The sequence below is a fragment of the Prinia subflava genome, chromosome 6 (genome assembly GCF_021018805.1).
Source record: "Prinia subflava isolate CZ2003 ecotype Zambia chromosome 6, Cam_Psub_1.2, whole genome shotgun sequence".
NCBI classification, from domain to species: Eukaryota; Metazoa; Chordata; class Aves; order Passeriformes; family Cisticolidae; genus Prinia; species Prinia subflava.
Window position 1 is genome coordinate 22,967,193 of NC_086252.1, and position 467,926 is coordinate 23,435,118.

Below are 467,926 nucleotides of genomic sequence, written 5' to 3' on the forward strand. Positions count from 1 at the left end.
TGAAATTATTCCTCCTTCTATATATTTCAAAAAACCCACCACTGCAGCATTTCCCTTTCAGTCTGGAATATTAATAAAATCAATGTACTTGGTATCTTGAAGTACTGAAGCCAAGTCCTCAATTTTAATCTGTGATTGCTTTTTGGGGTTTGTTTTTTTTGTGGGTTTTTTTTTTGTTTTGTTTTGTTTTGTTTTGTTTTTGTGTTTTTTTGGTTGGTTGGTTGGTTGGTTAGGGATTTTTTTGTTGTTGGGGTTTGTTTGGCTTGGTTTGGGTTTTTTTGGTTGGTTTGGTGCTTGGGTTTTTTTTCACAATTGCCTTTATGAGTTTCTCTCCACATCAGGAAATCTGAAAAAATGGGATTTTTACTTCTCCCCAGGTATACTCACTTGACAATCTTAATGATCCATCTCTCCTCAGGGCACAATTAGAGGTGTTACTTAGAAGGAGCTTTAAAAGGGTTGTTGAGCACGGCCTCTTGGCTGGGTTGCTCTAGGACCCAGAGCGACTGGGACTCACAGAAATCTTCACCTGAATGAATTTTCCTCTCATGCCTTATAAGGAGTCCAGGAAAACAAGGAAGTGATAGCCACGTTCACGTTACTGTGTGCACAGCTTGTCCTCTTTACCTGCCCAGGTAGCCCTTGTTTTCACTTTTGTTCATGGTCCGTCCCGCCGGGGTTGGAGTTTCCTCGCACTCCGGCGTAGGTGACACCTGAAAACATTCCCTCCAGGAATGCCTGGTTTTTACAACATTCTACCTTTACGCAGACGATCATTAACAAGCCAATATTTTTTTGTCATGCAGCCAGCACTGAAAACGAATGGGGATTGAATTGCTTTGCCTCTGTTTCCTATTTCTGCAAAGAAATAACTATGTGCAAGGTAAGGCTCAGGGGCAGGGAGATCCATTTCAAAACAATTTTGCATGGTTTTTTGCTTGAAGTTGGCACAAAATAGCTTTCTGTCTTCTGTATTTAATCTTTCCTTTCTATTTAATGACTTTTTTTGACAGACTGCTGTAGGGCTGCATTGCAAATTCATCTACAATTTGGTGGTCATTACATGGCACAACAGGTTTGAGAGAGACAGACATTAGAGCAATTTCATTTTCACTAATCACAGCTTGATCTGCTAAGAATCTTTCATATTATTCATATGACTGAGTGTTTCTCTGGTAGTTACACAATGGATAAAAATCATATCAAGTATCTACAGAGCTGAGTGAAGCAATTTTAAGCATACAGAGTGAGCATAAATCTGTTCTTTTTAATATCCCTGGCTATGTCAGAAATTACTTACCTACACCATACCAGAAACACATGTAACACTCTATCAGGCACACTGGAGGGAACAAGTTAGCATGTTCTAAGGGAATGCCACCCATAAAGCACACAAAAGGAGGTATGTTAATTGCCAGCAATTCTGAGGTTTTAATCTTTATTGGAGAGTTAATATTTTACCAATAGAACTACTGTTAAGAAGAAATTTTATCAGTATTCCTAAATATGTCTAAATGTGTGCATTTTTCACCACCCACATTCTCTAAATGACAAGTTTTTTCATAAATGGAATGATTAAGCATATTATTAAAAGCCTTTTATCTCCTTGGGTTTAAATTCAGGGACCTGTTCTCAGGAAAGCGCAGTGACTTGTGAAGATTGTTTGCTTTCCGGACCACACTGCGCTTGGTGTTCGCAAGAGGTAAAGTGATAAAAAAAATTTTCAAAGTAAGAGTGGAAGTCTTTGTAGTCACTCCGAGTGATGAAGTATTGACTTAATTGGGTCAACCCATGGTTTTGTAATGCATGCAGTGCTTGTTGAAGCCTTCCTGGGGATCAGAAGTGGAATTTAATCTACTCTGCATGGTCTGTTATTCATAGTACGGTTGTTTGGATTTTAGTTTGTTTGCTTGTTTGTTTGGAAAAAAACCCACAAAACCATCAAACTTCCAAATCTAAGGCAGAAATAGAAGTGTTATTAGGGGGTCTCAGATCATCAGCCTGAGGGCTGGCTCACCCCCAGTATGGATGATGAAGCACCAGACAAAAAGTCAGAGGCCAGACTGTATCTTACAGATTATGTGCCAAGCCAGAGTAAACAGAAGGTTTGCCGGTATCAACAGTGTAAAAGTTTGCAGATGTAAAACTTCCATACAGAAGTTATTAATCTGAGGTTGATTTTAAGTATGACAATAATGTTGGCTCTGTAATTCATATGATATAGATGTGTTTTGGCTAAAACATTTGCCTTTAAAAATATATCTGGGTTTGTTTCTTTGTATACCTTTGTTTTAGATTTTCAGTGCAACGCTGGGCAAGTGACTTCACCGCTCTGCTTTTAAAATTTTCTCCTCTAAATGGTGCTAAATAATATCTGCCCATTTCACAGTAAATATTCTAGCTCTTAGTTCATTAGCATTAACAAAATAGCTATTGCAACTAAAAACTTGACAGAAATACTAACTAAATAAATAAGTCTTTTTCATTTTAGTTTCTGGATTGCACCTTTGCTGCTAACAGTTGTTATTGTTTTTGTGTACAGCAAAATGACACTTAGCATGGGACTAAAACGCTCTTTATGAAATAGCTCAGAAAAAAACCCTGCATGTTTTTAAAAAAAATCTAAAATGGTATCTTTTGCCATTTGCAAAACAGGGTACCGTGGAGGTCAAAAAAGACCCTACACTAGTGTGTTTGCAGTAGTTTTTATATTTATACTATAAAGCAGGATTTTGTTGAAATTGGATCACATAATTTTGACTACTGCCATGTATTTTCAGGGAAAAAAGAGCCCAGTATAATTTATTGATTTAAAAAACCCCAAAACCAAACCAAAACAAACAAAACTGTAGAACTATTGAAAACTTCACTGTGGTAAACATGATTTTTGTTCTTTGTTCATAAGCTTATTCATTTCTTTGTCAGAAAACAGTTCATCAAGTGTGCAAAAGACATAGGAGCTTTAGTGTCAGAGCAAACAAAAGCACCTCCAAAGAAACCACTGTTTTCTCTAGAATAAGAACACACTTTGTAATTGTATTTGAAATATGAGGTTGTTTCTTCACACATTTTGAAAAGTTACAAACTGTGTAACTAAAGGAGACGACATGGATCTCCCTGTGAAAGGTTTATAATGGTACATGTAATTTATGTGTACTGTATTCAAAAGCAGTGGGTGAGAGTTTTGCCTGAGCAAAGGCATCAGGTTCAGTCTGGAGAATAATAAACCACTGTTCCCAGCAGGTGCCTCAATGCTGTTTCCACCAAGATATGTAAGATCCCTGAAAATTTTCAGGCCTGAAGGGTGATATTTTGGTGGGAAAAGGGTCATAGATCTGGTTTTAATAAGTTTAAAGTAAATTTGTTTTGTTTTGCATGGAAAGCTTTTCAGTGACTGAATTCAGAGAATATTTGTGGCTTAATGGTTGATCTGTGGGTTGCTTGCCCAAACCTGGGAGAAAAGAGTAGATGCATGGTCTGGGCCCACGACCATGGACCAGGAATTGAATGTTTCAGAGCTGATTCTGCCAGGCACTGCCCAGGTTTTGGTCAAAAGGGTTTGCAGGCCAGAGTATTTTCCAGGAGACAGCTGACTGACTTTGAGAATATTAACTCTAGACATAGCTCTGGGAAATGGTAATAAGGCACATAAACCTCTTTGTAAAGTAACCATTAACTTCACCACTATGTGAGTTTGGTACCTACCCTGTAGCAGTGCTGTGGAAAGGAATACATATCAATGCTTTGAATGGACTAATGAAAATAAAGCTGAGATATCCAATTGCCATCTGTAGGCTTGTGATTTCCTCGGGATGGGAGAAGGTCAAGGAGGTAATGCTGGGCAAAATTTAGGTGTGGGGATGCTGGGAGGTGCTGAGGAACTGTAGGGACAGGCTGTGGTCATTGCTGGGCACCAGGCAGAGGAACAAGGACTTCATGCCTGCTTCAGTGAACAGGTTAAATGAGAGCTGAGGAGAAAGTGTAGGTCAGAAAAAAAGAACCAGTAAACACTGGGTACCCACAATAGGTTTGTCACAAATAGTCCACATATTTCTTACCAGGAAGAAGTCTTCTTTTATTAAATGACATGCTTCAATCAGCAGTTCAAAACTATCCAGGACAGACTGATGAATTTGTAGCATAATCCTGTGATAGAAAAACCAGTGGCTCAGAGGTGCTTTGTGCTATCATTCCCAGTACTGTGAGAAGCCAAATGCAGTGAGTGGCACAATTCCCATTCCCCAACAATAGAGCGGTTTCTCCCAGGATAACAAGTCGGTGTAAGTTACATTAATTATACACCTGTGTGACATGACCCATGAAGGGCAAATTTGGGGGGTTGTGCCACCTATAGCTAATTCTGCACTAGTTTGCACAAACCTGCACCTTTGTGTCCACTACCTGCATTGGACTGACTTTTTGTCCAGCAGGTGCTGGTGGCTAGTCAGAAAAAACATTTAACTCATCCCTTCCTTCTCCTCTTTGCATTAGAATTACACAGACTCGTCTGGAATTCATGGGAGGTGTGATACCCTGGAAAATCTTTTGTCCAAAGGATGCCAGTTGAACTGGATTGAGTTTCCCATTTCAGAAGTAGAAATTCACAGAAATTATCCCCTAACGGGGGGATCATCTGTATCATCCCAGAGGAACAGTTCTGAAGTCACACAGATTTCTCCCCAAAAATTAACTCTGAGGCTGCGACCAGGTAAGTCACAGCTCATAGGTTTACTTCCAACAGTGTGATAAACTGAAGCTTCTTGGATTCAGCAATCTAAAAATTATCTTGACGGAATAAAGATGAAAACCTCTGTTGAGTCCAAAATTCTGTTGACTCATCACATGAAAACTAGGTTCAATTGAGTTCAGAATATTTTCAGAAGTGCTGGGTACATCAAAAAAATAAGGATATATATTTTTAGTTCCTCTCTTCTCTTGCCAGTGAGGTGGGAGGGAGAGAATGAAAGCCCCTGGCTCCTCCCCAGCCAAGCTCCTGTGCCTCTCCCCTGCTGATCTGGCAAACAGAGCATCTCAGTGGTGGCATAAAATCTTGCTTTGAGGATTTGCAAGGTACCAGTGACATTTATAGTAGCATTCCAGAACTACCTTGGGGTTCTTCACATGTGAATTTTTCCTGGAGAAAATTTGGAATAAAAAATAGTAAGACACAACCAGTTAGGTCAGATCATAGTGTTGGAACTGAGAATAAAATCTCTATGCACACTTTGACTTTCTTTAAATTTTTAAAGGATACAGCAGAACCCCAAAGTGCTACATCTAGCTTAAATTAGCTTCATATTTAAATTTTCTAAAGCTGCATACTGCTGAAGGGATGTTTTTATATTTTTTTCAAATTACAGCAATCAGTTTTAATTCTATGCTTATGGCAATCCTGAAGAACTGTTTAGAAAAAAACCCAAGCATTAGAACTACTTTTAATTTTTCAGACCCTTATTTGAGATTTTTTTTTGTTCACAGATAATTTTTGAAGTTTTTTTGCTAATGCTACTGGTGGTTTAAAATACCAGATAATTGTCACCATATAGAAGTTCATGAAGGAGTTGGCATTGCTCGTGTTTTCTGCACAGAATGCTGATCTGTATCCCACCCTCCCCTGACCTTAACAGGACATGAAGAAACAATACAGATCAAGGTTCGCCAGACTGAGGATTATCCCATTGATCTCTACTACCTCATGGACCTTTCAGCTTCCATGGATGATGACCTGAATACAATCAAAGAGCTGGGTTCAACTCTTTCCAAAGAGATGTCAAAACTGACAAGCAACTTTAGACTGGGGTTTGGATCTTTTGTTGAAAAACCAGTTTCACCATTTATCAAAACTACAGCTGCAGAAATAAACAACCCTTGCAGGTCAGCAGGGAAAGTCCCAACATCTGTTTGCATGCCAACACTGTCATAATATTAATCTTTAGGCTAAAATTAATTTCAGCAGCTTCACTGGAAACTCTTCCCTCTTCCAGGTGTAAATGAGTCAGTCTGTAGAACAAGATTTGGCTCTTTTAGTTTCACCTTCTGATCAACATTCTCTTGAGTTTGGGGAGGAATCTGGGAGTGAGTCTCCTTTTTAGCTTTTGCTGCTAGTTACAAATATGCCTAATACGTTAACAAAAAGGCATGCAGCATGTAGTGGTGTATTTTTCTTTAATTTCTTTCATTTTCTAGAATATATATATATATATATATATATATATAAAGGAATTTTATGAACTATACTAAGGAGTTGCAAACTCAGACCCAACACAGAATAACAGTTTCATTTAGCCATCAATGCTGTGGAGCTGAACTGCAGCACCTTGGTGATTGTCTCTGAATGCCATTAAGGAGCTCCAGATCCCAACATGCTTCCAAATAAGATATCAAGGCAAAGCAGAGGGCATGGCAAGGTCTGCACGTTGGTAACTTCCTGAATTACTCTGCTCTAGGAGGCATTTCCCAGCCCTTATGCAGATTTTTTCCATTGTCTAAGTCAATGAATGCTCTTTAATTATCTTAGGTTTTGCCTAAGTCACTGAATGCTCTTTAATGATCTTAGGTTTTTCACTAAATCTTCTCAGGAACAGACAAGAGATAGAAGACCAAAGCCAATCCAGGCAGGCCTCTGAAGTAGACATTCCAGTAATTTTTCACTCTCTATTATCCATAAGCTGTCTCACTTTTCATGCAGGAGTGTACCATACGAGTGCTTACCCACCTTTGGATATAAAAACGTTTTGCCACTAACAAATGATGCTGAAAAATTCAATGAAATTGTGAAAGGACAGCGAATTTCTGCTAACATAGACACCCCAGAGGGAGGATTTGATGCAATTATGCAGGCAGCTGTTTGCAAGGTAATTGAAACTTCTAGGTATAATATTATTTCATATATTATCTCTTCTGGTATTATATGTTGGTATTGCAAAGTGACAGATTATTTTTCAAAAATTTTTAACACAAACCAAGAGCCTCATTAAATTTGTGTGAAAATACTTTTGGCTGTACAAGTAAAACATGCATATTGCAATATTGTAGCTAAGTTTCCTTTTAATTGCCAGGGACAAATAAGCCCAAATATGGTGTAATTACTGGGTCTGTTTTTCTGTTTAAGTATTTTTTTATTAACTATGTTTAGAGTAGTAAGCAGATTGACATGAACATGGCCAACCCATGTTATTAAACACAGGGATGGGGAAACAAAATGTCAGCCAGAGACAATGGAATGAACATCATCTCTTAGGAGATGTGTTGTCTTTGATACTTCTTGAAAATCATGCTATTTTATTTTGAGACACAATTTCCCAAATATTTTGCTGTTTTTCTATGTTGTGATGCAATATAGCTTGCTAAACTGATGTGTTTTAAATGACAGGAAAAAATTGGATGGAGGAATGACTCTCTACATTTGCTGGTGTTTGTGAGCGATGCTGATTCCCATTTTGGGATGGACAGTAAATTGGCAGGGATTGTTATTCCTAATGATGGGAACTGTCATTTGGACCACAATAATGAATATTCCATGTCAACTGTTCTGGTAATTACCTACAAATGTGGTACACTCTCACATTCTGGAAATTTAAAGACTAACACAAACAACTTAGAAAATTATTGAATTACACTTTTAGTGCTGAAATGTGTAAAAGCTGAGGAATATAGATATTTCATGTAATCTATTTTATTTGTAATGGCACCTTTCAATAAAGCAAGAACAGTGTGTTTGTATGGAATTACGATAGATTATAACTAAGAAAAAAGAAAGATCAAATATGATTTCTGCAACAGGAAAGCCCATGGAATTAAACTAAATAGTATTTCCTTCTGCAGGGAAGGCAGGATTTGCATTAATTATGTTCCCTGAAAGAGTGTGAATTCAGGACTAGTTTAGGAATTTGCTGGACACTGTTCCTGTATGAGAACTTACCAGCTTAAGATTCAGTGTTCAAAAATACAGAATATATACATTATAGTGTTCATTGTAGGATAAATACTGGTGCAGTGTTTTTCTTCGAATAAATATGTATATAAAACACAGATGCTACTGAGCCAAAGCCCTCACTGTGGAATCTGGCTCTGTACTTTTCACAGAAGGGTTTCCTTAAAAACCACGTGAAGAAATTACGTGTGCTATCTTTTATTGTGTATACCTGTATTCCTAATTAAAGTTTATACTACACAAAGTGTTCACTATGATCACTTGACTGTGTCTTCCATGGGAGACAGGAGCTGAAAGCACGTGAGAACCAGATTGATGTGCCTCTCTTGTTTGTTTGCAGGAGTATCCCACAATTGGACAATTAATTGACAAACTTGTGCAAAACAATGTTCTATTAATTTTTGCTGTAACAAATGAGCAAGTTCCCATATATGAGGTGAGCAAGCTAAAATGTTCCATTTGGCAATGTTTGTTTTAAGGTTCACCTTTTTTCACAGTTTATACAGTAATTCTAATACTAAACACTGAATTCTACAAGATAGTTATGTGATAAAAATAACTAGGAAATTGTTTATCAGAGGGAAGCCCTTCTGCTTAAGTGCTACTTCATGTATTGATTTTGGTGTTCTAAGGTAACTTTTAAATCGGATTTCAAGTTGAATCACACTAATCCTTTAAGTCAAGGATTGACAAACTATGCATTGTTAAACTATTCAGTGTAATCACTGTGATTAGCTTTTTGTATTTTTTAAGTCTAGAGGAGAGCTGAACCTTTCTTACTTTTATAAAACCAGAATATACCTGAAACATGCAGTTATCTACATGCTAAGCTCTGAAATCTTGGGTTTTTGGTTTTTGTTGGGTTTTTTATGGTTTTTTATTTCCATTTTTCTTTATTTCTGTGACTCTTTCAATTCTTATTTCATTTTCTCTTCAGTCCTGCTCCTGGGAAAAATAGATAAGAGTTCATCATGGGTAATAAGGGGTTTTGCAGCTTAAACTTTGTTGCCTAGCTGCACCCTGCTGTGTGAAAGGGGACAAGCAGAGAAAAATTGCTGGTCCAAATTTATTCAGGTTGGTTGAGAGGAAGCCAATAAGGATGATCGTGCTGATACAATAAGACCAGCTTTCTGAAAGAGAAACCTTTGCAAAACATTCTCTATTAACACCAGAAATACAGTAATGAGAAAAGGTGCTCCTCTGCTGTGATTACCACATGGAAAATAGGAAAGAAAGAGTAGGGAAAAAGAGAGAGCAGCTGAATCCTTGTGGTAGTCACCAATAGGATCATTTTCTATTTCTGTCCTCTGTGTAACCCAGGGAAGACCCTCCAGTACTTCTGCAACTGATTCCAGGGGTGGAATTGTTTTGAGTAAGACTGATGCTCCAGCTGTTTGACACAAGTGACAAGAGTCAAAAATTGCATAAACTGATTCTCAGATTATAGCCTTGACAAGGGAAAGGAGACAAGTCTTGAAGCGCTGACTGTCTTGATTTTTTGAAGACTGCATTGAATAGCAAGCTGAATCATGAAAATTCAGATTGATAAGAGTAGAAGTCCATCACTTACAATGCAGTGGCTTCAACAATTTTTAAATAGAGATCCAATTAATGACAGGTGAAGTATTTTTTCCTTATAGGTTCTTTTTTAAATAGATGTTTCATGAATAAGGGCTGTTCTAGGAAGGTAGTTTGGAAATACTTGTTTGATTTACAGAGCCTTTTTTTGTCCAAAGAAATATTTTCTTCCTGGTGGTACTGTATTTTACCTTGGAAATCGCTTGTGGTCACCACAGAAGTTGGCCACCAGCATTCTTACCAAGATGTTTCTATTTCAGCAAATCTGTGTCTTATGCCAGTATCAAAGTTACCAACAGGGCCCCTTTGGTACAGGGGAACACTGAACAAGGGCTTATAGCCAACACAAAATACAAATCATGGATAACCCAGATCTTGGTACTGGTTTGTTCTTGTTGCTTTGTTAGAAAAAAGAAAGTACAACTACCTTCTGTCTTATAGGGTGTATAGTAATCCTACTGAATATAATCTGTCTGCTGATTTTGTCTTTTAATATTGCTTTCTTTCGCTAATTTGGATAGCTGTATTTGTTGTGGTCTGCTTTTTGTCCTGTAGGCGATGTGGAAAATCAGTCAAAGCAAGTACAAAAATCACACACAAGTGCAGTTTTTCCAGACAATTACCTTTAAAGGGTCTATGTAGGATGTACAAACAGGAAAATAAAAATTGCCATGTTTTCATCTCTGTGATGCAAATTTGTAATATAAATATAAATAACCAGTATCTGTGCTTAAGAATGTAAAAAAAACCAAAGCAAGACAATGAGAATCATTCTTGTGGTAAGGCCCTTGCTCAGGTAGTCTGGAAGTGGTGGCAGGGGACTCTAAACTCTAAAGGTTTTGGTGTTTCACTTCTTTTGAAAAGCTTCAGTGGTGGAGATTCTGTAGTCTTCCTCAAAAAACCCTTCCATTTATCCTTTTGAGGTGGAAAGACTCTCCCCAAATATCTCATCTCAAATCTACTTGAATTCAGCTTCTAATTACATCAGATACCAATACTGACTATTGCTATTTATAATAGAATTCTTAGGGACAAACTTACATTAAAATTACTGTGAGGACTTAGAAAGCATCTCTTGAAATAGACTTGATAGATTCCATTAGTCTTAAGTGCAGTGTTCAGACTGTCAAATATATATTTTGTATTTCTAGCCCTGTATAATCCCCAACAATTTAGCCCAAAATAAATCAGTCATGCAATGTTCTTGATCCTCTTCAACTGAATTTTCAGTTTATCCACTTACATGTGTATTATTATCTAACAAAATATTAGGAGTGGCGCAAGCATGGAACACCTATGCTTGTAACAGAGCTGGTGTTGCTTTTGAACCTTCCATGCACTTAAAAAGTCTGCTGCACAGTGACCTCAAGAAATCATTTAGATCTGATGCAAGAGAAGAGAGAAAATTCTTTACAGTAATGATTATATTTTAACAAATCCTACTTTGGTATAAGAGAAAAAATTGGTCTATAAGCTTTCATGAAGCAGTTGTTACTATTGACATTATTTGTTTTCAGGCAGAATTCTTTAAAAATGTATTCAAAGTTAGATAAGGGAAAGACTCCATCTTATTCCTGACTAAGCAGCATTCCTTTTGAAACAAAATTTACTCTTTTTTGGATGAATTATTTTGCTTTATATCAGAGCAGAAATAGATTGAAAATTAGGGTTTCAGGCTGCATTGCACTGCTGAAAATTGAACTAAAAATACTCCAGTCTCCACACTCATACAGAATTTCAAATTATTTTTGTATGTTTGGCATGGCACACTATTTATGATGAAAATTCTTCCATCATTTACACTGCTAAAACATAGACATAACCCCACTGAGCTCAAATATATAATTGTCAAATTTCTTTTCCATTAATCAGAGTTTTCCTATAAAATGGCAGTTCACCTTTTAATGAATATTTGCCAAAGGACTAAATTCCACGATATCATTTGGATATTTTGCAATAGTAGCACCCCAAAAGCATCCATCTGCCTCACTTTGGCAATGGTTGAACAGAAATATTTGCTAAGAGGTGAGGTTTAAGCAATGGACTGGAGACACACACTCGTCCTGGGCTTGAAACCCCATCCTTGTATCACTATGCAGAAAATTTTTGTTCACAGAGGAGAGATCAACCAAAGTGTTCAGAGCAGCATATCCCTGCTGTTTGTTTGGCATACCACAGATTAAAGGGACCGTATTTTAAATTCCAGGTTTGTCATATTTTCTCTCGGAAGGTCCACATGTAGGAAACACAGAGTTTCAGTATTCCAAGAATCCTTGAGAGGGCACTAATCACAGGAGGAGTCAGGAATGCAAAGTCACCAGCTGTTACATAAAATGCAGTTAATCCCACTGATTTACAATAGCACTAGAAATCTAATGAATGAGGACTATTCCATACATAATACATAAAGTAATCACAGAGCTTTTGGAGGTATCAAGGATAAGAAGGATGTAAGAGTATCAAATTACCCATGTTTATTAATAGTTCCCTGGATATTTTTCTTTTGTTTAAAATAACAGCATTGATGTGATAATGTGTAAAGGAGAACCGGTGCTGCAATGCTTTTTTAAAATAATGAACACATTGTTTTCCAAAGGCATGGGTTAAAACAAGGCAAGTTCATGCAGTTAACAATCAGGCAAGACAAATTTTAATTCACCGTATTTAAAATCTAGCTGTCAGATATCATGTTAATGTCACAGTACAATTTAATGCAAAGAGAAAAGAAAACTTATCACTGAAATAAATTGCTAAACTGGCACTGTATTGTTCACAGAAATTCAACATAGAATCCATCAGAGCCACAGAGCACTGAGATAGATGTGCAAAGATAAAGTGACTGCAGTTGCTGAATGTAGGGCCCAAGACTCTTGAGCAGTGCAACAACAGTAGAGCAGCTGAATCTGTTTCTGGATATTTTTAATAAAGAGAAATGTTGATTAAACATATCTTCCCTCTAAATTAAAAAAATTAGAGCTTGAAGAATACTCTAGTATCAAACTTCCAGTCACACAGAAGTGATTTAACAATATATGTTCAATGAATTTTAAATGAAACCAGCTCTTCTCCATCTGACTTTTTCATTAAGACACGTGCAATGGAGACTGCAAGGATTCTTGAAAACATTACTGTCATTTATTTCAGTTGGCTTCAATGTATTTGGTTTTGTTGTCAGCTCATTGTTGTTGTTGTTGTTGTTGTTGGGGGTTTTGTTTGTTTGGGTTTGGGTTTTGGTGAGTTTTTTGTTTATTTGGTTTTGGGGCGCTTTTTTTGTTTGTTTGTTTGTTTTTTGTTTCTTTGGGTTTGGGTATTTTTAGATGGTATCTCTTTGTCACCTAGACTTTGTTGTGCTTTAAATTAATATTTTATATTTCCAGAATTATGCAAAGCTTATTCCCGGTGCTACCGTTGGACGACTACAGAAGGATTCTGGAAATATTCTCCAGCTGATCATTGCTGCATATCAGGTAAGATGGTTACAATGCAGTTTCTTCCTTCATGTTTGCATGTTCACCATTGGTTTGCAGTTTGGTAAAAAGAAGTGTCTTTGATTCCTTTGGTGAACTGATTACATTATTTTTTAATGTTAGATGCAGACATTAACAGGAAAAATATTCACTTTGGGGATTAAGTAAGCACAGAAACAAAATTCCTATAACCTGTCAATCCTTAGTTCTGCTGGAATGCTGAATTTAAATCAGTGTGCCATCTGCACTGCCTTCTTCATATTCCTCTATTTTACACCTACTCTTAAACCTTTAATATTCAGGTCTTTCAGTTCCACATCCCAACAGGAGCTCAGCTCTCTGTTGGTAGCTGCCACCAGAGCAGACAAACAATTGCTTTGCAGGAATATCTGGAGGGAAAAACACTGCTCTGTACTCAGTGCTCTTCTCTGCTTTAGCAATTTGATGCTGCCTCTGTGAGGCTGTTCTGAGGTTTTTAAAAACAGAAACACAGGAGCCAACATGGGTTTGTTTAGGTAGTGCCAGGACTTGAATGGATTTGTTTAATACAAAGTAATACTGTAATGATGTCAGGAACATAAACACAGCAGTGCTCTTCAGAGCTTTGTTTGTAAAATGCATCCTGGGTGCCTAGTTCTCTTCTGTCAGAGGAATGTTTTTAGGCAGTTGTACAGATTTTAGCACAGAGATATTAATTTACAAATACGCTGATATTCCACAGATTTCTCTGCTCCATCTCAGCCCATTTTTATTAAAAACCTGCTCTACCAGTTGTCTACAATGACAAATAACTCTTTGCAAATAGCTTCTCTTTCTTTCCTTACTTTTTTTTCTGCTCTTCCTTGTATCAGCTGAATAAGATAGTGATCACTGTGCCAAAATTACTTTGGTCATAGTGATAGGAAGGAAAACAAATTCTTCTAAGTAGTATAAAAGCAATGAAAGCAATGCAATTGCTGATTTATGACTTTTTAAAATGAAATGCAAAATACCAGGAGATTCTTCATATTATGAATATAAGGAGAGAACTTCAACGTTTACCTTGCAAGTGTAGAAATTGTAATAAATAAAGATGAGGAAATTTTCTTACTAGCAAAGTTAGTGCTAAAGTTTGAGTGGCAACAGAATTCCACTTCTGGATTCCAACCTGCTGCTAGTCACATCTGGTTCCTATCAGTATTTCTTCAAGCTGGCAGTGTTCTAATGTATAGACAGAGATTCCTACATTTAACATCTAAAATACCATTTTGTTGTCAGTAAGTAAGGGAAAAACACAAAAAATTGTCCCAATGCTGTGTCCTGGTGCTTTTGCTGTACCACAGGTGTGGAATGATGCCTCACTGGAATATTGAAAATGTGAATCTTTGCCTCTTCTCCTTAGCATCTGCTTATATTCCTATGGCCTGTGATTTTTTTCCTACTCTCCTTTTTGAACCTGCTGGTATTTTTAGCCTCTGTTGCCTTCTATGACAAGAAGAGGTTCAGTTGTACTGTGTCAAGGCAAAATTTTCTTATTCCTATTTTACCCTACTTCTTATGCTTTAAATTTTCACTGAGTGCACCTTAGTTCCTAAGTTGTAGGGTTTGGTGAACAACAGCTCTGCATTCACCTTATCTTTGTGTCTTCAAAATGTCATTTGTGTCACTGAGACACCTTCCACACCCCCAATCTTCTCTCCAGATTAGAGTCCCAGTCTTTTAAGTCTTTCTTGGCTGCTCCATCCCCTTGGTAACTTTATCTGACCGTCTCTCTACCCTCCCTGACTTTCATGAGTGCCTCCTGAGGTGTGGAGCCCACAAGAGCTTGCAGTTCACAGTGCAGGGCACACTAAGGTTTATACAAAGGCACATTTCTGCCCTCTGCCTTGTCCTCAGCCTCCTGGTTCTGTTGGCTTTTTAGCTGCTTTTTGGCTGCTGAGTGCTTTGAGCAGAGCAGGTGCCAGAGCTGGCAGTGGTGGCCACAATGTGGCTCCTGAGCTGTCTTGGCTGATCCTGTTTCCCTCTGTTCATGGTTTGGAGGGAGCGCCGAGCTCCGTGCTTGCTGCACTGCAGGAGTGGCAGGGAGGTGACACAGGCTGGGTGCTCCTGCCTTTGGGCCATAACTTGTCACAACCTCATCCAGGCACAGCATGTCTGGACCGTGCACTAGAGCTGCACATACATTCATAAAATCCCACAGTTCTTTCAAGATGTAAGAAGTGTGCAAGTAGCAACATGTCACACTCAAAACTTCCCAAAGTCCATTTTATTACACTTAACCTTAAAGGTTAACAATCTTATTGTTAACCTTATTTTGTGGTTGAGAATTTTCCAAGCAGGAAGCACTAAAACACTTTATTTGACAGGAGAAAAAGGTATCTGAATTTTTTTCAGCTGTGAAGAAGGAAATGACAGGAGACCTAGAGTTGAAAATCACATGCAAAACAGAACTAATGCTACTTTTGTTAGAAATTTTTCATTATATTCTCAGAAGTGTAATTCAGTGTCTTGTGTCTCTCCTTCATCAGTCACAAGAAAAGGAATAAATAATTTTTTGCCCCCTGGGAGTAGAGTTAAGCTAAATCTTTTAACATTTTAAAGTGGTTTTGAGTGTTTACTTGCTGAGCAAACCCAAGGTTTGTTAATGCCATTCACCATGGGTTGCCATTTAAAAGCTTCAGAGAGGAAGTAAGCAAGTTAAGAAAGTCTGAGCTGTCAAAATATTTGTTGCAAGGAATTCTCATGTTCTTTCCAAGTATGGTTCATTTCTTACTGTAAGCATATTTCTGCGTTCTTTGTTTAGCATTGAATTCTGCACAACTTTGTATTGCAGAGCTGTAAGTTAAGATGCTTTGTGACAGATAGTAGGCCATTTGATTAAAGCCGTTCCAGGAATTTAAAATTTCAGAAAAATTAACCTTTTTTTTTTTTCAGTTTTTAAATCCCTGCACTTACACAAAAATGAGAACAAAGAAATAATGTATTAGAAAGGACAGGTAACACAAGGGCACAAGTATTTAGCAGTTCTTTGTCTGTTGTTCCATTCAGAAAAATCTTTGAACGACAAATGTTTCTCTGTGAATGGCTTAAAGCTGCTATTTGCTATTAACTGCCTGCTATTTGTCCTCAAACTATGGCCAAACAGCTTAGTAGTTTTAAAATATCATTAGAAGTGCTCACAGATATTAGGATCTTGAATTTATCACAGCTTGTGTTCATTTTCAGTGCTGTAAGATGCACAGTTTGATCTCTCACAATAGCAAGGCACATTCAAATGACCAAATACAAACTCCAGAATTCAAAGTATCACAATTTGGTGTTCTGCAGCATTTAATTTTCTTTCACAGTTGCACTCTGTTTGCACCTTGTAATTTTGCAGCTGGTGGAAGAGGGACTACTGTGACCCCTCCTGTAACATAAACACATACCCACAGTCACAGCTTTACCCAGAGATTTGCTGGTTTGGGTCCTTTTGGGAGAGCCCAGCTGTGGCAAACAAATTATTATCGACAATGCTGCATTGTTTTAATAGCGACACAAGCACCTACCACCAAATCAAATGGAAATGGAAATTCGGACATATCCAAAGCTACCAAAGCTACCAACATCACAAACCTGATGCCCAGGGCACAATTTTACAACCCTAAGACAAATCTCCTAGGAATCCAGAACATGTTCGTAGGACAGGGAGTTGTCTATGCAGGTTTATACCAATTCTATTTTTACTTTGATTTACCCCACCAGACCTTCACTCCAGTGAGTCAGCCTGCTACCTTGACTAGAATGACTCACTGGAGTAAGGTCAGCAAGTTCCCTGTGCTCTGATTGAAGGGCAGGAGGTATTTTGCAAGCAATTAAACTTCCATGAGCACAAAGTCAAGTCAGAGAGATGTTTTCTTAGCAGTTGCTGAGGTACTTTTGAAAAATTTCCATTTACTGGATCCACAGACCAATGAAGTCATAGGGAATTTCCCCATGGCCTGTGATAGGCTTTGGATTAAGGTTGTGTAAGCAAAGTTGCTATAAAATATTTTAAAGACTTAAAATATAAATGCCTAGTATGAGCAATTTCAGAAAGACACTTTATGACTTACAAAATGAAAGCTTGATTGAACAAATTGATTTAAATAATGGGGATATTGTTGAGTACAAGTTAAAATAGCACAAAGAGCTCATGAAGCGGGAATTTCCATTGTGAGAAGAAAGGAAGGGAGGGAGCAATATTGACACAGTTGGCTAATCAGGAAAAGCCCAGACCTAGCAATGCAATCAGGGAAGCAAATCCTCTTCCCAGAAAGTCTAGACCTAAAAGCAAACCTGCATCAGTCAGCAGAGTTATAAAAGGTGATTTAATAAAACATTGAATTTGTTCTCCTGGAAGGGCAGGAAATAAGCCCTGTGATAGCGGATATTAAAGTGATACCACCATTGCTTTCCACTGAAAGCTGGGTCTGTTGGCATTTGCTTCATTTTGCTCATTCTCCCTTTTTCTTGCAATAGGGAGTTCTGCAAACCAAGGGCCAAAGCACAAGTGTGCTCCTGTGTAAGTCAGGGTAAATCACAGTCCACGTTACACAGATGTGGAGCAGTGGCAGCACATGGCACTGGTATCACTCCATTAACTCACGCTTCTTTCCTTGAAGGAGCTGAGGTCTGAGGTTGAATTGGAGATCCTGGGAGAGACAGAAGGGCTCAATCTCTCCTTCACGGCCATCTGTAACAATGGGACCTTTTTCCCACATCAGAGGAAATGCTCTCATGTGAAAGTGGGAGATACAGTAAGTGAAGAACCTCCCCTCCTAAGACATGAAGTTCATGTAATGTAGGACACAAAGATAGAGTTGGCTCTTTATTAAACGATCTTCCTCCAAACAAATCAAAAAGCAGGCGGTATCTATGACCCCTTGCTCTGTCCTCTGCATGCACTTCCTGAGCACCCTGCAGAGCTCCCTGTGCTCCCAGCAGCCTCCTTTCTCTCTTCCAGGTCTCTTTCAATGTGACTGTAAGTCTCTCTTCTTGTGAAAAAAGCAGAAAGCTTATCAAGATAAAACCTGTGGGGCTCAGTGACGTGCTGGAGATGGAAATTCATCCCCTGTGCAGCTGCAGCTGTCAGGCCGAGGCGGAGGAGCAGAGCCCCAAGTGCAGCCAAGGGAAAGGCTCGCTGGAGTGCGGCGTGTGCGTGTGCAGCCCGGGCTTCGTGGGGCCGCGCTGCGAGTGCCACGAGAGCTCCCTGGGTGCCAGCTCCTGCCGGGGCCCGGCCGAGCACAGCTCCTGCAGCGGCAGAGGCGACTGCCTCTGCGGCCAGTGCCTGTGCCACCCGTCCCCCTACGGAAAGGTCTACGGGCCCCGCTGCGAGTGCAATGACTTCTCCTGCCCCAGGCACAGAGGGCTGCAGTGCACAGGTATGGCCCCGCAGGGCTGGTTTGGTGTCCTCTCTCAGAGCTCTGTGGGCTCACCCTTAGCTGGGAGCTTTGTATTTTCGTCATATATTCAATTGCAAGCAATTCTGTATAAAGAGTTGCTAGTCATAAATCGTCGTTAGGCTTAAAACAGTTTTGGCTATGCCATTATAAATTGGAAGTATTTACAAATTAGGTCGTGCACTGCCAGGAGACAAGATCTGCACGGAGGGCTCCAGTAAAGAGAATGGAGGAATGGAGCTGCACTGGCTCACAGCCAGTCTCAGCAAAAATCTGATCCCCTGATTTACAGCTGAAGATTCTGGGAGAGAAAGAAAGATATTTGGAATAGGAGCTGGAGAGAGCAAAATATTTTCTGTTAAACAGAATAATTTTAAAGATCATGCTTCAGATTCTTTTTGAATGAATAGTGACTGATTTGAAGTGTAATAAATGTTTTTCCAGGCAATGGTGATTGTGACTGTGGGGAATGCAAGTGCCACAGTGGATGGACTGGTGAATACTGTAATTGCACAACTGATACCAGCACCTGCCTTGCTGAGGATGGGACACTGTGCAGTGGGAGAGGTGAATGCATCTGTGGCACATGTGCTTGCACCCATCCAGGGGCTTCGGGCCAAATGTGTGAGAAATGCCCTCTCTGCGGTGACCCCTGCAGTTCCAGACGGTAATGTGCTGGCTTTAAACCTCTGATGTTTGTATCATCTATTTCCTATACTGCCATGTCTGTGATATGGATTTACAGACCAGAACCCAAAAGCTTCTTTGAGGTGGGTAGTCATAACTCATATGTCAACCATTCATGAACATTACTCTTGTACAAAAGGACTTTATGTGAAACAATTGAGTTGACTTCAAGCAGTACAGGTAAAACTTTACACTTCCAATGCTCTCCCTGGCTGTACAACTAATCAGAATAGTGGCCTTTTCTGGCACTTATATGGCCTCACAGAATAATTTGGCATTTGTTCTACCATTCTCATACATATGAATGAGTAAGGTCATGTTGTCCACTCGAGCTTCACACATTCGCAAATTCATAGTCCAAATTCAGTTAAGCTTGGCTAAATTAAAGAGGTGTAAGTATAATAAACTTGACAATAGTCTGGGAATGAATAAGTGGCTAGTTATATGTCACATATAAGTGGATGATAAATTGATTGTAAATGGTGAAATGTCTTCTGCCCATTGAGCATACTCATTTATGTAGCTTTCCTGCTGTGATAGAAGCTGTCTGCTATGGTGCATGACAGGAAGAGCAACCAAGAATCCCCAGGTTGTGAATATGACCACTCTAAGTACACCATTGCTCATGCTTGTATTACATGAGCTCTTGTAGGGCTACAGTCCAAATGGAGCAGTCTTCAGCAGAAATTTAAGCTATAAATTGGGTTAGGCCTCACTGAACACACATTATTAATGACCCTGGCCTTGCCTTCTGAGTGCTGAGCGGTTTAGGTTGCATGGTTCATGATGATGTCCTGTCTCCTCATTCATAGCTGAGACCCATTTCTCTCCAACACTGTATTTTCATACCTATCATTGCAATCTACAGTGTATCTGAGAGAAAAGTTGTTCTATGATGTGATTAATTCATCGATCTCTTTCTATTAGTGCTAAATTTGCCCTAAGAAAGCTGAGCCTCTCAGTGTGTTCAAAGAGAATTTCTGCATGTAACTGCTCTAAACGAAAAGGACAATGCTGCTGCTTTGCTGTGCCCAATTTGGCAAAGAATAAGAAATATAAAGTTACATTATAGGCATTACATTAACCCATTTAAACATGTATATTGTATGCGGCGTTGGATCTTTTCTTTCTGTTTCAGTGTCTTCCCTTGCTGAAATGCAGGGCACAAAAAACCAAAAGAGAGAGAACACTGGGAATGCCTGGGTAGGGTAACTGAAAGATCTGAAAGACCAGGTCAGAGGGGATGGAGATCAATGGCAAGGAAGCTGAGAAAGAGAGTGTAGCATGAGAAACATGGTGAATATGACAAAACCGCCACCAACACTGAATTTATCTCCATGAGATAGAGGCTATCCCATTACCCACTCACTTTTACTATTCACCATTTCCAGAGCAGGGGATAAGGTCAACTCCATCCTCTGAAGATAAACTCAGCAGCCTCAGCTTATTCCCATGGATATATGTAACTCAATGCAACAGGAGATAGCCAAGGGGTTTTTTATGTTTTGTTGCCATTCTCATCTTTCTTTTTCCTTTCCTTTTTCCTCTCCTCTCCTCTCTTCTTCTCTCATTTCCTTCCCTTTTTTTTTTTTCTTTTTTTAATGAAGTCAGTCCTTCCAGCTGCTTCTCAGAGTCTCAGCCACTCAATTTGGCTGAAGATATTTGTGAAAAATCAGCAAACACATTTTCCACCAGGAATGTTCATATATAAATTCTGTTTGTTGTTTTATTTTCCATTAATAAACCCTGGATTTATTAAAATCCTCATTGAATTTACAGGGAGATTTCTAAAGGAATTAGTCTAGACTCTGTTTTTAAATAGTATTTCAATCATTCCACCACTGAATAAAAAAATAATTTTCCTGTAAGTTTCATTAGTATAATTAGGATCTAAGTAATTCCTGAGACAAGTAATCATTTTCTCGAGACAACTGTTGAGACACCTGAAAAGTGTTTTGATGCATTATTCAATAGACTTGCAACAAAGGCAGACTCATAATAGGTGCCCCAGCTTGGTTTCTTTGAAGTCAATTTCAGATAATGTTCATCTGATAGGAATTCCTTCAGCTGGTGTTTAGTGTGAGAATATTTAGTGTTCAGAATATTTATTTTTTTAATTTTTGGAGATGAGTGTTACATGTGAGTAACCACATGTCTTTGATAGACCCACATGAATAATGTTGCCTGGGGTTCTGTCTGGTAGCTAACAAACTGGGAGAGAATAGAGGACAAGACAGAGCTTATCCACAATACCTTTATTCAGATGGGGGGTTTTTGTTTGGTTTTTTTAGGATTTTTTTGGTGGCAGTACCTATCATATTGCTGAGAATTGCTGTATCCATAGCAGAGGACCTTTTACTTAGCTGCTTTTTAAAATGCAGATGCACACATACTGCCTTTTGAACTGTTGCTTTGTGGCAGGCAGAGATTGATGAGCTGCTGAATTATTTTCCACAGGAGCTGTGTGGAATGTCACTTGGCTTCCGATGACAAGTCACTGGGAGATTGCAGTGAGAAATGCAAATTGGTTGATGCAACTGTCAGCATGGCAATGGGTTGGTATGCTCAGTCTTCCTTTCTTGTGTGTGTGATAGCAGGAGGTTCCACTTTCAGTAATTTTATATTTGAAAGTAGCTTTGTTTTTCTGCTGTGGAATTATATTATGGGTCATAAGGGAATTACTGTCTGTCTGTGGTTCTTCTGAGGCAAGTAGGAAACGCAGAAGAGGGCTGGTGTAACCCTTCCAGGTAATTAACTCATTGGATCATGCCTATTTTCTAAGTAGTTTATTCAGGAATGCAGAGAATTTAATAGATACCAGTCCCTGCAAATCAGTGATAGATGAAAGTTCCTCAGTTTGTTATGCCTGTGCCATGAGTTCCAGTGGGGCCTCTTCAGCCTTACAAATAAAAAACCTGACTCCAGTCCTTAGGCAGGTTCTTGATTACAGCTGGTGACTAAACACAGCCCTTTAACCAATGGCAAAGACATTTCTTGTATTCTGAAAGGCTAAGAACATCTTTCAGCTGTTTGCTTTAATTCAAAAGTGCCCTGCATCAATGGAAATTTCTGGAACAGGAGTTAATCCTGAGTAAAATAGTACAATCAGGAAAAAAACCCAACAAACCCCATCCCATTTAAAAATAACCAAAACAAACCTTTAAATAAAAAAGTGCAATTTTTTTTTCTGTGAAGGAAGGTGCCTGCTCAGCAGGCAGCCTGAGTTTATTCTGGTGGCAATTCCAGTCCCAACCCCATGGCACAAGCAGTTGTTAAGTAAGGCAGGGCATAGGCTAGTTACATCCACACCACAGATGTACCACAAACATTAAACAAGACAAATGGAGGAATGAGGATGACAATGCAGAATCCTGTCTGCATGTCCAAGGTTTGTATCTGCTAGCTCTTGGAAGCCTGTCCAGAGCTGTGTGTATGTAGAAATGTCACTGATGTACATCCTTCCAGCAAAGTTACACCTATTGTTTTTGATAGCAGTACTTCAGTATTTTTTTGTAAATATAAAAATATTTTTACAGGCTTAAAAAACATATAAGCACTTCTTTTGTATCTCTTCAGTCAGTAAAATTTTCAGGTTGCTTTCATAAGGTGGCAGATATTTGTAGCTAGGAATGTATAAAACATTATACTTTCAAATACAGTGAATGCTAATCAAGAGCAGAAAAAGCCTTTTAGATGGTTCTGTTCACATACACAGGTCACAGGAGTATGAACATGACAGTATCATCTCCTACTCCTGCATACTTCCTTTTTTCCCTGTCCCGTGCTTCCCTGATTGGGACTGTCAGCTGCTTCTTTAGATTTAAATTTTATTTACAGCATTTACTGCATCCTTCATGTTTCCATCCAGATAACTCAAAAAAAAAAACAACCCCAGAAACCCAAAAGAAACCCCAAAACCCCCCCAAAATCCACAAAAAAACCCCAAAAACAAACAAACAAAAAACCCCCCAACCAAACAAACAAAAAACCCAAAACAAAACAAAAAAACCCCCACCCTGTTGCAAACTGTTTCACCTGTTTGTATTGTGTAGCCTCATTAGGAAGTTCTGAAAGAAAAAAATTGACCTTTAAAAATAATAGCTAAAAATAATCACAGAACAAAACTATTACCTGAACAAAATCATTACCTGAACAAAACCCACCAATCTGAAAATGGTTTAACTGGCACACCACACAATATTTAAGACCGATTATTGAGCAACTTCATGGGGTAGTATACTTCTTTCTGGTTTATGTTTTAATCTCTTTAATGCTTCAAGGCTTTTGGGGAAAGAAAAAAGTAAAAGCCCTAGCTTAAATAAAACATTAGCACTTCAAAAATTTTGTTTCTCTTTTGCACATGGATGTTGCAATACAATGACTGGAAGCATGGAGCAACAAGAAAGCGTGGGCTTTACATTTTCCTGTTTCCTGGCAGTGCCCATGTGAGGCTCGGAGTCGTGGCTTTCACCTCCCTGCTTTGGCTCTGGGTTTGCCAGGGCTTTCTTCCACTGCTCCCCAGCAGCAGGCCAGGTCAGCCCAGGGATCTGCCAGGGCATGGGGTGTCCCGCAGCTCTGCAGGTGCCAATGGCTTCACATTTACAGGGCTTATCTCCACAGCAGGTATCACTTTTGATTTTCATTCACTTTTAATACTTGAACATTTAAATTAGGCTCATCACCCCTTTGCCACAGAGGTGTGGCAGGAGCTCTTGTTGCTCTAGTCACTACGCAAGAGGAACCAAAATTCCTAAAAGGCATCTCCTGCCACCACCCCAGCCACAACACCAGGCTGCTCCTGCCCCAGGCCCAACAGGGACAGTTGTGCTTTCCTTGGAGAACCCAAGTTTTTCCTACCCCATAGTGCTGATGCCTCACAAATTCCCAGAGCAGCAGCAAAGTGGGTACTGGAGGCTGAATAAACCTCTGTATCAGCACTGCTCTGAGTCAAAGTGAGCTGAACTCTGCTCAAAAAAGGCATTTTGTTGAGCAAAAGGCAAACAAGAAAGGGCATGATGACATTTTAATTTACAATCAACATTTTTGTAGTTGATTTATAAATCTATAAACGTACGAATCTTATAAATGTATCTGTTAGGAAACAGTCTTTCATGCTTTGAGTCTCCTGCTTGCCACTGTTACCTGATTCCTCCTCCATTGTGACTCCAGTTATTTCAAATACAATTTAAATTGCCAGAATTAGGCTGCAGAAGAGTAGAACAATTCACTGCAGACTGCAGAAAATTACACAGAAGTAAATTACAGGAATTTACCTGAGTAGGCAAATTTTTATGCTGATGAACTGCAAATAACATATGCAATGGTCTCTCTTTAGTGACCCCTCATTCTAAAAATAGCATCAGAGAAATAAGAAAACTAACCATAAGCTGGATTCTGAATAGCTTGAACTTGCATTTCTGCTTTCATTTTCACTCATTTCACATAATCAGTGTTCTGCTCCCCTTGGTTTCAATGTATGACATTAAATAAAAAATTACCATGTAAAAATAACTAATCTATGTGCAGTTACTGACTTCTGGATGATATTTGGTTGCAAGTTTTTCTCCATTTTCAGAATAGCTAACAACTATCCTTTTTCCTTTTTTTCCTTTTCGTAAGCAAGTTAATATTTTGGATCTGCTTGCTTAAAAGAGTTGGGAAAGTACAAACATTGCAAAACTTTTGACAGTGTTATTGGAACTGTGGTGTGCCAACAAGAGCCATAAGTCTGCAGTTTGTGGCCCTTCTAAGAAAACCAAATCTTGTTAAATCAGCAGGTCTAGGCTGCCTGTTCCCTTGGTAGATAACACATTCCTCTGGCACCAAGGAGCAGCAACAGGTTAAATACAAGACTAAAATCAAGAGCAGGTTTCCATTTAAATCCAACCAGCTAAGACTCTCTTTTTATAACAAGCAGAGAGAAGGACTGGAGAGTATTCAATACTTCCATATTTTCTGTGGTGTTTAATAGTATTTTCTATAAGACCAAATCTTATGATAATAAGCAATATAGGAAAGAAAATATAGAGCAAGCACTTTTTAAAAAACGTAGTGTACATTTCTTTTAAATGCTCTATTTTTGTCTGATTTCTATTCAATTACTCTTCATATTAAAGTTTGAGGACTTTAAGATTTTAGCATTGCTTATAAAATGTCAGTGAGAATTTTGAATGGATAGAAAATAATGGTCAGTGACAATTACTTTAAAGAAACGTTTGAGAAGCCTACTGGGTTTTTTTCTTCTAAAAATAAATCCTAAGAAATTTGACTCAAATTTATTGAAAAGCATACCTAGATTTCCAGTGATAGTCAGATCATGGACTATATGAAAACATAAACATTCAGCCCCAGAGGTATTATTGCACACAGGTATTAAGTATTTTTTCTCTCTAAAATATTATGTTATGGTTACACTCCAAGTGATGACATTTCTGGCTCTGCACTTGTACTCTCACTTTTCGGTTGCCTTATTTGTTTGTCTTATTGTCCCTCAAAGTCAGCTTCCTTCTGTCCTGTTCCTTTTGTATGATTTTTTCTTAGCTCCTCAGTTAGGATTAACCTGAAAAGAAAAAATGGATTAAATTTTCATATAATCAGCAGTAAATGGAGGGAGGAATAAATGGGGTCAGACTCTCATCTCAGGTCACTTCATTAGCCTCATCTGGAATCCCCTTACAGAAAAATCTCAGAATGGCAGTTTTCTGTCATTAATCTTTATTTACTGTCGCAACAGTACTGGACACACAGTGACCTTTGAGGGGCCTATTTTGTAGGAAATCAATGGCAGCCCTTTTAACAGCATCCATGGCTGCTTGATGGATGCATATCTACTTCTGAAACATGAGCTAGAGGTGGCAGGAAACCATAGCTGCAAACCAAAGGAACATACTTTGTTCCACTGGTTACTTTGTCCTGTAATTTGGGGCTATTACATTTCCTAGACAGCTGACAGTTAAGAGCCTTGGAAGCACTTGCAGTTCATTGAAATTCATGGTACACTAAAGCAGCAAGGTGCACTAGATGGTCAGCGTAGATTGACAACATGTGGATATAAGTGAAAAATCAGAAACTAAACAAAATTTGGATTGGAAGAAAAGCCATTCAATTTAGTAGAAATTCTGAGAGCATTTCTGCTTTTGTCTTTCAGTCTTTTATCATCTGCAGAAGGCTGTGACAAACATGATGCCAGCAGTCTCTCTGGTTATTAAAGGTTAAATTTCATTTGATCTGATGAATTACTTTTTTCCTTCCCTCCGCAGATTATTCAGAGGATAAATCCATTTCCTGCTCTTTGCAGGGGGAAAATGAATGTATAACCACATTTCTACTGGCTGTGGATGAACAAGGAAGGACAGTCATTCACAGCATAGAACGGAAAGGTAAGCAGTGAATATTGGGTTTTGTGGGTGAAATCTGATTTAAAACCACAGACAAGGTTAGTGATCTAGAAGCAGAGCTCTTTGAAGCGCCACATCACCTCCTTGTGTTTGTAGCTCTTCTCTGCCCAGCTAAGGAGCTCCTCAAGTACTTATTTAATGTTGTGGTGACATAAATACTTGGCCTTTCATGAAAAATGGGCAGAATGATCCTTGGGCTGTAAGAGTAAGTTAATTTTTTCAAAAGCTAGTGCAGTTCTAAGAAGATGATACCAAACATCATTTGCATTATATGATAAAACTATAATTCACTTTGAAATTATATATACTTCATAGACAGATGAATGTTCAAATAACTGTCTAATTTGGGACACCAACATTCTAAAATATATTTATAATTGTTTTAAATGTTGCAGTATCATGGAATCATACAGTCATTAAAAGTTCTCTAGCTCCAAGCCCTCTGCCACTGGCAGGGGTGCCACTCTCAGAGCCCCATCCAACCCAGCCTTGGACATTGCCAGGGTTGAGGCATTCACAGCTTCTCTGGGCAGCCTGTTCCTGTGCTTCACCACCCTAAGAGTAAAGAATTTCCTTCTAATCCAAACCTACCCTCTTTCACCTTAAAGCCATTGCCCCTTGTCCTGTCATTACAAGCCCTTGTAAAAAGTCTTTCCCCAGCTCCCTTGTAGCCCCTTTAGGCACTGGAGGGTGCTCCAAGGTCTCCCTGAAGCCTTCTTTTCTCCAGGCTGAGCAACCCCAACTCACCCAGCCCATCCTCGTGCGAGATGGTTCCAGCTCCCTTTAAGGTCTGAATATTTTGCAAAACAATTAGATAGAGAACAGATCTCTTTATGTCCCTCCATTTAACATTAGTTCTTAATTTACAGCTCTTTCACTACTGATTTTTCATTAAATCTCTTAATCAGATAGGACAGGAGAGAACACAGAAACCCTTTTTCAGCAGCCAAATAGTTTCTCTTCCAGGAAATAAAGACATCTTCATAATAAATATTAGTTATGTTTTAGGCAAAGCATAAAGTTTGTAACTTCCTTCTCGTTCCACAAAGGGAGTTTATTTTGTTAAGCCTTTGTGTAGCCTTTCTCTAAAAACTATGTGAGAATGAAATTGATTTTACTGCACAAAAAAAAACCACACACACACACACACACAAAAAAAAAAAAAAAAAAAAAAAAAAAAAAAAAAAAAAAAAAAAAGCGCAGCAGCTCCTGCCATAAGAATATTCGTCTGGTTTTGTATAGCAATGGTTCTTGTAACAAAGGTAGTACTAAAGAAGGACACTTCTTAAACTACACCCCTAATCCTAAGATTCCAGAATTTAAAGGTAAAATTTTATCTTTTATTAAACATTTTATTATGCATTTTGAGTAGATTTGGAGGAAAAAAAAGAAAGTCTTACAGAAGGCACATTTCATTGATCTCTGTGTAATGGCCCTTCCACAACACTACAATAACCAGTTTCACTCTCATCTGCTGTTCTGCTCCTGGACCTTAAAATGTGAACCGGGATGAGACCTCAAGAGATTCTCTAGAAACACAATTTCATTCATGGAACTGAAATCAATGTGGCACCAGTAGCCAGAACACCAGCCCACTGCTCAAACCAGAGCCCCTCAGAATTTAACTGAGGCCATCAAACAAAAACAGAATGTGAAATGCAGTCATGTAAGACAAGCCAAACTGAAATGATTTTTTTTTAATGTTCTGAAACCTTGGTTCAGCAGAAAATTTTGTAAAATAGTAGTGTTCACCAACTTTTATAGACAGTACTTTCTAATATTAAAAGGATCTAACTTCTTTGGGTTTTGGTGAAGCAACAATTTCAGTTTTCATTCTGGCTCTCTGAAATATTTTATCATAAAATTTATCAGAGAACTTAAAATGCAAAATTCTTTCCAAATGCCCAGTCCAACATTTTCAACAAATCTGAAGGATTTTTTTCCTCCTTGTTTTTATGAGAGAAATATAGTTTCCTCTATTTTATTAATAGCATTGGTGACTTTACCCTGACATAGATCTCACTTGAATCTTTTCTTCTGCAACCCACTGAATATTAGTTAATTGAACTAGAGCTTCAGCCATAACATTGTAAAACTCATAATTTTGTCAACTCAGCCCAGTTTTTTATAATTATATTGAAACAGATTTGAAAACAATTTTCTGACTTTTCAGAATCTGTGTCTGTATCCAACAGCAGCTAATTGTCATAATAAAACAGCAGTGGAGTAAGTTAGCAAATAAATTTTAAACATTTTAATGCAATAATTTTCAGCTGGTTTCACAAATCCTTTAGCAAGCTAGCAGGAGAAAAATAACTTGAACTTCAAGAAAAAGGCATGCCCAGCTCATGGCAAACAAGAATCTCAGCACATCTCTTGGCTGTTTTTTATTGCCTAAAATTTATCGATTGGTTATCCACAGTCTAACTGGTTTTGTTTCCACAGATTGTGCACAGCATCCAAATATCCCAATGATAGTGGTGGGTGTCACCCTTGCCATCCTTCTCATTGGCATTGTTTTACTTTGTATATGGAAACTACTGGTGTCAGTTCAAGACCGAAAAGAGGTGGCCAAGTTTGAAGCAGAAAAATCAAAAGTTAAATGGCAAACGGTATGTGAAATAAGTTGATTTTATACAAGGTTCTTTAGTTTGGTTACATGATGCACAACTGCCTTTAAAATTATGGGTCTTGATTTTGCTCTTTTAATGGACAGATTTTGCTGGTAGGTTTTTGCCACATTTAGTACTCTATAAAGTAAAATTATGATTCTTTAATGGATGAAAATTATCTAGTGTTTAATCTCCTAGTTTAGTTTCTTCCACATGTCAGAAAGTGTAGATAACTGGTTTTTTATTGTTTTTAATTCGTAGCCAGTCTTTGATTAATCCTAACAATGCTGTCTACCTGTATGATTATCCAAGGCGCACCACTCTGCCCAGGAACAGAGCTTTAGGGAAGGGAGGTTGTTCCTGGCCTCTGTCTTGATCCAAGCCCACTCCCACTGAGGAGTGAATGCAACTGTCCCAAGTGTAGGGGAAAGGACAGAGAAATCCAGGCTTTGTTTTCTATCTATAGCTCTGGGCATCTAATGTAAGCTTACACCACATGTTCCCTTTTCTTCTTTCTTTTCTGCCCTTGACTTTTTTGCCCTTTTGCAAAAGCTTTGGGAGTTCTGAGGATCTTTTCAAAAAAAGCATGTTGAGTAAGCATTTCTGGCGGGTGTCAGGAGGACAGGCAAAGTGTTCACGTGGCTCCATTCTCCTACAAAGTCCTGTGATTGCAACTTTTTCCAAGAATGGGCACTGTCAGCCTTTCAGCTTTTGACCTGGCAAAAATCACTGACTTACAGACAAGGCTACCTGAGCATGTTTTTCTTGATCCTCCAGGAGAGCTAGGTATGGTAAGAGGGAAAGGAAGGACACAGTTGATAGAAGCATTTTAATTTTCTTTTCTGTCACAAGAGGAAAGGATAGGAAGTGATTGATGAGAGGCCAGGATGAAAAGCTCAGATGAGACTTACCCTTCTCCCAGCACACAGTAGGTGCTGTATGTGGCAGGAGCACCATGACAAGTCACATCTAAGTGCTGAGACACTCTCTGTGGTTTTATGATGGCCCAACTACCAGATTTGATACACAAATTGTATTGGACATTTGATGAGATATTGTTTGATGATGTGCATTACTGATATGAAGGAAAGGGTGTTCCTGACCCCAGGCTGGTTTGTGCTGCCTGAATTCAGATCAGTCTGAATTTCTGTGGTTTGGAACATAAGTAAGCTACTGAAAGTTATTCTAAAGTCCTCAAAGATAAAACATTAATTCTATACAAACATTGTGTGACTCCCATTTATCTGTTTCTGTTTGGGTAATTTTTGTTTGTTTGTTTTTTGTTTTTTAGGAAACAAATCCACTGTACAGAGGCTCAACAACCACTTTTAAAAATGTGACTTATAAGAACCAAGATAAGCATAAAAGGCCCATGGCTACAGATTTCTATTAGCACCTCCAACACTACAAACTTAGTTTTACTGACAGGAAATCTAACCCAAAACTTCTTTCTTCTCAGCTGATTACATGATATTTGTTTGCAAGTTGTGGTGGTATAACCATTCTGTTAGGGAGTATATATCTTGTGTTGGGACAAATAAAGATAACATATTAGTAGTAAAGGTTAGTAGAAATATTTTTTTAAATGATCCTTTATTGTTAAAGCCCCCATCTTAAAAAAAATGTCACCACAAATAACTTTAATTTTGTCTTTAATACTGAGGATTATAAATTATCATGTAAGCTTATTTTTTGTTAAATTAGATATATACAATGAACTTTATACTAGTTTGTTCATACACACAATCCCATAAATTAGTGTTTAGGAATGTATTTGTATCAGTCTATTTGATGAGCTGGTTTAAACTTAGAATTTTTTTTTTTCATGAATGCAGTTTAAACCACTGAGGATTGAGCTTTCTCATAATCATCTGTGTGACTGAATAGTTTCTCACTAGAAAAAAAGTAGTGATATTGCCTGTCTTCGGTAAATGTAAGTTATCCAGAAACATTTGTTCTCTGATAATGTTCTTAAAGGACCTAGGCACTGAGATTATCTCAGGAAAAGTTAAATCAAGCCAAACAAGCCTTATTCACTTGCAGTTGTTTTCTGTTCCAGGCAGACTGCTTTTTTTGTTTGTTTTTTTCTTTTAAATTCTAGTAAAAAGGACACAGAGAAAAAGGTAAATATTTGTAAATTAGAGACCCCAGTAGACACACTTTTAAACCAGAGGATTAGCAGAACTCCATTTCACCATTTACATCCTGTAAATGATTTGGGTACTCACAATACACCTCCCATGCTGGACCATCACAAAGGTGGCTCAGGAGCCCTTTACATGCAGAAATGTTTACATAAAAGTTTTATTGTCACACACAAAGACAGTACTCTTTTGTTGATATGGCCAAAAATTGAGAGGTTCTTTCAAAACCCAGCAGCCAAACTGCTTATTCTTGTGTGTAATAACTTATACAGCACTTTGGGGCTGGTTTGTTTGGTGTTGGGTTTGGTTTGGTTTTTTTCCCCAAACTAAACAACAAACAGATTTATGACTTTCACTTCACATTCATTTCTATTATGTTAATGAGGAATTTTAAATCTCCATTTTTGCTAATTATAAATGACTCGCCATAAATTTTTGAATCGTAATCTGTTAGCATGCATAGCACTGCATAAAGTAATTATAAAAGTAGCTAACATGCTGGCATAGAAAAATTACAACATTGGGCTGTTTTAAGGTAATAATAATGAACTTTACATTTTAATATCACTTTTCAGCTGCATTTGTTGCTACTCTGAAATGGATGTTCAAAATGTACATATGAAGGTACTTAGAAAAGAAGACTTAGAAATCAAAGGTACTTTGACACTGTTACAAATGATCATGTACATTCCCTGAGGTAAATAGGGAATTTGACCTGAAAATGTATTTATCTGAAAAAGTTGATGTCCATTTTGTAATAAATATTTACCAAGCCTGTGCACCTTCAGTCTCCATATCCTCCACAATTCCTGGGATTGAGACTGGGAAATTAGCTAGCTCTGACCCATGCCTGTTTTAGGGCCTGATCCAAAGCCTGCTGGAGTCAATGGCTACAGATGTGGATCTAGTTTCAGTGAAACTATTAGTTTTCGTTTACAAAGATTGTTTTGTTTAAACAAACAGGTTCATACTGTCTATTAGTGAATTAGAACCTATGGTACATATATCTGTGCAAAGAGAAATAGTTTCAGATGCCTTTGGAAAGATGGTGATGCCAGAACCATGCCTTGGGTACAAAATGACAGCAGTGTGACGAAGTGATGGCCGCAATGAAACTGGAAGGGATTCGTGTCTGTGCTCTGGTACCCCTGCTCCTCTCACAGTGGAAACTGCACAGATAAAGGCTCACATCTGTGGCCCTTCCAGCCACTAGGCTCCCACAGATGTCAGTGCAAGTTACATGTGGGACCAAATCCCATTTCCCTGGCACATGGATAAACTCACAGAGCCAAAGCTGACCCCTGAATCTGCTCAGATTCCACTTGGATGGGATTGCCTAAGGGACTAGGGAAATCTGGATTTCACCCATGTAGGTTATCTGTTACTCTTTGTTTCTCACTTACTTTTCAAGTAATAAAAATCTATACTGTTTACTAAATACCTTTTATGTTCTGTTTCTGAGATCTCATTTTGCTGCTCAGTATTAGGGTTGAAAGCCTTTCTCCTCTAGGCCACCCATTTCAATATCCCAATGTATCTCAGCCTCCAAATGTTAATTACAAAGTGGTGTTTGCATTTCATATCAAATGCTTGGTGCTCTACATTCCGTGTTTCTACAGGAGATCTCATTTCACAAACCTTCCCACCCTCTTCCCATCACTTGTGTCTTCTGATCGTCAGCAGAGATCTAATTTGTTTGCAGTCCAATAGCTCCTCCTAACAATCTCTCTCCAAATTATCAAAGATGTACAGGAGCAAGGCAGGATGATTTGCAATCTCCCTGCTGTAACTGACTGTACTATAAATTTTCTATGCACCTTCCAATTTGTCAGGATGAAAATCACTCAAAAAATCAAGAATTTATCAGAAGAGAGAAAATAGAAGGACTTGGTGAGGAAGTTCTCTATTATTGAGGGATATTAAATAACTGGACTCATACATATGAGCCATCCTTTAACAGCATTAATTTAGATAACAATTTTTGACTAAACTCCCAGATTTCAAGAACTTTGAAGATTTCACTTGACATTCACTCTAGAAATAAGTGGTATTCATCCCTTTATGTTAGCTATATAATTTTCATATTGTAGAATTTGTATTAAAGTTCATACTTTTCTCTTTTTACATTTTTTTCTCCACCAAGCTATAAGTGAGTTTGTGTGTGGTAAGTGGGATGAAAAAGTCTTTCTGCTGTTTTCACAAACACTGTTTTGACCTGAGGCTGGACCTTGAGAGTGGCCAACACATTTTTAGTAGTAATACTTCTATTCACTAATGAGTTAAATTGAATAGAAGAATAATCTTTAGCAATTTTATGGTATTTGTATGTCCCATACACCCTATAGAATAGTAATTTCATTAATGTATGTTAAATGGATAATTTTTCATTTGATTTATAAAGGTGCGTGTTAAATTTGTATTGTAAATGTCCAGATTGCATTCAAGTTTGTTTTGTAATGTAACTACTGAGTAATGAGTTGGGATACAAGATTTGGGTGTCAAGTGCAATACTCTCCATGCCTCATCTGCCTTTATGTAGAAGTTAAAGTTTGTTTTGCAGTGTGTATAATGAAGTTATTGCCCCTAAACTTATCACAAACAATCTAAATATAAAAAGAAGAGACAATTTTTAGCTTCATCTATTGAAAGAAACCAGTAAATCATTCAACTTGTTTGTGTAAAAAAAGAGTTATTTGACCTTGAATAAATATTGTAAAATTGAGTCATTTTGTAATACAGTTTCTTTTTGTTCATTTCTCATTTTCCATTTTGGCATGTGTCTTTATCACTGTTTTCACATGATTTCACAAATCTTAGCAAATTTCTCATGCTTTGGTATGCCCTAGAAATTACTTTCCTCCTCACTTTTAAAAGACAGCACATGAAATTTAATGTCTAGATTTTTTTCATTTGTGATCCTTTTACTTTTCAAGGAAATGCCTTAATGGACAAATGTTGCAAGCATCCTATTTCTGGAACACTGATTGGTGGCATATGTAATTCTTTTTCTTTTGGAACTAGATGATTTTTAAGTTCTCTTCCAGCCCAAACCATTCTATGATTTTTTTCATACAGATCCCTAAATTGCACAAGTTGCTTAAAGCTAAAAATCCACCCATTCTGTCAGGGTAACAGCAGCAACATATTTTTGGAAATACACAGCAAACTGCATATTTTCTCTTTAGTCCTTTCTTAAATTCTTGTTCATAAATTTCAAGTATGAAACTGATTCTATATCTGATGTGACAGAAAGCAAAATATTGAAGAGAGTAAAAAATCTGTCGACTCATTTTTATTTAAGACAAAGTAAGATATCTAATGCAAGGGTTATTTCACCTGAGAAGAAATGAGTTAAAGAAAGAGGCAAAGTAAAATTTTTTTGGGTTTCCTCATGGATTTATTCTCTAATGAACACAGTAAGTGTTTTTATATTAGCTGTGGGATTTGGAGTCTAATTTTGGAGCATGTAAGCAAGGCTGAGAGAACATGATCAGCTCTTGTGGAAAGGAGTGTACAAGGTGCAAAGGCACACCCTCTCCCAACCTGTGAAATCATGTCAGCACTGAACAAACATTTATGCCTTAGAATTTCTGCAAGCACATATATTTGTTCCAAGTGTTACACCCAGTCAAGTTTTTTTCCAACTGACTGATAGTACTTTGTTAGTGGTTGTGTGTTCTTCCTGAGTTGTTCACAGTCTTCTAGTAAATCTAGAGGGTAATATTAATAGCTTTATTTTGGGAACACATTCGGCATTCTTTTGGTGACAAAACTTCATTCTTCTATTGATTTCACAGCAACAGTACTAACAAGAATGGCAAAAGAATGACTGTGTTACACTGAAGGATGACTGACACAGCAGGTACAGGATCTCAAGGATGGAAAGGATAAGATGAAGAAAGGCTTTGAGAAACAAAGAGAGACGGGCCAGAGGCAGTTGTGGCCCCATTAGCAATTTATGTTTTATGGCAAGTATTTAAATATTGGAATTTTTTTTCCCATAATGCTGTAGCAAATTAACTACGTGAATATCTGCCTGCTATTGAATTTGATATAACTGCCAGTCAACAGCCACCCTGACATGCTAGATTTATAGTAGAAGTAAAATTTCTACCTATTATTAAATCACATACTATAACAAACTATTCTAGACTTAAGCCAAGTGAGCATTTACTGGGGGAAGAGGGATGGAGGACTTGCAAAAGTAAGGATTCACCTGGAAATGGCTTATGTGGCACAGTAAGAGCCACACAGATAGTAACTCTCTCCATTTCATGTCTTTTAGCAGAATTTAGAAGCATAAACTCATAGTAATGCTCTTGTCACCCTTTAAAAGAATTTGTCACTCTAAAAAAGACGTTTCTAGCCGGAAGCTAACTAGCTAACAAATAAAACTAAGAAGTGACATTTAGGAAGAAAAACACATTCTAACTAATGAACATAAAACTGGCAATTTACAGCTGGGGATTTGACTTGACCTGAAAGTGGCCAGTACAGGCTGTTCTGTAAGGCTGTGTTACCCAATGGGAGCTGACAGGGACAGACACTGCAGAGCCTGGTGGCAGCAGCAGTTACCTGGGAGCATGGGAGACTGGAGTGGTGTGACAGAAACACACAGGTGGGGCTGCTGAAAGGAAAAAGGGTGTCACTGGTCATGGCTGGGATGTGTCAGGTGTCACTGGTTATGGCTGGGATGTGTGAGGTGTCACTGGTCATGGCTGGGATGTGTCAGGTGTCACTGGTCATGGCTGGGATGTGTGAGGTGTCACTGGTCATGGCTGGGATGTGTCAGGTGTCACTGGTTATGGCTGGGATGTGTCTGAGGAGGTAGGGAATGTGGGAGCAGTGCCTGTAGTGACTGTACCCAAATGCAACACGACTGGTAGAGCTGACAAATGAGAGTAGTTCTGTCTCTGGGGTAAGCAGCAAAACTTTTAAGTGACAGGGAAGGAGAATGCAAACTGGGGAGTGGATTTGTGATGCCCGGGAACTGTCACTTTTCAGATCCAAGCAAGATGTAGGACAATGCCTCCAAAAAAGATATTATTGCTTGCTGGGCACTGCTAATGCAAGGAATTTTGGGCTTTTTCTTCCTGGGTATTCTCTGGTTTGTTATTCCCATTCTGGCTGATTGGGGAAAAAATGAGACCTGTCTTCAGGCTCCAGATTATGCACAGAAATTACTGTGTAAGGAGGTGCTGAACACACAACACACTGGACCTGTGTGTGTGCCTTGCAAAAGCAATGGGTCTGTAAGCAAATTGAATTAGTGTGAATTTAATGATGGCTTTTATTTGTGGATGCAGGTCATGAACAGGCATTGGATTCATATTTCTGTATGGATCTCACAGAGAAGGTGAATTCTAAGAAGAGATAGGGGAAGGAATTGAACATTTGTGTAGAGCACCTAAATGGCAAAAGGCAGATCAGCTCAAACCAGTGCATATGTGTATATATATGTGTATATTTATATATACATATATACATACACATGTGGATAGGTGTATACACAAAAAGGAAGAGAAAAGGCCATTAACAAAGAAATAAAGAAAAAAACATTTACAGAAAGTGGGTTCCAGACAGAAAATAAAATAAAGGAGCCAAGTCACTACAGCAAATGCCTCAAAGAAGACAGATAAAGCTTCAAACCAAAATCTCCCACCCCCCAAAATTGGAAAGTTATACCATTTAATGAGCAAGGTATTACAAATTGCCATCGAGTTTAATTCAGAAAATGTTGCTAATCTTGTTGTTTCTACAAGCCACCATGCCAGCCAAGACATCTTATTATTGTAAATAAGTAAGTATACCTTAGCTATAAACAGACAGGTCAGTATAACTATAGCTGCACTAGAAAGGATTTACCAGTTTGTTCAGAATAAAATAGATTGAGGACAGTAAAAAATTTTTCAGTCAAAGAGTAAGAACTGAACAGCAAAGAAAAAATAGCAAACTACTTAGAATTAATAAGTTGTTAACTTGCATTTAGCAAAATATTTACAAAAATACTTTGATAAGTTAGTTATTAGGAATACACAACCAGAATGTGATTACTTTGATCTTGCTGAAATAAGCAGAAAAATCCAGTTGAAGTGGGACTCCTTCCAACAGCAGCCTCATTTTTGCTCTCTGGCACCATTATTTTTAAATGTTCTAAATGTTTTAAATGTTACATCATGAACAGAGCTGAACTTCTCAGTGTGATCCAGCAAGAGAGCCCTTTTTGTGAAGCTCAGTACTCAAAGCAGTGGCCAAACACTTCTGAAGAGATGTAGACAGGTCTCAATGGCCAGATTTTCATAAATGGCTCATTAACAAACTTCTCTTTCAGAATCTGCAAATTTCAGAGGGCTGCAGCTTTCCTGAGAAGAGGTACACCACACACAACCCTTCTGTCTTGCAAAGTCAGGTCACTTCTAGACCAGCTTTTGCAGCAGTATTTTTTGTTGTTTGTTCTGTCAGACACTTTTATCATTTGTTAAATGGGGAGAAGCTCCTCCACTTTCTACTTCTTTCTAAGTGTTTTTTTTTCTCTTGCTCCTCAAGTCCTTCTACCAAGCGACGAGAAAGACATTACCCCAAGCCCAGAGGCTCGTTTTCCATCCTTCTATCATGATTGAAGTAGACCATCACGGGGGGAACAGTCTCAATTCCAACACTGCATTTATTTTTTTTTCTGTACACTTATGTACATGTTCATATACTTATTTTTCTGCTATGCATAAAGAACACACCAGAAATATTCTTTTTGCAGATTAAAAATAAATGGTCCTGCAGATTCCCGTAAAGTTACTTTATTTAGAACCAAGAGGTTCTGCTTTTGACTTTCTGCAAGACTCAAACTCAGCCCAAGGGGGTCAGCTCCTGCAAATATTCGACTGGAGACAGAAATGAACAAAATGGAAGATGGCAATTATTTTTCGCCATGCCAAAACATAAAATGACTTTGAGGTCAAAGATGACCTAGCTGAAAGCACAGGTCCCCGAGTGGGGTCTGGGACAGTGGGGATGTTCAGGTACAGAACAGCGAACTTGGGAACACGGACTGTGGCCTCCCATCGCCAGCGCCCCCACGTGTATTCTGGTTCTTTTAAAGATGAAAGTACTTGGGGTGCAGGCAAGAGAAAGGTGTTTTCAGACGGAAAATAAGGTTATTACGGAGTATTTTGTCCGCTTGAATCCACAGCTCTGACGTGGGCAGACGGCCCGAGCTGCATGAGCGGCACTTCCCGGCGCGACCTCCGCCTCAGCCCTCCCGCACCTCACGGGGGGAGCCCGGGGCCGCCCCCCGGGGCCGCCCCTCCCTCGCCGCCGGGGTGGGATCGCCGCTCTGCCCTCCCCAGGGCAGGGCCGGCGGCTCCGGCCCGGAGCGGAGCGGGGCGGCCGCGGGCGGGCGCAGCGCTGGGGCCATGCCGGCGGTGCGGCTGCGGCTCCTGGCCGGCTGCCTCCTCCTCCTGCTGCTGCTGCTGCTGGGCGGCCGCGGCGCCGCCGCCCTCGGCCGGGACGCGGTGCCTTCCCTGCGGAGTGAGTGACGCCTCGGGGTGGCCCGGGGGAGGGGAGCGGCGCGGCGGGCGGGCTCCCGGGCACAGCCAGCCCCTGGCCCCGGGCGTTCCGAGCCCGTGCCGCCGTGAGGGCCCGCAGGGCTCCCCGAGCCCCGGCGGCTCCGAGCGCTCCGGGGCCAGGGCCGGGGGCGGGCGCGGAGCCCCTGGGACCTGCCCCGCTGGCTCCGCTTCGCGTCCCCCCCACTGCTCCTTGTTCCGCTGCCCTTTGCGGTCCTACGTGCACCCGGGGAGAATAGGGACGGTTTTTTTCTCATTTCCAGTAAATCCCAGTTACTTTCTTTATTACCACATAAGTAATTCTCACTGCTTTTTTGGAGGGAAGGAAATGGGAGGTGAGGAGGAAGGAAATTAAGATATCTTGTTCGCCTAGTTTTGTTATTAGCTGTTTATTCCCGATTAGCTGTGTGGAGCCCAAGTAAACAGGAACTTGGAGGTACTGGTCAGCAATTAGCTCTTCATCTGGGGCTGCACACCAGCTTCACGATTCGCTTCTGGGAATATGTTTCTTGTCACCTTGTCCTTGTGCGGAGGGGCCTGGATGTGGAGAAGCGGATCTGCTCAAAGGACTTCCCTTCACCCATTCAGTTTCTAAAGCATCTAAAGCTATCTTCTTTACTGTTTGAGTCCTCTGGGGCCACAGAGCTCCATCGCAGCTCTTCAGCTGCAGAACTTTGGGCACAGACCTCTCCCTGACACCAGGAGCTTTGTAACAAAACCCATCTATGTGAGCAGCTGTGAAATGGATGGTGAAGCTTTGCAAGCTGAAAGGAGGTGAGCCTGGAGGCATTCCCAAGCTTGATGTTGCTCCAGTTCTCTCACTGCCCCGCTTGAAGACAGAGCTGAGCTGGAGCTGTCACTGAGCCTGCCATCTCTCATGTCTTACTTCTGCGGTGAGCTGGCTGTTTCCTGGCAATCTTCAGGCCAGCACAGCTCTCTTGGCAATTGCATTTTGTGTGTGGGGAATGGAAACCACATTTGGAAGGGGGCTCAAGAATTATGGTCTGGCTGTTCTTGGCACAAGTTGCCCCAGAATGAAAAAGGGACGTTATTTACAGAGATCATCCAGATGGGTTATTCATGTACACTGGAAAAGAACCTTATCTTTTCTTAGCTCTCACTGCAACTCTTAAGAGCCTTACAGATAAAGGCTTTCAAAGGCTGAGAATCCTCCACCTTTGGGTGGTGTTCTTGCTCCCCCCACCCCAGGAGAGGGGTTGTGCTGTGGATATAGGTAAACTTAGTCAAACTCACAATCTACACGTGAATCCCAGTGTCCTGGTGAATTAACCTCATTAATCAGTGTTTACTAGTGCTAACATCCCAGTTTTTAGTTATCTGGCAAATTAACAGTGTATTTTCTGGTCAGTAAAGATAAGACTGCTGTGGAAAAGACATATCCTTGGCATGAGAAGGCAGAAACTCTTTCTGGCCAGGTAGCTAGAGACACCTAAGGTGCCCATGGAGGATTGGGTTGGATAAGAAGGGTGAAACCAGAACAAACTGCAAAACTTCACAGAAAACTCAAAAGCAAAGGGTCAATTTGGGTATCTGCCACAGTGTCTGATGGGTTTTCAGTGAGCTCAAACACCTGAGAGCTGTAAAGAGTTACCATGGGTCAAAGGAAACTTGCTCACCCCTAAATGGTTAAGGACTTAATGTAGGACAGCTGTCAAATGCTTGAAAGATACAATTTCATGTGTCAGGTTGTTTTTCACCTGCTGCCAGTCAGAAGGGCTTGCTCCTGCTCCATCAGACTGTCAATCTCTATAGCCATGGAGGAAAGAGGCACTGTTAGTGGTGCCATAATCTGCAGTGCCACCTCTCTCTAAGTCGTAATGTGTTCTATGCAGAATCTGTAACCCAAAACCTCACCATAATCCATGCCCTTTCTGTTTTGCTTGTTCTATGCACATTATATTGTTGAGCTGATCTCCTGTGTGCCTGATACACAGCACAGTGCTGCTTGAAACATCTTCCTTTTTTAGGCCACACCTAAGCTCTATGCACTAAACTCAGACACAGCATCTGGGTGTACCTCTACATCTCCTATTTTATTTCTGGGCTATGTCAATTTGAGAGGGATTTGTTATTATGTTATTATGTTAGTGCTTCTGTATGCTAGATATAGTGAATTACAGAAACTTGAAAGTATATATGGCAGAAATTACCACTGTAAAATTTGAAGGCAAAATGGAAGTGCTGCTCAGGTTCTCAACACATAATCTCCTGAGGTGTGAAATAAATACCTCACATATATGTGAGCAGAACTCCCTGGGTTATTTACCACTGTGGATTTCTGAGTGAATCAAGTAGCTGAGCTGTTACAGGCTTACATTTTGCTGATTTTCAGTTCCTCAGCTGCCCTCTTTCTTTTCAGTCCATATGGTCAGTTAAACTTTTGCTCCCAAGACATTAAACAGATGACTTTTTTCACATACTTATAACATGATGTCACATATTTCAGTGAATTTCTATGTGATTCCAAAAAATCTGGGATGTCAGGCTAGCCCCACAACATCTGCTCTTGTGGAGGGTAGTCACAGATTGTTGAACAATATATATTAAATAGGAAAGGCATACTTTTACCCTTGGCCACCAGTTCTAATGGTGTAGATAAATCCTGCTATTTCTGTATCCTGTTGACACTTTCTTTCTCTGTAGTTGCAGAGTAAAGAATGAATATAACAATGTTAGTCTTAAATTATTTAGCTTTTACTTTAATTGCACTCTTCAATCTACACAGGGAATTATTTTGCAGTACACAGCATAACTTCTTGTATTACTTCAACATTTGCTCCATTACTCTGACCTTTACTCTGTCTTGGTGACCAGTGGCTTTTTTCTTTAAACAGGACTGATGTTTTTGGGCACTTCTTGTTTTTTGGGGGGTTATTTTTGGCTATCCAACTTGAGAAATATTACCTGGTTTAATTTTGTGTACTTACAAGTAGTTCTAACATGTTTAGAAAAATCAGCTGGCAGTAAATTTAGACCAATACTCCTTACTTTTTTGGAGTGTCAGTTGTTCTGATGGATATTTTCAGTTTACTTCCTAAATAGCTGCAATTAAAAAGTTTGTCTTGTAATACTATTTAATCAATTGCAGTATTCTACAGACTGAAAATTCATTGGGTTTTCTTCCCCCTATACAGATAAAGGGATATTTATTATCCAGAGTGAAAGTTCCAGCTTGTGCATTAAAGTAGACAGAGATGGCCTTGTTCTGGAAGACTGTGGGCAGCTCTCAGAAAAGATGTTGTGGAAATGGGTGTCCAGCCGTCGTCTCTTCAACATAGGCAGCAGTGCCTGTCTGGGGCTGAACATCAGCAGGCCAGAGCAGCCACTGGCTATGCTTGAATGTGATTCAACTCAATACTCGTTGTGGTGGAGCTGTGATGGAAAAGCCTTAGTTGGTGTATCGGAGTACAAATTAGCAGTTGAAAACGGTAAACGTATTGTGGCCAAAAAAGAATCTGTTTGTAAATGGAAACAGTACATGTCCTATGATGAAGACCTTTGTGAACACCCATATCAAGGTAAGAATAAAATTTTGTCATAGAAGTGTAGAGGGGAAAGTTTCAGAAGTTCTCTTGGAGGGTGGTTGGGTGCTTATGATCCCTTCCAGTCTCTATTGCAGTTTGGGACTCAAAGTCTGTGGGGTTTTTTATGTACAGTGGTTGAGATGAGCATATCACACAATTGATATTCTTTTGTTAAATTGATCCCCAAACCCACCAACATCCTTGCAAACCAGGAAATTATCATTTCAAATCACCTGTAAAATTAAAAGAGTTACTAAGGATTTGCTGTTGCCTGTCCTGCAGCTGCTATTATCAGATAAACCCAAAGGGAGATCAGAAAGGATTTGGAGCTCTGTCACTGAAAATCAGTCTGTAATTGCAGTGTGCACGAACCAATGTCTGCAGCGTTCAGCACCTGGACTCTGAGCATGCTGAACTTTGAAACAGAGATCAGAATTTTGATAAATCCTGTTATGCAGCTAGTGAAGGTGTAGGAATTTACCTCAAGATCCAGGTCTGCAGACCTGAACAGTTTTCCAGGTTTAAGGAGTAAGATAAGCCCACTGACTTCAAACAGCAACAGACAGCCTGTACCTTTACCCCTTCCTCAGCATTTCTATCGAGGGAGAGACCTGATGTTTGCACACTGTCTCAGACTGAAGCTGTTGATTTTCCCCACTTGAACTGGGTGTTTGGGTTCCAGATCTGGTCTTAGTGGTTTCCCTTGTAGGTGTAGCTCAGCCTCTGCTCTCACCAAACTCCTTCTTTGGGACCTGTGATAGCTGGGAAAGTACTACAGTGCCTCTTTATTAAAACCCAATGGAATTTATACTTAAGACCAGACAGAAAATATTTAAATCCATGAAAAGTCATACACATTTGCCATGTACACACAGTGAGATGAAAGTAGACCCCATTTAGCCATATTACTGCAACATCTCAGAGAGGTGAGGAGAGGATCAGCATTAGACAGGCACTTCTAGCCCAGTTTCAGGACAGAAGTATTTGTGTTGGGAAAATCTTTCACTTTCAGGTTCTATTTTCCATCTTCTACCACAACTCATGCACATACAAAGGCAAGCCCACCTGTTAGTCCACCAAGTAGGGGGTGTGAGGGATATCTACATTCAAATAAAAAAAAATTCAAATATATGTTACCGTGGTAAGAGGTCTGTAGCAATTGAATTTGGTTTCTTGCCAGGACTGATATAATCCCTCCATAGCTGGTAGCATGGTGGCAGGCAGACAGAAAAGCAACCCTGATTTATTTTTTGACCTGTTCCTTGTATTTTCTGTTCATTCACATCAGAAGGGGATTTACAATGTGCAAATTGCTCTTTTTTATGCGCACAGCCAGTCATTAACTCTAGAAACCTCTAGGAACCTGGCATTATGTATTGATTCTGTAGTTGAAGGACTTTGGTCTTAAAGCTATTAGTGTGGAATCTTTGATAAACAATTTCATTCAAAGCTTGATTGTGGAAGCTCTGAGGCTTAGGAGACACTGAGGTAAAGCTTTTACAGCTTTCAATTGCCCTAAAGTCTCTCAATGTTTTGGTCCTCAAAGTACAATAGGAAAAATTAAATATTTTAATTTAAGGCATTGATTGTGGCAACGTATGGAACATCAATTCTTTAGCTATGATATTATTCTCTACAGGAAAAAAAACTTATTTTTAAAAGTCTATTTAATATTCTTTTGTCTTGTACATTTCCTTTCCCAAAGAATGACAAAGAGAGTGGAAGACATGCTAGAAATCCACTTTATAAAAAGTGGGAGAAGTGGGGGAATAATGTTAAATTACTTGTCTGTCATAGACTAATAAATAAGTAAAATTTGCATCTGAGTTTGTATTGATTTAACTAACTGTTGTTTTATATGGTTATTCTGAAATGTAAGTGCAGACTTTCTGTTAATTGATCAGATTTTGGGGGTTGTGGTTTTTTGTTTGCGATATTTTTGTGAGTGGAGTAAGTTACAAGAATGTGCCTCATGATGACAAATTTCATAATTTATTATTTCAATATTCTGTTTACTTAAATTATGCTACTCACACTTGTAATGCTTTAAAATTTGAAAGTCACTTTAGACATTTTATTTTTATTACTGCTGCTAAATACAGAAATAGTGACATATGAGGACAAAAAATTTTTTTGTGATCTGCATTCTTTTAATCTTTGCATTTTTTTTCCAGAAACATACACCTTGCTGGGAAATTCTTTTGGTTTTCCATGTGTTTTTCCGTTTAAATATAACAACAAGTGGTATTATGAGTGTACTAGAGATGGAAAAGAATTTGAGTGGTGTGCCACAACAACTCACTACGAACAAGATGAAAAATGGGGATTTTGCCCCAATGCTGGTAAGATGTTGCTTGTCTTCTCTCTCCCCCTCCAAGAGTTTGTTCTTTATTAGTAATACTAGGACACAGTCTGGTTTTGGATTACTTTCCTTCTGTTAGAAGGGAATGTCTTTTTAAAAAAGCACAAAGGAAGACTTGAGCCAATTTTTCACAGTTTATCCTGTTTGACCTTTGAGACTCAACTACAGGGGGTAGCAGAAGGGCCTTATTCTGTGCAGCCCAGTGACCTTACCCTGCAGCCAAACCCCTCTGTCCTAGTGCTCCACAGGCAGCTTTTGTGGAACCCATAATGTAAGGGTTGCTCTTGCAAGGTCACGTTCTGCTTTTGGCTGCATTGCATCTTGCACATTCCTTCTCTTCTGTGCACTGCTTGGATATGTCTTGGGTCTAAAATACTAAAAAGCAATAGCTTTAAAAATACTTGCTGTTGAAAAGATTTTGGATGTGTAATCCTTGTGAATATTTCAGCTTCTTATGTAAATAAGCAAAATCATGTCTTCTATCAGTAGAAGTGGTTTGGAGAAGCATTTTCTGCTCAAGTTACATTTCAGATGTCTGTTCCAAAGTATCTTAAAACAGCTGTAAATATATCTTTGTAGCGGGTATTTCTGGGCAGTCTTTAAAATAGATGGCATTTGCAGCCTTGCTTATCCTTTTTAACTATAGTAGTTTATTCACTTGAGTACAAGGTCCAAGGAGATCCAGTGAGTGTTGCTCCACAAGTTGGGTGAGGTGTTCGCAGTTTGGATATTTCAACATTTAGCTTTAGAAACAAATAATTAGCCACTAATAAATTAAAATGCAGCTGAGTTGGCTTTATGAGAGTTGTGAAAATCACCAGCTACAGACCAGCTCCCAAGTATTTATCAACAGTATGAAATGTGGAACAACCTTTTATTTCATTAGTGCCCTGTTTCCCTATGTGCATTAACAAAGGAACAGGAAAGGAGATCATAATCATGCTTCCATTGGGATACTGCTATCATTAATTAATTAAATTGTTCCAAGTGTTGTGTTTGATTGATTTGGAGTCTTGGGCAGTTGGTGATGAGTCTGTTTTTGAGTAGAGAGTGGCTGTGATGTCTTTTGGAAGAAGAACCCCAGCACAGACGTCTGCTACCAGTTCAACCTGGCGTCCGTGCTGAGCTGGCATGAGGCTCGCGCTGCCTGTCAGCTGCAAGGAGGGGACCTGCTCAGTGTCACCCACCCGGAAGAGCAGAGCTACATAAGTAACTTAAGCAGTGAGTAGACATTTCTCTGGGCACTTGTAGGAAACCTATAGTTAGATTTCCTCCTTACCTGTGCAAAGGGGTAAGCTCTGGAGCCTGATGCCCTGTGTGATGTCTCTCCCATTGCTTCTTGTGGGGCTTTATCCTGTAACACACTTCAACAGAGCTATTTGAAAGAGCAAGGATGGAGGTAAGTTCCCACCTTAATAAACTGAAGTGCAGAAGTGGTTGTATGTATGGGGGTGTAATATTCCCAATTCTCCCTCCCCACAGAGATTCCCATTCATCCTGCAGTTGTGGTTAGGGAGTGTGTTTGTTTACTTTGGACAATTATACATGTGTTTACCTTCTCTGCAATGTACCTTGGTGTCCCTTTCTCCTGCCAAGTTTTCTTTGTAAGTGGACTTCACCAAATGGGAATGACAGGAGCATTTCTGCAGGCTTCAAGTAAACGTCCTGTATTGGAAAAATGCCAGCTCCATAAGTGGATGTTACTCCTTGTCTGATAAGCAGTTTCCTTTTCCACTTGGAGCAAATGTCTCAGACAAATATTGCAGAGCCTTCTGAAAGCAGGGCTTTCATGGGTATTTTAGTGTGAGTGGAGAAAATCAAGTGAAGGAATGGGTGGTGGAGCTCTGATACAAAGGTTGCCTCAGATTTCTTGTCCATTGCTTCCCACTATTGCTGGTTTTCAATTGAAGGATAAAAGCTAACAGGAAGTTTTAAAAATTATTTCATTAGCTTTTGATATGTCTGCATGGCTGTAAAGGTTTGTGAAAGTTGTTTGGTTTGTGAAAAGCTGAAATAGGCTAGTGTTTGTGTAAACAAGCTAGCATTTATGTAGCTGCTTGTTCTAGATTTAACTTCTAAGGTCAGCAACTACTTGTGCAGGAAAGGCTTGCAGAATGAGTAGCTTTTGAAGAATTTCAGTTTTCTGAGTTTATTCCTTTTCATCTGTGTTGATTAACAAAGTAACTGATTTTTTTAAGGACAGGAAAAAAAAAGCCAACCAGCCCTGAACTCTTTGGAGACTGCTTTGAAGCTTTGGTTTATTCCAATTGTAACAAGTCAGGACAACAGTTCTGTACCTGTAGATATTTTAAAGCTTGGGGAAAGCATGCAGTGTTACTTTGTGTATTTTTTTCTGTTTCAGGGCAGTTAAATTTCACAGACATGGTGCTGTGGATGGGCCTGAATCGCCTGGATGACAACGCTGGCTGGCAGTGGTCAGATGGAGCACCACTAACGTTTGTGAACTGGAGAGCAAGTACTTGCTGTTCCTCTTGCATATGTTATAGCAGCATAGTTAGATGTTCTCTATGACTGCAGCTTGATACAACACTGCTGTTCCTATAGCTATGTTTGAAAAGTAGAATGAAGTGAATGAGTGCACTCTTTTTTTGTAGAAATATTTATTCATATTCACAAACTGAAAGCCCTTCTAGGGATATTACATCAAATGAGATGGATCTGTTCAAAGCATTAATGGTCTAGTCCTTTTGTCATTTACTTTTAAAGGTGTTTTTAAGGTTCCAGTTGCATGTTTTAAAACTATAGCTACTTTCTTGGAGGAAAGGAGTTTCAATTTGTTTATGTTAACAAGCTATAAATATCATTAGCGCATTAACCTGAGTTTTGTGACTTGGTTTGCTACATTTTGAAGTCTGTCCACCAGCAATTATAGACACTCAGGCTTGTTTCAGCCTCTCAGCTGAGAGCAGCAGCCAAGGAGGCATTGCCACACATGTAATTCATGGTAATGTTCAACTGTCCATAGTACTGGTGTAATTTTACTAGAAGTTTGGGTGTGCAGGGATGTGTATACATTAATTCAAGAAGTTGCGGAGAATTTAACACCATTTTGCAACTAAGGACTGATTTTTTGTAATTTTGTGCTTCTCAAAAATGTGTTTGCAGATGTCTCTGATAACCGTTTTAAAGAAAATCATTGTGCAGTGATTAATCCAAGGCTGAAGTATGGCTGGAACAGTTATCTGTGTGAATCTGGATTGCCTTTTGTGTGCAAAAAATATTTAAATAAGACAGAGCATGAAACGCTGGGTAAGTGTCTCAGTGTTACTGTGTGCAAGGAGAGCAAGAGAAGCCACCTGACTCCAAAGTCAGCAGAACAAGGTCACTCTAAATGTGTGGGTTTAAGTTGAATACAATTCACTTTAACTGATGTAATAACACTTTCTTCTGTTTAAATTCAGTCTTTGAAAACATGTTGAGAATCTCAGAACAAACAATTTTAATACAAATAACATTTACTTGATTCCTTACACCATCGGAATGCTCATTCTCTTTTATATTATACAATAAGAGCACTCTTATGAGTTGCAAAATAGATTTTCAGTGTGACTGGAATTCACCAATGGCACACAGAGAAGAGAGCTGTATAAAAGCAGCACAAAATTTGCAGGGGTTTTTATGATGTGCTGTACTTCTGATATACCAAAAAAGTGTTGTGCATATACTTCAGGTGTTTATACAATGAGTATAGGATATATAGTGCATAGAATGACTCAGGCTCCTGTTCTGTGAGAAAGTTAAAGATAGAATTTAGGTTTTTTCTAACATAAATTTTTTGGTTTGTAAGAGCTGTTTACCTGGGTTCAGCTCCTTCCTAGTAACTTAAAGAAACTTTAGCAGCTTGTTTCAAGTAGTAAGGAAAGACAATCCAAACTTTCTGTAGGTAATGCATCTGAGAAAGCTTTATTTGTCTTTGAACCAGGTTCAGAGGTACTAAGGGAGATAAACTGTGTTTTAAACTGAATTAGTGTTTGCACTAGTCCAGCAGCCTTAATGGTTCAGTCATCAAATAAAGTGTAAAGAAATTTCAGTTTGCTTGGCAGGTGATGATGCATAGAGCAGGTGTCTTGACCTCCTTAAATCATCTTGGGAAACTTTGTTTTTCACATGTGAAGGTTAAAAAAAAATCTCTGAATGTGTTATGAACATAGCAGAAACTTGGCAGTTCTATCTAATGTGTATGATCTTTGTGTGCTCATTTAAAGATACGTGGAAGTATTATGCCACTCGTTGTGACGCTGGTTGGTACCCACACAATCGCAACTGCTACAGACTTCATCAAGAGGAGAAGAGCTGGAGTGATGCTTCTCTCTCATGCCAAAGTGAAAATAGCAGGCTCATTAGTATATCCTCCATGGCAGAGGAAGAGCTGCTCCTTAACTTGCTTGAAAGTGGTGAGTTTGGGGAGTTTGTGTGCCAGTTTTCTTCAAGGGTTTTGCTCTTTAACATTGTTACTGTCTAAGCACTGTATTACATGGCACACCCAAATGAATTTTGCAAAAAAAAAGAAATCACGGTGTGTGCCCATTCTAAGAGTCTTAAAAATGCATAGAGTCACGTTTTCTAATAGCCATTCTTAAAATAAAGATATGACTCCACAAAGCAGACACAGTGAGGCCATAGTAAACATGCTAGCATTTGTCCTTTCCTGTTCTTTCCTGGTTCCTTGCAAACTGTTGCAAAATATTCAGCCATCAACCTTATACTAGAGTTGTGCTTAGAAGCAAAAGCAATTCAGTCTCTCTTGCTTGCAAGCTGGCCTGATCCACACTGCAAAATTGCTGCTGTTACTGTGAGGGCAGAGTCCCCTTTGATGTCAGCAGGGCGTATCAAAGCACTTCTGCTAGTTCACATTGTCCTAAGAGGTAGCATAACTACACAAGGAACTTAATGAACAAAAGCTCTTTGAGGCAGCAATGCCAATAGTTTTGTTGTCAAAACAGCAGCAAAGAAAAGTGAGTATTTTCTTGCTGCCACTGACACCAGTGTGCTGGCAGAGCTGCACAGTTTGGTTGTGAGTCTTTCTCACCAAGCTGGGGCACAGTGTTATGTGGAGATTAGGAGATCAACCTCCACCATCTTCCTTACCTCTATTAAGGCTCTCCATGTATTATCAATTTGCAGGGATGCTGTAATGGATAGATGTAATTGTTCTCAACTTGTATTCAGCTTCAGTCTGCTGCTTCTCTCCAGCCTGCTTCAGGCTTCTCTTCAGGAGAAGGGCTTACATGCCTGAGAGCCTGAGGCTTTTTCTCCTGTAGTAGCTGGTTAAATAAGACTTTACACCAAAATGCAAGCCTTGGCTCTCCTATATTTGTCAGATGCTGGCTACAACTGTGCTGTCTGTGGACCCTATAACTCGCAGAGAAGCCTAAAGCTGAGTGTGCCATGGAAAATTATATGAGGAAATATTTCACTTCCATGTCTGTTTTTCTGCCCCATGCCTTCAAGAAAGTGCATATGCTCTTAATTTGTATTTTTTGGAATTTTAAAGCATATTCTCATGTATGTTGATTTTATTTTTGAAATGATTTAGTTTTCAAGAGCAGTAGAACATAGTCTCATCAGTAAGGTTTCCTAAAGTTTATGCAGCTTTTTATTTTTTTCTGAAAGAAGGACATTCCAACAAAAATCCCATGAATAATTTTTAATGGTGGTATCATGTTAAAGGAGAAATTTGCTTTATCACTTCACCATTAAAATCTGAACTCACTTATTATTTTGCAGAAAATGTGACAGAGACATGGATTGGATTATACAGTAATAACACCCCTGTTGTTTTTGAGTGGTCAGATAGCACCCCAGTAAAATTCTCTAACTGGCACAGACAAGAACCTAACACCTTTCAAAGAACAGGACAACTCTGTGTTTCAGCACAAGGACCTGTAAGTTTTCTTTTCAAAAGAATTAGACACTTTGGTTTAGTTCATAATAATTGTGTTTCTTGCTGTGCATAGTTTTTTAAACCATGACCTGCAGTATGACTTTGTATTTTGATTCCTAATGTATTCATGTTGTGATAAATTAAGTGCAGCCTTTAGAAACCAATGCATTCTGCAGTGCTGATGCAAAAAAAATTAATCACAGATTTTGAGCTTACATTCAATAAAAAATACTACATATATTGAGCCTGCCAAATGGAAGAGAACAAATATGAGTGGATATTTTGATAAAGTAATTTAAAATCCAAGTTGAGTGTGTCATAATTTATGATGTATAAGTTCTGGTCTTGAAAGTTTCAAATTCATGTTTTGAAAAGCTGTCAGCTGTACCTGTATTATCTTTGTATTAATATCTATAAATTTTATGCAGTGTCTTTCAAAATCACAGTAGTAAAGGTCTATATGAAAGTATAGAAGTTGATAGCAAGATATGTTGATGCCAGCTCAGTCAGGGGTTGTAAAACAGGGAGTAATGTTAAAAAAACACCGTCCTGGCTTGTTGGTACTCATGGCACTGTCAATTCTTTTGTCATGTGACTATGCATGACCATGCATTTACTTTACTTTTGCAATTAACAGTACTTAAACTCACTAATACATGACTTGCATAGGTAGCACTATAATTTTTAAATTTTTTTGCAAGGTATGTTTAGTCTGAGTGTGAAAACTGTATCAAAAAGAGTTTCTATTGTCTCTACAGTAGTGGGTTCAAGTTGCAGTCTTTAACTCAGGGGAAAGCCGAGATAATTACAATAACTGGGAAAAGTGTGTTCCTGTTGAAGCAGAAAATAGGACTTTGGAACAATTGGAGGTTTTAGATTCCAAAGTCATATTTTACTCAGTTTGCAAGTGTAAACAAATGAAAATGTAAAATACAAAGGAAAAGAAGGTTCAAGAAAAAATTTTTCAATAATTTTTTTTGATACATGTCCAGTATGTACAGATGTGTGAAAATTATATGATACAAAGTTTGCAATTTCTTGAGTAAGGACTGTTCAAATATAGAGATTAATCTTACAAAGAACCATAAGAACTAGAAAGGACTGGCATAGCCATGGTGTTAGTTAATTCAGATGCTCTACATCCTGAAGACTGATTCAAAGAGATAAACCCATTTGTAGGATTGATTTGAGATGTCCTGCTGACAGTGTTGGTAGAAATAAATGGACCATCTAAGGATGAGTAAATGGAGTGAAAAAAATTACTTCTTTTTAATGAAGAGTTAAGAGAAAGAGAGAGTGTGATCTAATATTTGTACAGATATGCATGAGGATATGGCTATATATGAAATATACTTTCTTTTATTCCTTAGGAGGGACATTGGAGGATTAAAAAATGTGAAGACAAATCTTTCTATATCTGCAAAAAAGCAGGGGAATTTAACAGTGTCTCTCCTGAACTGGAATCAAGTTGTCCAGAGGTAAGTGGGTTTGTGGTTGTTTTAGAACTATACTAATGACATAGAATTATATAGGTAACCTCTAAAGACAGCTACAGAACATATGGATGCAAATAGAGAGATTATTTTAGTTTTTCATATTAAAGGCATGCATGTTTTGCTTGGAAAAATCTCATTGTTTGCTTTAAAAGTATGGTAAACTAAATTTTAATGTAAGATTAAAAGCCTTCACAAGATGCCTTTCATGGCTTGTTGATTCATCAGGGATTGTGACCCAAGTTCCTATTTCTTTCTAGATCAAAAGTGAAGCCCTTTTGTCCACCATCTGTGCAAATAATGGCTGTTATATGATGCCTCGTCCCACACATGGTTTTCATACATTGAAATGGAATGTCAGGGTGAAAAACAATCAGTCTCATTGACACACAGGGTGAACTCTTCCACTCGTACATGAGAATTCCATTTGCTTTCAAACACAAATGGGAAGGAGCACAGCTATCTGACTAGGACATTGGATCATATTTTCAGGCATTTAGGCTCTGTGTTCTGGCAGTAAAAGGAAGCGTGTTAAAGTGTGACTTTATTTACCATCAGTTCCTTTTCACAGTGTGGAAAGAGGAAACTTGTTGAATTTTTGTTATATTCAAAACTGTGGAGGAAAAGAATCCTACTTTTCTAAGCTGCTTTATTATTTAGCTCATTGTCTTCCTTTTTTTAGTTTCCTGTCTTGTTTCTTGGGAAATGAAGAAATGCAACCAGTTCAGTTGAATTATAAGGTTAAGGCTGAACTGTTTGGAGTCAGATGTAGATGTGTCCTGATGTAGATCCAGATCCAGATTTCTTGTCAAACGGTTATGGACATTACTGCTTGATTCCAGCTTAACATTTCCAAAAGTTTAGGGTGACTACATTTATTTCATTTGGACCAATGTATTTTGTCACTCAAGAATTTTGTGTGTTATTAGTGTAAGAAAGGTTTGTCACAGTCCTGACTGGGTAAAAAATGTGCAGAGTATCATGTTTTTCTTGACAAGCTGTAGTCAGCAGTTTGACAGCACTTCAACTTCTTCTCAGTCTTGTGCCCCATAGGGTTGTCTTAAGATATTGAGCCACTGGTCAGAAGTATTTTGATCCACTCTGGCAACTTCTACTCAGGATAAATTTCTGCTTCTTGGTGTCTCCCACCCTGTAAAAACATTTGCTGAACCCTCTTACAGTCCCTTGGCTTTGATCCTTTTCTTTCTAATGTGAAAAAAGTTACATTCAATTAATCAAAAGGCTGAGAGAGTGTATTATCTCTTTATCCTCTTGCTTATTTAAAACATTTAATCATAAGACTGAGCAGGTATGCTGCATGAACTCACACCACCAGAACTTACACCAGTCCAGGTGGTGTCTTTTGGACACCCAGAGGTGAATAGTATGAAATAAAAGACTAATGATGAGATGAAATGAGGCAGGCTGACCACTGAGAGTGGTCAGAAAATGTGGTATCCACATTTTTAGTGACCTTGAGGGTAACTGCTCTTCAACCATGGTAGGAAAGAAAAGATCTATAGGGAAGCCAGGGATCATCACAAAGAAGGTACAAAAGGGAGACAAGTGTTTAAAAATTATACAGTAAGTAATAACCTATAAAATAATGTTCATTTCTTTTAAGGGATGGGAAAGACATGGTGGATATTGTTACAAAATCGACAGTACCCCTCGAAGTTTTGAACATGCTTCCAGTGGTTATTTCTGCCCATCTGCACTTGTATCAGTAACAAACAGGTAGTTAATCCTATTAGACAGTGTGAAGATACCTCTAACAAGAGCTATTCTAACTTTATAAAGTGTTGCATGGCAAAAGATATTACCATTGTGAAATAATATTTGCTTGAGAGGTGAGCATAATTACTAACATCAGCTAAAATCAAAGGTGTGTTTTGCCTTACTTTTTAATTGAAAATAAATTCAGTAAAAAGCAACTGTTAGGTTAATAAACACTTGTAACAATGTGCACACATGGGCATGCAGAAATTGAAAGAAAATGCTTTTTGCAGGAGTATGTATCATCTTTAAGAAACTTTATTGCTGTACTTGGAAGATGTACTGAAAAATGAAAATATATTTTCATAGTGAAAACTATAAAAATTTAATCCAAATCGTATAATGTTTTATAAATGTTTCTATTTATGTATTCATTTTATGTGATTTCTCAGCAAATAGGGTAAGAGACTAAATGTTTGAAAGCATTTGTTACTGTTTTCCCAGGCCTTGTTCTTACTTGTTCTATTCCAGGTTTAGCAAGAGCTTTCTCCTCTGTAGATGTCCAGATCCTTGGTTTTTCTCTGCTCTCTTTGTTATTTACTCTTTATGTTTGATTTCCATTGAAGTTTGACATAAGAATAGATAAATTACATAAATATTTTAACTGCTACATATTTTTTGTTAAAAACCCCCCTGAACAACAACAAAAAACCCAAACCCCAAAAATATAAGGAGGAAATGTCTGCTCCCTTTAGACCAGGGGAAGTAATCCGCAGCAATCAGATAAATAGTAGGTAGGTATTTTAGGAAAACACTGGCTACCCTACATAAGGATTTCCATCAATGGGAATTTGCCCTGCCCAGTGGTTTCAGGATTGTGCACAGGGCGTGCAGCACTGAGCTGCAGTGTGACAAAGGTCCTTTCAGGGGGAATAAAGGCCAAATTCTTGCAGCTGAGTATTGGTAGGTGAAATATGGCAGGGAGCTGAGGGCATGCTGTATATCCCTAGAATCATGTCTTCTGTCTTTTTCTGCCTTTTTTTTTTTTATTTTTTTCACTTCTCGGTGTAGCCATCACTCGTTATGATGTTAGTTTCCAGTTCCAGTTAGCAGTAGTAGAAAGGAGTAGCAAAAACTTGTTAGTTTAGTGGTTTTGTTAAATTACTACTGAGCTTTGTTGTTCTGGAGTGAAAACTGCAAAAAATTTTCATTTATTGATCCTAAAATGTTGATTGGATATTAAGTTGTAGAGGAAGGAGAGTAGACATAAAAAGAGAACATGCAGAGGAAATGCAAATTAAGTACAAGTTCTGAGTCACTCACAGTGTTACAGATACATTCAGTTTTTTACATTAACGTCATCCTTATATTTAGCCATTCTTTTCAGAGTTTATGAAACCAGAAAGTCAGATGAGTCTTCATCAAAGTGGGAAACTTCTTTGCTGTGTAATTTTCATAGTCAGCTGATTAAATGTGTTCATAAACTGAAACATTTTCGTATAATCCTATCTCAATTATATCAGAACTAATTGCATTTAAGTGAAAATTGGATTCATATGCACAACAGTTATAACTTGCAAAAAGGTGTATACCTCTCACATAACTTTTGTGAAGAAATCGAAGAAAAAAGTGATTCTTTGTAGTCAATTCAGCTGGTGTTTGAGTCCTTCAGATCTGGTTTGTTAGTGCTGCTTTGTGTCTCTGCTGGTTTCAGTAGGACACTTCTGTGCAGAGATTTTTCTTTTCCTGCTTCTTGAGCCTTTTCAGACCCCACAAACTTTTTTCCTTCACACAAGGATTTTCTTGATTTTATTTGTGCATTACTAATACATTCTGTCTTTCCATCTGATGACTCAAGCATTGAAGTTATAACAGCTGATTCTAGTGTTTCTTTTATATGCTCAAGTGCTGAAAAAATAGGGAAAAATTGTGGCTCGTTCTACAGACTTGTGCCTCAAGTCCTGCACAGCATTCTGTAAAGAAAATTAAGTACCTCTGTTATATTTTTCTCTTCTGAGATAACTTAAAATTATTTCATGAGAGCCATTCACTGAAATACCGATTTACCTATTTTATTCTAAAAACTTTATCTTGATTATTTTATTAAGGTTTGAACAAGCTTTTATCAACAGCCTGATCCTCAGCATGGCAAAACCTGAGAGAACTTATTTTTGGATAGGATTGCAAGACCTTAACAACACAGGAGAATACTTTTGGCTAAGTCCAGGAGGAAGGAATCACTCTGTGAGCTACACAAACTGGAACAAGTACCAGCCACGTGAGTAGCATGCTGGTAAAAATGCAATGGCTTGGAAATGGAAACTGGGGAGTGTTTCCATTTCCAAACTCTTTTCCATGGCAGTGACTTAGCAGGGACTAAAGAGTCCCAGTCCTTTCCTCCCTGCCTGGCCAAGAGAGCAGAGAGGTAAATTTACATCTGCTGTTGGCTCCATAACATGAAGTTGTGCACAGTCGGGCTCTCCTTACAGACACAGCTAATCCCTGAAATTCTTCTTTTCATACATTTCTTTATGAACTATAATACATTTGTTGTATACATTGAATTTTTTAAAAAACCTCAAAAACCAAACTTGATGTTTTCCATCCATTTCTTTTTGAAATTTTCAAGTGCTTCCTGACACTCCCAGTAAAAGGTCCTAGAAAAGTCATGGATTTTATTCAGTAACAGTCACAGTTTGAGATTTGCATTTTATATGAAAAATAGGCTAGAGGTTGCTAGATACATTTCTGTGAACAACAGCAGTGTGTGGAGGCTTCTTCTTCTTCCCCTTTAGTTTGGTCTAGTTTGTTTTATAGTAATTCCAAGGAAAGTCTTCCAAGGAAAGAAAAAATGAAAAAATTAAATAGCTGTTCAACCTTTGGAACATAAACCACTAAGCAGTACCTGAAAGTAGAGATGTAATTATAAAGATACTCCATTTCAATAATGGCTCTCTGATTTGCACTCTTTACATTTATTGCTTTACTACTACATTTTTCAAAAGTAATGTTGTTAATTGCATTTCTTCACCTGCATTTTATGAGAGGAACTATTTGTTACAAGACAGGCTTATAAACTGGCTGCTAACAAAGAATTTTCTAGTTTTGTACGTTCATTAAGGTTTTATCCAGAAACTCATGATAATAAAACAGCCCCTTGACCAAAAAAATCACAAAGTTCAGATGTTTTATTCTAATATTCAACACTTTTTCTCATGTCTAGGTCATTCTGGAGGATGTGTGGCTATGCGAGGGCAGAACCCTGTTGGTTATTGGGAGGTGAAAAGCTGCAAGAGCTTCAAAGCAATGTCATTGTGCAAGCAAAAAGTCAATTCTTATGAAGAACCTGAACTTACTTTTCAAAAATATTTGAGTTCCTGCTCTTTTGGATGGGAGTCAGAACCTAATCTGCTCAACTGCTACAAGGTGCATGTCATACTTAGTTTGAGTTTTCCTGATTCTATACCAGATTAAGGGTATGCTGTTCCTAAAACATTTTTGATAATGCGTTATTTCTTTCACTCATCAAACAAAACTTTCTTGTTACAGTCCCGTGCTGCATTTAAAAGTGAGTGAAAGTGCTAAGAATCAGAGCTATGCTTGGAATATACATGGCTTTAGTTCAGAAAAATGGTGACTAATATTTGATTTTAATGGGTTTCTGAAAAATCTACTCTCTAAAATCACCTACATTTATGACAATGTTTATTTTATTGCAGATATTTCACAATGAAAAAGTTCTGATGAGAAGAACATGGCATGAAGCAGAAGCCTTATGTCGAGATTTTGGAGCACATCTTGCTAGTTTTAGCCACATCTATGAAGAGATGTTTTTAAACAATCTATTATATACAATTTTTGATAGGTAAATATACTTTTAACACCAACAAGATTTATCTTAATGATACTAATCTGCAATTTATGTTATTCCATCCTTTTTACTGGTGTCCAAAAAAGTCCTTACTCTAACGTGAACTTAAAAATGGGTGAAATGCATCAGCAACATTGCAATGTGATTTTTTTTGAAGATGATCCTTGTGGTAAATGTTGAGCAGCTGTTGTTGTCAAGGTGGTGTTTTTGTGAGTTAACGTTCCTCATTGAAATGGAGCTTCAACTATTTTAATCCTATTTTAAATCTTTTCATCTTGTAAAATATAATCTAACATTTTAATAGGAAAGCAAGAGTCTACTTCATGGATACTAAAAAGTTAAGAAACGTATAATGAAATTATATATTGAATTCAAGAAGAAATTAATATGTGTACTATTAAAAAATTATTTCTGAAATGGCTAAGGAAAATGTGCATGAGCAGTGTTATTTTCTTTGTTTTTGTTACAGAACAGAAGAGAGACAGTTCTGGATTGGATTTAACAAAAGAAATGCACTTTCTGGAGGGACGTGGCAGTGGTCAGACAGAACACCTGTAACTATCTGTGTACTCTGTATTTCAGTAACCTTTCAAGTCATATCTGAGCAAACATTGACCCAAGCAAAGTCTTTTAGACATGGAAACTGCTGTTAATCATGTCAAAAATTGTTAGGTTTCATCACTGTTCACTTATTTTTATGAAAAAGAAGTCTGATATAAGATGAATGGGTTGGACAGGACATTGGGAGAACATGACTATGGACCCTATTATTTATATTTTACCATCATAATTTAAGTGGTTCTCTAGCAGTTCTTTAGATGTTCTTGTTGTATACCCATATCTAAATCCTTCATTTTTCTCCATGATGAGGATTTTAAATGCTTCATCTTCGGTTGTCAGTGAAAGAGAATGAATGTGCTGTTTTCAGGTTGTATCTGCGTTTTTGGAGGACAAGTATGTTGAAGATGACTCAAGAAACTGTGGCGTGTTCAAAGTAAACAGAACAGTCTTTCCAGCACACTGCAATGAAAAACGTGAATGGATATGCAAAATACCAAAAGGTGAAATCTTAACTAACATGCATTGTCTGTTATACACGTTACTTGCAATTCAGTAGAGACAAGGAAAAAATCTTCTTTTCTGAAAGTCTTCTTTTTAGCCACTCTGGAGTTCTCCCTGCTCTTGTGCATGAAATCATGGCAAAGCCAAATGTGTTATTCCACTTATGTTTGTGGTCCAGTTAACAGATCTAATGTGAACAGTCAGTTTAAAAACATGTAGCAAGATTACCTGTTAGTTAGAAATACTCATTCAAAGTTGTTATTCATAAAAACTACAGTAAATGTCTTTTAGTGAGTGTGGCAATTATTTTATTCTGCACTTAACTCCCTTTTTTATTCTTGAACGAGAATAGCAATATTCTTAATGATTTTTGATTTGTATTTTTTTTTTGCAGGTGTCAAACCAATGAGTCCAGTTTGGTACACAGCTGGTATGAAAATATTTTCTTTTTTTCATTTTGAAACAATATAACTTGGAAATACAATTTAAGCCTTTGTTAAAAATAAAATAACTAAAATATTCTAAGTTGAAAATTTATAGTAAGGAACTCTGTAGGAACTTCTTGTTGCAGATCAAATCTGCCACTGTTATTTAGGAACACCAGATCATCAGATACTGCTTTGGCTGGGTTAAGAAATATTGCCAGTAATAAGCACAGTTTGATAACCTGCCCATCATGTTAAAACTGCCCTGCTGTTAAGCCTGGATAACTCTCTTGATATTACTGCAGTCTCAGGGCATAGAGTATTAGGAAAAAAACCCCTCAGAGTTAATTTTTTGTCACCACAAATTGATACGTTAAACATGGTTCTGCTGTTCCTAGTGGCATATTTGTCCTCTGACATGTGGCTGAAGGCAGGCTATGGGGGTAAAATAAGATGACTTGAAATGAGTTTTTTACCCCTGCACACCACTGGCTCTTTTGCTCACTTTCTAGAGCTGCCTTGGTCGTATTATCAAGGAGCAGAATATCTTTTCCATGTCAGCCCTGCAGAATGGGAAACCTGTAAGTTTGTCTGCAGCTGGCTTCGTGGTGGATTGGCAATAGTAAATTCTTCTGGTGAACAAACCTTTATTCAAAGTAAAATAAGGAAGGTAAGAAAAAGTACCCCTTTTAAAAAATAAACCCTCAGATGGTAACTGGCTGTTTTCTGCTGTATCTTTCAGAGAATCTGTCTGCCTGTTATTCCAGGTAGAATCCAAAAGATGTTTTACTTTAGAGATAATGCTCTTGCTGTCTTCATTTCCCATATGTCTCCCTGAAGCCCTATTTAGCTTAAGAAGTCAGTAACATTTCAAATCTTCTGAACCAGCTCTACTATTGAGCAGGTTGATCAATCTGCCTCAAAAGACCCAAGAGGAGCAAAAGCCAGCTTCCTATCCCAAGTAGTTTAGGGCAGAGAAAGCTGTGTTTCATGTGTAGTGTACCTCCTCCTCTGTTTCTTCCCCTCTGCCCACCCCTCTCTGGCCAAGGGGAGCCATGAGGGTTCCTCACATTGCCCCAGGGGCTCTGCAGCCCCTGGGATGTCTCCTGATCCAGGTGCAGTTCTGCTCCATTCCCATTTTGTCACTTGGCAGCTGCTGATCAGGTGGCAATACAGGGAGATGTTTCAGAGGCTGTGTTAGCATGATGTGGGCAGCAAGTGTAGATTGTTCAAAATGGTCTCCATAGTTTAAATTTTCAACATGATCATTTGAAATGTTACTGTTGAGGTCATCTGGCCAAGAGTGAAGATTGCCAATTTCTCTGCATCATAATTATATCTAGATATCTATAAACCATAGGGGAGGGTGCTTATGGCCATGGAAATACATTACCTTTTCCTCTGTGTACACCAGCTTGGATAATATTCCAATGAGTCCACAGATTTGTGTGATGTCTACTGAATTAAACCCCTTTATGACTATGAATTTTTATATAGGGAAAAAAAGACACTTTCCTCTAAATTTCCTCCTCTTGTTTACAGCAGAATTTCTCTAGAACCTTTCTGATGTAACAAACAGCTTTGAAGGAGAGAAATAGCTTCACAAGCAGATGAATCCCCAAGAAACTGAGTCTGTTTCCTTTTAGGTGTTCTCAGTATAAGCAAAATAATGAAAATTTTAAAAATTAGTGCAAGTAATCTGTCTGCCTTACTGAGCACAAAATTCTACAGCTGTAATGTAAAGGAATATTGTAGTGTAATCTTTAAAAGAACATCTAGTTCTGGGCAGAAAAGCTCTTGACCCACACTTACTCTGTACAGGCCTTCTCTGCTTTTAATTTGTAACAGAAAGCATAAATAGAATTGTTGTACTAATATGGGGTCTTTCAGTTTCCAAGGAATTTAGTATCATTTTTGTCTTCTATTTAAGTAATTTTATATTAAAGCATGATGAAATAGATTTAAACCAATATATCATGGCAGAAAAAGGTTATGATGAACAGCAACAGAATTGGCTATGCTGTCTTGTTTTCTTCCACATCTACCAGAGACTGTGAAGTGATATAATTACTACTTTACTTAACTCTGAATATTTATGATTTAAAAAATTATATAAATTTAAAAATATTTCCAACTTAAGATCACTTAAAACAAATAATCAAATGCAACTTTAAAGTAATGTTTACTTACTTGAGATCTTTTAAAAGTGGATTTATCATTAAAATTAGTGGGTATTTCAAAAGTTTATGAGCATTCTGCAATGAAAAAGCAAAGTTTAGTCTCTTGACACTGGAAATCAGCTTAACTTCCTAGAAATTTTGTCTCAGAATACAACATACACAGCTGTTTTAAAGCCTGCTGGGTTTGGCTGAACTTTCTCAGCATAGCCACGTTTGTCCCTGAGTGATTGTAACTATTTTCCTCTGGAAGTAGGAGTAAGTGTGGCAATCACTAAAATAATACTCAGCAGTCCAAATAGACTTTGCATGTGTCATTTGAAAACTTGGTCAAAATTTCTTAGCATGGAATTTGGAATCACGTTTTTCACTATTTCTTTAAAAATTTTAGGCTGAGTGCTGTGATTAGAAAACTAAACTCAGGGGCCAGGCAATACCAAACCAGAGAACATTCCAGAGTCTTTGGTCAGAAATGTCTGTTTTCTTCATTTGATATTGCTAAACAAGATGTGAGCTGGAGAAATCCTGACTGTAACTCGAAGGATAGTGTGGAAGCACAACACAGTCTGGACTTCAGTTCTTTCTGACAAAAAAGAAATGTTTTGCAGATACAAGGTGGCTTCTCTATTGTCCTGCAAATTCACAACTTTTTGTTTTTCTTTTTCCAAAAGCCCCCAAACTGAGTGGCTGAGTGGCTAACCGGCTAACCTTGAAGTGAAACCAGTTCATAGCTTAAGCTAGAATCAATTCAACAAAGCAATAACAAATGGCTGTTGGAATGACATTATTTCCACAGCTTTTCAAGAGTGCTTTGCCTTTTAGAAGCAAAGGTCTAGATCCTTTCATGAGAACAGCATCAATCTGGAAAGCATCTCTAGAAAACTCTGGTATGAACCATACAAAGTTAGTAAATGTTCAGAAAGCATTTTGGAAACATCGAGGATTAGAGCTATATTACTGCATAAAGGAAATATTTGCTATTTTTGTTTAATTTTAGGAATTGTGGTAAAACAAATTCTGGTCTAAGACGGACAGTCTTTTCTAACTAGATAGGCTGTAAATTCCTAAAACTGTAAATTCCTAGGTTACAGAAGACACATCAGCAATCCTGTGAAATATGGGAGCTAAATCATGCTCTACTCAAATGAATAACCTCACTAAAGCTACATGAATTAACACGGGCAGGATTTAGCCCCTGTTCTTCCCACTGGAACCCAATGGGGATGCTATTAGAATACATACTCTGAGTTTGTTAATGCATTGGTAGAAGGGCAACAACATCTAAACACATGGCAAAACCTTTCTTTTATAGCTGTCGAATAGTGATGTTCACTGGTGGATTGGATTGCACGCAGAAAACCTCAGTGATGAGTTTCGGTAAGAATTCATCTCTGCCACAGCTGCTGTGAGTTGTGTTTGGCATGCCCTGTCCCAGTATGATGGGCCAAAGCAGTTTGGTGACTCAGTGGGATATTCATGAGACAACTTCAATTCTCATGTAAATATCATTCAGAATAATATTGCACTAAATTTATCTCCATAGTGCAGTATTCCTTCTGAAAGGGTTGTAAAAGACATTTGTATTGACCTTGGTCACAGTGGTTGTTTACTTTCTCCCATGCATCTCCTTTTTAACCCTTTAATGGAGGGTGTCATTTTAGGTAAGGATAGGAAAAAGTGAAACTTCATTCTTAATATTTCTGTGCAGCTGGAGAGATGAATCAGCAGTAACGTACCAGAACTGGAACGAAGGAAGGGAAAGAGATCTGCAGAAACCAGGGAAAAGATGTGGCTTTATTTCATCACAGACAGGTTTCTTTTATATTTCCTTTTGCAGTAATTGTAACTTGATTCTATTGTTGGCTTAAGGGTTTATATTTTTTTCATTGCTTTTGAGAAATGCAATCTATATAAAAGTCCTGTTCCATTGTTATAATTTGCATGACTGTTTCTGTGAGTAAGGAAAGAATAGTGAAATGTCATTAACATGCTCAGAGACTAGGCTGTAGGTTTTAAAATTGTATTAATAGCTACATCCCTCTAATGTCGAAATACAAAGATTCCAGTGATACTGATACCTCATTTTTAGTTGGGCTTTTATGTGGAACAGCAATAATATTAACGTATTGCTGGTGTTCACAGACAGTTTTCGCATAACCAAATGACCCACATGGACTTAGCAACAAATTTTCCTACATCTATAAACTGTTTTTCTATCAGCATACAACTTTAAGTACTCAGGTTTCTACCTTATTTTTGATCCCATAGCCAATCTGCTGAGGGATTTTTGAGTGCCATAATTTTGGTGCTAGCCTTTCAATCATGGCAAAGTTCTATATTTTAATAGAGTATTAAAAAAAGTCACAATGCTGCTGGTTTAGTGATTTATATCAACTCACAGTGTCTGTTTTCTGATGCTCTGCAAGTCATATCATAAAGTAGATATGTCAGGTTCCAAAAAAATAAAAATATCCAGCTTTGTATTTGTGAGAAGAGCTGAAAAAGATAAATGCAGCTGTGGTCTTGTAGTCCCAGCCTCAAGTCAAAACTGAAAAAACATAAAACCTTCTTTTTTTCCACACATAATCTTGAGGTTTTGATTAATGATTTTTCAATGCTTGAGTTTGCCATTGCTATATTTAATATCAGATAAAAGGAGGAGATGCCCACCCTCCCCCCTCAGCTGGCCAAAGGTAGGAGCTGACCAAAAATTTGTTGAGTTTCCTGAAAAGTGTGTTTTCCTCCTAAGCAGGTCAGCATTTTATATCATCACCTGGATCTTGCCAAAAATTTTCAATGTAAGGAAGTCAAACTATTTTATCTGGAAGGCTTTTTTTTCATAATTTGTTTTTTAAATAAATGATTATATAGTCATATGGTACATTACTCAGTGTAGAGGAATTGGTTTTACTTGATGAAATTAAACTGGAAATAAAAGTCTGTGCCCATGAACCATCAAATCCACTGTAATGCAATATGTCCAAATTTTTTGATGTAGAATATCTTTTTACTCAAACAGTAAACAATATCTAAGCTAAACAATGTCTAAGAAAAAAGCCCTTTCCAATTCTCAAACCAATGTTGAACTGTGATTTTTCTTTTTGCTCAGGACTCTGGGGTGATGAAAACTGTACTGTTTCTCTTCCCTGTATTTGTAAACGTAAAATTCCAAAGAAGATAGAGAAAGAGATTCCAAAAGACCCGAACCAACAAGAAGTGTGTCCCAAAGGCTGGTTGCACTTTGGATTTAAAGTAAAACCTTTTTTAATGCTGTTTCATTGTTCAAAATGCATTCCATATGTTGGACAGAAATTGTACTTAAGGATTTCTTAATATCTGAAGATTTTCTTGCTTTTTGAAAACAGGGCCCTTAGGTTTATGACCACTGACACAGTAACACCAAGATTTATTGCTGTTAAGTAGCTGCCCACACTTTAAGAAGTGGTCTTAACAAAGTGTTAAAAAATTTACTTTAGTTTCAGGGAGTAAATACTCATATATGCAAATGCTATGCAATTGTAAAAAGCCTGCTTCATCCTCTCTTTTCCACATATGACAATCCCAAGTGTCTTTTATGATCTCAAAAGAGGTCTCTAACCCCTTGATGTACTAAATGGATCCCTAATTGCTGCTGTCCTCTGAAGCATGCTGTTTCAAATGGGATTCATTAAAGATAATTATAAGCCAAAGTCTATTTGCAAATGAGGGTCAAAAGGTAACTATTTCATGTGGCTTCTCTTAAATGCCTAAGTTCCTTAATAGCAACATGCATTGAGGTGGCTGAATTTATCCCAGTGCTCACTGCAGTGACTGCAAGGATAAATTTAACCTTGATTGTTTGCCTTGAAACAACTAATCTGAATGGAATCCAGATTACAGCTGAAAACTAGTACTGAGCATGCTGGAGATGTCCATGGCAGGACAGAAACCAGTGAAATATTTAACATTCAACAACAGCATGTCAAATGTTTTAGTGATCACTCTTAATTATTGATAAATGTCTGGAGGAAAGCAAACACAGCAAGTTTGTTTGGTTGGTTTTGTTTTTTGAAACAGTGCTTTTTAATACAAATTCCAAAGGATCCAGAACATCTGAGAAACTGGTACTCTGCACAAGAATTCTGCAGTAACTATGATGGGTCACTTGCTATCCTGGAAGATGAACTGGAGCAAGGTAGAGTGCTAAAAATATTGTTTAATAAATAAAACATTATCTTTATTAGGATGCTGTAGTAAAGTTTAATCTTGGATACAGATTTAGGAAAGAAGATTGTTCAGCTCTTATCCATGGTTCCACTGCTTTAAATACATTAACATTTCTCTTTCTCAGTTTGGCAAAACTTACAGGTTCACTGAGATATATGACAGGTACATTTTAAGGAAGAATTGCAAATCCTTTTGTGCTAACTGTGCTTTAAAAATACACCCAAAATGGAATACCCATTTAAAAATTTGCTATTTCTACCTTACTATCTGATTTTTATCTTTAAGTAATACTTAAAATCTTATCTGTTATATAGCAACAGACTAGAACTATCAGAGAATTAAATGCCAACAAATTTGGAAATACTTATAAACCCTATTCATAAAAAACCTGGAACTGAATTTCATAGACTTGTAAAACCAATTATTTGGATGTGGGAAGAATCTCACTGGCTATCTTTTGTTCAGAAATCTTCAATTAAACTGAGAAAAGCTTCTTCAATTGGACTGTATTGTGGTTAGACTGGTATTATAAGCTGATGGACTAGATCCTAGCCCAATTGAAATTAATTAAACTGACTTTATGACTAGATTATACTGAAATGCCACTCATTCTTATTTTCTAGTAACTGTGTAACATCATTGATTGGAAATTAATTTTTTCAAGGCTTTAGTGTGTTGCAGGAGATGACTTCTATTCCTAAATGCTTACTGGTCTATTTTATTTTCTTTCTGTTTCATTTTCCAGCTTTCATAACAATGAATCTATATGGGTGGAAGACTAGTGTTTGGATAGGCTTCCAGAGCGATGATTATGAAAAACAGTTGAATGAAAATCCTCAATTGTATTCCAACTGGTCGCCAGTTGAAGTCGTGGATGTAAGTATTTGTGGGGGGTCGTGACAGTGAGAAGTTGCTTTATCCATAAAAATCATTCCGTATATAAGACAGGGCCAAAGTTATTACAGCAGTGTAGGCTGCTCTTAATTTTTGCAACTTCAGAGAGCTGTGGGCACAGATTTACAGGCACAACTAGAAGTAGCAAACAAGGCACTATCGAGACAGACATTGACATGATTTGTGGCTCTACTCACATTTTCTTGCAGCTGGTTTTAAGCAGCAAAGTTGGAATTATGTGGTTAGTATTGGCTGCTTGGTCTGAGCAAAGTTTAGGAACAAGATTATGAATTTCCTATTTTAATACATTGCTTGACAATGTACCTAAATGTTTGTTATAGAGACTTTGAGATAATTCTCCTATTTAGGAAAATTTTATTCTCCTAAATTTGATGTAATAATTATGCATTGTTTTACAAGGTGTATTTTTAAACTTATATAATGTTCTGTGTTGATTGCAGAGACGGCATTTTAACATTCAAGATCAACTTCCACTGTGTACATTGGTATCAAATAACCCTAATTTTTATTTTACTGGAAAATGGTACTTAGAAAACTGTCAGAAAAATTATGGGTTTGTCTGCCAAAAGACTCGGGGTAAGGTTTTGTCTTGCTTTGCTTCTGTTCTTTTTTCTTGCTATATGGAATTTTTCTTACTTTGTTTTTATCTAGAAGCAGCTTTTTATAAGTGTCTCTAAAACAAGAAACATAAAAGATTTCTGAGGTACTTTGCTGTTTAGACGGACTAGCTCTACATTGTTTAATAAATCAGTAGCTCGGATGTAGAAGTAATTGCCAAAATATATTCTGTTATTAAGTTTTCCTCCTAACTTTGAGCATTCTGTAGTGTATCTTTGAATTAAAAATAGAGATGAAATTTCCTATTTTCTCTCATGGCTGCAGAGTAACCACATGAAATTACAAAAGGCTAAACTGAGGGTGATTTTGATGAAAATATGATTTAGGGTGGGGGGTTGTAACTTGCAATGTTAGATCAGAAGAGACCCTAGAAAATGTATTTTTCTGAACAGTGTGGACCCGACTGGCTTCTTGAATAGAGTCTGGCTTCTCTTTTCTAGTACCACACGGTGGAAAATGGATTTGTAGAGAATTCTTAAAGCCTGACAGAATGCTCACATAGTATGTATCTGTATGCAAACTTTGAGATAAAAAATGATGACTTGGAAATTCCATGGAATAGGATGGAAATTGTTGAGAGAGAAGTGGAACGGGAAACAAGTTTCAAATGATGGTCTTGCGAATAAGACTAGATATTTTGGAGAAACAGAACTATGAAAGGTGCATTGTAGTAGGACCCACAAGGAGTAATTTTAAATGATTGGCTTTAAAGCATTAGCAGCATTGTGTGACAAAAGCTGATAGGTCAAGAAACGCTTATAATGTAATTAGGAAATAGTTGGCTTCTGGTTGTGATGGCGTGAATTGTAACATCTATATTGTCTCACCCTTCACATGAGACTGAAAATGGAATTAAAGTTTTTGAAACACCTCTCAGTTGCCCCATCTCTGGGTCAGAAAAGGCTATAATCCGACACCACACTTCTCTAATTCTGGTACCATGAAGTTCCCTTGGCAGAAGCACGGAGTGTTGGAGAAGAACATGGTTCTCTGTGTTTCCTCAGGCCACACTCTGGTGTTGCCTGTCCCAGGGCAGCCGCACCTCTGCCACGGGGACGCTGCCAGCACACGGCACCCAGAGAGTCCAGCAGCACATCAGTGACCTGCAGCGAAGGGAGGGCTGGCAGCTGAGCCTGTAAGGAGCCTCCTCAGCAGCTGCCTTTACTGCAGGGGTGGTTTTGTATGCCTTAGCTCTGTATTATATTATCACCCCTAAATTTAACCCTAAAACAAAGAGACAAGGCTCTGCTGCTGCTGCCTGGGAGGGGAGGCACAGCCTGTCAGGAAGCAGAACAAGTACAAGTTTTGGGCTTACATGCTTATGTCACACAAGTGCTTATGTGTGACTCAAGCAAAGGGTAGCTAGAGTGTACATCATTTATCGGGAACTACAGTTGCGGGAAGGGCAGGAGTGATCCTCTACACAGTGCCAAAAAAATAAGTAAGTGTGCTTTCCTGCTGGTTTGTTTCAGTTACGTCCCAAATGTTTCTATTTTAACCCCTTGCTGCTGCTTGAGACGGGTGGAGAAGGCGTGGAAAGGCAGGATGGAAAACAGTAACCTTATGGTGGCCGGGATTCTGGCAAGGATTTATTTGGGATGCAGTGGGTGCTCAGGATCCTACCCAGGTTTCCCAGCTGGGAAGTCGGGAATAAAACTCTCCAACACCGTAATTTCAGCATTAGAAAGCTGCATTACTTCATTTTTGCACCAGGCATACAGAGAGTATCTCCTATTCCATGCCCTGCAGCCAGCCAACAGACTAGTTGAAATCTGTGAAACTTATACATATTCATTACATTTCCCCAAACTCATACATATATGCTAAATGTTCCTGTGAATTCTTTTGCATACTTAAATCACTTCTTGGAGCTTTTTTACATTAGAGCAGGGGTCTTTTGAGGGTCTCTGGTGGCCATTTGAGGAACACTGCATTCCTCTAATTATCCTTTTTTGGTCATAGCCCTCCAAAAAAGTTTCTTTTTTTGGAATGAATCGCAATGCTATGGGTTGGTCAAGATACACCTTCCTATCAGGTTGCTCAGGCCCACAGTCTTTAAGATGACCCCTTGCACATATTAATATTTGACTAAGCCCTGTTGGTTAAAGCTGAAGGAATTCACAAGACTTAAGTTCTATTTGCTATAATTGAGGATTTTCCCAGCAGGGAGGTGAATCTGAGAGTGGCCCATGGGCCTGGCTGTAATGCAGCTCAGCACTGCCCTGTGCCAAGCAGTCTCTCCTGGGTCAAATGGACCATCCTGCCTCACCCATGGCACTATCCCAAACTATCAGGTTGTTCAGCTTGCTAATTCAGCAGAAAACTTCCCTATGGTTCTTTTTACCTCCTGGTTTACTTATTTATTTTCATCTAATTAATGTCATTTTCTGCAGCATTTTACAGGCTGTGTCAGCTTTGTTCAGGGTCAGGCAAACACCAGAACAAGGGATTTGCAGAGAAGCAAGGAAGAGATTAGTGAGACAGCCTCTTGCTGGCAGTAGTGAACTGCTAAATTTGCTCAAGTGTCCAAACAGATGTGTCAGTTCCTGGAAAGATGAGCTGGTGCTTTGCTTCTGCCATCCTGCCTGCATTCCATTTCCCCTTTTTTGAATTATTTTCTGAAGGAGAATAAAATGAAAGAAAGCAGCAGGGGATTTGAACTGAGCTCTGATCTCTCAGTGATGCTTGACTTATTGTGTCAGTGATTTACAGCATTTTCTGCCTTTTTTTAGGCAGTGACACACACTGCAAGCTGGAACAAAACAGGTTCCTTCAGTTAGCTCAAGAGCAGAACTTTTTCTTTCTTAGAAATTTCTAATTTTAAATTGTTTGTAATGACAAGTAATAAATCGATTTACTATTTTAAGCTGTTTGTTATCACTCCTCCTGCTCTCTTAGTCATAAAGGGAACCAAGTCTAAAAATATTTTACCTTGCAGCAAAGCAACCACTTCATTTTGTAATGACACAGAAGCGTTACAGTGAGAAGTAATTAATCTGAACTGACAAACAGGATCAAAACTGTAGCATTTTTTGAAGTACTCTGGAAGCATTCACACACATTAGCAAAGGCATTTCCCTCCTGTAAGAGAGTGAGTGAAGCAGCATCACAGACTGGGCTGAGTTGAGATGTTCTCTGTCTCCTGCTTTTTTTTTTTTTATCATGGGAGGCTCTGTCTCTGTCTTTCTTAAAGCTAAGAACCCTGCTTCTTCTTTTCATTGTTTTGGACATTGCTGTGTTACTTCATCATCAAAAAGAGAATTAAGTCTCTGTGCAGAGAGGATTTCTATTTATGTGCCACACTGTGATCTTCCTACGTTGGCTCTTAGATATTAAAGATGAGCTCAGGAAGCTCCCAGTCATGCACTTTGTTATCCTATTGGCTGTATCCATTATTTGAGGCCAGGCCTTGTGATGTAAGCTGATTGTGGAAATTATTAATAATAATAGCTCAAAAAAGAGGTAATCTAATTTACATGCAAGGTATCTTGGGAATAAAAACAGTCTGCAGCCCACTGCTACTGGACATTTGGGATATGCCCAGATCCCAGGTGCTTTCTTACTGACCTCCAAAGGTGCAGTCAGTGGAACTAACTTCATTCAGGTTTGGGGTTTTTTTTAATATATTAAACTCTGTCATTCCTGTAATGAGTTTTGTGATAGAATTTCAGATACTGTTCTAGTAGTCATTGTCTCTTTCTTTTTTAAATTTCACAGTGCCTTCCTAAAACCAAGGAGTTTGCAATTTTTTAATTTGTTTGTAATGATTCTGAGTTTTTTACGAGTTCTGATTAGTTCTGATTTTTTTAGGAGCTGCTCAGCTGTGATCAAGTCGTCCATGTTCTTTATTTCTGTTTATAACAGATGCATCCAGACACGTTATCAATACATCTGATATGTATCCCGTGCCAGATACTTTAGAATATGGAAACAGAAGGTATAAACTGATAAGTGGGAATTTTACGTGGTCTTCAGCTTTACAAGCCTGCATGGCCAGCAGTGCGGAGCTGGTGAGCATCACAGACCAGTACCACCAGGCTTTCCTGACCATCATCGTCAATCGCCGGGGCTACAGCCACTGGATCGGGCTCTTCACTGCCGACGTACGTACGCCGCCTCACGCCCGCTGCCAAGGCTTTCCAGTAACCAGCTAGTCAGCTGTGCCATTCATTCGAGGTCACAGAAAGTTTGCATCTGGAGATGAAACCCTGTAAAATCTCAGCCTTAAACTCTCTCCCGTCTCCCGTCTCCCCTCATGCCTTCTCCACTCCTCAAATCTCCTCTTCTCTCGTTTTCTCTTCCCTTTCCCTTTTCTCGTGCAAGTCCAGTGAGAGCCAGTTTGGTACAATGACTACTGAAAACTAAAAGCCATAGAAAACGTTTTAAATGTGAGGGGAAAAGTCTCTTGTAATGTTGGCATTGAAATATCATTGTTTCATTTGTAGTAGCCCAACGGCCCAAATAACTGCTTGCTGAAAACAGAAAATTAGATGTAGTTTGTAGTCTCCCAAAGGTGAGCTGGGAGGATCGTTGGCTCTGATTTTGTTGATCCTTTCTGAGCCTGTAGAAAATTAAGACATTCTGTAATGCCTGGGGAGGATGCCACTAAAATAAGATTGACTCACGTGGTGCTAAAGTATATCAGAATGATAATCTGAAATTTGTTTTTTTGCAGAATGGGCTTAACTTTGAATGGTCAGATGGGACCAGATCTTTGTTTTCTTTCTGGGAAGATGATGAGTCCCAGGCCTTTGGCAGCTGTGTTTACATTGATACCTCAGGGCACTGGAAAAGTGCAAATTGTGAGCAGTTTCTGCAAGGAGCAGTTTGCCATGTGCCACCTAGTAAGTCGGTCAAGGTTTATGTTAAACCTTTGCATCTGCAAATGTGTGTACTGACAGTAGAAATATGTGAAAGGACGTTAATTGGTTAGAGGTTAAGCAATTTTAAGCAAGGCTGACTGTTACTTAGAACTGAAGTATATTTCTCTGTATTTCCTATTTGTGAAACCATTTTTTTCAAATAAAATATTTGCCATCAGGTCTGATCTGTAGGAGAATGGAAAGAGAACTTCCATAATAGAAAAGAAACAGGAAAATTACTTACTCTGTCTCTTCAGTGAACACTGTATTATCTGTGAAAAGTAAGGATTGCTAATGACCTAGCTTGAAGGGAAATAAATCCAGTTTGCTGAAATTAACTGCGGGATGGGAGAAGGGAAGCATTTAGAGCAAAGGGAAAAATTAATCATACCTTCACTGATAAATACATCAAATATTGTGCAATTTTTTCTAGTAAAGCTAAGAATATTTTTCTGTATCCTAAAATATGTTGTGTTTCCTGCAATGCTCTGTCAGTCTCCTGGGCTTCAGTTAAATGCAGAATTCAGGTCTGGAGCTCCATTCAGGGCCAGACTGCAGGGTCTTGTGGCAGCATCCACTTCTTCAAATACTTCCCATTCAGTGGTGTTGATCACCTGGGCCCCTTGATTAGCTCATGACCACCTCTGCACATCACTATCAGTGTGTCCTGATCCTGCTGTTGTAATCCAGCAAGGTTTTTGATCAGAAATAAAACCAACTGTACTCATTTAATACAAATGTATGCAACCGCTAGATTTTCATTTTGAAAAAAATAGAGGCATAACACAATAACATGCTTATTAGCATTACTCCAAAACAGTGTGTGGTATGTTATATTAATGTGTATTTTGTTGTGCCAATAAAGCTGTGCTGTTACTTCTATCACAGAAAAGAAACTCAATGCCTATAAAGGCTTATGTTCAGAAAAAACTGTACCCTGGATCAAATTCAAAAACAGTTGCTACAGCTTTTCCACAGTTCTTCAGGGCATGAGTTTTGATACAGCATATGAGGTCTGCAAAAATCAAGGTAAGTGATTATTTTGTAGCTACCAAATGTCATTGTGATATCTTAAACCAATATTTATTTTCTGAAATGACTGAAATCATGGCATATGTTTTCTCTATTTCAAGATAACGATAGTGGAACTCATAAGCCAACTAAGAAATTGAAGGCAGCGTGCATTAAAAAATGTTCCTTTCTGTGTGAAAATACTGGTTTCTCCAATAAAACATAACATGAACATTTTTCCCTTCAAATTTGTTTTAAAGTCACGTGAGAAGAATTTTGTATTTGCTTGAGCATTTTCCTATTAATTACAAATTTAAGAACTTATAATGTTTAACTAGACTTTTCAAGCTTTTCAGTTAAGACTCATGATGTTACTTTTTGAAATACGATGTTACATTTTAATGGCATGGATTGCTTGAAAATTTGTTCTGTGTTTAATTTGAAGGAGCGAATCTTCTGACTATTCAAGATGAAGATGAAAGTGCATTCATTTTGGAAGAATTGCACAGTTTTGGTTATTCTGTACAAATGGTTTGGTTGAACATTCTGCTTGTTACAGACAGTAAGTTTGGGGAAGAATAGAACTGCGTGTAAGAATCTGGTTAGGGTTTTGGTTATTTTCCAAAAACCATTTTCAATTACTGCTTTTCAAAACAATTCTATCTTTTGAGATTTTGTTCACTGATTTGTGCCTGTTTATGATGTGGTAACACCAGTGAAACTTTGTGCAATGGTTACCAGTATTCTGAATACTCAATAGGCATACATGCATGTAAATACCCTTTTTTCCTTCTTAAAGGTACACTAAGATTGTGTCTGTGTTAACTACATAGGATGTTTTAAAATCCTTCAAGAAAAAAAAGTAATACAGTGGCCAAACAGAGAAAATTCTGGTATTCTTTAATACCATATTTTTTGTGTGAGGGTAAATCTAACTGAAACAGAAATATTTCTGAAAATACTGTTCTATTTTGTAATAATTATGAACTTCTGCTTATAGATGAGACAGTCACCTGGTTTGACGGTTCTCCTTTAAATTATTCTAACTGGGGCATCAGAGAGCCCGAATTTGATAATCTCAAAGGGAATTTCTGCATCAGCTTGAGGACCACAGATGGAGTCTGGCAATTATCTCCATGCAGAGAAAAAAGGGGTTTTGTATGTAAAAGGGATGCAGGTATGTGCTGCCTAAAAGAAGGCAATTCTGTCCTTGTAACCATTGTTGTACTTATTCCTTGTTGCTTGCTCGCTTGGTGTCAATTTTCATTTAATTAATCCTGTCCCTTGGCATTGGGGAAAAAAATACCTCTAAAAGCCCTGGGCAGCTGGGGTGACCTCTGTCTGGGGACCTGGGCAGGCACTGCCAACTGCAGGAGCCTTCCTGTGGCATCAGGGTGGCCTTCAGAGCCCCTGCCGGGAGCGCAGCTCACAGGGCAGGCGTGAGCCCTCGCAAAACCCCTCAGTCACCACTGGACCCACTAACCAGACTGATCTGCCTCTGCACAGTTCTGTTCATGAATTTGTACTTTAAAAACTGGGTAAATAGTCTTGTTCATCCTTGCACAAATGACAGTTAATATATTCCACCAAATTTAAGGGATTTTAAATAACATACTAGATTATGTTTAACTTGGCCAGTTGGAATAACATTGACATGAGTCAAATTAAACAAAGAATAGCCTGTTCTTGTTGGTTTTAGGTAGATTGTCTTCTCAGTATCCATTTTAAAGTGAATATACATAATAACCTCTGTGGGTCATTTTGTGACTGTTCTGGATTTTATTTCAGATATTGATACAACAGAATCCTCTGAAAAAGGTAAACTCTGTACTTTTTTTTTATAAGGAATAATACACATTTTGAGCTGATATTTTGTGAAATAATATTTTTCCCTGTTGAACTTGTAATTTGAAATGTGTGACATGTAAGGAGTAATAATGTTTTCCTTAAAAGAGCTATATGTTTATCTTTCGAATTACTTATAATTGTAGCCATATTTGCTTAATAACAATTTCTGTTCTTCCCTTTTAGGATCATACGGTGGACTTGTAGCTCTGACTATTTTTGTGACATTGGTGATGTTGGCTGCCATTTGCCTTTTCCTGTGGTGCCTGCACAAAGAGAATAACCAACTCTTCCGCAGGATACTGTGGGTCAGAAACGCCTACTTGCCACAGATTAATGCTGATAGTCCTGCTCTGGAAGAAAGCATCCTCATTTCTGACTTTGAGAGAAGTGAGAACAATTAATTGATCAGAAGTAGCAAGTGGTCCTGTCTTCTGTGTGAAACTTCACAACCTGCAGTGGTTTTCTCGTTCTTGGGAGTCCCTCGGAGTGCCCATATCCTGAGAAAACCTCTTGGCCATCAGTATCAATGCTGGAGGAGCTCCTTACCCCAGAGAGCTTTTGCTTTGTGGCAGGATGAGGTGAGGATGCAAGGCAGAGCCATGGAGAAATTTTCTTCTCTGGGACAAGCCAAGAATCGAAAACACTCAAAGACCATAAACCTCCAACTGCTCAGTTGGAGCAGTCATGTTTGAGGTCCCAGAGCAGAGGGCAATTTCATGCAACTTTTGCCTTTGGGAATATTTTGAGCCTTTGTGTTTTGTTTCTATACTTTGTAGAACCTGCTTATGACTCAGCATTAAAATTTGGCCTTGAATTTAAGAACTCTGAAATATATTCCAAGGATTATGGGGAAGACTTTTTTTTGCTGGCAAAATGAAGTTATTTTTTCTGCAACATGAACAGTTATTTTCCAGACAATAGATTCTTGCCACATTGATTTCCAAGCTGCAGGGAGATGAAGCCACTCTTGATTGACACTGCCAGAGTTTTGGTAGTTTTGCCTGTGATGCCTAGTTCATGTTATAAAATAAATTAGTCTAGAGATATAATGGCATATGGACTTCGTCATCCTGAAGTTATATTCATTTGAAATGCATCCAGCATCCTATTAAAGATTTAGCTATGTCATCTCTCACCTAGATTATTTCAGACATGGAATCCCATCAGCCTTCATTAAAAACATTTTCGGGCAATATCTGTTTGAAGAAAAAACCCTGTTCTAAATCTTTCTGAAGGTATGGATCAAATGGCTTTACTGTTCACCTCATTTCTGTTCCCAAAGGGTGCTAGTCCTCTAGCCCATGTAGCAGACACTTTCCCTTTCAGTGTTGTACCAAGGTGCTGAGGAAGAAGATGAATTTTGCTGACCCATTGCTCTGCAGGCTGATGGTTGTGAAGGAGCCAGCTCAGGTCTCTGTGCTGTCTCAGTTGCAGCAGTCCAGGACAGAAATGTTTACTCTCCCTGAGATTCCCGCCGCCCCAACCAGCCCTCCACCCCCTCTCTGAAAACACCTGGGAGCTTCTCAGGGATTTTATTTTTTATTTTTATTGCAGTGTGGAAAAAGAAATGTTTAGCAATGGTTACTTCACAATGGATTTACTGTCGTTTTCACCATTTCTAAAAGCTGCTGCAAAGGGCTGCATTGGTTGTTCTGTTTCTCAATTTCCTTGTTTTAAGGTGACTCATTCTAAAAATTTTGCAAGAGCCCTGAGACAGAGGTATGTTCCTCAGAATTAAGCAAGCAGCTAAGGCCAACCAAAGTTTTTTTACACAATATTTGTGCACATGCACAGGAATGTATGACTGCCTTTTAGTTAGATTTTACGTGGCCAAAAATTGCCTGTTCATGCCATAATGATGTGTAGGGCTATTTTTAAAAATTATTTCGTACATAGAATATTTCTGTGCTGGTTTACAGAACTGACTTACTCTTTTTGATGACTTCTAAGATTAGAGCTATCACAAGTTCTTAATCTGCAATTTTTCTATCATATAAAATATAAATAGCTTTTCTGTGTATGTTCTGCCTAGTGGTTTGACCCCATACATCAGTCTTCAGTAATATTTTTAATGTTTTGGTTTAGTCCTCTAGATTTCTGCATTGGACTGTTTTTATTTACAGTCCAATAACAGAGTTTGCAGACTGCACCATTTGAGTACAATTGCCAGATAATCTGTTGTTTATATGTATTAACTATGATAGCTTTTTACCACCAAAAGAAAAGAAAAAAAAAAGTTTATGACCTCTTCTTTCCCCATTACTGTTTCACCTATATGAACTACAGCTGGAGGAACTTAAACCAACAAACCCCCTTCATCACATTCACTGAGAGGTGTGTGAATGCTGCCTTCTTACAGTACAGTAAGCACAGTGGCTTGCAGGGTGGTTTTTGTTTGCAAGAGTAAGTTGTGTCATTTCTGAGGACAAGTATTTATTGGGCTACAATGCTGTTGATAGTTATAAAGATGCTGGTCAGATTTGGATGTGGTTAATGAAGTTGTGTTTTTTCACAAAACTTGACATAGATGTTTTATCAATTTTCCTTGAGGTATGTTTTATTCCTTAAAATATATCTGAAGGGTAATGGCATAATCAAAATTGTGATTGTTGATTAACATTGATGGAGATGAGCTTGTATTAAAGAAAAAAAGTTCAAGCAGTGTTTTCTTCCTGCTTTGAAATGGTTTTGAAGGAACAGAGCCTTAGATATTTATTTTCAAATCTTTTATCATTTAGCTTTCTATAACTGCAAATATTATTCACTCAAGAATGTAATCAATGATTGCTTTCTCATCTTCCTTCTGGATTTTGTTATCAATGGCTTTCAATTGTTTTCCCTTAATCAGAGGTCTCCTGTACTTCCCTGATCAAAATATGTGATGACTGTGTTTATATCGCTGACCTTGATGATGTTGGTAATGAGAGTCACTGTATTATTTCAGCTGGAAAATTAAAACATGACTAATAGTTGTCCATGCTGTAATTTTTCTTGAATCTTCCCTCAGCTTTACTGAGAGGAGAGGCTTTAGTGTCTCACAAGAGCAGTGCCCAGGCTTTGCAGTGGCTCATCCTGTGAAGAGGACAGCTGGCTGCAGCCTCCTTTCAGGCTGTGTGACTGGACTAGACCAGGGCACTGCACACGATCTCCACACACAGGGTGCTCTGAGCATTTCCCAGGGCATGGATGAGGATGCCCCAGAACATGAGTGCAGGAGGTGCTGGAAGGAGGTGGGAGCCACAGCACCAACGGGGTAAGGATGGTGAATGGAATAATGGCCTTAATTTACAGATATTTTCCCAGCCTGCTGCCTATTCCCTGCAGTAGTGAGCTGAGGCCACAGGGATTAGTGATGGGCTGGAGGAATTTTCCTGCTGAACTGTGGAGGGTATGTTGTGTGGGAGCCTATTTGGATCTGCCACAAATGAGGTAGAGATATATGGCCTGCAGCACAGCAGTTTCCATGGATGGCACCAACTTGCTTTGTGTGTCCAAGAACTGGGTTCCACAGGGCCTGAATAGGCAATCGAATGTGGTGGGGGTTTTGCCATGTTAATTTCTTTCAGTGTTCTTACCCAGAGAAGTGTTAAATCTTTCCATACCACATCTTCCTTGGGTGATGGAAGGGTATCCTCACCAGAGACAGGTCTTTTCAGGTCAACATGACAAACTTTGCCCAGATATTGGGGTCTGTCAAAACTCCATCTACTTGTCTTTGCAGATGCCATTCCAGGAGAGAATTTACCTCCTGGTCCCTTTAGCAATGCTTGCAGCATGTCTCTGAGGAAAATATATATTCAATGCAACTGCCACATCCCAGGTGGACACAAGCCTGTGATGGGAAGATTTGTGTGCTGGAGATGCCCAGCAAAGGGTTGTTGTGGCACAAGGTTTTACATGGGCAGCATGACTCCTTCAGCAAAGTCCTTTTTGGCTGTGCCTCTCCTGGGCACTGCCCTTCCTTCTGCAGGGATCCTCCTCCCTTCTGCTCCCCTGCCTCTGCCACCTGTGCACACACACACTTTCGCAGCTGGGGCATGACAAAGGAGCTGTTCAAAATCTCTGCTGTGCAGTCCAGAGGAACCATAGGGGATAAATAGGGGTTTGCACACTCTGTTACACTTGACCAGCTCTGGTTCCCAAGGCTCCATTGCACAAATTCCCATTTAGTTTAACCCCCTGCTTTTTTTTTTTTCATCATGTTACCCCTCCCTCTGTGTAGTAACAGGCATTCTCAGTCTCTTGTAATAATATACCCACTGTAATGAAAACCATGGTATATGCTTCCTCCAGAGCACCTACTTGGTCAAAAGCTAAATTGCACACATTCAGCAACTAGGCTCTAAATCCTTAGCTCAAAAAAAAACCCCCAAAAAAACCAAAACCAAAACCAACCAAACAAACAAAAAAACCAACAAAAAAACCCACAAAAACCCCAAACCAACCAAAAACTAAATCCACAAAAAAATAGAGGCCTCTACTTGAGCTATAATAGTATTGTAATATGTCCTTTGGCAGCTGGTGGAATGTTGGCGTTAAGCCCCTGCAGGCCAGCAGTGGTATCTGACAGTCTGGTGCAGCCCCGCTGCAATGTGTGAGGAACCCTCAGAGCAACCCCACGGGCGGCCCCGCTGTTCTGACATGGAATGAACTGAGGTGGATCGCGGTGCTTGGAAACACAGTCAGGCTCGGTTTGGCCAGTAGATGGTAGTGGTACACAGAGCTGACAAAACGAGCTGTGCAAGAGGAAATGTCACAGGCATCTGCCCTGGATCCTTTAGGAGTTTAGTTAAACAAGCAGCAAAACTCCCAAGTCACAGGACAGCAAAGAACCGTGTGGGTTTTGAGCCTGGCCACAACGTTACAAAACTGTGTTTAGACAGATTTCCAAGTCTCAGTGTTCCTTCTCAACTACTTTGATGGGATGCATTGAAGTGCTCAGAAAGGGATAATGCAAGCCCTTACGTTGGTGTGTGGGCTTTTCATTTCTATGGCGAGTAAAGTGAAAATCCATTCGGGTTCCTAAGTAATAAATAAAATATCTTACTGGTATATTTTGATTCTGGTGCCTTTCATGGAACAGCAACTCACTGAAAATGCTTCACCCATGTATCACTCTGGATTTATTTTAATATTTTATTTATTGACTGTATCAGTACAGCCATTTGCTTACTACTTTTCAGGGGAAATGAAAAATTAAAACATAGAAATGACTGCATAAGTAATCATTCCACTGCACTGTTGAAGGTAGATTTATTTTCTCCTTCTCCCAATTTATTCTCTAAGTTGCCCAAAGCATGAGTTCCTGATCTCTTTCTATATTCATTTTCTTTATGCAGGATGACCATGATTTGCATTTAGATATTAGAAACTTAACCATAAGAAAAGGGCATTGAGGATATTTTGTAATAAAGCCTCACTTCAAAGTCTTACTTCTTATAATCTTATTTCCTTACACTGCAGCTCATCCAAGACTGTCCCAGTCCTGCTGTGATGAAACAACTGCATTTGTCTAAGGAAGTGTACTAGACCCAGCCTCCAGTACTTATGAGTAACACCATGGTAATTTATAACCATGGAAGGGATTCTCAGCTGCAATTGTTCCCAAAAGTGCACAGCTAGGAAACAGCAAAAATACTTCTCCTACCTTATCCTACTTTTTTCTTAGCCTCAGCCTAAAGACAAAATTTCTACTGGTTCTCAGAAAAAAATGCTTCAAAACATTTTCTTTTAGTGGGCACAACAGCTAAACTAGTAGATGCAAAATAAATCTTGAAATGCAGAGTGGGCCGAAAGTTCCTCTCCTCTGGGTGTTAGCAAAGGAAATTAGGGAAGCCTGTCTTTCTGAACCACACACAGAAAGGCACAAAACAGCCTGCTATGTACAGAGGTGGATGGCCAGCAGCAGTGGGGGTTGCCACTGGGTGCATGAAGGCACATGCACCGTGAGGACCAGGAGAATGCAATAGCTAGGTCAGTGTCTCAGAAAACATGGGAGAACAACAACATCCCTGTATCTTTTCAGATTTTTATAGATGGATTATCTTTAGAAATTAAAAGTTTCCATTCATTTTGTACAAAAAAATCCTTTCTTTTTTTTACTGAACACTGAAAATTATCCCATCAAATACATTCCTCTTCTGCAGCTATTTATCCAGGTCATTTGTTCTAAAGCGTGATCTCAGGCCTTTGATCCGAACCATAACCTGATTAAATCTTCTTTGCCACTTATTTCTGCCATAAACCTTGTGTGCATTGTAGATGAGAAGCCCCTGGAAAGTCCCCACAGAGCTGAGAACAGACAGACTCCACCTCATCAGCAGCTTTGGGCTGAGTTGCTTCACTGATGCTGGATTTGTGATACCATCTCACAGCTTGATGCTTCCAGGTTCATTGAGGTATGCAAGCAGAATCCCTAACATTGGATATTGCCAATGAGCTGGAGTACACAGACTTTAAATATAAAGTAAAACAATATTCTAAGTCATGCAAGGCTTCATTTGTTCTGGTCCCAATCCAAATCTGCGTCATCTGTATTAGTTTATTTTGGTAAATTACTCTTCATGCTAGCAGGCTTTCCTGTTATGTACCTGAAATCTGGCAACTATCTAAAGGCTTACATGACCTAGGCATGATATTTCTGGTATTTAATATTAAATAATACCAGAAAGATTCTTTCTGAAAAGAAGGTAAAATTTCTGCTACTGCATATCATGCCCTGTTAGTCTTGTGGGATGAAAATTATGTTGAGGGGCAAATTGAATTACTTTAATTATTGTTTCAAAAACAAATATTAAAGATGGAATTATACATATGGGATACATCGTGGCTATAAGAGACATGAGCTACCATTAATTAAATGTGGAAATGCATCAGAACTACTCTGTGAGCTTTATATCTGGAAAGAACAGATAGTCAGAATGGCTATTTTACCCTTTAAAATACTTTTAGTATAAATATCAGAGTGGCTATTCCCCTCTCACCATATCCAGGAACACAGCTGATGTAGCCTTTATCTCTGCAAGCTCCTGGAGTGCCTGTCTCACTGACATGGCACCTCTGGAGCATACACACCACATGTCAGGGCATCTGGCTGTAGTTAAGTTATGGAAGATGGAAGAAAGATGATGTGAGCTCTTTTCTTCATCTTGTCCTTGACCATCTCCTCCGCTCACCTTCCAGAATCTAGTCTGGGTTGAGGATATGGTTTTTCATTATTGTTATTTATATGTAAATTTGTTTAATTCTTGTCTGATTGAAAGAATGTAAAGTTGAAGTTGAGTGAGTCTCAGCTGCTCTTACAGGTTGTTCAACCACTTGCTCTGATGTAGCACAAAGCAAACCCTCATGGAAGGAAAGATTAAAGGAAGAGCTGTTCACTGGTGAAAGCCAAAGTATAAGGAGAACAGGGAACAGTTATTCCTGCTATTTGGGAAGACTAGAACGAGAACTAAGTGACTCTAAGTGAGTGAACCACAGCAGGAAATAGTTGGTAGGTAACTGTGGGGATAGCTGGGTTGACAATGAGTAGCCAATGCAAGCGGTAGGGTCAGGGTGCACTGTCACATTCAATAACTGTGATTTAGAAAGAAATCAATCCACCACAGCTGCTGGGGATTTGATTCACAGCACTGCTGGATGGCCCTTTCAGGTCACCCTGGGTAAAGATGAGTCAGCCTGACCTGAAAATACTGGTGTGTATACGTTTGTGGGACTGCTGATCATGCCACTGCTTTCTAGCCCAAACCCACCTTCCAGCTTTGTGAGCCACACCAGTATTCAGCAGCCAGAATTCAGGATCTCTGGGCACAAACTCCATGCAACTGGGACATACGAAACACCTCCATTTAAATTTATCTTTTCCCTCTGGATAGAAGAAGTTGTTTCAAAATTTGTGAAGCTGAATCGTCCAATTCACCTACTAGAGCAGCCAGTGGGACACAGGCACATAGCTTGCCCTGGGTACCCAAAATCCAAATCCAGGGTAAAGGACGTGAAGGTCCAGAATCACTACATAAAGAGTGCAAAAATTGAAAGATATATACAAAAAATGAAAACTTTTTTTTTTTTTTTTTTTTTTTTTTTTTTTTTTTTTTTGCTTTTGTTTGTTTGACACTCTTTTGGTTTGGTTTGGTTTGGTTTCTTTTCATTTTTAGCTTTTTGCGAGTTGTTGGTTGGCTGGGTTTTATAGGTTTTTTTTCTTTGGGTTTGTTTTTTTGCTGTTATTGTTGTTGTTTTGGTTTGTTTTTTTTTATTTTTAGCCCTTGAAGTCACAGACCCAGGTGATGGGAAGCCTGATGATCTCTTTACTTGGGCTGTACTTTGAGGATGTTTCTGTGGTGCACCTTTGAGTGGTCCAGTTGCCTCAGTGAGTCTGGAGCTGGACCCCAGGCGGGGACAGGCTGTGGGGAGAAGCAGCAGTCCTCTCTGCTGTGCAGGAGGCAGCAATGTCACAAATTCCCCTTTCTTCCTCTTGTGTAACATGGCAGTGGAAACATCAACTTCCTGCCCAACTGCCTGGTTCAAAGCACTGAGATCTGACTGACAGGACTGCTTTTGGCAGGCTTACAAATATCTATTCCTAGCTCCATGTGGATCTGCTGAAGTAGATCTGTGTCCAAATCTGGTTCAAGAGCTGTGGGATAGACTGCAAAGCCCACGATGCTTAAAGCAAAGCTACAAGCTATGAGAAAGGGCAGGAATGGTTGACCCTCAGTTCTACCAGGATCATAAAACCATAGAAAAAATCCTTTATAAAATTTTATATATATAATCTGTTTAGATAACAACAGCAAAATGAAGAAAATTATTTCTGATGTGGCCATTCATCAGTCTTTCTGGAAAAGATATTTAAACAGAGCCCTAACACAGCTTGGAGGTTTTCTGTCTCCCTCTGGGGACAGAGGAAAATTCATGGGATGCAGAAAAAAGCTAGAAACCTCACACTGCAGCACGTTCCCAAATATAAAGACACCCAGCATAGATGCAAAACTTAAACAAAGGTGCACAGTGCTATGCGAGGGCCAGTGTTTATTGTTTTTATGATTGTATTTTTAAGCAGTCATTCTTTTGATCCACACTAACTGCTGGTCAGGGAAAGAAAAATAAAGCTTACACAGAAAATAACAAAATTTTCTGGCTGGAGGCCAAAACTTCACAAGAGAATACTGAAGCCTAATATGTTTTGTTTGACGTCTTTGTTTCTGATAGATGTTGACTGAATTCAGGAGGATGACGGCACTTTGAACAAAACCAGCTGGGGGAGTCAGTTTGCTAATTATTAACCCTCTGGGGAAGAGACTGGGTTGGAAATGTGCGTTCCAAACATTCTGGGAAAATATTAAACCTAATGTAGACCTCTTTGGAAAAAAAATGCTTTACACTGTGGTTTGTATTTTTAGCAGGAAGGGAGGAGACAGCTTGTGATATATGACTGATTTCTCAAGATGGATAATAATTCAGTCTTAGACTTCTTTTCTCCTTCTAGTAGGATTCAACAGTTCTGAGACTGAAATAAATCTAACATTAAAAATTGACTATAGGGAATGAGGAGAGGTTGTACATTTATTGTGATAGAAATCATAAGGGAAGGGGGAAAATGCTGTTGTCAGCCTCTTGACCATTTTTCATCAAGAAAAATGAGGATTTTCAAAACTGTTAGGCAGGAAAAAGTGTCAAACTTCATACTGTGCCTTACAAAATATTATTCAGAAGCTACTGTGATAAATATTTAGATACTCAAATGTAAAAATATAAATCCCAAAAAGTAAGGAAAAAAGTATAACAGTCTTAAACAGTAGGCTCTGCTGTGACATATTTACATCTCATTCTACCCAGATTCTCTAATCCTTCCTCTGTAACCTGGCCAGAGAGATAGCCATATAGAAAGTACAGGTGGTTTTTTTTCCCCCTCCATTTCAGGAGTTTTAGGAATAAAAGAAGAGTTAGATATGAGCACTACACCAAAATTCAGTGCAGTTCAGTGTTTAACTAGTCCCAGTCTTCACTAAAGTTATAGCATGAAATGGAAACAGAAAAAAGAGGATAAGGAGGGTGGGGGGTGGAATCTTGGTAGAAAAAAAAAAAAACCCAACAAAAACTAAAGATCTAAAGATCAAAGATGAAAAGAAATTTAGGAACAGTTTTGACTATCTGCTGAACATTGGAGCTATTTTCCTGCTTGACACATTGGTTGCAGCACAGAGACATCAGCTGTTACAAGGAAGTGCCAAAATAGATGTAGTAGAATGCATTATTGTTTAAAACAAATAGGTCATATGGGATGCTGAACTGATTTTTGTTTTCTTCCCTATAGCTCAGTGTGATGCCATTAGGTGTCATATCATTAAAGAAATACCTTACTATTAGACAAGCTTTTTCAAGTTAAACTGCTTGACAATTAGTTTAACATCAGAACTGTGTATATTTGTTGCTTTTTAACGTTGTAGGTGGTATTACATGCCTAGGTAAAGTGCTATCCTGTAGAGAATGTAGTAGACAGCAAAGTACCTTCTAAACTTGTTCATACTCTGACTATATGCAGCTCTCTGTAGTTGCTTTGGTATAACTCATGTGTGTTTGTGTACTGATAGCTGTTACAAAATGAGGAACTGGAATAATTATGCAGAGTGCCATTTCCAGAGTGCTGCAACAGCCCACTGTCCCTCCAAGGACTGATTTAAAATTGCAATTGGTTATGTAAAGTGAACACTTGGAGTATTTTTGACAGAAAGCTAATTAAATTCATGTATCCCAGAGTGACCACGAATGAGAGTCCTAGTTTGTTACCACACACTTCAAGGTTAGAGAGAAAATCCACACATTTTCACAAGAATTAATGCAGAAGGGACCCAACCCTACCTGTCAGCTGTATGAGATGCCTTCAGTTGTGGGTCCTGCTGCTTTCATCCTGCCTGTGTGAGATTAAGAACAGCCTCCAGCCAAGCAAACAAACCCAACAGGTGGAATATTCAGGATGTTTGGGCATTCTTTGCTGTTTCTTTGCTTGGGTACAATACTAGTGAGTAGCTAAATGACATGAGAGGTTAGTCATTGAGTCTAGGAATAAACCAGATTTTATTTCTCTGTTTCATAGAAAAACTGGGCTAAGTGAAAGGGAAACTGTGCCTTTTACTGTTGTGCTGTTTGGTGGCAGGTACAGGCAAAAGAATTTGGCCAGTGCAGGGAGTTGAGGAGCAGGTCCAGGATTTGTTTCCTGGCTTCACTATCACTGTGTCATCTTGGCCAACTCACCTGTTTTTTTGCTTTGAGTTTTCCATATATAAAATGGAGAAAAAACCTCATTCTTTGGCAACGTTCTTTTAAGAAAGATTGCCAAGTACCATGCAAGCTGCAAAACCAACACCTTGTTACTGAGGGGAAACCCCCTTGCAGGAAGAGTGTGAAGTTCCTCATTCCATCACTCTTTCCAGGCTGCTTCTAAGGCAAGACAGATACATATTTTTGTCAGAAAGTAGTTGGTAAAATTTAATTTTCAAAGGGTTTTTCCCAACCAAACTTGAAGTAACTTTTGTTCTAAATTCAGGCTAATAGGAGTAACAGGAAGGGGCTAAACTGGTGGTGTAAAGAAATGGATAATTTAAATCTGTTTTCAGTTATGTGTTGGGTGAAAATTTGAGACATCCCATACTTTTTTATTAGCTTTCCTATGGTGTTATATTACAGCCTTAGCAATCTTTCAAAATCCATGGTATTGTTTATAAAAATAAGCTAATTGAAGGCAAAGTGATCTCTAGCACTATTTGTGTTTGCTCATGCTCAATACTTTGTTTTCATGTCCAATCCTTGTGTTTAAGCTTGCTTTGTTAGAATAATAACACATACTCTGACTTGGAATCTCCACTAACCTTTGCTTTTAAAGTGAAGACCCTTGGCTTCCCTTTTGCTCATTTCCATTTCTGTCACGTCCTCTCTGGCAGGGCTTATGGCTATAAAAACGTGTGGGAGTAAAGGTTAAAGATAAATACTCTGTTTAACAAATATGGTTATTCCTGCCATAAGGATTCACTTCTGAAGTTAGTGTTTGGTTCATCCTATTTTTAAGGTAGGATCTCAATTGCATTTCATATTTGTGCCTGAGTTAAAGTCAAAATCAATATACTCAATATACTTTTAGCACTCTGTCTCTCTGAAGACTTCAGGTTGGCACCTCAAGGGCTAGGTGTGTAAAGGGAACATAGTCTAGATGCTGGACTTTATACCAAGAAGTAAATATTCAACAGTTCACAATAAGAACGTGAGCAAGACTGTGCTCCACTGGTAGCAGTACCTTTTTGTGGGGAGACAGAATAGGGACACATAAATTTTCATTTTGTTCTCTAGTAAACATTTCAGTGCTTTGAATGAAGTGCATCAGCTCCAGAAGGAAACACTGAGCACTTGCTTTAGTTTAGTAGTTATTGAATTACTCTGGATCAATGTGGATTCAGATTCAGAAGAAGGGATTGCATTTGAGTTTTTAATAGCAAATATGCTCGAAATGTTGAGTATGTTTTTAAAAGGGGACAACAGCATTTTCTCTTTCACTGTTTGGGAATTTTCCTAGGGCACCAGTTCATTGACAGTTCAGAGAACAGTGAGGAGCTGAACAGCTCTGCACTGTCTGGATTTCTGCAAGTGTATTGGCAGAAGAAGGGGGACTAGAGAAAATGTGAGCCTGCTGCTGAGTGGGGTTGTGGTAACACAGGACATGGACAAGCTAAAGATATTTGATGCTTTCTTCACCTGTCTGTATTCACAGGATTTGTTTTCAAAAAGCCCAGGCCCCTGAGACCAATGGGAGCATCTGGAGCAATGCAGGCTTACCCTCAGTGGAGTAGATTAAAACATTTAAACAAACTGGACACAAACAAGTCAGTGGGACCCAGTGGGCTGCATCCACAAGTGTGAAGGAGCTGGCAGATGTCACTGCAAGGCCAGTCTCACGTATCTTTGGAAGGTCACAGTGATCAGAGGAGGACTAGAAATTCAATGCAGATGCCATATCTTGCTTCAAGGAGAAGAGGATGTGGAGAACTACAGGCCAGTCAGCTTTGTCTCAGTACCCAGGCAGGTGTTGGAGCAAATCATTCTGGAAACTATTTCAAAATATATTAAGGACATGGAGATGATTGGTAATCATCAGTATGGATATATGAAGGGGAAAATCATGCCTGATCAACCTGATAGCCTTCTTTGATTAAATGGCTAGCTTGGTGGATGAAGGGAGAGCAGACGATGTTTGTCTTAACTTCAGAAAGGCTTTCATCACTGGCTGTGTCCTCATTAAGGAACTGCTGACTAGTTAAGTAGATAGTGAAGTAGATTGAAAACAGGCTGAAATGCCAGGCTCGAGAGATTATAATCAGTGATGCAAAATCCAGCTGGAGGCCACTCACTAATGGTGATCTTGAGGTCAATACTGGGGCCAATACTGTTGAACACCCTCATTAATGATCCTGGATGATAGAACAAGTGCACCCTCAGCACATTTCCAGCCACTTGAAGATTGCTAGGAGAGGCTGATACACCAGATGCTGCCATCCAGAGGGACCTTGGCAAGCTGGACAGATCAGTTGAGAGGAACCTGATGGAATTTAACAAAGGGAAATGCCAAATCCTGCACCTGTTGAGTAATGTCCCCTAGGGGCTGAGGACCAACTGGCTGGGAAGTAGCTTTACAGGACAGTATCTGGGAGCCCTGGTGAACACCAGCTTGAACATGTGCCAGCAGTGTGCTGTGTCCTTGTGGCACAGGTGGCCAACAGTATCCTGGGCTGCATGAGGAGCATTGCCAGTAGGTTGAGGCAGGTGATAATTTCCCTCTACTTGGCATTAACACGCATCTGGAGTGCTAGATCTAGTTCTGGAGCTCCCAATTTAGGAAAAATATGGTTTCATTGGACTGAATCCAACAAAGAGCCACAAAGACGATTATGGGACTGGAGTGTTTGTCATATAAGGAGTGGCTGAGAGCTGGAGGAGAGAAGCCTAAGGGAGATCTTATCAATGTATCTAAATATTTAAAGTTAGAGGGAGTAAAGAAGATGAAGGGAGACTCTTCTTAATTGCCTTCAGTGAAGGAACAAGAGGCAATAGGCACAAAGTGATCCATAGAAATTATTTTTTAAACAAAAGAAAAAAGTTGGGTTTTTTTAAACTATTGTGGCCATCAGAGAGATGTCCAGAGACATTGTGGAGTCTTCATCCATGGAGATATTCAAAATGCAAGTGGAGCCAACCCAGCGTAATCTGCTCTAGTTGACTCTGCTCTAAGCAAGAGGATGCACTAAATGATCTCTACAGATCCTGTGATTCTTTGACTTAGGTACTTTAATTCATCTCAACAGCATCTGAGTATTTCTTCCAGATTCACGGTTTATAAAGAGATTTCTGATGTTTCCAAAGTTTTGCATGCTGGTAGGACTTAAATTGTGGGCCACAGGTTCCTGCTGGGGCATTTAAATACTTCCTATGATAGATCCAGCCCAGTTTATTCTGTATGGCTCAACTGATCCAGTTTGAAATAGAAACCTTAAAAAACTTATGGACTTCATAGAATGAAGTGCCACTGCCTACTAGAATATATATAAAAATAGATTATTTAGTATTATGGGCATATTATTGCATCCAAAAAGACCAAGAAATGTAGATGCACTTGTCAAAGTAACAGGACTATTTAGGAAGCATCAATTAAATAGATCACTAACTAGGAATCCACACACACTTCATTACTACAACTCCTTGTTTGTTTTTTGGTTGTTTTGTTGTTTTGGGTTTTCTTACAATGTTGTGATTTATTTGGGCATATTGAAAATTAAGACATATACAAATCAAAGAGTGATAATAGTACTGTTTAGGTATTTTAGTGAATATACAGTGATACTATATTTTTCTTTTTTCTCTTTTTAACATTGAAAAATACATCTAGGGTTACTCACAGCATTGTAAAGTATATCTTGCAGAAGCTACCATAAAGAGTAGTGTTACTCCTTGACAACCTCAGGAAAGGAAAGAGAGTGGGCTTTGCTTTTTCAAACCCAGGAGCAGGTTCAGCTTGGACACAACTAATGATCTCTACAATAGAAATATGTCACACACAGAGGTGATCTCTAAAGTGACCAAATCCTGAAGCCTTTATGGGTTAAAATCTACTCTGGAGTTTTGCCTGGGTGTTTATTGCTGGTTAGTCTGTGTGCAGAGCACTGCAGATCTGAGTCATAAGGGATCTGTGCTGCTCTGTGCTATCTTCATCTTTCTCACTCTCCCTCGCGCGTTCTGTGTCAAGCACATGAAACCAGCTCACCAGCAGTGCCTGTGCAGTGATGACAGCCTGATAGCAACAACCTCATAGTCTCTCCCTGATTCACCCATGGAGTCAAGCACAGAGACAAGGCCTATAAACTCATTTATATGCACTGTCCACCCACAAACTTTATCTCAAGTTGTGTGAGTGTTGAGTCACAGACAGGTAGTTCTTGTGCAAGTCCCAGCTTCAAGTAAGCTGTGGGTAATAAAAGCTATTTCAGTCTCACAGAAATAATGACTAAGGTACAAATAATTTCCTTATAACAAAAGACCCTTAAATCAATAGAGAAATGCAAAAAGCAAGTTCTTGTGAGGAGGACCTGCTGATTTGTTCACTCAGCAGGAGCTTTCATCCAGATCAAGAAATACCTGGTGGACCATATCAGCGAGATCACTCTTGTCTGCATGCTTGCAGACCTCATCAAAAACCTGTCCAGAGGCCTAGATGTTAAATACCACATTTAGAGAAGATGCACAGGCACTGCCCAAATAGATCATGTTTATCCAGGTGCACATGAATTCTATGCTGCATTGCAGTTTCTGCTTCTTTGCCTGCTACTGATGCTAGGCTTGCCCACCTTTGGTATTTTCCATCATGTCACCTCATTTACTCCCTAGAATCTTTTCTAGAGATTGGTGTCACACTGCCACTCTCCAGACCACAGGCACATAGAAAGTGTGAACAGAAAGGTAGGTCCATTGGTAGGCTCTTGCTCAGTGCTCAATTACTGCCTTAACAAATTCAGACATCTGCAGATTTGTTACTCTGCCTAGTTTGGTTTATAGCCTTTCCCAGTTAGCAAACTTTCAGGAAGAGTCTTTGCTGACTCTCAAAAGGAAGGGTTCAAGTATGGGGATCTTCAGCTTATTCCAGTGAACATATGCAAATAGATCGTCTAGTTTCTCTGGAAACATTTTGGTCTCTCCTCTTTTTTTACTCTGCAATTGTCCTTTGATTTGTCAGACTCTAGGTGGGCTTCTCAGTCCTGATGTACCTAAGGCAAGATTTAATATTAGTCTGGATTTGTTTTGTGAATTGCTGCTCACAGTTTTTATTGTTCTTTCCCTGTGCTTTCTGTTAACATGCTGGTTTGTGATCTTTTCTGTGGTTTTGGATTTGGAGAAGACTTAAACTTCTGATTTCTAATAATCTACCCTGTGGTGAGGTTTTTGTGCCCACTTCCTTTTGCCAGCTCTCAAGACTTTACTAGATGGCACACACTGATGCTGTGCTGTGCATCCTTCAGGAAGTTCAGCTCCACTGGTAAGAATTTGCTGTTCTTAGCAGCTACCTTTCATTTCCTCTTCACAAACTTTCCCATTGTTATGTCTCTCTCCCTTTTGAAACTGGGTGCAACCGCTGTGAATGCTTGGTCTTTGTCAAGGGAAAGACCTGGGAATTCTGAACGCAAACACAGGAACAGAAACCATGAGCTGAAGGTGTAGGTCAAGATCTCGCACATAAATGAGGACCAAATAAGGGGATGCATCTGTGTCTTCCCTGTCCCACTGCTCTGTGAAGCAGTATTGGTGGAGTCTAATGTAGTCTGTGTTACATAAAAATGCTGCAGTGTCCAGACAACATGGAGGTTACCTGAAGTACAGTGCTGTAATATTTGCCACCCTCTTTGCCCATCTGATCATTCTCAGCATGCTCTCTCTGCCCTTCTGGCCAGGCAGACAAGCAGCAGACTCAGGAACTGCATATGCTTAAAGCTGACATTTTGGTGCATTGGCATTCTGTGCCACCTGCTGGGTTCCTATTTTGTTAACTTGATCTGATTATAAGATCTCACTAATAAATTTTATTATCCCATTACCAGCAGTAGTGACTCTTACCTTTCCTGTATATTTTATATTCTGGTACTGTTCTGCCTATGTGTAGCATTTCATTGCCTTTGTCTAAGACCAAACATTTGATTTCCCTCCACTTATCCATTGGATGTTTAGCATTTTTATAGAGGTATGTGTTGTTCCAGTGTTTGTTTCCTCCTTCATTTCCCACTTGAAAAGTATTTGATTTGTTTTCTTATTTTTTAATTATTTTATTTGGGTTTTAATTTTTTTATAATTTATATCCTTGTTTTTGCTCTCTGGCCTCTCCTGCACTCAGAAAGGCACGATTTCCAAACCTTTGCTGATGGCTTATTGAACTGTGAGCTCCCCACTCCTGCTGCTACTCAGTTTATATCTTAATCAATCACAACCTTTAAACACCAGCAGTTTAGCCCTCAGTGAGTCCACCATCTCTGTACAGAGTCTTTTTATCTCAGAAGTACTTCCAAGCTCAGATCAATCTGGAATTTTGCCCTTTAAACCATTCTCTCATCTAGTTGTTGAAAGTTTGTTCCTTCCTGGTCAAACATACGGCAGTTTTAAGGGGCATTTTAGAGATTGCTATTAGTCAGAGACGAATTTTGCCTCCAAAACATGTGAGACCCAAAACTATAGGCTCTTCCCCAGCACTTTTAGGAAATTGTTCTGCTTTGCATCTTTAAAGAAAACAAACAAACAAATAAAAAAACCCAAACCAAAAAAAACACCCCAAAAACAAACAAACAAAAAAAACCTTTCAAATTTAAAATTAAAAGCTCTTCTACCTGAATTGATTTTTGTTTGCTGAAAAACCATTTTTCAAATGATAACTGATTTTCTTTTAAATCATTCCTTCAAATGATGTTTTCTGCAATAAATGTAATGTGATACAAAGTATCATCTTATTTGCCAGTTCCCACAATCATAATTTGAGTAATAATCTCACGCTGACACAGTGACAAGGGAGGAGATTGAGCATATCAACTCTGCCAGTAGACCTCCAAAACCAAGGCACACTTTCTGCTGGAAATGCACAGTACAGATGTCAGAGACCCTTTTTTAAAGTGTTACAGAAGAGTACCATTTACCACTTTACAATTTCAAGCAGTTGTCTCAGTGTTAAAGTACTGCTTATATTATTTTGTCATTGTTCCAGAAGCATGCAGAGATCCTAGCAGGAGTCAAAGCCAAACCAACACCCAGAGAAACACATTCCTTGCTATCAACAAACATTCAATGTGCATGTGTCCATACTCCTTTCTTTGTCTTATTTCCCAAACCTGTTTCTAGTATTTCCGTGGGCCTGAATATGAATTTTTGAATATGCATCAGGGCAGAGCCAGAGGCAGCACTACAGAAGTTCCACTGTCACATTTGAGCAAAAAAGGAGGTTGATATTAGAAAAATTATCTGTAATTTCTTTTATTATTTCTGAAAGTTATCTACCACATGCAGTAGAAGAAGTAGAAGAAACAGAGCAGTCTCTAAAATGCTATAATAACATCTAGGTATTTATTGTGAATGGTGACAATTAAGGAGAATCAAATGTAAGGGTTCCTAGCAATAATAAACCCTTCAAGCGCAACAAAAGCCTCAAAACTTTGGAACTCGTGCCAAAGATTCATACAGATGTTGTAAAAGAGATGTAAGAAATATATTTAAACTCAGCTGAGAGAACATTTGATTCCATCTTAAGTTTACTGTGCAATACCATAGTTTCATAATGTGCTGAATGGTTAGGCCACTGCAACTGGAAACAGGAAACCTAGAGCAACCACGGAGAAAAGCCATCTTCCTTTGTGTTCCCTTTTTGCTAAAAGCAAAACATTCTCTGATGTTTAAAAATAATTAAGTCCTCAATATCCATTTAAAAAAAGCAAGGCAGCAAATAAAGTAAGTGTCCATGAAGAAAAGACCATCCAGATGGAGTTAATGCAAAGCTAAATTGAAGTTACTGCTTAAAAACTTCTCCGGCTACAGTTTCTCTTTATCCAAATCACTTGCTGGATGCTTGTCACCTCCCCTTTGCATTTTAGTGACTTTTTCATAGCCATGCGTGGGATCAACTCCATCAAACTAAACTTGTGTATCTGTCAGAAAAGAATAATTTGGCTTTTAGCTGCATTTGTGGTAAAAGTTGCAATTGTCCAACTTTCTTCTTCACTAAACTATCTTTAACCATGTCCAGAGTTGATATTTTAGATGATTAGCAGGCACTTTACTCAAACCAGAGCCATGTTCTAATACAGCAGAAGAGTGTAGGTAGCTCTGAAATCTTTGTCTGCCGGCTGCTTTGTGGGCAGCATCACTTTCTTGGAGAGAGTTCTCTCCCTCAGGAAATAACTGCTCCTGTAACTCTTGTGAGCCTTCACGTGGCCGTTTGGCTTGGTTTGGTTGATTTTTTTTTCTGTAGGGACTTAGGTATTGTAAGCACCCATGCTGCACAGTTAAAGCTGTAATAAATGGTGATCCCTGTTCAGATGTCCCAGTTTCAAAGTCATTGCTGGAGGAAGCAGAGAAAAGCAGAAGTTGCCATCTCCAGAACCTCTTCCTACTCTCATGAGATGCTGTAGGTAGCAAATCTTTTTCCACCATTCCCTTTGTGCTCACTGGCACATGTGGATGCACTCAACTTAGCCAGAAAAACTGGATTACGATCTGTTGAATGTAAAAGGAGGAAGGTTGCTCATGCAAAGTATATGTTTCATGTGGTGAGCACAGAGGTGGGGTGGAGATTTATAGATAGACAGGTGTTGACACTTTCTACAGGCATTTCTATTGTTAAAAACATATGGGCATAAGGGCAAAAAAATTATCTGTTGATAAGCAAAAAAGACTCCTGCTAGAAATACAAGGCTCTTAGTTATGATGTTGGCACCTTGAAAGGCTTTTTGTTTGGAAAGGCAAAGCAGTCTTCTTGGAAGCAAAAGGCTGCTGTGCATTACTGTGAGCTCTGTGGCTGGGCCCTCCTGTATCTGAAATTTTGTATTTGGTTATCTCTACAGGCATAGCTGAAATTTGCTCAGCCATTAGCTGTGCTTTGAAGTGAGCTGTAGGTATTCATGGGGATGTATAATGCTTGTGACTTGCAATACAGAAACTGCTTACTGATTATGCTGTGTAATGGCTGCTGTGCAGCTCACATTAAATGCAGAAGCCTCATTAATAAGGGATAAATCCTGTAAGAACTAGGCTTTGGCATTGTTACAACTTTGATAAGCTTTAATACAAACCTACTTTTTCAATAAGAGAAAACTGTATTAGAGTTCCATAGGTTATCAGATGACATACACCAAATCTCATTTTTTCATGCATGTTCTTTCAAAAACATTGGTTGGTTGGTGGGCTCACCAGGGCAGTCTATTTTGTATCTACTCCTACATTCATGTATAACAGAATTTAAGTATAGGACATGTACAGGAACGCAAAACTGAAACTTGCAGGCACTAATGCAAACTGCAATTCTTCCTATTCTTTAATTTTTGAACCAGGATCAGGGTTTGAGTCTATATTATCAAAGATAATATTTTAGAAACCAATAAACAAAAAAGGAGGTGAAATCAGAAGTGTGTATCTGCAAGCATATGTTACATATGTTAAGATACCTTAGAGAACCTCCCCTCTATTAATACACATATTTGCTGATATATGTGTGGTAAGTAGGATGCTGGTAATTTCAGAATTGCTGGTATGTGTTCATTAAATATGCACTGCACGCTATTAGTTTCAAAGGGAAACTCTACTACTAACCATTCACAAACTGGGACAGTCAGTACATTAATAGTAAGACACATTTGGAAAGACTGATGGGAATGCAGAGTTCACATCTGCTTCTTGTTTTATTTAAAAAGAGATACACCATCCCAGGACATATTTAATTTCAGTTTCAATAGCTTGCTTTTGTATCAGGCTCACCAGTGGGGAATTTGTGCTTCCCATTCTCTGTGTGGAGACCTTAAAACTTTGCTCTTCCTGAAAATGAATTATTTCTGGTAACACAGATTTGATTTTGCTACATCTATAGACTCCTCTCTTCCTGAACTTGCTTTCTGATTTTTCAAATAGCTCCTGCCTTGGTGGCCATGTGTTGCTCTGCAGTTTCCAGCAGGAGGGAACATTTGTTAACTTGCAGGTGTTTGTTTTTGTTCACTGCATTTCCACTCAATTCCCAGCCTAGTATACCCTCAAATCTTGTATCCCCAGGTGTGCACATTCCTACATGATGGGCACACTGGAAGCACATAAAACAGACTGCACTTTGCATTTCCCATCTTTATGTAAATTTAATATTTCTTTCTCTGAACAATGGCTCTTCCAAGTCTAATAAAAATAGATTTTCCTAGGAAAAAAAAAAAAAAAAAAAAAAAAAAAAAAAAAAAAAAAAAGGAGGGAGCTTTTTTTCTTGTGACTTTGCAAATATTTTTTTAAACAGATGGAGCTTGAGCTATACAGCTTGTCCAGGTAAACATTGAATCAGACAGCATGTAGGTATAAACTTGATTTCATTTCACACGGTTTCTATCAGTTTGCCCTTCTTTCTCTTTTCCTCCTTCAGGCCGGCTGGTTCTCGCCATGTGCGTGTTTTTACTTTTGGTTTCCGCAACTTCCTGTAGCCACCCGCAGAATTTTCTCATCAACATTTGCTTCAGGTGCGCGGTGCCGTCCCTGCTCCCCATCCCCGCAAGGACGGGTCTCACAATGGAATTTCAGCAGCCCCTGCCTCGGGGACGGCCCGAGCGCACCGAGGATCGCAGCGTGATGTGCATTAATTGAACCATTTTACTTCAGTGTGTTTGTTAATTTGAGATTATTCTATTTACCTTTTGCCTTTCCTACACTTCTAGCAGTTACGCCTTCCCCTTTTCCCCCATCTGAGCTTCTAAGTTTTTTGTGGAAGGGTTTTTTGTTTTGTTTTAGTGTGGGGTTTTTTTCAGTTTTAACTTTAATGACCACGCGACAATTCGATATGCTTTTCCAGTTTTTCTTCGAGTTTTCCACCTTTTAATTTTTTTTAATTTCCTTTCATTTTTTTCCCCCGTTTACTTTTCCTCTCCTTTCTCTTCCTCCCCGCCTTTTCCCTCCACCTCCACACTCGGTTTTCGCCGGCTCCTCCACGTCCCCCGAGCGCAGCCCCGCTCCCGCGGGCCCGCCCCGCCTCGCCCCAACCTCGGGGCGCGCTCTCCTCCTGGCAACAAGTGACGCGCGCGGCGCGGCCAATGCGGCGGGCGGGCTGGGCACGGCGGGCACGGCAGCGCGCCCGCTCCGCGCAGCCTGCGCGCCGCGGGGACCATGGCGGGCGCCGGGCGCTGCCTGCGCGCCTGCGGCCTCGCCTGGCTCCTGCTGTGCTGCGCGGCCCGCCGGGACCCCGCAGGTGAGCCGGGCGCGCCGCCGGGGGAAGGGGAGGCGGGCGCGGGTGCGCGGCGGGCGCGGAGGGTCCCCTGAGCGCCTGGGCGGGTCGGGGGGCGGCGTGACGGGCCTTCCGCCGCGGCGGCTCCTTGGAGGAGCGCTGCGCGCCGTGGTAAAGTCCAACTGCGTGGAAACAACCTGGGAAACTTTGGAGGAGAAGCGAAGAAGGCAGGGAAAAGCCCCGGACTTCCCTCCCGGACCGTGCGCTTGGCCCGGGGCGTCGCGAACGCCGCCGCTGCCCCGCCGGCCGCGGCTGCCACGTTCGCGGTGCCCGCGGGGCCGCGCCGCGGCCTTTGGCCCGGCAGCTCGGGGACAGGAATGGCCCGGCCCGGCCCAGCAGCTCCCGGCTGCGCGCCCCGCCCGCCTCTTCCCGCCGCGCTGAGCGCAGGGGACACAGGGGGAGGCTCGCCTTATCTGACGGGAAGCAGGTGGAAAAGTTTCACGTTGAGCAAATTCTTGTAAGCCAAAGCCGCTAGCCTATCAGAGCCTCTGGGAAACAAGTTGAGCGGCTCACATAGTTTTTATATCCCACGACAGTAACAGGCTCCACTTGGTAGCTGAAGATGTCACTAAAACTTCATGGCCAGAACGTTGCACTGGAGTAATTATTAATAAATTACTGCACAGAGAGATTTGGTGAGACAACATCAGCAGCTTTTCCAGGGAAATTTTAAAAAGTGACTTTTCCACTTGATGTCAGCATGAGGGTTGTGGAGGTAGAAGTGAAAGAAGACGTGAAAAGAGGCTAAAAGCTTGTTACAAGAAATAGAGAGGAAGAAAGTCATGAGGGAAAAATAAAAAGCAAAAGCAGATACAGTGCTGAAAAAGCACAGGGTTAAAGGATACCACAAAAGCAGGTTTAGTTGTTAAAATGTCTTAGTAGGTTGAAAGGGACAGTTGGTAGAAGTGTGCTACTTTAAAAAATTCCCTGCAGTAGGTGGGTGACTTACAGATTCTTTATGGTGTGATCAGTGAGGTACTATTTAAATACTGTTTGGCACTTGCACAGTGGAAAATTCATGGGTATACTGGGAAGTGGTGGTAAAACTCACTGCATAACATCACTGAATATTTTCCTTCCTGTTCAGCCAAAGCTATTAGTAAGTCATAACAGAAAAACGCAGTAGGAATGTGATTGACAGTGCATTACTATTAAATACAAAATACTACTCAGCAGATTCCTTATTTAAGCAGCAGAATAATAGCCTTGTGTGTCTGGGGCAGCCAAGGTCCATTTCAGCCCGATTAGTGAAAGTTCTCTACTGTGGAGCCATCTTTATTGTGGCGCAGAAATAGTTCTAGGGCATTTTTTTTGTGGTTTGCTGAAAGCTACTGCTGCTTGTTGGAAGTGTTCTTATACTGCCAGAGGTGTTAGCTTACATTAGCAGGGTGATCCATGTACTTTTTAAATGGTATACTATGCTTTATCAACTTTAATTATTCTCTTTAATCACAAACTACGCCAGAACTGAAAATGAAACTCTTCACAACTGAAAATGAAACTAGGATCCCTATATAGTTTAAAGAAAAATTACTCCTAATTGGTTGTGTGCTGTGTTTGGTGGGATACACATTCTATAACTTTTCTCCTCAAAGCAGTGCCAGTTAACTTAGTACTATTGCAGTTGCATCCACAAACTGTTTCAAACGTAAACCTCTAATGCTGTGTATCATATGTGATGAATAGTTTTCAAAAAGTGCTTAGGAAGTGAAGATTAATATTAATTATATTGTATGGTGTCTGTTATGTGTTACTGTGTTTGCAGATAGTCATGAAGACAAGATTCTTTACCCAATAAGCTTGCAAATTAATCAGGGGCTGATACAATCAGTATATGTTAAATATAGAAGAAAAATTCTTATCACTAGAATTGGACTTAGAAGTCTCATTTTGTCTCTCCTCATTTTATAAAGACTTAGAAAGAGCTCTTTTTCTCCAGAAGTTAAGACTCACTAAAGAGCAGGAAGATGCACTGAATGTGGCTTCTATGAAAGAGGTGGTTTAACATATGAACAGCAGTTGTGGTACTTTCCTGAAAGCATTTCTCAGAATATGATTACCCTTTTAAAAATGAGCTTCCTGCGAATATGATACTGAATCATAGCCATATGTTTGTTCTTGTACAGGCAATGATGCTTTTACCATTCGCCATGACAAACAGAACAAGTGCATGCAAGTTAAAAACTCGCTGATAGTCATCGATGACTGCAGGAACACGAGTGAAGCTTTGTGGAAGTGGGTATCCCAGAATCGCCTCTTTCACTTGGGATCCAGGCAGTGCCTGGGACTCGATATATTCACCAAATCAGTGTCTCGCCTCAAAATGGTTGATTGTAACTCAGAATTAATGCTGTGGTGGCGATGTGCTGATGCTTCCATTGTTGGTGCCTCTCAGTACAAAGTGACCATCAAGAATAACTATGTGACTGCAAGCATAAATGCAACAGACCAGTGGAAAAGCAACAATTCCCCCAGTGATATATGTCAGTATCCCTACCATGGTAAGTAGGTTTGCACCATGGAGATTTTTTATTTGTTAAGGGCTTTTTGAGTATATGTGTGCCAATAAGTTCTTAAAATTAGTTATGTGAAAAGATTGATTCATAAAGCAATAGAAGGTTGTGCTGTAAAGAGAAACTTTAAAGATTTTAAGAAATAATAACAGCACAATTGCAGAAGTTGTGTTACTGAGTGACTTTCTTAGCAGTTTTAAATCCCCTCTGCCTCGTATTTCAATGCAAACCTATTTAACTATGAAATACAAACCACCTTCTATCAGAACTGACTTTCTCACCATAATGGGAATTTTCTTAGCAGGGTTTGAGGATGTTTGAGGATGTTTTCTTTGCTGGTAGGCTATACAGTCAAATTCAGAGCGTGCTGCCAGCTCAGAGCCTGCTGGACAGTGAGCTTTGGTCTGGCAGTGTGTGCACTTGCCACGGAAGCCAGTCTTGTCTGAAATCCCATGCTTGCTGGAAGAAGTAGTGAAAATGTGCTTTACCTTTTCTCTCTTCTGTATGTGTTGACTGTTAGGCATCCTTGTTCTGTAGGACACTGCAAAGCACCTGCATTTCAATAGGACGATAAATTATCTGTGACTTACCAGGATGGGGTAGACAAGTTTCTACTGTTTCTCAGAAGAAAAAGTACAGAAAAATATTTCTCAATGTGTTTTTTTTCAGTTCTGGCATTGCTGTATTATATCTGTAACAAGAAGATACAATCTTTTAAGACCACAAGTGTGATTTGCATGCATTTAGGTTAACTGTGTCTGTACAAGCAGTAACACTGATTTGCTGGACTTTCCATGTCTAAGCAAGGGAAGACAATAAAATGTCTTTATTTCACTACTTCTTTTTTTTTTTTCTGCAGAAGTTTATACCAAAGATGGCAACTCTTATGGTAAACCCTGTGAGTTCCCCTTTTTGTATAACAAGGTGTGGCATCACGACTGCATTCGGGGTGAAGCGCCCATGGTTGGGAAATGGTGTGCCACTTCTGAAGATTATTCTCGCGATGGAAAATGGGGAATCTGCTTACAGCCAGGCACGTTGGATTTCTAAACAGACATCCTAAAAGCATTCTGTCAATTCTCTGATGTACTGCTCCACATTCATGTGGCTGTTAAGCTGTGTAAAAGCTTTTCTGTTGCAGCGTTGGCTTACGCTGCAAGTATTTGTGATGACCAGTATAAAAATCAATAGACCCTCAGTATTATATTCAAAACTTTTCTTTTGAAACTTTCATAATGTTTCTGTATCGTAGTTACAAGTACCTTCTGCTTCCTTTAAACAGAGGATGGTTGTCATAATATCTGGGAACATAAACCAGGGTCTGAAAATTGCTACCAGTTTAATACACAGTCTGCCCTTTCTTGGAAAGAAGCTTATATTTCATGTCAAAGGCAAGGAGGAGATTTACTTAGCATCCAAAATGCTTCTGAATTAAGTTACATACAAGGTAGGTGTAATTATTCACATGTGAATATTGGGAAATCTTCATAAAGTGGAGGCAGCACTTTCATTTCTGTCCTAAATCTCTGGGTTAAAAGTTGATTGTACTTTAAATATTTTGGCTTTCACTTGTGTAGCAAAACTAAGGTGCTAATCTCATTTTAGGGAGTTATTTAAATGTATCTATATGATTTCATGATAGCAGCTAGATGTTGTTCATATTGTTAATGAGAAATGTCCCCAAAATCTTAAATACAGGCCAGAGTGGCAGCTGGTGTTTTAGCAGAATGTTACTATTGTTATGATATGTCCTCCCTGATGTTCAGTCTTGACTTGGAGAAATTATCCAAGTGCCTTTGGGAGTATAAAACCAAAAGAGAAACATCTGAAGACGTTGGAAGGGAAGGCTTGTGTGGATTAATTCCTCCTCAGTTCAAGAGAGTTTGCATGTCCAATTATAGTAGCAATCTTTCTTTCCTGAAATGCATGCCATTTCAGAATGCATTTTTAATTTAAAGGAGACCAATAAAGGACAAGCATTTTATACTAATTGTTTTCTTTAAAAAAAAATATCTCTAGACCAGGATGACATTGCTGAGATCTTCTGGATTGGCTTAAATCAACTGGATGTTTCTGGTGGTTGGCAGTGGTCAGATCACAAACCTTTGAATTTTCTCAACTGGCATCCAGGTACTAGTATTTCTGGTGGTATGAACAATATTCTCAGCAGTAACTAGTATTATTTTTTTCCCATCTCATTCCATTTTCAGAAGCAACTTTTCCTCCTAGCCAGAGAATCTTTCTGTTCTCATTTTATATTTACAGCTGATTAGGTTAATAAATCTCTAAAAAGGTAAAACTCAAATAGTATTTTTGAAGTCCATCTTAGTAAAGTATCCACAGCTTTCCTAACTGATAAATTTCTTCTCCCACTGACAGAATGACACCAATTTCCCTCAAATATTCTGATTGTTTGTGTTCAGGCAAGGACTGGTGTTAGTTAGAAACTTAACTTGGGTTTTTAAACTTCAAGGTTGCCTAAATTTGTTTCAAGGTGAAGACAAAAGAAGTATAGAACCTTTGAGAAACCTTTTTTTAATAACTCCAAACGTGCTAATTAGGATTAGTGAGAGTATTTGGAATTTTCAGGATGAATATGTGATGTTCTCACAAATATTTCGTGAATCCACTTGTATATGAGAATCCCAGAGCAATAGTCTTCAGGAATACTGAAGCTAGTGTTGTTCTGTCATTCAAGCTGAATTTGGTCTTTTTAAGTGGAATTCTCTTTTTTCCCCTGGTTTTTAGAATAATGCTGCAACTAGAATTCTGTGAAAAGTTGAGAAGTGGTTTCTGTTACTTCTTTGATAGTTTTGCTAAGAAATTTCTGTGGGATTTTCCAGATGTGCTGTGTCTTTTGGAAAGATTAATAACTTTGCTGCTTGTACTATTGACTGCACCTTCTTCTGGACCTGTGACAGCTTTGTAGGCCTGTAATGCAGAGCTAGAGGCCAGACTGTTGTGAGGTACAGTGGCATCATTTAGTCTGCAGTCATGGCAGACATAGTCACGTCTGCTCCTCTTGTGAAAGTACTTACTGGTGCCTTACAGGAATTTTGATACCTGCAAGTTGAGCCCATTACTTTTTCTTTCACTTTACCCCTCTGAAAAGACCCTGGCCAGTCCCACTGTTCTCTTTCTTGGAGAACTGAGATCTGCCCTGAGCCTTTTTTCTGTGAGCCTGAATGAACCCAGTACAGGGAGAGCTGAGGTACTCTGTGTAGGTCACAGCTTGGGTTTGCACTGAGGCTCAAAGGAAAAGTCAAAAAGTTCAATTAGAAAGGGGCTCCAAGGGAAACTGAAACCTGCAAAAAAGAGTTATTCTGTGTGCTGTTCTAAATCTGGGGCCTTGTCTAAGGTTTCTGTTAAGGTAAAGATTATGGTTAGCATTGAGAGAAAGTGCAGCACTGTGTTTAGAGTGAGGGTGGAATGGGATTGCCAAAGGAAACTGAGGGCTGCAAAAATGGCTCTCCCCTGAGATATTTCTGGTCTGGGAAAGTGCTCAGCCAAGGGTTTCTTGTATTGTAAATAGAACATGCCTCTTGGTTCTATGATTAAACATTGGAAAAGAAGTCAAGATTCCTTGATTCTGAAACTTTCTCTCTTAGAAAAAACATTCTGTGGGACCTGTGCTAGGACAGCTGCCCTCAGTTGATGCAAATGATGTTCTTTGAATACAAGGTGCCATACTATCCAAAGCATGTTATTCTTGTATTGAAAACCAGTGAAAAGAAGCAGTCACTGCCTTACTGTTTGATAACTTGAGCTGTTAAGTTTTCATTTGTTCCTGTCCATAGATATGCAGACTTTATCCCCACTGGATGGGATGAGTTGTGTGGCGATGAACGCTGCTTCAGGTCAGTGGCAGAGTTACCACTGTGGGACACAGCTTCCATATGCGTGCAAGAAGTCACTCAATAAAGTTTCAAGCATTCCAGGTAGGACAGTTTGCGTTTTTGAGTTTTGTATGTTAATATTGGTATAATGTTCACTTACAGAGTCTTTCTTTTCCCTCCCAAGCCTTTTCAGGCATCTCTGCCAAAACATTTTCACAACAGCTTTGGGTTTTTTAGCAGAGCAGAAGCAAACTCTGTTTCTTCAGTGTCAAGATGATGCATCACAAACAGTTTTCATTTTTTGCAGCTTTCTCATTCACACATAAAGCATTTTGCAGTAGTCCTGCCCTTTTCATCACATTTTCCTTCATGGCTTGTGCGTTCTTTCATGTATTACTGTAAGTCTGGAACTGGCAGTTGTATCCCAAACCTTTCCACCTTTGCTTTAAGCCTGTTTCTCTCACTCTTGGTGTGTATTGACATATAATGGGACTTACCTGGGTCTTGGATCAAACTCTGTTGAATTCAAATAGAAGTAGTCAAATAACTTTACTGTCCTCTTAAACCAGGCTAAGCAGTGAAAATCAGAGTGCAAGAGTTGGTGGTTTGCTCAGAGTGTAATCTTTACTGGACCCATAACAGCTCTTACAAGATAATAATTCCTTTATCCTGACCTACACACACACACACAGAGCCTTCAGTGTTTACAGTGTCCAGCTGTGCCACATAAATGCTTCCATGATCTTGGACGTTTATCTACACCTGAGTGCCCAACCCTTCCCATGTCGATGACCTCTTCTTCCCTGTGTGCTGTGGCCTTACTCAGTTCCCAGGGCTCCAGTTTGCAGGGCTCTCCTGCAAAGACTTTTACTAGAAGGTGATTGTGCTTGAATGACAGGGAGGACTAGAGGATAAGGGGTGTGGGGTGTCTCAGGCTGAGGCATGTTCTCTTCAGCTCCCCCTGGAGAGGTGTGTGCATTTGAAGAAGAAAGAGTAATCAGTTTAAATTTAACTGAACTGTTTCAAATTTTGCAGTGATGCTCTGAAAGCTAGTTGCCAGTTAACAATTCTTGTGTGTTCTCTGGCTCCTCAGTGGGGTATGTAGAGTTATTACCAGTGTTTATATAGTGTTAGTCATTAAAAAACAAAATTCCTGTGGTTGGAGTATTTTTGTAGTGTGTTTTGAACCAAAAAGGCTATTAGTATATACCTTTTTAGCATCCATTAAAAGTAGTTAGAATTCTTTAATATCTTGAGAAGAAAAAAATATATAAAACTAAGCATTTGTTGAGTTGTGTGCTTCTTTCCTGCGCACAACTTCTTGATTTGTCTTCAGTTGCTTTAGAAATCTTGCTTACAATTACTTTTGAACCTTTCACTTACACTAAGACCAGCTTAATGTAATGCAGTTCGGCTTCTTACTTTAACTCCCACTAACTTCTTTCTCCTTCTACCTCCTTCATGGCCCCAAAATATTATGAGTTCTCCTAATGCTGCATTGAAGTCTATTTGTTTGACTAAGTTGTGACCCTTTCGTACATGAGCCCTAAAGAGATGTGAACACATTCTAATTGCTACCTTCTGACTATTTTCAAGGTACTGCTGACTTTAAAGCCAGCCTCTTGGACTAGGCAATGTGAAACAAAAGCCACAAAAGCCTCTAATTCCATTTCTCTTCAATATTAGAGTTTTGGAGACACTTGGATACTCGCTGTGATCCGGACTGGCTCCCCCACGAGGGCTTTTGCTACATGCTGATAAACAACCCGGCACCTTGGAGTGTAGCAGATGAGTTGTGCAAAGCAAATAACAGTAACCTCATCAGCATTCACTCATTAGCAGATGTTGAACTGGTTGTTACAGAGCTTCATAATGGTGAGTTGGAGTAGTTGTAAAGGTCGAGCACCCAGGGCTGCACACCATAAGTTACAAACTGCTTTCCAAGGTCTAGCATATAGTTGTCATAACCTCTGGCTTTAAGTGTGAGTGTTAATGCTGAGCTTGTACACAGGCTAGTGTTGAATGTTGCTGTGCAGATCCAGTTCCCCTGTGTTAGGACTTGTTCTGGTTCAGTCTATTAATTTATTTATTTACTGGGCTAACCTATTTCTAGTTTTTTAATACTTTATGCTTAATTTGCTTGTTCAAAGAGAATAGTAGATAGTTGGGTCAGTATTTTGACTGCTGAGTCACTGATAGTGTTTGATGTTATGTCTTTGCATATACACTAAATTTGGTTGAGGGTTTTTTTGCTTTGTGTTGATTATTCCTGTTTGTTCCTTCTCTGTGAAACTTACAATCATGAATATAAGTTAGGAAACAAGATAACAAAGGTGTGTTATGATTGTGTCAAATACCTTTTCTCACCATAAGAAAACTAATATTTCTGTACTGCTGCACAGTATGGTAAAAATTTAATTTTGCTGATAACACATTGCTTTCCTATTAGTTTGAATATTATATTGAAACTACAATGTTGTCCTAATTTTAAATTACAGACGTTGAAGAGGAAATATGGTTGGGTCTCAAGAATGACGGTGTGCCAACCCTGTTCAAATGGTCAGATCGCTCGCCTGTGGTTTTTACTTACTGGGATCAGAATGAACCAAAAGTTCCCTTTAACAGCACTCCTAATTGTGTGTCATATTCAGGCAAGGTAGGAATACTGTGTTGAGTTTGGTTGTTGGTTTGTATTTTTTCATCATAGTAGAGGCAACATTGGTGTGTGTGAAAGTCAAGGAGGGGGATAAACAGGTAGCTGATCTTATTTCTTTAGTAATCTTTAAAATATATTTTTCTACAAGCAAAATTCTTAAAATTATTCAGCTAGAACTCTATAGCTGTGTACTGCAAAGAATGGAAGAAATTACTCTTAGCTCTGAGACTGCCACATTGTTGGCCAGACAGTTGGCCTTTTCCCTCTATATTTTGGGTTACTGTATTCTTGCATGTCTCTGGCAGAAAGGTGGGGAGGAATGGAAATCTGTGTTCAGTAATTTTGCAGACCCATTTGGGTCACCCAGTCTGAGGGTGTAATGTTCTAAAAAGGGTGTTGGTGAAGGAAGGAGGTCAGGCTGTATCCCATCCTGCAGATTCATTAGGAAAGTGGAGCATCCATTTGACTGCTTTGTCATCAGCCTGGCACTGGAGCTGGTGCTCAGCTCCTCTGAGCTGTCTCTGAGCTACTCCCACATTAAGCTGAGCACACCTCCTGCACCCATTCCCTTCCTGATCTAAGAGAGTTGGCACCACCCTGGCCTTTTCTTTCCTTTTTGGGTGTGATCCAGAATCCTCCCATCTCCATGTGGCAGCTTTCTCTCGCCCTTCCAAACGTGTACCTGTGCATATAATCCAGGGCATCCCACCCAATATCTATACTAGAGGCATTTTGCCTTTCTCACCAATGGAAACAGCCCCTACAAACACAGAAATTGAAAGATTGTTAGAATTTAAAATACTTTTTTTTTCCTTTCATTCTCACAGCTGGGACAGTGGAAGGTCAAATCCTGTGAGGAAAAATTGAAATATGTTTGCAAGAAAAAAGGAGAGATTTTGAATGAAACAAAATCAGATGGAAGTTGTTCATTGGAGGAGGTAATAGGAGGCCTCTATTTCTTTTACTGTCATTTGGCTCAGAAACCTGCTTGAAATCACTTTCTTCTTCTACTTCCATTTCTTTCTTGTCTGTTCAGTAAAGTCTGTGAAATATTTTTTCTGAAAAAGGACATTTATATTGCATAAACCAAATTTCACATTCTCCTAAGCAGGTTTGGGATGTATTATCAGTCTGTTTAGTGATGAAAACTTCGACCCAAGAGAGTTTGTGTTTTATTTATGTATTTAAAAGAAGTTGATTTAATTAGAAATGTTATTGATAGCACCATTTTTTCTGTTGTTTTTGCTCAAATTATGTTTTAAAATTTAGGATAAGCACTTTGCAATATAAGATATGCAGAGATTTTTAACTTTTTTAACTGGGATTAGGTTTGTTACACTTCACTGGCTCTCATTTTTGTTCTATGACTTGAATAATGGTGGGGGCTTTTTTTTTTTTTAATAATAATAATATGGCATCTTACAGCTTAAATAAAGCTTTTGTCTTTTGAAGTACCCTGGGTTGGTATTGCTAGCTACTTCAGAGTTGTCTGGTTCCATTTTGTGGGGCATATTGCTTGCAGCAGGAAAGATGTTTACCCCTTGTCTTTCTTTCTACGTGACCTTTTTAGTCTGTTTTTTCAGAGACTTCCAGTATGTAGAGTTACAGCTTTCTGTGCTGTTCAGACACCAGTGGCATGGCTAGGCTAGAAAAGAGTTAACACATTAATGCTCCTTGAAATTTCAGTGTAATTATGGGGAGAAATGTTTGAATAATAGAGAAATTTTATAAGTTCACACATTTTCAGTGTCAAATATTTTTCTCAGAAGTAAAGAGACACTGGTGTATGCCTTCCTAGTACCCTTGTGTTTGAATCCTGGCGTTGGTGGAACAGCATGAAAACTCCCATTGTTTTGAGTAGGACTGGGCTGTTGCCCTCGTGTTTCTCTCTGTAAATGCACATAGTGGTCAGAAGACTCTGCCCAGGCGAGCTAAAACAGTGGTGTATTTTATTCCTGTGGCTGCATTATTTTTTACAACCGAGAATCTGAGAGTTGATGATAGTGGACCTTGTGTGTGACACAGTGCATTTCTTTCTTGTACGTGCTGTGCCAGCTTGTGGGCACCAGCCAGTGTTGGCAACGATTTATTTTCCCCTGTAGGTAATGCCTAAATTAGGTTCTTCTGTATAAATGTGGTTTTTGTTCACTAACCAGGGATGGGAGAGACATGGAAACTACTGTTACAGGATTGATAAAGTGGAAGTTTCATTTGGGGCCCAGTGTAATCTTACAGTGATGAACAGGTAAAGCACATTTGTAATTTATGAGTAGGTTTAACATCACAATCCTGGAGACAAAATCAGAGATTTAAACTGCTGTATGATAACTAATGATTTATAAAGAAAAAATTGAGAGAGAATTGCTTTTGCAAAACTAGAAACCCATGTTTAACATCACAATCCTGGAGACAAAATCAGAGATTTAAACTGCTGTATGATAACTAATGATTTATAAAGAAAAAATTGAGAGAAAATTGCTTTTGCAAAACTAGAAAGCTGTGTTTTCCACAGTGTGACAATGGTAAACCTACAATGGGAAACCTTCTTGAAAGTATGAGAATTCCCAGCCTGCTGACCCCATGTTGAGTATGGGACTGCCTGGATGACTTGAACTGACTCATGTAATATCCCTGGGTTTTAAATTGTCTCAGCTGTTTGGTATCTTTCAAATATTGACTCCGATTAATCTGTGAATTTTCAGATTTGAACAAGAATTTATTAACAGTCTAATTAGAAAACACACCAAAGTTGAAGAGAAGTACTTCTGGACCGGTTTGCAGGATATTAGCCAGTCAGGAATATATTCCTGGGGTACAGTGAATGGGGAAACACCTGAAGCTGTGACATACACTAACTGGAATTCCATGCAACCAGGTAAATTTAAAAAATAAAAAACACATAAAAATGCATAAAAATACTGTCCTTTTACATTAAGCAAGAATTGGAGTACCATGCTACAGAACTCCAAGCATGCAATAAAGTAATAATTTGCAATTATGTCAGGTTGTTTTGGTTTTTTTAAACCAGCCAATGGTTTTAAATGTGGTTTTGCTTGCTTTAATTTTAGAGTTTTCAGGAGGATGTGTTGCCATGTCCAGTGGATATTCTCTTGGAAAGTGGGAAACTAAGGACTGTAAAACCACTAAAGCATTTTCTATCTGCAAAAAATATATTGGGAAGCCCAAGGAGCCAGAAGTACTCCCAAAGCCAACTGATCCCTGTCCCCCAGGGTGGCACAATGGATCCGGCCTCGCCTGCTACAAGGTAAAATGTTATTCCTGTTTGATGTTAATTGCTCATTACTGCCTTGGAGGAAGTGAGTGATCAGCCATTTTGTGGGCAGAGTGGCTCTGGAGGGCATTGTAAAGGTGCTCCTCACCAGGAGAAGGGATTGGTGTCGATTCAGATTGGCTGCCTGCAGATACTGTCCTGCACCATCCTCTGTATTCCTGGAAGTGCACTGTGCCTCTTTCTGTGGGCAGCTGGGTGGGGCAGCACTGGCCCTGTGCTGCTGCCTCGGGAGCCTGGTGCTGTGCCTGTGTCCTCTCTGCTGCCCTTGGGCATGAGCAGACACCTGGACAGGGAAGAAGGGCTTTGCATCACCTTCCCTTGCCCTTTTCCCTTCTCTACTCTAAGAGTATAGATAGGAGAGGTATGATTTTCTCTGGTTTGAATATGGATTTATAACAACATTCAGCCTCAATTGTATTTTACTGTTTTGAAGTGAATAGTGGAAGCAGGCGGCTGTGCTGTTTAGCTGGAATGGCTTAAACAAATTTGTATTTAGAAATGCAGGTTTTTCCCCTCCTGTTAAAAATTAAATCAAGTTAAAACTGAGGCTGTTCATAGGATTATTTATTCATTATTTTTGGACTCAGTGTCTGCAGTGAGCTGTTTCTTGTAAACAGCTCATGTAGCAAAGTGGGGAAACCCAGCCTGAATAACAAGGGTGTGGGCAGGCATGCAGAGGGGAAGGTCTGTGCTACTGTGCAGCAGAGCTGTCCTGTAGCTGATGGACACGACAGCTGGCCCTGGCAGATTCTCCAAACTGCTGTTGATCAAAGGCAGCATGTCTGTGCAGAGAGATCCAGCTGATGGGAATTGTCCTGGACTGAAACCAAGGGGATCAAGTGGATGTGCTAGCTGAGGTGTGTAAGCCAAACTTGCACCTCAGATGCATACAGGTAGCCAAGGGTGTGCCAAAGAACTTCCTTCATGCTCAGCACCTAAGTGAGCTCAGTTTCAGTGAACATTAGGCTTTGTAGTTCACCATAAGTTTAAAGGAACAACATCTCTTAAAACTAACAACTTGACTTGCAGTTATGGAATGAGCTGGCTGGTGGTTTCTAAAATCTTTCTGGTAAAGAAAAACAGAGAAAGTCTGTCATGTGGAATATGTTGTGTTTGAAACAAATTTTGTCAGCTAAGCTTCAGAGTCTGGCTGTTGTCAAACAAACTGAAAGAAAAAAAGTTAAAAAGTCAAGTTCTTTCCCTCTGGAAATACCAGTTTTAAATCTCAGGTGGCCATATTTTAGTAGAACAGGGGTGTTTTAAAAATACTGCCTCATGTGTCATTTTCCACTGACATTTGGCTGTTGTGAAGTTCTTCCACAGTGAAAGAGTGCTGCGAACCAGGACCTGGGAAGAGGCAGAAAGGTTCTGTGAAGCCCTCGGAGGCCATCTGCCTAGTTTTAGCAACTCAGAAGAAATCAAGGCACTTCATTCTATCCTGAGAAAAATGATCAGGTAACAAACTAGCCATGTTCTAAAATTTTAATTCTGCAGCTGATTGCAAATGCTGCTGCTGCTGACCCCAAATGGCAAATATGAGATAGTGTGTGACAGTTGTGTTTCCCACAGAACAGCTAGATGTGGCTTTTGAACTGCCTTGCTGGAAAATGTCAAAGGAGTACAGCTTGGGCAAATATTTCACATTGCTAGAGGCAGCACAGGAAGAGAAATTTATGTAATGGAAGATGCTCAAAGCAAATCTAAGTCTGTTGTTATAATACATTTTTCCTTCTCTGTGTTGAGTTTTGGCACAGCTAGATGGTAATAAATGTACCTATTCTTCACTGGTACATTCTTTAGAGATGAATTATTATTTCAGTTTTTCAGATATGTCTCATTTCTATTCATGAAATGCTTGCTGACTAAACTGGGTGCTAACTTTTGAAAATGTGAATAATGTAGTGTCCAGCAATCTGGTTGGCACAGATCCTATTTGGCATAGCTGCACTAACACTATATGGGCATTAGATGGGTGTGCTGAGTGTTCTGGTATCAACAGATTAAATGCTAAATAATTTATGAGTTTAAAGCTTTATTTTTAATCAAATGAACTGTCACTGCAAAGCTTTATTAGACATTGGTGTGATGTCAGATCCTTGTGTAATATGGGTTTTTTGATTGACAGTCTGTTTTTTCAGAACTTTTGCCTGCTTAAACTCAAATGCTGCCAGTTATGTGATGTTAATTTTTTCAACAACAAACTAAATCAGGATTATTGCAGAAGCTGCCAGCACACAGCACTGTGATTAAATTTTTAAACCTGATGACTGAAGAGATGCCTTCTTGAGAAAGCAGTGAACTTTTTTTAGAAGTGCACAAGTCATGAAAATTACTCAGTGTTTATGCTAATAAGAGACAAGACCAAACTTGTATGCTCTATATATAGATAGTTTAGCTTGTGAAAAAGCCACTTGTGATTCCTTTGCTAAACTGGCTGATGTCCCACAATAAAAATCAGTGCACAAATCATTTCTAGATCATTTTAGATGGTTTTGCAATTACGAATTTCATTTTAGTGCACCTAATCTACTATGAAATGTGAATACAGAAGTAACATTTTATTTTCCTACGAGTACTTGGAACTGCTTTTCAGCTTGCAGACTGTCTCAGGTATTATTTATATTTTCTGTTAGGAGTTTAAAGGTGGAGACTTATGTATTTCCAAGATGTCAGTGACAGACAGCACTCCTGCATTTCCCATAGTTCAGAAATTTTGAACTTAGTCTGAAAGATAAGTCCCAGTACTTCAATATTATTCCAGCAGAATTTAAAATGAGGGGCAGTTATTGAGCCTGATAGAAATTGATTCTGTAGTCAGTGTTGCAGTAACTGCTCATATCAAACACGACTGAAACGTATTTTCATCTAGGCTAACCCCTTTTGCAGCACTTCAGAATATTCTGAACTGAAATACTATGTAGTTGACATTGCCTGAGGTATTTTAAATAATGTTTGTTTAGATAACATGATGAATTGTTGAAGATAGTTATGCTTTTAAATTACTCAGAGGTGTTGATTACATAAAATATTTTGGAGGTCAAATGTCAAGGGTAGTTAATCTAAACATCAAGTTCATTTGAGATAGGAAACCATGTGAATTACTTCACAAGAACAAATACTTTAGCTAACTGGGAGAAATCGTGCTAAGGTGATATTAGATATGATTAGCTGCTGGAGTGTGCTGGCATGCAGTTTGTTCATATTCTCTGTATTTATTCAGTGCAAACTCCAGCCTAAAGCATTCATTCAATGCATTCATTTCAGCTTGGGGAAGGAGCCACACCTTGACACTCTTGGTTTCGGGTTTTTTCCCTTGCACTGCTCTCTGGTGACTCATTGAGAATTGTTTGTTTTTAAATGTTAGCAAGAGTCATTTTGGTTCACCAGGAAAAGGGCAGCTTGCCTAGTCCATTCTGTTCTTTACTCAGATTCCACCTTAGAGTCAAATAAGAGCCAGAATTGCTCCAGCCAAGTCAGGCTATTGCCATTGGAAAGGAAAATAAAATTTGCCTGCCAGCCTTTCCCTGTCTGGAAGAAATAGGAGATAACCTCTTTTGGCTTTAGGAGACATGATACAGACAGAACAGATCCAGTTCAGTTACTTCCATTCTTTTCAGAGTGCATTTCTGAGCATTCTGCACCTTATAGCTGGCAGCAGTGCTGGGCACGGGAGGAGAAATAGCTTAGACTGGTCAGAAGTAACATTTCTGCAGGGAAGCCTTACTTGAAAGATACCTAGGTTGCCTTTTATATGAACAGCTCTGCTGCTGTAATTGTTTTGAATCTAGAAAGCCTCACAAACACTTGAGTTTGAAAGAAAAAAATCTCCTTAGCAAAATGGCCAAAACAGTAATAAAGCTGAGATACAAGTTGATGTAATTGCATTAATTCAGCTTCTCTTTTCTTCCACTCAAGAGCAGGTAATTAGCAGGATGTGATGTAGCTAGAGTAGCCTGTTACAGCAGGGAGAACAGGGTGGCCAGATGGGCTTCATGCAGAACTTTAGGCCAGCACGGCCTAAGATTAAACAGTGCCTTGAATTGCACCACTAAGGACTTGGCCCAGATGTATACCTTAATTCTCGTACCTTGACCTACAAGCCCCAAAAACTTCACTTAGGCTCTTAATCTTGTGTTGGAGCGGTCATAAAGGACAAAGAAAATAATTTTCTATTTTGGGAGTTAGAATATGATCTGAAAAATTACAGTTTTATAGTGCCTGAACTGTATTTATTCACTCCTGTAGTACTTTGACTTTTATGAATGTTAGCTCTGTGTAAAAGAAAAACCACCAGTATTCTGCAGGGGTTTCTAGAGATTTGGGGTCTTCCAGTGTCAATCAGTGTGGAGTCCATTGTAAAGCACAAATTGCATGTATGTTGTAGTTGAAAACTCAGGATACTTTAGATTTTTAGAGACAGTTCCAGGAGTGGAGCTCAAAGAATACCCTGTCACTGATAAATCCACTTTGATATCAGTCCATAGGATGAATTTTAAATGCTTTGCAATGAGGAGACTAATACTTGAAGCACAAGCAAATCCCTTGCTGCAAGCTTAATTGCAATAGAGAGTCTTAACTCATCTTTGTCTTAAATAGTTGGTGGAATTCTTTCCTGTGATGAGATGACAGTATAATTTCAGAGGGTTATCAGAAGGCTTTATTGGAGCCTAAAAGTACTGTCAAGTGTAGTGTAGCAGTTACTAAATTACTTGTGGTCATGTCTGAACAGTTCCAAAAGAAGCAAAAGAAGTACATTAATGTGTAAGCGCCCAGTCAGCTGGAAACATTGTTCTATTTGCAGGCTAGTAATTGTAAATTGGGAGATAAGCTGCAGAAATTCTTGACCTGGCACACTTCTTGTTTTTAATTTATCTGTTGTTTAATAGCCAAATACAAATTGAAAGAGTTTGAAAATTGCTCTAGAACCTCAGGTAATTACTGCAAATCTTTTCAAAATGACTGTCTCAAATTTTCTTTTTAGTTGATATTCCTGTGGGATGATCAGCTGCTTAAACTGCACTAAAAGTCTGTAGGTGACAATTAGCAAGGGGTGTCTGCTTCTGAATTTGAAGAACGGCCACAGAAAAATAAAGTCCTAAAGGCAAATAGCCAAAGGTCACTTAGCTGCTTGACAGCTGTGAATGTTTGGCTCGAAGTTTTGTCTCTGCAGTAGTATGGGGCATTTAAAGGCTCCTTAGTTGTGTCATTGAAGACACAACAGATTGATCAGTATGATAAAATCACACTAGAGTGATTACACTACCTCACCAATGTCAGAAAACTATTGCTGGAGTTGAGAACAAAATTTTAAAAAATTAGATTTGTTGATGGCTGATACTTTTCTTCCTAAAGGAAACTTTGCCAAGGAAAGTTCTTAGATTTCGTGTAGTTAGCTCACATGCCCTGGGTTCAGCTGTTTCTTGGTGCTGCACCATGAGTATTTTCAGGCTGTTCAGAATCTTTGTGGTGGTACATGTGGAAGGCTAGTGGCAAAGCCCAATTCTGAGTCTATCCCTCCAGGTAATAAAGTAATTTTCATAAATTTTCAAAGTTCTGGCTTCAAATCACTGAGTTTGTCAGCACTACCTTCTGGGGCAGCCTTTTACAAACTCTGACCTCTGCTGGTCAGAAGTCTCCGTCCTGTTTTGAGCTTAAATTTATTTTTGGGTCGTCATTCCCTCGGACGTGATGTTCTTTTTGCTCAAATCGCTCCTCTTCTTGCAGGTTTAGTCTCCTAAAATATTATAAAGAATAACTGTGTCTTCTCCCTGTCTAGAAGGGAAGACTAGACTAGAAAATCCTTAATCATTGTTAATAGCCTAAACTCTTGATTTCCTCAAATGTTCTGTGTCCCTTCTCTGTATTTGGTGCATCCTGATGGGGTAGTTCTCCATGGGATACTGTTCTACAGGAGCCCTGTATCGTGGCATCAATGCTTTACTGTTGCTGTCAGACCACCTTGATGAGAGTGCCTTTTCCAGAGCTCTTTCACAGTAGGGTTTCATGTAGTGTGTGATTTCACAGAAAACTCCCGGTCCTTCTCCCCTCTGCTGCTTCCAGCTGATACTGTCATTCAGGGAAGTGTCTACTGACTTTCTTGGGCAGGGTAGTGGATTGGAGTGAGTTATCATAAACTTCAGTACCCTGCACAGAATTGAATCTTTGAGAATTTGCAGTACAAAACTGATTTTGCAGTTGGACTAGCACCTTTAACTTTGTTATAGCATCTTTAGATTCATGAGCAAAAGAGTATGGTAAAGGTTCTTACTGCAGATTTGAGTGTTTACATTGTAAACTTGGGCTTTTTCAGGTAATTTTGTATCTTACAACATAACTGAAATTTTAGATTCAAGTGTCTGCTATCTTTGAAAAATGAGGAAGTAAAATCTAGGAAAAAACCCAGTTCTGACTGGACAAAAATTTCTACTGCCATTTGTTCATGCAACCATTGAAGTCAGTGGTGTTATGTGCTGATTTATGTCTATGCCTCATTTATGAGGGTGCGTAATTGAAATAGGTGCCCATGTTTAGTGTGTTTGTACCACTTAAAAAATTAAGGGAAATATGCCAGTTCTTTGAGTAGAAGCTTTTGTGTGGTTTGAGGAAGAGTGTGTTTGAGCTGGTGGTATTTGAGAGACAGCCAAATGTGGTCAAGAGAAAGGGAACCAAACTGTATAAACACTGTGTGTGATTCATGAAGAAAGGTATAGAAAAGAGACCATTATAGCAAGTGACAGCTGATGAAGTGGTAATGCAGCCCACAAAGGAAGTATCTGATTTAGTTAGTTTTCTTCTGTACAGAAAACTAGAAGAGGTCCTAGCACTTGTGTCTATTTTATCTTTGAGCTGCTACAACTTGGTTTTGCTGCTTGGTCCTAAATAATGCCATGCCATAGGTCAGTCTTGCTCTTAAATGAGCTGAACCATATGCTTGGCATAAGATTGTATCTTGTTTATTTCCAGCAATGACAGATGGGTCTGGATTGGAATGAATAAGAGGAGTCCAGATTCTTTGGGAACCTGGCAGTGGAGTGATAACAAACCTGTAAGTTAACTTCTAACCAGAAAATGTCACATACAAATTTGTTTCAACTAGGACTGAATTGAAATAAATTGATAAATATTTTAATTAAAAAAAGTCAGCTCTTTCAACAGATTAATAATTCAGAAGAAGATTGTGCACTCAAGAGCTGCCATCCAAGCAGATTTCCAATTAAAAACATACCTTTAACAAGGTTAACCTGATTTCCATCTCCATTATATTAAAATAATTTCACAGAAATATAGTAGTAAACAGCTCTTGGAGCTGGTGGAGAGAACAAGGTATCTTCATGCCACAACAGAAGGGAAGGTTTATCATCTCATTTCCTTGTTATGTCAGACTTTTCCAAAAATATCTTCCTCACTGTAATTCTTTTATTTGTCTGAAATTGTGAGTTCTTCCCCCTCCCCCCAAAAAACAGACATGGTGACTCAAAACTGAAGAAGTAACTGCCATTCAACACATATTTTAATGGTAATAAACATAATGGGACCCCAGGTTTGAAATGTCATCTCTTAGGATTGCCACAGCAAAGTGTCAAATGCTGATTCTTTTGCCCTGTCCATCATCCTGTAGGTAACCAGTGTTGTTATGCCACTCGACTATCTGGAAGATGAGTATGATACAAGAGACTGTGCTGCATTAAAGGTTAGTTTCAAGGGTTTTAATAATGTGTGCTTTTACATGGAAGCACTTGGAAAACATACTTATTCCAGTTGTATATTGAATTTAGGTTTAGATGTTTTCTTAGTGCAGTGAAAAAGCTGTAGTAGTCCCTTTATCAATCTACACCTATTACAAACTTTCCGTTAATCAAGTACTTTTTTATGAGCCAAATGCTGTGCTAATGATAACTTTTCATAGGACTTCTTTTGAATCTTTTTAACTACAAAATATTTTAGTAACAATGCTATTCTGTATTGCATAATGCATACTGTGGATCTCTTGTATATTACATATAATTCTTAGGGATGTGTCATGGAGTCCAAAAAGCACAGAGAGCCCTACCAGTAACTTTAAAAAATTTGTATTAGCTTTTCTTAACTGCAGAATAAGAAAAAGTTTGAAACCTGAAGAAGGTGAGTGCAGTAGCCAGGGCAGAGCATGTGTTTGTATTTATTGTGTGTATTTCCTTGTTTACTTGTGAAACAGACTGTATGTGCTCTGTTGGTTTCTAATTTCAAATGTCAGACTTCAGCTTGATTCCTGATTAAGCTCTTCAATCCTTAATTTAGTCTTGATGGCATGAGTTTTAAAATAGCCTTTGATTTTTCTGAAGTATCATCTGACTTTTTGCAGTACCTACCATCCCTTTTAACCTTAATAGAACCACCTCTGCTTTTAGGATTTACTGGGGGAAAGGATAATTGCGTCCCTTTCCTTCTGTTCACAGCCATTTCCCTCATTCGCTTCTCCTGTGCTCATGATCCCAGACTGAGAATCTGGTCAGCACTGAGTCCCTAAAATTTTAGACAAAGGAGAGCACTTTGAGTGGAATGCTGTGAACATAGTAACTTTCCTCCCTGCTAGTTATAGACATGTTATTTCAATAAAGGATAATTCTCCTTACTGGAGAGACAAGCTAGAGTGAAGTCAGTTCTTCAAGCTTGATTGTAAGAAATAATCTTCAATATGAGTGATTGTTTTTATGCCAGTTCAGATGGTTTCTTCTATTCAGAAGAAGTAAGAATCATTTCAGGGCAACCAGTTGCAATAGATAATTTAATAATAAGCATCAATGAGAAACTGGGCACTACAAAAACCCTGAGAAACATTTCTAGAAAAGACTGTTAAGACATTTGTATGTAGACTGACCTTAAGCCCTTTACGTAATTGCTTCACAGCATTAGCTACCATGGAGAGTCATAGTTGAAGTTATGGCTGTATCTGCTCTTCTATTTGTAAAATAAATTGTGACTAACAACACAGTAAAATGCACTGACTTTGCCAAAGGACCTTTTTAATACAGTTTCATTTTACATTTCAAAGGCCTGTGCTGTCCTAACTCAGTTCTCTGTTTCTACTTGTATGCAGACCTCACAGTTTTCACGGAGATCATTTTGGAAATTTTATTTCCATGAAGGCAGAGACCTGGAATTTTACTTCAGGCCTTTTGATTGTGAAGCTAAGCTTGAATGGGTCTGCCAGATAACAAAAGGTAAACTGCAGTTACATCCATCTATTCATATAAAGAGTTTAATACAATGAGTTGTAATTATTGCCCTATAATAGAAACTTTACAAACAATATTTTGTTGTTTCCTCTCTGAGGAAAAATCACATACAAACAGATGTACACTTAGATCAGAAATTGACCCTGAGGAGGATGCAGTATCACTGCTGCTGTATTCTTTCTAGTCCCATGAAGTAAGAAGTGGTTTCTTGTGCTGTGTTGTAAGCCATTTGCAGCATTTGTGGACTTGACTTAATCTTTTAGTGATATTTTTAACTAAATCACCACAAGTATTTTGGGTGTACAGTTTGATTCAACCTTAGGTGAACTAGCCTTCTTCTGGTAAAACTGGTATTCTAGCTCCTCATTGTAGTGAAACAGAGGAGTGGGTATACAAAAGACTAGCATGGCATGTCTGCACAGATCCAGGTTTTTTCATGCAGTATGCAGTAATCCAGTAGACTTTTACATTTGGGTTCTTGATTAAAAGGTGTCTTGGGATGAAACTTTCTTGTTGGGGTGAGATACTGATAGAAATACTACTTTGATGCTTGAGCAATGAAAGAACCACAGATGTGTAAGATGGAGGTATGCAGTACTCCCATTAATTTTATATCAGCTTATTTTAATGCTAATATTAATATTAAACCTGTGTATGATTTTATTCTCCTTTTTTATCATCATGAATACTGAAAAATATGAGTGTTAACCATCACTTTCTTATTGGTGGCCACAGTCCTGTTAGAAGGTGAATTCAGTGACTTTTCCTTTTTCCTCTGGACAGGTAGCACGCCAAAGACACCAGAGTGGTATATACCAGGTAATTGGACTTGTTTTGTATTTTTCCACTGTGTGTGTAGGGTTGTTTATATTCAATATATTTTATTAGTTTTGTTACATTTTTTTGCTACTGCAATTCCTGTTTCATTCCAGAAAAGATTGACTGATAGAATTTGATACAACTTGATTTTGAGAGAGTTCAAAATGCAGAGCATTGACTCTTCCCAGTATCAGATGGAGATTTCTTAGTACATTAAAAATAAGATTTGTTTTTCAGAATTAATTTCTTACTCGTGGTATTTCTTCTGTGTAGATGAAATTGGAATTCATGGAGCCCCGCTTGTTGTTGATGGAGCAGAGCTGTGGTTTGTACCAGATAAAAACCTGAGCTACCAGGAAGCTATGTTCTACTGTCAAAAAAATGATAGTGATTTAGCTTCCATAGAGTCTTACCCAAAACTCAGGACAATACTAACTCAAATAGAAAAGGTAAGGGGGTGTAATCTGTTTTCACAGTTAATTTTCATTGCAGGGAAATTTACTTGCCAAGTTTTCCAATATAAGAAAATGTTCATCTTAATTTCTTTCTTTTTCCTGTTGGCCTCAATGGTTTTCAATTGTACTTAAAAGGAAAAGGTGGGATAAAAGAGAATTATTTTAATGGCAGTTTGGTAAAAGAATTTTTAAATCTAAGAATAGGTTTATCAATATTTTAAAAAAGCAAAACTCTCTGGTGAAAAAGTGTCATAGCAGGACCACCATGCAAGCATCCCATTGTTTGCAAATATTTCATTAACAATTGTGCTGATTCTTAATTTTGTGCACAGGACAACATACAGTTTTTCACCTGGTGAGAGGATTTAATTAGAAATGCCTGATGGTCTGATAGGCTGTATTGAAAGGGGTTTGTGTTGTTCATGGCATGAATATATGTTCTTGCAAGGCATTTGAGAAAAACATACCAAGTTTCAGTGTGTCTGTGACTAATTTTGTCACATTGCTCTATCTTTGGTAGAGTCAGGAGCTCTTTCTATGTGGGTTGTAAAATACTGGGTTTTGTTTTTTACTTCCACAGTTATCAAACAGTGAACAGAAATGGTGGCTGAAGTTTATTGATTATGGCTACAGCTATCATTCACCGTATGTATAATAATTATGAGATGCTTTATTGTGAGCTTGATTTTGTGTTTTTTAGGAATTGTTAACTAAAGTAGTTAATTCACAGTAATTTTATTGTAACTGAGTTAGTAATCCATTTCTTGTGTGTGTTATCAGAGCCTCTAGATTTTGGGCTGTTAAGCTTAGGCATCTTAGTCTTAATGTGTGGATCCTTGAAATGTGTGATGCTAGTAGCTAATGGATTCCCTTGATCTTTGAAATGCTTTTATGGAGGTTTTGGGCCATCTTCTATGTCCTGTTAACATTTGGAGAACTGACAAAAAAAAGTGCCTGGTCTATTGACTCTGAGGATTTAGAAATACTCAGGAATAGGGAATGGGAAATTAGTTTAAGACATCACTCTTCTAGTTAGGTAATGCCAAAGTCTTGGAGGGCTTTTAGTATAGCCTTGTAGAGTTAGGATGACTCACAGCAAATCTTGCATCATTCCCTTCTTGGCTGCAGAGAAGATTCACTGGCTTCTTACAAGGAAAGTCCTTCACTTTCCAAAATACTGTATCAATGCAGTATTGTGAAAAGAAAAGCAGGGCTATTTCCTGTTCCCTTCACTTGTCCTGACAATGTGCTGTGATTGCAGTGTGGTGATAAATAACCTCATTCTGAACATCTCAACACAGTTAATTTGGGCTCAGTGCATAACTGCTGAACCTACCACGTATTTCTTCCTAGCCTAGTTTGTGTAGGGCATCTAGAAACAGTTAATAGCCCAAATTTTTGTTCGCGCAGACACTGTTGCTATCAGAATTTCTCTATGAAGGTCACATTGGATTGGAGATTAACTCTGAAATATTTATATCCAGTTTACAGTTATTTCCACGCTTCCATGATAGATTACTGAGAGATTGTTGGTATATTTCCAGAAAGAACTGGTATAGAGGTAAGGCTGTTTTTATTTTTTCACCTGCTCTGCTATTGTTGTGTTGATTTGAAAAGAAAAAAAGTAGTAATTACTGTTCTACTCAAACTCTTCTATTAAATGCAAATCGATACCAAATTAGGAGTGAATGGCTTCTTCATGATAATCTGATTGAGTGTTGAATCATTTATTACTTCCTAATGGTAGAAGCCATGGTAATATTTCTTAATGACCAGAGGCAAACCTGAATTCAAATGACCAATTTTTATGATAGATTGTCAATCTTTTTGCAGCAGAAATTAAGTGAACTCTGGTTTTGGTGGCTTTTTGTGTTTATGCTACATATTCTGAGCTCTTGGGTTTGTCTGAGAGCTGTTAGTTAGGTTGACTATACTTGCAACTGTGTGCATATCTGCAGGCACAAATTCCATTAACTATTGGAGTCATATTGTAAGAGACAGACAAAGTAATGAAAAAGCCACCTGGTGGTACTTGAAGCTTATTACCTCCTTTTTTCAACACTTTTATGTTGAGGAAAATGTAGAACCTCCAGAGAACAAGAAGCTCCTCCTGTCTTTAACCATTTCCATTTCAAGCATGTTTTCCCCATTATTCAGTTTGCTGCTGAACTGTTTTCATCTCTGTTAGCCAAAAATTGCTCTAGACTAGGAAGTCAGCCCATCTATGATTTCAGGAGTCATGTAAAGCAGTACAGGTCAGATGCTCTCCATGTAGGTGTTAAAGGATTCCTTTTAGGGGTTTTTTGACATTTAGGCATACCCTCTTTGCCAGAATACAAGGTTTGTCCTCATATACAAAATCTTTTTTCAATAATTTTCTGTTTTCAAGTTTCTCTCTCTCACCTATACGAAGTGTTAATATTGGAAGTAAGAGTTACACTCTGGACCTTAAGGGCTATTGTACTGCTGTCTGGTACAAATGATTTATGCTTGCCTTTTACTCTACTGCTATTTTTAATGCTTTCAATTGCACAGTAGTTCATTGTGGTTGCACCAAAAAGGATTTCCCTTCAGATTGGTCTTTGGCATGTCATAGAGTATGGATAGCAAATGCAGTGTGATAGGCATTGCCATAACTGGTTTTTAAAACTTCTGTTTCTGCAGACTACCCAGTTAACTGTAATGTGAAACTGCCCTTCATCTGTGAAAAAAATAATGCCTCCTTACTAGAGAAACATGATCCCAGTTACCGCCCAGTGAGAGGAGGCTGCCCTAAAGGCTGGCATCATTTCCGGAACAAGGTACAGCAATAGCAGATCCATCATCCTTGCCTATCTTCATAGTCCAGCAAGCTGGAATGCCTTCCTAAAAGAAAGGAGGAGGTAGCCCCTCTGTTCAGGAATAGACTAGAAATGGGCTTTTGGAAACTAAGTGTAGTGATTAAAATAATCGCCTCCACTTTTGTCCCTTATTCAGGTTTGATGGTTTCTTAAATTCAAAGCATTCATTTTCAGGTTTTCTTTGCCATCACCACACATTTAGGTCCAAGAACATTGGTTCTTGGGCCTCTGCTTTGAATGAAGACAAGGATTAGAAAGGGAGAGGCTGAGGTTTCTGTGGCAGAAGCATGTTGTTTCTCTTCTGGAGTAATCATAGGCAGGCAGCAAGTTGGCAGACGCTGTTTCCTGAGTTGCCTTAATGACTAAACTTACTTAAGAATTAGTGAACAGCTTCTAAGAATTAACCAACAAGTCAGAAGCCATAGTATTATTGTTTCAGTACTACATTTTAAGGCAGTCATCTAAAGTCTTAGTTAGACTCATTCCTGTTGTTTGCTCCACCATTATTCTGTACATGTGCATCAAATCTGCACATTACGTTGTGCCAAGGTTTGCAAACTTACTTCATGCCATTGCAGAATGGACCTTGGAATTCCCATGTAGTTTTTCCCCAAAGGTAGCTTATTATAAGTTTCTGACCAGCACTATCTGACTAAAGGTGTTCATGTGTGAGTTCTCATTCCTAAAACAGTACATGATTCTGATGTAGCAAATAAGATTTACTGACTATGGCCAAGGAGTTAGTCAGGGGGATGATTTTATATTTAGCTACTCTGCTGAACTGAATAAATGCTTACAACTCGTATTGGGTCCCTTGCTTTCTGCAAAAAATAGTTATATGTTATTGCAGGAAATGAGAAGTGAGTTTTTAGGGTTGGTTTAAGAACCTTTACATATTGATTTATGTCTTAGGCAGAATGGTATGATGAAAGTAATTTTCACTATATTTATTTTGCAGTGTTTTCTACAGATGAAACCCGAACATTTAACATTTAATGCAGCTAATGAGAAGTGTGTAACTTTTGGAGGCTCTCTTCCATCTATCTCAGATCAAGCTGACCAAGGTATGGTGGTGAGCTGACAGCACTTTATTATTCAGCTTCTCTTCCAGATTCAGAATAGTTCTGCTTAAGAACTAGAGCATAAATCACTTGGTTATCCACAGGCATACTAGAAGCATTCTAAAAATCCAGGACGGGTTAAAAAAGTGTTGTCTGTTGTTTGCGTCACTGGAAACATAACATGGAAATGCAATTAGGAGACATTCGAACCAATTTGAAGAGCAGCTTCTCTGTATGATCTTAAGCTGTTACAAAAATAAAATAGTTGCAAAACCTTGCACTGAGAGTTGAGCATAAGAGGGTCATCACTGAATGAAAAATTGTTTGACTTTGCAAGCTAAAACATAGCTGAGAGTGTAGACTTTGCACTGTGAAAAACCACTGTAGAAGTTGCTTCCAAGAGAAGCTCAGCTGTGTGTGTCAATGAGGTAGCAACACAATGCCAGCTGGAGCACAGGACTCTTTGTTTCTGCATGTGCCAAGCAGCTCAATGTGGCAGTGTCCAAACTGACCCCCTGTGAGCTCTTCAGAACACTGATGAGAGGATGGAAAGCAGGGGGACTGGAAAACAGAACTGTTTCACCTAAATCAGCTAAGGTCAATGAGAGAAATGCAGTGAGGAAGAGATTGGTTTGCATTGGCTGCAAGTAATCTTCAGCAATAAACTGCTGAATGATATGGCTGAATTTGCAATTATATTCTTGTGGATAATTAAGAGTTCTCTGAGGGAGTATCTGAAGTAACTCAGTTGAATTCCACAGTGCCCACAGTGCTTATTTTCTTTATAAGCAAATAACCTCTTGCCAAACAAAATATGGTAAATAGACTAGAGGAGTCAAGAGTGTACCTGCAGGCAGCAGCTTAATGGTAATTTTTTTTTTTACTGCTGTTATTGGGGAGGGATAGGGTTATATACAGGAATATGCATGTCTGAGGCCTGCATGTTTATGTATGCATTTAAGGTTGGAAAAGCACAGCCATTCTGAAATGCTGTGTAGCAGAATCCCTTTTGTGATTTGGTGCATTTGGAAGTGTTTGTTATTGTGTCTTGGTTGTTTTTCTTTTCTCTGTGTAGTGGAGACTACCTGTACGGAAAGAAGACACAGTCCTCTTAAAATGCACTTCTTTCTGTGGGCTGCCTCTGCTCCTCCCGGTGATATTAGGGGCTGGCCCTGACTTGCAAATCTACAATGGCTTTGTCTCGTTCAGAAAATAGGCTGTGGCTAGTCTGGCATGTGACCAATGGCTGAAACATGTCAGCAGAAGCTAATTACATAGTTTCAATTTATCTTCCTAAGCTAGTCAAGTTTAATGAATGCCTTTGGTGGCTGAATTTTTTTTTCAGCTAAATCTGACTTCCTTTGACCTGTCCTGCTTTCTCTGATGGTGGGGTGGACAAATTCTGCCAGAATCCAGAAAATGTTCTGATTTATGTTGTGTAAAAGAGAAAGATGGGAGTTAAGACTTCCTCCATCAATTCAGAAAGGGTAGCAGACAGTAGAAGATCTTGCAGGCTTGTGGAAAAGTAGCTTCTTAGATTTGTGTGTAAGTAAAAAACTCCAAATTAGTGGGCAAAGGAACAGCTTAAATCCCTTACCTTCTCCTCAGCTCAGAATCTGAAGGACAAATAGCCTGCTCCTTTCAGATGATATGAAAGGAAGGGATGATAAGCATTTTGCAGTCATGAAGGGCTGGAAAAATTAAATTGACACAAACTGGGATTGCATTGTCTTCCTTATGGAAAGTATTCTTTCAGATGTTAACTGCTGTTTTCTTAACCACAACATGTACATTTACTATTCTGTCCAACAGATTACATAACATCCTTGCTTCCTGGCCTGCCAAAAGATATTTGGATTGGTTTGCAGTTCCTGTTCAGTACAAGGGAAAACAAATGGATAGATGAGAGTAGACTGTTGTACAGTAACTTTCACCCACTCCTGACAGGAAGATTAAGGAAAATTCCACTGGATGTAAGTTCTGACTTTCAACTTCTCTTGCCTATTGAGTAATGAAATTTGGAATGTTGTGTCAAAAAACCCCCCCATGTAGCAGACCAAATTGCCCAGTTAGTAATTTTAATTGGCCAGCAGAGTGGCTGACAGTACTGGGATTCTATTTACCTTTACTTGGATGACAACTTCTGAAGTGTATTTTGCTTTGGAAAATTTTCTTAGTCCAGGCACCTGGTAGTGTTTGTAAAACAGGTGAGCTGTATTGCACCACTCCTTTGAAACTTCTTAAACAAGTTCAGACAGCTGAGGTTCTCCTAGACTCATATTACTTCACCTCTACACAAATATATTTATACCTTATTTGAGACTGATAAGGATATTTCTGTTTCTCAGCTTTTTGATGAAGAATTTAACAATCAGTGTGGTGTAATCCTCAATGATCCCAAATCTCAATATGTTGGAACATGGAATTTCACTGCTTGTGCTGACAGGCACTTCTTGGGTATATGCCAGCGGTCTGTGGGTAAGTCTGAAGTGTCAAAATAAATTTCAGCCAGAGTTTAAACTTAAGGTGCATGTGCCAGGAGACTTTAATGCATGTAAATGATTTCAGTTGAAGAGCAAGTTTCTTGTAGAGACTAAGCAGGTGAATTTTAGAAAAGCAGAGTGTAGAGGAGAATCTGGGGCCTGTTTTGTCAGTCATTCAGAATTTTCCCTATTGTTTTTCATAGCCCAGTTAAGGGAGAACCTGTTTTCCTGAGAGACTTTCAGGTGTGGTTTCAGTGGAATTATACTTTAGCAGATGGGTCTTTAATGTTCTGTGGGTATAGAGGTCATGTACACTGAGAGATTGAACAAGTGACTCCTTTTTCCTTTTCAGAACTGTGGAATTGAGAAGCCCTAGGAAGGAATCTCATAATATTTATATCCTCCTTAAATACATCCTCTGTCTCTTAGTTCTATGAGAATATAAAGTATCATAGACTCTTAATGTTGAAGTTGGTCTCTCCCCAGAGCAAACTTGAGAGTTGGTGTGAGGGGGATTTTTTAATCTGAACTAAAAATAATATTCAGATGTACCCATGTGGGTTGGCCAATACCAATTACTGGAATAAGATCAAACATATATAGTTATTATGTGCATTTAATTACTGCTATGGGCTAATGTTCAGCATACCCACTTCTGAGTAGGTTCCTTTATATAAATAATCCTTTTAAGTGATGAACATGCCATCTTCTAAAAAAAAAATCAAACACAAAGAAACCTAGGTGTGCAAAACCCAAGCCTATGCCCACCTTCTTCATTCTCAAACAGGCAGAGATTTCCACCTCCCACCCCTCCACCTCCATTTAACATACCAAATCTTCTTTACTCAGTGCCAAATACTCCAGAAATTTTCAGTGTTAAGATTAGAAGTCTGGATGGAAGAGATGTCATAAAAATGTGAAAAGGAGACTTATGAATTGGAGGTTGACAGTGTATCTGTTTATATCAATCTCTTATTAGTCTGGAGTGACTAAATACTCAACGTTTCTTTGCCATAGCTGTAGAGGGTGTAAGGAGAAAGGTTTTTGAACTGACAGAGAATGTGTCCTTCTATGATCTGGTCTTGACTGTGTTAGGGATCTAAGAATATTTTGGGTTGGGAGGGACCTCAGCAGGTTGTAGGGTCAGTTGTGAGAGAGTCCAAGTTGTCTAGGGCTTTATCATCAGTGAAAAAGATGATTCATCTTCAATGAAAATCTTGGCATGATTGTGATTTGCAGAATTTCTTGAGATGGTAATCATCAGCAATTATCTTTTCAGAAATGAACATTTTACTTAGTGCCTTGTTTCCAATTTGGTACCCTTTGATGTGTGATGGCACCCTGGGTTCCATGGTTCTCTTTTGTAGCTGTTTACTAAGTGAAAGCATTTGGCAGCAGACAGAAACCGCTTGAAACAATCTGTTTGAGCCTTGTCAGTTTTCTGATCTATTGAAAGCTGTAAATATCAAATTAATATTGTGTTTCTGTCATCTTGTGTTTTGGAAAATAGCCCTTTCAGCCTATCAATCAGCCATTTATATACTGTTATTTATAGAGTGATGCCTCCCCTCACCCCTTGCAAGCCTTTTTCTACTTCAAATATTTTAAATATCAAGAGGGTTCTGCATTTTGCAGAATGAATTTATTTTTGGTTTTGTATAAAGCTTTTGAGGTTACCATTTATATGCTTAACCTTGCCACCCACAGGAGTATTTGCATTTTCTATTAACTGCAGTAGCCATGCATCACTGAGCTGTGTGCCTTGAGGTGTGGTGCTGGTAACTGCGATAACACTCTGTGCTCAGGGCATAAATAGTGAATTATATCCCTCTCTAAGCAAGCTGGATTTTCTGCGATTCATTAAGTGGAGTGAAAACAGTTCTCACTGTGTTCATGGATGGCAGTGAGCAGTTCTGGGACTGTGCTGGACCAAGATGTGCAGAGACAGGTTCTGTGGCCCATTAGATTTGCGTAAGCATAAATCCACAGAGATGAATGAGTCAAGTTTAGCTGTTGCTGTATTACAGCAGAGAGCAGTTGCTCTCTTGCGTTTGTGTGCAATTAAAGTTATAGAATGTGTTATAAATTTAATAAATTATCTAGCAGTTAGTTAAAAATAACATATAAAAAGATGTGAACCTAAGTTGAGAAAAAGATATTTAATAATACATTGGCTGAAAAAAAGTTTTTAATGTATGTTTTTCTGTCTAAGATATCAAAGATGTTTGCTTCTAACTATAATTATCAGCATAATCTACTATCTAAGATTTTTTTTCTCAAGTGTAGTCAAACAGGCTTTTCTGCTTGTTACAGAGACACTGGGAGTTTAAAATATATTACAGTATTTAACTACTGGATTTTGCTGATTTTAACTAATGACTGGATTTTTTTCTTGTGTACAGGAACTGCTGATAACCAGACAGAGCAAGTCATTAATGAAACATTGAGCTATCAAAATGTTCAATACATGTTAATTCTGAAGAATTTGTCCTGGAATGATGCAATGGCTGCATGCATAAATAACAAGATGCAGCTGGTGAGCATCACAGATCAGTTCCAGCAGGCTTTTCTTGCTGTTCAGGCCGCTCTTCATAATTACCCACTCTGGACTGGACTCTTCAGCAGAGATGTAAGTTTTGTTTTTTCCTCAGACCGTGGCTTAAGGTAATTTTTACAGTTGTGTGAAACAAAACCTGAGTTAAAGAAATGCAATGACAAATTACTTTTTGAGCTAATTCTTTTTATTTAGGGATAACCACCTGGAGGTGCCTCAAGATAAATGTTTTAAACCTTCAGTTCTCCAAGTTACATATTCTTGAACACCACTGGATGAATTGATGATGATGATAAAATTCTTTTAAGAGACTGATGATGAAGATATATTTTAGGGTGGCACCAACATAGGTTACTGAGTCATCTCTTTTGTTAACAAATGAGTAATGAGTGTTGCCATTTAGTATCATCACCACTGTTTACAGTACCGCTCCAGAAAGATGACCCAAAAATCTGTTATGGAAGGGAGAAACTAGATGTGGCAAATAAAATTCAAAATGAATCATTGAATACTTGTGGAGATAAATTTCTGAAGTTTAACTTAGATTCTGTTATTTGTGCCCATGTTTTGAGTTTGAGGGAGGCATCTCTGAGACAGGTTAGTGGGTTTTTCTTTCAACCTATGGGGTTTTTTTGGTAAAAAAATTTTGAAATAATGCAGGAAGTGCTGCTTTTTTATTAGCTAGAGGACCACTTGAAAATCTTTATTGTGGACTGAGAGCTCTCTCAGGTGTTAATGGGATGGCTTGGACTTGCTGGCAAGGTTTATCTTTTTTGTCAAGCACATCAGTCTAGAGATAATTGCAAGAAAAAAAGAATTTTTTTAGAGGTGCCTTACCCACAAAGTATGGTGGCGCTCACTCAGCACTGTGGTGTTATTTTCTCCTATTGTCAGTTCTGGGCTACTGAATGCTTTAGCAAAGCAAGGGAAGAGAGAAGTTGGAGTATATACTTTATCAAGAATATTTTTAAAATTTTAAAGGAAATAACCATTTCATCTTAGTGAAAATGGGGAAACCAGACAACTTATTTTCCTGTCTTTTTTGATTTTTTTTTATCTCTAAGTGATGATCAAATGTTTCGTTTTGGGCACAATTAAAATGTCACATGAAAGGAAATTATAATGCAACTGATCAACAGAACTTGTTACTCCAGTGCTGAAATCAGACACAGAAGAAAGATACAAGATAAATTACACAAAAGTAGTAGGATTTCCCAAAGACTTTCAGATCTAAGATTTTTAAAGGATAGCATGCTGCTTGTATGTGGGTTTTTTCTTCCTGCATCCTCCATGGCAGGAACAAATCTGATGTATTAAATCAATTAAGTATTTGATAGATTACTTTCAACTCAGTATGGAGTAACTGAGACTGGACTTTGTTCTCAGTTATTACCAGTTCTCCAAGACCAGGAGATTATATCCACCATTGCTTTGCAGATGCAGATGATGCAATTTGGACATGCCATTGCTAGGCTTTCCTCCCTAAGTGCAGTAGTGAAACATCATCTTTGGATAATTTGCCATTCAGCTAAATTGTATCTTTGCAACTGCAGAACATAAAATAACAAAGCTTGTTATATTGTGAGCAGGAAATCAGCTCACAAGGGCAGTGGAACAATTACAGTTCTCATCAGAGAAAATGTCTAGCCAGTGTGAATATATTATCATATAATTTTCTGCCCATTACATTTTTTTTACTATGTAAGCTCATCCCTTTTGCTTAAATAATGCTAGGGTGGAAAACATTATGGCTGGCTGGATGGGAAACATGTGAGTTTTAGTCGCTGGTCTGAAGACTATGAAGAAACAAACGAGGAATGTGTGTTTTTGGATACTGATGGCTTCTGGAGAACCTCTGACTGTTCCTCTGAAAATCGAGGTGCTATTTGCTATGCATCAGAAAGTATGTATACTACCATAATTTTTATAAAAATTGACTTTTATTATGAAATGTATTCAGTGTTTCCAGCTTGTAACTTCAAAATTGCAGCTTTTTAAAACTGACTTTTCCTCTGATTTCTATGCCATTAAAAAAAAATGGCTTCAAAATGGGGAGTATGTACCTGTTGGTCTTAATCTAATTGTACCTTAGAAATAAATTCAGCATGGATGCATTGGGTCAGTACCCCTATTGCCAACTGATTCCATCTTTACACTGCTTCTCTAAGATTGTTGCATTCTAATCTCTCCCACTTGTCTGTGGGAGAAGATAAAGATATTTGTACTATCTCCATCTTAATACTGGGACCTCCTGAAATCTGTTCAGACATGGAATTCTTCTACAGGGAGAAGGCACATGGCTATATGGAGAAGAAAGTGGAAGGTAGACACTGAATTGAAAATTAACGTCATCTGAAGTTCACAAAACCCTTTTAAATGGCTACTAATTATAACAAGACAGGGATATAGTAGGATAAGGGTTTTTTTTTATTTCCAAGAAAGAGCTCTGCTAGTTATGTGTCTGTCAGAAAAAGATTTTTCTAACAGATTATCACAGATTTCTTCCCTGTGAGACCATTATGATTTGTTTTGGTTTTATTCTGTGAGGGGACACAAGCCATTGTACAGCCTGAGTCACAGTAAAGTGTGGTGTTACGATATCATTAACTGTTTTGTGCTTACAAGCCAGGAAACTGCAGGAAGAGCCTTTCTGATTTCTCAAGTATTAGATAAAGCCACAGAACTAAGATGTGTTGCTAGCTGTGAAGTAGCTTATTTATTGCAGTGATCTGCCTTGCACAAGAGGAATTAAGAGCTTTTAGTTATTGGCCTACACTTAGCACTTTTATGTAGGAATTTTATTTTTAAACCTATTTAAAATAACTGAAAACTGGCAAGTGTCTGTATTCTTTAGTAGAGCTGGTTTTGTTACTTTAAAAAAATCACCATCATGAGGAAACTGAAAACAACACATTAAAAGGATGACAACTTAATTTATCTTACATGTTTTTAAGTGGTTTGCAGGATGCCAGGTCAGGTGGTGTTATTAGTAATTCATGTCCTGATGTTGTCTTGTCTTTTTTTAGAAAAGACTGAAAAAGAACAAGCTACACAAGTGAAGTGCCCACATAAGATTAAAAATACACCCTGGATATCATTTAGAAACAATTGTTACACTTTTATGATAACAAAAAATAGATGGAGAGAACTGAGGCCTCACGAAGCTCATCATTTATGCAGGAACATGAGTAAGTACTTTGTCATACTGCAGGTATTTCTGGACTTAGATCAGCCTGAGGGAGATGAGTGTTAGATGTGAGTCACTGTCCTGCAGTGACAGACAGCAGAGTGCATGTTGAGGAAGGCTGCAGCAGTCATGCAGTGGTGTTGCACTGCCTGATGCTGTTTGCCCTTGCACTACTCTGATAAAAAGTGCCAGAGCTTGGAGAGGAGAACTGAAGAAAGAGGCAGCTTGGAGCTACTGGACTCTGAGATCTCTGAAACATGGCAAGGTTTTTGTGTTTGGTTGGGGTTTTTATTATGATATGCCAGTTTTAAGTAGTTTGGGTAATTGTTATACCCTTGGCAACGTTCTGGCTTTACAGTTACATTTACTTCCTGGTTTCCTGCTGCCTCCAGCTTTGCTGTGTGGAACACTTAGGTGAACAAAGTAAATAAACAGAAAAGCACATGGACGTTTTTGGTCTATCCTGAATAACATAGAACCTTAGGAACAGCTTTCCTCTTTTATTAAACCTTCAGACATTCATCTTTCCAAAAGTTAATTATATTTTTTTGTGAACTGATTTCAATTCAATCTTTTTCATAATACTGTTTGTCTACTAAGGCAGTTCAAGCAAATCATGAAAGTTTGCTGGTATTTTTATGTTCTGTGCAGAGAATAAATAAAAATTCTGGAGCTGGAATCTTTCACTTATCCACAAAACCAGAGATAGTTCAGTTGACAATACATTTGAAAATTGGTTTTGCACTGTTCAATTATTTATATTATAAAGATATGGCCTTTACAGATGTTAACCTGTCTGTAATAACTGTTAACAGTAATAGAAAAAGAATGTTTATTTTTTACTTAAAGGTGAATTTATAAGAAAGTAATGTAAAAAAATTTTCAACAGACCCTGAAGCGTTTGTTCTGAGTGTTCGAGATGAAGAGGAGAATAACTTTGTTACTGAGCAGCTCCATTCATTCAGCGGTCTGGCTCTGTGGGTCTGGCTGGGGGTGATTTATGATGACAGTGGTAAGATTTAAGGGTTTGGTTTTTTTCTTAGTAACTGGATTGGAGACAAAATTTGCAGCATTAAGTGCATGTTTCTTGCATGTTTCAGTTTATAATTAAAGTCTAAGTGAATACAAACCTGTAACAATGATTTATATTTGTACTTACCTTCTAGAAGAAAATAACCTGACATATTCTCTGTTTGACTGATAATTAGATCCAATATGTTCTGTTCAGTCTAAATTTGATTTCCCTCCAAAGCAGGACTTAAAGTGGCCAGGATGAGTAATGCTAACATATTTTGCATTGTATATGGAACTGATTTAGAGTAACTTGCAGTGTCCTAGCATTTTTTCCAGAGTGAACATCTGTTAATATCACAAATACATTAAAAGTTAAATGGTATTTGTAGACATAATGCCAGTGGTTTAATAAATATGCAATGTTTTCCACAGATAAAGTTCTCAAGTGGTATGATGAAACTCATCTGAGTTACAATAACTGGAGGCTGGGAAGACCTATCATAAATAAGAACAGTTTTTTTGCTGGTGTACATCTTGATGGATTTTGGGATATTTATAATTATTCTCAAAGTTGGCATGCTAATCACTACAACATGTACAGTATTCTCGCCTGTAAAATCGAAAGGGGTGAGTAGTATTGGAGTGTTGGATGAAGGTCATAATTTAAATCATGGCTCCTGCTGAATAAGGCTTTGGTTTTGCTCCTAGTGAAACACATGGCACAGCTGTCCTGAGCCTCTGGGGTCACCTGATCAGTCTGCATCACTGCTGCAGTACTCTGATCAGGAGAAAGGTGTTTGCTGTGCTCATCCAGCAACTGCTAAACTCAGTGTTCCAAGCAGCAAAAGTAAACTTGATGGAAGTGGCTTGTACTGAGCACTCTAATGCTTGAGTTACAGTGATACCGATGGATTTTAATGCTTTCTGTATTCTTCCTAGTAACATGAAAGAAATGCACAAAACTTAACTTTTCATTCTTTGAAATAGGACATCAACAGCACAAGCCTCCATTGCCCGACACTATTCCACATGGAAACAGAACATACAGGATCCTTCAGAAAAAATTAACGTGGTATGAGGCATTGAGACTGTGCCAACAAAACAACAGTGATTTAGCGAGCGTACACAGTGAATCAGAACAGTTATTTCTAGAAGATATTGTCAAACAGGATGGTTATCCTCTGTGGCTTGGGTTGTCGATTCATGATGTAAGTATATACTGTTGGGGATGTCAGTAAAAGATCTGTAAATAATATTTTGGACAAGATAAGAAATATTTTCAGATTTTTTTTTCTGGTTCATTAGAATCTCTTTTCCATATAGTATATTTTCTACCATGTGTAATGTGTTAATATTAAATTTTGGTGAATGTAGGCACGCTAAGATATTTCTTCCTAATACCTGACGGTTTAAGATAATACTGTGTTCTCAAATCATTCCTTGCAGCACAAGGAAGCGTGATCTGCAGAGCTACCCCTAGAGGCTGCAGACTTTATGGCCCTCTGTAGAATCAGATTTCATTAGCAAATAAGAGACAGACAAGGCTGTGTGGAACCTGCTTAGTTGAGGTCAGGACTGGCTCTCCAGAGCAGTTCAGGAACTGGCCCTCAGTAAGTTCAGTGTCTATTCTCCCAGGAAACACAATAGCAGGAGGCAGCTGCAGATCTTCCTCCTCCTCTATCTGCTTTACAGTGGAGCCAAAAGCCTGTGGCCCTGAGCCTGCTCCCCTCACCAATTGCCAGACCTGGTGATGGTAGTTAGTTGGCAGGAGTACTCCTCTGTAGAGGTGTGTCATTGCTGTGCATACCTGTGCATGAGTCCCTCACAGCTGGCTCCTCACTGGCGTGGGTTTCCAGGAGTGTATCTGGAGTAGGAGCTAGCACTGCAAACCATGCCTGAGCTGCCCAGTTTTGCTCACTGAGGCCATCTCAATTTGGCATTAGTATCCACTATGTTCATAGCAGGGAAGGCAGATTGCTTCAATGAAACAGCAGGGTGGAACTAAGTAAAATGTTCTTCACAGGATAAAACAGGCACATTGCAGGCTTAAACTTGTGAACATGCTGTCCTTTCTCAGTTCCCTCAAATAATAAAAATTTCTATATTAAGAAAATGCAAACTATATTGTACGTTTATTTGCTGTGAATTTTGATGAGACCACCTGCTCTTTAATTCATCACTCTACAAATATTGCTACATAACTTAATTCATGATGGATGACATTTAAAACACAGTCATATGTGGTTTAAAAGTTGCATTTTTTTTATTTTTTTTGATTAGGGAAGTAAAGCTAATTTTGAATGGTCAGATGGAAGTGACTTTGACTACTATCCCTGGGAACTGGAAAACTCAAATACTACTGAGAACTGCGTTCTGTTGGATACTAAAGGATTTTGGAACCGTACAAAATGTACAAATGTTGCTGAAGGTGCCATTTGCTATAGCCCTCCAAACAGTAAGTGTTATTTTTAAGATTTTGTGTAGCTGTTTTTACATGTTGTATTTAGAAGCAGAAATGAAGGTTGAAATACTGCACACAGTTCCCTTTTTAAGAAGAGTTTTCTATCAGGAATCATAAAACACTTTTTAATACTTCAGGGAGATAAATTCTCATCATTCCAGTGATGAAAACCTAAATCAAATCTGGTTACTTCTTGATCACCTGTGACAGGAATATCAAATCTATGTATCTTATATATAACCCCACAAAAAAAGCAATAAAAAATTGTTCCCAAGCCTTTGGGATTTGTCTTATGCTCATTTTTAAATAAATTCGTACATGACACAAGAAGGAGGAATGTAAGCTAAGTGAATAGTGGGTTTTGGTAGGAGTAGTAGCTCTTGTTAATACTTATTGTCCTGTTATTCCAGAGACAGTGCACTAACTGCTGCAGCAGAAATAACAATTTCTTTGTCTTTTCAGAGAGAAAATTAGAGCCAAAGCAAGCGAGCAGAGCCTCTGGATGCCCGCAGAGCAGTGGCTCCCTGCAGTGGGAACAGTACAGGGATCACTGTTACGCCTTTGACATGGCATTCTACAATTTTTCTGTGTATAACGTGGAAGAGGCTAAGAGAATCTGCCAGAAGCTGAGTAGGTTTACACTCTTTATCCCATTACAACTTGTAATAAATAATATTTGAGAAGAAATGAAACCAAACAACCTAAAAATCTTATGCTGCTTATACTTTGGCTTTGCCATTTTATGCTCCTTTAGTTTAGGAAAGGCAATAGCAAGCTTTATCTTTGAACATCTGATGAAAATTCTTAATAAAACACTGCAGCGTGCAACAGATCATTTGGCACACAGGTATTGGCAGATAAAATGCAGGTAGCCAGTTGTAGAAGATTCAGAAACTTAATGCTTACAGTTTGGAGGAAAACATTTTACCTGCATGGCAAGTTAGTGCTGTTGGTAGGGCTTTCTTATTTTATCTTTGCTGTAGCTGCTTGCTAATAGGCAGCTTGCTAACCTATCAAATGGTTCAAAGAGCATGTATGTTATAGATCCTAAGGCATGTAAAAATCTTAATTTTATGTCAAATTAATGGGTTTTCTGTCTTTGCTGAGCTGCATGGCAAATTGTATTGCAGAGACAGTGTTAATCAGTTTCATGTACAGAAGTTTTAATCACCCTAATGTTAGAAGTTAGTGACTGTCATAACTTTCTTTTGTGGAAGTATCTTATGGTGTGACATTGGACTCACTATTTAGGATCTAAAAAACCAGTCCTGGATGAAGTTTGCTGTTGAGTCCAATTTGGTCTGGTGGTTGAAAGAGAAAGCATCTGGCTTATATTTATATATAATTGCAGTGGTTGGATGCACTCTGAGCATGCCTCTCCAGCATGCTCTTTCCTCCCTCTTACTCCTTTATCACTGTACATAAAAACCTGAGGCACAGTGGGGGGATTGATTTAGAAATTAACTTGACTCAGCAAAATGCTGAGCTTTTGTTCAACTGTATTTTTGAAAGCCTATTCCTTGGGCAAGACTAGCAGCTCTCAACAGGCATCTCTCTTGCTATCTTCCCTGTATGTAGTCTGCAGCTGCAGTAAGTTTGCTCCCATTTTATTCTGTGTAACCTGCTAGAATAATCAGACATCTGAAGCCATCTCAAAAACATGCTGTGTTTTAGGGGATGGGAGGTTCATGTCTTTATTCTGAAGGTTGTTCTTAACTCGTTTTACAACCCCAGATCAGCAAATCCTTTCCCATAGTAATTGTTCCCACAGAAAACTCAGTGTACCAGCATCATAAAAATTATGTAAGTTGCAATTCTGACTGGTTTCCTCTGCCCTTTAGATCCATCAGCAACCCTTCTGACTATAGTGGATGCTGAAGAAAATGCATTTGTGAGAACACACATAAAGGAACATGATCTCATCACCAAGAATGTATGGCTTGGCCTGGATCAGAGCTTTAAGGGTAAGAAGTAGCAACAATGTATGAGCATGAATGTTTCATATTGTAAATATCAATGCATAAATCCTCAAACAAGAACAATTATGTAGTGTTGGTAGCCTACAGTAACTTCTACTTGAGGTTGGAATCTGTTACTTAATATTTTAAAGCACTTTGGACTTAACTGTAGTGAAGTCTCTTCCTGTTGCACAGTTAGGGTAATCAGGAGTCACTGAAACTAATTTTTCCCACCTCGCTTATTACTGCCTAATGCTTGATGCAAGTGCATCAGTTGCTAAAGGTCTAGAGAAGAGGGTTGGCTAAACATTGTGTGTTCATACTCACTGCTTTTAATATATGGGATGGATAGTTAGCCCTTTTCTTTTTAGCAGTGTTAAGAAATCAACAGATTGTGACTGACACTATGTAGCATTACAGGAATTATTGGTGATCTAGACTAAGTAATGTTTGTTTCAACAGGACGGTCCCTGAACTGGCTGGATGGCTCATCAGTTAATTATGTCAACTGGGAGAACAAAACTGCAGAGGCCAATGAAAAATGCAGTGTTATCCTGTCCACAACTGGCAGGTGGTCCAAGGTTGACTGTGCACATAGTCGAAGCAGAGTGGTTTGTAAAGCTCCTTTAGGTACGGAAGCATTGTTTTAGCAGAGACTTAATTTTGTAGAGACTGTTTTCAGGAATGCCTGATTCATTGGATAAAGTCTGTGTTGAGATAATGGAAGTGCAATTCACTTCAATTCAAAAGAACCCGTCAACTACCTCTGCCTAAGCAAGAGTCTTCTGTTGTTGTGCAGCCATAAAAATGCATTCAGAGACAAACTGTCTAGGAATTTACTTCTCCTGGCTTTCACTATCCACTCAGTCTGTAAGGAAGAGAACTGCAATGTCCAGAAAGTGGAGAGTAGTTGCTATTGCTTCTTACCACAGGGTATCCTGTCATGGGTGAGTTTGTGTAGGTGGGATCAGAAAGAGTTCTGCTTGTAAGAGATGGACAGAGTAAGTACATCTCTTACAAGTAAGCAGATACTCCACATTGTGTTTTCAGTCTTGGGGAGGCTTCTGAAGTGTCACCCCATAGCTCCAGAAAAAGACCCAGGCCTTGACTCCCTCCTCCTTGGCTTTGTACAAGAAAGCAAGCAGTTAACTGAGCATTAAACAAGCAAGTTCTGAGCAGCAGTGGAACCTTTCTGATTTTGTATACATTTTCACTGAAGTGGAAATGCAGGAATAGATTACACTTTGTGCCACTAAGGAAGACCTCAACAAGATCTTTTCAGTCTGAAGGCAGTATAATTACCTTCCCTTCCAAGAGCGTAGGATCTCATTAGATTTATGAAGTATACAAACCTCTAAAGGAGTGCAGCCTTTGCAAGTAGGTGTTTTTGAACTCCAGAGGTCCCTTCCAACCTAAATATTAGTAAATTAACAACAAAATGATAAAAAATAAGCTAATGCATTCTTGCATGAATCAGCATCTAACTTCCCATGTGATGAAATGAAGACTTAATAGGAAGCAGTTTGCCTTGACTTGAGCTAACAGTGCAGCATTACCCTGTAGCTATCAAAGCATCAACCCTGTGACAAAATATTCTTGCCAAAACTTTTAAATAATAGTTATTGGTCTTTTGTTCTGTTTCAGGTTCTAATCATACCGGTGTGGCTGTAGCATTTGCCCTGCTAATTACCTTGGTTTTGATTGCTGGACTGGTATGGTACCTGTACAAAAAGAAGCGTCTTCACTGGAGTGCCTTCTCTGCCGTACGCTATCAAAGAGGGATGAACGATGATGAAACTGATGATATGTTCACGAAAGATAGCTATTGAAAAACAGCCTTCTGATCAGTTTAAGCGTGAACTTCACTGTGTGAAGCCATAAGAAATGAGCTACTTGATGTTTTAGTACTTCTTTTTGGAAAAGTAACAAGGTTATTAATGGGGGCTAAAATTAGTTTGTTCATATACAAGTGCAATTTTTATTCAATTTTATGGTAATTCTTTACATTTGGCCTCAGCCTTTTAAGATGCAAGGTGTTTAGAATTCTGTTGTATTTTTTAATTTATGGTATTATCTCTCTTTACTGGAATTTTTGATGGAACAAATTAATGCCAACAGTACTTCATGGAACATCACTTTAAAGAATACACTTTCAAATGACTTCTCCCAATACTCTTATTTATATGAGGATTAAATGCCTAATTTTATAGTTAACAACCTATAACTTTATAGGTGAAATGTGTCATCTGTCCAAGAAACAAGATAGATGTCTAAGGAAAGACTGAGGTTATATGGTAAACAAACTTGTGTACATAAATGCTAAAAATACTTGAGTATTTTTCATAAAACTTAAACTTGATTTTTTTACGTGATGTGTTACTGTAGCCTTTCCTATGCACTCCAAAGAATGCTATAAAGGGAAAAATAGAAGACAGAGTTGTATATATTAATTACTCTGTGATTTGATAAATTCTTGTTTTGAAGAAGTCTTTTGATTTTCTTGAATGCACAGTACAAAGAACAGGTGCATTTAGTTTTATGAAGAATGAATTTTATGGGTATGCCAAAGACCAAATCCATTCTGCATGTGGTGGTAAATAGGAATACATTGGCCTGGTGTGCTGAGAAGAGTACTACTGATTTCTCTGAAGCAGCAGAGCAAGGTCACAGTGTTCAACTGCCTTCTTTTCCTGCAGTTTACTTACATTGATGGCACTTTTCTTTGTTCCTGTTTGCACTATTTTGATAAGGGAGTGTTTATCATTTGTGTTGAGAAGTAGAGAACTCCTCATAGATACCACTTCGAGCCTGTTAAAAGAGCAGCCTGAAGGGGCACAGTAAAGGAGCCATTGTGGTAGTTTGCTTATCAAAGAAGAAAGCACTTTTGTTGTTTGTTTGGTACTTTGGGCACAATTGTGAACATTTGCTTTTCCTGAGATAATTTGTAGAAAATGTAGTTACAATGAAAATAACTCTCATTCTTTAACCTACCCTGGTATGAGAAGTGTTTGAGACATTGCTAAGTCTGGTTCCTGATGTCTTCTGGTTTAGCTTATATGCCTAAGTGCTTTGCCAAATGACTTCTAACTTAATGGACTAGAAAAAATGTTGGCTATTGTCTTTTTCTAACTACGGTAATAAGTGGGGAAATTATTTACAAGATTCCATGTTTTGAGATTTACTAGTTTTATAGATGTTTATACTCTGAGCATTTTTAGTTGTGACTCTGAAATGGAAAGTGGAAATTAGTAGTGAGATCCTAATTCAACAAAAAAAGATATATACTTTTTATTAAAAAATGTATATTCTTATAAATGATGTAAATATTTTTTTCAGGCCCCATTTCTCACGTTTGTTTCAACACACCCAAGTTGTCTAATCACTGGTGATTCCTTTTTGCATAAGCACTATGGCTTAGTGCAGGTGAATAACCCACTTCATTTGAAATACACAGGAAGATTATTTGGCAGTATTGTTATTGAAAGAATAAAGTTAAATAAAACACTGAACTGCTTACCCTGGTTTTATTTCCATGGAAGCAGTTCTCAGAGTTAAGGTATGGGTCATTAATCACTGGGTAAAAAAGCACAGCGCAGGGGCTGTGATCAGAATTAAAGCCAGTAAGTGTATGTTACCACAGTAAGAAAACTTCAGGGGTAATGCATAGCTTTGAAGTATTTAAAAAGAATGCCAGTAATTTTCTTTTTGCAGCTGAAAACTTAGTTATGCCTAGCTTTTTTCAAGCTTCTTCAGGCTTGCACAGGGAACATTCCTCTGTTCCTTTTTGTTCTAATCAGGGTGTAGTTCATTAGCACCTGGAGGCCCAAATCAAGGCAGTGTAAAAAGGTTCCCTCCATAATGCCTCTTAAAATACAGGCAAAGTTAAACTAGTTCCCACCAAGTAACACGTGCAGTTAAAGCATGAGATGTATTCATTTTAAGTGATGTCTGAGCTCTGAATTCCAGATGTCCAAAATCTCTGACTGCTGGTCAAAGGGCAGTGTTATTTTTAGCTCCAGTAATGGCTTGCTGGGAGAAACATCCTATTGTGCAAGATGACTAATGAGGTCATCTGCTTCACCAACATTAATCTTAAAACTGAAGGTGATGCACAAGGAAACGGCAGCAGAGAAATGCTTTGCCAGGTCCCAGAGCAGTGGAGTTGAGAAGGCATCCTAAAACTCCTTCATCCCAGAGCACAGCCTGGCTGCCAGCTGTGGTAGCTTTAGGCAAAAGGTGTACAACTTCAGTTCCTCTTCCTGAATTTTGCCCAGTTCTTGCAAGACTCTGGGTCATGAGAAGGTTAATCCACATCTGCCACTACACCAGCCAGCATTTTTATTTTAAAAGTGTTTTTGCATCAGTAACTTAATTGATATAGAAATCAACAAGTCTTTATGCATGAGCACCCTTTGGGCTTGATGCTTTTGTTGTACTTCTCAGTGTTTTTCCCTTAAAACCAAATGCACCATCTGCTTGTTGCTTTGGACATATGTCATACATGTAAACATTTTTGAAAGGAGTAAGTAAATTTCATGGCCTGCTAGTGGTTTTTCTTTTTTGGTGTGGCTGCAAATAAATGGAGACCAAACATTACAATTTCTGTTGCTACAAGTTGGAACTGCTATTTGGGCCCTTCATGTATCTGCTGCTGCTGTGTGTATGGAGCGCAGTGGGATATCTAACACCTAGGCTTCTAAGGATAAGTCAAGTTTATTCTGTTGTCAAGAAGTACATAAAGTTCTTGTTGACCAAACTGAACAGACACTGCACAGTTTTAACACAAGACCTGTGAGCAATATTAAAGAACTAAGCTTAGGAAAAACAGATCCCTTACTGGAGAGTAAAATTCAGTTGTCAGTCTAATGGACGTTTCCCATTTAGTTCTGGAATTTTACAATGAGAGTTGACAAAGTACTAGAGGGGGAGTATTCTGTTAATAGTAAATTAACTTTTAAAAAATGGTGCAGAGCATAAATGCTCTTAGAAAATACTGTTATTTTGAGTATATTCTTTATGGCTAAACCACAGCAATGGTATTTGCATACTGAAAACTCCTGTACACTCTATCGTAATACCTGTCAGTAACTAAGATTTTAAGATTTATTGGGATAGTGGAGGATACCAGATCAGGTTTTTATTGTGATGACACAGTACTGCAACACAGACTGTAAGTCCTTATGGATTTCTCTTTACTAGTGCAGAAGGGACTATAATGACAAAAAGTACAACCATTCTTTGTTTTGCTACTTTTCAGCATAAATAGAGTAATTTACTCCAAGGTGACTTCTTAAAAAGTGGGTTCCAGCAATACAAAATAATTATTTCAAAATGTGTTTCCTGAATTATGCTGGCCTCTTACCTATTTTTGATAGAACAAATGAGAACAGAGATATTTTTCTGCATGCTGTGTCTTGGGACACTCATACAGCTAGTAAGAGTACTTCTGCTTTCTATAAAACTAATCTTTTCAAATGCCATGTTTCATGTTCCCTTTTAGGAGATTATTCAGAGCAGGTAATTGTACAAAACCATATTGCTTATACTTCGTTAAAGCTAACAAGCCTTATATGCATATTTGAATTAAACTTACAAAGTAGTGGGTTGAGTTGGTTTTACAAATACACGATTGAATGTCATCACCATTAGCAACTGAACTCTCATTGAAATGTCTTTTTTTCATAAACATTATCTGAGTATTTGAAGAGCATCTTGTGTTAAATGAGAGTGTGAATTATAAATGTGGTGGATAATGGGAAGTCACATTTGCCCAGGGCTTGCATCGTGAGCTGCTTTGAGGAAAAAGACTGGGTTTCCGAAATTCCGTCTTTTGTTGTCTCCTGTGGACACCGTTCTTCTTTGTACCTCTCGTCTCTCATACCTGCTTTGCAGCATTGACTGTTAAGCCACCGGATGGAGAACACACCACCATAGACACAAGATCCAACCAGGCAGCCTTGCACCACTGCAAGCTGCCAGGAAAGGGGACCAGAGAGCACCATTTCCTCTATGAAGCAGCAGCCACAAGGCTGAAATATGTGGGATGAGCACTGCCAACAGCCCCACAACACTGCTGTGGGCTGTAGGGAAGGGGCTGCAACAGCCACTGTGGACAGCTGGAACCTCCTGTAGCAGCAGGACACCACAGCCTTGGCAGGGTGGGTCTGTCCTCCTCCTCTGCAAGCAAGAAAGCTGAGAGCAGCTCAGCAGTTCTTGACCCTGGCCCAAGTACTCACAACACAACAACAGGGAGTTTGCTGTGGACAACAGCCACTTCCCTCCTCCCTTTCTCCCAGCTTCCACTTCCTGCCCTCTCCACACCTTCTTCAACCAGGGTATCTCTGCCCATGCAGATTCGGCGCCTTTGTAGCCCACATCAGGCAGCTGAGTTGCCTTCAACCTCACACTGCAACAGAAGAAAGGAACAAGACAGGTAAGTTGCTCCTGTTAATGGGTGTGCCTCATCAGTGGCCCTGCAAAAACTATGCCCTTAGTCTAATGCAATACAGAGCCAACTAAGCTTATCTTAGAAGGCTGTCACTATTTAGTCACTCAGGATTTGTGTTTGCTCTTACAGAAGAGCGTGTTTGTGTTGGTAATCCTGAGCCCTCACAGCGATTTGGGGAAGGCCTGGAGCCAGTGCCTGAGGGCTGAGGGGCCCCAGACGTGTCCCTGGGTGCAGTTGGGCAGGAGGTGGAGCTGGGCTCTGGAACACCAGAGCTCTGTTCTGTAGCTGGCTGGGTAGCAAATGTCTGGCCGGAACCAGGAATCAGCCACCTGACATGTTTGCTCTGGGCTGCATTCAGACCTGAACAGGGTGGCAGAGTCTGGGTGCTCGGTGTGACAGACTCCTCTGGGTGCAGCTGGGTGTCACAGCGGTGCAGGAGCAGCGCTGAGCTAAGGGACTGGCACTGGCACTCCAGCCACCGGCCTTCACCTCGGCAATGGGGCCAAGGTGTGAGCCAGCTGTGCATTAGGAATGAACAGTCAAAAAAAGGAGCCAAGGGCCTGGTAAATTACCATCCCACTGATTTAGTAGTGGGATACCATCATATTTTATAGAGGGGACTGGAATTCATGTGTGAGATTTGCTTAAAGGCCCAAGGGGAGCATGTTACTTTGAAGCAAAGGCACAGGGTAATAATACAATACACAGCCTAGAGAGGGAGAGGCTGTGTGTTTTAAAACCAGGCACAAATAAGTGTTTCAAGTTTACAGCCAATAATAACTAGACACATGACCTTGTGAAACAACTTACCTGAGGCAGTGTCTTTGTGTATAAGTCATTTCACGTTTATGGTGTAGGTGCTGATTATAAATTGTCATGAAACTAGTTAATGTAAAATAAACAGAGCATTCAAACTTGAATTAACTATTTCAGAAATACCTGGGTGGTGTCCAGAGGGACTGCATGTCACACTGACAGGGTGGTCAGACGTTTAAAAAGGGAGTCAGAGAAGGCTTTTATTTGGCCACCGCTTTGGGTTGTTATTCATGGCTACCACTCGATAAATATATTTATGTGTATTGTTGTAGTCATACTGGACCTGCAGCAGTGCGTGTTTGTTGTCTTTATAGAGATGCATTAATGAAACAAGTGCAGTCTGAAATTCAATAGCTGCCCAGAAAGGAGACTGGTTAGCTGGCAGTAAGCAGAGGCATTTGCAGCCTCAAATAAAGACCTGTAAAATCTATGCAAGGAGATAAGGATGGAGAAAAAAGAATCTGTGAACAGTTGGAAGTGATACTGTATAGACCAATCTCCAGGGTCACAAGGTTCTCAGACCATCTGACCAAGGTACATAGGGAAGCATAATGATGGGGATTATGCATCACTGCTTGGATTCCATACCTGTGTATGGATTGAGGGAATTTTTGTTTGCTAGTGGGATGGTTTGTGTTGCTGACAGCTCAGATGCTCCCAGTCCCAATTTACTTCAGTGACACAAGCTCTTAGGTGAGCACTATGGCCAGGCCATGCACTTGTGTGGGAAGTGCAAATCGGTAACTTATTTGATCCAGAAGTGATTTTTTGTTATTAGTGACTTTGGAGGTGCTGAAGAGAAGGTATGGAGCTGATCCCACAGAGGGGGCCTTGGGAGACAATTAATTCCTTGCTCTGCTGTCTCAGAACCAGTGGGACATCTCCCACTGACCAAAGGTGTGACCCAGCCCCAGAGAGAAAAGCAGAAATTAACAAACCTTCCCCACTGTAGCAGCAACCTATTTTCTATTGACCCCAAAATTTGCTTCTGGGAGGAAGGGCTGTTGTATCCTCACGCCAATGATGCCTGCTTTTCCGAGTGTTAAGCTCTGAGTAAACACCTTAACATGGGCACACAATGCCTGTAAGTGAATACAGCCTGTGCAATCCAATAATTTATTAAACTTTGTAAAGCCAGTTACAAATTAAAAAAGACAGAAGAAGGAATTCTGTAATAGAAATGAGCAAAATTACAACAAATAGTAGTGGGAGTTACGTTTCAAGTGGGTTCAAGCTGCCTGCAGCAACCCAAGAGCCAGAACACAGAGCTAGTGCAGAGTTAGGACAGGGATAATCAAGCCTAGTGTGATACATTAGAGATTGAGCCAGTGTCTGCAGTGTATACAGTGTTGCTTCTCAGGTGGCCTCTGCATTCCTGGTCCCCCCCAGCTGTGACCCGGCCTTGTCACAGCAAGGGGGTGTCTGTAGGATCCATCAGTGACGCTATTTAAGGCAAACTCCAGTTGAAGGGATGATGCACAGCAGTGGCCACCCTCCTCAGCTGATCGTGTGTAGCAAGTGCAGGAGTGTTTGCACATGCTGCAGTGGAGTGAAATGACAGAGGAGCAGGGGGTATGTACAGTGTTTCTTCTTGTACTGTCACCCTCACAACTAGTGCTCTGCAACACAGTATTAGTGATATGGCACAATCTGATGGTGAATTGGAATGGAACCTTTGCATACTGACCCCTACTTTTCTATGCAATTTCTGTTTCATAGCAGGCCTTAGCTGCTGCTACTTCAGAAATGGAGACAACCAATTCTAAATGTAGAAGGCAGCCCACATTACATACAGCTCTGCAGTTTCAGTAAGAAACAGAATGGGCCTTTGCATTCTAGGACCCCAAGACTAGACAAGGGTCCTGGAAAATGGCTCACCAACAGGTTTTGTGTTTGTTAATGCAACTAATTTATGATGGGACTGATATTGAATATTGTTTTAAACAAATCAACTTTCTGTCAGTCAGAGACTGAAGATGACTGTCATCTTTCACGGAGAAGAAAAAAATTCTGCTTCTTCAAATTGCAGGTAGCTATAAAAACCTCCAAGAAGCAGTTGTTTTGGCAAAATAGCATTGTTTTCAAGTTCTGCTGAGGACTAAGGACCTCGAGGAGACTGCATGGGGATCTGGAGTTTCAGTGATGTGAGCAGTTCTTGTTAAAAGTTAGGGTGGATGAAGGATTTGGTATTTGTTTACCGTAGTACAGAGGAAGTAAAAATCTTGCCTATAACAATTTATCTAGGCAACTAGTCACTCCGTAGGAAACAATTCACTTAAAACTAAGTCCAGGGACCTCAGTCATCCTAAAATCCCCCCTAAAGAAAGAAGGATCTTAATGCAAACAAGCTGCTCACCATAAGTCTCCAACCTCCATCTAATACTGGGAGTTTGTGAAGAGCAGCTCTTCCAGGAATGCTGCTAAAACCACCTCCCCTCCCGAGCTGTACAGGGAACAGCAGTCTTTATTTTTTATGCAAGAGGTGCTGCTTGCAGTATGCCAGAATGGCACCTTATGGCCTACTTCAGTGGTGCTAGTCCCAGAGGTTTTCTCCTAGACTAGAGTATTTAGTAGTTTAACTGAAAGTGCCGCTTTCTACAGTCATGTACCTGTGAACTTTTATTGGAAGGTAAACAACCACCTTGGGTGTTTTTATTTGTTTCTTTGTTTAATACTCTCTCATGTAGGGTTTGACCTCTCTGTTGGACCACTTGGCTTCAATTATACAAAGGCTTTTTAAGACCAGATCAGATCATTAGTATATCCTGAAGAAAAAAACACCCAAACCCACAGTGATTTATATTTGTTTGCAAAATAAATAAAACAAATATTCTTTTAGCAGACCATGCTGTGATCACATGATCCCAGATGTCTGCAAGTTCAAAATTCTTAAGGAAGCTTAAGTCTGTCTCCTGTCCTGCAGAAATGATCCTTGTAAATTTTTCTGCCAGTACGATAGGTGATAGTGAAAGCAGCAGAGAGGACATGGAGGAGAAGGATGCTTCTGACTTTGCTTCTTTCAGGTATATTGTTCATCAAACAAGCAAGGGGAAAACAAGTTTTGGGTCATTAGTATTTAACAACAGTTGTAACTGTTTAATGTCTTTGGGCAGAGGTGCAAATCCTATGGTACTGTAGAATTGTCACTTCAGGTTTTAAATATACAGTAGTCAGTCGAATTCTTAAAAAACATCTTTGCTACACTTGTGCTGGCAAGTTGCAAATACCCATGACTAAACTAGTGCCAGTTCATCCGTATCACCTAGTCCAGATGCTTGCATGACTGTCCACACTGGTGGCTGATTTGACACTGCAGCGTTTCTTCACAATCATGTTGATGTATGCTTTCATGATCTTTATTATCTCGCCCACCTGGGGAGAGAACACACAACACAGCATAAGCACTTTGAAAACCTCAGTGCACTGAGGCATACAGGACATTTTGCTGAAAGAGATCCCCCTTCTCCAAATTCATGACACAATAAATTTTGCATGTTAATACTAAATGTGAACATGACAGCAAAAAAGAGAAAGGTTTGTCAAGTCTGTGCTCTGCTGTAGCAACACTTTAAAATATTTTTAGCTCAAAGAAAATAAACTTCCATTCTACTAAATCTTTTTTTTTTTTTTAAAGTTTGTGAAACTCCCCATTCATCTACTGGAAAGGAATGAAGAAAAACCACGCAAACTGAAGAGCATGCAGAACTGGAAACTCTGGATTCACTGGAACACCAATCAACCTCCTTCATTTTCTACCAGCCTATTTTTTTTGTTCATCCCTCTATTCAAGAAGAGGTACCATGTCCTTTAGTATTAAGCTTCCTTCATATTTTCTCTTGGCTGTGTACTCCATTAGTCAAGAGTTCTTGAACAGAAACCTGTCTATTCCTTGAAGCTTAACTGAAGCAGCTGTGTGCTTTCACATACCTGGGAGGTTTCAAAGAACATTTCTCTCTCATCCACTGTAATTTTGAAGGTGTTGGGCTGTGGGGCTCCAAAGAAAACAATGTGCTCATACTGGAAAGTTTCTAGTGGTTTAGGATCTCCTCGTTTGTAGACAGACACATTCTCTGTGCTGACGCCAAGCCAGAGATCATTGGGGAATCCACCCTCCTTGCACTGCAGAAAGAGAAACATGACCTTTTGCATAAATGCAGTGGAGGATCAAATGATTTTCAATTCAAGAGAAAGCCCTCTGTTTCTAGCTCTCATAGGACATTTCAATTCAATGAACAAACCAGGGTACTTGCAGAATCTATGCTGGAGACACTCTGTTGTGAAGGTTCAGGTGACACAGCTCTGAGTCAAATACTAGTTGAGTAATAAATAATTGTAATAGGGAACAGCTCTCATCACATTTTAAAGTGATGTAGCAAGTCAATATTCCACTTCTTATTTATAGGTAAGCAACTTCCCATGGTGATCCACCTCGGCAACAGCAAAACTGAACTGTGGCCTCCTACTCTAGCACAGCGCTGTACCTGCCCCAGTCTGTGCAGTTTCTGTTGTACTGCTACAGAACGGGATTGCACTTTTTGCTGGCAAGAACACCAGAGGTTTGTTTCACTTTGACCTTCACTAGCCACCACTTTCTCTTCTCCCCCATTCCACCATTATTCTGCCAAAGTGGCAGAACTTCATTATTCTGAAGTGTCTCCCTTCATTTACCAGGATGCCCTGCCATGCTTGCTCTATGCTGTGTGTCATAACTCTTGGGTACTGTGGTACTGCAGGCTTTCACTGTGATTACGAAGGCAAAATGTATCCAGTTCCCAAAATTCCCTTCTATCACACACAGCTCTATCTGTTTTGCAGACTGATACCTCTCCTCAGCTATGCGTTTAGGAGTTTATTAATCACTCACCTCAACATCAAAGAGGGTCGACCCATAACCTGGCCACTCCTTTACAATGGACATGTATTTCACCATGGCCTGATGCTGGGACAGCCCCTGCAGCTTGGTCCATTTCTGTGCTATGCTTGCCCGAGCAGCTGAAAGCTCTTCTTTAACCCACATCTCCATCATCTGCTCCTCTTCTACCTTCTGCTTCTTTACAGACCCTGTCTTGAAGCTACGCTTCAATGTCCCTTCAAGGAAGCTGGTCCGTCTCCTCTCCAGAGTGTGACTGGTACTGCTGCTGCTCTTTGTTGAGTGCAGTATTTTGGATTTCAGCCTGTTAACTGGGTAGATTCCATCAAGGGTCCAGCTTATTTTGGAATAATCTCCATGAAGATACTGCAGGCGCAGAGCTGCCAGACGCTGCAGAGTGTCCTCCGGCCCAGGAAAATGACCGGCTATGAGGCTTTCGTGAGCCTACAAACAAAATGTCCCTCCAACTCATTAGAAAGCAAAAGCACACTTTATTCACATCTAGGTCCATGTACAAATTCCTGTTGCATCTGCTGATCCCAGCAGGGTAGACATAATTCAGGAGGTCAGAGCAGACATTGTAATAGATATGTCAAAGTCTGCAGGTGGTTTATATGGGAGGGAACACCCTCCCTGCAAGCCTGAACAGGACAGAGATCTTTGAGGGGCTCCTATCCTGTACAGAAGTCCTATAATGAGGACTGTTTAGGTCTGGAACAGATCGGAGAGACTAAATTGAAGCAATTTGGTTTTGTGCTGTACCAGCTACAGCTCCTATGTGAAGTTTACATTCAACACCAGAGTAATATATAATAAATTCAAGATTCTCAACCTCAGTTTCATTACACAACAGCACCCACCACCTCTTCCTCCTTCACCTGATGTCTCCACCAATCTTCTTGCTTCCCTTTGATTGTTTTTCTGTGAAGTCTATTAATGGGGTTTTTTGCACATCCATCTAATGTCTGGGTAACACCTACTCTCCTACTGTTACTCCTCTTTGCCAGTTAAAGCTGTGTAGCCTGAAAGCCTTGTCTACAGGGAGTTGGGTACAACTGAGGTCCCACAGAGCACCATGTGCTCCTGACTGTTTTCTAGACACTCTCTAGCTAACAATGCTTGATGTTCATTTCAAGAAAGGAACCACTGCCTGAGTGATGTACATGCCATCCATTTGACTATCAGTGAGTTTCAGTCTTCATGACTCTCACTGCCATTAACACAGATTCAGTAATCTTCTACAGCTGTGATTTTCTGAGGCAAGGTCAGTGCTCATTAGAAGTAACACAGCTGAGATGAACCACACAGCTGGGTGCTCCAGTTGGTTTCGTTTTACATCCCAGCTGCAAAGCTCTTTCATACCAGTGTGATCTCTGATCCTGCCCGCATCATTGTGCTATGGAGTACTGTGATTTTAAAAAAATAACAGACTACTCAGCAGATAAATATTGTCAGCTACATTCTCCTTCCCTTGGTCTGCAGTACTCTTCTAGTGCCTCTCTGTTAATCAAAAGAAACTGCCCAAAAGATGTTTCATTGTTAGTTCTGGTAACACCCCAAGGATGTGCTGTTCTTGCAAGCTGATTTGCAGATAGATAGATTTTCCAGTTTTCTTTACATTTATGTTCTGCAAGCAGCTACCTTTAATGGTTCTCTTGAATCATTACCCAAATTTCTCTGCCTTCTAAAATGAAAGACCAAGTTTTTAGTCTTTCAAAAAATATTATCATTTGTGTTTAACTTTTTTTAAGCCTTTGCTAATTTTTCTTGCTTTTGTTCAAATACTCATCTTCCCTAGAAAACGTCACAGTCGATCTGCTTAGTAGATCCAGGCAAAAATCCAACACACTAAATTCTTCTGCTACAACCAGCATTCCCACATCTAATGAAAGGTAAACCACTTTTCTGTATCCTCTTGTGTGCCTTTGCCACCCTGGAAACCAAACAATTCTCCCAGAGTTAGCTTACCTGCTCAAACATGAAGGCAAATTCCACACCATCTTTGGGAACATTCTCAATATCCAAGAAGCAATAAAGCTTAAAATACAGTTGCCACTGTCCTTCCTCCTCTTCTTCTTCAGAGCCAGCAAGTCTGTAAAGAAGAGAGAATGAGAAGGGAAAAAACAGTAAGGAGAAATAACATGGTACTGGAATGTCCACAGTGCAAAACACAATCTGAAGGTAACCCTGGATTCTGAAATCCAGTGCTACATCCAACTAGAAATTAAAGGTTTCATGAAACATTCCTTTACCTCTCAAACTTGGCCAAGATGTCAGCCACAATCACGCGGCTCTCCACAGCACGGTCAACCTGCTGATTGTGTTCAAAGAGCGCAAACATGTTCCGGCTGTCCTCCATGGCCAACCCCCGGATCAGCTTTTCAACCACCTGCACAATCACACACACCACACAGTGGGCATCACTCCCCCTTTCACAAGGAACAATCAGTACCTCTTCAGGACACCTATCAATTCATGCACCTCCATCACATTTCTCCCTTACTTGCCATGGTTTCAGATTAAAGAATTCTAACCCTAAAAGATCATTCCCTGCGATGAAGTCATTACATATATTTGATTACCCTTTTCTTCTCTGAATGTTTTCAGTCTTCACTACCCTTTTGAGGATGGGGGAATTAGAATTCTGCACAAGATATAGGCACATAATGGATTCAGATGTCATGATGACATTCTCAGTTCCTGTAGTAACAATTCCACTTTTTGCTCTGTTCTGCCCTAATGTTTTCACAGACGTGACTACTGCAACCTGGAATCCTGCTTCTGACCTTCTAATGATTAAGCTACTGGTAGAATATCCCTCTCAGAAGGATTCCATTATGAACTGGAATCTCTCATTGTCCAGAAATCTGTGTTTAGCAAGTTTCCTTGGTCAAAACCACCACACAGACAAAGTGCTGAACACCAGAAGTGTTTAGATTTTGCAACATAATTTTCAAGTGATACTCCACAACCTGGGCACTGGCCTTGTAGAATAAGCTGAACTTTGCCCAAAGATATAGCAAAAGAATTGTAATTAAAAAAAAAAAAAAGAAACTGGAAATGAAGGGGAATAGGAGCAGACACATCCTACTAATGCATTACCTCCCCAGCGCTGGTGTGGGAGTTGATGGTTATTTTGCAGGAGCCACCACCATGGCAATACACTGTCGTGGTCATCTCCTCACGGGTCAGAAGAGCCTGTATTTCCTCCTGGGAGGGCACAAACTCCCTCGTCTTTGTTCTCTTCAGGGAATCACTTATGAACTGTGCGTACCTGTCTATTTCTGAGTCTGGAAAGAGATCTTTTACCCTAATTGTAAAGAGAAGAAAAGAAAAAAAAACATTACACAGTGAACAACACATTACTCCAAAAATTAGACAACTGCAAGTAAAGAGTTTGGTAGAGGTGCTGATGTCAAATGCAACTACACAAAAACCAAGCTCATTTCCTAAACCATACAATCTGCTTTTACTTGTCATTTGAAAGACACTTCAGGGGCATTTCTCAGCAATGTACGAAATAAGCAGTTCAAAGTTTCAGGAGTTTAGTGACAGCTGAAGACAGCAGGACTGACAATCTCAATTTACAAAACTGGGAATAAAAACTGTGAAATCAAATGTCAACTTTTTTCATTTATTCTTAATGTTTTTGTTTGGGGTATCTTTTTGTTGGTTTTTGTTTGTTTGTTTTTAATTTGCTGGCTGTGTTTGAGCCACTTTTACAGTATGTTTGCGAATTGAGAAGATAGAAAGCAGATGCCTGTATATTGTTCTCTTTCCTCCAAGGCCAGCAGATCTAAGTATAAAATTATTTGCAACTCCAGTGATAAAACAATGAAATGGCTACATGGAGTTTCTGCATCTCTTAGACCCAGGCCATGGATTATTTGGAGTACTGACACAAATCTGATCTCACTCTTTCCTAGCTTGGAAGGAATCAAATAGATTTTATTGATCTTTCTCATCATTAGGAATGGAGGAAGGTTACATAGCTGCAGATCAGGCCCAGTGCAGACTGCTTTGTAAAGCTGCGTTAGATGCTGAAGATGACTTGGGAAGAAATATAAATTATTTAGTTCATGGAAATGGGAGGTTAAAACAGATTAAAAATACTAATTGCAAGCATTACATGCTTAGTTAAACAAATCTTGAAAAATCATAAATTGGATTTAAGTATCTCTCCCACTTCATAGTACACTTTTTGCCTGTGCCAGCTGCAAGGTAGTACATATTTCCATAAGTATGAAAGTACAGTCCTCACATTTCCTGCAGGTTGATAATGTTTATATGTACATCAGTAAGCAGCAGGTCATCAGCTGTAAACCCACTGCAACACAGTCTCCTGGTATTCTGTCTGGGTGACTTACATTCATTCCACACCCTTTGGACACAACAGATGGGTGGCAAGGGGGAGTCTGAATACACAGAACAGCTGGTGGTAAGAACTGGGCAAAGGCAGGAGGCTGGACACCACAGGAAGATGCTTGCACAGCAGGAGGGTGAGACAGGCAACTCCAACAGGCAGTGGAGGATCAGCAGAGTAAAGGAAACAAGCTGCAAACAAAAGCGACATTTACCTTCGGAGGTGGAACTTGAGGTAGCGCAGGATCCCTCTGCTGGGCAGGAAAGTGCAGCTCATGCAGGTCATCAGCTGCCAGTGGTGCAGGTTCCCAGCACTGTTGGGATGTGGCATGTGGTTGGTTTGCTTGATGAGCTGACAGTACACTTCATCACGGAGGGGCTTCAAATCATGGCAGGTCTGCAGGATGCCTTGGATAATGGGTATGGGGTCAGACACTGTCTCGATCTCCTGAAGGGAGTTAAAGATCTTCACTGCTTCATCCTGTAAGCTGCTGTAACCCTTCTCTTGTTGCACTGGGGAACAATCACAAAGGTGACAAGAGGTGAGCATTTCCCTCATTTTCTACTGGCCCAGCAGCACTACAATCAACTGTACTCGTCTGTCACGGAAGAACAGAAACCTGAGCATTAGCTCATATCCTGAACTTCAATTTATACTTTAAGTTCATTAATGCTTCCTCTCTAAATGTTCAAATGCAGTTTTAATTCGTATTTGCCAGCATCTGATCTGTCACCACTGCCAATCCATTTTTGGATACACTGTGCAGAAAAGCAGAATAATGTTTTTAAGGGAAATGAGCACTGAAATCTAGTTCAGACTTCAGTGTCTGCAACCAAGGTACCGGAATGTGGCCACTGAAGGCTGGCTTGTGTAATTACAAAATTCCATGTTGTGCCTGTATTAGCTTTGACCCCGGGCTAACATAGAACTTAAGCAAATTGCTGTACCACAAATGCAACTTATACCTATTGTTTAGATTTAAAATGCTTAGACCAAAACTTGAGTTTTTTGAGCACATAAATGTCTGCTTTTTGAACTGCTCAGACACATGTGATACCATTCAGATGAGAGCTTGCATTCTCCTTTGCACACCTCTGGGGCTTTAGGTCCTCCTGAATATCCTGTACGGCCATTGCTTCCCCAGTGGCCATGTATTAACTGTATGCAAAGACACAGCTCTAAAAAGTAAGTTCCACAGTGTGAGTGCTTGCTCTGTATTTTTCCTGTATTTCAGAATTCATTTTTTCTGTGCTTTTAGTCTGCCATGTAATTGGATCTTTGTATTGTGACAGATCTAGTATCCTTTCACTTTCTCCATGACAGTCATCTGCCTCTAAAAACTTCATTTTGAGGCTGAAGAATCCTGCTCCCTATTTAGTCACTTAATTGTAGGCAAGTTCTTCTGTGCCTTTGATCATCTTTGAGTAGGTTTTCACATCTCCTATATCTTTGATGAGATGCAGAAGGCAAAACTGTACCCTGTACTCAAGATGCAGGTGCACAATACATATACAGCTGCACAAAGACTTTATTTTTCCTTTTCTAAGCTTTCAAAACCTTATATTAGCTGCCTTGTTTCTGTACTCACCAGCAGCGCTGACATTCTCATAAAGCGATGTAAATTGATGTTCACTTTCCTAAGCACAGCTAGATCATTACCTGTGTGGCAGGCTGTTTTTCCCATACACATTGCTTTGATTGAAATTAATTTCTTAAAAGATTCTGTGGCTCAGTCACTCCACATGAGACATTCTTCTATAGTTCCTCACCAGCTTTCAGTTTTAATATGTCAAACAGTCTGTAATCATCAGCAAATCACTTCAGTTTTCTGGTGGCCCATCACTCTAGCTCTTTCATGCTTCTGACACATTTGAAAAAAGTAGTAATTTAGTCTGGTTTTACAGCAGCTTCTGTAGAAATACTACCCCACTGCCAGCTGCATGACGTAATCCTGTTGTAGTATTTCCACTGAAGCCACTCACAACCCAGTTGTGGCTGAACAGTGACAGGCTGCATGTCCCCTGATGGATGACAGAAGCATCTGCCCCCATTTACTTTAAGATTCTGTGCTCCATGGTGAGAGGCAGAGGACATGGAACACACTCCAGAGAAGAAAGGGAGAGAGAAAGGGACTGTTCCCTCCCTGAACCCTGTGGGTTCCCCAAACAGACTTCACCAGCACAGAGAGAGCTTACAGGCCTATTTTGTGGTGCTCAGGCTCCTCACTGACCCTCAAAACGTGACTGGATTCTGTCACTTGGGTAAAATACTCACAGTTGACACTGACATCTCCATACGGCAGTGGGAGCAGCGGGGAATGCAAGGGGTGCTGGGTGTATCTCAAGATTGGGTTTCTCCTATACGTCTGTTCCACTACTTCAAAGTTTGTGCTGTTTTCCTGGAAAAGAAAGAAAAAATAATTATCCTCAAATAGGCTAATAAATAAATATCCTCACAGTCCTTTGCAGGACGCCCTTACACATTTAGCTTCAAGCTCAACCACCTTTGTCTGAATTTCTGGAGGTGCCTAGGGAGCCTAAGTGATCAAAGCATAATCTGTATCTAAAAATTACCCTGCACATTATTTCTGAAAACTAAACACAAGGATAGCCATGCTGCATCATCCCCCAGGTCACCAGGCACAGAATCTTGCCTTCAAGCGTGGCTTGTGCACTGTGTATGGCATGATCCCTCTCTCCTATGTCCTCCAAGCTTTCAATAGGTTAATGGACTTTCTGACCACTGATCAACCATTTTCAGTGTGTAATACCAAGCCTGTTCTCACTTGTCTGGTTGTACTGTATGTGTTTACAGAATGCTCCATGGTGTCCAAAATCTGGGCCTGTCACTACCATACACATTCTTCTGCATTCTGTCCTAGACTCCTTCCCTAATAATACATAACATTCCATTTGTCCTTGAACCCTGAGCTGAAGTTTTCCAAGGTTCTCTACAATCACTATCAGCTCTTTCTTCCTAAATATGAACTATCTAATTGCATCATGTTTAGAGTTCATCATCAACACATTTCTTCTGAAATTTGCATTGGCGTGTCTCCTTAAATGATTCTAGGTTTATCTGCCAAAGTTTCTGGCAAGTTTCTTCTCAAAAATTACTCCTGTGGTACAAATTCTGCTACTTTGAAGCATACTGGCTTTTCACCCTTTACTCTGATATCTAACAACACAAGCCCAAGATATGAAGAGAACCTCAGGGTACATCAGAGTCAGATGGCTGGTAGGAATGGATTTTTATGTATTTGTGTCTGGAGGATGCCTAAGAGTGGAAAGGATGGAACAGAGATTTGCAAACACTTGATGATGTAATCCTGCATACAATTTTTAATTGCACAGAGTCATAGTCTAGACTTATGCAGATCAGTTAACAAAATAAAGTTCATATTGATATTTCATATCTGTATTTGATTATCAATATACGATATATCAATATATTTGATAGCAATATTTGATGGGGTTTTTTTGTTGCACAGTTGTGTAAGTTTTTTTTTTACTCTTTTTCATTTTTCCTTCAAGATAGCAACCCCACTTTTTGCCACACTCTCAGCAATGACTGGGTTAGGCCAGTGGTGGTCTGGCTGCTCCCAGCTCCTGTGGAATTGGCAGGGTGGCACCTACCCTGATGTCCCTGATGAGCTGCTGTGTGGGTGTTTCTATGGGCACTTTGGTGTCGATGACGCCCTGGATGGCCGAGGCCCAGCGCATGGCCTCGTTCAGCAGCTTGGTGTACAGTCTGTACGAGTGCTTCCGCCCGTGCACGATGATGTTCCAGTAGCCTGGGGAGAAACAAAGGTGGAAACAGAGCTGCAAGCTGAAACTGGCTTCCATATTGTGTACTTGGCTAGAGGTTAGCAAATGTGACATCTGCCCACAAAAAGGGCCAGAAGAGAACCTGGGGAACTACAGGTCTGTCAGTCCAGCCTCATTGCCAGGGAAGGTTGTGGAGCAGATCATCTTGGGTGTCAAAGGAGAGCAATGGAGCTGGGGAAGGGTCTGGAGCACAGGTCCTGTGAGGCCTGGGTGAGGGAGCTGGGGCTGTTCAGCTTGGAGAAAATAAGCCTCAAGGTGCACCTTATCACTATCTACAACTACTTAAAAGGAGGATGTAACCAGGTGGGGGTCTGTTCCTTCTGCCAAGTAACAAGTGATAGGACAGGAGGAAAGGGCTGTCAAAAGACTGTCCAGGAAAGTGGTTGAATCACCATCCCTGGAGACATTTAAAAAATGTGCAGATGTGGCACTTAGGTACACAGCTTAGTGGTAAATTTGACAATGTTAGGCTAATTAGGACTTGATTATTAACAGATCATTGATTCTCTTTTTGCCTGTAGCTTGTGGCTGATGAAAAGTCCTTGCTGCTTTCATAGTAATATAGGGCACGTCTGGTTAAAATCCACTAGGTAGACATTAACATCCCCATTCCCAAAACAGATTTATCAATAGGAAGGTCCCAGTCCAGAGTTTGGTACAAAGACAGCTTTCCAAGATGCAAATATCTTGCAGTGTAACCTGATTACCTGCCTGCCAACCAGGCAGCTCCCTTTCACAGACAGCATTTGGACTACACTGTCCTGTTAATCACTTTGAAAATGACCACTCTACACACAGCACCCAGTCAGATTGCCAAATCAACTCTCAGGAGTTTTAAAAATATGTGTTTGACAACCTGAGAGAATGTGTCAATGCAATGGCAATTCTATCTGATATAGGCAGCCCTAGACATCTGTTGATACCAAAAATATGGACACTTTCTTGTGAATGAACAGAATAAATTTCCTCCCACCTCACTTTACTAAATACTTCAAGCTTCCAGCCCTTCTAAAAGGTATCCCAAACAACTCCAGTACTCAAATATCCAGTTTTTCAAGTCTTTTTCTAAGGGTCACTATCTTTGTATTGGGGATTCACCCTTTATCCCATAACCTGGGTTCCCTTCCAAACTCCAAAGGCAAGCAATGGAGGATCATGCCAGATCCTGCCTTCCCAGAACTCTGTCATGTTGCACAGACGGAGTGCAACATCTTTTTATCATCTTTTGTTTCCATCAAGTTGTGTGATGCCATACCCCATGCATTGCAATCCCTGACAGTACAGCAGCAGGACTGCTGCTATTTAAGATGTTAACACTGACCCCAGAAACAAATGCAGGTCATGCTACAGAGTGACAGTTCTGGATATGTACCAATAATGAGTGTCAGCTACAGGAACCTGGTGCCCTGCTTGGGCAACACTGAGATTCGCAGTGACTCTGCTCAGTGAGAAACATCAGCACTGTGTATCTCCGTCAGGTCTGAGGCACTTACACACTCTGCAAATCCCTTTCAGTTTCCATGGGCAGAGTTTGCAGCCAGACACAAAGCCCCAGGTGACACCAAGACTGCCTTCTATACATGACACACCCCTACAGTCCTGCACCATCCCCTGCTCAGGAACTGCACACTGGAGTCTGCTCTGCACCCCTCTGTCCCTCGTACCTGTGTCCTTGAAGACCCTCTCGTCGGGCTGCACCACGGAGCAGAGGCTGTTGAGCACCAGCGTGCCCAGCTTGGCAGCCGTGCGCTCCGATGACTTGTAGTAGTCGAGGGCAGTGTTTGTCAGAACAAACCAGCGCTTCTTCATCTTCAGAGAGGACATCTTGTTGCTGCTCTGAACCTCCTTGTGAAGCCAGCCTGCCACAGAAACACAAACATGCCATTACGTGCATCTCCTGCTCCCATGGTCAAGACAAATAATTCACTGTCATTTTAGATTTGTTGCAAAATAAAGGAAAAGGAATTAAGAAAATTCAATACTTCAACAGAAAAAAATAATAGCCTGCATTGCTAAAGCTGTCAAAAAGATAATTTTCTACTCAGAGATGTAAAAAGCAATGTCCACCCACAAGGCAAAATGTTCAAAAAATGTGGGACTGAACCAAGAGGCTCCATACAGAGATAGATCTTCCTGAATATACACCTTATTGGTTACTCTGCTGTCACAGAGACATCTTATTATGAAGAGCAGAGCATACTCTGCAAAGGATCATTCTTTTTTCTCTTTGACTAATGAGCAATACCAGATAAAAGGAACTGTTGCCTTACAATTAAGTATTTTGAAGTTAAGGTACTCAAATTGTTGTCTTATAGTCTTCTTTTTTCATTTAATCTCCTTGAAACTTTTAAGACTAAGGTTGAAGGCTTTTGCCACATTTTGGTGACCCTTTTCTTCCTGCCCTTCTGCCTTGCCACGACCACTCCATGACCTTTATTCCTGCACAGACATTTCTGAAAGATGCAAGGCAATTTGCTCATGTATTTGCTTTCCATAGACTGGATCACAAGTGTCATACATTTAAGACCATGTGAATAAGTTTAAAGTATAAAGAAAATTTGAAAGTATTTATGAAAAATGGGTGAATATTTTGCAATATATGTGTGATCCATACTCATGCTCAGCCATCTTCAGCTAAGCTCTGACTAAAGATGTAATTTAAATCTTTTGCTCAACCTCAGAGAATTTTTCTCACCTCACTACATCTACCATAATCAGGTTAGTTAGTTTAGCTGAGGACAGCAGCAATCCCACAAAGATCTATCTCCCTCCCTCTCTACATGACAGGTGTCAGAAGGAACTGAGCTGCCAACAAAAGCCCCAGTGTCACATTGCAGTCCATCTACGCCAGCTGCTCCTCCTCAGCAGCCATGCTCCTTCCTATTCCCTGGTGGCATTTGCCAGACACATTTAAATAGGCTAGAACTATCATCAGAAAATTAAACATATGAAGCAATTATTTTTTTTTTTCCCACCTGGCAGGGAATTAGGTAAGAGCCAGGGCTAGCAGACATGTGACATGGCAAGCAGCAGGGACAAAAGCAGAGGGGGGCAGAGAATGACAGTTTTTGGGGAGCAGCTAAAGCCTAGACTGAGTTAGCAACAATTAAATCTCCCTGTTAGATTATAAGCAGCAGATGAGTTTAACATGTAATTGCAGGTATTTCCTTTCACCTCTCACAAGGAACTCCTGGCCGTCGACCTTGGATTCGCCTTTGGGTTTCTGCAGCAGGGAGATCCAGTGATGCATTTCCTCGGGAGTGTCGCTGTTGCAGTGAATGACACGATTGGCTGTGATGATCACAAAAGAATTCGGTCTGCCACAAAACAAAACCATTGAAACAGTCATAACCATGCAAGTAACTCACAGCACACCCAAAGTCATGGTTTTTACCTTCCTATAAACAGAAACTTTCCGAATACAAACTACAGAGGAGTGCAAAAATACTTAAGATCATCTCTTGTTCAGTTGCTCTGTCAGCTGATGAATGCAGAGATCAGCTAAATGAAATTAAATATCTTTCAAAAGCTACTTCCAAAGACTAGAAAATATTAATTAGCTAATAAGCAGCTGCAAAATGTCCTTGGCTCATTAGCAAAAGGCTTTGACTGATTGGAGTGAGTCAGTGCTTGTGCCACTGGGCTGAGCTGGTACAGCAATTCTCCTCATACTTAAAACCAGTGATGCCATAGCTGGTTAGGTCTCAGCAGGATCAGCTAAAACACGTTTGAGATTGATTTTAGAAGGGATGAGCTGATCCTGACAAAACAGAGGAAAAACTGTTGTGTTGCTCCTGCATGACTTTGTCCCTCTCTTGCAATTGTATGTTACCAAAAGAATATTCACAATTCTGTACAGAATCGATGCTTCACAGGAAAACAGAAAAATAAAAGTATGACCAGTTGCAAGAGAATAGACTCATAAAACTTTGACAGCAAATACAGATTTCTGTGAGAAAACAAAGGAATTGAAAAGTAGAATGCAAGTATGAAGCAAAAAGTGTAATCAAGCTCTGTTAGAAAAATACATAAACCTACGGAAGATAAAATGAAGCTGCATAAAAATGTTGGTTGATAATAAGCATTCTCCTCAAAAATTGTTTAACATTGCTTCAAACACTGATATTCCAGAAAAGTATACCTCAGTACATACATAAACAAATTTTGATTCCTCGGCTTACTATTTGTTCCTAGTTTTCACTGGTCCACAGATTAATTATGAGGTGTGCAGGCTGAGAGCTGCCTAAAATGTTTTCATCAATGAAATCTTAGTTCACTTCTGAAATGCATTTTCTAAAAACGAAGTCCTAGCAACCTGTGTTAGAGCCCAGAGATCTGTCCCCAGACCAGAGAGATAAATAACTTAATAGCTAACATTTTACTTCAGCAATGTGGTATCTTTGCCCTGGCTGAACCTGTTAATATGTGGGAAATAATTAAATGTTAACATAAAGTGATATGAAATGTCCCATCATCTCTTCTCTGAAACTAACTAAAGGCCTGTGCTCTGTTGCATAGAAAAAATGTCAAGAATAATACAGATTTCTAAATTCATCCACTCTTTTTCCAAAATGCTGGTTTTTTTTCTCCTAAATTTACAAGACTAACTCAAAGTTACTCTGTTGAAAAAATGGAAGTGCTGCTTTTGCTGGACATATTTGTTCAGTGCTGGTAATAGACAAAATTATTAATTTTTGGCATTGAGATTATGCTGTTTTCACTTTTAGGAGCTGAAGGAGAAACTCTGACTTGAAGACAATACAATATGGACTTCATGCCTAGGAAGTTTTATTGCTTGAAACAAGCTAAAGATTTCAGCTATGTTTATTTGTTTGAAGAAAAAGATGTATGAGTTTAAACAAATACAAACCCCAAAGGAAACCTGGAGCTTCCCACAAAAATATTGTATGGAGTTTCTGATTTAAGAGATGGTCAGACTGCTGTACCTACCTATCAGGATTGTCTGAGGCACAGACAGAGTCAATAAGCCCAACATCCAGGGTTCCCTGTAGAGTGAAGAAGATACAGATTGTGTTTTAGATTACAGGTGTTCTCCTCTGTGAATAGCATTGGAATTGAAACCATTCCTCTGAATTCCAGTAGCTTGAGTAGAAATGAACTCAGGAGAAAGGCACAAGTGAGTCATCTTTGCTCCCTAAACAGCACTAAATGTGCAAGGGACTCCACAGGACTGGAAGAAGAACAGTTACAAGTTTCCAGAGAGTATTATGAAGGTCTGAAATAACCTTAGCTATTATCTCTGTACTGGCAAAATACATAAATACACTGTTCTTCCCAACTGCTATCTTCTGTCTGGAATAACTGTGACCCAAACTAGTCCCATCCAAAGACATTTTATCTGTGTGAAGCAGCCTCCCTCTTCTCCAGCCGAGAAGAGCTATCTGTGATCAAGCTGAGTAACCCACAACAAGCACCATATTCCCCACTGCTTATCCTCTTTGCTACCAGCTTTGCTGTTTCTTTATAATTATGGATGTCCAACTTTCTTACACTGCTTAAGAAATACAGCACAGCATGTGCTGGAAAAACACGCACAAATAGTTAAACACAGAAGACTCCGAGCATGCCCACAGGCTGGTTGCACAGTAACTCACCACAGCATTCTTTGGATTGGCCTGCTCATCCTGCATTTCCCTCAGCTGCTGTGCTGTAGCGCTGTGTACTCGGCTCAGGACATTAAACCAACCGCTGCCAATCCAAACACAATCAGAGTTAAACTTCCGGCACTGAAACTGGCTCGAGAACGCCATCAAGGAACCTGGAAAGATGCCACTGGGAAAATTTCTTCATTCACAATTTCCTGAATACTATGTCACAAAATATCTCTTGGACTGATCATACCAGATTCCAATGTCTTCCTCCCTCCTTATTTACCCATGAAAATTCTGTGCACGTTCTTCAACCCACTGATAGCTGCTCCTGCAAAATCCAGTTTTCCACTTGTTATTCAAGGAACTCTAAACAGGCAGTGGCTTTACAGGTAGCCCATGTCAGCAGACTGAGAAGAGCATGCAGCACTTGTGAAAACAGGGTTAGTTGGGAATCTTCCTGGACTAGAGTCCTAGAGACGCCTGGAAGCCTCCTTGGTTAGTCTCTCTGATCTTCTAATAAACTTGAAAGTCATCTGGATGGCAATTAATCATGGGTTTGTTTATAAGTGAATTTGGAGTGAAGTTTTTTATCTGTGAAAGGGCTTCTCTTACAGACATATCTGGAGGCTAATTGCTGTTGCAGAAAAAACAGATTGTTATCTGCAGCATCCAGTGAGATCAGCAAACATCCATATTTCGTGAAGGATTCTCAAACTGGATACCCCGCGACATCTGCTAATCTGCCCTCTGCTACTGCAAGTGTTGGTGCTTTCTTCTCCCTCAGAACAGAGACTGATAGGGCATAGACAGAGGCCACATTTGGTTTATGCTCATCCTAACAATTCCACAGTGTTACCTTAGGGCATGCCTACTGCAGTTGTGGAAGTTCTGGGTTAACAAGTTGCTCTTCCTTCCACTTCTGCTCCCTAAATTTGCCCGTTTTTTGTCCATGTGGGTGTTCTTCAGTCTATTTCTGTTAAATTGTATCCAAACACCTTCTCCCTTTCTCTCTCTCTACACCAAAGTAATAATATACCCTAAATAATTCACAGAATCAGTGGATCAGAGAAACAGTTACATGGTCAGGGCAGAGAGAGCAGAAGCCTTGGTAAAGTGGGAAGACATCAGTGGCTGGGGACAGTAACCTCTTAACGTGGCTTTGCATAGCCAGGATAGGTTGTCCAACCTGCCCTTAAACAACTGATTCCCACTGTCTGGCCAGGATGCCAAGAAGGAAGGACATGAGTCACTTGTTTGCTTTGCACTGAGAAGATTTTATCAGATGACACTACAGACTCTGATAAGCTACAGCCTTTTTTCTGTCTCCTGGATAAAATCCAGCTGCTCTTGCAATCATTTACAGACAACATGAATAGACTTTTTGTTTGATTCAAGATTCCATTAAATAAATAAATCAGCTATTAGATGTTCCAGTTTATATTAAGGTTTGTGTGTCTGCTGAAGTAACCCTTGAATTCAGCATGCTCACAGCCACATGAGAAGCTGGCAGTCCTGTGACTGGCAGACTGAACCACAACCTTGGTAGCTGTAACATCAAGTCCCCGAGTAGGTGTGATTTGTCCCAGGAAGCACAAAATGACACTCTGGAACAAATCTCCCCTTCTCTCCAGCAAAGAATTATTGATTATGTTTCTCAAACTCTCCCATGAGCAGCTGGGTCAGACCTGCACTGAATGAACAAACATAACAAAACTCCCTGCTGTACCTGGCATCTTCTGGTGACTCTGCAACAATGTGGTAAACTCGGTCTTCTGTCACAATGTCCAAGGCATTCTCCTTTTCATGAATATCCACAATCTCTCTGGAACACAAGAAAGCACAAGAGCCACAGCTAAAAACCTCTCAGAGGCCTGAATTCCATCTGGTCGATTCCTTTGTATCATTCCTTCTTTCACCACACAGAAGGGAAATCACAGGTTCACATGGCTTGTAGCTCTGACAGAAACACCAAATTCTGCCAATACACATCAAGATGTTTAAAAATATCTGTACAGTTAAAATCAAAGCTTAAGGCACTACATGGATTTTCAAGACACCAGCAGTCTAAATGGAAGAAGAGATAACAGGGAGGCTGATATAGAGATCTGTTTACAAAGTCAGGTGTGCCATTCTTTCTGGCACTTTACAGGTCTGCATAATGCTAATAGGTGACCAGTCTGTCCTTTCTTACAGCAGGAGCTGAGGAATTGACTATGGCAGCAGAAGGAGCATTCAGGACTCAGGAAAAGGCACAGTACATGCTGCCAAACTCAAACCCGCTGTGAGCTTCATAATACCTCTGTGAAATGCCTGGAGAAGCCAGAAAACAGATGGAGTCTGGGTAGGAGAGAATGCATGGGGTATGTACTTAATTAGCCCCTCCTGGTCTGGCTCCATCCATGGCTTGGAAAGAGCTTCTGCTGGATTATGAAATGCAAGACTGGGAAAAGAACTATGAAGTAATTGCAGACTCCCTCCAGAGTAAAACTAGATGCTGTAATTGTCTTTTCCTTCCTTTGTTTCTGATCCTTCAAGCACCATGGGAGATACACAGGCCAATGAACAGCAGCATCAGACCCTTCATTACTGATTTACAGAATGAATACTAGGGACCAAAGGGATTTATTTTTGCACTCACTTTGCCCTTCTGATATCAATAGTGCCCTTCAGCTTTTCCTCACTGTCATTCTCAAAGTACATCAGCTTGGATTCTCGGAGCACAAACCAGCGGCGTTTCCAGTTGCGGCGTGACAGCGTTGACATTCCTCCGCCCTTCTTGTAGAGCCAGCCTGACTTCAGGGCCTCCTGCTTGGTGCGGAACCACATGAAGGCCTCATTCTTCAGGACACACCAGCGCCGCCGCCACGGGTTCATGAGGCCTCCTGCAAGAGCCGGGAGCAAAACGTCAGCAGATGTGCAAGGGGGGCCGTGCTTCCATCCTGACCCTGCTCCCCGGCAGGAATAGCCGCCACTTCGGTTCCTACACCAACAAAGGAACTGAAGGAACAAGGTTATGCCTAACTTCAAACATAGAAACACAGAACAAAACTAGCGAAACAAAAGGAAAATATAGAAATATATGCACTACTCAAGTATTTTTGTTCTGACTTCAGTTTTGTAGCTGAGAATGAATCATTTAAGCCCATACCAAGCAGGCATAATTAAGTCTCAGTGGCAAAGATATCCCTGACACCCAGCTCCTATCTCTTTATTTGTTTTAAATAAAAGAAGAAGAAGAAGAAAGGGAGAATAAACAGAGAACCAAGAACAAATAAAGATGATGATTCTGGACAAACAGAAGAGGAAAGCAGGTTTCCTATATCCCATCCATCCACCATTTTGGCAAAATCCATTTACCTTTCATGTAGAGGTAACTGTGAAAATAGGGTGGCCCTGAGCCATTGAAGATTGTGACTCGTCCATTACAAAACTCTTCATCTGTATCAATGTAAACATCCACTTCTTCTTCACTCTCCAGAAACTAAAGAGAAAAGAAGAGATATAGGCTACTTGGGCTCTCCTGGTCACAGGAGGACTGGAGCAACTAGCAGGGTTAGAGAAGTCACATGATCAGAAGGTGCAAAACTGCACATAGTCCCTTTGCAAGAAAAGCACTACGGTAAAAGTAGAGGCTTGACAGCTAATCCATTAATGCCTAAAGCAAGAGCACAGGATTTTCATACCTGAAAGGAGAGCAGTGGACATGGCTAGAAAGCTCCAGTTTTCTGCAGTAACAAAACTTGCTGTTTTAAGGCAGAGCCCACCTTGCAAAATGTAATTTGATGGGATTAAGAGAGAATTTTTCATTTTGGAGAAGTTTTCAGATTTTTCCAGCAGACAGGCCACAATGCCAGACAAGATGGAACAGTGATTTAACCCCAAGAAGAAAATTACCTGCTTTAGGTTGATTAGGAAAAAAAACACTGAACCCTATAAACATCAATTTGAATTACTGAAATAATAGCACTGAATTTACTCATCTCTGTTCTCCAACTGGATAAAGGCCCTCAGCCATAAGAAAGTACTTCACACACAAAATCATTTCCTTTACCTTAAATACAATTTCCTTCGATTCGCTTTATTAATTTAATACTAATGAAGGCAGTTCCTTAGACCTTTTCCTTCCTGAAACGCATGCTGCTTTTTTTCATTTTCCCTTCTGTTTTCTCTCTGTGACCCTCCTGTGTCTTATCCCTGGTCCACTCTTTCATTCACTCACTTGGCATTAAGTTTCAAAAACCAGGTATTCTTGGAACAGCAGCTACTGATGGGATTTTGACTCAGCTGTGGTTATCACTTCCTGTGGCTCACACTATGACAAAGTATCAACTGGCTCTTTCATTAGTCTTACTCACTGATGAGCCCAATAAAACCCTCCACTTCTATTTGCATTTAAAAGAATGGTAGAAACCAGCCTAAGCTGTGACAGAATGATTCATGGTTGAAGATTACCTGACAGTGATCTCTGAGTACCTGCCCAGAGAGAAGGTACCTTTACTCCAGCAGATCACATAAAAAATTCTGATGGCTGGCAGCTGACATTAGGGAAATGCAAACAAGACAATCATGCAACTTTTTTAAGAAAGGCCACAATCTGTCATTGGAAAAACATACTGAAGGAAGTAAACAGAGTTCCTAAAAAAAATTAAAATTCAATAGTTTTCTAAAAGACATTTTGTAGCTCAAGTGTTTCTTCTCAGGGATATAATTTATTGGAAATATTTTTGTGGCTATCATTGGCTTCACACCTGAACTCCTCGCAATCTAATGTGGGCTTTGACGTCCTGTATGGGGATTTATCACTGCATTATCAGGCAGCTGGCCTGAGAGCACTCAGGACATCCACACCCACTGTGGGATCTAAGCTGAGATTCTGAAGTGTGAGGCAAATAGCCCAGCTTTACCACCCTGTCATGGTCCCTGCAGCAGGAATGAAAAGGTTCAGTGATCCTGGCTGTGTGCACTGGGACACAGCCCAATTAACGCCGTAATTTCTCCCAGCTTTATAATAGCTTAACTTGTAAACAGCAGCTGAAAATAAACCATTGACTCTGAACAGACCTAGAAAAGGTAAGTTTTAGTGATGGAGACAAATCAAACCCCAGCCTTTCCCATTTCCTCTTGTCATTGAACACTGGAACCTTAGGCTCCTTCAGTGAAATCTCTCTAAGGTAGAACATACACCTAAAAAATACCAGTTGTTTGCTTGCCTTCCTCCTAAAGGGTGTTACATTAACATATGGCAACGGAAACAATCTAAAATAGGTACACATGTACTAGCTTGTGTGCCAGCAGACACCAGACAATCACAAGCCTCTGGCCTTCAGCCTATCTATGAGTCTTTCCTTTTTTTCAAGCTGATTATTGATGTAAGAGAGTTATATATTAGTAACTATACCCAGAGTGAGCAGGCATACAGTAAAATGACAAAAAAGCTATAAACATCAACAAAGTCACACTAATGTCCAGAAAGGTGAAGGGAGAGATTCTCACCGAGTCCAGGCTGCCACGGTTGGAGTCCAGGCTGGTACCATGGGAGTGTCTTAGACCCTCCTCATCATTCAGAGGCTCAGCCGAGGCATTACCTGCATCTCCATAGCCATCAAACTCCTCATGGTCGTAGTCAGACTCCACATCTGGGGGGGAGGTGTAAATGGGCTCTCCTGCCTCTCCACTGTTACTCCTCTGTGTATCAGAGGCAGTGCTGTAAATGCTTTCTGCTGGGTCAGACAGGGCTCTCTGCTCCTTGGGGGTAGTGGTCCTTTCCACAGGCAGTCCTGGAGCAGGGGCAACCTCCCCCACTTCTCTCTTGAGATGCAAAAGGCTTGTGTTTGCAACTTCCTTTGAGTAGTTACCACTGTTCCTTGTGCCATACTGATTTGAGACCACCAAACTGGAAGTTGGCCGTCCTTCATCATCGGCATGAAAACCCTCATCCACTTCTTCTTCAGCCAGCGGTGCCACCAGGCTGCAGTCAATGTTGAGTGTCCCCTCACTAGAAAGGGAGCGCTCTAAGTTCTGCACACTTTCATCCAGATTGCCAAAATCCAGCAGCTCCAAGAACTCCTGGGCAACCCTGGATGCCTCTTTTTCCAACCTCTGTATCTCTTCTTCTCGCTGCCGATAGATTTCATTCCTGGTGTCTTCAGAGATGACAGACATGTGATCCTCCTTCTGCTGCTGCAACTTTTCAATTTCCTTCTCCAGTCTTAAGATCTCCTCCATTTGACGTCTCTCTTCTTCTTTCAGGGGAATATCCACCTCCTCAGTGTTCACTGTTTCCACCTTAAAGAATTTAGAACAGTGTTGAAGCACTTTCAACCTGTGTTCCTTGCCTGCATCTTTCATGCTTCCTGTCTCCTGTGCTTGCCTTGCACTTACCATCTGCAGAAAGATGACTCCAAGCATCCTGCAATCAGTCATGGTGTGAAAGCTAAAGGTTGAACTACTGGATCTTCAGGTACCTCCTTTATCCCAGCAATCTACCTCGATTATGAATCATACAAAGAAGCTCACTGGGTTCAGTGAATTTTTAGAAAAGCCTCTCTATCTTTTGGTCACTGTACACTGCAATTTGGATAAAAGCAGCCTGAAAGTCCATTCTCTATTTTGAACTCACACACATATAGGAGAAAGCAACTATATATGAATACATATATGCATAGACTACTTAAGAGCTGAAGATTTTCCAGGAATTCATTAAGAGGTCTGGAAATGTCACTGTTTGAGTGAGAATGAGGACCTGACCATCAGAGTCCGGGGATGGAAGGGATATTTGCATGAAGCAGTACTGTATCCACTCCAACCACAGCCCAACGAAACTCCACCCAGAATTTCTTGGCATTCTTTAGCATCACTAGATGGCTGATGGCTGACTGCTGAAGATTCTGTCTTACTCTATTCTCCACACTGAAGTAACAGGGAACTTCTAGCAGGTACATGATAATTGGAACATGGAGGATACTGGAAACTTTCACTGATGTTTAGGATAAAGCCTCCCTCCCCTCCACAGAGATGCTGAAAACATACACATGAGAAAAAGTAAAAATAAATTCCAATAGGATTTCATATACTTCCTGATAGGACTTATGACAATGCAGCCAATATATTGGCCCATTTAAGCCTTAATCCTTGTTTTCTTTAGTTATCTGGTTGCTTGTTCTCTATTTGACTCTTACACGTGGATGAATGCATGTCTATGCTTCTAATCTCCCCTGAAAAAAGATGGTCCGAAACTGGGGAACAAGTGGTATGGGAAAAAAACCAATGAGATACACAGCCATTTTCACACACCTCAGGGTAAGTGGTCTGCTCTTTGGTATGTCAAGTACCAACAATTAAATCAGTTACAAGGGGTTTATTTTAGCCATGGCAGCAGTTGGCTGCACTCTCATTTTGGCTGTTATAGGCAACAATCCAGCAAAACAGACTGTGTCACAGTCCAGCACATCACAAGGTTATCTAACAAGCTCAAGCATGGAGATAAAAATGGGATGCTGCATGTTAAGTATGGAAATTTTCAAACAGAACCAATGCAAGCTCATATAAGAGCCTTGAAAAAGCCCTACCTTGTTAATTCTATGCACCTCTTCTAAAGCCAAACACCTGCAGGTTTTGAGTGAACAAAGCCCATTTTTTGAATAGTGTTGCCACCATAACAGCATCAGTACCCAGGCAAAGTGGAGGCAATGAAGGACTCTCCACAGAAATTCACAAGAAAACACAGGAAAAGCACAACTGTTAAACTTACCTGGGCCACCTGCAGTAGCGAATTCAGTTGCTCCTTTTCTCTGTCAAAAAACAAGACATAACACTCAGAGACAGACCTAGTTCCCCTACGTGAGCTTTTCAGAATTACATGGACACATCATCCCTCCATGGATAAGGTTAAAATGAGGTACTTGCTGTAAGACTGATTTAAAAGCTTTTGCAATTTAGTAAAAATCCAATTCTCTGTGGTTGGCATGACCTTTGTGGATATAACAGATTTTCCCCATGCACTTAACTTTCAGATCAATTAGGAAATTGGATTAGTTGGAACACACCAGGAAGGACATTGGAAACAGTGACAGAAAGACAAATCAGACTCATGATAAATGTAAACAGAATCTTCTGAAGTACTATAAATCTGTGAATATTGAGGTTGTACGTGTGTAATTGACAGATACCAGGAAACTGTGTTCATTTTTTATAAAATAAAATCACTGCAATACCAGCATTGCATTTGTGTTTCACTTTGCTTTCACTGTATTAAATCCCCAACTCATAAAATTTCTCAGTGGCATGCAAAATCCAGTTTATTAGTGAAGACTGTAAGAGTCAGAGTTTGTTAGTAAACATGAGCAGAGGTAAAAAACTCTCCCACGGTATTGCAGCTCTACTCAGATCAAAAGAAGGTTATACTCCAAAGCAAAGCTATTATTATGGCCAGTTTCTCCAGAGCAAGTATGCTACAAGCAACTGAACCAGCAGACAGACAAATGCCAGGGTCATGCTTAGGGAACAATAATAGGATGCTGCTGGATGGAAGAAAGCTACCACTGCCAGTGTGACTTTCAAATCTATAATTCAACCCCAGGGAGAACAGGAGGGTAACAATATTTATTTTCCAGACCTTGCAGGTTTTCCCAGCCAAATTCTAACTGCAGCTGCAAGTCACAAAGTCCTTACTCTCACTCTTGTGCTCCCTCTCTCAAAAAAAATTCAAGAAATATTTGTAAATTAAAACTGACATAAATGAGATCCAGATGGTTCCAACTCTACTGAGAGATCCCTAGCAATCATCATGATTTAAACCACTGCCTTAAATGATAAGAGAGCTCAAAAGCACAACCATTTTAAAACAAATTAGGAATACCACCTATAATCTACATACCAATTCCTGCAACTGCTCCTCACACTTTGTAAACCTTTGGTATGTCTTCCTGCCTTCTAGCCATCATCAACTGATCTACACACTTCCTGAAACGTGATACCCAAAACTAGGGACAGTACTCCAACCGAAGGGCACCCAAGCATCTTACAGAAACAATTCTGTTTATAGAGAGCATTTGCTTTCTCCTCTCACACAGCATGACACTGGTGACATACTCAGCCTCTAGACCTTCCTCCTGCTGTTGAAGTAAGCATTCCTCCTCCGCTCCCTGTGCATTTGATTATTCCTGACTGTAAATCTGCACATGTCTGTACCAAAAGTTACCCTGTTTTTCAGATCCTTTAACTTGCCAGAATTATCTGAACTGTAATCCTAGGCTATATGCCTACAGCCCCTCAGCAGATGGTTTTATCTGTAAATTTAATAAGGATATTCATATTTCCTCATCCAAATTCTTATTAAAACACTGCACAAGTACCATATCTAGCACAGATCATGGAAGAATCCTATTCAAGAATTCTCTTCTATTTAACAAAAAACTACTATTGTTTATTGATTAAATGCAGTAAAAACACAAATCCCAATCTTGCTTCACATACTTTTTTCCAAAGCAAATTTATTTTAGCATCTTTTTGTTGTAATATATCAAAGCCCTCACCTACCTTTTACCTACCCAAAGTCACCTATCCTCCACAGCTTTTCCCTGTCCACAAGACATGCCATAAGATACCACAGAAGGAAAAAGGTAACACTAAAGCAGTTTGTTCTTCAGAAATCCACATTGGCTTGATTCCTTTATCAAGCATTTACACCTGTTTGATTATTTGTTTCCATATCTTCCTGAAATTGAGGCCAGGCTGACTGGTTCACAATTCCCTCATTCCTTCTTTTCCCATTTTAAAAGGGGGTCATAATTGTTTGGTACTTTCCATTTTTATGAAAAAATTACTATCCACATTACTATCCACAAAGGAGAAGAAAGAGAATAGCTACTGTTTCAAACTGCTTTAGCTAGCTCTTGGAGTACCCAAACATTATTTTCACCAAATGCCAATACCTTCTTTATAATTTGTAATTTGATTTAGCTGAGCATTTTCTAACCCTGTATTTCCACATGTTCTGAATTCTTGTACATCCTTCCTAATCATATTTAACACCCAACAGTTAAGCTTTTGGGGAAGATAAAAATAGCATCAAATATCTCACTTTTCTCAACATTATTTTTCCCCTGAATGTTAGATGAAATTGTTCCATGTCTCCCCTCTGCTAACACTGTATGCACAATAACTGCATGCCAACTTCTAGTTCATTACAGCTCAAATTGCACCTAGGTCCTTCTGATTTTGTCTACACTTGGGTTGGGTTTGTTTGCTTGTTCTCGGGAGATTAGCTGATTTGCAATTTCTATGGACTTCCACCTCATTTTTTGGGGCAAACTGATGTTCAGAAGTTAGACAAGTTGGTCTGCTAGTACCATCCTTACTATTCATTCAGATGCCATTTAACAATAATTAGAAAATGAAAATAAAATGAGTTTGCCTGATTCCTAAGAACACTGACGCTTCTCTGCCATGATGCTGGGTTGAACACACATCTCATGGTCTGGGAACTAAAGAGCAAAAACACTCTATAGCAAATAAACTAGACAAGTCCTTTCTTTTATTATAAAATCAAATGCTGAGTTGGAAGGGACCCATCAGGATCATCGAGTCCAATTCCCTGCCCTGTGCAGGGCACCCCAAGAGTCACACCATGTGCCCAGAAGTATTCTCCAAATGCTTCCTGAACTCTGCCAGGCTTGGTGCTGTGACCACTTCTTTGGGGAGTCTGTTCCAGTGCTGACAATCCTCTGAGTGAAAACCCTTTTCCTGATATCGAACCAAAGTCTTCCCTAACTCAGCTTCTGGCCATTTCCTGGAGTCCTGTCACTGGGCACGAGAGTGAAGAGATCAGAGCCTACTCCTCCTCTTCCCCTCATGAGGATGTTGAAGACCACCATGAGATATTCCCTCAGTCCCCTCTTCTCCAGGCTGAACAGATCAAGTGACCTCAGCCACTCCTCATATGGCTTCCCCTCCAGACCTTCACCATCCTCACTGCTCTCCTTTGGACACTCTCCAACAGCACAATGCCTTTTTTATATTCTAGTGCCCAAAAGTGCACACAGGACTCAAGGTGAGTGCTTCTAACCTTAGAATTTCTGATGCTTGCCACACAGTCTGATGAGATCCCCTTTGGGAGAGTAGCTAACAAAAGCCTAGAAGAACTACTTCTGAAAAGCAAAGTATCACACAATTCTGTGTTGTAATTCATACAATGATAAACCCAGCAGAGCCCAGCAGGTGCAGCCGAGCAGCAGCGCTGACCCCACACAGCAGCGCTTCTCATTTGCCACGAGAACTGCTGGGTGAGCTCCCTCACTGCCATGGGAGCCTCCTGCCATCCTTCTCCTTTGTCTCCTGATGGCACAGTCACCTACAAAGTCCTCATCTTGAGGGGGAGGGTCTGATGCCATTTTCCCTTAGACTCCCTATGCACCAACACCTGTGGTGGGTGCCACCTTGTAAAGGGGTATTTCCACCCTTTTGGGTTTCAATTTGTTCTCAGAGAGTTTGAGGGATTTAGCAGTTTTGTATACAGTGATTATTTGTTTTTTGCCTGTTGCACTTTCACTTGTTAGTAAACTTATTTTTTCACTTATAGCTACTTGCATTCATTCCTTATTGGTGGAAAGAGACTGGTTAAAACAAAGGGGGAGAACCCCTTCTACAATGTTCCCCTTTAAAATTGCCTAAAACCAACACCAAATGCAAGATACCATCTTGTACCTTTCCTTCACCTCTTCCTCTTCCTGTTTCCTCCTACGCTCCTCCTCTTCTTGCCATTGTCTTTCCTCTTCCTCTCTTCTGATCTGCTCTTCCTCCTCCTGCCTCCTCCTCTCCTCCGCTTCCTGCCTCCGCCGCAGTTCCTGCTGCAGCAGGTGCTGGTGGAGGCTGCGAGCCAGGCGGCCGCGCCAGTGCTTCTGCAGGGTCACCGCGGCGGCCTTCAGGCGCAGCAGGCTCTTCTTCCAGAAGTAGGCCCGGTAGTTCTTTTGGATTATGACAACACTGGATAGCACCTTCTGGTACTTCTTCCTAAAAACAGAAGCACACGCTTAATGCACCACGAAGCCACACGTGCTCTGCGTTTCCCATGTCCTTGCATACTGACCACATCCACGGGAAAGTCCTTTTCGAAAAACATAGTTCAGAAGTGACACAATTTCTGTGCCTCTCTGCCACTCACTACCTGCAACTCATACTCACCTCACTGTTCTCCCTCCTAAATCTACCACTAGTTTGTTTCAATGGGCACCTACTTTTGTGAAGACTCAGACGATGAGGGAGAGATATTTGGCACATGGAAAGGGAAGGTCCTCTGGCACCTCTGGTCCTCCTTGCACTGCCCATAAACGCATTCACTGTGCAGTGAGCATAATCATTCACTATGGATTTATTATAACAGAAACATACAAATGGCTTTCCTATATGAGAAGAAATATTGCTCCATCTCTTAAGTGGTCAAAGGTAAATTACTTCAGGAAAGTGCAAAAATTGATTTGGTCACATTAATTTCACATTGTCTGGGAGAAAACACACAGTCACTATAAGATTGATGGCTGAATCAAACTTTGTAATAGGTTCACATAAACAAATACTTCTGTTGCACAATGTTTTGCCTAAACAAGAATCATAGAATATCTTAAGTTGCAAGGGACCACAAGGATCCTCAACTTTGCAGCGCTTTAAGAATGTGATAGGCCCCCAAAACACAACAAACATAATTCAGTATTTCTGTAGTCTAGTAGAGTTGTAGAAAAGTCAGGTTTTGCCCTCTGCATTAAGGACTATTTTTATCAAGGACATGAAAAAAGTTCCTGGTAGAAGTTTGTACATGATACACAAACCAGGCAAATAACAAGAGTTCCCATTACACAGTAATCTGGATCAATTTGTAAGCTAGATTCAAGCAAACATTAAACAATCCAAAAGAGCCAATCATAAGGTCTTGTATTGAAGTATCAAAGGCCAAACACAACTGATGTGGGACTATGTTGGGAAGCAGCAAGTCAAAACTAGATTTTTGGGTGCCGGATCATCACACAAAGGCAAACTCCCACCACAATGCTACAGAAAAAATACTACTGAGATTCTTATACTTGTAAGCAGAAATATTGTTGTACAGAATGCTGCTTTTATCCTGTGTTCTGTGCTAACACCCCCATTTCAAGAACAATGTTAGAGCCTAAAGTGATTTCTGAGGAAGCAGGATTAAAACCAGAAATTCAGGCTTATAGAATGAGAGCAATTGCTCCATACAGGACCTTAAGAAATGGAAAAGCCTAAGGAAAGTATTTACCCCAGTTAGAGCATCCACATTTCTATTTTTCCAACAGGAGCCATAAGATTTAACCAACCTGAAGCTGACATCTATTAAAGCTCAAAATAAGCAGACATTTTTAAAAGTAATTTAATATATTTAGATACCTTAGTATCTTGCACAGGGGAAACAACCATTGGTATTAGTCAGATCAAAAATTTCTTTAATCCAAACCAGAATGTGCAGAGAGAAATTCTATAGAGCTGTCAAACAGGATTTTGGGCCAGCAGGCTACAGTAATCCTTGAGGTCTTACAGTCCTAGAAAGCACACTGGAAATAGCATGGTATTCTCACATGCACTTCACACCTTCTACAACACCCCGAGGAAAAGACACACCTTAAAATCCCTGTCCTGGCACTGAAATTCCCTTCAAATGGCAACAGGTACCCACGCTGACAACTTGCCACCTCCCTGTACATCAGATACACCAGCTCAGTCAAGAAAATCTGGAGAGGGATGCTAATAGCAGTAGTGTGTAGAGGTCATGTTCTTTTCCATAAGTATTAAGTCAAAGGGAGGGAGCACAGAGGAATGAAAAGGTAAGGCAAGAGGTGATAAGAAGTAGGAGGTTTTAGGTTAATTACTCCCGGGGCTGCAGTCTCCTCATCCCCACTCCTTCTGTCCACCCTGTGTCCTGCACATGGGGTGTGAACAGCTGCACATGCACTCTCTGCCAAGGCAGACTAAGCGCATCAGAAAGGGTACTCTGACTTTTACAAAATGCATCTGCCAGAAACTCTCTCAAGTGCAACATGTGCCAAGCCCTGCCCAACTCCAGGCCAACTCTGCCTGCTAATCTGCCAGGCTGAAGTGCCCCCTCATTCCTCATGACCACAGCCAAGCCTGCAGATGCCCTTCAGCTGGAATTGCTGCTCAAAGGCTGCAAATTTCACTCTCCTTGTTCAAGCTTCCACACACCCTTCTGCACTGGCCAAAGAAATTCAACCTGCAGACCAAGTGAAGGGGTTGGGAGACCTCCTGACCATGCATCACACCAGAGAAGGCAGGCTGGCTGTAAGGCTCCAATGCTCTGTTTGAAATTTAATTAATTATTCTGTCAATGAGCTGTAGTTAGCAGCTATGCCTCCAAGGACTAGAGATCACAGGGTTATGGAGCAATTTACTACTGCCTTCTTCCCATGAGCAATACAGTCCTGAAGAAACCAGGGGCACAGCCAAATCCGTATATGGATCCTGCACTGTGTGTTTTTTAGCTGGTAAAGCTGTTCCCTGCATCTCAGAGCTCCACAAGTTAGCTACATAAGAATAGGGTCATTTCAATGGGCTTGATTTTCTTGTCTCACACTTTAGTGATCAGAGATACTAGGTTGCACAGGATGCAGGGAATGAGAGCAAAGAAAATCTGGTTCTCCAGGCTCACAGAACAAGTTCACAAAGGAGGAGAAACCAGTAAAAATCCTTCCTTTGCCAGTCTACTTTGCATGAGACCAAATGGATTTAAATACACTTATACTTGCAAAACTAACAGAAATGGTATCAAGCTTAAGGCAGCACATACTGGTATTCCTGCCCAAGTCTGCACAGACCATTCAACACCTGCCCAGATGAACTCCTGCCTGCTGGACTTTTTTCAATACAGGTGCAGGGCAACCGAAAACTCTCTTCACAGAAAGTTTTACAGACCCCCTTTCTACCTCTTCTTTACTCCCTGCTCTCCTCCCCTGCGAAGTCCAGTTACCTCCAGCTGCTTGTGAAGATTTACACTCTGGCTGCAGAAGCACAGCTTGTCCTTAAGGATGAGACTCATAACAGCAACATGTGGGATGAGGAATTCAGAAGTGTGGAGGCTGAAGAACCACAAGATTTCTAACCAAGAGGAACACTGCTGCCACACAGTCTCCATCACAGCCCTGCAGAGCAGCAGCTTCCTTACCAGGAACTCAGAAAAGCAGTAATCCAGTATGCCTGCAGTGATGTTTCCCAGCAAATCAATTTTCCTGTGCTAATCCCTATCCCTCTTTCCTAATGCTAGACACAAAGTAAAAGAGAGCAGAGGCCCTGACACAAAGAACTTGCAATCTCATGTACAAACAATAGAGCGAGCTCATTTGTCTTCCTAGAGGGAAATAAATAAATGAATAAAAGCCCCAGAGACTAAATGTGTATTTTGCTGATATTCCACACTGGCAAGGCAGGGTACAACTCTTGCACACATTTCCCAATGCAAAATGAGCTACCTGGTGTAACTGGAGCTCTAAGAAGAGTGCCTGCTGAAACAGCTCTGCTGGCCAGGGATTTCACCTCCGCACAACCCTGACTGACAGGTGTCTGGAGCAAAGACCAGCCAGGAAAGAGCATCTTACTGGGATTAAGTGTGCATACCACAGCCATTAAGGAGTCAGCTGTTGCACTGACTTCGAGGGGCAGAGGAGGGGCAGTTTGTCTGCAGTTGGTTCTCCCAAACCTTCTCTGGTCAGGTGCAAAAGGGAGAGGCTAGAGGAGATTACTGTTGCAGAGCTGGCCAAAAACCAATTCTGAAGAGTTAATTAAAAGGAGAGGGAGATCACGAGGCAAACAGGCAGGACAAGGAAAGAGGGTGAGCAAAGGCAGAACTGCAAGTGAAGAAGAAGCAATTGGCAGGGGGAACAGAAAACAGAGTTAACAGGCACAAGGAAAAGGAGGACCAAAAGCGTAGGTGGGGCCCAGCCAGGAGAGCCCTGAAGGCAAGGAAAAGGTGTCAGAGGCAAGCAATGGGTAGAGAAGTCCACGGGAAGCCTGCTGAGCAGCGTTGAGGGAGGGTGCAAACGTGCACAGAACTGAAAAAGAGGTGCCCAAGGTGCAGGAAGGTTTCGGCAGAGCTGATGCTGACAGGGAGGGCAGATTCTGCAACTCTCCCTTGGAATACAGGAGGGGAAGACGGGACGGATGCTAGGGGACTAAAGAGCAAAGCAGGGTGTCGGGGCAACCCAGGCACGCAAGCACAGGGATGGTGGGGCAGCCCCCAGCACTGACCTTGCCATGTAGCCCAAGACGTGGGCCCGGATGACTATAGCTGCTTTCCTCAACTCCTCTTCCCGATCCTTCTCCAGCTTCTGCTCAAGAGCTTCCTTCAGGAAAACCTGACGCCACGGGGAGGAGTTTCAGTAAACACAAAGAGAGGAAAGAAGTCAGTCCCCGGGAGGGCCGGGCGGTCTCATCCCCGGTGAGCGGCGCGGGGAGCGCTCCGTGCCCGGGCCGCCCCCGCGCTGCCCCGGAGCTGCCCCGGCGCTGCCCGCGCTGCGAGCGCCGCCAAAGTTTCCCTGCGGCGGGAGCCAAGCGCCGAGCCCAACCCCCGCCGCCCTCACTCTGTGGTCAAGACTTAAAAGAGAGAGGGAGGGAGGGAGCGAGCAGAGGAAGGAGGGAAAGAGGAGGGAGGAGGAGAGCCCAAGTTTGCGCCTGTGATTAACTCTTTCCCAGCTGACAGCTTTCCCGGCGCAATCCGGTACCTCCCTGCAGCAGGCTGTACTGGGACCTACTTGGGTGATTAAATATTTTGCAAAGAAACTCCTCCGCGTTTCAAGGAAAGGGAGGAACTTTTAGATTTCTAGACTCCAGGAAGTAACCTTAACAGCAGTCTTAATGGAAGTCAGGCGGAGAGCCAAAAGCCCAGTCGAGGCACAAAGCTGCGCGTACTCTCAGCCCACCGGTGCTGATGCCCTCCACCGCCTCCAGAAGCTCTGGGGTGAGATGTTCCCGTGCTGAAGAGGTTCGGCAGTGGAGCATGCACTAGGGGCAACTGAGCTCTGACGATAGAACTCTCCAAGTATTTCTGGTTACACGACAGTGTCCAGTATTTGAATTCTCAAGCATCTTTCACCAACTGCATTTACAACTTCTGCTCGATGCTAAATGCTTGAGAAGAATGCAGGTGCTATGTTAAAGACAAAAGAACTGAGATACAAGCAAGATAAGGCCGTGTTTACAGAAATTGTGCTGACATATCTAAGTAATGTTAAATCAGCTGGCTTGCATTAGGTTAACACAGGATTCAGCACAAATTCCTGAAATAAATGCACTGCTTTTTGAGAAGGATTGCAGCCTGCATGGAGCTCCATGGAGCGCTGTGGGTACACTGCTAGCAGTACCCAGACTAGAATAAGCTGGTGAGATATGTCCATACAAGCTGCAGTCACAGCAGCAAGTGCCATATGGCCATGCTTGTGTGACCTGCTGCCTGGCATGGGATAAATCCCTGCCAGGGCATTGGATAAATCTCAGAACGGGCTACACTGGGGAAGTGCAGCCCCACTTGTTAAAGCACTGCCATGTACACAGGATGTGAGCTGATACTCATCAATCTGCAAAACTCAGAACCACATTAATCAGTAGAAACTCCTTACAAATTTACTGTATCTATGTAATTGTGCTGAGAGGCCAAAGATTTGAACAGTCATTTAGTCCAGTGATCTGCACAAGCTCCCCTCTTTCCCATTATCTCGCCTTTATGTTGCTCTATACCCTCCCCTTCATCACTGCTGTTGGCCTCATCCCTTAAGGCTCTTCCTTCCCCCTGCAATGGCCATTGTGTACTGACTCCTCTCCCTGAGTTAGTACCCATAGCCAGTAGCTTTCCTGGACTTGAATTTCTCCTGGGGAGCAGTTTCCATTAAGAAATGAGGTGTTCGTAATGACTAAGTAACCATGGGTAGCCTGAAAAGAAGCTTCATTATCTAGGTAATGCCAACCATGAAGCTGGCATCCTTCCCTGCAAGTTGTACATCCACTCCCTCTGTCAACTCAACAATCTTTTAAAGATTTCTCTGAGGCAGGGATTGCTCTTTCCATTACATTCCAGAACCAAGCAGCAGTCACCCATTTCAAGAATGCAAACAGCAAAACACTGTCTCGGTCCATTATCTTCATCAAATTGCAAAAATACTCAGGCCATCAGGATTTCCACAGTCTTTGCTGAGCCTGGCCAGTTAAGGGAGGGAAAGGGGGGGAAAACTTCAGAGCATGCAGAGTTCCATGAGAACCAACCCTAATTCTACAGGATTATAGGATCTATATATGCTTGAGTGAGGGGTTAATCTCAAAAAAACATAACAATATCTCGTTATAAACTGTTGGCATTTTGAAGGTTTGGAGGCTTTTTAGACTCCACTAGATGACAAGGAAGAATAACATGCATTTCAAGTCCAGAAGTATTTTTGATGCCTTGCAGAAATAAACTGGAAAGTGGCTGTTTCTTTTTCATTATTCATAGTAATTTTCTGAAAACATGAGATCGTTTTCATCTGAGGAAAGAATGATTGAACAAGACATGCAAGGTTATATCTATCCTATTGTGCTCATGCTAGATACTGGCCAGGTTTTAAAGCACAGTGCATCACCACGGTGCTCTTCACACAACCTCAGAACCTGCATGCACCATCAGTGTGACAGTGAACATGTTAAGGTTTCCCAGAGACCAGCAGACACAAATGGAACTGCTTGGGCGCCCATGTGTACATAAGGGGGATCATATGATTCTTGGGGACAACACTGGGAAAGCAGGAAGTAGGTCACTGTGACCTGGATGCCAAACACTGTACAGCAACCTCCTCCCTCAAACAGGCCCTGCAAACCAGCAGGTTGAAATGTGGCAATTAATGCCTTCAGATAGCAAAGGTTACTGTGTTAAACCACTGTAGGAAATCTGTGTTGTGGGTATGGACAAGTGTGGCAGAAGGCCCAGGTACACTGAAGAAAGGGGTCATGGAAGCTGCTGCTCCATCCCAGCACAACCCCAGTGAAGGCAAAGGCACCTTATAACAATCTTTCATCATCACACTGCTTGTTTGCATCCAAGCACTCAACTCTGCCATACCACCAGATAAAACCTGCATTGCATACATTAATACCTCTTATAAACATTAATTTGACAATTGCCAGCACAGCAGCTGCTCTATTCTTAATGAAAAACACAAAGATCATCCTGCCCTTCCTCCTCTGTTTCCTTTCCCAAGCTTCACAATCCCCTGCACTAATTCACAGAGTCTTTTCCTTCCTCCTTAAAACAATTGCTAGGGATATAATTATCCTTCCATTCATTTTGCAGGAAGTATTCCCCCTTCTATAAGCCTTGCTCTTCACCCACCCCTTATACTTCTTCCTAGGTTACATCCCCATGGGCTTGCCACACCTTTTTCAGTAGCTGTTCCTGACTTAGCCAAGATTAGTTCTGGGTGTGCCAACCTGAGTATCCAGAGCTGCACCTGCAGCAGCAAAAGTGGCAGTAAGGCCATGCAGGGGATCTCCCTTTTCAGGACAATAGCCTATGCTCTGTTCCCCTTGGCTGGTAGTTTCACTTCACCTTTACCTGAAAGACTCTGGAAAAATGAAGGCTCTTTTCTCCATCAACCCAAGTATTCCAGGCCAGCATCTAGCACCAGCTGAAACATGAATGCAGACAAAGCAGTCTGTAATCTAAGGCACAACACCTGGACCCAGACAGCAGGGAAGGTGCTACAAGGAAGCACCAGTGCTCTGCAAGGCCTCACCTGGGCATCTGCTTTCCTAGGGACAGGCTTTCTGGAGGCACTGTCACAAAGCTGAGTTTCAAAGTGGTCTCCAAGGGAGGAATGAAATGGCTTTGCCGGGAAAGAATGCCAAGCAATTCATCTGAAGAATGGCATGGCAGGGAAATACACCTTGGAATGAAAGCACCTTGGGGCAACCCGGGGCTGGCCAGCTATCCAGCATGGCAGCAAGTGTGGGACATGCCAGGACAGCCTTAGACTGATCCATTCTTTCAATAAATAGAGCTGCTCCTCTCTACCAGGACACACATCTCTAATACAAACCATGTCAAATAGAAAGTAACTTCAACAACTAAACAAGATGGCTTAACTGCTTCCCAACTCCAGTTGGAAGAATTTTCCTTCTCAGGCATAAAGAACACAAAGACTGCCTCTCTTAATAATTTATTTCTTTCCACAATATTCAGACTCACAGCAATCAGTGCCCAAGCAGAGAGATTGCAGTTTACCAATAAGCTGCATAGAGTTCTTGGCAGTCAAGTTTTAGTTTACAGGACACAGTCAGTAAAAAATAAATACACTAGAGTACACCCAGAATTTTGACAAAACACAAACACATTTTCTTTGCCACAATTGCCACCCATATTGGGTTTTTTCCAAATACTTTGTGCAGGTCAAGGAGTGAGTGAAAATAGCCAGATGGACTCAGTCCTTCACGATGCACAATGGGGACTGAAGAGAAAAGGGACCTATAGCTTCCAGGGGCTCAAAAGCAGCCTGGATTTCCTGCTTGCTGTTAGTCTGCTTTAGGCTCTGGACTCCAGCTGTATAGCTTATAACCTTTTGTACTCCACAAGGTGAGTATGTGCATGTGAGTTTGGTCCTCCATCCTGCTGCCCTTGCTGTAGCACAGCAATCTTCCATCTCTCATCATGCTAGGAAGAAAGTTCAAACTCAGAGTTTACCAGCTCTAAACACCATTCTCTAAAGCTTTCCAGATAGCTCTGCAACACACATACTCTCCACATAGGTTTTACTCTAAAATGCTGGGAGACTGGCAGCAAGCAATGTTGATTATCCAGGGACAGGAATTACCAAAATGGTTCCTGGTTTGCAGGCACCAGTGAGGAGACTCCAGATTCCAAAATCAAAGATGGGGAATACTTTAATCACAGAGCTAAGTGAAAAAATCTTTCTGGAACATCAGTGGAAGCATGGGAAAACAAACAAACAAACTCCAGATCAATACATGTCCTTCCCACAGCCAGTGGCTTCCTTGATTGCCACACAGAGCTCATAGCCTAGACTACCAACTGGACTACCATCAGCCCTCTAGGAAGAGGAGAGAGAGATCTTACTCTAATAATTATTATAGTCTATCCACTTATTGAAAAATAATTGCTCAAAGCAATAAATGTCATTATCTGATCTCCTGAACAAATTAAATCTGCATGTTCACTCGGATAACTTCTGGTTCCACTGTGGCACTGGAAATATTCTGAAGTACTTTTCTGAAGGCTTAAGAGCAAAAAAAACGCAAGAAGTTGCTCTGGTGTACTACGATCTTCTCTGGATATGGACTGCATACCCACTGTTGAGAAATGCTGTCTCTATTGGACATCATCCATCTTGGAATATTCTTTGATGAATTTACTGGAGTATGTGGAAAGTTGTGATAGAGACAGCTTCACACTCCCAGATTTCTATAGCAATATACCTCAAACTGCTCACATCTATTTCTGCATGAAAATCCAGACTATTCCAGTCAAGAGAGAAGTGTTAAACATTCACCAAAACAGAAGCAAGATCTGAATTATGCAAGTGGGCAGAAGCATTTGGATACCTCTTCATAGAAAATGTATGCTAGCATCTGGGCTGGCTGCAAAAGCATCATCTGAGCTTCCCCAACAGAAAGCTGTCACACATCTGGTGATGCAGCTATTCACAGCTTAGATATATACCAAGATTCAGTTCACTGCCTCAGGCACGGATTTCAGTTAGTCAAGCAGAGTGAAATACCTGGCCCAAGAGGCAAGAGTTAATGGCATACATTACAATTACACAAAACGAGACCCGTGCCTGTTCCCCTTGGATCTTTAAATTGATCAGACACAAAATCAATCTGGCTTGGTCAATTAGGAGTTTAGATAAAATCCAAAAAACCTGTATGAAATATTTGAGATGCTGCAGGTCAGTGGCACAGGCCAGTGCATTGAAAGGATCGTGACTGCAGTGCCTTGCAATGTGACCAGATGCAATCACGTCCCCTCGCAGCTGGAGCGAAGCCATACCCTTCCCCACACTGATGAAGTACCTTGGTTTTACCCAGCTGCCATTCTTTCCTGCTGCTGTCATAGGTCTGAAGAAAACCTGCACATACAGCTTTGCTGTTGTCTGAGAGGCTTGGCCCCTTCACAAGCATCTTGTACCTGAGAACAAAACAGAATCTCATCACATTACAGATGACAGTACCTGCCCCCTCCCTCACTCTTCCCAATCTTTTAACTTTAATTATCCTCCTCCCATTAGTCCTTCTTCCTCTGGGACCTTCCTTCTTCATGTTTGCCTTCCAATTTGGAAATTTCCATCCCCCAATCTTTATCTGTTCCTACCACACTGGCAATTATTGTTGCAATCCCACTAAAAGAATACAAACTCAACAGAATTTTTCAGTAAAGAGCAACTGTCTTTTTGAAGCATGTGCTTTCATCAGACACAAGTTATTTTGTTCAGTATAGGGGTGGCATTTAGTGCTCCAAGAGACAAAGGAAGCAATGTTCAGTGTCCCTTCTAGCCTTAAACTTCAAAAAATCCTTTTGATGTAGCTCATTAAAAGAAATAATCACTCCTTCCAATATTAATCATCAACTATACTGCCCATTAGAATTTTCTTCAGTTGCCTAAAGGTTTTAAGCATGGTATTTTCCTTTTACATATTATGATCAGCTGGATTTCACAGCGTCACACTAGTAAATCTGTGGCAAAGCTACCAAGAAAAAAAAAAAAAGACAGAAAAAAAGACCAAAGACCATCTGGCTATTTTTCCATTCTGACTTTTAGCCTAAAGGCAGGTCTCCTAAAGGCCTCCCAGATCAGCCTATGATATGGCCATGGTTAGAAAAACATCCCACAGATGATCCATACCAGAAGAAGCAGTTACAGAGGGAACAGTCATATAGAATCCTGTACTTTGGGGCTGTTCCAGCACACAGTGCAGTGACAGCCATTACCTGCTGAGGAAGTCCTGGAAAAGGCGGCGTACAGGGAACCCTGCTCTGCGAACTTTCACCGTCTCCAACATCCCTGAGTACCGCAGCTGATTCAGCACCACATCTGGGTTAAAGAGGTTTGGTGCCTAAAGAACAATCCAGAATCAAAACCAAATAAACGAGGCAGTCACAGGCTGTGCATCCGTAGAAAGCCAACCCTGCATATTTGGAGACGCCAGGTAAAAAGGGGGATGTCTGGGTCAAGAGGAAAGCAACCTCACAACACTGCATAGTGCAGAATAAGGGACAAAAGGGAATTGGGCTGGTTCAGGGAAAGAAAAAACCAAAACCAACAGTTTGCAGACTGCACTCACAGTTGGGATATGGCAGGAAAGCAAAGATACAATGTCTTAACACATACAGTGCAGAACCCTGACTCAGTTCTCTTTGCAGTCTCTCTTTTCGGTTAAACTGGAGACAAACTACAGAATTCTTTTCTGGCATAAATCCCCTAAGCAGCCTGTCCTCTGCCGTATCATTCATGGTTTCAAAACATGCAAAGAAAAGGATCCCCAGTTCAGAGCTCCCCACCCAATCTAGATAGCAGCATGCCCTCCTGCCACAGCTCAGAGTACAAGTGAGAGCCAGCCTGTCCCCAAGCACTGTGGCTTGCTCATGATGTGTCCACCTCCACTGCCACCTCCCTGCCAGAGACAGGGATCTGCAGGAGACAGTGCCTACTGTACAAGCCCTTCACTCAAGAACAGATTTCTCTACAAGCACTATAAACAAGAGTGATTGCTTCTTCTGCCACAGCTCTGGACTCTGCACAAGCCTGGTTAATACTCCAGGTTTCATAAGCACTGAAAGAGGTGGGAATGGCTCTATAATCTCATATTCAGCATGCAGTCTTTCCATCTGATTACCAGGAGGAGGGTGTGTTTTTTTTCAACTGTAAAATAACTAGAATGAAAAACGAGGTGGGGAGGAACTGCTCAAACCTCAGTTTGAGGCACCTGCTAGGCATTTGTGCAAGGGCATGCCCATGCAGGCCTGTGTCACATGCACTCACATGGCTGGAGACAGACTTACCTTTTCTGTATTTGGTTTGATGCAGCGGATGAAAAATGGGTTGGAAGTACTGAGCGTGGCCATCAGGGAATGGAGAGAATCCTAAAGACCAGCAAGAGAGACGCAAAGGATCAGTCACTACAGAAGGGAAAGAGGCTACATTTGATGCAATAATGTCTTCATGCAGCCCTCCCAGCCCCAATGTCCTTTGACTCTGCCTATCAAAATTTCAATAACCTGTGAGATTCTTTCCTGTCCAAACATACCCAACGTTTGCTCTTAAAGCTGTTTATATGGCCATCCTCATTCTTGGAGCTGTATAGCTTTTGTGACTTAATTTTACAAGTCTCTCAAACTTTAAATACAGGAAAACAAAACAGTGAAATGAACAGAAGGTCTGCAGACAATCTAAGTGTGTGAGATTCATACTTGCAAGGTCCTCCTAAAAAGGTTTTATTGGAACTATCACTACACCAGTAAAAATGTGGCCTAAAAGGACACATAAACTTAGCTGAAATACCAAACCAATATGAAAGCTCAAAGAACCTCAAGAACTTCATATACTTAGCAAAGTACTCTTTTCCTCTGCCACCCTGCTCAGTCTTATCATCTTACATATTATACCAGACAGAAATCCTTGGGGCCGTGGCACTGTCTTTTTTTAGCACTGCAACATTCCTGCACATTTCAGTGCTGGACACAAAACAAGGATGAATGACTCCTCTTGGCTGCAGGCCTTGCTTTACCCATCTGCTCTTCCCCAGAAGCCTGCTGCTCTCTTGGAAACATCATACCCTGAACTGGGAACTGACAGTCGGTCTGCGCCTCTGGGTGCCCATCTTCAGTGTCTCTTCAGTGCAACGACTGCAGACTCTTTCAAAAAGGTCATAGATGAAGTCCAGCCTGAGGGAGAAGAAAAGAATTAAAGAAGATTCAAGATACCTACCACCTGTGAGAAGATGGTTCTTATTGTCAGCTCCTGCCCTGTCTCATTGTGAAACACCTCATTTTTATACCTGCTGTGTCAGAGCAGCTGCACAAAGCGGTTCAGCTGGGCACTTCAGTGAGGAAATTAATACTTCCCATGTGGCTGCCCAGATCCTGTGGGCTGCCCTGTATGCCACACTCAGCTGCAGAGCCAGAAGCCTCATCTCACAATTTCAAGCAGGATATTACACAAAGAAAAGTCTCCATTCTGCACTGGCTAGGACACCTCCCTTAGGCAAGGAGGGAATGCTCAAGGGACACCTCCCTTGAGCAAGCATATGCCCCCAGGCTAAACTACCTTGAAGGTATGCCAGCTGGGCTGGTGCTGCCATGCCTCCCAAACTAGCTCTCATGATTAGCCCCCATGGAAGCCCAGCTCTTCTGTGTCCAGAGGAGTTCTAGAGCTTCCTTCCATGTAGGTCAGATCTGGGGAATCTTCCACCATTTTGCCACTCCTGAGACATTGGTGCTAGTTCCTACAAAGCTGCACGAAGTTCTTCAGAGCTGCTTGTGCCAGTTTGTTGTTATGCCTGCTTCTGGCCAAACTTGCCTTCTGGCATGTTGAAAAAGCCTAAGTCCTTCTATTATGCTGGACAATAACAACCACAATTCTGGCCTCAAGCCTCATGTAAAATGTTCCTCAGATGCCACTCTCCAAGTAAGACAACTATGAGCAGCTCGTAGTCTCAGCTCCCTCAGGTTGTTTCAAAGCCTCTCAGTGCACACACTGCAGCAGCTTTAGAGAAGATGCAGTTCTGAAACAATCTCATCAGGCTGGAGCCCAAAGGCAGTGCATAGACTGTGGTAAGAGGCACACGGTAAAGTTGCTTCTCAAAGACTTTTAGGATGTGCTGTTTAAATGCCTCCCTCCTACTAGATCCCACTTCTGTTTCCCAGACCTTGCTCAAGATCAGAATCAGTTCATTTCTCTAAGGTCATGTTGCATTGCTGGGATTTAACATTAGAGTCCATGCCCAGTCCCACAGCAACAGCTCAGTCTGGCTCAGGATAAGGACAGATGATTTCCACTAACAAGCAGGCTGGAAAACAAGCAGCCTCTGTACAAAGGCTGGCAACTGACAGCATGGCAAAGAGCATTGACTCATTCAGGGAAATTTTGCCATTGTTGGTAAAAGGGAGGTAAGAGGAAGAAGGCAAAGGAAAGGGGGAACGGGAAAGACAAAGGCAAAGGGAAAACAGAGAAAAAACCAAATTGCCTGGAGGGACGTCTGTCATGCTGTTAAAATTCTTTTTAAAACTGGGACAACATAAGTTCTGATTAAATCTGTGCTTCATCTGACTTCCCCAGCTCTCCTTTCCTCTATCAGGACACTTCAGCACAAAGAGAAGAATGATTAAGAATGATGCCTGATGCTCTGGCAAAAGCAAGTGCTTTCCTTGGTCTGGTTTATTACATGAAAGTGGCTTGGTTCTGCCCAACAGATGTAGCCTCCTGACAAGCATACCTGCTGTCCTTCAGCATGTTTAAAATGTCGTCACGAAAGGTGTCCCTGTTCTTCTCCAGAAAGCCTCTCACATCATACAGCACCTGCAACACAGACACAGCCACTGGAGTAGTGCCCTATAGATCACTTAGTCCTTCCATATTTACATGCCCATGTACAAGGCCTCCAGCAGAGCCACACAGTAACACTGCAGGCATGTGCCAAGATCTGAATTTCTGGGGTCAAAGAGCTACAGAGTTCTGCAGTCACTGGCAAGAAAGTGGCTTTTAGCCATCAGTTAAAATACACAAAAAACCACAACCTCAAAAACAAGAGCCAAGTAAAACAGCTGCCAAGATTTCTGGCAGAAGAGGGTCTCTGGAGAAATCCTCTGCAAGGTGTGAGGTACTCTATTCACTTCAGGAGAGTGAAGAGAATGGCCACCCAGTGCCCCAACTGCCCAACAACAAGTGCTCAGCAGATTATTCTGGGAGGAGGTTAGCCCTTCTTTAATGTGCAATGTCCTCCCTTGACACACCTTCATCTGCTTCATATCTCTTCACAACAAAGAGCAACATTTAACCTTGAAGGCTTGGGAACATTTTCCTTTCTGCAATAGGTATTTACTCTTTCCTCTCCTCCTCAAAAGTCAAATTTTCCTTGTGACTTTTCCTTTGAGTTTTGTTCGTTTGTGAATGTCCAAGAAAAGACAACATGAGTAACAGAAGTAAGGAGTTTAGGCCCCAACCAAAAGTTTACCTGAGAAACTCAAACATCCAAGTTGGAGAATAGAGTACTGGAGAGTGACACACAATTTTAAGCCCATCATACTCATTGTGCCCTGGTGTGGGACATTAACTGTGTGGAGACACTCAGCTCAGAGACATTCTTCATTTCTAGAATCTAGAACTGAGGACCTCAAGTCCAGAATATACCAAATATTTCACAAACACATCATGAACACCTACCTCTCCTGCATAATGCCTTATGCCAAACTGATGGTCTGTCACCCGAGGCTTTACATAGTAGGGGTTGCTCTGAAATGAAAGAAAAAGGAGTTGTCTTATAATGCTGGTGTAAGAATAAATAGTCAGTCAGGAACTCTGCCATGACTATGACAAGGCTGGGATGGGCAAGGACCTTTGCTCTTGCAGAGCCCGACCACATCTGCTGCAGCTCTCTGCAGCTACATTACAAATATGTTACTCAAATTTAAGATGGAAATATCCAGCCCTTCAAGGCATTTCTCATGTGAGCAAGGGCTTGCAGAATCAAGGCTGCGGAGGCATGCCATGGATGAAATGTTAATTCTTGTGTGTCTGACACCTGAGGAGACTGAGCTCCACACAAACCATGTGGTGCAGGACACAGGATCAGGATGCAGGGAAGATGGCAGCTTTGCATAACACCTCCACACCTTTTCTTCATCAGAGGAAATAACATACCAATTTCCTGTCTTCCTCTATATTTTATCTTTCCTTGCACTCTCTTCCCCTACATTCAATATTCAGTTTTCCTTTCTCTTTTTCCTCTCTCATTCTCCCCCTCCTTTCTCTGTTCTGTGAAAACCATTTTAACTATTTAAGAGCAGCCATGCTGCTCTAGACCAACACTCTATCCAGCTAAGTATTCTGCCTCTAGCACTGACTATGCAGGGCAGAGTACAAACCAAGTGAGTAAATCATACTTTCATCCTATTCCCTCAAACTCCAATTATTCTTTGAGGCCTGCCTAACTAGTAACCTCAAATGGATTTCTTTTTGAAATACTTGCTCATTCCACAAGTGAACCCATGCAGACTCTTGCATCTGGAGCTCTCAACCAACTACATAGGGAACTCGAGCTGCTTGGATTTAAGGCTGGCTTCCATTAGTGGCATGAATCTTCTACCATGTGTGATTTTTAAAGCCATCACACCCACCCCAGCCATCCTGCCCCCAAACTGCAGGTCCCTTCCATGCAGCTTTCTGAAGCACTGAGGCTGTCCCACCTGCTGTTTACCAGTTCTGACAGAAGCCCTCCTTGAGTGGAGGGGCCTCATGGTGTACATGGCTCAAAGCGAAGGTGATCTACAGACTGTGCAATGCCATAACAATGTTTCTACTTTTACTGTTAGTTTCCTGGGAGCTTTTACCACTTCTCTGGGGGCTTTTTATTACTGCTGATCCCTGAGCTGGTATTTCTATGGAGCTCCATCACAGCCTCTGTCTGGATCTCACTCCTGAAGAGCAGCAGTCAGTTCAGGGGCCATCATTTCAAAGGTGAAGCTGGGACTGTTTTCCTTCAGGCAGAGCATTTTATATTTTTCTACACTGCTTTTCATTTTACAACACAGTCAGTCTCATGAGGCCCCTCTCAGACCAGCCTTGCCCTGTGAGTCAGCAGAAAACCTCAGTGCTTGTAGGAGACAGTGCCTTACAGGCCTCCTGTCACTGAGGTAACTGACCATTTACATTCTGTGAACTTACACAATTGTGAAATCAGAACCACAGCCCTGTACTTTCCTACAATACTTTGTAAAAATTAACATAATTCCAAATCTTCTCAGACAAAAGTACTAAGGAAATTTTAAGTTACATATTGCACGATGCTGTTTGTAATTCAGCTCTTTCATCTTCAAGATCTTTTAGCAGTATTTAGCAGGTGGACAGCTTCTGATGCTGATATTTTGTTAGTGCCAGTGAAAATTTTTTCCTGTGTTTCTTTTCACATTAATTCCATTTCATTGCTCTTCCCTTCCCCCCCAAATCATCATGTTTTTCCAACCACAAACTTCCCTGTCTTCCACTCCAAACATGACTGCTACTGGATCTCTCATGTGGATTGGCATCCTGTTCTCCTCCCCCTCTCTACTCAGCCCTTATATTTCATCCATGCTTACAACACTTTTGGTTGGTTCTGCTATCTTCCCTATTGCTCCTCTCTCCAATTGTTTGAGGTCATATTCTCTTAAATCCCAGCTTTGTGCTTTTTCCTCCTTAAGACTACAGCATTCCACAGAAAATACAGAGAAGAGGGCTTGTTCTCGTCAGGCTTCCCAGCAATGCTGGCTGGATGTCTTCCAATGCTCTTCCAGCCAGCACTAGAGACCTTAACTGGTATAAAAAAATGCTTTTGCCTTCAGCAAATGCAAATCCTAGAGCACTCTCCACTGCTCCTCCCTGCACTTATAACTCAGCCTCTTCCATCCCTTGCGAGCTTCCTAGGGTTCCACGTTACCTGCTATTGCCTCAAAGCAGACAGAGGTGACACTATGAACAGCTTAATGAAAAGGCTACTCAATGCACAGAAATCACCAAAAATAGCAACCAAAATGTAGTGGGGCATAAAGGAATGCAAAATAATACTGGCAGTCTCATGCTGCTGTACAATAAACCACAGGTACCTTCTTACCAAGGGAACTGCATTCTGGTCTGATTATTTATCTCAGAAAAGAATAGAGAAAAAATATGTAGATAAATTCAGAAACAAACAGCAGAAAGAAAGAGGAGCTTTGAAACGTCTCCATTTGGAGACAAACTGAAGAGTTTGGGACAGTTGAGAAAGAAAATTCATAACAAGTGATACATTAAAAATATTCATTAGTTCTATATTAAGAAATACCAACAACAATTAAAAAAAAAAAAGAAGGTAAATCAGGCATTCTCACATTTCTTGACCTCTAAGACAAGGCAAAGCCACAGCTGACAAAACTGAAGGCCTTGATTTAAGTCTAAAGAAAGCAAATAGTTCCTCAAAGTTCTAAGTAGCCAACCAAAAATCATTGCTATTGCTTCTAATTTTAAGTCATGAGTATTACTAGAGGAGTTACAATGCAAATATGAAATATGATAATATCTGTATCTATGCCAATTAAAAAAATCAGATAAAGGATACAGATTTGTATGTTTTCAGGCTTTGATGAAACCTGAATTAGAAGACTAGAAAACATATTTGCTTACAATGATCTTACTAAAGTAGTGAATTATTCTGTAAATCCATGCTACAGGCTTTAATTCGCTTTGTTTTCAGTCTATTTACTATTTAGAACAAAATGTTGGCTGTACCAGAGACATGGTAAGGGACTGCTACAGTGATCTCAGCGGGGTTTCTGTGTCCCCAGGATAGCTTTCTGACCTGCCTGAAAAAGCCGTTCCACTACTGTGTCCAGAATACAAGAAAGAGGATGAAAGAATTTAATTAATTAGGAACAATAAGAGAGCTTTCATTAAAAGTCATGAGGCAAAAGCCGTCCCCAGCCCCAGGAGACAGATTTGACATGCTCTGGAGCAGACTGCTGTGAGTCAGCTGGCAGGAGAAACCCACACACACTGTGCAGCCACATCCTGTGCCTGGGGTGCTGCCTCGTGTCCCGTCGCAGACCAGCAGAACCTGACTCCATCCCATGCTGCAAATTCAAACCTCCTCTGCCCACAGCCTGTGGAATGCACACTCCCTCTTCTCTATGTGCACAGGAGACCATTCTCAGGTTGCTTTACATATTACTGTTGTTCAATGCAGCTTTATTAAGCACTCGCAGGTTCAGGCCTAAAGCATTTTCAATTTCCTGCACAAAGCACATATTTTACATCAACAAAACCTTCACTTTAGGTTCTGAAATGCTGATGGGGCTAACATACTGATCATTTGCCTGCCAGGTTATTTTCTTACTTACCATATGCTGGCTGTGAAGTTTTTCCAGAAGGGTGTTGTCTGTGCCTTTGGGGAATCGACTCTCTTCATTCACCAAAGCCAGCAGACCTAGTTTCTACAGCAAAACAAGAGACAGGCTTTTACAGTCAGCAAAAGCTTTAACTACACAGCACCAAGCCAAGAACTGGAGATCTGAACAGACCACTGAGCAATAACCCTTGAGTTATACCCAGCAAAACTCAATCTGAAAGCAGAATTCTGGACAGTTAGTGCATTCAGCAAGCAGAACATAAGTGGAGATTATTTATAAAAAAATCACATTAAGGTTTTACTTGAATGCTAATCCCTGTCTAAAACTAGGACACCCTTCCTAAGCTTACTCTCAACAATAAGCCAAGATCTCCTTTCTTGAGCCAGGACTATGGGTAGAACAGCTTATACTTTTACCAGGTCACTATGGGAAGAGGATATGAGCAACTATCTGCTTTTAAAACCAGGAAATGCCAGGGAAGATCTCAAGACAATCAGCAGTGCCCACTGATCCCTAGAAACTGTCCCAGGTAACTGCTTACCTTCTCAATAAGGTCCAGGCACTCTGCATTATCCATCCAGTCAATGGCTTCCCAGTTTATCCCTTCCCTGATGGTCAAGAATAAACAGAAAAAGGTTGGGAAACTGAAGATCCAAAGTCCTGGGGTATAGGACTATAGCCTATAGGTAACTGAGCCTGGTAGCTGTCCCAGGGCTCAAGGTGATTTGCAGGAATTAGGCTTTGCCATGGCTGAGGAAAAAGAATAGGGGACAAAATGCACTGCTAACACAAGGAGATGGAGATAAGAGACAGCCTTTCTTATCCATACCAGTGACTTAGACTGATGCTTTTGTTAGTCATTGAGCAAATTTCACATGAACTTTAGGACTGTGGTCTTTCTGCAGTGATGAGCAGCAGCCCACACAGTGGTGATGATGGACAGTTTGCTCCACAGCTTCGAGTCAGCTGCTGACCCACCAATCTGGAAAGCAGGCCTGAAGGACATCTGACAGGAGACTGAACCACAGTTCACAGATTCACCAGGAGAAAGAGACTGGAGAGAATTTTCAGGGAGAGTTTTGAAGATTATGACACAGATAAGCTTTGGCCTGACATGCAGGAAGCCTACAAGGTGGTTCTGCACCTTTCAGAAGAGGAGCTGATGTAGGTACAGTAGTGCAATAATGTGCTTTGAAAATCACCCATGACATCCTGTAAATCTGCTGAATGTGTTTTCCCCCTTAACATCTTCTCATACTCCCATAATACAGGATGTGTCTGTTTTCAGAATTCAGAGTAGCCTAGGATAACTCTTAAGTATACAAGGCAGACTAGAGGCTACATGTGAAGCTCCTTACTGACATTTTGACACAGACACCTTTCAGGTGGAGACTAACAGTTTGAAGGTAGTGGAGCTGTTGCCTCCGAATGCTTCAGCCAAGGCTTCATACTTTAAGGTTCAAAGCATCAGGATGCATGAATCTACTTACCAAGGCTGAGAAAGCAGAGCTTATACGGTGAAAGATGAGCTTTAAGTACATTGCCTTAGAATAATCTGATATGTAGTCAATTAAAAAATCCTCTCATTCTTTCCAAAATTCAGCCACAGAACTTAAAACTTCTATACAACCATCAGGAAAGAATAACTTGTCATGATGGTACCATTTTTAATACAAGATTCCTGCAATGGTGGAACTGGCCTGAGAAGAGAGCGCATAAATAGCCTTGCAATTTTGTAATCTTTAGAATTTAATGAATTGCCTATTGAACTGTCTCCCTTTACAAGGCTGCTCTCATTTGCCCTCACTGACCCTATTCAATTCCTTCATTCACAAACATAAAGGCTTCTGTTTCAGAGCAACAACTGAAGTATTTGTCTAGCAGCTTTCTCTAGAAGCAGAACTGCTCTAGAACATCACAGGTACTTCACAAAATACAATCCAATGTGAAGCCCACAGAAGAGGAAAAAGCTGTCCAGCAGGCCCCCAGCTCAGGAAATAGCCTGATGTACATCTTGCTGAGGAAAAGTGTCCTTTTCATAGTACAGGAATCTCCAGGACAGAAAGAGCTGTCAAATATCTCCAATTGTCTATCTTTAGGGAATTTACTTTTTGCACACCAAGATTCCATCCGCATTACACCACCACTGCCATAGGTAAATCATTACCAAAATCAGTAATACACCCAGTGACCATGTACTCTAATGGGTTAAAGCCCAGGAACTTTCCATTCAGCTGAGAGACAGAAGGAAATCTGCAGTTTCTAGACACTATAATGGAGAATGTTTTTTCCTGGAGACAAGTGACTTACGCTGGCAAAGCACATGGACAGTGCTTAACAAGACACATCCACGTCAGGGTTGTACTAAGGCCCAGCTGTCTCTCCTGCACTGAGCAGCACAGGAGGAATGATGTCCTCCCTCCCACCACCCATGAAAGCAGCAGTGTCCCACTCCCACTGTTTGTCACCTGTTGTACTCCAGCTGCTCCAAGGAGAAGATGTGTTTGTTGAAATATTCCTGGAGTTTCTCATTTGCATAGTTAATGTTAAACTGCTCAAAACGATTCACCTGCAAGAAGAAACAATTATAAAATTTTACATTCTTGTTCCTGAGCTCTGAAAGAATCTATACAAGCAACAGGGAAGGTGCCTTTACTCCAGGCCTGGAGTAAAGCCAGAGAACATAGTGGTGTCAGGTGATATGAGGACAGTATGGAGAGGTCCACTGGGATGGACCTCTTTTGCAGCCCATGCAAGGTTAATTCAGTAAACCTAATTCATAGTAAATCATGCTAAAGACAATTATGTTTCTGTTCTTGGAAGAAAGAAATAAATTCCCTAACTGTTAGGTCACTGGGCTTTCTCTTCTGTGAACTATCTGAGCAGTCACTCTATGACTGTTCAACATACATCCCACATCAGCTGTAGTTAGAAGCAATACATGCAGGATTCTCCACACAATGCAAAACAGATGTAAACAAACAATGTACATGTAGGATTTGGATATTTAGTTCACATACAAATCAAGAATTCAGTATTATCTATCACAGGAGATCTGCTTAGGGTCTCTATCACAAACCAGACCTTGAATATTGGCCTGTATGAGTATGGTTGGCAGAAATGGGCAGCTAAATATATCTTTCTGCATTTGGGGGAAAGTGGCAGGGTAGAGATTCCAGAATGCCCTATGCTATCCTTACCAGGATGCAAACCCACCACAGCTTCTTCCAATATGCATCAACATCTCCAAAACCAACTCACCCCACAAAAAACAAAATCCTGACCTGAAAGTTCTCGAAGCCAAAGATATCCAGGATGCCCACAGACTTAAAGTTTTCCTTGCCTTTGATCTTGGTATTAATCTTGCTAATGAGCCATGAAAAACACTGGGAATAGAGTGCCATAGAGAGGGAGTCCCTGGAGTCAGCTGCCTGTAAATACAGAGAGAAAAAATGAGTCACAAAGAGAACAGAAGGCACAAGGGCCACACAAATCTCTATGGGACTTCAGGTTCCTCCACTCTTCAGGTTTCTCACTCTCTGTACTGGCTGTGCACAGTGCAGTATTTATTTGCAACAAGTTTTCAAATAGCCAGGCCACACACAGACAAGCCATAATTTTGGAGTAACTGCACTTGAGAGGGTGAAGGAAGTAACAAATAAGTGACATTTTTTTGGAACAAGTTCTGGAACAGGGAAGGTGGCAAAATACCTCACAACTAAGCCCACAGCAGTAATTTGTATCACCTGAGCCAACATTTGCCGTGACAGGCAAGGTGTCTCGGTTCAGTACTCCTAGTAGAGCTGTCAAATGGGTATCTGCTCAGTTTTCAAAAAACTGGTAGGGCAGGATTTAATAGAATATTCTGTCGCCAAGTTACCCTCAAAAATTCCCTTTCCAAAACGTTCCTGCAAACAGCATTATCCTACTGGAATCCAGTTAGTCTGGCCAACAGCCAGGACACATGCCCCAGAGTTCATGGGTTGAAACTTTCCTGCAGTTGACCCCACATCCTATGCAGATATAAGCAAGTGTCATATGTGAAAAAAAACCCTTAAATTGTGATTACTAACGGGCAGTAGATAATTGGGTGTATGTAAGCGTGTGGGTGAACATTCAAAATCAAACTTTTGGTATCTCAAGCAAAAGCCTGCTATTTGATAGCTGCACAAGGAATGGGCTGGTTGTTTATTTTGATAACACTTGAACAAACAAAAGTGGCACACATTAAATCCTCCAGCTAATAAAGAGACAGAACCACAAATTGTGAGTCTGATCATGTGCTGTCCTTCTGCACATACACGGATTTAGAATGGGAAACCAGAGTTTAGGGTTCTGGAAAGAAGAGAAGGCCAAAAATAAGGGTCCCTAACAAGAAGACATGATCTCAGAGGACAGAAAAAGGAGCCAGGAGAGAAGATGGCAAAGATCATGACTGGAAGAAAGATGCTGGAAGTAGGGAAAGATCTTGGAGACTGGAGACATGGAGACAAATGTCAGGGCATGCCCAAGGACCTTGGCTGGTAGTACCTGAGACTGATAACTGCAAATGCACAATATAAACCCAGAAAGGCTTTTGCCCAGCCCTCCTGGACAAGCTGCAAACTCCCAACTGGGAAAAGAAGTTGACATCTAGAGAATTCCAGAGAATGTAACGCTGAGGGAAGAGCAAGCTAGTACATGAAATAATCAAGTAGGGTGAAAGCTGTTATCTTGTCATTTCCTAAATAAACCACAGTAAATAGATTACAGTTTGCTTCCCCTGTCTCACCTGTGACACCAGCAGGGCAATTCCCTCAGTAGGCCAGACCAGCAATGACAGATCTTCTAAATGCACCCTCGTCTCCTTCAGTTTTACAGCCCTATATAACATGAACTCTTTGCTAACAGCACAGGCCAACTGTTTGTGATCCCTTCCAGTGTTTCACGAACTCCTGAGACCCAGGCTGCCAGATCCTCCTTCTCACCCATCCACACTGGTTTTCTCCTTTCTCTTCCTAGGTACTATTTCATCTTCAGCAGCTCTAAGTTGCCACGGAACAACCTCCCTTCTCCACAGAAGAGAACATTTCAAAGCATGGGCACACGTGCCTTTTCTGGATATTTCTTCTCTCCATCAGATGATCTGCCTTATTGGTTGGGACAAACAATGCCCTCAAGGCCATGCCTCTGTAGTCTCTCTGGCTACACAGTAAGCTGGACACATTTTCCAGGAACAAGACCTCCCCATCCAGCTGTAAGCAAAGACACTTTCCCCACAGTATGGCTCAAATGAGATTCTCAAAGGCGCCTTTCATGCTCCCAGCTTTGTCTGCCTTTAGGTCAGTTCATCCACTCAGCCCACTGAAATGTCAAAGCTCAGATGGGTAATGAGCCCATTACATAATGAGAAATCCCCAGCAATTCTAATAGGTGGGTGCAGCACTCAGGCCTTAGGCAGGAACAGTCCCTACTGGGCCAGTGTTGAGTGCAACAGGCTCACCTAGTGAAGACAGCTAAATGGCAGCATCCACTTGCTATCCCAATTTTCTTGTGGCCTCGGTACTTCATTGGGCTGCAAGCAGGAAGTGTGGGGTCCAGTACACAAACACATCAGGAACAGCTATACCATGAGGAAAAGTTCTGTTCAGGGACACTCTGTAAATCCTACAACTGAATACCATTGCTGTGGACTGCATGAAGTGCCTCTGGTATTATCTGTTATTCAACCTTATGCACTGCTAGAGGAAGATGTGGCTTATTGAGGACATACAGCTGAGAAGAAAACTGGTACTGGATACTGAGAATATATACCACAGACTACAGGCTGAAAAATAATTTTCACACAATTTCACTGCAAAGAAAGGTCACAGAGTATGCAAAAAAAAAAAAAAAAAAAAAAAAGGAGACCATTTCTTAAAGCCAAAGCTTAGTTTGTGACGTATTAGCATAAGTGTTCACAGCAAGAAAAGAGCAACTACTCTACTATAATGAGCACTGCTGAGATTTCAGCTTGAATACAGTGTCCTGTTAGGGGCACTCCACTTCTTAAAAGATGTGGGAAAACAGAGACAGAAGACAAAGAGATTTAGAAAATTACTTACAAGAAAGCACTGAAGGAACTGGATTGTTTAGCTTAGAAAAGAGAACACCACATGAAAAACTTCACAGAAGCCAAAGCTTGTAAGGTGGACAGCTGGGATGTCAAAGGTAATCTAAATATGAGGAAAATCTTTTCAACTCCAGACTCCACTGCAGCTAAAGCAGGATACTTAAAGATGCTGTGAAATTCCTTCCATGGGAAATCTGAAGGAAAGTTAGACAGACATCCATCAGAGAGAGTCTTGTAACTCTGGCTTCTCTGCCAATGCAGGCGTTGGATTGATAACCCTCTGCAGTCTGTGCCAGCGCATGATTTCCATTACAGATGTTCCTTTTGCTATAACATGATGCCTTTTCCATCCTAGTAATAGCACTCTTTGCCTTCCAGGGTCTTGCATTTTATTAATGCAGAGGATTTTCTACAATTATCTGTGCATGGACCTAAAACACCAAGAGTGCCCTCAAGTGATCAGCAACACCACAAGAGCTACATATCAGTTTATTTGGGCCTCCTTTGTGGTTGTATGGATCCAGAAAGAAGCTGCTGCAGGGTAACAGCCCAGCATCTGAGGATGCTTTGTGGGAACTGTGTGCCAGCTTTTACTTTCCAGTAAGCACAGCGTAACCTGGGAGTTCTGCAGGTTAAAGCATGCACACATGCTTACCACAAAGCATCTGATGCACCTTCTGCATGACACTAGTATGACCAGTTCCTGGTGAGTGAAGGTGACTTAGAACTACTATTGTGCACTGGCATTTGCAAATGAACTCCCCTGCAGAGCCTGAAAAGCAGCATCAACACTGGGACCTGAGCTACCAATAAGGGCAAAATACCTGAGGAAACAGGAGGCCCTGGGCTGGAATGGGTGACACAGGAGGAAGACTCAGAGCCTGGAAAGCAGAAGTGCCAGAAGTGGAAGCATACACTAGGACACTTACCTGCTCCACAGTGAGAGGGGAGCTGATCTCTTCCCCACGCAGAATCATGGACCTCTGTGTCAGTACTTCAGAAAGCTGAAAGGCGTCTAAGCCCAGGAGGTCACTGGCAACATTCAGCACTAAAAGGAAGACACACTTTTTTCACCTCATGGATCCCCATCACTCATAGGGAAATCCCAGGGAGTTCTACAAGGCAGGTGACTAAACCCCAGCACAAAACAACCCCCCTTACTTGATTCTCTTGGGCATACCCAAAGCTGTAGGCTCACACAGCCATTATGGACCACAGCCAGATACTCATGTCAGTCAGCCTTCCTGCTGACAACAGAACAGCAAAACCCTGTGCAAAACTCAGCACCAGCTAAACACTGCATGAGAAGATATGTTTATGTAAAAGCACAATACTGTAGTCTGAGCATGGGATTACTAAACTTGGATGTTAAGAAGAGAGGCAATTAAACTAGGACTTAAAGCACTTCTAATACATATTTATTGCTCCTGTCTGTTTTGGGACTCACTCTACAGACCAGCTCAGATTAGGTAATTGCAACAGAGTGCACACCAGCAAGTGCTTCAAATGAAGATGGGGGAAAGTCTCTAACAGGTCACTTTTATCTCAAACTCCTTCCTGATCCTTTTTTTTCCATCTCTTTCAATGCAAAAGAGAAACTCTGAGGCTGTGGACTCAGTCTGAGAACATCCAGGAGCACAAATGGATCACAGGGCCACAGACCAGCTAAATCCCACTGGTACCCTGGAGCCACACGTGTTGTGGCAATGCTTTAGTAGGGTTAAACCACAGGGAACCTGCTGGTGAAGGCACTACAGATTGGCCTAACAGAGGGAGAAAGGAAAAGGGAGAGGGTTTTATTGGGTGCCTTATGGGGTTTTGCATGGCCTACCAAGTTGCTAGGGTCCTATTTACCTGCTTTTGTTGTAACCTGGGCCCCACCAGCTGTCATGAATTCAACATTTCCCAAATGAAGTGTGCCAGAAAGAAGCTTGAAGATATCTCTGATTTCTTCAGTGCTGAAGTCCATCACCTTCATGGCAGTCTATGCAAAACCAAACACCTCATGTTAGTTGTATGTACAGCTGAGTACAATGCACCACCAGAACCAGGTCCAGTGTGCGCAACACGTAAAACTCAGCATTATAGTCCCCCTGAATACAAATGAAACAGCTTGGCGCAGCACCTCTATGAGGTATACATTTGTCAATGATCTTTACTGTCTCCCATTCTCTCCTACATTTGCTGTATTGCCACCCAAGGCAGGTGGGCATTTGCCCCATCCTCTGGTTGGACTTTGCTGCCACCATTGATGGTGTGTCACAGGGAGAACATGTTTGTGCCTGTGTGAGGAAATCCTACCCTGAGCGCTGGCAGCACAGGTTACAGATGTTACTGGATGGCTTCCACATTCTCGCTTATTTTCTTCCCTGAAGGATGGATCCATATAAGATACTTAATTTACCCTGATCCACATAACCCCCTTAATTCATTCTTAGTATAGTAGATTTATGCAGTAAGATTTAAAACCAGGCTATCAGCATTAACTGCTAGATAGCTGGAGAGAGATTATCAGATAATAAGGAAGTATGGCACATTCCCTCTTAGTGCCTGCATATGAGCCAGGGTTCTTGGGGCATAAATTGACTTTGAGAGGTGGGACCTAGTCTTCATGCATTCACCCTATCAGTGGGGCACTCTGGGGTTCTAGTTCCCTTCTTTCCTCCAGCATCTCTTCAGCTGAAGAATACCATATTGCCATTGAAACTTCTGCTGTACAGGTGTTTCCTTCCCTTAAATCACACCTAACTAGGAGCTACTGAAATTCTAAGCTGAATCTACTCATCCTGCCTATCTGGTTTCACCTACATTATTAAAGCCTTCAAGCCAAAAAGCATTTATCAAATGAAACATGAATTTGCACATTCATTGTGCTAATCCCTTAAACTCTGATAAACCAGTGTCTGTTGAATCTTTGTGGCATTTCAGAACGGGTGATCTGCACAGGTGATAAAACTTTACTGGAACATTTCTGGAGAACAGTACCTTCAGACCAAACTGTTCCCCTTCTAATGGTCAGAGTGGGGTTTCCTGAATCAGGCTATCTAGGAGGTTCCCATGAACCACAATGGGGTGGGGTTCTGCTCCCCAAAATTCTCTATCATTCTAAATTATTATTCATACTGTTACCCAATTTCCCCCACTTCTGTACACTAAAGCCACTTTTTGAGTCTTGTTTTAGCTGAGTTTTGGACTTGTTGAGCACAAACTTTGGCTTTGCGCAAATCATTTCTACCTGTGAGATCTAGAGCATGCAGCATGTTTAGTCCATGAGACTGTTCCCAAAAGTTCAGGAGGAGTTGGGAGTGGACTCACCATGACCTTACTGAACATCTCTACATCATTCAGGTTCTCATCTGTCACACAGCCAGACTGGTTCAAGTAGCGATAAGTCTCTGGCTCACAGAGGGAGAGGCTCTCTGCAACAGAAGAAAAAGAGGCAGGGGAGAGACAACAATTTATTTAGCAACCCAGTCTTTTTGTTCATAGAAGAGGAGGATGTGCTGTAACAAAGCTTGCAGATGGTATGAAAAATTATTTAGAACCGTCAAATCCCAAGCTGCGGAGTCTCAGAAGAATATCTCAATACTGAATTGACTGAAGAAAAAATAAATTAATTCTAGCCCCAAAAGTGTAGAGAAAAATGGTCTTAACTATATACATATGGTAATCACCTCTAAATTAGATATCATCACTTGACACAGAGTTCAGAGAGTCACAGTCAGATTTCTGAAGACATTAAGTGCTAGACAGCAGTTAAAAACTGAACACTGTTCACAAAACTAAATGTAAAACCAGAATTAGGTCTCTGTATATCTGCTGTGCAACCACATCTTAAACACTATCTGCATATTTGATCCCTCATTTTGAAAAGAATGTAGGAGAACTAAAAGATCAATGGAGAAAGGAGGCAAGGGTGATCAAGAGCCAAAATCACACTGCAGGAGGTGAAGGAGCCTGGGACACCAGCTTGGAGAAATAGATGGGGAGGAATAGCAGAGATCTGCTGAATAAAAGAATTTGTTTAGTATGTTTTCCCTAATAATAACCATGATCCCCACTATTTTCCTTTGCTTTACATTGATCTCTGAAGTGACCTATTGAAGTAGACATCCCTGCATGTACTCCCTAAAACTGACTTCTACTCTGGTCAGGCCCAAATCTTCCATCTGATTATCCTAACACACAGAGAACAAAAGCTTAAAGAAATTCCCCAGGCCCTCAAAACCAGAGTACAATTGTAACATGTTCCTGCCTGCCTATCTGACCTCTCCAGAAATACCATCAGTGCTCAGCAATGCCTGGGACAGATACTCACAAATGTTGTTAGGGGGATGCTGCACTACAAAGAGAATGCATCCACAGGCTGCAGCTGCCACTTTCTCTGTGTGCACTTTTTCAGACCCACCTTTCCCTTCCCCGAGTACAGAGCTATAAACCCTTTGTTCAGACACGTTTTGGCTCCAGTACTTCCACTACATCGCTGGTCTTTGTAATTCTTCTCTCTACTATTACCTATACTGAAGACTTGTTCTAAAAATATATCTATCAGTCCATCCTTTGAACTCCTTGAACAGCTCCCACCACTAACTGAATCAAGACTCTTTACCCTTCTTCTGCCTCTAGCCAGTTCCATTGTCTCATCACTTTGCACATACTTTTTCCTCCAGCACAGAAGCCTGAAGTCTTTTCTCATAAGGAATTTCTGTCATCCTCAGCCTCTTTCTCTTAACTCTCCTTTCTGTTTCCCACAAAATCACCATATGGCAGCCTTCAAGAAGCAGCCAATCAAGTACCTGTAATATCCATGCTCTAACTGACTCACACTTGCTTCACATGTTGGACTGGAAACAGGACAAGAGATATATCCCAGAAAATGGAATTACCTTTCTGCTCCCCGCTCACACCAGCTAGCAGAGCATAGAAGATGTGGTAATTCCGCTCCCCAGGGTTCTGATGTACCACCCTGTTCTGAAACAAAGAATACAAGAGTAGCCAGCAGAAAAAGATCAGACTTGTGGCTGCAAAGGCAAAGAGAGGACCAGGATACAGGTTAATCTCCAGGGCCAATGCACAAGAGGGGCTTCTTGATATTTAATGATGGTTTTGTCTAAATAAATTCTACATCAAATCTTTGTGGCTGTGCAACAGAGCATACACATGAACAAACTGAACTTTGTCAGTTCTGGCCCTGCTCCTCAGTGAATTCCTGACTCCAAAGTAAACCACATCCAATCAGAGATGCCTGCATTTGGAGTTGTACTCCACATTCTTCTCTGTGGAGATGCATTTCCAGGTACTTCTCTCTCCCTTTCTCCTTGGTAAACAGTTCTTTCTTGGAGTATCTCTGTAATGTACAGAGTTTATCAAAGATGGGAGAACAGGCCGTGATAGATACAGAACAAACATTGCTCCTGCTCCTCTGCCTCTTCCTCAGCTGGGACAGCTGCAGCAGTAGCACCTAAGGAGCTGATGTCTGCACACTGCAGTGGAGACAGCCTCATCCAGGAGATCTGGCACTGCCACACCTCCTGTGAGGAGAGGGCTCACTCAGTAGAGGTGATACCTACCTTTTCCAGTAAATCTGAATAGAATGTCAGGGAAAAAACATCCAAGTGACAGAAGCACAGATTTCTTGATGATAGGCAAAAAAATCTTCTAAACACATTGGGATGAACTCGGCAACAAATCATGAAATAACTGACACTTTGGGAAGTAGGTAAAGAGTGGTTCTAAACATCATCTTAGATCATCCTCTCTATTCACTGTCCAAGGAGGTATGATGTGCCTAAGAGATATTTAAAAGGGTAGGGCCAGATAGAGCATAGATAACCTAACAATAGATAAGCCATATTAGGGACACCTAGAGAGACTAGAGGCTACTCTTATCTGAAAGTCTGCATTGCACACAGCAAGCCGTGCATCAGTTCTCACTGCTCCTGCAAGAGACCGCTATCTTAAATCCACTGACAGCACAAAGAGCAGAGGCCAAACAATCCAAGCTGTCATTTACAACAGCAATAAATTCATCTGGCTGCCACTCCAGTGGCAATTGGTGTGGTTTTCAGTCAGCAGCAGCTTTGAACATACATCAAGAGCTGTAGCCAGGGCAGCTTGACATGCCTCATGGAGACAAAAGATATGTCAAAGCCTTTGGGAGAGGGGTACCTGGGCATACAGGGAAGAAAGTCATCATGGCACAACACAGTTTGACTGTATCCAGTCTTCACTGTCCTTGCTGTCACTGGAGCAGGCTCCCCACAGAAGTGGTCATGTCACCAAGCTCGTCAGAGGACAAGGAGCATCTGGACAAGGTGCATAAGTCATATGATTTCATTTTAGGTAGTCCTGAGAGGAGCAAGGAGTTGGACTTAATGCTCCTTACGAGTCCTGCCCAACCTGAGATATTCTGTGATTATGACTAGGGTTCCAAGGTGCACTGAAGATGGCAGCCCAAAACAGGGACTCATAATTCTCTTCTGCACCCAAATATTGTGCAGAATATGTTTGTTCTTATTTGGTCTCACTTTTCTCAATCATAAATTCATTGGCAGAGCTAAGATAAGTGAACAATTTTATGTGGAGCAAACAGGATGCTATCAACCGGGAAGGATCTTCGGTAGAAAATTCCAGAGTTTTAAGTATCAGGTGTTGAGATTAAAGAAATGAAAAGTCAAACTATGTCCCTACCTAATGCAGTACTGAGACAAAAGGTTCCCAGAGTTAGGTGCTGCAGAGCCACAAAACAAAACTTCTTCCCTCTTTAAGTTGCAAATTTACCCACAGTTGTAAGTTGACTTTGAAAAACTTTGATGAGGGATTTCCTGACCTACACTGAGCCCCTCCTCATCTTTGCTCACTCAGTCCATTTCTGGTCCACTGCAGAAAGGATACAATCAGTTACTCGGCCTCCCTGGATGTGTCCATGTTGAGAGAAGTGCAGCTGGATGAACTTGCCAAAGCGGCTGGAGTTGTTGTTATAAACTGTCTTGGCATTTCCAAAGGCCTCCAGAATGGGGCTGCAGAAACAAGGCAATGAAGATATGATTAGTGATGGGATACCATTAAAACAAAGTGTCTGCCCAGTCCTTTGACATTTGCAAACTGTGTTCTGCCATGAGAGATTTATTTGTTACAGCACCAGCCTGGACAAGCAGGAAGAGCTCAAGGGAAAGGAAGGATGGCAAGGGCAATTTAACATGCTGCTAGATAATTTTTAAACCTTTGGGATTGCAGTTAATTAAATCAGTCCCCGATCTGTACGGGCAGCTGCTGCTCACACTGTCAAGGGCATTCCCCACCAGTGTGACTTCAGGAAATGAAAGGTGGCAAGACCCAGCCAGGTAATGTCCTCCACACTGCCCATCCCATGAATGCAACTGCATTTTTTCAAGGATTTTCAGAAGCATCAGACATATAGGGCAAAGACTCTGTAGATTTAAACAACATACTTCTACGTTCATTCTACCTTTTTTCCTTTTGCCTTTGATAAACCATCTCTTAAAATTACAGGGAAACATCTTCAAACTAACAAACAGTAATAAAACAATTTGTGTGGTACTTAAATTTGATACTGGAACACACAGGGCCTTGTTACCTAAATCTTGCTCAGGGTGATATAAGCTACATGGTTTCCAAGTAGAGGGACTATCCACACACTACAGATTTGAAAATTACATTCTAAGAGAGCGATATCATCCACTTCAGGTAAAAAAAAAATGTTGCAAAAAATCTATCACCAAATGTCAGACTGGCCATGAATTCAAGAATTTTGTCTGCTGGTCACCTTCCCATCTTCAGGAAAAAAAAGTTTAAATACTTGGTACTTGCTTCACAGAACAGTACAAGAGAAAAGCCTAAACCACTCAAACTGACACACTGAATCCGGGATTAAAATATTCATTTCTGCAATTGAACAAATTCTAAAATAATCTGAAGGGCTGACAAGCAAGGAATCACAGAGATGCTACAAGAACAGCCTGTGTTCATGTCTAATTTTAAAACATACATATTTTTAAACAAAAATTATTGCTGTTATTACCCTGAGAAATATTGGCTTTTAAACATCTCCATAGATCTGTTGTGCAGTCCCACTGAGGCAGATATGGGATTATTCACAAGGTAGTAAATACAGCATAAAAAATAACCACAACTAACATCTTGGAGCTTGCAGAAAGCTTCAGGCCCTGCGAGTGTTAGCTAAGAGAGAGCTGTGGTTAAGGAAACACTCAAGAACCTTCCAGGCAGTATTTTCCTAACATCTCTAGAAACAATTGCTTTCAAGTAACAAGGATAAAAATGAAAATTCCTCTGTTATAACACACTACAACCATAGAAATGCCAGTTAGAGCAATCTGGGCGCACAGATCAGGAAGGTTCCTCACCCTGAAGAATTTGAGCTCCAACACCCACACCTCTGAAACAAGTATGTAAATAAAGACATGGCACAGAAATATCCCACTGACACACCACTGCCGTGAATCAACAGAATTAACGGGGATAGCCAGAAAAGGGGAGGACAGGGTTATGTTATATGACCACCACAGATGCAGTGAGAGTGCAGGAGCCAGCTAGCCCATCTTCGTGGCTCTAAATCATGTTAAATTATATAAGAAAAGCACAAGGAAACATCTTTGTAGTTCAGTTTGGCCATGGGCTCACAAACATGTGTGTGAAGTATTTCAGGCTTGGCAGGGAATGAGGGCAGGGGCCTGGGCCAAGCAAATGTCCAGCAGCACATCAGAGTGTGGCACCTGAGGAAGGGGTGAACTGCAAGGCAGAGCAGCACAGCAGGAAGGTGATGCTGGCTGCTTGCTGGATGTGGGCAGGATGCACTCCAGCATTCACAATAATGGGAAACAGTTTCAGCAGGGCAGCAGAAAGCAAAGCCTGGAGTTCAGAAATACTCCACCATATAAAGCTTCAAGATTCAGAGGTACAGTTGAAGACAAAAAGATTTGAAGACCTGAGGGGGGTGAATAGCAGGGAAGGTGGCTGGCTATGCTGTCAGCAGAGGCACCCAACATGGAGAAGGAAGCTTCAAAGTGAAGCAAGCAAGAAAAAAAGCTGAAAGTTAGCAGAATTTTTAATGAACTGATGGATATTTTCAAGAAGGAAAAGAGACAAAATCAACAGTGCCAAAGGAGTTTTGAGAGCCTGATTTGTGAGAAATACACCAAGCACTAATGTTCCAACACAAGCAACTGATAGAAAGCTGATGAACACTTTTTTTGCATTGCTGTCTGAAACTGAGAAAGAATCCAGCATTGTTCCTTGGTACATCCTGGGCAAGGATGAAAATCCACCACAAGGGAACCTGAGGAGGGCTGGTGTCAGAGCAAGTGCAGCTGAACTCCAAATGCATGAAGTAGGTCCACAGGAGTGGCAGCAGCTCCTGGTCTGGGCCAGGCCTTCAGCTTCTTGTCTTCGGAGAAGAGGTGACAAATCAGATTCTCTTGCACTCCCATTGCAATAGTTCATGTGGCAGTAGAGATGTACATGGAACAGGTTGTGATCTCTTACTCCAGCTCACAGCTGTGGCATCTTACAGACTCAGGAATCACCTATCCACCATCATAAGCTCTCTGGATCACTGTCAAGTTATCACTTAACTGCTAAGAGTGCCTGAGCCTTCTAAGCCGCTTGCCTTAAAGCCGATTTTTCAGATCTTGAGTCATGACTGTACTGCTCTTCAGAGCTTTTGCCAAGTTGCCTCCATGCCTGCTAAATTCTGCACACCTGTAAAGAATAAATCATCCAACAACAGTCTCTGGAACACCAGGTCCAAGGGCAGCAGCCCATCTGCTCAAGGCTGCTCTTGCTTATAAGGACCTAAAACCCACAGTGCTCTCACAGCTGCCTCCTCTGGAGGTTTCTGCAACTATCACAGGCTCCATCTGGGACTAAGCTGCAGCCTCAGCCTTGACAGTACCAAACTGCAGGACCCTCAGCAAGGTCCTTCAGCCACAGGCAAGACAGTCTGGGAAATTTTAATGTAATTTATTAAATATAGTTCAGGTATTAAGGAAAACAAGGACACAAACAATAAAACAGATGCATCTTTCCTGCCTCTTCCCCAGGCTTAACTAAAGTCAAACACCTACTTTCCTCCATTTCTTAGCCTCAGCTTTCTTTTTTACTTCAGGTGACACCCACTCCCTCAAAATTCCCCCAACACGGCAGCAAGGGAGCCCAGGGTCACACTCGGGACTGCTTCTCTCTGTCATTCTTTGCTTCCTCATTTTCTCCGCTGCTCTTTGCCTCTTACTGCTTTTCCTCAGCCACATTCTTCTTCTTCAGGTTTTCCAGACACTTTTTCCCTTCATCTCCCTGTTCCAGCACAGGTCATCCATGGGCCATGGTCCCTCAGGGGTGTCAGAACCTCTTCTGCCATGAAGGAATTTCCCTGAAATGTGTCTCCATTCCCTCACTGCTGCCAGCTTCTCTCTCAGACACATTTGCTTCAGGCACCACGCGCTTCTCTTCCTGCATGATGCCTTGTCAGGGTTTAGGTGGGTGATGGTTGTTCCCTGGTGCCAGCTCCCAGGGATGGTTCTCCATGAAATCACTTGCCAGGACAGCAGGAGAGCTGCCAGGTGGCCCGTGGGACTCCTGAGGGCAAGACACAGCAGCAGCCTGAAACTCAGGGAGGCCAGGGGAGAGCAGGGGCTCGTGGAGGAAACCAGGAGTCAGAGTGTGACAGGGACTCACCATGAGGACAGCTACAACCAAGAGCCAGAGCATTAACTCTCCAGCTGCCACACACATCCCACATTGCTGTGGCAAAGAAGCCTAATCCACCCATGGACAGCTGAGAGATCAGCCAGGGTGAGGCATCCCAGCAAGACCGCAACCTCCGCATTTCCCTGACGTGACACCGGCTCTGTGACCCTCCCTGCCTGGGTCTGGCTCCATGCATGGCCTGGCTGCCCAGAAGGCAGGGCCCCCCAATGGTAGGGCTCCCCAAAGGCAGGGCTCCCCAAAGGCAGGGCCCCCCCAAAGGCAGGGCCCCCCAAAGGCAGGGCCCCCCAAAGGCAGGGCCCCCCCAAAGGCAGGGCCCCCCCAAAGGCAGGCTGACCCAGCACTCCAGGTGCCCATGAGGGTGACTGTACCTGCTTTCCAGGATGGCTTCTTCCACATGAGTGCTCTTCTCTGACACAGGGGCTCCAAGGGAGGTCTGGCTCATGGCTGACAGGAATTTCAGGAGCAACTTGGTGCTCTCAGTCTTTCCAGCTCCACTTTCTCCACTGTTAAGAAAAACATACATTTCGTTCACAAATTCAGGACAGACAGAGCTGATGACCATCCTACCCAGGCACAGAAGTGATCTCTAGGAATAAACACGTGGCACCTCAGCCGTGACAAGCAGGGAGCAGGCAAAGGCTGGGAGGATGATGGGGGTATTCAGGCAGATGTCAATGCAAATGGAACAGCAGGAGCAGGGCATGTGATGCAGCCATGGAGTCGCTGGCTCTCCGTTTCTGACCTTATCAGAACACACTGGCTGTCATGACGCTTCCACAAGCAGCAGTAGCACTCGTTAGCCGTGGCGAAGATATGGGGAGGCAGCTCACCCAGGCGGTGCTGTCTGTACAGCTCTATGGCATCCACACTGTACAGACCAGGGATGGGTTTGTAGGGATTGACTGATGCCAGGATGGAGCCAATGTTTGTCTATGGGGAAAAACAAAACACAGAAAGGAAATGAAGCAAGCTCCTGGCGGGGGGGAGAAAAAAAAATCACAACAAAGCCAGACCCTGAAATAAGTCATGGTGAAGGAGAAAGACTAAATAAGGATGTTGGGCTTCAGCAGAGAGCTCCACAGTTTGGCAAAGAATGTCAAACCCCAGAGAAGGAGCTGTACAGCTGGGTATGGATGGGGCACTCAATTTTGCTGCTTTACAATATAACATTCTTATCCTGTTGTCTTTGTTATTAAGCTTACACAATTTAAAAACATGAAGCCATCTTCATACCCAGCTACTTTGCACTGTGCTTGAAGCTGAACAGCAGAGCCAGGACTGAAAGAGTGCCAGGAGACAGCTTTAATTCCCCTATCTACACTCCTAAGCAAAGGGTTCAAGAACCTCTTGAATAAAGTTGGAACATGCACAAACACACACTACACATGTGTGCAAAGAACCACTAAAGCATATAATTTTTCTTCTGCTGAAAAACTGCTGTTTGGTGCAGCTTAAATCATTTGGTAAACCAAATCAAAATTGACAGCTGAAGATGAAGCTCTGGATTTCAAGTCCATTTCTATGTTTTCTAAACATTTTATTTTGAAAATATTTACTTTCAAAATCTTACGGTCAAAAAAAAGAGGTAGCAAGATTTGAAATAAAATACTCTGAGACAATATTGAATTTCAAATGTATTATTTTGTGCAGTCAGAAGGAAATTAATTTTGCTTTTTGGGGCATGACTTTTTCAGTTCAGCCAACCAGCTCAAATCCAGTTATTCTCAGAGCTGCAGTTCAGAGCAATGGTGCCACCTCTCTCCTAATGATGGCTTTGTAACATGGTCAACATCCATGCTGCTGGTGTGGTGGTCTCCCTCACAGGGACTTGGACTGCTCTGCTCAAGGAATACCCATTCCCAGCAGACATGACCAAGCAAACACTTGGATTGCTGCAAGCTTTGTGATCAGGGACAACATCCAGCATTATTTCCAAACCATGAACTAAGTCCAAGGCACCCAACACATACAAAAGCATTTGAATATATTTGCTTGAGAAGCTGTAAACTGAACACTTGGTGACAAGGAAGACTCATCAGGCCAAATGAAATCTGAGCCTGTAGCAATGCCAAACTCTGAAGCCAGAAGCCAGACTGACAAGATGCTGTAGTCACCAAAATATTTAAAACTCATTTCTTAAAGCAGCAGTCAGAGATCATGAGGGGGAAAAAATCACCTAAGCCAAACTGCCTTATCAGTATAAACAGACTATCATGGATCAAGTCCTGAGGACTGTCTGACAGGGACCTTTGTGGGCAGAAATAAAATTCATTGGTAATGAAAGCAATAAGCAAGCAGATGATCCTTGGCCAGAGAGGTGGAGAGAGAGAGAGGTAAGCACTGAGTGAGAAAACATGAACTGGGGAAAAAGCATTGTACAAGCAGCTGAGGAACAGGCAATGTCCAGAGACTACAAGACAGAAATGTCCTTTCTAACTCTTCTCCCAGACCTTCACAGCATCTTTTCTTCTCAGATGTTCAGATGTTTCAGTTTGCATTTTCCATTGAAGTTTCACTAGGAACAAAGCTCCTTTCCAGAGAACTTCTGGAAAGTTCTTTCCAGAACTTCTTCCAGTACAGCCATCTCTTTCAAAGGTGTTCCTAGGAAACTTTTCCACCTACCAGTTGCAGCCTCCTCATCCCATGCATTCCCTTATAGCAATTTCTATCCATGATTTTTAATAGCAGTAAAACCATGTACATACCAGCTACTCTATCAGCAAAGTAATTGCCCCCAAAGAACTCTCCAGAGCAGGACAAACCACATGTGACAAGTCTATTTCTCAGGACAATAGATCCTACTTGGCTGGTTAGCATGGCTTTGCTAAGGACAGCACAAATGTGGCAGTACAGGCCCTGGCTCATTTCTACATAACTCACATTATGTTGGGTCTACTTCTATTAAGGAACACAGGAATTGTAAGAATGAAGAGGGAAGATACAGGCTCTTGCTGTGCTCACATAATTTCCTTCAACAGTAGGGTAGAGTTTGAATAGTATTTATCTGGAAAACAAAAGGGACTGTTGAGCTTGTCAGTACTGCTGCAGTATATTAATTATGGGTGCCAGACCAGTCTTGATATACTGCTACCTACACTCCCTGATCAGAAAGAATCCCCTTTAGGAGCTCATGGTGGGGCTAATAATCCTGTACTGAGGGTTCTTCCCAGTCCTGAGCATGTTACAGAGGTCAGGCCCCTTCATACAGCCCCAAGAATTTCAGACCTGAGGTGCACATCTGAGATTTGTGCACTATGCAAAGGCAAAAAACCTCGTGTAAAGTGTTAAACGCCTTTGTGCACGGACAGAGCAGGCACAAAACTAATGCTGAATAAGAGAAGGAATGACATATCAGAGCTGGCTGAAAGGCTTAAGGAGATAGGGCTGCTATGACACTGCTGGTGTTGTGGCATCTCTGCTATAAGGCACAGACTGAAAAGGAAGAGAATCCTGCATTGCATTTTAAGGTCTGAGGAAGAAGAAACAGGAGGAATATACCCAAATGGGTCAAAAGCTGCAGAGACACATGGCATGTGTCAAATACAGGACAAGAGGAGCAGCAAGGATATGGGCCATCAAAATAGTGTGTGCACACGGGTACTGTCACAGGGTCACAAGGCTGTGTCGACAGACAGGCAAAGGTGTCTACAGCAAAAAAACACAAAAAGAAGAATTTACAGCCTCCTCTGCACCCAGTGCAGGAGGAGGTTCAGAAACAGGGTCACTTTACTGATAATTTACTGGAATACAGGTGCATATGGTTTGGTTGCCTTGATAACGGTTGCTATGCAACACAGACAGGGATTTACATTTTTTCTGTCATATTCTGAAAACTCTGTGTGCACATAGCATGGACAAGCAAGGTAAGAGTAAAGCAAGGTAAGGCAGTCTTTGTAATCTATCTTCCTTGTTCTCTCCAAGTCTCAGCAGAGCACTGCCATCCCAGCAGTTCAGGGATGTCTTGTCCCAGGTGTGCTTTTCCCCACAAGTCCCTTTCCTAACACTTGTCTCCTTCCTGAGAGGGAAATCAGGAGATACTATGAGTATTAATCTGTGCAAGGAGAGCAGAGCAATTAAAAAAAAAAAAAAAAGGCACAACTGCATGTAAAACCAGAAGAGCTAAGCAACAGGTTTGCATTCCCAGTTTTGTTAGGCAGTATCTTCGGCTGTCTGGATCAGAAGGGATGCTCAGCAACAACCTGCACACGCTGCACTTTCCAGTCTGTTTGGCCTTATAAACCATGGAACAGCCATAATGGGGAAGCTGGGGAATGTGAAAGACAGCTCATCAAACATGGATGTTCATGGAGGATACAGAGCTGTGCAATTACCACAAAGCTCAGAGGTGAACATTCATGTTTTGGAAGTTCCTCCATAGAGGCAAAGAGGCCCCTCTGGTAAGGGTAGGATCTCACAGGGATGATGGAGCTGGCAAGGCAGAAAACGCCCTCCAATTCCTATCCTCAAGAGACAAGGATAACATCAGTACTTCACATGCAAAGTGGCACCACTGAAGCTAAACAAAAACCATTAAGCCAAAAGGGATGAGCACTTACATAGATGTTACCCTGTTGGTAGCGCTGGTGAAGGTTAAGCAGGATGGCAGCTTCATGCAGATCTCCCAGCATGGACATGTCTTCTACCCCATCAACGCTGGTCTGGTGCATGGGTAAGACCTTTTCTCTGGAAAGGGTGGCCTTGGGGTACTGGAACACCTGGAAGAATGGGGAGAAAGACAGATAAGCTCATGACACCTGGGCACATGGCCTGATTTCCTACCAGGAATGTGCACCTTTAAACACAGGCACTGCAAAAGGAAATGAATAAGACACAAATCTGCTCCCTAATTTTGTAGTCACCCTTCCATTCCTGTTCCTACATATTTGAGCCCTCTGGCCAGAAACTATACAGCACACTCCCTTCTTTTGCTACACAATCTCTCACTTTCCCTACTGATAGGGACAAATCAACACAAGGTTACCTAATTTCCCCTTAACAGGTGCAGGGCACCAGCCCCCAGCTGCTAGGCTAGACAGGTATTACTGCACTTGTAACTGTGAATAATGATGGCAGCTGCTCCCAAGAGACCCGGAACAGCCTTTCACAAAAAACACAGGTGAGATCATGCCTCTGACCGTGGGGAAGCAGAGGAAAAGCTAATTCACATTCCAAGTTTGGCCCTGCACTCTCCATAGAAGCAGCCAGAGAGCATCTGGAAGAGTTTGTCATCTCAAGAGCAAAGGAAAGCAAAGCTTATGAGAAGCCAAATAAAGTAGTGACATTCTCGCTGTGTGATGACACGTATGTGTATGATACAGCTTTCAAAATATTTGTACAGTGACACCTATTAACTTCTATCACTGCTCGAGGAAGTACTCATCTCTCTGTGCAGTTGCACTCATCTTGCCTCAATTGCTGCATCCTTCTTCCTGCTAGAGCTTCTCCCTCCTCAATAACCCACTCAGTTATCAGGTCATCTCCTTCACCCTCTTTCAGCACAGCTGAGATTATGTGACTGTTCCTCTCCACCACAGGCATATCCCAGCCCTCCTTTCCTCCTCCTCAAGCACGATGCTGGCATTTCACAAAAGTTATTTCAGTTGCTTCCCACTCTTGGATTCAGCCCTGTGCCATCTCCCACCCAGCATCCAAAGCTGCGCTAAATGGTAAGACCTAAAGAGAGACAGATGGGAGACTTCATATAGGCATCCTGGAGATGGAAACTGGTCCACAGTAACCCTTCCAAAGAATCTTGTGCTTTTCCTCCTCTCCTGGGGTCCTGGTCTCTACCTTGTTTCCATCCCTGCTTCTCAGCCCTCCTGGGTGCCAGCAAGAAACCGACAGGCTCCATAGAGAACAAACTATCATCTACAGCCTTGATGTAACTGGTTTCTCCTGCCCACCTCCTTGGAGTGCTCAGGCTGCCGTCAGTGCTGGGAGAGGCCACCCTGCAGCTGCAGGCTGCAGACAGAATGAGGTCACCCAGCCCCCTCCCGCCACCAGCCCTGCCAGGCCCGTGCAGGGCGCCCACAGCTGCAGCCGCTGCAGGTGCTCACCCCCTCAGGGCTCTGAGCCTGCACCCCGCCAGGGCAGGGCAGCAACAGCCCAGCACTGCACCCTTACAAGGTCACCGTGATGACAACCACAAGAGCAGCAGGAGGGGAGCTGGGGAGGAGAAGCTGGCTCAGTCCCTCAGGTGTGCATGCCCCATTTCTGACCAGTCACACCTGCGTGGCAAGGACTACTCAGTCTCTTCCACTGGCAGATTCCTTCACAGCTCACTTGTTTCATCAGCCAGGAGGCTTTCAAAAATATACAGTTCACATTCGTGATCAGTGTAAAACAAAGCCCAGCCCAGCAAAAAGGCCTTTCCACGCCAGTTCTGCTCCTGGGTGTCAGAGAGGTCTGACTGCCAGCAGCAGGACCCCCATTTTAGGGTCTGCAAGCATGACCCTAAAAATAGAAAAACGCTTTTTTTTTTCCTTCTTCAGAGCAGAGACTTCAGGCACTTTGACAAGAGAAGTGAGGGAGAAGAAAGGGAGAACGGGACAACTAAATTCAGGAGAGAGTACAAGCTGTAGATGCACAACATGAGCTGGATTGTCAGGAACAAAATCAGTACTGCAATTCCAACCAGGAGGCAGCAAACGACCCTGGCTCTCACTTGTCCACTGACTTACACAAAGTTTGGAAGAGGACAAGTAAGAATGACGTGATCTTTCCTTATATCTGCCCAGACTTACTCATTTGCTACTGCGTTGTCAGCACTTGCAGCCATTTGGGCCAGAAGACAAACAATAAGAAAACGTTTACACAAAAAGCTGAGTGGACAAGTGTCCTAAAAGATACCAAGCAGCTGGCAGCACCTGTGCCCAGAGGCTGCTATGCATGAAAAGTGACGAGTCAGAGCTCATTTCCTTGTTCCTGTAGACAACCTGGGAGAAAATGGAACCCTGAAGAGGAACAGGGGTCCTAAATACACAAGTAAATGATTAGCAGGGCTTAGATAATCACCTGTTATACCTGTCATGAATCATTTCATTGGTGTTATTCAGTCATCCCTCTCTTAAAAAAAAAGTCTGGTCCAATATCGGTAAAGAGTTCAGCAGGTGCTCTGGCAGGACAGCAACAAAGGTGGATTTGCAGTATTGGTTCTGGTACCCTCGGGACAGAAACACTGCAGAGGTGAAATGTAGCCCCTGGAGGAGCAGCATGATACCACATTGCCATCCCAGCCGAGGCCAAGTTGTCACCTGTCTGTCCCTGAGGCTGTGGAGGTTCATCTAATGCACATCACTGCATGCCTAGGCAGCTCACCCTCCCTCAGGCAGAGGCTGGGGCTCCAGCCCCACTGGGGTTTGGGAGGTGATGGCTCTGTGCCTCTGGAAGGCACTTGTGACATGTGGGAGAGTTTTCAGGTCTTCCCTGGCACTGGAAGAAGGCTGACTTTTAATTTGTTCTCTGCCCTCCAGGGAAGAGAGCAGTTTTCCCAGTGTCTGTATCACCAACAGGCTGCACGGATCATCCATGCTCCTGGACACAGACACTTGTCCCAAGACTATCACTGACTTTCTTCAAAGAGCTCAGAGGTGTGAGACACAAACAGGATGATGCTCCACCCTCAGAGTCCCAGTAAGGAAGCTTTTGTTACCCCACTGCTCACTCCTGGACACTCCCAGCAATTTGCCAGGAGAGCGATTTCAGAGATCCTCCCCCATCATCCTGTTCCAGGAAGGGTATGCCAGGCTGAAGTTCAGCACTATTGAGCTCAATATGATTGGTGATTTTTACTGAAGCAAGTAAGAACTCAGGCAAACTGATCTCTCAGCAAAGCTGCCCCCAGAATATCCCTTTTTTAAACAAGTTAACGTATAAAACACAAAGTTATAGGTGTTAATAAGCAGATCTTTATTTCTGGAAAGGAAAATAATCAGCTTTCAGTCTAACAGGGACCTCACAGCAAAAGATTTCTACTTTCTCACCAGTAATGCACTATATTGGCCTCAGATTCAGCCCAAGGTGAGAGTACAATGACCACAACTCTCTCCAAGGCCCTGCAATGGTCAGGAATAAAGCAAAATCTGGCCAGCAAACAAGCCAAGATGAGGCTTGCCAGTAGTGCTCACCGGGCTCAGCAAGGGAGAAATTATTCCTTTTCAAACATAATTCCATCCATTAGTGCCATCCTGAGCACATAAGCAAAGCTCCCACCTGGCATCCAAGATATATTTATCCATAAAGCATTTGGCTGTTTTGTCTGGATTGTGGTTTCTAATCTTGTGTTTCATAAGCAAAGCTCCTCCTTTCCTCCCAGGAAGTCACATTTCTGATGGATTTATTGCTTGAGGTGTTTTTAAGGAAGTGAAAACAAATGACAAAAGCTTTGAAGCATGACTGGACTTCTCAGAGCTGCAAGGACTGCAGGGATGCTGGGCCACAGCAAACATGAGGACACGAGATCAGAGGGTCCTAAAAATCAGAGGGATCAGCTGCCCCATCCAACCCAAGGTGAAGACATTCATCAGTTTTCACCCAGGGTAGAACTGCCAGTCCCTCCTACAGGTGTGAAGCAATGAGCGTGGCAGGTGAGGGAAGCACACACGACAGCTCTTGGGTGGCACAGAATAAAGAAAGCCCTTTAATGACCACCATGTGCTTTTACTGCATTAACCATAAAGCACATGCTCCTCCAGCCTAGCTGGCTCCAAACCCAGCTTTATTTTTCACACCTGAACGGCACCCAGCATTATCCTGAGCATATTTTCCAGCATACGGGACGCAGACTGGAGGTGGGAGCACCCACACAGGCAGCTCTAAAGTGGGATTTCTGGTGTCCTTTCAGAGGTGCCAGGTGGGTTTGAAAGATTTTACAAGGCCACAGCAGCATGTCAGAAGAGACAGAATTGGGAAAGTCACAGAAGTACTCACCAATTTTTGTCACTTTGGAGGCTGCTGCACTACCCGTGATCCCTTAAAACGTGTTAGTGATATCCAGCACTCCTCAAACAAGTCAACTCCTCAAGAAGGGGTTTGAGAGACTACAGTAACCAGATAAAAGATCTGTGCTTGCAAGGGGAATTTCCATCTCTAAGAAACAAATCAGGCTCTTTATAAAAGAGTGATGTCTTAAATCTAGGCCTTTTCAGGCAAGACTGAAAAATACGACAGTCCTATAGTGGCTTCACAAACCAGAGTCCTAAATCCCTTTTCCCCCTGTGCCCTCCTTTGTTTGCCAGGTGAGAGGCTGAAGAAAACCTGTCCATTTTTCTGTAACAAAGCAGCCACCTGCAGGGCCCATTCACCAGAACAGCTGAGCAGGTCTAATTGCTCACTGCTGGAGGGCACAGTCCTGCCCATTTCCCCATCTCCTCCCAGCCCAGGCACCAGCCTGACTCACCAAGAGCCTCTGTGAAGGCTGTGGATAGTTTTCCCAGGGCTAGCCAGGCGAGCTGACTCACTGAGGACTTGGATGATCCCCAGAGGTCCCTTCCTACCAATATTATTCTGTGAGCACTGCAGTAGATGCAGCAGGGAACCACAAGGAGCACAGGGCTGGAAATCACGTGGGAAAGCAGCTTGTTCTTATCACTGTTGGAGAGCTCTGCTCTCAGGGGAGCTTGGCTGCCTTGCTGAGCTGTCCTGTGCATCTCTGCTGCCCTTGCACACGCACTGGCACAGGGAGCCCACTGCCACGTGCCCCTGGCCCAAAGGGCTGACAGCAAAAGCTGCTGAAGCGGCTGGTGGTGAGCACGAGCACCCTTAGAGAGGCAAAGCTTGCACATCGTGGCAGGAAGGGCTGCCTGGTTGGTGGAGCTGCCTCCTTCCAGGAGCATTTAGCCGATACAATGATTTTGCTAGGCTAATGCAACTCCTTCAAAGATGGCACAAAGGAAACCAAAAAAAGTGAGGCAGGCAAAGAAATAAAGAGAACAAGAACAAACTTCTTAACATTTGTAAGATCTTTGGCATAGTTTGTAACAGAGCCAGGTCACTTTTCAGAGAGAATTCCAGCATTTCCATTGATAAATTTCAACATGATGCTCATGCAAAACCAAGAAGTCTATCTTACAGCTTGGCATAGGCTACAGCCTCATGCAAACTTCACTTACCGTGCCATAGTCTGAGGTGAAGAGAACGTTTCCATTGGCACACAAGCCAACAGTGCATGGCTGCAGCTGGTCCTGCTCCCGCAGCCATACCCTGGCACCCTGCAAAAACAAGAAGACATCACGTTAGAAAGAACTGGAGCCTGTGAGGTCTGCACACAGGGTGCAAACACCCAAGGAAAGCTGGGGGAAGCTGCAGAATTCAGAGGCTATTTCCAAGCTACAGCTGCTTAAAATATTTAAGTAAGTCCTACTTACATTTTCAGAGAAACAGGTTTTGGTTTTTTTTAATGTAACATGAGCGGAAGAAAAAGGAGTTTTAATGAGTTTCATACAGAAACTAAAGTAAGCAAACACCAATTTTTATAGAAAGTGTTATGGAAAGATACCAACACATAGAATAGTTGGTTTGACTGTTTAATTATTTTAAAACTTGGAATAGCCAGTCATTAAAAGTCATGCTATAATAATAATAGAAAATATAAACAAAGCGTGTTTACAATGTCATACACCCACGCGTCATTGTAAGTCAAAATGCTTCCAGAAATCACCAGCAAACAGCTAAGAGGACTTCACAGAGCTTTGTTTGCAAACTCTGGCAAGAGTTTCCTTTGGTAAATGACATGACCTGAGTGTTTCTCTGATGTATATAAACACTGATGTATACATGATGGTCCTGATGTCTGATGTATATATGCACTGGTGTTTATGTATGTTTATATATATATGATGTTTCACATACATTACAACATCTTAATTTGTGTTTCTCAAGACAAGTCTGAGCACAAAGCCAGATTTCTGGTAACACACATGCAGGGATCTGCAGGACAGGTAGATCTCATAGCTTGCCTACCAAAATAGTAGGGAAAACAAGTTTTCTGGATTTGCTTCTGCCCTGTCTGCCTGTGGGACCTGGTACAAGGGAAAGAGCAGGAGCAGGAAGGCAGATCAGGGTGAGCATGATCTGCAATTACAGAGCTTGGCATGAAGCCACACCACATTTCAGTTATTGCAAACTAATCACTTCCATGTCTTTCCATAGAAATCACATAAACTCTGCTTAGGTAAATATTGAGAAAAATCAAAAGTGCTCAACTGTTGAGTAACATTAGGGCCATTCTGCCTTTCATTGATTCATAGACTGACTTTCTTCCTAATTTTTTATGCCCCTAAATTATTGATCGGGAGTTTTAAGCCCTTCCTACCCTCTTAATCCCATCAGCACCATTAGCTCCTTGCTTGTAGGCTTAATATGTTTGAAGAAATTCAATAGTGTTTCTATATTACATTATACAAAATGTGAAACACTAATTCTATTTTTAATGATTTCTTTTTAGTTTAGGTGGGTTTTTTAAACTACTTAAGTCATTCTAAGCACTTTAGTACCCCTTACTTTCCTTATGTAGGAGATAGATCTATAGGCCAACCTCCAGTCCTCCCAGTAAAAGATCTGGGTTTAATGACATTAAAAAGGTCTATATAATTCTAGCTTTACTGCTGTGTTCTGGTCTAGAGTTTCCACATCAAGCAGATTAATCTTCCCCCACCAAGTGAATGAAAAGCACAATTGCATCTGATCAGCACCTAAGCCCATGGATGGTCTGCAAAGATCATCCTCACGTCCAGTGAACAATAGGGATAGAAAAACATGGAATCTTATGTTACAGATCGGAGATCCCAGAGACCTGATACGAACAACACATCACACTCAGACTCTGAGGAACTACAGAGGATTTGTTACACCCTCTTACGTGTTCCAAAACTCTGGATGCTTGAAATAAAGTGTCCTGAGGCACCTGGGCAAGACATTACTGTTGAGAAATCATCAATTTCCCAAATCACATTCTGAGTATTGTGCATAAACATATGAACAGCAACATGTGTTTAAAGGTTTTTTTTGCTACTTTCACCAGACTCCTACTACCAGCATAGTAGAAAGCAAAAAGTCAGAAAACAGGAAGGTTGTGTCTCCAAACAGTGGGATAAAAGAAAGCCTTTTATAAGTCACTTAGTGTAAATATCCCCAACAGTGCATTTCAATGCCTTCAGACAGCAGTAACCCAGGATGGCAGGATGAGAGCCTGAGGCAAGTGCAGCTTAATCAGAAGACAAGTCTGCACCCTGCCATGCACTCTGTGATCCAATGCCATGGCATGCACACCCTGCATATGGGAGCGTGCCACCATCACAGCACCCTACGCGGTGTGTCCCTGAACACCAGGGGGGTCCAGGTTACACAGGTTACAGATTCCCACTCCCTGAGCTCAGAAATTACCTTGGAGCTACAGGCAGTTGATAATCTGACACAGAAGTGATGATCCATGAGAATGAATACAGTTAATTAATAGGTACCACTTAGAAGGAAAAAGAGGAGAGATAGGCAATGGGATCACTCAGCTGTCTTCAACGCACAGAAATTATCTAAAAGTCCACACTGATTCAGACCCCTTTCCCAGCAGAAGTCCATGTGCAAAAGCATTAACAAATACTCCTCCAAGGAGACATATTTCTCTTGTACAATACCACACAAACTTATGGCAGGTCCTTCTGTGTGCTACTAAGGAATAGAGGGCAACATGCTGAAACTCCCAGGCACTGTGGTATTTCAGCTGCCCAGAATGACTTACTTCAGTTTACTCTGATGTTGTAGCTGTTTGTACAACAGCAATTGCCTCTGCACAGCAATCACCCTGTTATGCTGTTTCCAAAAGGAATATTGTGCTGAGACAGCCAGAAAAGGAACCACAGAGCAAATAATTACTGTAACTTCTGCCCAGCATAGCCATAGTCCCATTTCCTGAAAGGCAGAGTTTGTTTTAGTGCATCTCATTCCACCAGCCCTTTTTCCTAAACATGAAATTCCCCAAGGAGCCTTGACTAAATACAAGAGCAGATGGTGACACCAAAGAGACTGCTCCCACTTTAACTCCCCTCTCCCCCATTGCCACATCTCTCATTGATCAGTTGAAAGGATTAAATTGAGCAGAAACCTTCCAAAAACTTCCAGGCAGCAAGGATGAACATCCATAGGAGAAACAAGGTCAATAGGACTGAGCACCACCCAGCAGCAATGTGCCAGCTCTGGGGGCCCCAGCTCCCACAGGCACCATGGATGATGGTAAAACCCTGCTCTTCTAGGACAAGAGTAAAAACCCTTCAGCTTTCATTCTGGGACATAGAAGGTCCACCCTCACCCACAGACAAAACAGTTTAACTAAATGAAGCAACAAGCAATCACCAGTTTGAAGAGAACAGCTTAAAAGACAGAGAAGGAAGAGCAGTGATGATTTTGTGTAAGCACCTTCCATCAAATAAAGCTGGCTGAATACTGATCATACACTTAACTTGAGCCCCTTATATAATGAGCTCATCCCCTCCCAATTATTCTTTTACTAGGAGTTTATTAGGCTGGTCTATTGCTTTGGTTTTAAAGGGAACAACAGCAGGAACTGAAAGAAAGAATAAAATAGTAATGTACCAGTTTCTAATCAAGGGCAGGTCACTCAGATGTTAAACTCCAACATCCTCATTCCTATGGCCTCAGCAACAATCTGTCCGTGAACTTGCCTTGCCACAAAGTGCACAGCAAAGCACAATCCTGAAAAGTGATCCTGTAGCATGGGGTAGTAATTTAGGAAATAAAGTTTTTGCATACAGAGAACAGTGTTTCATCACTACTGGCCCACAGTCACACCATCGTGCCTTCCACTGTGGACAGTAAACTCTAAGATGTCATTTCTCAGTTCAAATAACACATGACACTTTGGGATCTTAGACTCAGAAATAAATAACATTTTCTGCTATTCATCATATCAAAAAATCGATTGAAGCCACAGATTTCTCTGGCCTTCTGTGCATTTTTTTTTTAGACATTTCTGAAACCGGAAGTTCTCCCTTGCATTCACACACCTGTGTCTCAGCTCATCTCAGGAGATGCAGCATGGTGTGTCAGCAGGGACAGAACAAGGCAGATCTCGTGTGCTGTACCCAGGGAATGGGCACACAGGCAGCACACAGCCCTTACTGCAGCAGCAAGGCATCCATGCATTAAAGAAGGGTGTGTAACAGCAGCTGCACCCTCCTCATCACTTATCCAGCTGTTGAAGGCAGCAAGGTAAGCCCCAGAGGACAAGACACAAACCTCTGCACCTGCAGGTGCCTTGGCCTCTCCAGGGCCTCCCAGCCCAGCAGGAGACACAGTCCCACTGACAGGAGAAAGCACTCCACAGCTGTATCACTCTTCAGAAACAAGTCCTCATATTCTTTTCTCCTCACTCGTGTGTTCTGGACTACCCATGAATCTTCACGTTTTCCCAGGATGTCCTCCGTCTTCTGGAAACTGCTTCTTCCCAGGCACAAGCAAGAATGAGCTGCCCCAGCTGAACCTCAGGACAGGACACAGCAGTGCTGCCTCTCTCTGAGTGCACTCAAACATCCCATTCCTCCTTGTGCACAAACCTACACAACTGCCAGGAGTAACATGCTCAGCAGGGGCTAAACCAGGATGGCTGCATCAATTTTCCAGGGGTTATTCACAGAGGAAAAGTGATTTTGGTTGGAAGACACCTTTCAGTGTGTGAAAGGAGCACACAATTGTCTGCTTTTTCCAGTACAGGATGTTTTTAATGTTTTGTGATTGAATTTGGCTGTCTCGGCCTTCAGATCTACCTACAAACACAATAGTACAAGAGGCTCTTGAAGTGCCTCCCTTGATTTAGGTAATTATACCAAATCAGCCATTCTGCAAGGAGCAGGGATGTCTCAAAAATGTACACCCCTGCACAGAGAGTCTGTGACAAAAACCTCTGTGGGTGCTACAAGTACTATATACGTAATTTACCTTTGTTCTTCCAGCACTCTGAGGCTGCTCAGTAGGTATTGGACATCCGAGCCTTGTGTTTCTCCTGGCGATGGATCCATCTGCTCCTGGGCTTAGAAAAGGCTCTCCTAGCAGCACAGTGCTGAGCCAGCTCTTTCCCAGCCTCAGTGGGCTTTGTGGTTGTAAACCACGAGGCAGAGACTGGGCTAGAAAGGCCCTCGCAATTCAGACAAAGCTGGAATCAGGTTTCAATAAATGCACTTTTCAAGAGATTGATCTGGATGATCATGAATAAGTGATAGGACAAATATAAAGAGCCTTAGCTAATGGATGTAAGATTGGTGGGGAGGGAGAGTCCCTGGCAGCCCAGACCCATATGGTAAGGAATGCAACTTTGCTGCTTTTCTGATGGCAGGGTGAAACGAAGCCACAGGTTGTATCTGATCAGCAGAACTGGGACCAGCTGCTGAAACAGAGAGGCAGCCCAGGAGGTCACAGGTAAGAGAGACAGAAGCAACAGCTCAGCTGGCAGCAGCCAACATGGAGTAGCTGTGAAGAGGGACAATACCTGCAACAGCAGTAGGGATAACAGAAACAAAACTCTACTTCTTGTTAGGCATGAGGAAGACACACTGCAGAGCAAAAAGAGACTGGATTGTACCTGTCTGGTCCCACGATTACCACACAGCAGCTCACAGAGCTCAGGCAGCCCCTGCAAGCCAGCAGGGCTCAGAGCTGGGCACAAACTGCAGCCACGGGTCCTGCTGCTCCAGGGCTGCAGCCTAGGATGAGCCCATGACTCATTCTAGTTCTGCCAATTAACAGCCCCATTCCTCACTAATTAAGGAGCAGAGCCCTCAGTCTGCCAGCAGCTTTGCAGAATAGCAGTATCAGGAAAAGGTTTGTGCATTTTAAATAATCTAAGAGCAGTTTGTCACTTCTGGTCACTGATGTATGTGCACTGCTTCCCACTCCCCTTTCGCCTCCCCCTCCCATCTGTTCTGTTCCTGTCTCCTCCCGCAGTTTGGCTGCTGCACAGCTTCTCTCTCACTCTCCAGAACATCTCCAACTTCAAATATCTCCCAGGAAATGCCTGGTGAGTGGAGGTAATTTTTAATCTTCTCAAAGAAGCAACTACACAGTACAAGAACCACACAAGCTCCCTGTCATGGGACTGGAGGGAATGAGCCCCCAGCTTTTTTTCACATACTACAAAGCTGCCCTTTGCCATGAGCATGAAGTGCACAGGAAGGAGGCAGGTGCAAATCCTTATGGACTTCATTCTCCAAGCTCAGTTTAAGATGAGTTGCCCCCTGCAATTCCACTGTGGGCAGTGGAGTCACTCTCCTTCTCAGGTGAAGTAATAGTCCTACAGAGTTTGCAACCACCTGAGAAATTCTCACCAGTCTTGAAAATGCTTGCTGAATTTCATTATGTTCATAAAAGTAAACACCTCTTCCTTGCCTTCATTACAAGCTCTTCCCTGCCTAAAACTTTAATTAGGAACTGAATTAAAACGAGTGTTCCCTAAGTGCATTAGTCACATGGGTATCTACAGATGTGTATTACCTGTCACATCACAGCAACACTGGCTTTCCTACATCTCTCTGTAGCCCCAAACGAAAGGAGGTAACATGGCATGTGCTAGAGCCCAGCCTGGCCCTAGCAAAACTTTCCCTGACCAGCTTGCAGCTCCAAACTGAGTAAGTAAAAGGTATTCCTGCCCTGATCTCAGCTTGGGCAGTGCTTTTCAAGAACAGTCTCCCTCTTGCCACCAAATAAATCGTGAAGCGGCTTCCTTGCAGTTCCCTCCCTCTCTCAAATTCAGCCAAATGGCTTCAAGGGTGAGTCTGGGCTGATGGACAGTTGAGAAGCCTTCGAGGTCCAGAGAACAGAGCTCAGGGCCTCAGGAAGCCACAAGGACACAGTGGTCTGTCACTGAGCAGCCACAGTGCCACATGTTCTGCAAAAACCTCAGACAACAGCCCTGAAACAGTATTTCTACTGCAATGTTTATTATGCATAATTTGGGATTATGTCCAATGCTTTTTTTGCATCTTTCCACATCCTGGATTTCAGCATTTCCCTGCCTTATAGAGTTCTACCATCTACTCACACATTATACAGAAATGTACACTTTTAAACCAGTCTCCTCACTGTGAAGCAGAAACCCCCTTTTTCTTGCGGTCGGAGGTAGAGGCACAGAGGAATTCAATCCACCTTCTCTGTCTCATCCATTATTTTCTGCTCTTTTGCCATGTCTCCCCCTATTTGTCACTTCACTAATAAAGTAATCTCAGGTTTTTTAAACTCTTCATGTGAGACATTTTCCTGGTGTTTGCTCGTCCTCAGTGTCCTTCCTTGAAACACCACACAGAAAGCAAGTGGTGTGCCTGTGAGCTGGGATGCACTCAGTCAATCTGAAATAAGAGTGGAAGTAGGGAAAAATGGGGCAAACAACCCGTGTAAGAAAGAAGCTGGGATACAGGGAAGACAGAAGAGTCTATAGTCTATGTGTCACTCTTTTCTAAAATCACTGGGACAAAGGCATGTGCTAGGAGCAGCATCCAACTATTAGATGTGGATGGCAGCACTGTGAGTTATCCTGGAATCAGAGAATAAGCTGAGTTGGAGGGAACCCACAAAGATTATCAAGTCCAACTTCTGGCCCTGCACAGGACCATCCCCAAGAGTCACACCACGTGCTCAAGAGTATTGTTCAAATACTTCCTGAACACTGGCAGGCTTGGTGCTGGGATGACGGAGACATACAGAAGTTTTTAACAAACATGCCTGGAAAGCACCCATCTTGCATCACATTGCAATGCTGAAGTGCTTTCAGTAAATGGAAAGAACATAAAACATTTTAAAAATCAACAGGTCCAAGAGTTCCCAGAGATCTGTCCAATAAAGTTTCTCAACAGCTGATAGTAATTTTTTTATAAGTCTGGTAATACTGAGGAAATTCCAAGAGATTGAAAGAGTCAGTCTAAATGGGAGTGAAAGCAGGACTATCCCTAGTAACCATGAGTTGCTTAGTCTGAGAACCCCAGGGGAAATACAGAGGTTTTGCTCTCAGCTGTTTCATCTTAAGGATACTCTGGCTTAACTGTTGTCCAGTGCCAGTTAACATCTAGAAAGAAGTCTAGTCAAAAAGGCTTCTGAGATAAATAGGACAAGCATATGAGATGAATAGGACCATGACTGACTCTCATGACGTTGCCCACGTAGAACACAGTATTTCAGTAAAAGTCAGCTCTTGAGGAGCAAACAGCAGCAAAGGAATCTCAAAACTGTTGTTACAAATGGGGAAAATCACTACTAACTGAGGGAGTTTCCAACAAATGTCTGCAGTGACAGGATCAGTACTATTTTGTATTCTCATCAAGGATCTAAAATCTGAAGTTGTGCTGACAGTAGCAAATGCCAACATCTGCTAGATAAGTAAGTACCCACAAGGACGTGACCATCAGAGCAGTGTGGATTCCACAGCCCCCTGTTAGAACAGAACAGGATTAAAGTACAGCCAAACCGAAAGGCCTCGTCAGGAGAGAAGGAATGCAATGAGTACTTCAAACAGAGGAATGTCTTCTGGAAAGTCACAGGCCCGAAGAGGATTGCGAATTGCTGAGCAAAAACTCCCAGGACATGTGGTTGCAACAAGAACTGATGCATGTCTGGGATGTATAAACAGGAGTAAGGAAGTTTACTGCTTACTTATGCTTTGAGGTGTGAGAAAGAAGCCTTCCAGAGACAACATAAAAGGCTCAGTCATTTTTGCTGTTCAGAAAGATCCCTTGTAGTGCAAAAGTGTTTTGAAGATGTTAATGTCATTATGTAGATATGCCAGAGCTAGGGCTGACCTATCTAGCCTAGACAGTGATAGTGGGGGGATTAGAGCAGCGTGTGGCCCAGCATGGGCTGCAAACCTCATCTCTGTCCCTGCATCCTCAACTGATTCCACCCTGCTGAGAGGACACGGCAGCCAGTAGCACTGAGACCCCTCTCTGCTACCTGCTGGCTCACCAGTTGCTGGTTTGCCAGCAACCCAGAAGCAACTCAGTCCAAGAAAATAATTTTTTGCAGACAGAGAACTTATTTGGGACTAAGCGACTCATGAAGCAGAAGAAAAGTAGGGTGGATCTGCCAGATACTTCAGAAATGAAGCAGGATTTATTTTAAAACAAGGTTGTGTAACCACTTGAAGAAACTGCAAAAAGCAGGGGATCCTCTAGAAATAAGAGGCCCTTCTAGAAAATGTGATTCAGCCAAATCTTCATCGTTGGCTCACGATGCAAGTAACAGGAATAAACAGCACTAATAAACCCCCCTTGTCCTAACCCTAATTTCCACCTTCTCATCAAATACACTGACGACTGGATCTGTGAGAAGCCCCACCACCAGTTCAGTTGCTGTGATAATTATTGCACTTGTATGACAGGACCTCTCAGTCCCCTGGGCACTGTGCCAAGGGATGCATAACACGCCCTCCATAGGTGTTTTTCCTGAAATTTGTCTCTACAGCACTGCTGAACTGTGGGTGATCTCAGACGGAAATGAGGAGGCAGAACTGCAGAGTTTAGAGTAACTGAAAGATAACCAGGAAATCCAGACTCTCACAAGTTTCAGTCTTAATGATCACATTTAGATGGTTCGCATATTCTCCTTAAAGCAAAAGGGGAAAAAGAAATTGCAAAACATTTGTGATAATGATGTTAAATGTAACTGTGGCAAGAAGTGAAAGCAGAGCAGAAGAAGGTGGTTTTGGAGGCCACAGTGGGGCAGCTGAGCAAGGCTTGGCCCAGGGCAACCTGGCTTCCCTTCATGTGGGGGCTCTCATTGAGAGCCTGTGCCAGCCCACCCTCTTGCTGCTGATGGGATCTGACAAGGTCGCAGCTCATGCAGCCTGGCTCCAGATGAATGCCCTAAGGAGGGAGCTAGCAGGACTCCCTCTCTTCCGCCAGACACTTCTACATGTCACCTTTGGCACAAGAGCTTTCTTCCTTGCAATTGCTGCTCCAAAACAGGGCAGTCAAATCCTTTTGTCCTAGATCTGCCTCTTTATCACTCTGAATGGTTTAGGGGAGACACAGCTTGGATGGAGGATTCTCTGTGTAGGAACATCCGTGCTACACTAACTGCATGGATATCTTTAAGGACAGTGGTACTTCTCTCCAGCTGCACTACACAGGCTAATTAAACAGGGAGGGGTTGCTCTGTTTGGTATTGACACAGAGAGCATTACCTATACAAGATGGATATAGCAGTCAGCATTTCTCTGTCTCTTCTTAATCCCTACAGGTCCTCTCTCTGAGAGGTCACAATATTCTCAGTGGACTGAGAGGAGGTTGTCAGGAGAAGCTGGCAAAGCACATGTCCCTGAGAGGTGGAGAGAGGCTTAGCTGGAATACTCCCTCAAAGAGCAGCCTCACTGTTAAGAAGATGATGTTCTAGGTACCTTTTCTTTCCAAGATGGCATTTTCCTAAGACAATGGTTAACACATGGGCATTCAGCTTACTGTTATCTGTAAAGACAGCTCATCACTCATGGTCAGCATCATCCACGTCAGCTGAACCATTTCCCTCATCTCAGACAAGAGTCTCTGGATAGATTCTCCCAGACATCTGGCCATGTTCCTCTCTCACAGGAACTCCTCCTTCTCCCAACTGCAGGGAGCATGGGAAGGGCAAACCAAACTATTGAGAAACCTAATCCAGCCATGTACAAACCCTTCCAACCCAGCATAACCTGGGCTCCCCAGGGACATGGGTTTCTGAATGATGCATCCAAGCAGCTTCAACAGAGAGCCCAAAACTGGTGAGAATTGCATGTGCAACCAAAAATCAGACAAGTCCTGTCTGTACCTGCTGCTCACAGGTATCACGCAGGCTCCACACTGCAAAGGTGCATTCACAGTCAAGTCCTTTCAGTTGTTCTCTTTACCCATAACAGAAGCACATGACTTTATGCTGGGACTAAGAAGCCATTACATGCCCAAAGCACAGCAAATTCAGTTGAGCATCTTGTGGCCAGTAAAGGCTCACACCCTGTGGCTTCCCTGATGGCTTTGTGGAGAAGTCAGGCACTTTCCATTTACATCAATGGAAGTCAGCCCTCAGGGCAAAGCTGCCAGAGCAAAAGAAACCTGGCAGAGGTACTTGCTCCCCACCTTAGTTTGGGAGCCAGCTCAGGTGCATGCACAGTGACAATTTCAGTAGACTTAGTACTCCTTCACAGCCTTGACTCTGATGCTCCTTCCTGATCTGCATGTAGCCCCAGGAGAGATGGATCCTCTCCCTGTCTCCATGGCAGATGTCCCAGGCCACAAAGAAGAGAAAGGCTGTGGCCAGAAAGGATGGGGAATATGGGGAATAGTGAGTGAAGACCATGACAGCTGTAGAGAGGATAATTCCAATCACCACAGCCATGCAGGACATGAACACAGAATTACCCCGCCTTTTTCTCCCCATGTCAGAAAGCTTAAGAACTTCAGGGGATTTATTTTACAACACAGATGAAAAGCTTTGGATTTCATCACAAGAGCAATGAGGAAAACTGTTTAACACTTAAAATGCCAGCATTTCTAGGCCAGTGGCACATGAGAAGGAGAACAGCATCTGTGACTCCACTAGATGCTGCTCCTCAGTGCAGACTGACTATGGGACCGTGCCAACTGGTCACTCCAACTGGAGTGCAGGAGGACAGCATGGGAGAAGTGTCTCCTTTAACCCTGTCCATGACATTCCTGCTCCTAAGGGGGGAATTGGAGAGCGAGTCATATCCTCTGTGTCAACCCCACATCCTGCCCACACTCCAGACACACAGGGAAACCATCATCTGTCACCATGCCACAGCCCTGGCCTGTAGGGCCCCTCCTCCCTGCCCGGGCACAGGACTCGCTGCAGCAGCCGAGAAAGGAGATGGCAGAGCACACACACACACACACACACGGCTCCTCCACTCACACCCAGCTGGAGGGAAGGCGTCATCCGTCACACCTCTGAGCCATGCCGCACAGCAGACCTCCAATGGCAGAGGCACAGACACATCTTTGTGCTGTACCACTCGCTGAGGATGAAGGTTTTCTGATTTGGCCTGCTTGGGACACTGCGGGAGAAGAGCAGCAGCAGCACAGTCCCCAGCAGCTTGCTGTCCCTGGGGTCTGCAAGCAGAGGAGAGCACAGCACATGGGAAACCCCTCCAGAGTGTCGAGCTGGCACAACCAGCCAAAACTATTCTCCCTTGGCAGAACCAGGATGACAAGTAGGTTGAACCCTTCACAAAGCTGTTTTGGTCTCCAGCATGCCAAAGGGGGAACTGGGGGAGCTGTGGAGACCCGTGGCATCCCCACCTAACCCCAGATGCTGATCACATAGCTGAGTGTGATAATCTAATGCTGCAAGCACAGCATGGGAGCCTGCTAAGGCAAGACCAACAGCACACTGGGCTTTAAGCTATTCACTGTGAGACATGACATGCATCCCCTGGGACAAGCTCCTCTTCTGCTGCTGCAGAAGGAAGTGAAGCAACTCCCTTCTACTCAGGCTTTCCCTCCCACTAAGAACCCCCCATGGAGAAGGAGGAAGAGTGGCTGGGGTGCAACAAATGCCAAACATTCCGGCTCTTGGGAAGCCACATTCCCTCTCTCCCACCCCCCACTGCCTTTCCTGCAAAGCAAAGTCTGATGCTTTCCTGCACGCAGTTCTCCAACCTTGCCTACCTTGCTTCATCAGGATTTAAGTCTGTGATTTACAAGAGATGTGTGACTCTTCGAGAGACTCTGGCACCAGGACTGCCCCTCACCCGTTCCCTGGAAATCCCTGTTTCTTCAGATAATGGAAGAATCATGCCTGGACACGTGAAGCTGGACAAAGCAGGCAGTTCTCTGATGGGTGCTATTTGCTGAGACGTGCACCTCTGGGTATCCCCTTTCCAGCCTCCCTTTCCCATCAGTTCCTTCAGGCTCCTCAGTGGCTTCTCCTGTTACAAGAGGCCAGGAGGTTCCTCCTGACAGAGAGGTGGCCATAAAGGCTCTGGTGAAATGGCCCTTTGGGAAACTCTGGCCTTCATCTGATTAGATACAGACGGCCCAGACTTCCAGGAGCAGCAGGTTAATCAGTTAATGGCTGAAGGATGCTGGGCGATGCGCTGCCGCATGCTGCCGGGCAGCCCCAGCCTGGGGGCAGCCACTCCTTCCTCTCTGGGGCTAGATACGGGAAAACATCTGTTCTGATAAAGAAAGTGCTTCACCAGGGAGGGGGCAGGCCCGAGCCCATCAGCTGCTCCAGCCCAGCGACCACGGGCTGCTCCGGAGCGCTGCTAGCTCCCCCTCCGCACCCGTGACTCGCAAGGCCAGACACCGGGGTTAATGGCCTGGAAACCATCTGGGGGCTGGAAGGGGCAGATGTGTCCAAACAGGAGGCTTTCAGACCTCGGCCGCAGACCTCGAGCAGGCCCCGTCACCCCGCAGTGCCTGCCGTGCCTGCTGCCAATGCCACGGGCAGCCACTGTCAGCCGTGGGTCCAGAAAGGACCCCCTTGCCTTGCCCCCACCTGCCCCTCACAGTCAAAGGCATCACCAGGCTGGGCTGGAAACCTGTGCATGCTCAGGCGAGAAGAACGCACAGAGAATTCCGGGCTGTGCCCGTCGCTGGCCCCGCGCACCGGGGCAGCACAGTGCCCGCACGGCTGTGGCTCGCCCGGGAGGGCACCGAGGGCAGGCGGGACCGCAGCCCGCGGCGAACAGGTACGGGTCGGGCCCGGGCAGCCGCTCTGCCCGCCGGCGTGACGGTGACTGGGCAGCGGCACCGAGGGCCAGGGGACTCCCCCCGCACGCTGCCCGCCTGCTCAGCGGCCCGGTGCCCCGGAGGCCAGCCGCTCTGTGACAGGCACACGCGGGCAGGAGCAGGCTCCGGACCCTGAAGTCGTTCCAGAGGATTAAGGAGCCGGCTCTGGGCAGCCATGACTATCATGCGACAAACCCTCTCCTCCCGAAGCAGCCCTCGGTCGGCATTGCCGGCACCGCACATCGGTCGGGCTCCGGCTCCCGCAGCCCCTTCTACCCTCGCACGGGTTGCGCGGTGCCGCGCCGGGCTGGGGAGCGCTCGGGGGCAAAACCCTCCGCATCCCATCGCTCCCGAGAAAGTGCAGCCGGGACCGCCTCGGCGAGGGGGCAGCGGGGGCGCGGCCCGCGGGGAGCGCAGCGTCCCGCGGCCCGGGGGGCGCTCCTTGCCCGGGGCGCGGCACCCCGATGCCCGTCTGGCCCCGAGACCCGATCCCGCCGGCCTCCGCCCGGCCCGCGCCTCTCCCAGCCCCGAGCAGGGGCAAGCCCCGCCGCCGTGCCCGTCCCGCCGCTGCCCACCTGGCGCAGAGAGGCGTCCATCGCCCGCCGAGGCGCCGCCGCCGGCTCTCAGCGCCGCATCGCCGCGCCGGGCGGGCACGGCTCGCAGCCCCGCGCCGCGCTGGCTCCGCCTCGCCGGCCGCGGGCAGCGGGGAGCGGCCGGGCGCCCGCTCCGCCCCGCTCCGCCCGCACCGGGGCGCGGGGAGTGCGGGGAGTGCGGCAGCGGCGGGGCCGGGCCGCTGCCGGCGCGTCTAGCAGCCGGATGAGACTGGCTAGGAAGAGGAGCGCATCTCGAGAGGAGGGTGCTGAGAAGGGCTGGGGTGGGGAGGCCCGAGACACCCACGGACACGCGGCGGGGACGGGGGACCACTGCTGTGCGGACCTTTGTAAGAGAAATTGATGTCATCCAGAATAGGAAACATTTCGGCTTTGGGATTCCTTCAGCAGACCATCATAGCATGATGCAGTGAGAGAGACCGTTAACAGGAATCCTGATAGAGCTTTGAAATGATGTCTCTGAGATCTGGAACAGGTGGTAAAGAGCAATACTCTGGACAAAGTTTCTCCAGATCATAGTTCAAAGATAGAACTTGATCACAGATCAAAGTGTGGCCAGATCATGGTTCACAAGTGCTCTGTGAAGGTGTTTCTTTCCATCAGAAATTATTTCTTTATTCTGAAAGAAAGGAAATCTAATGGAGGGGTGTGGGGGAAAGGTTTTTTAATTTATTGTTATTATTTTGGTCTATAATGGGTTTTAACTACTATGGGAGGGGTTTTAACTACTTAAAACACAGAGAGCGTTCTGAGGTAGATGGCAGTATCTTGTTCAACACCCACCACTGGACAGAGTCACATCAAGGCCACTGCCAAACCTGTGATTACCTCCCCCAGCACTCTTCCACCTTCACTATCTGGCCTTTCAGTAGTTTCCTGATAGATGAGTCACTGTCAGTGTGTCATTCCATTTTGATACCAAGGTATTGAGAGCTATCCTGAGCATGACTATCCAGGCTCTTTTGTACTTGTGCCGGATTAGTTTAATCTACACCACTTTCCCTGTCTTACGAAAACATCATGCAAGAAGGTGCCAGAAGCCTAACTGCAGTTCTTATCTCACATCTAATACTTCTATCCACAAGGCCAATCACTGTGTCAGAGAAGGGGATTAGATCTACTCACAGTGTCCTTGACAGGCCTCCTTACAGCTACACATTTGTTGCCAGGCTGTTTCTGCCACAGCCAGCTTTCTCCTCACAGGAGGAGAGGGGATTCCCTCTGATGCTGTTTCTGCAGACAACTTTAGCTGTCAAGCTTCTCAGTTCTGGCTGGTCACCAGGGGGCCGTGGAGCTCCTCACAACCAAAGGAAAGTTGAGGAGCACGCCTCTTTGTCCTCTATCTGCCAGCCACCAGTCTCCACCAGCAGGTATCTCCAACACCGACATCCCCATCCAGGCTTCTCCAGAGAAACTTTGGCCATGGTTCCTGACATCCACGATAGAAGGGAAGGATACAACCTTTGAAAAGGGCAAGGTTTTTAGCATTACCACTGTTGTTGACTGACACCTTCCAAGAGGGAAGTAGAAGGTGCCTTAACCTAGTCCTTAGAACAAAGTAACTTTACAATTCTTCAATCAATAAACATTGGATTACCCCAAATGGAGCATCAGTGACTGATGCTGTAAGCCCTTTATCAGCCTTGTAGAAAAGGTGGCAAGAAACTTACACCTGAAAGTGTGTTGTTCCTTTCTGCTACAGAATTAAAGCACTAGTCCTGCCTTTGTACAGCCCACTTGAAAACTGCATTATCTGAACTGTTTCCTAGCTGGCTTGAGGTGCTGCTCCTGGGAAGGGATGGCTGTGACCACCAGCTTCTCCACAGAGCTTTGATAAGCAGGTGATTGCTGACCCACCATCACACGAGCCCACTGTGCAGGAAAAGCCTGGGATCTCTCTCCAGCCCATCAGCCCCCCACTCCTCCCCTCACCCTCGGGGCTGCCTCCTTCCCCACACCTGGCACAGTAGTGCTGAATGTGTGTTTGGCAGCAATATCAGCAACTCAGCGAGCTCCCAACCCTCCTCTCAGCCAGCTGCAGACAGCACAAGAAGCAGGATGCCATGGCCATTCTCCTGTGCTTGCCGGCAGAGTGCTGGGCTCTGGGAGGGGACAGCCAGGGCAGGCAGGGGCTGGTGGGTGTGAGCAGTGAGCTATCCCTGCATCCATGAAAGGAGCAACCCTCTGGCGCTGCAGGCGGCAGGGCCCCGCACCCAGCCGTGGCAGCAGACAGTGAGTCAGCTTCCTGCTGGGCTTTCCACACCGAGGGAAGGTCGGCAGAGGACTGGCAGGAACAAGCTGTGGCAGGAATTCCTCCTGGACTCCAGACAATATCTTAATTTCCTCTTCTGCCACGGGTCTGGCACATTGCTGGGAGGCAGGCAGGCCCTCATGCCCCGTGGTAGGTGGGAAGTATCTGACAGACTTGCTCTCCCATTGCCTGTGAGGGGACGAGCTGTGACACCTTGCCTGCAGGTCCCACTTCCTCAATGGCTCATCAGAACTGTGCTCCCAGGGTGGAGGACTGATTTCCTCCACTGTCATCCCTGGGATGATCTCATTTGGGAGAGTCAGCAGCAGAGGCAGGATACTTTGGACCAGACAAAGGCATAGGGAGGCACAGATGCAGAAGGTGGGCATCTGTGCTCTGCTATGCATTGCCTCCATCACAGCCCCCCCTGCCAGGCTGAGGCAACCAAAGCCCACGACAGCCAGGAATGTGTTCACCAAAGACAGAGAACTACTGAGAACAGCAGCCAAAAATCAAGCATGCCACCCATTGCCAGACCCTGGTAGACCACCAGATGTTGAGGCACTCTCCTCACACAGGCTGAAAGTATGCAAGAGGAAAGGGACACACAGAACATGAAGTAGGGTACAAACTGATCCCACAGTTCTGGCTCTTTCCTTGTTCTAGTTTCACAATTCCTTGAAATCAGCTTATAAATCAACATTTGAAAAGGACAGGTCCTCCCTTCTCCCATTCCCAGACTGTGGGTAGCCCAGCCACACCTCGGACTTGGTCAGTCTGGCCAGGCTAGCTCAGGTTTGGGCTGCTTAAACTCAGCTTATGAAGCTGTGGACCTCTCCTCCAGCCCCATCCCCTGCAAAGTGACAGTGGTGATGATCAAAGCTCTGCCGAGGCTCTCCCTGCCCAGGGCTGCTCTGAGGCTCTGTGACAGGAATTAGCCCGAGCTCCTTGGGGACAGGATCATGTTTGTACCAGATGTGTCCCTGTTCCAGAGGAATGTGATTAAGGATGTCTGGAGAGGCTTTCACAGGGTCACACCAAGCGCTACGGCAGCTGCTCCCCCAGAGAGCAGGAGTGTGGAGTCCTCCATCTGAGGGAGGACAGTGTGGGCTGGGGAGGGTTTATTTGCCTGGGCACCCTGCTGGCTCCTGTATCACTTCAGCCACCAGCAGTGAGTCAGTCTCACTGCAGAGCACAGTGCTGCCTCTGCACACTGCAGGGCTCAGGCCAAGGGCGGCTACACCCTTGCTTAGTCTGATGGCAGTGGGAAAAGCTCCTTATCCCATCCAGACACAGGAATGCCCTCCAGGGCTGCCCTGTCTCTGTAGGTCAGGAAAACAGGATGTTGTCTTCATTTTCAGCCTGAGCACAAAAGCAGATCACTGGAGCAGATGGGCCCAGGGGGTGAACGCCGGGCACATCCACCCCACTCTGACCATGTGCCACCCCTTTGCCCCTGAAGCACCCTCCTGAGCTGCATCCCTGGGGCCAGCACTATAGCTGGGACTTTCTAGCAGCCCCATCTGCACTTGCCCATGATGATGAACCAAACCCATCATCAGGTATCTCCAGCTTTCTCTGTAGATAACGGTCCTGGTCTTGTTCTTCAGCTCAACCCTTCCTTCCTTTCCCTTCCACACCCCAGGCCACACATCCAGCTCCCAGCAGTGACAAGCTGAGGTTCCCTGCCACTGCTCCCTTTGTGCTGCTGCCAGTTTGCCTGAGGCCACAACATATCTGCGTGTGGCTTTTACACCTTGGCCAAGAGAAAAGCAGTCCCAGTGATGAGACTTCTGAATGAGGGAGCTGAGCTGCACCAGGCTATAATTACAGTAGGAGCATGTGGGGAGAGGCCATCTGAGTGCATCCACCTCATTTCCTCTCCTATTAAGTCTGCCCTGCTTTTGTTTGACCCAGACCAAACCTTGCTATTAATGGCACAATGCTGTGGAGGTCACAGATGATTCTGCTACAAGCAGCTTTGTGGATTCTGCTTGACTAAATGCATAAGCAGGGCTTTGCTTGCAGATACCATTACTATGTGATTCATGCTGTAGAAAGTATGTCAGGCAGCTGTGGTGTAGGCAATTCCCAGACTGGGCTGTTTTGCCAGGGTAGCTCTTTATCTCCTTCACAACCAGCAAGCAAGGAGGTTAAATGGTGTCATACCTCTACCCTGGCTGTGGCTGAATTCTGCTGATGGGTGCTGGTAGCCTGAGCTCTGTGTGTTTTCTCTTCCTCATCTTGTCTCCACAGTTTCAGCTTGCAAAACCATTTTTGTGCTGAAGGAGAGAGCTCTTCTCGCTGTGCACCTGCAGTCAAACTGATGCCAATCCCGGCCCTGTTCTGTTGTGCTTGTCCCTTGTAAGTCCCCAAAGGCAACCTGAAATGCAGTGCTCCTGGACTAGAGAAGGAAAAAAGCAGGCAAGGCTGTGCTAACACCTCCAGGGCCAAAAAGTAAGTGCAGCCCCAGTTCGGAGCTGCAGTAGCTGGCCCCAGCCTCTGGCCATCTGTCTTTGCAGAGGAAGAGAGCCTGGCACAGCAGGAGGCTGCCCAGCCTCTCCCAGCCCCAGTGAGGCTGCTGCACTCTGTGTGCTGGAGCCGGGGGGAGACATCCTCCAGGGACACTGGGCTGATGGATGAAGGAAATCATCCAGCTGGACTCCTGCAGCAGACATCACAAGGTCCCCCCTTCTCTGCAGAAACCGTGTCCTGCTCAATGACAAGATCACATCTGGCAGCCCAGGGGGTCACAGAACAAAGTGGCAGGAGAGATGGGGGATGATGTGCAGCACGGTGTTCAGCCCTTCTTGTTATGACTCCTGCATGTTCCCCTCTGAGCCACACAGGACACTCATGGGTGCCAGCCCATCTCCTTGCTGCTCCCTGCAGGGAAGAAGCTGTGGCAGTCACATTTCAGAGCTCAGGCTGAGCCTTCTCTGCCCACACCTCACAGCAGCATTGCCCCTCTCTGCATGGGAGCTCATGAGAGCCATCGCTGCAGAGCAAGACGCAGCTGCCTGTGACCAGGTCCATCCCAGCCAGAAGTATGCACCTGGACAGGGGAACCTTGCACAGGCACAGAAGAATTGTCCCAGAAGAGCCTCAATCACTTGAGCAAAGATTCCCTTTGGAGACCTGTCCCAGCACAGGTACCTCAGAGAGCCCAGGGGCTGGAGAGCCTTGAGGGGACAGTGCGCCAGGAGGGATGGGGCAGGGACACAGGGCAGCAGCCAGGAAGCAAACCTCCCAGGGCAAAGGAGTGAAGGTCAGATAAATTACAGGAGTACTCACCTGTATTGAAGAAACATGCTGTCCACACCTGTGCCCAAGATTCAGACATCCCTGCTAGAAAAATATCCTTAGCTAAGACTTGTGTGAGGCAGAAGAGCTGCATGGAGCTTCACCTCTGCCCTGTAGTTCTGTGGCAATGTCTGTGGGCCTGGCAACTGGCTCTGGGAAAGGCTGGCTGCAGCTCGAGGGACACGTCCAAACCTGCAGTTCCCATGGGGAGGAAGGTTTGTGCCCATGCCTGAGGAGGGCACGTTCCTCCCCTGGTGGTCAGCAGGGCCCTGCTCAGCCTTTTCTTCTCTCTCTGGTGCTTCTCCTGGGGCTGGTGAGTCCCTTCTTTTGGGTGACATGAAGGGGAGGTGGATGGAGGGCGGGACAGAGAGAGCATTGGGCTGGGGCCACGGCAGGGATGTGCAAGTTCATCAGTGTTCAGCAGTCCTTGTGAGGGTGGTCCTTGGCATCTGCAACAGCGAGCAGGACCCCAGCACCCCTGAGCTGGGCTGCTCTTGGGGCTTCACACCCAACCATTGTCCCGCCCAGCATCAGCTCTGCTCTCCCCAAAATGGTGCAATTCACATCTGAACAAATTCACTTGTGCTGGGGATTGCAAACAGGAGCTACTCACTCCTGCCAACGTGAGGAATGCACTGTGCTGCTGCCTCATGTTGTTGTTACCTGCCCCACACCTCCTCCAAACCCTCCTCATGGGGAAGAGGAAAAAAGGTTTTCACAATTTATTTTAATGAGGTTTGAGTGTCTGAAAAGCAGACACGAAAGCCCCTGCAAGGACTTTCAGGCACACACGGGGAAAGGGGAAACTTCGCCACTGGCTCTTGTTCACAGCTTTGTTGTAGAAATGGTTTTAGCTAGCAGTTTCCTTAACTTCCCAGCCATGTGTGAATGGGTGCCAGTGGTATCTGACAACAGAGGTGTGCCAGCCCCTCCTGGCTGCAAAGAACAAAAATAACTGGAGAAGACAGCTTGAGTGTACTTGAACCCAGGTGGCAGAAACAGAAACCCAAACAGTTGCTTAAACAATACAGTAGTTTAAAATAATAAAGTTGATAATTTTGGAAATGGACCTTCTATTTTTAAGTCTCTGGACAGGCTTACTTTTGTAAAGATAAACCTCTTCTCATATAGCAAAGAGGGAGAAACTTCTGGGAGGACATGCAGTCCTGGTCTGGCAAAAGTGAGTCTCCTATCAGGGAGCAAGTGAACCCTTGCCCCATCCCAGAGCCCCACCCCCTGCAGAACTGAGAGCCTACAGACACCTAGGGTATTCTTCCCAGCCCCAGCTCAGGAGTATCCCCTGAATCTGCAGGCAGCCTCTCAGCTACTCCCCCTGCACTGTAGCAGTATTTTGTGATCCAGCAGGGTCCTGGTGTGCCAGCACCCAGCAGCCTCTCCCTCCTTCTCTGGTCTGATTGAAGTGGGGGTACGCCATGGAGTGCACCCCTTGCAGCCCCTTAACTGCTCCTGCCTCAGCCCATCCCTGTTGCCTTCCTCTGCATTCACCCACTGTCTCTCCTTTGGCAGAGTGACCAGGACTGGCTCCTCCAAGCTGGACAGATGTGCCTCTCTTCGAGCAGCACACCAGCCTTTGGTAGAGCTGATTGCTGACTGAGTTCACATGCGTGACCCAAACCAGAGCCCCCACAGCAATCCTGCTTTCATTGCATCGTGGTGCAGTGTGTTTTCCAGCACATGCAGGGCCCAGGGCCATGTGGATGAGCTGTGATCCTGGTTGACTCTTCTCCATCACTGTGGCCACCCATGGAGGCCCTGTACTCTGCCCTGGAAGGGGAGATCAGCACCTTCGTGAGGCACATGCAGCAGTGCTGGGAGGGCTTCCACCTGCACAGCCTGTACCATGTGCTGCTGCTGGTGCTGCCACACAGCCCCTCGGGGAGGGCGGAGAGCTGGCAGCACCTGCAGAGGCTTGCCCACTGCCAGCCTGGCTCGGCCAGCCCTGACATGGCCAGCAGCTACGTGGACTGGCTGGCCTCCCACCTGCAGCACCTGAGCACACTGAAGGAGAGGTTTGACGCCAGGGTGGTGGTCCCTCTGTGTGAGAACTTGTACACGCACGAGGAGCCGGCTGCCTGCCCTACCCAGCAGTCCCCGCTGGCCTCCATCCCCCACCTGGCTGCACAGCTCTTTGCCCACCGGCGTAACTGGGGGCTGCTGCTGCGGGGAGGGACCCTCAGCCAGAGGGTCTTCAGCCTCTAGAGCTTGCATGACCTGTGTGGCTTTGCTGATGTGGGGCCCTTTGTGAAGGTCTTGAGGCTGGTTCCTGATGTCTTTCACCAGAGCTTGGCCACAGCAGATCTTGCCCAGAAGTGGGTCTCTCTCCACCGCAAGATGTACGGCCACTCCCTGCCACCATCAGCATCACTGTCACCATCACTGCCACTGCAGCCACCAGCATGGAGCAGAGCAGAGTTGGCTCGTGGCACTGCACAGCCCCCTCCATGCCGCAGTGCCCCCCAGCAGCCCAGCTCTCCTCTGGGCTTGCCCAAGCCCACGATCCCACTGCAGCCTTCAGGCACAGGCAGCAGTGCTGGGGTGCTGCGAGCCCAGCTGCAGGAGAGCCAGGAGGAGCTGCTGGCCCTGCTGGCCCGCAGGGAGCGGGCGGTCACCCTTGGTGCCCAGGCCTGTCATGTTTCCCAGCGCATCCGCCTCCTGCGCCTGCAGCAGCAGGGCCAGGGGCCGGGGCTGGCCCACCCTGGCAGAGCTCAGGGTACAGGGGCTCACCGGCGTGAGGCTGCCCTGGCCAAGGAGCAGCAGAAGAGCCTGGAGCTAGAGGAGTACCACCACAGCATCCTGGAGGCTGAGTGGCTGCTGGAGCTGGAGGTCAGGCCCATCCTCATGCGGAGGACTGATGCGGTAAGGGGCGCGTGTCGCTCTGCTTGTGCTCCCTGGTCTGCGTACCAGGGTGGGTGAGGGCACTGCTGCGGTCTGAGGTGCTGCACAGGAAGGGCTGGACGCCCAGGAGGAGACATGAGTCTTGTGAGACTAGGTACAGCCATAGTCTTTCCAGTCCAAACCAATGGCCTGCTGGTTTGGACATTCAGATGTGAGGAGAGAGAGCTGAGTGGGGAGTGGAAGTGTTTCCTAACATGGCAGAGCAGCCTGAACCCAACTGAACACTCAGGAGACAGGCACCCACACTGCTTCCTCTCCTGCAGGTTCTGCGGCGCTGCCAGACCCTGGAGAGGGTGCTGCGAGGCCAGACACTGCCTGCCCCACAGCACACCCAGCTCAGAAACAGGATGGCCACCACCTGTGCACCTGGGCAGGCACAGCCCTCTGCCTCAGCAGCCAGCCCCTGGAGCAGCCAGTGACTGACCATGGGCAGCAGGACTTCCACCGGCTCCCAGCAGCAGCATCCTGAAGAGCAAGACTGGAGGATACCCAACCCATCACCATGGGCTGCAGGCAGCCAGTGGCTCACAGGGACCTGGCTCAGTTCTTGCCTGGGAAGAAAGCAGGGAAAGAACATGTTTAATGATATGTTCCATCTGTGCTCAGCCCATGGGCCTGCCATTTGGTGTGTGGCTACAGACTGCACAAGATGGGCACTGAGTGCTGCCAAGCACAAAGGCACAAGCATGCACACGTATGTGGATGCAAGCAGGCAAGAGAATGTGTTTCTGGCTAAACATGGGGTTCAGCCTCCTCTTTCCAGCAGCCACAGTAACCAGTCTGTTTGATGATGATGATAGAAAGCCCACCTCCGTGCTGCTAGTGGGTAACATGGTGACAATCCTTGCTCCAGCTGGGGCTTGCTACCTTGCTGGCTGTAGTGGGCAAGGAAGTCTTGTGCTGGGGAATTTCAATCCATTTAATTTTTTGCCATTGGTGATAAAAGCAAGTGTGGAGACAGAGGCACAGTTCCTGTGAAGAGTTTATTGGTGTAGCTGTTTCCACTACAGTCAGAGGAGTCACAATGCACAGAAACAACAGGCCTCCTACACTACACAGGGAGGACAGGACACACACGGCCACAGACACACAGAGACACTCGTCTCTCCGCCCCGGGCCCTGTGGGGGGCCAGGCTGTGGGCAGGACCTGCTGCAGGGGAGGCTTCTTTCTCTTATGGGATATTTCTGTAGCCTCCCGAGGAAGGCATTGGACCCTCCTGGTAATGAAGCACCCACCATCTCTTGCAGGAGCCAGGCTGGTAAGTGGGAATGGGGGCGGCATCTTCTCCCAAGTCCAATGGTGAAGTGAGCATCCCAGCTTCCTCCGGAAGCCCAGTCCAGCTCTGACCATCAGGAGGAGGCTGGGCTGCCTTTCTCTTCTGGCACTACATTTGGAGTTTCCAGGGGCAGCAGGGGCACCATCAAACAGTTTCTGGGCCAGCTCTGAACAAAGGCTGCCGGCTTGGGGACACGCCAGGGAACAGCTGTGTCAGGTGGAAAGGTGTGATGCACAGCAAGTCTCACCTGAACATGAGGAAGAACTTTACTGTGAAGTGACTGAGCACTGGAACAGGTTGCCCAGAGAGGCTGTGGAGTCTCCCTCACTGGGGATATTGCAGAACTCTCTGGATACAATCCTGAGCCATGTGCTCTGGGATGACTCTGCTTGGGCAGGGAGGTTGGATCAGATGATCCACTGTGGTCTCTTCCAACCAGACCCATTCTGTGATTCTGTGAAGCTGCCCAGAGGGGATGGGGGGCTGAGTGCTGGGCACCCTGAGTGCTGCTCCTTCCCACCTGGAGGGCACCACTGGATGTGAAAGGCGATCTCAGTATGACAGCAAAAATGGGGCTGGGGTTTCATGACTTCCTTGTAGGCTTGCAGGGAGCCAGACTCAGTGGGTCACTGCAGAGGGAAAGGGAGGGGACCCAAAGGACTGTTTTGTGCTCCAGCACTAAATTTCTTGTATAATTTCTTAAATATGATTTGTTCTCAGAGACAGGAATGTTGGGATCAGGAACTGGGATACAGCCCTGTGAGGAGTGTTTACTCCTGCAACCTCTGTGGAGGTACAGAATGGCAGGGGACTCCTCTTAATTCCTGCAAGAGGGCAAGCATTCAAGTCTTCAGGATACCTGCTTGTCTCCAGCCTTTCCTCCCTGTGCAGTTTGCCTTTGGAAATAAGGTAAGGAAAACTGAGAGGGAGAGGAGCCAAACAGCCTCTTCTGTGCCAAGCAAGAGCTGAAAACAGTCATGTGGGAAGGTGATTGGACAGAAGATGGTCTGGAGAACTGGGCCAGGGTACCAGTCCCTCTTTGCCTGTCTGCCAGGCTGCAGCAGCCCCACGGGCCGGTAGCTGTGGCAGAGGCCCAGTGTGAGCACTCCTAGAAGAGGGCAGAGGGACCAGGAGCGAGGTATCTGCCAGCTGAGTAGAGGAGATTGCTGGCCTGGGAGAAGAGGCAGCTTCTAGCCCATTCCTGTGAGTGCTCAGGGTCACGTGCTGAGCTACCCAAGCGTCATGGCAGTGGAGGGGAATGCAGTGGCACCAGCTGGCATGGTTCCCCTTCAGCACCTGGAGACCAGGCACAGGCTGCCTCCAGCAGGGAGGGGACAGACCCCTGACCCACGGGCACTCAGACCCACACAGCTTTGGGATGTGAGAGGCATCTCTCAGCCCACCAGGTCCAAGAGGAGAGAGACTCACAGCCTCTGCTGAGCGAGCGATGGGGCAGCCAGAGCCAGGGCTGCCTCCTGCAGGGCTATGGAACAGCCATTCATTGGTCCAGGCAAGAGACAGCGTGACTCACGGCAAGTCTCCAGTTAGTTCTTGGGAGGGGTGAGCAGGCTGAGCTGCCTGTCTCACGAGCAGGGAGGGCAGCTCCCAGCTCACACAGGCATGTGCAGCTCATTGTACTCGTCCCGGCCATCCTCATCGAAATTTGGCTCCGCATCCTCCGAGTCCAACTGCAAAGAGGCAGAGACCAGGCTATGAAGGGCACAGCTGCCCCCAGTGCGGGGTCAAGCCTGGCACAGAGGGCTCAGCACACAGCAACCCAGTCAGCTGGGCTGTGCTGGGAAAAACAAAGCTCTTTCTCCTTCCCCTCCCAACAGGCTCCTTCTTTAGACCCTCATGCCCATCCATGCGTCCCCAGCCTGATGCCCTTTCTATTCTAATGCCTGGGGCTTTGGTCCAGCACTGCAGCTCCTTCCTCTCCCCCTGCTGGCAGCACTCACTTCTGGGTGCTGCTCCAGGCTCTCCTCCAACAAAAGTTCAGGATGTTAACAGCAGCAGAGGAGCTGCCAGCTCTTGAAGAGCTGCCAACACCCTGGCACTGTGGTTACATGCTGAAGTGCCAACAGCCATAGGCTCTGATGTGCTGCCGGGCTGTTCTCGCCACTGGTTCAGTGGGGAATTGGTGTGTTTCTTGATGAATGAGCCACAAGATGGAAGGGGATATCCTTATTCCAGGCCCCTGCCTGGTAGAAGCATGTTTCCTTGCCCCAGGCTGCCCATCCATCTCATACTGCACTCCCAGGGCTACAAGATCCAAGGAAGCCACCCACCCACTTACTGCTGTTGAGCAAAGACCCTCAAGGTTTTGCTGGCCCATGATCTCCCAGCCTTTCAGGCTGCCAAATCCCCTCAATCTCATTCCAGTGTTGAGGACAGCTGTCTGCTCACCGCTTTGAGCTCCCTGTCGTGGAAGAAGCGGGGCAGCACAAAGCGTCGCAATGGCACTGTCATGATCAGGACAAAGGGGAAGGCCAGTGATGCCACTGTAGATTTCACCACCCAGAGCAGCACAATGCAGGCCAGTTGAATGCAGGTGAAGAGATTCATTCTCCAGGTCTTCACCTAGTAGGTAAACCAGTCTAAGAACACATTATCTTTCCACACAAAAACCCAACTGGCAAAACAATCCTCTCCTGCATAGCGTAGTACAGCAGAGTACCTGCTGCTGCAGAGTCTACCTGCCTTTACTCTACAGCCAGGTGGAACTCCATAACACATCAGCCTCTGTGCTACCTGGCAGCATACCCACCCGGCAGTGCAGTGTCCCTCCACCCCCTCAAGCAGTGCATCACCCCTACAAATTTTCTGTCCATCCAGACAGTATCCTGGCAATACCACTGAGTGCAGCCTACCAGCATTGTACCACCTCTGTGCATGCCTTGCAGTTACTTCTCAGCCCAAACTTGCAGCCAAGCAGGGTCACCAAGCCACGTATCACTCCAGCAAAATATCATCCTCCCTTCACCTGCTTCTTCTCCTTCTTCTCCTCATTACCTGGTTCTGTGCAACCTGCCTTTGCTCACCTTGACAACGTAGATGTGGTCAGGGTGGTGCTTGGACGGCATGAAGATCAGGAGCAGGCGCTCGTAGAGCTGGATGCCGGTGAGCGACGTGACCCCCATGTAGAGGAAGATGCCGAAGAGCACAGCCAGGGGGATCTGCCGCAGCATGTTCCCCATCACAATGGACAGACCTGCACAGACAGAGCTCAGCGCATGTGTGTCCTACTCCAGCAAGGCACCTCAGCCTCTGTCCCTCTCCCACCTCCTCTGTGTCCTGTGGCACCAGGGAAAAGAAGCTCAAAATGGGTCGGTGTGGGCAGTCCTGCAGCGAGCAGGCAGTGCACGGACCGGCCCACGGGGCAGGGACACTGCCAGGAGGTTCAAGAGCTCAGTCCCGACCTCTCCCGTCCCTTGTTCCCTGTGCAGAGGCTCACCGACAAGGGCGGCGATGAGCACTCCGGTCACACGCTGCTCCTTCACCTCCTCGATCCTGGGCTTCTCCCCGGGCGCGATGGCCTTGCTCATGACGGTGAGGGCGTTGACGTGCGTGACGGAGCGCACCGTCGCTGCCGTCAGCCAGGGCAGCCCGAAGAGAGCGCAGAGCCCCCCCATGGTGCCGATCAGCAGAAGGTCCAGGTGGAAGCCAGAGCCTTTCAGCAGCTTCCTCTCCTTCTTGCTAACGATCAGCCTGAAGGAAAATAGAACCTGTGTCAGTGCAAGGCCCAGGTCAGTGCCCAGGGACAGCACTGCAGCTTAGGACAACACTCGCTCTCTGGAGACAGCACACACAGCGATAACAAGAAGATGGCTGAGGAGGGGGATGGTGGCTGTCAGCCCCAGGATAGAAGTTTCCTCCTGTGCTTGGCTGAGGCAGGTCTCCACCATACCATATGCCAAGAGGAGAGACAAAAGATGATGGGAGAAGCCAAGGTACAGTCTGAAACGGCCAGATCCTGCTCTTGCTGTTCCTTTGTGATATCCATTGCATCTCCAAGTGAACCAGCACCCACCCTGGCCTTGCCTGTCTAGGGGTTAGCAGTGGTTGAGGCTGGAGGAGGAGGTACTCACGTAGTGATCTGTGTCTCCATGAAGATGAGAATGAAGACCAGGAGGGCAGGGATGGCAGAGGCAAACATCATCCACAGCGGAAAGGTCCCACTGCTGCCCATGGGGTGGATGAACCAGCCGCGCTTGTGAGGGGATGTGACTGACAGGCCGGAGGGGACATTCAGCTTCTGGTGGTGCAGTTGCAAAACCCAGCAGTTACTCATTAATATAAACAAGCCCACAGCCTCACACGGCTTTGATCCTCTTGTTCTCCCTGGTCTGAATGCCTCAGACGATAGGATAAGCCACCCTGAACTGAGCAGGACTTTCTCATGGATAATCCTCTTCAGTGCAAAAAACCCCATGTTCCCTAACATGGGTCTGTGTCATTTCCTTTCAGCTACTTAAATTCCCTTCATTTTTTTTCCAAGAGACAAAAGAAATATCTTCCTTCAGAAACCTCACCCCCATGTCAGTCCTTGAAGACCACAGTTAAAATGCTCCTTGGACAAATTAAGTGTTCTGAACTGCCTACGATTTTCTGAGGTGGCTTTCCAGACTTTCCAAGGATTTTCTGAGACATTTTACAGCATTGTTTTTGCAGTGCAAACCCCAGAAGTGGCCACATTCTGTGGAAATGACCTCACCCTGACCATGTTCAGAGGGAATATCATGTTTGTGCTCCCATCGGACCACACAGACTCCTAGCTGTACATCATCCTGACCCTGCATTCATCAGCTTTTGAACCCTTGGCTCTGTGCTGCTCTACAGAAATTTCTGCTATCTGCACTGCAGGCAGAGTTTATGATTTGCATTTATGTTAATCAGTGTAAGTATGAATAATATTTCTGGAATGTTTGTCCTTGAGTTAAGCTGTGTAACTAAGTACCATTTTCTTGGAAAGCTTTGTACATATGCTGAGTTAATACTAAAATGATAATGCTTTTGATATTAACTGTAGAAATGTAGAAGGGTATGAAAAGAATGTAACAAAGTGCATGATTTTACTAACATCTGATAGACTGAATTTTTTCATTGAAATTCAAATGAATAAAAATGCATTTGGATTCCACCAAGCCTTGGGCTGTTTTGATAAAAAACTGTCATGATGAACAGGAAATACTTTTCACCCTCTTCCCAATCTTACTAAAAAAACCCCCAAAAAACCCAAAAAAACCCCAAACAACAAAACAACCAACAAAAACCCAAAAATATATAACTCCATATCTACAGAAAAATGAGAAAAAATGAAACCTATGAGATATGTTTGTTCAAGAACATTAAGTTATCAAACTTAAGTTTGTGCATAAACTGGGAAAAAAATGTTTGAGATAAGTGATCAAAATATTAGTATCCTACAGTCAAGGAGAGAATAAGTATGTTGAGTACTAAACTCATGACAAATACCCCATTGAAACCATTTTACATGCCACCTCCTTCAGTGTGCATAAACAATTTATGTCTTTTTGACTGACTGCAAACGTTTAGAGTTACAAACAAGGAATGAACTGCACTGAATCCCTAAAACCCCTAAACCCTCCCCTACCAACAGCTGGAAGACCAGAGGGATACCAAGGCACTCCAGTCCCTGTAGCTCTGGCCTCAGCCTCAGCTAGACCCTTGGAGCTTCCCTTCAGCATGGGAGTGAGGATGAGGGGAATGTTTCTGTTTGCTTTGTGCTGTTATGACTAAAGAGGCAGGAAACACAAATTCCCCATTGCACAAGAGCAGGCCGGTGCCACAGGGATCACTGCTGGGCTGCAGGAGAGGCTCTGAGGGCAGTGCTGGCACCTACCTGTGTGTATGTGTCAGTGATGGTGTAATCCACCAGCACCATGACCAGGATGGAGATGGGGATCCCAAAGTCTCCGATGATCCGCCGTGCCTGCAGAGCACAGACCTGTCATTAGCAAAAGGAACAGGCCAGCTCCTGTTCCATGTGTGCACCCTGCTATAGGAGCCTATGGCAAAGAGAAGCCATAGATGGGGCCAGGCACCACTCCAAACCTGAGCACTGCTGATGGACAGGGCAAGGAAACCCAGCCTTGACCTATGGGCTGAGCATCCCATTGCCCCCATAGCATGCTCCTAAACAACTGGCTAATTGCTCCTGCTAGCCTATTTAGACAGTGCTCTAGGTATTACACAGATACTCTGCAGGTAGAGAGATGGCCAAAGAGAAGAAGATGTAAGCTTTTCTTCTTATATTCTATTTTAACAGACTTGTATTCAGTCCAAGAAGCTTTCCCAAAGTCCAGAGGACTTCCCAGCAAGCCTCACTGGAGCAGTACAGGGCAGATACCATCATCAACAGTCAGCTCTTGTGTGCACCTAAGGGTGGGCTACCATCCCTCCTGCAAGGTATTTAAAGGATTTCTGGAGTTTCTTTGGGGGATGTCCAAGTGTTCTGGAGAATTAAGGTCTGTAGCTAGCAGCATTATTTGTTTGGTGTGTAGTTTGTCCTTTGTGAATCCCACAACTCCTCACCTTTCCTCCTAAGAAGCGGCTGTTCTTGAACTTGCGCATAAAGAAGGCAATGAAGAAAGTGCCTAGCATGAGGATGAGGGAGAGCAGAGCAGTGTTGGGCTGCATCCTGGTTCCCAGGGACATCGCGTCTGTGGAGAGCACGCTGGCATTCAGGCTGCTCTGCACGTTTGGTGGGTAGAACTTCAGCAAAGGATGTTCTGCAAACACCTGAGCAGGTGAGAGAGGCAGCAGACAAGTTACTGCAAGGAGGGGCAGGGGGCACTGTCACTACTGGGGGCAGGGGGAAGCGGAGGTGTCCTGCTCTGTGGAGAGGTGAGGGCAGCAGATGGTGGGCACGGACAATCCCAGCATCCGTCACCTCGCCTCACAACCTACCCAGCTGGAGAGGGTTGGGGAGAGAAAAGTGGCCCCTCTTTAATGTCTCCTGCAGGAAGAGAAGGGGAGAGAGACATTAGGGCTCTTCCTGACACCCTCTGTGATGGCACAGGAGCCAGCTGGGCTGAGGCACGAGAACAGCAAAGAACTGCTCTGCAGAATGTCTAGGAAAGTTGTGGCTGAGCTGGCCCTGTTCCCTCGCCTCCTGTGTGCTAAAGCAGCAGGTTCCTGAGGGATTAAGAGATGCAGCAGCCCATCTCCCCAGGGAAGGTTCACCTTGTACAGTTTGTAGAAGGTCTCATAGATAAAGATGAGGGAGATGAGGAAAGCAAAGATCTCCTGGGTGAAGGGCGAGATGTAGCGCACCAAGAAGCTTCCTTCTGCTGCCACGATAATGAAGATGAAGACGATGAGCCACAAACCAATCCACACTCTGCCTGTCAGATACTCAATGCCTTGTGTCTGGCAGAACTGAAATGGAAAGAGGAAGGAGTTACTCATGGCTCCTCAGGCTGCCTCCTGCATCCCTTCCCCATTAAGATCAAAGCCTGTCTTGGAAAAAAGCATCTACATCTGCTCGAGCATCCAGCACAGAATCAGTGAATTCACAGCTAGAATCACAGGTAAATTTGCAGACTTTGCATTAACATCTGACAGCTCACACCAAGCAGGTGTTTACTGCTTCAGTCTTTGTAACAGTACCTCCTTCATGCTCTGCTGAAGCCAGCCAATGCATAACATGTCCCATCCCACCCATATGGAGGTGCTGTTGCTCGAACACAGCTCTCCATTGCTCCATGCACTCAACAGCACAAGCCTGTTCCCTACACAGGAGATCCTCAGCTACATCCCAGTGCATAAAGGCCATGATCTCAGACAGCACCCTGTGTACAGACAGTTGTATGTGTGTGGAGAAAAGCCCCCAGGCTGTCAACACAGAGCAGACCATCTCCACTGCCTCTGTTCATCCACATACATCAACTATTTCCAGGACAAATCACACCCCTCCCTTTGCAGCCTTCCTCAGTACCACCACAGGCAGAGGTACTCCTCTGTACACAGTGACTGGACAAAGCAAAAGCAGTCAGTGAGAAGTGCAGTCACAGGAGAGCAGAGAAATTCCCACTCTGCAATAGCATCACCAGCTCCAAACTCTTGACAAGGTGAAAATCCAGCTGTAGAAAAAAAAAGGCTTTTTCAAAGACACAGACATGCTGGGAGTCAGAGAAAAGCAGAAGAATTAGATCCACTGCTTGAAGGTACAGCATTACAAAGATGCTTTCAAGAGCACAGAGGTCATGCTACTTGAGAAAGAAACATATCCATCCTGGCTGGCCAGGATACCTCTGCACACACCCTTGGGCTCATCCGTAGAGGTGGGCGTAATGTACGTGGCACATCCCAAACGGGTGGTATGTTATTGAGCTCCCATAAAAGGAAACCTGGACACTGGTAAAAGTAAAATGATCTTCAAAGGAAACCTCAAGAACAAGAAAGTTTTAGGATGCAGCTACAAGTGCTCATTATTCTGAGGAACTGCAGCACAGGGCTGAGGGACAGTGCTCTCTTCACAGTCAGCATGTAGAGGAGTGCTGTTATCACTGTCACACCTCAAGGGATAATGGATGTAGCAACAGGTGAAAGAAGACCCTGTAGTGGGACCTGGAAAGGGTCAGCAGAGCCAAGAGAAGCCTGGAAGGACTCAAAGAGTTCACACTAACAAAGACCCCTTGTAGAGCTGAGAAATGCCAGCCGCCCTCTCCAGAGCAAGGACAAGAGTGAGCAGGTGCCAAGCACAGACACTGGCTCACATGTACCTTGTAAAAAGCTTCTTCAAACACCAGCAGAGGCCCTGAAAAGCCAATGACCAGAAGTGGCTGGGCTCCAAGCAGGGAGAAGAGGATCCCTAAAACTGAGGTGGAGATTATCAGCTCGGAGACGCCCATGAGACCCTCAGTTTTCTCTCCTGGGAAAGAGAACAATGTATGAGTGTTATAGCCTGGATATAGGCACCATCACCACAGACAGGCAGGCTGCACAGCTCCAGACAGAGGAGGCAGGTCCCCATCCCATCAGTCAGAGGTGCCCTGTGTTAGGCAGGGAGCACAGAGGGAGCCCAGGCAGCCAAGGCTGGAGAGGCCAAACAAGGCAGCAGCCGAGGCACAGCACCAGCACTCTCCCTGAGTGACCAGCACCAAAGCCCACCCCAGAACAGCATCATACAGACACAGCCAGTGTCCCAGAGTGCAAAGAGCAGACCAGAAAGCAGGCCCATTACCTAGGAGTCCCCCGAAGGTGATGGCAGGAGAGAGAGCAGCAAAGTAGATGAAGAGAACGGCTGCGAGACACTGGCTGTGCAAGGCGTCTCTGATGTCACTGAGGTATTTGGGGTACCTGCGCTTTATGTCCCGAACCAGACCTCCAAAAAATATCCCGGTTCGCTTCAAAGGGTCGTCCTCAGCTTCCTCCTCTTCTTCCTCAGCTTTCACTTCACACAGCTCTGGAGGTGGATGGAGGGCAGGGCTTCAGCAAGGAACCCAGCTGGGCCCTTGGGCTGTTCATCTCCCCAGTACCTCATAGAGCAGCACTAGTGTGGTGGCCCCCTGCGACAGCACATCCCACCGCCTCCAGCTGTCCCCAGCCACCAGAGCTGCCCAGTCACTGTCCTGCTCCCCTTGCCCCCTCCCCACTCCCCACTGCAGGAGCCAGGCCCTGCTCACCCCTCTCCTGGGCTCTGGAAGGGAAGGGCCCATTGGCACTAGGCACAAACTTGCCCAAACTTGAATAGAGAGACCTTTGGCTTCCTGAGCAGTGCCCTCCTTCATGGACTTCTGCTCCCTCTCCTTCCTCTTCTTCAGCAGCAACTTCTGAAAGGTGGCAATGGATTTGAGCAAGTCTTTCCCCTCCACCTCTGATGGGGGGATGACAATGCTGCAGTCCAAGAACTCATTGATTGCATTGAGGAGGTCTTGACGATCATCTGCCATGTATGCAGCCTCATGGAAGTGCTGGAAGGGGCAGGGAAAAAGAGAGAGAAGGCTCAGACCAAGACTAGACCCAGCTACCAACAGCCTGGGAAAACAACACATGCTGCATCCTTTAGAGTAACATTCTGCTCCTCCATCCACTACTCTCCTCACTACTCTGTGACCCACACTCCTGAACCCTCTCATATCACTGTTTTGAGGGAGAAGCTGGTAGAGCCCTAAAGCACCACAGTTATAAAGCACGAGAACCACGACCTGAGCAGGGAGCACGAGAGACTCTTGGGAGTCTCCACACGGGGGACAGAAAGAAAGAGAGAAATAGGCATCTACAGCATGAGATTGCCATGCAAAGGAAACTAGGCAGTAAAGGGGGATATTTCTGACAGCGAGAGCAGGTTAGCAAGGAAGGACTAAGGAGACCAGGCAGGGAGGTGCTGGCAAACAGCTGGAAGTGCTGCACTGCCTCTGGAACATGCTTCCAGAGAAAAGGCTGGAGGATGATGAATGAGTGAACAGCCTGTAAAGGAGGTAGGGGATAGCTACGGTCCCTGCAGCACACAGACTCCCTGGAGCCACAGCTTCAATGTAAATGATACTGTACTCTCTCTCCATGGCGCCAGGACTGTGTAACCTTGCTGTGGCCATCCCTGGCTGCAGCAGCTGGCTCTGCTCTTCCAGCAAGAGGAGCAGAGATTCAAGTAAATGAGGTCAGCCCACAAACACAGCACTGAAGGTGGAATGGCACCTTACCTCTTCTGGCTAAAAACACATTCTCAGCTGAGCCCCATGCAACTTCAGGGAAGGAATCTTTCAATCTTGCTGCCTCTAATGCACTTTTTCTGATTGAGCCTTTTAGCATCTAGTTCAGTAGAAAATTGTGCAATAGTGGTAGTATAGGAAGGTTTGTTACTTGCTTATAGTTACATGGCACCAGCAAGAAGGACCTGTGAACCTCGGATACTCCTGTGCTGGATGTATGTAGCAGATGCTCAGATTGTCTTTCCTTTGCATTTAATTCCTTACCAAGATAATCAATTTCACTGCCATCTAGACAGATGGGGGACTCCTAGCAGTGCGCTTGCTTGGCAGAAAAACCTTCCTGCCTCTTCATCTCTCCTATATGAATGTGCTTCTCTGCATGGATGCCCCAGCCATGGGATTTAGCTAGAAAGCTTTATCCAAACACCTCAAAACAATCCCCAGGAACTGCTGGGATTTTTTGTCAATGTGGTCTGGGCCAAGTGCCATGGTCACAGGCATCATTCAGCCTCTCTACCTCTCTGTGAAATGTCGGCAGAACATCACTCCTCTAACCCTGGCTCATCCTTTTCTCCTGCTTTCACAGATAGTCCCTTTCTTCACCCAGCCTTGCACACTCTGCCCCAGCCAAGTAAGTGTCCGTCCTACTCTTTCTTCTGCACTGGAGGATTCTTTCTTGGCCAAGCCAGGCTGATCTTAGAAATCCCAGGTGCTCACACCAGCCTACCCCACCTGAGCCTTTGCACAGCTCTCATCTCAGGACTGTCTTCTAAGGAACCAGCAAAGCTCCCTCACAGCATCACTGCGCATCAGCTCCTCACCTTGTCAGACATGAGGGTGGAGATTGAGCGGCCAATTTCGTGGTAGTCCATGTTGGCCTGGCTAGGTCCCAGCAGCACAAAGATGAATCTGACAGGAATTGGGACCTCCAAGACAGATTCCAGGAAGACAGCCTCATTTAGTCGGACAAAGGCCATGGTTGGCTGCTCCAGAAACTGCACACAACCTACCAGGGGGCAATGTTTGGAGCAGAGTTAATCAATGGAGTGAGCTGAACTGGGCTGCCTTTAGCAGCAGAGACAGGGGTTTTGGAGGTTCCTGCAAGCCCTACAGTCATGTACTTTCTCCAGACCACAGACACAGAACTGAACTTTACATTGAGGACTGCTCCATCCTTCACTGATCATTCTCGAGCAGTGTTACTTTCTTTAGTCTCCCAGTCAGCCCATTCTCAATCCCTTACAGATGGGCTCTACTTACACTATAAGGGGCTAAGTTTAAATCAGAAGTTGTTTCCCACTTACGGAAGGAAACCTCTTACATGTTACTTTTATCAAACAAACTTCTAATCTCATCAGAAAATTAAATCAGGTTTGCTTGACACGACCTATTTCCCATAAACCTTACTGCTTGGCAATAATTACATTCATATTCTTTAGCTATTTATTAATTGAAGCCCATATTAGCTCTGCCACTATGTTGGCCAAGAAGGATGTCAGGTTAAACAGCCTATAGGTACTGGCTCACTGTTCATCCTTCCTCGAGCATTGATGCTATGAGCTTTTTCTGTTAACTTGTACGTTCCCTGATTCTCTTTTTCTTTTTCAGAGAAAAGGAAATCTTTTTAAAGTGCTCTAAAGACTCTTAGGTGCAAACTGCACATTTTGTTTTACAATGACTGCATCTCATCAGTGCTTGGCAGTCTTCTTGGTTCATAACAGATTGGGAAGTACTCCCGCATCCTCCAGCACACCAGCGCTTCCTTCACGTACCGAACACAAATGTTTATTGAATACTGGTCTTTCTCTGGCATTTCTACTGATCTTTCTGCCATCTGTGTCCAGCAAAGAGCTGTGTTCTGTGTCAGGCTGGCAAATCTGGGCCTTCTGAGAGTCAAAGCTATCCCCAAGACACAGCCTTAGCTCAGAAACAAGCCAATGGTTAGTTATTTGAGTATTCAAATGTGCATTTATGAACCTGGATTTGGCCTCGTCAGGATTAAACATCAGTTTGGTTGAGCTGCCAAGCCTCTTTGCCTCAGCTTTTCATTTACTGGGTAGACAATGGCATTTACTTTGCCTGTAGTATAACAGGGTTTGCTGAGAAGTTAACGCCAGCAAAGTGCCAAGAAGTAATACTCCTGCAATCAGAAGGCACCAAGCCCACTGATGCTCAAGCCTGACTGCCCACAGCCCATCTGTACAGAGAAATATGTCCTGGTAGTGTTACAGTCAATACCTGAGACCTTGCCACCAGCCAGGCCCTGCTTCTGTCAACTCAAAGCCTCCTGGTACACACAGCCAGTAGCCAACACAGGGACAGGGCCAGCTGCTGGCAAGGTGTTAAGTGGCCAGAAAGAAAGCAGCAATGGTCAAAGGGCAGGGTGATGGCTTGGCCATCAGTCCCTCAGGCACCACTCACCTACTTCTGAATTGCAAAACCAGACATTCTGTGAGCCTGGCAGGACTTCCACCACTAAGCTGGGCCCCAGCCCCAGCAGCAGTGTCTACCAACCTCTTTTTTAATTTAGGAAAAGAACTACCCTGGCAGGCCACATATTTGCTATACGCAAACAGAACGTGAACCATCACCAAAGGAGGGAGTGTACCAGGCTCACTTCCCAGATGAACCTGTATGATACAACCAACTATCCCTTGGGAGCGAGGGCACAGACAGCTGGGGCCACACCAGGATCTGTACTAGTCACTCTACATGCCACCTCTTACCCACAAGGACCACTGTGGCCTCTGCATCTTCAGGGATTTTCTCCATCAGCTTCAAGTATTTACGATGGCCCTCAGAGTTATGAAGATGTGGGTTTTTCTGCCAGGAAAGAATACAAATAAGTGTGAAGTCCCCATGCTTTGGTCTCCCTAAACTGCCTTGCACACCACTGGCATAAATGCAGCTGGGCTTCCCTTGGCTGCACACCCAATGCCTGCTTCACAGCAAGGCACCCTCACAGCAAAGGCCACCCTGCAAGTACCAGGGCTGCTGCTGTTATTAAATGCTCATGCAGACATCTGCATACAGTGCAAAGCTGAAATTAGGTACCAAAATCATAATGCAGCAACCTGACTTCCAGGGGTCCAGGTGATCCAGGGAGCTCAGTCCTCACATTACAAGGTTCCCCAAGGGGCTCAGAGGTGGCCACCATGGCCTGCTGTCAGCCAACAGCTGTCCTCAGAATGTGGAAAAATACACAGTAACATCCCCGGGTCCCTCTCACCTCCTTGCACTCGGTCTCATTTGTCTTGGGGTCAGCCATCTCAATGCGTTCTTCCCCCATGAGGGGCACGCACGTGTCTGTAGTGTGGTTGTGATGGTGGTTTCCCACGATGGAGTTCATGCTGGAGCTGGAGTGGTTCCTCGGGAAGAAGCCCTCTTTCTCATCATTGGGGTGGCTGAGGGGGAGAGTGGTGGCCATGAGACCTGCCTCCCTTGCTGCCTGGGGCTCACAGATAACCCCTGAGCCCTGGGAGCCTGCATCCATGTCCACCCACCTGTGCTTCAGCAGCAGGGCACGCAGCACGTTGGCTCGATCTTCTGCCCTGATCTGGTCAGAGATGATCATGGTCTCCACCATGAGGTGAGCAATGCCAGGCAGAGTGGTCTGCTCCAAGTCAAGGAGGACAGCACCTGCCAGCAATGAGGGGAAGAGCCCTGCTCCTAGAGTGCAACATTCCCCATTGCATTCACACTCTGGGGACACAGCTGTTCCACCAGGAGCCAGGCTTTGGTTGGGGTACAGATCCAGCTGAGAAATGTCCAAGTCCTATGTAATTTTTGTAAACCCTTGCCCCAACAGAACCCAAAAACTCCAAGATGCAGTGGTAGTTCTAGTATCTCCTTTCATTTCAGTCTCCCACTCTGACCAAACTTGCCTTTCCACACCAAAACTGGGCCCAAGACCCACTGGACAAGGCACAGGTGGGTGTTGCAGCTTCCATGTGCCTGAGACCAGTGAAGCAGAGCGTGGAACCAACACAGGCACCCTTGGGCTAATGCAAACCCTGTTCAACAGGCTGCAGGATGTCTGTCTCCACAGACCCTACATGAAGCCTGGACACAGACACTGTTCCGTGCCTCCAGTGAGGGACCTAACAGCAACAGAAGCCATCCAGCAAAACTTGTCCTAGAGCAAGAGACAAACCCTGCTCCTCCTCACTCACCGTGAGCAATAGTCTTCCTGAGCTCCAACAGACTGCGGAAGGACAGTGAAGCCACGTGGGGTTTCCCCCACCTTGCTGTATCCTCCTCCACATCCTCCTCAAACTTGATCCAGCGGGCTGTCTCCCTCCAGTGCATCTCCTGGTTCTTATCCACCACCAGCTCGTTCAGCTCCACAAACACCTAGTGTGGATTACAGCGAGGACACGAGATGCACACAGCTCCACCAGAAGCACACAGAAAGCCTCAGCTCTCCTCTCGAGGTACCGCCTGGTCTGAAGCGCTACTGGAACAATCCTGCCATAGTTTAACCGGAGGTTTACTGCACAGAAGCAGCCAGGATAAATATCACTGACAGCATGGCAGGAGCTTCCATCAGCACATGGAGCACCAGAAAGATCCAAGTCACATGGTGTGGGCAGAAAGGAGAGATTGATGCAATGCTGCATCCCTTTCTACCAAACTACAGCAATTTTGTCCTCTGCCGCCTTCTTGGTTTCACCCTAAATTTCCCACACTTACCAGAGATAGTGTTGTTACTGTGCTGCCAACTTCCACAACAACATCACCATTTCTGCGACTTTTAATGTCTCCGCTAAGGTCAAAGCTTTGTGGTTTCAGGGAAATCTCCACTTATATTGAATAAAGTGTATTTTTAGCTCTCATGATAATGGATAACAGCTTGAAATGTCACCCTCAAGGTCATGTAAAGAATTAATTATATTGAAACACATTTATCACTTTATAAATTGCATGTTTTCTAGTCATGATTTATGGCTTCTGAATAAGTGTGGGAGGACAGCACATGGATACCTCGTGGGGCTTTCTATCCAACTTCTTCTTTTTCTTCTTTTTCTTGACAGATGGAGTTGATGCTAATTTTTTGCTTGTCCTGGTGCTCTGACTCCGAGATGGTTTTTTCATCAGATGCCTCCTCACACCTGGGTTATCTTCAAAGCGATGGCCTGAAGACACATGAAATGAAAAAAGCCACCAATTTGTCTAGTGGATGTACACTGTCTGGCAGGGAAACACATCCAAGCACATCTTTCTCTCATTAACTTAGGCTACCAAAGCCCTGGCAGCTGGAGAACTCACCATCAGTCTCCAGGACTTTGAAGGTCCTGCCTCATCTGACTACTTTCATCTCTCCCAGATGTCTGTGAGCTAACCTCTTCACAAAGAAGGCTTCCTCCTAGGCTCTCCAAACACTTGGGGCTTCATCACAAAAGCTTTTACTCATGGTATCTGAACAAGTGGTGTGGGAACCCTCCTCATATTCCCCCAATAAAAAGCAACCTGCAGCCTTGCCTGCCCAGTTCTGTACCACACATCAAAGGCAGGCACCTGGCTGGGCCTCATCTCTCACACCAGGGGAAGGCCTGGTGCTTAGCAAGCATAAAGGGCAGTGAAAGGGAAGGACATTTAGCTGCTGGTCTGGGAGACATAAGGAAATATCAGTGTCTGTTTTATTTAATTGTGTGATGAGACTGTAGGGTAACGCTACAGCCTGGGGCTGGCTCAGAGGCTGGCAGTGAAGTTGAGCTATCGCTGCTTCTAGATGATCCACAGTGCCGCTGTAATGCCCTCGGAAAGGTCTGTGTCAGAGAAGGGCTGGCTGAGGCAAAGCCTCCAGAGAGGCTGGTGAGGCTGCTCTACAGACCCATCACTGTGCCCACCAAATTGCAGCCACAGCCATGCCAGTCTGTTTGCAATGCCAGAGAAACAGCACCTGCGCAACAGCCTGCCAGGGAGAATTTCCCTGGACACAACCCAGAAACAGCAAGTGTATCTTTCTCAGCATGGACAACCCACAGGAATGTGGAAAGCCTCAGAGCCTCTGTTACAGGATAGGCAGGCTTCCCCAACTAGATTATGGATTCAGGGCTTTTGCTCAGCCTGGGTCCATTGAGGTTTGCTGGCTGTGCTTATAAGACAATGCCAAGGTCTTCTCCCTGGCAGAGCAAGGGCAGCTCTCCATTGACTGGGGTGAATGTTCTGTCTGCACATATCTTTCTTCACTTAGCTTCAAGACCTGCAGCTTTCAGGGTATGAGAGACAGTAAAAATCACAGGATTTTAAGTCTGAGTGGTCTCTTTGATGTTGCAGAAAGATATCTGTATACCTCTGCCATGGAAAGACACACCCAGCATCAGGCCAGGCATACCATGGCCTTGCACCTTGGAAATCTGGGTCGCTAAATTAAATATAAAATGAATCAATAGTGAGCCTCAGGGCATTTTCCCCCATTGGCTGGCCTGCTGATGGCAGGACTCCTCCCTGCTCCACTTACTGCACTGCAATGTCGATAGGAGCCAATAACTGCCCAATAACCACCACGAACGTTTCTGGGAGCCCGGCACGTGTGGGGCTTCCGTGGAGTTTCACATGGATTTCTCAGTTCCTGCACGCACAGTAGCCACTTCAGCACGCTCAGTATGAGCTCATGCATAAAACAAGCAGTCCACCAGGCAGATGATCTTGGTATCTGGCATCTTTGCTCCAATCCCTGCAGCTTCTGATTCTACTATGCACCCTAGGACTTTTTCTCACTGTGTCCCTGGAAAACCAGGGCCGGAGTACACTCTGCCCAGCAAGACAGAGCAGAGCAAGCTTTCCTCACTGATGACAACTTATTACACAGTGCTCTTCAACAAAAGCCCTAGAAAGCATTCACAGGCATGTAGTCTTAGCCAGAAAACATCTGGAGGACAGATAAAAAGCAAGGAGCCACGTTTCCTGACAGCAGCTCTAGTGACTCCCACACTCACTGACAGGGACAGGAATCAGAGCTGCAGGATCAGAAAGGCACTGAAGGCACATCTCCAGAGTCCTATCTACAGCAGTCTGTGGAGAGATCTACTTTGCTGCTCTTCCTTAGCAGTATTTGTGGCTATTGAGATGTCAGCTGGGGGATACAACTCATAAGAGCAGGGTGGGCACCTGGTCTTAATTTAGGAGAACACTGGTTGTGGGAGTCCCATGCAGAACCCAGCTGAAGTGCTCCAGGCTGTGCTCCAGAGACCCTTTCTGTGTCCTGTCAGATTGTGCTTTCCCCAATGAAAGTCAAGCTCAGGAGAGCACCTAAATCTGAGGTCCTTATTCAGGGCAGGATCTTAGACTGACACCAAAGGGTGATATGCTCAGGGCCTAAGTCTGTCCTTCTTCCTTGAAACCAAACTCCCCAGGGAGTACTGATCTTCCTGTGCAAGTGCTCCTCAGGATCTGAGTGTGAAGACAGTGACAATGTCAGAGAACAGAGAGCAATTCCTATGGTACCTCCACTACAATGAACTGGTCTGTCACCCTCCCACACAGCATCTCCTACAGTCTCTCCCAGAAGACGATCTTGTCACGTTAGCTTCCACAGTCCGATTTCTTCAGATGAACAAGTTCCTTTTCCACTAGCTTAAATCTGAATATGACAAATATGACTGCACTGGTTAAAGTCTTCCCCAAGAATGCCTTCGCTAGCAGGCAATTGCCTTCAATTTACGCCTTAGCTTCTGCTCCCCTCCTTTCATTTCCCTCAGTCCACAAGAAGGAAGTCCAGAAAGAAGCATCAGAGTATTTGTATCAGAAAGTGAACTGGCTCTGCACAAAACAGGCTCTGGTGTCTCAGCCATGTCTGACTCTGCCTTACCTCTCTGCAGGATTCTTCCACTATGTGGATTCATTATACAGAAATAATTAAGAGTTGACAGTACAGTCCACCTGCAGTATTAGCTGTAGCAATCAATGCATGTGTTAACTACTAGAAAGCCCAATTTCCCCACTTTTTAAGTGATGCATTATCATACCTTGCAGAGTGATCTGCCCCTTCTACCTTTCCAAGAATAGCCATGTTTTCCAAGGTGAACCTGGAACAATTTCTTCAGACTTTGAATTTACAGTTCATTCTGCTTAGGACAGCTGATGAAACCAATTTGCTCCAGGTTTCTATTTTGAACTTTGCTACTATTATATGCTCTATCAATTTACAGTAACAAGTAGCAGACTTGTAACAGCCAGAAGCTAATCCCCACTTGCTGGTCCCTGCAGAAGCACATGGGCAGACATTTTTTCCCTGAAGGCTTGTAAAGATGGAACAGATGACAAAGAGAACATAATGCTGGGACTGGGAGGCAGGGCAAATTAAGTCTTTTGCCTGAGCTCAAACCAGTCTGTGGCAGAGGCAGAAGCTGAACCAAGGCATCCTGAGCTGTTACAATCACTCTGCTTTCCCACTCTTCTGTGTAAAGCTGTTTAGTGGGCTAGTTCTGGGACATCACCCTCCCATATGCACTCCTAAGATCCCTTGAAAAATTAACACATGATCCAGATGAAGACATTTAGACAACCACCCATGAGCCATGGCTATGAACAGTTTCACTCTCAAGGTGGGCCACCTTTTAGCACTGAGTACCAAGGAAGGACCCCTGTGAGAGACGGGAGTGAGGCTCTGGTTTCTGCACCATCTCAGAAACAGCTCAGAGATCACTCTGCAAGTGATATGCAGATATAAAAACAGATGCAGAGAACAGGAAGACATTCTTGACTCTCAAGATTCCTATTCTCTCCTTCCCTGCTTTTCCCACTCCTGCTTCCTTCCTTCCTCTTTTCCCCCTTCCAGGCAGCCCAGCCAGCCTGCCATCAGCTAGTTTCACAGCCATGCCCAAGCATGCAGATACAGAGACTAGGTTACTTTTTTTTCTTTGGGTAATTAGGCTGTGGTGCAGAGCTGAGAGCTTGATACCCAGATCCGCACCTTGACTCAAATTCCAGCAAACAGAGCAGTAGCACAGTCACCTTGTGCTACAAATGGAAGGGGAAATCTATTTGTCCTTACACACACCTCAGAGTAGCTGCTTTTTCTCTGCCCACGGCATGGGCCACATCCTGATAAATACAAACAGCAAGATGCAGCTGCCTCTGGAGCTGCTCGAGCGAGACACACACAGGAAAGCACTACAACACAGATCGGTACTAAGACCTCAGACAGACACACAGGCATCAGGCAGCTCCTCTGGTGTCCCCAGACACACAGTGGGGCAGACTGTACTTCCTCTAAACTAGAAGACCAACCTGACATGGAAAGGGTACAAACAAACACAGCAGGGAGTTATACACTGTAGCTGGGGGCTCTGATCTACAGCTGCAACCATGGGGTCACTGCTGTGGTACTTACAGGTGGGCTCCCCGCCTGGGTAGCCCAGATGGTTTCTGATGGCCTCCCATAAATCATAGTCTTCAAAATTGAAGGCAAATTCATCAAAGTCTTCATAGCCGAGAGAGTTGCGAATACAGGTGCTAATCACTACCTCCGGGCTGCTGCCCCCTTCTGATTTCCTCGCTGGCTCCTCTCTCTCTTGAAGGGTTGTCATTTTGTCCTTGTGAAGGTCAGGGGTCAGGTGTCATGAGTGACACGCCTTCAGATGAGGAGCCCGGATAGGCAGGCTGATGGGTGGAAAACAAGCTGTCCCCCTGGGGCGGCTTCACCACAGCCCTGGGGCCAGCCCCAGTGCCCCGCTGCCCTGCTCACAGGGCATGAAGGTGCCGGCTGCAGCAGCCCCGAGGACGGATGAGGTTCCAGGAAGACTGGCTCCACCCAGGGATGCTTCCGTGGGGGGCTGCCCCACCAGTTCCTCCAGAGCAGGGTCCTCGCTTTTCCGTGGGGTCTTGCTCCAGATGCCCAGGGAAGCAGTGCCCGTGGCCCAGGGACAGGCAGGCTGTGTGTGCAGCACCACTTCTCTCCCTCTCTCCCCTCTGGTGTCTCCCTCCCTCTCCAGCCTGCAGAGCAACCTATTGAATTCTCCATGTCCTCAGGCCCAGAGCGTGCATTTCCATGACGTCTCTTCTTTCTGTCCTCGTGCCACGCACAGGGGCAGTCCCCCTCGGAGGCGCTCCAGAGGGGGCAGCTGCCTCTGCCACAAGAGCAGAGGACAGGGGAGGCTCCTCACCTCAGGTTTTCTGCAATAGCAGAGCTGGCAGTGTGTCACACAGAGGGCTGATTGCTGGGAAAGTGTGTCAGGAGAGGAGAGAGCTGGGTCTCAGGGAAATGCTGGGAACCCTGAGCCAGAGAGGACAGGGGGTGGGTGGAGGAGCAGGCATCCATGGGGTAAGTGGGAGTAGAGATGCTGAAAACATGCTGTGGACAATGCAAAGCTGACAGAGATGAGACACTTGGAAAAGAAGGATCTGGGGAACAGGAAGATGAGGACCAGGTCCTGTGGCAGGCTGAAGACCATGCCTGAGGCTGCTAGGGGACAGCAAGAGAAGCACAGGACAAAGGGACACACGCACTAGTAACGCAGGTAGTGTTGTAAAGCCTCACTTTTCATGCCATCCAGGTCTGCAGACGCCAGCATCTGGGCCTCGGCCTCGTCCGTGGGGACGCGCTGGTACGCCGCACTCTCCAGGGTGGTCATGCTGCCGATGCAGATCCTCTCCTTCAAGTCATAGGTAACCCGCTGTCCACTCGCCACCTGGCCCCAGGCCTTGCGCTTCTCCCACCCACGGGACAGGCGCTCTCGAGGCCCGGGGGGGCTGTAGGAACCAAAGAGACTGACAGTAGTAAGCAGGGTGAATGAGAATGGGCAGTGGCCCTCAGGGGTTGGGGTCCCACGGCCCAACCCTGACCAGCAAGTCCCTGAGAAGGAGCAGGGCCAGGAATCATCTCCTGCAAATCCTGAAGGCTGCTCCTTCTGATCCTCCTCCTCCCTACCACAGAGTGGGATCAGCTTGTGCCCAGCATTGGGGACCTACCCCTGAGTTGATGGTCCCCTCCTGGGGCTTCCCAGCTTGCAGTTCAGTATGAGAGCACAAGTTAGCTGGGAGGAAGGGTACTCCAGGTGTGCAGCCCAGTGCCTCTAACCCTACACTATGGGGAATCCCATGGACCCAGGGAGGTTGCAGGAGTCCCATGGAATCATCATCGCACCAGAGAGCAGCCCTCTTGTTCACAGATGCTCTCCCTCTGGGGCTCACGTCCCTTCTGACTCAGCGGGGAAGTTCAGGCTAAGCACAGACACTACTCCTGGGGACACACTGAGCAGTGACCTTGAGCTGGGAAGAGCAGCAGGCAGCTTGGCACTGCTCACCTACCTGTGGAGAGAGGCAGGGCCCTTGTCCTGCAGCAGGTCAGCAAAGCGAGGCACGGGGGACAGCATGCCACACTCCTCCTCCACGTGGAACTGCGCGGGAGCCAGAGTGCTGCTGGACTCCTCCTCATCGCTGCCAACGGTGAACTGCAGAGAACAACAGTCCTGACAGCAAGAGCTGGGCAGACAGCCTTCACCACAACCCTTGGCACATGGAGCCTCCTCAGAATGGGCCACAATGACTTTCCCCCCATGCCCCACACCCTGGGACTGGTCATATTGAGCCCTCCACTATAATAGAAACCTTAAGAACAGTTACACTGATCTTCCCCCAGGGGTCTTACAGCCCTAAAACACTTATGCACACCCACTCCTGCATCCATACCAAGCAATGACTTACCTGTCGCTGTCCTTTGGTGGCCATCTCTGCTAGGCAAGGACAAAAACACTCTTCCCACAGTACTGCACAGCTACAACTTCTTATCCCTGAGAACATTTGCTGGCACCCTTCTACCACCTCCCCCCAGACTCCAAGTCCCATCCAGATAGGCATGCCCTGGCCTTGCCTTTGGTTTGCCTGGGGACTCCAGCTTAGGGGATGTGTCCTTCCCACGAGCTTCAGCCTCAGACTCTGCAGAGATTTCTTTCTCCTGGACCTCCTCTGCCTCAGATTCTCCTTCTTCCTCTTCTTCTTCCTCTTCTTCCTCCTCTTCTCCTCCCTCCTCGTCCTCTTCCTGGATGGTGGGGGTGACCTCTGAGGGAGGTACTGAGGTTTTCTTCTTTTTCCTCCTCCTTTTTTTCCTCCTGCTGGCACGGGGTAGCCTCTTTTGGAACTTGAGGGCAGAAGGGAGGTGAGTGGAAAGGGGATGATGGATGTGGTGCGAGGTTTGGCGGTGGACTGAGAGAGAAAAAGAGAGTCAGGGGCAGGAAGAGGCTGGGAGGAACCTGCCAGGCGCCCCTCCAGGAAACAGCATGGTCTGAAGATCAAGGGCCAGGAAGGGCAAGGAGAGCCACCAGCCCACAGGGACACAGCAAAGCTCTTTCAGTGATGCAGCAGGCTGTGTCCAGCTTGAGGTAGGTGGAGACACAGCCCCTGTGCAGTGCCAAGCCACCCCAATGCAGCTACACTGCCCTGGGGAAGGCAGCACTCCATTCCCTGTGCTGCCAAAAGTCATTTGCATGGCAGTGCAGAGCTGCAGTGTCCTGCCCCAGGCAATATCACCTTCCTAAACCTAGGGAAGTGTTTCTTGCATCTTCAAGCATGATTTGGGCCCTTTACAAACTTTCTCAAGACATTACTTAGTGGTTAGGCCACGGCTTAATGATGGACTTGTGTTAGGTTTACAGTTGGACTTGATGATCTTAAAGGTCTTTTCCATGCTAAATGATAGTGATTTCTTTTCTGCATAATGTTTCTTTGAGTTGAATAGATGTAGCTTATTTATCCCCCAGGGTTTGACAGAAAGTTCCTCCTACACAGCAACAGGAGCAACAGTGCAGATGCAACCTAAGTCCACATCCCGGGTGCTTTGAGGGCATGTGTCTGCCAGCCTCTGAAATTCAGGTTCAGTTAGGAGGCTGTCTTTTAAAAACCAGGGTAAAGAAACAGGGCAAAAGGACTTTTCTTTAAACTAATCTACAAAGAGAAATTCATACAGGCTTGACCTGGGTGTCATGGGAATTACAGAATGAGAAGAAATTAAGGGCATTTCTAAGCCTTCACTCCAAAACAAAGGCAACGTACCAGGCAGGGAACAGGGTAAGCTCAGCATCCCACTGTGAGAGAAGGAGAAGCCATTGCTGCCAGGGCTAGCTGCAGGCACAAAGCCTCCCACAAACAGTCTGCAGGATGCACAGGTCCTGGGGCTGCACCCAAAGCAGCTGAAATCAGGGGGGCACTAGCCACTTGGCAAGGGGGTGTTGCTTGGCAGCTCTTCCTGAGGAATTGTTTCCAGCCTGTTTTGATTTGGTTCCTTCCCAGCTTTCCTGTGACATGGCAGCAAAATCTGTTTATAGTGAAAACTACCTTCAAAGGACATTTTCAATGAAGGCTGTAACCTTCTCCCTGGGAGAGCCAGGCAGGTTCATTGTTCTGCTGTCATGTTTCCTTTCCTTTGGTTTCTCAAGTCTTTTCTCCCTTGTTTCCCCCCTTGGGAACAGCAGGGATATTTCACACATCCCCCTGGTTCAGAAGAACCAGCTTGTGGCAAGATTAGAGGAGAGTTAGAATGGTCTAACGTCTTAAATTAGAATGGTTAGATGTCTTAAATTGGTAAGTTTGGGCTCTTTATAAACACTTCTCTCTCAAACTGTTTTTTCTTTGACTTAACTGAATGTACCTTATTTCACTCTCAAGATGTGGCAGAAAGACCCTCCTGTCCTACTGCTATACTTCTATAGCATGCCACAGATGCGTCAGGCACGAATTTTGAATATTAGAAGCAAGGAAGACCTCAACCGTACACACATTGCTTCTTCAACAGCACAAAGCTGCTGGTGAGGACACAGCCTATCTTTCCCTTCTGGCTTGTTCACTTCAGCCCAAGACAGAAACATTTGGTTTGGATCAGAAGCAAACTGAAGCCTTGGGCTGCAGGGAAGGGCAGTGATGATGTGCAATCTGGCACAGAAGAGCAGAGCACTGCTCTTCTCCTCACCCCTGCATTCAACTCGTGTCAACTGATCATATCTCCACAGAGGTGGTCTGGAGGTGAGAAAAACACACCTCTCCCAAACACAAAAGGATTCATACCTCCCTCTTCTTCCTCGTTGTCCTCCTGTGCATCCAGTCCTTGCCCTCACTCCGTGCTCCCTTTCTTGCACTGCCTGCCTGTATGGAAAGTTACTACCAATCTAGTGCCCCAGATGTTTGATTACATTTCTTGGTGAACTTGATACAAGAGATATGAAAAAGTAATTTGGATAGTGAGTTCAGAAGGAAGAGCCTACATATTAGGAAATCCTGGCTTCAACTAGAGCAGGAAACATTTCTAAGCACAGAGAGCATTCACCTCTATGGGCTGGTATGTTATCTTTAAAAGTCTAATGACCTAACCAGATCCTCCAACTTTATGAATACAAACTGCATACAACTTTTGATAATCAGGGTTGATGTCCTAGACAACAGAAATACATCAGAAGTTGAGGAAAAAAAGTTTGATTCTGACAAAAGAAAAATGATTTTCCTATTAATAAAGGAAACCCCAACCCCAAACAGTACAAATCTCTGGTCAAATTTTCAAAAAGCTTCTGCCATGCATGCTCAAGCAGCTCATCCATGTCCTCCAAGCCAACCCGCAGACCTGTGCACACAGGCAGAGCTTCTGAGCAGGTAGGTCCTACGGGCACAGGACAGGAATTCAACCCACAGCAAAGCTATCAGCACCTTGCAGCCATGTGCATGAGTGACCGTGAGCCCAGATGGGAAGTGTTATCTGAATGGAGCCTCTGTAGAGAAATGACACAGGCAAAAAACCAGCAGCTGAAATACACTACATTAATAGACTTTTACTAGCAAGCTTTTATAACAGCCATTGGAAATGAGTGGCCAAGCAGAAAACAGCCTGGTGATGTACTTGGGACATAATGTTCCCAAGGTTGTATCCCATCAAAGCCAAGCTGGAAAAGAAGCACTATGTGACTGTGGAGAGCCACAGACTGGGAAAATCTCCCAACCACTGCTACGTGTCTGCCACACAAACAGGCTGCTGGACGGGGGCCTCTTCCTGCCCTCCACTGCTGTTACTACAAAGTAACATAACCCACCTACACCAGGCAGTATCTTACAGCCACCCTTGTTGGTACATTCTCATTTAACACCCAAAGTGACTTTGGGCAGACCAGTTGTCTTCATCATGAAAGAGCAGTTAGAGGAATAGATATGATGCTCAGATGAATTCAGGTGAGATAACTACAGCACTTTAAATTCACACTCCATTTTTATTTTGCAGTTCCTTTCTTTGATCAGATTAAGCCCAATGGATTCTTGAGTGCTATTTAGAAATACACAGGCATGTCTGACTGGAGCCATCTGCTTTTAGACAGGGGAGGACAGCCTGGCTTCTGGTCATATTTCGACGCTTCTTTGCAGCCACATGGAAGAAAATTTGCTTTAAACAGGAAATTTCAACTTGGGGAAGTAGCTGCAGAGGTCTCAGAGACTGGTATAGGAGGTGAGCAAACACCCTGGGCTGAGCTACACTGCTGGGTGGGCTGTGCAGTAGCTATAGCTATGGAGACAGAGAAAACAGGAACAGACTGGAAACAGGCCGTGGGCACTGGTGCTAAACTGTGTGTACATAGCACCTTGGGAACGCTCTGGAGGAAGGAAGTGAATAGCAGGCTAATACAATCTGCAGTCCTGGCACAAGGCTGCAGAGCACATGGGACTGAGTGAGGGCTGGTGGTGAGGGTGAAAGGGGGTACAATGTTTCAAAACCTACATACATTCAAAATCTCTCTCACTGTAGCTGCGACTTTGCTTCTCCAGATTGCTTGATGCTGACTTGCTTATCAGGTCCCCAAATCTCTCGATTGACAAAGTCTTATCCAAGTCCTCATCGTCCTCGGCACCAGGAGAGGCTTTCTCTGCGTCATCTCTGCCCTGCACAGAAACCGCCAGGTAAGAATCAAACACGGCAGACCCCTAAAGCCCTCTGGATCCTCCTGCCCTTCCAACAGTGCCGGCTCGCTAATGAGCACCAGGCTCCATACAACAGGCCTGGGGCATAATTTGTCACACGGAGGCACAGCACTGCTCAGAACCAAGTGCCAGAACAGACCAGCAAGCTCCAAGGCACACTCTGCAGGGATACCTCAGTGGTCCTCCACATCTCTCTTGAGTGGCAGGTATCAAGGGAACACGCCAGTGCCTGTTTTTCCCATTAGAGGAAATGCGTAGCTTTTGTTTGGCCAGAATCTCCCTCTCCTCACATTTAACTGCTGCCCTCTAGTCTTCCCTTTGCCTGGTCTGCCATCTCTCTGTTCTTAGACCTCCTCTGTATTTCCCCTTGGGAAACAGCATCCCTGCTCTGGTGAGCTGCCCCCTGGGTCAGTGACCACCCTGTGCCTTTCCACCTCCCCCACACACACCTAGGGACTCCCAGTTCCTCTCAGATGCCCTCTTCAGGCTTTTCCTCCTGTTTCAGGCAATGGAACTTCTCTGCCTTTTGTTGGTGGACATGCCCTGAGATAAGCATCACCAAGTGTCCCCTGGCCTTTCTTTCCTTCTTTCTTTCTTTCTCCTGAGCAGCTGCAGCTGGTAAAATTTTCCATCAATATAGCCAAAATGCCAGCGCAGAGCTGTTGTGGACTCCCGTGTTTCCATGGAAACAGGAGGAGGCCCAACTGTGACAAATCTGCTAGGCAGAAAGAGGGAGCAAGGCAGCTTTAGCCGACAGATCCCTCTCCTCGCATCCCTGTTCTTAGCTGTGGCCTAGGAGCAGCTCTGAATCTGTGGGTGAGACTGCTTCTCCTCCCACCTTAGCACAGGTGTCTCAAGCCCAGCCTAAACGGAGATAGTCCATTTTCAAGCTGCTCAGCTCCTCCTGTCACTTGTGTGCCCTACCCAATGGCATGTGAGAGCGCTCTCTGGCCTTTTCTGGGCCTGTGTGAGAGGATGTGGGCTCACGGGCAGCCTCGGGGCGCGCTCGGTGCGGAGCTGTCCCGGTGAACACAGGCTGTGTCTCCTGCTGCAGCTGCCAGGACACCAGTCCCGCTCTCAGCCCGCAGGAGCACGGTCCCCGGGAAGAGACAGCCCCGCTGCTGCTGGATCCCCACCTCACCTGCTGCAGGTCGATGAAGACATCTCCTACGGGAGGGGACTCTCCAGCTGCCATTTTGGTTCAGGACCTAAGGGCCTGGGCAAAATATCAACCCTTCTCTTTCACCGGCAGGCACCCAGCAAACCTGGAGAGTGGCATAACCTGTGGAGAAAGGGCAGGACAAGGGAATGTCGTGGGAGACTGCTGGCCACTGCCCTCAAGCCCCTGGCTCCTGATCCAGAGGTCACCTCACCAGCCCTTGGAGAGCCTCCCTGGCATCACTAGGACATGCCTGTCCCCAGCAGTGTGCAGGGGCAAGTGGCCCAGCCCACACTGCTCTGGCCACCACCTCCAGCTGATCAGGGATAGATGGGATCCTGTCCTTCTCTGAAAGGTCAGAGGGGCCGATGGAGACAGCAGCTATAGACAGCTCCTGCACGGGCTGTGTAAGAGAAAGAAAAGCTTCCTCAGCCACCTCTACAGCAGCACACCTGTGCAAAGCTGGGGAGTGACTGACCACCAGGGAAAGAAAAAGTCAGAGAGATCAGGTGCTGGGAGTACATGCCAGGAGCAGGCAGCAGAGTGGTCCTGGGGTACCTAGCTTTAACTGGACAGATCCCAAAAAAGGCCAGAAGAGAAATCATAGAGAAAGCTGTGCAGACCACAGAGATAGCACAAGGACAAACAGTTCATCATTCAAACGCCACACACAAAACAACACATGTTACAGGCAAAGAGACCAACCTTCAGGCTTCAGATCTGCACCCTGACAGCACTGGCAGGGCTAAAGGACACACAAGTCCCTGAGCACAGCACAAAGGAACAATCTGCTCAATATCCAGCTACAGGTGAGGAGGGTAAAGAGGTGCCACGCTTGACAAAGACTGGGATACAGACTTACACAGAAACACCTCTAGTTAAACCATCTACAGCAGCAGGACAGCCTAAGCTGCATAGGCTGCACTCTAGGAAGAACTGGAGATGGTACAGAGACTGGCACTGGGAAGACACTGATCCCCAAAAACTCATCTGAAACAGAGAAGATGTAAACACATACCCAGTGATTTGGGCACAGGGAGAAGCACAGTGTCCTCAGCTCACAGCACAAGAAAACGGACATTTGTTAAAACTACAAGGGTAGAATACAAATTAATTCAAAATTGGCAAAACATTTTTTTAGTGATGTCATCAAGGAGCAAAAAGCTGCAAAGTCAGAGGAGAGCTTGGCCATCTCTCTGGTATAGGAGTTGCATTTATGACAAAGAAAATTAAGATAAGTTAAATCCATCTTCCAGAACAAGCTATTCTCCAGCTATGAAAGCTTTGGAGTAAGTATTATAATCCGTGTCCTGGCTATCTGCTGACGGATTTCTTACTATCTCATCTGAAGTACCTAGCATGGGACACTGTTCAAGACAGGTGACTAAAACACTAAAGATCAGCTAAGGATGAAACCAGTAAGGCCACTTCATCATCCCTTTTATCTTTGAAGATCTCCAGAAGGTCTACAGTCTGCTTACTCTGCCTGCATGAAGAGCTTATTCAAACCAAAAATCCCAGGACCATCTGTAAGGCAAATTTTTGAGGAGCGAACCTGACCACTGATGAAGGATGCTCCTTTGTTCCACCTTCCTAATGATCAGGAACAAGGAAAAACACAATGGAAGAAACCTATGAAACACACTTCAATGGATTCATCACTAATTTCATCCTCAGTAAAACCTCAACAGCTCAAGAGAAATAGGCTGCAAAGACAGACATCTAAACAGCAAATGCAGCATCCAGGCCATCCTTTCAGTAGGAGGCATGATAGAGAAAAGGTTAATACATGATGCTTTTAATGCTTTTTTTTTTGCATTTAATTCAAGAAGAGGGTATAATTCCATGAAAACAAACAGCAGTACATTTGAAATTGAAGGCAGGGAACATTTTATTCCAGTGGGAAGAGCTGGCAGGAGAACCTCAGTTTGCAGGGCCATGGCATCACCACTGTTAAAGAACGGACTGGACATTTTTAAGGAACAGAACATTCACAACTACAGAGTGAGTGCAAAAACTTGTTGCAAACACTCTAACTTAGGGAGTAAAAAGATAATGGGGCTTTGGACAGCGGTTCCTGTAGAGGCAGAATCCCTAAAACTTAGCAACGGTAAAGGTAATATAACAAAAGAAATGCTAATGCTCAGCTTCACCTCTCAATGCCACTAACATGCCTTGTGGGGCCTTTGAAATAAACTAAGAAGTATCAGCAGGGTTGTGAAGCAATGTGCTTTGTTTCAGGTCAGCCTTAGGTATGTCTAAAGCAAGGCAGAGGCTCCGGGGCATTTTGTGCTCTGGGAGGGAGGAAACCCACATGCTGGAGAACTGCTGGGTACAACATATTCTGCTGAAACCAGCTTTGTAAGATGTTACACGGAGTTTAAAACTACAGCCCAACTGCATAAACGAAGTTACAAGGCAGGGAAAATCCAGCACTTAGTCTTTCTTTACCCATCAGAGCAACGCATTCAGAATTATGCTGAAGCCATCACTCTAATGAGGCTGAACAGCTAAAAGCCAGACAATTGTAGTAGCAGTAAGAGAGCCCTGGGGACTTGCTTTGAAATTTCAGAGGGACTGGGAGATACCCACGGGGTTTCCATCAATGCCCCACTCACCACCCTGTGAACGCAGGATGCGATGTGTGGGCACCCCAAGCCGGCAGGACTTGGGCTCAGATCTTGGAAGGCTCCGACGCTTTGGGGATGAGAGAGAGGTGAGGATGAGAAGTGTGTTCTCCAGCTCTAGCCCTACCAGCACTCCTGTTTCTGAGGAATGGAGAGCCCATAGCCTGAAAGCACCGGTGCTCCCCTTCGGCACATTCACAGCTGGCCACGGCCACTAGAGGCCACTTGCCCCTTACTCTGTGCCACCTCTGGAGCAAGGCGGGATGGACACCTACGGGGATCCTGCCTGGCCTTTCTATCACCCTCAACAGATGGAGTTCAGAGAAGAGTAAAATGTTGCCAGTGGGCCAGAGGGATTGATTTATAAGGAAAGGTTAGGAGCTAATTTTGTCTAGCACAATATGGGATGACTAAGATGGGGAGGGGACAAACCAGCAGTCTGGAAAGATCTCAAGGGTGAAAAAAACCACAACTAAAGACTATTTTTTTGTCAGGCAGCCCTTCATAAAGAGATTTAAGAATGGGTTAAAATTTAAAATAGAAACTTAAAAGGAGTATCAGGGAAAATTCTGCTAATAAGCACCATACTGAAGTGCCCAGCCTGCCGGCATCACTGCCTGGGTTGACATAAGAAGAGCACAAGACAAAATGGGAAACTAAAAAAACAAACACCACTAAGGAAAAGCAAATGACTGATACCTTCATCCCACTCTATCTCCCAGTTATGGGGAGTACGTGATTCAGCATTCCCGCTAGAAGTAATTTTCAGTAATAGAAGCATCATGCCAGCAGGCCAGATTCGAAGGGAGGCCAGAAAAACCCACAGCTTGCCAACCTGTGTGCACTCACACACCCCCACTCTCTCCACGAGCATATTAGTGAACAGAATTGGTTCACATAAATCACCATTTCTTGTACTGACCATTGTACTGACCATCTATGCTTAACTGTTTCTGAAGGAAAGTGAGCAGGCATGTCCCTCCAATGCTGGCAGCTACAGCATCTCCCACATGTTGCTCACAGGGAGGCCAGCGGGGCTCCCCCTCATTCCCAAAGGCTTCACAGTGCCAGTGCTTCCCTGTTTTGCTGAGAAAAATGCAATCTGGTACATCTTTAAGGGCAAAGACAGCAGTTCACACTGTCCCTTTGCAATGAAGATGAGTCAGTAAGGCTACAGGCAGGCTGCCCAGCTCCATGGGCAAGGGGCTGCATGGAGACAGCCGCCAGGTCCCACATCCATCTCCACAGCTCTTCCTTAATCCCTTGGCCATCGGCTGAGAATAATTTAGCTGTGGAGTGTCTAGACTAGGAGTGGATGTTAAGATAGGGATAAAGCCACAGGGGCAAAGCTGGTTTGAGGATAGAGGAGGAGAAGGGACTCTGGCTGATAGATACGGACGGGAAGAGCTCACAAAGGAGAAGGATTAGAGGCCTTGGAAGATTTTCCTGGGATGAAATACTGATGTGCGTGTCCATGGAGGAAAGGAGCAGGAGGGGTGCTGCTGCATACATCAAAGCATTTGGATGCTACTGTAACACTCACAGCCTCAAAGCCAAACAAAACAGGAGTGGGCTGCACAGCCCCTACCTCTCCTCTGTCATGGCCGAGGAACAGACACATACACCAGAATGAAAAGGCAACACACAAGACAGCAAACACACAAAGTTTTCCAGCATGAAGGTTTTAACCTGTGGATCTCTCTCCCACAAGGCTATGTTGAAATTTGTTTTATTACACAAGCACTTTAGAATACTTAAATATTTCAGTGAATCCTATACTCCACTGAACTACCCTGGATGAACCATCACAGCCGTTCACTCCTGAAGCACCGTCTGTTCGTGACTCTCCCTCATAACAGGCCCTTCACAGGGTACCAGACGGGACGGAGCCTGCACGGTCCACAGACACACAAACGAACGAACACACGGAACAAAATTCACTCCAGAACGAAGTGCCAACCCCAGACAGTAACAATAAGACACCTCTCCACCGGACGTACGGACGGCTCTGACAGACACACGTACAGCCAGGAAAGGCAAGGGACACAGTCAGGGACTGGGGTCACTGCACCACGTCCGTGCCTGCCCTGCAAGCCCGCACGGTGCGGAGCGCGGAGCTGCTCCAGCCGCGCCGCATCCAGCCCCGAGCACCGCGCTGCATGCCGTGCCGAGCCGTGTCGTGCCCCGTGCCATGCACCGCCCCGCACCGTGCCATGCCATGCACCATGCCCCGCACCGACAGCCACCCGCGCCGCGCCGCGCACCGTGCAGCACCGAAGCGCCCCGCAGACGGAGCGGGGCAGGGCAGCCAGGCGGAGCTGCTGCAGCCGGGGCAGCGCAGGGACAACCCACCTCCCCCCCTCCGGCCCGTACCTCGCACCGCCGAAGCAGGAGAGCCGCCCGCCGCCGCCGCCGCCGCCGCGCCGCGCCCCGGCCCCGCCGCCGCGCTCCGCCCGACACGTGCCGCGCCGCGCTGGCGGCGGGCGGCGCTGCTCCCCGGCCTCCCGCCGGCCCGGCCCGCTCCGCGCCGCCCGCCGCCGCTGCCGGGCCGCCGCCGCTTACCGGGGGGGCTGCGGGGCGGCGGCGCGGGGCGGCGGCGGGGCGGGGGCCGGGGGGCGCGGGCCCCGCCGAGCGGGAGGGGGACGCTGGGGCGGGCTCCATGGCAACCGGATGTGAGCGGCGGCCGCCTCGCTGGTGCGGCGGAAGGGCGCGTCTCGGCGGTAACGCGGAAGAGCGGCGCGGCGGCGGCGGGACCGGCCGGGCCGGGCCGTGCCGAACGGGGCCGGGGTCGCCTCGGCCTCCCCGCTGCAGATGGCGGCGGCGGAGACGCTGGTGCGCGGCCTGGCGCGGCTGCTGCAGGACGCCGGTGAGTGGCGGCCGCCGCGGGCCTCCCCGGGCCGGGTCGGGTCGGTGCCCCCGGCGTGTGGACACTCACGGCCAGGCCCGTCCTTCCTCTTTCCTGCAGGGGACCTCGTCCTGGACGGTTCCAGCACGCTGACGCTGCTCACCTCCACCCTGCAGCACCTCACGCAGGTCTTCGAGCAGCACCTGGGCTCCCGCAACCAGAACCGGGGCTTCGTGGCACTGCCCTCGCACCCCGCCGAGACGGCCGCCATCCTGCAGGCGCAGTTCCTCTTCGACGTCCTGCAGAAGACTCACTCTTTGAAGGTCCGTGCATAGCGGGGGTGCTGCGGGGCGGGCCAGGGGAGGTGGCAGGCATGGCTTCAGAGCAGCCTCCTCTGGTGCCCATTGCTCCCGTCCGACCCGCAGGCTCCACGGTCAGATGGCTCTCACAGGGCTCTGGCGTGGAGTCCTCACTCAGCACCATAGTCTATGGCTGCTTACCTAGGATCGGCCATGCAACTTAGCGGAAGGTTTCTCTGAGTTAAAAACAGGGCCAGCGCGAGTTCATTGTGTTCTGACCTTGCTAAGGTGTTATCGTTGTTGGGCAAATGATTATTTCCTGAAGTGCTTGAGCAATTCAGGCAATATGTGGCTCCCGGAGTGAGGATTGATGTGCCCAAGGCAGCAGAGCCGGGGAATTTGAGCAGAGGCGTCAGATGTTGTACACACTCTGAGGCTGCTGCTCGCTTCAGCAGCCTGGGCAGTGGTTCTGGTTCATTGCTTTCACAGCACAGGGTATTTCTAGTAACCTATCCTCATTAATTTTAATAATAAAGGCTGTAGTAAATAGGCTGTAATAAAGATAAAACTACAGATCAATGAATTCTTCAGAAAGGTTTTTGGAAGGTTGTATGTGCTACGATGCTGCATGTGATTCTGCTCGGCACTGGGGCATGCTGGGGGGTAGTAGAGGTGAAAGGAGCCTGAAATGGGAAGAGGCATTAGCAGCTGTTTTGGGTTCCAAAAGGTGTTGCAGCTGAGCACTAAAATCTGTTATGTCTTTAAAAACCTGTTTTCCCTGTGAGAGTGGAGTGGTATCAGAAAGTTATTGGGAGGATTTTGTAACAGTGTAGTGACTGGGGAGATGGGAGTGGGGCCCAGAGTCTGTAGAGAAGCATGGGTCTCTGGGCAGGAGGAGGCAGGGAGGAGCAGTGCAATCAGGAAGATGTGGTGATGAGTGCTCCCGTTCACTAGAAAATGTGCTCTCTCTGCAACAAGCCTATAAAGAAGGGAAAGCTGCCCATTAATGTCTGGTGACTGGTTTACTTGGAGAAGCTAATAATTTATATCACTCTGGCAGATTTTTAAAACAGTGGAGGGAGAGGAGATGATCAAGACACACAGGAAGAATGGCATCTGAAATAAACTTTGCTAGAACTGATCATTAGACCTTGCCAGTGAAAGCTCCCCTTACAAATGCCCTTGTTCAACGTGCAGCATTAGTGCTGGCAGGCAGTGGGCAGTGATTCATTCCTGGCAGGGCTGTAGCTGTGGAAGCAGTAGTGGTGATGAGGTCTTGGGATGTCTGTTCTGCACCTGATGAGTCACTTCTGCGTGAATATATATGTAACTGGCAGAGATGGTCTTTCTGGCTGTACTTTGCTGTCTGCAGTGGAAGTGATAACTACTTCATTACTCACTTCCAATAGCAGCCACAGATACTGTTTATGCACTGTCCACAGACAGCATAAGAAGGTGGTTTCAATAAGCTGCTTTATGGTACATGAACACAGCCTAACTGTGCTGAAAGAGCCTGTGACTGTACTACAGAATGCAAAGAGGAGGTTTGCAGGCACTTCAGTCTAACACTAGCAGTGCTTTGTAGACCAACTCTGTTTTCCTTTGTATGTGCTTGTGATTTGCCTTATTTGGCCTCTTGTGGTGAAACGCACATGCACACCTCCCACCAGCGTGCTAGTTCCACTCAGTTGCTTGATAAACATACCTCCAGCAGTTAGTTTTGTCATTAGTAGATTTGCTAGTTGTGGCTGATGAGGAATGCAGCTGTCAGACCTCCCAGTGGTGCTGAAAGTGGTGAAGCCATGTGGGCAGGGGAAATGAGGAGCTCTGTGGGCTGGCAGACCACACTTGCTAACATGCTATTCTCTGTAACCTCTATTGTACTATGGATCCAGGGAGACAGTGCCACTACCAGTGCTGGGAAAGAGCTTTTAAGGGGTCACCCGAGCTGGAGGGACAGCCTATTCAAGGTGCTGCAGTTGGTGCATCAGGAAGGTGGTAATGCAGCACAAATCAAGCTTGACATGAGACTTCTTTTCTCATTTCTCTAGCTCGTTCATGTTCCAAACTGTGTTTTGCAATCTGCTGTGAAAATCTTCCCTTTCAAGTCCCTCCGGCATCTGGAAGTAAGTATAGATGGCAAGAGTGGGTTTGAGTCTCGCTGTTTGGGTTTTCTTGACTAGTTTTGTGGTTACAGAATAACTCCACTCCTAAAAACTGGGTAGGCTTTTGTGGCTTCCCTAGAAGGCTAAGACTAAATTCCTGCAATACTTGCTTGGAGTAAAACTTGGATCTGCTCCTCCACTGTAATAATTTAATATATGTTGTTCTCACTTTCTCCTCACTGCTGCAGTTGAGGTCTGTGCCTCCACACTGCCTCCGGGGACTGCGATTTGTCTATTCTCAGCTGGAATCTCTAACATGTTGCAAGTCTATTAGTACACTGGAGGTGAGTGTCTCTACACATCTCATGGGGTAAATTGCAAGAGAAAGGCTGTCTTGATCCCACAGCTCGTCACACAGGGAAGATGTAAGAGACAGTGTTAGCTCTTTTTATTCATTCATGTTGTGTATGGCTTCATCTTCCTTCCCTGTTCTGGGGTCCTACTCCTGTCTCAAGCAATGTTGAAGGATTCCCTGCTTGCAAGCACATGTGCTCTTCTCTTTAGCTTCTTGAGAATTTCTGGCTCTAGACAACATTTGTGTCAGCTAGGTCTGACAACTCTGTGTATCTCTCTGTTTCCACATTCAAGGCCTGCAGCTGGTCAAGGTTTATTTCATTGTACCTCAGCAACCTTTTTAGAGCTTATTGTCAGAGGAAATGCTGTGCCCCAGTGTCTTACCTGTGCTGCTGCCCAGCACATTTCTGAGACATGAAGGCAAGCTCCAGCCATGGAGAACTGAGCAGCATGGGCTTCTCTCAGAAGCAGACACCTGCTGGAGAGCAGGGGCTGATGGCAGGGAGTGCTTTGAGAGCTTTTTTTATCTGTCAGGATACAAGTGTGTATCTTGCTTTTGTTTGAGGGAGGTCTGAAAATCATTTTTGTTAGATCAAATGAATCTTTGTGCTCAGTGTTCTGAGCCTAAGAAATCTAACAGATTAGGTTAACTATTGCCACTTGGCAATAATAGTGTAAGAAACAAATGCATCTCCCCTTCTTTCTAAATATCTGGCCATGGGATTCCCACCACCTCCAAATACTTGAATTAGAGACATAAAAGTCACTGGCCTCTCTAAGCAAGACAAGGTCTGTAAAGCACAGTATATAGGCCACCTTCTAGAGGTACAGGCTGTTCTCCTGTGTTCATCTGCTTTTACTACACCAAGGAATGGCTCCTCTCTTCTTCCTAGGAAATAATTTCAGCCTGTGGTGGAGATCTGAGCTGTGCTCTCCCATGGTTGGAACTGCAGACTGTGAACTTCAGCTATAACTCAATCACTGCCTTGGATGACTCACTGGTGAGTGGGGCATCCTTCCTGCATGGCTGAGGAGAAGAGAGGAGGTGATCACAGCCAAGAGCCAGACCCTCTGTGATGGATGCTGCTAGGTCTGGCTGGGAAGAAATGGGCAGTGTTAATTTTGCTGGCCTCTCCCAGCAGGAGAAGCTTTTCATGCTGTAACAGAGACAGTTGTAGGATCTGATCTCGTATCTTTTTGTCCCTCAGCAATTATTGAATGCTCTGAGGGTCTTGGATTTGAGTCACAACAAGATCCAGGATTGTGAACACTATTTAACGGTGAGTATTTTGGACTGACCAGCAGAGTTTCCTCCTGTGTAGAGGATATTGGTAAAATTCTGTAATCATTGACATCACGTTCCTACTAGGTGAGATATAATAAAAGAAATCTCAGATGTGGTATGGCTTAGAGCTAGTGCTTGCAGCCTGAAAACTGTTGTCCTGTATGTGCACTCTGAGTGCCACCGAGGCAGAGAGGCAGTGTTCCTCACCTCTAAGTCAGAGAGCTAGCTCTGGTTGTCACTTGGCAGTCCAGCATGGCCGTGTGGTAAATGCACTGATACACACAGGGTACCTGTGTACAGCCCCTCACAGGGTGGGCACTCTGCTGTGGCCAAGACTTGCTGTAATCTGTGCAGCAGATGAGAATTACATAGCCAGGCATGGGGCTGTAGCAGCTTACTGTTCAGTTTGTTCAAACTGTCAGTAGTGTTTACTTCTTGCTCTCAGAAAGCAGTCAGTTACTCTAGAAAAGGGGTAGTCCATCACAATGGCACGTGTGTTTCTGGGGAGTGGCAATGAAATCCATGCTTTGCTGGGCTAGATCTGCTTCTTTGAAGCAAAACTGTGAAACAGCTTCTTGCAGAGTTGGCGGGTCTCACAAGGTATCACTCCCCATTACCTTTACAAAGGTAAGAAAGGGTTTCTTTAGGTAGCTCACTCCTTCTGCTGAGGTAAGATGTCCAGTCCTTTTCTGTGCTCCATCGGAATTGGTGAGGAAAGAGAAAGGTGCTCCTGGCAAGTTCTGTAAAGCAGTTAGATGATGCTGAGAGCCCCTAAACAAACCACTCCTGATGTGAACATCAAACTCTTCCTGCAGAAACAGTCTTAAGAAACTCACTTGTTGGTTGACCTTGTTGGGATGAAAAAAATGGTAGAGGCTAGTGCCCTGTCTTGAGTTCAGGGCCAGGCTTTGAGGTAAGGTCCCAACTGATCCAGTGCTGCTCTTCTCTCTGAACAGACCCTTACAGAGCTAGAATACCTCAATCTGGCATACAACTTCCTGTCCAAGGTGCCAAACCTTGGCATCTTCAGCCGATCCAAGCTGGTGACTCTGATCCTGCGCAACAATGAGCTTGACAGCATTAATGGTGAGCCCACAAGGGAGAAGCATTTCTGAGTTTGAAACTTTTGTGTCGTCCTTGAGAATGAACAGAACTTGAAATCTTTGGCACAGCTATTTTTACTAGGGTTCAGTTTTGGGGGAGATTCCTAAGTTATGTCTTCTAGCATACTGATGGCTTCTTGCTTTGTTCACAGGGGTGGAACAGCTTGTGAATCTGCAGCACCTGGATGTGGCCTATAACCTGCTGCTGGAACATGCCAAACTGGCACCATTGTCCACTCTGCACTATTTAAAAAAAGTAAGCATAAAGCCTAATGGGTTGGTAGATTAGGAATTTCATGGTCAGGGTGTGCAAGATGGAGACTTTGTGGTAACCAGAGAGTTTTGACAGATAAGTTCAACTCTTGACCATTTAATTTTATTGCAGGAAACTGATGGGGGAACCTTTAGACAGATGTCTGTATTTCAGCCTTCATTTTTATGACCTTTCCTCAAGCTAACCTTTTTTCATATATTCATCCCCACTTCCTTGCTCATCTTTTCTGATTTTAACACTGTCAAGTTCAGTAAAGACCCTCCCATAATCCTATTGTGGATTTCTGTGTGCAAAGAAGTGTGAAGGAACATGGCAGTCACTATAGTGCATGTGAAAGAAGATCATAGAATCAGAGAGTGCTTTCAGTTGATAGGAACCTTAAAGATACAATTCCAACCCTCTTGCCTTGGGAAGGAACATACCTCCCACTAGAACAGGTTGCTCAAAGCTGCCAGGGATGGGGCATCTAAAGCTTCTCTGGGCCTCCAAAGGACTGTTCTTTCAGCACTTCTCAGAGTCAGTACTGAAAAAGCTCCTAATGATTTAGTCATGAGTGGGAGGTACTTTAATCTCCTTCTCTATTTGCTGAACTAACTTCAGGAAGCATTGTAAAATCCTAGTCCTCTCCTGGCTTATAACTGTTCCACTGCAAGGATATTTCCTGAAGCAGAGAGAAAGACTGGAGCCTGCAGGCAGGATAGACTGGGGTAGAGAATACTGCTTCTAGTAACAACTTGTCTGTTTCCTTCACCCAGCTGCATTTGGAGGGAAACCCAATATGGTTCCATCAAAATCACCGATCTGCAGCCCTTGTCCATGTGTCCCCCAGGGCAGCCTTCTCCAATGTGAGTATTAGCCACCTGCCTTCTGCCCCTGCTGTTGAAGGCATAGGGTGTTCTAACACTCAGGGGCAAATGAGGGAAAAGAAACCTGCAGATTTATTCCAGCTGTGTAACACTGGGCATTCTTTTGTGGTTGCTTCTTTTTTGTTTGTTTTTGTTTTACCTGCAGTAGAGTAGTTTAACCTTAAATTATTATGTGATGTGCTGGCCAGCACAGAGTTGAATACTGATCTCAGATTTGCAACACCTCAGATTTTAATATATCTTCACTGTCTACTTCTTCAGTTTTGCTCACTGATGGAACTTTACTCTGTTCCTGCTAGGAAGTAATGAGGTAGCTGGACTGTGCAAAGAAGGAACTCACAGTCTTGGCCCACCTTACCTAAGTATCTACTACTTTGGCAGCCATGGCCACCTCTTGGTGTCCTTCACTCTGCTCTCAGCCAGGTGTCATCACTGTTCCCTTACACTCCAGTGCTTAGGTCAGTTCTTGGTAATCTGATTTCAAATAAAGAAGCCAGCAAAGCCAGTGTTCTGGCAATTTAGAAAAATAAACGTACTTGCTAAAGGTCAAAGGTGTTCCAGAGCTGGTTTGCCCTGCATATTAGTGGCAAATGGCTGGATTCATGGTCTTCAAACTGCATCTTGGAAAAAGCTTTCAATGAGCTCAAGTTACTGGAAGCTATGTGGAATAAGGCTAGAACTAGGATACAGGCTTTGAGGTGAAAGTGAGTACCTTTCAAAACAATTCGAGTTGTTGTAGGATAATCTATTGTACCTCTTCCGTGAACTGTCTTGGATACGTTTCTGGAAGTTACAAAGTCTGTAAACAGGAAAACCACAATGGTCCCTTCTGGCCTTATATGCTCTTAGGTCAGGTAGCTACAACTAAAGGAGTGGTGGATAGGCAGGAACAGGGTTGTTTCTTTGCAGTTTTTTTGCCAGGGATCCCAACCCTAGGGTGGCGTGAAGGGGAGTAGGAGTCAGCAGAAGTTGTCCTGAGTATGTGCCAGCCAAATGGAATTTGACTGCAAATGGGTCTCTAATTACAGTTCTTCTTGGACGGGGAGCCACTCTCTTCCTCAGACCTAATGGTAAGTATAATTGTTCAAAACTGATCTTACTGGCTGTGGGACTGGGAACTCTGACAGGTTTTTGCGTTGTCTTGTGTCCTAATAAATCTTTATGGGCTACGTTGACTTTGACACAGATCGTTGTGTCAGTTCACGCTGATTCCTAATAATTGTTGGAACTGGCCAGTGTAATTTATTCTGACTTACGTAGTCTTACCTTGGACAAGTCCTTGCCAAGGACTTGGAGCCTTGCCTGTTTCCTCTTCAGGTACTGTATGGTACTTGACACTTGAACTACATGTCAGCAAAATAGTTACCAGTTTCCCATCTGTTGTTTTTAAGGAAGGCAGAGACTGAGTTAAATCAGAGTGATTGTGATAAACAATTCAATCAACCAGGCGGGACCTGTTGTCAGTGCTTTGACTCAGATGGTGAAAGCCTGGGGTGGGGAGCAGGAAAACTGTCAGCCTGAGTTATGGCTTGGTTACCTTGCCTGCCTTTTCGCTCAGCTGGCAATACTCTCTTCTTCTTGCTTTAGCACCTTCCGAGACTTGTGCAAAGTGTGTCCCAGTCCATCCACACTTCTACCTCAGAGAAGACTGCACTGGACCGCAGCGCTCTGGAGAGCTCCTGTGCTGCAGACTTCAGCGACAGCCAGTCCCCATCAGAGAATGTGGCCGTCAGGGTCCCTCGAAAGAAAACCAAGGTCTGGGATTGACATAGCTTCTTAACCATGTAGCTGGCATGTTGGGTGAAGGGGATGCCTTGATGTGAAAGCCTCCTGCAGTGAGATGTGGTCTGGTACTGACTGTGTGGTTAGTGAGCCTCTAGTGCTGTGTGTTAGGAAGGGATCTTCATACACCCTGACAAGCATTTTGTGGTGTGTCTCTATAACCCTTCAGCTGGGCAGAGCCTCTCATCAGTGCTGTTTTCGTTGTTCTAGTTCCACACAACTACTTTTATCCTGTTTTTTCCCAGGGAAAAGTCAAAGTGCGCAGAGCAAGTATTTCGGAGCCAAGTGACACAGAACACGAGCCCCAGGCATTACCCCTCTCTGCTGGTGAGCCTTGTCATCTTCCTTAATAACATAGCAGCTAAACTGCCCGCAGTAAGAGGAGTGCTCTGGCCTGGTGACTGCTTTCATACTTGCCAAGTTCTCTCCGTGCAGGTCTGGTCCTAGAGCATCAGAAGGAGATGAAGCGCTTGGCCAGCTTCAGAGATCGCTTTGGTGCTGACTGGCTGCAGTACCAGAGACACTGGGAGGAGCGTGAGCAGGCACCCGTCATGTCCCGCAGCCGCTCTGCGGGCGAGATCACAGGCAGGCCTGCTGGGAGGGACTCGCAGCGTGAGAGCGCTGAGCCAGAGGAAGAAGAGCCCCAGGTATCCCAGGAAGGATCCTCTCCTCCTCTGGATGGCACTGCAAAGGAGGAACAGCCTGAAGCACAGCTGGATGAGCCTGTGGAAGGAGAACAGAGAGGAGAAGAGGAGGCAGATGAGCTAATGCTTGGAGAGGAGGAAGAGGAGAAGGTAGAAGGTAAACACGTCCTTTCACTGCTGTGTTTAAGGGCGTGGATGACACCAAGATAGACGAATCAAATGTGATTTATCTCTGAAGCTGTATCATGATGCCCTGTATTGTGGGAATGCTAAGGACCTGGGTCCAGCAGGACTGAAGGCCTGCTGCATGTACTGACCTGTAGTGTGTCTTATTTGGCAGTGGACCTGTGCCAGCCAGTGCTAGTGAGCCAAATAGAAGGTGAAGGGGACCCAGAGCCAGACTGGATCTTCCTGCGAGTCACAGCTAAGCATGTGATTGAGGTGGAATTGAAGGCTGCCAGAGTCCTCCACAAGCTGGAGCTGAAATGCCTAAAGAATGTGGAGACCTCTGAGTTGACCTGGAAGAGGATGGTGAGTTAGAGTTCTCTGTGAGCCTTTGTCATCTTACTCCCTGTGTATGGCAGCATTCTGGATTTGGGCTGCTGTCAAGAATCCTGCAGGATTCTTTTCCTAGCTCCTGCAAAGCCTGATTGAGCATCTCTGCAACCCATTGCATGTGTATCTAATGGCGTCTGTATTGCTTAGACTACCTGCAATAATGCAGCAGAAGCCAGCATCAAGTCTATTCCAAAGCTGGAATTTAAAGACAATGGCTGGACTTGTTCCAGTGTGGAGGAATGGGAGACTTCTCAAGAGGAACTTAAATTAAATGGAGATCTCCTTCCCATCCATTCCTCGCTGGGATATCACCCTGGCCTTGGAGGACTCTCTGTGGATTGCATTGTTTCTAGGGCAGCACAAAGCCTAGTGTGATGTTTAAAAAGCTCCTGGCAGCTCAGTGGGCAGTTTGCCATCTGCTCTAGCTGCACACTTTAGCATTACCAGTCCTATTTGGCTTTTGTGGTTCTTTAGCAAGGGAGTTTAGAAATCTCTTTTTCCTTGTGGTAGGATTTTAACATTCGGTCTGTATACAACATGTATACATGTTCACAGGTTTCTCTAATTGTGTTTTCTGTAAAAGCTCCAACTCATTTTTAAACCCTGCCTCTGTGCCTTTTTGAAAGTTTGTGGCTTGATATTCTTCTGAAATACCTTAATGAAAAGGTGTGTTGTTTGAAATGCTCTGTTTTAGGCTATGAAAGTTACTGTTGTAAATTTCAAGCACTCATGCAGTTTCTCCAGTACTCAATGCAAGTGTTGTCAGTACTTACTAGTTTTATATTTGTTTATTTATTTTTGCCCATTTTACCAGACTCCCAAATGCTGTCAGCTGTGGAGGGATGCTTAGGACACACTAAACTAAGTGCTTGTATGGCCACGTTTCAGCTGTTTGCAAGCAAAGGTAGTGTGTGAAAGCTTCTCCTCATCCTAGAACGGGTGTTTTCTGTCTCCTGCAGGACCTGGAGCGAGTTTTCCCTGTCCTCACGTTGCACTTCAGCTACATTCGCAAGGACCGGCAGAAGCGCAAATATGTGGTGCTTGACGACTGCCCAGAGCAGTGTCTGCAGGTGAGGGAGGCTTGGGGAGGGGCAGTGTTACTGCAAGACACTGAATTCTTCCAGCCAGCTTAGGGCTGCTGTTCTCACAGCACATGAGCACCTGCTGCCCATATCTGGCTTGTTGGGATTTCTTCTTCTGCATGGATGACCTATGGAGGGCTCTGTGAGCATGGCCATGGGCAGTGGAGCTCCTGTGGCATAAATGGTGCTCCCAAGGAGAGAGCCTTGCAGTTTTCTCCCTCTTTGGATGAAAAGTTTGTAGTCAAGCTAGGGATCATTACTTGTGCATGTGCAATGTAATGTTTTGTGGGTGCTGAGTGATGTGCTGGCCTGTGCTTGCTCCTCTGCACAGTGAATGTCAGTGCTGGGTCCACATTGCTGCTGTAGGGACTCTGGTCTCTAATTCAATCATTTCTCTCAAGATAGCATTTAAGAACATTTAAACAAGTTGTTAGAGACAAGACACAAATAGTTGGGACCTTTGAGATCAGAGTTGCAGAGGGAGCCTGTCACTATGTAGCTATCAGGCACCGAGCTGCTAAAACAAGTTGTCTTGGTCTTCTGCAGTGAAGCTCCATGCCTTTGGCATGTCTTGCACAGCTGGGAAATGTTCTTGCACCCCTTACACTCTGGAATGCTATAGTGAAGCATGAGAAAAGACTTGCTGGTGTCAGAAGCTTGATTTTATTAGGACAATCATAGCTACCTGATAGCATCCTTTTCCCTGTGCTGTTGTTTTTAGTGTATCCTTGAAGTGTTGTCCCCAGCTGTTGAGGAGAATCGGCGAAATCAGGACCAAGAGAAGGGTTCCATGAAGCTCCAGTGCCTGAAATGCAAGCAGGAGTTTTCACAGTCCCTGGCCACCTGGCATCAAGGTTCCTATCCTTCAGAGCTTGGAGACACCAAAATCCTGGAGACCCTAATTGCCTCAGATCAAGGTAGGCTGTGGTGCCCAGGAGAAGGATGTTTGGTAATTATGCCTAAGCAGACTTCCAGAGTGGCAGTTCTGGTGCACAGCATGGAATGTATAGGAGATACATTTGTTGTACTGGAATTTAGAACCTATTGTGGGATGAACTCTCACTTGACCTACTTGGACTGGGAAGAGCCTGCCTTGTTTCCTAGCAGGAATAAGCCACTGGTTTACGGTTAAGCAAACAGCACTCCTGTTTTGGGTGGCCTGGGGGAACACAGGGATGCTGGGAACTGAAATCTGGAAGAGGACTTAAAGGTCATGTAGTCAGTTCTGCCACAGAGACTTTAATATTTCTAAAGAGCTTTTGCTAATGGAAGCTTCCAAGGAACGTGCATCAGTATTTCAGGTAAAACATTGGCTGTTAGACATCGGAAAAACAACCAGGATCCTAATCTAAGTCTCCCTGTCTGTAATCTTAAACCTAGTCTTGCTGCCACTTTAGAGGAGCAATTTATTCCTTTCTTTGTACTTGAGGGCCATTGTTCTCCCCCAGCAACTTTTCCTCTTTTCTGTCCTCTAGACTAAATAAGCTCAACTCTCTAGATAATTTACTTGTCAGTCCTATCTCATACATTCAGTTTCTTGCAGATCTTTGTACTTTTTCCCATTTGTCCACATTTTTCTTTGGCTATTTAAAACTAGATGTGGTATTTCAGCTGAGATATGGCTAGTCCTTGGTAAGCATCTTCTGATTGCTGTTTTTTTCGAAGCTCAGTTTATATTTTAAGTGGGGAGTGCCTAAGCTGAGAAGATGCCATTTGACAAAGCATCCTGGGGTTGAAGTACTGCAGGGAGCACAGAAGTGCTGTCCTGGCTGCAGCACTTTTCTCCACCCCAGGACACTTTCTTCTCCCTGCCAGAGTATGAGAGTCCATGATCCAGCTGGGAGTCTGTTCTGGTATGGGGGAAGGGAGCAACAGGAATCAGGGTCAGAAGGGATGAGGACAGCTGGGGAATGGACACAGCATGCTGGAGATGGAAGATTAGATTGACTGCTCATGAGCTCGGGCTTCAGAGGTTATGGGAGCACTTGCAGATGTGAAGTGGAGGAAAGTCATGAGCTAAAGCCCTGATGCAGTTTCAGTTGCAACCATAGCACACACTGGGCACCCTAAACCTGAGCAGGACTATTTCATGTGGCACTGATCCAAAGTTTCTAGTTGATTTTTGAGGGGAGGTATGTAGGATATGCTTCTGAACAAGTTGCTCAACAAGCTGCTCAAGTCAGGCTGTAACTATTCTCTACCTTGAAAAGGGAGGGTTCGTGGTTTGCAGACAAGGCGGGGGGAAGTAAAATCTTGCTGGGGAGAGCTATTCTGGCTTTCATTTATATCTGCCAAAATCTTTCCCAGGTCCTGCAGCAGCTGGTGAGCCCATAGCCTGTCCCAGGTGTTCCAGTGACCATGTGGTAATTCTGCCTTTGGAGAAGTGCTCCAGCACACCTCTGCCGCCCGGTGCCGACAGCACCAGTGAGGACCTGTCAGACTCTGTGCTGGAGGGAGGCAGCCAGCAGGAGGGCCCAGAGGAAACTTCTGTCCTGGCCAGCGAGAGTGGGAAGTTCTACATCGGTGGGGAGGACAGCTCGGAGATAGACACCAGCACCAGCGCCAGGAGCCCGGAGCTGAGCACCGAGCCTGATGGCACTCTTCATGCCACCTCCCAGGGACCAGAGCAGGGCCTGAAGAGCCAGTACTTGTCCCTCAGCCACACAGACACCAACGGGGGCAGCCTGATGGGAAGCTACTATTACAGTGTTTCTCAGGGGCCCACTCCTTCTCCACTCTCTTTGAACTCTGAGTCCGAGGAAACATGGAATCTCAGTCCTTGTGAGTATGAGGAAGCTGTGCAGGGTTTAGGGGTGTTGACAGCTTGTTGCTGGTTTTATCACTGGTGCTTGCAGTTTAATGGGGAAGGGGGACATGAAGTATGAGCAGCCATAAACATATGGTTCTTATGAACAGAGATTTTCATTCCCCTCTCTGTTAAATCCTCATGCGTGAAGGTAGGAAAAGTGAGTCAGCTCCTAATACCTATTATTGCTTAGACTCTGAGTAATAGGCTCTTGTTCTGGAAGCTGCATTGCTCAGTTATGGACACACTGGGTTCCTGTGGCATCCATGAGATGCCAGCTGGAGCATTACCTTTGGAGAATAGTATGCACAATTTCTCTGTATTTATTCTTTGGCTTAAGTGCAGTGTGAGGCTGGTATGCTAGTAGAAGGCTCTGGTTTGTGGATCTACAGCTGCTTGTGCTTTCCTCCTTTCCTTTTTTTTTTTGTGAGCTTCAGATGACAAAACCTGTTCAAGAGACTGCATGCTGGCTGTGTGAGGACTATCATGCAAGACAGGAGGTCCATAAAAGATTTTTCTGAAGGACCTTGGATTTCTAATGTAGCAGACTGCCTTTGCCAGGGTATCAGCTTGTGATTTACAGAATAACAAGTTGGAAAGAAGCTGTGGAGGTTATCTGGTCTAGCCCAGCAAGTGACTCTACTGCAGCTGAGTGTAGTTCTGATTTGCAAACCTACTGGTTTGTTGATCTGTAGAGGTCTCCCCCAGTGTTTCAAAACTGCTGTGCCTCAGAAGAGGGGTCAGTGTAGAATCACAGTTTTAAAGTCGCTGTGTTCAGTCTTGTACAGTTGAAGTATGAGAAATAAAGCAGTGTTTTTTCTGGGGTCAGATTGCAAGGTCCCAATTTAAAACTGAGCCTGTGGAAAGTTCCTGCTGAGGAGCAGTTGATTAGTGTAGTGTTTCTGGCGGAGAACAGGCTCTGCTGGGAAGTGTGAACTCTCGGGCAGTACTGTGGCTGTTGCATAAATTACTTGGTTATACAATTTCATGACAAACCTAATTATACTCTTTAGCAGTTTTATTGGTGTCTTCCTCAGGCCCCTTTAACCTTGCCACGATCAAAGTCAGAGTTAAAAAGTTGACCTGAGCTGACACCAGCTGAAATGAGAAATATCTTTCTGGCTTTGTGATAAAGAATTGCCCTCCTGCCAAATCCAGCAGCAAGCAGTGTCCTTCTGTGACTAAATAGCCAAGCACAGTCTGTAGCTGGCTTAGACCAAAGCTTTGTATAACTGAAAAAACAGCAAGTGTTGGAGCAATGAACTCCTCTTTTATCTCCACATGGGGACCTGTGGCCTGTACAGCCCTGTGCTTGGCCCTTTGTCTTAAGGAGAGACTTAATGGAAGCAGGGGTGCAGAGGGGTGACACTGCTGCCCTGGTGCGTGTCTGCATGCTTGGGCAGCCCCTGGTCAGTGGACAGAGTGTCACTGCTGCCCTTTGTTCTCCTCAGCTGTGAACAGTGCCCTGAACACAAGGGACTTCCAGGCAGTGGATCATCGCCTGAAGCTGTACCTGGACATGGAAGTTTTTGAGGAGAATGCTGAGGAGTTCCAGTGCTTCCTCAAGGTAAGCTCCACAGCACCTTCCTACAACTCTTCATCTGTCCCTCTTGCCATGCTGTGAGTTCTGCACTGAGGTGGCATTACAGAGACTGTGGGGTGTGGAGGGAGCTGAAGTGTCTTTGAGTGTGGCCTTTCTGTGGATGAGCTGTCAAGGGGCAGGCCAAGGCTATGACCCACCCTCTGTGTGCTCTAGGTGGTCATGGTGAAGTTTGGCCGGCAAGGAGAGTTCCTCTCAATCCTGGTTGCCTCTGATCTCAAGATATATGTGCTGGAAGTCACTGGAGCTATCAGGTGAGGACCCTGCAGCAAGTCTGAGTGTTGGGAAGTGCCAGACTGTGCTGCTTTGCTGCCCTAACCCTGGAGGGGTGGGGACATGCACAGGCTCCTCTGGCAAACGCCCTGCTGCAGTCTGATGTGGGAGAGGAGATGGGGCAGCCTGCTGCAGCTGAGGGCTGTGCTCTGTGATTAGGGGACAACCTGCAGACTGGCTGAAGAAGAATGACTCTCACTACCTGTCTGATATTTCTCATCTGGAAGTGGGACTCCGCCACCAGAGCTTGCGAATGGAGTTTGAGAACCCAAAAACTTCCTACAATCTGCTGATACGGAACCAAAGCTGCTGTGACCAGTTCCTGCAGACCCTGACAGGTAAGAGTAGAGCTGTAGGGGGATGGGGGAGAGGATTTGAAAGATTCGTTCTTGGGGAACTATCAGGACAGCTATTGTTGGATATATGTTGGAAATTAACTTCCTGACAGCTCAGAAAAAAAGCTGGGAGAGAATCTCACTGGCAGCATAACTCACAACACTTCTCTGAACAGTAGAGAAGCGTCTTGAGCTGTTATGTACTGCCCTTGAGTTTGCAATAAAAGATACCTGCCTTCTCCCGCTCTTTAGATCTCATGCAAGAACTGCCTGCTAAGCACAGGAGTAAGGTGAAGGAAATCCCCACTGTGGAAATGAATCCCCAACACTGGCTATGGTAAGAGCCTGTGAGCAGTTGTGATTTCAGGTGGAAAGGGATGTCTGCTTCTCCAGCAGCGTGGTGGTGGAAACAGGGTAGCACAGAAGGAGGCACTATTGGAGTTGCAGCCAGGCCTGTGTTACTGGTTTAAGGCAGCTGTCTCAAGTGCCTGCTGCACAGAGGGTGAGAAGGCAAAGGGGTGTCATGGGCTGAGTCAGGCAGGGCAACTTCAGCTCTTCTGGGGGAGCCTGAGCAGGGTATAACTGAGGGAGGAAAAGTGGGAGGCATAGAGCAGCCTTCTTACTTGCATGAAGCATTTGGCTCCTGGCTGGCAAGCTGGTAGTCAGAGGACCAGGAGAGGGAGAACTTCGCATGATCTGGAAGAGAGGGTTCTTCCCTTCCCCAAGAGGACTGGGAAGAGTAGCTAGTTCACAGCAAACGTAGACTGGAAACAGAGTGCTTCCTTATCAGCCCATTGTATCTCCCCCAGGCCTCTGCTGGACTCCAAGACCACAGATTCTGCAGATGACACATGTTTCTTCTACCTGCTGGCCTACCTGATCCAAGGTAGAGGAGATCTCAGTAGCCAGATGTCCCACATGTTGTGCTGTCTGCTTACATGCTCTGGATTTTAGTGTACAGTCCGAGGGAAAAGAGCTGTGCTCTTCATCCAGCAGTGAAATGGGGTGGGGGCATGGGTGAGGGCTCTTTTCTGGTGTAGGACAGCAGCATACTTGTGTACATCCAGTGAATCTCCCAGTCCTTTCCTACATGGAAGTCTAGGCTCTAGGGAGCAGCTGGTCTTGCACACCAGTTTAGGTGACAGCTTGAGAAGCTAGAGATAATCTGAGGGCTGGCTCATTGCCCTGATCTGAGGGAAAGATGAGGAGGCATAAAGCCAGCTGGTTTGTGTGAATTGCTGAAAGACTCCTTCATTTGGGAAAACAGAAGTTGGTGTCCAGAACCTGAGATGATAGTACAGGAGAAGCCTGCTGGAGCCCTTCAAGTTCTGTTCCAGGCCTTGCTGAGGAACAAATGTGTTAAATTTGGGATTTGAGTCTTCAGAGAACAATTCCAGTGTCATCTCAGCTTGGGACACTGAAAAAAGCAACCTAGCTCTTAATCACATTGTGACCAGTTTGTTACAGCTTTTGCACTCCTGCTCACCACTGACCATTGGGGAGGTATGAGAGAGTGAGGATCAGAAGGAAACTGTGGGAAGTACGTTTATTGGTATCCTCAAGCTGAACAAATAGTATGTGGGAAGGAGAACTTACAGTGCATTTTTCTTAGTCTACAGTTTTTTCCTCTTTCAGAGTATGGTGCCCAAAACTGGACGCAGTTCCAGCTGAGATCTCATTACCAAGTAGACAGGATTAATTAAACATTTCTGATAGTCCTACTAATTCCCAAGAGTGAGATGTGATGAGAAAAGCATCATACTGCTGCATCCGCTTGTGATCCCCTGTGATCTTAGCCAGTTTTGCTAATGTTTCCCTATTACTGTACATCTGACTTTTTCCCAAGATCTAGTGCTTTTAATTTGCATCCACTAAAAGAGCTGGATTATATTTATGTTCCCTAAAGTTTATCAAAACTACTTTCCTTCCTGTCATACTTATGACGCATCCCAGCTTGGTATTAAACTTTATATGTGTGCTCTCTGTTTCACCCATCAGATATCTGCAGCCAGACGAATTCAGGCCAAAAAAGGCAGCCTTTGAGCTGCAGCTGCCAAATTTTAACTAAGGAGTAGTAAAATGTTGTTTAAGAGGTCAAAGGACTTGAGTGACTTTTCCTGCCTCGCTTAAGCTCATGGGCTGGACAAGCTTTGTTGGGCAGTGGTCTTTCATATGTATGCTCCTGCAACAAGCTTGGATAAGCTGGTCAAGCCCAGCGACATTTCAGTACCCTGGTCCCCTCTGCAGTCAGGAAGCTGGATAAGGTTGTTCACCCAAGTTACTGCTGCTGTAAAGGATTTCCCTTGGGGAGGAATGGAGAGCAAAGCTGGTTCTGTGGTGACTCAGGCTCTCAGCAAAGCCTTTCTTATTCCCTCATATCCTTTTAGGGACATCTGCTTTCCCTGTGACCCTGCTGAGTACCCAAAGCATGCTATTTCTGCTGGAGGAGAATCACCAATGGCAGGTGCAGCCCTCCTTGGATGAAGACCACAAGGCAGAAATGCCTCCAAGGAGCAACATGCAGCTGAAGGAGAAGCAGCCAATCACCAGTATTAGCAATATCATAACCTATCGCCTCTGTCCATGTGACATCAAGCTGATGCTTTACGATGAGGTAACTGGAGGTGCTCATGGGGTCGGGATGCTGGGGGCTGACTGTGCTCAGATCCTGTTCCTGCAAGAGTGTCTTGGGGCTGTCATCTCCCATCCTAACCTAGGACCTTGTACCACAGAGCCCAGGGAGCACAGTGGAAAGTCACACAGGGGACACTCAACTGCTGGGCGCAGAGAGGGAGGAGGAGGCACAGAGGAATTAGGAGGAGCTAGCAGCTCTGCTGGGGGGTGGTGGCTCAGGGCTGATCAGTGCCTGTCAGGCCAGTCTGCTCATCCACCTTCCCTTTCCTCCCTGCCAGGTACTGAAGCTGGAGAGCACTTGGCACATCCGCACAGAGTGCCCCGAGCTCCTGGAGGAGCTGGTGGAGTGGATCCGTGGGCCCTGGGAGGAGATGTTCTCCATTGAGCTCCGCAAGGCTGTGTATGAGGCACTGGAGTGAGCCTAGTGGCTGGAGCAGGCAGGACTTGGAGTCAAGCGCTGCTGTGCCTGTAATGGTGCACAGGTGTCTCCCACTCTCATCTGACCTTGCTGTTCTGTGGTCTCTGCTTTCCACTCTTCTCTTGCCCCTGGCCCTTTCTGGTGAGTACAGGAGCACATGATGGTTCAGGCTGCACAGTCATTTATTTGCACTGGACTGGCCACAGAGGGAGAAGGTGGAGAGTCTTCCTTGTAATAGTGTGTAAGCCACCCAAAGGCAGTCAGGTGCCATTTCTGGCAGATGCATTTGCTGCCTTCTTAGCTGTCTCAGGACAGCTGTCATCATATGCTGATGGGTTTTTTTCCCTCTCCCTCCTTCTTGTCCATGGTTTCTCTAAAGCTACCTGCTTCAAATGGGAGCCTGATTGCACAAGGGGATGAAGCATGTTGTACACAACCCCACAGAGAGCCCTTACCTATCTGCCTGATGGGGCATGTCTCAGTCTGCTGCTGTAGTCTTTCACTGTCACTGGGAGGAAGGAGCCTCGAGGTTCTCAGCACGGAAATGTGTTGCTCATTGCTTAGGGGTCAGGACCTTTATGGGCACCAGCAGGTATAAGAGAGGCTTAGGCTTTTTCTGAGCAGTCCAAAAGCAAGAGTCTATTTTAACATGAGTTTTACTATTTTCTATTGTAATAAAAGCTTATATTTATTGAATTGTCATGTTTTCCTTGTTTCATTCTTTTGCAATGCTGTAATGTCTTTTTAAGGGCTTTCATACTAGCTTTGCTGCTGCCTCAAGGTTTCCCTAACATCTCACCAGGTTCAAGCCATTCTCCCCTTCCTGTTCAGGGTGGGTGTGAAAGGGCTCCTAGGCTAATCTTCTCCACCTTCCTGGCTTCCAAGGAGCAACAAAGGAACAAGGTTTAAACAGGATTAGACTGACACCAGGTGCAGGTTGTGGTGTTCTCCTTTGACAGTTGCCCTCAGGTGGGCATCCTGTGGCCTTCCAGCCCCACCATGCTGCTTCCTGGCTGCACAGGCCCTCAGAGGCTTGCCTCTCTCAGGAGCTGCTGTTGGTGTGGCTGTGGAGGTGGGAGTGTCTGCCTCTAGGTTCTCCCCCATACAAGGGTTTACCTTGTCTCAACCTCTCCTGCACAGAGTTAAATGCAGCTCAAAAAATGCTGCTGTCTGGCCGGGGCTTTGCTATGTCATAGTCTCTGCCCCTGCCCAGTGAGGAGCAAAGACAGATACTGTGTGTGGTGTTTTGATGCAGTTGAGGCTCCCTGTGGGGGTGGGCTGAAATGGACCTGTTACATTAAGGTGCTGATAGGTGGGATCTGATACCACAAGCAGAGACCTTTACTGATAGTAGCTTTTCCCATTCTGTTTTCTTATGAATGTTGAGGCCACTGCTTCAGGGCAGGTTTTCTGACTGTTCAATCCTTAGTGACAAACCTGTATTTCACGTCAATGTGATCTTGATTTTTATAAAGACGTGCGTTTGATATTCTGTGACCTGATGCCTGTTTTCTTTGGATATTGAATATGGCAGTATCTGAATATCACAATAGTCTCTATGACATTTAAACTTTCCACATGCCCAAAGTTGGTGTCTATGGCTTCAGTTTCTGTCATCGAGAAAACAGCAGGGACTTGACCCCTGTTGCTTGCATCCTGCTGCTTCCTTGAAAAGATGCAATAACGTTTCTCTTCCTGCTTAAACCCATCTATGCCATCCTTATAGCCTTAGGAGAGTGGGAAGTTCAATTTCCATCCTGGGTCTGAAGGCCACTCTTTCTTGGGGTCACTGTACTATTGGAGGTTCTTCTGTCACTTCCAGAGGCAGCTGAGTTGCTGAAGGCCCACAGTGGCCAATATTTTTATCTAGCCTTCTATAGACTTGATTGCTGAGATCTGTACTGTCTGGAGGCAGATGTCACAATTCATCCTACTTTCTCAGATCTTAAGTGGGAGTGAGCTCAGTCCCCAGCTTTGTCTGAGAGAGCTGAGCCAGTAAACACCAGTAGGGTTTTATGTCTTCATCTTGCCATTTAAGGAGCTTGTGTAAGTTCTGTCTTCACCTTCTTTAGTTGCATTTTTCACAAAGAGCAAGAGTCAAATTTGGAGTTACTGGACCAGCCCATTGATGTCTCTTCTGCTCAAGCTGATTCCCTGAGAAAACTCATCCCTGGAACTTGCTTTTCTGATCCTAGCCAAGCTGCATCTTTGCTATTCCAGTATCTGGGTATGTGTTGAGGGGCCTGACAAAGAGTGGACTGCCAGAACCAGAAGTTTTGGTTGTGTGCCTGTCCACAGTTCTTCTCAAGCTCCTCCCTCTTTTTATTTCAGAGGTGACTACTCATTTGCTTCTCTTCTTTGCCATGTCTGTGGTGGTCTGTGCACCCAGCTCAGCACCAGCCTTTTGGTCCTGTTAACAGCTCCCTGCTTTTCTGCATTCCTTTGGCTGCTGCGCTGATGGGAAAGCTCACGTGCACTGCTGCAACTTGTCTCCTGCCTCTTCATGAAACAATCACTTTGGTTTTGCTTAGTATTTTCTCCTGGTTATTACAGATTAACCCCTTTTTGGTTACTCCAGGATCACAAATGCCTTGTGTAGGGCCTCTTGCACGTGGTACAGTAATCACATTAACTGGTCTCCTTGCATCAGCTGGGTGTGTGCAAGGGCTCCCCTGACACACTGCACCGTGCAGCACTGCAGGCATCCCACTGATGGCTGTGTGGGAGCTGGGGCTGTACAGAACAGCTGGGCTTTGCAGAAAGGTGGAATATATATTGAACCAGCTGCAGATATCTTCTGCCTGTCTCAGTTTGGATTCTGCAGTCCCCCAGTTTGCTCTTAAACGATCTGGATTTTGCCCCTTCTCCTTTTCTGGGTGCACTTGGTTCCAGCACTGAGGTGCTAGTACAGAGCAAGGCTGGTGTTTCCCTGCCTGTGCTTGCCTGTAGCAGTCTCTTCTCAAGGTGTATGCAGCTGAAAGGATTCCCAGGCTGGGGTGGCCATAGGGCTCTAGAGACAGGCTGCAGGCATCCGTGGGTTCAGGTGGGCCACTGCCATGAGCCTGACACTACCACCTCTTTTCCATGGGCACATACCAGCCCTGCTTTACTCTGTTAACAGTGGAAATTATGCCTTCAGTCATGAGTTTGGCTATTTCAGTGCTTCCTGCTGTATCATTCTGCCTTCTAAAGCAGTACTGCCTTGAGCATACATAGCTTGTGGGTTAACTGTCAGCCCCCTTGCACTATGTCTAACTACCAAAGCCTAGTGACTGGGTGACTGGAGTGACTGGTCATTTATTTCTAGCAGAATATCCCTGCTGGCCTCATCTCCAGGGGACATGAGATGTAGCAGCAAAGGGTGCATGTTCCTCATGGGTCATGGACCTGTCTGGCCAGCTTCCTCCCTCCAAGGTGCCTGTCATCCTTACCCAGCATACAGAGCAGTGTCCAGTGCCTGTATAAAACCCTTCCCTGTGGGCTGCCCCCCAGTTGGGCAGGTAGGGGAAGAGCAGCCAATGCAGGCTGGGCTCAAGTGCTGTGCGTGGTACTGGCAGAAGACAGCATCCAGGAACTGTGAAGGACACTGTAGCATGAGAGGTGAGCAGGGGCTGTGCTGTGTAACCCCCACTGCCCTCACTGTGCTGCATAATCAAGTGAGGGGATAAAAGGGAAGGAAACTTTATTTCAAAGCCATCTCAGCCTTTGCTCAGCCTGTGTTGAAGGGCATAGTCATTGCCCTTTGTGCTCTTGCAATGGAGTGTGCCTCTGCCTGTTATCACAGGAAGGGTATTAAGCTAGTTATGGAGCTGTCCTGTATCAGGACAAACAGTCCCTAATAGAGTTATCTGCTCCCTGTCCCAGTGCCAGACAAGTTTTTTAATCTGGGAAGAGCGTGTTTGCTGCCTACCTGCAGTGCTGCCTGCCTGCAATGCTGCCTACCTGCAGTGCTGCCTGCCTGCAATGCTGCCTGCCTGCAGTGCTGCCTGCCTGCAGTGCTGCCTGCCTGCAGTGCTGCCGGTTCAGCCCTGCTTGGAGAGGATGGAGCTGGCTTCCTCGCCCCGCTGCCAAGCACCAGCCAGGCATTGTCCATGTCACCCCGCAGCAAACACACCCAGGGCGCCCAGCCCCACCATCTGCCTTACTGCCACTGTCCCCAGAAGCAGAGGCAGTCATAGCAGGGCCCAGCCCACCCTGCTGTATTGGTCAGAGCAGAAACTGAGGCTGCTATCCAGAACCAGACTGGGCCCTGCACCCTCCCTGCACCCTGTGTCTGGTAGCCAAGGCAGGGTCTGGCACTGGCATCTCAGAGTGCCTCTCTTGCAGCACGCTGCCTGAACAGGGAGGAAGGAGTGCTTGCACAAGCTCTTGCCATGTCCCTCCTGAGCTGCAGCACTTGTCCAAGAAGTGGATGTTCTTCTTATCCTTCTGCTTACATTCCCCCTCAGCCACTATCTGCTCTTTTACCAGCTCCCCTTGCTCTTGCTGGGCTGTGCAGCTGCCCTTCCCTGGCTCTGCCCCACAGACTCAGTGGTTTGGGGCTGATCCTGGTTTTTGCGGTTGGTGACAGTGCCCCTGTTTCCTCTGAAAAGCTGATCTTTGAGCCAGACCCCACAAGACTGCTGGGCTGTACATCCTTCCTGCCCACCATGCTCTGTCAGCCTCAGCTGATGTGGAAAGGGATGAGGGTGGGCAACACCCTCTGTCTGCTGTTTTCCCTTCCCGGATGATGTGGGTTTTCCCTCTACCCCAGGCTGAAGGGATGATGCCTCTGCAGGCATTTGGGTTTCGCAAGCCTAAGAAAAGGGTAGAGTGCGGGAACACCCAGGGCAGCATCACAGGGGAAGCTGGAGGGCTCTGACGCCAGTGGCCAGAAGCTGACAAACACGATTACGCCTGTCCGTGGGGTGTGTGACACCAGCCCCAGGCCTGGCCTCCCAAGGCAATCCCTGCCCTGAAGCCCAGGCATGGGCTGAGCTGAGCTGTGCAAAAATGCTGCAGCAGCGGGGCCTGACCTCAGCCCAACAAGCACCTTCATTCTGGGCTTCAGCCCTTCACAAGGGCTTCATTTTTGCAGTGTCCCAGAGGTCACGCTCCCCAGTTGAATGTGAGGCTGGTGAAATAGGGGCCTGTTCTTAATGTACCAAGCACGAGTCAAAAGGTCTTATAGGTCCCTTACCCCGGGCAAACTGCTCGGCTGCCTGGGATTGAAGCCAGGCTGGAGGCAAGCTTTCCAGGCTGGAAACACTTGAAAACAAGTGGTTACTGTAGGGAAAGCCACAAGTCACTTTAACTGCCAGGCAAGAGCAGCAGGTTGACCATGTGTTGCTTGACCTCCCCAGCATGCTGGAATGCTGTTCTCATGCTGGCAGCCCACTGCCCTGTTCCCACCTCTCCATGCTGCACTGCAGGTGCAACCTCCCAGCAGCTCTGAGTTTCATTTCTGGAGCTGAATGTTTCCCTACATTCTTCCAAAAGCTTGAGTTTCCATGCTCCCCTTGCTGTCTCCTTGCATCCACCTCTTCCTGTTTCTCTGGCCTGGGATGGAGATTGTGACCAGGGTGTCTGTGCTGGATCTGGAACACAGTTTTACCTTACAGAAATGTTAATGCCATAGTTAGTAGCATGAGAATGGGATTCAGTGGAATTTATTCATGTACTGGTCAAATTTCCCTCCATTCGCTGCAGCTCTCCCTCCATAGAGCTTAATGTCTCACCTGGGACAGACCCATCCGTGAGCTGGGGAGAAGAGAGGAGTGAGCAAGAGCCCAAAGCAGGGCCCTTTTCCCCAGCCTGTTGTGCACACACCTGCATCTCTGTCAGGGTACAGAGAGCTGCTCTGGGGGGTTCTAGTTGCCCTCCCATGTAAGAGCACCAAGCCTGTGTCCAGGCTCTGCGGGTGCTGGTACAATGCCATTGCATTGGTGGCATTGCCGATTTCGGAAAGCAGCAGAGCTGCTGCAGAATAACCAAAACCCCACACCTGATGTGATGGCCACAGTCCCCACAGCTCTCCTTGCCCCAGCCTCAGGGCCTCAGCCACCCACAGCCAGCCCCATTGCTGCACTGGAGTGCCAGTTCATAGAAACCCTTCTGCAGAGGAGCACGTGTTTCAGTAAGGAGAAGCAGTGCTTCATGAGCTTATGCAGACACCAGCTTTGGTATGACTATTTGGGTTGTGCAAGACTGCTTGGCATCCCTCCTCACCCCCACACAACGGGGTCCAGGATGTCAAGGGTGTGGTTGGCCCAGTGTGGAGACTCAGCCCCAGCAAAATTCCCACAGAACCAATTTTAGCAGTGCAGCGAGTGGCCAGGGTCCTTGGGTGAAAGGACAGGGCATGGCTCCAGGGTGGTGACTCAAAGCTGCTGCTGCCATTGTGCTGGCCTTGGCAGTGCAGTAGGTGACTCTACAGGCTCATCTCGAGGTGCCGCATGCCCAGCCTGGTCCTGCTGTAGGACCTTGGCCTGGGACAGGAGAAGCAGCGCGGGCTTCAAAAGGCTTGAGGCACATTACCAACCACCCAGGCACGTCTTGTTCGGCGTTCCCACCATGGGAACCAGAGCCACCTGATCTGTGGCCACCTCTGCTCTGTGCCACCAGATCTCTCCTTTCTTCCATCCTCGCTCTCCACTAGCAGGGAAGAACGCTGTAAGGAACAGGAGGTTATTGTGCAGAAGGCTCTCGGGCCGGAGCGAGGGCTCGCTCCGCTAACCCTGCGGCCAGATTCAGCCCTGAACACCCGGCGGGCTGAGCCGCACCCACGGCTGGGAGCGTCCACGTCCAGCGGGCAGGGAGCCCCCGCTTCGCTCCGCGGAGCGGCCTCCCGGGAGCCAAGGGCTGCGCGGGACGAGGGACAGGGCCGGTCAGCGGCGGCTGCATGGAGCTGCTGGGGCTGGAGTCGCCTCTGCGGGAGTTGTGGCCGGCGCCGGCCCCTGCCCGTAGCCCTGCGCGGCCTCCCCAGCCGCGGGCGGGAGCACCGGGGGCGGCACCGCCCGACGGGCGCGGGACGTGCCGGAGCGGGGCGGGCCGGGGCCGGGGCCGGGGCCGGTGCTGGCACGAAGCGGGGCGGCGGAGCGGGACACGCGGGGCGGAGATGCGAGCGGGGCGGTCGGTACGCACCGGCGGGCGGGAGCCGAGCGGGGCGGGGCGGGGCGGCCCCGGGCCCCTTTGTTCGGCGGGAGGCGGCGGCGCGCCGCCCCACCGCTTTGTCCGCCCTGCCGGCGGGAGCCGCTCGTGCCGGTGTGCCGTGAGTGAGGCCGGGGTGCCGCGGGAGGAAGCGGGGCGGCGGGGCAGGGGCAGGCAGGTGGGCAGAGGACGGTACCCCGGCGGCGGGAGCCCCAGGCGTGGGCTGGGGCCGCGGGCGGGTGGGATCGGGGGGCCGGGGGGCTCGGACAGGCGGGGGCGGCTGGGCTGGAGGCCCTCGGGGCGCTGGAGTCGGTGGGACCGGGGACCTTGAGAAGGCTGGGGTTGAGGGGTGGGTCCCCAGGGTGACAGGGGTCAGTGGGACAGCGGTCCCCGGATGGGCAGGGGCCGGTGAGCCCCAGGGTGAGATGCCCGCTGCTGTGCCCCGGGCAGGGGAAACTGGGGGTCCCAGACAGGGCACACAGGGCAGAGGGGACTGGGACCCCCCACGTGGGGGCTGGGGTCGGTAGGACTGAGAGGTGGGTGTAAGGCCCAGCCAAGGTATATGGTGCTAGTGCTGACTCCCAGCATGGCCAGGAGGCCCTGGATGGCTGTGCTGCTTTGAAAACTGGTCTCTGGCCACTTGCTCCGGGTAGGGGACAGGCTGCAGGTAGCTCTGTGCTGCCCTGGCCATGCCCACTGCTGCTGCCATCCCATGTTGCCAGCCATTCCCATGCCACACTTCCATGGCCACCACAGCAATTCCACCCTATGTTTTTGCTTTCCGTGGGCTTGGTACGTGTCGTGGTTTGATGTAGTTTGGGTTTTAGTTCCTGGAACTCTCCTCTTACCTGGTCCTCTCACCTTGTTCTTCACCCTGGTGCCAGGGTGGTGTCCTGCTAGAGACTAGAGGAAAGGCAGACACAAAGCATCCACCTTCCAGGGAGGTGGTGGGGAGAGGGGCTCACACCTGGGAGACAGGGCAGCAGTGAAACCTTGCAGGGTGTATGACCACACGAGGATGGTGGCCCTGCTGGGCTGAATTTGGGTCCCTGGTGTCAGCCTGTGCCACCTCCTGCAGTAAGAGCATGTCCCCAGCTTGGATTCTTGTGCTGGAGGGACTCTTCTGCTTAGGTTAGGAAGATCAGGAAGCTGTCTGAGCTTAGTGTAAAAGATCCTCTTACTCTGGACAATAGTGGAATCAGTGCAGCATCAATCATCATCTGCAGGGACATGCCCTGGCCAGAGGTGATGGGATGGGGCTGGCAGGGGCTGCTGGGGGCTCTGTGTGGGCACATACCCTCTGCTCGCCCTGGGCCATCCCTGCCACCTGCTGCCCTGGCTTACATCATCTCATGCACAAGCTGCTGAAACCAGGGGTGGCAGGGGGTGGCGTGGGTGTATTGTGTCTTCCTTGGCCGGGAGATGTGACGTGGTCCTTGTAATTTCCTCCCAAATCTCTGGTGTCAGCTGTTTTGCCAGAGCTTTGTGCAATTTCTTGGCTGCCCCACATTGCCCCTTGCTATCACTGTCCTGACCCCTGTTTTACCTCCCGCCAGCCCTTGCTGTGGAGCTGCAGGGTTCTGTGAGCACTGGCCACTGCAGGCTTTAGGGGCTGGGGTCCTGCAGGAGAGAGGACACAGCACTGAGGTTTGGTTGGAGAGTGATGCTGCATCTCTACTGGCCCTCAGAGGAGAGCTCTGTGGAATGAAGAGGACCTGGCTGATTAGCACGTGGGGGGTGCTGCTCTGGGGACCTGCCCCCCTCAGTCAGGGCTCAGGGCTGGCAGCTGCAGTGGGCCAGGGGAGCTGCCATGTGTTGCCTTCCTCCAGTGGCTTGTGGACCCCCATGTGAGGGTGTGAGTGCTTTTGCAGGGTGTGACACTGGTTAGGGACCTGTCCAGTGCCAGGTGATAAATGGGTGCTGTGGCATCAGGGGAGAAGGAAGTGGTTCTGCTCCTACCTGTCCCCTCACAGTCCCCAGCTGGTGCTGCCCTGCGCTGGCATGTTTGCTCTGGTTGTGACTGTGATCACTTTTCCCCTAGATGTGTCCCTGCAGGCAACCAGGATGTCCCAGCCTTCCCCATCGCCTCCACCCACCTGGCTGGCAGCAGGGCGTGAGCAGGATGCAGATGGGAGCACAGGGAAGCGGCGCTGAGCAGGGGATAAAGTTTTGGGGTGGCAGCTTCCCGAGCAGGGCTGTGTTTATGGATCCGTGGGTAAGGGAAGGGACACTGGTGCTGGAAGAGGGAACAGGACAGAGCTGGGCTAGCAGCTGGCAGACTTCAGGGTCCTGGTGAGGTGTATGTGGATTTGCTCAGTGCCTCTTTGCCTGTCCCTGTCTTGCAGGATTTGAGTCAATTGCCTGGCCAGGATGAGCTGGAGTTTCCTGACGCGGCTCCTGGAGGAGATCAACAACCACTCGACCTTCGTGGGCAAGATCTGGCTGACTGTCCTCATCGTCTTCCGCATCGTGCTGACCGCTGTGGGCGGAGAGTCCATCTATTACGACGAGCAGAGCAAGTTTGTCTGCAACACGCAGCAGCCGGGCTGTGAGAACGTCTGCTACGACGCCTTTGCGCCGCTGTCCCACGTCCGCTTCTGGATCTTCCAGATCATCATGGTGGCAACGCCGTCGGTGCTCTACCTGGGCTTTGCCATGCACCGCATCGCTCGCATGCCCGAGTCCTCGCGGCGCCGGGCATCGTCCGCCCGGCGGGCGCGCATGCCGGTGGTGCGCCGGGGAGCCGGGCGAGACTACGAGGAGGCAGAAGACGACAACGAGGAAGACCCCATGATCTTTGAGGAGATTGAGGTGGAGAAGGAGAAGAGCCCAGAGGGCGGAGAGAAGCACGATGGCCGGCGCCGTATCAAGCAGGATGGGCTGATGCGTGCCTATGTGCTGCACTTGCTGTGCCGCTCGGTGCTGGAGATGGTTTTCCTCTTCGGGCAGTACCTGCTGTACCGCTTTGAGGTGAGCCCCTCCTACGTCTGCAGCCGCAGCCCCTGCCCGCACACCGTCGACTGCTTTGTCTCCCGCCCCACTGAGAAGACCATCTTCCTCCTCATCATGTATGCCGTCAGCGGGCTTTGCCTCTTCCTCAACCTCTGCGAGCTCTTGCACCTTGGTGTGGGGCGCATCCGTGATGCCCTGAGCCAGGCTGATGGCCCCCCACTCCCCACTGGTGACAGCCCTGCACCACAATACCCCAAGAAAGCCCCCAGCGCCCCCCCCACCTATCACTCGCTGAAGAAGGAGCTGCCACAAGCCCCACTGACCAACAGCAAGCTGGACTACCGGGAGAACCTGGCCCAGGGGCGCTTCGCCCTGGCTGGAGCTCCCCCGGTGCACGAGCTGGACCGGCTGCGTGAGCACCTGCGTCTGGCCCAGGAGCACCTGGAGGTGGCCTTCCACCTGCAGCCGCCGCTGCGGCCGCCCAGTCCTGCCCGCAGCAGCAGTCCCGAGGCCAACGGCATCGCCGCTGAGCAGAACCGCCTCAACCTCGCGCATGAGAAGGGGACCGCCACCTGTGACAGGACCACGGGTGAGCGGGGAAGGGGGGTGGATCCAGCCCACTGGCGTGGAGGGATGGGGGGCTGCCCTTCCCTCTGGAGTGGCTGCTAACCTGCTTTTTGCTCCCCACAGGGCTGTGAGTGCCACCAGGGACAACAGCAGTGTCTGCTGGAGTGGCTGCCACCGTGGAATAGGCGTCCTGCCAGGAGCACAGGGCAAAGGATGCCACACGCCTGCCCAGCGGGGCAGTCCGGGTAGCCCTGTCCCGGTGGGCAGCAGAGGGGTCGGGGGCCGCGGGGTTCATTCCTACTTAATTTTCAAAAAGGGAATATCTTATTTTTGTACGTTTTTATAAACTCATCAACATGTGCACCCTGGCATTTTTTATACTCCATCCCAGTCTCCACTCTGGGCCTGTGCCCCCCCATCTCCTGTTTCACCCCCTTTTCCTCCTCCCACACCCATTTTTTCCAGCATGTTGTCCTCACAGCTCCCTGTGCCCCCTATGCCCTCTGCCACCCACGGCAGCATCGGCTGGTGCTGTGTATGTGCTGGTGATTTTGGTACTGCCCCCTGAGGTGTGGGGGACTTAGGGGAGCAGGCTGGGGGTCTGGCTGGCCAGGCCAAGCTGTGGGACAGAGTGCTGGGCTGGCATTACTCTTGGAGAGGGTGGGAGGGGTCCTGGTGGCACTGTACTGCCAGAAAGTGACTTTGTGGCTTGGAGGGGCCATGCTTCGCAGCATCCTGGCATGGGGCTATGAGTTGCGGGGCTGACGTGCTTGGAAATGTCTGTGCAGAGGTCAGAGGCTGTCCTTCCCACTGCCTCCGCCCTGTCCTGGCAGGCCACCCTTGGACCAAAACTTGTCTCCTCCCACTCTGGCTGCAGGGCTGGGACCCCCCTGCACGGAGCCAGACCCTGACCTCACGAGCTGGGCTCGGCCAGGAGCCAGTGGAGCATTCCTCATCATCTCAGCCTGGGTCACATGGGGACTTTTGTAGCGTTGTTTTTTACTCAGAAATGATTGTCGCTTTGTTTTTCTTTTTTTTTTAATATCTATATTAGTAAAGGCTGAAGACATTTTGTACTGAACTGCTGCATCCGCTCATTCGGGAGGAAGGGGTGAGAAGGGAATCCTGTGCGTCTGGGCTCTGCGTGCCTTGGGACCTCCCTGCTGCCCAGGGTGACTCAGTTGTTCCTGCTGTGCGGAGGCGACTGTGGCCAGGGCAGCCTTCATCATCCTGCTGGAGAGGGATTGCACTGGCCACATTCCTCTTTGGCCCTGTCACTGTTAAGGGGCCAGGTGAGGGGCTTTCCTCTGCCTCCCCATCCTCCCACCATCCCCATGTCTCCCCAGCCCTCTGCTGCCCCCATTCCTGCACAACCTGTTGTCCGGAGCATAAGGGATGTTGCTCTGCTTTGCACTCCCCTGCCTGGGGCAGGATCAAACCCAGCCACACCACGCCCATTTTGGCCAGCGTACTTCAGAGTCCCCTCTCTGGTACCCCAAATCAGAGCTGGATGCCTCTAACAGTATTTGCTCATCCCCTCACCTCTCCATCTAGAAGCGCCCGGGGAGGACATACCCCATTGCACAACCGCATGCCACTTCCGTGGCTGCCTCTGATGGAAGCTGGCATTTCCAGGCTGCTTTAGTAAAGGGAACAGGTTTATTTCACTCATCCCATTAAAGTTTCCAATAAGCTGTGCTGCTGGGAGAGGGCTCACTTGTGCCATGTGTGCTGCCAGACCTGCCACCCGGCATTGGCTCACCCAGGCACATCCTGATTCTGTTGCAGCAGCCTGGCCCTGCCTGGAGCACAGGGGAAGTTGTTGAACTCTGCAGCAGGAGCAAGACACCAATCTTTGTGGGGACACAGTATTGCAGGAGGGGAGCAGGTGGGGAGAGATGAGGGCTAATCTGGTTGCAGACAGCAGCCTGGCTTTGGCAGGGCAGTGATGCCTTTGCGATAGGCTGTGCCTGTGCCTGCCCCACCATGCCCTGCTTTGCTCTGAGCTGGGACTGGCCCTAGGGCAAGTCTGGCATTATGATGGTACCTTGACCAGCCCAAAAATCTGGCTTGTGCAGGGAAGGGTGGTACAGCCAAACTGCCCCATCCCAGTGGCCAGGATTCCACTGGGAAAGCAACTCCTCCTGGCTGAGGTCACGGCCCGGGGCCGGGCTGCGGGATGCCCTAGACACAGGTGCAGTCCTGGGCCAGAATGTTGGGCACGGTCTCGTACTTGAAGGAGTAGCCGCCATCGGAGGTGGTGCGGACGCGCAGGGAGCGCATGGTGCCGGGCAGGGCAGCGCAGCAGAGCTGCACGCCCAGCCGGTGGCTCAGCCCGTGGCCTGCTGCGCAGCTCCCATGGCAGTAGTGGAAAACAAAGCTGCTGGGATGCACGATCCACTTGTCCCAGCCCAGCTCCTCAAAGGAGATGTTGAGGGAAGCCCGGCGACAGTTGGTGTGGGCAGCCAGCTCCTCGGATGGACGCTGCAGCAGGCTCAGGGCGGCTGGGGACCAGGGCATGGCAGAGCGACGAGCCCTCTCACTGCCCTTGGCCCGGGTGGTGGCCACCAGGAAGGGCATCTTGTCCCCCTCGGCCAGGCAGGGGCAGCCAGGGCAGCGCACCAGGAGCACGAAGAGCGGCTGTGAGAGCTGGGGCAGCAGCACCGGGGCCAAGTGAAACACTGTCCAGTGCTCGGGTGTCTGCTCCGCCATGGCCGTCACTGGCACCCGGCCCTGAGGTGACAGGGTCAGCACGTCAGGGGTTGAGTGGTTGGGGGCAGCCGAGGGGCCGGTGTAAAACCAGAGCTGGGCAGAAGTCACCGCACGGCTCAGGGTGTGTGCCGAGGGCTGGAAGAGGTAGGTGAAAATCCCTTCTTCCTCCAGCAGCTTGTCGGGCTGTGTGGGCTCGCAGGGCACATCTGTGGGGGGGAAAAGATGATCAGGGTGCGCCCAAACGTGGGGAGAATCCCCGATGCCAGGTGGAAAGTGGGATGTTGCAGAGGTCCCTGGAGAGCTGGCAGGGCACCTGGCTGCTGGCATAGGCTGTGGCAGGGTGCAGGGGAGCAGATGTCTAGTGCTGTGCAGGAGTTTCTGTGCCATGCCCTGCAACTGATCCCTGCTATGCCCTAGGCTGTTCCATTACTGTCACCCCTGTCCCCCAGGATCCTTCCCCATAGCTGGTTATCTTGCCCCTTTGCCCCAGAGTCCATATCATGCCCTGTCCCCCAGCATTCAGCCTCATATCTGGTCATCCTGTCCCCTTCTCCTATCCTCTGCATCCTGACCGTCTCCCCAGTATCGTGGCCCATCTCCCAGTCCTGTCCCATAGTTGGTCATCCTGCCCCCTTTCCCTCAGCATGCATATCCTATCCCAACTCCCAGAATTCTGCCCCATCTCCTGCTGTAGTGCTTTGTAGCTGGTCACTCTGCCCCATTCTTCAGCATCCTGCCCTGTTCCTTGGGATCCCAACCCACTTTCCAGTATACTGCCCCATTCCTTGGCATCCCACCCTGCTCCTCAGCCCTCCCCATGTCTCCACATCCTGCTTGGTCAGCTGTTTCCCAGCCTCCCAGCACCCTCTTGTGTTGTCTGTCCCTCCGCTGTCTGTCCTGAGGTGCCGTGCCTTTCCGTCTCCTGGCTCTCCACCAAATCTCACTCATGTCCATGTCCCAGCCTGGCATACCTTCTTCCCCTTCTCCCACAGACCACCACATCAGCCATCCTTCAGCATCTGCATTGCTCCAAACCCTCACCCTGCTTCACCCTTCTGCCCTCTCCATTTCATCAGGATGTTCTCACCTGTGGCAGGGAATAAGATCACCTGGGAGGTGTCCTCCAGCTCCTCTGGCTCCACTTCGGCGTTTTCAAGGACGTCTCTCCGGTGTACCCTCCTTGCTTCCATCTGTGGCTCCTCCTGGAGAAGGGGGGGACTCAGATGTTCCAGCACCCGCGCACGCACCTTGGCCAGGATGAGCTGCCGGTCGGCGGCGGCCCCGGTGCAGCTGGCCAGGGCAGCGGTGGGCAGCATGGCAGGCAGCAGGTGCAGGAGCAGCAGCATGACCGTGGGGCACACAGCGGGGCAGCGGCTCGGGGGGCTCTGCCGCAGGCTTCTCCCTGCCTGCCCAGCCCGTCTGCCCAGTGCGCTCCCCCCGGGGCAGGGTGGCATTGAGATCTATCTGACACTGACGCAAACGTCTGCTCGCCGTGAATATTATCTCTGAGCTGTGAAAGCGCTGAGACGTCTGGAATGCGAGGACTGCAAGGACAGTGTGGTCTGGGGGGGGGCTGCTGCCTGGACAAGGGGGTGTGTGGGGGGGATGCTGCTGGGAGCACTGGGTGAGTGGGGCTGGGGAGGCCGGGCTGTGGGCAGGGTGGTGCCAGGAACCCAAGCTGGCAGGGGTGGAAGGGGTACCTTGGGTGAGCTTTGCAGCTGCTGATGCTGGGTGGCCCCATGGCGGAGGAGTTGAAGGTCTAGGGCTTCTGGAGAGCTAGTGGGAAGTGACAGCAGTTGTGCACAGCAGGGAAGTCTGGGCAAGGACCTGGTGGGGATCAGAGCCCTGTGAGGCTCTGGCATGGGGGAGGCACTTTGCAGGTGGCAGTCCTCAGGGCAGCCGAAATGTGGGAATGAGGCCTTGGAAAAGCAAAGCTGAGGGCCGGGGTGGTTGTGGCATCTCCATGACAGTCTGGTGGTTGGCAAGGTCCTGGGGACGTGAAACAGAAGGGATGGCAGAAGATTCATGCTCTACCTGGGGCTGGGGAAGCCTTGCCGAGCTTCAGGGGGAGAAGAACAGATGAGACAGAGCCAGGCCAGCTGGAGACCCTGCAGCAGGTCCAGGGCAAGGATCCTAGGGTGCTGTTTGTGCTTTCTAGCCATGGGCTGGCTTACAGGGTGGGAATTGCAGGAGAGGCATAGGCTGTAAGGAGACCCAGTGCCCTTCCTCTCACCGCTGCCTGAGGGGACACTGCCAGGTGTTCCCCATGCATTAATCCTGCCTGCCCTGTGGATGGTGGGCAGCCTGTGCAACCTCTCTGTGCCTCCAGCAGCTCAGTGTCCTGCACATCCCATCCAGTACAGCCTGGCATCTCATGCAGCATCCAGTGCAGTAGATCCTCCACTATCAGCATGTCCTGTGTGACACGTCCTGCAGACTCCCTGCAGCTTGGTGTCCAGCTCAGTGTACCGCACACCACACACCCTGCACCGTGTACCTCCAGCCATACTCTCCACAGGGCATGTTGTCTCTGGCTGCTGGCTGAGCCAGCACAGAGGCACAGCCAGGCCTGCAGCTCCCCAGGGTGGCTCCTGCCGGGCTGCTATACATAGGGGAGGCCAGCCCAGCCTCGGCGAGGCGCTGAATGGAGCAGGCTCACTCTTATCAACCCCGCGTGTCATCAGAGGGTATTTTTGGGGACAGCAGCTGCAGGCATTTGTAACATTTGGTCCCTGCGCACTGACACCCAGAAGGGGAGCTGCGGGAAGCAGCAGGAGCTGGGTGCCGGCACCGAAAGACACAGGGGGAGAGGTGGCAGAGCGAGGTATGAGCGGGGCAGGGGCCTGGGCTGGGGGGCTGCCCGGGGCAGGGTGATTCAGAAGGGAGTGGCTGAAGGGTGCAGTGGGGCGGCCGAGCCATCAGAGCCGCCCGTTGTGTCCGAAGGAGCTGCTGTGGGATGACCCGCGGGTCGGGGCCGTGGGTGGATGGGAGATGGCTCTGAGTGGGTGCACTGTTCCCGGGGTGGGACTCTGGGAGGGGAAGCTGGCCGCAGTCCCCGTCGCTCCTTGGGGACCAGCCCTCTCCTACCCTCCGGCTCATTCAAGAAGTATTTTTGTTTCCCCTCCCCCTGCCCGAGCAAGATAGAGACGACCCTGCCGCAGTCCCAGCCATGGCAGAGGCTGGGGAGCACTCACCGGGGGGCAGGCACTGAGCACCCTGTCCCCCTGCTGCACTGCTGGTGGGCACGGTTACCCACAAAGCCGGGGATGGAGGCCGTGCCCTCCAGAAACAACACCCACCGCCGTGGCTTCCATTTTGCCCCTGGGGCTGATGATTTCCGGCTGTGGTTTTGAGTGCACAAGGGCTGGATCCTGCCTGTGGGACTGCTCTCTGGAAGGGGCACCCCTTCCCCAGAGCCCCGCTTTCCCTGCGGGACAGGGAGCAGATCCCGGTCCGGGTCCGGGCGGGCCCTGACAGCCCCGTGTCAGCACCTGCCCGCTGAGCCGGCCCAGATGCTGCAGGAATGCGGCCCTGCCACCACCCGATACTGCAGGAATGTGAACGCCCGGCGGGTGGGGAGGGGGCCCCTTTGCCTCCGCTGGCCCCCAGCCCCAGCATCCAGCAAGCAGCTGCCCATGCTCCCTGTCTAGGCTAGGGTCCCTCACCTCTGGAACTGGAGTCCCCTCTGCAAGTGTCTCAGTCCCCCGGGGTGCAAAGAGCCACCTTTTGTCACCTCTCCTATTGTCTTGGGCTGGCAAATGGATGATTTGGTGACAGGGGGCAAATCCAGTGGGGCTCTGCTGCTCCAAATGAGGGTGATGCTCCTGGAACAGGGGATCCATGCTGGGGATTTTGCTCCAGGTGTGGTTCCCTCCTGGTTGGAGGCTTCACATTGGTCCATCTCTTTGATGAAGCCTGAGCCCCCACTCTAGTCTGTCTGTACATCTCCCCAGGCTGATGGTGCCTACTGCTGCTCCAGCCAGCTGCCTGCTGTGACCCTGGGGAGTTGGTGATGGAGGGGTTCAGGGGAGCCCCCAGGTTCCTGGCCTATCCACGTGCCTTCACAGTCCAAAGTGGCACCAATGTGGTCCTGAGCTGCCAGATCATGGGTGATCCCCAGCCAAGCATCCTCTGGGAAAAGGACAAGAATACCATTGAACCCTCAGGCCGTTTCCATATGGAGTCCAAAGGGGACCTGTACAGCCTGCTGGTGTCCTGTGCCACCCCCAAGGACAGTGGACTCTACGTCTGCAGGGCCAAGAATAGTGTCGGTGAGACTTATGCTGCCACCACACTCAGGGTAGAGCCAGTGGAGCCCCGAGAGGAGGAAGAATGTTCAGGCAGTGTCGCACCTGCCTTCCTCATTGCCCCTTCGTCCATGCGGGTGTGCCGGGGGGAGGACGTGATGTTCACCTGCAGGGTGTCTGGGCAGCCCTGCCCGGTGCTGGAGTGGGAGAAGGACGGGCACAAGCTCTCCGACCTCTTTGAGAGCAGCCACTTTGCAGTGGGGCAGAAACCAGAGAACTGGCACTTCCTGAAGTTGTTCAGTGCCCGGCCCCAGGATGGGGGAGTGTATGTCTGCCGGGCACGCAGTGGCTCCCAGGAGGCCCTGGCTGCTGCTGTGCTCCTTGTGGAACCCCAGGCACTGCTGGACAGGCTCCCCAATGGCTCCCCTGCTGATGGTCCTGAGGCACTGGCGGAGCGGCAGCGGTGGCGGCGGCACGCACTGGGACGGCACGTGGGACCAGAGACCTGGGTGCCCAATGGCACAGTGCCAGCCAGGGTGCCAGGGGCCAAGGCATTTGCTGTGAGCGCAGGGAAGCACGCCAAGTTTCGCTGTTATGTTACTGGCAAGCCCAAGCCAGAGATTATCTGGCAGAAAGATGGTGAGCCCCTCGCCCCTGGCCGCAGGCATCTCATCTACGAGGACCGGGAGGGCTACTTCATCCTCAAGGTGCTGTACTGCAAGCCCCAGGACCAGGGGCTCTACATGTGCACCGCTTCCAACACTGCTGGCCAGACCCTCAGCACAGTGCAGCTCCAGGTGAAAGGTAGGAACATGTCCCAGGAGGGCCAGGCTCTGGGGGGTCAGGTAATTTTGCCTGGCTGGGGTGTGTCCATGTGGGAGCCCAGCATCTCTGGGCTCCTTCCTGCCCTGTGCAGCCAGGGTCACTCCAGGCTCCTCAGGACAGAGCTGTGGGCTGGAAACAGAGGATGCTGGGCTCCTCCAGGAGCTCCATGTCTCTCTCTCCTTGCAAACAGAGGGGTAGCTTCTTGAGACAGCTGTGGGTGTCCAGCCACAAACAGGGAAGGGGGACAGTGCCTTGGTGACAAATTCCCCTGGAAGTGCTGAGTGATTTTGGCAGGCAGCCCTGCAGAGCACAGCTCCAACCTGCACTGGCGGCAGCCCAATTCCCCCCAAGCCATCCAGCCAGCTGGGGACAGCCCATGGCTGGGGTTACCCAGTAGCTGGTGCAGCCCCTGCCTACACTGCTCCCCTCCACTGAGCTGTCTACTGCAGCATGCCAGCTTCCATGCACCTGCATCCCTCAAAGCTCCCTGCTGAGATACTGAGGGCATGCCTATGTCTCCTCAGGCTATGCCCTGGTTCTCCCTGCTCTGGGGGATGTGCTTGTCAAGGCAGCATCCGTCTCACGCAAGCCAATGGAGAGGACAAAGGAGGGCCAAGGGTTTGGTGCTCCTTGTCAACTGGGAACACCTTGAGTGAAGGGCTGACAGTAAGTGCTGTACCCCACATGCCCTAAGCTCCTGTCTCTTCCTGTGGCAGAGCACCGGCTGCGGTTCCAGGTGCAGCTGGCAGACGTGGAGGTAGCAGAGCGGGAGGATGCAGTGTTGGAGTGCCAGGTGCCATTGGAGACCATCCCCACCTCCTGGTACCTGGAGGACAGGGAGCTGCAGCCCAGTCACAAGTATGTGATGGAGGAGCAAGGGGTGGTGCGGCGCCTGACCATCCGCGATGCCCGGATCGATGATGATGGCATCTACCTCTGCCAAATGAAGGACAAGGGGCGCAGCATCGCTGAGGTCTCTGTCCGAGGTGGGTTTCGAGTCTCTGGTAGCACAGCTTTGCCTTCCTATTCCCCTTCTTGCCAGGGTCCCCAATGCCCCCTGCATTTGCCTTTCCTCCACTTGGCTGGTGCCTGCTGCTGCCCCTCCTCAACCTCCTCTTCCTCCTCTCCCACCTCAAAGAGCCCATCCTGTTCCCCAGCATCCCTCCCTGGCCCTCATATATTTCTTCCCATAGGGGTGATTGTGAAGCGGCTGCCACGGAAGCTGGATGTGATGGAGGGGGAGAACGCAGTTTTCTGTGTGGAGACACGGGATGTGGTAGAGGGGAGCTGCTGGAGCCGAGATGGGCTGCAGCTGCGGGAGTCACCCCGTACCGTGCTTAAGAGCTTCAGCAGGACACACCTCCTGGTGCTGGTGCATGTCACCCGCCAGGACGCGGGCATCATCTCCTTCACCATCGGGGAGTCGCAGACATCCTCCCAGCTCCGAGTCAAGTGTAAGCTCCAGGCTTGAAGGGGTCCTATGTCCTCTCTCCTGCCTGTTCAGGGGGGGTGATAGAGAAGGGGAGATGGAATAGTAACCCAATATGCTAGGGGTGTGATGCTGCAATGTGTTTCCTGGGAAGGGGGCTTTGAGCAGGGCTTCAGGATCCCAGCCCCACAGGCACTCACAAACCCCTGTAACCAGCAGCATGGGAGCAAGACCATCCTTTCTATCAGAGAGTGAATCTCAATAGAAATAAGCTGTGTATCCCCACTCAGTCCTTCTGCCACCCCACCTAGAGCCTTGCTGCCATCCCCAAGCAGGCAACCTGGGCTGTGACTTGCAGGTGTGAAACACGACCCTCCGAGTGCACCAGTGGCAGCTGAGATGAGTGTGGTGGAGAGCAACACGGCTCTGCTGACTTGGTGTCCTGCACCAGACTCCCACCTCCGCCCTGCCAGCCACTACCTGCTGGAACGTCGGGAGGCAGCGGGAGGGGAGTGGGTGCAGTGCCTTGCCACAGACCTGCCCAGCTGCGTGCGGGTGCTCGGCGACAGCGTGCCTCGTGAGGCCAACTACTGCTTCCGCATCTCTGCCGCCAACAAGCATGGTAGGAGCAGCCCTGTGGAGTTCCCTGGATCTGTGCATCTTGGTGAGGAGACGGGCAAAAGCTGGGATATCATGCCAGAGTGTGCTGGTAGTCAGTGCCACTGGGGCTCAGTCCGAATGTGCTCCAGCCCCAGCAGCTCGTCTAGAGAGGGGTCTGCAGGACACGTGGGTGAGGGATGGTGAGGATGCACAGTTCTCCCTGGAGCTGTCAGCTGTGGTGCATGGATCCTGGTTCCTCAACGGTGCCAGGCTGGGTGAAGAAGAGGATGCAGGCGGCCGGTGCAGGGTTCAGCGCTGTGGGATGGAGCACTCGCTGCTGATCCGGGGAGCACGACTGGTTGACAATGGGGCCCAGGTCACCTTCGAATCCGGTGGTGTGCGGGACTCAGCTATCCTGCATGTGCAAGGTGATCAGGGCACTCACCCTGGGATCCTACCAGGACCCCAGCAGCAGGGTCTGTCATGCTGGAGGATGCTTCTCATTGCTCCTCAATGTCTCTCAGCCCCACAGGTCCGCATTGCCCCAGTGTCTGAGGCTGAACAGCTCCGGAAAGTGCCAGCAGGGATGCCTGTACTTCTGGAATGCCAGGTGTCCCCCCCAGATGCCCCTGTCTGCTGGCTGAAGGATGGCAAGGCCTTGCCCTTGGATGACATTATTGCAGTGCAGGCCGAAGGCTGCGTGCGGAGGCTGCTCCTCCGCTCAGCGTGTCCCTCAGACACTGGTGTGTACACCTGTGACGCTGGGGATGATGCCGTGGGCTTCGTGGTGACCGTGACTGGTGAGCTGGGGACTGTGTGGGAGCCTGGCCCCTACCTCCTGATAGTGCTCCTGCCCTGCTTCTTGCCCCCGTCATGCGGCTGAAAGCTGCAGCCAGTCATGCTGAGGCGCACATTATCCCTGGCAGAGGTGCCGGTGAGGATCATCAGCTCCAATGAGGAAGGCCCCCACACCTACATGGCCGGACAGCGTGTGGAGCTGTGGTGCCAGCTGTCCCGCCCAGCAGCCTCAGTGCGCTGGTACAAGGATGGAGAGGAGGTGGAGGTGGGCAAGAGCCTGGTGCTGGAGCAGGAGGGGCCACGGTGCAGGCTGGTGCTGCCCTGTGCTCAGACACAGGACACAGGGGAGTTCGTCTGTGATGCCGGTGGAGACTCTGCCTTCTACAACATCACTGTGGCAGGTGAGTGTGATGCAGGAGGGCTGATAGGGTCTCAGGGGACTTTCTTTGCTGGTGGAGGATGCCACAACGCGTGTGCTGCTGTTAGTGTTGCTGTCACTTGCTGCGATGGGATACTCATCAGACATGCTCTTGCCAGGTGCTCCCCGGCACTTTGGTTGGTTGTTCAGTTGGGGTCCTTGTGGCACTCAGACCTGCTGCCAGAGGGAACAGCTCACTCTGCCTGTCCAAATTACTAGAGCACATGAGAGCAGCCAGCACCTGCACACCGGGGTGTTTGCTGGACCTCTCCCATAGCTAGTAACCAAGCCCTCCTCCAGGGTCCTAAAAATAGTGGGTCTGCACCTGGCATGGGGTGACTCATGGTTGGTCAGTGCTCTCTCTGATGGACAGTGTTAATTGCTGACCTGAAAATTAGCAGTTGCCTGGAGACCGATGGCTGGGTAGTGTTTGCTGGGTGGGAGCAGGGCTCAGCATCCTGTGGCGGCTGCCCCGGCTGTGGAACGGTGGCTGGCGTCACCAGCTGGCAGAGGATAATGAAAGCTGAAAGCAAGTGAAAGGCTTCCCCTTGCTGGCCCCAAAATCCACATCCCACAACCACAGGAAGGCAGCCGGGGCAGAGCTAAGGCCCAGTTGAAATGTGGTGTGACCACAGTGGTAAAGCCTCAATGTGATGTTAACACATGGCAAAGGGCCAAATTTGATGGCCAAGGATGTAGGAATGAAGATAGGATGAGTCGTAAGAGATGCTGAAGAGTCAGTGGAGTGGTGACTGCTGGGAGGGTGAGGAAGGGAGGGGGTTTAGTGAGATAAAGGCAAAATTGCCAGTGGGAAGGACAGGCAGCATGGGCTTTGGACAGAGGCAGGAGTCGTGTGCTGTGTGGGAGTGTGGGGCATGGACATCTTTGCTTCTCTAGAGTGGGAGAGGGAACACCATCTGCTGAAGCTCAGCCTTTCAGCTGAGCAGCTTTGCATCACTTTGACAGAAGGGTCTTAGGGAGGCTGTCTTGGTTCAATCTGGATTTGGACATCAATGTCACCGGCAGGGCTGGGGGTGGGTGCCTGGAGGCTCAGGCTGACACCTCTCTGGCACAAGTGCCTGGCTAGCTGCTGCAGTCAAGCACTGCTGTGGCACGCTTGGGTTTCCCTGAGGCATCTTAGATATCCCCCATAGGGCTGTTGTGGCATGGAGCCCTGCCTGCCTCAGTCTCGGCCATCCCCTCGCGCCTCTGGGATTTCCGGCAGCTGTTGCGCACTGGAACTCCCTCAGAACTAGTGAGAGGCTGAGGCCAGAGCGATGCTGCCTGCTGAGGGCTGGCGCATTATCCCCTCACTTCAGTGCTGCTCAGCTTCAGCAGTGTGATTGCTTTTAGCAGGTCCGGGGAGGGAGGCAGCTGCCGGTCGTTTGATCAGGAGCTGGGCGGATGCAGGCCCAGCGTGCGGCAGGTTAATCGCTGCAAACTGGCGCCGCACCCTTCCCGCACGCTGCGGGGCAGCGCTGTGCTGCTGGGCCTGGGCATCGCAGCTGGGAACTGTCTGGGAAGCTTCCACCCGGATGCTCAGCACGGAGCAGCTGCGGGCTGTGAGAAGGGCAGGTTGCTGCTCTCCCACCATTGTGCCGCTGAGCTGACTGTACCTTGTGCCTGCATGGAGCCAAGGGCTTGATGAGGACCCATGGCAGAGTCCAGGCCAGCTGTGGCTGGCTGCAATGTGCCAGGCAGGCAGAGTTGGCTGTGGCTGTGGCTGTGGCTGGCATCCTAACTTCTCCCAGGAGAGAGATGTCACCTAAAATTTGTACTGGGAGCCCCTCTATCTTTAGAGCTCTGGCTCAATTCAGAGGGGTGATGTGAGCAGTGGCACACATTTTATGTAGCAAATTAATAGTGATTTTAGAGATGACTGCAATCTGGAATTGAGTCCTGGGTCCTGGTGAGCTGGAGGGATGGGGCTGCTGGCTGCACACAAACCACATGCCTGTGCCACAGTATAAGCAAATGCCAAGGCTGAGCCATGACAGAAGCATCAGCTCGCAGCTGGTGGCCTCTGAAATGGGGAGATAGGCAGAGGGGAGGGCATCCCCTGGAAGAGCAGTTGCAGGGGCTGGTGCTGGCACCACAGACAGTGGTTATCAGTGCTGGGGCTTGCCTGTATGTATCCTCCCTCCACAACCTTCAGCTCTACCACAGGGCAAAGCAGGGCAGTTACCATGGGAGCAAGGGCACAGTAACAATTCACAACCAGTTCAAAGCCTGGTGCTCCTTCTGGCTGTAATATGCGAGGAGAAGAAGGAGACCCAGGCATGATGGTCCAGAAGTTTGTGCTGTGTAGGATGTGGATGATGTGGTGCCTTCCAGCCTTAAAGCCAACAAGTGATGAAGCCATCACTCTACACTGGGGCTGTGACTCCCACCATCATTGGCTCTGGTATTTATGTCCTGGCTGAGCCCCATGTCTCTCTCTCTGTGACAGAGGAGCCAGTGAGGATTGTCAGCTCCAACGAGGGGGCCTCCCACACCTATGTGGCCGGACAGCGTGTGGAGCTGTGGTGCCAGCTCTCCCGCCTGGCAGCCCCAGTGCACTGGTACAAAGATGGGGAGGAGGTGGAGGCAGGTGAGAGCCTGGTGCTAGAGCAGGAGGGGCTGCAGTGCAGGCTGGTGCTGCCCTGCGCTCAGACACAGGACACAGGGGAATTCGTCTGTGATGCTGGTGGAGACTCTGTCTTCTACACAGTCACCGTGGCAGGTAGGTGCAGCAGACACCTACATCCCTCTCTCCCTTCCCCCTCTGCCCCAGCTCCTTGCTGACACTGTGGCTTCAGCACCTCAGCTGCCTCTCACCTCCTTGTGAGCAGTTCCTTGCCCATGGCCCTGGGTTGGAAGGGGATGTGGGCAGGAGCATACAAGCTGGTCTGTCTCCTCTCAGACCCCAGTGTCACACTGCCCCCCTACACCCCTGAGCACAACCAGCTGCCTGCCTCTGAGTGATGCCACCTCACACTCCAGCCCTGCTGTTCCCTCAGTTTGCAGCTACCAGCACTGCAGGGCTGGGATATCCATGGCTGCTGCCCCAGGGTAGGTAGGATGGGAGGCTAAGTGACACAAGGTCTTGGTCCTCTCAGCCCTGAAGGTCTGCCTCACCCCAGTGCCAGAGGCACAGCAGCTCTGGGAGGTGGTAGCGGGGCCACCCTTGGTGTTGGAGTGTCAGGTGTCCCCTCCAGATGTCCACTGGCTGCGGGACAGCAAGGCCATGTCCCAACCCAGGTCCTGGCCATCTGCGCAGAGGGATGCTCGCAGAGGCTGCACACTGCTGCAGCTGCACTGTCTAACTCAGGGGTGTACACCTTCCATGCTGGGGACGATGCTGCCAGCTTCAGGGTGACTGTGAGCAGTGAACTGCCCAGGGCATTCTTGTCCTCACATGGGACTGACCCAGCACCACACCTGAGCCCTGCCATGTCCCCAGCAGAGGTACCAGTGAGGATTATCAGTTCCAACAAGGAGGCCTGTCACTCCTACGTGGTCGGGCAGCGCGTGGAGCTGTGGTGCCAGCTGTCCCACCCGGTGTCCCCGGTGCGCTGGTACAAGGACGGTGAAGAAGTGGAGATGGGCGAGAGCTTGGTGCTGGAGCAGGAAGGGCTGCAGTACCGGCTAGTGCTGCCCTGCGCCCAGATAGAGGACACAGGAGAGTTCATCTGCAATGCCAGAGAAGCATCTGTCTCCTACTCCATCTTGGTGGCAGGTTGGTGGCATAGCAGGGACATCCTGGAAAGGGCAGCACTGCACCTGCTCTGTGCTCTGGGGTCCCCAGCCCTTCCCCCTTCCCTCAGCATTGTGGAGGAGGGTGTGCACAGAGTTTCACCTCTGTGCCCACTGCCCCTGCCCCTGAGCAGCTCCGACCTCTTTGCACTGGGGTGAGAGGATGTAGCTTCCATATGGCCCCATGGGGACAGGGAAACAGGCAACAGTAAATAGACACAGCAGAGCCAGGAGCAGAGCAGTGAGCAGGTCTCACACCCTTCCTCCACATCCCCAACAGAGCCACCAGTGAGGATCCTGCAGCCTCCACAGCGCTCACTGGAGCTGCTGGTTCAGGCACCAGGGTGTGTGGAACTGCGGTGCGAGCTCTCTGTGCCAGATGCTCCAGTGCACTGGTTCAAGGACGGGTTGGAGGTGGACGAGACTGATAACCTGCTGCTGCTGGTAGAGGGGGCCTGGCGCTGTCTCTTCATCCCCAAGAGCAGTGCAGAGGATGCAGGCGAGTACATCTGTGAGACCAAGGATGAGACCGTCTCCTTCGATGTCAAGGTGTCAGGTCAGTGGAGGTGCTGGTGTGGTTCTGGCCACCACTGGATGCCCGTCCTCTGGGCCACCCAGCACAGGTGCTCACCTGGGGCTGGCAGCAGAGGAGTGCCCAGGGCTGCGTTGTCCCTGCGCTGCTTTATATCACAGACATGCCATACCTGCAGAGCCTCCAGTGAGGATCCTGCAGCCCTGCAGACCTGTCCCTGTCATGACGGTGTCCCCGGGGGAGACGGTGACACTGTGCTGTGAGCTGTCCTGTGCGGATGCATCCGTGTGCTGGGCAAAGGAGGGTGTCAGGCTCGAGGCTGGGGGCAGCCTGGTCCTGGAGGAGGAGGGTGCCCATCGCCGGCTGCTCATCCCCGCTGCCCAAGCTGAGCACTCCGGGAAATACACCTGTGCCACCGCCAGTGACACAGTGACTTTCACCATCCAAGTGTTGGGTGAGCATGAGGCTAGGGAAGAGAGCGGTGTGGAGTGCTGGGCGCACAAACCCCAGAGATCTCAGCTCTGTTGGTGCTGGATGCTGCAGATCCGCTGGTCAGGATCCTGGAGAAGGATGTCCTGCTGACCCACCGGCACTGCCAGGCCATGGAGGACCTGGTGCTGGAGGTACAGCTCTCGCACGCCCATGGGGAGGTGAAGTGGTACAAGGACGGGGAGAAGCTGCAGGACACGGGGCATGTGCGTCTGGAGGAGGACGGGGTGCGCCGATCCCTCGTGATCCTGGGAGCCACGGGCAAGGATGCTGGGGAGTATCTCTGTGACACCGGTGATGACAGTATTGTCTTCTTCATCACTGTAGAAGGTGAGCAGGAGGTCTTTGTGGCAATGGCCAGGTGGAGAAGTCTGAGATGTGTCTGTGGCTGCTGCCAGGGTGGTGTGAGGCTGGGCTGGGTGGCAGTGAGCTCAGGGAGACTGGCAGGGGCACATGGGGAGTGGGCTGCACCTGTGTGGTAGCCCTCTGGAAACCCCTGTGCTACTCAGCTGTAGCTAGAGGAGTCTGGACAGAGTCTGGCCATTGAGATACCCAGCACAGGCTGCTTTTGTGGTGACAGCCCATCTCTCCAGTCCCAGAGCCACCGGTGACCATCGTGGGCAACACGGGCACTGTGGTACATCACTGCCTGGTGGCTGGGGAAGACCTGGTGCTGGCTTGTGAGCTCTCCCGGCCTGATGCTGTTGTGCGCTGGCTCCGGAATGGCCAGGAGGTGCATCCAGGTGAACGGGTGCAGATTGAGGCCCATGGGGTGCTGCGACAACTCACCATCAATGGAGCACAGCCCAGCGACACAGGGTGCTACGTCTGTGATGCTGCCAGTGACCGCATGGTGACAAATGTGGAGGTGTCAGGTGGGCTGGCTCAGAACCCCAGGGACCCCCAGAACGGTGGGATCATGCCACAGACTTGGACAAGGGGAGGGGAAGCCTCTGTGACCCTGCTGATGCAGAGGCCAGGGTGGCAGTGTGGCAGGGAAGTGCGGGAGCCCCATCCCCAACTCTACTGGAGCCGTTGGTTAGAAAGAGACGTGTCAGGGTCGTGGCGAGACATGTCCCTGCTGCCTCCCCCAGCCAGGGGCTGTTTAAATTTAGCCTTGGCTGGCTCCCAGGCGCCGCTCCTCCTGCTTCAGCTGCCAAAGGCTGAGCTCAGCCTGGACCCTTATCAGTTGGAGATGGAGGGCTGTGCAGGGTGGCAGGGGGCCTGTTGCAGGCGGGTGCCCTGGCTCCGCAGCAAGCTGTTCTGGATGGAGGGGTTCAATGAAATTAATGGTCTCAACATGGCAGTTGTGCTGCCTGTACAGGGAATGATGAAGAAGCGATGGGCTCTGCTGCTGTCCCTTCCCTAAGAGTGAAACTCTTAGCTGCCAGACCCCTCCAGCCTGCATGCCTGCCCCTCTGGGACCCCTGTCTGGTCCCACCATGACCCCCAGCCAGTCCCACAGTCACTCTGCCCCACTGTGACTCACTGAGGGATCACCGTTCCACTTGCAGCAGTCCTGTCCCTGCATTGCCCCACACCGTGGGGACATCCCTGAACCCTGCCTTGTCCCCTGTGCCCCTCAGCCCGGCCTGTGTGCATTGTCAACAAGGAGGAGGCGCAGAGCCCACTGGAGGTGCAGGAGGGGGACAGTGTCACACTGGTGGCTCGGCTGTCCCTGGAGACAGCAGCTGTGCAGTGGCAGAAGGACGGACAGACGCTGTGCTCAGGTGGGCGGCTGCTGGTGTGCAGCGAGGGTCCCACGCACACCCTCACCATCAAGCAAGCAGAGCTGGGTGATGGTGGCATCTTCCTCTGTGATGCTGGTGATGATGAGGCGCATTTCACACTGCATGTGAAAGGTAAGGCTGGAGGTGTCCTCCAACCATGCCACGGGCAGGAGCAGTCTCATCCTGCCTCATTCTGGGATGCTTTGCACCCCCATCCCATGCTGGTGCCACTGGCAGGGCCACAGCTGAGCCCAGTTCTCCTCCGGCAGAGGCACCCGTGCTGTTTGTGAACAAACGAGAGGAGCAGGAGAAGCTGCTGGTGCTGGAGGGCGGCAGTGCCGTGCTCTCTGCCGTCACCTCCACAGAGCGATGTGATGTCACCTGGCTGGGCCCGCAGCAGGCAGCAGTGGCCGGCGAGCGCTGCGAGGTGCGCAGGGATGGCCGCGTGCACAGCCTCATCATCCATAACGTGGCCATGGAGGACGCCGGCACCTACACCTGCCTCTCACCCCACGACCAGATGCAGTTCGACGTGAACGTCCGAGGTGGGCGGCAGGGGGGCAGGGGGGGTGCCCGGGGATGCCCCTGCTGCGGCAGCGGGTGCTGACATGGGGGGATTTGACTGTGCAGAGCTGCGGGTGAAGTTCCTGCGTGGGCTGTCGGACGTACGAGCGCGGCAGGGCGAGCGGGTGGTGCTGTGGTGCGAGCTCTGCAAGGCGCGGGGCGACGTGGTGTGGCGGAAGGACGGGCGGGTGCTGGCGCCTGGCCCCCGCCGGCAGATGACGGCAGAGGGACGGGAGCGGTCGCTGGTGCTGAGCCGCGTGGAGCCTGGGGATGCCGGCGAGTACTGCTGCGAGTCCAACGATGACAAGACGCTGGCGACACTGACGGTGCAGGGTGAGCCCAAGGCTTCCCCACCACCTCAGGGACTCCTATTCCATGGGGGCGGTGGGGACGTTGGTACAGTGATGTCAGGATTACAGGAATGCTCAGTGCCTCTGCATGACAGGGAGTCTCTTATGCTGTGCCCTGACAACCTGGCTGTAGTCCCCAGGGTGGTGGAGATCATCATGGAGCTGCAGAGCCTGACTGTGCTGGAGGGGGAGGATGCCACCTTCAAGTGCCTGGTGTCCCCTGAAGATGTGGCTGTGACATGGCAGCTAAATGGCCAGCCTGTGGTCCCCAGTGAGTGTCTGCTGGTGACAAGGAGTGGGCTGTGCCACAGCCTCACCCTCCGGCAGTGCCAGACAGGTGATGCAGGCACTGTGACAGCCAATGCCGAGGGGCTGGTGAGCACAGCTCGGCTGAGTGTACAAGGTGAGGGGGAAGGAGAAGGCTGGGGTTGAGCCCAAGACACAGCCCTGGGGCCAGCTGCTGACGCAGCACACGGGCCGTGCAGAGGCACAGGTGCTGTTTGTGCAGAAGCTGCAGGATGTGGTGGCAGAGGAGCAGGAGGACGTGTGCCTGGAGGTGGAGGTGAGCCACGAGGCTGCCGAGGTGCAGTGGCTGAAGCAGGGCATCCTCCTTCAGCCGAGCAGCAAGTACCTGCTGCAGGAGTCGGGGTGCCGGCGCACCCTCACCATCCGCTGCCTCAGCCCTGCTGACCGCGGCACCTACCGCTGCGAGAGCCTGCACGACCGCACGCAGGCCAAGCTCCACGTGGAGCGTGAGTACCAGCCTGGGGATGGGGATGGAAGGGCAACGGGGATGGGGATGGGGACGGGGACAGGGAGGGCACCCGACTGCTGCAATGGGAGCATGTGGGCAGAGCTGCTACTTGGCTGGAAGGGGTGGTCAGAGAGGTGAGTGTGTGGGCAGGGGTGGGAGTCTGGTACAAACAGCTGGATTTAGACGATCACTCCAGCAAGCACAGACTGGGAAGCCAGGGTGGAGCAGACACCTACTCACAGAAATGGGTCCCTCACAGCCCGGAAGGTGTCGATCCGGACACCACTGGCAGATGTGGAAACCTTTGAGAAGGAGACAGCCACCTTTCACCTGGAGCTGTCTCACCCTGGCGTGACCGGGGTCTGGACACGGGATGGCATCCGGGTGAAGCCCAGCAATACGTGCCGGATCAGTGCCACAGGCTGCGGGCACAGCCTGACCCTGGAGAGGCTTGCACTGGAAGATTCAGGCACCGTCACCTTCACTGCTGACACTCTGCGCTGCAGCGCCCACCTGCGTGTGCGGGGTATGGTCCCTGGGGCAGGCTGATGGGGTGTGGCACTGTCCCTGTCTGACCAGCAGCTGCTCTGTACCAGGAGACACTAAGGCTGAGTTGGGCCACCCTGGGCAAATGTGTCCCCCTGTCCTGGACAGGGTTGACAGTGTGCTGGCAAGTGTCCCCCTGTCCTCAGGGAGGAAATGTGAGCTGAGCAGTGGGGACACCCATCCAGGGTCTGGGTCCAGAGCCAGCTGGAACACCACTGATGAGTGCTTGCCCATGGGTAGTGCCACTCTCACCCCATGCTGAAATGCCCAGCCACAGCTACTCTTCCCTGCAGCCCCAAGTCCATGCCTTTGTCCTACCAAGCCTTCCTGTCCTGTGTCCTGCCTCCTCAGAGCCTCCAGTCACTATGGTGAGGGTCCCACGAGACCTGGGAGTCCCAGAGACGGGGGTCGCCAGCTTTGAGTGTGAGCTGTCTCGCCCTAATGCAGAGGTGAAATGGTTCAAGGTGAGGGTTCACCCCAATACCCTCCAGCAGCACCTGTCCGTGTCCTCTTCCTTGCTTTGTCCCCTGGCCACTGCCCTCCCTGCCAGGGCTGCAGACAGAGCAGAGGACCCAAAGCAGCGAGGTGCTGCCTGTTTGCCTCCGTGCAGGACGGACAGGAGCTGCGGCCAGGGCCCAACTGCCGCATCTACTCAGCGGGACGGCGCCGCATCCTGCAGCTGAGCCGCTGTGAGCTGAGCGACGCTGGCAGCTACACCTGTGACGCAGGGGACTGCCGGGCCTCTGCCATGCTGCATGTCCAGGGTACAGCCACCCAGCTCCCAGCAGTGTGCACACCCCTAAACCCCACCCTGCCTGCTCCCCTCATCCTTGGCTGCTCTGGCACCCTGTCCATTACCCGCAGAGCGCCAGGTCCACATTGTGCAGGAGCTGCAGGACGTCCAGGTGCGGGAGGGAGACAATGCAGTCTTCACCTGCGAGGTGTCACATGGGGATGTGAAGGGCGAGTGGTATCGGGATGGGGAGAAAATCAAGGTCTCCAGCACAGTGAAGATACGGCAAGAAGGTGAGGGTGCAGGTGATTCCACCCCTACTTTGGGGCTGGGAAAGGACAAATTCAAGCAAGGGCAGTTTGTGTAGACAAAGGGGGGTTCCTGTCCCCCCTGCTTACTATGGGTGCACATTGCTGTCATACTGAGCCAGCCTCTCCCTCCCCAGGGACCCGGCATTTCCTGCTGTTCTGTGGTGTGCGCCCTGAGGACAAGGGACTCATCCGCTTCACAGCCAGGACAGTCATCTCGGAGGCCAGCCTGCAGGTGGAAGGTAAGAGTGTGGGCTGCGAGGTCTGGCTGGGCTCCAGCACCAGGGCTGGGGTGTACCAGGTCAGCGTGTGGTGTCCCCATGGAAGCCGACTCACCCCATGATGCCAACACCTTGCCCCCACCTCCCAGCACTGCCAATCCGGATTGTGAAGCCACTGCGGGACAAGACGGTGCTGGCAAGGCACAAGGCAACACTGGAGTGCACCGTGTCCCATGCCCGGGGCCGGGTGCGCTGGCTCCGTGGTGACACTGAGATCTTTGCTGGTGACAAGTATGAGATCTGCAATCTGGACTGCTACCGCACACTCATCATTCACCACGTGGGCCCCGAGGACGAGGACTCATACACCTGTGATGCCTTTGACGACCGCTCCACTGCCCGGCTCCTTGTGGAGGGTGAGTGGGCACCTAGAGGGGCACCACTGGCAGCTGCCAGTACAGATGTGCCTTGCAGTAGATACCAGAACCCGTGTCCCTGTCCCCTACTTGCAGGAGTCTGAGCGCTGGGCTGGAGCCCTGCTCTCGTTGGATACAGACGGTCTGCTCCTCCTTGTCTGGGATACACCTTTTGGGTGCCCCACCAGTTCTGGCAATGCCCCAGTTCACTCTGACTCCTGTTGTTCCCACAGGGAGCTAGAAGCCAGGATGCATTTCTTAGGGCCTGCACGCAGACTGATGGATGCCACTGCTGAGAGCTGGGGTCATGTTTCCCCTGGCATGGACAGACACACGGACACCATCCCCAGATTGCTCCAGCCTGAGGGCTCAGCATTAAACAGCCTTTTTTTCTGACATGGCTTCTTCCACACCAGTGAGCCAGGGTCCCGTTAAGAGAAAAGGTGGTGGCACCACTCTACATCCTGCTCAGCATCCCTGGAAGCCCGGCCCTCTGGGTCCCCCCTCGCCCCTGCCCCCGCGCAGCCCTTGGCTTTGCACGCCAGACTCCGAAAGGCTCTTTACTGTGTGGCCGAGGCCTCAGCAGCGTTTGGCACATTTACAAAAGAGACTGAAAAGGGGGATGGCAGCACAATGCTGCGGGAAGGGGGTGCCTGGCAGAAACATGCAGTTCCTGGGGCAGCGGGGCCAGCTGGGCTGGGCTGGGGGGGCTCCCAAAGCAGAGGGCCCCCTGGTCCAGTCTCACCACCATCCTGCCTGCCTGGCCATGGGGAAGTCCTGGCTCACTCCGTAATAAGTTAATACAAATCACAGCAAGAGAAATATATACAAGGCGTGAGCCTCTGCCCGCAGCAGTGCTCTGGGCAGGGGCTCCTGCCCTGCCCCAGGGTCCCCCGGCCACTATAAAAATCCAGTCGCCAGCAAAACAGCGACGGTCTCTGATGCTGCAGGGGTCCCCGCATCCCTGAGGCAGCCCAGCCTTTGCCCAAAGGCTGGAGCCAGTGTCCTGTCTCCCATCAAAACATTTTGTGGGGGATGCACCCTGCCAGCACAGCTCCTGATGGACAGGCACCAATTGCCAGCATCACCTTGGGAACCCCCTGGCCGTGGCAGTCTCTGACCCAGGACCACCCCAGTCCAGCTCGGGAAAAAGGAGTGGCGAGCCGCTCTGGGGTGTAGGGAGGGTGGCTAGGGCAGGAGGATCTTCTGAGGAGGCAGAATTGGGAAGTACTGCCTGGGAGCTGCTCTTGGGGACAGGGTGGGACAGGGCACACATGCTCAGGGGATTCCCTGCTGGGAAAAGGGCCATGGGACCTGCTCTTTGAGGAAGGGACATAGGGGACAGGCACTTGGGGAGTTGCTGGGGGTGCAGTGGGGTGGGGGCAGGGGTGGGGAGCTGCTTTTGGGAAGGGAGGGACTCAAATACGGGTAAATGTTAAAATGCAGGATGAGCGTGCCCGGGCCATAGGGTAACGCACAGCAGTGGGGGCTCGGGGACCCACCACCCCAGCAGAGCCACTCGCACTGCACGTCCATGGGTTCTGGTCCTTGGGCTGAGTCCCTGCCAAAGGGCTTCCCCAGCACCTTTGGGTCCCACAGGCAGCTAGGGCTTCCCCAGACAAGTCCCACGTGTCTCCAAGAAGGGTCTCCATCTGCAGCCCCAAGCTGCATGTGGCCACCTGGAGCTGAGGACAAAGCCCTGCCTGTCTCAGGGGTTCTGTCAGAGCAGGCTGGGGTGCTGGTGTTGCTCGAGGTCACTGCGTTGGCTTATACCCTCACAGCAGGGCCAGAGCCTGTGGTGAGGGGCACGGTGGAGCTGCAGTCATAGTCCAGGTCCACCACGGCATGGGAGCTGGCGATGAGGCTGTTCAGCGACGGTCCTGTCTGCCGCTCTCGGAAACTCTGGATGTAGCTCTGTGAGAGAGGGGAAATGGAAAGTGAGGGGGACTCTGCTCCTGGACTACTCCACTCCACCCTAAATGCTGCTGCAGCCCCTCCCTGGCCCCCTCAAAAATAGCCCAGTGGAATCCCCAGCACATGGCCCCTCCAGTGGCTGGTCACAGCAGGGAGCACAGCCTTATCCCTTCCCTGGGCATTTTGCACCTTGCCTACTGCTTGTTTCTACTATGCCCACAGTACTCTTGGCCAGCAGTTTTCATTTGCTTGCAAAGGCTGAAGTGCTCCATGGTAGTAATGGCCCATCTTAGCCCTTCTTGAGTTGCTCAGTCCCTGGGACACCTCAGTCTCATCCCTCAAGGAGCTCAGATGTTAGCTGGTGCCTGGGTGCCTCTCCACACCCCAGCCCACCCGCATGGAGAAAGAAGGGCTGTGGAGGCTGGGGGAGATCTCTACCCTGGCTGCGGGACTCACGGGGGAGAGCACGTCCCCATCAAAGCGGCGCACAGGGTTGGGCTTGCGGCGGTAAGCAGGCTCGGGGGGGTGGGCTTTGTGCTGGTGCGGTGGTGGGTGGTGCGGTCTCCGCTTCTTCTTCTTCTCCTTCCGGTCCTCCCGCTGCTTGATGCGCATCAGCTGCACGCGGCGCTGCTGTCGGCTGATGATCACTGTGGAGCAAAGCGGCCTGTGAGCTCTGGGGAGCACATCCCAACGATCCCCGCAGCCAAACCAGCACCAACTTTGGGCAGCCAGGCCTCCCTTGGGTGGTGTGCTGCCACAGAGTCCTGAACCCCATATCTGTCCTTGTGAACCAGGTGCTGGAAACATCTGCCCCAGGTTCCCAGCCCCTACACTCACTCTGTGCCATGCCCATCTGCCCCATGCCCCACACACCTTCTGTATGAGAGTAGCCCTCAGCTGTAACCTTCCACTGGACCAGGACACCCAGTGTGGTGAGGAGCGGCCAGATGCCCAGGATGACCCAGCTGTACCAGCACACGGGGCGAGCAGGGGCCACCTTGATGCGCTCATAGATGTACTGCACCAGGAGGAAGAGCTCGATGAAGTAGTCGACAGTGACGGTCATGATGGCGCTACCGAAGACGGCGGTGGAGAGGGTGGTGAAGAAGCGCTGCCACTGCAGGGTGAGGACAGCAAAGAGCATCCCCACACCCAAGAGCAGTGCGATGGGGATCCACACCGTTGGTGGGTGGTAGAATTGCTCCATCACCACCAGCGTGGCCACCGCCAGCAGCAGCCCCAGGAGCAGCCCCACCATGAAGAGGCCAACGCTGCGCACCAGCATGGTGACCAGCCCACACAAGACTCCAATGCCCAACCCGATGCCCACTGAGGCCTCCACGCTCAGCTGTGTGTCCAGCACCCGCTCCTTGTAGCACAGCATGAAGATGATGATGGAGCCGAACATCAGCCCCGTCAGGAACATGACAGCCTTGAAGCAGCGGTAGCCTGTGGAGAGACCACCATAGTCAGGGAGTGGATGGCCAGCCCCCCCCAGCTCCCCTCTGCCCTTCTCCCCAATTGCCCCACCAGCAGTCAGGCTGGTCTGGCTCACCAAAGAAGCAGTAGATGATGCCAAAAAGGCAGCACATGGCACACACCACTGAGGGCACCACCTGGTAGCGGCGCTCAATTTCCTGCTGGCAGCTGTGCCCCCACTCCTGGTCTGGCTCGTGCGGCAGCAGCTTGAACCGCAGCGTCTGCACAGTTGCAGTCATGGCTCTGGGGACTCCTGGGAGAGGTATCAAAATCTCCACTCCTGCCTCATAGGTCGCCGGCAGAACTGTGTCCCGGCACCCGTCCCACCTGGTGGGAGAGAGACAAGAATGGAGGAACTGGTGGCACTGGTGCCAGTGCCCGGCAGTGATCCCACCACTCAGCACCAAGCCACCAGAAATGCTGCTCCGTCCCCCCACTAAGTAGGTGGGAAGGGAGGGAATGGGGGAACAGCTTCATCAGTGGAGGTGCAGATTGTCACCCTAAGTGTGGCTGAAGGGATGTGCTGTCCCCAGAGAGCCTGCCCCTGGAGCTTCGTGTCGCTTAATAATTTGTCTGTGGTTTCAATTTTCCTGCCCCTGCCTCTCCGGCACCCTTTCCCTGCTCGATTAACAGGAGACTTCACAACTTGGTATTTTCTGACTGTGAAGTAATTATGCTCAGTAATTAAGTCACCCCTCAGTCTTCTATTTTTATAGGCTAAACAGATTGAGCTCTTTAAGCTTGTACTCCAAGGCATTTTCTCCAATCCTCTAATCATATTTCTGGCTATTTTTCATCTCTGCTCCAGCTCCTACTGTCCTTGTAAAAACAAATTGGGCCTTCACACTCGATCTAGCCCTCCCTTGCCAATCCAGGGGGCTGGAAGGGCACCAGCTGTAGCTGGCACTGCCCCTTACCCAAGGGCTCACCCGTAATGCCGTGGCTGTGCTGGGATGCTGAGTAAACAGTTACCGGGCCCCCTGCAGCGCCTACACAGACGGAGGGGTCATAATCCCCTACAAAGACTGATCCAGCTTCAGTTTAAACCTAATTACAGCATCCGTCTGCCTGCTCCCACCTGGAGCCAGTTCCATCACCCCTTCACTCCCCTAGTCCCTTTGCAGGCTCAGTTGGTTTAGAATGGGTTTATTGTCACAAATTGTCCCCAGGCCAGCATCACTCCTTCCAAGTGCCAAGTTTATGCGGCCAGTTCAGGACAGCTCACAAAAACAGTGCTCTGGGAAGGAGCTGGGAAGAGGGCAAAGGCGGCAGTCATGGCTTCCCGTTGCCCAGCACCTTGCTGCTGCCCAGACGGGCTCCATTGGCATCTCATCCCTTGCCGACAACGTCCTTCCTCCCTTTGGCTGGGGAAGGCAACATCAGCCAGGGCAAATCCCCGTGGGGAAGTCGAGCACAGAGCCTAATCTCCAAGGCGGCAGGCGGGTAGGGAGCGGGCAGCCAAGAGCTGGGCCCCTGCTCGAGCCCCGGGGGGACGCTAAGCAGGATTGGACTTTACCCGCAGAGCCCAGGAGCGACGCTGGTGGGGATGGGCGACGGTGTGTGGAGTGAGAGCAGGGCTCTGCCGGCCCAGAGGACCGGGGATGCGGCACGGCACGGCTGGCCGGCCGGTGTGGGGACGGCACGGGATGCCGGGGCGCCGGGCAGGGCTGCGGGCAGCGGTGCGGGCGGCTCGCGGCGCCCATTGGCGCGGGCACTGTTGCTAGGGGAGCCCAGCGCCTGCTCATTGGCGCCGGGACTTACCCACCTGCTGCCGCCCGCCCCGGGCCCCCCGAACCCCCTCCCCTCCCCTCCCCGCAGGCCACAGCGCGGCGGGAGCCGGCGGCAGCGCCCGTGGCAGAGGCCCGCCGCGGCGCCCCCATCGCCGCCCCCGGCCGGGCCCCGCTGCCCCTGCCGAGCCGCCGGGCCCCGGGCCGCCGGGGCGGGCGCGGCGTTGCCGAGCGACGGCCGCAAAGGCCGCCGGGGCGCGGGGCCGCTCCGCCCCTCTCTTTGTTCGGGGCGGGGGTCCCGGGGGCGCTACGCTGGGCTCCCCGCACGCCCATCCTAGGCTCCGCGCTCGCTCCGCCGGACGAGGGATGGATCGGGAGCCAGATGCCCCAGCCCTTCCCCCGAGGGGCCCGGCGCGTCAGCCGCCTGCCGGATCCCGTCGTGCCGCCCCCCCTCTGCCGCTCCGCCCGCTCCCACCTGCGCTCCCGGCGCGGCAGCGGCGGCGGCCCCGCGGCGCCCGGCGCTCCCGGCGCTCCCGGCGCTCCCGGCCGCGGACCCCGCGCATGGTGGCGGCGCGGCCGCCGCGCGGTGCTGAGCGGACAGCTCCGCTGACGTCACCGCGCCGTCACCGCGCGTCGGGGGCGGGGCCTCGCGGGGCCGGGGTGGGGCCTCTGCGGGGGACGGGGCTGAGGTGGGGTAAATTGGGGGTGCATTGGGGTGCGCATTGGGGTGTCCATTGGGGGTGTAAAGTGAGGTGTAAAGTGGGAGCGCACTCGCATGCGCGTTGAGTGTAAAGTGGGGTGCAAATTGTGGGGTGCAAATTGTGGGGTGCAAATTGTGGGGTGCGCTGGAGTGTGTACTGGGGTTTACCCTGGGGTGTAAAGTGAGGTGTATATTGGGGGTACACTCAGGTGCACACTGGAGTGTAAAGTGGAGGTGCACTCGGCTCCGCATTGGGGGGCACACTGGGGTGTAAACTAGGGTGTAAATTGGGGTGCATACTGGGGTGTACATTGGGGTGCACATCGGGTGTGCACCGGTGCACCATGCCCTGTGCCAGGGACTCAGCCCAAGGCTGTATGTGCAGTGTGGCGCAGCACACCCCGGGCTGGGCCGTGTGTGCCATGTGCTCGGCGTGCAGCTGCTACGAGGGCTGCAAGCCCCTCGGCACCGTGTGCAGGCACAGAGGAGTACAGGGTGCAGGAGTGTGGATGTGGGAACTGCAGCATAATCTTGTGTCAGGTGGGACCTGACAATGCAGTGTGCAAGGGGCTGTGCCAGAGCCACAGGGACTGGAGTGCCTGCATTCAAGAGGGGGCAAATGCACATGTCAGGGGCATTTAGAGCAACTGCCCACCCGTCTCCCATAAGTAGCTGGGAGATAAAGCATGGCAAGCAGGTGGGGGGACATGGTGCTCGGCAGAGACAGAGCTCTCTGGAGCTAGCACCTCCTGGCTGTAGTGCCTATAGACCCCCGGGAAATCCTAGCACACAGAAGACTCTTGGCAGCAGCTGCCATTCCCCCTGGCAGCCCCTTCCCAGCCCCATGCCAACACTAGGGAGACAAAGGCGGGAGCTGCAGCTGGCGGGGGGCTGAGAAGGGGCTGCTGGAGGAACGGCACTGCTGCTTCCCTACAGAATCTTCCAAGCCACCAGGCAGGGGGCCCTGGGCTCAGCCACTGCCAGGTTCCTGCTAGGTGTGTGCTCTCCCCTCAGCTTCCCATGCATGTTTCCTGAGCTCAGAGTCTGAAAACTTCATTACTTTCTCTGATCTGCACCTCTGTCTGAATATAAGTTCAGATCAACAGGGTCATTTCAGAATGAAACCTCTCATCACTCACATAAAATGGCCTGGGTTTGTATAAAGTGGCTAAATTTAAATATTCCGACCCATAAAGAAAATCAAATACATCTATTCCTAATGCATTTTGCTATGTACAGAGAAGGGGATACTTTGGGGTTTTTATCATCATGGCTGGTTTTTGACCTCTGTGCATAGAAGACCTCTGTTCCTTTCTTAGCTCTGCACCTTTTTTTCCTTCTGGTATCTCCTCATGCCATCGCATTCTCTCTGATTCTAGTTTTTATATGTTCTTCATTAAACTGCAATCCACGTGACCGCTTTTGCCTATTGCTTGTCTTGGTCTATTCAAGAGTAAAAAGGCCTATGAAAAGCAGCCGGGCTTGGATGATGATCTAGTATCTCAGGGGGGTGGGATGCTGCCAACTGCTTTCCGATGAAAATAGGCTGCTTTGTTTTAGAAAATGAAAGAGATCCTAGGGCTGAGTGGGCCCCCATGTGCCCTCGGTGCCCTGCAGTGTTCTGTGGCTGCTCGTGCTCCCCGGGGCAAGTGGGCTGTGTTTAATGGGGAGGGTGGAATGCACTCCCCGCCCAGAGTAAATCCAGAGGCACTTTGAGGGTCCCAACGGCTGTAAGGCTGTGGAAGTGAAGCCATGGGCTGGGAATGGGCGGAAACGCCAACTCCTCCTTTTTGTCCTTATTCAGCAATGCCTGGCACTGAGCGGCCATGTAGGGCTGCTTGCCTTGCAGCTTCTGACTTGGATCCTTTCTGTGCTGGAAGCTCCGTTTGTGCAGCAAACTCTGCCCTGATACGGTTCCTTCAGCTTTGTCTGCCCCAGGGGCTCTTTCTGCTGCCGGTGCAATGGTGGATCTATGCCGCAAGACAGCTCACAGTGGGATGGTGCCCCGACCCCAGCCGGGGGAGCTCCCTTTGCTCCCGTTTGAAACACATGATAAGGGTCCCTGCTCCTGGGATCTCCTGATGTCTGCCTGCCCTCCTCCTGCCCGGGATGGTTTGCTTCTGTGCAAAGGTCATCCAGCCGCCGTTTGCTCTCCTGGTATGCCTGCTCCCCAGGCACCCAGCTTGCGCAGCTGCCGCCTGCAGCCTGCAGCCCACACTGCTGCTCTGACCTCAAACACTCAGCCCCCACTCTTCCCCCCGACGACTCAGCCACCACCCGCACCGAGGGGACGACCCCCGGGCAGCGGTTTGGGGAACGTGGCGGTTCAAGCCCACCATGAATTCAGCAGCGCCGTGGTTTGCCCTGTCCCGGGCAGGGGACACACGGCTCCGCGGAGGTCCCCGCGTCCCGGGCACAAAAGGCCGCGGAAATGCACCCTAAAGCCCTCTCAGCTGCCGGCCCCAGGCGGATGCGCTTTCTGCTCTGTGAGCCGGCAGCCGGGGCCTGAGGCGCTGCCCTGCCGCCCCGCAGCGCCGAGGGGCTCACGGCGGCCCGGCCGGTGCGGGGTGCGGGGTGCGGGGTGCGGAGCAGCAGCGCCGCGCCCGGCCCAGCCGCTGACCCGCGGTCTCCCGGCAACCGGGCCCCGCCCCCACGCCTGCCCCGCCCCGATTGGCCGCCCCGCCCCGTGACGCGTCGGTGGCAGCCCGGGCCATTGGTCGGGACGGGTGACGTGAGCGGGGCGGGGCCCGCGGGTGACACGTCGGACGGCGGCGCCGCCAGCGGCAGCCGGTCCCGGTCCCGGTCCCGTTCCGGCCATGCGGTTGTCGCTGGTGTTGTCGGTGCTGCGGCCCGCCGGGCCCGTCGCCATCGGCGTCTCGCTGGGCTTCACCCTCAGCCTGCTCAGCGTCACTTGGGTGGAGGAGCCCTGCGGGCCGCCGGCGCGCCCCGCCACCCGCCCGCACCCCGACGGCGGCCCCGCGCCGCCCCCCGGCCCCGCCAACGGCAACGCGGTGCGCAGGCCCAACGCCGTGCCCGCCGCTCTGGGCGCTGACAACTGGGAGCCCCGCGTCGTGCCCTACCGCCCACCCAGCCCCGGCAGGGCCGCCAAGAAGGCCGTCAGGTGCGGGGGGGCCGGGCCGGGCTGGGGGGCTTGGGCTGCCGCTCACGGGGGTTTATCTGGGGGTAGCTGCGGGCGAGCTTCAGGTACCTGCCTTGCCGGGGCTGGGAGGCTTTACAGAAGGCTCAGCGGTATGCTTTGCCCTCCCTTCAACCACCTAGGGCTGCAGACGGGTTTTTCTCACTGAGAATGCCTTTCCCAGCTTCCTTTCCTCCCCTGTGGCCCGTGAACCTTGCCCCCAGCCCGCGGCGAAGAGTCCCTGCTCATGGTGGTGCCCGCTGTGCGAGGGTTGCCCGCTGCAGCACGTGCTGCCGGGCACCCTGACGGTCCCTCCTGTCTGATTAGGGACCCCTCCCGTGGTGGCATGTCCCCACCCAGTGCTGCAAACGCCAGCCTGCTCCCGAGTCGGCTGCAGCCCCATCGCAGCGTCCCCTGGATGACAGGGAACAGGCAGTGAAAGGGCCTCCTTGTCCTGGCGAGGTGGTGGGTGGATGAAGGGGGCTGAATGGGGCCACTGTATACCAGGCGGCGGTTGGGGGACGTGATGGGGGGGGTCGCTTCCTGCTACTACGCCAGACTGGGAGAATTAAACCTGAAAGTCATTGTGAGTGCAACAGCTGGGGGCCGTGGTGGGGAGGGGGACACAACCAGCCCCTTTACTGGCTCCAGCGACCTGTGTGGGGCCTGGCTTCCCAGGGAGGGCAGCACAGGCTAACTCTCCTGCCTGCCTGCTTTAGAGTAGTATGACTGGCAGGAAGGTGCTTCCCAGTTCAGACCTGGCTGGGCCTAGCCTCATGGTTGGGGTGTCTGGTGGGTCATGTCCCTGCTAGAGCTGGGTTGTGCAGCGCTGTTTCCTGCTTCTGGCTGTGCTCAGCCTTTTGATAGCATCTGTTTTGAGCTGGACTGGCCAGCTTATGGGAAGGTGGGATCCCCTTTGGTCTCAAATGGAGGACCTCAGTAAAGTGCTCTGCAGTGTCTCTGATACGGGTGTAGTGCCAGCTGGTGACACTAAGGTAGTATCTTGTGTGTATGGCTGAAGTCTGGGACCAGTTCCTGCAGAGGAACTGAGGTCGGTGCCATTACCAAAGGAAGGGTGTAGGCTGGGGTGGGTTGCAGTGCCCTAGGAGCCATACGTTGTCTTCTTCTTGCAGGACCCGGTACATTAGCACGGAGCTGGGGATGCGGCAGCGGCTCTTCGTGGGTGTGCTGACCTCCAAGAGCACGCTGAACACACTGGGGGTGGCTGTGAACCGCACGCTGGCCCACCGCCTGGAGCGCCTGGTGTACTTCACGGGCACACGGGGCCGCAAGGTGCCCCACGGCATGACCGTGGTGACGCACAGTGACGAGCGGCCCATCTGGAACATGTACCAGACCATCAGGTACCTTCTGGACCACTACGTGAATGACTTCGACTGGTTCTTCCTGGTGCAGGATGACACCTACACGGAGGCGCACCGCATCAGCCGCCTGGTCGCCCACCTCAGCATTGACACCCACCTCTACATGGGTCGTCCTGAGGAGTTCATCGGCGGGGACACCGAGGGACGTTATTGCTATGGAGGGTTTGGCTACTTGCTGTCTCGCAGCCTCCTCCTGCTCCTGCAGCAGCACCTGGAGAGCTGCCGCAATGACATCCTCAGTGCCCGGCCTGATGAGTGGCTGGGCCGCTGCATCATTGACTACACAGGTGTCAGCTGTGCTGAGGAACATGAGGTAGGTCCTGCAGCAGAGATGGCTGGATCCTGGCCCAGTGTTTTCCCTTCTCCCTGTGGGCTCTCTCAACCCTGGGAGGACTAGCTGTTGCACCCTGACATCCTTTGAGCTTGCTCAGCTGGCATCTGGTGGTGTGGGAGTACAGGTTGGGGCTGGCTGTGACCTATCTCTCCTGGCTGGCACAGGGTCTGCATTACCACTATTTTGAGCTGGGGAAGAACGCAGACCCTGAGCGGGAGACCGACCTCCGTTTCCAGAGCGCCTTCACTGTCCACCCTGTGCTGGATCCCCTCCAGATGTACCGGTTGCACAAGTACTTTGCACAGGTGGAGCTTGAGAGAACCTATCAGGAGATCCAGCAGCTCCAGGTGAGACCTGGCTTGGCTGGGAGGGTCTTGGTTCTGTCTGTCATCCCTGAGGGCCTTCTGGTTTCTCTGGGGCTTTCTCACCTGATCCTTTTGTTGGACAGAATGAGCTGAGCTCATGTGGCTAAATAGGCAGTGCTACTGTCTGGAAAGCAGCTTTGGACCTAGATGTGTCCTGGAGATGCAGATCTTAGTGAAGCCGAAAGGGTGCAGAGGTCTATCACTAAGGCTGGATAGAGTAGGGGAGAAAACCTGAAGTGCTGGACAAGCGTCTGGTTGAGGGCAGAGACATTCTGGCACTGCCTTTTGAGCCAGCTCTGGCTAATCTCTGAGTATCAGAAATCAGCTTGAAGTGCTGCCAGAGCTGGAAGACCTGCTTGTGCCTGCCTTGGCTCTCACTCCTGCCTCTCCTGTCTTGCAGATGGAGATCCAGAACGCCAGCAGCCTGTCTGCAGACGGGGACCACGTTGCCACATGGCCCATTGGCATCCCACCCCCATTCCAGCCCAAAACTCGCTTTGAGGTGCTGCGCTGGGACTACTTCACAGAGGAGCAGGTCTATGCCTGTGTGGATGGCTCCCCCAAGTGCGAGCTGCATGGTGCGGATCTGGCAGACGTGGCCGATGTGGTGGCCACAGCCATGGAGGAGCTGAACCGCAAGTACCAGCCGGTGCTCCACGTCCGCAAGCAGCAGCTGGTGAATGGCTACCGGCGCTTCGACCCCACACGTGGCATGGAGTACACGCTGGACCTTCAGGTGGAGGTGGTCACCCAGAAGGGGCACAGCCGCTCCATCACGAAGCGAGTGCACCTGGTGCGGCCCCTCAGCGAGGTGGAGATCATCCCCATGCCCTACGTGACAGAGGCCAGTCGCATCAATGTCATCCTGCCACTGACGGCCCATGACCGCGACTACGCTGCCCGCTTTCTGGAGGCTTATGCGGCGGCTGCTTTTGAGAGCAGTGAGAATGCAGTGCTCACCTTCCTGTTCATCTACGACCCCTTTGAGGCCCAGCAGGTCACCCAGAATGACATCTTTGCCTCTGTGAAGTCCCAGATCACCGAGTACGAGCGCAAGTATGCAGAGGTAAAGATCCCCTGGATCAGTGTCAAGACAGATGCACCCTCCCAAATCAAGGTCATGGACATAATCTCCAAGAAGCATCCTGTGGACACGCTTTTCTTTGTGGCAGGCGTGGGGACAGAGGTCACCATTGACTTCCTTAACCGCTGCCGGATGAACACCATAAACAACTGGCAGGTTTTCTTCCCCATCCACTTCCAGGGCTACAACCCAGCCATTGCTTACCACAACCAGATGCCACCCAGCACGCTGGACCTGCTGAGGGACATGGGGCGCTTTGACCGTGACGTCTTCCATGAAGCCTGCTTCTACAATGCCGACTACATGGCAGCACGCACCCGCATGGCAGGGGACGTGCAGGAGAACGAGGACATCCTGGAGACCCTGGACATCTACGACATGTTCATCAAGTACTCCAACCTCCATGTCTTCCGGGCTGTGGAGCCTGCCCTGCTGCAGCGCTACCGGCACCAGGCCTGCAACCCCAGGCTCAGCGAGGACATCTACCACCGCTGTGTGCAGAGCAGCCTGGAGGGCGTAGGCTCTCGCTCCCAGTTGGCCATGGTCCTTTTTGAGCAGGAGCAGGGGAACAGCACCTGAACCCTGGATGGTGGAGGGGCTGGTCCTGCCATGTTATGCCTGCCCTCCCACTCCACTACTTCTTCTGCCCAAATCTGTCTTCCTTCTGCAGTGGCTGCAGAGATTGCTGGTGTCCAAGCTCGTGACTTGCCCCACTGGGGCTCCCCAGGCTGGGGTCTGCCAGGCCAGGGTGCCTGGTCTTTCTCAAGCAGCCATGGCTGTGCAGACCCCAGGTAAGATGAGGTCAGAGTCACTGAGCTGCAAGCTGGAATGCCTGGCTCCTCATCCAGAGCTGTTGGCTGCTGGCCCCATCTCTCTGTCCTGGCCCTGCTGCTGAGCACTGGGGAGATAGGCTGCCCTGTCTCTTGCTGTCCCCCCTTAACCGGGGGAATGTAGAGCCCAAAGTCCCCCTTCTGCAGGGCCATGACTGCCACAGGGCCTGGAGTGATCCCTCGTAGTTCCCCCAGTGTCCTGTGACAGGACTGTGCCCCTTGCTCCTTTGGAGCATTGGGCTGGTTGTACAGGGAGGAACATGTCCTTGTGTCTGCCACAAGCTTGGACAGTGGAATGGGGTACATCCCATCCCAAAAGAGCAATAAGGATATTGGTTTTGAGGTTTTGCCACTCGGCAATGAGCTGGAGTGCTCCTGGCTGGTTGGGATGCGAGGAACTCGGGCCCCAGGGACCGAGTAGGTAGGGGGTGCCAGAGGGGATCCTGCTGATTTCACGTACCGTGAGCTGCTCCCCATGGGAACCGTGACCCAGGCCGCTTTGGCCTTCGCAGTATCGATAGGACGTCGGAGGTCACAGCCCTCAGACGAGAGCCTCCTGACAGAGGTGGGATCCCTCCCCACTGTGGGGCTGCCCTCAGGGTCGAGGAACATCGTGCCTGACTCTGACAGGCATGGCAGAGGGTTTGGCTGTGCATCTCCTAAGGAGAAAGCGACTGAGGAGCCACTCTCTGCTCCTGGTTTGTATTTAATAGGGGGGAAAAGAGGGGGGATGGGGTGCATTTACACTAATAAAATGGAGAGATGTACTGGTGGGTCTGGCTGATTCTCTCATGAGGCCACTATGGGTGTTCTGCTGTGGGTCTTTGTGGCGGTAGGTGCTGGCTGCTTGTATAAATTCTGTCTGCAGCTGGCTTGACAGATTCCATACAGAGATGCTTCTTTCCCCAAGCACCTGCAACATCCTTTACCTGAGCAGGGGGATGCCTGCTTCTTCTTAGGGAGGCTGTGGGAGCCCATTGCCTTACGGACAGGCTGGCAGATGTTGTGCAAAGCAGACACTCGGAAATACCTGCTTTAACTGCTGTGGCTTGCAGCAGGAGTCCTGCACTTCCTCTGATGCTCACGGGGCTGTCCTGCTGTAGCTACCTGCTGCCATCACTGCTGGTGTGGCAGGATGCTGAGCCCCCTGACGTGGGAAGTCCAGTGCAACATGGTGACTGCCCTGCTTTCCTGTTGATGTAAATTTGTGGTCCCACTGACCAGTCCTCCTCAGCCCTGTCTATGGGTGGAAAAGCACCAGCAAAGGGCCGGTGCAGCTGTGTGTCCTCCCACATCTGCTGTCTCTGTAAAAGCGTTCATGGTCTGTATGTGAGTAACGGGGGACTCCTGGCCCATGTCAGAGCAGAGGCTGACTGCTCAAGTGAGGTGAACTCTGCCCTCCAGGATCTGGGATCAGCTCTGAAGGAAACTCCCAGGCCAGAAACTGAATCTGAGCACTGTGTTGGATCACTGGGGCTAGATCTGCTCTCTCTGCAGTGCTCTCATTCTTTTTTGGACTGTTTTACATCTCAGGGCTTCTCAGCACTTGTGTTTGCCAGTTCTTAGGTGGGTATTGCACTGTGGTCCTGTCCTGGACTGTTTCATCACCTACAGCTCCTTATTTGCATTATGAGGTGTGGGGTCTGTGTCCCCTGCCCGTGCAGCCTGCTCCAGGCATGATTTTCAGGACTCCATGTGCCCTTCCCACCAGCCCTTTACTCATCATGTTTTACTGCTTCATGAAACACATGTATCAAAGAGACACCCCCAAGAAAATTAACTGAACCAACTCCCTACTACTTATCAAGGCTGCTAGTGCTCAGCAAAACTCATGGAGAGACCCTGGGCTGTGTGGTATGCCTTTTCCAAGGATACCTCATTCATCTCTTCCTGCTCCAGTCTCTGTATCCATGGTGTAGGAGTGGATATGTTTAAATATAATTTTATTATATTTCAGACAGTAACTGTTAGCTCATTCTGAGTATTTCTATTTTTGATCTTCCCTGAGCATATCCTTAATTCCCTTCAAGTGGAAATCTAGGGCAGAGGGAGTGAGGCAGATGCAGGTGTGTTACAGATACATTTATCCTCTGAAAAGCAGACCAAGTAGTAAGATATGATTAGACATTAGAAGAGTATCCAAATGGTAATAAAGCGGATTCAAATCAAGTTGGCTGTGAAAAGAAATCCAGAATTGTCATTTAATGATCATGAGACTGTCTAGATAAAGTTGCTCTTGCCTCACTGCTGTTTGCCCAGACTGAGTTAAAGGTATTTGCATACCTAACGCTCTGCACTATTAATACCAGCAGAGGCTTCCCACTCTGACATACATATGAGCAAATGACAGTGCTTGTGGCACTCCCAGCCCAGTTACTGCTCCCTTTTCAAGTGAGCTGGCAGGGTTTGAAGCTGTTTTAGTGTTTGCCAGGCTATTTGCAGCATCAAAACATGATGAAACCCCAAAGAAGGATGTGCAAAACCTTGGGAAGGGGGTTGGTGACACGAGCAAGGTGAGTGCTGGCTGTGAAGTGAGCGCCACCTGTGCTCACTGGGACGTGGCAGAGACCTGTGACAATAGGGACATGGGCACAGATGCACTCTGCCCCTCTCCTGCCCTCATAGGGCTGGCAAGTGCAGGCAGGGCACCAGACTGGGACAGTTATACCTTTGAAAGGGGCAGGAGGAGCAGCCCTGGGTGCTGCTGTGGGTGGCTGAGAAAACAGAGACATTCTGTGATCCCTCTTCAGGCCTGACTGGTACCTTCATACAACGTGTGGATTTTTGCACTTACCCAGTTGCAGAGGCAGGGCAGTGAAAGGTCAATTTTACAAACAAGGCAGGAGAAAACTTGTCTCCTGCGTTGTAGGCTTCTGCTTCCCTTGCGGAAATTTTTTAAGTGTTACTGGCTCACCACAGCAATTAAGAGAGACAGAGCAACTTCCTCTTGGAAAGTTTTTCAGAAGAGAGAGTGAAGGGGTGGTGATTCAGAGCACTCTGAAGCACAAGACGGAATGTCTGAATACACTGGGCCTGGGTGGGCACCTGCCTTCCCTCCTGCCTCCTCTCTCATTTCTGCACTGTGCAAGGAAAGAGACTCAAACAGTGGAAAACTCAAGCTACTGCTGTTCTCCCCACCATGGTTTGTTTTCCTGTGTACGCAAATACAACAGTGAGCCTGTGAGCAGGGAAGGCAAAACCTACTTCTCTAGCCCTGCTTGGGTCACTTCAGGCTGTGTTAAACTGCGTGGCAAAGCCACTTCAGCCCCAGCAATATTAATCAGTTTGATGGCTGACCTTTGGGAGGATATAGGAATTGTGCCTGTGCCAGGACAGGGCTGGAGGGCAAAGGGAAATGCAATGCCCTTTCTTTCCTGTGCTCTCTTTAGGAAGGGGCCAGTGGTGCCTGTCCTGCAGGAGCAGCTCTACCAACCATAGACCAGGACCCAACTCCAGCAGATTTCCTCCTCTCTCTAAATGAAGGCAGAAGAAGCTGGTCTGCTTGAGGAGGAGCAGGCAGGGAGGTGCTAACCTGGGCCTGCATCCAATGCCCTGGATGTCCAACATACTACTTAGCCCCTCTAGGGGGTGAGTGGCTTTGGTTAGGGTTTTTTCTGGCCAAGCTCAGGAAAAACAGAGCATTTCAATGAAGAAGGAAAGCTGTAGGTGCAGGCAAAGCTGTTATCAGTGTGTGCCTGCCTGCAGGAGTTTCCTTCCAAGGGGTGTCAGCATATCTGGCTATACCCAGGGCTGTCCCCTCTGGGGTGAAATCACTCCAGCATTGGCAGAATGCAAGACCCCGAAGCTCTGGCACTGAGGGAAGAGGCAGGCAGCTCATTTGGACTTTTATTTTAATTGCCTCCTTGGTTTTTCCAGCCTCCTTGCCCACTGTCAGGAGCTGAGTGCTGGAAGGTGGATGCTGTGTGTCCCTTGCCTGGCCCGACTGATTGGCACCACCAGTCCTTTTTTCACCAAGGAGGCCATGGGCAAATGATCAAAGAGCAAAGCAGTGAGCTTGGCATTTGCATGCCATACAGACATGCTGAGAGTCACTCCTTTCTCCAGGTGTTGCCTGTCACCACCAGCATCTCCAGGCAGAAGATGCTTGGAGAGGAGGTGACAGCAGTGAGGCCACATGTCCCATTGCATTTTGGGGCTTACTTCCAAACCCTCTGCTCCCAAGCTGGATGTTTTGTTTTTTGATTTTTTTTTTTGTTTTTTTTCTTTGAAGTGGAGCTTTTCTATGAGAACAGCTGTAATTACTGTTTGTGGCAGTGGAAGCATGTTGGAAAGTGCCCAGAGGAGATGCCTGCCCCATACATGGAAGAGATCCTTGATGCCTGCTCCATCCTGGTGCCTACTCCCTACTGCCACTCCTGCTGTGTCTTCTGGAGTTGTCACCTCTATGGTGACAGAAGCTGTTGCCAGCACAGCCGATCCTGCTGTGATCAGATACTTGGCATTTGTCCAGAGCACTGTGCTCATTAAAATTAAGGGCCTGTTTCACTGTAGTGGATCCCCTTCTAATTATGCCCCAGCTATTTCATGTGGTTCATTACAGGTGTTTCAAGCAGTGCTGTGCTGGGTGAGCCCCAGGTGGCAGCATCTCCATTTTTGGGGAGGATCAAGCCCCTGGTGGCCCTTAAATAGGCACAGCATGGAAGGGGTCACACAGGAGCCACAGCACTGGAGTTTGACCCTGGGTTGCTAAACCTGGGCCGTCCCACTGGCTCTCCTCGGCCCAGTGCCATCTGCGCTGGGGCATGAGGCATGTCACAGGCAGGGGGTGGTGCTGGGTTCACATCGTCTGCCTATCCTGTTTGGAGATGTGGGAGACCCTAAAGGAGCTGTCACTTCCATACAGCACCTGGAAGTCATCAAAGACTAGAGGTGCTGAGAGCAACAGAGAAAAATACACGTCAAATCTTCATTAGGTCATCACTATAGGGCTCCTGGGAATGGTCCCGAGGCCACTTTGTTGGTATAGAAGCTGGGATGGGCCATGCACAAAGCTCTGCCATTCTTCACGCCTGTGCATGGTGCTGGAGGAGCTGGAGGACATCCTGAGGAATGACCTCGTGGGCTCACTACAGAATCCTGCTCTCCTGCTCAGCTCCTGTGACATGTCTTCACTGTAGAGCAGGAGACACCATGAGCTCTCAGTTATTGCCTTGGTGCGGGTGAAATGATGGGGCATCCTGGAGGGGCAGATGGGTCAGTCCCTGGTGGCAGGGACAGTCTCATCCCAAAGGGATCCAATCTTCGTACTTGTTGATAACAAGATGTGGAGGTTGTAGCTATTTCCCTGATTTTCCCTTTAGCACTCAAGCTCAGTCCTCACAGGGCATGGTGTGACCTGTAGGATGTGGCCCTGTATCCCAGCTGCACCCAGTTAACTCAAGACTTTTTCAGCCCTCATTAGTTTAGAGGGAAACCTGTGGTGCCTGGCTGGCAGCCTTCACCAAGAGGTCAGCTTCTGTTTCCTACTGTGTTCCCTTTGTGCTGCAGGGTAGCTGGGGCAGATGGAGAAAGTTCTGGAGAAGGCAGGAACTGGAGGAGCACCTCTGCCAGGGAAAGCCCCAGCAGGATCCCCCTCCCCCTCCACCCATCCTCTGTCTCCCCTGTTTCAGTTTCACCCTGCACCCCTCGTACATGAGCGCAGGGCTGTAAAGTGTTCCCTGGGTCCCACCACCACCTCTCCTCTAGGGTGGTGTCTCACCCACTCTGCCCCACCAGCCCTTGCAGGCATCTCTGGACCTACTTGTGCCTCTTTATTAGGGAGCATTTGTACATTTATAAAACAGTGACACACATCTCTCACGTTCACCAGCACAAGGGCGGTTTGTGCTGGCCATCCCACCATGGTGCCCATGCCCACCCCGCGCAGGGCCTGCTGCTCCAGCTGGCAGGAAGGGGAAACATCCTGCACCCCCCACTTGCCACAGGAGACCTTGGTGTAAGGCTGGCTGGCATGGCCGTGGCACGTTCCTGGGATAACATGTGGCACCCCTCTGGGGACCCTCCTGCTTGCAGGTTGGCATATGGGAACCCCATGGGGAGCCGGCACGGCTTCTTCGTAAGGAGTTTGTGGGAGCCCATTTCCTTATGGACAGGCTGGCAGATGTTGTGCCAAGCAGACACTTGGAAATACCTGCTCCCTGGGGAGTACCAGTGTGGCTGGCCTGCTGGGAGGCTCGCTGTGTTCTCCCCACGCAGGGGAACATGGAACACCACGCAGCTGGGTGCTTGCACCCACAGGGAACATGCTTACATGTGGGTGCATGCTTTGGGGGAGCTGTTGGACAATGCATACCCAGAGCCAAGGCTGCTGGTGCCCTGGTCTGTGCCCTGAGCCTCCCATGTATGGGGCCTTGAGGGCTGCAAGGATGATGGCTCCTCCTGCATCTATGGCTTTGGGCATGGCACAGCATGGCCATGTTCCATCTGTGGGCACCAGATGGATGGGGACCAAACCATCAGGGCCAGAGGCTGCCTGGCTCAACCCCAGCCTTCCCCAGAGGTCCCAAATTCCTGCCCTGGGGTCCCCCTCTGCCAAGTGCGTGTGTTGAGGGGGGCTTTGCCAGCTCGCCCCCCCTCCTGAGATATTTTGGGGCAGTTTGCCCTGCGCTGGTGTTGGCTGCTACAGTGGAGGGGGTGGAGGCAATGTACAACAGGACAGGGGACGTGCTGCGGGTCCTGCCTTGCGTCCTGCCATGGGTCCTGCCGTCTCAGGGCAGGCAGGAGGACTGTGGGCGCCAGTTTTGGCCAAGGCTCCGGCCAGCGGGTTGGACTGTGGCTGTGCGGGTGGTGCTGGGTACGGAGCACCCTCCTAACCATGTACAGTGTGGGGGAGGCACAGTGGGTGCTCAGCACCTGGGGCTGGGAGCATGGCAAGGGGGACGTGCACGGTGCAAAAGAGCAGCGGCAGGCAGGGGAGTGAGGGCAGGACCCACCATGCTGCTGGGGCTGTGCCGGGCAGCCACGCCAAGGGATGAGCCACTCTGGGCAATACCTGGGCAAGGAGAGGATGGGTTCACAACAGGTTGGGGCAAGAGATAGGGGAGGCAGTAGGTTTGCAGTGCTGAAATGATTGGGGATTATTGGGGGCCAACACTGGAGTGGCAGGGGGAGTCACAGTGCAGGGGTCTGGCTGGGAACAGTGATGTAGGACCTGCAGCCCTGAGAGACTGCATGAGGCTGGGCAAGGGCGGGCAGATGTTTAGGGGCATGTCACAGTGGTGGTGGTGGTGGTGCCAGGGGTCGGTGGTGCCATGCAGGTGTGGCTGCAGTTAGGGTGTCCCTGGGCTGGCCACAGGGGCCATGCTGCTCAGAGGGGTGCCCTGCAACTCTGCCCTACCCTGCAGCAGGAAGAGGGGGGAGGTGGTTCCCTGGCAGAGGGAAGCTGGTCCAGGCATGTGTCTCTCCTGCGGAAAGCCATGCAGGGCAGAGACCACCACCCAGGAGGCAGCAGGAGAGGGCCTGGAGGGGCTCACAGGAACTTCGGCTTACCCCCTTCAGGCTCTGCAGCACCAGGGCCTCTCTGGGCCACACCTGCTGCTCCTCCAAACCCCCTGGCATGCCTATCCCCCTCCACGCTGTGTGCTTGAAACTGGGCTGAGCCCACGTGCTAGGGGCAAGCAGAGGGGACAGGCAAAAGGGCCCGGGGGCTGCTCCAGTGCCGGTGCTGAGGCAGCTCCAGTGGCATCACTGGGGGCAAACGGTGTGGCTGGTCCTGGCAGTGGGGTGGGGGAGGCAGGGGCCTGTGCCCACCGCACCCAGCGCCTCGGTTCCTCTCCGTGAGAACACTGGGGAGGGGGTGACGGGGCTGCCTCCCTGTCCCAGTCTTGCCTAGCAGGCGAAGTCCTCGAAGACTCCCTGGTGAGGGTAGTGGTGGCGGTGGTGGTGGTTTGGCAGGATGCCCGCATTGTAGGCGCCCTCCACGTGCCGACCCAGTGTCTCACAGGGGCTCTGTGGGGATGGCAGTCAATAGGGTGAGCACAGACTCCATGCACCCTGCCACCTCCTAGTCCTCCCACCCATCACAGCCTGTCCACAGGAGCTCCCTGGAGGACACCCAGCTCCCTGCCTCCCAGACCCTCGATCTTGGGTTGATATCCCTTCCCCTGGGGTGGGGGCAGACACATGGCCAGGCCCTGTCCTCATAGCCTCCAGGAGCCCAGCCCTGCAGGGGTACCTGGTCCTTCATCTCCTCCAATCCCAGTGTGGCGATGCTGCCCGAGGGCTTCTTCAGAGGTGGCTTGGAGCGGCGCAGGACTCGGCTCACCTTATCTCGGATCACCTGGGTGCAGATGGGGGGTCAGACCCAGACCTGCACATAGGTGGCACCCTGTGTGTGGACACCCCAGTCTACACAGAACTGCTGCCTGCTCCCCTTCTCACCCAGGGACAGTACCTGGGCCCACCACCCTCCCTGTCTTCAGGTCACTGAGGAATGCTCGGGGACCCCTTCTCCTCCCACTGCCTTCCTCTGGATGTTACCTAATTTGGGGACTGTTATAGCCCTCTGGGGTGGCCACACATTTTATGCCCTTCCCAGGAAGCCTAACTCTGCACCCACTGCTGAGACACATCCCCGAAGGCTAAGCACACCTCATAGATGTAGTCCAGGATCTCCAAGATGGTGAGGATGCTGGCACCAATGAACAGGCCCATCTGCCCCCCAATGTCCCCTGGAGAGAAAGATGGGAAGATGGTCACCAAGAGATTCTGTGCAGCCCACTGGAAGCCTGGAGTGGGCCAGCAGGGCAGTGGGCAGTGCCAGGGCTGCCGGATGCGGGGGGACAGAGCAGTCATGGGGCAGGGTCAACAGGATGGAGGGAGTGGGGGACATGCGGGATAGGGAACAGCCAGCAGCATTCCACCCTTCAGCCAACCTGTGGCTGGCTGCTGCTCTGTGTGATCCCTCCCCCACCAGACCCCAGTCTTCCCAGCACTGGGACCCAGAGCTCCGCGCCAAAGGCCCCACAGGGAGGTGAGAGGAGTCACCGAGAAGCCCAGCAAGGTCATAGGCTTTCTTCTGCTCAATGGCTTCGTAGTTGAGCGCCTCAAAGAAGATGTCCAGCACCAGGAAGTTCTCCCTGTGGGGACACCACTGAGCTCAGCAAAGAGAACTGGTCATCAACCCTCCTGCACCACTTCCCACAAACCTCCTGTGTCCCCCAGCCCTCCAGCTTCCAGGTGCTCCCAGGTGCTCTCATGGCCCTTGTGAATTATTCAGGCTGGTGCAGTGAGGCATGGATGGGGCATGTCCCAGGTCAAGAGAGACAGTGGGGTGGGCAGATGCTGGCAGGAGGACTGAGAAGATTGGACAGTTCAGGAAGAAGCTCTAGTAAAAACACCCCTGCACAAAGGATACTGCAGAGACCAAGTATGCCAGTACCCTCTCTCTGCATGCTAGCAGGAGTGGAGTGGAAGTTCTTCGGGTCCCCAACCCCCTGCCCACCCCCTGGAACACCCCAGTGCTGGCAGCTCACCGAATGTAGGTCTCATTCTTGTTGTACTTGCGGGCGAGGTAGCGCGCTGAGCCCTTGTTGGGGATGCGGACCATGGAGATCTCCTTGCCATAGCGTGTCAGGTTGCATGGTGTGGGGCAGCTGCAGCGCTCCTGGCTGTCCTCCACTGCTGCATCTGGGAGCAGACACTCATTGGCACAGCCACAATCTCCAGGCCCATCCCTGGGGCACTCGGCTGGCCCCTAGGTGTCTACCCACTGCCGCACCTACCCAGCGTGTGGTCAGCACACTCGATGTACACATTAGGGGAGCAGATGGACTCATTGCCTGTGGAGAAGCAGATGGTTGGGAGGAGGGGAGTCTGGCCAGACTCTGCCCCCCATTCTTGACTCACTCCATTGGAAGTAGTGGGACAGGGTGCACAGGGGATGGGGATGAATGACCCTTGGGTGCAGGTTGTTTGGGGCAGATGTGGCCCAGGTACAAAGCAACCAGGGAAAGGGCTGACCTGTGGTGTAAGAAGGGCAGGACAGGGGCTGACCCAGCATGTGGAGAGGATGGGGCGGTCCCTGTGTGGAGCAGGATGGGACCAGGGGAATCCTTGGGTGCAGAGTGTTGAGGCAGAGGTGATCTTTGGGTGCAGACTGCAGAGAATTGGGGCAACTCCAGCAGGACTGCTGGGGCACACCCCTCACACCATCATGCACACCCCTCACCTGGCATATGGACCATACGGCAGTGGCAGCTCTGCACCACGGCCTCCTTCTCACACTGGAGGCGGCAGGCAGCGATGCTGTAGGTGTCATAGCCGGGCAGCAGCTGCTCCCCCTGCATGCTGGCCCGGCAGTTCCCCCACGGCTGTGGCAGGTAGGTGAGCTGTTGGGATGGGAAGGGCGTTGCTGCAGGGCTGTGCTGAACTGAGTGCCCGCAGGCACCTCCCTGGGGCTGTGGGACATCCTGCCTTACCCGCTGCTCCTGGCAGGACACAAAGGTCTGGAAGCCAGGCGAGACACCAAAGCCCAGCTGATGGATATAGGGTGGCTCATCCTGGCTGTGGATCTGGACCCGGATGCCAGCTTCAAATGATGTCTCGTCTGTGGGAGAAGGACAGAGGTGCTGCATGCCTGCACCGACCCAGCACCTGCACCCCTCTGATGCCCTGCTTTATCCATAGTCCCCTCACAGGGTGCTCCAGTTGCCCAGCAACCCTGCATCCTAGCACCCCTCACCTGCGCCCTGCCTGAGCCATAGCCCCACTTACTGGTCTCTCTCCAGATGGGCAGGTACTCTTCCTGCTGGATGTCCAGCATGATCTCCAGCCCGTTGCCCATGCCACCTTGGCGAGTCACACGCGGATTCCTCCGATCCCCATTGAAGGTGTAGCACTTTCCATAGCGTGTGTAGACCTGGGGATGGAGAGAGCAGCGGTAAGGGAGCAGACAGGGATCTGATCAAGTATTCTGCAATCAGGATGAGATCCAGAAACTCCTTTCCAGTTCCATGGAGGTGATGGAAGGAAGGTACAGTTTTGCATGACCTTTGGAAAGGCTCATCTCAGCCTGACTCCCCACTCTGCCACCCCTCTACCCTTGCTGGAGTGGGGGTGAAGCATCATTCCCAGTACCCATGGGGCAGCTCAGCTGTCCTGCGCCTTCCAGGAGGGAACTCACGGGAGTGAAGTGCTGGGGGCCACAGCGCTCTCCCTGAAAGCGACACTCCACCAGCATGTCCTCAATCTGGTGGCCCAGGCGGTGAAAGAAGCTCTGCATGGTGCGCTCGGAGCGGCGGGGCGGCAAGAAGCGCGAGTAGTTGGCCAGACGTGTCAGCCAGGCACGCTGGTCCTCCCCCAGCACGGCTAGCATCTCGGGCACCAGCGAGTGGTTCTCCTGGGCCAGCCCCAGCCACTCTCCCACCGAGTAGAGGTCGGGCTTGGTGAGGTGCAGGAAGCGTGCCCGGTTAGGGTTGCAGAGGGTGACAGCCGGGAAGCGCAGCTGGGGCGCCCAGGCGAGGCGTGCGCGGGTGTGCACGGGGCACGAGAGCAGGTGGTGCAGCCGGTCGGCGGTGCCAGTGGCCAGCAGCCCGGCGGAGGCCAGGAAGGCCAGGCTCCAGAGCAGGCGGCGCAGGCGGGACTGTGGCCGGGTACACATGTAGTGCAGCCCAGGGATCCGGGTGGCTCGCAGGATGCCAACAACGAGCTGCGGCGCGCTGCTGTCCTGGGGTGGTGTCAGAACTTCCCCGTCCTGGCAGCAGGCAAGGGGCAGTGGCATGGCTGCATTCAGGGTGGCTCCTCTGGAAAGTGGGCTGCAGGCTGCCCCTGAGGCTGCCCAGGCTCCCTGGTCTCCTCCAGGAATCTCTCCCTCCTGGGAGGTTTTTGCTGTGCACCTTCCTGGAGACGAACACGGCAGACGCCTTTCTGAGCTGCTTTGGTGATGGGTGAGGGGAGGGAGAGGAGGGGGTTGCTACAAACACGCCTTTTCCCAACCTGCATTCGGGAATGGAAAATTCCTTCTCGAGCTGGGTTGGGACAGGGGTGTGTGTTGTCTTACCCCATGCAAGCTGAACTGGCAGCCCCCAGTGTCCCAGCATGGTGGGCATCTGTGTCTGGATAGTGATGACCTGTCTCAGGCACACTGTGTGAACCCTGTGCCTAGGAATGTTGCACCTCAGCTCTTCCTCCTTGTCCCTTGCCATGCATTTCACTGCAGTCATCACAAAACACTGCCTGGACCTCTAGGGTCCCCAGCTGTGTCTGCTCTGCAGCTTAGGACTCTGCCCCACAGAGGCAGGACAGTGACAGCACCAGGGGCCCATCATCTACTGCCAGTGCTGCTTGGGACCTTGTCTACCTCAGTATCCCTGTCCCTGGTGCTGGGGATTTCAGTGCATCTGGGCCAGGTGGGGTGGGACAGGCAAGACTGTGGGTCAGGAGGAGTGGAACCATGGGGCGGGAGGCTGCTTGGGAACCCACCTGCGCCTGGCGGGCGCTTTGAAGTGACGGCAAGGCTGTGATCAGAGCGCAGCAGTGGCGGGGGCTGTCTGTACCCGGCTGTCAGCGTGGCTGGCAGCGCCCCGACAGCCTGTCAGGTGCCTTCAAAGCTCAGCACTGCACTCTCCTCAGCCTCTCATCTCCTGCTGCTGCTGCTTACAGGCACCCATCTTCAGCACTCGCCCAATGTGGGCTGGCATGGGGAGGGGGGTGTCCTCATCTCCACAGCCCCAGGACAAGTCAGGGCTACTGGGCCCTGTGAAGAGCAGCATCCTTGAGTTCCATTGCATCAGGAAAGGAAAAGGCCAGTGATGGCAGGAGGGACTGGAACAAAGGGAGCTCTTGATCATCTCAGCAGTGACTCCCCAGCACCATCCCTGCCACAGGCCTTGATGCCTGAGCAACACACAACTATAGCCACGATGGGGACACGGCCAGGATCCCATCTGGCAGCTTGGTTACAGGTGCAGGAGGACTTCAGGCGGGTCAGAAACAGGACAGGGACCGAAGGGGGCGAGCGGAGGCAGCGGGCAGCACCCAAAGGCGGCAGAGCCGCGCACGCCGTCCCTCGCAGGCCCTGCCCGCGGGTGCGCGGCGGGCGCTGCCCGGCAGGGGGCAGCAGGGCCCCGCTCTCGGCGGCCCCGCGCCCCCGCCGCCCCCGGCCCGGCCCCGCCCGGCCTGGCCCTCAGCCCGGGCAGCCCCTGAGACGGGCCGGGCGGCCGCTGAGCTCTCCGGCCGCTGCCGTGGCCCCGCCGCCGAGTACAGCGCTGGCACCATCCCCACCGCGGGCTGCCCGCTGCCTGCAGCCTCGGGACCCTGTGGGTCACCCCTCCATACCCGCCCTGAGCTGTCCCCTCCCGCCGCTGTATCCCCGCAGCAGCGCCAGGACACGGCCCAGCCCCTCTCTGTGGGGCGGCTGGAGTCGGCTCGGCTCCTTTCAGAGATTTATCGCGGCTGTGAGCGCCGGCGGCTGCCAGCCTGATACCATCAGCCCCGGCACACCAGGGCAGCTTCTATATTAGTTTTCTTTAAACGGAGGATAAGCTCCCCAGGCTGGAGAAAATGTCATTTCTGTGAACGCTTCCATCTCGTGTCAGCTCAGACATCTCCGGGCGGCATGGCAATCACCCTGGAGCGGGGTGAGGGATGCGGATGGGATGCAGAGGCTGGGGCACGTGGGGACAGAGCTTAGGGACAGGGACCAGCGTTGGGCAGGACTGGAGGAGAAGGTCCAGCCGTGGTGGTGGCCGTGTTCCAGGCAGGTGGGCACGGCCGTGGGGTGCATGGGGAGCAGGGGTGCCCATGGCGTCCAGCTGAGTTACTCACTTGTCGGCTACCGGGGTGCCGAGGCCAGCTGTGAAATCACACTGGCGAGAGCACAGCACAGTCCTGAAGGGCTTTGCCTTTCCAGCATGACAAATCCAATTAGGTAACAGGGAGTACACGAGGAGGAGGAGCAGGAGCAGGAGGAGGAGGAGGAGGAAGAAGAAGAAGAAAAGCAGAGCAGAGCCTGCCTGCACCAGGAACATGATTTTCTCCCCGCAGCTGACCCAGAAAAATACCTTGCAGGACTGTAGCACATATGTCCAGCCAAGGATAGCAACTGGGGCATGGGCCCCTGGGCACCTGTCTCTGCCTGCTGGGCACCCACGAGTGTTGCAGCCTTAGGGCCAGAGAGGCAGCATTCCCATGCCATGTGCTGGTCCCCTTGTTCTGCCAGTGCATGCCGGCATTCCCACACCATGCTCACATGCAGGGGAGACCCCATTAGGGAGGTAATTTCTTGACATGATTCCTTATTTTCCTCTCTCTCTCATGGACACACGCTGACCTTGACAGAAATAGCTGCCTCTGCCTCGGCAGGCAGATCCCAGTCAGATATTGCTGGGGACCTTGGCATCTTATTCTACACCCCACACAGTTCTGGGGCCATCCAAGTGCCCTTCATGCTCCTGAGACTTGCCTCTCAGCCCTCCTGCTGTGAGGAACCTTTTGGGAGCAAGATGCTGACCACCAGCATCCTCATCCTGGCTCATGCCAGCCCACCCATGTACACTGGGGGCATGGGAACCAACATCACACATTCCCAGTCCCCCATCCCTAGTGCTGCCAGCCCATTGTGCCAGCTCTGGGCTGATCCCAGCTCATGCAGGTATTTCCACAGCTTACATGGCTCCCCACGGTATTTAGCCTCTGGAAGGCGACATTAAACATTGCAGGCAGTGACAAATCCTGATTGCTCTGAGGAGACAAGAGGCCACACTAAGCTTCCAGCCAAATGTTTTCATGTGAGGGGAATGAGCTACATGTGTGGTGCCAGTGGGTTCTGCTGCAGCATGCCTGGGCCACCCAGCCCTGTCCCACATCCCCACTGGGACAGCCAGCTCTGTTCCTACATACCTGCTGAGACACACAGCCCTGCTCCCACATTCCCACTGGGACATGCTGCTGACAGGCAGGCGCTGGGCATGGGCACACCACACAGGAGTGATCAACCCTGCATAGAAGCACCCCTGAGAACAGTCATCATTGGGGCATAATGGGGATGGGGACAGAAATGGGAGAACACCAGAGTGATGGGCTTGGTGGGGATTCCAGCTCAGGGGTAACCTTGAGGGTTATCTCCAGGTACCCAAACCTAGAGAGGAAATTAGCATGGGCAAGACTATGGCATAAAGGAAAGCAGCCTCCAAAACTGGAAATGTTGCTTCCTGAGTGAGTGCAGGCAACTGGAGCACAGGGATGTTCCTGGGCAGGAGACATGGCACAGGAGCTGGGGCCAAATGGGGATGATACTGGTAGAGCTGGGACAATGGTACACGCATGCACCCTGCCTCCTGCTCTGCTCCTGCCCCCCACTGTGGCCATCCCAGCCCCAGATCCCAGCTCTGCTGGAGCCCCTCACCATGCCAGAGCCCCCCCTCAAGGCAGCCCCCCCATCCCCAACAGCCCGCTCCCCCCACACAGGACAGCCAGCCCCGCCTGGGTGCCCCGGGAGGGAAGCCACAGTGCTGACGCCAGCATTACAACTGCCCGGGATATGAGATCCGCTTGGATTCAGCAATTTCAACTCATTTCAAGCCCGATTCTGCAGCAATTTTCTGAGCCAGTGGGATGTTTTTGCCACTGCAAACGTCCCTTCTCATGCATGGTCGCACCATTTCCTTTCCCTGCTCTCAGGAGGATTTGGGGAACGGTGCCAGTTTGGCTCGACCCCAGCTCTGGCAGGAGCACAACCATCTCCCACACTAGCAGCTCCTCAGTGCAGCCCCCTGCCCCTCACAGAGCTGCTGGGATGCCTCTTGCAGGACACAGCCCTGCATATGGGGTCTGGGGCTGCTGCCTCCATGGGGTACCAGGCTCTGCATCCTCAGCCCAAACAAAGCAGGGCACCTTTGGCACAGTACACACAAGTGATGGTTTAGGCTTCTTGTTTCCCCCATCCTGTGAAGGGCTAAGCTCTAGAATATCTGCTGCGGCTCCCTGATCTGCCTCCAAAGGAAGAGTGAAAGCAGTGTGGGGCAAGGGGGGCAGAGGCTGCTGCAGGCATATCCCAGGGAGGCCAGGACCTCTCCTTCCACTGCAGCTGTGCCTCTCTCTGTGCTACAGGACAACCCTTGCCAGCTGAGTCCCCTTGGCTAGGCCTGAGCCAGCAGTGGAGATGTGGGCGTGTGGGGCTGGCAGAGCCCCTTTCATGCCAAGCAGGCTCGCTGCTGGAATACCAATTGCTCAGCTGTGCTGCAGGCTGTGCTGCTGGCCAGGCAGAGCAGTGGGAGACACCCGAGCCCCAGCACTGGGCAGGGCAAGCAGGTCACAACCAGGCTGCTGCACCAGGGACAGCATGTAACCCATGTCCCCAGGAAGAGGCAGGATCTAGATGAGGGCTTCCTGCTCCTGGTGGGCCAGGAGCATAGGGATACAGTGCAAGGCAGAGGGGTGCACCACACACATGAGCAAGGACACCCTCACAGCATATCTGGCCTGGCACTGCCAGTGACTGTTAAATCCGGGGGACATTGGCACCATCCAGCTTTCAGGATCAGCATCTATGACAGCATGCCCAAACTCATGTGCCAGAGAAGGACCTTTCCCTGCAAACCATTGCCCTAGTAGTCCTGCACTGGACAAGCCAGAAGCTGGAGAGAACTGTGCTGCCCATGCTGCATGGAGCTGGGGTGGCTGTGACACAGTGGGGAGTAGCTGGGGACCCCAGCTCCTCACCTCTCAACTTCATTGCACAGGCATGGCAGCACACTGCACACGCATGACAGCCTATGGTAGCAGAGAAAGTGCCATCACATAGTTGGGCTTTCTACTCCTGCTGCTCCTGGGGAGAATCTGTCCCAGAATCTCACTCATTTCCAAACTAAATTTATTCATGGCCAGTTTTTACCATTTGTTGTCATGCCAGCATTGTCCCTTAGCTTAAATAGCTCTCTTTCCTCCCTTGTGTTTACTCCCTTGATGTATTTATAAACAGCAATCCTATCCCCTCGCAGCCTCCAGCCTGCCAGCCTTCACGTGCCAATTGCTTCTGGTTTTCTCTCCCGATTCAGCCTCTGCCTGCCTGTGCAGCCCAGCTGCCCAGCACAGCGTCAGTCCTGCTCCTCAGCCCTGGCTGCCCAGTGCTCTCACAGCTCTCCTCTCATTCCACAGCAGCTGTGGGGCAGCATCCCAAGCCAGTCAGGACTGCTGCCCCAGCCAGTCTAACCTGCTCCCTGCAGATCTCCCAGCAGCTTGTGCTTCCATACAGTTTGTTTTCATTTTCAAGCATCCACAAAAAGTGACACCTAGGCAGGTGAAGGAGCCAACACCAAGGGAACTAAGTGCAGAAGATGAAGTGCCAGTGGCAAAGGCATGCTGCAGTGCAGGGCAGGGATGTAAGGGAGAGCGTGGGCAGGAGTAGTGAGATGAGGGGGCAGGGGTTGAGGAAGTCCACTTCATACTGTTGGCAACTGGGAAACCCCTCTGAGTTGCTAAGCATGCTGCCTACCTACCCTAGTCTCTCCCTTAGTACGAGTGGGGTGCTGGAGCTGCAGAAGGTTTCTGCCCCATGTTTCTGCCTTCTGCTTCAGGAGGTGCTCAGGATCCCCACAGGAAAGATTCCATCAAAGCTGCACCCCCAAAAATGCCAGAACGAGTTTGTCGAGCTGCTAACACACTCCCTAGCTTGGGTTTGGACTGTGCAGAGCAGCAATCCTGCCGTCACTCTGTGCACCCTCCAGCGCTCTCCAGCCGGCTTCCCACCTTCAGACACCCCCGCGCCGGGCACGCCGCTCCCGGGCACACAGCACTGCACTACGGATAAGCACTGGGATGGGCTGCAGCTCAGCCTCGCTGCTGCAAACCCAACAAAACACTCATATACACAGAGAGCAATAATGACGGGTTTGGGTGGCAGGCTCCCCTTGGCAGTTGGAGAAGATCCAGCACCATGCATGGTACTGTGCAGACACAGCTGGCCCGTGCCACTTGTCCTCAGGACCAGAGAAGGATCCCCAGCCCTGTGGTTTCACAGAGATGTAGCACTAAGCCCACACATCTTGCAGGCTGGAGGAAGCAGGGAACATCAAGGATACCCGAAAGTGGGGTATGCGGTGTCCCCGAGCTCCTCTGTGGGGCTTAGGCAGCCTCTGTTATTTGACTGTTGTCACCTCGCAGGAGCCCCAGTACATCAGTGCCTATGCCTGGTACTGGTTGGGCGCTGGTGGCTTTTGGCTGCAGATCCTGGGCATCCCCGGTCCCGTCTCACTCTCCTTGGCATGCGGCGCCCTGCGGGGATGTGTTCCCGCATCCCCCCTTGGCTCCGCGGGCAGCGCATCCCCCGGGGACCGCTTCTCTTTGAAAGGAACCGTACAGGGAGCTCTGCCGCCCGTCCCCAAAGGGTTAACAAGCAATTTCCTTTGCTGACAGCTCGGAGACCGTTCTCTATCGACTGCGGGAGAATAAGAGGGGAGAAGCAGGGAGATAAAAAGGCAGCAGAGCTGGCACCGCCTGCTTAATCCCAGCGTTTAATCTGCTGGGGCAGCGCAGGCAGCCTTATCTCGCCGTCCTTCTGCTGCTCCATCTCATTACTGCTCCCACGGCTGCCGGGAGATGGGGGAGCTGAGCCGAGGAGCGGGGCCCGGGGCAGGGATGCCGCCTGCCGCCCCGCTCAGCAGCCTCCGCTCCGCAGCCTCCGCTCCTGGCACCACCGCACCCCTCGCTGCCCGGCCGGAGCGGGGGGTGGCACACGCGGGGATGGGCACACAGGCTGCACCCACCAAGCATGCTGGCTCGTGCTAGGCGCTGTCACACGGCCTCGGGGACACACTGCCAGGGTCACACACTCAGACACACGTTTACCCATCACTGAGCTCCGGTGGTCCAGCTTGCACGATGCCCAAGCCCCCATGGGCTAATGAAGGATGCAGGGCTCAATGGGACAGAGCATGTGGAACACAGTAGGGTCAGGACAGCAGGCAGGGCAATGCCTCCTTCTTCTGTATGTGCCCTTCCCTCCATCCTCACCTATCCGGGTATTCCCCTGCCAAGTCCCAGACCAGGCTCGCTCTTCCCAGCAGGCACACCATGGCCATTGCCCCTGGGACACACCGGCCTGGACCTGGCAGCTCCTGCAGCCTTAGGGCAGGGTTAGGCAGGAGGGGAGGGGGTCCCTCCAGCCGTGGCATTTATCTGTAAATCCACAGCACTGACACGGTGAAGATGAAGCCTCGGCTCTTGCCGGATTGTCACGGGGGTTATCCTCCCGCCTATGGATGGGTTTGCACTGATAAGATTTATTGTCACCCTGGCTGAGGTACCAGCACCTCACTGCCTGCTGCTCTTGCAAGGCTATGCTGCCTGCCGGGGGGTGTTGTGAGGGGCATGAGCAGCACCTCAGTGAGCAGTCAACAGAAGAGTGGGTCCCCAGACAAAAGGGCAGGCAGGCATGACCCTCTGCTCCCCGCCACCGGGGCTGATGGTTTCCCTGCCCACCTGTTGCAGGGTGCCTCACACTCTCTCTGACCACTGCAGCAGGGTGTGGGGGGATTCTGGTCCCTGAGCCGGACCATGCTGAGCAGAGCACACATCTGTGCTGCCACAGATTTGCTGACAGTGCTGGCATTGCAGCTCCTGTCACAGCTCGGCAGCTTTGCGGCGCTCCTGCATAGTGTGGGGAGAGTGGGACTCGTGGGGCTGCTGGGTCAGCCGTGTGTGGAGCCACCACAGGCAATATGGCCTGGGTGGGGAGCAAACTGCATCCCGCAGCCTGAACTCAGTACCATGCAGAGGCTGGCAGGGTGGCTATGGGATGCAGGGCTTTGTGCACCCCCGTGCTTCAGGGTGACATGGGATGAGCAGGGATACCCTCAAAAGGGAAACTTGGCTCCAAAATACTCTGCCGTGCCATGATCCCTCACCTGCTCTCTGCTTCCTGCCCCCATGCCACACTGCCCACCACTGATTTCACTGGGACCAGCAGGGATTGCCCTAAGCCGCTGGGTGCAAGCAGGCAGGGGCTGAACCCGGCTAAATCCCTGAACAGCGGGAGGGGTAGCTGCCTGCCAGCATCCTCCACGTCTCCAAAGTCACCACATAAGCCCTGTACAGCTTTCCCACCACCCTGCCTCATCCAAACTCTCACCTCTTCTCTTTCTTCTCCCCTCCAGCCGCTGACCCCCGACACTGCTGTAGGCTCCATTCCCTCTGACAACACGAATTTGACTCCAGTGTGTCAGAACTGAAGGAAACAACATGCAAGCAAACAGCCTGAGCCTGGATGCACCCTCCTCCCCAGGGCCAACTCAGGGGAGCTGGGGGACAGGCCAGTCGGGATGATGGTGTAACTCGACAGCACATAGGGAGTCCTAGTGAAGTGGGGTGATCACAGCTCAGTGGGAAAGGGCTCATTAATAGCTGAGCCCTTTTAGCAGAGATTAGGGAGCTGCACGGCTTTGATCTTTGATTGCCAATTTGCATCTTGGAGACGCTGGGACCTCATCCAGCCTCAGCGCAACCCTTTGTGGTTATCTCGTGGCTAATGGATTTGTTCTTAATGCTGGAGCGTGCAGGCTAAAGGCTGATTAAACCCTCTCCGCGGCGCTAAATCAATGGAACAAACATGATAGGGGTTGGCTTTCCCCAGCCTGGGTGCTCCCGGGCAGAGGGGCTGATCAAGAGACACCCCATGCCCCGGCACTGACGGGGCTCCCTCCTTGGGGCTGCCGGGAAGGGGAAGAGATGTGGGCACTGGCAGGCAGGGACAATTCTCAGCCCATATCCTTCTACCCCTATATCCCCATTATCTGCTCTCCGTGTAGGTGATGGCTGGCTGTCTCAGGACTCCCAAGGCATGTGCTTCTCCTGTGTGTTTGGGCCACATTGCCCATGTGCTGGTCCTTGGCACCTGCAGGAGTTCCTCAGTTGTCCTCTTCAGCTCCTCCCAGCTCCCATGGCTTGCTGTGGGACCAGGGACATGTCCTGGCAGGAATGGGGTAAGGCAACCTGCCCCTGCAGCTGGAGACCTCCTTCTCCCCTCCTCATACCCCTTTGCCTCCTATACAAAGGGGAGCAACACTGGCAGCTCCCACCTCTCTCTTCAGACCATTTCCCCTTTCCTCTGCTTGGATCCAGTGCCTCATTCCCAGGACTGTTTGCTGCTCCCAGCATTCCATAGATTATGTGCTGTGAGCAGGTGCATCTGCACACACTTTCCATCATGCCTGAGGTGTTCATTGCACAGCCAGCTTCAGGAAAATACAATTCCCATTGTGTCTGCAGGCAGCATGAACAGAGGGGTCAATATGCACCCTGCCCACTCATGCCCCAGGAACAGCTGGTCCTTCATCTGAACTGCTGCCTGGGCTGTGGGCCTGGGGATGGGAGCTGAGCACCTGAGACAGGCAGGATGAAAGTTTTGGGGAGTAGGCCTAGGAGCTGTGGGGAAAAGGAGTGAAGATGAGGGTTGTGTGGCTGCAAGCTGGGAGGAGACTGAGAGCATTTTGCAACTTTTTCTTTTTGCAGGGCTCGTGGCATTGGCCCGGCTGCTGCCAGGTCAAAGCTACCTGCAGGTGACAGAAGCCCTGATCAGGGACCTTGTTCCAGAGCCCTCCTCCTGTGCTGGAGGATGACACCTGCAACACAGGTAAGCTCAGCACAGCACCCTGCTGGGAACCAGCCTGTGTGGAAAAGGTGCTGGAATCGGCCCCATGGTCCCCAGACTGTGCCCATGCCAGGCTCAATCCTGGTCAGCAGCTGCCTCAGAAGCAGCTGGGCTGCTGCACGGCACGGGGCTGCTGGGATCACACACTGAGATTCCCATCGGCACACGTCACTATTGAAACATCTCCTCTTTGCCAATATTTGCCAAGCACGAGAGATAAAGTGGCTACAAATCATGACTGCCGACATTTCAATCCACTGAGGCTAGCAGTAGAGGGGCAGCCAGGCAGCTCCCAGGGGTGGGGGGTCCTGCCAGCTCAGCTCCCGAAGCCCCCATGCAGCAGTGCAAGGAGAGCCAGGATCCCTCCACACTGCTGCGCAGCACCTCTGGAGCCTGGGATGGATGCTGCTGCCATGGGCACTACTGCCTCTGCCCCTCTGCCCTGGGCATCAGCACAGCCCCCTCTCCTGCCAGAACCCCCACCCCTGCACCACAACAGCCATCTCCACCAGGTCAGCATCTCCCTGAAACCCTCGATGTAGTGCCAATCCCCTGGCTCCAGCACGGTGCCATCCACTCCAGATCATCCCAGTCACACTGCCCAGCCCTGACTGCACCACACATCCCTTTCTCCCCCTTGCTCCAGGCTGCCTGTGCAGTCTCTGCAGTGGTCCATAAGAGGATGAGGCAGGACACAATGCTGAGATACCGCTCCTGGAGGAGAAGCCCAGAGCATTATCAGCACAGGGAGTTAATTAAGGTCATGTCAGGCGATAAGGAAACAGGATGTCAGAGCAGCAGCAGCAGCACAGGGGGTTCAGGGCATGAAAAACTCCCTCTGAAAAGCAGCTCCACTGAGATGTGATCAGCTAGGTGCTCAGGGATAGAGCAGCTGTCATGGCCACACAGGCAGGGCTCCATGTATGGCACTGTACATGATGTACCATGTTCACTACAGGATAGAATGGGATGGGGTGAAATGGGATGGGGATGAGGATGGGATGGAATGGGATGGGATGGGATGGGATGGGATGGGATGGGCAGAAGGCCTGGTGATACACTATTACCTGGGTCGGGAGAGCCTGCTGAACAGTCCTTGGTATTTCCTCCTGTCCTCATGAAGAAACAATGCATCTTGGTGTGACCAGTGTCATGCCAGCAGGGCAGGAATTACTGTGAACCCCTGCTCATAATTAGCATATGTAATTGCAGACACTCTCTGATTAGCAGGAAGTCAGAGCTGGGTATGCCAGACTGCTTGACAGTGCTTGCATTGCTCCTGCCTCAGACAGTTCACCTCCCTGCTCAGTGATGACTTCACCCCTGAGCCAGGCAGTGCCATAGGGCTGGGAGAGCCAGGCCAACCTGGCATGGCACACCACAGTCACAGCAGGGTGGTGGGAGCAGGCTGTGGGCAGGGGCACAGGCATAGGGGATGCACAGCCAGTGCAAATCCATCTTTCCTGCACGGACTGCAGCATGACCTGGTGCCCTGCCTTGCTGGGCAAGAGCTGAGATGATGGGACATAATTAATACTTGCATCAGTCTCAGCTGGATTTGCATAGTGCCCTCAGCCCGGTGCTGCTCGGGAAGGCGGGCTGCTCCAAACCTTTCCCAGGAGCAGCAGCACCAGACGCTGGGCTGGCCCTGCCTCCTCTGCAGGGTCACAGCCCCAGCACGGCTCCTGACTTGCCCCCACATGCACCCAGCGCTCCTTGCCCCACCGCAGTGGGGACACCTGCAGGCCGCTGCCCTGCCCTGCTCCAGCCACTGGAGCATTGAAGACAGATGGAGATGCTTCTCTCTGCTGTGGGCTCTCCCTCACTCATTGCACTGTGAAGAAATTGTGGAGACGGCAGCTTGGGAGTGAAGGACACAGCAAGTTTTGGAGGGCAAAGGGATAAGGCTGAGCTGCAAACACCCCCAGGCAGCTGGGAGGCATGGCAGTGCCCACCTCTGCATGCCCACATGGAGTTCAATGTCCATGAGAGTAAGGCAGCATCTACAGACAGTGCCTCTTTCCTGCAACGCTCCGTTCCCTCCTGCCCCTGTCCTGCTCCCATGGCCCAAGTAAATTCCTCCTTCCCATCAGTGAAGGGGTCTGGGAGGAAGAAGAGCCAGGAGAGAAAAGAACCTGGGGTGGTGGTAGAAACACCAGGATGCAGGCAGGAACCACGGCACTCACCTTGCTGCCATGTGGGTGCACATGCAGGTGGTCGAGGGAAGGATGCGCAGGTGTCATTGACCCCAAAGATGACAGGCTGGTGACATATCCTCATGCAGCCAAGCGCAGTGCCTCTCCACAGCTGCTGACACCACTGACAGCTGCTCCCAGCCCCGTGACACCGCAGGGACCGCCATACTCCAGGCACAGCCAGACTATCAATGGATACAGGGGGAGACATGGGCACATCTCCAGCCCCTGGCCCTGCTCATAAGCTCTCTGTAGCCACTGCCACCGATGTGTTTCACCCCTGCCTGACAGAGGACCCACAGCATCTGCAGAACCTGCATTACCTGTAGTGCCTGCTGCACCTGCTATCCAGCCCACCATGGACATGGGGGACATGACCACTGATTGTGACTGTGACCAGAGTGGGGGGGCCACCACCTGATTGCAGCTGCCCAGATGAGTGCATCCAGCTCAATCAGAGCTGCACAGCCCTCCTGCATGCTGGGCACTGGGAATTAAACTGCTAATGAGCTGCTGGCTGGAGGGCCGGCAGTTAGTGATTAATCAGAGGCTCTACTCTGACAAGGCTGTGCCTCCTTTCCCTTCCTGCCCTGCACATCCCCGACCTGGCTGCCAGCAGAGACCAGTATGTCCCCCAGCCCCTGCTTCCCACCTGCCCAGCCACTGTGGGCAGGGGACAGCCTGGCTCAGCTCTCCAACACAAAGAGGGGTCCCCAACCCCCATTCCACTGGGACACTGTCCACAGGTCCTTCCAGCCACTGGCTTTCCTGTCCCCCAGCTCTTCCTGCACTCACCTTCCCCAAGCTGCCATCAGGTGAGAACCTTTTGTTCTGCTGGAAGAAAACCTGTTGAGCCCAGCTGAGCTCAGCTGCTGCTCATCATGTGCAGAGTGTGCTCAGGCTTCTGTCTGAGAACCCAGAGGTGGGCCAAGTGATCTGGAGGGCCTCTGCAGGGGGGCTTCAAGAGGGAGGCAGGGGAGGAGCAGCCATGGAGCCAGTGACAGATCTCCTGGGCACAGAGCAGGCACATGCAGGAGCCCTGAGTCCCAGTGCATCAGAGTGCAGGTCCAGCCCCCTGACCCAAGCCCAGCAGCACAGTGCCATTTGCAACCCTCACCTCCTGCCTGCTACTGGCACAGTGGTGGCATGGTGTGTGATGGGGCTGGCAGAATCCTGCCTGTGCCTGGCACAGCACACTGGGGCATGAGGGAAGGCTTTGCAGTATGAGCAGGGGATAGCCATCCATAGAACAGTGCAGGGAGCTGCAGGGAAGCTACGTGACCTTGAGCCTGACTGCTCTCTGCTGGGACCTTTCATGGCAGAGTCAGGACAGGGCAGGATGTGGCAGAGGTGTCAGCACCCTTCTGTCCTCACACCCTCCCTTGGCTGCATTTCGGGGCAGCGCCTGGGAGAAAAGGCCAACGACTGGCAAGGAGCAGGTTAGAGATGCATGTTTTCCCCTATTGCACAATTAATCATGAGAAGTTTTTCCTCCTTTCGTGCATGAAACAGAATTTGGCAGGGCACTCTGACCACAGGGACTGGCTGCATGCTCTCCAGTAAAAACCCATCCACATCTGGCTAAGAAATAACCTCAGAGCATCCCTCTGTGTGCAGGTGGAGAGAGACAATGCTGGGCAAGGCAGGAAAATCCAGCAGGATTTGGTCCACAGCCCCTCATGTAGTAAGCATCATCAGCTCCTGGTGTTTGTCCCCCCTCTGCATCTCCCAGCACACACATGGCCATGTTGAGCTGTTGGTGCCTTTATCCCTGCTTGCAGGCCCTGTTATTCCAGTCGTGGACATAAAAATGCCTAGGCAGGGACATCCACCCTGTGGCAACCTCCCCTGTCTGGGCTCTCATCCCACCCTGTCTGCCTCCCCCTGCCCCCTCCATCCGCTAGCCAGGCTGGAGCCTCAGCCCATCCTTTCCCAGAGGGAAAGCAAGCTGAAGCCTCCCCAACAGCGTTCCAGTTATTTGTTATTGGAAAAAGGGGGAAATACGTTTTTCGACAATTATTGTTTTTTCCACCTGACTGGCTGCAAACTTGTTAATTTTTTTCTTTAATGTGTGAACAGTGTCGACGGCAGCTGCATGTCAAATGACTCTGCGCCCTATCTGCGGGTCCCTGGCTGGCTTTCAGCACTCGCACCGCAAACATTGCCTTCTATAAATAAAGGCCTATATCTCATCAATGGCAGAACAGCAGAGCTTTATATAGTCGTCTTACATAAAACCGTCTCTCTTTATGGGCTTCAAACCATTTGCGTCACTTAGTGCAGCTCCGTAAACCTCCTTCTCCAGACACTCCCTTGTGGAGGGAGACCCAGCACGGCTGCCCCGTGCCCCAGTGGGGAGCTGGGATCCCCGCTCTGCCTGGGGCTGTCCCCTAGTGCCTCCACAGGGCCAGGTGGCAGCTGTGTCCTTGTTCCTCTGCCCCACAACCTTGGCATACGCCTCCCTCAGCCCGCCCAGCCTTGGCACCGAGTGCCACGATGGCAGCCGGCACCGCCAGGCACTCCAGAGCTTGGGGATGGCTGGCCAAGGGCCAACATCACTCACCCTGCCCTTGTGACCCTGTCCCTGACACCTGTCCTGCAGCAGCACTGTCATGGATGCTGGGAGATGCTGCTGTGTCCTCCGTCACTTGGGAATCAGGGACCCGAGGGCGCAGGGTGACCGAGGACATGGTGCCAGGCTGGGGGGACAGGCCAGCTCGCAGCAGCTCTAACTCTGACATGCAGAGAACACAAGGCTGGCCGGTGGCTCTCCATCCCACTGCCCAGTGAACTCTGGAGCGGAGGATTACGGGCGCTGCCCCCATGGCCACAGGTCCCAGCCGCAGGCTCCTGCAGTCCCCAGGGCCCCTGGCTCCATATGGCAGAGCCTTCCTTCCAGCTCGCCGCAGGCGCCCGCCTGCACGCAGTGATGGGTCGGGGGGCGGGGGGGGAGGGTGGGGGAAAGGGGGGCAGGGACGTGTAGACTTCCACTGGGGCTGCAGCAATGCCGGCCTGCAGGAGGCAGCCCACACCCCTTCTGGGACTGCAGGAGCTGGGGGGTGCGGGAGGGGAGGGACAGAGCTGCAGAGAACGTGGTGGCAAGCCTTCTTTTACCTCCATGACATCCCAGCTGACGACCCCAGGTGGCTGGAGCGAGAAGGAGACAGGGATCTAACAGCGTCATGGCACTGGAACCTGTGGTGCACTCTGACCCATGGCTGTCCCTGGTGCTGTCCATGGGACCCCCGCCACAGCTGGCACTGGCATAAATGACAGGGCCACAGCAATGCCCTTCAGCACTGGGGTCACATGGCATCCAACCATGCCGCTGGCACAGGGCACCTGCACCCCAGCCAGGCCTGCCCCATGCCCAGCCAGCCATGCGGCACCCGATGAACCCCTCTGCCCCATCTGTCACCCTGCACCCTGTCAGCCCCACTGCCCTGTGTTCCCATAGCCTCATGGTCTCACAGCCCTGTGGCCCCGGGCACCAGCAAGCACCAGCTCCTGGACCACCCCCCCTGCATATCTTGTCCCCGTCATTCCTCTCACGGCCACCCGAGGTGCCCAGCCTCCTCTGGAGTCAGCAGTGCTGGAGGGGCACTGCCCCACAGCCACCCCACGGGTGCCCTGGCCCCAGTGGGCAGCAGCAACCCCCTCCACTCACCCTGGCACGTGGGCCCAGCCTTATGGCACGTCCCACATCCCTGGGGAGACACACCAGGCGCGGGCGTCCTGGCCGCTGGCTCCCCCCGTATCGGAGACAGGCTTATTAAGTGTGTGATATTAAATTACCCAGATAAGAGCATAAGAGCTTTTAAAGTCAATTCATTAAATATAATTATGAAGAGAGCTTTTTTATGCTCACGGTGATCCGATCTCAATCAGGGAGACGGTGGGAAAGCCGTCGGCTCCTCCAGCATCTCTGCTCCCCCGCTGCGTTGCCTCCGCACCCCCCTGCTCCCCTGCCTCGCCCCCTCCTGCAGGGAGCTGGCACCCACTACCACGGCCCTTGGTGCCCACCCCACTGCCCTGGCACCCTCTCCACAGTGTTCCTGCTGGTGTTAATGCCACCCCACTTGGATGGAGCTGGCATGGGGGTCCACTCAGCAAAGGGGTTGGGGAGGGGGAGGCAATGACTGTGAGATGGTAGGGGCAGTGGCATTGGGGTGGAGGGCAGCAGGGTATGCAGATGCTCAAGGGCAAGAGGCAGGGGCTCTGGGAGCTCAGTATAGGTTCTTCCCAGCCATGAATCCTCTTGTTCCCATGATCCAGCCCCCTCGCTGTCCCCTGCAGACCAGCCTCCTCAAAGACCTAATGATGCACCTCCGATCCCCAGGCAGGAGGGGTGCATGCTTCTCTCCCATCCTACATTCATTAAAGGCACTGTGTGGCCAATTAAATCCAGCCAGCCAGGTGGCACCTGCCCTGACCTCTGGCTGAGCCCCTCATGTGCAGCGCAGGTTGGCTACATGCCAGGCTTATGCACCAGGCACCCCTCTTGCTCCATGCACCCCCAGCCTCATCCCAGGGTGCAGCTGCACAGGAGGCTGCACCCAAATTTATTGGGGGAATCCGTAAGGAAGCAGTGGTCACAAAGGCACCTCACGACCCTCACATCAAGAATGTCTCCCCAGCCACCTGAAAGAGAGTGAGATTGCCAAGACACCCGCTTGTCCCCTTGTCACCCTGCCCCACTGTCACGAGGGACTTTGCAGTGATACCCCTAGGTGCAGCAAACCCCTTATTCTCCCACCAGAGTGTCCCAAAATCCCATTATCCCCAAATACACATACTTGCTGCCAGAGCCTGAGCACCTGGGACAAGGAGTAGCAGCATGGCTGGCAGGGAGCAAGGTGGGCTCCAGACTGGGGTCCCTGCAGAAGGCTTCGGTGGGGGCTGGTGGGAGCAGCTACCCGCTGCTGGGAGCTGCTGGACTGACATTTATTTTTAGACGTGAATTGTATAAATTAGCATTTCTCAGCGGATTAAGCAGCAGGAATTGTGTAAAATTAAATGGCAATGAATTGCATTAAAGTCCCCCGTTTTCTGGCACAAACAGCGCCTCGAGCCGTGCCCAGGCGGCTCATGTGTAACAGCGCCGGAGATGCCGCTGCCGCTGCTCCGGACAGGAGCATGGCCAACCTGCGACATGCTTGCACTCCCCGGGACATAGGCCTGGAAATGCACAAGCACAGTGGCCAGACTGTGAGGATGGAGGGTTTTAGACGGGCTGTGAGCCCCTGGGTGGCTGGCTCAAGTGCTGGGCTGTGACTGCAGGATGTGGATGCAGTGAGTGGGGTGCCGTGACCCAGATGGGCACAGATGGGCTCAGCTGAGCAGCTCACAGGCATGGGATCAGTGAGGGATGCTCCAGCCTCTCCGGGGCACTGACACCACCAGCCCCAGCCCAGCCAGTCCTGCCAGGCATGGCAGGACACCCATCACAGTCACAGCCGTGCCACCCTCCAAAGGAGAAGATGCTGTGCTGGGACCTGTATAGCCCAAGAGCCCCAGGCAGGTTCTGCAGTATCTGGAGCCCACTGAGCAGCCAGGGGGGCCCCAGCCCTGCACAGGAATACAGCGAAAATGGAGTGGTTGAATGCCAGGGGCTGAGCAGGCACCAGGCAAGGTAGGGCAGGTGAAAAACAATCAGTCCATCTCTTTTACCCAGTAAAAATAGGCTGAAAATGTGACATTTATTAAGTACGATTCTGGTGGAAAGGTCAGAGAGTCCCCATGTCAAGAACAGTGGTAGAGACTCGCTGGGAGGAGGCAGAGGCGACAGCCTGCTGCCCCCACCCACCCCCTGAACCAGGATCTCTTGTGTGCATGTGGAATGCAGCTGAGGATGTTTCCCATCTCAGCATAGGGGTTCCCCCTCTGGGATCTGCATGGGGTGCTGGGGAGACCCCTCACACTGCTCACATCCCGGGCAGGCAGGAGGCCTAGCATGGAGAGCTGGGGCCAGTGCCAACTCCGAGAGGCACTGCCAGCTCTCAGCAACCTCCCTGCTCCCCCCCAGCTTCCAGCCCCGGCACAACTGGCTTCAGCAGCCACACATCACAAACAAAAGGCTTTTGACAAAGAATGAGGTTTTGAGAAAGGCACTGGGATCCTGCCCGGCTGTGAGCGGAGGCTCCTGCTGCAGCCACTGCCGGCAAACAGGCGGGATGCTGCTGCCAACCGAGGAGGCCCCCTCCATACACTTCCTCCCACAGCCCCCAAACTCCTGCACACCCCATCTGTCTGTACCCCCATCTCCAAAGCACTGTCGGGAAGGCTCCCTCTTCCCTCAGTGCCACTTGACATGGCCAGAACTGGCCTCGGGTTGTGGCTGTACCAGGGTGCCGGGCAGGGAGCTTGGGGTGAGTGCAAATCACCCGCGGCGGCTCAGCCCCAGCCCCGTGGGGACACTTCCCGATCTCCTGCTTAATGGCATGTAAAGAGTGCCATTGATTTCCTGCACCGGCACCCTCAGCTCTGCAGCTGCACTCCAGCCAGGAGTGCTCTGTGCCCGGCACCCCCACCAAGACATCCACAGGACCGTGTGCCACGGGCACTGGGCAGTCCCCCGGGCACAGCAGGGACTGGGGGGCTGCGGAGCACGGCGCAGCTCAGTGGGGTCAGCAGAGGCTCTGCCAGGGCTCCAGCACAGCCCTCTAGCAGTCGGCACAGGGGGCACATTTGTCAGCGGGGCTGCAGGGAGCCTCGCTGCGGCTCAGGGTTGTCCCTGCCGCTGGGGAGATTTACAGCCCAGCCGGGCTTTATTACATGGAAGATGCTTACGCTGGGGATTTTTTTTTCCCGATAGTTTCTTAATTTGCTGTCCCATAAAGAATGTGGATTTGTGACGTTGAATAGGGGAAGATCATTTACCACTCGCAGCTCTTACTTAAAGGATCCGCACGAGTTATTTATTGCGTGAGCACGGGCTGCAAGCAGCAGCGCGAGGGGACATGCTCCAGCCCTGGCGCTGCTCCTGGTCCTGGACAGGCAGCCCCACAGTTTGGCCAGTCTCGTGCTGAAAAACGTCCAGCCTCTGGACAAAGTCCACCTCGTGCCCAGAGGGAAGGAAAGACTCCAGAACTCCTGCAAGCATGGCTGCAGGGAAAGCTCCTTCCCTTCTCCAGTATCGCTGGGGGACAGCCTCTGCTACAGAGGCTGCTTGCTGTGAGCTGGGTGCCCTGGGACCCCCAAGCCGTCTGCCCTGCTGAGATGTGCTGCAGCCTGGGAGACCTCCATCACTGCTAGGACATGCTGTCACTCACAGACTCGCACACAGCAGAGTGAGTACAAAAGCTTTCTGAACATGAAGGCTCACATGGGGACCCAGAAATGGGACAAAGCTTGGAGCTCCCCGCCACATGAGCAGCCTGGGTGCCCCTTCACTGAGGGGACCTCAGCTACGAGGCACAGGAGTGCCCAAGCCCACACAGCACAGCTGGGACTCAACCTGCCTGCCAAGAAGCCTGTGCTGTGTTTCAGTTATTCCCAGGAGGCACAAGGGACCGATTTGGCTCATGGAGTAGAAGGCTCCAGCTGCAAATGGTGTGATGCCTTGACAGGTCCCACAGCTGCCTGGCAAGGCTTTGGGACATGTTATGTGGCAGAGAGGTATATCACATCTTCAGCCATCCCTCCTCACACCCATCTCTGCAGCCTCTCCAGCCCCAGGTTCACGCCTTTGCTCCAGGTGAGTGAGAGGTGACAGTTAACCCCTTTTTGCTGACAGCCACTGACGCTTCAAAGGCCAGAAATGTTGAGCTGTGGACAGGATGGGTGGGGGCTTTAGGAGCCCCATAGTCCCCTTCTTTGGCCATGAGCCCACAGGTCAGCTGTGCTCATTCTCATGCCTAAAACTTGCTCCAGTGCAGGGTGCCGGCACACCAGAGCCCGGCTGCCTGGGCATCCCCAGGGCATACTCTGAAGCAGATGAGGTAGGCAGGCCAGCTGGTCCTGCCTGGCCACACTCTGAGAAACTGGGTTCCAGTGACTGGTGGTCACCCTTCACTGCCACGCAGCACAGCGTATGCCACACACTCTGTCCATGCTGTGGGAAGCCTGTACTGCCCCATCCACCTGAGCTGTGCCTGCCAACATCACACCATCAGTGTGGCTCAAATCCCATTGCCATGCTGTGCCACTGCCCAGCACAAGGCTGGCCTCGCTGCCTCCCCCACAAACCAAAGCTGTGCAGGATCCTCCAGGAGGATCCCAGGGCTGGAGTCAGCATGGGCAAGCCACGTGCAGGACTGTCCAGCACCAGAGCTTCCTGCTCCAAACCCTGCTGAACCACACTGCTCCCCACCAAACTCAGGCAGCTGGTGTAGAGCAGGCACAGAGCCCAGCAAATTCCCAGGAGGAGCGGGGCAACCCGCCCGCTGTCCCCTGCTCCTTCCCCCTCCACTGCAGTGCCCCATGCCACCACCACCCCCCCCCCCCGCACAAGGATTCCCCCCCCCTCCACCCCCCAAATGTCTCTTTCCCAGGGACAGCATCACTCTGCACATTGAGCAGGCATTGTACCAATGGGCACGAAGTGAAACGGAATATGCTGCATCAGCCATTTCCAGCCCCACGGAGCCTCCTCTCTTCCCCAGTATCCTGCACAGCCCGTGGCTGTGCACCCCACTCCCCGGCATGGAGCGGGGTCCGGCTGGCAGCACAGCTCCTGAGAACGCGGGAGCCAGCTGAGCAGTAGCCCCTGGCAGCCACAGGAGAGAGGCGGCTCATTTCCAGAGTCATTAAGGTCTGAAAAGGGTCCCATCAGGTATTCCGCCCGTTCAGCACATTTATTTTCCCAAACCACAGTGGGGATTTGTGATTCCAGGCTCAATATTGGTGAGAGCTGCACACTGGCGGCGGTCGGCCAGGGGCTCTCTGCCTGGGCAGACTGGGCGCTGCTTGGAAGAGGCCGTGCTGCCAGTCCCGGGCAGTGAGTGGGCAGCCCCGGGCAGCCCCCGCTCGCCTGGCTGTAGCCGTGCTCCGGAGCGGAGCGGGTCGGCATTTGTGCTCGGCATGTGCACACGTGCGTGTGCAATGCCGGCAGTCTCCACATTTACACACATCCCAGTGCTAATCCCGCAAGTGCAGGGAGGTTCTCCTACGTGCAAAGGGGTCTCTGCCTGCCCCCCTGCTCCAGCCCCTCTTGCTGAGTAAAGCACCCTGCGTCAGGGTACTTTGATCTGGGGCAAGAGCAGGCTGGAGCAGGACTCTGTGCCATAGCTTTGCCCCTGGCCGTTGCACACCCACCCTGGGGACTGCTGAACCCTGCTGCTCACCCACCGCGGCTCCTGCCCATGAGCCCCTCAGGCACAGACCTGCCGACAGTCCTGTGGTGCAGAGCCCTGCTGAGAGCTCCCACGGAGGATCCTCTCCCTCTCTCCATGTGAAACTTGGAGGGAAACTCAAACAGACAGAGATGCAAACTTCAGCAGCCGGAGTGAGCCAGGGAGCCCTGCTCCGGTGCGACAGGGATGGGTAGGTGCCCCCGTGCCGGTAGGGGCCCCTAGGGAAGATGAGCCAGGTGTGCACTCACCACAGTGAAATCACGGGATGAGCAGTTCTCGCCGCTGAAGTTGCAGCTCTTGAGCATGTCATCAAGCTGGTGGCCGGTGCGGTTGACAATGTCAGCCATGTCAGGGTCAGGGTAGAGCAGGTCCGTGGCCTTGTGACCATCCCGGTCCTTGGGGGGCAACCCGGTCATGTTGGCTAAGTGGAAGATGTCGGCGTCGGTGAGTGCCGAGTGGCGGTAGCGGTTGATGTTGCAGATGGTGATGGCGGGGAAGACCATCTCTCGGATGGCCTCCTCGTCCAGGGCCATGACGTGGGGGTGCTCCAGGTAGAGCAGCGCTGACTTGGCCGCCTGGTAGAGGAAGAAGGCGAGCGAGGCCAGGAAGGCAAATGCCCAGAGGGTCTGGCGCACGCCCAGCCGTCCCGACCGGCAGATGTGTCCCAAGCCGTGCAGCGTGCTGGTGCTGGCAAAGGTGGCCAGGTCCCGGGTGCGGGGCCGGGCAGGCTCCTCGATCAGGCTCTCCTTGTCCCCTTCTTCTTTCTCCTTCTGCTTCTCATCCTCTTCAGCAAATTTGATTTTACACACGATCTCAATCGGCATCTGCCCCGTACAGCTGGTGTGCCCAGCCAGCGAGCTGCCCCCTGGCACAGGCACCGGCCGAGAGCCCCGCCAGGCGCTGGGAGGGGGTTCGGGTCCCCCCCAAGCCCCAGCACGGCACCGGGAGGGCCGAGCCGTCTCGGGAGGGAAGCACAGCCCCTCTCAGCAGCTCCGAGCCGCCGCTTCCCTCTTGTCTCACTAGTCGATCGTCTCCTTGTGCCTTCGCTTATCAGCACAAATACAGCTGTCAAAAACCCCTCTCTCTCCTCTCCCTCGCTCTGTCTCTCTGCCTCTCTCCTTCGCTCCTCTCTGGTTAAGACCCCAGCAGATACAGGCAGCATTTAGGCATCATGTGCTAATAAAATCCAGGGAATACTTAATAATTCAAGACATGTCAACATTATTTCATCGTCAAATAAAGAGCAAGCGTCAGAGAAAAGAGGCAGTGTGAAGGGCCCGGCGCCTCCGGGGCAGGAAGCCACGCTGCGCCCGCTCCCCAGCTCCGGCCCCGAAGTGCTGCCGGAGCCACTTGTTTGAATGGCTCGGGGGCTGCCGGAGCCGAGCCGTGCCGAGCGGAACCGAGCCGTGCCGCGCCGTGCGATGCCGAGTCGTTCGTGCCGCGCCGCGCCGTGCGATGCCGAGCCGTGCCGAGCCGTGCCGTGGCGGGCGGGGCACGAAGCCTGTCCCCCACGGTCGCCGCTGCCGCCGCGCTCTCCGCCTGGCCCCGCCGTGCCCCGCCGGCCCGTGCGCCCCGGGGCAGAGCGCGGCGCGGCTCGGCGGGGGCGGGCAGCCTGCGGGCAGCTCGCCCGGCGGCCCCCTCCTGCTCGCCCGCCTGCGGACTCCTCCTGCCTCGGCGGCTCCCTGGCCGTTAACCGCCTCCCTGCCGCGGCCCGCCGCGACCCACGGCGGCCAGCGCCGAGTCACGGTCCCGGCCCCGGCTGCCCCGGCGGGATCCGGCCGGCGAGACGCCGCCGGAGCGGGGCCGAACACGGGGTGCCCGGGGTGCACTTCCCCGTGCCTCCCCCCGCCCCCGCCGTGCTCCTCGGTGCCCCGGAGCCAGGAGGGCGGCAGTATCGCCTCCCGCGCCCCGTGTCCGCCGCCCCCCTCTCCACTGCGCTCGCTGTGCACCCGGGATGGGCTCCTCCGGCTTCATTTCTGCCCCCCTTCCCTCCCTCCCTCGCTGCTCCTCATTGTTCCACGGCAGCGCACAAGAAGTGGGGGGCACCACAGGCAGTGACTAACTCTGCTAGAAAGGCTGAGCCGGGGTAGCCCTCACCCTGTCCTGCCCTGCCGAGCCCTTGCTCCTCTCGGGGTCTGCTACCTCCGGGGCACACTACCGTCGACTCTGCGCACAGCCCCAAGCAGCACCCAGCCCCCGTGGCAGCACTGCCCTGCAGGCAGAGTGACAAGCAGGGTGTCCTCCTGCCCCGTCCTCCCCGCGGCAGTGGGGCTCTGCTTGCGTGGCTCAGTCATGAGGTGATGGCTTCAACCTTGAGGCACCAACCACATGACACCTGGGTCTGTCTGTTCCCAAGGCACAACACCTCTGCCAGCAAGTTTTCATCTCTCTCAGCTTCTTGCCTTGGTGTCACCAGTTGGTGATGGAGGGTTTGCACAGCTAAAAAGGCTGAACCAACCCACTTACTCACAAGTCAAGTAACCCTCTGTGACACTGTGGCACAGCGGCGAGGGAAACACCAGCTCCCTGTCCCCAGAACAAGCCCAGCACTGGGTACCCCCCCCAGCAGACATGGCTCTGCTGAGAAGGTGCGTGCCTGGCAGGGATTCCAGGGTCTCCGGAGGACAAGTGATGAGACAGACGCCCATGAGCGCGACAAGAGGCCTCGCCTCTCCTCGGGGACTGCGCCGCGGGTCAGCATGACCTTCACTGTGCTGCCAATGCCAACAGCAAAGCTTTCCCCAGTCGTCCGGCAAGCGCACATGCATCTTCAATCTTCCCATCGATCTGTGCATGGCACACATGTTCCTGCCTCTGTGTGGGTCAATACAGCATGATAGGCTGCCTCCGGCAAGGAGCACGCACAGCCCCAGCAGCCTGTTTCTCCCTGCCCAAGGGATGCAGCATTCACATGCCAGCCCTGCACCTCCAGCTCAGAAAGACACGGTAGGAGTAGGCTGGGCAGGTGACCCAAGTGCTGCTGCCACCACAAGTGCCCCAGACACACAGCCACCAGATCCCAGTTGCTTCCACAGGGACCCTTGGCCCTCTGGCAGATGCTTGGCCCAGCAAGCACCATGGGCAGGAAGGACCATGATCCTGTGGCAAGGAGTTTCCATGGAACCAGGCATTGGCCAACCCTGGGTCTCTGGTCTGCAGAGCTGGATGAGTAGTCCCTGCCTGCACCTCTCAGGTGCTGTGGTGGCAAGGGACATGAAGGCATGGAGGGTCTGCCAGGCAGGTCACCCCTTAAGCACAGACCCTGAGGTACAGGGCAAACTGAGCTCTGTGAGTGCAGGACCAGCTGGAGCCCTGTGTCCTGTGTGCTGGACAGTCATGGCATGGGAACAGGACTGTCCCTTGGCTCCCCACAGGACCCTGTCCCCCATACCAAGGGGATCACATACACCTGCTTTCTCTGGCTGTCTTCAGCTCCATTATCAACTACCACGTGGTCTGGGGACACGTCTCAGCACCATCCCCACAGCATGACCCCCTCCTGTGTGGCCAAAGGGGCAAGTCCTCTCCCATCTCCTTTCCTGGCTCTCCTCTCCTGTTGCACTCTGCTCCTGCCTGTCCACCCAGCAAGGGCAGATGGGTGTTGGGGACTCATCCCCTTGCAGGATTACCCAAGGCTAGAGTGCAGCCAGGATGGGTTGGGATCAAGCTGTGCCCAAGTGAGTGGCACCCACAGCACAAGCCCCATCCCCAGCTGCAGCTGCAGCCTTTTACAAGCCATGGAGAAGGGAGGACTATGGCTTCACAGCCAGGGAGCTCTGGAGGACCCAGCATGCTGGGAGAGACAGTGGAATGGAGGTGCAGGGAGTGGAGAAGCAGCACAACTTGGGAAGATGGGCAGCAGGGCTTAGGGACTGCTCTCTACTCAGACCAGGAAAGGCAGAGAACAAAGCATGAGCTAGGAATGGCTGGTGCTGCCCCTTTGCCAGCATGTCTGCAGATCCTCAACGTTCCACACCAGAGCATCTCACCTGCAACTGAGTGCCTGCACATGGGGGCATGAGGCCACACAGAGGGCCTCTGTGGCGTGTAGTAGGGCTCATCTGCCCCTTCAGCTGGCCACATGCAGCTACAGAGTCTGCCCCTTGATGGTCCCTCATCCAGTCCCTGGATATGACGCTAACAGTCAGGAGAAGCACAATGCCCTGGGCTCCTGGGCTGACTTCACTAGCCAGCATGCAAGCAAGCCAACAGGGTGGGAGAGCCAGCCAAGGGCTTGCCAGCAGATTGGGAAAGTGGAGTCTCTCCTGCTTACCCCTGAGCCCCCCAGCCAGGGGAATGCTGATCATCAGGGACTTGGCACAGGGCCCATGTGCTACACTCAGATGATGGGGGAGGCTGCGGGTGCCAGGGAAGACAGGACTGGAATTCGAAATGATGTTGACAAATCGGAGAAATGGCCTGAAAACAATCAGATTCAATTCAAAAGGACAAGAGCTGGGCTGGGGCAGGAAGCAAATCTGCCCAGCAAGCAGAGGGCGAGCGGCTGGAGGGCAGGGCTGCCAAGTGGGCAGGAGGGCAGGACAGAGCCTGGCTCAGCAGTGGGCAGCAACATCAGCTTGTCCGTGTTTAACACCAAACCCCAGGACAATCCCAGGTGGATAAACAAGGCATGCAGAGGGTGTAACCCTCAGGCAGGACATGTTCCGCAGGTGCAGTTATCTTTGTGAGCAGGAGCTGTGTTTCCAGATGCCCAGAAGCCAGGCAGATACGTGGAAAAGCAGCTGGGAGTTAGAAGAAAATAAGAGAAACTTCATTCATTTGGGATATGGAATCTATCAGTTTAATATGGGATGTCTGGCAGCCCTGCAACTGCACTGAACTCAGTGAAAAGGACAACATTGCTCAGGGCTGCGTAAGAAGGACAGTCATTCGTGAGGCATCTGAAGTGTTTGCTGGCAGCAAGAACTTGCTGGAGCCCTGTGTCTGGTCCGGGACTCATATCAAGAAAAATCCAAACTAACTGTAATGAGTATAGAGGATGGCAGTAACACAGAGCAGTGATGGAGACCGGCTGGAGACACTGGAGGTTTGAGTGAGAGCAGAGGAGGTTAAGAGGCTGCATCCATGAACAAAATAACTGAGCACAGAGGGAGAGAGCTTTCTACAACATCCAGGCTCTGACACACCCACAGAACGCAGCAGGAGATAGGAGAAGTCTACACATGGCAGAAGCCTCACAGTCTGGAGGGATGCTTGGTGAAAACTGACCCTGCTGTGGTGCCCTCCAGTACCCACATGATGATTCATCCCCTCCAAGACATAGGCACTGGCTGTTTCTATTCCTAGCCCAGTCCAGATCAGGGTTTGGTTGTGATTTTCCTTTCTTGACACCCAGCCAATGGATTGACTCTTTTCCATACCAAGATCCAAACTCCCACTGCACTCCCGCACTGGTGCTGTTCCACTGCAGTGAGCTCCCCCTTCCAGCCAGCCTGCGGGGCTGCAGCTCCTCAGGAGGGATGCAGAGGATCAGCCCAGGGGACCAACAGTGGCATGGCAGGGACAGCCCAGAAGGGTGGGGGACATTGGTGGCTGGACAGTCTGTAACTGGGTGGTCAGCAGGCAGCTGTCCAATGGGAGACCCCCATCATGGAGCTCCAACCTGATACTCTGCTAGGCCAGACTGGCCAGGGTACGGATCCAGCTCTCTCAGTGCTTCTACTGCCAGCCCAAGCCCGTGAGCTGGCTGCTACGTCTTCCTCGCCAGCTCCTCACACTCCAGAGCTGGCGCTGGCCACGGCCCCATGCCCAGAGGGAAGTGGATCTGGGGCAATCATTACTTTTGATCTAATTGAAGGGAACGTGACTGCGCAGCCCAGCTGGCCGCAGCACTCAGCTCTGCCTCATTCAAGTTGTATCCTCTGAGACCCCTGCAAACACGTTGGCTTAACAAGAACAGCCTCCTTCCATGGCCTCCCCGGCATGCTGCCGGCGCCTGCCCAGCAGGTCAGGCTCCACAGCAAGGATGGCAAGTGCCTCGGTTGTGGGGAGATGTGGGATGACAAGATGTCCACTCCAATTACAGGAGAGCAGGACTGGCGACAGTGTGATGAGCATGCCAGGCATCACTCCAGCATGCTGCAGAGCTGGCTGTGGGGGACCCACAGGAGCAGTAATGCTGCTGCACCCCACTTGCTGCACCATCGTCCTGCACCCACTGGGAGTGGTGGGGCTGGGAATGGTGGGAGGGAGCTGTATGCACCAGGATAGGAGCGGAGCCATTGAATTGAGCTCTGTTACCAGCTGCATCATGCTGGGATGGGGAAGAGGGCAGCTCTAGTGCTGCAGACCAGCCTCACTGGTAGTCTGGTCCCCAGTTTGGCCCACTGTGATGGATGAAAATTCTGCCAGGGCCAGCAGAAGCACGGGAGATGCAGCACCCCATTAACGCACTGACCCTATTTACATAAACTACCCCGATTAAAGACGATACCTTATTAAATGCTTTACCCCAATTAAGTGCAATACCTTAATTAATGCAACACCCCAATTAAAGACAACACTCCCATTCAATTTATTCCTTCATTAAGCGCAAAACCTCAATTACAAAGTCTCTTTTGTAAGCTGTGTGCATGAGCTTGCACAAGGTGCCCTGGACACCTTTTGCTGCTGCCAAGAAAACAACACTGAGTTTATGTGGCTTTTGAGGTCCTGCCTCCAGAAATTTAAGGAGTGGGTTTCAGTAGGATCTGGGTGTAGGAGCATCTGTTTGATGGCTGACAGGATAATGCCTGCATCAGAGCTGGGTTAGATCTCATGGACACTCAATGTGATCCCTGCCTGACCATGGGAGAAAAAGGGTTTGTGCTGAGCCCAGCCTGATTCCATGATACTAAACCCTAGTGAGCAGTGAGATCTCCCTTGTCACTCTCCCGAATTCCTCTTCCCAGAAATGCTCACCCAGCCAGCTCTTCCTGTGCCCAGGAAGGAGCAGCAGGCAGTGAACACTGTGAAGTTCTGCAGCCCCTGCTTCTGGTCTTCATCTGAGACGCCCCACTTGCCATGGCACTGCCCTGGCTCTGCCAGGCTGAAAGCCAGCACACCCTGTCCATGTTCTACTCTGACCCTGTCAGTACAAACCACCCCCAAAGTGAGCCAGCCACTTGATTGCACTGCACAAACATTCTCACAAAGAGAAAACAAATCTAAAAGCCTCCCAAATCCTGGCATCCCTAGGAGGATGTTCAACCCAGCACCCATCTCCTGACTCCGGATCTGGCAATGCTCGCTGGCCCGTGACCAGCAGGAGGTCAGGCTCGGCTGACTGCTGCCCTCCAATCCTGCGTGGGAGGAGTGGAGGAAATGGCCTCACCACCCTCAGAGCATCCCCCACGGCTGGAAAGGCTGTCGCAGACGTGACCAGGGAGCGGCTCCGTGCATGGGCAATGGGATGTGCACAGTCCCTCCTGCCCTCAGCACTCATAGGAAGGGGAAGACACCCTGGGAGCCATCGCTGCAGCGTGCACAGACAGTCATTTGGTTTTATAGCCTTTTATTGCTGCAGCTGGTTTGTCCTCCCTTCTCCCTGCCATCTTGAGGAGGGCAGCCGGGCAGGCTGGCACATGGCCACACTGTGCTGGGCTACTTGGTAGTGGTGCACCCTCCTGGGGTGCCACTGGGTTGCACTGCTAGCAAAAACACCAGCATGGCAAGGAAACAGGCTCAGCACCTTGCTGGGAGAGTCCCCAGCACTATTTCCCTCTCAGCCCCTCTGTCCACAGCCTGAGACCCCCCGTCTCCACCACTTGTCACCTGGCTGGTGGTTTATAAAATTTTAAAGTTAATGGTGTAATAAACTCCAATAATTATATTGCAGCTGCACCAGGGCATCCTGGGATGAATACATTACGGGAGCTGCAGCAGTTGGGCAGAGAGGGCAGCACTGGGAGATGCTCCAGCCAGTGCAGCCACAGATGGACAAGCTTCACCCAGTGCTGCTGTGAGCGGGGCAACTCCTTGCTTAACTTCTTCCCAGAGGACAATTGAGCAAAGGTGACTGGAGGGTGGGCAGCTCACCATGGCCACTTTCCTCTCTGATCACAAGGCAGGCCAGGAGTCCCTCAGGGAAAAGGATTTGGGAGAAGCTTGAGCTCCTAAGGTAGCCTACCATCAGTTTCTGATTTATGGGCAGGGGAAGCTTGGATGGATGACTGGTCTGGGTGGGACCACCCCGCAGCCAGCTGTGGGCAGCCTCAGCAGCAGTGGGATCCATGCTCGGGTGAGCCAAAGCCACAATGTGCAGCCCCCAAGCACCAGCTGAGTGTCCCTGTCCTCCCTCAACATTGCCAGCCCTGGCACACCCCCATCAGGGCTGGCACGCTGGCATGAACAGCTGCAGGCATGGGTAGCGCTGCTGCTGAACACAGCTGGCACAGCTGGAACATCATCTCACAGCCAAGGGGACATGCCAACAGCCATGGTACACTGGAAAGGCAGTGTGCAGAAGGATGTAGCCTTGCTGTGGTGTGCAGGGAGGATGAGAGCCCCATCCCACTCCAAACAGCCATGAACCTGCACCAGGGAGGTCTCTTGTGCACTGGCATGAGAGTGGAAGGGTGATGAATGCTGCAGGGCTGAAGGCCAACCCAGCAGTGTCAGGAAGCCCATCACCAGGTTCTTCAGACACCTCAGGAGAAATGGAACCTTCAAGGAGTCCCAGTGCAGGGCACAGGAAATGCTGGCACTACAGGAGTACCCACACTGGGCAGCAGGGCTGGTACTCATGCATCCCACTCCTCCATCCCATCTCTGGCCCTGAGGGATGGGAGTTTGCCCAGCCAGCAGAGCATGCAGATCTGCCCTGAGAAACATCATTCAGCTGCTCCCTCACACTCAGCTGTGCCCACAGGCCCCGACCTGCCCTGACCCCTGCAGTCGTGTGCCCCTGGTGCTGGGTCAAGCACCCTGTGGCTTCTCCTGGCCCTGGACTGCTCCTCCTGTCCCATCTGCAGTACTTTACCGAGGCAGCTCCTGTTTCCCATTTGGCTTTCCTAAAAACAACAGAGTCATAAACTGCCAGCAGAGCTGCCTCAGCACAGCAATAGGGCTGAGGTTTTAAATGCACCCAAGTCAGGAGGCTGGGAGTTATGGTTCCCCAGACATCCATAGCTCAGCTGCATGGTGCCCATGACGGTCCTGCGCGTGCACAGCCATGTGCCACGGGCAAGGGGCAGAGTTAGCGTTACCATGGGAACCATCGCTCCCCATTTTCCAACATTTGTGTGATTAAAACCTCAGCCTTAATGCCATAGCTCCACTGATGGCATATATGGTGGGGACACCCTGCCTACCCTCCCCAGGCTGCTGGCAAAGGGGCTGGGAGGCTGGGACTGCCCCTGCCCCCTGATGGCTGGTGGAGATGTGGTAGACAGACTGGGACTGCAAGGAGGTTGGAGATGGTCACTGGGAAAGGAACCCTGGACTGAGAACATAGGCACAGCACACATCTGGCCACCAAGCACACTGCGTGGGCCCCTACACTGGCCATGAGTGCTGACTGCAAGGCAAGTGCTCACCTGGCTGTAGAGCACGTGGCAAACACAGCACACGCACTGTGCCAGGGATTGAGGAACTGTGCCTTCAGCACCCTGTGTGCTCCAAACCCCAGATGTGCTGCTGGCACCAAGTGCATGGCACAAACTCTAGACATCTCATGGTGTTCATCTGCAGCATGCTGCAAATAGGAAAAACATCCGGCTGCCGAGCATCCTGGAAACGTCAACCCCAAAGGTGAGCTGGGGCATGGCAAACATGTCACCATCAGGCACCAAGCACCAGCTCCCTGCAAACGGGAGCTGATGCTGAGCACAGAGGGCACTGCTGGTGCTACATGTGCCACAGACACTGAAAACTGAGCTGTGAACATGGTATGCATGATGAACTGTGAGTTCTGAGTGCACTGGAGTGAGCCTCAACAGGGACAGCACAGGCTGGTGGCGCTGCTAATGCAAGAGCTGGTGCAAACAGACCGTGCAGCTGCTCCAGGGCGGGCCAGTATCCAGCACCAAGCACAGGCTGGGCAGCAGGAACACCACTAACACTGTGCAGCAAGCCCTGTAAATGGCAAAAGCATCAGGCACCTTGTGCTGACCACATCATGGGCTGCACTTACCAAGCACGCTGCAAGTGAGCAGCACGCTGGGCACTGGGGCCGGATGCAGGGCAAGTGCTCAACCCTGCGGGAGCGAGCGGGAATGCACGGGCAGCGGGAGCATGCTGCGGGCACCAAGGCTGAGCCCACTGCGAGCTCTGCACATGCACTGGCGCTGGGCACCAACCACAGCGCCAGCAGTCTGCTGTGAACACTCATCACACCACAGGAATCAAAATACTGAGCACACCGCAGAGAGCAGGCTGGTGTGAGCACAGGCTACGCCGCAAATGCCAAGGCGAACAGACGCGGGGCACACCTTGAATGGAGGGAGTGCTGAGCGCTTGGCAAACATGAAACCACAGCTGACACCAGATACTGGAGGTGATGCAAACATCATCAGCGGCAGGGTGCACACCCTGAGCTCACTGTGTATGCCTAGCGCTGCTGACACTGAGTATAAGGGCTGTGTAAATAACAATGATGCCACAGGTATTAAGTGCTGAGCACTCTGCAATTATCAAGCAAACTGTGGGCATCAAGCGCTGCATACACCATGACTGTAAACACACTGCAGGCACCAATTTGACAAATACACTCCTGATAACAAGCATGTGGCTGGTGCTGAGAGCACCAAAAAGAGCGTGCGAGTGTGGGTACAGAGTGCCACGGGCTATTGCAAACACCAAATCTGGCGCAGACACTGGGAATGCTGCACACATCAGCTCGGGCATTGTGTGCATTGCAAATACCCAATATAGCATTGGCACTGAATGCCAACCAAATCCTTCCAACTGGTTCCTAGCTATGTGTTGTGCTATAAGAAATGTGCCAAGTCACCACCCTCTGTATGCATTGCAAACACCAAGCAGATGCAGACACCACTCAGTCTCATGCTGACCATCAAGAACTGGTCATGCTGCAGCCAGCCCTCTTCCTGTGCCAGCCTCAAAGCCCACTGAAAGGTGCAGCTTCTCCAGGTGCTGCAAACACCAAGAGTTGATGGCACCTAGTGCTGACACACCACGTCACAAACCCACCCCAAGTGGGCACCAGCAACTACGATGAAGGCAGCTCAGCCTGGAGGCTGCCAGCCCTGTGGTTCTCCCACACCAGGGTGTGTGAGGTCCTGCCTGTCTCTTGGGGAGTGACAGCCATGCAGTAGTGCCAACAGTGCAGCGTGTGCCGGTGTGCTCAGGGCCTGTTATTTCATTTTCACTTGTCCCATCCCATTAGCACAGCTGTCTGCCACCAGAGAAGGGAAAATTGATGCTAAACGGGATATCAATTTATCATGGAGTGTGTCACCCGCCGCACGGCTCTGCCAGCCGAGCAGCAGAGACGCGCTGCACCAGCCAAGCAGCACCTGTAATTAACAGCTCGTCAGCCTCCCCCGCACGCTGCAGCCTGGGCACCAGCTGGCGGGAGTGGCACGGGGAATCCCAGCTGCAGTGCCACCCTCCACCCTTGGCGGGACCCCAGCATCGCTCCTCAGGGCCGTGTGTGCCCACCTCCCAGGGACAGAGGCAGTTAGCAGGCTGCATGTGGGTGTGCTGGGGATACCAGCCTCTGGGATGGCTGGGAGAGCCAACTTAGAGAGAGAGGTTTGCCCCCTGCCCCAGCCCTGCCTCAGCCGTTTTCACCCCTGCCCTGATCCCTCACGACTGAGGTGTCCCAGCAGAGGCAGAGCTGTAACTCATGTGGTGACGGTGCCCAGTGAGTAACGAGCCAGGAGCCCAGGTCCCGGGCATGAGTTACAGCCGCTGCCGATGCTCAGTGAGACATCAATCCCGTCGGGTGGCGGGGACAGAAATGTAGAGTTCAGTGTGCCGGGAAGGGGCCGCAGGATGGGCCATCAATCCCGGCCAGGAGGGTGTGATGCCAGCACAGGAAAGGCCGGAGGGCACCCACTGAGATAGCCTCTGACCACATCCCAATGTTTACTCCTGGTCCCCCTGGGTGGCCTCAGCCCCAGAAGAATGCAGGCTGTTGTTCCCAGTCCATGCTGCCCAGCTGAGGGGCTGCAGCAGGAGGGGTGGGCTAGATGTGGCTTCCCCCAGCGCTGGAGATGCCAGTGACCATACTGTGAGAACAGAAAGGAGGGAAAGGCCCACTGGGACAGCCTAGTACACAGCCAGGAGTGGGGTCCCAACCTGGTGCCAGAAAAATCTCAGGGTGTTTTTGCATGAGCAAGCTCTCCATCCCTACTACTCCAGGCTGCTCAGCTGTGCCCCCCCCTCTCCTAAATGCCCCTGGCATACAGGGGTGCTGCAATCAATCACACAGCCCCTTCCCCACTGGAGATGGCAGGAGCAGGACCGAATCCCACCCAGCCTCAGCCGGGCACTACCACCCTTGCCCTGTACCCTGCGTGCCTGAGTGGCATGGCAGTGGAGGTGACATGGCAGTGGCATGGTGGGAGGGAGCGGGCGAGCACGGCGGCCAGCTGAGCGGGAGCTGTTTGCAGCTTTGATGTTAAACACCCAGAGATGAAATGCGTGGCCTGGGGCTGGGTCCCTTGCAGCCAGCCGCCGGCCAGCCTCTGGCTGCGGAGCCGTGCCAGCGCTGGGGCCGATAATTGGATGCATGTTTCTTCCAATGAATTTGTATCATTTTTATGTAAATTTGACATTTTCCTGATGTTCTGTAATGTGCACAAAGCAAGTGCCGCTCCTGCCGTCGGCAAAGCCTATTTCCTTCCTGTCTGAAGTGCTGTGTTGATTTAAGGGCCTGCTAATACGCACAGCCGGGCCCCCCCGTGCACACGCACGTGCTCACACGTGGCTCACTGGCTCCGATCTATCTCCACTAGTCTCATGTGCTGCTCCCAGGCACCTCACCCCATGTCCAAGCCAGGGCTGTCCTGCACTGGGACAGCATGGAGCTGGGCTCCCAGGACAGAAAGCACCTTCTTTATCCCTATCACATGTCTCCAAATGATGCTACTTGGCTGTTTGGCTCATCCTGATGGAGGTGAAGAGGTTCTTCCATGCCCAGTGTGGAAGGAATGCCACCAGCAGTCCCTCAGGGCTCTTTCATCTCCTATGAAAGGTGGGAGGAGTTCAGAGCCCAGGAGCTGGAGCAGGAGGAAAGGAAACAGCAACCAAGAGGAACCTTTCTGGCAGCACAGCGAGATGCTGCCAACTAACCAATTTCAGGGGACCATGCAGTGGGAGCTTTGGACATTGCTGCTTGGGAGCTGCCGGAGGGGTTGGGTCCATCTGCCCAGGCATCCCGTGGCAGTCCTGGGCAGGGCTCCACATGTTCTGGTCACAGACCACCTGCCTACGGGCAGCAGCTGTGGCACTGGAGGTGCCTTCCTTGGGGTGATGCACCCCTGCTCCCACATCCCTGGTTTCTCATGCCGCACAATTTTCCCGGGCTCTGTCTGTGGCGCAGGCGAGTGGGTTCCAAAGGCAGCGCTGCTATTTAAAGCCCTTATTGTTCGTGTCCTTGACACCGACAGCTACATCCTGCTGTCGTTCGATGTGAGCGCATCCTGGCCCGGCCAGCCAGAGGAAGGCAGCTAATGAAGAGCAAGTGCAAAGACGCCTCTTCTTTGTCCTGTTCACAAAGCAGCTTCCCAAACAGTCCCCTCCGCCCTTCACTGAGCAGCTATTTATAGTTCCCCTTCCCCAGGGTATGCTGGGAGTTTCCTCCAGACAGTGATGCCCTGGGATCCCTTCAATGGGCCACAGGGATGAAGACTTTGTGACCCCTCAGCCCTGAGAGCTGATAGCAAATCCCATCCTATCCTTGCATGCTCCCCTTCCAGGGGCAGCCATCAGGACAGCTGGGTCAGCCAGGGCCAGGGAGAGAGTGGGCTTCCCATAGGGTCATCTCCCTTCCCAGCCCTGGCAGTCAGTGGTCCTGGGGGAGCTTCTCCATCTGGGCAGCATAGCTGCCTCTCTCCTCTTCATTCCTGTAGGCAAGCACACATCTGCTGCTGCTGCTCCCCCGCCTGCCTCAGGCACAGGGATGTGCAGCTGTGGGACACAGCAGAGGGCTGAATGCCCCATCTGAACCCTCTGTGCCCGGGGCAGCCTGTCTCCTGGCCCCCCATCACAGCGGGCATCTGCTGTACCCCTGTGCCAGGTGCTGCTCTCTCCAGCGAGAGGCTTTGACAGGAAATTAAAGATTAATGTTCCCCGCGGCACCTGTGCCAGCGGCGCCCACGGTGCTGAGGACGTGCCCAGCATGGCAGCCTGGGGCGTGGGGGGGTGGGGTGCAGGCAGGGGTGCCTGGGGCATTTGACCAGAGAGCAGAGGGGCTATGCAGGGGGCAGAGGTGGGATGAGGAGGGAAAGGATGTATCCCCTGTGCCCTGTCACTGCATCAGGCATCCAGAGCCAGGCAGGGAAATGCCCCTCTGCGGGCAAGACAGCGTAGGGTTGAAGGGTCTAGACAGGCAGCGGCAGAGGATCACAGGTCTGGAAGTTCTGTGCAGAGCCCTTAGCACCTTCCCTACCTCCTTCAGGGTGGGGAGCCACCAGTCCCTCAAGGGGACACCTCAGGGCAGGCCAGGGGATCCAGCATGTGGCTAACTGGCCACCTGGCACAGTGAGCTGGGCCATGCAGCTGAGCAGGCAGCACGATGCCAGGAGCATTTCCTCCCTCCCGCTGGGAGGGGATTAAGCTCAGCCAAGCTCTGGCTGGCAGTGGCCATGTCCACACAGCTGCATGTGTGGCTGCAGCTGCCTCCTCCACTCCCAGAGCAGCCGGGTATTGCATCCTGCTGCATCCACTGTCTGTGCCTGGGGCACACCTCCCCTGCTCCCAGGGCACAGGTCTGTGCCAGATCCCGTTGTGCTCTGTACTGGCTCCCACGGGCACATAGTGAGGGTGGTGGCACCATTGGACACGCACGCACCCTGACCATGGGTCTGTCCCCGCAAACACCGGGCACCTTGGTGTGCAGGGCTATGGTTTTGTGAAATATTGCCCCTATAAATCCCGTCGTGTGCGTGCCATAATTCTCAATATATTTTCAAATATAGTTCAATTATTTTTCCCATATATCATGGGGAAATTGCATTGGCGAGTGGCGGCACTAAGCAGGGAGCGCGTGGCGGGGCGGCATTAATAGGATTGTGCATGGTATTATGCATGAGGTCGTTCAGGACACAGTGGGGAACCTCCCGTGCTCCAGAGAGACGGGAAGGAATAAATCAGGCTATTAGCCCAGCACCTTGCTCAGGTCTGCAGGGGATTAATCTCTACAGCGTGTAGAGATCCCAGCTGGGCTCTCTCCCCGGGAAGTCTCCCTGGGCTGTTCTCAGAAGCTCTGTCCCACTCTCTGCCCATGTCTGCCCAAAGCGCCGGGGAGCAGAGGCAGTGCTGAACATACCAGAGTCACCAAAGTGGATGTGACATGTCTCTGGGGAGCAGTTTACCATGCCTGCATGCAGGGCAGTGTCTGGGCTATGTGTAGAGACTGGTGTGACAGTCTGGGAAAACCCTGGGTATCTTGGGACTTCCCTGGAAAAGCCTCATCCTTGGCTTGAGCTTGCAGCCCTTTTCCCAGCCCTGTGTGAGGCCCTAGCAGTGCCTCGCAGTGCAGCTGGGCAGCCTGGGGTACCCTTGCCGTATCTCACCGTAGAACAGCAGCTTGGCCAGCAGCACCTGGAGAGCCGCCGCAGCCCTCAGGACAGGCGCGAATAATCAGCCGGGACAGTCACATTTCCTTCAGCTCGCCATGAATATTTATGTAATTTGTGCAGAGCTGCCGGAGCCGATCTACCGAGCCAGAGGGGAGATGGCAGCCTGGGCCCCCAGCTTCCCCGGGGTCCCACGGGAGCTCCCTGGGGCTGGCCCCTCTTGGCTGTGCTGCTGCACACACCTCCAGGACACCACTGCAAGCAGTGAGATGGGAAGTGAGGGTCCTAGGAGCAGTGACCTTGGGAATGGATGTCAGGGATGTCAGTGTCCAGGGTGGGGCTGGACACTGCTGTGCTGGGTTTGCAGAGGGAACACCTGAACTAGCCACTAGCACCATGAACAGCACCAAAAGCAGGTCCTGGAAATTGGGCTTGTGGACAACTCACCTCCTGCCTGTCCACCTGGGAGGCCTGGAAGCATTAGCACCACATGAGCTGCTGCCAGCTGAGAGGGAGCCCAGCATGCAAGCAGCAGAACTTGGTTGTATCTCACCAGGGTGTCTCTATGTGAGGGCAACTTAAATTACTAGAGAGACCAGACACCCAGGGCTGCCTCTACTCTGGTAGCAGGATATCCATTCCTGTGCATGGGGCTTGGCCCACGAAGAGCAATGAAGAGGTTCCTGGTGCTCGGGTGGGTCCTTGGGAATGCCTGACCCTGCGGTGGGTGCCCCACAGCAGGCAGGGAGGTGAAGGAGCTGCAGGGCCAGGGCATGGGTGCTCTCCCAGCAGTGAGAGAGCTGGCAGTGCCAGAGCAAGCAGTGAGTGCAGGTGAGGTTTACAGTAAAGGGAAAAACAAATTATTAATCATGAGAGCAGCCCCAGCCGGGCTGTCAGGGCCGCATGGGCTCATGAATATTCAGCATCGGGCTGAGCACTAAATCTCATTTAAATGTCAGGGACCATTAGGCAGACAGCGAGGGGGCTGGGATGGCAGCTCCCCACTCTGTGCCAAGCCCCGCATCAGACGGCGGGGCTGGGACTGGGGTGCTGGCACCCTGCTGCCATGGCTGGCCAGGGGCCACACTAGTGCTGTGTGTGCCCTTAGTCCAGCACCTGGGTGCTCCTTGGGGATGTCTGAGACCTCCTGACACCTCTGCCAACCCTGAACATCTTCTGATTTCTGATGGGGGCTGAAAACCCACACCAAGCACCCTAGAGATGCAGATGCTGTGAACTGCATGCTCTGCTGCCTCCTGGCAGAGGAACAAACCTAAAGGATCACCAGTCCAGCCAGGTTCAGCCTGGCAGGACAGTTTCCTGACCCCTGGCATCCCAGCCAATCCTCCTTACTCCTCAAAGCACACACGGGATCAGCTCCATGTTCTTCCCTGGACACAGAGCTGGTGGGTGCTGGAGGGATGCCAGAGGGGCATCCACAGGGATGTCTGAGGCCATGCCAGGGAGGTGCAGGCAGCACACTCAGGGCTCTGCACACTTGAAATTCTCCTTTGGAGCTCATTCTGTGTCAGTGCAGGGCCACCATCCCTCTCAAGCCACTTGCCATCCACACTTAGGGTGGTTGGTGGCTCCCAGTGGCACCCGCAGCAGTGGCAATGGCAGGAGGCAGCAGCAGGCAGCAGGAAGGAGCAAGCACGCCTGGGCACTGCCTCCCTGTGCTGGCACTCACACTCTCTCCAGCTCAGCAGGGGCCTGGCAATTACACGGATACATTTAAGCTCTTAATCCTACTGAAGATTATTCCAAGGTCGGGGCACTAGACAGGTCCCCATGCACTGCCAGGCTGCGATGCATCCCTGCTGCCATCTGCCGGGATAGCCCCGCTGAGGGGATGCTGCCACCCTGGCACATAGTGGCTCTTCCCATGCCTGGGCCACCAGCATCCCTCCACCCATGGAACTGGTCAAAGTCTTGAGCCTGCTGGCATCTCCTGAAGGCTGGAGGCTGGTGTGGGTGACCCTGCTTGCAGGCTCTCCCAGGTGCCAGCCACTGGAACCTCCCCTGGCTCTCCAACCTCCCAGCTCCATCAGCTACCTGATTTTGTCTCATGGTGCTCCATGGGTGGCCATGGAGCACCATGGGTGGCCTGAAGAAGAGATATCTCCAGTAGGGCACAGGAAACATCTTGGACTTGTCATGGATATGGCTGGGTATCCAGAGCTGCTGTATGCCCATCCAGGGTAATACTGAAGCTCAGAGCTGCAGAACGGTGCCTTACCTGGGTCAGAAGAACCTTGGTAACCAAAGAGATGGCTCACAAGTTCTAAAATTTTATAACTGCTGGCACTGGCAGGTGATGGTCTAAGAGCAACAAGTGGCTTGAAGATGACAAACCAACCTGGGAGCAGATCTGAAGCACACTGTGGAGGAGGACCACTAACTGCAGCAGCTCATCCCCTGGGCCATGCTGGGGTCTCCCCCAGACCCCTCCAGATGAGTGGGTATGCTTTATGGGGCCATTGCCCCAGCCCGAGGTGGGAAGTGTGATTATAACTGAAAGGAGGGAAGGTGCCCAAGACAGGGAATAGATACTCAGCCTGGGCAGTGGTTCACAGGATTCCCCCTCCTGCCCTCTGCACTGCTCATTGGAAATCAGCACCCACTCCTCAGCGTGGCCTCGGTCCTGCCCTGCCCACTGCTGACAGCTGATGGAGCCCCGCAGGACCTGGCATTTCCTCCCTGGGAAGATGAGTAAATGCTGCAATCCATCACTGTCCTGTCTCTTGTGGACGGCCAGCTGGCTGAGGACGGGGCTCTGGGATGGGCTGTGGTGTCTGGCATTACCAGCTGCAGTGGGACTCCTTGGGGCCAGTCCCAGAGTCAGGGAGAGGATGATGCACGCTGCATGTTTGGGTGCTGTGTGCAACTACACTGCACCATTTGGATCCACAACTGACATCAGGCTCACCCTGCTGGGCAGGGGCAGAGCTCAGGGCAGCATTTTGTCTGATCTTCACCCCAGAATCCCAGAATCCCCTCAGCAAGATGCTTCTCCAGCTCAGCACTCGGTCCCTCCTGCTGCGGGGTGTGCTGGTGCCCGGTGTGGTTGCCCTGCTTTCCCCTCCTGGCAGCGCAGCCATCCCACACACCGCACACAGACACAGCCGCCCGCACCGCACGCACCACACGCTGCACCCCTTCTCTCACACCCCCAGCCCCCTGCAGCTGCCTGCGCCCCAAACCCCTGCATCTCCTCCTACTGCAGCTTGGGAAGGTAAAAGAAAATATTAATGATTATTAGGAAGAGCTAAAGCGGAATTGCAAATGTTATTTCTCTGGTAGATGGATGATAGCAGGATGGATGATAGATAGCTGGATGGATGGATCTCTTTCCCTCCAAGCTGTAACCCCCTTCCAATCGCTCCCTCTGGAGCGCTGCTGTCACCTTGTCTCTGCTCAGAAGGGCTTTTACTGGCTCACTGGGGGATGCACGAGAACAGGTTATTAATACATGGAGAGGGGGATGGAATCCATTTGACTTGAAAATAGCTGAGAAACTGAACGGCACTTCTAAAATCTGCTTTTAATCAGAAGGAAAAGAAGAGAAGTTTTAACAATTAGGGAGTAATGAAGAGCTTTGGAAAAAAAAAAAAAGCTCTCTGAAGATTAGCTAAGATTTTTACAGCACTTCAAGCATTTAAAGAGCTATGCTGGTATTGAGCAAAATGATGCAAATATTCCCTGTGAAAATCAGAGGTAGAGGGATTGATGGTGAGTGCCAGAGCCTGGATGTCCACAGGCAGGCACAGCACTGGTCTGCTGTAAGCAGCGACGCTGTGCTCTCTGCAGGGCAGGGCAGGGCAGGACAGCAGGTGACAGCAGCAGGGCTCACCTGTGCCACTGCCTGTGAGAGGTAACGGGAGCGTGGCCAGGAGGGAGCCCCAGCTTGGCTGTGGATAGAAAGCCATGGTGGAGTCTCCAGTAGAAGTGCAGCCACCATGGCAAGGCTGGAGCCATCCCTTCCACTCCAAGCCCTTGGCAGGAGAGGGAGGGGTGATCCCCTATGGGTTTGGTTGTTGTGGGTCCAAGGATGCCCAGCAGATGGTCATGAGCAGGGACTGCTGACAGCACATCCTTGAAGGAGAGCACATGGAAAAGCTTCCTCAGATGCTCCCTGAGGCTCAGAGAGAGAATGGGCAGCCGTGACATGGGCATCCCCTGCCCTGAGCCAAGCCCTGGCCTCCACCAAGCGGGGAAGCCGCCAGCCAGCCCGTCCGTCCCAGCCGAGCTGGCGGCTGCTCCTTCCCAGTACCTGCCAAGGGCCCGTCACCAGGAGGTGAGCGCGGGGGCTGCACAGCCGTGCACAGCAGCAGCTGGGTAATTTTCATGCTAAGTGAAAAGTAAAGTGCACAGACTCTTTATTAGAGCGAGCACGGTGCGGGGAACAATGAAGGCAGTGATGATCGTTAACTTTCTAATCGGAGGAGAAAAGTCCTCAATGCAATTTTTATGGTAATAACATCGACACTAAAGATAATTGCTCCCTGCGTCGCGCTTAGCGCCAGGAAACTGTTTGGGAAAAAAACATTAATTTGCAGGAACTGAGCCAAAGTTTCCTTAAGGCAGCTGTTCCCTGTGCCACCCTGTCACCAGCCCGTGCCAACACTGGCCGCTGGCCGCCCTCTTGCCCTTCCACCTCTGCCCACGGTGGCATTCCTCATCCCTTGTGCCAGCCAGGCTGGGTTTGCGCCATGCTGGTGCTGTCTTTCACAGCATCGGTTCCTGGGGCTCAGCTCAGCAGGAAATGCTGGAGACGGTGCAGCCCACCTCTGCGGTGGTGGAAGAGGGCCAGAAGCATTTTTGGGTGATGTGACAGAGCAGCGCTCATGCCGCAGTAAAGGGGATGGGCAGGGCTGCCCCATGTGCCGGGACCACCGTGAGCAGGGAGGAATGGGAGCTGGCTCTCCCTGGGGAATAATAAGCACAGGAGAAATTACAGCCAGGTGACATTTTAACGAGCTGGCGTCCTGTGTGGCATTAATATTCCAGGGGCTGCAATTCCCTCGTGGGTGTTTGAGAGATGAAAAAAAATCCCAGCCCAGTAAAATCAAATAAATAAATCTCTGCCTAAGCGTGGCGTCTCCCCCGCCCCCAGCAGGGAGCGGGTGGCACGCGGTGTGATTTCCCTTGTGATCCCCTGCCGCCGAGCAAGCAATCGTCTCATCTCCGAGCGTGGCGGCAGGATGATTTATCCCGGCTCCCGGCGCCCCGGATGGGGCGAGAGCCTGGGGCTGGGGATGATGCATTGGGCAGGAGCAGAGGTGGCAGCGGGGGGAAGGCAGGAGAGCAGGGTGCACACACAGGCCACCACTCAATTCTAAATTAATTTTAATATTTGACAAATCAAATCTCCTTAGGTGAGCCATGGGCCATGCAAAGGAGATTTATGAGGGTCTGGGGCTGTCGGCTGCACGTGCAGCCCATATTCGCCACTGCCTGATGGGGTTCCAGCACTCACAGCAGCACTAACTACCCCCTCCCCAGGAGCAGGGATGCAGACAGTGAAACAGCATAACAGTGGCAAGAAAAATGTCCCAGAACCTAAGTAGGCTGGCAAGAGTGACAGACCCTTTGCCTGCCCCAGCTCTAGGCCCACTGGCAGAGCTGGCAGCCAGGGCACAGTCCTGGTTATAGCTGGATGTGGTGCCTGATGCCCAGGATCTCCCTGAGAACTCCAGCTAACCTAGAGAGGAGCAGCCAGTTCCAGCCTGCTTGGGATGATGCTGGAGCAGTTTCCCATGGGTTGGGGGGATTATAGGCCTGTGGAGAGAAGAGCCATGCGGGGAGCAGGTGGTGCTGTGCAGGGTGTGCAGAAACATTTGCCTGCAGGACCATTTCAGTTCCAGCTCCATCAGGCCCACAGATTCATGGGCCCTGGGAGGTGACAGGAAACCTGATAGGTTTTAAGACAGCAACATGCCCTGAATCTGCAAGGTGCCTGAGCAGGCGAGGCAGGGAATCCAAAATGTTTACAGCCTCAAGGGACTGCGGAGCTGTGAAGGCAGGCTGGGCTGCCTGGGATGAGATTTCCATGCTGGGGACAGACTGCTGCCATCCCTAATGTGCTATTGGAAATCCCTCCTTCAGCATGGGCATCCCCCCAGCAGCTCTGCAGAACTGGTAGAGAAGACACAGGGAAGCCCACTGCCTGTGAGCTGAACCCACTCCTGTGGCAAAGCCCCAGCATGGGGGCTCCCCTAGACTGCAGAGGTCTTTCACAGTGGTGCTAGAGAGAGGCCTTTAGTGCTTTCTGTCCCAGTACCCCTCACACCTGCCTGTGGGTGAGGACCACGCTGTACTTGTTTCTTCTTGCCGATTACTTTACTTGGCACAGTCAGGCAGCCATGCCCCACTGCTCAGGCAGGGAGACTGCCCTCCACCAGCCCCTTCCTGCAGGATGCAATTACAGCGATGCAGCACTGGGCTCTGTGCTGCAGACCAGCCCCATGCCTGGCTGCAGCTTCAAGCTGGAATATCTCAAGGGCCCTACAGCATATCCTTCTATTGAGGGACATACAGTGGTCCATGGTCCGTGGCCCACGGCAGGGCAGGCAGCCTTTCCAGCTCCTCCAGCAGCAAAGAGGCAAGTGGTGCACAAAGCTCAGGCCAGCCCAGAACCCTGGGCAGCTGTTTCCTGTTCTGCCTGTGCCTCCCCCAACTCCCACCCTGACAATGGCAGAGCCCTCCAACTGCCCCGGGTGTGCCAGAGAGCAGCCAAGGGCCAGCGGAGAGATGTGAGGCAGAGACAGCCTGTATGCAGGGATGGCATGTACACCTACACCTTGCAAGTCTTACAGTATAAAACAGAGACCACAGAGGTCTCAGAGGACTTTAAGAAATCTCTACAAGTTGCCAGCTTTAAGAGGTGATGGATGTAAGGAGAAGGCAGTTTCTAGCCTCTGTCTGGCCCTGCGCTTGGCCAGGCTCCCATCTGGGCATCCTAGCATGTCCCTGCACAATGGGATGAAGTAGGATGGGTGGAGGAGCATGCCTCTGGGCTGTGAGCTTGTAGTGAGCTTCATCCCCACAATGGCACACAGTTCCTGATGGCCTTCTCCAGCCCAACTCCAGCCCTACAGGTGCCCCACCCACAGCATCCAGTGCCAGCCCTGGTTTGCAGTCCATGGGAAGGTGGGCACTGTGCTACAGCTCCAGCTCTCAGCAGAAGCGTATGTTCCCATAAAATATCTACATTTGGATGCAGAGATTTTCAGGGATCCGAGAACGCTGCGCTGATAATTAAACATCTGTTCTGCATTTGTCTGTCTTCTTGCCACGATGTCGCTCCAGCCCTCATTCTCCCCTCCCTGTCCTCCGGAAATCAGTCTGGACAGCATTCCCTGCTCAGTGCTCAGTCCTGGCCCTGAGCCACAGCATCCTGGGCCATGGGTGCTGGAAGAGAGATGGTAGTTCTGGGCACCCTCGGAGCAAACAGCAGCTTCACTGCCAGCACCCACAGTCTTTGAGAGCCTTCTCTGTGGCTTGCACCAGCCCAAACAGCTTCTCTGAGCCCCACTAAGCATTGCCAGCCAGTGCTTGTCCATGCACAGTCCCCTGGGCTGAGCAGGCAGCTGCTACCGCCATGCTGCAACAGGACAGCATCAAAACAACCTCCAAATTGATCTCAGAGACTCTCCCGCAAACCCCAGTCATGTCCTGCTAGGAGCAAGCGTCTGCTCTAGTTACTGTCTCCTAGGAGAGCACTGAGGGCTCCAGGCTGTCACAGGAGGAGCAGACCCAAACATGACATCTCCATGGAGCCCAGGCTGTGGCAGGCAGGGCCACAGCACCACCGAGCAGATGGCACCACAACCTGGATCGATGGGAGCTGGCTGGGCCCCATGTGGGCTCTGCCAGCTCATACAAGGCTGGGCTGGTGGTGGGGTGAGCTCGGGAAAGGGCTGGGTCCCTTTCCCAGCGGTGGTACCCTGACCCCAGGTGTGCCCCTGCCTCTGGCCAAACACCCAGCAGGGCTGAGCTCAGGCAGCTGCCCCTGCCCACACTGCTGCCTCTGAGGAGCTGCATCCTGCCCACACTGACTGCACTCCCTGCCCGGCCACCAGTGGCAAGCTGGGGCACCTGCAGTGCCGTGTGCCAGATGGGCACTGCCAGCAGCCACACCACCACCTCTGCCCTGGGGCACAGTGCCCAGCGGTGTGCCAGCATCCGTGGGGACAGCCCCCTGCTCAGAGTGGGGCTCCAGGAGCTGAGGTGGGTACAAGGATGGGGGAGGCTGTCTGGGGTGCACTGCAGAGCACCTGGTGCAGAACCCCAGCATGTGCCAGCCACACGCCCCCCTTCACCAGGGCTGCCCTTCCTGCCATCCCTTGTCCCCTGCCTGCTCCCTGCCCTGCCTCCTGGCCCACACACTGTTTGTCACACTTGTCACCATGGCAAAGGAGAGATTAGCCGTGGACCCTCCGCTCCTGCCCCAAGCCACTGATTCATATTCATGAGACTTCAAAGCATCTCTCTGGCTCTCCTGCACCAAACCTAATCCTCTGCTGCAGCACCGTGCCAGCAGCCCCAGCCCTCGCTCTCAGCTCCAGGCTGGGAGCTGGCAGCCCCACAGCCCTTCTGCCCTGGCTGGCCATGGCCATGCAGCCACACTCCCACCAGCCCACAGTCATGGGGGAACGCTCTGCACCATGAAGTTGCTGCCATGGGAGCCACAGGAGTCAGGGTTAGGAGCACAGAGGCGATGGCTTCTGTGTCCTCACCTGCACCTGCCCATCCCTCCACCCCTCAGGGCTGTACCTGCAGTACCCTGCCTGGACTGCCAGCCCAGCAGCATCCCTGCATGGACTGCAGCCATACCAACATTCCTCTGTGGGGGATGATAGATACAGGTGCCCTACAACCCCTATAAACCTGCCACAATCAGCAACCAGCAGGCCTTGGATGGGCCCTACTGAGGGACAGCTGGGTATTCAGAGCACGACCTTGCTGGGCACTCTTCCTGTGCCCACCAGTGACAAATCCTGCAGCACAGTACCAGCAGAGAAGGGGCAAGGAGCGTGCTGGAAGCATTTAGAGGTGCAGGCAGGACCAGAGTGAGTAATTGCTCCCAGCCTGCCCCTGCAGAGTTATGGGGCAGCAGATGGGAGGAAAAGGCATCCAGGAGTGCTCTCCCCTCACCCTGCTGCAATGTGGGTGCATGCAGGGCTGCAGGCCACCAAAAACCCCAGGGCTAACTGAGCCACCTGCAGGTACAGCTCATGTGCTCCACAGCAGGATCATCGGGTTCAAACACAGGCAGCCCCACGCAGAGCCAGTGGTCTCATGCCACCTGCAGGTGCTGGCAGCCCCATGCCGGGAAGGTTCTGGTTCTGCAGGTCCTGGCTGTGGGCGGGGAGCGGGCGGCAGGTCCCCCACGGAGCCATCTCCTCCAGATGGTGAAGGCCATTAGAGCCGCTCTCATGCGCATGGAGCCATAAAGTTTATGGGGCTCATCATTTAGCTGTAATGGAAATAGTTAAATCTGTCTCTGTTTAAGCAAACTCTGCCCTCGTGGGAGCGCTTGGCGCAGGCAGGCAGAGGCCTCGGGTGGCCAGCGGGTGCCTCCGCTTGCCATCCCTCACCCAGGCATCTGGGACATCCAACCCTGGCACTCCCACCTGGCACCTGGGACACCCCTGCCATGTCAGGATGGGGACAGGTGCCACTACCAGCCCTGGTGCCCCAGTTTCTCCTCAGTGCAGACAAATGCTAGAACCAAATTTGGGGCAACCAGGCAAGATATGGGACTACATAAATTCCCTGACAGCAGAGACTGGGAGGTAATGTGCAGACAGACAGGCAGAGAGGGCAGGGAGCTGCAAGAAAGATGATGCCTGTCTGCTTCAGGCAGGGCACCTGCAGCTGTGTAGGGGTGAGGTGGATTTGGCCAGTGCAGACCTGCCCGGCAGGGCTTTGGCAGCAGGACTCAGCCTGCAGCCTGCCAGAGCACACTGCACAGGGCAGAAGAGCAAGTGATGCACCGAAAGCCACTTTTCATCCCTCACAGGCACCTGCAGAGCTGCGCAAGGAGATAGGATCCCAGCACAGTCCAGGTTGTCCCCAGCTCTTGAAGGAAGATCTATTCAGGGAGAAGAGTGCAAGAGCAGCCCATCACTGTGCTTCACAGGAACCCTTAGCCCCAGCCTGGGGATGTGAGGCTGAATCCCCAAATGGTAAGCTGCCAGTGTGTTTATGGAGGGCCAGTTCCTCCCATGGGATGGGTGGGGGTGCTGACCTGGGGTGGGGTGAGACCCTGGAGCTGCTGCCACTGCTGGAGCCACCAACACTTAGCCAAGGTGGTAGGAGCTGCCCCCCCCCAGCATGCAAAGCATGATTAATTACAGAGTAAGTCATTAATATTCACAGCTAATTAAAGATCCTTATCATGAATAATGGAAATCACTCTCCAAATTATGGGACAAAGATGGAGGAGGCAGGAAAAAGCCCTTTGGAGAGAGGGGTCTACAGAGGGGCAAAGCTCTGGGGCAGGGGCATATTGGGGCAGTGGTCATACCCTCATTGTGGGATGCCTGGGTCTGGCAGTGCCCTAGTTGGGATGCAGTGATGGGCAGAAGCCAAGGCAGTGGGCACTGGAGCCTGCAGAGGATTCAGCCACACTGGAACAGGGCCCAGGAGGCTTCAGGGGCACCAGGCAACCCTGCCTGTGGATCTCTAACCTGCCACTCCACCATGTGCAGGACCCAGTCTTGCACACTTTGTGCTGGCCCAGTGTTCCACAGCTCCTCCTGGAGCAGGGATTGTCCTAATCCTGTGTCATACAGTCTCCAAGCCAGCTGGCCCCAGCAGCCTCCCAGGGCGAAGCTGGGAGGGGGCTGCCTGGTCCTTGAGGAGCAGGTGGGAAGGAAGGGCACCGGCACTCTGCCTGAGCTCCTGTTATACAAATGAAAGGTTTTTAGTGGGAAAGTCTCTGGGAGAGTAATACATCTCCCATATTGATCGCAGGCCAGGGACCAAGGCACGGCTTAAACAGTAATTGATTTCTAGCCGCCGAGATGTGTTGGGGAGCATTGATTTAACAGCACTGCAGACACACTGCTACTAATCTGATTAAAGTATTTAGCAGAAATGTTATTCTTTAGAAAAAAAACAGAGGGAGGTGACGGTGCTGCCTGGGGCTGAGGCGGGCCTGTAGAGCAGGGCCAGCCTAGCACCCTGCCAGCGGGGACCTGGGGACAGCTCTGTGCCTGCACCCTGGTGGGGGTGCCACTGCTAGGCACACATCAGCAGCCAGTTGTGCTTGCAGCCATTCCTGATGGAGCTGCCAGGGATGTGTGTGAGCGTGGCAGGATGCAGGCAGGGCAGAGCCCAGGACATGTGCTGGGAGTGTGGACAACACGTGGACGAGCACCAAGCCAGGGACCCTGCCAGGGCAGCCACCAGCTGTGCTGGGGACAGGGCAACAGTGGGAGGAAGTAGAGGCAGGCTGCAGAGGTAGCCCTGGTTGGAGGCATGCTCAGCTGGTGGAGTACAAGGGCCACACCAGAGCTGCAGCAGCCATGGAGGTGCAGGAGCCAAGGTCTAGCAGTGCCTGGGCACGGAGGAAATGCTGAGCAAGGGGGACCGTGCAGGGACCATGTGCACTGCTGGCCTGCTGGCCAGGCACCATCCCCTTGTTCAGCCTTTCCCCACATAGTGCCCTGCCATAGCTGGTCAGGCCATCACCAGGAGCTCTTGCATGCTGTCCCCTCCTGTCCCTGTCCTGCCCCACTGCTGGGGGCAGGGATCAATGCTGGGCTACTGAGAGTAGGACTCCCCCATGACATTCCCAGCCCTTGTGGAAAGGTACCAAATGAGCAGGTGGAAGGGTTCCTGCCACTCCCCATCACACTCATCAGCCCAGTTAATTAACAGGCGATGTCAAACAAATAAATTATTCCTGCTTCCTATTGATTCTAATTTACTGGCCCCTGGAGAACCCAGGATCGTTTATCCCACCTGTCACCCCTGAACAGCAGCTGTACTAACATCTGCCCTGCTCCCTTCACCTCTCCTGCCCATCTACCTCTGGGGCAGAGCCAGGCACAGCCATGGGGCCCACAGTGCCCTACATCACTGCCAGTTGTACCCTGGAATGCAGTTGCAACTGGGTCTGCTTCTTCTGCTGGGAATGGCAGATACACTACTGCCAGCAGCACAGGAGAGAAACTGCCTGCCTGTTGTTGTGGCACCCCTGCATGCCTGGGGTTCAGCATCATCTAGGAGTTCCCTTGCTCCTGCCAGCCTTTTCCCCTCCCCAGCACCACCAGGAAGGGTGTGGGTGCCAGTTCTGGCTACCTGAGGATCCAGCCCCCAGCCCAGGCCGCGCCCACCATGACAGCAGCCGGATTTCCCAGTTGTCCCAGAGAGAGGCCGCTGCTGCCCACACATCAGCCTTTGATGCCTGTCTCCTCTGCAGGAGGCTGATCAAAGCCTGAGCTCCTCCCAGCTCGCAGCCCTATGGATGCTGGATCAATAAATCAATGCCAGCTCAGCTGCTGACTGCACAGTAAGCTTGGTTGGGAGATCCTGGAGAGGAACAGGGTCCTGACAGGGTCCTGCCTGCTCTGGGGCCCCAGCTCATGGCTGATGTCACACTGGGCTAGTGATGCACCACACCAATCCGGGTTCTCAGGCAGGATGGGGGTGGCTGCCAGCCCTTGGCAGCCAAGGCTGTTTCCTGATGGGCTCTGGGCAGCACCCAGCGACATGTCCTGGTCCTCCCTGGGCCAAATCACCACTGCTCAGTGCTGCCTGCAGCAGGAGGCTGCAGGAGCCTCTAGGCTCAAATGCAGTGGTGCAAGTGACAGCATATATGCCCTCCTCTGGCCATAGGGTCATCAGCTGGCTCACCTCAGGGATGCTCTGGGCAGTAGCCTTATAGCACAGAGCAGCCCTGGCCTCATCACTGTTCCCATAAGCAACAGACCCTGCAATACTGGGCCAGCTGGAGCCTGACCAGGGTCATGGAATGGGGTTGTGGGTGCAGCCTGCCTACCTGCCCACCTGCTGCCTGCTGCTCCAGGCACTGGTGCTTTCCAGATCTGGATGAGCTGGATTTCCTTGGGCTGGACAGATTAAATTGCTCCCGGCCAGACGCCAGTAGCTGGCTGCTTACCATGTGCCTATAGTGCAAGCCTGCCTGGAGCATTTGCTGCTTGGATGGGGGTCACCTGGCACCTGGCTTGGGTGGGGTCACACAGACCACTGGACTCACTATTGGCAACCCTGACGTGTGTTTTGTGCTGCCTGTTCTTCCACAAGCCCTTGGACATCTCCTCGCAGCCCTTCCCTTGCAGAAAGTGGAGCAGCAACAGCCCTGCTGCTGTGCCAAGGGGAGGGTGAGGAAGTGTAGTGGATGCTGCTGCCAAGCTCTGCTGCCAACGTGGCCAAGGCCAGGGGAGCGGGCAGGTGACTCACTCGCCCTGGGTGATTCATCTCAGGTGGTTGGCAGGAGCAGCCGGAGAGCCAGGGCGGCTTCAGCTGTTTCAGGATGTCATGCCCAGAGCCAGCCTATCATCCTGGCCTCCAGCCCTTGAATCCACGTGTCTGCTCCCACAAAAGTGGTCCTTATGGATGCAACCGGGCTATACCTATGCCTGGGAGCTGCCAGCCTTCCCACCACTGACCCCCCACTCTCCCTGGGAGGCCTGCAGGGTGCCTGGCGGGGCAGGAGGCCGCCGCTCCCCTCCGGACTGGCGTGGTCCCGCGGCCGGCACGGCGGGCACGTGTAGGAGGAGGGCTGGCAGCACAGCAGCCAGGAGATAAGCTCCTGCTCATCCTCATCGCATGTGACGGGAGGGAGATTTATGGCTCCAAGCTGCAATTTGTGCGCGGCTCCAACACACCGTATTGATCACTCCAGGTTGCTCCTGCTGCTCCCTCACCTCCTAGCCCCTGCCTGTTAACTCTTCCAGACCTGAGGGCCTCTGGGGCCAGGCACCCTTCTGTGGTGCAGCTGGTGCAGCAAGGAGCACCGCAGGTCCAGGCTGCCTGGGATGCCAGGGCCCATCTCTTGGGAGAAAAGCAGAGTTTTTCCTGGCTGGGGCTCAAAGCAGAGCAGGCAGGGGGAGTCTGGCTGGGTTGGCAGTTAGGGGCACCCCTTGGAAAGGAGAAGGGCCAAGGGGGCAAAGAGATGCTAGAGGAGCCAAGGGGACAAGGATGGCAGTCAGTGATAAGGGAACAGTGCAGAAGGGATGAGGCATCCTGCCAAGGATTAGTGCTGAGTGTACGGGGACGGCAGGTGGTGACAAAGGAATGGTTCCCAGGGGACAGCGTGCGATGGCTGTGGGCAGTGCCAAGGGCACATGGACAGCAGTGTGCACCAAGCAGTCCCAGGGCCAGCTGGGGGGCTGATGCCAAGGGGATGAGGATGGGGGCAGCCGAAGGGGGACAGGGATGGGGCTGCAGGTGGCTCTGCAGCAGCAGCAGGAAATGATGTGTGAAATGAAGAGTTCCTGCCCAGTGCCCAGAGGGAGCGTGCAGCATACTGAGCAGGGCTGGGGCTGGGGAGGGTGCTGCAGGGGAGTGCAGGGCTAAGGGGGTCCCCAGCTGTGTGGGAACCCTCAAGAGGGGGCTGCTCTGCAGCATGAGGCTGCATCCTTCCTGCAGGAGAAGCAGGAAGGGGGCTCTTGGCATGGGACTGCTGAGTGGCTGCTGTGGGGCTGCAGGCTGTGTGGGGCACAGCCTTGCTAGATCAAGCTGTCGCTGCCCCCCTGCTGCGACGCCCCAGCTCCACGTACCCGCCACCCTCTCCCTGCTCGCTGGTTTCCCGCTGCTCCACCGAGATAATTAAATCCGCTATTTCGGCAGGTTCCGCATCCCCTGCCAGGCGGATCCGCAATCAGCCTCGAGAGGGCCGGGGGCCACCCACCTGCGCCCCTCCACCCTCACCGCCCCCACACCGGGGCACCTTGGCTGGCCCTGACACCTCTGCCTGCCTTGGATCCCTGTCTGCACCCTTGGGGACAATCCTAGGTGTTGTGGGTGGGATAACACACTCCTCTCCTGTGTTGGACATATCTTCTCTCCAGCTCCAGGGTTGCAGTCCCATGCCAGCTGCTCTTGAGGGGTGAGTCCTGTCCCCAAAGCCAGCCTGGCTGCAGAGGGACACTGCCAGGGGTGCCACAGACCCTAATCATGGGCAGGAGCTGCTCCCCACCAGCTGTCCAATGTCCCCAGCTTCCCATTCTTCCCCAGTTCTGATGTTATCATTTTCCTGCAGCACCCGGGGAAGCTTTAAATATTCACGGAGGTGAGCTGGGGCAGAGATGCTCCCAGAGGCAGCTGGTGCGAGCGGGCAGGCAGCGGCTGGGTGGCAGAGATAGTGGTGCTGTGCCCGCCGGCTGCCCAGGGCCTGCTGGCACCTGCCAGCTGGGGAGGAAGGGCTTGGGCTGAGCACGGTGGAGAAGCACTGAGAACATCATCCTGAGACAGTTTAGCAGAGTCAGGAGGTGAGCAGGGTTCCCAGGCAGCCCCACACTGTGCTGCCCCCATGCCATGGGCCCTGCCTGGCTGGCTGTCCTTCTGCCTTCCCTCTGCCCCCAGTCCACCATGCAGAATGCCAGATTGATTTCTAAAGCTGGCAACCCTAGCTGTAAATTTTGATCAGTAATTGAATGGGGTAAAACTATTAATATCAATATTAAACAATCTGCTCTTGTGTGATGCATGAAGGTGGGAGTGAAGCTGAGGGTACCTAGGTGACCTGCACAGCTACCTCCTGGTCCAGCTAAAATCCTCAACGCCACCTTGCCAGTGCAGTGGGGAGAGTGGCAAGCATTTCTGTAACCAATTGTCAGCTGTGCCAGGAGAGGGGAGGGCGGCATCCATTAGGAAGGGGAGTTATTGATGGACTCCAAGGCTGCTATTACCTGCCAGCCCTGCTATTACACACATCATCACACAGTGCATGGCTGTGGCCGCCACGCCAGCCCCTTGGTGGTGCCTTGCACCGTGCTGGCCAAGAAAACCACTGGAAACAGGTATAATCACACAGGCAGTGCCCACCAGGTGTGTTTCAGCTGCAGCCCCACTACCTGTGCTGCTGGCTACACATTTGTTGGGGGTTAGATTTGGTTTTGTTTTTTTTTTTTTCCCTCTTCTCACAGAATTTTTTCCCATAAGTTTCCAAGAAGCTTTAATGACTACTTAGTCAGGACAAAAAGAGTGCTTAAGGGATATGGCAGCACGAAGCTACACCTATTGTTTTTGAGTCCCTGGGAGTATCCCTCAGACGGGAGAGATGATTAGCTTTGGGGAAAGGCAAAAAGACAGATCTGGGGGAGGGGGAGGCACTCTTGCTCTCAGCGCCGAGGAGGACGGTCAGGCTGCCCTCTGCCTCTGCCTCGTCCTGGGAAAATCTATCGTCATCTGCTGTGTACCCGGGAATCCTGAACTCGTTTTCTCCAGCCTCTCCCACCACCGCCGCTGCTTCTTCGGACCTTTGAGGCTCTCCTGCTACTCTGTAGCCCTGCACTGCCCAGCCCTGCCGGGACACCCCTGCTGCTCCAGCTGCCAGAGCAGAGCTCCTCATCTCATCCACCAGCCCGGGACTTTTTCCTTCCTTCCAGTTCGGCCTCTCGGAGTCCTGCAGGGGCACCCAGATCAAACTGCTCTGGGCTTTTGTAAAAGAAAGCCCTCAAGGTTCTTGGTTCTGTTTATTATTGATGCTGTAGTTGTTGTTTGTTTGTCGTTTTGTCATATATACTAGTAAAGAACTGTTATTCCTACCCCCATACCTCTGCCTGAAAGCTCCTTTAATTTTCCTTTTAATTGGAATAATTTGGAGGGAGGGGATTTGAATTCTCCATCTCTAGGGAGGTCCTGCCCCTTCCTAGCAGATATCTGTCTTTCAAACCAAGACAACATTGCACTGATGCTGTTCAGTGCTGCCTGAGTTTTCCTCTAGGTCTTGTGTCGCCAGCCCCACAACAAACCAGCACTGTGCAAACCCTATAGCACATACCACACAGCCTGGCTGAGCCATGGAAAGGAGGCATCCCCTGCCATCCTGGAGTGGGGAGCTGGCCTTCACCACCAGCAGGTGATGCCCTTGGGAGCCACCGTGCTGCGAGGCTGAGAGCCCACCACAGCCTGACTCATCCTGGGAGGATTAGTCCTGATCCCCCACTGCCCAGACCCAGGGAGGGCAGCTCTAGGACACGAGGAAGTGAAATCAGGGAGATTAACCCTGGCCCCCAGTGGGATGGAAAATGGAGGCACATCTGTTCATCCGAATGGAAGGAACAGCCGCCCTATGGGGGAGCAGATAAAAATAGGCTGACATTTACCTGCCAGCCCCAAGCAGGGTGGGCAGAGGGCACCATGACCAGCCTGTGTCCACAGAGGGATGCAGGCATCCGCTCGAGTGCCACGTACTCGTCACCTCTCTGCTCAGGCTGCAGAGACAGCGCGAGGCACGTGGCAGTGTGGCTGTGTGACAGCAGGACAGTGTCCTAGGGCAGCATCAGTGCTGGGGAGTCCTGCCAAGGCAGGGGTGACTTCTGGGCACGTGCAAGCACGGATGCTGGGGCAATAGCACAGCAGGTGTGTGTGAAAGGGGTTTGGCGTGTTCAGGGCTGCCTGTGCATGGAGGTGGGCAGCAGGGTGGCTGGCAGTGAGGTGGGAAGCTGTGGCACAGGAAGGGCAGTGAGCTCAGACTGGGCTGGTGCCTGAGCCTGGAGCCAGTTGGGGTACTATTGCTCTTAGAGGGGTGGTAGTGACAAGAGCAGGCAGAGCTGAAATCAGCAGTAGAGGTGCTCAGGCAGATGCTTGAGGATGTTGAAAGAAACCTTTTACCTGGACATCCTCCCCTGCAACCAGCAGGAAGAAACCTTTTCACCTGTCCAAAGCCCTGCAGTCTGGGCTGCCAAGAAGGGCTGATGGCACTCTCTGCTCTGCTAAGGAGCCAGGGGATGCTACAGCAGCTGTTAGCACCTCTTCACTTGCCTGTAGCAGCCCTGTTTTCCCATGCACAGACCAGAGCTGTGGGTCTACAATGACTTTAACATTTCCCAGCAGTGCTGGTCATCCCATCCTTGGAATGACACTTGCCTCTTCACAGCCATCTCCAAGCAGCAGGGGCTAGCCACTCTACAGTCATAGAGGTCAGGATGCCTCCTCCAGTATTGCCAGCTTAGCATCACACCTCTAACAGGCATTTACCTTGCTGTGTGCCCAGAGGCTCAGAGCGCGTGCCCAAGCCAAGGCACAGCATCATCCAGCCCAGCCACAGTGAGTCCCAGTCGAGGCACCAAGAAGCCAGCGCTGGGGTGGGAAGGGTTAACTGCTGTGAGAGCACAGCCTCCCCTTCCTCCCCCTGCACTATGTTTTACAGGCCGGAGCTATTACCAGGAAATGTTCCCATCAGCACCATTGATCCCCTTGTTTACAGCCCAGTAATCCTCCGCTGTTGACTCAGGAGCAGAAAGGAAAGCAGGGAGGGGATGGCTCCCACTTGGGCATTGCCTCTGCCCTGCCTGCATCCCACCCAGGCCTGCCCGACGCACTGGGGTGACCCTGCCACACGTGGCTGGGCACTGGAGTCCCTGCAGCCAGTGGGAAGGTTATGGAGGGTGGCACAGTGGCAGGAGCCCGACTGTGAGAGCAGCCATGGCCCTGCAAGAGCTGGCTCACGCAGGCAGCTGCAGGTCCCCCCTAGCCCGCATTGCCCCCCTGGCACACGGCTGTGCCCCCCGAAGCTGCCTGACACCTGGTGGTGAGCCCAGCGTGACAGCCCCACTTTGTTCTCATTAGGGTGATGAGCAGAGGCGTCATGCTAAATTAGAGACCGACTCACAGCTCTGCATAAGCCAAGCTGGAGCAGCTGCTAGCTGGGACAGCCAGTGGCAGTGGGCACTCACACACTGCCCGGGGAGGCTGCAGCCCCCAAGGCTGCCCACCAGGCAGTAGGACAGCAGAGCTGGCAGGACTCTTGGTGTGGGGTGCTGGCCTTGCACAGTCCTGCCTGTTACTCCCCCTGTGTGTCAGCTGTCCCCAGTCCAGGAGGGCTTGGAGCCCTAGGCCAGGGCTGTAGCTCTCCCTCACCCTTGGCCCAGCCAAGATCCCACAAACTTGTGCCAAGCATCTGTGCCAAGAGCAGTTGTGTGGTGTCCATCAAGGGGACTTTCATGAGCTTTTTACTTCTTCTGGCTCTGACAACAGCAGGGGCTCAACTACCTCCCTGTGCCCATGTCCCAGGCACGTCCCCATGCTGACTGGAAGGGCAGGATTGTGCCCTCCTCTGCTCACTTACGTTACTGCCTGGATACAACCCATCTCCTGGTACCTGCTCTGCTAGGAGGAGATATGCTTTGCTCCCTTTTAAAACCCTCCAGGCCCGGATTTACCTTCCCTCCCTCTGCAAGCCCTCAGGAGCCTGGCTCTTCCCCAGAGCCCATGGCAGAGGTAAGGAGCCAGGCTTCCCAGGCAGGCTGGTACAAGGCTGCAGGTCACAGCCTGCCTCTGCTGGGGCCTTTCTCTGTGCCTCTTAGCCTGGCCTCACAGCACAAGCACTGCCAGAGCCACCCCAGCTCAGCCTAGTGCACCCCAGCTCTGCATGGGGCTCTGCCCCAGCCCCAACAAACCCAAGGCCTTAGAGCCCACCAAAACTGCTGCCTGACATCTTTCCCCTTCCCTGATCCCTGGTCACTGGGGGCTGGGATCTCCTTATCAGCACCACAGCAGTGCCCCAGGCTGTAGGTGCCAGCCAGGGGCCATTCCTAGCCCTCCCTGCCCCTCGGAATGCCCCACCGCTGGCCACTCACTGTCTGGAAGTCGCTGCTGTTGCAGTCCTCCATGGCGAATGTGCAGCGGACAAGCATCTCGCCCAGGTCCAGCCGGTGGCCCACACGCTCGTAAAACTCCTCCAGGTGGAAGGGACGGCTCTTCTCCTCCTCGTCCATGGCCAGTGTCCCCAGCAGAGCCTCCAGCCTGCTCCTCTCAGGGCTTTCTGGCACCAGGGGCCGGCCAGCACTGTCCAGGAGCCCCAGCATCTCCCCTGCCCAGTACAGGTCGTGGCTGGAGAGCTGTGAGAAGCGGACGGGGTTGAGGTTGCAGATGGTAACGGCGGGGAAGATCTTGTTGCGCTCTGTCTCCTCCTCCAGCTGGGTGCTGTGGGGGTACTGGAAGTACAAGCCCACACACTTGGCATAGGCATGAATAAGGAGGGCCAGCGAGCCCAGGAAGGCCAGCAGCCACAGCAAGTTGCGGACGGTGTAGCGCCGGTGCCGGAAGATGTGATGGATGCCGTGGAGGGTGGAACGGCTGGCAAACTCTTCCAGGCTGCACGGGGGCTGCCGTGGGGCTGGGACCTTGCGTGCTGGGTGCCTGTCAGGACAGTCCCCCGCAGGAAGGGCTGCAGAGGGCCAGGGGGAACCCCAGGTGCGTGGGGGAGGTCCCTGAGCTTCCTCCAGCCACATGCTGCCGGCCGGCTCTGCCTCTCCCGCGGAGCACAAGGTGCCAGACGAGGTTTGAGGGAGGGGTGACCGTGACAGCACCGGGCGGCCGGGCTGTGCGGAGAGGGATGTGCGGCAGGGCCGGGGCGGGAGCGGTGCGGTGCTGCCGCCGCACCCTGCCCCGAGCGGGAAGCTCGCTGAGTGCCGAGAGCACAGATGTACTTAGCGATCACCGCATCCTGCAGGAACTGGAGCCAGAGGCTGAAACATCCTGGAAAGCTCAAGGCACTCTCACTGCCTGTCCCCCGGGGTTGTGGGCAATTACTTGGAGTCCTGCTCACTTCCAACCTCTCCGTGCATTTAGTGTGGGTTCCCCAGGGAGGGGGAGACAGGCAAATTCCTCATTTTCCCCTGGCAGGACATGTAGATGCCACCTGGGCAGTGCTGCATGGCCCTGGGCTCAGGAGAGATGCCTGGCCAGGCGTGCGTCGGGGGTCAACCTGTCTCTGGTCATGGAGCTGTGGAGGAACCCCAAGTTCTGCACCAGTGTTGCAGAAGCACAGCCCTGAAGCGCAGCTCCTCAGGCTGGCCAAGGAGTCAAGGTGTCGAGTGTCACTCTTGCCACAGCTCCTGCACCCTTGGACTCAAACACCTCCTCTGGGATCCCCATAACCTGCAAGGGCCCAGACTGCCATGAGTACAGGGAAGAGTGAGGGGTGGCAGAGCACCTGGGAGCAGTGACACAGACCTCAGGGGAGTGCTAGGTCCTGGCACCACCTGCATGCCACCACAGAGATGATGCCAGGCTCTCTAGTATGGTGCTACCTCGAGGCCAGGACATCTGACATGGTGGAGGGGCCAGCACCACTCAGCATCCCTTGCCTTCACAGTGCACAGGAAAATGCAAAATCTTTTATGAGGCCAGTGTTGAAGCTGAAAGAAACAGCTGCTTGTGAGCAGTGAGAAGCACTTGTGTACCCAAAAGTTTGTGTCCCTTTCTGAACAATCCCAGTTGGTCTAGTAAAAGATGCTGCTTTTTCTTACTGGGCTTGCCACCCAGGGACCTGTCAGAACAGATCCCACAGCACGGGTTTGCTGACAGTGGGAGCAGAGCAGAGGCACAGAGCACAGCTGTGTCTGTGAGGCCAGGGAGGGCACACAAGCTAGGAGAGCAGGCTGTGTTCTCCAGCCTCCCAGGAGAGAGGATGGGTAAATCAGAGGTAAGGATCCTCAGGGAAGAGCTGCTTCCCAGGCCCAGTGGTGCTAGAGGGGAGCAAGAGGACTGAAGATATTCAGCCCTGGCTGGGCACCCACAGGGCCTCGGAGTGCAGCAAGAGGCACTGCAAGGCTCTGGTGGTGTCTGTAGCCACGGGCTGACAACACTGGCCCTGCCCAGCTGTGCTCCCCTGGCCTGTGCTCCCCAGCACAGCTTTAAATCCATTAGCTTTGCATAATTAGATTTTTCTCAATTACCAGATTATGATAATTAACAGCTCATTTGTAGGAGGCAGTGCCTAATCCCGGCATCATGCCTGGCTCGATGCCAGCCTGGCTATTGGCTGCTGGTGCTGGCACAGTGGGCAGCAAAGCAGATACTGGGATAGAGGAGCCTCAGGAATGCTCCCAGGACCTCCCAAAACCTCTTAACCACTGCTGACCTAGAGCTCCCCTTCACTGTCTGGCCAATACAGCCTGCATAGAGGGGCTGGTCTGCAAAAACAAGGGGAATGTGAGGTCAAGGCAGGAACAGCATGCTCTGGCAAAGGGAGTCAGCAGGGTTTTAGAAATGGCTCAGTCACCCACATGGCTCCAAAGATGCAAAAAACATCCTGCAATGCCTCCTCCTACAAGCAGCCACCAAGCAAAACATGGGAGAGGTTAGCACTGTGGGCTGGGCTGGCACAGCTGCAGTCATTAGGAGTCTCATTAATGAACTTTCCTAGTCAATAATGTTGTGATGAAGGACAGGAGAGCAGGGAGGCAGCTGCTGGTAAGGTACCAATCTTTATCACGGGAAGGCTGGGCAATTCAGGCAATTACTGCCCATCAACAGAGCTTCATCCCTGGTAACATAATAGAGCAAATATTAAGAGAAAAATGCTTCTGAAGACCTCGAGGGCAAGGGAACAGGGAGCAATAAAGATATGCTTGGAGCTCACAGAGAATAAATCTACCCAGTCCAACTTCACAGCATTTTTTTGGTAAAATTGCTAAATAAATTGATGGTGAAGAGACAGGAGGTATGAAATATCAGGCTTTTATTAAAGCATTTGATATAGCATCTCAGGGAACTAATTCCAATTGGTGGGAACAACCATCCCCCACCTGGGCTGGGTGCAGCTGAGGAGGCGAGGGAGATGGGGTGACCCTGGGCACGAGGGGAGCATGGTGGCATCCTGTGACACCAGTGATTGCAGTGCCATCAGAGCAGCCCCTCTTCTCCCACCCAGGTAAATATGCTGCAGCTTCTGCTCCATGATCCGCCTCCCGAGGTGGCAGTGACAGGAGCACCAGTGTTGTATCTGGATGATTGGGATGTCCCTATAGGACTGTGCCCATAGCCAGCCCAGTGCCCCCATTGCACTTGTTTGGGGCCACCATCTCCACATACCTGAGGCTGCTTCAGGGCTCTTCTGGCCCTGCCATGGGCTCTGCTTGCAGAGCTCTGGCTGGGAGGAGGCACTGAGTGTGGGTAGCAGTCATGCCCAGCCAGGCATGACTGGATGGGATGTCTCAAGCTGTTCCCATGCGTCTACTATGCGTGGCATTTCTGCTGTTCTGCCATGAGCATCTCTAGGCGGGGGATCTGGTCCTGCCTCTCCCCCCAGCATGGGCTGCAATTTCGACTCATGCAGGCAATAAATCAGCCTGCTTGCCCTGAGGTGGCTATGTGGCCCCTGCTGCTTCAGCTCACATTTCCCAGCCTCAAATTACCCCAGGCTGCCAGAGCGGGATGATTTTGTGCCGCTCCTTCAAACACCCTCTGCTCTGTTTTTGTTACCAGATTTTTCCAAAGCCCCTTGAGTGTCTGCATGTCCAGGCACAGCCTATTCCAGCACATGGTCCCGACTGGCAGCGCTTCTGGGGAGCAGACCTGCAGCAACCCCGACTGCTCAACACCACAGGGAGTTAGATGAGCCTTGGCAAGGCAGCTTCACTCAACCACAACGGCATTTGCTCCTCGACTAGATCAGGGTCAGAGGTCCCCTACCAAATTTCAACATGTTTTTCTCTGTGGGAGAGCAGCCCAGAGCGTGGTTTTTTGCTGGAAGCCACCTGGAGCATTTCTTCTTTAAAACAGTTTTTCTCCATGGGTTCCTTTGATGCACACACTGGGAGCACCACATACAGCAGTTACACTCCCAGCTGGAGTCTGCTTTCGCCTTGCTGACGAGTCCCTCTTTCTGTCCCCTTCAGCCACTTCCCCTGTCCCAGCAGTGCCAAGCATCCAGGGGCTTGAGGGGCTGGAGGCCATGGCAAGCTCTCTGGTGGAAACAGCCCTGCCTCGGGGCAGAGTGAGCGAATCCTTCTGCTGGGAGCACTCACAAAATGCTGGGGATCATGAGATGCTGGGGAAGCTCGTGGATAAGGGGCACAGCTCACCCTGGTGTCAGGCCAGCCAGGCTGCCCCATAAGAAAAGCACTAAATCGATGAGACTTCTCAGACGTCTCAAGTGGGAGCAATGAACAAAGCACAGTGAATCAGGGGCCAAGCAGAGAGATCTGTGTTTGTGCAGCATCAGCAGATTTCCTCACAGCCCTCACTTTTGGGGCAACAGAGGAAGCTATTAAATGAGGCACATCCACAGCAGTCCCAGCAGGATCTCTCCCTTGCATGCTGTCTCCTCTCTCCCTGCAGCCTGGCTTCTTCCCACACCAACCTCTTTCCAGCTCCTTGCACTGGTGCTAATCCCCTAATCTGTGCAAAGCAATAATATTCTGCATGGCACAGTGGCTGCTTTTAGATCTGCATCCCTCCTCCTTCCAACAACCAGTTCTCTTATCAGCAGCAGGTATCAGGTGAGCCAGGCACCATCTACTTCTGATAAACCCGTGTTTATTTTGCCCTATTTCCATTTATCTCCAAGCTTGTAATTATCCCTCATCTCACAGCGCATTGTGCTGCCTTGCGTGCTGCGGCGGGGAGGGGACGCGTGCTTTGCCGGGCAGCCCTGAGGCAGAGCCTCCTGCCAGCAGGGTGCAGGGACCCGCTGGGACGATCCAGAGGGATGGGTGCTGCCCCCCACACCGGCTGCACAGCCGTGCTTCCCTTTCTCCACACCCGAGCCGCATTCCCTTTCATCTCGCACAGCGGTGGAGATGGATTTTCTCCCTGTGAGCCAGATGTGTTGCACGGAGCATAAACACCCGCGACAGTTGTTGTGCTCCTCAGTGCGAAGGCATCAGATGTCTGCATTAAAACAAAGCTCTCCACTTAATTACTCAGGCTGATAATTCAGCGCGTGGAGGCGGCTCTGGTTGAGAGCAGAGGGCTGGATCACAGCTGGGACTGGAGAGCCTTGGAGTGCACATTAATCCTGGCTCTTGCAGCCCTGATTAACGGTGCTGGAAACCTGCCCACACCATTTATTCCCTGGGGAAGGGTCTTTTACTGCCCCACCAGAGAGGGGCCAGAGTGGTGCCCAAGAGGGCTCACTGACCCTCACTGGGCCAAGGCACTGCCTTCCCAGTGTCTTCAGGGTGGGATGGTTGAGGACATGAGACACCAGGGTGCTGTGCTGCCCTGGGAACAGCCACCCACTGCATCTGAAGGCCCAAGGATCACCTCGTGCAGGTACCTGCTGCCACAGCTGGAGAGAGCTGGAGACAGACTACGGCTGGGCTTAGAGCGAGATCAGGCAAGACCAGGCAGACCACCCAAGGCTTTCTCTTTGGGGACAAGGCTGCTTGCTCCTGCTAACCGGAATTTCTCCTTCCAGGACCAGCAAACACCTTCTGCAAGTTATCTTTGCTCCCCTCAATGATCACCAGGGCCTAGGGGAACTCCTGGGGGAGTCTCTCAACCAGCCATGTGCCCTTGGCCTATGAGCACCCACCTGGCTCTGCCAGTCTGTCTGGAGGTGATGCTCCCTTGGACCTCTCTCCTCTGCTCTCTCCCTCGTGCCTGTTCCCCAACCAGCCCCTCCCTTCCTCCCTCTCATCCTCCCTCTCTCTCAGTGCCTGGGCATCCCTGGATCTGGGGCATCCCTTTCCCAGCAGAGCCCCAATCCCAGAGCACCCTGCAGGTCTGCCTGTGGGGTCCTGTCTGTCCAGGGAGACTGGTTTCTTCCAGCTCAGCTCCAGCCCTCTTATCTCTCCTCCCCATTCCGCACACTTTGCTCCCTGGCTGGGGTGAGTGGGAGTGACAGATCGCATCCTGCCCGGGCTGAGCACCCACGCTGGTGCTGGGCACAGGGCAGAGGGGCCCAAAGCAGGCAGCAGGCAGCTGCAGGCAGCATATCCCAGCGGGGCCCCAAGAGTTAAACTGTCATGTATTCAGGGCCACGCGCTGGCCAGGAATTACACTTTTATCGGCATGCGGTGCTGCCGCCACTTGAATTGGGACTGGGAACTCTATTTCCGAGCTCACCCAAATTATTCTCGAAGAGATAAAGCGCGGTGCAGAGCAGCGCCGGCGCTTCATTAACATTCCCCAGCCCATTCAGCTTTAAACGAAGATTGCCTGCCTCGGAAAATGATAAAATTGAACATGTGAAGCAGGGCATTATGTTCCATCAGCCGATATTATTTCCCACGCAGGGGCCGAGTGGAGACACAAACAGCTATTTATGCAGTACCTGGCCAAGCCAGGGTGGCTTGGGAGGGGGGAGCAGGTGGTGGCAGGGACACAGGGTGGGTGGCAAATACCCCCCACCCATCCCTGGGCATAGGAGGGGCTGTCTGCATGTTACCAAGTCCGCTCTGCCCTCCTGCGGGTTCCCAGGCTTGTGCCCAGGGTGCAAGGCGGGTCCAGGACCACTGACCTGCTCCATGCATTGGGTGTGGAAAGGGGCTCAGGGATGTGTGTGTTCCCATGGGTAGCACTGGCAATGCTGGGCCATCTCCATCTGCTGCCCTGCTCCAGGAATGCATGTCCCCTGCTAAGGCGGAGCAAGTGGGGTGCTGGCTCCATATGTGGAATGGGGTCTCGCCCCCTGTGCTGGACCAGTGGGATTGAAGAGCATCCACAGAGAGGCAGGATACCTGTGCCTCCCCAGAGGCAGGCAGGGAGGGATGAGTGGGCAGGGAGGGCTGAGCAGGCAGGCCCCCGGGGCTGCAATTGGATTTTGCTTGGCCATGCTGAGCCTATCGATCCAGTAGTAATTAAAGTCGCTCCAAAACCTGACTCATATTCAACCTTGGGAGGAAGGAGCTTCGGTGAGAAACACCCTCTGTTCCCCATGGTCTGCCACAGGATGGAGCAAAGCCTTGCCAGGGTGCTTCCAGACCCCTGATGGTCTCTGTCCCAAAGGGGGACCATGCCTTGGCACTGTCTGGAGCCCAGGCAGCAGCACCCATCAAGCACTATCCTGGCCAGTGTCCCTGGTACCACACTACCTCGGCCACAAATGCTGATTATGTTCAGCCCTTTGAGTGACACAAACTCTATAGATATTTTCCAGATCCTGGCTATTTTCTCACCAAGTGCCAGAGACACATCCCTTGCATGTAGCAGTACTCTCCCATACCCCTTTCTTGTCACTGTCTAGGCTCTGACTGAGGGACTAGCACAGGTAAAGAAGCCTGTTGAGCCCACAGACACTCCCAAGAGTCACCAAGGTGTTGGGATGGACCAGGTGCTGTGTGTCCACAGGGCACAAAACCTCTGCTCCAGGTCAGTGTCAGCTGGGGAGGTGTGAAGGCCCGCGAGGATTCTGCGAGTTGTTCGTGTGTATTTGTGTGTGTGTGTGTGTGTGTCTGTGTGTGTGTGCAAGGATGTGCACACCCAACCCTGCCGCCAGCACCGCTGCTATTCCCGGTATTCCTAGCAGGTCGGGACAGGCACCGGCGAGGGGGAGCTGCCTTTCACCGGCACCCCCCGCACCCTGCCCGGACCCTCCCGCGAGAAAGCAGGGCCGCCAGGGCCCGGGGGCTCCGGCAGGGAGGCGGCACGGGGCCGGAGGCAGCCCTGGGGACCCCCGGGCAAGGGACCCAGGGGCAGAGTACGGGCAACGCGGGCAGCGGCGGGGCTTTGCGGCGGGGAGGTGGCTCCATCTGGAGGACACGGACCAGGCCAGGAGACCCGGTGCGGGGGATCCCCGCCGCCCCCGCCTGCCGCTCGGTATGCGGGACACGGCGCTGGGGGACAGCGGACAAGGACATCGGCTCCTCCGGCCCCGCCCGCGCCGTTCCCGGGATGCGGGCGGGGGAAAGCGGTGCCTCCTCCAGCATCCCTGCACGCCCAGCGCTCCCACGCCCGGTGGTCCCCCCGATGCCCCCGCACGCCCCGAGCATCCCGCACCCACTGCCCCTGCACCCTTTAAGTGCTCCCATCAGGTACACCCAGTGCCTGGGCATCCCCCGCCCCCAAAGGCAACCCTCACCCTGCTCCGCCACCCCGCAGCCAGTGCTGCCACCCGCACCCCGGGGCATCCCACGCCCTGAGACCTCGGGAACGCTCCACGGCGCCGGCAGCCGCCAGGGCGGCGGGTCGGACCCCGGTGGCGGCGGGAGGCGGAGGCGGGGCCGGGACGGGCTCCACCCCGGCCCCCGGCCCACATAGGCCGGCCGGGAGGGCCCCTTACCCCGAGCCTGCGCCCTCCCGAGGCCCCACGGAGTATCCTGGCGGTCGGAGGAAAGCGTGGGGCAGGAGCTGCGGGTGCATACGTGGGAAGGGGTGCCTGGCTGCGGGGGCCCCGTCCCGTCCCGGGCGGCAGGATGCTGCGGCAGCGTTGCGGGCAGCTCCTGGCCCGGCTGGAGCAGGGGCTTCAGCTCCTGGAGCTCGGCGGCAGCGTGGAGGAAGGTGGGTGTGTGTAACCCTTCGGCCCAGGGCACACCGGCACCCCCGTCTCTGCCGCCGGTGTGGTTTGGTGAAGCTGGGGGCTGGCTCCCGGTCCCGGCTGCCCACCCACTGCTGTTGCCCCTAGAGTACATCCAGATCGCTCGGTGCTTTGAGGCGACGCGCCAGAGATGCTGCCGGCTGGAGCAGGATGGGCGTCGTGCCCGCGAGCAGCTGGCCCGTGTGGAGGCCGAGCGGGCAGCGCTGGAGGTGAAGCTCAAGCACGCCCGAAACCAAGTGGAGGTGGAGATGAAGAAGCGGCACCGGGCAGAGGCTGAGCTGGAGAAGCAGGTCAGGGTGCGAACTGCAGGGGTACCCTGCGGGGCTGGCTAGGGGCTCTCAGCCTGCTCACCACCGCCCTGTTTCACTTGCAGGAGCGCAAACTTCAGCTGGTCCTTGAGCTGCTGATGCGGGAACCATGGGGAAACGAGGCACTGAGCAGGGAGCAGTGCTCTGTTCTCAGTGCCCTGGCTGGTCGGCGCCTTGGGGCAGCCTTGGCACCCGGCAGGAGGTGAGCAGGGGTGGCAGTCCTCACCCCAGCCCCTTGGTCTGCCCTGGGGTCGGCTGTGCCCCTCTCACCCTCATCACTGCTTGGGCTTGAGGGTCTGGCTGGGCAAGGAGGTGCTTGGGCTCTGCAGAGCAAGAGCTGTGAGCTCCCAGGAGCAGCTGTACGAGTAGGTGCTGGCTGAGGGGGGAATTGCTCCAGCTGAGCTCACTCTGCAGGTCATCTGCAGTGGACGAGCCGTGCCAGTCCCTCCTGTCCCACTCGGACATCAGCTATGACCGCACTGAGGATGACGTGGTAAGAAGTGTTCGGCTGTGAGTCTCAGGGCTCACCCCAATAGTGAGGGGGTCGTTTTGCCCCACTTCTGCCACAAAGTGGCACAGCCCCTTTGTTCATGGTTAGGGCTGGGCTGCTATCAGAGCTGGAGATGAATGTTGGGGATGCCTCTGGCCTGATGCAGCCCCAGACCCCCTGCTGCTTTTCAGGATGTTGATATGACGGTAGTGCGGACCCTGAAGCGCAAAGTTCCAGACAAGCAGGTATGAGGAAATGATGGGATGTGGCAGCTTTGGGGGCTGGTGTTGAGGTGGTGTCTGCGCCCTTGTGTGGGTGAGGATACCCCAACTCTGATCACACTCCTTCAATGTGTCCTTTGGGTCCCTCTGCCCACCAAGGTCCCAGTGTGCATCCCAGGCTGGGGTGCTGGCCCTGTGCCGTGCAAGGTGAGGACACCCAGATACTTCTCCATCCCAGCACAGGAGGCTGCAAGGAGCCTGGCAGGGAATTTAATTTATTGATGCTGGGCTGGGAGCATCGTCTCTCGGCAAACCTCCTGCGATCAATAGAAACTCCATTACGTTCCACCGTGGCCCAGCTGGGCTCCTCAATAATTCATTGCCATATGCGGGCACCCCGCACCCCGCTCTGCTTGCACCTCTGCATTGCAGGCCTGACCTGGCTTCCCCCAGCCCCAGGGCTGGCTCTTACCCGGTGGGGAAGCCTGGGTCCCCATGATGCCTGGTGCGGGGCAGGCAGTGCTGAGGGAGTAGGGTGAGACTGGGACTTTTTGTTGGGCTGAGGTCACTTGGCTTGGTTACTCTGGGGTATGGGGAGAAGTCAGAGGCGGGGGTCTCTGCCTGCTCTTCACACTATCTTCTGTTTCCAGCGTGTGTCCCTGGCCCCTCAGGTTGGCCCTGTGGTGATGGCAAAGCGACACCGTTCTTCTATGGTACCTCAAAATGCTGTGAGTAGAGACCCCAGCGTGCCCTGGGCAGGGATGGGGAGCATGGGCTTTCCCAGTGCCAGAAGGCAATGCTGCAGCCCTCGGTCCTGTGGATGCTGTGAGTCCAGTGCTCAGCTGTCTCCTCTGGGTGCCTGTGTCCTTTAGCCTGTATCACCTTGGTCCCAGTAGAGACAGCATCCCTGGCTATGCTGGACCACTGCCCTGAAGCCTGCATCTCCCCCATACCCATGGTGGCAGCATCCCTGACTGTGCAGGACCACAGGGATGGGGATCAGGTGGACCAGAGATCATGTGGGAGATGCTGGAGAACTATGGGGCTGCAGTTGTGTATCTTATTGGTCTCCCATTTTGACAGGTGAGTGTCCCTGCTATGCCCCCTCCTGCTGAGGTCCCAGGCCCTGCTGACCTCCTGCCTGCTGTTCTGGTGCCTCAACGCCGCTCTCGCCAGGGACACCGTGTCTCCACATGTGCAGGTCACAGGAGGGGCTGAGAGGGGGCTTGATGGGTGGTATGGGACCAGCCTCAAGGTGCTGCTGTCACAGGGGAGAGAGGGGATCTGTCGGGGGGTGCTTATTCCCACTGTGGAGGTACTGGGGCCCTCTGGACATGCCAAATGCCACTGTCTCATGCAGAGACTCCCTGGGAGGTGGGAAACCTCCCCACATCCTTGGTGGGTGATGGAGTGGCTTGCCTTTCAGGTCTCCCTCCACTGCTTCCTCCCTCTGCAGAGCTGACCACGGTGTGGGGCACCAGTGAAGATCTGGGCCGCCACACTGCAGGGCAGGAGAGCCGCACTGAGGGCAGCTCAGAGGGACAGCCAGCAGCAGCCCCTTTCCCCTCACCTCCACCGAGTCTCCCACCAGTCCAGCACAAGTTCACCTCCAAAACGGTGCGTGACCCAACCTCTCTCTCCTCTGGGGAGGTGGGCAGGGGAGAGAGTTATGGGGTTGGGGGCAAGGCTGTCTTTCATTCCCCAACCCCTTAGCTCTGCCTGCAAGGGGAACGGATGGAGACAGTGGGACCTAGCTGGGAGAAGATAAAGGAGTGGTACTGGGTGTCTGCAAGAAGGGGGGCTCCTGATCCTGTTCCCCCTCCACAGGTGATCCGTCCTGAGCCATGTTGTGTCTGTGGTTCCCGCATCCGCTTTGGGAAGACTGCCCTCAAGTGCTGCCAGTGCCAGCAGCTGCTACACACCAAGTGTCGGGAGCAGTGCCCCAGCCTCTGCACACCCAGGCCTCACCACCACGCCTGGCCCCGTGAGGTGGGGCGGCCTCTCCACGTCCCTGTGAGGCTTCAGGGCTACTGGCCCTAGGATGTTGGGCCTCTGCCCGCCCTGGCTGCAGGGCTGGGCCGTGGGTGCAGCACAGGTTGGGGTTGTTCTCCCCAGGGTGTGCTGGCTGACTTCGCGCCCTCCACGCCGCCCCTGGTGCCCACGCTGGTGGTGCAGTGTGTGACCGAGGTGGAGACACGAGGCTTGACAGAGGTAGGGGCCAGGATGGTGAAGGTGGCAATGCTGTGGTTCCCACGGGGCTGAGCCCCTTTCCCTGTGCCCCAGACAGGGCTGTACCGGGTGCCAGGTGCGGAGCAGCTGGTACGAGAGTGGAAGAGGAAGCTGCTGCGGGCTGGGGGTGCACTGCCTGCCCTCAGCAGTGTGACTGACATCCATGTAGTCTGTGGGGTGCTCAAGGACTTTCTGCGGGGGCTCAAGGAACCATTGGTCACCTTCAGCCTCCACCCTGCCTTCCTGAGGGCTGCCGGTGAGCAGGGAGTCCCAACGTGGGGGAGGGGGAAGGGAGTGCTTCTCCCCTAACACTGCTCCCTGGTGCTGCCACAGACATCCCCGATGATGCTGCCAGGGACACAGCCCTATGCCATGTGGTGAGCAAGCTGCCCCCAGCCAACAGGGATACCCTGGCCTTTCTCATGCTGCACCTGCTTAGGTGAGTGGCTCATCCTGGCACAGTCTGTCCCCATCACCTGGCTGTCTGTCCCTCCCCCAGGCTTTGTGCCCTAGGATGCAGATCCCCTGGCCAGGCAGCATTCTCCTTCCCTCTGTCCCCCCTGCAGGGTGTCACACAGCCCTGACTGCAAGATGGATGTGCTCAACCTGTCCCGCGTGTTTGGCCCTACGCTGGTGGGACACAGCTCAGCCAACCCCACGCCGCTCGCCATCATGGAGGACACGCCTCGGCAGTGCAAGGTGAGGGCTCCCTGAGGTGTCGGGTGTACCCTGGGCACTGCCAGTGTCCCTGTCCTACATGTGTCTCTGCCCAGGTGGTGGCCCATCTCCTTTCACTGCCACCTAACTTCTGGAAAGGCTTTGTGGAGACAGAGCAGGAGAACCTGGTGCCAGTGCCAGCCCTGAGACGTGAATGTGGTGAGCACAGGAGCCCCAGCCCCGACTCACCCTGGCCTTCGGCCTCTTTGAAGGGTCCTGGTTGCCCATGGCTGGGGTGAGATAGCTGTCCCCACTCTGTCCTACAGAATCATTCTTCCAGCCTATTGTCTCTCCGGAGCCCAAGCCAGGGCAGCTGAGCCCAGCTGGTACCTGCTGCCTCCCCAGCAGCCTGCGGAGCTGCGTGGGCACGGCCACCCGGCCCCCGTGAGTGTTGTTGGGCGTGGGTGGGAGCCCAGGGGAGCTCGCTTTGTACCCCTGACTCATCTCTCCCCACGCAGGCAGGGGCCAGCCCCGAGGAAGGTGGGCCGGTTTTTCCCTTCTCCTGTGTAGCCTGCAGCAGTGGCTCCCTCGGGACACGGAGCTGGCACTGGAGGAGGAGGAAAGACTGCAGGACCAGGCAGCTGCCTGTGGGGTGACAGTGCCGAGCTCAAAGCTCTGCTCTGCTTCCCCGGGGACTGGGGAGCAGAGCTGGCTCTGTCCAGCTGTGGTGGCAGGGACACTACCCTAGTGCTATATTTTGAATTTGGTTTGTATTAAATGTTTGCAGCAACACACAGCTGACTGTGGCTGCTCTCTGTCCTGACCTGCTCTGCCAGGGTTTGGGGCTCACTGGAGCCTGGTGGGGCAGCAGACAAGAGCTCTGAGCAATGCTCCACAGAACCTCTGCTTTGGGAGGGCAGGCAGAACCCCCTCCCACCCGAGCCGAAGCTCTATTCTTGTGCTCTGGAGCCCCGGATGTGGGCGGCCCCGCTTTGAGCCCAGATATTGGCCCCAAGTAATTGGAGCTGCTGCTGCTCAGGGCAGGACAACCTTAAAGTGTTTCCAGACTTCCCCACCTCAGTGGAGGCCTCTTTAACTCCTTCCTCCCCTCCAGCCCGGGCGGTGCTGGAGGTGCACAAAGCCCAAGCAGGGCTCTTTCCCTCCAAGAGGGGGAAGCAGGACCATGCTGTAATGGAGCACTGTCCTAGGAAGGGCCTGTCCTCCAGATAACTCTGCAGAAGGGGCAGCCAGTGCAGAGAGAGTTTAGGGAAAAGAGGCATTACACAACAGGGATAGGAACTGCCCCTGTGCCACATCAAGCAGCCACTAAACCTTTGTCCCTACTAAAAGCCAGACCAGATGGGGCACATGAGAGAAAGTGCATGTGCAATCCTGAAATGCAAGTACTTTGGCTCAGTTTTCCCCAGCGCGGGAGTGTACACCAGAGGGCAAGGAAATTAACACATCCAAGGCAGAGGCAAAACTGAAGGAGTTTAATGTGCTTAAAGCTAGGGAACAGCTAATCCCTGCCCAGGACCACAGGAGAACTGGCACAGGGCTGGGAGCAAGGATTTACTCCAAATCCATCGAACTGGGATGGTACTGGATGGATGGAGAATACCTAATACAGTGCCTTGCTGAAAATGAGAGGTGTGATGGGGCCCTTGGTCGAGTGCAGGGCTTTAGCCCAGAGTTCAAAACCAGGGGAGTAAAAGGATAAAGGGCAGCATTAGTTACTGTAGACAATCTATGCCAGGCTCGGGAAATCTATGCCTTCCATAAAATCAGGTTTTTGAGGCAAAGTGCGGTGCTAAATCTCTGCCACTTGCACACACGTAAGTTGATTGCTCTGGTGCCCAGTGGATGTGGCTGGCGACAGGGGGAGATAGGCAGTGAGCCCCCCTCCACAAGCTCCAGCCATGCTGGTATGAAGGAGGCTGTTGGCCCACCAGGGTAGCAAGGGCTTGCTGCCCTCACTCTGAGCCCTGCCTAGGCAGCAGGCACAGGTCTCAACCTGACAGGAACAGCTTGGCAGGGCTGGCAGCTCTCCTGGCTCGCACAAGCCCAGGGGCCAGAGGTAGTACTGGGGGAAGAGGTGTTCTTGCAGCTCCCTCCAGGGCCAGCAGGCCACTGGTGTGACCCAGCCCTCATGTGTGTGCCAGTGCCCTTAGGACAGCCTTAGGCACTGCTGTTTTCCCAGCAGTAGGCAGAAACCCAGCTCAGGCTGTTGCAATCATGCTGAAATCAAGAGCCTCAATCTGCTGTGGGGTGAGCTGCCTACACATGACAGGCACATTCAAAGCTCCCAGGTCTTGGAGATGGGCCAAGATCTTCCAGGGAGCTGCAGACAGCAAATAGTGCAGGGAGAGCCTGGTGAGGAGTGGCTAGGTAGATGGTGCTGGTAGTGTCCTTTGGAGAAACACACAAAGTTGAACCCAAGACACTGCAGGCACAAGTGCTCCCTGCATACCCACATAGGCTGGTCCCAGGGCCACATACTGTCCCCAAAGCCTTCACCCTGGCCCAAGGCTGGTCCCTGGGCTGCAAGAGAAGCAGCATGCAAGGCTGATGCTCATCAGCTTTAATGTCTGTCTGGAGCAGTAGTCAGGCACTTGCAGGGCTCCTGGCCTGCACCTACCCCTCTGAGGGTGCTGAAAACCTCCCAAGACATGAGGGCTCAGTGCAGGCTTTTGTGTGGGTCACAGCAGGGAGCAGGTGGTTGGTGCTGCCTGTGACTCACAGGATAATCTGGTTTTTGTAGCTTCGGCTCAGCTCCTTGTGAGGAAGGACAATGGAGTTGAGAATAACAACCTCAGCAGGAATGGTGACACTGCAGCCTGGGGGAAGAACGCAAAGGGTTTAGCTGGAGGGGAGAAGCTGCCTCAGTGAGCAGGGCCAGGGTGATTCCATACAGCAGAGACGTACCCAGGATTGTGATGGATGGTGTGAGGCGCCCATCCCGGAAAAGGGTCTCGCTGTCAATCTTGGCATAGGGATCGTTGGGATTAGGGTCACTGGGCGTTCCTTCAACCCGCGCCCAGCGCCCAATCGTGCTGTCCCAGCCCACAATGGTATTGAGGACACAGGTGTGGTCCTGAGGTGAAGGAGAGGGGAATGCAGGGTGCTGATGCCTCCCTGCAAGGGGTGGGGGTTAGCCCCTACTCCCTCAGGCAAATCCCACTTACATGGAGTGAGGCGCCGTGCAGGACGATGGACTCTCGCACGCGCACACCAGTGCCCACTGTCACACCCTCCCCAATAGAGACGTTGGGACCCAACTGTGAGGACAGAGGGAGGTGATGAGGACAAGGACAGTGATGCCCTCAGCACCCCTGAGCATGTCCCTGCCCCAGGTCCCCCCCAGCCTGCACTCACCACTGCAGTGCTGTCGATGGAGGCTGTCGGGTGGATGTACACATTCCCTGCAACACAGGGCAGCGGATTCAGGAGAGGCAACTCACAGGAGCAGCTGCCTCTCAGATAAGGGGAGGTCCCATTGTTGGGTCCCACTGCCTTCCTAGGCAGTCCCAAAAGCATCAGGATGTCAGAACGGTACCTCGGATGACAGGGCCTCCAGGTTTGTTCTGGGCCAGTCTCTCTGGGTGGCTTTTGCTGTACTGGTTCAGGTAAAGGCGGCTGGCATAGATAGCAGAGCTGGAGGAGGAAAGGCAGAAGATTGTTATTGTCACTCTGGCACTACCACGGCAGAGGAGGATCCAAAATCAGCACTGCCCACCCACCCCCAGGGCTCTGCCTAAGCACCTTCCACTCCCAGCTGTGATACAGATCACTCCCATCCCTGGTACAGATCATTTGATGCTCCTGCTACACCAGCTCTAGCTCCAGCACTTACCCTGCTGACTTGATCTGGCTCCAGAAGCCATCAGTTTTGTAGACATAGAGTTTGCCACTTCCAGCCAGGGCCGTGAAAACATCCTGCTCTAGCCGGATCACTTCTGCACGCTGCCAGCCATTGGAGTTTTCCTCTCTGCAAGCAAGAATCCTGTTAGACACCCATTCCAGTCACGGCCTGAGCTGAGGACCCCAGCAGACCTATCCTCCCCAAACTCAGGGATTCTGACAATCCCCGATTCCTACCTAACCATGCACTTCTCCCCAAAAGTGGGGACAGCGCCAGCTGTCAGGCTAGGTTGGAACAGCCCCACTGCGCCCAGAGCAGCACAGAAACAGCCAAAATAAACTCTGAGACAGAAGTTGATGGTGCAAGAGCCCCACCTAGTCTAGGTGGGTGTATGATCCTGTCCCCAGTCCAAAGCCTGCACAGCTGGATTTTAGCTTGGGTGGTGACAAAGATGGGAGGTGACAGCCTGGCTGGTGCAAAGAGCTAGAGAGGGCAGGAAAGCATTCCCAGGTGAAAGGCTTGCTCAGCCTCTTGTCCAGAGCTGAATGAGAATGGGGTGGGAAGAGAGAAAGGGACAGGGAAAGTCTCAAGCTGACCAGGACCAAAGCAGAGGAAACAGCAGCCTGGAGAAGGGAGGGAAAGCATGCATTACCACTAGGATCAATCCAGCCCAGGGAGCAGCAAGTGCAGACACAGAGGGAAACTTACCCAAGGTAAGGACAGCTGGTGCAGGACCAGGAAACAAGTGAGTGATGGCAGAGGAGAAAAGATAGAGAAAGAATGGAGGATGAGCGTGCTGCTGCAGCCCCGGGAAGCAGGGGGGTGGGAGGGACACAGAGCAGAGTGGGGCACTCACAGTGCTAGCTCCTGTTGGTTCCTCTGGAAGACCTCGCCAATGTGCTGGAAGATCGCAGGTGTGAAGAGGTAGATGCCACAGTTAATGATCTCACTGACAAATGTGCTGGGCTTCTCCACGTAGTGCTGAACCTGGAGGCCAGGGAGGAGACATGAATCCCAGGGCGCAGCCCCTCCACCCAGCACCGCACCCTCTGTGGCACACTAGGACAACAGACCCACGCAGGCAACACAGCACTTGCCACCCACACTGTGTTTGACTCCCCAAGGCCCTCCAGTACCTCCTGTGTGTCTGCATTTGCCACGATACAACCGTAATTCAGTGCCTGTGTCCTGTTGGCCTAAGAAACAAGGACAGTGTTAGCAATGGTGGAACAGTAGGCACAAGGAGACAGAGCAGATGAAACCCAGACTCGCAGTCTGGGACCCACCCACCACAGGAGCTGCTGGCTTCTAAGCCCATGGCAGAGCACTGCAGCTCTTCTGCTCCCCAGCACTGCCACTCACTGTGGTACCCAGAATGACAAAGCTGTGCATGTCGCCATGCTGCTGCCTGAACTCCAGCATCTCCTGTAAGGGGAACTCTGAGCACACGTCTGCGTTGAGGACAAAGAAGGCCTCAGCACCACCTGACAGGATCTGGTCTCGGAAGTGATAGATGCCACCACCCGTGCCCAGGGCTGCGTACTCCTGAAGATACCTACAAGCCAAGCAGGAAAACGGGAGGGCTTAGGGAAGCAGGTGTCTAATGGCAGCGGGTTGGGAAGGACTGGAGAAACATAATCCTGCCATTCAGTGATGGGTTTCATGCAGGCATTGCACAGAAATAGGCTATGGCAGCTTGGAGCTGCACTAGAGAGGCATCTCTGGAGTAGGAACCATCCAGGGCAGGAACCAAGGCAAAGCAAAGGTGGCAGAACTAATGGGGGAACCAAGCTATGCCCATCCACGGTGGGACAGTGACCACTTGCCCAGTGCCAGAGTGCTGACTGGGGGCTGCCAGCCTGGGGCAGGCAGGTGAGGGGCTGAGCCAGGCTGTGCCACCGTGTGTGCCCCAGGGGTGAGAGAGCGCCTGCCCACCTGATGGGAACCTTGAACTCCTGCTGTGCCGATACGAGAAAGCGGCTGAGGGCCTCGTTGGGCTGGTAGAAACCCATCAGCAGGATCTCCTTCATGCCGGGCACCTGGGGACGGACGGAGGAAGGGATCAGAAAGGAAAGGAATGACACGTCCCCCTTGGCCCCAGCTCCCCGGCCTCCCGTACCTTGGCGCAGGCCTCGATGTGGTGCTGCACCATGGGCACTCCGGCCACGGGGAAGAGCGGCTTAGGCACCTCGAAGGACAGCGGCCGGAACCGGGTCCCTGTGGAGCAGAGCGGGGTCGGCGGGGCACCGCGCCGGCGGGACACCCCGCGGTCCCGGCGCACTTACCCTTCTGCGGGCCCCCGATGAGGATGACGGCCTTGAGCGGCATCGCGGCTCGGCTCCGCTCCGGCGGTCTCGCACCGAGCCCCGGCCCCGCACCCGAGCCCCGCGCCCCGGCCCGGCCCGGCCGCGCCGCCACTTCCGCGCACGTGCCTGTGACACGTCAGCTCCGCGCGGGCCTGCTGCCGGCGCGCCCGCCCGCCGCCAGGGGGCGCCCGCGGGCGCTGTGAGGCCCCGGGAGCCGCGGGGCGGCGGCGGGGGCGAGGGGCGGTGCGGAGGTGCCGGTGTCCATTCGGGCGGGCCGGTGTCCGTTCGGACGGGGGAGTGTCCATTCGGGCGGGCCGGTGTCCATTCGGACGGGCCGGTGTCCATTCGGGCGTGCGGGGAGCGGCCGTGGCCGTGTGGGTGCGCAGGGCAGCTTGGCGTGCAGCGGAGGTGCTGTGGCTGTGTGTGTGCCCCAGCGCTCCGGTGCGCCGTGCGGGGACACCGCGGGCCCTTGGACACAGGGGCGTGCGACAGGGCAGGTGTGTAACCCCGTGTGTGTGTGTCGGGAAGCGTGTGACCGCCCGCGGGCACCAGGCTGTACGCGTGTGCCCCTGCCCACAGCGGCACCGAGGGGCTGGCGGGGCCGGCGGGCTGTAACCGGAGCAGTCCCTGCCGGCATAGCCCGGCCTCATATGGGTAGCGATATTTATAGGCAGTCATCAGGTCCCTCAGCGGCACCTGCCATGCCCGCAGCAGGAGCCCTGCCCTGCTGTCCCGCTGTCCCAGCCACCATCCGGCCCTTTGGCACGCCGTATTTTGACTGCATGACCTGAAGGCCATGTGAATCAGCCCTGTTGTGCTCGCCCCAGTGCTTCACAGCTTATTGGAGTTTTTCACCCGGTTTCCAACATGGAAACCCAGCCTCATGTGCAATCCTTTCTGGACTCGGGTGCCTGGGTTTGGAGGCAAAGACCTTCCCAAGATACCAAGGGCTGCACTTCACACTCGCGCAATCCCCTCCCAGCAAGGCACTGAAACTGGAGGGGCTGCTCAGGGTCTTTATTGCTGCTCTGGCATGTTGCTTGCTCCAAACCATGGGGACATCGGCAACTCCAGAGCCCGGCAGAGAGGAGGGAACAGGAATGGGGACTGGAATGAGCAGACGCCATCTCCCCAAAGTCAATAAATAAAGCCCTATCACTACAGCAGCATGAAGAAGGTGAGTGCCCAGCCACTGTTCCTGTCCCCCTGCTCGGGGCACCCCGCATTGTGCCACCAGCTGGGGAGGGCTGAGGAGGAGGCACAGGGCAGGGCAAGGCACCTCAGGGTCAGGTGGGAGGTGTGAAGGGTCTGAGGCAGGCGGGCAGGCTGGTAGTAGGGTACAGGGCAAAGTCCGGAGCTGGGTGGGCATAGCATGAGCAGCATGGGCCTGAGCAGACACAGGAGGTGTGCGTGGCAGCTGGGTGCCCCCCTGCTAAGAGGGGGTGCCTGCCAGTCCCCCACCTTGGCACGGGGCGCAGCCAACAGCCCCAGGAAAGGCACCGGCATCGGTCCTGGAGCCACAAACCCACTCGCCAGGACCAGGGCTGGGAGGTGCGGAAGGTGCGGGGTTGGCAGCCCCCCCTCCCAGCTGTAAGGACTGGGGCTGTGCTGGCTGGTAGGGGATTGTGAACAAGCCTCTCTCTGCAGGAACCACTGGAGCAACCTCAGTCTTGTGCTGGTATGCAAACCAGGGGGAACACAAGGACTGCCACACCGTGGCCAGGGGCAGCTGCAGGCTGCAGTGTAAGGCACACGGCTGATGGGACCCATGTGGCTAGGGCTGGCTGGCAAATTGATAGCTCTTCCCCTCCCATCCGGAGCTTCCCTTGCCCCTCTGTCTGCATCCTGTTCTTCTCCTGGCCCTCTGCCACATTCTCTGTTCCTTGCAGCAAGGCTTCCCACCACCCTCCCACTGCCAGACCCCACTGCTGGTCTGGCTGTGGCAGCACCTCCTCTTCATCGGCACTGCCAAAATGATGCTGCTGGCCACCGTCATCCCTGGCAGCAGCACGTGAGGTCCATGGACTCATCCTGGCACGTCCCGGCTCCTCCTCAGCCGCCCCATACCGCGGCCCATGGAATGTTCCTCTGGCTCCCCGGCCCCTCATGGCCGTGGCCAAGGCACCAGTTACTGTGGCCCTGGTGGCTGGCCGCCCTGGTAGGAGCGGAGTAAGACCTTGTGCTTTGTGACAGCCTCGCCGCGGCGCCTCTGATGATCTACCAGGAATTCCTTGAGGCGGTTGGTGGTGAAAGTCAGGGTCTGGCGGCGCAGCTTCATCAGGTAGGCATCCTGGAGCCAGGCATTGGCGAAGCAGTCCTTCACTGTGGGGCGGCTCCTGGGGCAGAGCCAGCTCTGCATCAGGGACTGCCGAGGGTGCCCACTGCTGCTCCACCCCTCAAACCCAGCCACCACCCCTGCCCTGCAAGACCCAGGGAGTCCCAGCCCTCTCCAAGAGCAGCGATGGACTCCAAGCTCCCACTGATGATATCTAGAAGGGTCCCATGTGGCAGGGAGCTGGCTCAGGCACAGGCACAATCTGGGCCCATGTGTCCTCCTGGCTGGGCTGAACACTTACCAGGGATGGACAGTGAGGACCTTGCGGATGAAGAGGGCAGCAGTCTGCGAGACGTTGGGGTACAGCTTGAAGGCATCAAAGCGCCCTGCCAGGATGCGGTTCTCCGTCTCGATGGGGTCCAGTTCAAAGAATGGAGACCGCCCGCTGAGCCTGTGGTAGTGGAGGGGGTGGATGGGCTGGGGGGACAGCGGTGGGAGGGTACTTGCTGTCCCCCTTTCCCCCCATCCCTGGTTTGAAAAGCCACAGCTGCCCAGCGTGTCTTCATCTCCCCATGTCCATCGGGGAAGGGTCTGCCAGGCTACAGCATCCCTCAGCCCACCATCTGCCTGGGTTCTCCATGGCACCGAGCCCTGAATGGGGCTGACTATACTTCAAGGTTCTCATCCCCCTGACCCCTTCTCTTACATGATGTAGGTGAGGACGCCAACACCCCAGACATCTGCTGCGGAGCCCACCGGGTCCCCCTTCACCACCTCTGGCGCTGTGGGCAGGGGAGCAGGTCTGTCATATACACAGAGACACCAGCCCGAGCATCTGCAGCAGCCCCAGCACACACAGCATCCACAGTATCCCCAGTATCTACAGAAGTCCCAGATCCCCAGGACCCCCAACACCCATAGCATTCCCAACACTTATAGCAGCCAAGCAGCCACAGCAGACACAGCACTCCACTACTGCACCCTCCAACACCCCTCCCCGACACTGCAGCACCCTGATACAGGCAGCCTCCAAGGACACCCCAACTGCCCCACAGCACCCAGACTCTCCCACTGACCCCAGCGATGCTATAGAAATTCGCAGACACGTCCAGCACCCCAAAGGCCTCCCACCTTCCCCAAGGACAGAGTTCTTTTCCATTCCCCCAGTTCTCAAAAGCACATGCACACCTTTGAGAATAAGCATGCCCCAGTTCTGTCCCTGTCTGCTTCCCCATGCCACTGCACTCCTGGTGTCCCACTCACACATGTACTCGAGGGTGCCAGCACGCCGCCCCAGCTGCCGCAGCACAAGGGGGTTGTAGGTCTGGGCACTGCCAAAATCAATGATCTTGAGGGCATTTGTGCCTGAGACGATGATGTTGTCTGGTTTGATGTCGAGGTGCACAATGCGGCGGCCATGCAGGTACTCAAGGCCCTGCAGGAGCTGCAGTACGTAGCTCACCACATCATCCTCCGAGTAGCGAAACCTGGGGGCAAGTGTCATCAGCAGGTAGCCCCATACCAGCAACTGTTCCCAGTGGCCCTGTGCCCTGTACCTGTCCACAATGCTGTAGAGGATCTCCTTGCCAGCACAGTTCTCACAGATGAGCACCAGGTAGCGGGGCGTGATGTACGCCTCATGCAAGGCCATGATGCGCTCATGGTGCAGCGCCTTGAGGATCTCGTACTCCTGCAGCACACTCTGCTTCCGCTCCGCTTCATAGGGCACAATCTTGGCCATGAAGTGCTTCCCTGTGGCATTCTCCTTGCACAGCCGGATCACCCCGAAACGGCCTCTGCAGCGTAGGGCAGGATTCAGCATCCCAGGCGTGGGGTGCTGCAAGATCACCCCTGGCAGAGCATCTTGTCCCACTGCTACTCACCTTGCTTTTTCGTCCAAGAAGGTATATGGCTTCTGGGGGACACCCTGCCGAAGTGCTGTGCTGTCTTTTGCCCCTGGGACCCCACTAGCAGCTGGGGGCTCCTTGGAGGATGGGGGAGTGGTGGTGGGCTCCAGCGCAGGGGGTGATGTGGGGGGCATGGAGATGAAGGAGGTTACCATGTAGGGAGGCATCTTCCGTGCAGGTGTGGTGTTGGGGGTGGGAGATGGTGTGGGGGCTGAGCTGGGTGTGGTTGATATCGAGGGAATGGTAGGGGACTTGGAAGGAGACAGAGCCTGGGGTGGGGGAGAAGTGTCCGTAGGGGGTGCCGGGGAGCCCTGAGTGGGGGTGTCTGTATGAGGAGAGGCAATAGTCCGAGGCGGGGTGAACATCAGCTCAGGGGGCACGTAGACAGTGATGTTGGGTGGAAGCTCAGGATCTGATGGCACACCCTCTTCCTGGGGTGCAGGGGCTGGAAGGACCCCTGTGGGAGCACCCTCTTCTTCTGCTCCGGCTGCCTTTTGTACCACTCCCTTGTGCTTTTGTGGAGGTGTGGTGGGAGGGGCCTCTGCAGCCACGGGCTCCAGCTGCTCCTTGGGCGTCTGGGTTGACCGGCTGGAAGACACTTTCTCAGGAATGGAGACAGCAACATCCTTGGCTGGGGCAGCTCGGCCATCTGCAGCAAGCAAAGGGAGGTGTGAGCCAGGTGGGGGTAAGCTAGGAGTGGACTGTAAGTGACATCTCATTTTCCAAAACCCTAGAGGGAAGGTGCTGTGGGACTCAAGGATCCCCAAAGTACCCCAGAGCCCACAGGTGGCACCATGGCCCATGGGACAGGGCTTGCTCACCTGCTGCCTCAAGATGCACCTTTACTGAGGGGTTGCTGTAAGGTCCCTGTCCAGCCTTGTTGACACAGGCCACTCGAAACTTGGCAGTGCTCCCAGGAGGCAGCTCAGTCACATTGAAGTAGCAGTCAGTGATACCAGTGCTGACAATCTTCCACTCATGCTCCCCTGCCAAAGCAAAAGTAAGGTAAGGCGAGGGAAGGCTAGGGACAGGCAGCCCACTGTCCCCTGTCCTTGATTCTGCCAAGCCACAGGGGACAGCTAGGACATTGGGCACTTTTGTCCTGGCTTTTGTCCACCCGGTGAGCCCATATTCCTGGCTGTGGTTCCCAGGGGATGGGAGGCAGCACCACATACCATCCAGTCTGCGCTCCAGTGTGTAGGTGCAGGGGGCTTTGCTCTCAGCGGGCTTCCACAGCACCAGCACTGTGTTCTTGTACTTCTGGGGGATCTCCGGGGTGCCTGGCCGCCCAGGGAGCCCTGCAAGGGTACAGACAGGGTGGGCTGGGTGTTCAGCCAAGGGCAGAGCAGAACTGCTGCAGTGAGAGTGCAAAACAACACATGAGTTCAGAGATGCTGGAAATGCTCCTGCAAAACCAGCCTGTCCTCTGTCAAAACCCCCAGTCTCTTGCAGATGTGGAAAGCAGTACTCAAGTCACCTGCACCAGCTCGCCCCCAGCCATGTGCTCGACTTGTGCCCTTCTAGCTTTCTGAGGTCCCCCCAGCCTCCTTACGTGCCACAGCCAGTGTGCAGGAGCTGATGGCTGTGCCCAAGATGTTGGCGGCTGCACACTCGTACAGCCCTGCATCCTTCCTGGACACCTTGGCAATGGTGAGCATCTGACGTCCGTCCTTGCAGGAGACGACGTTCAGCCCACTGTCTGGCTGCAGGGACCTCTTGTCTGTAGGGGGAGAAGAGGAGAGGGATGATACAGTGCCCTGTCAGATACACAGCCCACCCACTGAGGCAGTGTTGTCAGCCCCCACCTTTCATCCAGAGGATCCGTGGGGTTGGGCTGCCAGCAGGAAGGCAGCAGAGGGTCAGCGCCTCACCCTCCAGCAGCACCTGGTCCTTCAGCTTGATGTGGAAAACAGGGGGGAAATCTGGAAAGCAGAGTGGGAGGTTAGGCTGGGGTGGGGATACACACCCAGCATCCCTTCCTGGGGATGGACCTACCCGATTCACTGGGTGTGTGAGGCCGGCCGGCGGCGAGTGCCTCCTCCCGCAGAAGGCTGGAGGGGATGCTGGGCTGTGAGGCCATCTTCTCCTTCTTGCCCCGGGAGAGCCCCCAGCGCTCCCAGCGGGACCTCTTCTGACTGTCACCCCCACCTGTGGCACCCAGGGCAGGTGAGAGCGGGGCCAGGCCACGGCGGCCACGCCTGCCCTGCCCACAGCGACTGGGCCGTGGGTTGCCAGCAGGAGACCCTCGCAGGATCCCCTCTCATGGCTCACCTTTGGCAGAGGCAGAGGAGCCTGTGCTGGCCTCGGAGCGCAGGGACTCAGAGGAGGGGGCGGGGGCCGGGGCGGGCCCTGGACGCAAGCTCTCACCCTCGGAGCTGGTGCGGCGGAGTCCCCGGGGCCCGTCGCCCTCGGGCCGCTCGTCCGACACGCTGCGGAGCCGCGCCGAGACCCGCTCCATGGTGGCACTGATCTTCCTCCGCACAGCCACCGCCGGTGACTCGCTCTCCCCACCACCCCCCGGCTCCGACTTGAGGCTCTCTGAGTCCCTCCGCTCCCTGGAGCTGGCCAGAGCCATGCTCCAGGAGAAGCGGCGCCCACCAGATGGGGTCTCACTGCCTCCGTCCTCCCCCATGCTCTTCTTCCTCTCAGCAGGCGGAGTCCGCTTGAGGAGTATGGACATCCTCCGGAAGAAGCCCGCGTCCTTCTCCACTTCGTGTAGGTCCTGCACCGACTTAGACTTGGCTGCCAGCCCGGTGGTTCGGTCCCTGCGCAGCTCCAGGGGCACGCCGGCTGGGGTAGGACGGTAGATGCCCTCGTCAGAGACTGGGGGGCCGGCCAGGTGCCGGTCCTCGGAGCGGGAGCGGGTGAGGAGCTTCAGCCCCCGGGTGAGGGATGATTCGCGGCCCCGCTTGAACTTGGCCTCAAAGACCTCCTCCGAATCAATGTCCTGGATGACCAGGGAGCTGGAGGAGCCGGTGGGCTTCACCTCCCTCTTTGATGCTGGTGCTGGTGTAGGGGGCTTTGCAGGGCTGGCTGGTGGGGTCTCCTTGATGTTTGGTGGGGGCTCGCTGGTGGTTGGTGGGGGCTTCTCGGTGGCTTGCTCCTCGCCTTGCATGGCGCCCATGGCTTGCATCATCTTGGCATAGGAAGACTTTATGTGGGTTTGGGGAACAGGGGTTGTGGGCTTTGGTGGGGTGGGAGCTCCTGTCCTGGCAGCCCCCTCTCCACTGGCTCCAACAGCCTTAGTGGGTGTCTTCTCTTCCTGTCCCCTGTCCGTGGGCTTCTTCTGTGTGGTGGTAGCAGCCTTGCTGGCCCCGGGTGGGCCATGCTCCTCAGGGATGCGCCTCCTCCCTGAGGCAGCCTTTGCAGAGTGGGGCTGGGGAACGGTGATCTCTGCTGGAGGCGGCGTTGGTGTGCTTGGGGTGTCTGGTGGCACTGTGGGCCGAGCATCGGAGAGGGCAGAGAGAGAGGGAGACTCCTTGAGCCGTTGGGCCTCCAGGCAGGCCACTGGTATCTCCAGGGGCGCACCGGAACGTCTGTGCCTGACGACAGGCTCAGCATCCCCATGGCTGAAGGAGCTGCTCTTCTGCAGCCGGCACTCAGTGGGGAGGAGGCGTGGTGAGGTGGCTTCACTGGAGGCTGCCCGCACCAGCCGTGGCACTGCTGGTGCCTCCAGCCGGGTTGACCGTGAGACTTTCTTGTCAGGGCTGACCCCCAGGGTCTCCAGGAGGGGACCTCGCAGGCCACTGACCTTGCTGTCCCCAGAGCTGCCCCGCAGCAGCCGCTGGCGCATCAGCTCCAGGCGCTGGGCATGATCGTCCTCCCCCCAGACCACCTTCCGTCTTGGCAGCTCCATGGAGGCTGCCTTGGCCAGGGCCCGGCGGGGGTCCCGGGCCGCCTCAGCCCCCTCCTCAGTCCCTGGGAGCTGTTGGAGCAGCAGGGCGCTGTCAGCAGAGCTGCCCCTCTTCAGCTCTCCCCGACGGACGCTCCCTGGGGACTCCAGGCTGGAACCCTTCCTCATGGCTTTGCGAGGATACTCCGGCCGCTTCTGGGCTTCGGGGGCTTCCTCATCGGAGGAGCCAGGCGCCTCCACCTCTGCACAGGGTCGCCGTGGCCCAGCACCCCTTGGCCGCTTCCCCAGGGCCACCCCGGGCTTTCCTGTGCCCTGGCTCTGCCACTCCATGGCGGAGGTATCCCCCTCTGGCTGCAGCCCCTCGGATGTCCCAACGGTTTCATCATCTGTGGGGATCTCATTGAGTGACATGCGGGAGCCAGAGAACTCCACCTGGTGTGGCATGGGGATGAAGGGCAGCTCATCCAGGTCGTCAGAGTCTGAGGAGGATGACAGTGCTGGTGACTCCTTGAGATGCCGGGGCACGGCGATAGAAAGGTGGTTGGACGTGTCCTCCAGCAGCTCTGGGATTGGCCGCAGCACCATGTTGCACTTGTAGCTGATCTGTGAGCGCTGCAGCCAGCAGAGAAGGCTGAATCAGGCCCAGGTGCAGGGTATGGCATCATCCTGCCATTACACATCCCCAGTGATGCCCAAGACACTATCCCACCTGGCCCCTCCCTCCCCAGCCCCTGCCTTCACCTGCCATTTCCGACGGGAGATGAAGAGCTTGAGGTGGTCAGTGCTGATGACCTTCCCCTTGGCCAGTGTCTGTGAGGTGAGGGAACAACAGTGTCCCTTGGAGCCTGCAGCAGGCTCAGGGAACCCCGTGGCCTCTTTGCATTGGGTCCGAGCCCAGGCTCACCTTGAACCAGGGATGCTCCAAGGTCTGTTCTGCATTGGGTCTCCTGTGAACCAACACCATTGAGTGAGAACCACCCAGGCTCAGGGGCTTTGGCCAGGGGAAAAAGGGCAGGAGAGTCTGCCTGCCCGTGGTGCACCCCAGCAGAGTATTGCAGCCAGCCTTGCCCTTAGGCACCCCAGTGTATGGGGGTCCCCACACTCCCTTGAGCACAAAGCTCATGCTGAAGGGGCAGGAGAGGGGGAAGGGGACCCTGCAGTACTCACAGCTTGTCATTGACCAACACTTTGATAACAAAGCCCTTGGCTTCCCGGGTGAGCCCCTGGAACATCCTCTCCTCAAAGGCCACATTGTAGTTGCGGATGTTCATCAGCGTTGTCTTGTCGTTCTCCCCCACGAAGGGGGAGATCCCTGTCAGGCTGCCAAAGAGGAGACATTGTCACTGGGCCAGGGGGCCATGAAAAACAACATGGCAAATACAGACAACTGAGGGCAGGACTCCAGACCCCATCTCTGGGGTCATGGGGACATGGGAAAGAGCATGGCTAGTACAGGAGACTGAGGACAGAAACTCAGACCTCAGCACTGGTGCCATGAGGAGGGCAGAGGTAGGAGCAGCTGGGAAGGAGGCTGAGTCTGTAAGGAGTCATGTGCATGTTCACAGCCTCAGCTCTGGAACTGCTGAGGGGGTGGAAAGGGTGTCCCTCCTGTGAAGAGGCACACCGGGGCACTTACCAGAGGTATGCGATAACCCCCACAGGCCTGCAGAGAGGAGAGCACAGTTACTGCACTTCACAAGCCCTCCAGGATGCCCAGTCTCTCCAGTGGGCATAGCAGGGAGCCCACTGACCACCCAAGGGCCACCCTTACCAGATGTCAGTGACGCTGGAGACAGGGGTCTGGTTGACAATCTCAGGGCCCACGAACTCAGGGGTGCCATACTTGCAGTACTGTGGCTCCTCAGACGTCAGCTCCTGTGCATTGCCGAAGTCACAGATCCGGATCTGTTCGCTGCTCAAATCTGCCATCAGGAGGTTTTCTGGCTACAGGACAGTGCAGAGCAGAGGGGAGCTTGGCAGGAGGCAGGGGCTTTCCCCAGGGAACAAATATTCCCTGTCAGCAGGACCACTCCCCACCCAGTGCACCAGGAGCCCTTCACTGGAGGCACCAGGCAGGAGGAGTCTGTAAAGGCCCACACTCACTTTGATGTCCAGGTGCAGGACACTGTGCTGGTGCAGGTAGCAGATCCCTTCCAGGACCTGCCGCATGTACGACCGGACCTGCAAGAGATGGAGTGAGGAGAGTGAGCAGCCCGAGCATGAGTCAGCTGCACACAGGCCCTATGCAGGGGGCTCTAGCCCCCTTAGTACCCTGATACAATGAGCACTGCACGTCTCTAGGCTGGGATAGGCCCCACTGTCCCCAGGATCCCTCCCTTCCACACCACTTTGCTCCCACAGTGTTCACTCACCTCTGATTCACACACTGAGGGTTTCCTCACCATCCTGTCCAGCAGCTCTTCTTCAGAGCAGCTGGGCCCCAGTCAAGGAGCATAGAAATTCCATGCTCCATTGTGCCCCACACCCAGCTCTCTGCATCCTCTCTGCCCACCTGTTCTCCCCAAAAGCCTCCCCTCCTCCCCTGTGCTGTGCACCCATGGAGGAGTGCCCAGAGGATACAGCTCCATGACCATGATGACGGCGTTCTTCTTCTCAAAGGCATCGTGGAAGAAGACGATGCGCTCGTGGTCCAGCTGAGAGAGAATGTGCAGCTCCCGCCGTGCCGACTGCTTGGCCTTGGTCCTCCCAGGGATGAACTTGGCGGCAAAGTCCAGCCGGGTGCTCTTCTCTGTCACCCTCCGCAGATAGGAGAAAGCCCCCCTGCAATTCAGCAGTAGGGGTAAGGGAGGATAAGAAGGTGCGTGAGCAGGAGACCTCCCCCTTCCCTGAGCAGCTGGCACAGGCACCCACTCTGCAGGGAGCTGCTTACAGCCTCAGCAGCTCTCTGTTACCATCCACTGGTCACAGAGACCCCAAGCCTGGCTTTTCTCTGACCATGCCAGGTCCCTACCCTAAGCTGGCACAGGAGCATCCATTGACAGCTGAGAGGAGGCCCAGCACACCAGGATCTTGCATATAATGGAGCTTAGTCCCCTATGTCAGAGCCCCATGGTGCAGCCTGGCTCCAGTACCCCACTCCCTGCAGTGCCCAGGATGCCCCATCATGCCAGTGGCCACCTACCTCCCGATCTCCTCATGCACATCGTAGTAGTCAGTCAGACGTCGTGCCTTGTGCAGTGCATCCTCCTCCATGGCAGCATCAGCAGTGGGCTGGGCTGGGAGAAGGAAAGCGCTGGCTGGGGGCAAGCCAGACACCCAGGCTCTATCCTTGGGGCTGGGAGCCAGTCAGCCATACCTGCCCGCACCACCAGCTCTGCTTTGCAGGAGACCTCCCCCGCCAGGTTCTTGGCTGTGCAGGTGTAGACGCCGCTGTCAGGCTCGGCAGCACCCAGAACCACCAGCGAGCACTCATTGTCCTCGTATACGAAGCTCAGGTGGCTGCTCTCCTCCAGCAGCTCCCCATCCTGGGGGTGGCAGAGGTATTGGGGGTGTCCTATCCCATCCCTGACCAACTCCCACCATCCTTTCCCCATGGGTAGGGCACGGGACACATCCTTGATCACCAGTGCAGCAACCCAGGTGAGGCAGTGAAGTGTGGCAGGTCTGGCGGGAATATGGTTCAGGAAGGGGTTGGGGGCTCCCAACCCACCTTGTACCACATGATGTCTGGCAGCGGTTTCCCCTCCACCACCACAGAGAATCGTGGTGTCTCCCCTTCCTGGGCATCGATGTCCTCCATGATGGACTCAAAACGTGGTGCCTCTGCCAAGAGATGGGGCATGGACCACTGTGGGGCAGTGTCAGCCCCCTGCCACTGGCACGGACTGTACAGCTGTGAGGCACTGCAGGAAGGGTAGGGGCATGGAATGACATGGGACAGTGCCACTCCAGTGCATATGGAAGTGGGACACCTCTACAGGACAAATCACCAATGGCATGTGTCTGCAGCAGCATTCAGCAGCTTCCCGCTGGAGTGGGGCACTGCGGGCAGTGCCACTTACAGCACACAGGCATGGGGCACTGCGCTAATGCAGCTCACATTACATATGGATGTGGGTGGGGTATTGTGGGGCATTGTGGAGGAGTCCCCTATTGTTCTTGGCTATAGGGCACTGGGTGCAGTGCTTCCCAGTTATGCTCACAGATGGGACACCCCACAGCAGTGCCACCAGGCATATTGCTAAGGGACACCATGAAGCACTGCCCCCCCATGTGCACAGTCATGGGACACATGGGACACCTGTGCCCAGGTCAGACATGGGTATGGGACACCAGGCAGCAGTGCCAATGAATGGTTCATGGTTTTTCATCCCCATGATTACCACCCTACAGAGCGGCATCCCCACAACATATGAGTGTGAAGCACTGAGGAGCAGTGTCATGCTACGGGGCAGTGCCCACATGGCACATGGGCATGGGGCACCATGGGGCAATGCCACCCTCCAGGGCAGTGCCCCCCCTCTTCCCCCCCAGCATATGGGCTTGATGCCACCCCCCAGCAGAGGGACACGGCCACCCAGTGCAGGGACACCTACCTGCGAGGCGGAGGCGGAGGGTGCAGTGGGCAGTGCCGTGGCGGTTGCTCACCTCACAGGCCAGCAGCCCCCCAGCTCCCCGGCCCACACGCAGCAGCCGCAGGCAGTGCTGGTCGTCATCTGGCATCATCATCTCACACGTGCCCTCCAGTTCCCCCAGAACCTGCCCACCCCTGCAGGCACAGCAGCTGTCACACCACAGTTCCACAGGCAGACCCACTGGCCCATTGATCGATCCCACCCCACAGCCCCATGACCACCTCCTTACCCACAGTCAGCCCCAGCTGCTGCCTCGCAGCCCCCACAAAGTGGGGGGCTAGCTCTGCCTCCTCAGTGGCTCTTGCCCCTTAATACCCCACAGATGGAACCCAACAAGCTGCCACCACAACTCTTCGGAGCCCTGGACATCACCCTTGTGGGCACACCCAGACCAGCCCAGGGAAGAAGCCTCACATACACACACAATGGGCTGCATGGAGAGGTGGAAGTCCTTCTCTATGCCTCCTATGGGGTGAGGCTAGGCACGGGGCAGGCAACAAAGCACAGTGTTGTGTCCTACCTCTTCCAGGTGACGATGGCCTCCACATGGTTGATGGTAATGGTGATGGAGGCTGGCTGGCCTTCTACTATGTACACCACGTCTGGCTTGTCCAGGATGACTGGGGCTTCCTCCAGATAGGGACCTGCTAAGTGCATTTTCACCAACCCCTGCCCACTCCATGCCACCCAGCCCTGGGCAGCTTACCACCCAATAAGGGACAGAGACCTCTACCCCAGCTACCCATTCCCTCCCCACTGCCCTTCTCACCCCGGTCCAGGAGCTGCACAGGCCCCACAGGTGGGGAAGGCTTGCTGTTGGTCTTGGGAGTGGCAGTGATGACACGGAAGAGGTACTGGGCACCCTTGGTCAGCCTGTGCACTGTGTAGGTGGTGTCCTGCACACCGGTCACCAGCACCACCCACTGCATTGTGCCCAGCACTTGCATTTGCACCACATAGGTCACCGTGTTGGGGTCTGCAAGGGGAGAGGGTCAGTTCAGAGCCCCTGGCATGGAGCTATCCCAGGTACTCCATCATGGCCTTGCCCACCCCCTGCCATCCTCCTGCCCATACCCTGCCCCCTTACCTATGGCAGCATCCAGCCACCTGGGCTTGTTCCAGGTCAGCGTGATGGCTCTGCCGGTCACTGAGGCCACAGTTGGGGGCCCATCTGGGGGGGTTGGCACCACATCTGCATGGGGAGGGTGTGCAGGGATATAAGCATAGCCACTGCCCCAGCTTGTCAGGGCATCTGCCTCACACTCTGGGAGATACTGGCTGAGGGGATAGATGAGGCCAGCAATTCTTTCTCATTTCCTGGTAGGGGCTCAGCCTTCCAGCCCCTGTGGGACTGGTGCTGCCAGCAAGCTCCAGGCAGGACCTAGTGGTCCAGGGAGGGATTCTGACCATACAAGATGAGAACTGCACTGCTGCCCCACTGTTAGGTTGAATTAGAAACCTCCTGAGGTTCCCTCCATCCTAAACTGCCCTGTGATCCTATTCCCTGAGGATTTCGCAACAATCCTGGGGCACATCCTGGCAGGGTGGCTGTGAGTGGCCACGCATCCCAAGTGGTGTCTGCTGCTACTTACCGGTGACATAGAGGTGTGCATAGCACGTGGCCTTCCCCACTTTGTTGGCAATGACGCTTTTGTAAACACCAGCATGTGCGTGGCTGACAGCCGTGAATACCAGACGATGGATGTCTTTATCTGGTGGAGAACAGGGGGACACAGGTAAGACCCCACCAGCTAGGCAGCACAAAGCTCCCCTTCCTCCCTCATGGGGTGTAAAAGTCTGGGGGGTGATGCCTCCTCCAGGGGTGTTATCCCTTCTCCCACCCCGTGTAGAGGGACCCCAGGGGGTGGGGAAGGCAACGAGGAGTCCTACATTGCATCATCTTGCGGTCATCAGTGCTGTCAATGCGGGAGCCATTGTGGTACCAGGTGATGGAAGGGTAGGGCATCCCGGCCACCTGGCACTCCAGCACGGCCTCCTTCGACTCCACCACGTCCAGGTTGTGCAGTGGCTTCAGAAAATCAGGCATGGTGAAGCACTCTGCCTCTGTCTCCACCTGCTCTGGCTCTTCCGGGATGGATGGCATCTTCTCCAGCTTAGAGCTGCAAGAGTCCACACACACTCATGATGGGAGCACGGTGCAGTGCCCCCAGCTCAGCCCCAGCCCTAGGCTTTGCACAAGCCTGTTGTGTACCAAATCCCAGAGGGAAGCAAGCAGGGGGAAGCACATTCCAGTGACCATGCAGCTCTTACATCTGGGAAGCTGCAGATGGCCTTGGCTCCTCCACATAGAGCTCAGCAGAGCACTCCACATGGCCATGGGTGTTCCTGGCAGTTGCCTTGTACTGCCCTTCATCTTCACTGCCCACGTGCACAATGACCAGTGAGTGCAGGCCTCCATCCTGCTGAATCCGCACGTTTTCCCCCTCCTGCACTGGCAGGCCTGTGCAGAGACACACACCAGCATCAGCAGCAGCATTGCCTCCAGTCCCAGCCAGGTGCAGCCCTCAGGGGTGCAGCCCCCAAGGAGATGAGGAGAGGTCTCCTTGTAGGGCCCTCGGCAAGCTCTCTGAGCTTGGGAGTTACCAAAATGAGTCCAGGTAACCGTCGGAGGGGGAGTCCCACTGATCATGCAGACAAAGCGCGCTGTCCGCCCTTCCACCACGTCCACATCCTCCAGCTTGCGGGTGAAGAGCGGCTGCACAGAGGGCTGCACCGTCAGCCGGGCGCTGCAGGTCAGCTCATCTGCGAGGAGAGCAGGCACTGGTGAGCCCCACAGCACACACCTGTGCAGGGCAGGAGGCAGCCTGTGATCCCTGCCAGCTGCAACCCAGCAACCAGTGTGGCTGTGGGTGAGCATACCCCATACGTGGTGGGGGCTGAGCCCAGTGTGCGGGGTTCCAGGCTCTGTCCCTGTGCAGGGCAGGGGGTACAAATGCATGCAAGGTGCCCAGGGCTGGGGCTCTGTAGGCAGCAGGCACCTCTTTCCTCTCTGCACAGCAGTACAGGTGCCAGCAGCAAGCTGGGGTGGGAGGATGCCCTGCCCTCACCATAGGGCAGGAGATCACAGCTGGTCTATCCTCTTGGGTTGGGGCAGCAAGGCTTAAGCAGCATCCAAGGAGCAGCATGGGGATATGAGCAGGCTGAATGCTCCAGGTGAGGGGATTTCCAGCAGGGACTACTTTGCAATGACGGTGTTGTCACCCACCCTGGGTAAGGATGGGCAACACTCTTCTCAGGCACACCTCCACCTCCCTGAGCCCCAAACCGCTGCCACCTTCAAAGCCCAAAAGGCATACAGCCTCCTTCATGGAAGATTGCACAGGCCCCAGCTGCAGGGTGCAGGGAATGCCGCTTCTCCCTGCAAACGCCCCCCAACCGTGCTGCCTAGGTGGGCAGGAGAGCAGACTGTGTGTGACACAGAGCTGTGGGGCAGCATGCACAGGCACAGGTGTGTCAGAGCCATGGGACAGAGGTCCATGCAACTCTTGCTGAGCTGCCACCAGTGATGGTTTGGTGGGAGAGGCTGGGAAGCCCTGACTCCCTGCCCCTTTCCCCACCATCTCCCAAGCCAGCAGAGACACATCAGTACTGAAGCAGGGTGCCCAGAAACTCTGAAGCCGGAGGACAGGGACAGCTGGACTCCAGGCCTGCATCCACCTAGTGCAGCCACAGAGCCAATGCATCTTCCCATTTTTCAGGGAGCCGCATCCATGCTGGCAAAGGAGCTGAGTAGAGTGGAGTGGGACAGAGTTGCAGGGCTCAGGGTGCAAGAACTGATGCACACCAGGTTTCCCTGAGAAATTTTCCCAATGCCTGGGGCACCAACCACTCCCTATCCCCCTGTCTCCCTGTACCCCACCTCCAGCACTCATAGCTACATCCCTGGGGACAAGAGCCCTGAGCCCATGGTAGGGGGAGTCTATCTGGCCCCCTAGGGCCAAGCTCTGAGTGAGAACCCCCCGTGGGGGAGCTGCATGCCCACCACTTACCTTTGGCAGTGCTGAGCTTGCAGGTGTAGATCCCGCTGTCGTCTTCATGCACAGAGGTGAGCAGCAGCTTGCACTTGCGCCCATCAAAATGCATCTTGCATTTGAGCAGGGCAGGCTGGAGCAGCCGGCCCCGGGACAGCCAGTCTACGTCCATGTCTGGCGGGCCGGCCACCATGCACTCAAAGACCGCCAGCTCCCCCGCCCCGACCACCAAGTCCTGCAGGGGAACCACGATGGCCAGGGACTGGCACTCAGGGCGAGCTGCCCGGGGAGGGGGGAGAGAGAGAAAGAGAGAGAGAGAGATGCATCTCAGCAACTGAAAAGCAACCATGAGAGGTAGCAGGGATGGAGTGGGAGTACATGCAGGGCAGTGGTTCATGCAGGGAGGGGGGCTGGTGCAGCAGGGAGGGAGTGCAGCAGGGAAGGGTGGGATGGGAGGCGAGATGTAGAAAGCGGAGCTGAGCCAGGGAGGGGGCTGGGGGTGAGGGGAGGTGTCCGTGCCAGGAACACACCACACAGCGCTTTACCAAACAGATTTTATTAGAGCTACAAAAAAAAAGGGTCACGGCCTTGCAGCCCGCCCCCGCCCCCCCATCAAGACCCCTCCCTGGGGAGAAGAGACCCACAGCCAGGGGATGCTCCTGAGGGACGCAAGCCCTGGAGCTACAAGGGACTTGGTGGCCCAGCTGGCACCTGAGTGGCCACCGTGAAGCCAAAGGGGCCAATGTTCTCCCTCCCCCGTGCACCTCAAGCAGAGTGTTCCCCTGTGGGGTCCCTGGGGTCTCCTGTCTCCCGTGCTCCAACATGACTGTCACAGAGCTGCCACCGTATTACAGCCCCTCCCTACAGCCCTGGCCGGCACGGCGGCAACTGTGGGCTCAGGTCCTCACTCCCATTCCCTGGGCAGCAAGAGAGAGGCAGCAGAACACGCAGACAGGGACAAACGGATGGAGCAAGAGACAAGACAGCATCATCTGGGCACCCTGGCCCGGCTGAGGGGGCACCTGCTGCTCCCCTGCTGCTTCCCCCACCCCGCCTCAGTTACGCCTGCCCCGGCCACGTGGCGAGCCCCTGCCCGCAGTCGAGGGCCCGCGCGTCCCCGCGGTGCATCCAGGACGAGGCGGCGGATGGAGAAGGAGGTAATAACACAAGGTGAGATCCACTGCCTAAGAGGTGTCCAACTAAGAGCCCCACAGCCGCGGCTCTGAGAGATGCACCCCCTTATCGTACTCCCCCTGCGTACAGACAAAAACCGCAGTCAGCAAGCAGAAGGGTTAGTGCAGAAGCGACGGGACCGGCACGGACGCGCATGCCAGCGCTGGCACGAGGGGTGCAAGTGGGCAACAAGGCATGGAGCCATCTGCTGAGCTCCCCAAGAGGGCCTGGGGTTAGGCCATCACCCCTGCAGCCCAGCTCTTGCCAGTCGTGGGACACTGGGATGGCTTCTGCTCCCACCCCCGTGCCGCCGCGCTTCGCTGTAGTCTGGGAGCATAATCCCGGCAGCGTACAAGCAGGGCAGCCAAGGCCGGCGTGGGATCGGCAGCTCAGGGGAGCTCAGGCAGCCATCAGCAGGGAGGGCTGGGGGGAGCAGGGCACACACAGCAAAGGGCAAGAGGACAGAGGCAGCATCACTCATCCCCACAGGCCCCCTCCCTGGCCTTGGGGATACCAGGCAGAGCCTGCCCATCAGTCCCAACTCCACCCTCACCCCTCTAAACTGCACACATACTTTGAGGTCCTAGGAGGACCACAGCAGGGCTGGGGAGCAACAGCAAGGAGAGGGGACTGGACAGTAAAGTCCCATGCGTATGGGACATTGCTGGGAATGGGCAGAGAGGGACCCCTGCAAGTTGCCCTGTGCCTGGCACAGAGCTTGCAGGCAGCCTGGGGCAAGGAGGGAACAAGTTACAGGGCATGAGGACAAGTGTTCTATAGAGCCCACATGGCCGAAAGCCCTCCCTGGTCAGCCAGGGGCAGCACCTCACCCCATAAGTGGGTGTGTGGGGGGACATGGGGTAAAGCTGGGCTGTGAGCAGCAGTTGGGTCTGGGTCAGATCAGTGGCGCTCTAGAACAGCAGGCAACAAGTGGGACTCAGGGCTGCACATCTGGATGTGACAGCAAGGCAGCCTGCCTTCTGCTGCAGGGCCAGCCTCTGCAGACAGCCCCAGGCACGCAGCTCCACTCTCCTGTTCCCTACCTGCTCCACCACAGGGTGGGCTGGCTTTTCCCTTCTTACGTCACACCACCAAAGGGGGGTGTGCAGTGGCCCCTTCCCCACAGCTCATGCAGGGCTAGAGCCAGCTGGCCTCTCAGGTTCTTGGGTGACATACTCAGGGAGTTTTACCTCTGACCTCCAGCTTGGCCTCGCACTGCTTGGTGCCATACTCGTTGACGGCCTTGCAGGTGTAGAAGCCGGTGTCAGTGTGCTCTGCAGCCAGGATGTGCAGTGTGAAGAGCCCCCGCACTCCCTCTGCCTCCTCCGCGTGGTGCCGGCGGCCATACTTCACTGGCTGCCTGTTTCTCAGCCTGCTCCAGACAGAGGCAGAGCATCACGGTCATACCTGGCCCTGCACACCCAGCCTGGCTGTCCCCAAAAACACCTCTAACACTCCCTGCTCAGGATGAGAGCTCCATTCCCAAATGGAGAAGTCACTGTGCCTGTCCCTCCCCTCCTTTTCTGCCCAGCTATGACTCCAGAGAGCAGCAGGACTCACCAGTAAATGATGGGCTTGGGCTCCCCACGGACTCGAACACTCATGCTAACATCCTGCCCCTCCAGCACCGACTGGTCCGACAAGGATACCTGGGGAAAGAGGGGTCAGAGAGCAGTAAGCGCCATCTGCACACAGGACAATGCACCCCCATCACTGCACCCAGGACTGTCTGTCCCCTATCACAACAGGAGTACTAAGGAGACCGGTTGGGGTGTAGCCTACCCAGGTGCTGGAAGGACCCCACATCAGACCAGGGGGTAGGAAGACCTGACCCAGAACCTCCTGGCAGCGAGGACCACAGTCGCAGGGCACTGTACCCCTCCACCAGGTCCTGGAGGATTTGTTATCTCACCTCAAAGGTGGGTGAAGCCTTGAAGGTGGCCTCTGGGGAGCCGCGGGCAGCCCCATGCTCGGCTCTTGGCTGCAACTTCATGGCCGGTCGGTGCTGGGGAGTGCTGGACTCGGGGAACTCTTCCAGGGGGCTCAGGTACTCCTCGTCCGATGTGATGGGGCTGGCCTGGCCGATGGTGGGGGACAAGTTCCCATGCCGCTCCACAGCGGGTGCTAGAACACAAGAGGCTGGATAAGGAGCTGGCAGCAACCGGAGCCGGGCAGGCGGGTTAGGGCACCCCCTTCCATTACCCTGCATTACAGGGGTGGGCACCCATCCCGCCCGCATCCCGGCTCGGCAATGGCCGGCAGCGAAGGGGTGCGTGGCCGCGCCGGGGGAGGGGGTGAGTAGCACGCCGCGGGATGATAAGGGGACGCGATATTCCGCAAGGCGACAGCAGGGCTCAAGTGGCTCTTACGCAGCAGCCCGCGCTCCCATCCTTAAGCCGCCCGGATTCCCGGGATGGCTGTCCCTGCCCGGGCCGGCACGGCTGAAGGTGACATTGGCAGCTGCGCTCCCCCCTGCAGCCCGCCCGCCCGCCGGGCCGCGCCATCGGGGGCCGGACTGGGGGACTCGCGGGGTGCGGGATACAGGGGCCGGCGGGGACGGGACGGGGAGCGGCGAGCGGCACGGGGCACTGACAGAGCCCAGTCGCCACCACGGAGATGCCGGCCCCCTTAGCCCGGCCGCCGAAGCGCTCTCAAGCTCCCTGCCCTGCGCCGGGAGAGGCGGGCGGCCTCCTCGGTACTGGGCAAGGGCTGTGTCCCGGCGCTTCCATCATGCCCGCGGGCAGCTTCCAGCCGAGAGCTGAGAGCCTGAGCCCGACCTCGCCCTGTCCGCACCCCCCTGAATCACCCCGCACTCACCGGGGCCGCGGCAGCCCCGCCAGCCGACCCTCGCCACACCGCCGACCCGCCGTCGGTGCCCGCGGCACTGCCAGAGCCCGGCGCCTCCGGCTCGCAGCGCCGCCGGCCCGCTGAGCCCTCCCCGCCCCAGCGCCGGCCGGCCCCCGGGGCTGGGCCAGCAGCGCGGGGGAGGGCCCGCGGCGGGCCGGGGTCTGCCGGGGCCCGGCCCGGCCCCCACCGCTGTGCCCGGCCGGTCCTGCCCGGCCGCGGCTGCCCCTGGGTGTACAGTCCCGCCTAACCACGGAGAAGGGAAGTTTTGGGTGCTTCCTGCCCTCGGGGCAGCTCCGAGCTTCTGCCTGCCGCCCAGAGACACTCTCTTGGAGCAGGGAGGGCTTTGGGGCTGCAGCAGGCTGGGTATCCCCATGGCCAGCGGTGTGGGGCTCAGGTGGGGCTCTCCCCGGCTAGCAGCTTGGTGGGCAGGCAGGGTATCGCCACAGCTAACAGTCTGTGGGGCGGGGGTCTCCCCGCGGCTAGCACAGTGGATGGAGCGCAGGGATATACCCACAATTTGCAGGTTGGGGAGCAGGTTGGGATATCCCCAAGGTTCACTGCTGGAGGTAGGAGGACCCACATGGTTTGCAGGCTGAGGGCAGGGGTACCACAGGCTCTGCAGGTTGTAGGGCAGGCTGGTGTACCCCCATGTCTAGCGGGACACAGGGCAGGTGTGGGGGCCGGACACTGGGCTGCTCGCTGGGCGCCAGGGGATGCTCACAGCCTGACCCCGCTCCCCCCACGGTAGGATCCTTCCATGGCTGCCGGGAGCACGTCAGCTGCTTTGGTTCAGACAGAGCCTTGTAGGGTAAGGAAGCCGGTTTCTTCCCAGTGACAGCAGCGGCAGAGCTGGCAGCCAGCCTGCCGCGGCGCCAGCCCTCTCTCCCTCCCTGTCTGCCTCTCCTTGCCTCCCTCCTTCCCTCCCGGCCTCCCTCCATGCGCCGGCCGCGGCACTCACCGGGTCGCACGCTGAGGATGGCGCTGCAGCAGGTGGCCCCCACCTCGTTGGCCGCGGTGACAGTGTACAGCCCGGCGTCGGCCACCTGGGCGCTACGCACCAGCAGCGTGTGGCGCTCGCCCTCCGCCTTGATGGGGCGCGTCGTGCTGCTCCGCAGCGGGACCCCGTCCTTCCTCCAGGACACTGCCGGCAGAGGCGGGGGTCACGCGTGGGCAGGAGAGTCCGAGCTTTCCCGGGGTCTGCGCAGGATCCCGGGGAGGCCAGGCGCTCCTTTGCCTGCCCTCAGGACCCATCTGCTCTGGGGAGCAGACCCGGGATCCCACGGCCCTCTGACGGAGAGACCGTGGCTGCTCCTTATCTGCTTCCTGACATCCTCCTGCCCTCCAGTGGAGGCTGGAAGAGGGAATCAAAGCGGCTTGGCTTCTGCCTGGCTTTGGCAGCTGGCACCGGCTCTGGATGCCCAGCGACCCTCGCACACGTCCTGGATACAGCGTGCCCGGAGGCCATCAGCCCTAAGCTGCTGGCCGCGGGAAACCACCTGAGCTGTCCAACAGCAGCCCAGAGCGTCACAGAATTACAGAATGGTTTGGGCTTGAAGGCACCCTGAAGATCATCTAGTTCCAACAAATCTCCCCCGCCATGGGCAGGGACGCCACCCACAAGATCAGGTTGCATCACCCGTCCCTGCCCGCGCAAGGCTCAGTAGCCCTTCTCCCACTTTCCCAACAGCCCAGCCCAGCACTGGGGAACAGCAGGCACCCTGTCCTCTGCACCCTGTCCTGGCAGGCAGCGCCCAAGCACTTCGCTGCTGTCTGAGCGGAGGAAGGGCTGAAGGGATGCCCCCAGGGTGGGCACATCCCCTCCCCTGAGATAGCCAGCTCAGCGCTGGGTGCCCACTCACACAGCGCAGGTGGACATGCGGAGAGTCCCTCTGCCATGCTCGTCCCCCTGACACCCAGCCCCAGCGTGGCTCACCTTCTGGCTGGGGGTTGGCCGTGACAATGCACTTGAGCAGCACCTCTGCCCCCACGACCACGGCCATGTCCTGGATGGGGATCTCAAAGATGGGGGCTTCCAGGGGGTCTTCACCCGCTGAGACATAGGAGTCATCGGAGGACTCTGCACAGGGAGAGATGGCCCCATGGCTGTCAGCAGGGTGACGTGAGCGGGTCCCGTGCCATGCTGGGCTGCATGCAGCAGAACATAGGTCCCCCAACCCACTGGTCAATCACACCTTCACTGGGCCATTAGCAGGTACTCAGGTCATGCAGTGGACAAAAAGGCCACATGAGGATCCACCATGGCACAGAGCAGGCAGCAGGGACAAGACAGGGGACCGTGGGGCAGGAAGCACACAGTTTGTTGTACATCCCATAGGGCATAAGAAATGAGATGACAGGGGTGTGGAAGAAGGAGGGTTGTGGAGCCTGCTGCACCACCTGCCCTGAAGTTCCCCCAGTCCTTGTGGGATGCTGGCTGCTGCACCCCAACACATCAGCAAGCACCTCCCAGCTCCCTCCTCTCTCATGGCCCCAGCACATGGACAGAAGTCCTGGGGCTGTGCCAGGAGCCTCAGATATGTGGGCCTGGCACTTCTCTGGCTCGAGCAGAGCCTAGAAGAAGCTCCTAGCCCAGGTATAGTCTAGTCTAACTGCTACATGCTGGGATGTGCAGGACATCTCTTCCCTAGCCAAGCCACCTTCCCCTGGGGAAGCCTGAGCTGCGTGCCTTGCCTGGACCACTGAGCATGGCCCAGACAGGACAAGCAGCGGGTGCCCCATGCCCCAGACCAGGGCTCTACACACAAGTCAGCACGCTGTATCTTTTCTGTGGCGGGCAAGAGGTATGGAGAAGAGCAAGCAAGGCCCACCAAATTGGCAGCCAGGCTGGTCTCTCTTATGGCACTGCTTGCTGCCAACTACCCCAGCCTCCAGAGATGTGTTCCTTCACTCCACCTCTGGGCTCCCCACATCTACTAAGGGCAGGCTGGAGGTCCCCCAACCCGCCCAGGGGCTGGCCAGGCCAGCTCTGTGCCTGCAGGAGGGCAGAAAGCCATGCCCCTACCTAGCTCTGGAGAGGTTGGCCTGGCTCGGCGTCCCTTCCCCTTGCTCCGTGTGCTCCTGCCTTCTTGAGCCATCCGGCCACTCTCTTTCTTCTCTGACACTTTCATCTGCCTTCTCTCCACCTCCCTGCCCACACCGTGCTGTCCTGCCCAGCTTCGTTCCAGACGAGCTTCCTGCTCCATCCCTGGCTTTGCCCAAGGCAGGAACCGCACTTCTGTGGGCGTCTCTGGCCGCCGGTACAGTCCGTGGGGCACAGCCAGTCGGGCAGCCAGAGCTTCGCTCACTGCCCCAGGGCCACGGGCAGGGCCTCCATCTGGATACGGGCTGCCTTCAGCGGGACCCGCCTGCGAGAGGGCCACCCTTCCCTGCGGGCTGGCTTGTGCCAACGGCCACTGCTCCTTCTTCTTCACTTCCCCAGAGCCTTCTTGCTGCAGACCCTTCCTGGCACCTGCATCCTCCACTGAGCTGAGCTGTCCAGCCGCCCCACCCCCTCCGACTGGGCCTCTCTTCCCACGCTGCCCCCCTGGCAGTGGCTCCCCTTCAGGTCCCACCAACACCACGCTGGAAAGTGCCAGGTGCTGGATGACGTGTGTGCTCTCTGCTGGCGGGCAGGTCTTGGGTGGCAGTGCCTTGCGTCCGCCGGTGCCCTGAGAGGAAGAGCTGCGGGGGGCACGGGGTGCAGGGGGCTCACTGGCCGCTGGGGGTGAGGGTGCCGGGGGTGACCCGGCTTTGCACAGCTCCTGGGAGCGCCGCAGCTGCTGCTTGGAGACTGTCCGCTTGATGCGGGTCAGCTCCTCTGCAAATTTGTGCTCGATGGCATAGACACGGTTGGCGAACTTGCCCCGCTCGTCAAAGGAGGCGGCTTTCTGCCGGAAGGCCAAACGCCGACACGCTGCCGTGCTGCCCGGTTCCCAGCGGCCGCCCTCCCGCAGGTCCTCCCGCGAGCCGCCCGGGGTGCTGGCGCGGCGCGAGCCGGTGCCAGGCTGGTCGAAGGAGCGCGTCTTGCGCAGCGGCAGGTTGGAGCGAGCGGGAAAGGGGCTGTCCTGCTCCAGGCTCCTCTGCCGCTCCTCGAAGTACTGCAGCCTCTCAAAGATCCTGGAGCCAGCACGCACCAGCTTGGGGGATGCCCGGACGGAGATGCGGCCAGAGGTGTCGCTCATGGGTGTCTGTGGACGGGACTCTTGTGTGCTGCCCTGTGAGTACCCAGAGGACTTGGGCTTCTTGATCTTCTCCTCGTACTCCTCAGGAACAACGTCCTGGTACTCTGCCGGCACGGAGGACTTCTTGCGAGGGGTCACGGGTGTGAAGGAGGGGACGCCAGGGCCACGGGCAGCAGGCTGGGACACGACGCCAGTGGGCGGCTGCAGGCATGTGCCAGCACGAGGAGATGGTGAGCGGACGATGGGTGGCTTGGCAGTCAGTGGCAGGGCAGCGGGGGATCTCGGGGGCTCTGCACCAGGCTTTGGAGAGACAGGGCCTTTGTGGAGGTCATCTCTCCGGTAGCCTCCCTGGGGGATGCTGCTGCAAGGGCAGAGACAGAGGAGCATGGCTTAGACACCACCCTTGTACCCGCTCGGCTGCATCCCAGCTTCTGGCCTGAACCACAGTGCCCAATGGGGCATAGCAAGAGGGTCAAACAGTCAGGGCAGCCTTGTGACACAGGAGACTCAGGAGGTCCCAGCAAGGGCACCTGGTCACCCCAAGACCACTGAGAGCTGGCTGGGTTAGCTGAGAGTCCTGGGCTGCTGGGACCCCTTGCCCAGGGGTACTCATGTGGAGTAGCAGGGTGATGCTGGGATACCCAGTGAGTCCCCACCCCAGGGCCACCATGCAGACAGGACCAGGGGCTGGGGTGGTGCCCCAGTTTGCTGGGGTGTCCTGGTGTGCTGAGGCAGTGCAGCCTGGCCAGAGGGGGTCCCCAAGGCTGCAAGCCCTGCCCATGCACATGCTGCTCTGGGGACATCTTCCTATATCACTGCCCCCAGAGGGCCTCAGCAAATGCAGAGCGGAAATCATAAGGTGGAGATGAGGTTCTGGTGGATCAATAAGCCTTAAACAAAAAAAAGAGCAAGATGGAGGTCAAAGGAGCAGGCCTGCAGGTATGGGAACTAAAGGTGGCAGGGAGGGACAGGGGCTCTGAGCACATCAGCCGGATCTGGGGAGGCAGCATGTCCCTGGACCCTGCTGCCAGCCCCATACAGTGGGCAGACACTTGCCAGTGTGTGTCCCAGGCTACTGTGCACCTCCAGTTCCCCATACTGTGGGCTGCACAGAGCACCATGGTGGGGTGGAACACGAAAATACCCATGGCATAACCTGTGGGTGGGGTACTGCAGCTCAAGCAGTGGCACAGGGGATACCCCCAGCCTCAACCTGGCCACGGCACAAAGGGAATCCCCTCTACATCATGCCCAGGCTGCGTTGCTCCCACCTTCTCACCGAGACCAGGCTGCCTACTGCTCAGAGTCCCCACTCCTCATCTGTGAAGGTGAAGGCAAAGAAAGCCCAGGTGGAGGGAAGAAGATGGCTGCAGAGGTTGGAAGGAGATGGCCCCAGCACGATGTCCCCTCCGTGTGCTTCCCCTGGCTACTTACACGTGGAGTGAGAGCGCCCGTCCTCGGTACAGGCTGAAGGCGCTGCCGTATGGGTCGCTGGCCACCGAAAGGCTATCCTCTGACCCCCAGCTTGTGCCCACCAGATTAGCCCGAGATGCCCGCACCAGCGGCTCCACGCCCAGGTGCCGGACCTCGGCGCCACGGGGGGCCGGCGTGTTTGCTTGCCTTGGGGTTCCCTGTGGCTGCGGCCAGGCAGCGGGACGGAGGTAGGGTCCCCGTGCAGAGAGGCTGGCATCTGTCTCCTTCTCCACCACGGTCTGCTGGCTGCCTGACCAGCTGGAGCGTTCCTCTGCCTGTGACAGCGCCAGCACCGAGGTCGGCGTTGTGTTCATGGAGGCGTCCACGAGGGTGTCAGACCCACCTGAGAGAAGAGGGATGAGCCAAGACTGGGTGCCTGCAGGGACAAGCTCAGCACCCTGCTCAGAGGGCTGAAACCACCATGGGGTGTACCAGCATGTCCTGAGCAGCACCCTGTTGCTTCAAGTCCTCCCCGCTTTGTGTGGGTGGATCACAGCTCCCTCTTCATGGACCCCCAAAGCCTGGCCAGCAGAGGCCTTGTAGGGAGTCATGGCCAGCAGCCAGTGTCAGGGCTCAGTGCCAGCCAGGTGTCCCTGCTCACCCGTGGGGGTGCTGAAGGCCGTCTCATCCTGGAGATCACTGCGCTGTGTCACCTGGGGGTCGCTGGATTCATCCTCACCTGTCTCCGAGTCTGGGGTGGGAGGAGAGAGTAGGGAGTGAGAGTACACAGAGACAGCAGACCACACTGGTACTGCCTGTTGCAGACCCATTGGCTCCAGGCGCAGGAGAGCAGTGCCCAGGCAGCTCCAGGGCAGGAGGCATGACTGTGACCTGCAGGGACAAGCTGCCAGTAGGGAAAGGGCAGGACTAGGCATGGGAAAGTCCAGCAGGGCAAGGGCAGACAGGAACAGTGTTAGATGATGGGAGGAAAGGAAGCAGTGCCAGCAGTGAGGATGGAGCTGGCAGAGGCAGCACGGGGACAAAAAAGCAGGGCGGGGGACAGTGGAATTGACAGAGCAGGACAGCAGGCCTGGGCACAGGGCCTACTGTGGGGACAGAGATGGCATTGGGAAGGGGTATTCCTACCGTAGCTTTGTTTCCTGCAGGAGCGGAAAACTTCGCTTCCATAGGGGCAGCAAGAGAGAGAGAGACATCAACACCCGGTTATCGGCCCGGCCTGCGGAGACGCGGGGGCAGCAGGGGTGTCCCTTGTCCCCAGCACTTCCCCACCAGGTCTCCACTCTGCACCGCATCCACTGCACACTCCAGTGGTGCACAAAGACCCTCTCCCTGCACACACCATCCCACCTGTGCACTGCACAGCACCATTCCCTCCCTGTGCCACAGCCACATGCTGCCCAGCAGGACAGCCACCCCCAATCCCTGGAGATGCTGGCCTCACCGCTGCAGTATCCATGCATCCCTCTGGGCTCTGCAGTTCACCTCAGCCTGGGGCTGGACCTCCCCAGTCTGTGCCCCAGCTGGGTGCTCCTGGGGTGCTGGAACACATGGACACATGTCCATGTGCACACAGCCTACCCCTGGCATGTAGAAGTCCATCCTCTGCCCCACCAGTGCAAGTGCTGTACAATACAGCTGTGCTGCACAGCACAGCTGCAGTTGATAAAGCAAAAATTCTCAGGGCAAGGCATCACTAAGAGCTGCCTCCCACCAGGCAGCATGTGGCAAAGCCATTTCAGTATCACCCTGATGTCCCACTACACGAAAGCTAGTGTCATGCTGCCAGTGAAGGACTGACTTTCCCTCTTGCCACTGCCCAAGCCCTCACAAGCTGCAGCAACAACCCCTGCAGTGAGGAACATGTCCCCAGCCCACTACTGCTCCTCTCCGTTGCACTCCTAAGGGGCCACACTGCTTCCCCCCACTCCAAGCCACCCCTCTGCAGCCCAGCACATGACCAGCTGCTGCCTGCACTGCCAGCACATCAGATTCCCAATCCTGGCCACAACCGTCTGGCAGCCCTTGAGCAAGTAGAGCTGCAGGGCCAGCAGCAGACCAGATGCATGGGGGACACTGCGAGCTCCTGGCTGACTGGGACCCTATTTTGTGGCTGGCAAGAGGCAATCCAGCCCTGCCCAGGCTCTGCTGGCTGCCCCTTGTCACATGGTGGTGGACCCCATCCCAGCACACTTGGGGCGGCAGAGGGAGTCGGGTCCTGGTAACTCAACGCACCATGCGTGAAGCGCCCAAAGCGCCGCGAGTGGCCGGTCTTCTGCAAAGGGAAAGAGAACAGAGAGTTACCCACAGCATGGCCACAGGTACCTGCCGTGCACACACACCGCTGCCACGCACACACACCCCCATCCCTGCACACGCAGCTCCGCTCTCACCCACGGCTGCTCACACACCCTCTGGCACGACACACGTCGTGCCACTCACGCCCTCCCACTGGCAGGGCACACCTGGCACCGCTCGCACGCACCCTCGCTGCACGCCCACGGCGCCCACGGGCACACGCCCCCGCGCACACGCAGAGATGGAGGGGTGTGGGTGGGCACGTGTGGCGCATGCCCAGCCACTCACGCTCACACACACCTGTGCGCACGCGCACACTCACAGAGTCCCCGTGGTGATGGCACTGTGTGCCCCAGCCCTGTGCTGGAGCCCAAGACCAGGAGTGACAGTCCTGGGCATGCCAGATGCCCCAGAACTGCTGCCTGCAGCTGGTACAGCCTGCAGCGAAGTCTTTGCCTGGGCTGCTGCCCAAGAGCTCTGCAACCCCTTTAAAGCCACCCAGCCAGCATAGAGATTTGGCCAGCGAAATGTCTTCCAGGCACTGGCCCAGACTCCACCATGGCCACCGTCCCAGCATGGGGACAGCATCCTCCATCCCCTGTAGAGACCATGCCAATTGAGAGAGAGGCTGCCTGGCAGCACGGGACCGGCCTGTTGGTGCGGGGTTGAAGGCATTAGGGGCTGCGCTCACCCCTGCTGTCTGGGCAGGCAGGTGGGACCCGAGCATTGGGTGGAAGTGCCAGGAGCTCCCTGCCAACTTGGCTGCCCTCTGTGCTGCAGCCCAGGGCTGGGCACCTGCATGCCAGGGAAGGGACCAGCTGAGGGCAGCCTGTCTGCCAGACCTGGTGTGCACTGACGCCATATCCCAGGAAAGCAGAGGGACAGGGTGATCTCCAAGGCAGGCAGGAGTGGGAATGTGGAGTGCAGACAGGCAGGGTTGGGCTGCCAGGACTGAGCATCCTTCCCAGCCAGTCTGAGTGACAGGATCTCTCCAGGACACTGATGGCCCATGCGCTGCCTCCCCAGTGTGGAGCCCAGGGCTGGACACCCAACGCTCCTGAAGCCCTTTGCTCGACCAGCCCCTCCTGCCCTGCCACCCCTCCAGCTCCCAAGCAGGTCACAGCCAGCCAGACCCCAGGGACAGCCAGCCATCAGGGATGGACAGCCAAGCACGGAGAGCTGTTAGTTGCCCTTGAAGGGCAGCAGGCTCACTTCACAAGCCCCAAAGCTGCTGCCGCTGCAGTGGCAGACCCTGCACATGGGCGGCGCTCAGGGGTTCCCACCAACCCCCTGCCTGCATGCAGCGCTGGCCAGAGGGCAGCGGCTGCACGGGACACATTTGTATTCAGGCTGAGCCAGGCTTCACCTCCCCTTCTCGGCTGACTGTGCTGGTTCTGGCTGGCAGCCCGTCTTCCAGGCCAGGGAAAGATGAGTGATTAACTGCACCATCGGCGGATAATTCCCCCATTAAAAAATGAAAATGCAATTGAGTGCCATTATCGGGTACTCTTGTGGCTTCCCCAGGGACAGGCGCCATCGGCTCCCCATCAGATATGGTGACTGCACCCACTGGGCCTGGCCTGGGCTCCATTGCTCGGAGCTACAGAGAGGCTGAGCCCCCTCCCCTTCACCTCTCAACAGGTCCCTATAGGATCAGGGCACCTTGTAGGATCAGGGCACCCCGCAGACTGGACCCACCTCAAGCACAGCACCCACCTGCAGCCCACTAGGGAGCAAGTGCTGGGTGACACTGGGTCAGCCCCAGGCCAGGAGATGGAAAGGGGCAGGAGCATCTCAGGGCTTGGTGTGGGGTCAGAGTCTGCACTAAGGGGACAGACAGAGAATGGGGATAATCTGCCTGTGTGGTATTTCATTAGCATCTTGGAAAAACGGGTGGAGGAGCTCCAGGAGCGCACTCTGTGCCTACCCAGCCTGGAGTAGAGAGAAGAGCTGGCTGGGATCCACAGCCAGCTTCAACCCTGCACTACAATACAGCTGGGTGAGACCTGGAGTTGTTTCCTTCCCCTGTGCCAGGCATAGATCCACCTGCCCAGGCTGGGGTCCTGCTCTGGCCCAGGCATGGGGCATCCCTCACTGTGGCCATGGGGCCAATGGGGAGTGACGGATCTCCTGGGACCTTGGAGCTTGCCACCACCAGCACGTGGAGCCCAGCACTACATGGCACTGCTGCCTATTGTGTGAGACAGGCAGACAGGGAGCAGAGATGGAATGAGATGGAGAGGGAGTGGGTGACTAGCCTGGTGCAGAGAGACAGCCGCTGTGGCTGATTCCCCTCCCGTGCTCAGCCAGCGGTGCAGGACCCTGCCCTGCCACACGGGCAAGCCCCTGGACTTGCTGCCCCCAAATGCAGATGGGGCAGCCAGCCTGCAACTCCCACCCTGCCCCAGAGGGACCCTCAGCACCTTCCCTCCCCGGGGACCTGTGTCCCGTCGCGCATCCTCCACCCCTGGGAAGGGGCTGCGTGACAGCCCCTTCCCAGTCCCTTCTGGGCCACCAGGCAGAGTGACAGCGGGGAGGCTGTGCGCCCGCATCGGGCTTGTGTGCCGCGGGGAATTGGGGGCGCGGGGCTTCCTGGAAGTATGTTCCTCATCCTCCACGCCCCGCTGAGGCCAAGTGACGTCCTTGTTCCTTGCTCGGCAGCGGAGCGTGCGGCGGGCCCGCGAAGGAGCCTTGCCTGTGCCAGGCATGCTCCTGACGCGGAGGGGATGACGCATGCAAAGCCTCGTCTCCAGCTCCGTGACCACCGGTGGGGCTGGGGGGAGCCATGGAGCAGCCTCCATTTGCTGCCCCGGCTCCAGAGGGTAGAGAGGGAAGAGAGGGGCGTGGGGAAAGCCCCGGCGAGGGTCCAGCCCGGATATGGGCACAGGAGGTGCTGAGCCCCTGCCCTCTGCCCCTCCTGCCCGGGCTGGTGAGGCCAGGCAAGCAGCTGGCAGCTCTGCAAGCAGGGCTAAAGCTGGTGCTGTGCAAAGCCCTGGGGAGCCCCAGGGGGCAACGGAAGGGCTGGAGGGACACTCCCATCCCTATCCTTATTCGCATCCCTATTCCCGTCTCCATCAGCATCCATTCCCATCCCCAGCCGCTATCGGCACTGCCCCCTTCTCCCGGCACCCGCCGGCACGGCAGCCTGGAGCCCTTACCTGGAAACGCTTCTTCACCCAGATCTTCTTCATGCTTCTGCAGAGCCCTGCTGGCCCGGTGGCACGGACTCAGGCCCGGCAGGACGGCTGCCCGCTCCCGGCGGGGTCCCGGCTGTCAGCACGTCGCGGCAGCAAGCGATGCTCCGAGCATCCTTCACCACCGGCAGCCGGGAGCGGTGGAGGGAGAGGAAGGGGCTCGCCAGGTTGGGCTCTCGGGAGGGCTGGAGCTGTGAGCATGAAGCATCACTGGAGTGCTCCTCCCTCCATCCTTCCCCCGCCTGCCTCCGCCTCCGCCTCCCCGCCAGCCCTGGCACACAGAGGCAGCGGTGGGGGACAGGCAGGGCACAGGTGGTGGGGGACGAGGGCCACTGTCGTAGAGGGGAGGGAGGGGCTTGTCTGAGGCGGGTACATGGTCTCTCCACCTTTGGCTATGTCTACACGGCAGCCAGGGGTCTGAGGCCCCCGCCAGGTAGTGCAGCTGTGCCACTGTTCCCTCTCACCTGTCCATCCTGCCCCACTGCCCACGACAGGGGTTGAGCTTCTCTCTTCGGACACAGCCCCCCACTACAGCCCCCACGTGCAGACCAGCTGGGATAGCAACAACACAACACAGCAGTGCTCTGTGTGCTGTGCCCAAAGTGTTCCCAAAAAGGGCAGCCCCAATGCCACAGCTGCCACAACCCTTTTGCAATGTGCTGTGGCACTGCCTAGCCAAGACGCAGGTCACCATCACTCTGCCAGCCTCTGCTCAGTCCCCCACATCTTCCAGTCATCGGTAATGCAGAAAGATCCCTTTGCCAAGGCACGGGTGTGGGTCACAGCACATGGACATGGACAGGAGCTAACATGGGCACAGTACTTCACATCAATTCCCCTAGCAAACCACACAGCCCCCAGTCCCAGTGCTGGTGCCAAGGCAAACCTCGTACCCTGCCCCCCAGGTGCCTCAGGACCCACATGGGTTTGCAGGGCTGGACTGCTCAGCCCTGGTGTAGCATCACTGCTTTGTGGCTGATGGGGGGACAAGATTGACCTGGGAAGGTAAATTGCTGTCCCTCCCTGCGTGGCATGATGCACACAAGACCTCCCTTTGTGCTGGGATGAGGACCCACGGCACAGCCCAGAGCAGGACTCAGTGCCCAGGACTGAGCTGTGATGGGGCTCCTGGGATGTGGACAGAAGCTGTGGGTGGGGGTCCAAAGTGAAGCTGGTCAGGGACATTAAGACCTATAAGTAGTCCTGGGGTGCTGGCACAACCCTGGCACACCTTCCCCAGCTGACCATCCCGAGCCCTGCTCGCCTGTCCCAGTTTTCTGGATGATGCTACAAATAAGCCAGAGGGGCAGCCCCAGCCCCACAGCCTCAGCAGGTCCTGTCTTGCATGCCATCCCCACACAGCTCTTGGTGCCCCATAGCTCTTGATACCTTGCCTCATCAACTCACCTCAGCCCCCTTTCCAGGCCCTTGGAGAGGCTGCCAAGGTCCTGGCTTCACCATCTGTTTGAGCTGCCCCTTCCTACTGCAGAGCATTCATGGGGATGCCCCTGGAAGCCTCCCCACGCAGTACTTGTCCCCATGCTGCTCACCTATCCCCTGGGGAGCCAGGTGCTCCACAAGGAGCTGCTCACAGGCGTCATGCTCCCCATGATGCTTGGCAGCTCTGGTAGCTTTTCTTCGCTTCCCCTCCCAGCTCATAACTCCAAACGTGAGGCTTTTCATGGCTCCATAATAACTTGCAAATTACCCAGTACAAAAGGAGCTGTTTATACAACATTTCTGTCAGTCCCACAATTCGAGTGATGCTGCGGGGTTTCCGTGGAGACCCTGCACGTCAGACAAGTCCTACAAATGCTACAGCTGGCATTAAGGGAATCTCCTGTCACAGACAGAGGTCTCTGCTGGCCACTCCCCAGCCTTGGGTGGGGACAGAAATGGATACCCTTGAGCCAGAACTGGGTAAAAAGGTGAACTGTGGGGCTCATGTATGTCAGGGTACCTGGACCCAGGGCTTCCCTGCCAGGTACTCTCACCCTATCTGTGCATGCCTGTGGTCCTGCTGCAGACACACAGGCTGTGCCTTTTTTTTACACTCAAGTGGGATTAAAAGACCCATCAAAGATGCTGGGAAGAAGCACAAACTTGTCACACAGTGGTGCCAGGGTGAGGGTGCTGTCACCAAAGCACCCACAGGGACAGCCCCAGGGCTGGCTCCAGGGAGGACTACCTTTATCCAGCCAAACCACAGTCACTTTTATATCCTCCACCTATCCTACATCTGCTGCCCATTGGCCACAGCTCCTGGCTGGCTGGGCACAGAGCTCTTCCCAGCAACTGTGACTCTGTAGCCATCCCTCAGCAAAGCTTCAGGAGTGACTCTGGGCTGTCCCAGAGATGCTGAAACCCTGGGAATAGCTGGGTCACCTCCAAGAGCCTGTGCCTGTTGCAGGCAACAAAAATCCTTTTCAGTGGCAGTAGCACCTGCAAATCCCCTCACCAGGGCAAAGCCAAAGTCACTGCAGAAGGTGTCCCATGGGAGGTGATGGCCACCTGCAACTAGGGCTGCCCCTCTGCCCTGCCCCAGCCCAGGGGTAGCCCTGACAATGCCCTTCTCCTCTGCAGGTCAGGGACCTAGGACAGAGAACGGTGGCCAGTGCAGGTGTGGCATGGACAAGAAGCAGACGTGGAGCAGATGGCCCCACTGCCACCCAGCTCCAGCTTTGCCTGCTGGACACACATCAGCCCCAAGCCAAGGAAAGCAGACAGCAAACACTTGCTCAAAATGCAGCATTAATTCCACTGTTCCAAGAACCACAGCCCTCCACACATTGCTGGGCCTCCCAGCTGTCCTGCACAGGTCGTGACCCGCTACCACAGCCCTGGCCTGGCACAAGCCCCCTGCCCCTGCTCCCAGGCAGCATCCCCCTTGCCTCAGTGCTTGAATAATTGATGGCGGTGTGTGCATGCGGCGTCTCGAGTAGGAGGAGGTCTGGACATGAATCTTTCATGCGTTTGCACCTCCTGGAGCTGCTGGGGATGGTCGGCGGGAGGTGGGGATGTGCTGGAGCCTGGGTAGGTGGGGACTTCCTGTAGCTCTGTCCCCAGGAAAAATAAATACAGCAGCAGAATGTCCCTTGTGACCGGGCAGAGCAGCACCACAGCATCTTTCTGACCCTGTGGAGGAGCAGTGCTGTGCTGTCCCTGTTCTCCCAAGGGCTGGGACAGCCCAGTGCCCTCTCCAGCTTCACCTCCCTGGCTGCCACAAGAAGGATGCCTGAGCACACAGGGCTCACTGCAGGCAGAGAACACAGTGATGCAAAACAGCAGTGTGACCTTGGCTCTGGGCGTCCGGACACAGAGCAGGACTACACAAGGCATTAGATCCCTGCCCTGCCAAACCCCTGCACACCCCCTGCCTGGGAGTGAGGGGCTGCATGCTGTGGGGGAAAGCAGGCAAGAGTGCAGGCAGCAGGGTGGAAGCAACCAGCCACTTCCCAGTGCTACCATGCCAGGGCACAAGCCTGCAACCTGGTGTCAGGAGGTAGGAAGGGCAGTGGGAGTGATGGGCAACCCAGGAAGGAGGAAGAGGCTGTCGTCCCCTCATGCAGTCCCGAATACTGGTGCTATATTTACCCAACTGCAGGCCTGGGTTTCGGCCTCTTGACTGTAACACAAGCCCTGCAGCCTGCCAGAATCTGAGGGGATGGCACATTCCTCAGCAAAAATAACCCTCCAGCAGCAGGCGAGAGGGCAGGGGTGGAGGTGACTGACTGGACAGCTGCACTCACCACCCCGCTCACTGGGAGCAGACGTCTCGCTCCGACAGACCCTGGGATGGGAATCGGGCACATATGGCACCACACCAGCCCCCTGCCCAGGTGGATGGGGGCAGAGGTGGGAGCCAATCTGGGGCATTAAACATGGGCACGGTGCTGCAAGTTATGGGACTAAAATTAGGCACTGAGATAAATGGCCAGGGATGCTGAGCCACCAGGAACACGGTCAGCACAGCCATCCCCAGTGGGCTCCATTGCCATCGCCATCCACCATCTACTGAAAAATTATACCAATGCTGTAACTCCTGACAGAGGAAGGATTCATGCAGGGCCACCACATACAGGAAGTTTCTGCCCCCTTTCCTGTCCCCAAATCCAGGCAGGTGCAGGCTGTTTCCTGGGCAGAGGAAAGGCTCCAAGATGATTTGATTGCTGAGTGCAGGTGGAGGCCAATGGGGCAAGATCCTGCACTGGGAGCCCAAGATGGACACATCCAACCTTGAAAGGAGAGGCAGCCTGGGTGGGGAGGATCAGGCAGTGCTGGCACAGTGAATGAGGGCTGGGCTCTAAAAGGAGATTAGCTCAGGTTCTTAAGAGGTGATTTCTGGTGATAATCCAGTTTATAGGGAAAAAATTCAGGAGATGCAGCTGAGGGGTGATAAAGGCTTTAGCAAGTCTAGGAGCACTGGAGCTATAGTAGGGGCCAGGGCTGGCTGGGAGGATCTGGAGGTTCCCTGGGTGGACCTGGGTAGCCCCTGGACCAGCCTGGTGCTGGTATGAGAAGGGTCAATGCACTCATACTCCTGCACTACAGAGCTGAGGCATTAGGGAGAACCTGCAGCAGGACAGGGGCAGCCCAGTGGGGCACAGGGGGACAATGTGGGACAGTGGGGATGGTGTATCCCTGGTAGCCCCTGCACTTGGCTGCCTGGCCAGCCCCACGCATGCTCTCCCCACTCCCCACAGTGAGCACTGACGCACTCAGGGAACCTGGGAGAGGAGCAGGAGAAAATCATTAGTGGGGTGGAGCGACAGATTCAGGGCAGGAGATTAGAGGAGCTAAATCGGGCTTGTGTGAGCAAGGGGGACTGCTGAGCTGGTGCAGGAGGAGTTTCCTAGGCTGAGTACAGAGATGGGCAGCATGGAGCCCCCCCAGGCCAGCAGCAGGGACCTGAGCCACCTCAGAGAGAGCCAATGCTGGCCACACAGAGATCTTCAACCTGGCAGTGCACCAGGGAGAAAAGGGGCTCTGTGCCCACGAGAGACCACTACCCACCAGAGGCAGATGGAGCAAGGACACCACAACACCTCCAGACACAGAGGACAGGGACCCCAAGTCCAGAGGAAGAGCTGATCTTGCCAATGAAGCAACGGCCTTCCAATACCTCCAGACACAGGGGCCTGGGATCTCAAGTCCAGAGAAAGACTTTATCCTGCCTGAGGACCCTGCACACATCCCTCTTGCCCTGTAAGTGTTTGATTACCTAACTCCCAGAGTGCCCCAGGGAACAAGGATGGGGTGTCCCTTCCCAGTACAAGAATGGCAGAGCTATGAGTGGAACTTCCAAGATCCCTGGAGACCTGTCCAGCATCTGGCAGGATGTGGCACTCTCTTGGCACTGCCACAGCACACCAGAAAGAGTTTTGTGCTGCCACAGTGACAAAGCCACACCGAGTGCTGCCCTGCTTCCCGCTCAACTCAGTGCCCCAGAGCCTGCATGGCTCCAGAGGTGTCTCTGGCCCAGGGATGCCTTTTTGGGTGGCTGTTTGCTCAATGGTGGTGCATCCATGGCCAAGAACCTGCTGGGAGGAGTGCCCAAGGCAGGGTGACATTCACACCACACGTTAGGCAATCCTGGCTGCTCCGTCCCTCCCTCAGCTGCCCCAGAAAGGCGGTGGCGAGGGCTGGCGGCTGGGAATTGGGAGCAGGGAAGAGTGCGTCAGCACAATGGGAACGGGCACCTAGGGAAATCAGACTGTGCTGTGCTGCTGGCAGCAGCAGTGGGGCCCAGACTGGTGTGGCCATGGAGAGGTGCAGCTGCACACCAGAGCATGAAAACAGGGTGACCCCCTGCTGTCCACCCAGGAAAGGCTGCCTCTCCCCCAGGGCAGTGCATGTCTCCCATTCTGCACACACTCCCAACTGCACTCCAGCTTCCCCACATCCAACTGCACCATGCCATGGTCCCTAAAGGCATTATACACAGTGACTCCACACAGACTCACTGCAGGGCAGAACCCCTGCTGCACAGTTCTCTGCTCCTCCTGCCACCCCACCAAGCTCCTGACCTGTACGTAAACCTTCCTCCATCCTCCAAACACCACTTCTCCAGACTCCTGGCTCAGTGCTCCCCTTCAGCATTGTGAAGGTTCCTTCTGACTTGCCACAGTCATCCAGTCCCCTCCCTAAGCTGCAGCATCTCTGGTGTGTACCTCCTGTGCTGCAGTCCCAGGTGCAGGTCCTTCCCCAGAGCCTCAGGGCTCAATGTTGCTTCCCTCACTCCCTGTCCTCACTGTCCCCATGCAGACAGCACATCTCACATCTCAGAGCAGTGCCACCCGCCTCCACGCTCCCCAACACTCAGGCCTGCAATGTCCTAAGGAGACAGCATCCATCCTCCATGAGGAAGAATTTGTTCACCAAAAGAGTTGTCAAGTACTGGAACAGAATGGCCAGGGAAGTGGTTGAGACACCATCCTTGTAGGTATTCAGAAAACAGGTAACTGTGGCACTTAGGGACATGGTTTAATGGTAGACTTGGCAGTGCTGGGTTAAGGGTTGGATTGATGATCTTAGAGGCCTTTTCCAACATAAATAATTCTATGATTCAATGTTGTATGATCCCATGATGATGGGGCAGAGGGGGCTGAGCCCCAAATCTGCAGGACGAAGCCCAC

The 467,926-nt window shown here is 49.1% G+C and overlaps 16 protein-coding genes across 33 annotated transcripts; 9 read left to right on the top strand and 7 right to left on the bottom strand.

The window, feature by feature from the left end:
• The first annotated feature begins 241 nt into the window (after nucleotides 1-241).
• On the top strand, nucleotides 242-33,937 carry ITGB6 (integrin subunit beta 6). Of its 3 annotated transcripts, none has more exons than XM_063400667.1 (16): nucleotides 242-635; nucleotides 807-883; nucleotides 1,623-1,702; nucleotides 4,492-4,708; nucleotides 5,628-5,874; nucleotides 6,689-6,854; nucleotides 7,373-7,534; nucleotides 8,274-8,369; nucleotides 12,889-12,978; nucleotides 17,601-17,735; nucleotides 17,942-18,359; nucleotides 18,822-19,044; nucleotides 21,522-21,619; nucleotides 26,324-26,443; nucleotides 28,907-29,073; nucleotides 30,365-33,937. In XM_063400667.1, exons 2-16 carry the CDS (start codon nucleotides 823-825, stop codon nucleotides 30,464-30,466), a joined length of 2,382 nt encoding a protein of 793 aa, XP_063256737.1. In that variant the 5' UTR covers nucleotides 242-635; nucleotides 807-822; the 3' UTR covers nucleotides 30,467-33,937. The 3 variants fall into 3 exon arrangements, with proteins under 3 accessions (XP_063256737.1, XP_063256735.1, XP_063256736.1); XM_063400665.1 differs by having other exon boundaries at nucleotides 244-702; XM_063400666.1 differs by having other exon boundaries at nucleotides 635-706.
• Nucleotides 33,938-38,196: 4,259 nt separating this feature from the next.
• On the top strand, nucleotides 38,197-77,782 carry PLA2R1 (phospholipase A2 receptor 1). The gene is made up of 30 exons (XM_063400668.1): nucleotides 38,197-38,741; nucleotides 41,932-42,315; nucleotides 44,496-44,663; nucleotides 45,731-45,904; nucleotides 47,046-47,159; nucleotides 47,810-47,953; nucleotides 48,910-49,098; nucleotides 50,432-50,589; nucleotides 51,959-52,066; nucleotides 53,706-53,818; nucleotides 55,906-56,075; nucleotides 57,021-57,223; nucleotides 57,517-57,662; nucleotides 58,138-58,222; nucleotides 58,597-58,729; nucleotides 59,125-59,160; nucleotides 59,668-59,825; nucleotides 62,645-62,709; nucleotides 63,041-63,144; nucleotides 64,442-64,584; nucleotides 65,389-65,506; nucleotides 66,284-66,414; nucleotides 66,894-67,029; nucleotides 70,936-71,174; nucleotides 71,747-71,915; nucleotides 72,822-72,962; nucleotides 73,390-73,506; nucleotides 73,945-74,121; nucleotides 74,733-74,762; nucleotides 74,976-77,782. The coding sequence occupies exons 1-30, from the start codon at nucleotides 38,627-38,629 to the stop codon at nucleotides 75,191-75,193; spliced, it is 4,386 nt and encodes a 1,461-aa protein (XP_063256738.1). The 5' UTR covers nucleotides 38,197-38,626; the 3' UTR covers nucleotides 75,194-77,782.
• Nucleotides 77,783-96,002: 18,220 nt separating this feature from the next.
• Nucleotides 96,003-142,210, top strand: LY75 (lymphocyte antigen 75). Its single transcript, XM_063400669.1, has 35 exons — nucleotides 96,003-97,284; nucleotides 99,447-99,821; nucleotides 100,693-100,866; nucleotides 101,116-101,280; nucleotides 101,853-101,963; nucleotides 103,631-103,771; nucleotides 105,356-105,544; nucleotides 106,168-106,325; nucleotides 107,153-107,263; nucleotides 108,482-108,570; nucleotides 109,028-109,200; nucleotides 109,394-109,590; nucleotides 110,930-111,072; nucleotides 116,581-116,662; nucleotides 117,236-117,307; nucleotides 118,694-118,817; nucleotides 119,616-119,651; nucleotides 119,925-120,100; nucleotides 120,687-120,751; nucleotides 121,591-121,667; nucleotides 122,771-122,907; nucleotides 123,905-124,010; nucleotides 125,820-125,980; nucleotides 126,356-126,485; nucleotides 128,893-129,119; nucleotides 130,779-130,947; nucleotides 132,071-132,232; nucleotides 133,121-133,243; nucleotides 133,678-133,872; nucleotides 134,233-134,453; nucleotides 135,526-135,700; nucleotides 136,169-136,336; nucleotides 137,548-137,670; nucleotides 138,127-138,294; nucleotides 139,309-142,210. The coding sequence occupies exons 1-35, from the start codon at nucleotides 97,203-97,205 to the stop codon at nucleotides 139,491-139,493; spliced, it is 5,190 nt and encodes a 1,729-aa protein (XP_063256739.1). The 5' UTR covers nucleotides 96,003-97,202; the 3' UTR covers nucleotides 139,494-142,210.
• A 3,820-nt stretch (nucleotides 142,211-146,030) lies between these two features.
• On the bottom strand, nucleotides 146,031-235,987 carry LOC134552207 (unconventional myosin-X-like). Its single transcript, XM_063400670.1, has 41 exons — nucleotides 235,853-235,987; nucleotides 221,676-221,774; nucleotides 216,123-216,281; nucleotides 212,309-212,496; nucleotides 211,935-212,069; nucleotides 207,718-207,842; nucleotides 206,394-206,407; nucleotides 205,710-205,794; nucleotides 204,139-204,242; nucleotides 202,678-202,807; nucleotides 201,753-201,871; nucleotides 198,017-198,163; nucleotides 197,201-197,301; nucleotides 195,274-195,340; nucleotides 194,724-194,816; nucleotides 191,038-191,106; nucleotides 190,091-190,173; nucleotides 188,432-188,540; nucleotides 187,659-187,739; nucleotides 186,588-186,712; nucleotides 185,672-185,786; nucleotides 179,870-179,976; nucleotides 175,304-175,609; nucleotides 171,351-171,390; nucleotides 169,094-169,885; nucleotides 166,958-167,081; nucleotides 166,239-166,482; nucleotides 165,327-165,422; nucleotides 163,604-163,697; nucleotides 162,939-162,994; nucleotides 161,163-161,305; nucleotides 159,653-159,847; nucleotides 157,797-157,954; nucleotides 156,436-156,559; nucleotides 154,376-154,673; nucleotides 152,901-153,108; nucleotides 152,051-152,187; nucleotides 151,767-151,890; nucleotides 149,793-150,242; nucleotides 148,856-149,047; nucleotides 146,031-148,300 (listed from the first exon to the last, which is right to left on the bottom strand). Exons 1-41 carry the CDS (start codon nucleotides 235,871-235,873, stop codon nucleotides 148,187-148,189), a joined length of 6,171 nt encoding a protein of 2,056 aa, XP_063256740.1. The 5' UTR covers nucleotides 235,874-235,987; the 3' UTR covers nucleotides 146,031-148,186.
• A 5,673-nt stretch (nucleotides 235,988-241,660) lies between these two features.
• LOC134552210 (uncharacterized) lies at nucleotides 241,661-245,064 on the top strand. Its single transcript, XM_063400677.1, has 3 exons — nucleotides 241,661-241,755; nucleotides 242,970-244,319; nucleotides 244,622-245,064. Exons 2-3 carry the CDS (start codon nucleotides 243,795-243,797, stop codon nucleotides 244,775-244,777), a joined length of 681 nt encoding a protein of 226 aa, XP_063256747.1. The 5' UTR covers nucleotides 241,661-241,755; nucleotides 242,970-243,794; the 3' UTR covers nucleotides 244,778-245,064.
• A 259-nt stretch (nucleotides 245,065-245,323) lies between these two features.
• SLC4A3 (solute carrier family 4 member 3) lies at nucleotides 245,324-278,509 on the bottom strand. 4 transcript variants are annotated; one of them, XM_063400671.1, is made up of 23 exons: nucleotides 278,362-278,509; nucleotides 273,344-273,484; nucleotides 272,007-272,163; nucleotides 268,127-268,458; nucleotides 267,565-267,707; nucleotides 266,795-267,024; nucleotides 261,295-261,446; nucleotides 260,484-260,664; nucleotides 259,815-259,950; nucleotides 259,541-259,715; nucleotides 259,038-259,134; nucleotides 257,133-257,317; nucleotides 255,360-255,573; nucleotides 254,844-255,065; nucleotides 254,383-254,531; nucleotides 252,842-253,036; nucleotides 252,191-252,397; nucleotides 251,499-251,588; nucleotides 249,724-249,890; nucleotides 249,090-249,343; nucleotides 248,677-248,846; nucleotides 248,042-248,215; nucleotides 245,324-247,323 (listed from the first exon to the last, which is right to left on the bottom strand). In XM_063400671.1, exons 2-23 carry the CDS (start codon nucleotides 273,395-273,397, stop codon nucleotides 247,246-247,248), a joined length of 3,762 nt encoding a protein of 1,253 aa, XP_063256741.1. In that variant the 5' UTR covers nucleotides 273,398-273,484; nucleotides 278,362-278,509; the 3' UTR covers nucleotides 245,324-247,245. The 4 variants fall into 4 exon arrangements, with proteins under 4 accessions (XP_063256741.1, XP_063256744.1, XP_063256745.1 ...); XM_063400673.1 differs by having other exon boundaries at nucleotides 245,325-247,323; nucleotides 266,795-267,006; XM_063400674.1 differs by lacking the exons at nucleotides 273,344-273,484; nucleotides 278,362-278,509 and having other exon boundaries at nucleotides 268,127-268,364; nucleotides 272,007-272,141.
• A 185-nt stretch (nucleotides 278,510-278,694) lies between these two features.
• STK11IP (serine/threonine kinase 11 interacting protein) lies at nucleotides 278,695-297,947 on the top strand. Of its 2 annotated transcripts, XM_063400676.1 has the most exons (24): nucleotides 278,695-278,854; nucleotides 278,954-279,156; nucleotides 281,184-281,258; nucleotides 281,486-281,581; nucleotides 282,485-282,592; nucleotides 282,800-282,871; nucleotides 283,833-283,962; nucleotides 284,132-284,235; nucleotides 285,009-285,098; nucleotides 286,148-286,189; nucleotides 286,707-286,874; nucleotides 287,147-287,228; nucleotides 287,337-287,702; nucleotides 287,886-288,076; nucleotides 289,063-289,173; nucleotides 289,907-290,102; nucleotides 291,493-291,966; nucleotides 293,443-293,558; nucleotides 293,748-293,845; nucleotides 294,024-294,202; nucleotides 294,452-294,536; nucleotides 295,009-295,085; nucleotides 296,587-296,813; nucleotides 297,112-297,947. In XM_063400676.1, exons 1-24 carry the CDS (start codon nucleotides 278,800-278,802, stop codon nucleotides 297,250-297,252), a joined length of 3,486 nt encoding a protein of 1,161 aa, XP_063256746.1. In that variant the 5' UTR covers nucleotides 278,695-278,799; the 3' UTR covers nucleotides 297,253-297,947. The 2 variants fall into 2 exon arrangements, 1 of the variants encoding a protein (XP_063256746.1); XR_010080806.1 differs by lacking the exons at nucleotides 295,009-295,085; nucleotides 296,587-296,813; nucleotides 297,112-297,947 and having other exon boundaries at nucleotides 294,092-294,202.
• Nucleotides 297,948-304,163: 6,216 nt separating this feature from the next.
• Nucleotides 304,164-308,979, top strand: LOC134552211 (gap junction gamma-1 protein-like). 4 transcript variants are annotated; one of them, XM_063400680.1, is made up of 3 exons: nucleotides 304,164-304,365; nucleotides 306,725-307,920; nucleotides 308,022-308,979. In XM_063400680.1, the coding sequence occupies exons 2-3, from the start codon at nucleotides 306,750-306,752 to the stop codon at nucleotides 308,027-308,029; spliced, it is 1,179 nt and encodes a 392-aa protein (XP_063256750.1). In that variant the 5' UTR covers nucleotides 304,164-304,365; nucleotides 306,725-306,749; the 3' UTR covers nucleotides 308,030-308,979. The 4 variants fall into 4 exon arrangements, with proteins under 4 accessions (XP_063256750.1, XP_063256749.1, XP_063256748.1 ...); XM_063400679.1 differs by having other exon boundaries at nucleotides 304,362-304,500; XM_063400678.1 differs by lacking the exon at nucleotides 304,164-304,365 and adding an exon at nucleotides 304,407-304,557.
• A 144-nt stretch (nucleotides 308,980-309,123) lies between these two features.
• Nucleotides 309,124-311,995, bottom strand: INHA (inhibin subunit alpha). The gene is made up of 2 exons (XM_063400683.1): nucleotides 311,698-311,995; nucleotides 309,124-310,816 (listed from the first exon to the last, which is right to left on the bottom strand). The coding sequence occupies exons 1-2, from the start codon at nucleotides 311,954-311,956 to the stop codon at nucleotides 310,083-310,085; spliced, it is 993 nt and encodes a 330-aa protein (XP_063256753.1). The 5' UTR covers nucleotides 311,957-311,995; the 3' UTR covers nucleotides 309,124-310,082.
• Nucleotides 311,996-314,600: 2,605 nt separating this feature from the next.
• OBSL1 (obscurin like cytoskeletal adaptor 1) lies at nucleotides 314,601-330,156 on the top strand. Its single transcript, XM_063400684.1, has 25 exons — nucleotides 314,601-315,661; nucleotides 316,399-316,668; nucleotides 316,876-317,136; nucleotides 317,470-317,775; nucleotides 317,861-318,139; nucleotides 318,236-318,511; nucleotides 318,638-318,910; nucleotides 321,377-321,649; nucleotides 322,370-322,645; nucleotides 322,943-323,218; nucleotides 323,373-323,648; nucleotides 323,738-324,013; nucleotides 324,277-324,558; nucleotides 325,270-325,545; nucleotides 325,683-325,958; nucleotides 326,044-326,310; nucleotides 326,461-326,730; nucleotides 326,813-327,079; nucleotides 327,341-327,607; nucleotides 327,979-328,091; nucleotides 328,238-328,391; nucleotides 328,492-328,653; nucleotides 328,806-328,910; nucleotides 329,039-329,305; nucleotides 329,539-330,156. Exons 1-25 carry the CDS (start codon nucleotides 314,623-314,625, stop codon nucleotides 329,544-329,546), a joined length of 6,795 nt encoding a protein of 2,264 aa, XP_063256754.1. The 5' UTR covers nucleotides 314,601-314,622; the 3' UTR covers nucleotides 329,547-330,156.
• Nucleotides 329,836-335,054, bottom strand: TMEM198 (transmembrane protein 198). 3 transcript variants are annotated; one of them, XM_063400685.1, is made up of 5 exons: nucleotides 333,995-334,017; nucleotides 332,775-333,025; nucleotides 332,093-332,668; nucleotides 331,658-331,866; nucleotides 329,836-331,219 (listed from the first exon to the last, which is right to left on the bottom strand). In XM_063400685.1, the coding sequence occupies exons 2-5, from the start codon at nucleotides 332,935-332,937 to the stop codon at nucleotides 331,073-331,075; spliced, it is 1,095 nt and encodes a 364-aa protein (XP_063256755.1). In that variant the 5' UTR covers nucleotides 332,938-333,025; nucleotides 333,995-334,017; the 3' UTR covers nucleotides 329,836-331,072. The 3 variants fall into 3 exon arrangements, with proteins under 3 accessions (XP_063256755.1, XP_063256757.1, XP_063256756.1); XM_063400687.1 differs by lacking the exon at nucleotides 333,995-334,017 and adding an exon at nucleotides 334,901-335,054 and having other exon boundaries at nucleotides 329,837-331,219; XM_063400686.1 differs by lacking the exon at nucleotides 333,995-334,017 and having other exon boundaries at nucleotides 330,297-331,219; nucleotides 331,676-331,866.
• A 2,791-nt stretch (nucleotides 335,055-337,845) lies between these two features.
• CHPF (chondroitin polymerizing factor) lies at nucleotides 337,846-342,017 on the top strand. The gene is made up of 4 exons (XM_063400688.1): nucleotides 337,846-338,246; nucleotides 339,395-339,959; nucleotides 340,145-340,327; nucleotides 340,746-342,017. The coding sequence occupies exons 1-4, from the start codon at nucleotides 337,942-337,944 to the stop codon at nucleotides 342,006-342,008; spliced, it is 2,316 nt and encodes a 771-aa protein (XP_063256758.1). The 5' UTR covers nucleotides 337,846-337,941; the 3' UTR covers nucleotides 342,009-342,017.
• Nucleotides 342,018-348,017: 6,000 nt separating this feature from the next.
• ASIC4 (acid sensing ion channel subunit family member 4) lies at nucleotides 348,018-411,577 on the bottom strand. 2 transcript variants are annotated; one of them, XM_063400690.1, is made up of 10 exons: nucleotides 410,843-411,577; nucleotides 352,994-353,138; nucleotides 352,699-352,826; nucleotides 352,449-352,608; nucleotides 352,003-352,059; nucleotides 351,754-351,907; nucleotides 351,266-351,357; nucleotides 350,870-350,949; nucleotides 350,454-350,558; nucleotides 348,018-350,227 (listed from the first exon to the last, which is right to left on the bottom strand). In XM_063400690.1, the coding sequence occupies exons 1-10, from the start codon at nucleotides 411,494-411,496 to the stop codon at nucleotides 350,108-350,110; spliced, it is 1,695 nt and encodes a 564-aa protein (XP_063256760.1). In that variant the 5' UTR covers nucleotides 411,497-411,577; the 3' UTR covers nucleotides 348,018-350,107. The 2 variants fall into 2 exon arrangements, with proteins under 2 accessions (XP_063256760.1, XP_063256761.1); XM_063400691.1 differs by lacking the exon at nucleotides 410,843-411,577 and adding an exon at nucleotides 375,600-377,204.
• Nucleotides 411,578-419,350: 7,773 nt separating this feature from the next.
• Nucleotides 419,351-424,105, top strand: LOC134551843 (rac GTPase-activating protein 1-like). The gene is made up of 16 exons (XM_063399831.1): nucleotides 419,351-419,435; nucleotides 419,560-419,762; nucleotides 419,846-419,982; nucleotides 420,195-420,273; nucleotides 420,462-420,515; nucleotides 421,142-421,219; nucleotides 421,575-421,692; nucleotides 421,948-422,108; nucleotides 422,319-422,480; nucleotides 422,607-422,702; nucleotides 422,775-422,976; nucleotides 423,054-423,159; nucleotides 423,287-423,419; nucleotides 423,494-423,596; nucleotides 423,704-423,821; nucleotides 423,896-424,105. Exons 1-16 carry the CDS (start codon nucleotides 419,351-419,353, stop codon nucleotides 423,945-423,947), a joined length of 1,887 nt encoding a protein of 628 aa, XP_063255901.1. The 3' UTR covers nucleotides 423,948-424,105.
• A 749-nt stretch (nucleotides 424,106-424,854) lies between these two features.
• GMPPA (GDP-mannose pyrophosphorylase A) lies at nucleotides 424,855-429,684 on the bottom strand. 2 transcript variants are annotated; one of them, XM_063400698.1, is made up of 12 exons: nucleotides 429,525-429,684; nucleotides 429,359-429,456; nucleotides 429,175-429,278; nucleotides 428,602-428,794; nucleotides 428,376-428,435; nucleotides 428,096-428,226; nucleotides 427,231-427,365; nucleotides 426,934-427,031; nucleotides 426,753-426,799; nucleotides 426,563-426,655; nucleotides 426,303-426,360; nucleotides 424,855-426,214 (listed from the first exon to the last, which is right to left on the bottom strand). In XM_063400698.1, exons 1-12 carry the CDS (start codon nucleotides 429,565-429,567, stop codon nucleotides 426,114-426,116), a joined length of 1,161 nt encoding a protein of 386 aa, XP_063256768.1. In that variant the 5' UTR covers nucleotides 429,568-429,684; the 3' UTR covers nucleotides 424,855-426,113. The 2 variants fall into 2 exon arrangements, with proteins under 2 accessions (XP_063256768.1, XP_063256767.1); XM_063400697.1 differs by having other exon boundaries at nucleotides 426,303-426,471.
• Nucleotides 429,685-430,547: 863 nt separating this feature from the next.
• SPEG (striated muscle enriched protein kinase) lies at nucleotides 430,548-461,464 on the bottom strand. 5 transcript variants are annotated; one of them, XM_063400694.1, is made up of 42 exons: nucleotides 461,256-461,464; nucleotides 458,035-458,074; nucleotides 456,443-456,532; nucleotides 455,803-456,184; nucleotides 453,210-454,729; nucleotides 452,121-452,264; nucleotides 451,146-451,328; nucleotides 449,253-449,464; nucleotides 448,901-448,989; nucleotides 448,531-448,712; nucleotides 446,186-446,446; nucleotides 444,780-444,938; nucleotides 444,447-444,636; nucleotides 444,066-444,295; nucleotides 443,768-443,887; nucleotides 443,263-443,367; nucleotides 442,945-443,151; nucleotides 442,696-442,819; nucleotides 442,137-442,309; nucleotides 441,251-441,363; nucleotides 440,897-441,065; nucleotides 440,723-440,816; nucleotides 440,161-440,361; nucleotides 439,953-440,013; nucleotides 439,684-439,761; nucleotides 439,352-439,524; nucleotides 439,217-439,243; nucleotides 438,748-438,900; nucleotides 438,485-438,527; nucleotides 438,322-438,390; nucleotides 435,999-438,192; nucleotides 435,723-435,875; nucleotides 435,533-435,649; nucleotides 435,280-435,447; nucleotides 434,903-435,025; nucleotides 434,549-434,713; nucleotides 433,704-434,376; nucleotides 433,377-433,616; nucleotides 433,084-433,307; nucleotides 432,527-432,602; nucleotides 432,122-432,271; nucleotides 430,548-431,881 (listed from the first exon to the last, which is right to left on the bottom strand). In XM_063400694.1, exons 1-42 carry the CDS (start codon nucleotides 461,286-461,288, stop codon nucleotides 431,674-431,676), a joined length of 10,116 nt encoding a protein of 3,371 aa, XP_063256764.1. In that variant the 5' UTR covers nucleotides 461,289-461,464; the 3' UTR covers nucleotides 430,548-431,673. The 5 variants fall into 5 exon arrangements, with proteins under 5 accessions (XP_063256764.1, XP_063256763.1, XP_063256762.1 ...); XM_063400693.1 differs by lacking the exons at nucleotides 458,035-458,074; nucleotides 461,256-461,464 and having other exon boundaries at nucleotides 453,210-454,726; nucleotides 456,443-456,639; XM_063400692.1 differs by lacking the exons at nucleotides 458,035-458,074; nucleotides 461,256-461,464 and having other exon boundaries at nucleotides 456,443-456,639.
• Nucleotides 461,465-467,926: the final 6,462 nt, after the last annotated feature.

What these genes read in the sequence shown, in the direction of transcription:
- GMPPA (XM_063400697.1), bottom strand. Translation starts at nt 429,567, where the DNA reads ATGCCGCTCAAGGCCGTCATCCTCATCGGGGGCCCGCAGAAGG. An exon ending in GAGTTCAAGGTTCCCATCAG is followed by an intron (nt 428,795 to 429,174) that starts GTGGGCAGGCGC and finishes CTTGGCTTGTAG; the next exon opens with GTATCTTCAGGAGTACGCAG. An exon ending in TTGTCATTCTGGGTACCACA is followed by an intron (nt 428,436 to 428,601) that starts GTGAGTGGCAGT and finishes CTTGTTTCTTAG; the next exon opens with GCCAACAGGACACAGGCACT.
- LOC134552210 (XM_063400677.1), top strand. Translation starts at nt 243,795, where the DNA reads ATGTACGGCCACTCCCTGCCACCATCAGCATCACTGTCACCATCACTG. An exon ending in TCATGCGGAGGACTGATGCG is followed by an intron (nt 244,320 to 244,621) that starts GTAAGGGGCGCG and finishes CCTCTCCTGCAG; the next exon opens with GTTCTGCGGCGCTGCCAGAC.
- SLC4A3 (XM_063400671.1), bottom strand. Translation starts at nt 273,397, where the DNA reads ATGGCAGCTGGAGAGTCCCCTCCCGTAGGAGATGTCTTCATCGACCTG. An exon ending in TCACTGACACATACACACAG is followed by an intron (nt 249,891 to 251,498) that starts GTAGGTGCCAGC and finishes CTGCACCACCAG; the next exon opens with AAGCTGAATGTCCCCTCCGG. An exon ending in GCTCATCGCCGCCCTTGTCG is followed by an intron (nt 248,847 to 249,089) that starts GTGAGCCTCTGC and finishes CTGTCTGTGCAG; the next exon opens with GTCTGTCCATTGTGATGGGG.
- INHA (XM_063400683.1), bottom strand. Translation starts at nt 311,956, where the DNA reads ATGCTGCTGCTCCTGCACCTGCTGCCTGCCATGCTGCCCACCGCTGCC. An exon ending in GATCTTATTCCCTGCCACAG is followed by an intron (nt 310,817 to 311,697) that starts GTGAGAACATCC and finishes TCCCCCCCACAG; the next exon opens with ATGTGCCCTGCGAGCCCACA.
- TMEM198 (XM_063400685.1), bottom strand. Translation starts at nt 332,937, where the DNA reads ATGACTGCAACTGTGCAGACGCTGCGGTTCAAGCTGCTGCCGCACGAG. An exon ending in CATCATCTACTGCTTCTTTG is followed by an intron (nt 332,669 to 332,774) that starts GTGAGCCAGACC and finishes GTCTCTCCACAG; the next exon opens with GCTACCGCTGCTTCAAGGCT. An exon ending in GGGCTACTCTCATACAGAAG is followed by an intron (nt 331,867 to 332,092) that starts GTGTGTGGGGCA and finishes TTTGCTCCACAG; the next exon opens with TGATCATCAGCCGACAGCAG.
- LOC134552207 (XM_063400670.1), bottom strand. Translation starts at nt 235,873, where the DNA reads ATGGACGCCTCTCTGCGCCAG. An exon ending in ATCTTGGCCAAGTTTGAGAG is followed by an intron (nt 151,891 to 152,050) that starts GTAAAGGAATGT and finishes TCTTCTTTACAG; the next exon opens with ACTTGCTGGCTCTGAAGAAG. An exon ending in TGTTCTTTGAAACCTCCCAG is followed by an intron (nt 148,301 to 148,855) that starts GTATGTGAAAGC and finishes TTCTCTCCCCAG; the next exon opens with GTGGGCGAGATAATAAAGAT.
- LOC134551843 (XM_063399831.1), top strand. Translation starts at nt 419,351, where the DNA reads ATGCTGCGGCAGCGTTGCGGGCAGCTCCTGGCCCGGCTGGAGCAGGGG. An exon ending in CGGCGGCAGCGTGGAGGAAG is followed by an intron (nt 419,436 to 419,559) that starts GTGGGTGTGTGT and finishes TGTTGCCCCTAG; the next exon opens with AGTACATCCAGATCGCTCGG. An exon ending in TGCCTTCCTGAGGGCTGCCG is followed by an intron (nt 422,977 to 423,053) that starts GTGAGCAGGGAG and finishes GTGCTGCCACAG; the next exon opens with ACATCCCCGATGATGCTGCC.
- PLA2R1 (XM_063400668.1), top strand. Translation starts at nt 38,627, where the DNA reads ATGCCGGCGGTGCGGCTGCGGCTCCTGGCCGGCTGCCTCCTCCTCCTG. An exon ending in GTGTTTCAGCACAAGGACCT is followed by an intron (nt 50,590 to 51,958) that starts GTAAGTTTTCTT and finishes TTTATTCCTTAG; the next exon opens with GAGGGACATTGGAGGATTAA. An exon ending in CTTGTATCAGTAACAAACAG is followed by an intron (nt 53,819 to 55,905) that starts GTAGTTAATCCT and finishes TATTTTATTAAG; the next exon opens with GTTTGAACAAGCTTTTATCA.
- STK11IP (XM_063400676.1), top strand. Translation starts at nt 278,800, where the DNA reads ATGGCGGCGGCGGAGACGCTGGTGCGCGGCCTGGCGCGGCTGCTGCAG. An exon ending in GAAGTCACTGGAGCTATCAG is followed by an intron (nt 293,846 to 294,023) that starts GTGAGGACCCTG and finishes CTCTGTGATTAG; the next exon opens with GGGACAACCTGCAGACTGGC. An exon ending in AGCTGATGCTTTACGATGAG is followed by an intron (nt 296,814 to 297,111) that starts GTAACTGGAGGT and finishes CCTCCCTGCCAG; the next exon opens with GTACTGAAGCTGGAGAGCAC.
- SPEG (XM_063400692.1), bottom strand. Translation starts at nt 456,611, where the DNA reads ATGGGTCTGCAACAGGCAGTACCAGTGTGGTCTGCTGTCTCTGTGTAC. An exon ending in CTCCTCTGCCTCTGCCAAAG is followed by an intron (nt 435,876 to 435,998) that starts GTGAGCCATGAG and finishes TGGGTGCCACAG; the next exon opens with GTGGGGGTGACAGTCAGAAG. An exon ending in TTCTTGGACGAAAAAGCAAG is followed by an intron (nt 433,617 to 433,703) that starts GTGAGTAGCAGT and finishes CCTACGCTGCAG; the next exon opens with AGGCCGTTTCGGGGTGATCC.
- OBSL1 (XM_063400684.1), top strand. Translation starts at nt 314,623, where the DNA reads ATGGAGGGGTTCAGGGGAGCCCCCAGGTTCCTGGCCTATCCACGTGCC. An exon ending in AGTGCAGCTCCAGGTGAAAG is followed by an intron (nt 315,662 to 316,398) that starts GTAGGAACATGT and finishes TTCCTGTGGCAG; the next exon opens with AGCACCGGCTGCGGTTCCAG. An exon ending in CGCCCACCTGCGTGTGCGGG is followed by an intron (nt 327,608 to 327,978) that starts GTATGGTCCCTG and finishes CTGCCTCCTCAG; the next exon opens with AGCCTCCAGTCACTATGGTG.
- ITGB6 (XM_063400667.1), top strand. Translation starts at nt 823, where the DNA reads ATGGGGATTGAATTGCTTTGCCTCTGTTTCCTATTTCTGCAAAGAAAT. An exon ending in AACTCTGAGGCTGCGACCAG is followed by an intron (nt 4,709 to 5,627) that starts GTAAGTCACAGC and finishes TGACCTTAACAG; the next exon opens with GACATGAAGAAACAATACAG. An exon ending in TGCAGGCAGCTGTTTGCAAG is followed by an intron (nt 6,855 to 7,372) that starts GTAATTGAAACT and finishes TTTAAATGACAG; the next exon opens with GAAAAAATTGGATGGAGGAA.
- LOC134552211 (XM_063400680.1), top strand. Translation starts at nt 306,750, where the DNA reads ATGAGCTGGAGTTTCCTGACGCGGCTCCTGGAGGAGATCAACAACCAC.
- LY75 (XM_063400669.1), top strand. Translation starts at nt 97,203, where the DNA reads ATGGCGGGCGCCGGGCGCTGCCTGCGCGCCTGCGGCCTCGCCTGGCTC. An exon ending in CTGGAATTCCATGCAACCAG is followed by an intron (nt 109,201 to 109,393) that starts GTAAATTTAAAA and finishes CTTTAATTTTAG; the next exon opens with AGTTTTCAGGAGGATGTGTT. An exon ending in TACTAACTCAAATAGAAAAG is followed by an intron (nt 120,101 to 120,686) that starts GTAAGGGGGTGT and finishes TTACTTCCACAG; the next exon opens with TTATCAAACAGTGAACAGAA.
- CHPF (XM_063400688.1), top strand. Translation starts at nt 337,942, where the DNA reads ATGCGGTTGTCGCTGGTGTTGTCGGTGCTGCGGCCCGCCGGGCCCGTC. An exon ending in GCCGCCAAGAAGGCCGTCAG is followed by an intron (nt 338,247 to 339,394) that starts GTGCGGGGGGGC and finishes TTCTTCTTGCAG; the next exon opens with GACCCGGTACATTAGCACGG. An exon ending in GCTGTGCTGAGGAACATGAG is followed by an intron (nt 339,960 to 340,144) that starts GTAGGTCCTGCA and finishes TGGCTGGCACAG; the next exon opens with GGTCTGCATTACCACTATTT.
- ASIC4 (XM_063400690.1), bottom strand. Translation starts at nt 411,496, where the DNA reads ATGTGGCTGGAGGAAGCTCAGGGACCTCCCCCACGCACCTGGGGTTCC. An exon ending in CCGTATGGTCCATATGCCAG is followed by an intron (nt 352,060 to 352,448) that starts GTGAGGGGTGTG and finishes GCTTCTCCACAG; the next exon opens with GCAATGAGTCCATCTGCTCC. An exon ending in GTGTGCTGACCACACGCTGG is followed by an intron (nt 351,908 to 352,002) that starts GTAGGTGCGGCA and finishes GTCTGCTCCCAG; the next exon opens with ATGCAGCAGTGGAGGACAGC.